The sequence below is a fragment of the Lepidochelys kempii genome, chromosome 8 (assembly GCF_965140265.1).
Source record: "Lepidochelys kempii isolate rLepKem1 chromosome 8, rLepKem1.hap2, whole genome shotgun sequence".
Taxonomy (NCBI): Eukaryota; Metazoa; Chordata; order Testudines; family Cheloniidae; genus Lepidochelys; species Lepidochelys kempii.
Window position 1 is genome coordinate 91753734 of NC_133263.1, and position 576716 is coordinate 92330449.

The 576716-nt window shown below is 41.0% G+C and overlaps 1 protein-coding gene and 1 long non-coding RNA gene across 10 annotated transcripts; one reads left to right on the forward strand and one right to left on the reverse strand.

Annotated features, from left to right (window-relative positions):
- Nucleotides 1-9373: 9373 nt before the first annotated feature.
- On the reverse strand, nt 9374-474079 carry NFIA (nuclear factor I A). 7 transcript variants are annotated; one of them, XM_073357513.1, is made up of 12 exons: nt 473945-474074; nt 320164-320695; nt 156006-156071; nt 121049-121123; nt 108087-108204; nt 105062-105189; nt 71634-71762; nt 56287-56465; nt 53615-53780; nt 44819-44910; nt 39101-39182; nt 16581-16668 (listed from the first exon to the last, which is right to left on the reverse strand). In XM_073357513.1, the coding sequence occupies exons 1-11, from the start codon at nt 474038-474040 to the stop codon at nt 39126-39128; spliced, it is 1638 nt and encodes a 545-aa protein (XP_073213614.1). In that variant the 5' UTR covers nt 474041-474074; the 3' UTR covers nt 16581-16668; nt 39101-39125. The 7 variants fall into 7 exon arrangements, with proteins under 7 accessions (XP_073213615.1, XP_073213614.1, XP_073213619.1 ...); XM_073357518.1 differs by having other exon boundaries at nt 320308-320695; nt 473945-474070; XM_073357516.1 differs by lacking the exon at nt 473945-474074 and adding an exon at nt 331927-332299.
- Nucleotides 196326-218541, forward strand: LOC140916221 (uncharacterized). 3 transcript variants are annotated; one of them, XR_012160466.1, is made up of 4 exons: nt 196326-196786; nt 199807-199900; nt 211946-212797; nt 216304-218541. It is a non-coding gene; the product is annotated as an uncharacterized lncRNA (long non-coding RNA). The 3 variants fall into 3 exon arrangements; XR_012160465.1 differs by having other exon boundaries at nt 211946-218541; XR_012160467.1 differs by having other exon boundaries at nt 212705-218541.
- Nucleotides 474080-576716: the final 102637 nt, after the last annotated feature.

Genomic DNA, 576716 nt, shown 5'->3' on the forward strand with positions numbered 1-576716 from the left:
ATTGTCTCTTATCTAATAATTAGATTGCAAGCTCCTTGGGGGCAGGGACCATCTTTTTGTTATGTGTTTGTACAGCGCCTAGCACAATGGGGTCCTGGTCCATGACTAGGGCTCCTAGATGTGACAGTAGTAATAATAATCATCTTAAAGCATGAGCCTTTCCTCCTTGAGCTCAATGACCAAGCTCTGATGCCATAAACTGTAGCAGGCTCATCAACCTGTATATGTGGCCCAGACTCCAGTAGAGGAGGACAGAGCACCATAACAAGTGTGTGTTGGTTACATAATGCCAGCATGCAGGGAGCATCCACAGATTAGGATGGTATATTGTACAAGAATGGCAGATTCCCTAGTCCAACCCCAGCCCCAGGGGGAAACACACAAGTTCTGGTACACCCAGCTGCCTCTGTTGGTGGTAGGATTTACTTCTATAGCAACTACCTATCTGCTACAGAGGATGATGACTGCAGGATGGGAATGATCACCTGGAGAGGATGGGCTCCTGAGAAGCAACAAGCCTGGGTGCATGCAAACATCTTAGTAATAAGGGGAAAGCAAACTTCAGAGAACTTATTTGGGAGAGGCTGTTACCAGAGATATTCTATCTAAATGCAACTTTTCTCCTCACATTTTCACCAGACCAGGTCCTCTTTAAGTAAGCCCCAGAGTGATGACAACTAGGGCCAACAGTTTCAGGCTTGAAGTTGGGCACCTAAAATCCATTTTAGACACCTCATTCTCAGCGAGCTGATTTTCAAAGGTGTTGAGTGCCTGCTGCTTCTTATTTCAGTGGAAGTGCTCGGTGCGCCTCTGAAAATCAGCCCTCTTCGTTGCCTGACTAGATTTAGCTGCCCACCCTGAAAATTCTGGCCAATGTTTAATATTAACAAACAGTGTCTAGTATCTTCTAACAACTCCCCTTCATCTGACACAGAATTGAGACGCCATGATCAAGATGGGCCTGATCTAAAGCCTACTGAAGTCAGTCAGGCCCATGTCATCAACGGTATTTAGGCATCTTGCACCCGTGGATTTCTCTGGGTGATAGGTGCCTGAATACCTTTCAAGATCAGAGCCTTCCCACTGGCTTTGGAATATGCCTGCTTTGAGAAGGAAGACACCTTTCTCTGTTGATGCATTGTTATCCCAGAGTCAGGGCTGCAACCGCCACTATAAAGACTGGCTGTCCTTGCAAAAAAACACTTAAAAATCAAATTTCCCAGCTAAATGGCAGCAATGTAAATTTCACACACACTGCACATCATGGGATGGCCAAAAGGGATGTCACCGTCTTCAGCCTTTTTAAAGTAAGCCTGTCTATGGTAACTACTGTGCCTGAATGGCTGCAACATATTAGGCTCTATAACGCAGTATGAAGAGCTGTGATCCATTCTGTGGCGTAAGGAAGGGGAGACATTGTAAAGCAGCCAGTGCAGGCCTAAAAGTATGGCCGCTTTGAGAACCGTAGTATAGTGTTCCTTCTGAGTTACTTCTCACATAGCCTCATCCGAATGTGCCCACAGGCCTGAATTTGAGTTACGATTACATAAATCTCCATCACAAATTTATTGCCATAATTTATCAGCTCGTGTTGCTGAATGGCCAAGTAGTTAATTTTAAAATGAAGTGGTGCTATTTTCATTAATACCCTTGTGCTAACTACCTATCAAAACACTCAGCGGCAATTAATACCATGTTGCTGAAGTATTGAACCAATAAATATTTCCAGTCATGGCTTGTCTTTGGCAGATAAAAGACATTAGACTAACCCACTGCCTTAATAATGCTTTCCCCTTCCTTTTCTTTCCATATCATCAGAAACATTTACATTTAAGGAAAAGATTAAATAGCTAGATCAGCCCATAACATGAATTTAAAAGGCTGTTGTTTCATGACATATAAGTAATCCCCTGAGGAGATCATTGTAATAACAATAAGCCTGAAAGAAGATTGAAAATTTCTGAAGATTATATATCATCAATACAAAAGCAATTTGGCATAGTCTGCATTAGAAAAGAGCCTAGATTGTCTAGAATATTGAAATTTGACATAAGTACACCGTAGACAACTTTCAGTTTGAAATTTCACTAGCCACTAACTCGCTAACAAATGCAACCTTATTGCAGGAGTGATATGTTTCAAGTTTGAATGTAACCTCCCATTCCTGTAGTTTTCAGAATATGCTTCTGTTATCGGTGAGAAACAGAAATGGTCTTAGAAAGTTCCTTTTGTTTACAGCAAATGCACATTAAACCCAATTTGCACATTGCAAAAACCTATGGCAATGAAAGAAGTTAAAATCTCTTCTTGTTTTTGTAAAGTTCAACCTGGATGAGGTCAATGGGGTTGAACTCCATGAAAAAATATGCTCGGTAAAAATATTCTTAGTGCCACTGCCGGTCTTAAATTCTTGGCTAAGTTTATTTTTTTACGACTTCCCAACAAACCTCTGTTTCAGCTACGATCTTTCAAACACTGTGCTGTAATATGCTGTGTGTGTTTGTGTGTGTGTAAAATCTATGCAGAGTAAAGTACATGTTTCGATGGGATACTGCTCATATAAATCTGCCTGTAAACAGGTTCTATTGTTTCTCTTAGTTTCAGCCAGATGTAGTAGCAGAATGTATTATGGAAATCTCTCCTCCGTGCATAGAAATACAAGAAAATTAGTTCTGGAGCCAAAGCCATGCTTGAATGTGCCGAGGACTGGCAGCTGCTTAAGAGTATTGGACTAGGACAACATTGGCTTAAACACAGCATGTCAGTATTTCAACTTACCATGTGAGCCTGTAATAGGGGCTGCACCACTAAATGGAACAGTAGAATGCTTAATTTTTACAGTCAATAGTATACACTATTACATATTGTCTTTACCTAAGGCCATTTGTGATTGTGGATAGTTTGCACTTGGCTAATATTTGCTGTTAATCAATGGGACGCCCCCCTCTACCCCCCCGCAGTGCTATGTGTATTCTGTATCCTTCTAGTGTACCTTTCAATCCGAGTGGAGCCATTTTAGTCAGAATAATAATGTGCACCTCCCATTCAACGATATTGATGCACTTTACAAGCATTAATTTATCCCTGAAAGTAGACAAATCTTATTGTCACCATTCTGAGTGATGAGGAAATTGAGAGTGCAGAGAGGTTAAATGACTTGATCAAGTTCATGTACAGTGGTAGATCTCTGACTCTCCATCCTGTGACTTGTCCAAAAGAAATATCTTTGTGCCAAGACTGTTTCTACATATGGGCTTCCCCCCCACTAAGTTTCCATAGATGTTAAGGCCCGAAGGGACCATTATGGTCACCTAAACTGACCTGAATATCAGAGGCCATAGAACCAAACTCTGTAATTCCTGCAGCAAGGCCATAACTTGGCTAAAATTTCCCACCAGTGCTTTCACCACTTCAGCTCTACCAGTGGAAGCATGAATGTAAACAGGGCTCCATGTGGCTGTCAGCATTTTAAACATCCTGTCTTCTAAGCCTGCTGAGAGTAGGTCCACCAGATATGATGCAGTACCACCATTCGAGATACATTTCTTAGTGTAGATAATGCCTACAGCAGAACTGAACTGTCAAGGGAGCTTTACTTCTTTACTTTAGGGATCCAGTCATGACCTTTGGCATATTTACTGCACATCTTCCACATAGCTTAATGAGAGTATATCAATTCCTCTCAGTGTGTAAGATCCACAGTGGAGGAATACCAAGAATGTTGCTGCATTTTAACACCATTTCTATGGGAGAGTCCTTTTCCTACTCTCTACACACAAGACGTCAAGAGAACACCTGAATACATCCCTCATGAGACTTTTAGGCCCAGAGCCGTCAGGGGGCATTTTAATGACCAGCCCTTATGTCTATAAAACACATAAATTATCTTGTGATTCTGCATTTGGCCATTGCATTGTACACCATGCCCACACAGTGACCGAACTGTAGTGTTCCATGAACATTTTTCAGTTGCATATAGTGCTTTGCAAGGTTTTTCTACTCAGACTTAGATACTGTTAGGGCTCGCACCTACAAGGTATTGAACATCCTGGCTCTGATCCTGTAAAGCATTTATGCACTTGCTTAAAATTAAGCAAGTGAGTAAGCCCATGGAGTAATTGAGGCTCATGGGAATAGACACCTGTAGTGTGGTCTGCTGTGAGATGAACAATTGCCCCAGTGGATAACAGATTGTGACCCGTATTCTATAGTGTTTGTCTCTTCCCTGGGTGCACTGGTGAGGTTGGAACTGTGTGATCGCATGTGGGTGGAGATGCAAATTCGGCAGTGGAGTCTGTTCTGATGAGCACCAAAGCCCACTGGTCACTGGTTGAACTGCTCTGCATAGTAATCACGTTCCTGGCCTCACTGCAGTTGGCAGCATTGTAAGTGGTAGATGGGGTGGGCTTGTGTCTGATCCTCCTCTGGCTGGAGGGTTTGCTGAATTAGTTTTTGCTCTGTACAAACAAAGGGGATAACTGTAAGCTCTGCCTGTGCTAGACCCAGAAGACCAAAACTTAAGAATACTGCCTTTTCCAAGGGAAATATAGCTTGTTCAGGTCAGTGGCCTTCTTAAGGGCAATATCCAATGCTTCAAAGTTTCTTAACACTGAAGAGCATTTTAATAAAATGAGATCTAGATATACAAGACACAGCTGACCATGCTGAGCTCACACAGAACTTGGGTGTAAGCCACCTTTATATCTTCCCTGATTCTGGGACCAACTACTGATCTCTTCTTGGCCCCTACTTCATCCTCCTCCTCCTCCTTGACCTTTCTGCTTTTGGCACTGCTGATCATCTTGTCCTCCCTGTGCTTTCTCAATACCTTCCTCCCTTGGCTTTCTTCCAGTGCCTTTGACGTGTCCTTCAGAATCTTTTGCCAGAACCTCCACCTCTATCCTGTTATCTCTGTTTGACCCTAAGGCGCTTTCCTTTGCCCTAGCCTCACACATTTGGTTTCAGTTATGAGCGCTAGCCTGGTGACTCTGAAACCTACCTGGCCACTCTTGACTTGGCTTTTTCCACCCAGCACTGTGTCTCAGACTGGCTGACATCTCTTCACATCTCACTATTGAATTATATTCAAAATGGTCCAAATGTAATGCCTTACATCTCCCCCGCCTCCCCCAGTTCTCTGCCATTGTCGCCAACACCATCTTCTTCCCTAGCACACGGGCCCATAACTAGAGCTGATTGAAAGTTTTTTTGTTTGATACTTTTTTCCAATGGAAAAATATGGCCTCTTTTTTGAAAACGTTTGTAAGTGTAGCTCGTCAGGTTGGTGACATCCTTGAAGACACTACCACTGAATTAAAGAATGAATGATGCACAGGACCCCCCCCACTTAATTGTCTCTTTTCTTTTGCCATTCTAGCTTTTCCAAAATGGCCTCAGCTTTGGCAAAGTTACAGAATTGCAAAGGGAAAAAAGTGAGAGCCCCCCCCCCCTCCCCAAAACCAAACCAAAACACCAAACAAAGCGACTCTGGACACCACTTACGTCATTGCTCTTAGTGGAGGAAAAGGGAACTAAAGTAGAGGCAGGGATAACATTACAAATTTTGACTTTCAGAAGTAAAATCATTCCAAGCTGACCAGTTTCAAAAGTTTTTGAAAAAATAGGTAGTAAAAATTTTCAACAACCCCTCCAAAAAACCCACAGAAAATATTTCCATTTTGAACACTGTGACATGGAAACAATTGCACATTTTTCTACCAGCGACATCCCAAAACCCAGGTTATCGTGTGCTCTCCCTTGTCTCACACATACCAGCCAGGTCCAAATTCTGCTTCTTTTTCCTCCCAAACATTCCTAAGATTGTCCCTTTTCTTTCTATCACAACACTCAGGACTCTCATTCAGGTCCTCCTTATCTTGCATACTGAATATCTCTCCCACTTCTCACTCCCCCTACTCTTTTCTTCTCACTACTTCAGTCAATACAAAATACCACCATTAAGAGCATCTTCCTTGTCTATTGGCTTGACCTTGTCACTGCCCTCTTTTAATCTCCCCTCTTCCATATCAGGTTCAACCATCTTGTCCTTGCCTCCAAGGTGCTTCAAAAATCTGAGCTTATTCAATCTCCCCTATTTTCACTCTCCATTCTACTCTGCCAAAAACACCAGCCTTTGCTTGTTGATTGTCTGCATCTCCAACAAACTTCTCAGCACTTGCCTCCATGACATGCTTACATATATGCTGGACTACAAGGTCACTTCCCTCTCCTCATCCCATTTATACCATGACCTAGATATACTATCCTTAAAACTTTGCATTAGCAGGAGATGGCCAATTTGGACCATCTGGACAGGACACCATACTTCCTGGATGGTCCTCTTTTCTCTACTGGCCATCTGTGTGTTCAATGTGGGTTTTTTTGGATGTAAGCCCATCAGGACAGGGATCATGTCTTTTTTTGTGTTTGTACAGTCTGAGCATTATCAGAATCAAGAATAAATAATAGTGATAACACATGAAGAATGAGGGGGGATTTGATAGCTGCTTTCAACTACCTGAAAGGGGGTTCCAAAGAGGATGGCTCTAGACTGTTCTCAGTGGTAGCAGATGACAGAACAAGGAGCAATGGTCTCAAATTGCAGTGGGGGAGATTTAGGTTGGATATTAGGAAAAACTTTTTCACTAGGAGGGTGGTGAAACACTGGAATGCATTACCTAGGGAGGTGGTGGAATCTCCTTCCTTAGAAGTTTTTAAGGTCAGGCTTGACAAAGCCCTGGCTGGGATGATTTAATTGGGGATCGGTCCTGCTTTGAGCAGGGGGTTGGACTAGATGACCTCCTGAGGTCCCTTCCAACCCTGATATTCTATGATTCTATGACTCTATAAGAGGTAGGACAGTCAAGAAAGTGCAGTCAGACGTGCAAGGCAGTGAGTGAGTAGAGGAGGGCATGACCAAAAAGGAAAAAAAGAGTTAATGAGTAACATTAGTGAGAGCAATTTCAGTTGACCAGAGATAGAAGAAACCAGATTTCAAAGGGGTCAGGGATGAATATGGGGTCAAGAGAAACTTTTGCCTTTTGACATTTAATAAACTTTTTAAAAAATTTTATGTTAATTTTTTATATCTATTCATATATGTGTGTAAAAAGCGTGCTGGCGAAAGTACCACACTCTCATCATATCCATAGAGCAAATTCTACAGGGCCCATGGCAACACACGGTTCCTTACACTGCCCTGCCAATGTGTCTCAATTCTGACCTGTAGCAAGGGACCACCTCCAGGGATCGCATAGTATGTCTGTCTCTGTGGCCCATCACTGGCCTCACTGCTGAAACTGCCAGCAAACACCCCTGTTGTGGCTGGAGCCTTTTTTGATGCGGTTACCCATGCACAGGGAAATTAACTGAGACAGTGAACTCATTTAACCAAACACTACATATCTCTATTTATAGAAACTGAGTGAAGCTGGTATAAAAATAACCAAACATTCTGGATACAAATTGTATTTAAAAAATCAGGGGCTTTTTTTTTTTTGCTGTCAAAATTGAATTTTCTACAAGAAATTTTGAATTTTCAACCATGCTTTGTGTGTGGAAAATTCAAGGTCTGATAGAAAACCACCCCATAGAAAATGTTGCCCAGCTCTAAAAACAAGTATGTTTGTGTAGTGATGGATTTATAGAAATACTGAAATGTGGTCATTTGATTAGACCTACTTAGTAAAAATGTTGAAATAGACAGAAGAGAACATCTACCTGTGTTCCAATTGCTGTAACTGGTCTAACATATTGTAGGGCAGATTTTCTTGACTACCAGCAAAACCTTCCTAGCTTTTCCTGGGCTGAATCGACTTTATGAAGTGAATATAATTATCTTTTTACCGTTGATGAACTGGATTATTCAATTGTAAATGGTTACCACAGAGATTTCATAGCTTCCAACAGAGAGAGTTGGAGAAGGTCCCAAGTTCACCTTTAATTTAGGTGACTTTTCTGGGATTAGTGGAAGAGGAGAGTTTGCCCAGTTTGGACCTTTTTGGTGTATTTGTCAAGTTCTCACTCTCCACCCATTTATTTGTTTTTTTAACTTGAAAGGTAATTCTGTGTGATGCATTTGTTTCTAATAAAAAAAAAAAGATCTCTTACATGGTCATTCAGGAGGAAAATGGGATGCAAGGAGTTAATTCTATGCAAGTATTACTCAGGTATGTGCAAAAATCAAACTTGGAGGTGGGTGTGAGCTGGAGACAAAAATGTGTTAAAGTATTTTGAACAATAGATAGTTTATATGTGAAATAACACATGGCCTTAACTAAAGGTGTAATTGGGTGGAATGGGCCTGATTCTCCTCTTGCACTTTGGTTTAATTCTTGTTGAATTTGAATGACTTCAGTGTAACTACTCTTGTCTAATACTGACGTGAGAGAAAAATCAAATCTAATGGGCACAAGTCCGCTTATAGGGTATGTCTACACAGCAAACAAAACCCCTCATCTGGCCTGTACCAACTTGGGCTCACAGGGCTTGCTGTGAGGGGCTGTATCATTGCTGTGTAGACTTTCCGGTTTGGGTTAGATCTCGGACTCTAGGACCCTATGGGATGGGAGGGTCCCACTGCTTGGGCTCCAGCCCAAGCCCAGAAGTATGGACAGCAGTGAAACAGCCCCCACAGCCTGAGCCCTGTGAGCTCAAGTCTGCTGGCATGGGCCAGCCATGAATTTGTAGTTACTGTGTAGACATACCCTCAATTACCATGGTGCAAACCTGGAATAAATCCACTGACTTCAGCTGAATCCTAGGTGAGCTGGTGGGTCTTTTCTTCTTGCAGTAAATCAGTGAAGCAGCTCCAATTTTGACTGGATGAAATCAAGAGCAGAATTTGGCCCAGTGTTGCTGCACATGAAATGGATACAAGATGAGGGTACTAGAGAATGGTTACATCAAACATACTCCAGCTACAAAAATAGCCAAAGACTTTCATGCTCCTGTATACATTAAAATATATATATTTAAGAAAAAAGTACAAGAGCTTTGTGTGTGTAGAAAAACATTTATTAAAAAAAAATATTTCCCTCAAAACCACATAGAAGAATTCACATTACACCTGTATGTCTGTGTTGCTTTAGAAAGGTGCAGTGTATTTCAGAGGTAGCATGTATCTTCTATTATTACGATGCCAAACATAAGAGATGTACAACACGTCTAATCTCGTGGGATACTCAGCACAAACTTTTACCTAGAAGTGTTTGAGAAAGTACCTGCTACTCAACTGCAAACAGTTCCTTTTGTCACTGGTAAATTAAAAAAATGGTTAAATTATTTTAAAAACTGTCCCCTCTTTTTTAGACTGACTATATAGTTATTTTGAATCCATAATGTTTGTAAACAGGACACTCACAGAACTGAAAAGTATAGTTTTTTTACATATTTATTTACGAGTCAATGCAACTGAAAGTCCACATGTCTGGGGACTAGCTAATGAAGTGGAACCAGATAAAAGGCATGAAGCTGGCCCGAAGAGCTCCGTTACATACCTCGATATTAAAGTCGTGTTTCAACAGGCAATAATTATGGTGGCCCCAGAAGCACACAAGGGCACAGCACAAAGTAAAGAACAACACCGTTTGTTAGCATTAGCAATTTTTTATTTTCCTTTTTTTGTTGCATAGGAAATGCAGTACTTGCTTCCAGTAATTGTATTGTAATGTGAGAAGGTGGTAGCACTAATGGTTGAATACAAGAGTTAAACTAATCCACACCAGCTCAAAAAACCTGCAGAGATTTAGTTGAATAAGAATGGATGCCCACAGTGATTCTCAACCAATTTCAATTCTTTTTCACAGAACACAGTAAAACTAAAATGGTAACTATGAGAGTCAATACAAGTATACGAGAGGTACAAGGGGCTCGACTCAAAACCATGAAGACAACATGGTATTAACACGGGTACTAAGTGATTTTCCAGCAGATCTTTCACACATCCATTAGAAGTGTTTTGTCCAGCAAACTGAAAATTAAAATGAGGAACTTGAGTGGACAAGGGTAAGAGGAGCTGGGCGAATGCTGAACTGTGGGAAGAAACCCAATACAGGTGCAGAATGGGGATTTCCCACTGATTGTATGTCCACAGCAAACAATTTTGTAAACCTCCATTGTATGGTATCGGTAACCATTATTTACCCTGCATTTCTACAGAAGTAACAAAACCAGTGGTAAAGGATGAGAGTTTACAGCTACCATACTCAACTCTAAAGCGAATCATTCACCTTATTTGCCTTTCTTCTTTCTAAAAAAATTATGAATTTGTAGAAAGGAGGAGGAGAGGGGAGATTTGGGTAAAGAATATTGTTTTATTCACTCATTGGCAAAGGTATAGACTAAGTGGAAAACAGTCTTCCTTAAAATCCACTGTAAAAAGTACCAAAGTTTACATTGTGAGTGTTTTCCTTTATGAATGGTCTCTGTAGAAATCAGAGGTAGCACACCTAGCATATTTTGCTATGGAACAGACTAATTCCTTTTGTAATCGAGGAACATCACACATAAATGCATAAAACCCATGTAATGGCCGGAGTGCAGTATAGGGCTGTCCTCTCCTCTACATTCCCCTTTCCTTTTAAAATTCTTGTGTATTTCAGGTATTGGACATGACATTCTGTCCCCTGCCATGGCCATCTTTTCTGATTGATTCTGCTCCTGTTATGGGGACATAAAAGGCAGGCGGGTGCTTGTGCACAGGGAAAAGGGTCTTGCTGAAGCATATACTTAGAAAGAAAGTGTTCTCAGATTTGGATGAGAAAAGTACACCAAAATCCCGTGTTAATAGCAAATGGTCTTTTATGAATCAGGCCCAAAGTTTGTACAGAGTTTTGTTTGAAGGAAAAATATTGAAACTAAACAGCCACATGAGATTTTTCTTTTTTTTTCTTTTCTTTCTCTCTCTCTCTCTTTTTTTTAAGGATTTTTTCTTTTATATGAGGAGGTCTGATGTGAAAAAGGGTCAAGCATGGGTACCTGGTTAAACGCTGCTCATTAAGAAAGCGCTTTCGACATCAGCTAAGTCTCAGTTATGGGTTTGAGAACTATCCCTTAAATTTAAACTTTATACATATGTTCTCTTGGAATTCTTATGGTAGCTTTTGAGACAAAAATCTTACCAGGCACGGATTTCTGGTCTCAATACCCATGCCTGCCCTCTAGGAAAAAGAAAAAAAAAACCAACACAAGTAATACTGAATTTAAGTAAATGTATACCTCCAAAATACTGAAAACACCCCAAATCAAGAAAAGACAGAATTTGCGTTCTCAGTGAAATATTTTTAAACCTATCTGACACGAACCAAGTCAGAAAAAAAGACTAACATAACTTTGAGTAATATTCATACAGCTCACTAAGCATTATGGAATAGCATGCATTAATATTGTACGGTTATTTTACATCACCTATATCAGAAGGTTCTGACAGACAGCGAAGGCTACCGGTGTAGAAAAAATCTTACTTCAGAAGAGCAATATAATACAGATTTCACAGGCACTACATTTTAATATATCAGGTATTATGCTGGTTTTCTTATAATTCTCTCTGTCCTAAAGCTGGCATTATAACAATGACCAAAAAGGCAAGGATTTAAGTAAACGGAAAGTAGATACCAAAGTTGATATATTCTTTTTTTTTCAGACAGATTAGTGCATAGTTCTCATGCAGATAAACACTGCTATGCATTTACATTGTTGGAAAGCAGAGTGAATTGAGCCCAAGTTGTCACATTTTTGTAAATCATTTTGCCAGCCTGTAATAGCACCATGTAATGGATTTGCATTAAACATTAAATTGATTTCAGAATTGGTGACACAGTATTCACTACAGTTAAGTGCTATGGAATAGCTTCAATGTTACCTGCTATATATCAAAGCAATTTTCATCCCACTGCTTTTTTATTGGAAAAAATAAAAGGAAAATGTCCTCAATACTAATTAGACTATTGCACAGCCTTGGACTTGATGATGGCATAGCCGGGTTTACTGTCAAACAGTAATACATGCATTGACTTCAAGACAAAATTGGCATTGCAAGACTGATTTGATGAAAATCCTGCCTAGCAGGCAGCGTTCACTTCATGAGACCTTCCTTCAACAGATCTCATGAGATTTGTTTGTTTAGTTTTTAGGTGCCATTGAAGCTCTCCTTACATTATCATGCCGGTTGTGTTTTTAATTTTGTTCGATGGAGGCCTTCTAAAAAAAAAGAAAAGAAGAAGAAGATATTTCCAGAGACAAATGCAAAGTACAATATTAACTGACATTCTTTAAAAAAAAAAATCACCACAAGGAAAAAAAAAACTGTTTTAGGCTATGTATCTGGGTTTTTTTGTATTTTTTTGTACAGTAAATATTTTATAACACTGTTACTACAAAGCTGCAAAATATATGGAACAAAAAGAAATAGTGAAAGAAAAACAAAGTTAGAGGGATTTTGCATATTCCTGTGGGCTGACTGAATACTGTGGAGTTGAGGAAAGTTTGTGTTTCCTTTACCCTTCAACCTCAAGAGAGGAGGGATGAGCGGGAATAAAGAGCGGAGACAAAGTATGCCATGGCTGCCTAACTTTAGCCCGTAAGTTTTATGATAAAGGACAAGGAATAAAGAACGGCATTGCTGGGGTGCGCAGCACAACAAAAGCAAGTGGCCTAGTTCAAAAAAAGGAAAAGTGAGGAATGAACTAGTGAAAGGAATTTGTGACAAGCAATTTTTAAATCTTTAAATTTGTGGGGTGGGGGGAGGAGGGAGTTGAGTATGAGTCAGTATTTATGTCTGACAAAATTTCCAGAGAGTGGGTGGAGAGGGAATAGAAGTTGTTTGCATTATTTTTTAGCAAACTAATAAAACAATTTAAAAGGGGAAGGAAATGTAATCGGATTCTGAATTAGGGACCAACACTGTCCGCCTGGCTCTTGCATGTTTTCTTTATTGTAGGCTGCACACCCCAAGCAGCTGACTTGCTCAGAACTCCAGTCTTTGCTTTACTTTGAGGAATAAAAAACTGTTTGTTCTCCATACCTGAACAGAACTGAACTGCTGTGTTTTCTGCATGGTAATAAGGCGAACAAAAATTTAATTTAGTGTGTTTAATACTTTACAACCACTGTTGATTAACACCCTTGACCGCCTACTTAATGTTTTAAAGCCTTTAAAACATTTTTTTCTGCAACTCTGATCAGAATTCCCTAACTTTAGCGTCATCAAACTTAATGCGACAAAATACCTTCAAAAATACAGCATACCTGTACTGTCCATTTACAATGGTTCTTCAGTAGCCTATACTTCTCAAGCATAGGAATATGCTATACCATTGAGAGAAGAAAAATAACTGTATTTAAATACATACAAAACGGAAACAGGAAAGTTTTTAACTTAAATCCAGTTCCCAAAGGGAAAAAAAAGCAATTCTATGAACGCTGCCTTTATAACGAACAATCAGAAATTCCACTAAGCTAATTTGACAGAAATTTGTCCTCATTTAAACAACATTACAAAAGTCCTGCATTATAAAATAGGGTAGAATAAATCAGTGTACTCAATAAAACTATACAACATACAAATTACATATCTTCTGAGTGGGCAGTTTAATTCTCTCTCTTTGCAGCCATGACTACAACATGCTCACTAAAAACAACTAACTGCCCAAACTATTGCTTAAGTTTGTTTTGTTTAAAAAAGGGTGCAATTTTATTGTATATACAACCAATTTACTGGTAATACCTTGGCTTATAGCAAGGTTCTGACAAAATGTTTGTCTAGGCTTTTTTCCCTTCACTGTGAAGCACTGAAAGCTGCTATTTTTTAATTTTATTATTATTTTTTTTAGTGCACATATGTCTTAATAAAGTAATGCCCAGCTAAGTGCTATAGGGAAGGCAAAGGATGCTGGCTAGAGGATGTGATACCATATACTAACAATCACACAATACAACAGAGCAAAATGACTACTCAACCACTTATCAGACACATATGAAAATCCAAAACATTTTATTTTTTTCCTTAAATAGAGAATAACCAGTAAACAATTTTCAGAACTTGGAAGTTTAAAAACGTGCATATAAAAATGGGCATTATATACTTTTGTTGAATGTGGCTTGATTGCAGTCTGCTAATAAAAATGGGTGTGGGATCTGAAGAAAAAGGAAGTTTTTTTTTGTTTTTTTTTTAAGGCTTGCTTGTGAAAGGAACAATTGTAAAACAAAAATTGCTTGAAGCAGGGTTCAGCTTAGTGCTTCACAGTTTGACTGCTTCTCTAAGAAGAGCCCTTCCTGCATGTGCATTCAAAATCACATAAGTACAAAGACAAACACCTAAAACACACTGCGTCAAGTGCAGCACCAACTTTGGTCAAATAAAAAAAAATAAAAGAAAAATTAATAATTGCTAAGCTTTTCTACATGATATAAGCAGGTATTGCATATTTTCATATATCTGGGAAAAACAAAACAAAAGGAAGACTCCAAATAAAATGTAAAATGCAGCAACATCCAAAAATACTGATAATCTAGCATCTACAGATCTCAGAATAGCACTGCCACTGACCATACAGGACAATAAACACTACTCCTATCTGCGGAACAACTAACATTCTATTTAATTCTAGATGTTGAAACTGACAATGGCTGACATAAAAGTCACATTTACAAAAAGTGTCTCCAAATGCTTGACTAGGGAAAAACCCCTTTCAATATAGGAACATGTGCAACAATTCCACAAATAATCGCTATCCAGGGCAAGGCACATTGATATGGAATTTTTTGTTTTTTTTTTTGTTTCGTGCAAATTAAGAAAAAAAAAAAACCATTGTTTCAGGGAAAAGATGAGGAGCAAAGTGTCTTCCCAAGAATTTCAGTTACTTGATTGTATAGGACAGTAGTAGAAACCCTTCTGAAGGGCCATACAAACATAGTTTAAAGGCAAGTGCCTGGAATAGGGATTACAATATTGTGTCTTAATGCACTCTACTTTACCCTACATTAACTATATAAAAATTAGTTACTAACACTAGAACATGCAGAGACTTTCTCTGATTAGCTGGACTTGCCAACCAGAACGTATATATATGTATAGTATAGGAAACCTTCTTAAAGTCACATGTGAAGCAAAGGGATGCTCCGCTGTCTGATAGGAAAAATCACTTGCACTCTTTTTTTTTATTTCTTCCTTTTTTTCCTTTTTTTTCTTTTTTTTTTTGTACATAAGATACAGGACGTTTGGGGTCCAAACTTTTTTTCTTTTTCAGCAAGTGCCCTTGCTTTGAACTGGCGTTAAGTTGTCACATCAGCATTCGTTTCTGTATTGTTTTCTTTGTAGTCCAGAAAAAGTACCAGTTCAGGGACACAAAGGTGTTTTAATTTCTGGACAGTTCTATGTGATTCCCAAGGTGTTTGAGAACTGATAAACCCTATATTGCCGGAAAGACGTAAAATTTGTCAGAATTGGCATAATCCATTATAGTGACTTTTAGCTTATAAAATTAACAGATATTATGATTTCATTTTAGTTATGTGCTTTGATAACAGAAAATGATTAATTAGCATTTAATGTAGTTAACATATTGTGGTAAAAGCACCATTAGTTTTTTTTTTTAATTTTCCTTCAGTTTTAAAGGGATACAAGTTTAACAATAAAAAACATAAAAAGCAAAAATAGCTCCCCTTTTTCTTGCAAGGCTGTTTTTTACCCCAATACTTTAGAGTCCTGGGGTGGAAGGACTTGGAAAACAAAAATAGAATTTTCAACAATCTCTATCTTACAAAGATATTTAGCTATCCAATGAAATTGCACTTTACTCAATTCAAAATTCGATTGTTTTGATTCCTGTCAGTTTCTGTCAAAACAGACCAACTTCCCCATTTCTGCATGAATTTTTGTGTAATTGTTGAAAATTGTTGAAAAAATGTTATGTAAGTGCAGCATTTCAAACTTTTTTCTTTTTTTTCCTTTTTTTCTTTTTTTAGTGAATAGTAGTAGTTTGATGTTTTAAATCACTCTGCAACTTGAGTGGAAAAAAACCTGTTGACAATGCTCATATTGTTCATGTTATGTATCTAACTGTAAAAAAAAAAAAAAAAAAAGACCAACAACAAAACAAAAAAACTGCATTTCCCCCCCGATCTGTTACAGAAAAACATGCCCCATGTCTGTCCTGTACGTTTATATATTGCAGAATTCACCTACTACAAAAGTTACAGTTTAAGTGTGTTTCATGATTTCTCAAGAAGTCTCACACCTGCATGGGAAAAAAAAAATCAATGAAAATGCTGTAAAACAGTTAGGCTCCATATGGAAAGTGTGTTACAACAGCGAGTCAGTAAGCAGCAGCAGAGGCTAGTTCTACCCAGTGTCACCTAATACTTACACTACCAATGAAACACTTCAAAAATTACAAAGCCCAACCATTTCCAGCACCATATGAGAAATCACAACAGTCCCGAAGGTGTCTAAAAAAATCTCAGAGAAGTTATGGCCTTTGCCATTGATCATAACATTTGCCATTTCCATGTACTACTTGTTTGCTGTCGGTAGCTGTTCATCTCTCCTTCCACTGACGTGAAGTAACTGCACGGTGTTGCTGCTGCTTCCATGTTACGGAGTTGGGAAGGAGTCAGGTGGTCTGTCCGGAGGGTGATGGGAAGCTGTGACTTTTATCCCAGGTACCAGGACTGCAAAACAGAGAGAAAACCTTTCAGTGGATTGCAATTCCAGATGTTTTGGAAGGAGCTGCAAATAGCACTGCGATCCTCATATTCGAAAGAGGGGGACAGAGTTTGAGGACTTGACAAACTGAGCTAATTGCACAGATTTGTTACCACTCACCCTTTCCTATGAACTTCAGTGTGGCTGATTTTAGCACTCCGAAGATGATATGGTCCTGACCCCAAGGAAAACCGAAGTGCCCCAGGCAGAGAAAGCAACTTTTTCCACAGGATCAGAATAAGCCCATTAGGGCCTGCATGGGCATCTCATTTACACTAGTGTAAGTCAAGAGTAGCTATACTAAAATCAATTTAGCTTTATTTTCACTGGGGTAAAATGGGTATAAGTGAGATTAGAACAGGCCTGGTGGAGTCACACCAGTGTAAAACAGATATGAGGAAGATCAGTATCAGATCCTGGGATTGTAAACTGAATGTGGATTTGCATGTGTACTGCTCTCTTGGGTATTAAAATAACAAGCAGTAACTATAGTTTAAGGTAAAAGAGCATAATGAGAAAGGCTCAGGTATGAGAGACTTGTTGCTGATAATCTACATTTTATATAAGCTCCTGTCATATCATATGAGATGCATAGTTGAACACATTCATACTGATGACAAATTTTACCACCTTCTTCCTCCAGCATTTCATGTGATTTATAGTACATCAGCCACAATATTATGTATTAATATTTATAGAGGCCCCTAAGGCAAGGACCAGGCTGGACTTCAAGATTATATGTTCTTGCCATGGTGGTAGGCTCTATAGAAACTGATAAACTAAATAATATGGTATGAGAAATGTTGTCAGTAATCACTTCATTAGCTAGCTCTTCCTTCATTCCCCTTTCTGAGCACAGACATACCATCCCCATATCTATTTCAACTATTGCATACGAATTTTGTATTCGTACTCAGACAGGCTGGGTAATTAAATGAAACAGTTTTCATACACACAGTTTATAAACAGAAAAAAAGTCTTCCAGGGTTCATGTAGCCACTGCTTATTATTTTATTTTAACAGCAGTGCCGAATCCTGCTCTCCTCATTGATTAAACAGTCCCATTGATTTTGATAGGGTTACGCACACAGATAAGGCAAGCAGGAATTGGCCCCCGGATGGTATCATAACGATCACAATTTTCAAGTTGTTCTGAACTTTACGTGTCTGTTTTACAATCATAATACAAATGTTATAGCTTTCAGAATGGTTTGAATGGACAAGGATGAGCTTTGTGAAAGTGCATAGCAGGGAGCAAAAGGGTTAAAATTCAGACTTGATCATTTCAATAGATAATAATCCTTTTATTGCAGAGGTCCAGTTGGCTACCATCAAGATTTGCCTGATTACACGGATAAACAGCAAAATGATAGTTATATACATTGGGGTAAGATTTACTGGCCTCGCAAGTAGACTTTTATTTCAAAAGCAGATTTTTAAAAAATACATGGCCTGTGTTTTCAGACGTGCGTTATTGTTAACCACTTGCTTTAAAGAACTCAGGAAGGCAAACTGCTCTGGCAAATACACATCAACACCTTCCACTCATTCAAAAAAGCAGTAATTGTGCAATATGTCCAGACCGCTGCTAAACTGGCATCATGATTAGGCCCCTCTCGTCTTTGGACATCTCATTTTTAATAGATCGGATTTTGATTATTGGGGTGCTAAAGTGGTCTGGAGTTTTAATTACTGAAGTGTAAGGAAACCAGTTTGAAACTCCTAATCTTCCTTCAGTGCAGTTAAATGCAGTATTTCTTTTAATGGTTCTTAGTGCACATTTTGGACAGCAGGGGGTGCACTTTTCTATACCACATTTCTCCCTGCTACTCACTGCATTACTAAAATATTCTGCAGTGCTTCTGCACTCCTCTTAAAAAGCAGAAAGTTTCTTCACACATCTTACTATTCAGTGTGTGCCTTGCAGACAAGGTTACCCCAGAGCAGCTCTGTAATCCTTCACTGAAATAGGCTTTATTGATTGCTCTGGTCTATTGTTCCCTTTTCAAGTCCCCCAAGTTCAAGTTCATCCTGGTGTTACATCATGTCTGGTTGCTCCTAGCAACCAGACAGACCCAGACGTGACTATCATTAGCAAGAAACACTCTGCTCTCCTCCCACCAACCTACCAGTGGCTCTGACGTAGCAGGCCCACTGCAAACACATTGAAGTATTTATTCTGCCTAATTTATGACCTACACAGCAAGAGAGACCCCCACTCCAAAAACTAACACTGTTGTATATTTAATTAATCTGTCTTTCTCTGGCACTTGGGAAAGTTAGACAAAGGTCTAATTATTGTGTTTCACTCCCCACACTTTTCTTTTGGGGCTGAATATTTGCATGGGAAAAGGAACTACAAGACTCAGTTCTGCTTCCCCCCCGCTCCCCCCCAAACCCCCTTTTTTTCCCTCCGCTGCCCTATTGACATTTCATGAAATACTTTAGCTGCTTAAGGGAATTAGAAAAAAAAATCTGATGTGAATGTAACTCCTTCTGAGTTGGTATTCTGTAACACAAATCAACTCATGACATGTTTAAATTTAAATGCTAACCACACACTCTGAGAGTTACTTTAAAGGTTAGTTTTTAATCAATAGAAGTTGCTGACTCTGAAGTTTTTAGCTGCGCAGTGCAGCTCTTGTGCCTTTGTCTGGCGTTAGGCTTTCAAACTTTTTTTTTCTTGAGATGATTTTACCAATGATTTGCAGACACAGAGTGCTATTGTGCTCTTGACTAGCAACATGTCAATAAAGGAGTAGAGTTACCATGCACTGGGGTGTCAATATGACTCCTGCAGACACAGTTCAATCTTAATAACAAGGAAAAACTTAATTAACTCTTTCAGTATTGAACTGAAACATATTTTTGTAAACTTGTGTCCAGTGACGTTGTAATCCAAATTACCTTCACATAAAAGCTCATTTTAAGAATAAGAAATTCAAATGACAAACACATCCACATGGCACTGGCTATTTTTGCAACTATTCTTTGATGAAATATTTTATATGCTGAGACAGCAGAATAGCAAGATTGAAACAATGCATTTTGTCATCAGATCCTGCACTGCTCTCAAGATACCATTTTAATTTATATTTTACAGCAGAAATACACATGCGTAATTATCCTGTTTTTCCTAGACAATTTTTTAATATTAAGAATCCACGTCCCCCAAACCTTACATATGAGCTTAAATCTTCTTGGATTATGTTTGAAGAGTTCAGTTATCCTTTTGACTCACCTAGGAAACTTCCACTGCAAAGGAGGAGCAGACCTCAACATATAAAATGAAAAATGCGTATGAAGCACATAACAGAATATGCAGCTCTGAGATCTGTGATTTGCAGAGTTCTCTGTATGATTAAAAGGCGCAGTGAAACAAGCAAACCCAAATCTATACGTATGGAATTTTTTGCTATTGCTCCCCAACATAATTTAAGCTTGACTATGCTTTCTGGCTACCGCCTACATTTCATCCTTCTTTCATGTCCTGCAAGCTAACCTACTGCATCCAGCTGGGGAACAAAAGTATTTCTTTTCTTAATTTTACATCTCCATTTAAATTGCATGCAATATCACAACCAGGATGAAGTTATCTTTGTGCATTTTACCAGAAAAGCAAACATTTAGCTTTGACCCATATTTATCTTTTTAAAAAAAACATACTGCAGTGGGGAGTTTAGAGTTAAATAAATCCACTGGCCCAAAAGGTCCTAGCTTAGTAAAATTACTGCTCTATAGTCAACAGTATTACTACAGTTCTGTATTGACCTACAGAGTATCTCACTGTCCTATTCTAGTGTTCAAGGTGAAACATCAAAAAGAATTCTGCAGTCCAGTACAAGATCTTAGCTTTCCTTTCTCCAGTCAAATGAAGAAGTAATCTCATCAGGTTGAAAAGTGCTGACTAAGGATTTAATAAAGTGCCTGCAGATGTGTGTCATCTCTAAGGTATTCAACTCATGTAATGCAAAACAGTTCCACACCGAATGTGCTTATAAAATTCCATTTAACCATTGCGGAGCTCTATTTTACTGTTCTCGGAGGAGTATTATCACACTTTTTTTTTCTAATTTACAGCACGATGAAAGTTGAAGCTTTACACTGCCAGTATCTTAGAATCCTCACACTAGTAAGGGGTTTTATGAACCATAAACAATATCTACTTGACTGAATCCTAAACAGGAAGACTGAAATGGCAATTACGTTTCTTTGATAGTGCCAGTCTATTTGTTTTTTATGCTATTCTGAAGATAGCACAGCCACAGACACAAAACCTTAAGCAACTTTTGGCACTTGTGTCCTTTGTACTGGAAAGAACAACTAGGAAACGCACTGGAAACTGGCATATTTACAAGAGAAAAGCAGACAGCACTTCACAGATTTCACTAACAGTTTTGCCTGGGTCAGAAATATAGAATCAGGCCCAAAGTTTATTAAAATCTTCTCAATACAGCCTTCCTATGTGATTTATTGAAATGTAACCATAAGCGTTTTCTGTGTGCTTTAAAACAAAACAAAACAAACAAAAACTTGTTAGGATTACTTCTACCTGAACATTTCCTGAAATAACAATGAGGCCTTTCACTTAAAGCAAAAAGTGGAGGTTGTAAAGCAGCAGTATCTGGTTTTCAAATTAAAAAGTTAAACAAAAGTCCTTGAGGGCAAAGTTTAACACTGCGGAAGGAGGTGGTTAATGTGGAATCCAGAACTGGGTGTGACAGTTGGCTTACTTCTCTAGGCTATGTAGGTTATTTGAGGACATTCACACATTTAAATCTCTGACTAACTCCACACACAGGAGATTTTTCTCCGCATAATCCATTTATGTCTAAGGCCTTGTCCACACTAGACCCATTTTTAAAAATTCCCACTGGTGGTAGGGACAGTTGAGTGTTGGTGTAAGCGAGCAACAATATTTTAACCAACGTGATGTCATTCCTCCTGTTGCTACCACTGGAAGAGCTGTGCTGGTGGGAATGTGTGAGGGAAAAAATGTCTAGCATCGATATAGCTTAAATGAAAATTATAGCCATATAAACTTGTCCCCCAAATGGGGAAGCTGTTTGGGTAGCAGTACTGAATCTTAGCTTCAAATGTCAAACAGTTGTGAAAATTCATCACAGTGCACTAGTTCTAGTGATTTTCTGGCACTGATTTAGAGCTCCCAGTAACACCCTCATTTAAAGTAGGGCATTTCAAACGAACAGGGCCAAAATCAGATGTTCTATGTGTAAGCAGTGTCAGGGTGAGCTCCACCCTGACATCTGGTGGTGAGGTGTGGCAAGTTGTGGAAAAGAACTTCAGGGGCCAATCTCATTTGCATAGGCACACCCACCCCGCCTAGAATGAGGCCATAGCTGCCCAAATGGTCACTTTGGCTGCTGTGGGATCCCCAGTGTCTCTGTTATTGGGGCAGGAAGAATAAATTGTTATTACCCTGATTATGGGAACTGTGCTTGGAACTGTACTTGGCCTTTTGTTATGATGGAGGGACTCACCATCAACTAAGTAGCACTCGCTAGGCAAGGGTCATGGGTTCCAAAACTCTCTGAATGGAGAGAGGTTGGGGACAAGTATTAATACTTGGTAGCATGGGCCCCTTGGTGAGGGCCTTACATGCTAATTGCACTTCCTCCTCTCTCCACTGTGGGATATCAGAGCTAATTTTGATTTCATTAGGAGTCTAGTTACAGGCTGCTGAGCTCACATTGGGCTAACAGTGCACCAGCACTGAGGCTCCTCTACTACAAGCTGAATTCAGCAAAGAGCTGAACTGGCTAAGAGCTGAAATCACTGAGCGTTCTGTTAAGTAGTGGGGGAGTCTGAAGATATAGTGTGGAGAAGTTTGCGGGACGGCTGGAGTGCCTTGTGGACAGGCTGGTAGAGCAGTTCATGGGACGGTGGGAGCTGTTTGTGGGCTGCGGAGCGGAGCTGAGCGAAGCAGTTCATGGGGCGGCTGGCGGAGCGGAGCGAAGGCCTATGGAGCTGTGGGGCAGTCAGCTTCAGATCATGTAAGGTGCCTTTTACCCCCACCCAGGTTGGGAGGTAAAGCTCTGCAGATAAACTTTTGAAATCTGGGGCTGCCCTGACCAGGGACAGAGACTTTTGGGTCATTGGACTTTTGGGACTTTGGGTGATTTGGGGTTGCTGGACTCAAGAACCAAAGGGAAAGGGCATGCCCCAATTTGCTTGGGGTGGGTTTTTTGCTCATGGGTTGTGTTATGAATCCTGTTGGTGGTGTTTCCCCAACATAATGCCACATTGTTTCTCTCTGTTATTAAAAGGCTTTTTGCTACACTCAGACTAGGTGCTTGCGAGAGGGGAAGTATTGCCTCTAGGAGGCGCCCAGCGGGGTTGGTATATATTTGTCCCAGGTCACTGGGTGGGGGCTCAAGCCGGTTTGCATTGTGTTATTGGAATGGATCCCCTAGATATTGAACCCGGCCCTTGTTGCTGCCAACTCTGACGGGCAGAAGGGTTACATATGAAACTTCAAAGGTGAACAACGTTCCTCGTAAGCAGCTGAAGCTTCACTGAAGTTAATGTGGATGCACCCGCTTTTTACCAGGCCTGGATTTGGCCCACTGGTTTCAACAGGGTTTCACCAGGCATGTGGAGACCCACTGTGTCTAAACTGACAGGTGAATAGTAAAGACATTCTGAGGTCATTTTTGTGCCCATGGCAGTTATTTTTCTTAGTGCTGGGATTAATTATTCAGTGATTAAATGTTCCAAAAGTAAATACCAAAAGGGACAGAAACAGCATGTTGGTCATCCCCAAAGGGAAGTAAACAGAGTGAATCTTCTGGTTGTCCAGAGTCTAAGTACAGTATAGGCCGCCCACCAGCACAATCGTGTTTGCACAGACTCAAAAAGATAAAAATCCTCCCTGGAGGGGCATAACTCTCAGGCGAGGTGTACGGTAGCTCTGTATCCAAAAACTTTTGTGAGAATGCCAGCTGTGGCAAACTGTATTGAATTATGTGCAATAATTTTGTAATATGGACTTCTGGCGGCTGACTACTAAAAATGCATAGGAGTCCAAACCACTACTATCTTGGGACTAACAAACTTACTTCAGTTAAGAGTTCTGCTTGGTTCAAACCTCAGGTTGGGAATAACTAGTGCTTTTACCCCCTAAAGTCACCCTAGCCCCTCCAAAATCTTTTACAAACATACTAATGCAGTAACTGTTGCTGTTGTGCTAGACATCTGAACATTTCAGCTAGTGTCCCAGCTGGCCCCAGATGTTTCTTAAGCATAAAGCAATGTTCTGAGCTGTAGACCCCCTGCCTTCAGAACCTGAAGAACAGAGGATTAAAGGTTGACTGAACTGTGACATTCACATTTAGTCTGAATATAATACAGTAAAGACTTATCAATGGCAAACGTTTGAAATATAATCCAGCCAGCAGACCAGGCACTCTGAATATGATGTATAAATTATGTATGGTAACTTAAGATCTAAATTAGATCTACGAGAAGAAAAGGTTCCCCATTCCTTGACTCTAACTAAAAGAAAGTGATTGCACAATAAATCCATTTGTATTTTATTTTAGTTTTATTTTTGCTTTTCAAGGCAAGGGTTCTGTTTTATTTTATTTTGGTAACATTTTGTGAAACAGAGAGGTTTGACTTTTTTACCTCGTTTCTAAAAAGTTAAGAGAATGAGCCCTTTTATTTATTACTAAGTTGACTTTGAAATAGGCAAAGTAGGTCTTCTAAACTTCATGGCAAACAGTGAAAGCTGACCACGGCAATGCTAAACCGCAAACCAGTTTATAGGGGGGGCTGTGGGGGAAAGGAAGAAGAAGAAGGAGAAGAAGAAAAAAGTAGTCAAGCAAATGAGAGAGAAAGAGAGAGAGAAAGAAACAATCCCATTTTGGTTTTTGTTAGCGGGCGGCTAACTACATAGATCAGAGGCTTTTCAAAAAATAAAAACCCCCACTGTACACAAAGCACAGGAAAATGTAAGGAAAAAAGGAAAAAACTAAAAGCAGCTTAGAATGTGTTAACTCTGCCATTCTGTCAGCTTAAAGAGTATTTTATGCTTGATCAACAGCTCTCTTTTATTATGCTTTTCTTTCATTCATTCAAGACATCAAAGAATTGAACCACCAGTGTACCTGATCTACTAGAAGAACTTGTAAGGGTGTTCTAAAGAAATGGGGGTAGTGGGAGCCAGACACCCCTGCGGACAAGGCAGTTCAAAGAGAATATTTCAACAATGATTACATTTTGTAAATCTTTTTACGAAAGACAGCTTACTTCCTGCTTTTTCATGAAAAATAGATTCTATCCATTAAAGTGAGCCCACAGTATGAAAGTTACTTGAGATCTGAGGTACAGCAAGGGGATTAAGGCGAGCTGAGATCTTTCAGAGACTTCCAATGGGTTCTCTAATATTTGTTGCTACCATAAAGTTTTCTGATTGGAATACAAACAGACTTGCTGGTGGCGGCAGTGCAGCTAAGACATTTGAACAAACTTTAAACACGTTTTAAAAAATGATTTTGTAGTATTCCAAACAGTCCAGGCTAAAGTCATCTCAAATCTGCCAGACATCCCTAATCTAAAATACAGCACACAAAGCCAAGCCAGCTGTTTACTTTTCAAAGCCCATGGTGGTTTCTGCATTGGTAAACTTCAGACGCATAGAAGGGGATTCGAGCCATGCCACACCGCAGTGCCCTGTCATCTTTACATACAGTCATAGAACAAAAAAGGATGTTAAAGCAAACACTGAAGTATCTTGCACCAAAAGACCCTCTATGTGGACATTTCCTGCATTATTGCCAAAAGAAGCATTTTTTTCATCCATCCAGTTCAAACTTTCATTAAAAACACTGATTTAATGACTAAAAATGGTTTGGTTGTACTCAGAGATTACCAAAGCATGACCTACCAGACAAATATAGCCTGCAAGGTTCTACAACGTGGCCTGCAGCTGCCCTCATCTTTAATATAATTTGGCCCATTAATAATAGTTCAAGTAAGCAACACTCCACTTGAACTGAACAGAAACACTGCATGCTGGGTCCTGCAGATGGTGTCAACTGCACCGTTGTGTTAAAGATGCCAGCAACCCTGGAGTCTATGAGTTACACTTCTATTTTACATATATCAATTGTTGCAAGGAAAACCAAGAATCCAAAACACTAATTTTAGCAAAGAAGTGAATACATAATTAAAAAAAACATTTTGGATTAAAATGTAAATGTTTTTTAAATGCTATCAGCTTTACCAGTCACCTATAAATTTCCACAAGGCTTATTCTACCACAGATACAGTTAAAATTTACCAAAGAAGAATAGTAGTTTAACATTTATTTAGTTAAATCCTACCTATTTCCTTCCCCTTTTGTTATAAAACATATATCTAGATTTACATCTACCCATATTGATATAGAACAAACTCACAAAGGAGCACTATATATATTGTGATCACAAAACACAATATGATGTGATTTTATAACATTTCAATAGGAACAATTCCTGGTTCTAAGACCATTATGAGCTTATTGGCTTTTTAATCAAAATATCTTTGATTTTGCCCCTTAAAATTACTAAACACCCTCTTACATATTATATGAGGGATGTTCTGTAATCTTCTTCCAGTTTGATGCAGCAGGAATATATTTCCCAGTCACTTTGCACTCTACCCAAAATTAAATATGCAGGGAAGTGTGGGATAGAAATCTATTTCTCACTGGCCCCTCTCTCCCCCTCCCCCCTGACCCCTTAGTGCTGGTACAGTACTAACAGCAACATGGTTTCCTGTTATACAGAGCAATGCTTTCTGTCCACTTCTACGGGAACACATTTGCAAGTTCAAGTTCAGGTTTAAACTAAATAAAACGCTTCTCAGGCGTCTATAGCCAGCCCTCATTTACATGTGATCTCTCTGAACCTCTTCTGCGTTAGCTCGCTCTGTTTCCAGGGCCCACCGAAGGAATGTTTTACAGTTAGAGCCTGCAGTGCTTTCTCAGGCATTTTAGACTCAGAGGCCCAAGTTTCAAGCTGCAGTATTAAAAGTTTCCACAGAACTGCTGCAGAGAGAGGGAAGGAGGGAGGGAAAGAAGGGGAACAATATCTTCTTAATTATCTCTATACAGATCTACAGTTAAAGTATTACTTTTTAAAGGGACATAATTTACCGTGTTATAACAGCCAGCATGTACTTTCACCACACTGTAACCCTCTCTGTTCTTCATTGTACTCCCTGTTCTTGTTATTTTTTGCAAAATTCTTTGTTACCAGGCCCCCTATACTGTACGCACAGTTTTATTCAATTTAAGCCAGCCCCTGCAGTCCTGAGAGATGCAAAGCTCCCACTGAAGTCTGGGGAGCTTTGCCTATATCAGGACTACAGGAACAAAGTCCTTAAAATTCATGATTTATCTAAACTTCTTTACTTTTATTGCTTTAGACAATTAGAGGAAAACACACACACAAACCAAGTCAGGGCCTCCCAAGTTATATTTGTGGCTTGGCAGCCTAGAAACACACACACACATACTACAGATTTGCCTCTGGGACTCACTCCTCTGCTCAGTGCCAACTGGGAGCAATGATGGAGAATGAGATTATATTACTGAGCCAAGGAGAACGTGCAGAGTCCAGAGGTGGGGTGTGGAGGGAGAGACAGAAGTGTTTGAGGGGGCTGGCTACCCTCTGTCTGCCTGCACGTTGCTACAAAGACTCCGGGCTAGTCTACACTGGCAACGCTGAAGTGCTTGTGTGGTAGAATCTCCTTCCTTAGAGGTTTTTAAGGTCAGGCTTGACAAAGCCCTGGCTGGGATGATTTAACTGGGAATTGGTCCTGCTTCGAGCATGGGGTTGGACTAGATGACCTTCTGGGGTCCCTTCCAACCCTGATATTCTATGATTCTATGATTCTATGGTTGCGGTGCACTAAAAAACCCGCCTCAACGAGGAGCGTAGCTGCCAGCGCTGGGGCACTGTTTACACTGGTGCTTTACAGCACTGAAACTTGCTGCACTCAGGGGAGTGTTTTTTCACACCCCTGAGAGAGAAAGTTGCAGCGCTTTTAATTGCCAGTGCAGGCAAGCCCTCAGCCTTTTGGCTTTGACAGTACTTAGGAGAAAGGCTAGTTATTGCCAATCTTCTGGAGAAAAGGGAGAGTGTCATGTGAGAGACAACCCAAGAGCTGTATCTGGGGGGGAAAAAAACTTGTAGTGTAAACTGGAAGGGAGGGTAAACCCCCTGCAACCCTATTAAAACTAGCACACAACGCAAATCCCTCTGAAAACCCTACAGTATCTCCTCTCTGGGACTGAATGTTCCAGTGGTGTGTGTGTGGTGTGCGTGTGATGAGAGGACAGGACGGGGGTGTTTATGTCTGATGACTGGACTCCATAATCTTAGAATATTTTTATATTGCAGTAGCATCCCAAGGCGCTGATCAGGATCAGGGCCTCGTTGTGCGAGGTGCTGTACAAACACATAGAAAGACATGGTATGTCTTAAAATCTTATGGTTATATCACCTAGCTGTGTGCACAACCAGAGCGTTAAAGAAGTATTGGGGTATTTTTTGCCCTGGATCTAGGCATTACTGATTTCTTGCAGGCATCACAGCAGATGTGGGTCATGAAGAGGGATTTGAATGAGCAGAGGGCTTGCAGACTACTTTAAAGAAGGAGTTCTGTGTGTAAGAGTAACATGGATGAGAGCACAAAGATGGTTGGAGGAAAAGCGAACAAATGAGCATAGTTGGCATCGCTGAGAGCTAAGGAGGCATGATCGTCGCAATAAGAGACAAAGCAGATAATCAGGGAAGAAGAGAGTTGTGAAGGATTTTGAAAATAAGGATACGAAGTTTGAACTTGATGCAGTAGGAAAAGGGAAAGCAGTGGATGGACTCAGGCAGGTCAGACGATCTTAGCCATTTCGTTTTATAAGGACTGGCAGAAGGACAATATGGGTGTCGGGGCATCCAGGGGAAGGAGGTTAAGTAATCAAGACATGAGATAACCTTGTACAAGTGTGGACAGAAAGAAAGGTTGGGTGTTAGAAATGTTAACGAGAGAAAAGCACAAGGATTTTGACATGATGTGGGTGCACTGGGCAAGGGAGAGGGAGGAGACAAAGATGACCATAAAGCCATAGGCCTGAGCAACAGAGAGGATGGTGACATTGTCAGTAGTGATAAAGAATGTTTAGTCTTCTCCAGACTAAACAAACCCAATTTTTTCAGTCTTTTCTCATAGGTCATGTTTTCTAGATCATTAATCATGTTTGTTGGTTTACTCTGGACTCTCTCCAATTTGTCCACATCTGTCCGAAATATGGTGCCCAGAACTGGACACAATACTTCAGCTGAAGCCTTATTACCACTAAGTAGAGTGGAAGAGTATCAGAGGGGTAGCCGTGTTAGTCTGGATCTGTAAAAGCGGCAAGGAGTCCTGTGGCACCTTATAGACTAACAAACATATTGGAGCATAAGCTTTCGTGGGTGAATACCCACTTCGTCAGATGCATGAGCAGAAGAATTACTTCTTGTGTCCTGAGGTCCCTTCCAACCCTAATATTCTATGATTATGATTCTATGAACACTCCTGCTAATACAGCCCAGAATGATGTTCGCTTTTTTTGTAACAGCGTTACACTGTTCACTCATATTTAGCTTGTTAGTCACTATAACCCCCAGGTCTCTTTCCACAGCACTCCTTCCTAGGCAGTCATTTCCCATTTTGTAAGTGTGCAACTGATTGTTCCTTCCTAAATGGAGTACTTTACATTTGTTCTTATTGAATTTCATCCTATTTACTTCAGAGCATTTCTCCAGTTTGTCCAGATCATTTTGAATTTTAACCCTAACCTCCAAAGCACTTGCAACCCCTCCCAGATTGGAATTGTCCGCAAACTTCGTAACTGTACTCTCTATGCCATTATCTAAATCATTGATGAAGATATTGAACAGAACCAGACCCAAGACCAATTCCTGCAGGACCCCACTTGATATGCTCTTCCAGATTGACTGTGAACCACTGGTAACTATTCTCAGGGAACAGTTTTCTAACTATTTATGCACCCACTTTACAGTAGCTCCATCAGAGCTATATTTACCTAGTTTTTTTAAGAGGTTATGCAAAATAGTATCAAAAGCTGTACTAAAGTCAAGATATACCACATCTACTGCTTCCCCTCGTCCACAAGGCTTGTTACCCTGTCAAAGAAAATTATTAGGCTGTTTTGACATGTTTTGTTCTTGACAAATCCATGTTGGCTATTATTTATCACCTTATCTTCTAGTTCAGGGGAGGGCAAACTAGCGGGATTGCCACCCCTATGGTGCCACGGGCCCCGCACCGCTCCAGGAAATGGCCGGCACCACGTCCCTCTGGCCCCGGTGCTGCCCTTGCCTGCAGGTACCTCCCCCCCGCCTCTCCCATTGGCGAGGGAATTGGGAACAGCGGCCAATGGGAGCTTCAGGGGAGGTACTCGCAGGGGAGGGTAGCGCACAGAGCCCTCTGCCCCAGGGGCCGCAGGGACTGGTGCTGGCTGCTTCTGGGAGCAGCGCGGGGCCAGGGCAGGCAGGCAGGGAGCCTGCCCTGGCTCTGGTGTGTGCCGCTGCCACTCCAGAGGCGCTCCAGGTAAGTGGCACTGGGCTGGAGCCCGCACCCCTTACCGCTCCTGCACCTCAACCCCCTGTCCTGAGCCCCATGCCACACCCCAAACCCTGCCCTGAGCCCCCCCCCACCCCACATCCTCCTGCACCCCAACCCCTTGCCCTGAGCCCCTTCCTGCACACTGCATCCCCTCCCACAGCGTGCACTCCCTCCCGCACCCCAAACCCCTGCCCCAGCCCTACATTCATGGCCTTGCATGAAATTTTCCCACCCAGATGTGGCCCTCGGGCCAAAAAGTTTGCCTGCCCCTGTTCTAGTTGTCTGCACATTGCTTGATTATTTGCTCCATTATCTTTCCAGGTATAGAAGTTAAGCTGAATGGTCTGTAATTCCTTGAGTTGTCCTTATTTCCCTTTTTATAGATTGGCACTATATTTGCCATCTTTCAGTCCTCTGGAATTTCTCCTGCCTTCCATGAGTTTTCGAAGATAATCGCTAAAGGCTCAAATATCTCCTCAGGAAGCTCCTTGAGTATTCTAGTATGCATTTCATCAGGCCCTCCCAACTTAAAGACATCTAACTTGTCTAAGTAATTTTTAACTGGTTCTTTCCCTATTTTAGCCTCAGATCCTACCTCATTTTCACTGGTGTTCACTATGTTAGATTCTGATCGCTACTAACCTTTTGGTGAAAATTGTAACAAAAAAGTCATTTAACACTTCTGACATGCTGTTACTGTCTTTCCCGCCTCATGGAGCAGTGAGCCTACCGTGTCCTTGGTCTTCCTTTTGCTTCTAATGTATTTGTAGAATGTTTTCTTGTTACCCTTTATGTCTCAAGTTAGTTTAATCTCATTTTGTGCCTTGGCCTTTCTAATGTTGTCCCTACATGCTTGTGGTATTTGTTTATATTCATCCTTCATAATTTGACCTAGTTTCCACTTTTTGTAGGACTGTTTTTTGAGTTTCAAATTTATAATGTTACTGTATTATAAAAGTGTATCAAATGAGGTTTTATGAAAGCCTAGGATACACTGGTGATTAATATCATTGTGAAAATATATGTATTGACACTATATAAGGAATTATGAATACTCATGGATACTGTGTTTTACAAACTGTGACCGAACAAAGGGAGAATTAGATTTTACTCATGCAGGAGGGAAGACAGTTTTCCACCTGTCGCCAATGAAATTACATAAGGTATGACCCAAAACAATAGAAGCCCCATTTACATGGAAATCAGGATGGGACTGGAAGAACAGCGTAAAGTCATCCTGCCTTTTGAAGCAAGGCCATTCTTTGGTGTTCATCACTAAACAGATGCAAGGCAACAGAGCTCTTGCAAGCTGAGAAAGATGGGTCCTTCAACTAAGGGAGGGACTGAAGTCTCTGGGGATTGAATATAGGTGAGAAATCTGCTTAGGCAAAGATCTTTCCCCTTAGGAAGACAAGGGAACCCAGCACCTTGTACTTCTGTGGAAGGTCCTGACTGAGGGAAGGTCATCCATGGCAGTAAGAAGGAAGACTGGCAAAAGAAACCATTTTGAACAAAGCCTGTTATCTTGCTAGATTAAGTTTCAGACGTTTAAGTGAATATTTTTACTTTTATTTGCTTGTAACCATCATGATATTTATTTCTTTTACTTGGCATTACTTAGCGTATTTCTTACTGTTAATAAATCTGTTTTATTTTTACTATAAACCAACTCAGTGCTGTGCTTGAAGGGAAGGGTATACCTATCACAAGTAAGTTAATAAGATGTAATGTGTGTGGGTCTCTTTAATGGCTCCAGCAAAGTTTATTATTTCTCTGCGTGGTCCAGAAGAGGCCTGGACACTTCAGGACTGACTTTTGGGGGAATTTCAGGACAGGGGTGTCTTGGAGTCACCCTGCAAGTCGTAACCAAGGATGAAGGAAACCAGAGGGCTGCCATTGTGCTTATAGGAAGGTTGCTGGAGTCAAAGCTGCTGATCCAGGAATGAAGGGCTCCCAGGCACTCAGGGTGTGACATTCATGCTTATCTGCAGGCAGTCGGTGTCCAGGCTGTGAGCCACAGCAGCAGAGCATTTAAGGCACCCAGGGTTTCAGGGCAGACAGTGACATAACCACTCACTGATCTGGATTCCATCCCGGAACTCGACAACTGTATCCTGCTAAACTGAACAAACTACTCTGAGAAAAGTTCAAGGTCATGCACAATACCTAGGTTTAATTCCTGGGATCAGTGTTTTGCTCCCTGGGTCTGCTGAAACAGCAGTGGCAACATGCTCAGCCTTCAGAGATGGATGAAGGAACATCTCCTATTACACTGCAGAGACCATCTGGCCCAGCTAGACATGGTCAAATAAAGTCCAATGCAGCTCTCATTGGCCAACAAAGGTCACAGTGATACAGAATCTTGGTGACTGAGATGAGGAAAAAAACTATATTGAGGACTAAGGAGTAGGGAGTCTTCTCTTAAAGAATATGAAAGATGTTCAGTACATCCCCAGTCTTTGAATGAAGAAATACTGTATTAGATATGGCTGACTAACTGGGTTGGAATTTTGGCCCATGATAAGTGATTTTCAAACATATTATGATGTGCCAGTAAAACTAGTGGTAGATTTCAAGTCATTAAAAGTCAAAATATGACAGTTTCCTGATTCATTATCACAGTTTCATAATATTTGCGTATATAGCAGGGGAAATGGATTAATACTAATTATCAAGTTCAGTAATAACTAACTAAGCTATTTCAATTTACTTAATACTGTCAGACAAAATAGACAAAATTCCCATGGTAAATGCTGAACTTTAAAGCAAAGGTTCCGCTTTGCTGGTTTTTGAATCACTGTATGTGCAGCTCCACAATGAAAAGACACTTTTTAACAGTAGCACCCTTGTACTCAATAAGCAGGCTCCTCACTTGTATTTGGAATCATAGCTCCTTATTTTAAATATTTCCTGCATTTACTCCTTACAGTAAAGAGCAAACAGTGCTGTGGGAGAATGAATTGGATCCTAATTTGGCTCATGCAATATCAACACAATCGTTAATATAGTTCCAACTGGAGACAATGGCATTACACAGGGGGCACAAAGTGCAGAACTTTAAGATAGTGGAGCTGCAGAGGTATAAGCGAGGAAAGAATTTAGCCTGCAGAATCTTTGTTTTTTTGGAGGAACCAGAAAGAACATAGCTTGATTTACAGACCCCAGGTTGAGCTTTCAAGTCTGGTAAGTTAGAATAAAACATCTCTGTACTTATAAATGGAATACATTTTCTCTGGGATCTCTCAGAGATAATAAATATGGAGCCACATGATGCAATTTTTACAGAGACACTTTTCACAGTAGAGCTGCACTCTCAGTCTTTTCCTGCAAAGAAAATGGGAATTTTAACCTTTGTCTTAAATTCACTGTGAAAGATGGAAGTTATCCAGTCTGTGTCACACAATTATTCATAAGCAGAATATAATCATAGATGTTTTTTTTAAAAAAATCAAGAAATATTGTATAGCAGTTACCTAAACTAACTCCTACAGATGCACCTATTCCAGCTCCCACTACCATTGACTTCAATGAAGGAAAGACGGACTGATATCTTAGATTTATATAGCAACCTTTAACCCAAAAGACCACAAAGTGCTTTATATAAATTTTAAAAAACCATAGGCCAAATTAGCATGCAGATAAAGACAGAAAAAATATTGTGTGTGCAAACTGGATATGTAAGCACCTAACTCTATGCACTGCCTCTTATGTATGACATTCCTCTCTTCTGTCTTATGCACAATGTTGTAGCTAAATCAAAGTAGAGAATAATATAAGTAAATTTGTATACAGGGGCTGCATTTCACTGACGGATGAAGTGATTTCCATTTATCATATGTAATGAACAAAAAAAAACATTCTATGGGCTTCTGAACATGTGCTTTTAAAACATTTGGTCACATCTATTAGCATGTGCAAACAGTGGTATTTGTACACAGTGTCAGAGCTTGTTCATGAAAATCAATATACCTGAAGATTTTGCATTTATAGTTTTACATGGATCTTGGAAGTTTGGATATTAATAATATTCATATTACATATTATAAAGTTAAGGTTACAAAATGTTTTCAGTTATAGCCCCTTTATTTCTTATGATCAGAATTTTCTCCCAAATTCACCTTTTTGGGGTAAATTTTTAAACTGTCCAAGAGTTGTCTCTGTACAATAGGGGAATTTTTTGGGAAAGTTTGAGGAAAATCCCTTCAGCTGATTCTGAGTTAGGTGAGAGTGAAATAATGGCATTTTTGCTATTTCAAAAACAAATTAAGCCAGCTAGAAACACTTTTTTTTCAACTGACCACTTCAAAAACAGCTGAAGTTTGAAACTTAGCAAGGTTTGAGCAGTCCACCCCAAACATCACCTAGTTATGACTTAACTAGTTGATTCAACCTAGTTGTGACTAGTTGAAAAATGCATGCTGAATATGTGCACTACAAAATGTCTTTAAGTTTGCAGGCATCACTTTCAGACACGAACACGGAACATGCATAAAACATGTTTAGTAGACCCAGATACTGCCCCCTCCTCCTGCACCCTCTTTACATTAACTTGGAATAATCTGGCTCTCTTGTCAGTGAAGTGCAGGGGTTTGGGAGTTGAGAAATTTACTGCCTTACCAAGGTGCCTCTTATCTGGCTTATGTTTATAAAATATATATTAAAGTATTGTTTTAGTCCATTCCTGTAGAATGCTATCCTGGTTGTTAAGGGCAGAGAATCTACCTGTAGAGGTGTCTCCCTCACTTCTTGGCCTCTCTGTTGAGACCACTAACAAAAGATGTCAGTTGAAGTAGTGATGGTTTTTGTGATGTTAACGTGTCCATTGAGAACTAGGCAGAGACCATGACCTTTAAATTTTGAACTTTACTGTATAGTATAGTGTGGTCCTAATCCTTGACTGTAGAATATTTAGTGAGGAATCGCTAAAATATTTATGCAGCAGATGGCAAAAATGTTAATGCTCCAGTAAAAGGAAAAGCCATGTAAGTGTTGACCTTTTCCATCCAGGTCATAAATGACACCTATTTGGTTTTGTCGGACCGTGTGGAATTTATAGAGCACATATAGGTATCAAATGTGAAAGCTGAACTACCATAAAATGTCCTTCAAAGGCAGTCATTTCCAAAACCCCTTGTAAAAAACCAGTATGTGTCTTTTTAATGACATTATATGCACACAGTCTGTATATAGATTTTAAAGGCCTCCATTAGCCCTCTTTGTAAATCCCAATCACTTATTAAACAGCAGAACTTAAACAACTACTCCTAGCAAAATATATTTTACAGAAATCAGGCTAGGCATATAATTGTTACCATTACAGAGTTACAGTGACTTCTTGCCAGGGCTTTAGAATATTCTGAAGAGCTCCTCGCTTCTTTTTTTTCGTGTGCTCCTCTCTGCTTGACTCCCAAATCAACAGTATTGACAGCATATTGTCAATCAGGGGAATGTGATTTAGTAGTACCCTAAAGCAGTCATGAAATAAGAGAAGGAATAGAAAACTTGCTCAAGTCCACACCACTGGAGTGAGATCAGTGTTTTCCATAATACTCTTGCTGTCACGTAGCACCCTAACTGTCACAATTAATAATGTAGAAGGAGCTGATTAACTTTAGTAAAGTGCTCTCTGCTAGGTAAACACATAAAGATCTATAGGGCAGAAAAAGGAAAGAAACAACAAAACATCATTTCTATTTTTTATGCGGACATGTTCTTGCTTTCTATTCTGCTCTTGTAACAATTACTATACTAGCCACTCTCACAAAGTCAATAAATCGATGTGGGACCTGATGCAGCAGTCAGGCAGACTAATTCAATGCACCATTAGCTGCAATGGAGGTTGGGGGTGGGTGGGCAGGAAATCAGCTAAGACAAATAAAAGCAGTAAGAGAGACATAACTGGAGTCTCACCTTATGATTTTGTGTGTGTGTGTGTGTGTGTGTGTGGTCTGTTTGACAAAATATGAAACTTTGCAAGTGGAAAGAGTTTGAGCAGCACACACTGTATTACCGAAGTCTCTGTAGTATTTCAGTCAGTCACAGGAATCTGCAATTCAATGAGGATCACCACCCCATTAAAGTTAACCCTGTCAGCTGTGTATCTGATGAAACAAACATTCACAAAGTGTGTTCTGAGGCATGGAACTTCTTTTGCACCAATTACTTTAAATCCTTTTGGATCATCTATCTGATTTGATGGCAACCCTCCCCACCCATCCTCCTCCCCAAAAAACAAACGAACAAAACACCACCCCTCTTCCTCCCCCCCTCAAACCTTTATTAGTTTTAAAAGTTGTTCTAGAAACCTGGGAGGCCTTTTCTATGCATTCTATGCCTAGTTCATATAGCACGCAACTATGAACACAGGAATTGTCATGCCTCATCAGACTAATGCTCTGTCTGATCCAGTATTATGTCTCTGACATTGGCTGGTATCTTATGCTTGTTCAGAGGAAGATGCAAGAATTCCTATAAAGGAGAATCATGTAATGACCCTTCCATATGGGGAAGTTTCTATCCAATTCCAGGCAATTTAAATCCATTTTAAATGGTTGGCTATTAAATCCGTTTTACAGAGAGAAATATGAGATATTTGTAAAGGACGCTTCCTGCTGCACATAAGACAGAAAACTGTGCTGGCTGTTTGCAGAGGTTCTTAGAAAGGAGAACGCAGGCCATTGTCACTGTGAAGGCTCTTCAATGAAAATGCACAAAACTGTTGCCTTTTAGAGTAATTGTTTAACTAAACAAAGTTTGCACAGCTTGTAGAGAATTATTCAGTAAGAAATTACAACTCCCGGTCTCATTCATCATATGTCTACATTTCCCAGCTCTTCCCCACCCACACACTTACTCCTCTTCCTTCTTCCCTGCTGTGGTGCATAAGTCACACCCATAAAAGCCAAAAGAAAGGGGTGCTTTCCAAACAAGCTTCCTGGTTGTTATAAATGGAGAGAAGGGGCAAGGCAGGGGAGGAGTATCGAGTTGAATGGCTTGGTTTGGGAAATCTGTCTACGTCTGTAGTAAATAATCATTTCATGGACACTGGAAGTGGATGCAGAGTACTGGACTCCGAAAGGGGCCAGCCTGGCATTCAAGGAGGAGGAAGAGGAGAAGGAAGAAAAGCACAGTAAAATATACTCCTGCTTGGGAGTTACCCAATCATTTCTGGACTGGTTTGGCTCATACCCATGCTGAGGATAGGGCCACATGATGGCACTGACAAGTCTTTCAGAAATCTCTATCCTTTTGGTGTAACAAGTGCTTCCGTCTCCGGAGGTATACCCTTCTGATCCTGCAGAGTGAAATGCCAATCCGTGCCTCTACGCAATTACATGGGTTCTGTGTGCTGAACTGACCAGGGAGGGTGCTGAAGGTGATGAAATTCACTCCCTATTCTGAGGCCCCTTTTGTATCCCCCACTCCACAAAGTGTTCTGGACTAGCACAGCTGCTGTGAAGGCCTGCACCACACTACACTGGGGGCTTGCAGCCACACAGCATTTGTGTAATCGCAGACAGCAGCCACACTGAGACCTCTACTGCAGCATGCATGCACACCACCCTTCTAGCCTTTGCCGGAGGAAGATCAGCTTGCCATGGAGGGATTTTTACTGGCCCCAATGAAAAGGACGCCTCCAGCCCAAGCAGTAATGGAGCACCTATAACGAAGGAGAACTCATGATTATGAAACTGCCTCTTCACATGATCAGCAGTTCCCTGTCATAGCTTGTTCTCTCTTTCCCTGGCTGGGCCTCATGGGAGCTCCAACAGAGCTACACCAGGAGTCCAGTGCTTGGGGCCCCATCAGGGCATTGGGGCCCAACTTGCTTAAAAGAGATCTATGGTGTATGTCTCTACACCCAGAGCTTCAGGAATGGTAGGTGAACCTCACTCCCTGTCGCTGGTGTGGGGGAAGCTCCCAGATCATTGGTTTGGAAGACGAATGGGCTCTGGAGAGGAGATTTCAAACAAGGGAATGTGCTTGCGAGACCTGGATGCTTTAAAATTCTATTGTGTAGCCAACCCTTTCACTCAAATTCTCACTCAGTGCAACTTCCGCGTTCCCCGCAATGGGCAGCATTTGGGAAATGGCACTGTGGGGCAGTGCAGCCCCTACTGAAAGGAGGTGTCCTCCCCCCACACCCCCCGTGGAATCAGGAGGCAGCCTCTATAATCAAGGAACTTCATAGCCAACACTTGTGGGCCAGCAGCTATAGAAGTTGCTTTGTGGCGTACACAGCTCTCAGCGGGCTGACTGGTGTAAAGACAGTTTCATACAATTAGGCTTCTCTCATCTCTCTCTGTGCGCCAACACAAGACCCACTTTCAGGCTGAAGGACAAGACTAACTTGGATATGAGTAGAGTCACCAGATATATATGAGCGATGGGCAAACAAATCTACGAATGCTACAATGCTGTACAAACAGGGTAGGCTTGAATTCGTGATGGTTCCGCTCAGGACCTAGGAAACTAAAAGAAGTGACATTTTTCCTAGTGCCTTTCATATCCTCTGAGTGCCTCTTGTTATGTAAAATTCACAAGCTGCTGCTACACTTTTTATGAACACAAACTGCTCTGTTCAGAAAAACCCGGTGCAGCTGGTAGCACTTTGCACTAATACGATGGAATCCTGAGCTCGGGAACCACCTTAAGCTCCCTGCTGGGAGGGCCAGCAGAAGCCACGCACATTACTGAGGTAATGCACAGCCTCAGGGAATAGGGGAGAGAAGAGGAAAAGGTGTGAGGAGGGAAAGCTTGTACCTCTCATTAGAGCCCAAGAGGGTTGCTAGTAAGCTTCATCAACATCAGCCATAGATAAGACTAGTCGTTGTACTCTCCCGTTCTGTAATGTCAAAAGAGTGAGACTGAAGTAGGAATCATGTAAGTAGCAAAATGGCTACTCCCCATAACATAAGTTACATGTTTTACTTGACAGAAACATTTTTGCAATGATTTCTTTTTCCATATCCTGCCAATGGAAATTGGATACAATACAGCCAGGTGGCATCAGCAGCAAGAATAACAGCTCTCTAGGAACTGCACTAGCTTTCTATACCTCCGGGTCCATTTCAAGGTGTTGACTTTGTTCTATAAAGTTCCATACAGTTAGGTCCTAGTTACCTGAAAGACTGCCTTTCTGCTCCCAATGAGCTGCCAGGCAGCTGAAGTCAGTTGGGTCACCTGTGCAACATTCCCTAGAAATAGATGACTGAATGTTATCACTGGAGAGCCATCTAGTCTACAATTTGCTTCTCTCGCTTGTCTGACAGAGCCCAACCTACAGGACACAGTGAAAGGCACATCTCTTTTCTCAGGCCTTTGCTTGAAGATGCTGCCAGTGAAAAATTACAGGGAAGTTTTTTCCTTTGGGGGGAGGAGGAGGAGGAGAGGGAAAAAGTCTTAGCTTTCTTCTTGTTAAGAGACAAAGGAATCATGCACTACGTTGTTAGAGCTGTATGTGCACTTGAGTTAGAAGACAGGCAATGTTTTATAAAGATAAAATAAAGTTTTCTTAAAACAAATAATACAAAGGTATTCACTAGCATAGAAGAAACGGAGGATAATAGAAGACCTAAAAAAGCTATTTGCCCTAGTAATATAGCACAATACATACAACCCCTTCCCTGGGGGAGACCCCACCCTTAATTATCTTTAGGGAAGTGTAGCCCTCTTATAGAATTTTCTTCCCAGCATGCCTTTATAGCCCTTTAAATCTGGCAAAACCAAGCACATCTAGCCCTAAAGTTACCATTTTGTAAGTGACTGTTTTCTCTCTCTTTTTAGTAAGTACTTTTGCTATGTTTTTTCTATCTTATTGCTGAGAAAAGGGTGCAACTTTCTTCTTTAGATAGATTTTATTTCCCTATGCTTTGGGTAAAAATGTGTGGTTTTTTGCTATCATGACTATTATGCATATTCAATAGGCCAGATTTTGCTCTCAGTTACCCCAGTTCAAATCCTGAGCAACTTCACCGTAGCTAATGGAGTTACTCTAGACTCATATCAGCAGAAGTGAGAGCAGAACCTTGGTTAATGTTTGTAGTCTGATTCTACTTTGGGAATTAGATTGTGCTCTCAGAGGAACAGATTTACCTTGATTCTATCCTCGAAGTGGTCTCCTCTTGAGTCAGTATCTGCTCCTATATTAACAAAGATCTGGAAGCTAACTTTAATCAAATGTAAAATGGAGTATGGAGATATCAGGCAGTAATTTTAAATTTAACTGGCGTCTTTCTTTGAAGTATTTTCTTAAGAGGAAATTTGGTGGCATTCTCTTCCCATAAACCAGCAAAGAAGCAGGGCATTTGAAATTCTGTCTTCTCAAAAGCTCCTTGACTAACTCCGGCCAGTTACCTGTTGTGTGAAGAACATTACTGTGTTTGCTGTACCAGGGCTTTTTACCAGTGTTCAACCGGCAAGGTTCATGCACTCCTACGCTCAGCTAGAGGTTAAATGGACTAGAAGTGGTGTGGATCAGGAAGTGATTCTGCCAGCTGAAATGCAACTTCTAATAAGCTGTCTGTTGTGGTGGCTGAAAAAACTTTGCATGGTAATCAAAGTTTAGCAGGCAAGGAGCTGCAGGAAACTGAATTTATATGGCTCCCAACCCATCAGAATGGAAAACAACATATATTTTTTTCAGCCAGCCTTACAGATTGACAAGCACTAGTTACAAAATAATGTGCCTGAGTCTACATATTGGTCCCAAAAAACAAGCTGCTCGATTGGGTTTGGTGTCACTAGATAGACTGATTATGCTGACCGCATGCTCTTTGCTTCATTATTTTCTGCAGCAAGAGAGAGAGACAGTATTTGTTTTATAGGAGTGTAGTAGCTTCCAGAAGGTTAGCCCCTGATTAATGTGATGGTATTTTCCATTTCCTCTGCCACTTTTCTTTTTACAAGACTATGCCAACACAAGAAATGTATCTGTTACTTAGTCATGCGGTAGCCGGACCAGCTTGCTTTTGAAATAGTAGACGATATATCCCAGGCATACTGTATTTCTGATTTGCATATGGCAAAGGCAGCGAGGCTGAAGATCTTGTATTGCTTACAAGTCAGGCAGCTAAAGTAAATGATTTATCAAGCGAAGGTTACAACACCTGTGCCTTTTTGTCATCAAATAAGGCCCAGGCCAATTAAAGTGATCCTTCTAATAGCCCAGATAGTAATTCAGTTTTAAATAGCCCTGCAAATGGGACCATACTGTGGTGAGCTGCTGGTGCAGAACAGGAATAGGTGGAGGGAGTGTATCAAGATTTGCAAAATTGTTTGAACTGCTATAAACACCTCTCTTTTTGAAACTTCTAGTCTTCTCTGGGCTTCCACAAGAACACTTACTAAACCAGTTATTTGTCTGGTTCTTCTTCCCCAGATCTGTCCTGGTGCAGTAGGTAATTCTACAACAACCTATGATGATGAAATATTCACTTTTCTATTTAAAATGTCTTCCTTAATGACTCACATTTAAGGACATTTGGAATTAGAACAGAGTGTTGACAGAAATGTCCGTTGCTGATTTTCGTAAAAAAGGCCTGTTCCTACTTTCTATTGTTTAAGAACAGGAAAAATAGTTCCCGTGCTAGGCCAACAACATTGTTGTTAGTTTGTCCACCATTTAATTTCCCTGCTGTATGAGCCCCTTGCACATCCAGGGATGTGAAATGTACGTTCTGCTAAACAGCACCTGCACATCTCTGTGGACATGTTCAATTCGTAGCAACTTTGAGATTGATGACTATGGGTATGTGGTCTATGACACAGTTAAACAGCTGCAACATGGAAAGAAAATATGGTGCTTTTGAAAAGTTGTCTCTAAAATTTGGTCATTTCTCAAAGTTTCTGTCTGGATCAGAACTTCCATGAAAGTTAGGAGTGTTCAAATCCAGGCTTTTGGTTTGGGCCTAGCTCTAGAATGGAGATGAACCATTAGAGTTAAATTAGGAGAAAATGGAGTTTCTAGAGTTATGCTGCAGCAAAAGTAACATTGAAGTTACTAGCTTGACACTCAGAAGTACTGAGTGTTTACCTCTCCCCCTGAACTCTCGCAGTTGTGAGTGTTGGCATCTCTCAACATCAGGCCATACAATTCTTAACCTGACTACTGAATGCACTGTAAAATTCCTGATGGGAAATAGCAACACCAACCACTTTCAATATATTAGTGTTTCATTTGTTTTTATTTTTATATTTTGAAAATATCCTAAGTGACGGATCTAATGTCCTGCAAAAATTTCATTATAACAGGGGATTTGTTTTGACAAGAAGAGCGTTAACTAAGTCCCTAACCATTAACTTCTCTGTATTTTCACCCCACTTCTCTGATTTAAAACATGGTTTACTTCAGAACTGCTATATTAATAATTTCAATTCACAGTGGGTTTTTATGGCAAATTATAAATCCAGTATCACAGTGGGTCATAATGGTTATGCTGATGTACCCTGAAGTACAGTAGCACAAAGGACGCAGCTGTAGTAAGAGAGACTGGCAGTCCCCTTATCTATAGCAGCATGTTTTGCCTTAATTTGGAGTTATGCTGGGGTATTGTCATTTGCTATCCAGTATTATACATAAGCACATACAATAGGGCCAGAACACTTTCCAATGGCTTCAATCATAACTTGCAGGGTTCAAAATTCACAGTCAACAAATGCAAAAAGCCTAGTTTTAAAATGCAAACAAGTTTGATATCTTACAGATTCAGATTTTGTTATATTCCACTATGTAACAATCTGCCAATCAGTCTTTTAGAAAAGCTATTGGAGCGTTCTCCAAAGAGTTTCAAGTTTCTTGGACCCTGAAGAAAAAAGCCAAATGCTTGAAAACTTTAACAGCTCACCTTAAAATTTTTCTATTTCCTTATTTCAATGTATTTCTGTTTGTTCTGATCCTTTCCAAAACCACAGGAGAAATGCTATGACTTAAATGGAGAGGCGTATGAAAACTTGCCTTCTATATCGATTAAACAGGAGGCACTAAAAGGGAGGCCCAACACTTGAAAACTGGGACACAGGCTTCCCTTTACTAATGAACTAAAGAAATCAGAACTTGAAGAGTTAACACATACACCCCCTCCTCCCTCAGCTGCTAGTGTACTTTCTGTGACCCTGTTTAATGCAGGAAAGGTTTAAGATTCAAAATGTAGTTGAACCTGTGCTGTCGACACAGCTATAAACTAAAGCCCCTAACAAACGATACAAAAGGAACAGATAGCAAGAAAACATATTGTGCTCACAGGCATCTGGTCACAGCCCTATAAATGGACAATTTTCAGTAATAAGTTACACAGTCATATAACGCTGATAGCGCAGGCTTTGATCTCATCACAATGTGGATTCTGTCTTCATGCATGTTCTGAAAATGTAGCATGTAACATCCATGCATCTATATCCTTATTGTTCACATCTAAGACCTGTTTCAAATTGTACAGAAGGGGATAAAAAGTAAAACTTCACCCTAGCTAAATTATTACTTTTTAAAATCATCACAGCCAGTTCAAAACATATTAAAAATACTTCTTGATGTTGACCTTTAAAAGCATTGTAATGTAATCAGGCAATCATTTCAAACTACAAGCTGTAGTTGTCCTAGAACTTTAGTTCCTCTCGTTTTTATATTGCTTCATGAGAATGTGATATTAAACATTGCTTTAATTTTTTTCAACATCTGGCTAAAATTAACCACTAAAAAAACGGCCAACAACTATTTTCTTAATCAATACTAAGGATTTGATACAGCTTGGAAAAAGCGCATTTAAACCCTATCCTTCTAAAGAAATATTTGCTTGAGCTTCTGACTCAACTATAGCAAATCTCTGAATAGTCACCCCAACAACACTGCAGTGAAATACGGTGTTGGCTGCAAACAAGATGCTAGAGCTTTAAACTGTTGGTTCTTTGGTTTAACTTGCATTTTGACATCTGAAGCCAAATTTTCAAAGGCCCTCCCTTAACTAGGTCTTCATAGTAGTTATGAGCACATCAGTTTCCACATCTCTTGGGCCCCCCACCAAAAAAAAATCACCTGCATGCCCAAAAACCTGCATGCAAATGGCAAATTAGGAATTGGATCCTGTTCCTATTGAAATGACTTCAGTGGTGCAGGATTGGGCTGAAGGCCATAATTACCTGATTGGCTCATCTGGGCTTTTGCATGTGCAAATAGATGCACTTGCAAATATGTCAGATGCAATGAAGAAATTTGAAAATTTGGTCCTAGAGGAAAAATTGCACACTAGAAGCCAATGCCTTGGAAAGCAAGAGAGTTTGGAGGAATTATGGAAGAATTATTACCATATAAGCCAATAAAACACAACAGACAAACACAAATTGTGAGTGACATTTCATCGTTGTTACTGAGACCATGTGGGTGAATTGACAGTGGTGCGGAAATGCGGCTCACTTTGTAAGGAGACATTAAAATACACAGAAGAATAACAAGGTGCACTGCATACAGAGAAGTTGAAAGCTGCCCACCTGTGTCTGTTGAGGGATATTTACAAAGCTTGGATCCCGAGGTCCAACACTGACGAATCGGTTTGCGGGGGAGGTGCTGGGTGTCGAGTAGGCTGTGAAGGGAAGGGACACGTGCGTTGAGGAAGCAGCACTAGATCACACACAAACAACACCAAAACACAGTATCTCAGAGCCACCTAAGCAGATGTTTAACACAGAAATGTGCAAACGTTTTAGAGCAAGAGTTTGATTTTAGACACTGAGAAGGTTTGCTTTAATGGTGAATATATAGGCATGTACATAACTGGACTAAAGGAAAGTCATTCCTTTCAACATACTTAAATAAAATGATGTAATGCATCCAGAAGAAGATGTGCTCAGTTCATCTGAACCACTTTTGTCTTTGAGAGGGGCAGGTCTCTCGGTATAAGGCTGTACAACATATATCATAGATCCTGATCCTGCAAATGTGTTCCCAGGTATCTTCAGTCATATGAGGAATTCACATTGATCTCAATAAAGCTATTAATTTAAGTGAAGTTACTCATGGGTATGTTACCAGGATCAGGCCCTTATTTCATACCAGTAGAGCACAGTATACAGTTAAAGCCCTGATTTTCCCATTGCTGGAGTCTACATGCTCTAAAGTACTCATGTGATCTGTCTGACAAACTAAGATTCCCTTGGTAAAAAAATTATGGGTTGCAGTTTGGTTGGGGTGGTAAGTGCAATCAGTCTCAAGGCTGAAGCTCTCTTTAAAAATTGGAATGGCTCCCGCAAAATGTAAAGCTATTAAGAGCAACACAAGCCAAGAACCCAGATTACTTCCAAACCTGAAGTACTTTAATGATTTTATTGCTGCTCTACATCTCTCCATTGCAACTGTCCAGAACTCAGGTCAATTCCAAAAACGTTCAGTTCTAAGTGTTCTGCTGCTTTGACAGCTGCACACACCATCTTCTTTTCTCAGTTTCCTGTGTATGCAGATCTAAATATGTACCTGAATAGTTATATATGTTTAAGGGCCAAGGCATGCACTGTGCTGAATAAAATCCATAACATGTGAAACAATCTAATTGGCAATCTAACTCCCCGATGAAGTGGTAAAAATGGCTGTAAATAGAAGGAAATACTGTGCCAAATTCCAGTGAAGCTAAGTATTGAAGTGACACCTCATATTGAGGAAAAATAAGGATAATTAAATATAAATAAAGATACTGAGTTATCAGTAAAGGTGAAACGCTACTGCCCTTTTTATAAAAGCAAAGTGTTTGGTGAAAGATAGACCTTTGGTTTGGAGACTACCATATACAGCATCCTACTTGTAAAGTCATGTCTTGCTACAAGGATCAGATGTCAATAGAATGATCTTTGAGGATATGTTATCAAAGTGATGCCATGACTAACGCATGCTTGAGGATGTCTTAAATATGGATTAGGTCCCAATCCTGTGAGAAATTGAACACTTTCAGTTCCCACTCCAACGGAATTTTAAAGTGCTAAGCACTTTTCAGAATGGTTGCTATGTTGAGTTTCTCCTCAGCCCAAAACTACTGTAAAAGCGTTGGTAATATTCACACAAAACATGGCTGCCTTTCCATAATTTGCAGCAAAGATCTAACAGGAACTTAGTGCACTGTAGTGAGTTTCCGTATTTTTAAGATTATTTTTACAAGGTACTCACTCCTGGCATGTTACCAAGTATTTCTGAGTAATTACAACTAAACTACAAATGCAGGAATAAATGAACAAAATAGAATTTGTGATGCATACGCCTTACTTTTTCATGTGTGTTCACTTGGTAATTCAAAAAAAGCCAGTAATTCACAACGTGTGCCTGTCAGTAGTGTCAGCTATTGAGGCTCTTCTGAATGAGGCAATTTCTTTAGAAATCTATAAATTATCTTTGCTTTAACTTGCACTGCCTCTCTCCTTGTGATTTAACTGCAAGGGGATCTAACCCAGTAGTTCTCAACCAGAGGTATGTGTACCCCTGGGGGTACACAGAGGTCTTCCACGGGGTACATCAACACATCTACTTCTTTGCCTAGTTTTACAACAGGCTACACAAAAAGTACTAGCAAAGTCAGTACAAACTAAAATTTCATACAGACAATGGCAAATTAAGTAACACTCTGAGCACATGTCCAGTACAGGTACCTGATATGGACAGGATATGGTTTTTGGATATAGTGGACTGGAAAAGGATTTGAGGGAAAGCATCCCTTAAGGGAGCTGAGTAAGCGGGTTTTGGGACTCCTACAACTTGTACAGCAGGGAGATGACCTCCCTCATTTTCGTAGCCCCCTTTAAGGGAGCTGAGGAAGCAGGGTTTAGGGCTCCTACATCTGGAACAGTGGAGAACTGACACGCCCTGCCCCCGCTTCCTGCACTGTACAATTTATTGCAAGGTGCTCCCAGACATTTTAAGTGAATAAAGTTGCAGCCTAATTAAACTACATCTATGGCCTCCTGTCTTTCTTCCAGCATGGATGGACAATGAGCAAATGGACCATTTAATTCTTTGGAGCAGGTGCCTCCAGGGAAACAAAGTTCATGAGTGAAGGGAAGAAACCCAGATTTACCTTCCATTTTTCAGCTATTGCATATCACTACATTGTTTTACTGTGGCAGAGCTCCACTGCAGAAAGACTTGTGTCTGCATTGTAATTCTCATGGTTTCAGGCATTGATGAACATAAGGTAAAGATTTAAGAGTGAGATGGGCATATGGCACAAGAAAAAACATTTCTTCGGCACTTCAGTAAACTACAGTGATGACTAGAGTGAACCCTGGCTTCAGGATTGCATGGCAGGCCATAGTACTATGTAGCATTATTTCCATTCCAAATAAGGCACAGGGATGCAATGACCATCACAAGATTTTGTGATAACTATAAAGTAAACTTCTGTAATGTTACAAATGCACTTGCTAAAAATTTAGATCAATGGGTAGCTATGAAGCTTTTGGAACTATTGTGCACTTTATATAAATGGCCAGTAAAGCTCCAAATTCTCACATTACTTGACTTACAAAAGTGTTCTAAAAGTTACTATATGTTGTTTAGGTACTGACAACCTCATATATATGTTTATTACATTTCAGAGTATAGTATGTATGCTAGCAGTGTTAGCCTTATCGTGCTTTCCATATAATTCCCTATTTTAATTATTTTTTGTCAGTTCAAACACCTTTCATGCCAAGGGATTCTAAGGCACTTCATAAACTATACGCTGTATGCAGGAGTCACTTCAGCTGACCACCTCTGGGGTGGAATGTTTCTTCCTTTGGTGTAGAACCTGCAACTGCTTTTAACTCACTTCCTGAAAATGCTTAGATTTCAAGTTGGTGTCTCCTTAAGAGCAAACAGCAACTGTAAAAAAGTTTACAGCCGAAGAATACTGAAACTACAGGGAGCATCTAGGCGGTGAGAAAGTAATTCCTTAAGACGGAATTTCACCAGCATGATCCACATCCATACTCTGGTGTGAAGCTAACATCCATACTCTGGTGTGAAGTGCCATAGGACTTTTGAGGACCACAAGTGGTCAAGCTCCATTTTGTGTCTCATATAAAAAGCTGAATATTCAACAGCAGCAATCCCTATTACCATGCTGGAACACTAGTTTGGTAAAGGGAAAGATATCGGGTACAAAAGTGCCAGCTTACTGCATCCCTGAACCACTTCCTGCAATATTCTGGCTTTTCCTTAGAAATTTCCCATCCAAGTACAGTGTAGAGTTCTTCCTGCTTGATACAGGAGGTTGGGTTGAGATATTCCTGGAGGTCCCATAATTTGGCACTTTTACTCTCCTCTTTTTAGGATAGGAACTAGGAAATCCCACTGGTTAGTTAAAGCTATATCAAATTATGTGTTTTAAATAGCTTCCTTTACAGTGGGATTTTCATACTTTATTTTACAGAAGGGGCAACCTGAGGCACAGAAAGGTAACAAGACTAGAATCTTTGTCTTCTGATGGTCAGTCCTGTGTTTTAACCATAAGATCATCCTTTCCTCCCTTCTCGGCAATTTGGGCCACATCCTGAGCTAATGTATATCTACAAACTTCCTCTGGAAGTTTACACCAGCTGAAACGCTGGCTCTTCGTGTTTGAACAAGAACATTTTCCTGCCTTGCCCGGCCTTGCTTCATCTGGAATCTGCTGTGGGGAATTTGTGACACCATAGTCTGTAGCCATGGAAATGAGCACGATACCAAAAATTTGCTATGATGCTTCACTTTAGGAACAAGCAAGAGCGAAAGCGCTGGCAGGGAAAGAACATTTGCTCACACAAGCCTCCAATATTTAGCCAAAATGGCAAGAAATAGCATGAAAGACAAGAGAAAACAACCAACAATGTTATGAGTGTGATGTATTATAAGGCAGCACTTCCCAACTTTGCAGAAACCTTTTACCTATACTTTGCTGAAAGAAGTGTTGTCACATGAAAGAGTGTGCAGTCTACCTTTTGGTTGTGAATTAACAAGGATGACTGCCTGCTGGCAAAGCAGAATTCCAGTCAGTGGTAGTCTGATACACGGTCAAGTGTCTCCTTGACAGACCAGGAAGAAAAATAGGCACATATGTCTGATCTGAATAGCTACACCATCTTATAAGCTATTTAGTGCTACATTGCACCCTTCTGGTGAGACAGATATGACGCCATATAGAAGAACATGCACACATACAATGCTTTGCATTGCAGGAGCGCCCTCCATCGGAGGATCTTAATGCACACTGCAACACCTACACATTCAGCAATGTTGGTCAGCGGTCACCACTGGGAGGGTACAGCACAGAGAGCTGAATAGGCTTGCTCAAGCGGCACACAGCAAATGTGTGGCAGAGTAAGAACTAGAACCCAAACCTCCTGATTGTCAGTCCCGTGCTTTAGCCACATAATTACTCTTCTCTTCCTGCTACCATTGCTGATTAATGTGAAAGCTTTTTTGTACAAAGGCACAAAAGCAATAAGTCTCTTGTGCTACAAATGGAACCGAAAAGGTTCTTCTCCCTGGGCACAGTTATGGCGCGTTAGGAAATAACTTTCATTTAAAAAGTCGTGTTTTTTAAAAATAATGGGGTAACAAGAGGGAAAAAATCTTAGACACTGCATGGGAATGAGGGTTTCTGCTGAGTCACCCTGGGCTCAGGTGCTAATCCCCTGGGGAATTATTGCTCAGTCAGTTGGTTCTACTAACCTAATAAACTCCAGTTCGTACCTAATGGAGGTGGTGTTTCTTTGGGCCACAGCAGGTCAATTCCAGGAACAGTAAGGCTTTGGAAAACAGCTTAGGGTGATGTTTGTGTTGTGTTGGTTTTGAGTTACCAATAAAACCAAATCCCCAGAAGGGGGAGAGATTGGATGCTAACTCAGGGTCTGTGTGTTATGTTAAGGATAAACTATTCTGCAGAAAAACCTGTGCTTGGAGGAAAAACTTACCTCCAGAAATCCTATGAGCGCCCATCTCCCTTGCATCTCCTCACCGATGGAGATACTACTCTTGCAAATGTGGTAAGACTTACAGTTGGAAATTCTGAGCCCGAGTCTGTGCATCCCATACCACAGCGCAGAGGTAAATACCCCAGTGTACCTCCATAGGGTTTTCCTTCCTTAAGCAGTGTGATATGGTCATGCTTTCCACAGAAAGTTAATCCCACTGTTGGAGAGTTTTACTGCTGCTCTGAGAATTGTTAACCACCATAATATTGTATTGTGGTCTTAAGTTCTACTTCCCAGGAGATCATGACATATTGAGCAGCTTCTTCTGGCCTCTTCACCCCCCTGGAGGGCTATATTCCAATGTCTATTAGAGCCTCAAAATGCACACTTCTGCAGAGGACTTTTTACCAGATCAAAGGAGGGAAACAGCATGAAACAAATTCCAATCCCCTTCACATATTTCCTTGGGGCCTTTATTCCTCTCCACACAGCAAAAGAGAGTCTGGCCAAATGCTAATATCACTCCTGTATAAGAACTTCCTCTTCCGTTCAGTAAATGACTTCCCTCATTATAATGCCATGGAGGGCAGACAGCCATATAAAAGGGATGCTTCCAGCACTGGTGCCTTGGAACTGTGTAACCATGGAAAACATCTTTTCATGTAGTTCTGGTTACTCTGTACTGGCTATTTGTACTCTAATAAACAACCCCTCCTCCACAATAGCAAAACACTTCTCAGCAAGGACTTCTTTCTATGGTATGTTACGTATTCTGAACTCAAGATACTGCCTAAGGATACAGATACCAGTGCATTTTGACAGTTTTTACACTTAGTTAAGGACCCCAATAAGCAACAAAGTCCACAGTATAATGGGAGCAAGGAACAGAGTAGGGTCCAGGAAATTACTGACTCTGAGTTGTAATGATGGACATTTTCGGATGTATGTCAGCAAAACTTTATAGCTATAATCTGGCTACCCGTCCTCCATTTTGAAGGACAGTTCTAAATTTGCAGAACATTATGTGACAAGATTGTCCAGCAAGACAAATATATGGAGAGTGGCCTATTCTGTGCTACTATGCTGTGGAAATCAATGACAATGGGAGGGTTCCTATGGATTAGAATAGTGCCATTTGAACTCTTCTGAGACTGTTAAAAATGGGTGTTCCCTAATGGAAAAGTCCTGGCACTTTATTTTGCTATACATGCTTCAACAGGCTCAGGTATGTATGTGATACATTTTTCTTTGGAAATCATTCCTGTAGTCCATATTTCCATAAAATGTGGACTTAAAATTGTATTACACACATCTTTAAAACTCAATTCACTCTTCTATTTAACATTCATGACTCTTATCAAACGGAAGGTGCATGCTTGAAAATGTACAGAAGTGGATGTTTAGATATCAGATTGACTAATTACCAACAGTAATTATTTTTCCTAATCTTTTGTTTAAATACCATTAACTAGCTGCTCTTGAGAAAACCTGGATTATATTGACAGCTCTTGGTTGAACATTCTTTGCCACAATGGGCCAGATCTCCTGGTAGTGTAAATCAGTGTAGCTCCACTGATTTCAGTGTAGGTAAGCCAATTTACATCAGCAGAGAATCTGGCCAAATACACATTTATTGTTTATAGACTCCAAAGATCACATAAAATAAACATTAAGGTAATTGTTAAAATGGTTTTAGATTTTTTTTTCTTTTAAATGGCACAAATTGCCCGTAACTTATGAGCTATAATTATAAATGATGGCATGTCTAGTATACTGACTTCATATTTTCCAACTCTAAAGACAGGGAAATACTGAGTTATTTCAAATACCACTCACCAGTGAGTAAATGTTAACCTTTTAGTGGCCCACTACTGAATCTTATTGAAGAGCAAGAAAGCATTAAGTTAACTGATACCTGACTTCAAAAGTGCTAAGACAAACAGGTTCATGATATAAAAAGTGTTGGTCAGAAATAGCTAGAAAACGGGCGGGAGGGGGGAATTTCATTCTGACAGAAATTTTCTGAGCAGTACTAGCAACCATGATCTCTTGACACTTCTAAGTTACGGGCCTGTCTTAGCTTAAATCCCGTGTCTTAAATCTCACCCTCCCAACCTTTCTGTCACAATTATAATTCCCAAGCAAGCCTGAAATGCAAACAATCCTGTCCAGTTAAAGGATGCCATGAAAACACAAGAAATGTCAGGACCGTGCAATGCCCCATGGAACCCACCATGTCACAGCCACAATACTGGCCTCTGGTCTCTGAGGTGTGAATCACCTGAGTTGTGCCTGAAGCTTTAAGAACTTGGGCTTTATATTTGTTAAATAATACATGCCTCCTTGGACATCAAGCAGTGGCCACATGCAGCATTTAAATAATTTGAAAGCATCCCAAGCATTTGCTGTTTAGAGTACATTGATTTTTGGGCACTCTCCATCTAATCTATCTAATGTGCTTCCTCAGTGGCCATCTCTGAAATTGTAAACTCTCAAGGAGGCATTTGAAATAAAAGTGTTTATCATTCCAATAATGGCTTATTCTTGGACTTCATTCTGGATTCATTTAATTGGGGAACAAGTCCCCCTGCCATTAAAGTGCTGAAAACTTCCGCTTTGTTTTTCAGTGACAATTTGAGCATCGTTTCATTAAACCATTTGCAATTAACTCCCTGTATGCCCAAAATGTTTAAAGCTTCAAACCCAGCTGATGCACATTTGCTTCCTAGCAGAGTGAATCCAAAATGGTGGCTCCAATGTGCATGCAGGAATTTGTATATTTTACTTGTGGCTACAAAAAATACATGAGGGCTGTGTGGGTGGTGAAGAGAAAATTAATGCTCTCCCCCTCAGTAGAAGAAATACCACAAGCTACCTGCTCCAAATGCAGGGCCTGCCAGAGAGCTGGTCATAAGGGCAATGAGTCTGGGTTCATCTAGAAAGACTTATTCCCAAAGAAACTATAAAAGGATTGAGCTCGAGTCTGGCCTGGTCTGTACAAGAAGCAAGACCCTCTGTGTGGGTTTGCCCCTGAGTTCAATGTAGTGCTGTCTAGCGTTGGTCACGGGACACAAGTGGAAGGCCAGCAGCATAGCTTCTTCATGAAACTACAGAGCATCTTGAATGTCCCAGCTCCACCCCCATACATTAGCTGCTGGCCATGAGTTTTCCAGTGTGTAACTATGTGCAGTGCCAGCAGTATTTAGTTAAAATAACAAGCTGTGATTTTTGTCTATCTTATGCAATTGACAACTGTGAAATTAACTTGGGAAGCACAGTCTGCTCCTCCTGGTTGGTGAACAGAAGACACATGGTAGATGAAACAGCGTGAACCTTACTGAACTCTCTCTCCCTTGTTGCAGCCGTACTTACTTGGTGAAGTAGGAGAGGCGGCACCTCCTTCTGTCGATGTGGTTGGAGGTTTTGTGTCTGGCACGGGCAGAGGCACAGGCCTAGCCATTGGTGGTGGCGGCGGCGGTGGCAACATTGGGGTAGGAAGGAATGGATTGTGCACCTTGCCTTGGCTGCTGCCATTGGGCTGCCAAAAACAGAAGACAAAATTAGCTATTAGCAGCCTCCAGCAACAGAAGAGGCCAGTTTGAAATTCGGTGTAATGAATGCTTAATTTCTCAATGGTAAGTAAAAACAGGTCGGAATGAAAAATTGCCATTATCTGTTCGCCATTTACTTCACTGGGCTTTGTACCGCAACCCATCTCAAAATCTTGCAATAACTGTGAAAGACCTTTAAACCCATCTTTCATTTTTAAGCAAGAAATTCACCCTATTTAGTGGGCCGAACTGTTTCTCCAAAGTTAGCAACTGGTCAGAATCACCCCGAACCAAATTATAATCTTGCACTGTGTAACCACTAAGTTACCTACAGTACAAGTTTAGGCAGAATTTTGTCTCCCATTGCACTTTCTATATTCATTCCTCTACTGTTCCCTTAGGATATCTGTGCCTGGGACGTTAAGTTTAAATTTCTTAAGAAACTGCTCATTAGTAGGAAAAGAGATAATTTTGGGGTGGTTTAAAAGTCAAGCAGATATCTTATTTCATGGGAAAAATAAGGTAATGTATTTTTAAGCAACCTGCACTCCTACATTCCCATAAAATTACCAATAGCACAGCTCCCATTTCAGCTGCCATTAGGTATCTGCTTAGAAACAATTGAGCTTATATCTGCTTTATTTTCAATATTAAAAAAGTACAGGTATTTTGTTCAGGATGTACATAATCAGAGGCAGGATGGTTCTGCATACTCAGCTATGCTATTTCAAGTGATTACTAGGAAAACTCCTGTCCATTAGTAAATAAGCTTTCAGCATCACAAAAACAAGGACTGGGTATGGAAAATCTCAATCTTAATGTAAAACTAGACTATTGAGAACCATACCAATTGATGGCAGTACCATTATAAAGAAAAAAGTAGGACAGTCTGTGAATCAGGTACTGTTTTAGTGACCGAAATGACAAGATCAGTTTTGACAGCACTCCACAAATTGATCCTAACTACAGTTCTTCTAGCACTGAATGGCCACGTTTCCATTGATAAAAGCTCAGTTTTAAACACAGATACATATTCTGAATACTGCTGAGGAAAAATTGTACTTAAATCTCTGCTTAGGTTTCCACTAACAGGAATTATTTAGGACTAAGGGCCCAATCCTACAACCATTTACAGGCCTGATTCTCATTTACTCTAAAGCCACTTTAACGGCCGTGGCAATGTACGTGGGTGCAACTCAAATTTCCACTGACAGTGATGTAAAATGGCTCTAGTGTAAACAGAATTAGGCTTGTATATATATGTAACCGCATTAGTAGTACTGTTGCCTTCAGGAGTACAGTTACTCGTGTTTGTGGGGTTGAGGCCTTACTCAAAAGTAACTTTTCAGAGATGTTTTTCAACATACAGCACCTTTAATAAACTAATATATTCAGTAACACTTCTCAAATACTTTCTTGTCTTACAAGTAGGCCAATTTTCTACCAAGAAGACCTTTGCTGTATGTTCATTGTGAATGTGCTAACAGTTCATAACGCAGATGGTTTGAGCTAAACTAAGCAAATGAATACTCAAGGAAAAAGAAAAGCACTCTATTGATTTGTTGTCTAGACATAAATGTAACTGCTAACATATTGCAGACATTATTCAAAGCCCGTATTGGCTGAGATATGCACGATCAGGTATTTTGGTAAGAAAAAAGTATTCAAGACAACATAGCTTAATAAATAAAATTAATGCTAAGAATTACATTAATTCTGCAGGTTCATTAACAATTTCAACATTATGTATGTAAGAAAAGTAATAACAATTTTGACAATCATTATTCTGCTGATTGGACACAATTACATGCATTTTATTTCATAAAAGGTTCACAGCATTATTGTAGACACGATGTAAATAAAGTTTCATTTCTGTATTTGACTGGAATGTTGTTTCAATAAAGTGAAGAGGATGATTCACTTTAGTTGATTAAAAAATGAAAATGCTTATTTGAAGCATTGGAACACTGCTTAATTCTTCATAGAGATAAGGGGGAAAGATAACCGCATACAGAAATAACAAACTATAATAAACTGTACTTTTAACATCTTGGGTTCAAGTACTGGTCAACTTGATCTAAAGTGCGGTATGACAGTATTTTTTTTTTAAATGAACTTAGCTGATCTAAAACAGCTGTTTCTCACCCTCCCTTTTCTTGCTCTTCCCCCCGCCAACGCCAAAGGAATAATTAATAAAAATTATTTGGCCTTTGTATTTTGTTAAACCCAGTGGAACTAGGGTTCATATGTCTGAAGCTGAAGTATCGGTACAGGGATCCCAGAAGGTCATTGAACCACCAGCCCTTTCTGACTATCAAAGTACATTAATTACACCACAGTGTACGTTTGTTTTCCTGTAGTTAGTGCTTTTTCCCCCCCTTGTAGCAGCTATTTAAGGTGCTACATTCACATGTGTGACACACTGTTAAGATAATTCCATAGTTAGGTGACATCGGACAAACACTTCTGAAGAAATAAAAATGGCTTCCTTACATTGAGGAACCCCACCTGTCCAGCCTGCTGACCAGCATCCGGGCAGACAAGTTGGACAAACTCTTTCAAAGTCTCCTGAGGATGATAGCGGATTGCTGGGTGTGAGAAGTATGGCCCAGGCTGCTGAATAATGGGTGATGTTGGAAAATGAAGAGTCGATGGTGTTGCATGCGGACTTGCTATAGGAAAGAAAACAAAGAAGTTATATGGAGCAGATTTTTGCATTAGATGACAGTTCAAATCTATGCAGTTGAATTATATTATAGCTCTACTTTGTCTTTTTTTTTTAACGTACACTATTATTTATATATTTGATGTTCACAATTGCTATATCAGACCGCACTGCGTCCTACAGTCGCTTCAGAGACAATGCTGAGGGCAAATGGAGCCAAATATTTTAAAACAACTTTCTGTGTTTTTAGTGCACATTTATAAAGGAACCAGCGGTCCTTGATAAAAGTGACAACTATTCATTACCTTAAGAGCCTTTCTAATGAATGGAGCAATAAAAACTGTATTTGGGAGATTAGAGTTGATTTAATTGACATTTCATATAACTGATTTGCACATATGGATCTATTTTTATTTTGTACTATAAATGGTCATTGTTTTAATGATGCTCTTGTACCTCATATATGTCATTTTTTCACACCAGTTTGGAAACATTTTTAAGTAACACATTTTCATATAATGCTCACATACGAAGGGGCAAGCTCATTTTGCAAATGACGTTCACAGCTCCCTTGTACAACTTTGAAATCAAATCCCAAACCAGCCCCTAAGCCACAATCAGGAATGATGTTTAAGGGAAGGTAAATTGGTGAATGTACACACCAAGGAGCCACACGAGAGAAGGGTAACAAGAAAAGCTACTAACAGGACAGTCAAGGTGTAAACTAAAAGAGCCCCTTTTGCAAATTTTGCTTTCAGTTTAATCCATGCAACACTACTGATCTCAACAGGATTGTAGAGGTGTAACTGAGGGCAGAAATATATCTCCTCTCCCCCATACTATAGAGCAGAGGTGGGCAAACTATGGCCCGCAGGACCGTCCTGCCCAGCCCTGGAGCTCCTGGCCCTGGAGGCTAGTCCCCGGCCCTTCCCCCACTGTTCCCTGTCCCACACAGTTATGCCGCCATGTGGGCCACGGGGCTGCGAGCTCCTGTCACTCTGAGCGGTATGGTAAGGGGGTGGTGGCGGTGCACATGTGCAGTGGTGCAGGAGTTGGGTAGGGGGTCCCAGGGGGCAGTCAAGGGACAGGAAGCAGGGGGAGGTTGGATGGGGCGGAGGTTCTGGGGCGGTCAGGGAACAGGGGGGGTTGGATAGGGTGTGGGAGTCCCGGGAGGCCTGTCAGGGGGCAGGGGTCTGGATAGATCGGGGCAGTCAGGGGACAGGGAGCAGGAGGGGTTGGATAGGGAGTGGGATCCCAGGGGGTGGTTTGGGAAGGGGAGTCCCAGAAGGGGGCAATCAGGGGACAAGAAGCAGGGGGAGTTGGATGGGTCAGGGGTTCTGAGAGGGGCAGTCAGGGGGCGGGGGTGTGATGTTATTGACTTGAACTGGGACCGTATAGAACATTGTTGCAACCAAGGTCCTGTAGTGGCACCAAAACTTGTATAAAGGGGGTCAAATAAGGTATCTAAGACAAGGTGATGGTTTGCTGGTTAGGATTATTCTATCTGTTTGCATGTATCATTGTTGTATTTAAAAATATAAGTATTGGCTCTATACTGTCTGTATTCCAAACTTATGCTATGCTTCTGGGTGACACCCCAGACAAGTTGGTGTCAGCTCTGCCTAGCCTGCTTGATGACCCATTGAGGACCATCAGCTATACAAGTGACCCATTGAGAGAAGGCAGACACACCTTGTGACTCAGTAAGGTGTGTAGGAACCTGCCTAGGGACAGAACTCTGAGGTTTCTCCAGGCTATGTGCTGGACTGCTTGTCTTTGGAACAAAGAAAGAAAGACCACATGGCGAGAGAATATAAAAAGCTGCAGCAGCTCCTCCATCTTGTCTTCAGTCCTGCTTCTTATCTCTGGAGGAACTTTGCTGAACTGAAGCTTTGAACAAACGACTGAATGACCCATCCCAGCTGTGGATGTACTCCAGAGACTTGATTTGAGCCTGCAGTTTATTCTATCATTGCTGCAAGCCTGAACCAAGAACTTTGCCATTACTGTATGTAATTGATTCCATTTAACCAATTCTAGCTCTCATCTATATCTTTTTCCTTTTATGAATAAACCTTTAGATTTTAGATTCTAAAGGATTGGCAACAGCATGATTTGTGGGTAAGATCTGATTTGTATATTGACCTGGGTCTGGGGCTTGGTCCTTTGGGATTGGGAGAACCTTTTTTCTTTTACTGGGGTATTGGTTTTCCTAACCATTTGTCCCCATAACGAGGGGCACTGGTGGTGATACTGGGAAACTGGAGTGTCTAAGGGAATTGCTTGTGTGACTTGTGGTTAGCCAGTGGGGTAAAACCAAAGTCTTCTCCGTTTGGCTGGTTTGGTTTGCCTTGGTGTGCACAGAAATCCCCGCCTTGGGCAGTAACTGCCCTGCTTTAAGCAATTTGTCCTGAATTGGCACTCTCAGTTGGGTCCCGCCAGAACCAGCCTTGTTACAGGAGGCCAGGCTGCTTGGGGGGCACAGCCTTCCCTACCCAGCCCTCCATACAGTTTCACAACCCGATGTGGCCCTCGGGCCAAAAAGTTTGCCCATCCCTGCTATAAAGAATACCTTTACCCAGCTCCTTGCCATGCAAGTTAGATGCTCCTAAGCTCATATCCATTTCCTCATTGTGTAACTAAAGCCACCATGTTACAGCACCTTGAATTTTGCTCCTTTTCTCATGAATAAGATTTTATCCTCTCTTCATAGAAATCTATCGGCTTCGTTGGGGTATTTTCTCTCATACTCAGGTTTACTTCTCACCCAAAACTAGTAATTATATCATTGTAGCTCCCTCACCCACCAGTTCTATTAAACTTCTATGGACTTCTGTGCCCATGTACCTCATTTGTAAACCACAAAGAATAGATTTGATAAAAGCCTTGGGAAGCATTCAGTATCTAGCTCAAATTCTTGCACTGGATTTGGAGTATGTTTAATACACGGGAAAAACCAAAGCACAGGCTCACTTAACAGTATATGGGAAAGGTTGAAGGGATGCAGAAGAATAAGCCAAAATCAAATAGGGCGGAAGTAAGCACTCGTTTCTCAATGATTGTTATAAAAGGACCTTAACTAAACAAAAGCTAATTTCTCTCCCTTCATGCATTGGCAGTTTGACTGCATGTTACTTTTCTTTATTATTAAATCTTTTCTGCTCATAAAAGTTCGTACAATCTTGGAGGCTTCAGCTGTTATCACTTACTGCTTGGGATTAGGAATAAAAGGTCCCCAACAGGTTTGTTTTTGCAGCATCCTACTGGACTATATTAGTGTTTCTCAAAGGGTGGAATGTGGGCCTCAGTGAAGTATTAGGAAGGGTTAGTTTATCAGCGCAAGGATCTAAACTAATTACAATGGTAATGTGCCAAGTACTTCTGTTTTAGATGTGTTAAAGTTTGAGAACTACTGGACCAGAAAGGACCCAGGAACTAGAGCCCAGGCCTGCAGAGCCTGAGGGGGCTGATATTCCCACTGTGCTACTAGGTGGTCATGCAGATGCATGGCCAGGGAGCATTGTGGAGAGTAGGTGCTGCAGGAAGTACTACTCACAAGACGCAGAATGACAGTACCCGCTCTCTAATTGGCCAAGTGCCCCTATTTAACCCCAGGAAGTTTTCTGGTCCACCACACAGACCTTGGTCTGCTGCTGATTTTGACCCTGCCTCCTGTCTCTTGATTCTAACCAGGTACTATCTCTGGTCTCCGACCCCAGCCTGACTCTGACCTGACTCTTGCTTGCGGAACCTGGCCTTGTGATGCCTCCTACTCCAGTCTGGCGACTCCTGTCCCTGGGGGCCAGACCTCAGCCCAGCTGGGACCTCTAGGCAAGACCGCCTAGGCCCCAATCCCTTACAGGGCCACTGCTCCGATCCTCTATGGTTGTTCCTATACTCAGGCCAATTCATGGGGGCAAAAAACAGGGTCTATAATGGATATGCCAAGAGACCTACCTCAGTAAGGAAGCCATTATTATGGAATTCTGTGTGCCTGAATGTGTAAATCCTCATGCACAGTTTTAATCAATCAGAGGACATGAAGTAAAACAGACATGGACTGTTCAAATTCAAGCTGATTTTTCCCCTCCTTTGCTCTCTTAAGGTATTTCAGAAAAGTCCATACTTTTCTGGTTTCTATTTATCCTCTCTATTCCAGCTGACTCTTCATAAGTTCATTTAACTCAAATTCTCCCTCCCTCCTTCCCTCCCCACCCCATTTTTCATTTAACAAAATTTTAGACAATGATATGTATTCAGCTCTGCAATCTTGATGTTAGTTAATTGCCTCTTCCCTTTTCATTGAGCCATTGCAGATTTACACAGGTTGGACAGACACTTAGATTCTTTTCATTTTACTTGTTACTTTTGGCATCGACTCTTTAGACTGATTCCCAGTTCTGTGGGAGGATCCCAAGAAAAGCTGTCAGGAGAGCTGTGCGAATAGTAAAAACTAATCTCCCCTCAGGTGTAGCATGCTCTTAGCCAGTATTATATCCACACTCCTTCCTCCAGACACATGAAACACCACAGCTTAGTCTAGATTTTGCAAAAATTTACCATCTCAGCTGTTAAGCGGTAATAACCCAGTTGCAAAAACTGAACGTCTTAACTAGTATGTCTATTATATGTATGTATATTACTAGTATGCACTATTAAAAGAAAATGACACTCATTAGTCCACACAGCAACAAGAAACCAGCTAATAAACTGTACATGAAGTGAGAGGCTGCATACAAAGTCTCAGGAATTTGTATTCCCAAGTAAGACTTTTAACAGGTCAAAGATCTATGAAAACTCTCCACCAAACTCAGTGTATTGTATCAGTTGACAGCTTCTACTAGATACACCCAGCATTATCTAATAGCTAGAGTACAGGACTGGGAATCGGGAGACCCGGTTTCCAGTCCCGCCTCTGAAAAACACTCACTGTGTGACCTTGGGCAAGCCATTTCAGCTAAGATTTTCAAAAGTGTCCATTAAGGTGGTAAAAAAACAGGCCTGAAGAGTCTGAAGTTAGTCACTTGTAAGTAATGGACACATCTGAAAATGGCCTTAAATTCTCTCTGCCGCAGTTTCCCCATCTGTAAAAGGGGCTACTACTACTTACGTACTTCACAGAGGGTACAGTGAAGTTTAATCAGTGGTTGTTTGTGATCCAAAATCCTTAAATGGAAGACAACACAGAAGTACTTTTATGTATTTATTATTCAGAAGTCCCAAACTGCTTATTCAGGACTCTCCTTTAAACCTGAGAAATTCATATTTTATTATGGACTTTACCTACTCAGTGATACAAAAAATAAAAAAGAATGCCGGTTTGAAAGTGGGGGCTTCATTTCTACCTGCAGTAGGAATGCAGAGGTAGGAATCTTCAGTGTTAATAAATCTTGTGCCTGTCTGTGAGGGGGAATAACCCTCTTATCGCAAGGCAAGCGTGAATATTTCAAAGCACACATGACTCTAATTCCATTGACGCTCACCTGAATCATCCCAGTCTTTTTACTGAAGAAAATGAGATGATAATGTACGGTGGCCTGCAACAGATACACCAGTATTTTAAAACTACTACGGCTGGGCCAAGTAATTATGTGCTACAGCTGTTGCACGCTGTGCTCGCTTTTTCAGTGGTTTATGGGTTTTTAGTGCTACGCAGCATAAAAGTTAGAGGATTTTTTTCAGAACGCTGAATTCCAGTGTCGGATTATGAAGGCCAGTCTTGTCTGACTATCTCCCTCCTTGATTTGTAGTAGCCAATAACAAACTAAATTACGAATAAAACAAGTCAGACTCATTGATTAGATTAGCATTTCACGTGTGTCAGGCAAATGAATAAAAGATTAAGTTGTAAATTGTATTCAGTTATATGATTAGATAATAAAGAATCAGTTAATTTGAAGCAGGATATAGTTTTATTTATATCACCCAACCCTTTCCTAGAACCCTGGGTGAAACTACAAACATACCAAAGCTGGACACTTCAATAGCTGATCTGTAAGACATTAAAGACAAGCCAAACAACTGTGCCGTAATGTGAAAAAATCATACACATTTTGCAGCGTCTGAACGCCCAGCACAGATTAGCTGTAGCCAGCTAAAGCCAAACTGGGGTCCTTTCTCACGCTGGTGGGCACTTACTGCAGTAGTCCTAATGCAGTCAATGGGACTCCTCTGGTAATTGCTTGCCAGAGTGCAAAAGGACTTCATAATCTGACCGTCAGCAATGACATCGAATCCTCCCACCTCTCCCATCAAGGAATGAATGGTTCCCAGCGTATGGGACACAGACATACTGATCCACTTATATTTTCCCCTCCCATTCACCCTGACTTCTCACCAAGCATCCTTCCAGCCAAGATGAATGGATGAAATTTCCTTCTTCATAATGCTGCTCCTTAAGTCTCCAACAGGGTCACTGTTTGACATGCAACATTCCTCACCTCCTACCCAGCAAATGATTTTTACCCCTCTCCCAAGCTCCCAGCCCAAGGAAGCAACAGACTGCGTACCCAAACCCAGTTCTTACAGATGGCAGTACAAAGCACACAGCCCTAGACCATCCAACTAGACAGATGGAATATTGGTTTCACTGGGGCACAACGCTGAAATAGCTATTGTATGAAGTGATAATTAAGTTTACTACTAGCTCATTAAACATTGATCATTCTTCCTAGCAACAGTAACACTATAATCACAACGAAACAAGCAGTATTGTGTATCAGCTTGTTTTTGACTTTACGACAATTAAGGAAGTATTTTAAAAAAGTCATTTATCTAGAAATGTTGTATTGCGGTTTGTTCCCGGAGACATTTCCTTTCAGGCTTTTAAGATGCCTTAACTCCCTGCATGATGTGAGCCTTCTCACGGCATTAAAGTGGTGCAAGTCCCAGTTCGAATTATGCAGGACGGATCCCACCCTTTGTACCCCTAAGGTCCTTATTCTCAAAACTGACCATATTAGAGTACTAACTGCCTAAGCCACCATGCCGGCTGACGTTGAAATGCTTTCAAACACCATGAAACAGCTGTGTTTATCGGAACGATGAAGAGTGACTTTTTAATAAGGAAAGCTGGCAATGATCCAGATTTGTTGAAGAGAACTTGCACTTCTGTGGAGAATACAATACAAGAGGTAAAGAAGAAGAGATTAAAACAATGACTTTAGAAAGCAGGGATTTTTGTGATGAAAGCACTTACCCAAAACAAGAAAATAAGTTGAGAAACTTGGGCTGGAGTTTTTAAAGGCACCTAAGGGAATTCATGAAGTCCCACTGAATTTCAATGGGAACTGCATGCCTAACATCCTTTGAAGATCTCAACTTTTCTTACTACCTTTTGGAAATGGTCTTGGGTGGCCAAACACAGGCTGCTGACTTTTTCAATGTGGCCTGGGGTTCCCCACACCTTTAATATAGAGATGCTGACCACAGAAACTACAGGTCTGTGTATACAGGCTATTCACTGAACCAGGTGGAAAGCCACTCAGATCATGATGGAAGATAGTACATTGCTGAGATCTGTCCTCATGGTGGAATTCATCCCTATGCAGGCCAGCACAAGACCAACACACTGCTGAAGTCCTGCATCATTCTGCAAAATAGAGGTTAAGTGGGCTGTCGATCTGGCTTGAGGATGAGTAAAATCAGGTAGCCCTTACAACAGACACTGGAAGCCCAATCTTGTTCTCGGTGAAACCATTGAGAGTTTTGCCTTCAGTCAGAACAGGAGCACATCCTTAGCTGATACTCATAAGAATGGCTGGGATTTGTGTGTCACTGATATTCTACCCTTGCATCAAGTAGGTAATTTTTAATTGTACCTTCAAAATACAACAAAATAGAGTTCACCCAACATACTTAGGCTGCAAGATCTTTGGAACAGGGACTGATGATAAATACAAATAATGATACAAATGATATACAAACACCCAAGCATGATGGATGGAGGGTCTGATCCTGCTCCCATGGACATCGATAAGAGCAAGACTGGACACATAACGGCTTATGTTCAGAGATGTTGAGTTCTTCCATTTCTATTACTGAAGTCACATGGAGCTTTGGGCATTTAGCACTTTTGAAAACCAGACTCATAATGTCCTCAGTTCTGGGTTGGGTCCTGGTCCCTTTATGCTGGTCCTGCATAATAAAGTGTTGGAAACCATGTGCAACTTCCACTGGGAAATATTCATGGTGTAATTAAGATTTCCCAGTGGCATAGTACAGGCAGAAGGGCCTTGTGCCAATGCCCCCTGAGGGCCACAGCATAGGGTGTGTGCCTGGGGATTGTCTATGGGTGGGGCTGAAATATCCTGGGCTCTGGCTATTCTGAGCTGCTATATTTAAAGTCCTTAGTGTCAAATTGACCCCTAGCAAAGCCAGAAAGTAGGTCTAGACTGAAGTCCAGAATTGGGGCCAAGAATTAAGCTCTTGAAAACATAGTGACATTCTTCTACATATGCATGATAAGAAATACTGAAGGAATAGTTAAAAAGGTATAAAAACTGAAGAATGCCTCTACCTCCTAAACAAAACAAACTGTAGGCTTAACCAAAGATCTTTTCAATGGCCAAAAACTACCATGTAGTCAACAAACATGGGGTTTCCTACTTCAAAATCAAGCACTGGCAACTTTTGCATTTTTTTTTTTTTTTTGGATAATCAAGATGTGTTTTCATATACAAAAGGAAAAACTACCACTGGGGAAAGGTGTAGTGGTTATTTCATAAAGAAATGCAGTTGCTAAGTTTACAAAAGAAATGTAAATTCTCTTTTCAGAAAAACCCTACAACCTTTATGTGTGTGATGATATAATTCTGCTTTGATACTAAAAAGGGCATGGTAATGTAATCTGTGACTTTGGAGTGATATATTGCTGTTAAGTTAATAGGACTCCACATTCCCATTTCTAATATCAGTGTTTCTCCCCCCTCTTTCATTCTGTAGATGGTAAGCTGATACTACATAAACATTGTTAAAGCTATAGTTCCACGCTACAGTAATTCACTTAACTTTAACATGATTTATGGTTCTGTCAATAGGGGAGGTTGAAAATCCTAAGCTCTGATGCTTAAACATGGGTTCCATACTTAAAGTAATAATGTGCTTTTTGTGTGTGTCTGAGGTTACAGAATTTAGCATAAAGCAGAGATAAAAATATTACAGTTCAATGCACTGTTAAAAGGAAAGTGTAACTTCATGGACACATCAAAGAAAGCTAAATATCAAATATTCAATCAGTGATAGAGCACGTAAAACGGTCCTTCAGCACCATATTTTTATCTTATTTTTTAGATTTGCATGACATCTTATAAGTATTTTTACACCCTCTCCCCTTTTTTAAATACTTTGGCTCAGTTAGATCAGCTCTCTTTGTCAGGATGAGTTTAAATCTAGGTCCACTTTGTTAATCACCCCCCATTATTCTCTCTGGCACTTCCCTCAAGGCATTTTGCTTCTTTAAGAGATTAAGCGACCAAGTCATCTTGTTGCTCTAACATGTCCTCACTGGAACAATGTATTAACACAATTCCTCTGCAAAAGAGCCCTCTTTAGAAGTTTGCTGCAGGGATGACAAATTAACCCAGCATGGTGTCCCACACATCTATCTCAGTACAAATTATTAGTGTAATAGAGCTTTTAGTTATGCATTTATCTGGTAATTATTGAACGGTTACACAAAACGAAGCTGAGCAATCATGGCCCTTTATGAGGCAATCTCAGTGGGTGGTCTTACAGTTAATTTAGGATAGTCGTCCTCTAAGCAGTTCACTCACACACAAATTAGCTAAACAGCCTGTTCCTTTAAATATTTCCTATGTCACAGGGTAACGCTTTACAATACAATAAAGGTAGAGTTTTAATTACACGGTTCCTGACTTTTGTTTAGTTGGAGTTTTAACCATTAGCAAGCCTCTCCCGTTTCAGCTGGGATGTTAGAGAAAGCAATATTTGGGTGGTGAATGCAATCATTACTAAACCCTGCCTTTGAAGTTCTCTGTTAGGAAACTGCTTTTCCTCTACCTTCCATATTATCTGAAGTAGGGCCAAACTCAAACACTTAACACATACGGTTGGCTACACACAGGAATAACCCCATTATTATTTTTAAATTGCCTCGGCAAGTTAGTATGTTGGTTACATGTCACTGTGTGAGCTAATCTGTGCTGGGCGTTCAGACTCCGCAAAATGTGTATGATTTTTTCACATTACGGCACAGTTGTTTGGCTTGTCTTTAATGTCTTACAGATCAGCTATTGAAGTGTCCAGCTTTGGTATGTTTGTAGTTTCACCCAGGGTTCTAGGAAAGGGTTGGGTGGTATATGAGTCATCAGTGTGCCCTTGTTGCCAAGAAGGCTAACGGCATATTAGGCTGCATTAGTAGGAGCATTGCCAGCAGATCGACAGAAGTGATTATTCCCCTCTATTAGGTGCTGGTGAGGCCACATCTGGAGTACTGCATCCAGTTTTGGGCCCTCCACTACAGAATGGATGTGGACAAATTGGAGAGAGTCCAGCAGAGGGCAACAAAAATGATCAGGGGGCTGGGGCACATGACTTATGAGGAGAGGCTGAGGGAACTTGACTTGTTTAGTCTGCACAAGAGAAGAATCAGGCGGGATTTGATAGCAGCCTTCAACTACCTGAAGGAGGGTTCCAAAGAGGACGGAGCTCGGCTGTTCTCAGTGGTGGCAGATGACAGAACAAGGAGCAATGGTCTCAAGTTGCAGTGGGGGAGGTCTAGGTTGGATATTAGGAAACACTATTTCACTAGGAGGATGGTGAAGCACTGGAATGGGTTACCTAGAGAGGTGGTGGTATCGCCATCCTTAGAGGTTTTTAAGGCCCAGCTTGACAAAGCCCTGGCTGGGATGATTTAGTTGGTGTTGGTCCTGCTTTGAGCAGGGGGGTTGGACTAGGTGACCTCTTCCAACCCTAATCTTCTATGATTCTATGATATAGCATACAATAACCAGCACTCTGAGGGAACATCTAGGAGCAACTGGAGATATTCCTTTCTGGAATATATTATTCCACAATGGTATACGTCACTGTATAGCCCACTCCATTAAAGTCAGTCAGTACAAATTCACTAAGTGATTTGCTGCATGTTAGTTTAACGGGCAACCCACAGGCACAGTTTTGAAGCACAATGCCACACTTTGGTGACCACCCAAGTCTCAGTGGAAATACTGTACTATGTGGGAAAACCACATTAAGACAACAGTAGGCACTCCCCTAGTGCCTTTTTTCCCTGCATTCCTCTCTTCTGCCCACGTATCCATTGCTTTGGGTTCCTCACTTTCTGTCACATCCCCTGTTCTTTGCGTTTATGTGCCTCCTTCATTTCTCTCCCTAATATACCATTCTTAGTACTCTTTCCTTCTTTTCTTTCTGCAGGATCTACACAGTCATAGTGTGAGAACTGATGTACATGTCAAGATGGGCTGTTGTATGAACCTCTCTAGGATTTCATGATCACGGTCAGTTTAACTTTGTAGCCAGCTCCAGGTGGTAAAGTCACTAAAGTGTAAGGAGCTTCTGGGGCATCAGTGCATTGCTACTATGTAATTATTGCCAATTATTTCAGTATTTTGCTGTCTGGTAAAGATTGCAAGCAGCCTGATGGCTAGGAAACAGGTTGGCTTTGCAATGCATAATAACTTTATTGGAACACACTGCCCATCGAAAATGTTACCCTCATGTAATGTGAGTATATTACTTCAGAAATAAAAATCTTGCTGCTTGAATTTTTAAGAATTTTCCATTTATTTGAAAGCTGATAGTCACGTCAAAACGTAAACCTAAGGCTATAGGCACTGCTGCCAACTGCCAGACATAATTCCTTAGTTTGAGACCTAAGTATCCTGCTTCAGAGAGGATCAAGGTTTGTGGAGTCAAGCCCAGAAAAACTGCCTTCACTAAGTGAGGATCCATGAATCAGTTTGGTAGCTTACCACTCAAGAAACCTGGAACTTTCTACCATCTGTTGGCTGTAGGGAACAGAAGGGACAGTCACTAAAGAACTAAAATCCTTGGGCCAGGACTCACTGCTCATCTGATTCTCTGGCCAGCACCGGATTCTGTCAGCTGGCCACTGCATAGGTGAGGTAAGAGCTGGCACCAGCATCAGCACAGAGGAGAAGCTGCCACACATGGCCCTCCATGGCGCAGCACAGCTGCTTGCTTCAGTCCATTCCAGGGGGGTTTCCAACTGTTTCATTCAGTGGAACACTTCATAACAGACACATCCACTTTTGGACCAGCTTCCTAACCCTGACCCCCACAACAGCTTTGTTCTCACAAGGTTTCATTCTGCAGACTGCTAGGAAAGGCTCAGTGCATCCTTAGTCATTTCCAAACTAGGTACACTAGAACAGGGTTCCAAGGAATGCTTGGAAGGCTGTGAAAGCTGCAAGTGTGTGATGGAGAACTTAAAAGTAATGGACTGCCAACGGCATATCCCTTAAACATTCTACATACATTTCTTTGCTCTCTATTTTGCACATTGTGTGCAAACAATTTGTATTAGTATTAATGTGAAATGTTTGCGGTGCACACACACTCCCCCCTCAAAAGGAAAATAGATCCTTTTGTAATTGTTTGGCTGACTCAGGGGTTTATTCTGATTGTGACCTACTTATATACAACTTCTTTCTCACTGATTTTTCTCAGCAGCATGGAGACTGTTTAGTACACTGTATTCACCTCAAAGAAGACCCAAAATATTGTGCATGTCTGACCGCTGGCCACCAATACATGATATAAGAGAACTCATGGAGATTTCTCACCATACGAGGTGAATAGACAGTGTACACTACATTTTACTTGGCATTTTGCCACTAAGTTGTGTAACCTCCAATAACTAGTAATATATAATAATTGTTTGGAAAATATATCAATTCATATAATGAGGTTATTGCTCCCTAAGTGTCATCTTCTCATGCTTGAAAAGCTTCTCTCCTTCCTCCTCTGCTGCTGATTCTAATGTACACTTTGCAGGATTGAACAAAGGTCACAGTCTGGATTTGCAGATGGTAATATAGTAATCCACCTCAGAACAGAATAATTGTTGGAGAAGAGGAATAAAGACAGCCAGTGATCAGTGGAAATAGAGTCCTGGAAAGGAGCCGTCTATCCAATAAAGATTCCAGTTTGGAACATGACCCTTCCAGGTGATATTCTTAAAAGGACCTCAGATATTAACAGAGAGTGGGATTTCCTTGAAAATCCACAAAAATATGTTAGTGAGTGAGCCTCAAGTGGAACAAGACCTCACTGATTTATGCTGAAAAAAGCAGATTTTTGTTTAATACACTAGGAACTATGATACTTTTCTACAGAGTTAGTGCACACATTTTCTTCCAGCATTTAAAAATAAAATTGTGAAAGAGAATCATTATAATTTTAACTTTCAAATTCTGTGTACCCTTGTGAACAGTCTCCTCACACACCTGGCAGATTTCCTCAACTGCACACCAAATTTCTCAATAGATACTGTAGATACATTTGAACAAGACTTGTGTAGTGACACATTTTTGCTTAAAGCACATAAAAATGCAAAATACACAGAGTCTAAGTAAGAGTACAAATGGGCGCATATTGGTCTGGTATATCTTAAATTAAATAAAATGGGTGTAAGGTAAAATATAACTAAATTCTGAATAGGATTTAGATTTCAGAGTAACAGCCGTGTTAGTCTGTATCCGCAAAAAGAAAAGGAGTACTTATGGCACCTTAGAGACTAACCAATTTATTAGAGCATAAGCTTTCGTGAGCTACAGCTCACTTCATCGGATGCATATCGTGGAAACTGCAGCAGGCTTTATATATACACAGAGAATATGAAACAATACCTCCTCCCACCCCACTGTCCTGCTGGATTTGTTAACCAACTAGCCAATAGTACAGAACTAAAGGGCAGAAAGTTTAAGAGTATTACAAGGTAGGAATTTAGAGTTAGCTGATGTGCAGCACACTGTTGTTAATGTAACTTTCATTTCATTCGTGCCTTTATTATCACCAATTATCAAGGTTTTTTAAAGATCTTACATGTTTGCCTGGTAGCTTAGTTCTCACAGGAAAAATAAATTCTTGTATGATTAACAGCCAACAGCTTGACTCCACTGATAGATCCAGTGTGTTTTAAATTTCTAAAACTACACAGAACCATTAAGCCTGATTCTAAACTCATACCAATTTTACACTGGTGAAATTCCATGGACTTATGCACCATCCCCTTACAGTATATAGGCAATAGAATTATTCCTGGTTACACCGATGTAAGTGATGACAATAAAGACACCTATAAAAAGGAAAATACAAAATGTGGACTTTTTTTTTCCAGGTATGAGTTGCTAGTAAGTCTTCCACACCTCACCAATTGAACAATAATTATTCTGAATAAAGCAAAACCCATGGCAGAAAGAACTGTTACAATTATTTCACTCACATTTTTATATTTTCACACAGAAAATTTGCTAAACGATTCATTCATTTGTGGACAGCACTGTGCACGAATGTGCTCTCTTTCTAACGTGAACTGTGTATCATATTTATTTTTTCTAGGTTTAATGTGGATATATCTTTCTAACAAATGTATAAGTACATGGAGACCCAGAGGACATATGTTTTATTTGAAAAGCCAGTCAGAAAATATTGTGAAGAAAACCAGCCAAAGTATTGTAGGAACCAATCTACAACTTCAAAGGAGTCCACTAATGAGGGCAGTTCTCCAGCACACTAATGCCAACAGCTTGAATACAAAATGACACGCAATGAAAACGGAGCATGTCGAAAGGAGATTAGCACAGTTTAGATGTTGAATGAGGAGTCCCCATCTTTAGCAGATAAATGAACTTATCGTATATATTGACATGGACAATACAAACACACAGCAAGTAACACGTTCTATAATTTTTCTGATGAAAAATAATGACTTCTCCCCACAAAAAACTTTGGAAAATGTTGAACAGTCACCAGAAACTTTAACAAATAGACCCCAGTAACCAAACACAGTTCTTAATAACTGAAACCTTCAGGCTACCGGCTTTGAAATAGCAAAACCTCTTATTGTGTGTGTCACAGGCTGATGGTAACTTTCAGTAGAAAATAATGCTGATTCAGGGTGTGGAGGCTAAAGTTTAAGCTGATTCAGGGCTCTTGGGTAAGGCCTCACCTCTGGGTCCTGTAATGACAGGTCGATGATGCTGTGTGAATGCCGTTCCAAGGGAGGAGGTCTGCGAAGGCGAGGGACTGCTGAAACCAGACTTCTCTGACTTCTTTAATGTGGTTGGCGATGGCATTCCTGGCAAGAATGATTGATAAGTGCAATTTAATAATGCTAGGTCATGGAACGACAGCCTATGCATTGTGAAAGTGAGTGCAGAAGCAGCTAAATAAACTTAAAGGACAAATAAAATTGAATACAACAAGCGGAAAGCTCACTTTTATTTATGATCTTTTTGGGGCAGGAGTGGCCATGGTTTGCTCTGAGTAATAAGTACTAAAATGCAGCCATATTTTTCTTTTAAATCTGAAGTACAGAGAAGATGCAGCTTTTTTGTTATTATTAATTATTATTTATTATTAAATCCTAACTATGCTTTATTTTTAGAAACCTGCAAGGGTTACAGCACTTGGATTTTAACCTGTTTTTAAATAGTTAACTCTGCTAGCTAACTCACACTATTTTATCAGATTATTGCACATGGATATTTTAAGTGTGCTGCAAGATCAATACACAAGGAGAGAAAGAGGGAATCTCACTCCAAACTCTGAATTTCCTTATCCCTCCACAGCTTAGTTCAGACTAGGTTATTTTAAAAGCATTTATTTGTGTGGTTATCTTTGCTTTATTTTTATTTTTTTTTAAAATGTGTGTGTGTATATATTAAAGTCACAATTATATAGTTTCAGAGCAGTTGCTATACCCATGAAATATAGCAGAGGCTTCCCATAGAAAACAGAACTGCCACTGGGGTGAAAACTATTTCTACTGACATTATGCTGACCTTCAGACTTGGTGCAGTGTTAATATGACCACTGGATTTATTCCTCCATGTGAGCTATTTTTGTTGATATCATATCAACTCTGTGGGTCATTCAGCTCTGATGCAATATCAAAAATGTTAGTAGAATGCACGTTTTGCAATGGATTCACTAAAATCTGGGATGGTTAGTATGCTGTCTAGGCTAGGCTAGGTGGATATGCAGTATGATATATGTGTGTGTATATATGTATATAGTATGTGTGTGTAGGGGTCAATATCTATATTACTATAGACATAGACACAGACGCATTCAGATTGTCAACACTGTATTTATAGTATGTTTTCTGTATATCTATCTATTGACAGATATGCAGAAAAATTAATGTCAAGTTCTTTGGGCTACAGTTGAAATAGCACAAAAGAAAAATGATTGTTCTTAATAATGGTAGCTGTATAGTCCCCAAGACATTAATTTACAACACAAGGCAGTGTGCTTGTGCATTGTACACTGAAGGACTAGAGTAGGTGAAGTCCCAGTTTGAAGCAACTAGCGTTTGTTCAGAGACTGTTTTCTATCAAGAGTTTCCCTGGTGGTGGCTGTTTCTTCACAACAGGGAAAAGTTAACTTAATTTTAAAATACAAGTTTAGAATAGATGTATTTTTAAATTACAAGTTTAGAATAGATGGACTGTGGCATATCTATGGGATCAACTATTTTCTCATGACTTTCTGTAATTATGATAAAGTCTTTTTGATGGGGGAGGGACATGTGAAGCTGGGTTGAATTGTGATGCATTTGAATGAAGTATTAACAATTTTTCAGATGCAAAATGTCCCAAAGTAGCCTGCTAATTCACTGATCAAATGGCAAGGAGAATGAATATACATTGTGATGTCACAAAAAGGATGGAGCTTAATTAGGATTGCTAAAAATTTTGGCAGGTGCCATCTGGGCATGTTCAGAAGTGATGTTTCAATCACTTATAACTTTATTTGTAAATGTTTCCCTCCACAGTAAGCAAAGACTATTCCTCAATAAAAGCAATGGCTATGTCATAGTCCAAATGACAATTTCAAGTATTTTTCTATATCTCTGTATGTGTCCATCCATGTGTATCACATGTACACACAGTATAAACATGTGTGCATACTCAGTATACTGTGGGCCAGACTATCCTTGAATTTGCACAGATGTGCAAGAGAGGAGGGGGCATGTAATGAGCCATTCTCTCCAAAGTGGCTAGGGACAATCACAGTACTTATCCTAACGGGAGCACAGGAACTGCTCCCTTTGGGAAACTATGAAATCCAATCTGGGATTCCCTAAAGGGGACAGGACTATGACATCTCCTCTGCACTTGTCCACGGAGCTGGCTGGGTGCACTGGGGGAGCAGGCTGCATCACCTCACTGGAGGATGCAGCTCATGTACTTCCCTTGTGTGCTGGAGAGCTGAAGGGAGGTACTGAATACAGAGAAAGGGCTGAAATTCATCCTTAATTCACAGTACAGTATTGCTGTTTAATTTAAAAACATAGGGGAAACAAGCCCTATTCATGCTCAGAAATGAAAATTTCAAGGTAAGATAAGTTTAATTATTAAATGTTTATGTCCACTTTAAGAGCGCATCCTGTGTCTGCCTGCATGAGTGTACAAGGCCCCAGATGCAGTGGAAATGCTAGGTTTCTTCCGTGTAGTGAGGGCCAGGAACTGCAGAGGGCCTCAGTGGCAGATCTCTGCACTGGAATTCAGAGGAGGGAATGAGTGTGTTAGGGTTGTGGCAAGAACATGATCAGTGGGACTGTACTCAGAGCAGTTCTACTGGACCATAAACCCACGTAAAGGTAGGAGCAGTGTTCCTCGTATCTTCCACTTTTCGCCATATCCTCTAGCAATGTGGTTATGAGGAAGACACTAAAACATTTTAGACAGCCCAAAAACTTTCTTCTGCTCTAGTGCTGTGAAACCGCTTAATTGATTTAAGCCAACTTTTGTTTAAAACAAAAATCTCTTCTGGGCTGAGAACATATGCACCAACCCAAAGCAAATTCATATGACTGAGTTAAAAACACCTAATGCTGAGGATTTAGAATGAAAAGGCCAAATGATCTTGAACTATGGCAGAGCTGAGTGGTGTCATTATCATATGGGAAAGGTTTTTATAAGACCAAAACAGCTGTAATGTACAAACAGAGCATCTACTATAAATTTAGTTATGAAATAACCAATGGATAGAAAAACAAATGTTGATGCTGGAATCATAATCATAATAATAATCATTTTAACCTATCATTGTTAAATGGTTTGGTTTTGAAACAACAGACACTATTGAATTTTTGATCTTGTTTTACTTTTGATGCTAAATTATTAGTTTATTATAAGGAATTGTATCCACCAGATCTCAAGGAAAAAACAGCTGCTTCACAGTTCATCGGAATATGTAAACAAGAATTTAATTATTTAACTTAAACTTGACTAAGAACAGAGCAGGGGATGAGCTGCCACCTCACTTCTGAGCATATTTTGTCCTTTAAGATGGAAGGGGTATGGCAGTAAGTTAGACAGTGCAAAGCAATTAGCATCATTCACATTTTATGGTGAGCTAGCATGGTGCTTTAGCAGCAAAATTCAAACATTCTATGAATGGGTTAATAAAAGAAGAAATACAGTCTGCATGCGAGAAAAAGGTTTCCAAGAACAAGCCAAAATATGTCCCATTCTTCTAAATTCATCACAGCCACGTGACATCATCCCTGAGACTGCCAGAAATGACTTTTTTTTTTTTTTTTTTTGCAATTTAAAAAAAACCCCTCTCACTTAGCACCATATGTTTGGTTGATGTGCCTGATATATCCTGCATATTCTTTAGTCCATCCATTTCATATATTCATATTTTATTCTTTCACTAAGATCATATTTTTCAGTCCTGGTCAATCCTACTTTAGCTTCTTTCAGGAAAGCAAAAGCACATGGGACAGAAGTTTAATCATCCAGAAAAAAATGGCCCAGGTTCTGCAACTCTTACTCAATCTCACTGACTTCAACTGGTGGTGTGGGTTCTCCACACCTCTAAAAATCAGGCCACTTATTTAATAGTACTTCCCTACCTCACAGGGATGCTGTGGAGATAATCAGATTAAAGACTGAAGTGTTCAGGTACTGTGGTAATAGATGCTATCGTTCAGCCTTAGATAGATGACTAAATATGGATTCAGATGCCCAACTTATGGCACTCATGTTTGAGAACCATGGTCTGCTTTAAATTTCTTCCACTATATTCCTGATAGCATGGTGGTTTCAGCACACTAAAGACTAGACTTCCACATCAGGCACAGCTCTGAATTAAAGGGTCATGCATAAGTCGTACTGGACCAGGCGGTATTGTGGAGTGCCAATGAGTTCCTCTTCCCTGTATGCTCGAGGGCAGCAGCAAATTACAATGTCCCCAAACCAGCTCATCTGTAAAGGCTGGCCAGTGAATAGGGAGGAGAGCCAAGTCTCCACCCATTCCTTGCCCCTTCCTACCCACATGCTGTGAGGAAGACGTAAACAAGCACTGCCTGAATGCAGGTCTGGGTGGCCCACGTGGGGTCTAAGGGTGGTTCTTACTCCCCCAGTAGCCATGCAGTCCAAATCACTGACGAGCCCTACATTTCTTGTTCAGAGTCACAGATTTCATAAAGACTGGGTCTGATTCTCCCTGACTGTTATGAGTGTAACTGAAAAGAGAAACAGGCCTACAGCACTTTCTTTCTCTTTCTTGGACAATTTTAACTGCAGAATAAATGGAAAAGCTAACTGATAAATAAAAAAGGAAAATTGAGGGATTTTGTACTATAAACCACAGGTGGAAATCTAAGTGGATACCTTAACTTATTGTACTGTTATTCTTGCGATTATATATACAAAAAGCCAAACATATGGGGCCTTAGCCTGCTCCCATTTATTAAAGGTTTTGTCACTCTCTTCAATGGGAGCAAGAGCAAGCCCATAATGGTGCTAAATAGAACAAGATGTGGTTTTTTGAAAGCAAATATTAATTTTTCACTGGTTTTTCAGTTAAAAAGAAGTTTAAGAACAGTACACATATAAACAGAAAATTCAGACAACAGAAATCTTGAAACTGTCCCCAGCAATATTTTCTCCAAAGAATTTGTTTTCGTTTTCAAAATTAAAGCGTTCTGAATTTTCATTGATTTGGCAATACCTAAACACAAAGCTATTTTGTTCATTCCAGATCATGCATCACATCCTTCTGCTCAATGCACAAACGCAAGCATAAATGGAATTCTGGTCCTTCAGTGCTTCTGGTTACTGGAGCCACTGAACTGATGATGAAGTCCCGCAGTAAGACCTTCGAAAACTCTGCACTTCGCAAACCTCCAACCCAAATTTAAACAATGAATGTACAGGAATATTTCACGTTCACCATCTTCTAAGGATCACTGGAGCATTGTGATATTTTTAATTCCTGTACCTCCTGATATTTGCCAGTACAAAAAGTGCACAAAAGGCTTCCCAAAGTACATCCAGAGAGTCTTAAAATGTCCATGTAAGAGACTGATGTTTATTAAATGAATTAGAGAAGGATATGTAAGAAATTCAGTTCACAAAAACCATTTACCATAGTAAATAGATACTTAGTAGCCTACTTTCCACACATTCTATGGGGTCATTCTCCTCTCACTTACATGGTATAAATTAGGAGTAACTACAGTGAAGAGTTACTTTAGTGCAAAAGGAGACTGATGCCCTCTCTCTTTCTAGATAGTTATATATCTAATGTGACATCCATCTAATTTCACTTTAGTATTGCCTTTAGGCCAGTACCTTCCTGATAATACACCACCACCATAACATATAATCTAAATCATAACACACAACTCAATAGCAAGTCAATCATATTTGTGTTAACTAATTTCCATCTGAAAATAAATATTAACCATGTAGATAGCTACCAAAACACTCCCAGTAGCTGTCTGACACGGGAATTTCATACGAAAAGATAAGTGTGCAATAGAGCCTTGAGCTTTAATAATACCTTGAGGTACTATAAAGAGGAATCTGGGAGGCTCAAATATTAATGGAGAGTGGACAAAAAAAAAGTTTGTTTCAAAATAAACGGTGATGCATGAAGGCAAGATGGCTGTTGAATGAAAGTTTATTAGTATCTGATATGTTGGAGGAATCATGTAAGGACTGTTCATTCTACTGAAAACGACCCCAGCAATGCCACTAAGATCAGTCAAAATTCTACAGAAGTGTTGGTCATGTAAATTGGTACGGGGAACCTTCAACTTGTCCTCCGGAGTTTCCTGTAATTTCCTCCTGAGTTTCCTGTATCAGTTTATTCTGGAGAGATCACTCAAATCTATCTATCTATCTATCTATCTATCTATCTGTGCACTCATTAGCATTATACCAGAATGGCTCCCAAATATTTAAAATAATGAAACAATAGAGACATATTAACTCTTCAAAGACATAACAACTTCACTATGCCAAATATAGCAGTAAAACCTTTGTGCCAGTATTTGTTCCAAATAATTGTTAAAAAGAGATTGATTGATTAAAAATAAGGACTAGGATTTTCAAAAGAGCCTAAGGGAGTTAGATGCCCAACTTACACTGAAATTCAATGGGATTCAGACACTAAAGTCCTTTAGGTCCCTTTGGAAATCTTTGGCTAAGTTTTTCAAAGACCAGAAAATGAAAATCAAGACCAGATTCTTGTCCCACTAAAGATAATGAGGATCAAAATTTTTGCTGGAGTGAAATGATGCCGTTCCATTTACAACAGAGCGGCATCAGGTCATACCAGCAGAAAAGTTGGTCCAGAGAATTATGCAATTTGCAGCAGGAGTCTTACCATCAGTTTTCAAGCAGACAAGTACCCACTTAAATCAGTGAGGGGCTTTGCCGAAAAATCTGTGGTACAACATGGCTTACAGAAAGAAGAACCTGTTTGTTTGTGTGGACACATATGTAACATCATCTGGACTGATTTACATCTGATATGCAAAGCTATCTTCCAGCTATGTTACTGAAGTGATCAGCGAGGTCACTAATAAGATATACGTCACATACTACAATTACTTTATAAAAGAATTTCATGAGAATTTTATATTTGAAAATTATGAGATGTTTCATGGATAGCATAAAAAATAAAAATTTCAACTAAATGTTAGCTTCGATGTTAGCTTCAAAGACCTTTACTATTGTACAGAAAAAAAATATAATAATCAAAAATGTCTTTTTAGACATCAAGCCGTTGAAATTCAAAATTAAGGTTGTTCTGCGGCAATGTTTTATGAGAGTTTTTCAGTATATTTTGTAGATTAGATATAGAAGTAGGCACAAACTGCAGCCATCCGTATGAGAATATACCTTTATGTGGGTGCTTTGGAGATGGAAAATCACTGGCTGTAAGGCAAAAAAATGCCATTGTAAATTCAAATGGCATTTACAAAGCCCTCTAAAAAATCTTTACATATGATCACAGATGAGATATGATATTTTTGCAAGTAAAAGACCAAGAATAGATTTATGTTTCAGCTATATCTTCCCAAAATGCATATGGATGCTAAATTCCAAGTGACACTAAAAGGAAGTTTTAGTAACCAAAAACAATATGGAACAGAAAATCTGAATCTATTTTCTCAAACACCATTTGCTCCATATTTGTTGACCCTAATAGATCAAAACCATCCGTGGTCATATATTACAATGATGTCTACTAACCTCACAAACTATGAGATGGATAAGGGTAAACTATGCAGATTATTTAGAACTATGACCTTACCTATTGCATGATAATGTTTTAAATTGACTTTTACGATGACAAGAATAAATTCAATGTTAACATTACTTCTGAAGACTCCAATTCTATATACAACCATTTAACATATTGTTCAATTAATAAATAGACTGTACTTAACCAGGATTAAACATAAATCATAGCTATTGAAAAAGTCTTATTAAAACAGAGATATACTCGCAGGTCACATGATTTCTGCACAGTGTGGGGGTGAAGAGTTTATTCACTATTCCAAAGAAAGAAGTTACAGCAATCTGAACATGTGCAGGATATCAAATTGTGAAAATGGATTTACAGTCATACAGATCAAGAGTGCACCCAGGAAACTGTTACGTATTGGTATTCAGTAGTACTTGCAAAGTATGATATAGATCACACCTTAATATTTTATCTTAAAAGTCACAGGATGGCAACAGCCATCTTCAGCTACATAATAAAGAAGGAATCTGTTGCTGACTGACAGCTGGTGAGTTCTTTTGTTTGAGAGACTAAGTTCCAAACTATACAGTGGTGCTCTTGTGATGGGAAGGACAATTTCATCATGATGCTGACATTGTAGGAGCCACAGGAAGATGTGGCAGTTTATAATGAGGAAAAAACAAGCACACTTCATTTTTAAAGTCCCCACTTCTCTGATAAAGAAGAGTCTGCTAGGTGAATTAAAAGAAATGTTTCTATGTTTGCAAATCCTCCAAAACTCTGGAGAGGGAGAGAGGAGCTCCCTGGAAGGATACGAAAGTTTCTATGTGGAGCATGTAGGAGTATGGAGGGTTTAATAAAAAAAGAAGCTGCACATTGTAAGGACCGGGGAGTGCAAGGGAACCCAAGGTTTATGGCAGTGGAATGGATCGTGAGAGAGAAGAGGCATTTTTGACAGTGAGTGCTTTTGAGTATCACTGAAGAGAACGATTTCTGTGAAAGAAATTCCCACAATAGCAGCATACACAGATCATAGCAAAGAGAATGCAGAACGTTTATCATGAATATTTTGAACTTAGTAGAAGACAGCAGCATACCCTGAGCATGATAGGAGTTTTCTCTTTCATCCTATGATGAAATCTGTGGGAGCCAGTTACTAGGAATAAAATCGTATACAATGGTTGTGTAAGCACGCCCACTGCATTTTTCTCTGAAGCCACTGTGATTCCTGAGAGATTCCAGTTTCAAAAAGGAAATTAAAAAGAGATGGGGTGGGGAAAATAGTTTTTAAATGTATTGCAGCCACAAAGATACCAGGTGAAGTCCTGGCCCTGATGAAGACAGTGGGAGTTTTGTCACTGACCAGGGTGGATAAAAATCAATGATTTTTTTTTTAAATAAAAAAAAAATTGGATTTTTTAATTTAAATCGGATTTTTTGATAAAGATAGTTTTAATTAAGATACATTATAGCTCAAAGATATCTCATCATGGAATAGGGATTATAAATTCTAATTCTATAGTATGAGACAATATATTCATGTAATGTTTAAGAAAAGTTTTGTAAATGAGTTCCAACAATTCATGGATTAGGGACCTAATCTTATGCAGTTCCAGGGGCTTCTGTATAGATTATTTAGGTTAATCTTTCTATCTACCCAATGGGACTCAGTGATCAGTCTAGAAGATAGCATCAGAGATGTTTAGTTTGCTGTTCTCAAACTATGGATTTGTGTCTTCAGAGATAACATGCTTGTTAATAGCAAAAATGTTTTTAAAGAAAATAAATATATAGAGGTGAGAAATAACAGGCCTTAACCCTATTGTCCCTCTGCAAACTTGTGTACACAGAGTCAATCCCTTACCTCTCTCTAAAAGTGCAAAGTTTCAAAAAGTTCAATGAATTGTTGTGGGCAGAATAGATCTGAACAAGGAGAAGAAGTCTGGAGATAAATGTGAGCAGGGAGGGACAGGCAGTAGAAACAAAAGTGAAACTGTTTGAGCAGCATATTCCAGAAGTCTTGAGGTCTTTCTGAGTGTAGCCTTCATTGATTTGAGATCGACCATACCCTTCCCTCACTAGAAGGGAAAACCTATAATAGCAGCAGGCCGTAAAAGAGACCCAGTTTGGGAATAAGAATTCAAGAAATATATGTTTGCTGATGATGATTTAAAGAAAGTCACACCACTGAACTGGTGGAAGTCACTTAAGCACTTGGATTCAGAGACTGTTGAAGTGATAATCTCACTTTTAACAGCAGTAGCTTCTTCTTCTTGTGTAGAAAGAATATTTTCTCCCTTTGGACTAATACATTCCAAATTGAGAAACTGTTTGGGACCTGAAAAAGCAGGAAAGCTTGTTTTTCTTTTCCGGATTATGAACAAACAGGAAAATGAAGGTGAAGACGACTGAGTTAGCTGCAGAAGTCAATGTTTTAAGTTTCTTATGTTGACCTGGCTGACATAGTCGATTTAATATTTTTTTTAATATTTCATTTAACTATTTTAAACAATTTTAACAAAAACAAACCTGATTTTAAAAAACGTGAATGTTTAACTAAATTCAAAAATTCATATTCTTGTTTTATTAAAATATTATGTTTTCTGTTGAAGAAAAAAATCCAGAATATATAATGTTGCTGTTTTAGTTAAATAAAACCATTTCAATGTCTGTCTGGTGATGTTCTCCTCCTAATACAGCATGGCAAGAAAATCCTCCAAATATTAATGATTAACCTGTTGAATTGGAGATAGTTCACCTCCCAATGACTTCATAAATATCTGCTTCAATTACCTTTGGTAAATGAAATAACGAAACAATCATTCATTTTCTGATATAGCTGTAAAACTAATCTGAAAAGTTTTCAAAATAAATCACTTTAAAAATGTATCGTGTGTACCTTCTAAAAATGAAACCTACATCTACCTTTAAGTTGTGAAGAATATGTATTAAGGTTATAACAACCAACAAGAATGCACTTTTATGTAGAAATCCATGATTAGATTGAGTCTTCCTGACTAGTGATTTAAATCATGATTTAAATTATGATTGAAATCAATTTGATTTAAATCAAATCCACCTTGTCAATAGGGACAGGACTTCATGAGCTCTGGTCTATGTAGTGAGACAATATAAGAAACACTTACTACAATATCTCAGCCTGGTCTCACATACCAAATGATAGCAGCAACAGCGGTTTCTCTGGAAAGCACTATAAGAGTATCATGAGGGCTGAATACATCCACAAAAGTGCACAGGATAACAGCTAAAATTCAAAGCAAACTGCCAGGTACTTGGGGATGTTCCCAATAGGCAAGATAAGCTAGGCAAAAGTCACTGGAATTTTGCTCCACTATGGATCACAGCATTTTGCCCTGAAGCTGTTACATTTTATTTGAGAATCGGTTTAAACTTCACATGTAATAAGAAATACCCTTTTTTCCCCCTGTCCAGGTATTGCCAATAACTTCCTTTCATCTATTCTCCTGATATGAATAAATCCCATTACCGTGGTAAGGACCTGAATTAACAGGGGTGGAGTGAGGGAAAGTTTCTGGGTTCCTTAACTTGTGTAAAGCTGTAGAACCACAAAATATTGGCTGCTGGTCACGCTTCCACATCAAAGAAGTTGGATGCATTTAGGCTCCATCAAACTATAGCAGGGATCGGCAACCTTTGGCATGCAGCCCGCCAGGATAAGCCCCCTGGCGGGCCGAGCTGGTTTGTTTTCTTGCCACGTCCGCAGGTTCGGTTGATCGTGGCTCCTGTGGCCGCGGTTTGCCGCTCCAGGCCAATGGGGGCTGTGGGAAGCAGCGGCCAGCACATCCCTTGGCCCACGCCACTTTCCGCAGCCCCCATTGGCCTGGAGCGGCGAACCGCGGCCAGTGGGAGCCGCGATGGGCCGAACCTGCGGATGTGGCAGATAAACAAACCAGCCCAGCCCGCCAGGGGGCTTACCCTGGTGGACCATGTGCCAAAGGTTGCCAATCCCTGCCTGCTATAGCATAGAAGGCCGCAAAACAGCCCCTATAAACACATGTGAGAGAAGGAGCTCTTTACAGTAACTTTTTAAAGTAGTTTATGTAGGACCATTAGGAGGATGTATCTTGCCATTTGACTAAGTTGTTGCCCGGGTTTGGCATGGGACAGATTTTTTATTGTTAGACACTATGGCAGATAGGAATATGAAGCCCCAGAAAATTGGTCCTGTGGAGCTACAAAATACGCCTACGCTGTTTTGGAGGGATTTTGTTTTATGGTCTTTATTTGAATATGCAGACCTGGGAATAGCCTTAGGTTGGTTGACTTTGCCACTTTTTGGAGTTATTCCCCAAGGTGTTTCCATTAACCACATCAGAAAGAAGGTTTGACATCTTGGTGCTGGCAGGTCTGATGCCCCTGCCACTAAATGCAAACGTATTTTACATTAGTGCTCAACACTGAAATATCCTGACTCTTGATGCCAGTGGGGTTAATAACTTTGAAACACAATGACTTTATGTGCAAAAGAGCATTCTGCACGTTTTCCTGCAGAAAGGAGGAGTCATCTGTGCTGAAGTGGTCTACATTTATACACGGGTTGGTTTTTTTTTTTTTTTTGTTTTTAACAGGAATCTGGCTTCAGATTTCACAACGTAGTACAAGGCAGACAAAACATTTGATAAGAATAAAAAAGATAAACTGACTCCAGAGGGCAGTGACAGTCAATGGGAGGCTTTAGAGCACTACATGGCTCTTTGGAGATCTGCATGCAACTATTACGACATCCAAAAGTTTGACCAGTGATTCCGCTTTTTCTGCCTAAAGTAAGCAGAGTTCAAACACAGAGGCATTCCCTGTGCTATGAGAGTAGGAGGGGAGAGTGCTGAGCCAACATATCAGAGCTACTCCCTCCCTGTCCATCCAAATAGCTAGGAAGGAATTGTGGGTAAAGGCAAGAGGGAAAGAAAGGAGAAACACCTATTTCCTCCGCTCAGCAGCTGGGATAGTGAAAGCAGGAAAACTAGACTAGCACGGAGACCCACAACAGTATCCCAGTTAGGCTTCCTGAAATTCTGTTGTGATGTTGCATCGATATGCCATGACAACAATAGGTCAGCACTACACAAACACGGTGACGCAGTGTCAGAATGTCACACACTGATTATTTTGTGCCTTGCTCTGATTCCCCTTCATGATTTGGCTCTTCAGATCTTTGTGATTCAATGCAAACACACAGGATGCTTCCTCATTAATGTTAGTGGAAGTTACACACAAATCCCATATGTACCGATGGTAGAAGATTCCTTAAACTTCATGCCTATATATTTTAATGTTCTTTTTAAGTTGGAATTTCCAATTTAAGTTGTTTTAAAATTTGTAATCAAGTTTGTGCTAGATGGTAAATTTTACTTCATGTAAAAAAAAAAAAATCAGAAGTATGTGCTTGTATCATCTTGTAATTTACTGATGGCACATTGTCTTTACAATTGTCAAAATGTACAACTCACATAATAAAGAGCCCCTGTTACTTTACTTAAAGCAAAAATTTAAAAAGCGATTGAAGAGTTTTACAGAGGACTGCAGAAATATAATTTTAAGCCTCTTAAAATGGTCTGGACTGTGAAATCAAGTAATGAACCCTAAAAAAGGTTCTGTCAGCTGGAATCAAAGCTGAGACTGTCAGCATTTTCTTTCCAAACCTTATTATGGCAAAGCATTTGATTTTTCATCTCTGTACTCTGTTCATCCCAACAAATAAACCGGCTTGACCTCCACCTGTTACGTAGTGAAGCCTTGCTGTCATCTTTGACTAAATCCTATTCTTTCCCTTCAAAGCCTTCTGAGTCACTGTGAAGGTGGGAAGATACAGCTGTGCACTGATCCAAGTTGATACCAGTTCATAACCAGACGGCATTTCACAGCAGAAATGACAAGCAATGGGGAGAGGTGGGGAATGTAGTGCCGATAAATTCTGGAAGGTGGCAACATTTTTCATCATTTTAATGTTGAGATATTTCATAGAAAGAGGCTCTCTTTTGTGTGATGTTATGAGCTACAATTCAAGGCAAGAAACTTTCTGTTTATTCCACAACAATGAAACTACTGTTGTGCCATATATGAAGAGTCAAAGATACATCAACCTGTCAGACAGAATATAGCAAAGGCTATTTATGCTTCTTTGATATTCCTTAGGCTGAATATCTTAAATAGTTCAATAGCTCAAATATGTGTAGCTTTTGAGGCCTAGAAACAAATGGTTATATAATGTAACATTTGCTAATAAGAATATACATGTCGGCTCATCAAACAGCAAGAGACCCGAACAGGGAAAACTATGCAGCTATAGTCATTTCTTCAAATATTATATCTTCACAAAATAGCGTTAGAAGCTATCTAACACAATGACATATCAGGAAAAGCCATCTTGGATAAAGTTGGACTTTTTGTGATGATTAATGCTACATTCAACAAAGGAGACAGTGGTGTTCTAATTACGTTAAATACTTATCTTTTAGGGATTAGCAGGGTGTTTCTGCTCAATGTCACTCTTCCTGACAATGTAATGATAGATTCGTTTACTTACGAGCGCAATTAGTAAAAATTGTACTGTTTTCTTAACTGCCCTCATATCATGAAAATGTTTGATTAACACACTGTAGCTTATCTAGTACTCTAAGCAACATATTCTGCATATTCTCTCTCTCTGTTAAAAGAGCTAGATTACAGCTTTTAAAATTTTCACTCCACTCACACACTTGGCACAAATAAATGAAAATAATGTCATCCTGTGGTACTTCTTTTTTACTTAAGCACAGCTTTTGGAACTTTTAATACCTAACAGAAGCATTCAGGTTTTTTACTGGAAACTATACACAGTCATCTCCCAAGTCTTTCAAATACAGAGAATCATGTTATCAACTCTTGATACCCATGCTACTATATCAACATACAAGGAACCACAAACTTCTAGAAGAATGTAAATAGCAAGAAAGGTTTATATAATGAACAATATAATCTTACAAACAAGAAAGAGCCATGATGTAACATTCTACCAATATATAATAGCTACCCGGTATTTACTAAACTACGGTCTCAGCATTCTTTGGAACACAGATTGAAATGAATGGACAAGAAAATTAAGTCAGCAACGTATGGTACAGATCATTTTAAAAACAGGACAATATAGCCTATAACTGTATATCTGTCAAAGCACCTCAAATCTTTAAATATGATCACATCAAAAGAATGGCTCCTGAGTTTAGTTCCCCTGAATATTCTTATGCTTATGTAGAAATGTGTACACTGGGGCAATAGTTCACCTAGAAATAAGGAGTTAAATGTAGATGCCATTTTCTTACAGCCCCTTCCTTCCTCACAAAATGGCAGCAAGCAGGTACTAAATACGACTCCTATCAGACAACCCACTATAGCATACCGTAGAAGTAAACAATACTTTTTTCTAATCAATTATAAGTGACTGTTGTCTGCTCTAGTGAGGGAACGACAGTGCAGCACACTGCCACATTTGGCACTCCAGATTAGTCATGGATTTAGGATTCCTATAGCTATGAGAGCATGTTATATGCCTGCAATTGTCTAGATACAAGTTTGACAAACACTATCCTTCTATCAATGTCGTTTTCCTCAGTAGCCAGCAGATTATCAACAGCTTTGTGATATTCCAGGTGTCAAAGAAGAATTAAAACTGGAACAATTGTACAAACAAAGGGACAAAAGATGGAATACATGTTTGTGAGCTCTGCATATCAATTTAATATGTGCAGCTGACAATGATGCAAATGTCCTCAAGAGAGGCAGTAAGATCTGTGCCCAAACATATACACCACAGTTAAAAAGATGGCAGAAAACAGAAGCAGTAGGATTCCCAGCCTAGGACACATGCCGTAGCAGACACAGCAGCCCAATGAAATGATCCACTAGTTGGAGAGAATTTTCGAAGCACCTGAGACAGAGTAGGGCCCCAAACAAGCCAGATGGTACTTTTAGCTGGCAGCAGAAAGTAGGACACAGCCAAAAACATTACAGCATTTCCCCAAGAGTCTGGCAAATCAATTCTTAACCATTTTTAAAGTGATGCAGTCAATCTAAAAATCACGTCTGTTTTCTTTTATCCTACTAGTTTTTACAAGTAATACACCTAAGATTACAGCAGCTGAAAGAGACGAGAGAAAAAATATTCTCTCAATCTTTTCAGTGTATTTACTTTGTGCATTAAAACAGCACTTTGTATACAGTCAATGTCACTGTTTAGCCTGTATAGTCAGTGCCACTTTTTGTTCATGTGCGCCTTTCCCATAGCAACACAGAGGAAAACACTTTAAACATAGGAAAGTGCTATTGTAAAATCACAACTGTTGGCAGAGGGACTCAGTGGCATGTGCAGTGCTTAAGACTACTTTAAACTCCTAACTCCTGCTCATTCCCCCCCAGTTATTAGATTTCAAGACAATGGGTTTCTTTTCACAGGCCAACCAATTTATTTAAAACTTTTGTGTGAAGTTCACTGCTCGGTTGAGAACTTCCACAAGAAGTTTCAGCTGGAATTTTTGAAAAATATTTTTTTTAAATTCTCAAAATACCATACAAGCAGGGTGGCAGAACCCAGGACTCTGCGCAAAGAAGCAGGATGCTTCCAATGAGTCATCTTGATGTCCGATGACTGAACTCTGTATTGAGATTCAGAAGTACTTTCACTAAGTCACAGGAAGTTTAGATCAGGTGTGCCCAACTAGTTCTCAGTCTAAACGGCTGTGGTGTGTCTCTGAAGAAGGGATAACTAAGGATAGAGACAGAGAAAGCATGGAGTGGCCAATTACCACCACAAACCTACCACATGCACATCTAGGAACCGCCATGTGCAGGTGAAGGCTTAGGATGATGTTTGCATTTTGTTTGTTGTTCTTTAAGTTAACAATTAAGGCAAGACCCAGGATAGGGTTAAATTTGGACTATATCTAAAATACTTCTCTTCTGTTCAGAGCAGGATAATGCATTAATGATACGACTACAATCTGCTACAGACAAATGTGCACTTAGAACAGGATGTTTTATATGGAGTATAAAGAAAAGGTAATCTATACATATATACTTTTTCAAAATGTCCATTGGTTGCAAGAGCTCCTTACTTTTAAAATAAATGTCAGATTGCTCTCCACCTGCAACCCTTACTCACATGAGTAGTCCCACTGACTTCAGTGGTGCTATTCTTGTGAGTAAGGATTTGAAAGTTCAGTCTGATTTGGGTGGGTTTCCAGTGTTCTGGTATGTGTGTGCGGTAACTGAACGCTGTGTGTATGTATCTGAAGGAAGAAAATGGGCTTTTAATTTGTTAAATAATTACAGCTTCTGAGCAACAGGCCCTCCAATGGCATGTTTTTTGGTGTGTCACACCAAAAATATGGCAAGTGGTTTGGTGTAACAGAATAAGAGAAGTACTATTTTCATTATATATATAAAAAAGACATGATTTCCAGAGCTGAGCACCTATAACTCCCTCTGAAGTCAACAGGAGCTCTGGGTGCACTGAATCTTCTCTGTATTGTACGACAGAGGTACCACTGTTATTGCAATAACATTCCATCAGCTATGTGCTGCAGATCAGTGTCTATCACACCCATGTTGTATTGTGAGTTTGCATGGTGCTATAGGACAAAAGACAATGAATAGAGTTTAAAGGCTAAATGCTGCCTCCCCTGCTCTTGTTACAGAAAGTCCTAAATACAGTGGAACGGCTGAAAAGGGAAACTTGGCATTCCGGGGCTTGCACGGGTGCCCAGGATTAAACCCCCAGGAAGGGGTGCAATTGTGCCTAGCTGCTACTACAGCCCATATACTATTAAAATGGCAGTAGGCAGCTATGCCTCTATTCCACACTAAGCTGCCAGGTTGATAGGGAGGATTCATTCCTTTCCTATTTCCCTTAGATCACCATGGCCAAAGCCCATCAACCGGGTGGGCTGGGCAGCATTTAGGGCTATGGGTAGACGTGTAATATGAAGATTTGAGCATATGTGGATGAAATGTATGGGTTGTAAAGTCAGTGAGAGCTGAAGAAAAGAAAAAGAGCAACAGGCACCTGGATTGATTAATTTAGAAGGTCAGGGTTCATTTAACATATAAACAACATACAAGGAACCAAGAGAGAGCTCAGAGAAGAAAAAAAGGGAGATGCTTCCTCTTCCCATTCCAGTATCCTTCCCTCTCCGTTTCCCCCTGCCCCCTTGCACATTTTTATTTTGAAACGTGTTTACTTTAAAATAAGGCTTGTTTTTCCCCTTTAAACAAAGATGAAAGTCTGTGTATGGGATACAGTAGCTGCACTGTGTGCCATGCAATATAGTGATGGTCGTACCGGTAATGGTAATAAACAGTGCACAGAGCAGAGCTTCTGCAAAAAAAGAAAGGGTGTGTGTTCCACCTCTCCAACTCTTCCCTGTCCCACACAATATTTACACAGCTGCGTTTTGTAAAATGTGTAGTTTTTCTCTCTCTTTTTTTTTTTTGGTAATCTATTTACCCAAGATAGCCCTACATCTGTTTTGTGGTGAGCTTCCTTCACAAAGTTTCACAGATGCTTTCACTGATGCAAAGGGAGGTCAAGAAACCTACTCAAGGATCCCACAGTCATTTGTTCTAACCACTAGACCACCCTGTGTTTCCCTTCCCCACCTCTGTAAATAAGAATATTCAGCTCATTTGAGCTCTGCTCTGTCTTTTTGGTAGCTTCTCTGTTTGGACGTGTAATGGGAACAAACTGTGAATATTTTCATTATCTATTTTATAAAATGCAGCTGCGCACAAAAAATGGAAACAGCATGCACTACGTGTTGGCAACTAAGCTAACTAAGATTTGCCACCTGCTCCAAAATACACCTAGTTCAGATCTCACAATCCTTCCATCCTAGTAACTGCCTGAGCAAGTGACTAAGACTTCCTCATGCCCTGATGGGCCAGTATACCTGAGCTCTTTTGGACCAGCATTCCATAGGACAATGCTCCTACCAAAAAACACCACCTCTGTCTCTTACCCATTCAGACCCAAAGACTGTTAGTAAAATGCAGCCCAGCTGTCAAGACAAACCACACTATGCAATCAGTCACATTCTGTACAAGCTGTACTTTTCAAATGGTCTTCAAGGGCAGATGCATTGCAGCAGTCCAATTTGGAGTTCGCAAAGCAGCAACATCAGTGACAAGTTCTGAATCAGCAAGAAATGGCCACAAATGTTCAGCTAAATTCAGAGGGAAGAGGGTGCTTTTGCCTAGTGGTGATGCCGTAAACCATCCACACAGTAATGGAATTGCAGTCCAAATCATCTCACTGTCTCCTCAACATGCATATCTGTTAAACGGAAGGGGGTGGCAGCATAAAACTCAGCCCTTAAAGAAATCTAAAGCCTAACTGGGTCCACAGACTGCTGCGGATGGATTTATGACACAGGTCCTGCACCAAGATGAGAGCAAAGGTGAGTCTTGTTTTCATCTTGGAGGAGGTAATGATTTAAACCTGATTAAAATATAATTTTCCACGCGCGCATCTGAAAACAAGACTCAGAATATTCCACTGGCGTGTAGAGCCAGAAGGCATCTCAGATGGTCCCATGGCTGTCATGATGCCGATGAGATCTATTGTCCACATGGATGTTGAAGTCATTCAGCATGATATGTCTTAGTGACCCAAGCACCAGGCCAGTCAGGAATTCAGTTTACATTGCAAATCTGAGGTGCAGCCCTCGTACCAGAATCATTCCCACTGTAATCTTATCCTGGGATTTATACACAGGTTGGCCACTCTCAAATGAACCCATGTTTGAAATGAAAAACCCCATACATTTTGGGGTGTAAAAAGCAGAGCTACAGCACTTCACTGATTGACCTTTCTTGGCTCATGCTGAACTGAGTACCTCTCTGAAGTGAATTAACAAAGGGCAGGTAAGCGCTACGAGATCTTTAGATGGACAATCCATATAAGAGTATTATTATTAAAACTGACCAGGCCATATTTAGACTGAATATCACCTGACATAGGTTGACAACACTCCTTGGAGAGATATGGAAACCCAATAATTTACGACTCTTTATATAAACGCAGGAATTCATTAAAAATATTACTGTACTGCAAAGAGATGGACTGGATGATCCAACAAGTTTTTCCATCTCTAACTGCTATGATTCTGGAGAGATAATTCCAACTGAATGGAATGTGGTCATAGGATAATGGTCTCTTGCTACACACATTGCATGAGAAAAGCTGAGCTGCTGATCCTGTGATAATTCACTGTCACAACTACTGTTCATAATAGCAAACAAGTTAAACATTTTACCTGATGAATGTTATTGAAAAATATTGATGCTCAAAGCATCAATATTTCCCTGCTGCATTTTTACTGGCTTACATTTAGTTCTGGATCTTTTGTTGGCCTCAGCCAATCAGACTCTAACTTATCCATAAAAGAGCAGGTATGGAAAGGTTTTTGTTTTTTTTTAAACTCGTGTCGGTTAGTAACTCACTAGCCAGGCAGAAATCTCATTCTGATTGCCTGGCACAGAAACACATACACTTATCTGATAAAAGATCTATAAAGTGCTAACACAATCCTGTATCATGTAGCACCTGTGAGTAATAGATAGTGATATAAAAGACTTGATGCTAAGTGCTCCTACAAACACATGAAACTTAAAGCAGCAGGAACTGTAAATTGCTGATATGATATTTCAGAAAAAAGTTGATAAGTAGTATTGCTCTTAGAATAAGTATTGCTTAAAGAAAAATCTTACAAAAATCTTGAAAGCCGTTGGGCAGCTTATATTGGGATACTGTTATTCAAACAGCAAGGATAAGGAGGCATTTGGATCCAAACGATATGAAAGCAAAAACCATTTAGGAAAGAAAAATTATTTATCTTACGGAAACTGGAGTTCTTCAAGATGTTCATATGTATTTCACTCTTGGTATGCACGTGTCCCATGCATTCAAGATTGGGATCTTTTGGCCAGTGGTGTGCATTGGGGCCATGCATGCACCCTGAATGTCATCAAAGTCTGTATCATGGACATCAAGGGCAGTGTGGGTCCAACAGCCATTCAGTTCCTTCGCCACTGCAGAATCCAGATGTTATAGGACTCCACAGTAGTGGGGAAGGAGGGCACAAGTGGTGACCTGATGTGGGTGGAGGCGGCCCAGAGGCAGACCCCCCTATTACATGGGTTTATCAAGTCTGTTCCGATGTTGGACTCTCAGGCCGTCAAGCTTTTGTGGTTGCGCAAGAACGGACCAAATGGTGAACGGTCGCTACGGCCAACTGGCTAAGCATTGAAGAAGAAGAAGACCTGATGTGAAAGTGTCTACTTCAACACAGACTGCAGCACAGCTCTGAAAAAAGAAACTTCATACTTCAATGCTTCCATGAGGGAATAATGCTTAGTAAAAAAAAAGAAAAAAGTCTGAGATGGAATCTGCAGAAGCTGCCTGAGCCCTAGTGGAATGAGCCCTAAACCGAGCTGGGGGATCTAAACTAGCTAAAACATCCCGATACTCACTTGGACAGTCTCTGTGCCGATATCGCTTGACCTTTCATTCTGTCAGCAAATGCTACAAATAGCCTTGAGAAAACTCTGGAGAGTTTGATTCTTTTAAAATGAAAGGATCAGGCTCTGAGAACATGTGAAGAGTGCTTAATGTGGCTTAAGGAAAAATACTGGTAAATGAATCATTTGGCTGAAGTGGAAATACATGAGGACCTTAGGCAAGAGCTTGGGATGGGTATGAGTAATACTTTATCCTTACAAAATACTATATAGGGAGGGTCTGCCATGAGAGTTTGCATTTCCCCAATTCTTCTGGCAGATGTGATTGCCATTAAAAGGCAACAGATAGGCGCATAGATAGCACAACACAAAACAGATTGCCAGGGGTTCCAATCGGGGGCCCATTAAACTTGGAGCACATTAAGAAGGAGCACATTGAGAAGGAGGAGTTTCCTTGACTGATGGAAAAATGTGCATAAGGCCCTTAAGAAATGTAACTACAGTCGGGGGAAATGTGTAGTTTTGAATGGGGTTGAAGTGGGAAGTGAGATATGCAGATATGTCTGCCAGGTGTACTTTACTAGGCATAATTAGAACTCTTTAGAGAGCACACATAATCCAAATTAGTTGTAATGGTGGTTGCTCACACCAAATCCCAAATGTCTTCCACTTAGCAGCCCAAGTTAGCCTGGTGGAATTCTTCTACTTTGAATGAAAATGATCTGGATATCTGAGGCACATGATCTTTCTAGGTCTCACATCTAACTAATAGTTCAAGCTGCCAGATAGAGGGAGACTGAATTCGGATGTAAAAATTCCTACTGTCCTGAGATATTAAGCCTGGTAGAAGAAGCAAGGGTCTTGGTGGAGAAACTGATAGGAGTATCTGATCTGGATACCAAAATTACCTTAGCCAGGCAGGTGCTATCACGATGACCGTGAATGTCCTGTCTGAACGTTCTGAGCACACTGGAAGTCAGAGAGATTGGAGGGTAAGCACATCTCATCCCTGGGGACCACTGAGTGAGGAATGCATCCAATAATGATCCCTGGGCTTACACCTCCTTTTTTAAAGCAGAATTTGAGAAATGTTTTGGGTTTGCAAATATTGATGGACGATCCTACTTGAGGAAGATGCATCTGACAACACAATACTTGATCATACTCATGGCATGACAAAAATTGTCTGGTCAGAGGGTCTGGTAGAATCATAGAAGATTAGGGTTGGAAGAGACCTCAGGAGGTCATCTAGTCCAATCCCCTGCTCAAAGCAGGACCAACACCAACTAAATCATCCCTGCCAAGGCTTTGTCAAGATAGGCCTTAAAAACCTCTAAGGATGGAGATTCCACCACCTTCCTAGGTAACCTATTCCAGTGCTTCACCACCCTCCTAGAGCCATCTGCAGATCTGGAAGATGTAGTTCTATGGGAAATATGTGATCCCGAACAAACCAGTTTCATCACTGAATTGCTTCCCAACATAAAGGAGACAATTGGGCTTCTCCCCTGCCTATTTGTAAAAAACATGATCATTTTCAGTCATAATTTGATTTGTCAGTCCCTGGATCATTGGTAGGAAAGCAACACAGGCTAGGCAAACTGCTCTGAATTCTAATACATTTACGTGTAGTTGAGTCTCCTCATGTGCCCATAGACTTTGTGCATGATGATGGTCCAGATGTGTTCCTTATCACAGAACAATCCATCCATAACTAAGGTCTTGGTTGGGAGTGATGGAGAGAAAGGTACTCCCTGCACACTTGCCATCAATTCAATGATGTGAGAAGGACTAGTAGAGGCATAGCCATCCCATGTCTGTACCGCAGGTACACCAATTTTAACTAACTCTGCTTTAAATGTAGATGTAGTCTGATACACTACACGATGAACGTGCAGGAGGCCACATGCCTGCAGAGACTTACACTAGTCCTCATGGTGGTATGCAGATCTTCTTTAAGTTGATTGATAAGGTTGGACATGGCCTCAAATCTGCCTTGGGGAAGGAAACCTCTGGCTGTTGTGGAGTCTAACATTATCCCTGTGAATTCTATCCTCTATGTAGGTGTTAACTGGGCCATCTCTGTGTTGATATTTAAGTTTAGGGTCATAAAGAGCTGGAGAATCCACCGAATGAAACTTTCCACCCACTGAGGCAATTTACTTTGGACTAGCCACTCATGTAGCTATGGGTAAACTATTATTTCCTGGTTTCTCAGACGGGTGGCAACAACTGCTAGGACCTTGGCGCTAGGTAGGTAGGTATTAATAATGGTAGGTAATATTAATAATGGTAATTAAAAAAGGGAGAGGAGTTATTTAAGTTAAGCACCAGTACGGACACAAGAACAAATGAATATAAACTAGCCATCAACAAGTTTAGGCATGAAATTAGATGAAGGTTTCTAACCACCAGAGGAGTGAAGTTCTGGAACAGCCTCCCAAAGGGAGCAGTGGGGGTAAAAAAACCTAACCGGCTTCAAGACTGAACTTGATAAGTTTATGGAGGAGACGGTATGATGAGACTGCCTACAATGGCATGTAGCCAATCTGTGACCACTAGCAGCAAATGTATCCAATGGGGAGGGCTCTGAGTTATTACAGATAATTCTTTCCCAGGTGACTGGCTGGAGGGTCTTGCCCACATGCTCAGGGTCTAACTGATCACCATATTTGGGGTCGGGAAGGAATTTGCCCTGGGTCAGACTGGCAGATACCTGGCTAGAGTTACCATTCTGAAGTGGAAGTAGAAGAAAGTATTGAGACCTTCTGTGATTTTAGGAAGTAATCAGAATAAAAACTCTTCCCCCTAAATTGCAGAGAAACTGCTTCTCTTGTGCTGAGAGACAGAAGTTACTCCACCGCCTGAGGAAACAGTCTCTCATCAGAGGGGTCCCTGAAAAGTGACGAGGAAAGGGGGTCAGAAGTAGGGATAGCACGGAACTGCAGAGAATATCTGACTGAGACTATCTCTGAAACCTAGGGGTTGGATGTTCTGAGGTTCCATGACTCCAGGAAAAAAGGAATTCCCAAACGGCAGGGAGAGCGCACTGTTTATGGAGCAACTCTTGACCATTTTGATGTAGCTGTAGTGTGGGAGTAGAATGTTGCAGAGGCTGAAGCACACAGCGTCCTTCTCGGAGGTACTGAGGCTCTCTGGTGTGAAAGGAACCTGATGACAGTCTGTCTGCTTGGTTCTTCCCTTTCCTTTTAGGAGCTGGTGCATAAACTCCAAGGGTTTCAACGGGGTCATGATGGACTATTATATGGAAAAGGGCCTGGGGGTGAGGGAGAAAGGTACCAGGACACATGCCTACTCTGATACCCACTAGGCAAGTATGAAGTCCTCGATTCATTTCTGACTAATAAGAGTGGAATATATGTGGATGAGCACTTGAAGAAGAACTAATGTGATCTAGCATGGGCTTTGTCATTTATTATGGTCTTAAGTAATAACTTAATTCCATGAGCTATTGTAACTGTACAATACGTATTTCACTCATGCAATAAAAACATTATGCTTTAATACTGTGTTGGTGCTGCTTTGCAGTGAATGAATTCCAGTGCAGTTTGGACTGCAATCCAGTCGCTTGCTTTTTCTCACATTTGAGGTCTTTGCACAGAGTCTCTGGTGGCAGAAAAACCACTGGGGGAGAGAAGGAGAATGGGCTACAGTGACACAAAACTACACAAACATCCTTTCAACAGGAGAGAAGTAGAACCCAGGGCCAACATGTGCTGTTTGAAGAGGGATTTGGTGTTGATTCAGTGCATCCCCTGTGGAACTTAAAACTGCATTCTCCCCATTAGACCCCCAAAGGAGTTCAGGCAGTGCAAACATCCTGACTCCCTCGGAGTCAATGCCCTTGTGGGGAACAGGGACCAGACTGACGCAGGTTGTTCTTCCCCATGCTGGCAAGGTTGATCATTAGAATACTGTGAGGATTACACTTTAATCAGCATTCCCACCCCCTAGTCTATAAATACAAGAAACTTGACTGAGAAATCTGAAATTGAAGTTGCTAATGTACAGTAAAGCACACCACAAAAATGCCTGATAAGGTACAATGGACGTCACATCTGTATTGCATTAGAGAACTCACTAGAAAAATGCACAAGTGGAATACAGTTGTATGTGTTTCAGCCTTACAGGGTGCATTTTGACCATGATGGAGCCAAAAACAGACGCTGCAAGCATTTTCTAGCAATTATGCCTTTAAACAAGTTTACAAAATATAGCTGAAACAGAACTGAACAAAAGCCAATGCCTGTATCCAAGTCCAAAGCCAGTTTGATATTCCCTGGGTTTCTTACCTAACATCATCTTTATCTTTTCTCTTGCCCTTCTTCTCAGTAACAAGAGTTATGTACTGAAAGTGCTAAGATAAAGTAATGGTAAGGAGAATACTGCAAAAGGTATTTGAAAAGCAGAAGAAATTTACAACATGTCTGCTTTGTTTTACTTCCCAAGCCTTCCTGTTGTGAAAGGAAATTCATCTTTTCTGGCAGACTCCAGTCTTCTTAGGCCTCAGAGCTCCACAGAAGCATTCAAGTGCAGGCAAATGGATATGGGACTCGACAAGTACACTACAAGGAACATGGAATTAATGTTGGTTTTTGCTTTGGCTGTCATGTCTGAAGCATAAATAAAGCACCACACACTTGCTTTTGAAAAGTACCCCAGATGTAATACACAGAGTGCTCTGTACCTTTCCTTGGGTGCACGCAGCCCAGAATGCAGTGGAAATGGCATGCTGACAATGGGTGGCGGGTGCAGACCCTGTGGTACGGCTCTGCACACAATTTGCTTGTCAAGGAGCTGAGAGCCAGTGCAGCCCTTTAAAGCAGAAGTGCAGGGGGGTGGGATTGTGGATGGTCAATACTGGTGGGCTGCGCAGAGCATAGATAAAGTCATCCAATGCCTTTGGAAAGCAGGGGGGTACTATCCCTCCCCATCGTCTGGAATAGCAGTCTCAGAGTAGCTTTGTGCTGCTTTCTGTAAGTTGGGAGCAAGGCTGTTCTGATCTCCAGTCATTTTGCAGGCATCCCCTGAGTCCACCCTCAAAGGACCCACTCACAGGTCCACCCACAGAAAAACAAGTCAGGAGGGACCACAAACAGCACCAATATAAAAAGAGCAAATGGGGAGAGAGGCAGGATAGCCAGCTGTGGCTAGCCCGAGGCAAACTTCTGTCCCCAGCACGCACCCCTTTCAGAAACGTTGTTAATTTAGTTATTTATTGCATCCTTTTGAATCTCCCCTTTCTACGTAAAAACTTTTAACCATTTACTTTCTCACTCTTGCATTTGTTCTTTTCTTTCTCTGGTCATTACACTATTTTTCCTTTTCTCTCATACGTATCTCATTATCTTAGCCTCTGTCTTTCTTCACTATCATGTTTTCTATATGATGTAATAATTGTTCTCTCCTTTCCCCCCCGCCATCTTTCTTTTTTCCACATTGTGTTCTCTTCCTCCTTCCAACTTTCAATCCTCTTGCTATCTTTTCTTCCCACTCTCTCATGACGCCCGTTCCAAATCTCTGTGACATCTCCCATTCTTAATCTTCTACCACACACACTCTGCTGCCTCTGCCGCCAAAAACTCTTTCTCTCCACACACAAGAACACATACACTCTCTCTTTCATTCTTTGCATCCCCAAACCTCTCTCATGCACATGCTGCTCCCTTCTCCTCAAAACTATTCAAATGCCCAAACACATGCAGATTCCCCCAGAAACTGCACACACATACAGGCTCCTTCTACTCCTAGATACAGGATAAGAAGCTGCGCCTAGGTGAGTCTCCTTGTTTAGTCTGGGGCTGTATTACCTTTTATGTGGATCTTCTGGGGAACTGGGTGTGGCCGCTGGTGGCTGCTGTCTTTAACACCTGTCTTTTCCCCAAAGGCACATTCAGGGAGATAGTCCCACACAGCTATCCAACCTTCCCCTTTCCTCAAGGGAAGTAATCAACCTGTTCCCATGTTGATCATGGACAGATCATCCAATAGAACAGGTTTTGATGGGATGTAAGAAAATCTTGCTGAACAAATCACTCTTATGCTACTGTCTGGCAACGCAGGCTAAACCCTCCACAGTGACCAGCCTCAGTTAATAGTATCAGAAATATTCACAGTAGCAACGGGCTCTGTTGTAAACATATTTTACCATTGTATACAGTATAATTGCTCTGGGCTTTGATGGGCTACATCAACTATTAAGATGGTTTCAGTGTTTAAGCTCCCTTTGCATATGTCAATCAGACGAATTAAACATTAAAACCCAAAGTGCTTATTATATATTAAAAACGTAGAATTTTTTTCACATCGTTTGTGGCATTAAATACAGTGGAGTCACATCATACACGCATTTAACTTACGCAAATTCAACTATACGCACTCGGCAGAAAAAAAGAAAAATAACAATTTAAATAGTGCGGGTGATTCCGCCCATCATTCCACTCAATGAGCGTATGCCCCGGAGTGAGCATGAGAAGGGAGACGTGAATCTGCTGTTCCCTCAGTCGGTCTCAGTTTCCGTGTGCCTCTCATAGTGTAAGCATCTCACCACGCTGAGTGTGATTCTAGTGTTTAAAGATACGTATTTTTCGTACAACATGGCCCCTAAACGCAAGCCAACTACTTCATCTGGTGCTCAACCAAAGAAACAGTGATCTCTTCCAACGCTGGAGGAAAAACTGGCTGTGTTGGACTTATTGAGAGACGCTATGTCGGTCTCCAACATGGCATGTAAATATGACCACATGAATCTAACATCCATGCCATCAAGATTCGAGAGAGAAATTTGTCAAGCCGTGGCATCAAGTGCTCCAATAACTGCTAAGGTGATGAGCCAGGTGTGTGATAAGACTTTAGTAAAGACTGAAAAGGCATTAAACTTACGGCTGGAAGACATGAACCGTAAACGTGTGCCTATCGATGGCAACATGTTGCAAGAAAAGGCTCTTAGCCTCTACGCACTCTTCAAACCTCCTGCCAAAGAGGGACAGCCTTCTGATGAGAAGGAATTCAAAGCCAGCCAAGGTTGGCTTAACAGTTTTAGGAACTGCTTCAACCTCAAAAACATGCAGACTACTGGTGAAGCTGCGTCTGCCAATGAAGAGGCAGCAAAAGCCTACCCCAAACAATTAAAGAAAATCATAGCAGAAAAGGGCTATGTTCCGGAACAAGTTTTTAATGCTGACGAGACTGGGCTCTTCTGGAAAAAAATGCCTAACCGCACTTGCATTTTGAAATAAGAAAGACAAGCCCCTGGCTTCAAAGCAGCTAGAGACCATGTGACTGTGTTTTTTTGTGGCAGTGAGGCTGGGCATATAATAAAGCCGGGCTTGCTAAACAGGGCTGCAAATCCCCGTACCCTAAAAGGCAAGAACAAAAATCTCCGGCCTGTGTTCTGGCAATCAAACAAAAAGGCTTGGGTGACAGCAGCATTATTTCTGGATTAGTTCCACAAGTGTTTCATTCCGGAGGTCAAGCGGTACCTCAAAGAGAAAGGACTTGACTTTAAAGTGTTGCTGATCGTAGACAATGCTCCTGGCCAACCTGAGGCACTCCAGTTTGCGCATAACGACGTTGAAGTTGTCTTTCTCCTCCCAATACCACCTCCATCCTCCAACCTCTCAACCAAGGCGTGATTTGCTGTTTCAAGGCCTCGTACACGAGGCTCACGTTCTCACGGATACGTAGCGCTATGGATGCTGAACCCAATCTTAATGTGATGGGGTGTTGGAAATCCTTCAACTTTGCCAATTGCATCACTTATATTAAACAGGCAATAGATGCAATCAAGCCTGAAACAGTCAATGCATGTTGGTGAAACCTATGGAAAGAATGTGTGAATGATTTTAAGGGTTTCCCGACCATTGACAAAGAAGTGAAATGGATTGTTCAGGTGGCCAGGCAAGTGGGTGGTGATGGCTTTGTCGATATCTTTGAGGAAGAAATTGAAGAATTAATTGTGGGCCACAGAGAAACAATGACTAATGAAGAGTTAGAGGAACTGATAAAATCGTCTACAGAAGATGAGATGATGACAACTAACAGGAAGAGCCAGCAAGTTGGAATTTTCATAAAATTGCTGAAGTGTTCCAAGCAGCGAAACACTTCAATGATTTAATTTCTGAATACGATCCCTCTATGGAATGAAGCCTCAAAATCACACATAGTATTATGGATGATTTGAGACCACATCAAGAAATGTTTGAGCAGCTCAAGAGTCAACAGCGACAGTTGCTGATCACCATGTTTTTCAAGAAAAAACAACCACCAGCAGATAAGCCTACGCAATCAACTTCTCAAGCTGAACCAGAGCCAACCACTTTGCCTACAACTCGCTCTCCATCACCCAAGCTCTCCGTCACCTCTGTCTCCTGGATCAACATCAAGCCCTGACAACCCCCCAGTAGTGTTGTCAGGGGAAGAGGAAGACTAATAATCGGAGAGTGTACAGCGCCCATCTTCATCATCTCATCGTTCATCATATGGGTGCTGTACTAATCATCATCGTCATCATTCATCATCGTCACACGACCATTGTCATAGTTGTCGTATCACCATTATCATCGTCATAGAGTAGCAAGAATATCCAGGATGAATGGTGAGTGTTTAGGTTTACTGTTTTTCTTTTTTATTCTTTCATTCTTCCGTCTCTCTTTCTCTCTCTATGTAATTAAAAATACTGTAAAATTATATTTTGCACATGTATTCTTTATTATATACTGTACATTACTGTATACATTATACATTTATACATATTACTGTTCAGAGTTGTACAGTATACGCAAAACCATGTACAGTATACTGTACTTATTCGCGATTTAAGGGATTTTCAAAGGTAATTTTGACTATACGTGATTTTCGCTTTATGCGCTGACTTCAGAACCTAACCCCTGGATAAGATGCGACTCCATTGTAGACAGTAAGGGTCTTATTTGGACAATATAGAGATCAGAAAGGATGTAACTGAAACAAGGCAAGGTTACTATTCTTTCAGGAGCAATATTCTGGCAATATACAAAGTAATAAGGGATGTTGATCCCATTTCTATATTTTTCAGTGGGCCAATACATTTTCTAGGCAGTTGCCCTGTTAAAGACTCATAAAGCATTCTGTAGTGGTTGAGATGAAAGCATTCATGTCAAACACGAAGGACCAAATGTTGATTTCAGAGCACGTGTGACTTACTATATATTATATATTAAAACAAAATATGATATAAGCTGTTGCTTTCTGATATACAGAGCTCTGATGGTGACTCTTGTTCTGCTGACAGACCACTCTTTTGATGGGTTTGTAGATGATTATAGTTTTTTGTCCTCCACTATTGAGGAGGTGGATCCTAAGTGCTCTCTTTGCTGGCTTCGTTTTCAGAGATGAGCCTGGTTTATGGATGGTCTGAAACAAATGAAGCGAGAGGGAGATGGCTAGAGAACCAGTGGTGGAAATCTTGCGCTGAGACTGACCAGCTGTAGCATAAATATTTCTTTTCAACTCCTATGCTATTGCTGTGCAGGAGGCAAAGAGACGATTATTTTTCTCCACCAGAGTATCCGCAACATCTAAGACAGCAGATTTGATCTGTGTGACAAAGAGTCTGGTACATCTGGATGGTTTCTGCTTGGTAGCTGGTCTGAGTCCCTCCTGTTGTGAGGAAATTGTTTGCTATTCTGCAGACAAGACTGATCAGATTAGGGATAGGCTGTTGCTTTTGTGGTGATTGAGCCTGGTCTTGAGGGAACAAAGGCCTTGTCTTCTCTGCTGGAGTTTCAGCCAGTAATACTCCCTGAGGTACTGGAAGTGTTGGGAGAACTTTGTCCTGCAACCTGTCATTTGGATTCACGTCCTTCCTTGCTGGGGAAGGCTAGTGAGGAAGCGCGGATCTCCTTATTTGTGGAGATTGTCAGCACCTTTTTTAGAGAGGGCAGGCTGCCTATTGTTTTGGAGGAAACAGGAGTGCAGCCTTTGCTCAAGAAGTCATCATGGTGTGCTGACAATCTTGCTAATTATCAACAAGTATCACATCTTTCCTTTCAAGGTAGGATTGTGGGAAGGTTGTGACAAGACAATTCTCACCATGTCTAGATGCCTGTGATCTCCTTGACCCTTGTCAATCTGGGTATTGACCTGGCTATGACACAAAGACTGCCCTGGTGCACTGGTCAGTGATCTCCTGGCGACGGATGAAAACCCGGATTCCATGCTGGTATCATTAGATCTATCAGCTGCCTTTAATATGGTTGATCATGAAGTGCTGCTGACTTGCCTGAGGACCTGTTGAGAATGCACCAGGCCACTTTTCAGTGTTTTGTTCTCTTCTCTCAGCAGACAGTTGTGGACAATAGCTTCTCTTCCTGAGGAGCTCGGTGGGGTGCTGCAGGGTGGCATTCTGTCACCTCTCTTGTTCAACATGCATAAAAGGCCACTAGGAACATTGTAAGGGGGCATGGGGCTCAGTGTTTTCAGTATGCCGATGACTCCCAACTGTATGTCTCTACCTTGTCTCATTTGGAACCATGCCATTCAGCACCTCAATCACTGTTTCAGAGCAAGCTGTCTGGAGCTCAACCCAGATCATACTGAGGTGATGAAGGTGGGTTGGGGGATGTCGCTGGAGAACTGGGAGGAGGTAATATCAACCCCTTCCACTGGAGCAGTATGTCTGCCATTAGTTGATAGTATTCACACCTTAGGAGTGATTCTATGGCCCATGCTGCTGTTTGACAATCATGTTACAGATATGACCCAGTTTGCGTCTAGCTAGGAGGTTGCAGCCTTTTCTTTCAGACAGAGACCTTGCCACTGTTATCTGTGCTTTCTGTCACCTCAAGATCAGACAACGACAATGCACTCTACATGGGGCTACACCTTAAAACTATTTGGAGACTGAAGCTGGTGTAGAATGCAGTGGCTTGCTTATTGAACAGGACATTTCACTGGGGGCTCATGGCCAGAGTGATCCAGGATCTGTGCTGGCTGCCCATGTGTCTCTGGGTGGAGTTTAAGGTGTTGGTTATGACCTATAAAACCCTACATGGCTTGGAGCTGGCCTACCTGAGGGACTGGACTCCATGCTATACTGCCACAGCTGTGGTTAACAGGAGCACTCAGACTGGATCCAGCTCATTATAAAAGAGAGGGGAGCTGTTGGCAGGATGTTCTGTCAGCTCTGAGACTCTGAAACTTGCTCCCTCCTGGTCTGAAATAGCAACATTTGGTGGCTTTCCAGGCATGCTGCAAAAGACATCTGTTTGATGTGCTTCTGGAGAAGGCTGTGGATATGCTTCAGAGATGATGAAGGTAGTAGGTGGCTGGCTGGCCAGCCAAATTCCTGCAGAACTGATTTTAATGGTGCTGAGGTATAATATAATTGTACGGCTGTATCATTAATTATGTTAGGGTGCCCAGACCTTTGGTTAGACATCTTTATTATTTTAAATCTAAGTAAAAAATATATTAAAATATACAAAACACAAAGGACCAATCCCTTAGGACCATATATTGATGACCTGGTAAAATGTTGGATAGTGAAAGACAAAAACATTTTGTTGGTACTCAATAAATTAGTATTAATAATAATTAGTAACAAAATCCCTATCTAGACCAGAGATCTGTGGCATTATTTTGCCTACTAAATGTCATCATACCAGGAAAATGTTTTTATTACTATTAAGTACCCAGATGATACCAAGCTAGGTGATCGAGAGACACTAAGTAAATAACACAAGCCAAGGAAAGTTCATCAGGAAAAGGCATGGCTTCTTCCTTAAAGTTCTTAACTCCCATGATATGTATTTCAGCATAGAGTCTCCAATCAAACTTCACACCACTATGGGTGAATACAACAGCAACTCATACCAAGTCTCTCAAAAACCCACTGCAGAGTAAACAAATGTTATATAATTCTTCAAAAGTCTTTCCATCTTATAGAGGTATGTGTTTTTTTTTAAAAAAAAACAAACAATATAAACAATGGCATTTTACAACAGAATGAAATGTGGTCCACAGCTGGGACAGGTGCTGTGTTTTGCCAAGCTGTTATCAGTGATATTCCACGATTGGATATGGACAATTTGACAGAGAAGGAGAGCATATCTTTTTCTGCATTATTCAAATACTTCAGATGCTTGGCCCAAATACAAAAGTGACACACTACAAAAACATTTGCAGCTGCAGGAGCAATCAAACTATTGCAATATTTTCATTAGACTGACCATTTCAGCACAAATCATAGGGGTTTTATTTATAGCCTTTCTATACAGTGTTCTCTTAGGATAACAAAACTGAAAAACTGGAGAAAATTTCCTATGACTCCTGAAAGCCGTGGCTTACCTGGCTCCACTTCATGCCATCCACTTGACTGACTGCCACTTCCTGGAGAGCGCCCTTGGCTTGTATAAAATGGCTCTTCACCAGGACTGTCCATTTCATCCTCCACAGATTTGAGGCGTTTTGTAGAGCTGAAACAGCAAAACATACAATACTGTATATGCTGAAAGGATACAAAGGTATTTCTCTATTGGTATATTTCTCGGTAGCATGAGAGGAGACCAACAGGGTTAAGTTTAGTGACATTGAAACTGACAGAGTTAAGGCATTGACTTGGGAGAGGTTCCTGTTCTATTCACTCTTCCCCACAAAGCTGAATCAATGTACCTCAGTCCTGATCTACTTTTTTCAGACTTGAGGCTGCCTTACACTAGAATTGTCAAACTTTCTGAACTGTGCCAAGCTCCATGCTGATTTTGTGACACACAACAACCTCCAATAAAGACTAAGCTGAGATCACCAAACTCATTCCAAACTGGAACCAAAGATATTTTAAAATTTAGATTTTCACAGGTGGAAGGCTAGGACCTTATGGAAAGCATGCTGAAGTCAACAGAACGACTCCCATTGACTTCAGTGGGTTTTGTACCATTAATTTACTGTGTCACCAGCTATCAAATAGTTAATATTAAACAGATATGGTACTGACAGGCAGACCCTCATTTAAACTACCTTGTTTTCTCCTTATCTTACTGTGAATTCCATATACTCCCTTCGTATGCATTTTTTATATTTTCAATGCTTTCTTTTCCTAAAGAAAAATCCAATGGCAGCAAACCCAGCTTCATGGTAACCCTACAATAATAAGCACATGAGTGATGGCAAAAGATGGAAAAGATATTTCAGTTTTACATTGTCACAGGTTATTTTAAACAAGAATAAAAATTTTACCCTGTATCTAATTTGTGCAATGCCTGATGTAGAACATAGTCTTTGGCTGCCGCCACACGTTTTTTAAAAAAAAGAACAAAAAGCTTGCTGACTAATGCCAACACTGAAAGGCTCCCACACAACACTTACCATATACAATACCTCCCCCACAATCCAACCCAGGCGAAAGGCTGAGAGATGGGAGAATCCTGACACTGTGCTCTGAAGGTCAACTGACACAAAGTGTGGCAGAATGGTAGGGAAATGAATTCCAGTTCCAAGGGCCCACAATCTTGGCTAAGTTTGGAATAATGAGATGTACAGAATGCTCTAGAATATTATTGTGAATTTGTCCTAACACATTTTTCTAGAACTTATGTCTATTGCCAGCTCTTTATTCTGTGGGGTCAATTCCACCAGCAGTGTGTAAGGGATTCAAGAAAAGGCCTACCTGCCTAAATGTCCCATAGGTAAACAAGAATAGACTCCTTTGTGTATCAGGGATGTACTTCAATGGATATAAAACATTCCATTGGCATAATTCCCATTGAGCTAAATCTTCCAGCCTTCACTCAGGCTAGACTCACTTTAACTTCACCCTTAGTTCTGCCTGAGTAAGAGCTGCAGGGTTTGGGAGTTCTGTATGCAAAGCTGAAGGGAGACAATGTTTTATGGTATGTATGGAATGCAGGTTGTACCATAACTTATTTAAAAGAATCGGTATATGTCGTTGGGGAAATTCTATGTGTACAATACAATTACTGCCTGATAGAGCCACTGAGTCTGTGTATTTAAGGAATACTTTTTTTCTAACTGGGAACAACCTAATGAGAGAAAAACAAACATATTACCGAGTTATTAACTACTGGTGATGTTTATAATTAGCTCCTTATCAGTGCTAGCTATTTGCAGAAGAATAGAAGAGTGACAACTGAGCTTTTAAGTAACACTAATAACCTGCCTTTTTCACTCCTGGAGTCACAACAAAACTCTTCCTGGGAGTGATTCTAATGATGAGCACTGCACATACAGTATGCCAAACACATGTGCAAAAACTAACAGCACAAACTTTTAAATTGATTACTGCCACATGTAATGAGAACCGTATTTGCTAAGCTTCAGAATGCTGACTGAGCTCATGTGTACAGAATGTTCTTTCAATCACTGCGAACTATAAGCTAAAAGAAAAGGAGTACTTGTGGCTTAGAGACTAACAAATAAGCTAAAAGTTATTGCTAGGAGACTCTACATACTTTTGTAGAAAAAAATCCAGCTACATTCAAAAGATATGTTTTTTTTTAACGGTGTGCTTGCTTTTTGCAAAGCTGGTGGCGCTGCAGACTGAGATCAGAACCTAAAAGAACTCCAGGCAGAAGTTAGAATTTCTTGTCATGTCTTCGAAATAACTGATCATTTTGGCTGGCGGACAAACAAAAATCAGTCTGGTTCCTTAACAGTGTTCAAGATGGCAATGGTGACTAGGCTTATTTATAAATTCAATCTCATGTATGGTTAAAGTAAAAAGAGTAAAAAATATCCTTGTCTGCTAGTTTGCACCTAAGATATGCAATTGGACTTGACAGTAGCCTGCATCAAAGATTCAGTTGCTTCATTAAAACACAAAATTCTTAAAGCCACACCAAAATGTGAATGAATTAAAGCCAGGTCTTCAACACTATGTTAGTTTCACAGCTAACACTTTTATGTATACACAATACATGTAAGTTTTATCTAAAGTCTGGTGTCCAGTCTCTTTTCCTTCTATGCAATGCCGACAAGAAATATCTCCATGAAAAATACTCAGTGACATTATCATAGGAGGACATTATGTTTCATTATGGTCCTGATTCTCCTCTCACTTATACCAATGCAACTCTACTGATTTCAATGGAATTACCTGTGATTCTAAACAAGGTAAGTGAGAAATGAATCAGGGCCTGTGTGTCTCTCTGCAGCTTTTTTCAAAGCTGGACTTTAAGTATAGAGCTTTAATATAGATTGAGATAAACACTCAGATTTGTGATTCTGAAAAGACTCACCATCCTGTCCCCACCAGAACACATCAAACAATGTAAGTACAAAACAATAATTTCCATATGAGCATTAATCGTAATCTGGGTTTCACAAGTAACCCAATAGCATACACATATCAAATTACCTGGTAGAGGATGTGCTAGGTAAAGACCTCCTCATTGCTCCTGGGCTCATGCTATAGTATGAAGAACTTTCCAAATCTGAGAGGGAGAAATTTGGGCCTGTTCCTGCAGCTATTGGTGCTAGGGAAACAAAAAAAATTAAAGTCAGTAAGTCATGTGAATAAGGACTCAATTATATATCAACACCCAAAGTGAACTGACACTGTAATCAGGAACATTTTACCACTATATGATGCCCTCGGGGGCAGGAAGTGTCTTTTTTGGTATGTTTGTACAACGCCTCGCACAATGCAGTCCTGGTCCCCACCTAGGACTCCTAAGTATTCCAGTAATAAAAATAAATAATAATAATCATATAATATAATAAAGACATTCCTATTTTCTTTTCAGGTCAGTCTTTTCTGTACTGGCAATTCTCATTGTTTGCAGCAAGAATCTTGGATTCCTTTAAGAAACTGCTGCCATATTGTAATCTTCTTAATAACATCTCTTGGAACTTACTTCCTTATTAGGCACAGTGCTGAGTAGTGGACGTGTTGCGCCATCCCTACAGTATGCCTGGCCCAGTCTACGAGCTTCTGTAGACGGGGAAGGGGCACTGGTGCCACCTCTTCCCAAGACCTTTGGGAATGCTGTGTGCACCCAGATGTACATAGAGGCTACAGTCTCTATACTCCTGGAGCATAGGAGCTATGACTGACCAAGACCCCTAAGGGAAGTATGCCAGGGGCTGATACCCCTTGTGTTCCTCTCTGGCTCTGTGCTGAGGCCAGAGACAATTTGCCTCATTATATTATTATCCAACAAACGTTTTCTATTGTTCTTTATTCCCACAAGCATGCATGGTTTTCTGTAAGGACCACCACTGCTATAACTCACCTGACTTTAATATGCTTGCCTAGAGTACTGTTTTTACACTAAGGTATTATGAGAGTTCCTTTTCCAAAAGTTTACAGGCATAGGGCTCTGAACTCCCATGTGTTGAGCAATATGGAACAAATGAGAATGTTTTAACTAATATAAAACTGATCCGGCAAGGTCTTCCTCAATGAAATCCACTGCATGTGATATGATACCATGCCCACTGTCACCATTCCAGTGCCCTGACCTTTACAGGACATTCTGTTTTATGGACCAAGATTGATTGTCTGTCCCATTCCACAATCTGATTAAAATTACCCTGTTGCCCAAGATAAATCTGTTTGGCACAGGATATATTATCTGAAAACTCTGATTCACAGGGATTTTCCTGGTGCCACACAATGATACTGAACCAGATTTACTCTTGTGTCAGTTGGAACAACTCTACTGAAATCAATAGACCTGTGCTTGCTCCTACCGGGGAGGAACTGAGCCCAATATTAAACACATGAAATATTTCACTCTTGTGGGCATCAGTGAGGAAATCAAGATTGGATGATTCAGGTACCTTGCACCAATAACCTGGCATACCAAGGGTGAAATACGGGACCAAATGAAGCCACTGGGAGTTCTGCCTTTGATTTCAATAGAGTCAGGATTTCACCCCAAGTTTTAGGGAAGAAGCACTGCTGGATTTGACAGATGAAGAATATAGCTTTGCAGCTGCCTCATTCTCCTCACAATTAAACTGGCAATCTAGGGCAAAGATCTTTTAAGAAAGTAGATCAACATTGAGACAGACTGGGAATGACATGGACAGCAAGTAACAGATTTTTAAAAGCGTAGGGTGGAAAGCACACAATGCTATTAAAACTTAAGAAAATCTGGAACGATCATTAAAAGGGATTAATTTGGGAAGTAATTTACGGCAAGAACACAAACTCCTTTGTTGTGTTCCTTTAACTAAAATATGTTTCCTGTGCACTGGCTGTATGAGAGGGCGGGCGTTTTTTTTAAAGAAAAATTAAATATAGTAAAACTCATTTTATTAAATTGTGCTTTCTGCTAGAGTTTCCTGACAGCAGCTAGAAGAGGCTGTAAAACCGACAAATTTGCATGGAAAAAAGAAACCAGTGTAAGTAATTTGTGTAAAAGGTAACATGGGCATGGACTGCTATAAGTCAGACACCCTGCAGATAGCAGACCGCTGCAGTATGAGCAGTTATGGGTTAGAAAAATGACCACACTGCAGTCAGTCTGACGTGAATGGAAATCAATCATACAGGTACTCTCTGCAGCATCTACTCCACAGTCTTCAGCAATTCCTTTGCCAAGCAGATTTGTGCTCTTTAAACCCCTTTGTTGATCAATTCCCCTGTACCCCAGACCTAACAAAGCCCAACTTAGTGGTTAATAATAATATTTTCCAAACAGGCACATAAAAAGGCAGGCACTAAATTAAAGCACCATTTCTTTTCAAGGGGCAATGAATTTCCCCGCTATTGTAAGTTTTACTGAGCAGTTTTATTTCAGATAGAGATGGAGGAAAATTTTGTGTTCAAAAACTGACTCTGCTCCCGTTCATCAGCCCCCAAAATCTAGCGCATTACTGGCCAAATTCTTGAATTTGCCTTACGTGAAACTAAAAAGTTCTTCCACTTCTCAACATGGTGCACGTAGCCTGAAAAGATGTGGAGTGGGATGGGGGTAAAGCTAGTAACATAAAAATTAGCCACAAGATAGAAAGGATTTAAATAGGTAACCTCTAGCTTCCTCCATATTTAACAGTAATAGGGTTTTCCTGCCAGGTCCTCGGACACCCTGCAGTACTGAGGGGAGCTGAGCTGAGAGGATTCAGGATGAAAGGTAAAAAGACAAGATCCATCCCTCTTAAACAATAAAATGGTCAAAGGACAGAACATTTATTAAAGCAGTTGAGTATTAAAAGCATTTAAAAGGTTCATGGCTGTGCCTTATTTAAAAGGCCTATGGCAGTTCTCACAATGACATTCATACTAGAGACAACCCAAGGTCACTAAACTTAGTAATGCTATAAGGGTAAACTTTCCATAAAGGGGAACTGTTCTGGAATCACACTCTGTGTAGTAGGAAGTTATCTTTCAATAAAGGGTATCTATGTTTTCTTTTCCCAGTTAGTTTGCTCTTCAAACAACATTTTACTGTAGACAAAGTGAGGAAAATTTCAGTGTACAGACCCCATCCAGAGGCTGGCGGAGAAGGGGTTAACTCTCTTTCTCTGGGTAGGGGGGATCCGTCTCTTCCTCTCTGGAATTTGGTTGAAGTGATTCATGCTTTATATCCCTGTTATAGACTTAGCTGAATCGAGTCACACCTCATAACACTTTACACTGGACTTTGGCAGAGGGAACTCTGTTGTGTTTTATTTGGACCTTCTATTTACTTTTCTGTTTTGCAACACAACATGTTGCAAAGGTGCATAAACTTAATCTAGCCTAGCCATGCAAACCCTTCCTTGCTCCAAATGGCCCCTCTCACTGCCTGAATACACCATCCCTCTTCTATTAGCCCTGAATACTGATGGAAAGACAGAATCCCACTTCTGTCTGTTTGTAGGATTCCCTATCAACACTCCAGCACCAGAGAGAAAACAGGATTAAAGAGCTCTAAATTGTGGCAAAACTCTGTCTAAATTGAGCTTCTTCATTTTAGCATATGATCATCCAACATGTGATCACTCTCCCCACCTGTACCTCAGCCCAACGTCCCAAAATAAGAACATGCTTTGGCACTGTCAGCATAAGTGTGGAGATCATTCTGTTCTATAATACAAAGCCAGCCCTTTATTACACCAAAGTATACATAAATTGAAAGTTAAGATTATACCAGCCACACTGAAAATATGCTGCTTTCCCCACCTAAGAGATGCTCCTCAGAAAAATGACACCAAAATAGCTCAAGAACACGTCCCAAGCAGGAGATATAGGTTGAAAATTTCAACTGAGCTTCCACACAATACACACCCCACCCACATGCCTGCATCAAGATGTCATTTGACACAGAGCTCTGACCCCAGTGAGGGAGGAGTAAAATGGTTTATTGGATAGAAATCTGGCCTTTCATTTAAAACTTCGTTTGATTGATGTGTGCGGAGCCTGTAAGTGAACTAACTGATGCAGCCTCAGCTGATTTCAGCTGACAGGGTGGTCTCCATCACAAAACTCCTACGCACACAGGATACATTTCAATCACTCTGAAGGATCAGAATGAGGGTTAGAATGAGTTTGCCTGAAAGACTGGAACAACCCTCACTGTAGGCCGATCATTCCATGTTAAACTGGGGAGGCAAGCGGGGAGCTGCTTCTCTTTGACCACTTGCATGGTAGCTCTGCTCTGGATAAAGCGCAGCTCTGAGGAAAACTCCCACTGCTGCCAATCTATTCCCTTTGCTGCCAGTTTATTAGTTCAAATAGTCACCCGAAATGTCAAGAAAAATAACAGAAAAATTAGCAAAAAACCCTCTGACTTAATTCAATTTGAATATTTATTTTGGAAATTTACTGAATTAAAGTACAGGAAACCCACTAAATAAAACCAGCCAAGCTGGAAGTCGTCTTCCTTTTAAAATGGCACTGTCTTTTAGTTGTTAAGATATATTTAATTTCTCTTTTTTCATTTTTTATTTATTTATTTTTACAAAGATATTTGGGTAAAACTAGGATCAAGACATGTCTAACACTGCAGCAAAGTGACAATGTACATAAGGCTAAACGTATTATACCCCAGGAAGAAACATGACGTTTAACTAATACACTTCTTCATATACTGTGGCTTAACAACCAGAGGAAAACACACTATCTTTCTGACTCAGCGAGGAAAGGGTAGCTCGAATTTGTTGCATGGCCTTTGTCTCCTATGTACTGTACTGTTAGGTTCAAAGAGGTTTGCCGAATACCACTGATATGAAATGTGTGATGTTCATTTTAAAATTACTAGTACAGCTTGCTATTGACCATCTAATTATGCTGAGTTCCATTTATAAACATAGCTAACCACTAAGTTTATGGAGACTTTTTGTGCTGCTTTAATAGGATATTGATCGAGAGCAAGGTTTGAGTGGACTGCCATTGAATTGTGTAATGGCATACAAAAAGCAAGGTCACGGCAACTGTTCATTCTATGCCTGCAGTCTATTTTTTATTATATTCTTTTTTTCTCTCCCTCTTATACCCAATCCCAAATGCTAGGTTTGGGATAGCAATGCTTGGCTAAGGAATACAGAGTTATATTTTAAATGCTGTTTTTCATGCTGCTGACTTCTAACTATCTCAGCTACAGTATTGCTTAGTATAGCAGAAAACATACAGGCTATATCAAAGCTTTTGTAAGTGTGCTCTGCACTAGGGAGTTCTGTGGATCCTTCCCACTCTCCTACAGACTGCAAAAAAGCAGTGGACCCACGCTGCAGTTTCCGAGCTGCAGCAGCACCAACCCTTGTTTCTGCAAGGCAGCTGAGTGTAGGGCAATCTCCAGCAGATCCTGATGGTTATGGATCTGAAGGCCTTGCCATTCACAAAGAAGCTCTGTGTCATACAGAGAAAGTAGACCCCTCTGGTGGGCTCTGGACTACAGCTATTGATACCCACTCTACCTTTGGGGGAATTACACTGCGGGATGGCCCTCTACCTCCAGAGGAATTGATGGGTGCAACAGGACTTTACCTATAATTTGTTTACATTATACCTCTTATTCTGAGTGGATAAGGACTGCTTGATAAAAGTACACTGGAAAGCTATATTCCTTGGGTTATACCCGTCTCTTCCCTGCCCCGCCCCCTGCCCGCTCAGAGTAGTGGCAACTAATTTAATTTCTCCTTCACATTCCTCCCACAGTAACTACAGTGTCAGTTTTGTACCTTTCAACCGAGATGATTCTGCTTCAGTACTTCTAATCATCTGAGCTGGAATGTTACAGTTTTATTCAGCCTCTTGGGTGAGCGTGAGGAGACACATACACAAACACTACACACAAGAGATTATTTTCCTTTTATTGCCTTAAACAGCAATGATTATTTCATATAGTTACAGAATTATTGCACATTTCAAACACTAGGGTGCCACTTCATGCCAATCTCTTACATTCTGAGACCTCTTACATTCTGTTCCAGTTTCCTATTGCTAGAGCCCCCGAAATTCTATGCCACGGCAGCACCCATCTACGCGGCAAGAGTAAGGAGAATTCTGCAGCTGGTTTCACTTTAGCACTGCTACAGCAACCCCAAATCACAAAGAATGACTGCTTGAAAGTCTCAAACCCTAAGTATCCACTTTTAAACTGCATTAGTCCAGGATCCCTGCCTTTTCAAATTCCATGACCATAAAATCATTCACAGCCTGTGGAATTTACTTAATCCTTTCATGGGATCTAAGTGTCTAACACAGAAATGTGTGTGTATATGTGTGTATGTGTGTGTGTGTGTGGTTTAACTGGCATATTAAAAGGGTTAAAAATCATCCCACTAACTCCATGAAAACCTGAACTAGCATTTTACAACTTTAAGTGTGGCATTCTCAATCCAGTGAGCAGGCAGGGTGCTTCGTACATCAGCACCAGGAATTATATAATTTCACCCAACAATGCAGTGCAAAACATGCGTAAATTTGATCTGCTTTTAGGGACTGCTCATTAAGCCCCAAATCCTTCCTTCACAGCCCAGCCTGTATATTTCAGCTGTCTGTGGGGGATATCAACACAGGAAGGAATCCAGATCAGGAGCATATGCAGGTTACTCAAATCTAATGGCTGCATTAGCCTCCTCTCCATGCCCTTTCCCTGGCCCCAAGCTCCCAGCCTGTCAATGTCTCCCATTCGCACTTCCAGGGTCCTGCTGAACAGGGAAATCCCATGGAGCAGGACTTTTGTGCCAAATGGGGTGAACAAATTCTGCACTGCCTCCCATATCTTGCCACCCTTTCACAGCAGGCACAGTCTACTGCCTTGGGGACCTCTGCACACATGAGGAAGGGGACAGAATTTAGGTCCAAATCCTCGAAGGTATTTAGGAGCCTAGCTCCTACTGATTTCAATGGAAGGTAGACACCTACACACCTCTGAGGACCTCCTCATAAAGGATGATTTGAGGTGAGGGGTTTGTTTCGCTTGTGCAACAGCTGGCTGTTCCATCAATAAATCCTGTGCATTGCCTGGGATCTACAGGAGCTTAGGGCCCCCTGTGTCTCTCACCATCAACACAGGAGTCAACAGAGGTGCACTGGAGCCACGCTTGCCTGGCTTCCCTTCATCATGTCCCTAGGGCATTCTTAAAGGGGAGTTTCCCCAGCGCTGACCAAGGGATGGTCAAAATGTAGCCTCAGGCTTGAGGAAGAATAACTTGTATCTGTTCTGACATTCCTGCGTTTAACCCTCAGCCCAATCCTTCCCAATCATGGATGAACTTCTCTATGGAGGAGTCCCAGCAGAGTCTGGGGTATGTGGGTCAATGCTGATTTTCCCCAACCACAATAAAGGAATAATGGGGATCTGATCTGGCCTACTCACATTGGATTATGAGTGGAGAAAGACCTCGCACCTAGTTTTAGCATACACAGAGTCACAGAAATGTAGGGCTGGAAGGGACCTCGAGAGGTCGTCTAGTCCAGCCCCCTGCACTGAGGCTAGATCATCCCTGACAGGTGTTTGTCTAACCTGTTCTGAAAAACCTCCAATGATGGGGGATTCCATGTTCAGTTTCTTAAAATTGGCAACACCTTTGTAGTAGCCTTTTTCATGCCTCTAAGCTCCCAGCCTGCCAGTCTCTCCCAATCTCACCTCCTATACCCAAGCACCCCCGCTTACTTTCTCCTGGTTTGTTTTTCCTATTTACCCAGCCTCTGGAAGACTGAGCAGCAGGCTAGTGATTCAGTGGTAAAGCCCATTGCCGTGGAACAGAAGAAAGCTACAGGTGTGCCTGCCACCAAGAGGGTCTATAATTCTTGTTCAGTGGCTCAGATAAACCTAAATAAATATTATCATGACTGAGACCTATAGAAATGAGAGATTAGATTAGATCAGTGGTGCTCAAACTTTGTACTGGTGACCACTTTCACACAGCAAACCTCTGAGTGTGACTCCCCTTATAAATGAAAAACCACGTTTTTATATTTAACACGATTATAAATGCTGGAGGCAACATGGAGTTTGGGGGTGGAGGCTGTCAGCTCGCGACCCCCATGTAATAACCTCGTGACTCCCTGAGGGATCATGACCCCCAGTTTGAGAACCCCCGGATTAGAAAAAGGTACAATGTTAATTCCAAACATTTGTTTCCAGGAAGCTGACTTTTTGCTTAGCTTTTTCACCTCCCCACTCAGACTTGTATGGCTGATATAACAGCACTTTATTTGAGCCTCTCTGTCACACTGACATCTGACAACCTTGTTTAATAAATATGGCACATTATTATTACCCAACAATACCTAATGAGGAAATGCTGGAAACACTATGTGCCTCATGTTAATTTTAGATGACAGAAGCTAACAACAGACAACTACTTAAAACTCAGGGAAAGCATGTGTTTCTATTATCAAATTGAAAAAAAAATCATGAAAACAATAATGTCAAAAGGTGTAAAAGAAACAAGGCCATTTAGAGCTACAGTTGACGCAGAAGCCAAAATCTGCTTCTTCTTACGTAGGTGTAAATCTAGAATAACCCCATTGACTTCAGTGCAATTATGCTGATGTAACAAAAAGCAAAATTTGGTCTTTCCGTCTCAGCATGAGCATTCCTGTAGCATACATACTGCACAGCAAGAGGGTCAGTGACAGAGTAGCAGTCGGCCCTTGAAAATTCACACACATTTAAACACATTTAGAAAATTAATATTATTGAAATGTTTTTAAAACAAGCATTGTTTCGATTTAGAGCTGTATACAAAATGTGAGCAGTACTGCTGCTCTGCATCATTCATCCCCAAAACAGCATTCGTCACAACAGGGATTCGGCTGAGAATCACGCAACTTTCTTCCAAGAACATGCTCCTGGATCTCTCTGCAGCCTCAAGATCATATATGGAATATGACCTTAAGTGAAGCTGTCATAGAGCATGCTCAGGAAATCAAAGAAGGGCCTCACCACAGCGGACGAGCTTCCTCAAGCAGGGTGGCTTTTAAAGTTGCAGTGGCTTTTTAGAGAAATAAATATATAGACTGGATTGAGTGTATCTTGATAATTCAAGCTGCCAAGTTCTAATAAAAAAATCCTGGTGAATCTGGATTAGTGCTCTGCAGGGGTTGAGCTCTCCAGTGCCAAAGCAATCTGTGGACTAGTCTGGAGTAAAGCCACAAGTATATTTAAATAGCCCAGCAAGGTTTATTCTGAATAGCGCAATCTATCAGGCAACCTTACATGTCAGTTTAGGCACAACTCATAGCAGTTAATCATGGATCCTTTATGCTAAATCATTCCCTGAATGTTGGCATGCAAATTCACACTGACATCAATGGGATTTTGTGGGTAGAATCCACACTAGACATATCCTACTCTGTGGGCTTGTCAGATCTCATAAATGAAACAGGGTCAGGCCCGGTCAGTATGTGTATGAGGCACCTCCATAGAAAATCCAAGGTGCCACCAGAAGTAGTGTTGCTAAGCCCGCAGTTAGTATTCTTTCTTCTCAGTCAGTACTGAAGGGATATCCTAGTAAGTGCTGGGGCACTGTGTTTTCGCGGAGGTGCTATTGTGAAGACAGGATATAAAACTGAGGTCCTGGCTGCATAGTGTAAGGGGACTGTTGCCCCCTTACTAACATTCAGTGGGGGTGTTTTAGTTGCTAGCTCCCAGTACTAAAAAGGGGGAAGGGTCGATGGGGAATCAGGACCCTGAGACTGACAGCCCCCAGGAACAATGGGGAGAGGCCAATGCTCCAGGTCAGCCTGAATGACAGGGCAGGCAGGCTAATCAGGGAGTCAGGAGGCCAGGGAGGTCCTGTCCTCCGTCCTCCATGTGGGCTGGACTTGCCTGGGTCAGACAGAATGGGGCTGAGCTAAGGAGAAACCAGGGGCCCGAGCTGGGGAGCAGAGCTGGGCCATATCCAGAGAGAGCAGACCCTGTCCTGGGAGCAGAGCTGCAGCCCCAAAGCCAGAGGCACAGCCCAGAGAGAGCAGACTTGCCCTGGGAAGAAAGCTGTAGCAACCAGAGCCAGCGAAGCAGCCCAGGGAGCTGGAGGCAGAGCAGCAGCAGGAGTAGCAGTGCTGAGACAGAGTGGTGGAGCTGGGGCTGGAGCAGTCCAGAGCTGGGTGCGGTGAGCAGCTGGGAAGAGCGAGGGGGACCCTGGGCAGTGGGCCCAGCACAGGGAGATGCCTCAGCCAAGAGGCTCTGCAAGCCAGGCTTGGATCGTAACCCCGACAGGGTGGGGGTGACACTGGGAAGAAGTGTCCATCCCTGCAGCACAGCCAGGGCCTGAGAAGGAGGCCTGGGACTTACAAGGAACAGACTGACCTGCCCTGACATTCCAGAGACACCGTTTGTGATGTTCCCTGCCACAGAGCGGGGTGATGTGTTTCCTTTAACCTTTCCCATTTTTCCTTATTCTTTTTAAAATTAATTGTTGATTAAATAACTTGCATTTGCTTTAAATTGTATGTAATGGTCAGTGGGTCAGAGAAGTACCCAGTGCAGAGAGAGTACCCCAGAGCGGGGACACCCTAGCCCCTGTCCTAGATGACCACAGCAAGGTTGGGGGTAGATCCCCTCAGGAATCCTGGGCCCAGCCTTGTTGGGATTACGAGGACGCTGCCAGACAGGAGAGTGGAAGGGGAGTCCTCAAGGGCAGGGAGACCACTGGGTAAAGGAAATGGGAGCGAGGACTCAGATCCTTTCGCTAGCCCACTTCACCAGGGTAGTGCAGAAGCCAGGAAAGTTCCCCACAATAGTGGGACTATTCCCCCGCTTACAATAGGGTCCTTAAAGAGACTATGTCACTTTTTGCATGAGCAAGGAGTGCAAGCCCTTGTGTCCTGGATACATAACAATTGGATAATTTTATTTTACCTCCCAAAATTTCCTTGGTAACTCCAATGGATGCAATGCTATATTTTCTACTCTACCTTCCTGTATGTTTCCAAGCAATTTTTAAAGGGTGCTGTGTACATTCCAGCGACAGGGAGGGTGAACCTCATAAATACAATTCATAATATGTTTGTAAAATTTGTTAGACACTGGGATCTTTGGTAAAAAGATTTATTGTTGTTATTGTTGTTATGATAAAATGTAATGGAAGATTAATAAGCATGAAATATGCTGGCTCCTAAACTCAGTCCCAAACTCTCTGCTATGGAGATCGGAAGTCAGGAGTGGTGAACTTAGTTACTTTCTAGCAACTGCATCTTGCAAACACATGAACTGGGGTTGACAGAAACCAGAGACAGCTATGATGACTAGTGCTCCTCCAGTGAAGATAAGATTATGTTAAATGTGGGATGTTTTAGAGGGAGAAAGGGTGGATTCCCTTAGGACTTCAAGAGCCTTTCCCCTTTACACCAAATTAAAACATCATAAAATGGAGCTATTCACATACAGGAGGAGATAACTTAGCTATTCCCAACACTGTTTATGTTAAACATCAATTTAGTGCACTATAATAAAATAATGAAGCCAGGATTTTCAAAAATTGGTGCCAAACATTAGGCTCCCAAGTCCATATTTGGGCACCTAAATACAGCGGCCTGGTTTTCAAACATACTGTGCACCTAGAACTCCCTCTGGCTTCATATGTCCTTGAAACAGCTTTTCCACAGGTTATCTGAGAAGGAGAGCGAGGAGAATTGCTTGGCTAAGGTCAGGGTACTCTTTTCTTTCTCAGTCTCCCATGCATACCTCTCTGATGCCTACACATCTCCTCCCCAACCCCCACTTCTAGTTTTTCAATAGGAAGCCAATTCAGTGCTCTGACTAGAGTGCTCTGATGTGTGTGTGTGTGTGCGGGGGGGAGATAAAGTAGAAAAACAGGGTGACCTTTCCTACAGAAACCCCATGGTTTTGACTCAAAAACGTGGGTTCTCTCCTAAGGCTGTCCCTGCCAGGCAGGGCCCCGGAAAGGCCAAAAGTTGGACTTGCAGGGCATATAAACAAGCTTTTAAACTTCCATGCTGAGAACCTGCATGCCGTGTTTTATCTCTGAGCATATTAAAGCAGATAAGCTGCAAGGTTTATATTGTAAACACAGTCCAATTGTTAACTACTGCAGTGCTAACTGGTGCTACTGTAATGCTGCAACATAGTTCGTCCTAGCTACAAAAATCCACAGCACCCTAGCACCGAGGGGCTGGTCTAGCTGTAATCGAAACAGAGGCACAGCTTCAAGAGAGGCTGTCCATGCTCTCTCCTTGGACTGTCTGGGTTATGTCATAGAAAAATACAATCAATGCACCTTTGATCAATGGAATGGGGTGGTGACAGGTACTCTTAATTCACTGTTGTTAGTGAGTATTGACAAGCTGGTAATGATCATGCTGCGGTGTGTCACTCATGCTGTGGGCATTAGCATTCTTTAAAGGTCAAAAAACAAATCCTTTAAAAAGGCAGAATTCCATACAATGAAGGTAGAATGCAGGCCTCACACAGTTAAAGCTGTATGCATTTGAGTAAGTGAGCCTCTTAGGGCTAACACCGGTATAGCTGTCCACATTATTAGCAAGTTCACCAACCTAAGGGTGTTAAAACAGCAGCCACTTCTGTACATACACATACATGTATATACGAAACTGGTGTATAGGTAATTCCTGGCTCTTGGGCAGAGACGATGTCATTTTAAAAGATTAAAATTCATCCCTTAAGCTTTGAACCTACAAACTGATCCACCTGGGCACCTACACAGAATCTTAATATCTTCAGTAGGGTGCCACACTGGTGTAAGGATCCATCGGTTTGCAGAATCAGGATCTTATCATTTATTTTTAAAATATTTCTATTATTTTAACTTTCCCACTTAATTTAAAATGTGGAACACAATTAGTCATGTGTGGAGTGGAGGTAGAAGAGGGGACAGTCAGTTTCTGGGGTGGGGGGAACAGGAGGAAATGATAGTTATAAGAAACACAGGAAACAACAACAAAAGGATACTTACTCTGTGAGACTCTGACCAGCTCAGTCACACTGAAAACACCTGATGTGACAAAACTGTCCTGGAAGCCCAAATGTCCTACAGAACAAATAGAATGAAAGAATTTTGATGAGCGTTAAGCATTTAATGACAGTATTCTCAAATACTTTAGTTTCATTTAGATTTAAACTGTGACACCTAATTTCCCACTTAGCACAAATTATTATTTATGGAGGTGGGTAACTAGTCATACAGCTATGTAGGCTATTTTATGGTTTGTATCTGGAGGTTAAGAAAGCTAACATGACACATCAGCAGGGAGTTTTCTAGATGTTAAAGCATCTCAACAGGAAATCTGAAACAAAAGATGGTTAATATATGGTTACCTTAAATGACCCCTAACGACTTAACAACTGAAATTAAAATACTGTACCTAGGAATCAGACAGGACAGCTAAATTCTATAATCGTTTTAAACATTATTCTCTAAAGAAACATCTGATCAGGATTATCTACCCATTCATTCAAACAAAACAAGATTTAAAGATGTACTCTTCATTTTCTGAGGTTACACTAGGGAAATCTTAAAATAGCAGCTTTTTTTTAAAAAAAAAACCAAACCTTTAAAATGAATGCCTTTCCCATAAAGAAGAAAAATTCTAGCATTTAAAACAAGCTTTGCAGAAGAAAAAATAAATCTCTGCATAAGAAAAGCATTAACTTTAAGCCTTGGAATTTCTTTGAGACAGGGTATATGTTTCCCTGCCTGTTTCATTTGTGTAAGGCATGACTCTACATTTTATATCAAAATGTTGTTACACTTCACATAATGGTATTTTCCTATTTCTCTGAAAACATGTCTATCACCAAATGTTAATTCAATTTCATGGGCATAATCAATTACAAAGCAAGCAGCTTTCAAACTCAAAACCAAGTGCAAGTAAGTGTACATAGCTGGATTTACAGTTCATACAGTACATATCAGGACTTCAATTAGAGGTCTGGTGCTAGCAGGCCAGGCTGACCTCTTGCTTTTGAAATCAGGGTCAAGGGAGAAATCTCCGGATAAAGGGATTATTAAAAGAACTGTAAAGTCGTATTTGTTCACAGGATAAGTGGCATACCTTTTAAGGTTGTCCTACTTAAAGTCACTGATTCCAATGCACGCACACACATATTATTGAATGTTTTATAGGGGCACCATCTGCCTTACATAGTTAACTGTCTCTCAGATACAGTATTATATAATTATATTTATACAGTACACTATACACAACTGGAATTATAATTTTGTGTCTATATGTCCCTCCAGGTGTGTGTTTGTATTACATATGTACACAAATATATTCACAAATCTGTCATGATCCAATAGTTTACAGCTAAATTACTCAAATGTACTTGATGTTAAAACGTAACCCAAATAAATCTCTCAATCTACGAGCATGAATTTTTTTGAATTTTTGAGGGAAAGAAACTTTGAATATTTTAAGGACAGGTTTCAGAGTAGCCGCTGTATTTGCAAAAAGAAAAGGAGTACTTGTGGCACCTTAGCTCAAATAAATTTGTTAGTCTCTAAGGTGCCACAAGTACTCCTTTTCTTTTTGAATATTTTAAGTGCATAAAATGCCAAAGTAGAAACTGAGTGGGGTTTTTTTTCATTTTCTCAACTAAAAAGTAGATTTCAGAAAATTTATGTGATTGTGCCTGGCTCAGTTTGCATTTTTCAATAATAAAGTTCATAATTGCATAATTTTTCTTTTTAAAAGTGGGTAATTAGTCTAATAGAATATGTTCATTGGCAATTTCCTGAGTATTTTTAATATGAGAGTCTACTTTTCATATACTGCAGCAGATTTGTTTACTGGATTAAAAGATCTATGAATTAAAAATAATTCTCTTAGGTCCTCACTTCAATGGGACCACTCAGACACCTAAAGTTAAGCACATGCTTAAGTGCTTTGCTGGATAAGGGCCAGAATGCTCAGTACATGGCACCATCAAGCCCTTGGTAGGTCTGATAACAATGGACTACACTGGTTCTGCCTGTTGTATCCACTGGCACCTTTGTTTGCCTGACAGGCTGTAACAAAGGAGATCCTATTGCAATAATGGTTAGGGTGTGATTTAAAAATACACAAAAGCAAGAACATTCACAATGAAGGTAAAACATTGGGCTCATTCTCAAAGTGTTAGTTCACTCGTGAGTGTGTGTGTGTGTGTGTTTAGAGGACTGTAGGTGCGATTGAACAATAGTGCAAAGCCTGACAAGATTTTCAGTCTTAATTGGTGAAAATAAATATTTATCGGTTGAGATTTTTTAATTGAATTATACATTCATACATGATTAGGAAATCGGGGCCCTTACTCACACCATTCAAATCCTGACTCATATGAGCTGTTCTCTTGCATAGGCCCTGATCCTGCAATCTGATCCATGCATGCATAGATACGTAGTGCCCCACTGAGTTTAGTGGACTCCGTGCAGGCCTAAAGTTCTGCCTACATGATTCCGATTGCAGAACTAGGGCTTAGATTTCTAAAATTGTGATGATAAGTGCAACAAAAAAGAGGAAAAAATGAAGGGAGCTCACCAAACAAATGACAAAGGAATGGCCAGGACATAGTATAATTAACAAGAAAAGCTGTAAAAATGTAATTTTTTTGTGCCTGCTAAAAAAGGGCAAAATGGAAAAATGTCTTTCAGAGACACTGTATCAATTTGGCTGTTCCACTTAATTGTGAATAAGAAAAAAAATTAGGTAAAGTTATTAAGTAATTCCAAAAGCAGATGTTAGCATTAAAAGATCCTTAATTGAAAAGAGGATTAAACATCCTAAAGTCTGCAAGATTTATTTCTAATGCAGCGCTTTTCTGAAATATATGCAAAATTATACTTTTGTTAAATACCCCTAAGATAGGAAGTTGAAATTGCTGTTCATGAACTGGTTATCTCTCCAGGTTTGTACCTCAATCATATTTGGGTAGTAAAGCTGGTGTTTAAAATGAGGAGTAGATAATCCTTATTCGATTTACCAAAAACTATTCATTCACTGAAGTTCTATGCATAAACTATGGCACTTGGACACCTAAGATAGGCCCTGATGCAGCAAAGCCCTAGAGCATACGCTTAACTGTAAGCATGTGCTTAAGAAAAGCACATGCTTAATTAAATGCTTCGCCAAATAGGGATGGGCTTACTCAAGTGCTTAAACTTAAACAGGTGCTTAAGTGCTTTCCTGAATCAAGGCTTTATGTCCAAAGCAACTCCCACTGAAATTAGTGGGAGTCTTTCCATTGATTTAAATCGGAGTTGGATCGGGGCACGAAAGAATAAACCCTAGGTTTCAGTACTTCACTGTAAGTCAGATTTATGGGGATGATAATTTTTTTCTGGAGGAAGTAAGAAAATAATAAAGTTAGCTGAATAAGGTATATAATAATACCAATCAGTAAATAGGTTTCAGAGTAGCAGCCGTGTTAGTCTGTATTCGCAAAAAGAAAAGGAGTACTTGTGGCACCTTAGAGACTAACAAATTTATTTGAGCGTAAGCTTTCGTGAGCTACAGCTCACTTCATCGGATGCACAAAAGCTTATGCTCAAATAAATTTGTTAGTCTCTAAGGTGTTAGTCCTTTTCTTTTTGCGAATCAGTAAATAGTATCTTAGTACCTAGTACACTCTTGGTATTATACAAATAATATGCATACATAACACCACCACCACAGTAAAAGCAATTCACTTTAGCTTGATGGTGACAGTGTAATTATGTAAAATGTAATCCTATAAATTACATTTTCTTCATTTTGGGTTCAAACATTACCCCAATAATGTAGGAGCGAAAACAAGTCTACGTTTAAGGAACCAAATTCTGATCTTCCATCATGTGATGGGGCGTCCACCCCACAGAGGGTTGAAAGGGATTAAGGTGCCCAGGCAGGCCAATTAACTCCACCAGGTGCACCTGGAGGAGGAGCCAGGGAGCACACCACTAATTAGAAGTAGGTTCAGCGGGGCTGGAACAGGCAGGGCCAGTATAAAGCCCTGGAGCTGTGAGCATCAAGGAGGCTGTATGAAGGCAGGGAAGCAGGCTGCAGTTACTCCCTGTGCGGAAGGAGTTGGGAGCCTGGCCAGCCCAGAGAGGGGAGAAGCCCAGGAAAACAGCAACAAGGGGTCAGACTGTGTAGAGACCATGGCTACTTGTTATAGGGTCCCTGGGCTAGAACCTGGTGTAGAGAGCGTGCTTGGGTTCCCCTACCAGCCAATGGGGAGTGGCAAGGGCATTGGAGATGCCAGCCATCCAGAGGGTCTGGAAGGACTTTGAATTCTCCAGAAGGGGAGGACCTTAGTGACCTGGCCAGAGGGCCAAGCCATGAAGAGGAAATGGCAGATCTGAGAGTGAGTGGGGCCACACGGCGAGACAGGATGAGGCAAGACATCACCAGAGGGCGAGCATAAGCCTGGCGGAGCTAATTCCCAGGACGGCCAGCAGGAGGTGCTGCTAGCGATGAGTGAACCCCCTGACATACCAGTTATGTGCAAGTCCATTTCCACTGACCTTAACATAGTTTTCCAGTTTTACACTGGTGAATGTGAGATCAGAATTAAGCCTCAAGGTCTCATTCCATTTGCTCTGTGTTATTAAGTGAATTCATATAAAGATTGAGTCAATGGAGGCTTTGTGTGTACAAAAGCCAACTACATTGCCTTCCAATATTTAGTGTACATGGAGAGTCACCTTTGTATTCCTAATTAATGCCCAGGAAGGGAGTCTCAGATGTAGGAAGATTACAGATCAAGCACTTGCATTGTAGTTTGAGAAAATCACAACTGAAGCATTTACTTTTATCTGGAAATATAGTAAGCTCATCAGGTCACTGTTCCTTAACCACATACCAAAAAATGTTTTCATTGTACTAATGTTCAAAGTGTTACTGCTGTTTAAAAAGTTTCCCTTATATTATTAATTATTATTCTTATTATTTATTAAATGATTATATAGTGCCATAAGTGTATGTGGTGCTTTGCAAACAAAGCATGTTCTCTGTAATTTGAACAATAATATACCGTGAAAGAGTTAATCCGCTGAAGATGAAAAAGTCCAAATTCAGTTCTTTCACTTGCACTGGACAGTTTGACGACGTATTATAGTATTAATTTGAAGAAACAGCTTTCTGGGAAACTTTGATTCACTATCAGTATTTTGAAATTACGAAACAAGTTCCTATACTAGGACTGAAACAATTTATAAAGCCCTATTCATGTCAAGCATCTTACTGTACATAACCATCTTAAAACCTTAAAATAGTAATAATCAATTAGGGCTTCAAGCCTATTATCTTAACCAAATGCCTGACTAAAAAGGAAATCCCTCTCCACTCAAAGTGCAATTTGATTCCTCTTGGTTCTATCCTCCACCTAGATAACCCTCTGTTTCACAAAGTGTTGAGTAACTAATTAATATTGCTTAGAATATACACATCTGTACACCAGTGCAAGGAGCCCCGGTTACAAAATGGAGGAACTGGAACTACGGGTGCAGGAAGTGAAACCAGGTATCAGAGGGACAACGGAAACAGGGTGGAACAGTCGTCATGCCTGGAGTACAGGCACTGAAGAGTTTGTGCTGTTCAGGAAAGACAGAAATAAAGGTAAAGGTGGTACAGGAGCATGTATATTAAGGATGAGGTAGGAGACTGTAAAGAAATTAGAAGTGATGGAATGGATAAAACAGAATCTGTATGGGTCAAAATCACTTTGGGGGAAGAAAGCTAGCACTGGTTCCACTGGGATTGTCCCTGGGTTATGCTACAGACCCCCCAGGATCTGATATGGATATGGATATATATCTCTTTAATATTCTAGTGAACTGAATACTACTGGGAATGTTGTGATTATGAGAGACTTTAATTTCCCATATACAGATTGGAGGACAAGTGCTATTTATAATAGTTGGGCCCAGATATTCCTGGATGTGATAGCTGACAGATTTCTTCACTAAATAATCACCGAACCAACATGAAATGACGCAATTTTAGATTTACTATTGGTGAGTAATGAGGACCTCATAGAAGAAGTAGTTGTAGAGGACAACCTTGATTCAAGTTTCAGAGTAACAGCCGTGTTAGTCTGTATTCGCAAAAAGAAAAGGAGTACTTGTGGCACCTTAGAGACTAACCAATTTATTTGAGCATGAGCTTTCATGAGCTACAGCTCACTGCAGAGACTAACCAATTTATTTGAGCATGAGCTTTCGTGAGCTACAGCTCACTTCATCGGATGCAGTGAGCTGTAGCTCATGAAAGCTCATGCTCAAATAAATTGGTTAGTCTCTAAGGTGCCACAAGTACTCCTTTTCTTCTTGATTCAAGTGATCATGAGCGAATTCAGTATAAACTAAATGGAAGGATAAACAAAAATAGATCTGCAACTAGGATCCTTGATTTAAAAAGGGCACATTTTAAAAAATTAAGGGAATTAGTTAGGGAAGTGGACTGGACTGAAGAACTCAAGGATCTGAATGTGGAGGAGGCTTGGAATTACTTTAAATCAAAGTTGCAGAAAGCATCTGAAGCCTGCATCCCAAGGAAGGGGAAAAATTCGCAGGGAAGGATTGCAGACCAAACTGGATGTCCAAGCATCTAGGTTATTAAGAGAAAGCAGAAAGCCTACAAGATATGGAAGTTGTGATGGATTGGCTATGCCTTGGAGGTCAGAAGGGTAGGGAAAAAATGAGAACTGACAAAAGCCAAGCAGAATTAAGCCTCACAAAGGAAATTAAAACCAGTAGCAAAAGATTCTATAGCCATATAATTAAAAAAAAAAAAAAAAGGAAAGAAAAAGTGGGACCACTAAGCACTGAATATGGGGTGGAGATTAAAAGTAATCGAGGCATGGCCCAACACCTACATGCATACTTTGCCTCCATTTTTAAAAAGGGTAATAAGGAGCTTAGGGGTAGTGTTAGGGTGGCTAATGGAAATGAGGATATGGAAGTAGAAATTACAGTATCTGAGGTGGAAGTCAAACTCAAAACAGTTTAACGGGACCAAGTCAGAGGGCCTAGATAATCTCCATCCAAGAATATTAAAGGAACTGGCACATGAAATTGCAAACCCAATAGCAAGGATTTTTAATGAATCTGTAAACTCGAGGGTTGTGCCCTATGGCTGGAGAATTGTTGATATAGCACTTATTTTTAAGAAAGGGAAAATAAGTGATCCAGGAAATTACAGGCCCATCAATTTGACCTCCATTGTATGCAAGGTCTTGGAACAAATTTTGAAAGCGAAAGTAGTTAAGGACATAGAGCAGGGATGTCCGAGCTGCATGCAGCTCTTTTACAGTTAAAGTGCAGCTCACGGAGTGCCTAGCCCCCCATTCTCTACCTACCAGACTGGGGAGCGGGGGAGCTCAGGGAATCTGCCCTGTAGCAGGGTGGTGGGGCTAGCGGCTTTGGCCCCGCAGGAGGCCCCTGCCAGGGCTCGGGGGTTTCATCAGGAGTGGGGCTGAAGCCACAAGCCCTGGCAGGCATACCCAGCTCTCCAACTTCTAAGAATTGTCGTATGCGCCTGTGGCTCAGAGGGTCAGTAAGTTTGGCCACCCCGACATAAAGGTAAACAGTAAACTGGGATAAAATACAACACAATACAAAAGGGAGATTGTGCCAGACTAACCCGATCTCTTTCTTTGAGCAGATAATTGATTTTTTTTTTATGCAATAGATCTAATCTACCTGGATAAGGCATTTGATACAGTTCCACATGGAAAATTATTAGTTAAATTGGAGAAGATGGGGATTAATGTGAGAACTGAAAGGTGGATAAAGAACTAATTAAAGAGGACACTACAACGGATCATACTGAAAGGTGAACAGTCAGGATGGAAGGAGTTTACTAGTGGAATTCCTCAGGGATCGGTCTTGGGACCAGTCTTGTTTAGCATTTTCTTTAATGACCTTGGCACAAAAGGTGGGAATATACTAATAAAATTTTGGAGTGACTCAAAGTTGGGAGTTATTGCCAACACTGAGGAGGACCCGAATATCATAAAAGATCTGGACAACTTGAAAACTGGACTAAAAGAAATGGGATGAAATTTAATAGTGCAAAGTGCAAGGTCATAAATTTAGGGACTAACAATGAATATTTTTCCTATATGCTGAGGATGTATCAGATGGAAGTGACAGGAGGAGAAAGACCTGGGTGTCTTGGTTGATCACAGGGTGATTATGAGCCATCAATGTGATGTGGCTGTGAAAAAAACTAATGCACTCCTAGGATTTATCAGGTGAGTTATTTCCAGTAGAGATAGGGAAGTGTTATTACCATTATAAAAGGCACTGGTGAGCCCTCATCTGGAATTCTGTGTATAATTCTGGTCTCTCATGTTTAAGAAAGATGACTTCAAACTGGAATAGGTGCAGAGAAAGGCTACTAAGATGATCAGAAGGCACTCAAGAAGCTTGGCTTCTTTAGCCTAACCAAACGAAGGCTGAAGGGAGATAAGATTGCTCTCTATAAATACATCCAAGGGATAATGACCAGGGAGGGAAAGTAGTTATTTAAGTGCCAATGTTGACACAAGAACAAACTACAAACTAGCCATCAGCAAGTTCAGGTTCAAAATTAGAGGAAGGTTTCTAACCATCAGAAGAGTGAAGTTTTGGAACAGGCCTTCCAAGGAGAGTAGTCAGGTGAAAAAACCTAACTGGTTTCAAGAGTGAGCTTGATAATTTTCTGGAGGGGACGGTTTGATGAGATTGCCTGCAATGGCATGTGGCCCATCTGGGACTGCTAGTAGTAAATATCCCCAACGGCCAGAGATGGGACTATAGACAGGGAGGTCTCTGAGTTACTACAGAGAATTCTTCCCTACATGTCAGGCTGGTGGGTTGAGATGCTCAGGGTCCAGCTGATCACCATACATGAGGTTGGGAAGGAATTTCCCCCCAAGTCAGATTGGCAGAGACTCGAGGTTTTTCACCTTCCTCTGCAGTGTGGGGCATAGGTCACTTGCAGGTTTAAACTTGAGTAAATGATGGATTCTCTGTTATTTGAAGTCTTTAAATCATGATTTGAGGACTTCAGTAACTCAGCCAGAGTTTAGAGGTCTATTAAAGGAGTGGGTGGGTAAGGTTCTGTGGCCTGCTATGTACAGACTAGATTATCACAATGGTGCCTTATGGCCTTAAAGTCTGTGAGTTTATGAGTCTGTATCACCAACCACTGACACCTTGAAAGACAAAATAATTGAGAACTCTCCTCACCAGACTGCTCAGTGGATTAACTTTTATCTAACTGTATTGTGGTGTCAGGATAGGTGTGGTAGAACTTCGGCTTGATCCTCAGTCATGTTCTTTCTCGCAGCAAAAGCAAACAAATAAAAGGAAGGATAGAACATATATGCATCAAGTGATATCTTCATATAAGGTGTTTATGCTCTGCAAGTCTTGTGGAGACTACACATCCCAGCATGCAATTCTCCACCTTCACCTGAATACCCTCTACAGTCAAGATGGACCACTGCATTCTGGGACCTGTAGTCTATATGGACCACAGTACTCTATGAAAAATAAAGGTGACTGTAATCCATTTTATTTTTTAACACTATAGTCTGCACTGGACCACTGCATGCAACTCTGGTTAATGCTAACCCGAGGGATCAATTTTATTTTTCCTCATACAAAATATGTTCTGTAAACCCATAAATTATAAACTTTAAAAGATGGCTCCATTAAATCTTTAAAATAAATGACTTTTTAAAAAAGAGTTCAAACTACAAATTAGCCATGATTTTAATTCTGATACAGAAATCTCATTTTTCCCCTTTTTCTACTTGCACCCTTCCAGCCCCAGCCTTGTTTTGGCTACAGTTACTTCTAAGTTTAATTTTATTGTCATAGCAATAATTAACCATGGTTATTTTATTACACAGTCAAATGACATATTTCCTTACAAAATAAATGCTAGGCCACAAGTCCCCTATGTCATTATTCTTTGAAGCTTGCCTACTCAGCTTTAGCACAGAGTTTTTAAGAAGCACCAGAAAATTCTTTGTGGAATGTAACAGAATGAATTAGACCGTCCAGGGCATGTCGTGTTAGTACAATAGAGGAACACTTTTAAGACTTTAAAGTCATGTAATACAATTCTAGGCTGGATCTTTCTTGTTGAAAAAAGTAGAATGGGAGTGACTGAAAGAGAAAAGGGCCAATATTTGACAACAGAAATCAGCATAACCTTTTAACAGCAGCAGTCATGGATGACTGCCCTTTGACCCTGAGAGATTATGTGGGATTTCAATGACAACAGCTGGAAGTGAGCATGTGTGAATAGAAAACACAGATCTGAGGCCTAATACAAAAGACTGCAGAATCCCTGCCCAGATCAGAGTGTTGATTAGAAATTGTTTCCTGGTCCTGGCTTAATAGAGTGTGATAATGAAAGTTTTGTTAACCCTTCACACGATGCAAAATCACTGATGAATTGTGGGGGATTTTCAACTCCAAAATTCCTGAATTGAACGGAAGAGAACAGTATGGTTCCATAAAACTTCTTGATATTGTGGGCCAAGCTGAAACACCCATACTCAAACTTGGTCTGTGCGGAGTCCCACTGGTTTAATGGGATTTGAGGGCTTGATCCAGCATCCACTGATGAGAGTGGAAGGATTCTCATGATGTTAATGGGCCCTACACTTGACAAAAGGTCCTATCCAATGTAGGGGTTTGCGAATTGAGTAATATTGGGGTTTCCTCACTGAGGCCTGTGAATTTGGCAACTCTGGTTGCAGCCAGTGTCATATTCCATAAGAGATGCAGGGGAGTTCATGGTGCTTGTAGTCTCTAGGAGCTCCAGTCATAGATCGAGACTTCTGGTGCTAAGCACTGTACAAATACAGAATGAAAAGACTGTCCCTGCCCCAAAGAGCTTACAGTCTGCCTGTAGAATGTGCTCAGTATTTCACAGGATCACTGCCCAATGAAAGACCTGCAAGTCCATGTTTAAGAACCTGTGAAGCCCTGCACCATGGAAACAAGACAGTTTGTCCTGGTGTTTTATTGCCTAAAATTATTACAGAGGTCATAGACACTTTTTCTCTAACTATTTAACAAATAGATACAATTTTTGTGATAATGAAAACTATTAAGAAAAATCACAATTTCAGTAAACAAATTCTCAACAGTTACTACTGTCTAGGGCCCTACATCTCGGAAAACAACAGATGTCTTAAATTAGCATATTTATCTGTTTCAGGTCTTCAATCCAAAAAGGAAATGTTAAAAAAAAAAGAGCAAATGTCATAAATGGTCATATTAATTTGGCAGCTGATGAGATAATATGCTCCTCAGACCCTTTCAAAGTAAATGAGATGAAATCTACATAAGGATAATCATTTTGGAATATTTATGGCATCTGACAATAAAGAGTAATAAAAAGAAAAGCCTCCCCCTTGCAAATAATAATATTAAGGAGTTATTTATCTTCATTTCTTATCTAGGTTGGTTACAACAACAACTGTGATCTCCTAGGTCTCTGCAGTGATATTACATATTCAGCTTTATTGTCCCAAGACTGGCTCAGTGACTGAGTGAACACAAAAAGGGACTATGAGGTAATCCTGGGCAGACTGATGAATAACTGCTTTTTTAAGTGGTTGGTGATGCCATGTGATGCCACAGAACACTCAGGATGCTTGGCACTGGTAAAATAGTACCTGTGTGCTGGTGGGCGAAATGGAAGAGAAGGGGTACTGTCACGTTCAGGCTGATGTCCCTGGTATGAAGAAATATGGCAAGGGTACTTTAACCCCATAGTCTCAAAAGAAGCTGCTGTTCCCTTTCAAGATGGGAAATGTCACTTAGTCTGTAACTCATGATATCATGTTTCATGTCAATTGATCATATTTTGGTTTTATGTTGATATTCCAGATACAGTTTGAAAACACTGGTTTCCACAAGTAACACCAGATCCTGCCAATTATTACTCATGTGAGTATTCCTCACTCACCATGGGCCCAATCTTGTTCTTACTAAAGTCAATGAGAATTTTGCCATTGACATCCACAGGTGCAGGGTTGGGCCCTCATGGCATCCTACTGACTTCAGTGTAACTATTCACATCCATGAATAAGAGTTTGCAGGATAAGCCATAAGAATAATATAAGGCCAAATTCTGGTTTAATTTAAACTGATGTTAATTCAGAGTAACTTCACTGATTTCACTACACCAACTCAGATCAGAACTGGACCTATATTATTGTTTGCATCAATATTACTGGGGGAATTACATTGGTAGGCACTGGGTGTACAAGACCAACATGAAAATAACCTGAAAGTTATTTAAAAATGGTTTGGAACATTTACATATTCAAAATAATCAAGAAGTGAAATAGGCACATTTGTTTCAACTCCTTGTTTATAGCACTGCAGCCCCTCCCTCCTTTAAATCTTCCTCTAACCATAGTGATGTTTATTGAATACCTGTCATTTCTCCAGCAGCATGTGCCAACAGCAGCTCACCAGTGCCAGGCTGCATGAAAACCCTTCTGTTTCCTATTCTCCAAGGGGCTCCATTAGATCAACTACTCACCATACCCAATACACTGAAACCCATAAATTTGCAAATACTGCAGTCAAAATTCTTAACAGAAAACTGCACCCATTTTGCCCAGCACAGCATACTGAAAAATCACACGGTGAGAAGCATTTCTCACCATGTGTAAACCGTCAATTTGATTTGAAATTAAAATTTTTGATTAACACGAGCATTTCTGAGCCTCTTGCTGGCAGCAGCCCTATTGCTGAAAAGTGACATGATTTGTGACACACATGCTGTACAGAAGTCCCATGCCAGTGATTGTTAAACCCATTTTCATTCTGCTTTAATACTGGTATGGCACTCAGGAAAAGAATATAAATATTCAGGGGGAAATGGAAGGGGGGGTGCTGTTAAATGCTAACGTTCTTTTTCTGGGTGGCAAAGCAGTATTAAAACAACATGGAAAATGGCATGGGGGTCCTATAAGCCACAAGTCCTGTCTCTTTTCAGCAATAGGGTCCATCAGCAGGAGGCTAAGAAAAGTCCATATTAAGTAGAAAACCTTATTTGAACTCTCCTTGACATTTCATTTCAGTGGGAGATGCTTTTTGCTAATAAATGCTGATGGGCTATACAGATGGGTGTAGCTTCATCCTAATTCCGCTGGCAACTCCAGCATCAAACCATGATCTCTCATGTGCCATAGGCATGATATTCTAGCTTCCATACTAGCCTATGCTATTTTCTCCTGTTTAGCTTGTTCTCCAATGATATAAATGCTGGATAGATGAATACTTAAAGCAGAAGAAACTTTTGTGATTATTAAGATTTTTGTGATTGTTAAGATTTTAAAACCCTGGAATCTGTTCTTGCAATCACTACAAATTAGTGAGGAAGATTTTCCTGAGTGTAACAATCTGTAAAGTGAGCATAAGAAAATTAGGACATTTGTGTTGACCTTTTTTTCAGGTCTTTGAAATTCTCATATAAAAGATAAAAGTACATTGGGGATTTTTGCAAACGTATGGCAGTGTTGCTACCGCTAGTGTCTGACTCATCTGTGACACCTGTATATTTTTCAGGGTAGAGGATTTTTTTCCAGTACTGTAGTGCTCTGAAGAAGTTTATCACTAAACAAGTGTCAATAAGATTCATTTTCGAGCAAAAAAGCAGCTTTGATTATTTCTACCCTCATTTCTCAACTCCAAACAGTGTCTCACATTGAACGCTCAGCTTTATTAGACTGTTTATTCCTGGTAAACATAGAGCAAATGCTACTTGGTAAAGTAATACAAACATTAGAAACATCTTGTAATTATTAAAAATAACAAACACTTTGACTGATGAATGAAATACTGGGATATTTCAGAAGTCCTGGGGAAAAGTTCCTGTGGCACTAGAAAACCACCGATGAAACCCTGACCCCATTTAAGACAACGGCCAAGCTCAGAATTTCACCCCATATGAAAAACCAGCACAGTAAAGATTTGATGAAACCATCACATATGGTCTCTATAGACATCTAGGTTCTTTTAAATAAAGCCTGTTTCTAAATATCTAGGTTACTGTGTTGCCTAAATATACAAATAAACCCAGGAATAGTGTAATTATTTTAGGACCTATAAAAAACCACCAAGTTTTATACTCCCTCATTTGGTGGTAGCTAACTATATTCCCATAGTTTATATCATCATAAACAACATGCTGCAGCGCTATATTGACACAATTGATAAGGTCTGGAGTTGGGTTACGGGAGTTCAGGACAGTGAGATCAGAAAAAATTAAGAGAAAATGAAAGCTGGTCCAAGGTTTTTTAAAATTAACAGTGAAGGAAACATACAGCTAACCCATTTGTTTACAATAGATGGCAGAATTTTTTCAGATAAATACAACGCGAGTGAGCAATCACCATACTTCAGGTGAAGCCAGGGCAGGAAACTCCTTCTGCTCCCAGTTAGTTTTATACTATTGGTACATACTCTTGGGTCTCATGAACTATTCCCGCTTCGCTTCTCTGCTTAAACCCATCTCCCTCAACACCAGTACTACAGTGAAATAAATGCTACTGTGACACCACAATGATAGACGTTTTAGAAATACCTGCAGTAGATTCAATAAAATTAAAAAGCACCTCTGGAAGATGGGCATTTGAAATGGAAACTAGGTCACATGGTCAGCCAACCCCACATCTCCCATTGCATTTCCACTTTATTCAACATGATTATTTATGTGTTATGTGCTGACATGGTGCACCACACTGTACAAAAGTGTCAAAACATTCACTGATAATAAAATCTATATGAAATATAGCGCTGGATTTATCTGCCGTTGTCACCAGTCCAGTCTTCAGAGTTGCCTTTCCAAAAGGCTAACATTACTGTCATACTCTTTACACTGATGATAATTATTCCTTATACTCTGAGAAGGGTGTCCCAAAGAACAATAGATTGCCTGTAGCAAACCACTTCCACCAGGCTTATATACCCATCTTCCTTGGAATACAACAAAAACCTTTCCCGTATAAGAATGACACACTCAACACTAAGGCTTAGTTCTACCCCATAATCCTTACCAACTACCTCAAAATATAGGAACGTAATAAAATAACAAACAAAAATCCTACCCCAAGCCGAGTTCTGACCCTGGAAAAGGAGACATGCTAGAGATTCCATGAATTTCACTATGGACTTTGCTATTTCTATTGATGGAAGGCTGATAGTATTGTGCTGGGTGGCAGTATAAAACTGCCAGACCTCTATAAGCAAACAAAAAGGGACTTCATTCACAAGGCTCTTTACATTTCCCCCAATGAGTGTAGTTTAAAACAGAATCTCTTCATTAAACTTTATAGCCCAAAAATATCAGAATTTTTCTGGTCTTTCTTTGCCTGCATTATTGGAACCGAGAAATAAACGGGAAAAATAATGACTGGTGAATTTTTGGAAGATTTGGAGTTCAATTCTGAATGGATGAGATCCCAGCATTGCAGATTCTTATCTCAACTGTAACTGGAAAAGCGGAACCTCTTAGGTTTGCAACATCGGACAAGATATCTCATGAGAATGGGCTCTCTCAAATTATTTTGGTCCCCAGACACAAAAAAAAGAATAAAAAAAAGGAACTGACTTTTTGTTAAATTTTCAATACTGGATTGGTTTGGGTACAGTTTTGAATTTTTGGCAAAGAGTAATTTGATGCATAAGGGAGAAAGCTCTTACTGTATCCAAGCCAGCTTGCCCATCCCTAGAAAAACATTTTTCCACAAAATATGAGGATATGAATGGTTCTTTTTCTTGGAAGCTAAATTATCTAAGATGAAGATTCTTCCTATATGAGAGAAGGGGAAAATGGAACAAGGCAGATGTGCTGCCCTCTTTCCCATCCCAAAACAATTCACTCATCCAAGTCACACCTCTCCTAGCAAGTAAATGCATAGCTTTTTCCTTTCAGGATAGGTCACTTAACTTTAAATCCTGTTTTAAGCACAAGAGAATGGATGGGAGAGAGCTTGCCCTGACTATAGGGATTTAGAAGCCAATGTCAGGGATTATAATTTAACATATACCCTTGGTTGGGAGAGAATTTGTCTTTCCTCCATGCATCTTGTCACTCACATCATTCCGAAAGAGCTGATAGGTATTCTTATATTAATACCTGGCTGGTTCTTTATTTGAAACTTTAAAGGTTGTAAAAGCCAAATACTGCCAGATTATCCTTGGGTTCCTGTTCATCTGGTTCAGTTATGGGGTGGGATAATGATCTGTCACCAAAGTAAAATCATTACCCAGAAAATAATGCCATAATGTTTCTGCTGCCCATTTCACAGGAAGACATTCTTTCTCAATGATGCTGTGTCTCTGTTCTTGTGGGAACGGTTTATGGATTGCATCATAATGGTAATAATAATAACTTACATTTATATCGTGTACGGGATATTCTATATTTTTGCCTCCTGTCAAAGGACTGGTCCCAGTCCCACTTCAAATGCATCAGTCAGCACCATGACAGGCAAAGAGAAGTCTGGACTCTAATATACAGCCTGGACAGAGGTATGTTATAATCCTTAATGACTCGTTCAGAAGCAGGTGACCAAGTGACCAAGTGACCTCATTCTTCCTAGTCTTTTCTTGAGATTAGTTAAGGGGACCTGCAAACTCAGAGAAATGGGGAATGAATCTCTGATGATAATCTGCCATCAATAAAGAGCACACCTCTTTCCTGGTCCCAGGGATGGAAGCTGCCTGACTTCTTATGCCTTGTTGATTTTCCGATGGATTAATCAGTTCCCCAGGTCTTGCTACTGGCTAGTGCACAGGTACCATGGTTAATTCTGCCTTGGCAATCTCAGAAGCCCCTCTGTGCAGATGTTCCCCCAACTGGCACTGTTCACACCATGCTGTTGTCTGAATAAACAGAACTGTAGGCTGTATACTTCTGAACCTTGTGGTGTTCCCCTATAACCCTAAAGCCTCACTACCTCACTCCCTTTCCATACATTCAAATTGCCACTGCAAAACCATGTTCTCCTGCAGCTCAGACGATATTCCTCCCCTGCTCAAACCCTTTCACTGGCTCACCTCCACATTTTTTACACCAGGGAAGAGTTTAGCCCCTTCTTGTGTTCTGTGCTCTCTTTATTGGTATAGGAATCATCATGAAAGCAAGTTCCTTGGTTTTCAAAGAGTTCAGGCTCAATTTACTCCAAGATTTCACGAGCAGAAACTTGAGTACAGGTGCTCAGCTAGAAAAAGCTAGCTTGCTCGGGGTCACCCTCTTGCTAACATGGTGAAAGATCAGAATTTCAGTCAGAAAAGCCGTGTCAATTTCTGATGAAGCAAGGATCCTTCTTTCATGCAATTATTTTTAAGAGTAAGGAACAAAAGAAGATAAATACCAAGAACCTGAGATTTTGGGCTAAATTCTCTGTGGGTGTAACTGTTATAAACAGGTTTCAGAGTAGCAGCCGTGTTAGTCTGTATCTGCAAAAAGAAAAGGAGGACTTGTGGCACCTCAGAGACTAACAAATTTATTTGAGCATAAGCTTCATCTGATGAAGTGAGCTGTAGCTCACAAACACTTATGCTCAAATAAATTTATTAGTCTCTAAGGTGCCACAAGTACTCCTTTTTTTTGTTGTTGTTATAAACTGTTCACAATAAAAATATCCCTCTCTTCTTGGCTTCAGCGGAGTAATGCAAGGAAAGAATTTGGCCCTTTGTTTCCAAATGGATGCTGTCAACACTCACCCAAGAAGCCTCTCTTTGCAGGAACAGGAAGCCCCTATGCAGGGAAAACTACATACACATGGGCACCAGCTGTAATTCTAAATGCCCACAGTAAAGTTTTTTAGAGGGTGGTGTGGTTTTCTCAGCCCCTACACCTCCTCTGCCTGACTGAAGGCTGGTTCTACAAGCACCTTGCTGATTATGCAGGGGCAGAGGGCTGACAGGCAAAGTCCTAGGTGATCTAATGAGACTCTGCACCATGAAAATGTTATTTCTCACTCTACTACCTCCTCCCAGAGAGAGGCAGAAGGGAGGCCTGGGGCTAGGGCTGACTGGGGGTGAGGTGGGCAACATGACTGCAGGGGTGTTGCAAAGTCAGAGTGCCAGTGAGCTCAGTGGGAGAGAATGGAGCAGCTGAAAGGTTGGGCTGCTGAGCATATGTTTGTAGAGAGACAGAAGAAAAAATCTTTTGATTCCACGCAGCAGTCCTCTTTCCTGTCACTGGTGACAGGAGCATGGGCCAGAATCCCCACACCGCAGCATGTCTCTAGCAGAACACCTCCGTTTCTGAGAGAGGTGTGCCAGTATGTGTGTATAAGTGGGAGTACACAATGACTGGAGAAAGAGCGAGAGTCTCACTCGAAAATTAAAATATTTATTGGATCCTATGAAAATGGAATACAGAGGTGCTGTATATGAAAAATTGTAATCACATAATCTCCTGTTTACCAACAAGCGCATCAGCGACTAAAGATTTACCCTAACAAGTCACAGTGGGAAACTTTTCTCCTTTTAAATTTAATCTCTCCTGGTTTTGTTCTTCCACAGAAATATACCAGTTATCCAATCTGTGTTTCCGATCCACTTCTGTGATTCCTTACTGCAGTGCCTGGAGGTGAACTCTCTCAAGAATGCTAAGGCATTTTATAAATCATTTGGCATCGGCAGGATGGGGAGGGGGAAGGGGAACGGGATAGCATAGTTTACAGCACATACTCAGCAGTAACTCCCAACTCTCAAACTTCCGCATTTTCTTCAGGTGCTACAGTGGTAAAAAAAATTTAAGACACAAGAAGTGAAACATACACAGTAAGTAGCACATTTAATCAACCTGCACCTGTCGACCACCACCGAGCAAAAATTTGTCAGGAGACTATCACAACGCACAAGATGTTATAGGACTGAAGACGCTGCATCGAAAAAAGAGAGCAAGTGAATAGCACTAACTGCTATAAACAACTTGTAGTGCCATTTTAAAGTTAGGTAACAATGGCATAATAAAGAAATTTTGTTTACAAATGTGGCTTGATCACCTAACCTAACCTCATTGCCCTCCACTGGCTGTTACCTTGTTCCTGGGGAAATATTTGTGAACCATTGCAAATAAAAGTCTCTCTTTTTCTAAGAAATGGATCTGGTATTTTTCCATTTCAGTTACATTACAGTCAGGCTTCAGAGAGGACTTTGCCTCCTGCAGATCTAGGAATAATCACCCTAAACTTTCTCCATGTTACTTGTCTAGCATCTTCCATGTTAAGATTTCATTTCCAATGGCTGGACTGGGGGTTAGGTTGTCTTCCTTGGAAAAGATCCAACAGTAACCGTCTGCCTTCAGTAAAAAGGAATAAGGTTTATGGTCCCATTTTCAAAAACATACTCTGAAGTTGCACTGAAGTAGTTGCATCCACAGTTTTTCACACTCAAGTTTTTGCTTGTGCAAAAGCTCAGACTTCCATGCTCAGACTCTGTTTGTGCTCTACCTGATTAATCCATGCTAATACAGTTTGTGCAATCAAATCCAATATTTTGAATGTGCAAAAATGTGTACACAAAATTTGGGTCTCCTTTGAAAAGTCATCTTTTCTTTCCTACTGGGCAATACAATACAATCACACAGTCATGGTGCATGAGCCAATCTTTACAATATGTTATCAAAATAACTGAATAAAAGCAGATTCCACTTATAAAAGCAGGTTTAATTCATTCTCTTACTTCACCACATACCCTAACCATCTGGATATGTGAGATAATGACTTACATTTATATAGTGAATACATTGATTTAGGGTCCAATAGAATAACTCCCATTTACATTACTGGAGTTGGATCAGACTCTTAGCATGTGAGTGATCATGTCTCTTTTCAGTGGCTGGCCCAGCAGCCATAACAGCTTGCTATTTACAGCTAATCAATTATCCTTTAGCTCAAGTGGTAGAAGTCTGCATTTTTGATGTTGAAGAACCCAGGTTTGATTCCCTAATAAGGATCATGGAGTATGTAGGGGGGAAAAGGTACAGTTCATTACGAAGTATCAGCCCTGGAGGGACTTGAATTTCTGAGGACAACAGATGGCAAGAACAAGCTTGTTTTAACAGGGGAATGCATTCCCTAGTGGCTGCCTGAGAGATTGACAGCCTCCTACTCTCAGCTAATGAATTCTCCTCTAGCCTGAATGTTATGGGCCTCTGTTCGTCAAGCTGAAGGCCCCATGTTCCATCTCCCCACTATCAACCCTGGCATCTGTATGTTTGAGGCCTTGGTCTGTTATGGACAGCTCCTCCCATCCAGAAGGATGCAGCACTTTGTTAAACGCTTTACAAACAGAGTCTCAGATATGCACTTTTTATATCCACTGACCACAGTGTATATATGAAGACATTATTTGTCCCATAATGTGTTTTGCAGGTGTATAATAGAGGCATTGGGAGTTATGTGCGCATATCTGGGAGCAGAATTCTAGTCTGACATCCACAGGGTGGATCTTGCTTCTAGTATTCTGACCTTTGAGTGTAGAACTCCCATTGACCTCAACAATAGATATGCATTGCTGTAAGGAGGGAATAGTATCAGTCAAGCTTTGCTGTATGTATCTAAAAGCAGGGTATAGCCATACACGGCAACCATTCAATAGTGCATGATAACATGATAGATCAGTTTAGGACAGGATGGAGATACCCAGAGTTCAGAGCCCCAGGAGGACAAAGGATGACTCACAGAAGATTGGAAGGGAGAACAAAAGACAGAAAGAACAGGAGGAAGGCTGGAAAATCACACGAACACCAGGAAGAGGCAGGTATATGTGATAGGTGACTCCCTACTAAGAAGAACAAACAGGCCTGCCACCTGAGTTGATCTGGAGAACAGAAGGGTGTCCTGTCTGCCAGGAACTAAGATACGGGATGTAGACTTTTAGCTGAAGAGGATCCTAATGGAAACACGAAAGAATCCATTGATTGTCTTTCCTGTGGGAACAAATGACACTGCTAGATTCTCTCTGGAACACATCAAGGGAGACTATGCCAGGCAGGAGAAGATGCTTAAAGAAATGGAGGCTCAGGTGATCTTCAGTGCGATTCCACCTGTCCCTGAGGAGAACGAAGATGAGACAAGATTATGATGATGAACAGATGGCTCAGGCAGTCATGCTATAAGGAAGGCTTTGGGATGTTCAACAACAGAGAGGCATTCTTGAACAGACGACTGTTCTCATGGAATGGACTCCACTTGAGTTGGGAAGAAAATAGACTTCTGGGATGGAGGTTGGCACAACTGATTAAAAGAGCTTTAAACTAGGAACCTGGGTGAGACGGTTGGGAGATGCTCATGTAATCTCCATGCTTAATTCTGATATTAACCAGGAAGAAAATGAGGAAAGAGAGAATACAACAATGGAGAAGGGCACAACAGTGGGTAGCAGAGTAAGAGGAAAGATAGTGCCAATACCAATGAAGCTAACAGTTAGCTAGGTAATACTGGAAGTAGAATGACCATACCTAATGGGGTGAGGAATCCGGGCAAAGCCAAGAAGAAACAACTAACATGTACAACAATGCAAGGAGCTTGATTAACAATGTGGAGGAACTAGAATTACTGGTGCAGGAAGTGAAACCAGATATTATAGGGATAACAGAAACATGGTGGAATAGTAGTCATGATTAGAGTACACGTATTGAAGGGTAGGTACTGTAAAGGAAAGACAGAAATAAAGGTAAAGGTGGTACAGTAGCATTGTACATTAAGATGAGGCAGACTGTAAAGAAATTAGAAGTGATGGAATGGATAAAACAGAATCTGTTTGGGTCAAACTCACTTTGGGAAAGTAAGTAACCAGAGGTTTCACTAGGATAGTCCCTGGGTTATGCTACAGACCCCCTGGATCCAATATGGACAGACATCACTTTAATGTTTTTAATGAAATAAATACTTCCAGGAATTGTGTGATTATGGGAGACTTTAATTTCCCAGATACAGATTGAAGGACAAATGCTACTAATAATGGTAGGGCCCAGATTTTCCTGGATGTGATGGCTGATGGATTTCTTCATGAAACAGTGGCCAAACCAACAAAAGGTGATGCCATTCTAGATTTGGTATTGGTGAGTAGTGAGAACCTCATTAAAGAACTGGATGTAGGCAACAACTCTGGTTTGAGTGATCATGAGCTAATTCAGTATAAACTAAACAGAAGGATAAACAAAAATAGATATACAACTATGGGCCTCGATTTCAAAACGGCAAACTTAAAAAATTTAAGGGAATTCGTTAGGACTGGACTGAAAAACTCAAGGATCTGAATATGGAGGAGGCTTGGAATTACTTTAAGTCAAAGTGGTAGAAAACATTTGACGCCTGCATCCCAAGCCAGGGGAAAAATCTGTAGGGAAGGGTTGCAGACCAAACTGGATGAGCAACCATCTGAAATAGGTTATTAAGAGAAAGCGGAAAGCCAACAAGGAATGGAAGATGGAAGAATCAGCAAGGAAAGCTACGTCTTGGAGATCAGAAAGTGTGGGGGAAAAGTGAGAACTGTCAAAAGACAAGCAGAGTTGGACCTAGCAAAGAAAATTAAAACCAACAGTAAATGGTTCTATAGCCATATAAACAAAAAGAAAACAAGAAAAGAAGAAGTGGTACTGTTAAACACTGAGTATGGAGTGGAAATTAAAGATAACCTTGGCATGGCCCAACACCTAAACAAGTATTTTGCATCAGTTTTTGATACGGGCAATGAGGAGCTTAGCGGTAGTGGTAGGGTGGCTAACAGAAATGAGGATATGGAAGTAGAAATCACTGTATGTGAGGTGGAAGTCAAACTCAAACAGCTTAATGGGACAAATCAGGGGGGCCGATAATCTCCATCCAAGAATATTAAAGGAACTAGCACATGAAATTGCAAACCCAATAGCAAGGATTTTTAATGAATCCATAAATTTGGGGGTCATACCCTATGACTGGAGAATTGCAATCATAGTACATATTTTTAAGAAAGGAAAAATAAGTGATCTGGGAAACTACAGGCCCATTAGTTTGACCTCAATTGTATGCCAAGCCTTGGAACAAATTTTGAAAGAAAAAGTAGTCAAGCACATAGAGGTAAACAGTAACTGGGATAAAATACAACATGGTATTTACAAAAGGTAGATCGTGACAGACCAACCTGATCTCTTTCATTGTGAAGATAACTGATTATTTAGACAACTGAAATGCAATAGATTTAATCTCCCTGGATATAAGTAAGGCATTTGGTACAGTTCCACATGGGATATTATTAGTTAAATTGGAGAAGATGGGGATTAATGTGAGAACTGAAAAGTGGATAAGGAACTGGTTAAAGGGGAGACTACAACAGGTCATACTGAAAGTTCAACTGTCAGGCTGGAGGAAGGTTACTAGTGAAGTTCCTCAGGGATCAGCCTTATTTATCATTTTCTTTAATGACCTGGGCACAAATAGTGGGAGTGTGCTAATAACATTTGCAGATGACACAAAGTTGGAAGGTATTGCCAATGAGGAAGAGGACCAGAATATCATACAAGGAGATCTGGATGACCTTGAAATGTAGAGTAATAAAAATGGGATGACATTTAATTGTGCAAAGTACAAGGTCATGCACTTAGGACTAACAACAACATTTTTTGGTATAAACTGTGGATTTATCAGTTGAAAGCGACAGAGGAGGAGAAAGACCTGGGTGTATTGGTTGATCACAGGATGACTATGAGCCACTAATGTGACGCAGCTATGAAAAAGGCTAATGCAATCCTAGGATGCACCAGGCAAGGTACTTCCAGCAGAAACAGAGAAGAATTAGTACCATCATACAAAGCACTGCTAAGACATCTGCAATACCGTGTGCAATTCTGGTCTTCCATTTTTAAGAAAGATGGCTTCAAACTTGAACAGGTGCAGAGAAGGACTACTAGGATGATCAGAGGAATGGAAAACCTACCTTATGGGAGGAGACTCAAAGAGCTTGACTTGTTTTGCCTAACCAAATGAAAGCTAAGGTTAGCTCTCTATAAATACATCAGAGGGATAAATACCAGGGAGGGAGAGGAGTTATTTAAGTTAAGTGCCAGTGTTGACCCAAGAACAAATGGATATAAAGTGGCCATCAACAAGTTTAGGCTTGAAATTAGATGAAGGTTTCTAACCATCAGAGGAGTGAAGTTCTGGAACAGTCTTCCAAAGGGAGCAGTGGGGGCAAAAAACCTAACTGGCTTCAAGACTGAGCTTGATAAGTTTATGGAAGGGATGGTATGATGAGACTGCCTACAATGGCATGTAGCTAATCTGCAACTTCTAGTACCAAATATCTTCAATGACCAGTGATGGGACTATAGAAGCGGAAGACTCTGAGTTACTACAGAGAATTCTTACTCACATGTCTGGCTGTTCGGTCTTACCCAAATACTCAGGGTCCAACTGATTGCAATATTTGGAGTCAGTGAAGAATTTTCCCCTGGGGCATATTGGCAGAGATCCTGGCGGGTTATCACTTTCTTCTGCACTTCCTCTGTCACTTGCAGGTATAAATCAGAGTAAATGGTGGATTCTCTGGAACCTAAAGTCTTTAAATCGTGAACTGAGGACTTCAGTAACTCAGCCAGACGTTATGAATCCATTACAGGAGTGGGTGGGTGAGGTTCTGTGGCTTGCATTGTTCAGGAGGTCAGATTAGATCAGGGATCGGCAATCTTTGGCACGCAGCGCACCAGGGTAAGCCCCCTGGCGGGCCGGGCCAGTTTGTTTACCTGCCACGTCCGCAGGTTTGGCCGATTGCAGCTCCGACTGGCTGCAGTTTACTGCTCAAGGCCAATGGGAGCTGCGGGAAGCAGCGAGGGTCTGGGCGCCACTTCCCGCAGCCCCCATTGGCCCGGAACAGCGAACCCCGGCCCGTGGGAGCTGCGATCGGCTGAACCTGTGGGCCACGTCCAAAGGTTGCCGATCTCTGGACTAGATGGTCACAATGGTCCCTTCTGGCCTTAAAGCCTATGGGAATGTGAGGAACACATTTTTCTATTCAAACTGTAATTAGCAAAACATCATATATTCTTATTTACATAAGAATTGGAGTCTACAAATGAACTAAACTGAGTGTGAAGAGATGAATCTAAAATAAGAGATTATATCCAAACCCCTCCAACTATAAGTGGATAACCTATACACTTTTTAAAGGTGGTTGTGACCCACTAAGCATTTCCAGTGGATGACCAGAAGCACAAGCATTAACAGTAATGTAGCTCCTTAATATAGGGTGTACTGCAAAGGATGAGTCAGATAATAGCAAGTTGCAATGTTTAAGTCAAAACTGTGGCTCTGATTTTTCATGGGAAACCATCCTGCACCTTCCCACTGCCTCAGGAACAGACTAAATGATTATCCATATGCCCACCTTAGAAAATAAAGAACATTTAGGAACCACTGTCTTAAGCACAGTAATGTAAGCCTTGGATCTGTGGCTTGCTTTATGACAAGGTTGCTCACACGACAATCACCCTCTTAGCACTTCTGAAGTCAATCGCAAGACTTTTTATAAGAGGAAGTGTAAAAAAGAATGCTAGGGAAGAAAGCAATATAAACATTTACACACACCTCTGTTAGTGGAATCCAGCTAAATGAATGTCAAGTAATGAATACTTCTGACAAATGACTGATTTCAGAGTCTGCTTTTATCTACAGATCCTGTATTTATAGTTCATGCCTTTTAAATTAATACATGAAAAAGGAATTAAACTGCTAATTATCATATTTCATTGCGGTTCATAACACTTTCATCAGACCTGTTAAATGATGGAGTCAGTTCAAGGGAGGAAGCTAAACCACACAAATTTATGTCAAGGGTATATCAGGCTGACAGGTTGGTAGCACAACTTGGGAGATTTGTGAGGAGTAAAAAGTTCACATTTTGGACCAAACCACGCTGGCTTGTGGGGTTTATTTATTTATTTTTATTATTGTATAAATATAAAGTAATTTTGCAGCAACCATAACTTACTCTCTGTCTTAAGTTACAGGCATATGGAAATTCTAACACCCAAAGACAAGATGGAGGGGTTTTACTTTTTGTGGGTTCCCCCCCACCTTGTTTTCAAACATTCTGGCCTTTTCCCTTAATAAGCCCTCCTCTCCACTTGGCAGAAAGTTTATATGAAAGCCAGAACCACAAGTAAACCCCCTTCCTAGTTGCCCGGTTTCTTGGTGAACTAGCGTGGTATCCTAGAGCATCACTCAGCTTGTGGTCTGCCCAGGTTGTGGCTGTTACGTTGATTAAATAAAACTCTCAGCTGTGAATTGAATAACAAGCGTTTCATGACAATTTTTGTGTTCAGCATACATGTTTTTTTGTGGTGAAAACTGGGAAATTTTCACAGCTCTAGCTCAGTTCTGAGGCCACTGAGTACTGGGAGCACTAAGGGGCGAGAATAGGCTGGTGTTAGAGTGGAAATACCTCTTACAGATGAATTACAACAAAGTGGAAGAGCTAAAGGTCCTGGTACTTCTCCCTGTATGCAAGTGCCTGGGGAGGAAGCAAAGAACGAGTGGAGACTTAGCTTTGCTCTGACTCTCTGGTGAGCAGAGTTGAGCTGGTGAGGGAGTGAGGGGCCTATGGTCCAGCAGCAGATCACACACACTCTGGGAACAAGGTGGGAAGCAAGGAAGGAATCCTGACTCTCTGAGGCAAGATTCCTTGTCAACAGGTGCTTCTGGGGTACCACACCTACAAGTTGCCCTCTACCCAGGGCAAGTGCTATCTGAATGCTATCTTGGGCTGTACAGATACATGCAGAACGGTATGGAAAATAGCAACTGAATATAAGTAAGTTTTTAAATGAGTTAGAGTAATTGCAACTTTATTTATACACCTTACCGACTGGAAAGATTCACCACCTTTTTGCTGTATGCACATATGCTGAAATAAAAACATGCACTCCTTTTCTTTGCAGAATTCAGACCAAGTGTAATGAACGTTTCATGTCTTTCAAGCACTGCTTTGTTATGCTATAAGCACTCATTTCATGCTTTGAATATTTCCTGTCAGACCTTCCTCGGATGATTTGGGGGGTGAGGGTGGGGGGGAGGGTTGGTCAGAATGCTTTGCTTGTGAAGGTTAATGGTTATAAGCAGTGAAAACTGAAGTCCTCCATCAATCCTCAAGTCTTAAATACTGCAGGTCACTGATGAGGCAAGATTCTCTACTTGGCCCTTGTAGTGGCTTCAGAACTGACCCTAATTAACTATCCCATATCATGTTAGCATTCTTCAAAGCTGCCAAAACAGGGTGTCCTCAACAGAGTGCCAGCTAATGATAAGTAGGCTAAATTGTGAGCAGAGATGTACCCATTAACACTGGAAATTAAAAAACCTGTGCAATAAAATCTGGACCACAAACTCATTTGACTTTGGACATGAATCTCTCTGAAAGTATGGCAATACAGGAGAAAGACAAGTGCTTTCTTTACTAGACTTTTTAGATACTTTTTGCATAAGGGCCAGGAAACTGGCTGGGAAATGGAGTTAAATACAGCAAGAGTTTAGGTTCTAGAGCATTACAATTAACATTCTATACATTTTGTTTTGTGTTAGAAATGAGAATCTGAGCTGCAATCTACTTGAAATGAAACAGCATGAAAAAATGCAGGACTCACAGCACACTTTTATAAATTTTGTGGCCAAGTATGGCAGCATATGTTTCTTTGGAACCATATGAAACATGGACTCTAAGGCTCACTACAGACAACTGATTCCATCTTTCCCATAAATAAATCATAGTGTAAACTGTAATGGGCATAAAATAGAATTTTCCCCAAATCAAATTTTCATTAGCTAATGTCTACGTCTAGACTGAAATGTCCTACTATAGTCACTCTGTAGAAAGGCACACTGAATGACTGCACCAAATCTCCACTTTACAGATCAAATTCTGCCATAAGTTTACAACCTGGCTTAAAGTCACCTGTGTAACCCCAGGGAAGCCAATGGGACTTAAAGGGGTGTGAGTCTGTGGACAATCTGGCCCAGAGTCTATACGCAGGTCTGTTCCAACAAGGTGAAATTATCATTGATCTTCTACTTTACCCGCAAGGTAGCAGATTCATTGTTGTGAGTCCTAAGCTTCTTTTGAAGTACTTACTGACGAGAAGTTAATTTCAGTTTGATCTCTGAGCTTGGGAAGATTTCTCAAATGCTACTTTATAGCAAGAGAAAAGCAGCTTTCCATATTCATACAAATCCAACCCAAATGAGTCTATAAACAACAAGAAGAACAACAACAAAGCTGCTTCTATTGTATCATGCCAAATGCAGCTATCATTGAAAGAAAAACTTCCTCTGCAGCCCCCAGGTATATCCTGGAAATGAGGTGCTTTACAAATGTTAGTAGGCTGACATGAAGCACTTTTTAACTGTATTAGTTTTCATTTCAACATGTGTTCAACTGAATTAGAGTAAAGTGGTATGAGACTGGGTTCAACATGTAAATGCCATAAGAGTGGCTTTTTGCTTTCATCAGTGTCTCTTTGGGATATTGATCTATGTTCTATGACACACAAAAAGGAAAAAAAGATGATAATCATGCACAGCAATGAAATTACTGCAGGTTTCATGAAAGGAGAAAAAAAGAGATGAAATACTGGAACAAGGACATCAAGAGGCAGAGCTTTTAAGAACACCCTTACCTCACTCAGTTAAAAAGAACAAAAAGCTTTTCTTCCATGTACTATACTGTAGCTAGAGTAAGGTCCTTCTAACAACATAACAGGTAAAAATGAAAGATGGTAACATTTTCAAGAGGGCCTAAGTGATGTAGGAGCCCAATAAGTGCCTCAGAACCTCAATGTCAATGACACTTAGGTTCCTAAGTGCTTATGTCACTTTTAACAATGGGACTTAGGCCAGGTCTACACTACAGACCTAAATCAGTATAACCACATTGCTCAGGGGTGTGAAAAATCCACACCCAGGAGTGACACAGTTATACTGACATAACTCCCCACACACATACACACACCAATGGAGACAGCGCTATGTTGTTGGGAGAGCTTCTCCTGCTGGCATAGCTACCGCCTTTCAGGGAGGTGGATTAACTACAGTGATGGGAGAAGCTCTCCCCCCATTGGTGTAGGAGTGACTTTACTAAAGCACTACAGCAGCTGTAGGGCTGTACATGAAGACAAGCCCTTTGGTTCCTAAGGCACTTTTGAAAATTGTACCCATCCAGATAAACTAGAGAGTAACAAACTCCTATTCTTCTTGTACTCCCTGAATTCAATACATTTTGGGCTCAGCTGTGTGCTTGCTGAGGCAAACTACTGATGCAGAGCCTTTGAAAGGTATAATGCCCCCAGGGCCATGCAAGAAGCAGTGTGAGGTGCTTCTTCCTATACCCGCTCTATGGATGCAACAAGCACCCCCTGCCAGTGAACCCTGGCTGCTGCATACAGAGACCCTTCCCTCACCCAGACATAGCCCTTCCACATAGCTCTGCACTCCCTTGCACCTACAGCCATATTATGTCTGTCTTGAGCAGCCTTCCTCAGGAAAGGGGGAAGGGAGTGCAGAGAGTTCCCTACATCCATCCCACCCCCACCTCAGCCACACACATTATGAGGGGCCACAATTTGTTCCATTGTGGTTTTAAGCACTGAAAAGTTGGTACATGGTATTTTTTTAAAAACGCGTTTCTTTCATGTTTAATACCCAAGACCAGCCCTACTTCAATGGCAATGTTTACAAGTTCAGTCTAATTACCTCAGGGTTGAAAAACGTGTTTGGTGAGTTGCTTCACATCATTGTTTGGTCTTTTTTAATGCTGTGAAGAACAAGATGCCTTTCATTACCTGCAGTGGTATGAAGATACTTGCAGCTCGAAGCAGGAAGAATGTGTTTGAATGAAAAAACATTTGATTTGGGCATTAAATATTTTATTTGTTAGATAAAAATCTCCCCTCTGTGGATTTTGTCTGAGCAATGTTTTATTCGGCACATGTTGGTAATCAGATGCCAGATTTTTTTTTCTTTTCTTCTTCTTTTTTTTTTTAAAAGGCACGGCCAACTAAAAGTTAGAAGAAAGCTAAAAGTTAACAAATGAAAAGGAGAGTTAATGATCTGCTAATGGACAGCTATAGGCTCCGTCTCTTGCTGGGGCGGTTGAGAAGGACCTGAGGATACTTAGCCCACATGTGCTGTTTAGCCTCATGGCCCAGCACAAGAAGAGTGACAGTACATGTTGTGGCCCCAACGGACACTGCTACCAAAGTTCTCCGACCAGCAGCGCAGGGACGCCCACACACCTACCGTGGAGCAACCACAGGGACACTACTAGAAGAATAAACTGGAGGACTTGTGGCACCTTAGAGACTAACCAATTTATCTGAGCATGAGCTTTCGTGAGCTACATCCGATGAAGTGAGCTGTAGCTCACGAAAGCTTATGCTCAAATAAATTGGTTAGTCTCTAAGGTGCCACAAGTCCTCCTTTTCTTTTTGCGAATACAGACTAACACGGCTGTTACTCTGAAACCTAGAAGAATAAACTGTTTTCCTCTTTAACAAGTCCAGTCTCTTCACGAGTACCTTGCTGCTGAGAGCTATTCCAACCTCCTTTTCCAAAGGCAGTGGAAGGACGTGGTCAGAAGAAGTCAATCCACTGTTTGAGTTTCCTACTGAACAGACTCTACACCCATCACTTTTTCTTATTGATGAGTGCAGAGCACGTTTAACACTGGAGAGATTTCTTTCTGCTCCAGCTAGTCAGGCTGCGATATGTGCCTTGGATGAAGAGATCAACCAGCTCTGGATACAAACAGGAGGGAGCCAAGGACTAAATTTGGTGTTGGGAGACTCTTGATGTTTTTTTCTGCTCTCCTTCATATGCTTTGCCTTTTACCCATCTGAAGATGAGTCACATGATTTTCCCTTCTCTCCATTTTAAGCCCTCAATTTTCCTCTTTATCTGGTTAGGATTTAATCTGGGGATTTCCAGTGAAGACCAGGAAGAGGGTCCTGTGATGGCTACAATACACTTATGCATCTGAGGAAGTGAGCTGTAGCTCACGAAAGCTTAAGCTCTAATAAATTGGTTAGTCTCTAAGGTGCCACAAGTACTCCTTTTCTTTTTGCGAATACAGACTAACACGGCTGTTACTCTGAAACCTAACAATACACTTGTTCACCTCTTTGCTGGATCTCTTGAAAAAAGTTTCTTTCTTTGTGATTCTGTTAGTTGTAGTAGGGCTAACTACTAACTAATTCTGACTCTGATGTTCTATTGTTATTATTTTGTGTCTGTTTGACATTCTTTTGCTAGTAGGGTAAGCAGCTGCCTGAAGCTGTGTCTTAGCAAAGGCTAAAGAAAAGAAATGAGTGGCAAGGGCCATGTTGGGAGCAGTTGGCACAAATTTTTTTTCTATCTGCTGGCTCTGTCTGAGTGATAGCAACCATGAAACCCACTGGAGAAAATGGATGGCTCTAAATACAAGAGTAATTATTTGCATTAGCTTTAGTTTAGTGAAACTTAAATGGATGATTCTTCCTAAAGTAACTTACAGAATTTTAAACAATGAATTTAAACTTACTGTAGAAGACCTTGTTTTTCAGGGCTATATAGCTGACCCTTGTGAACCTACATTATTCAAGCTATGCAATATATATATGTATAATAAATAACTTTAGAATTTATGGAGTAGAACAGAAAGGATATTAACAGGCAAGCAGAGGGACTGTGCAACCCTCAGAAGGCTTTTAAAGATTTATTTTTTTAAATGAAGGAATGTGTGCATGTGAGGGGTAGTACTCTTAATTGATATACTTGTAGACTCCTTACAGAAATGCATGCAATATGATCCAAAATCTGTCCTCAATCTGGTTGCTTGGCTGTTGACTTCAGTGGGAGCAGAATTATCCCACTGCTATTTTCTTTGATTTTTAAGAAATTTCCCTCTCTGTGGGCACAATGCAACTGCTACTAAAATCAGTGGTGAGACTCCCCTTGACTCCAGAGGTATTTGGATCAGGGTCCATGGTAATGGTCTATGGCAAGTGTAGAACAACACAGTGAATATGATTTCTGTATGCACTTTTGTGTGTGCAGTTTTTCATTTTCTAAAGCCTGCAGTTTGGCTTTCATCCTGGCATTCAGCAGATCAGAACTGCAGGGCTATGTTGATGTCCATGCTGGGTCTGATACACCGCAAGCTGTGGACCGTGTGTGCACTGAGAATGAGCTCAACATCAACTTGGAGGGATCAGGCCTTTTAGACCCAACAGCATGTGCTAGTCTAGGGACGCTCCCACACAGACACTGCAAACTGCAACTAATCAGATACAAGGATTCTGATATAGTGGGGGAAAATACCCATTACTAAAACTGAGTAAGAATAATTTTCCTGATTATTTATTAAGGAAAAAAGTACTATTGACAAGTCACCAGTGACATTCCAATAATTCATTAATGTTTGTTTTACAAGAAGCATTAAGATTCCAGAACTGACATTTCTAGTTTTATTGGGGTTTGACACATTTTATATTATTCACTGTCATTGCGGCTTTTTGGGGTGGCAGTTGTGAAATGTGCTTCCTTAAGACTGAGCACTGCATAGTAAGGAGAACAGTTGTTGAGAAGCTGCAAAAGAATGTCAAACAGACACAAAATAATAACAATAGAACATCAGAGTCAGAATGATTCGGGGTGCCTAGCAAAGCGTAATTTAAAATGTGACATAATAAACAGAGGCAACATATTAAAAAAAAAATTCAGAACTGGCAGAACAGATTTCACAGTTTTGCCAATTCATCTCCAAAACTGGCAATCCTTTTGCAATAAATTATAATTGTTCTAAAACAGCACTGATAAGAGAAGCTAGACACCGTCATTCAATAGTCAGAAAAATGTTTTCAGACATTGTGGCTAGAGATGAGCAGAATAAAGGCCCTCAAATCTGAAACATTTCAAATTTCAGAGAGAGAGAAATAGTGACCCAGAATGCCAGACATCTCACCAAAACACCTGACATGATGAGATTTCTAGAGTGTGATGCTGAAATTTCCTGAGAAAAGCTCTTAAGATTTTGATATTATTGAATATAAACACTAGCCCTGATTCTGCCTTGAACTTGAACACTCAGCTCTAACTTTAAACTTTAATCCAAATGGAATCCAGATCTAAGCACCACCATTTTTGACTCATCCCTGTTTGTGACTTGTTTATTTACTAGTCAAGTATTCAGTATAAACATTCAAAACATTAAAGGAAACAGTGTTGTACCATAAAGAAGAGAGGCAGCAATAAAAGCACACCAAATCAAAAATCAATTTGATGGATTTGTTAAAGGGATATGAGAATTCTATCTTGTATGTTTAAAAATCCTATATGAGATAGATTTTAATGCCCCCATAAGTGTGAAAGGGGCTTTAGATTGTAAGCCCTACAGGGCAGACATTACAAGCCTCTTTTCTGTGTTTAGATAGCGTCCAGCACAATGGGGCCCCACTCTCAACTGGGGCCTCTGGGTGCTACTACAATATAAACACTTACTACTAATAATTATAAGTTCAATTTTTAAAAACATCAGAAAAAAATTCAGAATAACCAGGGATTGTCTCAGTTTCAATTATCTCCAATGTTGGATGTCACCATTTCTTGATTCCAAGCACTAATGAAAATAATTATCTGTAGTAACAGAAGGTACAGAATTTCAATTGCCAAGGAGGCCATAAGAGATGCTGGGCTGTTGTTTTTTGGGGTTTTTGGGGGGTGGTGGGAAAAGAAGGGTATTGTTTTTACCTCAAGTTCCTCCCTTTGTAACTTCATCTATCTTTTCACATACAATCCCCTAGCTCAATTACTGACAGTAAATGCTTCTCTGGGCCCTTTTACAATGGAAGCCAGCCGTGATGTCCCTTCCATGGGTTCAATTTACTTCTACTTAGAAACTGTCCTACCTCAGAGAATACTAGTACCTGCTCACAGTGGTAACCTTTTGGTTTAGCCTTTCTCAATGGGACTTCTGTGCTTACGACTCCCTATTAAAACAATGCAGCAGTCTCGCTGCAGTATTCTTAAAATTCACGGCCATGTGGCTGCTTTCTAACAAGGTCAAATAGCTGTTTTCAGAAACAAGTTTTAGAAATAAAAGTAGAAAAAGAAGAAGCAAATTAAGATTTGAGTCTTACTGCATCTTTTCTCTCCATGTAATACTACCACCTTCACAGAATCACGCCAATGAAAATATAGACAGCTCTGAAAAAACTTTTATCACTCAAGAAGTGGTTAATAGTTTGAGTGGCTGCTGTGATCATAGATTTCCAGTCCTGCTTCGAGAGGGTCAATGCTTCAGCAGAGCGTCCTGTCAGTTTTATTGTGTGTACTTTTGGGTGAGGGGGGTATAGAGAAGTGGTTGCAGAAAAATTAGAGTATTTCAAAGTGACTGTTTTGTTTTGCAGGACAATTTGAAATCCTGCAATCTCAAATGATGAGCTGGACAGATACTGTGAGTCAGGCACTTCAGAGTGTTCCGTTATCATGAAAACATCAATAAACAAAACAACGTTAAAAGCACACAGATAAAAATGAAAGTAAGGCTGTAGGCACCCCCTAGGGGGTCATGACTCATGACCCATGGTTTGAAAGCCTCTGCTATAGTGAAATAAACCCCAGTGCTGCATGCAGCAGGCTCTATTACAGCATCCCCCTAATTAAAACAATTTTAATGGAATAAAGATCTCCCTCCTGGACTGTAGAGACGAATGCTACTCTAATTTTGTGAAACTGTGGCATTTAACTAGGAAGAAGATGCACCATTCATTTTCAGAGATCTCTAGTCAATTGTTCAAAGACTGAGTCTTTTTATACTACACATGTGCACTTACTGCTTGAAAATGAAAATCCTTGTAAACATGGTCTACTGTAATATTCCAAAGTAGCAGCAGGTAAGAACTTACCATTTTCTGGCTGGTCCTTAATATCAGCTTCACTTGGCTGGCTGGGACTTTCAGATTGACTTGAATCTGAAAAACATAAAATACAGCCAAAAATTACAGGGTCTGCTGTGGAAAGTAGATCACAGGCGCCAGACTTCCTTAAAAGGTTGAAAGTACAAGCTAAGGACAGGAATGTTGCACTAGGACATGACAATGCTAGGAGGCCAGTGCCCTGGTCGTATTTATGCTAGGAAGAAACTGTATCTTGTTTACAGCATTGTATGGGGTGTTCAGTCTGTGCATTAGCATAAATTAGACTTAGAGAAATCTTCTCTTTAGAGGAAGCCTGATTTAAACTGCTTTTCTACATTTTTTTATAATGCATTTTGCATGTTGCATGCAAACCTGAGACTTAATCCAGAGTCAAAACATATTTTTAAATTGGCATACAACAGTAACTAACTATAAAACTAATGTTAACTAACATGTTCTGATTACTGTCTATATGTTACAGCAACAAGAAATTCACAATACAGATAGAAGACCTGATTCTCATCATGCTTTCACTGTGGGTACGTGGTGTAGCACACTGAAATAAATGGCATGACTCCCCATTTACAGTGGTGTAAAGTGAGATCAGATGCTGAACCAACAGCTTCAGAACATGCACCAATAATGAGTTCTACAGGTTCCTAGTTAAAATTCTCCAACTAACCTACTAATACATTTGCCTGAAACAATAAAATGACCCATAAGATCATTTCTGTTGACGTAGGTTTGTTAATCTACATTCACTTTCTTTTGTACTAAAAAGCTGTTTTTAGTTTAAAAATAATGATTTTTAGCAGAAGCTTTGGGTAAACAAGATTTTTGTTTCATAATTATTTTTAACTGTCTGCTCTTCAAATTGGAAAAAAATGCTTTATATGTGTAAAAAAATATTTTCTAAAGAAAAACTCAACCTCTTAACTAGGTTTTCTTAAGACCAACAGAAACATTACAGAGTTAAAAGAAATCACACTTTATCAGTTTGGAGTAAAAGAACAATTTGGGATCAATTTAAAAGTTAAAAAAAAGTTTTAACTCAAAACACACTTAAGGAATGAAACCATTGTTACTGTACTAAAAAAAAAAATCTACATTTGTGATAAACCTATTTCCTCACTTCACCTTAACTGTGCAAGGTTTAGAAATAGCTGTCTGAAATTGGACTACATTTCAGTAAGAAGTCAATGCAAGATCAAAAGGTCATGACACTTAACTGTGATTAAATTGAAAATCTTACTTCTATTGCAATAGAGTGATAACACCACCCCTTCGTTTTCTTTGAGGTATTAATAGCACTGAAAGAAGCAGCACTACTAGAGACCTGGGATCAAGCAATGCTAATTTATTGCTTTAAAAAGGCCCCTTGCTTTTAAGCAAATGAAGATTTTAATTACTACTGAGTTCTATATAGAAAATGCCAATTTTAAATATTTTTTAAAAAATTACCTGCTGACTGTATCTGTTAACTATCATGAAAAAGCTTAAAGGACAATTCCGTGTAATTTAAACACTACATCTAATAAAAGGTGTGCGCAACATAATTTTCATAAAGTTTGTAATATAAACATTAAAAATGTTTAGTAAAGATAGCTCCAGGGTAGATATCTGTAGTTAAAATCAACGTGTAGTTCAGCTAAAAAAACCTGACAATGTGATATCCCACAACACTACTATCTACCTCTAAGAACTATCTTCTCCTCCAGCTTCTAAATGCATTACTTTAATCATTTCATAAAGGAAGTTTGGCAAAGATTTTAAATTTAAACTTTGCCGCTAACATTTTATTTTAAATATCAGCTTTGTGGGTTAGCATTACCTTATGCACCCTAAACGCAGATCCTGGATAGCAGATAGTCCATATAAGCCCATCCTCAACATTGCCATATTCTGGACACCATATTTTGACAGACGTTTAATGTTTTTGGTACCACAAAGGTCAAAAATTCAGTCAACATTCGAGGACTAACTCAACATATTTCATTTCATATGACATGCATTATGTTTCTTTTTTCCCCACCAAGCCATTGTTCAATCACTGTTTGACCTTTACAACTAAAATAATGTTAAAATGTAGTAGAAATATTTATTTTTAAAAAACAGACAGTGAAGAAATATGGAAATAAGATGAATAACTAAAAAAATATTTTAAAAGTCATTTAGACAGCAGCGGGAATGGCCGATCACTGGTACATGCAAGGATGCCAAGCTACGAGCTGGCACACTTCTGATACCCAGTGTGGTACCTTCGCTCTTCATCGATGCTCCATATCCTGTATTTGGCACAGAAACTCAGACTTTCTCTCTAGATTCTGAGACACAAAGAATGCATTTTTGTATATGTTTAGTGCCGCTCTCCAGATACTAGAATTAGTGGCAAGACAGACATTGAGCCCAGAACATTTGTTAGCATATTGAGTCTTGACTTTTTTTTTTCACATCTAGCTACAAATCCTATTTTTCTGCAACCCTCTCCTCATGTAAATAATACCCCAAAAAACTATAATTTTGCAAATGGGTGAAGGAAAATAAAATGCAGTAAAATGTGTTTTTAAAAATACGATGACACAGATCATCTAAGGCTCCCAAAAATACTAACTGGGCAAAAGTCTGCTCAGAATTGTCATGCAAGGTACCGTCTCATGGAAACCCCTGATAAGAACACTGAAGAAGGCACATAGCCAAAATGTTTCTATGCAGAATTTTGTTTCCCTGGTTTTATTCAGATGCTGCAGATGATCTGGCACATATAAATGTGCCACCACACAATTAAAGGATTGGCAAAATTCAGTGCCATTGTATTTTATAACCTTGTCGAGGACTACATAGTTTTTGTTCACAGCCCACCTCACTTTTTCCTGAGTTGGCAATAGCTCGCACTATTTTTCATTTTGATTTAGGAAACTTTAAACCCCCAGCTTTCTGAATGTTTCATGTTTTGTGGGTTCTGATATTGTGGGTGGGAAGTCAGTCCTGCTGAGTCAGTTAGCCAAACAGGTGACTAGAGAAATAAATTAATTTTTGTCCACACATATTAGATATAAATGAAAGATTGTTTTATAAGTATTTGCATGAAATCAATAAAATCACTGATTATAAAGCAGTTTAACAATGCATTTGACATTCTCTTCTCTGTGTATTTGATAGCTGCTTCACACAATACACTATATACACTTCATGCCTATTTTCTTTAGCAACGACATTGCCAGTTAAATTCTACCACCTGCAATAATTAGAGCCATTGAAAAACACACAAAACAAAATATACAGTAGATGGGAGGCCCTCTTGAATCCAGGGCCCCCTGCGGCAACGAGTTTCATTGGTGCCTGAAACTAGGGCTGGTAGGAAGCCAAAGAATCTGTATATTACAATAAAGTGCATGTTATTAAGAGGTGTATTTAAATGATTTCAGATGGAGTTGGAAACATCATAGTGAGGAAGCACTATTAAGATTCCTGATTTTTTCTAAATCCAGGAGTTTAGTTTTATGTTTAAGGAAGCTTAACCTTGAATAGCACAGCATTTTTTAGTTTAAAAAAAGCCCACCGGTAGAATTTTAACCCGTAAGCAGCTAGAGTTAGCATGCATGAGAGTGTACTCGGGTTACTGGACTATTGGGGCTCAAATGGGGCTGAAATCAATAACCATTGTAGGAAAACAGAATAAAAGGAATTTTGAAGCTATATTTATTCTGTATCTCCACGAGCCAACTATTAGTGGGGGTGAAAAAAGACAAAATGGGCCAGATTTTCTGAAGCAGCCTCTGATATTGTGCCTGTATTTTCTGTGCCTCTTAGGATCAGGCCCTTAAAAACATGCCACCCCAATGCAACAGTGGGTGTTATATGGAAGAGCTGAGTCTGATCTTGAACTTGACCTCACACTGTGGATAGGCATGGTCCTTTAGCTCAAGCAGGAAGGATTTGTGCTTTCTGACGCTGATGGTCCTGGGTTTCATTCCCACTGTCAATTGTGGTGCCTTGTATGCATGTGACCACAGATTCACTACAGAGTAGAAAAAGAGCTTGTGGTGCTGCGTGTCACTGAACAGAAGTGATCCATTTTTTGACAACGATAAAACAGAAATATGAAAGGTTCACTGAAAACTCTGGGTTCTGGGTGGTAGCAACATCAACAGACTAACACTGCAGTCCTTACTTGTAGACAAGGAAGAAACAGACCTGAAGCAGAGGCACAGAGGTATCCTACTTCCTCACAGAAAATGACCATAGTTTTACCAACTGCTTGTGCAGTTTGATCATCAAAAATACACTTATCCACTTACCACTACTACACTACTTATAATTATGCTACCTTGGAGAGGCAGGACATTTTCTTGGAGAGGTACTGTACGGTAAACAGAAAATCTCCTATAACATTTTCATTCAGGACATGCAATGTTCTTCCTCTCAACGTTTCCTGTTTGAATCTAGGCCAAAGTGGTAGTGACCTTAAGCAACCTATCTTGGCTATCTGGTGTTTTATGTTAAATGAATTAGTGGGTGTCAGATTAATTCCTACCAAACTAGTGTCCATATCACAACTGAACCCTTGTTAGCGGTTTCATCAGAGAAGCCAGTGTGTGAATGGGCATGGAAATGTATCTACCCACTAACTGGGAGAGGTGGTCCCTTCAAGATAGAGGAAAAGCACGTTGGTGGGGATCGATCAGGAAGACTGTATTAACACTGCCCACGCTGACCCTGTTCTGTGGATAAATAAATAGAGAGCTCCTTTCTTCAGTACTGCCAATCCACACCTTTCACAAGCACTAGAAAAGTGTAAAGTTAAATTTTCCATTCATGTAATGTTTTATGGGGAAAATATTGTATAATAAACTGACACTTTATTCACGTTTCAGAGTCTTATTTGTAATAAAATATTTATACGGCTGGGTTGTGTTTGTACAATACATTTTTCATCTATAATTTGGGGTACAGATTCCACCAAAGATTTATATATGTAAAAAAATCTAAATCATATCCCTTTATACACAAACATGTATGCTGAGTTTAAGGGATCAGTGATTTACAAGCAGAAACCAGAACAGGTATTGAGACTTTTTATACTTACTTTTACAAAATTTACTGTAATTGTTATATATAGATAGATTTGGAAGGATTAGATTTTTCAGCAAATGTTGGTAAATGTCAATTTCACCTAACACACACACAAACTGACGAAAAAATATTTCCACTACTAATAATTAAAATTTGCAGATCAGCAAAGTAAGAAAAATGCTGCTTGAAAATTCATTAGCGTTTCATTGCAGAATATTTATTTTGTATATTTTGACATGTGGTGTTAACAAGTTGTGTTTTAAGTTTATAAGGCTTTAGTTTTTTTAATCTAAATGTGTACCGTCATCAAATAATTATTTTCTGACCCTTCTAATGTTTCACAACCTCCCTCCACAGTGAAAATTTCGATAAATTAAAACGGAGGAAAAAAAGCTTATAACCCATCATCTTGTGCAACTGTGAAAATTTAAATTGATAAACGTTTAAAAAATGCTTAAAAGTAAACATTGTTCCACTGAAATTATAAAAAAATAAAAATCAAATTCTGCCATGCCTATTTATAATTATAGGGGTGTGTACTATTATTTATTTTAAATAAGACACTGATCTACATTTAAACTCTAGCCATCACCTTCAAGTCAACTATTTTATAAGGTGTTCCAAGTGCCCATGTGTCCTTATCATACACGTCTGCCTCACACATTTATATATCCATACCAGCCTTCTAGTTCTTATTTTATGCACCCCATATACAGTATGTTATGTCCTTTCAACTCATGCACAAGGGCTCTGCAGTGGTAAAATCACAGCAATGCCAGTCTGGTTTTTATAAGGAGAAGACTCTTAATTCCTATACACTGGGAAAGAGATTATCTTTGATAATGGAAATGTAAATCAAAGCTTGCTGCTGTTTATTCCAGACAGACATTTGTGTGTTAAGTCTGTTTATCAGGCAACACTTTGTCTAAGCCAGGAAGTAGTCAGCCTTTGTAACAAGATGTATGCAAATGATTTTCCCATGAGCCCTTGCCACAAAACTTTTGTGGCAAAAAACTCCTTATTACTTCACCAGTAAGACGTTACTAAGCTACCCTGTAAGTAGACTAGCGACAAAACAGCTAGCTAGACTATGCTGATGAGTTTGAATAAGACCAAAACATGTGCCCACAGTCTGTTGCTCTTTATTCTAAGCAGACTTTGTGTATTACATCTGTTTATCAAGCAACACTTTGTCTGAATAATCAGGCTTTGTAACAAGGTAGAAGGAAGCAGAGATCCCAGAAACTCCAGAGCTAACTCGTCTGAGGCAAAAACTCCTCATTACTATCTTAGTCATAAGAAATGGGAGCAATACGTATAATAACTTGACTATAATGATAATAACACTCCAAAGCTGTAACAAAATGGTTTTCATTTTAAATCAACTTTGTTTGTTTTCATGAGTCCATCCATGAATGATTTACTGGTATCATGCGATAGCCCTAGAATGTGGGAAAACTGTGTATTCCCGTATTTGTTGGTTGACATTACAAACAAGCATTTGATTCACTTCTGTTCGTTTTTAAAACAGTTTACAGCCTTTTTGATTCCTGCTTATTGATTTATTTCTGGAACATTTTCTATGTATTTCTCTGCAGCAGCAAACATTAATTTTGACTTAATTCAAATTGTCATCAAAGGGTTCCTTAGGGAATCCCATAGCACACATTTTACATGTTATAATAAAATATTCTTAAAGTAAATACCATGCAACTGTTTGTTTTTTTAATTCCAAGAGACACAAAAATCCGTTACCCTAACCCAAAGCCCTTTTTCCTAGACAAAATAAACACTTTAGGACTTTACTTGTTTGTATTCTCCTCAGTGGTGCTGTATGCATCAGCAGCTAAAAACAAAGAAACTTTTAGCTGCTCAGACAAAATGCAGAAGCTCCCCAAACAACGAAGCAGGGCTGGGGGTGGGGAAGCATTCAGAAAGTCTGACAGTCCATTCAATATAGGGATGATGGCCATAATGCACCCAGGGTCCCCTTGCTAATTAAATATGCATTGGCACAGTTTTGATCGATGCAAGCCATGGATCAGATGACACACCTGCAAAATCTTGAGCCCAGTGCTCCCAGGAAAGGGAAAATACAGCCTGTCTCCTTATCTTTGTTTTCAAAGGCTCTCAATTTCTGTGCTTAGATATCTAATTTAATTCTCTCACCCCTCAGCAAACTGGATTAGGAAAGTCAATACTGCCTTTGTGCATCGACAGGAACACACAGCTTTCCTTTTATTCAATTTAGCCATGACCTTTAGACAAAGATAATGACAACTGTCTAAAAGTAAGGTAAGGCCCTACAGAGGGGGCCCCTTTGCTTTTTGTCATTCCACAGCTCTGGAACTCCCTGTCAGCCATGGGGCAAGCTGGAAACAATTTTTTGCAAATGTCAGCTCCTAACCAGTCCTTAAAAACCAAGGGGAGCTCGTACTCCATCCAGGAAACCATTTGATTGGCGTCCCACATCAGTGTCAGGACTATTGTCAGACACTCACCAGTCATTTCCCAAGAGGCAGAAATTAATCCTGAAGTAAACAATCATCCCAATAATACATTGAGCTGCTGTATGGGGAAGGAAGCGATGGTACTATTTATTCAATAGACTTTAGAAAAAAAAGTGAAATGGAAGAGTCAAGTAAATTCCATGGTTAACAAATAAATTTCTGGCCATGATATTTGGAAGATAATTTGGAATTTTAGGCCTAACAGTATATTGTGGAGAGAGTTGTACATATCTCCCAAAAACGTGCATTGAAGTGCTAGAGATCTGAGAAGAACCTGTCCATATATCTTCATAAGCCTGATCCAAAGTCAGTAGATTGCCGTTGATTTCATTGGGTTTGGATCAGGCCCTCTATTACATGGACCCCTGTCTACAAGAACTGGACTGAGAGCACAAATTCATTTCATACAGTCTCCAAAAAGCCATCACCTTGTAATTAATTTTGGTAACTACTGACATGGGTCATATTTGAATTGATGATTTAGAGGTGAAAAAAATCCATATTCCCTAAGTAATCCAGCCCGACAAGAAAAGTGAGCTTTTATGATGTAAAATATTTAATTTTGCAGTATTTTTGGCTGCATTTAAAAATATACTTGGCATTTCCTAGATATGGACCATTATTTGTCTTATAAGCCTTTTTTACATAGGTTTGGAGAAAAATATTTGTAATGGGGAAAAAATCTGAGCAAAGTTGGATTTCTGAGTCTCTACAATCTTGGGAAATAAAAAAAATCAGAATAAATAAGAGCCAGGAGAAACTACTGCTGCCCTCATATCCCTGGGAAATACAAATTAACCAATATTTCAACATCATGAACCCCAAAATAAAAAAATTTTGAGCCTCAACCCTCGGATTCCTTTCTACAAAATTTGCCTAGATCCCTCACAAACTGATTTACACTATTCATTTCTATACTTTTAAAGTGATTTAAATTAATTAGATCATTTCAGTTTTTTAGAGCGCTTCCATTTGTATCTATATGGGTTTCTAGACAGATGCAGTGCTCACTTATTTAAAATTAACTGCAGTACAATAATTTTAAATTGCTTCACACTGTACTAATCTCAAGTGCTTTGAAATATTTGAACCACTCTATTTAGAAGCCATCAACGTTCTGAATATGCGCACCAATGATGAGTTTAAAACACTGAAGGGCTTCATTGATGATCCTAAAGTGTCGGTGAGCAGGGTTCTGGGCACGCTCAATATATAGGTATTTAAAACTATAGAGTAGTTCTACAACGTTTGTCTGAACCTCAATCCGTAATTAATTAAAGCTCATTTGAGCTATAACATTTCAAAATGTGTGAACTGATAAAAAATTTACAAAACTAGAAAAACACAATTATAAATAATGACACATTGAAACTATTATTAAAAATAAAATAATGTGCACTCATATAACATCTTCCATCCGAGGAACTCAAAAGCATTTTATTAGCATTAAGTTAAATTTCACAATACCTCTGTAAGGAAGGTGATTATTGTACCCATTTTATAGATGAATGACCTGAGGCATGGAGAGAGTAAGTGATTTATCTCCAGAGCTACAGTGTCTAAAAGATGGGAATAGAAGGCAAGAGGCCTGGCCCATAATATCTTACTCTAAACACCAGATATTGTTGCCTCTTATACATAGGCACCAAAACTATGGTATTGCCATGGTTAACCTAGAAAACTTCCAACTGTACTACATGGAAAAAGTGTGGTTTAAAAGCCTGCTACTAATGTCTGTCAGACTGAATCCTTTTAGTCTCCCTTAGGGCATGTCTACACTGCAATAAAACTCCCACAAGTCGCCCATGTCATCTGACTCAGGCTCATGGGATTCAGGCTGCAGGGCTAGAAAAATACAATGTAGACATTCAGGCTCGGGCCGGAAACCAGGTTCTGGGACCCTTCCCTCTCATGGGGTCCCAGAGTCTGGGCTCCACTGAGAGCCTGAATGTCAACAATGCAATTTTATAGCCCTGCAGCCTGAACCTGCTGACACTGGCCAGCCATGGGTGCAAACATACCCCTAGGAGCCCTGTCGTCTGCCATCTTTTCCTTCATTTTTTGGAGGCAACTTCAAATCACTTCCACAAGACTCTTTGAACTGAAGCACCTTCCATATCAATATCTAATTAAATTATTAATCATAATAGTACATTTCTTTGTACTGTATTATATTATAGTGAAGATGATGTTTTCCCATGATGGCTTGGAGCAGATCCTGTAGGTTTGGTACAACTCTCTGAGCCTGACTCTAAACTCACCTACACAGGTTTTACACTGGTATAAACCGCATTGATTTCAATGGAGTCTATACCAGTGTATCTGAGAGGAGAACAGTGTCCACCATTTTCAGTATATGCGGAGACTCCACTGGGCTGCAGCAGTCACACACATCAATCTCTCCCCACCGCTACCCCTCCTTTTGCTATATATTTATTGTGACAGACCCACCACCAAGGGATCCAAGTATGTTGTGTTTGCTAGGCTATTCATTCTGGTACCCGTTCTCATCTCTTATCCTCCCCGCCACCATGTAATAACTTGCAATGAGGCACATTTCCTCTGGCCAAGATGCACAGCATTACAAGGTCACCTCAAAGTTGCTCTCTGGATTGCACTAAAGGGGTGGCAGGAAGAGCAATGCAGTTCTGCCCTCTATCTATAAAACAAACAAAAGCATGTACTGACTCCGGAGTTAGAATCTTTAGGCTGCTTCCAAAAGTCGGTCTTTTTTCCATGCACAGCTGCTGCTGCTAGGCTTGCCAACCCTCCAGGATTGTCCTGGACTCTCCAGGAACTAAAGATTAATTTTTAATTAAAGATTCTGTCATGTGATGAAACTTCCAGGAATATGTCCAACCAAAATTGGCAACCCTAGCTGTGGCACCATACCAGTCCAGCTGTTTCCCGGCACTAGCAACATAATGTATTTTTCAATCTGTGCATTCTGCTAAACTCATTCGTTTCCTAGACTCCACCCAAGACTTGACTGCTCTACGCAAAAGCAAGCAAACGAACAAAAAAAAAAACCAACTACAGGAGAAAAGTTTTCAAAGACTATTCAAATGAGAACCTATATACCAAAGGGAATGAAAACATTTACAAACGGAGGAATCCGCTGAGGAATGGGCCCATTTGATATACTAAGGATTAGTATTTCAAATGAAGAAGAATAATGTCACAAATAAAAATAGGTGAGTTTAGTTAAGAATAAAAAGAAAGGTGAAATAAAATAATATTTCCAGAAGTTTTGGTCAATATAAGCTCAATACTGAGTTACAGTCAGCACCAATGTGAGCAAAGTTTAAGCCTAATTTTTTATTACGGATTCATAGTGGAAACTTAGTTTTCACAGCTCTCTTTCAATGGGATGTACCTGACACCTTGCCTCTTGGCTCTCATCTCAACTCCTTTTAAGTACATGTTTGGTTTTAGTGTCAATTTTTTCCCTCTGGTGGATGTCTTTTCCTTGTTCTTTGCACTTGAGGAGTTCAACGTGGCATCTGAAAAATTTCCATTTCAGATTTTCGTTAGCCTCATGTGAACTACGCCTCTCGAGCAAATATGGAAATATATGTAACTGAAAAACCTGCTTGCCACTTCTAAGCTCTCCTTCTTGCCAGACACCAGCTCTGCACCCCAAAGCCCATTTTCCTCTCTTCTAACATGCTTGCCTTTTGCAAATAATTTCAGAAATACTGCAGTCAGTCTGAAGCAATCTCCTAAAGTTAGGAGATTCTGTCTACCCAGAATACCCACCAGTTGCTGCTTTGCAGTTATGTTCCTGATCCCACAATATTGCAGATTGCAGCTTAAAAGAAACCTAAATTACCCTAAAAATCAGGGTGTGTTTTGCTGCATCAGTATCAAGTTGGCATCAACAAGACAGATTCAGTCAGTTAGGCACCCTAGCTGTACTGTGCTTCTGCAGAGTATATAAGCCAAACGGGCAGAAGACAAAGTTAAAACTAATAGAGAAGTGATATCCTGCAGAGTCTATACAGAACCATTGTGCCAAATTACACCAAAATCCAAGGTATGAGGGCTGTCAGCAAGGAAAGAATGGAGCAATATTTAAAGTGAACACCTCAGGGAACAACAGATCCTTGGAGATATGTGGAATAGTAGGGTGCGCTATGGGGGGAAAAATGAAGACAGGGAACTGAAAAAACACAGCATAGAAAAGAGTAAGCTTAAAGTGTTCACTCTGAAAATATTAATTACAATTCATTTTAACTTGCTTACATTGCTGAGTTTCAGAGTAACAGCTGTGTTAGTCTGTATTCGCAAAAAGAAAAGGAGTACTTGTGGCACCTTAGAGACTAACCAATTTATTTGAGCATAAGCTTTCGTGAGCTAGCTGTAGCTCACGAAAGCTTATGCTCAAATAAATTGGTTAGTCTCTAAGGTGCCACAAGTACTCCTTTTCTTTTTACATTGCTGAGAAACTAAAATTTGAGAAGGGAAAAACAGAAAAGCCAAGAACTCCTAAAATGGAGCACTGCACCGAGTAGACAAAATTTCAATCAAACTTTTAAAGATGTGCGTCTGATCTGTTGAACAGACAGCTTGACTTGATTACAATTTTAAGTTTCAGTTTCTATTTCTGTTTTTGGATTAAAAGAATCATAGTGTCAGAAATTTAAATATCGAATAGCAAAATCTTTTGTAGGTTTAGAAAGCATTCAGAAAAGCTGTCAAAAGAAAACGCTATTCTGTTGCCACCATCTGCTTTCTGGCACACTGAGGAAACTTTATTAACAGCAACATTTTCTTGCGTTAGACTATTCACTAATCAGTTTTGTTGTAAAATACGAAAAATAAAAAATTACCCTTTGCTTAGAAGGCAAATAGCCACTTTTCTGTGGGCTGGCTATACCTTATGCTGTGTCTGATAACATTTGCACATTAAGTTAAGGTTACCTTGCGGTTTTTCTCCCAAACTCATATTTTTAGTGTATTCAAAGCCGGCAAAAACTTTGCCTTGCTGAGACTAAAGAAAAAAACATCAAACATATGAAGTGTTAAAAATCGCTGAATAACTCAAAGGGAAAAAGATAATTTTGAAGGCGTTTTGGCTGAAATCTATTTGCCTTTGAATTGCATGAGTGTTTTAAAATGTTAAAAACACTGCAGAGTGACTAATGAATGTAAAAGAATGATAAAGAGTATGGCTCCAGTTATCAGTGGTATGCCTAAAACAAAATAATTTTGACCATTCTGTCATGCAAATATTGACTAAAATGTCATAAATAATGTCTGCGACAAAGATGATGGGAATCCTACAAGGGAGTATTTTGTGCAGCAGTACTTAATGTGCTATAGCATATGCCTCTTAGCATATATTACAGAGGTCGGGAACCTTCAGTTCGGGTAGTCGATAAATTAGCTAAGAGCAGCTAAAACTTCCCAGAGAAAATATCGTACAAATGCTTTTGGAAAATTAAATCCTTGCCAAATTTTAAATTGCAGTATTAGTTTGGAAATATCTTTGAAGTCATATTTGTAGGCTGGCTAGTCATGAAAAATCCAAAGCCTTCTCCAAAGAAACGAAGACAAACCATATTAAAGTGTAAATGACCCATTGGTCTATGATATTGGTAACAACATTTTCATATAGATTCACCTATTGCCAGGGCAAATGCCATCTCGGTGTCTTCACCACCGTGCGGTTAAAATAAACTAATCACAAACAGAACACTTCCATCATTACTCTTTGTAAGAACTAAAATATTAAAAGGACTTGGTCAAATATTTCTTAGTACCAATTTGGCCTCAGCTCCACATATGTAAAAGCCCAGTAAGTTCTGAAGGTAGAATTATAATTTAAGGCAGAATCATGTCAGAATGATCATAAGTGAATAATACACATCTTCATGGAAAGCAGGTGCAGCGCTGGGCTACTTTCAAAATCTTAATATTTTGGACATTTTAATATTTTTGTTTTCAATAACATAGAAATATCTGCAAAAAGAAAAGGAGTACTTGTGGCACCTTAGAGACTAACACAGTTACCTGAGCATAAGCTTTCGTGAGCTACAGCTCACTTCATCGGATGCATGCAGTGGAAAATACTGTGGGGAGATTTTATATACACAGAGAACATGAAACAATGGGTGTTACCATACACACTATAACGAGAGTGATCAGGTAAGGTGAGCTATTACCAGCAGGAGAGAAAAAAAACCTCTCTGGTCACTCGATTACAGACCTAAAAGTCGCAATTCTTCAACAAAAAAACTTCAAAAACAGACTCCAACGAGAGACTGCTGAATTGGAATTAATTTGAAAACTGGACACCATTATATTAGGTTTGAATAAAGACTGGGAGTGGATGTGTCATTACACAAAGTAAAACTATTTCCCAAAAATATGTTTATTTTTCCCCACTATTGTTCCTCACATGTTCTTGTCAACTGCTGGAAATGGCCCACCTTGATTATCACTACTAAAGGTTTTTTTTCTCTCCTGCTGGTAATAGCTCACCTTACCTGATCACTCTCGTTACAGTGTGTATGGTAACACCCATTGTTTCATGTTCTCTGTGTATATAAAATCTCCCCACTGTATTTTCCACAGTATGCATCCGATGAAGTGAGCTGTAGCTCACAAAAGCTTATGCTCAAATAAATTTGTTAGTCTCTAAGGTGCCACAAGTACTCCTTTTCTTTTTGCGGATACAGACTAACACCACTGCTACTCTGAAATCTTGCATAAAAATATCTGGTCCCTGTCATGGATTCAATGCTTGCAAAATGTTTGCAATACTAACTTTTTAAAAGTTACACGCCCATAAAAAAAGGTCTGAAACTGGTAAGCTATATTAGGTGCAATCCTGCTTATACAGCAATAAATCAATGTTTTTTTTGAAAATCTCTTTGAAATACCAAACTAAGACAAGTGGTTCAGACTACAGAGGTGTGAATAACATTGCGCATCAAAGTGCTGCACTGTAACTTCCCCATATGGGTCCCGTGGGAGCAAACTAAAAAGTTCCTTGTTCTCACTATAGTCCTGTTTGAAAAGGACTATGTTAACGCAAAGTAAGAACCTTTTAGTTCATGCCCACAGCGTCCACACAGGGGAGTTACAGATCAGCACTTTGGTGCACACCCCTGTTCACACCCTTGTAATCCCAATTGCAGGGCAGTGTAGACAAGCCCTAAGGCCCAGATGAAAACTTGTGCCCGAGGTTTCAAAAATTTAATTTCTGAGCAAATTTTCACAGAGATGACAAATAATGATATTTTAGATTTTTAATATGCCTTTCATGCAGCATCAAAGAACTTTACCAATACGAATTTGCAAAATATTTCAATGAGGTAGAAATACTCTGAAATCTATTTCATCTTTCTCTAATCTGATCTATTGCATCTGTAAAATATCTGTCACTATGCAATCTAATTATAGTGAAACTCGGTAGGTTATGTGACTTGACCAAGGCCACTCACTAGATTTGTGGCAGAACTGACAATTGTGCTTGGGAGTCAAGAAACCCAATCCCCTCTTCTCACCACTAGAAAGTTGCATTCTAGTAATAAATTTATAAACATAGGTTTATATACTACAAAGACCAGCAAACCCTTTACCATCATGAGATTTCTACAGTAAGGTAGTGCTAAGATGCTGTGGTACTCACAGAAATATCTGGGAACAGAGAGAAGATACAACAGCCGATCACTGTGATGGAAAGTACTCAGACACTATAGTGATTGTCACAGGATGGATCGATGGATAGATAGATCAATAAATAGATTGATAGATCAATCTGTGTGTGAGTGTGTGAAATAAAACATTTCTAAATAGTGAAATGAGCTGAGTACTCTTCATTTTTAAAATTTCTTGTGACCAGTTTTTAATAAAACTTCATTAACAAAGATTAAAAGGCTGAACACACATAGACACAGATACAAGTCAAAGAGGAAAGAGTTCTAATAGAGTTGCTGTGTCAACATTTTTTCCCGTAGAGGCAGAAATAGTGTGGAGGAGTGTCTTGCAGGAACTCAAAAAGTACAAGTTTCTACTGGTTATGGCTGTGGGTCAATCACAAAAGGACTGGAAGGATTGAGGATGAAGACTCTATTGGTTTTCAACATTAAGTTCTCAAAGCATGTTAATACATTACAGATGAGTATGCACCACAATTTACTCTTTAGGCCAAGTTTGGACTGATTTCAATGGAATAACACTAGGGATGAATTTAGCCCAGTATTTGCATAAAATTCCTTTTCTTATCATTCTTGCAATAAAGTCCTACATATATATTTTTTGGTGCTGTTCTGCTTTATCTACTAGAAGAAATGTCATCTTTATTTCTACATTCTGCTTTCTTTTTCATTTTAAAAAGGTGTATACTGTAGGAGTGTGCTCAGTACACATACTTTCGATAAAGCTAAACCCTGTTTTGAGATGTGCACTTTATAATCCTTTGTGCTTTTGCACCAGACAAACTATTGGACAGTGAAGAAAAACATTTTAGTTCCCCTGAAAATGTAACTGTTCCTTTTCAAACAATACAAAGCGCAAGATTTGGGACATATTGCTGACACAGCAACATCACTGACTCAAAGAAACTGTGGGAAATGTCAAATTTATGGTCCTATGGGTGACTGGTGGAAGGTCCCCCCTCCCACCTTCAGCAAGCCCCTGTCAAAAACAGAGCCTCTAGAAACTTTTTGGCTACATCCCAGGGAAGCAGAAGGAAGCTGTATCCCACACTTCCCTCGGGACCTAATGAAATATACAGCCTCTGGGCTTCTTTCAATTTGGTCTTTCAGATTGCTAAACCAGTGAAAGAAGGATCCTAGCTGTCACAAAGCTCACATGTTTGGGGTCACCTGCTGCTCAGGGGTTCTCATGCCAGTTGTTGACATAATAAGAACCCCTTATACTTTAATTACAATTCACAGTGTGCAAACTCTGCAATCTGCTTTAAGGCAGACTGTCTTTTAAATCAACACTAAATTATAGTACTGTTCGAGCAGAAATGGGATGGAAAATGTGTCCAGCTGACGGAATAATTGTATTCAAATATTTGTAATGCTGGGGGAAAGTAAGCAATATCTCCGGAAAAGCGCCACTGCATTGTCTATAATTCTTCAGAAACTAAAGCTAAATTAGATCTACTTATCCGGTATTCATACATTCATATAGACAATGCAAGCTAGACATTTTCATGTGATGGGATCCTACAATCGGTAATGCTCACAAGTAACAACTTTATGATCAGCTTGGGTTTCTCCCTCAGTCTGAAGTGAGATTAGACCTAGCAATGATGCTGGGATTTTCAAAGGAGCCTATGGGAGATAGGTGCCTAAGTCCAACTGAACTAACTCCCTTGGGCTGCGTCTAATTCCCTTGAGCTCTTTGAAAATCCTACCCCAAATAAACAACATGAACACAGGTTGGATTTAATCTAGAACTGGTAATTTATCCCAGTATAAAAATACATGGGATCTATTTTAAAATATCATTTTATTAGCTTGAGAAAGAGACCAGGGCCCTTCAGTTTCCCTGGCAGCTATCTCTATCCTAACAGTTATTTTTAATAAAGAGACAAGGTGGGTGAGGTAATATCTTTTATTGGACTGACTTCTGTTGGTGACAGACAAGCTTTCAAGCCAGACAGAGACAAGCTTTTGAGTTTGTCTCTTTCACCAACAGAAACTTGTCCAATAATAGATATCATCTCCCACACCTTGTCTCTCTAATATCCTGGGGCCTAAACAGCTACAACTACAATAAAGATGTGGTAAAACAACTGAACATAAATAAACTGTAATATCTAGGGGAGGAGTAAATGTTCTTCTTACATATGAGAAATTAGGATAATCCTAATTTCTCATATGTAAGAAGGGGGAAGGGATAGCTCAGTGGTTTGAGCATTGGCCTGCTAAACTCAGGGTTGTGAGTTCAATCCTTGAGGGGGCCATTTAGGGATCTGGGGCAAAAATTGGGGATTGGCCCTGCTTTGAGCAGGGGGTTGGACTAAATGACCTCCTAAGGTCCCTTCCAACCCTGATATTAAAAAAGAAAAAAAAAATTAACCTGTCTAAAAACGTTCCCAGCTCATTGCATTATTTAAACTTAACTGTTTTGGTCCATAAAAAATCTCACGGGAGGGGACAAAATCTGCTGGGAACTTGGCAAACAGAACTTCTGCATCTCTCTCCAAAAGGCATCTGATCTCAGGAAAGGGGCAGCAGGTGTGGGTTAGAAACCTCACTGACTTCAGATTCATGTGTGTGGATCCAAAAATACCCACGCAGGGAGCGAGACTCCTATGGTACCTCTCCACCTCTGACAGCATAGCTTCTAATGGCTGTGTCTCTACTCCTCTCTCAAAGGCACAATGAGAAGGTAATGTAGCAGCATTAAGAGCCTGACCCAACACCCACTTAAATCAATAAGGGCTCATCCACATGGTAAGCACTAGCTACTCTGCACTAACGCCTCGTGTGGACACTCCTACTGTACTGAGTGCCTTTGTTTGCATTTTTGAAAGTGTACAAAGCTAAACTGCCTCAGGATACTCTTAGTGTGCAGTAAGGGAGTTAGTGCAGAGTAACTAATGTGCTTTAAATTCACATCCTAGCCTACTGCACACAACTTTGCCATGCAGACAAGCCCAAAGAGTCTTTCCACTGACTTAAGAAGTGGATCAGGCCCCAAATGCTGAATTGACTTCCACTTGAAAACCTGCTGGGTCTCCAGCATGCTCCACTGGCTCCCCCCTGGCATGCCCCCTCCCAAGCAGCACAGCCATGACCTCCCCACTGTACCCACTGCACCCTCCTTCACTTCTCTTGGTTCCTGCTAGGTTTAACTCTCCATCACCCCAATCAAACTATTATTCAGTTATTCAGTGGCCTCAGATAAACTTGCAACATTTTACAATTAGCATTAGACTGTGCAGCAATTCAATGAAAATCTATAAAACAAACGTACAGTGTGCAGTCCTATGTATTATATATACACTTAGAACTGGATTTACAATTTAACCCACCTCTGTTGCACTGATATTTTTAGAATCCAAAAAATTTGAGTTGATTTATTTCAACCTAGTACCTCTACAATGTATTGTATCCTTGATATCTCACTGTAGGGAAAATAGTTGCCATTCATTTTTATATTCTAGCGCATGGAAAGACAGTATTAGACAGTGTGAGCACAAAGAAAACTTCAACGCATGAAACATAAGGATCTAAAAGTTATAGCTGTATCAAATGTTACAGATCAAACTATTTTAAGCCATCTATGGCCAAAGTCTGGTCCCACTGAAGATGATGGCAAGATTCCCATCAATTTCAGAAGGACTAGGATTGGCCTTTACTTAATGAATTATAGCCATAGATTGTAAAGTCCTTGGACAGGGACAATATTCATTGTATTATTATTTCCAGTAGTACCTAGAGGCCCCACTCGTGATCAGGACTCCACTGTGCTATGTGCTCTACAGACTCACAACAAAAAACAGTCCTGGCACCAAAGAGTTTATTATAACTTGAAGCCCCCGTCCTGCAAAGACTTACGCATGTTCCTAACTTTTCAAAGTGTGAGCAGAACCTCTGGCTGTAAACGGACTACTCACAGTATGGAAAGTTAATCACATGTTCTTCTTTAATGATGCTTCTCAAGTTTAATTCATGTGATGCTCTCAGACAACCACAGAGCTAGAGTACTAATACTGGTTGAGATCTCAGACAAATGTATGTGAAATTTTGGGGGGCGGGGGGGTGTTTTGTTTTGCAGTTGGTGTCTCTCACATTTATCTCATCATTTGTTTTTTGCCCCTCAGAATGCTGGTGCTTGGCTTGCCTGGTGACTCAGTGAGTATCTAATCATATTTGTATTTACATGTTATTTCTCTTTCTTCCTCCTCCAACTAGGTTGGCACCAATGGGAGCTTTTCCAATGGGAGAAATTAATGTGTTGTGATATTGCAGCACAATGTGATTACATTTTATGGGACCCACGAGTTGTTTATTTTGCTGCAAATTATTAAAGCCCCCTAATGACACCACAGATTTACAGGACACAGGACCCTCCCGTCAAATATGGGAAAATTATGTGGGGGAAAAATGGCACAGGTGGCAACATACTTACATACAGTGTATGAAGGCACAAACCTAAAAAAGCAGCTGAAGAGCAAGGAAATATATCTAAAAAGCTACACAAAGTGTGGCGTGATTGATTAACTATGCACTACAGACAACAGACACAACCACTGCCAGCTAAATGGCACAGGTGCAACCTCAGGAATAGAACCTACTGCCTCTGGTTCCAAACACCATCAGCCTAGACCACAGGAGTTAATAAAGAATGTCCTCATGAAAGTTGTCCCAGCAGCAGCCTAACTGTAGCAGCCACCTGATCTGGATAGGCAGTGAGAATGTATCTCAATGCTACAAAGGCAAAGAACTTGGCTAATATTAGCGTATATGCCCCCCCGAGCATGCCCAGAAATGATTCTTCAATCGTGGAATAATCTTATTTTCTATTTTTCTTCCCAAACTTATAAAGCCTCACTAAGAACTATTCTAATAAAAAGTTTTGAATTTCAGCTTCTTTTGCTGTAGCCCTTTACAAAAATGTGGTTAGAATTTTTTGACAAGAGAAAAGTGTATTTTTTCTGCTATAAAATTACTCAAAATATATGGTTAAAGGAATTTTGCTCAAACTTTTCACAGTGGTGTACTTTCCAGCAAAGGCCGGGCAGAGAAAATTGCATACTTGAAATATGATGATGGTAAAAGAAGGGGTTATAATGGTAACTATTTTGCAAACTTAACTATATCTGTCACTATAGTAAGCATAAAGAAACACACACGATTACATGTATATTAAATCAAACTCTCTCTCTCTCTGTGTGGGTGAGTGTGGTGCGCACAATGTTTGGTTAAACCCATTTCATGTTCAAAAGAAAATTAAACCAAAGAATAAGTTATTAAAAGGAGCCTTTGAAGCAAAAAGCAATGATGTGTGAAAGACAGAACCAGAAGAGTTTATTTAAACACAGAGCACAGAAAACAGGGAAAACAGAAATTAGGAAATCAGAAGTCATGAAGGCACCCAGCAGCCTTTTCCTGGTACTAGAAATTCTTATATCTATGAATATTTTATCCAGATTTGACTACCTTTTTTAAGTTCTTCCTATCAAAATCCCAGACTCCTTCTTCAATAAACTCAGAAAAGTCATTACAAAATTTATCGGTGCTGGTGGAAGATATAAAATTAGTTGCATGTGGCTATAACAAATGAAGAATCCGAAAACTGTGTACCCTTCCATTTTTATTTTATTTTATTTTATTTGTATCTGTTTAGCAGCACAATTTCAATCTGCACGTGCCCCACAGCAATATTCGAGGGAAATGGAACAATCTGATTTCTATCTGATGAATCGCAAGATTTTTTTATTTACCACTCAAAAATATACATCAGACTCTGCTCTTAAAATTCACATCTTTCCCTTAATGGATCAATCTAGAAAAACACAGCCAGAGTTTTAAAATATTTTGTATTTCTTTCTCCTCTGACACCTATTCATAGCACCTCATTTTTTGAACGTGCTAAGAAATCAGAAGTTTTTCAAACTGGTTCAAATGAGGATTTTCTCCATTTATCCAATATCTATTAAGTCAATCCTAATGCTGACAAATATTGTTTAAAAATATAAAACCAGATTCACCGTTTACATTCCAGCAAAACTGCTGTGAACTTTGCTTAATGTGGCAAAGCAGCCGTGTGCACCAGTGACTCTGGCCCATCATTTTAACCAATTTTCTCTGTTCCAACACATCCAGATAATAAAAATTCTCCCTATGATTAAATCTATTAATCAGTCCTCCATACAAACTCAGATTCTTATTCTAAAAATTTAAAGACACCAAAAACAACTACTAAACTTTATGAATAACTCATCTTTACAATTACTTCATCTAAACGCCTACCCACAGAATCTTGGTAGAGTATTATTCTTATTTATAAACCAGGTATCTTCTGGCCTAAAGTTAACAAACACATTTAAGATCTCTGTTTCACCCACCTGTCACATACTGAGGGTAAATAAAATGGGGAGAGTGATTAATCCTACATGCTGGAGAAATTGTAATCTTACAGGTTTACTTGATCATTTTTGATGCGTCTGTCCCAAAATGGAAACCTCATGGTGGGATATAATCACACACCGTGGAAATTATGTCAAATGTATTTACACCCAATTTTTGGGTATAGACTCCAAATCTACGGATGAAGTTTGAACTGGTGTGCAGGGCTCACAAAGGCCCTCTGGACAACTTATTGATCAGAGGGATACATTGAGGACAGGCCAGAGAAAGGACAATGGGTCCCCCATTACACAGATCCAGTGGCCCTCTCTCCTCATACAAGTGGCTTGGAGAGACAGCAGCCAGTGACAAAGACTAAGGTGGGCACACAGGTCTGGTCCTGGGTAGCACACAATGGATTTTGTCCCCATGACCCTCATTCATCTTACTCACAAAAACTTGTCCAATAAAAGAAGAATGTCTGTTATCTATATACATATATAACTGTATGTTGGCCGAGCTAGGAGACTGATGCTGAAGGATAATAGCAGATTGCAGTGGGACAACTCAGTTAGTAAGGGTTAAACCTATAACTCAAAACTGGCCAATCCACAATAAATTAAGAGAATCTTACTCTCTTCCAATGGGCCAAATCCTGAATTCCTCACTTGGGTTTTCCTCAACCCTTTCTCAGGCAAGACACCCATTTTATTCTATTACAACCCACTGTGTGCAGCAGAGGTCAGGGAATGAGGGCACGGGGTGGGTGGAAAGTAGTGGATGTATGATGATGCAGGTGCACTAGTTACACACCCTAACATAAGGTGGCATAATCCAAGCAGAAGCTATTCACACACCTGAGGCTGCAGGATTCCTAGCCAATGATTCCTTCTCCACCAAATCTTACATGACCAGCCCACTGACACATCCAATTATTATTCCAATGATTATTATAATTTACTATTTGCATTGTGGTAGCACTCAAGGGTCCCGGTCCTGGGCCAGGATGCAACTGTGCTGGAAAAACACAAAACCAAAAGACAATCCCTGCCCCAAAGATATTACAATTTAGTAGTCATCCCTGGACAGGAACAGAGTCTTATTCCCTGACCACATATAAATCTCCAGTGCTCAAGATTGAACTCATAAATGAAAATGGAAAAATATAAAATGGTTCCATTTATTTCCATTCAATGGCATGAAGGAAAGAATGAATATATATATATATATATATATATATATATATATATATATATATATATATATATATATATATATATATATATATATATATATATATATATATATATATATATATCAGCCCAAAACATAAATGTTAATGAATGTATAAACCACTGAAAAATAGGATTTAGAATGGAAATACCACCTCAGTGTCAATCCTGCAACACTTTGATAAGGCATGTAATTTATTAACCCCTTTTCAGACATGGACAATGGAGGAGTGACATTTCTGAAGAGTGCGCAGCACTAAAGCTGAAAATAAAGAGTTACAAGGGAGTTGTTTGTATATATACTCTGTACAGATGGGAATGAAATCTCCCAGTGAATTCAATGGTAGCAGGATTGAACCCTTATTGCTTTTTACAGGCAGACTCCAACTGATTCCAATGCACTTTGGAGCAAGTTTGCAGTACCGTTAGCATTCACTAAACAGCAGAAAATCTAACCATGACATCACAAACCATAATTCTGTTTCTTATGCTTCTGGGGCAAAATTCTCCTCTCAGACTTGAATGGTGGATTGTGATTTAGCTTCTTCTCCCCCTATATGCATGGGACTCCCAAAAGAGTTCCAGACATATAGGGACAGTACAGTTGAGTTGAGATCTGCCGTGAAGACTGGAGAGTAGAAATCTGCCCGGGGAGAATAACTTCTTTAAAGAGCACAGAAAACAATATATCCTGTGAACACTGGCATGCTTTAGCACACACACAGACTGGCAGACAAAGGATCAGCTTTTACAAATATTTTCTAATTAATCAGACCCGGGATCTTGAAGATGGAATTTTCTTTCCCCTCTTTTTACAGTTAATTTCTTTATCTATTATTCACTTGAGGAGACTCCATTGTACAATTATTTTATTATTTGTTATACAGAAAAATATATTTGTGAATGGCTCTATTATTTGGGGAATCGGCCTTCTGGTGCACAGAAAGTTTCTTTTCTAAACAGGAATTCATTCATTCTGCTACACCATTGTACATTTTATGACTTGGCATACAGAAAAAAATTCTTTTCTTTTTATTTCCTTCAGTGGTTCTATTATTTTAATAGTTTTAAAAGTAGCTTCCATTTTATTTATACTACATCAATTGCAATGGATCCACAATAAATCCAGACATTTTCCAAAATAGACCTTCATTAAATATTTTATATAAAAATCTTTTCAGATTTGGAACAATCCCCCAAAATATTTTCCACATCTCTTTCTACTTAAATAAATAATTGATTGAAATCATGAACATGAACTACATACTGTGCTTATAAGGTTGAATTAATAAAAAACTGAACTTTAAATAAGCCTCTGCTACAGTACCTGACTTCGGTGAAGAGTTTCAAGTGCAAATAATCAGATGTTACTGCATACTGGGGAATTCGCCATCAGTCATTAATACCTTCACTTTACTTCTATAAGGTAAGCAATATATTTTTCACAAGATGATACAGCTTCAGTACTATAATCATGCTTTAAAAGTTTTTACTCATCTGAAAGTTTGTTTCCTGTACTATTAGTACTGTTGAGTATAAATACAGAAATTCTCTCTCAACTAGTAAAAATTTTCAGACCATTAGAAATATTGTCAGTGTGACCATTGTGCATAACAGAGGATATCATGTTGTGTTAAAATTCTTTGTCTCTAACTTGAGAATTATTAGTACAATACCTAGTAGGTAGTTTAAATCAGTATAACAGTGCAAATATATAAATATATGGGACACTTTTAATTCTTCCATAGCTGAAATCCTTCTGGACATTGCTAACAAATCCAGATGCAAAAGCAGTAAAAGAAAGGGCCTAAATTTAACGTTATGGTAAATCCAGAGTGTACCATTTTGTTATATTGGTTTCTTTGTGTGATACCTTTGAACCGCATCCCAGGAGTGCTGACTTTAGGAACGAGAGTAGGTGGAAGCTTTTGTACAATGTAACTTAAATTCAAGGTGCAAGATTCTGTACTATGGGCCAGATCTTCAGCTAGTATAAACTGGTGTAACTCCATCAAAAGTCAATGGAGCTATGCTGATTATCACCGACAAAGAATCTGATTCTATATTGGTACAGGCGTCTTTTAACTACAGCAGGTTTTAATTCTACCAACAGTGATACAAGCAATGGCACAGAAGTATTCTAGGTACATTTATGGGTGAAGCTGTCCATGCTAGAAACAATACTGGTTATCCATTAATTTCTGAAATGAAACTGAATTCCGTCATAATGGCTTAGATTTTGAGTAAAGCTGAGCATTTACCACATTGGAGAACATAATTTCTTTTCTTAAGAAAAAAGCATGAAGCTCAATAAAAGAAAACTATACCTGCTGGAAATTCTCACAAAAAAGATGTTAAAAGCAAGAATTTGCTTAAACATACAGAAAGATAGCAAATCTATTCCAGATATGAAACAGAGAACTACGCATATAAGAGCTCTTCACATTCAAACTCTGACATAGGAATATGAAGTAGGCATTAGAACAGTATAACTACATTTAAATAATATGAAAGGAGTAATACTGAGGTTCTCAAACTTTTCACAGTGTAAAGCATATTTCAATACAGAGATTGTACTGTGGACCAATCTGCACGTATTCTAATTTTCACAGGCTGCTATTCTTCCCCTTTGCAATCCTCCAACATCTCTGTGGAAACTGCAAATTAACATGGGAAATTAATGTTTACAGTGTTGTGCTGTAGTTGTGTTGGCCCCAGGATATTAGAGAGACAAGGTGGGGGAGGTAATATTTTTTATTGGACCAACTTCTGTTGGTGAAAGAGACAAGCTTTTGAGTTTATACTGAACTCTTTTTCAGGTCTGGAAAAGGTACTCAAAGGTGTTACAAATAAATACAAGGTGGAACAGATTTTTTGCATAAGTAGTTAACGCATATTTTAATGCATATTTTAAGAGACCACTGAAGGTGAAGTGGCCGGAGCATATTTAATATCTTTTAATGCTACTACCATGTGACTAATCTGTCAGCTGCTAGTCTAATTTAAATGTATAAAAATAAGATAATTCTGTTTTTAAAATTAAAATTTCATTTTGAAACCTACAAAGCCAAATTAATTCCCCAGAAAACTCCAACAAAGTCACTGAAGTTACACCAGGGAGCCATTTAGCCCCTAGTCTCCAAATTATGGATGATTTTATCAGCTGTTCTCAGACTGTGGGCAGTAAGTACCCAGCTTGAATGTCCACAAGTAGCCGACAATGATAAAATGGTAGGACGAAGAATGTGCTCCTGAACAGAAACAGGTTACCTGCATGGGCTGCTGCAATGTGAAATTGACTAGGACTATATGATTTTTATCAGTTTCACTCCAACAAGACACTTCAGGTAAAGTGCTTCATTGCAGGAGCAACTCTGCTAAATTGTGCCTGGTAAAGGGAAAATCAGAAAGATGATAAGCAGGAAAGCTCAGCAAGAGAAGACAAAAATTATGGACAAACATAAAAAAGAGCAATATACAGGGGCAAAAGGACACACAAAGAAGAAACAAAAGGGTGCCAACTGGCAGAGAAAGATGGGGGAGGAAAGGCAAGACACTGGGTAAAAAGACAAGAGGGAGGAAAAAGAGGTAAGCATGAAGGGTTAAATTCATCCCTGTGCCAAGCTAACACAAACACAAGGCTTATGCACCACGGACATCCCAGTGAACCCCATAAGCCTGTGCTGTTTTATTCCTTCTGTATGAAACTCACCCCTGTGCAGAGCACAGGCTTCAATGAAACTTCACTGATACATAGGCCTTGTGCTGATCCTCTGCACAGGGAACAATTTCACATCAAAAGAGCAGAACAACATAACAAGTAGAGGCTGACACAGAAAGAAGAAATGAGGAAAGACAACTGATCTCCCAAAGTATTTACCCCTAATTCTAACATCCCCCCATATTATTCCAAAGTTTGTGTTGGCTCACAACATTTGTATTTTCTTAAATTTGTATTTTTAAATGTGTATTTAATTACTTATTTGGGGCAATTTTGTTTGATAGTGAGCCCTGAGAACTGGTTCTGGTTCTCAGATGGGTCCTAACCAGAAATGTCTTGAGAATCATAAAGCAACATGGGGGATATTAAGAGTCCTTCAGGAGCATGTGACATGTATGTGTTGCAATATGTATCAGAGTAGCAGCCGTGTTAGTCTGTATTCGCAAAAAGAAAAGGAGTACTTGTTAGCACCTTAGAGACTAACAAATTTATTTGAGCATAAGCTTTCGTGAGCTACAGCTCACTTCATCGGATGCAATATGTAGTATACTTTTAGGGTGGAGTTTTGGGGAGTTGGGTGCTAACTCCCTTTGAGTCCTTTAAAAATACCAGCATTAGTAAGTAGGTACTAAGCTGTCTAACTGCCTAGATCACACAGCATGAGTGTTTTGCTGATAAGGAAGGGAAAATCCATTTGAATAGTTAATGCTACAGTTATTTTTGAGGGTACCAACACTTTTTTTCACTCTAATTTTTCTTAACTGTTTACAGAAATTGCCTCATTACTTTCCTTATTGATACCAAAACACGGCAGTAATAAGAAAACCACAGATACTGTAATAAGTCATCTACCACATGTCTCATCTCATCCAACATCACCCGCTAGTAGTTACACACTTTACCTCTAGGATATCTGGGCCATCTCTACTTCTAGCATTTTATCTAGAATCAGGCAGAAACATCTCTCCTTCTATAGCCAGGAGGAGGAAGTTCTTGTGGTTAAAGCAAAGGCCAGTGAGTCAGATGAGTGGGTTCTGTTCCCAGCCCTGATGCATATTTACTACATGAACCTGGCCAAACCACTTCACCTCTCTGTGTCTCAGTTTTCACATTCGCAGAGGCAGTGTCAGGAGGCTTAACTAATTCTTGCTTGCAGAGCGCATTGAGGTATTTGGGTGCAAGGTACAAAGTGTTGTTATAACTCCTGTGCATTTGGGAACACAGAAAGCTTTGTCACTCCGTTGCAGAGAGCGTGATTCCCTGCTTCTGGGGGCAGGAGAAAGTCGTAAATAAGCCAAGCAACGGGCCAAAAAATGAGGGAAACTCAACAGGAGCAACTCATCCCTAATGCAACTAGTACAATGATTAAAAGAATGCACTATCACAGTGCCACTGAGAAGTGAACACTGGGAAACTTCTGAATTCCCTTGACCTTACTCCAACTTACTGAACTGCACTATATTAGCTAGAGCTGTCCTTTCATTTATAATTCATAGATGTATAATTAAATCTTGCACATTCACTTAAGAAAGCACAGTAGCTAAATCACTAACCCTTAAGCATGGTCTAACAGTGGCATTGGGGGAGTTAGCCACACTCTCTCACCTATGCTGGCAAACACATTACTCTGGCTGTGAAGAAAACCACATTGTGGGAAGGAAAGCCTACAAAAGAATGAAAACAGAAAGTGTCTAAGGCCTTGGCAGAAGGACACTAAATAAAATAGAGAGTGGTGACTCATTTTGGCAGTGAATCTACCTCAACCCCTTCAAAGGCTTTGGCAAGAGTCCTCGGAGGAGACCCCAGGCTTTTGCCAAGCCACAAAACACCACAATTATTATCGCAGCAGTCATCAACAAAACAGATTTTGTAAACTGACTTGTTGGCACATAGATTAAAGAAGCTATAAAAAGGAGGAACAGCTGTTTGGGTTGCCCTATGCAGAAAGTTACTATATAAAAAGTAATTTTATACATATCATATAGACGTACGCATGCGCACACACACATACAGAGTGTGTACGTGTAGAATATACAAACAAGTGTCACCAGTTCAAATTACAAAAAAGCAAACCAGACTCACTTTACAAAGCATAATATTAATTAGTGCCAAAAGTTTCTGAAGGATTTCATTCCATGAAAGATAAATTGACAGGTTTGTGACTAAGGGCCTGATTCTCCTCTCATTAATAACAGTTTTACAACACTGTAATTTTGTTAGCTACAATGAAGTTATTCCCCATGTACAACATAGTGAGATCAGAATCTACAACTAAGAATAGCTATTTTAAGCCATGCACAATGGACCGAATTCTTCCCTCATTTACATTTGTGTAAATCACTGGTGAAAAAATGATATTAAGTGAGAAGAGAATGAGGCCCAATGGTCATTTAGTGTAAATAATGACACATAGGAAGGAGTACCTGGAAAATCCTCGAATGGCCTGTACATTCATAATATTCAAATGTAATGGTTAACTTGTTAGGTATTTCCATAATATAGGTAGGCTTGAAAAGGTGGTATAAAAAACAAAAATTTAGCAACAGGAATTTAAAATCAAGCTCGTGGCCAATTATGTTTATCTAATATGTAAACACAAATTCAACAAACATACAGCAGAATAAACCCCAAAGTTGGTCAACAAAAAGATGATGTACAATTTTTACACTAGGGTGTACGTAGCTTTTAAATGTCTCATTACTTGTCTTCTAATTTAAAGCAGCTGAAGTACCGTTCTTTACATTTATACTTTTCTATTAGATTTCAGGGGGAATGGAAAGAGAAACAAGAGAGGGTGTTTTAATCTTGCTTTAAAAGATAGTGGTAAGTAAGGATTGTGGTATTCACTTATAGAATTCAATCGTGATTTGTTTTTTACGTTAGCAGGGAAGATATAAAATGTTGTTCCTGAATTTGTACCGCTCCACATTTTTGACAATGTATAACATTAGAACAGACTGAAAACATGTATTAAAGAATGTGTTATATCACTCAGAACATTCACCTCCGCAACTAACTTCTATGTGCTCTTATTGCTATCTATTGGTTTTTTACAGGCCAAATATCTTAACGTGCATTCATGTTTTACACTGAAGGATTCGGAGTTCAAATTCCATCATTGCCAATAACAATTGGTACCCAGATGTACCGTTTGGACTTTGGGTAGTGATCGCTTTCAGAAAGAGAGCATGAATTTGAACTGAGGGTGTTTACCAACCCCAGGAAAATATAGAAAAGTACAAGGCTTTGGGAAACATCCTGGGCTTAAACACCCCAGTACTACCAGTGATAGCTGAAGGAACATTTGCAGTTCTATCAGTTCCCTCACCTAACTGGATTAGGCGTAGAGCAAAATGCATTTCAGGTGTTTTACAGTTTCTGCAGGAGAAATGACATGGCCTGTTGACTTGTAGGTCAGTGCTGGGAAAGGATAGACGGTTACAGTGGTGAGGTATCTGAGCTGATCAAAAAGTGCTAATCATTTTACTAGTTTAATACCTTCTCACTAGCTGACGCAAGGACCTGTTGCATCACAAATGGAGGATGATACTTGCCTCTCAGGATTTTTTATTAACTTTGTTTTCTTAATAGATGAAAATGTGCTGAGATAACCATGGTTGTTGAGAAGGGGGAAGCTATTTAGGAGGGAAGGGTAACTAAGGGATATAGGATCAGCCGGAATCTGTAAACCGAGAGCTTACAAATACAGTCCTTCTGAATACAGGTATTTTAAAGAAGGAAACACTGCACTGGCAACCTATGATTTTAAGTTAAAACCACTGCAGCTGTATAAATAAATAATGATAATCTATGACTTTTCAAAATGACATGTCCTTCCATTTTTTTTTTCATATTTATATGTATAATTCAAACATTCCAAACTAGTGCTGTATTTACAGCTTGTATGCGCAGGCAGGCCCTTAGCCCAGAATGCCCGGGATTTAAATAAAATCCAGATTTTCAGTTTTTTTAGATCATAATATTTTGCCTTATTATCTTATTCTCTGCTTTTTCTTTTTCTTTTTACAGCTATTTTAGGACTATATAATGTTTAACACAGCCATAAAATTAACTAACATGCCAGCAGAAGTAGTAAGTTTTACCTATCCAAGTATTCAAAAAGCATCCAAGCACACACTGTCTCCTGTGTAGCCTGGAGATCCCTGTTGAGTCGATGCCAAGTCCCTGAAAAGTTGGACACTACATCCGGTATTTACACTAAGCTAAAATTCTAATCAGCACTAACAGCAGTGTGTTTTAATTCACCCTTATGATTTTATTTCAATCTGCTAAGAAGCACAACTGCCAGAAAGCAACTGCTATAAACTTAAGTAAACAAATGCAAAAATAAAATAAATCTTAAACCTGTTGTATAAAGTTTGTACCACTTTAGATACATTACAAAAGAACATAGTCTGAAGTGTCAGTTAAAGCTGCTCTCTTCAGAGTTCTTTTAAAGTACTGTGCCTTCCATTTCATATTTACAACATGTTTGGTGCATTTTAGCCAAGGAAGGAAAACTCTTATGTTATTTTACACTGGCTATTTCACCCACGTCCTCTCCTAAATAGCTTTCTGCCAAGTATTGTGAAACAAGAACACAGTGACTACTTGAATCTTTGGATGACACTATAAATCGTAGTGCCAAAGGGGCTGGAGCCAAGTCCTGCATCTTCCTCATTTTGGGGGGGGAAGAAATCGACAGGAAAATTCTAAGAAGTTGGTCACCATTTTGGACCTGTTCTGTGTGTTCAGACCTTGGCAGCCATCTTACAGCTTGGCAACCATTTTGAGAATTTGCCTGGCAAGCTCTCAGAACTCGCTGACACTGTATAAACAGAATGCTGGTTAAATATAGCCCAAATTAAACAATACAATGTGATACCAGGTAAAATCGCCCTTAATAAATCCATCCGACAAAACAGTTTACTAGTAGATCTTTAAATAGTGAGTGACATTCTGATTTCCTTAGCAGAGAACACATTCCACTAAGGAAGTTCGGACTGCATGCTCCTTAACCCTTTAACAGGCTTTTCACTCAAAAACAAAGGCTCCAAGAGCAATTAGGAAACTAAACCTACAGGACACAAAAAACAGAACCACACCGACTTTCCAGAAACTAATATACAGTACAGTAGGCAATGCTGTTATTGTGGCTGTACAGTAATATGGGACAGATCAAGAATTACAAAATACAGAATACATTCTCCCTTTTGTTAATGTTTGATGAGGCCATGGAAACTCTAGCTGGAATCAAAGTACAGTATCCTTCTTTTTTTGGTTTAAAAAAAATCCATCTACAGAAAAATAAAGATTTGCAACAAGACTATATAAAATACCTCCAAGTAAACAAATGGCTTTATATAAAAGAAGCTACTTTCAAGGAGCAACAGTTTCTGTTTTCTTGTGAACTTTTTCATGTGCTTCTCTCCTGGAAAAAAAATGTTTGAAGTGGAAATGTATATTCAAGCAGCTGGTTATTTTAAAATAGGCATACTTTATTAACAGATTCTAATTTTGGTGAGACAAGGTGGGTGAGGTAACCATGTTTCATTTTGGTGTCATGTGTAAACAAAGACCTTTCTTCTTCGCACACCCCACAATATCAGTTTGTTTTCAGACCAATTGCCTCTCTCTTCGGCAGTGCCAAAATCTGAACCCCTGCTCTGTGCCCATGTGAGGAAAGGCACAGTTGTCACCACACACTTTAGCCCAGAATTAGGAAAATAATTTAACAGATAGATGCTTAAATCAAGAGCAGGACAGATTACCCCGAAGGGAATCATGTTAGTATTACTATTGGGGAAGGGGGGGAATAGAGCAAGGCATTTTCACTGCAATTCTCTCGATGTTTTAAACAATCCTCTTATTGAACAAGTTCATTTTTCATATTTAATGTACTGTAAATATATTTAATAACTTTATGAGGAATTTGCAATGAGTGTTTTTACAGAACAAACAATACTAACTCCAGGACTGTTTTACACAAGTATAGTCTGCATGAGTTCTAACTCTGTAAGTCTATTTGAATAAAACTTAAAAGATAAGACACAGGTAAAATCCAACACTTGGAGTGCGTGAAAAGGCAAATATTTGAAGATACTAAACAGTATCCATGTATTAAAATAACATTTTGGGGAAGTATTCAATATTGAAAGACAAATGCCCATTGGAAATGCTTACCACACATATTACAGTCTGCTTCTTATCTTGAAATAATTTACAGTGGCATAGAAAAGATCAAGTTTATGCTCTATTAACATAAAGTATAAAGTTTAAGTTTTTTTTTTACCTTAAAGTCTGAATTAAATAATCACTGGAATTTTTATCCTCACTCTTTTCCCTTGCCCTTTTGAAATTTTAATTTAAGGGGGGGAAAGTTTAAAAAGCCAATTAATTAAATACAATTTTATAGCAAATGAAATAAATTAATTAAACCATAATTGAAATGACAACATTAAATATTAAAATATGCTGAAATGGATCAGAATAAAGTCTTGACACTGCTGGATATTTTTTATATTGAAGGACAGTATCTGCAGTTGCATGACGTCAGTTGTGCTAGAATAGTTCGGAATGCATTGATAAATTGCTCCATCGATTCTGTTCTGCTTCACTTACCATAATTATAGCACAGTAATGGATGACATGAGTGATATATTTTTTCTTTAAAGCAAAGCCAAGAGTTTGCCTGTTTCTTTATGAGATTAGACCAAATCCTTTCAATTAATATAGCATGATTGATATCTAAAAGTGTACTTGGGTAACATACTTGCTTCAAATGCATGTATTTAAAGATTATTGGCTAAATATTGAAATACAATTCAAACAGAATTTTCAATGCTTTAAATAAGAGTGTCATTTTGGTACTATGAAAGATGTTGTATTGTCACAATTTTCTAAGATCTTCCATTTTAAGTTTTCCATTCTCTCTTCCAACTAAAACCTAATTCTGCAATTATTATTCAAGCAAAAGTCCCACCAAAGTCAAGGGGACTATTCACTTGAATGAGGGTTTACAAGATCATGTACTCCCATGGAAGTCACTGGCAAAACTACTATTGACTTCAGTAGAAGATGGACTGGGAGGCCTAAATTATACTTTCCAAATATTTAAAGGCCATGTTATGCCCTTAGCTATTCAGGTGCAACTCCCATTGAAATCAATTCATGAGCTGTATGCATGGATCTGAGGAAAGAATTTGCTTCTTACAACGACTTTCGAGTCCAATCCTGCAAACCATTATTCATTGGATTACAGCAATGAGTAAACGGTTGGCAGGAATGTGTCCTTCATTTTGCACAGCATAAGAACATAGCAACTATCATGCTGGATCAGACTCATGGTCTATCTAGATCAGTATCCTGTCTCCAAAATTGGCTGGCACCAAAGGAAGCACCAGAGGAAGCCGCAAGAACCTGAACATGGCCAGATGAGTGGTTAGTTACATACCTCTCCCCCATGAAGGTCTCATCCTAATCAGTAATAGTTCAAGATTGGTTTAGCCCTGAAATATGAAGTTCTCTCTCCCTTCCAATACTTTTTTATTTGCATTAACAACTATAACGCAAGATATCCTTGTTATCCATATAAACATCCAACTTCTTTGAATCTTACAGATTATTTCATACAAACTGTATTTTAATATGCTTTAGGGAGATAACGAATGTGGTTACTTAGTTATGGTATAAAAACAGCAGAAGAAGAGAGAAATTAGTAGGTAAAAGCAAGGGAGAAAATACATGTTTGCAGATGAAATGAGATGAGAATAGAAGAGGCAGAAAGATACAGGACTACTATTCCAGAAGGCAAAGCCATATGAAGGAACTACAAAGGAGAAGACTCTTGCACTAATAATAGTCAGATTGTGTGAATGGACATAGAAAAGATTTGCATACTGTAGTACCTCTGTCAACTCAAACTGTCCTTAAGCTTGTTAGAGAGACAATGTGGGTTACATAATATCTTTTATTGGACCAGCGTGTGTCCAGAATTCTTCTTCAGGTCAGCCCAGATCTGAAGAAGAGTTCTGTGTAAGCTCAAAAGCTTGTCTCTCTCACCAACGGAAGTTGGTCCAATCAAAAGATATTACCTCACCTACGTTTTCTCTCTCTAATATCCTGGGACCAACATGGCTACACCAATTTTAAGCTTGTTAGACACATACCTCTTAATGAAAAAAGAAAATGTATGTTGTATGTATACACACAAGTAACAACAATTCTATTACATATTAGTTCAGCTACTCCTGACACACCTCTAGTGATGGAAAGAAACAATAATGTTTTCCTGAATGGATTATTTAATTAATAAGACTATTGTTCAACCTACATAATTATATTCTGAATATCTTTTTCAAGGAAATTAGGAAAATAAATGTTTCATGAAGTCTCACACTGGCTAGTTCACACAAAGTTTGGAATGTTTATTGAAAAACTGATTCTATTGACTTTAATACTGTCTCAAGTGAATTTTTTTCAATGTAAGTTTTAAAAAAGAGTATGATGCATTTCTGAACAACTTTTCACCCACAAAAAAACTGTAAATGGTGTAAAAATGATCTATACTTATAACTGCTGAACTCCTTTTCTTCTCGTATTACAAAGGCTGTCACTGGAAAGAAAATGTAACTTGGGACAATTGTGGCAGCTATCAAACCTCCTCTGACACCTTATAATGTCTGAAACCCAGACACCCAAGGTTTACATCAGAAAAAAACTCCATTATGTAGTGAACAACTCAAAACCTACTATCGACCACATTATTGATTTTTTGTGGGGAAACCAAGAAGGGAAAAGCACCAGAAAAGATAGGATTTCTTTTTTCCCCTCATCTCTAACTTAGTGGCTGCCAAACTCAGGTCTTCTCAGGCTTAAGCCATCAGACGTTTGTGTTGCAGCTAGCCAGGATGTCTGCCTAAGATAATTCAAGCTGAAGGCAGACAAATCTGCAGTGGGAGCTGATTAGCCACTGACTTCCAACGTGACCTGTCTCAGTCCCAAAAGAAGCTTCTTGACAGTAAGATATGGAGGCTACACAACAGCTGAAAAAAATATGGTTATCTTTTCAGATGGTATTTGAGGCCATCTGACTTTCATACTTCAGCAATTAAGACTGTCTTTTTCCAACTGGCAAGTTCTAACCCTGGCCTTCAGAAATATTTCAGCATGTATTGCAATAACATGTTTAAAATAGATTTAAAAAAAATTAATGTAGCTAATATGAAAGAGTTGAGAATTTAAACATACCAAATAACACACAGTATGCAAACAGACTCAATTATTTTAAAAGGCCAAACACTTTTTCATCCTCATTTCTTCATCAACAAAGTAAATGCACCCCATTGTCCATCCAAGCAACCCTTCTGGAGTTACTCCTGATTTACATCAGTGTAACCAATGGCAGCTTTGGCCAAATACTTTATGTGAAAATTGAAAAAGTAAAAGTTATCAGCTTGATTTTGTTCCTTCATAATTTAAGAACAAATATCCTAAGGTTTGTTGAGGCTTATTATACTCAGATCCTATGTAGCACGTTGGGTATTTAATTTGGAAATTGTATGGCCCTAGTTCAAAATCCAGGAAGGCTTCTGAGCCCCATGCATTTGCCTGCTGAATCTCAGCCACAGGGAAACATTATTTTTTCACTTACAAAGAGTATGGTCAGGGTGTAAGTCCTAATGCATATTTTACACTGGAAGTCACAATGTTAGCAAAGCCACTTTAAAAAACCTCAAAAGGTCTTGTGTAAAACTATGAGGAGTTTGTTGTCAAAAACCATAAGGGTCCTCTCCTGTTAAAAACGTGAATACACTGAACTACCAGTGCAGGGACCATAATTTGCTACATTTAATCCGCAATGTTAATGGATTTTGAGGTCAAATCTATTTTATGTATTTCATGACTTCCTGAGGTCCCTTCCAACTCTGATATTCTATGATTCTATGATTCTATGCCATGTATTCCAGTGTTCACCTTTGTGAAGCTCAGGCATTTTTACAGAGCTGTGTAGGAGCGAATAGGGCAGGGGGCCTTTGTGTCTTGAGTGGCTGGATCCAATCTTATGTGTGTTTTAACTTTCTTTTGTATGTATTACACTTTTTACAACTTTTCATTTTACATTCACTTTACAGCTGTATTTTCTTGTTAACACAGAGAGAGCTCTATTCACTCCCAGGTTCCTGATGATATGGTATGGCATGAGGGTATGTCTACACTGGCAAGTTTCTGCACCACAAGTTATACCACTTTTATTAAAAAGCTGGAATTAAACCGCTTTGCATGTGCAACGCTGGAGCGCATCCACACCAGCAGCTCTTGCAACGGCAAAGACAGCAGTGCATTGTGGTAGCTACCCTACTGTGCACCTGGCCACAGGGTGCTTTGGGAAGGGTTTGCAATGCCTTATGGGGCAGGCACAGAGTCACATGATGCAGGTTTCCCAATGCCACTGTTCTATGGGCATCCTACTACCTTGCCAGCTGCTTTTCAACTGCCGTGGGAGGAAGGGGGAAGAGTGTGTGACAGGGAGTGTGTGTGTGTATGGAGGCGGGGAGAGAGACAGTGTGTTTGGGGGGGACAGACAGTGTGTCAGAATGCTGTCTTGTAAGTGCAGACAGCGGCAGGAAGCAACCAGTCCTGAGGCAGGGGGAAACCCCAACATCAGCCCCCGCCTCCCTCCCTGGGCTCTCTGCACAGCAATCTCTTTCTCTCTCTCTCTCTCACACACACACGCACACCTGCCTCTGTGTTCAACAGCACAAGCATTCCACGTTAATAGTTTGCTTTGTATCCCAGCACAGCACGCAACAGCTGTCAGAAACAGTGCTTTGAAAGGGGAGGGGCGCATGTCTCCAGGGCAGCCGAGTTCAAAACAACGAGCGGAGCGGTCACTTGAGGCATGATGGACCAGCTCCGGAGGCCAATTACAGCGCAGAAAGCAATCAAGTGTCTACACTGGCAATAAAGCGCTGGAGCCTCTGCGCAAATAGCCTTACGACTCTCGTCAAGGTGGGTGTTTTGCAAGGCTGCAACTGAGGAGTTTCTGCGCTCAAAGTGGCCTGGCCGTGTGTGCACGGCTGCAGTTTGAGCGCAGAAAGCTGCTTCAGTGTAGACAAGCCCTGAGTTGCCAACCTCCAGCAGCAGAAAGTCTGTCCCAAAGGGGGGCTGCCATACTGCAAGACACCCACAATTCTCACTCTAATAGAGGATACCAAGTTGATGAGTGCACCTCAGCAAGTGGGTGGCAGGGACAGCATCCATGAGGTGAGCATCTTTCACTGGAACACTGGATATTCCCAAGAAGTGCAATAGGGAAAACAATGCTTGCTCTCCTCAGGGAATGAATCGACCCTGGGGAACAGCTGCCTCTGGTGATACAAGAGAGTCAGGTTGCACTCCACTTCACCAATGAATCAAGTCCTAGGTCTTTGCTGAGATTTTTAACAACAAATACAAAATACAACCATATATTTTTTTAAACGAGACGACATCATTACATAAACACTGCCCACTGGCGTGGGTATTTTAGTGTATGATGGGACAGCAGGAGCCAGCACATAAATCTGAGGGCCAGGGTCAGTGCTTAAGCAGAGATTACTTCTAAGCTTCACTTACATGTTCTATTTTGGCCCAGCAAATTACAGTGTACTTTTGGAAAAGCAAATGGACTCCATTCACTCTTGCTGGCACAGAAGGGGGAGCAACATGTGACTTCCTGAGCCAGCAGGGGCCACTGCACAAGGAGGGGAATTCAGTTCCAGATGCAGACAGGCACTCCACCCTCCCTTAGGGGTTCCACTACGGCAATTAAGTCGCAGTTGAAGCTTCATAGAAGCCCAGCTGATAGAGGACACATTGACTCACTCAGTCTCCTGGGTCCCTGGCCTGCCCCTGGCCCTCACTCAGTCTCAGACACTCACTGGGACCCTGGTCCTCACTCAGTCTCCTGACACCCTACCCACCCAATGCCGTACTATTCCATGGCCTTTCAGAGAAGGGGGAGGTCCAACCAACTTGTACCACAACAGCTTTGTCCTAACCCATGGTCTACGTGGGCTTCTGCTGGAATAACCAGGGCTAAATATCCTTTTAATACAGTAGATTGCATACAGTAGATTGCTGTAGCAAGATCCAACTCTCTTTACTTTCTCTCACCTCCCCCAGTGTGATGATTTGTTTACTGAAGAATCCTAACTGTGTGCAGTAAGAGAGAAATGACCAAATTATGTGAAAATCTACCCTCATGGTCTGAAATATCCCACTGCCAAACTACAGTCCAACAGCTTAGATTCAAGAGAAAAAAATATGTAGGGCTAAATTTTCATAGGGGCCTCAACCTAGCAAGTAAAACTGTACCTGTAAGTTTACATTCCCAGATCTTTTACATGGACAAAAGCTGCAGATGCAATTTTAGAAGACACTTTCTAATATCTGTCCCATAAATTACTAACAAAAACATAAAGCTAATATAGACTAATAGAAGGTCCCACTCTGATCATACACTATGAGCCTGACCTTCTGTATAACACAGGCCATAGGATTTCCCAAAATTAATTAACAAAGTCTTGTTTGTAAAATCAGAATAATGTTATTAACAAGTTATCATAATGTTGTTACTGTAGGAATGAGATTTTACCTTAATATACAGAACTGATTATGGTTAGGAGCATGAAAACACTGTGATATGGGTTTAATTGTATTCCTTTTAAGATGTTCATTAACTTGTAATTATTATATAGGCAACATACAGTATTTAAAATATTTCTGTTAAAGATCACAAAATCATTTTACTGACAGACAGCCACTCAGTAAAATTAGGAAGTTATATTTGTACTCAATAGACACTGACAATTCCATTAAATCTATCATCTAGGAAAACATAATGGTGTTAATATCCAATACATATGTATATTGTTATTATCTTTGTTTGCCATTGGCAAAAGAAGATAAAATAATTTGTTTATGCAGTGGAATCGTATTGTTGATAATTTAAAAAGACAATGGGATTATACCAGTTGGAAAGCATCACAGTTGACCATAATTCAGAGATGACTATTAACCAGGTTATCTGAAAATATCTGAAAAGGAGGTATTTAGGGCCTGATGCAAAGCCCACTGTGGTCATTGGAAAGATTCTCAAGTTCTTATCGAATAGAAAATGACTTAACATAGTCAAAATCACAAGCATATGTTAATATTTTCCTTTTGGGCAATGGACATGTAACACAAGAAGCATTCCTTCTATGCCAGTGGATTCCAGACTATTTTCCTCAAAGTGCAGAAGATAACGTTTGTCATGAAATCACCTATTAGACTATTCATCAAAGAAGGAGCATGAACATATTTACTTCCTTTTCTTCACCATGGGCTGATGGACACTTGGATGGAAAACTGGAGAGAACCAAGTCTAAAGAAGGGCCCCCTTTAAGACTATGCCATGTGGTAACACCAGCAAGACTTTCCTACGTGGGCAGACATTAATGATCTCTTTGTCACATAGAAGTCTGTGGTGTTAAAAATACCATTATAATACCACTTTAAACTGAAGCTTCTTATTTCTAGAAATGATATACTCCAATCATGAACCATAACCAGAGCTGGGGCTTGCATGTTTGAACAACATACTGGTGCCACTGATAACTAATCCAACAGACAGCTGTATGTTCTTATCTCAAAGACTGACCAATATTCCTCTGAAAGAACTAACCATTGCTTAGAAAGGGTGTCTCTTACTGTAAAAAAATTATAGTTTATGATTAGCACTTCCAGCATGTCAGTTATCAGGTTTTGTTAAGACTAATGAGAACTTGAAAACTCAGAATATTATCAAGAAATTCATTGTTTTCCCGAGTAACTTCACTAATCATTGTATAAAGACATAACTAAAAGCAGCCACGTGTGTAAAGTGACTTGAAGCTAGAAAATACTTAAATATCACATGAGATTGATATTGTCCTTCAACACTGTGGGCATAATTATTCTGTGGCTTGCGAAGGCAAAAGCAAAGTGCGCCACACATCACCTAAAGCCTGTACAGGAACTGTGCTTAAGGGTGACAGTCACCTAATGGCCACAGAGTGGGGGGCTGGATTTCTCCAATTGACTTCAATAGGCTTTGGATCAGGCACACAGAGCCTTGAAGATGGAGTATATTTTACCCAGAAAAAACACATTACTGAAGATAAGGGTGAGAGGTATTTTACGAAATACATCTATATGTATAGTTGGTTGTAAACTAAGGCTACTGAGCAAATACCTAATATGGAAAGATTAGAACAGTTTAAATAGTTCAAATCGTGAATACACTGAATGTGGGGGTTGAAATTTGGATATATATATATATTAAGAAATCTTTTATGTATAACAATGTCTATGTTAGTAATAACAGCTTGGAAAGATTAATTTCATACCAAACGGGGCTTTGATCCTGCAAACACATACAGACATAAGTACTTCTATGCACAGTAGTGGTCCCAGCTAACCATATGTAAGTGTTTGCAGGAGTGGGCACAGGCCCTGATTCAGCAAAGCACTTAAGCTCCAGTTTATGTGCTTTACTGAAACAAGGCCCTAATATTTAAAAGCCTGAGAGTGCATTCTGCTGAGCACCCTCCAGTCCCATCGTCACCAGAAGGTACTCAGCACTCTGTAGTACTGAAGCCTACTAGTACGAGTCAAATCATATTCGACTTAATGTTCTAATAATGTATTCAATATATTTTTCCATCAATTAATTAAGCAATTATTCACAAATACATTTTTAATTATTCAACTAGCTCTATGGAGTTCTTCAAATAATTTTATTCGTTTTTTCAATCATGAATCAATTATTTGTCAAATATTTTTAATTATTTGGGCAGCTCTAGAAATTATACAGTTTGTTAATTATACTTAGGTTGTTATATAGGTTAGAAATAACTTTGATTGGGTCGTTATACTGATGGTCATAGAATTTTAATTGGCACTGATATAGTCCTATGTGAAAGTGACTGAAAGCTAATACAGAAAATATTGCCTTCCTAAAAATACAATTTTTAGTTTTTGTTTTACATTAAACTATTTGATTAGCACTTTTGATACATTTTCACATTCTGCGTTAAATTAATATTAATTTCTGTTTGCACTAGCTGTCTTGCTTTATTTTTTCTTTTCCATAATTTTCATTTTTAATTCCTTCATTTATCTTGGAATATTATTTAAATTAACAGATTTATAAAAGTCAGAAAGAGCCATACCGAAGACCAAGTCTCAAGGCAACACATTCAAACTTGTAAAGGAGCTGTCATTAAATAATAATTGTATGAGACTAATCCTATATTAGTATTTTTAAAAACATCCCTGCTCTTATCTTAGGATGGCATCATAACGATTATAGTTATAACACTGACTCCTATTTTGGACATAAACACCACACACCCTCTTCTAGAGCCAGACTCTCAGCTGACATAAACCAGCCTAGCTCTACTCAGTGGAGCCACGCTAATTTACATCAGCTCGGAGCTGATCAGGGCCTCAATCCTGGATTGAGATCGACATGGGCATACCCCTAAGATCATATAGAGATCAGTTCTGGATCGGAGCCCAAGTAATGCATCGGAGCCCAAGTAATGCATAATCCAGGTGATTTGGGATTTTGTCATTTCTTAAACCTCAGCGCCCAATATATTCATAACCACAGCAGAGGTGCTGCAGTAATGTTCACTCATTCAAGCAGAGCACAAAACCTCCGGTTAAAAATATCATAGGAGCTACTCAGTCTATGCTCAGTGACATTGGTATCACACCAGCCAGTGGATCTACTCCTGAATTACTCCAGCATAAACAAAGTCAGAATCAGGTCCATTGTCTGCTTTATGCAAAGACAGATTGTATCATGTGTTTTGCGCTCAACTAACCAGCCTCCTTTCAGAGTTCCCCTGAAGTAACAATCTGAATTTCACACCTGCTTATCAAGACTACTCCCCTTAATCGACTCTTCTGTTATCTGTCCTGGCTAGTATATATGTTAGCATTTGGTAGAAGGGAAGGGAAACATAACCTCTTCCCATACACAAGGGAAGAGTTGAAGTTTTGAACCATTGTGATGTAGTGCATCAATCAGATATGATTAACTGTTCCACATCAGTTCATGTCACAATGCTCTAATGATGTGTGGTGGTGGGGTGAAATTCAACACAACAGGACACATCCTCAGTGCACAGTTGCCTGGATTGAAACAGTCATGTCTGAAGGCAGTTCACTTCCCACTGATCTACCATTGTATGCTGTAAAATACTGGAAAAATAACTGAAGGGAGGAATTTACCAATTTGACAAAAGAAACGTTACTAGATTTAGAATCAAAAAAAGAAAAGGGTAACACTATTCATGAGGGGAATTCCTATTGCGTTAATCTGAAGTGAGTCAGTTATTAAATGGGATGTCTAAAATCTAGTGTCAAAACTTCTGGGTTGAAATCCTGGCCCCCTTGAGTTCAATAGTGCAGAATTCATTCCTCTTTACTATGTGATTTTCACCTAGGATCAGAAATGTTTTCTGAAAAGGCCCATACATTTAGGTTCCTCCCTCTTTACAGCTTACAGTGTGTTCTTCACATGCTAGTACAAGCAGGCTCTGAGCACATCTTTGTCTGTTTTGCCTTTCAGAGGCAACTTTTGCTTTCTTCCCTGTATGGGCTAAATTTTCAGGGCTGCCTCAATTTGGCCTCTTAAAGTGACAATGTCAACTTGAGCTTTTTAATTGTTAATAACTGAATAGTTAAATCAATTTTTTCTGATCAGTAGTATGTTCTGACTTTTTTTTAAAACAAAATCAGAGTTTCTCTGCTCCCCAGTTTATATTAGTAAGGGTCTGAAGCACACCACCACCAAACCTGTTTGGTGGTCCCAACTCTACTCCCCAGTCCCTCTCTTTTTGTGCACACACCTATGAACTGTAGCTGTAACTGGTAAAAATCCTTGCCGAGCCTATGCCAGGGTGTACACCATCAACACCACCGTGAAACTCACTGATGCACAAGTACACAAAATAAACAATTTGCAAACCCAGGGAAAATGTTCTTCAGCCTTCTTCTGTTCTTGTCTTAGAGGTCACTTGTAGGTACAGAACTTTCAGGGCTGTTATTTCAATCTGACAGTGTCTCTTTAAAGTCTTTACAAAGTGGAGTGAAGGGGCACTGGATCCAGACTTACACCTATGCTCTCACCAGGAGACCCCATATGGGGAAGGCGGAGGAGCAAGAGCTACATAGATTGGAACAGAAATTGCTGAGGAGCTGCCCAGAACCTGCTGGATGTTGAGAGGTGAGTGGACCGGATTCCACCTGCAAGGTGGGAGGGTCCCAGAGTCTGGGCTCCACCCTGAGCCAAGAAGTTTACACAGCAATGAAACAGCCCCGGAGCCTGAGCCCTGTTTCTTTGCTTTGTATTCACACCCATAGTTCCCCTGACAAAGACTGGAAATAGGAATGCATATTATCCTTACAGGGGAGTCTGAGGTCACTTTGTGACTGTAACTGTCATTAGACAAAGGAAATCCGTTCCCTTTGTTTGTACTTGTGACCAGCATACTAGAACTTTGGGCGGGGGGAGGGGGGATGTAAGCAAATATATATTAGCACATTAGGCACAGAAGGGATCAATGAACATTTAAAGGCAAAACTTGTGAATTGTAAGTGTACCTTAAATACCTATATGATATCACCCCTTTTAAACCTTCGGTTTCACCACCTGTCTCCATTTCTGCACTTCTTCCTCCGTCCTAGCCACAGCTATCTACGCTGACAGCCACACCAGGCCAGGATAGCAAAGATGGGGTTGGCTTCAGCTGCATCTCACCTGACAGACAGTAAAACTCAATGGGACCCTTTCCCTATCACTGTATGTCTGTCTTTGTGCATTTGCAACCATGTCTTTCTCTACTAATAAACGACAAATCTGCAATATGTATCTTACAAGGAGAAGACAAATCAGAGTCCCAAAAATGTGTCAGCCGCCAAGGTTTTAGTATGAATTTTCACCAAAAATTACAATGCCACCCCCTCGCGCCAAAAGCAATGTGTCTCAACCCCTTTAGGGAGGAAGAGTGGGTCACTCAGCTCAACAGCAAGCCTTGGTGGATTACGCAGCAGAGCAGATGGGCTCCACATGTGATCTCAGCCAGTTTTCATCAGCTGGATGTTGGGAACAAAGCAAGGGTACAAGTGTTAGAGGGGACTAGAATAGCTTCTTGTCGCAATGACAGCAATGTGCAGTAGAACAGTGACAAACTTTCATCCTGAAACCCTTATACATGTACAGTTGCCTGGTTTGAGTTTAGCTACAGACTCAGTCCAGCTTCATTAAAGGCCTTATTTTTAAAAGGGCCTTAACTTTGGCTCCTTTTTGAACCTACAGTTTTATGCAAATAAACATCAGTTCTGTTTTTCCACTGGCAGATGATCTGTGGTGCAATCAGGTAGCTAGATGTCTACCCTGCTCTCATTTACTTCCACAAATAAAATATTTGCATGTATCTCTCTAAACTGAAACAGATATGTAACACATAGGCTTGATTGCACCCCCAACCCTCAAAATATAACAACAATTAGAAATGCATTAATTAAAAGCTATACAGAGAAGGAAAGTCTCCATGCTAAACTGCCAGAGCTGCTTTTTATTCAGGTAAAGGACAATTAATCTGTGGTGCATGACTATCACCTCAGATAGGCCATATTTAAAATTTTGCTGTTCCTTACACTAAAACTTCCCCTGCTGTGTTTACCGAGTTGAACATAATCTTTTTTCTCCATTAGTTTCAATATTTAGAATAACTTCACTGTATCTGAAATCACCTAGATGTTACAATGCTGCCACAAATACTGTACTAGTTTCAGGCTTTGTCCATGACACAGAATTTAACTAAAGGTTAATAGACTATTGAGGTACTTTTGGTTGCAAGTGAAATTTAATGAATAAACATTTCAATAAATTACCTCATATAATGCAACCACATGCTATTAATGCCCGAGTTACAATAAATGCTTCAGTTCTTTTAAATTTCGTGAAAATATTCAGTTAAGAAAGTTACCGTGGCAAACTATGTTAAACAAAATCTTGATAAACTATACTTATAAAACAGTGTTTCCCCAGACTTGGGAGTAAAACTGTGGCTTGTCAGTCTAAGTGTCTGTCTATGGCAGATGGGTAAAGGTTTCAGTCTGCTATCTCCAGACTCATCTTATGGCCCTGGTTCAACACTATTAAACTGCTCTCTAGACAAAAGAAGAGCTCGTTCAAAATGGGTGCTGTGAGCTGTCTGGTCAGTGTACCTGTACAGCCTGTCTGGATGCACATAAACTACTGGCATGGGAGAAACGGAATACACTTTGGAGATTTTTAGAGTTTCATAAGAGCTGAAAAAGCAGCAGTCTGAAGGTTAAAGCTGGCTAGTCAGAATGGCATAGTTGGCTGCATATATATCCAGGTGGCCTGGGCATATTGGCAAACAACTGGCAGTCTGCCCAATACATATGGCTTAGATTGCTTTGCTCTTCCCATGAAGCCTTCATAAACTCTTGAGCAAGCATTCATTTTAGAGCAAAGTGCATCCAAGTGTTAAATGCAATTTTTCCCCAAATTCAACCAACTTCACCTTTTTTTATTTTAAAGAAAGAAATGTTAAAATAAACCATTTCTCTTTTTTAAAATTTACTTTTAAATAAAGGTTTCCTCCCATGGCTTTTTCCTTCTTGAGTTGATCTGTCCTTACTTTTTAAACTCCTGAAAGTATCAAACATGCTAGCTTTTATTCACATACGAAACTAAAATCACTTCAAGGGAGAAACACACATCACAATATGCAAGAAGTTACCACAGCACAGTTCCTATTTACATAAAGGATCCAGGCATTTGAGGTGCACATTAACAAGTATCTTCTGCCACTACCATCACCTATGAGCTAAGGGCAGATGTCCAGCTTTCATTCCAGTTTTCCTAGTTAGTAAAAAGAAAAGGAGGACTTGTGGCACCTTAGAGACGAACAAATTTATTAGAGCATAAGCTTTCGTGAGCTATAGCTCACTTCATCGGATGCATACAGTGGAAAATATAGTGGGGAGATTTCCACTGTATGCATCCAATGAAGTGAGCTGTAGCTCACGAAAGCTTATGCTCTAATACATTTGTTAGTCTCTAAGGTGCCAAAAGTCCTCCTTTTCTTTTTACGGATACAGACTAACACGGCTGCTGCTCTGAAACCTGTTCCTAGTTAGTGTAGCTTTAAGCAGGCACTTGTCTTTATTGAATATAATTTTATTTTTGAATATTCCCTTCACTTACAATTTAAAAAAGAAGTTCTATTGAAAATGAGCGTTCAAAAACTTCACTTGAGTGATCCATTAACACAAAAGCACCTGGTATGCATTACAACACAAACATCTGTTTAATCATGGGTGTTGAAGCACAGGTGCCTATACAATTCGTGGTGTAAATACTCCATTAAACATTCACAACAGCTTTGGGAAAAGCACTAAAGTACATGCTTAATTCTAAGCATGTGCTTACATCTCACAGGTCCATGAGCAAAAGTCCATGGCAAAGGTAAATTCCAGGCAAACTGAAGTCAATGGGACATACACATATATTTAAAGTTAGGTATATGCTCAAGTACTTTGCTGAACTTGGGTCTCAAATAGTAAAAGCCAAGTTGGACATGAAGAAACACCCTCCTCAGTTACAAAAAAAACATGAATTCTGACTATAGCTTGCTTGCCCTTTTTCCATTAAAAATGCTTTTTGTGTCAAAAATAGGACACTGGAATATCTGAACAGTGATTTACGGTAATCTAAATCACAAAATTAATTTTACTTTGATGGACTTTAACCGCGGTTGCTCAGAATTAAAATATTGTTCAAAAAGGGAGCAAGCTTAACTCAGTTACATCTGGTTGATTGGATTTTTTTTTTTTTAAGGAGGTCCTTGCCATCTTGGAACATCTTACCCTAATCTAATCTCTCTGTGGTACATTTTTCTATAGCGTCCATCACTGTAGTATCTAAAATGATATTTTAATGTTTTCATTCAACAGGATGTCTTATTAAGAAGCCTTTGAAAGGCATATGTGTGGTCTAATAGTGTTAGCATGATCTAGTGATCTGAGCCTTATGCTATTAATCTGTGAGAGAATGGATGATTTTATAGCTAAAGCATTGGAATAGGACTCGGGAGATTTGGGTTTTAAATCCACAATTTGACACAGACTTTGTGTGTGCCCTTGGGTAAATCACTTAATCGCGGTGTGCCTTAGCTCTGTAAAATGGGGCTAATAATACTTCCTGTCTCCTATTCTTTGACTGCCTTGTCTATTTAGATTATAAAATCTTCAGGGCAGGAAATGTCTCTTACTGTGTATTTTTACAGTGCCAAGGCACAAAACAGCCCTCATCTCAGTCAGGGCCCTAGGAGCTACCATAATATCGATAATGTATATTGATATAACCTCTCTGCCTCAGTTTCCCTAATTGTGACATGGCAATATTTGCCTGTTACACATGTATGTTGTGAAGATTAATTCATTACTTAGTGTTTGTAAAAGAACCTGGAAGATGAAGAAAGTGCTATATAAATGCCAAGTATTATTATTATGATCATCAGCAGTCAAGAGTAAGAATTAGGGGGAGAAAAGTGACTTTCCCAAAAATTGCATGCTGCGGGACAGAATGAGATGACCTTGGTGCCATCCTTTCCTTCATCTTCCTCATCTCCTTCCTCATTGGTAAGGAGAATCACTTAGAGTTTTATTAGAACATACCCATGCCAAGTTGGATAAGCTCCAGACAACTCTGTCCTCTTGCAAGGGCAACATCTGAAGTATTCTCAGCAAACCAGGAGGGCCTAGATGGATCAAGGAAGGAGGTGGGACAAGCAGATCAGGGATTACTGTTTGTAAGATGCACTATTAGACAAGTCCTTTGACAGATGGAGAATTAAGAACTTTACCTTGGTAGAGTGGATTGCAGATTATGGAGAATCAAGCAAAGGCCAAACTTCTGTGTCTTGGATTTCTCTGCTGAGAAGCAAGGTGCATATACCACTGTATTTTGAAATAAAGCCTTGGCAAGAGTCCTCAATATTAATATGGAGGACAAATCCATTTCTCTTTATGTATCTTTATCATACAAGTAAAAAAGGAACAGTGGTGTGGATGAACCTGGCGGTATTCTGATGTGCTTTCAGCTAATAGAAAATAGATATGGGCCCAAACCAAACCCCAAATCAAATCACACCCAACCTTTGAGAATATTAAAAACCTGAATTCAGATCTGATTGGAATTTGCAAACAACCCCTGAACCAGATCCTCTCTGAAGTCAATGGAGCTATGCCAATGGAGCTACACCAATTTACATCAGCTAAGGATCCAGCTGTCTATCTTTAGAGTGGGTCAAATTAAACTCCTCCTAACAGCACTGAGTTTTGAGTTTTTTGAAATCTGGATCGACATCTGAATTTTGCACCTCGAACCCATGTGAGAGCGAGAGAGAGAGAGAGAGAGAGAGAGAGAGAGAGAGAAAGACTGCTGAGCTTCACAAGGAAAAAATCAAAATTTTCTCTTGATTCTCTAAGAAGGGAATAAAATTACCTGTCCCTAGATGTAAACACTAGTGGTCTGGTGAAACTCAGTGATTTAACCTGACTTCTGTTTTTGTTTGGGGATTTGTTTAAACTGAAAACTCAATGTGAAATTCAAGGTGTACAAGCCACATGAATCAAAATGAAAGAAAAAGTTTGCATGAGACAGAGCAAACCAAAACCATAGCACTGCACAGAGTTTAGGATTTTTTCTAAAGAAAATTGATATAGCCATGTTATACCCTACCAAACTGAGAGTCAGATAACTGACATCCAATATATTCTGAGACAATACAGGGAAAATTTCCTAGAAAAAAGACTGGCAGTCACTAAGAGGACCCAAGCAGTGAAGGTTCAAATGAGCCATTCTTGTTAGTAACTGTGCAAATGTCTTGAAAATAGTCTCTCAATTAATGTACTCCTTCTGTGGCTAAAAATATGGAGCCTGATCACCCCGAACTCCCAGTGAACTCAAAGGAAGCTGACGGCACCCAGCCCCTGGAAGAAGCCACTCAGCTTCTAACAGCAGCTCGATCTGTGTATATTTAATGTTGTTGGCAGATCAGTCATATAGTTGTATCAATGTTCATTTTTGAATTGTGTTAGAGTAGCTGTTTCCATTAGAATGTAGTGTGGATAACAAACTTCACAGTTCACTAGAGTTGCAAGTGTATGCCTTGGACTGTGGAACATTTTTGCTGCTAACCATCACCCTCTGTCTTCTTTTCCCTTTGGACTCTACAAGCTCCCGGCTTGGGTCCCAATGCTGCACACATGCTTAGCTTTACTACCATGACCAGCCCTACTCAAGGTAGTAAAGTTAAGCATGTCCATGTTTGCAGGATTGGGGCCTTGGAGACCATGGTGAATTGCACTTCATCCTTTTTTTACAACACTCCTAGTGTTCAGCTTCTCCATGTACTGTGAGCCAGAAGAGTTAAAACCAATTTATACCAGCTGAGGACGTAGCCCCGTGTTTTTAAAATCCTTTAATATATATAGAACTTCGTAAAAAAATTAATAATAAAAAATATATTTTTAAAATGTTCTAAAATAAACAAAATCTAGTTTAGTAAATACACAGATTTAAAACATATGGATCCAAATGATTCTTACTGTAAACACACAACATAATTTTTTATGGAATGCTCAGAACAAAAACTTTTTTAAAGATATATTTTTATTTAAATTTTGAAGTTATTTATTATAAATATTTTTCTCAAGGGAAAAAACACACATTTGTATAGCCATTAGAAGTATGTTTCATTTTATCCCTTGTGTAAAACGGCACATGAAAAGTGTATTTACAAAGGAAATACCAGTCCTGGAATTATTTACGTCATCACAGAGATGATAATAAATTAATGTATAGTTGTGTGTGTAAACACTTCATATGCACAAAATAAAGGGCCAGTTCCTCCATCTCTTACTCACACAAGCGGTAATATTGCATTCACTGGCATTATTCATGGGAGTAATTTGGAAAGTAGGATTTGGCCAAATGTTCTCACATTACAGCGTTGTTTGCTAAAATTGGACTTTTTCCTAAAGACCAAATGAAAAAAGCCTTTAAACACATTTATTTAAAACCATTACCTAAAGGCAGTGGAAGTTGCAAGTTCTCAATTCCTACCAGGGTTGGGCCTTAAATGTTTTAGGGGCTGCTCCAGCACGTACTGAAATCAATGGAAGTTTGACCATTGACTGTTAAAAGCAGGATCTGGCCCTCGGAGCTCATCTACCTTTTCCTCTGAAATGAAGCAGTGTTCAGGAGGCCAAGGCTCCAGGCTTTTGGTAACATTCCCAAACATATGGGAAAGCATGGCTTTATAAAGCTGCATTTAACAGATGTTTAAAGAAAGACAACTAACAGATCCAAAATGTACTAATGAAGAAAAAAGACAATGTACATAAATTCAACTGCATGACTCTTTATAGCACTATCGATGCCCTGGAGCCAAAATGCAAATTAGTCCACTTATTTGCAATATGACACTCTCAATTTTATATTTAATATTTTAGATCATTACTAAAACCGATTTTCTTTTGAGATGATTTCTTCTGGCACCTAAATGAAAGAAGATTTACGCAGTATGAAGCACATTATACTTTGTCAGCTCATAGAGTAATAAAAAAAAAATCATGACTATCAATTACAGCTGAAAAAAGGTAACTGGAACAAACAAAACGGAACTGATTTTTGATACAAGTGTCCCAGAAATATCTTTGTTTGTGAATTTTAAAACTTTTTAGTATAAAATGTTTAGTTTAGATGGGTTTTGGAGCCCAAAGACAAACTGTTCAGGTTAGCAAACCAACAATGTCTGCTCATTTTGTCCCAATCTTTTCAGCTTAAATATCCACAATGTGCCATTATTACTGAATCATTATCTGCCTTTAGCTCTGACAACAGCATCATACGGGCTATGAAAGGCTCCTTTCTTCTCATGATTAGTCTGTAAAACATTTCCTCATCTTACAGTGCTTTTCAGCTTCCCAGAATGCATTGCTCAATTACAGTGCTGAAATTAACTGTATGCCACTCTTATTTATTGATAAAAGAATAATCAAGTGCTCCAGCACATTGCTTACTTTGGCTACAATTTTTATATCAAGTTTCAAGTAATGCATTTTTTAACTCTTTCAAGTCTTTTATAAACTCGTAACATTTACTGGGGCCCCAGGTCAATATTTTGTTGCTGTCTGTGTCAATATACCATAAAATATCATCATTTTGCTCCATGTAACCTTCTTGTAAATCAGCTCTGTGATAGTTGACGCTTTTAAATGAGTCTCAGAAAGGAAGGATTTCATTTGCTTTATATATAATAAGGGCCGACAGGGATCTACAGAAATCAAGCGCCGATAACTGTTATTCACTGAAAAAAACACATGCCTAACTTTTTTTTCCACTTGTCTTTTGAATTCGTATAAATCCCATACACATTTTGACAAATATAAATGGTTATACTAAATAAAGGCATTTCAATCAATATTTTAATTAGATTATTTTAGCTTTGTAAGTATAATTAGAATTTTCTTTTTACACTTACAAATGAGACCTATACTTAGTGTCTGCAGCATTCAGTGCAAAACACCCAGTATGAGTTTATGGTATTTATATGGAGAATATTTTGAAATCAGGATATGAAATCATGTTTTAATAGGCAAAACAACTACAGAAAAAGTGTTTTAAAAACAATGGGCCTGCTTCTATGAAGTTGATGGTAAATTTCCCGTGGACTTCAATGAAAACAGAATCGGGCCCTGAGCTTATTTCTCAGTTTTACTGAAGAAAGAAGAAAAAAAAGAAGAAATTTCTACTTGAACATTTAATTGTTCCATATGCTTAGTCGAACAGAAGAATGAAAGTAAATACACTTTTTAAACCTCAAAGATACTTGCTAATCTATGCATACATTAATCATTTATACCATATGATTATTGTTCAGTATTTGCGTAATAACAAATGGAAGGGTGTGGGGGTTATTGTTGGTTTCAGCAAACCACATTCTATTCAGGCAAAGCCAACTATTAAAGAAAGGCCTAACTTGCCAAACCAAGATAAATACATGCCATTATTATGATTACATAAAAGCCACTGCTCTCAGCATTACAATTTCTCTTATAATTGGCACTATTATAATTAAATGAATGCATATGTTTACAGTTCTTCTTTGAATGGTAAAGTGATTTAGCAATGATGGTGTCTCTAATTTCTTTTAACTGTACTGGCAGACAATCCGTGGTCTAAATACCACATTGCCACAATAAATTAGTTAAGCATCTAGTAAAGTCTCCATTGCTATTGAGTTTAAATGTATTGTAATAAAATAGCTAGTAACCACTTAATATGTACAGGTAGGAAAATATACAGCTATTCATATTATATGAGCAAATCAACTGCAAAAGGCTTTGCTGTAAAATACACGTATTTAAAAATATTAAAAAGTAAGTAGTCAAAGGTACACAAGTCCTGATTAGTGTTGCAACTTTGGTCAAATGTATAAGAGCATTGCTCCCAGGGAGGATTGCATAATTTTGTATAACAGTCTAATTCAACGCAGTATATGTAAACTGTCAGTTAGTGTACACAAAAAGGTGTGACACACAATATGTATGTGTCCTAAGTATTCCAAGCATTCACCTGTACTGACTGATAGCCTATACATTATAGTAAACTTGGGCTAGAAAAGCTACCAATCAGCTTTTTTGAATAATGCTTTTTTATTTCTATCTGCTTTGGCTTCTGTATTCACCGGAATATTCAAGAATCTGGTTACAAAAGTGAGAGTGAACAAGGAGTCAAATTATTTTAAAGCTCCCTGCGTTAGCACACATATCATTCATGGCAAATGAGAGGACAAGTGCTTCTGAAACTCTGTTATTATGATTAGACTCTCACAGCTGGAAACTTGAAAGCAGTTCTGTCATTTTCCAACTCCTACAAAGTATTGTTGGGATTTCCTACCTTCATTGTGCTTTGTTAGGTAGACTACCTGGAGTGCTGTAAAGAAGTCCTGTAATTAAATGTCACTCAGTAGGTTGACCAAACAGACCATAAATACACTGGAAAATTTGAATTCAATCATGACTGTTTCCTGATAGTTCTCTAATTCTTGACACTCAAGCTGGCATTAGAACACCACATTTAAGAACCCACAGATGTGCTGCTTTTGGTTCAAGATTTTGATATTGACACAAAAGTTCAGTGAAAAATCTGAACATGCTGAACCAGGACAAGAGATGATTGAAGGAAAAGATTAATGTAATTACAGACTGGTTGAGATGTGTGTTGCAAGCAAGATGGAGGATTTTTCATGGTTGTATACCAGCATATGGACAAACAGATCAGGGGATCAAAAAAATGCTAATTTTCCTGCAAAATCAAAGGGACCATATCACTGTAGCCTTTGTAAAATGTACCGAGATTTCTGACCATTAAGTGTAGACCACCTCTCGGGGTTCTTCACGGAAGGTTAGTTTTTTTTTTTAATTCTCTCTACTAAGCTTAGTCAGGTGTCAGAGTAGCAGCCGTGTTAGTGTGTATCCGCAAAAAGAAAAGGAGGACTTGTGGCACCTTAGAGACTAACAAATTTATTGGAGCATCAGCTTTCGTGAGCTACAGCTCACTTCATCAGATACATGCATCCGATGAAGTGAGCTGTAGCTCACGAAAGCTTTTGCTCAAATAAATTTGTTAGTCTCTAAAGTGCCACAAGTCCTCCTTTTCTTTTTATGCTTAGTCAGTAATTCTATTAAGGAAAAAAATACAATTGATTTATAAGGTTTGGGTTGAATAAATAAAACTGAAAATATTTCGGTAGACCTTGACTCCGTATTTTTTTACCAGATGGTTTATAAGGTATATATGTTGCCTGTATTGTTATTCTGGCTGTTGCCATGTATGTGGCAACATTTTCAGGTCCAGATTTTTCCAGATGTAGTAGTGATACAGTGAGGGATACAAGTCTGGACCCTGTCGGCACTGTGCCCAAATTACTCTCTACCATGAAAAAACACCCTACCATAAAGCCAATGAGTAAGAAGGTGGAGCTAATCCTTCTGGCAAAGGAAGAATCTACAGGCTTTTAAAAGTAGATATGATCATTTCTCTATATTGTGTGTTGTGAATGCCATTTTAACCATGCTACCAATTAGTTCACCCTTAGAAATATCTAATTTGTACAGATCTCCTGTCTTTCCTACACTTGAACTAACCTTTTCATACTTTTTTTTGCCATACTGATAAACCACATCTATAAACTATGAAAGAGAGTAGCACTGAAAATCTATTCTAATGCTGTAAATTTAAAAAAAGACAAAAATCAAAAGTACCTGCTCAAGCACATTTAGAAAAATGGAGACAAAAAGCACAACCCACTGACTGGACACAGAGGACCAGAGCCCCAGCAGATGTAACCCTCCGCTTAGCTCCACTGATTTCAGTAGACTACATCATTTTACAGCAGCTGTGGATCCGGGTCAGACTATGTACACAGTATTAGCCCAGTGGAGGTCAGTGCTCCAGTTTATAGCTTGATCCTATAAGGTGCTGAGTGACTTCAGTTTCTATTGACTTCAGCACTTGGCAGGAGGCACTCAGCACCATGCAGGGTCAGGCTCTTTCTGAATTGCCCAATGAGGTATATAGGCTGATATTTCTACCCATTCCTAAAAGGTGTGAGTTTTCTTTCAGGTACGAAAATGGGAAAGTTAGTTCTAAGGAAAATAACAACCTATTTGGCCATAAGACCCCATGACTATGGTTGACAGGAATTCAAGATGTAGGCAGCTACAATAGCAGACTGGGCAGGCACAGAAGTAGAGCTCTTACAAAGCATATGGAGGTAGAATTACAGGGTCAGATTTACAAAAGCACCGTCCAAAGCAGATTCTACAATATTTTGGATTTAAAAATTGATGTATGCAAAAATTTGGCTGAAGACAAATCTACATGCAAAAGCTTAGATGCATGCAGTTTTAGAGGCTCGGTGGAGTTTACTTTGAAAATGTGTCCAGCAAAAGTTTAAGGTGTTTGATTATTAACATCTTCTCCTTTTATACCAGTCAGTTACAAAGTATGAGATCACCAGGTATTTTTGGTGGCCTCTCAATCATGTCAAAGATCATCAGACAAGCAGATGGTGTACATCTGGGCTTACCCAGCAGCAAGGAGAATATTCACTGGCACAGGTAGAATAATAAAGATTGAATTAAGTATACATCATTCATTTAGGACCTGTGGAACTGGATTATTCCTGTTGTTCTATTTACTTCTCTGAACCAGAATGATCTGGCCAGGAAAACAAAAGGAGGTATGTATCATCACAGGAAACTGGGCTAAGAAGCCTTGCAACATCTCGTGCACAAAGCTAACCTATTCCAATCCACTTTGCTGCCTAGGTTGATTCAGTGAGGAGTTGAGAACCAGGATGTTAATGAACCTGTTTTGCAGTGAGGCAATCACGAGGAACTTTTCTGGGATTTCAGTGGGAAACATGACAAGAGGCCAGGTTCTCAGAGGGCATAAATCAGTGTAACTCTATTCGCTTTCATGGAGCTGCATCAATTGACAACAGCTCAGCACCTGCCCCAACCTCTTTAACACCATTTAGATTTGTCTTGGCCACTAATTTATATAAACAACAAACTATGGGCCAAATTCTGCCTTCAAATACAGGCCTACAGCTCTCACTGGCTTCAAGAGCTGTTCTGCACACTTATGTAAGAGCAAAAGCTAGCCCTCAGTTTGGACTTTCATAAAACCACTGAAGTGTTTATTGGTTGGGTTGGTTTTTGTTTGCTTGTTTTTGTAGTAGTTTCAAAAAAAGTAGGAGGGGGAAATATCAATAGCAAGTACCTTCTGCTAGCTTGCTATGAAAATGAAAGGGGCTTGACTATATTGGATGAAATTCTGTTGATTTATTATTAACGCATATATTTAATTATGTTAAACAAGAAACGGATCTAACTTTAACCTTTCTTTTAATCGAAGGAGATCATCATGGGACAAAGCAAGGGTCAGCTCCTGCTCCCATGCAGTCTACAGGGATTGCGACATTGACTTCAACAGCAGGAGACCTGAGCTGTGAGCTAACATTGATAATATTGCACAAGTAGTGATTGCATGGAAACTTTCTCCCTTTAAATTTTCCATGGATGGTAGCTTGCTATGTATTCTTGTAAGTGCTATGTGCTATGAACATTTTCACATTTCCTTGTAAGATATTTAGGATCTGTCACAAAAAAATCAAAAAGACACAAATATTCTAACACTTTAAAAATATTGTTTGAAAAGGGTTTTCACAGAGTTAAGAAACTGAAGAATTCCTCGATTCACAAGTACAGGTACTTTAGTGAAAATGCCAGTTCCTGTGATCCTGCAATGCCAGACTTGTTGTAGTATTGCCTAGTGTTAACCAAAAATATTTGCTAGATTTTTTACAGGCATTGAAAAGCATTATCTTATTATTATTAATTATTATTGTTGTTGTTTATGGTTTATTATTAAAGTTGTTATTATAAGATCTAAGATTAAAGATTTTGCAGTTAGTAATATCTTTAGGTAATAAATCAAAGAGCCCTCACCACATTTACTACACAATATCAAATATCTAGGTGCCACATCGTGTAATCTATCTATCTTTCTTTCTTTCTTTCTTTCTGAAATGCTAAAATATCAGAGAGTTGATGACAGAGAAGAAATGTTAGTACTGTAATCATAAAAGTTTTAACCCTTATCTTTCATCATCTAACACTCATTTACTCTCAGGTGCCCCATTTTCCTTCTACAAAAATCTCCTGTACATACCAAGGTGATGAACACAGTATAAATTCCTGAATAGACTGATAAGATTTAATTAGATAGATACTTTTGTTCTACTATACTTCCAATGATAGATAGGATCATGCTACTTAAATAAACAGACCTATGAAAAGAACAGAAAACTCAAGACCTTTACATATGCTTTCCAAAACTGTGAATGTTTAACAAATTTCACTTTGCATGAAAAATAAAATAGCAAAAGGCTTGAATATACACATCTGCTTTATCAGTACATTAAAAAACATTCGCAGTATGTATGCTTTCATTTTTTTTACAATTATGGGTTACTTCCTCCCCAGTATTTTACTACTATACATTTATAGGCCACATTCAGCTACCCACTGAGTTAATACCTTACTCTGCAAACAGTTTTATTCATTTTAATGGGACTACTTGCAGCATAAGGTACTACTGAGTGGGCCAGATCCTGAGTTGTGTAAATTGGCATAGTTACTTTGCAGCTACACTGACTTACGCAGTTTGGGATCTGGCCTAATTAGGGTACGGGTGGTAGAACTGAAGTGTTTAGCAACAATCCTTTTCTGGGTATAAATAATAATAATGCTGCGAGTGACAGTAAATCTTTACACGTCCTGTCACCACTAGCCTCTAGATAAGACATTCATGAAGATTCTGGGGGTTTCAAAAAACATCACTGTACAACAGGAATGGCCAATATTTGTTCCCATTGATATCAAAAGGAGTTTTACTATTGACATCCTTTGGAGCCAGTGCAACCTCTACATGCAATTACTTAATTTAAGAAGGATAGGTGTACACTAGAAACAGTTTGCTAGTGTAACTATATCAGTACAGCTATACCTGCAAACCCTCTTTGCATAGATGAGGCTTATACCAGCAAACAAGTGCTTATACCAGTTCCCTGAGTAAAATAAACCATACGAGCAAAAGCTCTTTCAAGCTGGTATAACTGAGTCTGCACTAGGGCTTTCGCCAGTACAGAAATGTTGCAAAAAAAATCACACCCCTAATCAAAACTGCTTTACCTGCAAAGGTTTCTTGTGTAGATCTTGCCTCAGCTGATGTGCTCATCTACAAGATGCTGCTTGTTTTGCTTTTTCTTTGGAGTTATATTATTTTTTCTTCACTTGTTAATTATTTGCTCTACTTCAAAATGTTACACTTTCATAACTACAGTAAACTGAAGTCAATTAGAAAACCTTAGTTTTAATCTGCTCTTTAAAGTCCTGTGTGATATCACTTTTAAAAGATAACTCCACATAGTTATTATTATAATCTCAGAGATACCCAGAACTCAGCTCCCTATAATCAATAATTAGTGAAACTGTGGCTTAACACAATTTTCTATTTTCCCCAAAGCACATACAATCTTTTCAGATCAATTTGTAGATTACTACCCTAGAGCAAGATTACAATGTACACAAACATTTTTTCATATCACATTAACTCACTTAATTTGCACACAGATAAAAGGACTGATATTTTTATTTAATTTTATCAGTGTAGGGCCAGATCCTCAGCAGTTGTTAATTTACTCCAACTGAGGATCAGGCCTGAAATCTTTACAGTATTCTCATAAAAAAAGAATCCAAAAAAACTACAACAAAATAGCCCTACTGTCATCTGCTGGCAGTCCCATTACAGATATGATAGTGGCAGTTATTTATCCATCTAAGGCCCCAATTCTTAGCTGCACTGCAGCTGTTTTATGCCTCATCAGAGCTAAGCAGCCTTAACCTGGCAGATCCCAGGAAAGGGGAATCCCTGCTTGGCATAGAGCCATTACTTCTCCTCCTGGCTGCCAGACGGTGGGCATGGGCAAGGGAAAGGTCCCAGTGCCCTGGCAAATCTAGGCTGCCAGAACAGTCCTTTGGAAACATTGGCAGCCAAAGGAAATTAGAACAGTCTCTTACAAACTCATCCCTATTTTTGAGAAACCTCTTTAAGGTCTGGCCAATCCAGCGGGAACTCTTCTGGGCCCTGATCCATTTATATTCCCATACTCTGGTATTTCACTGGTCAGAGATTCCCCAGAATGGCAGCACTTGCCAGGCCACACGAGATTTGAAAGAACCTTCACAGGGGGCCCAGCAGAGTGGCTAACACAATTACTAGACCTTAAATCAAGATCTTCAATGTGAAACAGGGCTTGTAGAAGATGGGAGGCGGGGGGAGCAGGGTGAAACAAGAGTCTGAATGAGAAGGAAGGTATTGAAGATCCCTTGTGCAAGCCTTTAAAAAGGCTGGGGTTTGAGTCACAGAAGGGCAGTTTTACTATGAGTGAGAATGTGCTTATCCATTGCTAGGAACTACAGCAACACATATGAGGCCAGTCACTGCTTGCCTTACTCATGAGTGCTGCCCCATTTACGTCACTGGGCAACATTTAGACCAAGGCCCCTTTTCACCACTCTTAACAGTGTAAAGAGCCCTAAAAGCAGATATATAGTCCAGATGCACCTACTTTAAGGCCTCTTTACACATCAAGAGTTGTGTAAAAGGGCCTAAATGCAAATGAGAATCCAGGCCAACAGTGCCATTAGGAGCATGAATAAAGTGAGCTAATTTAATGATGCTCCCTATGATACAAAAAAATTCTAGCACCATGAATGAGATAGGAGAGTACTGTAATTTAAAAAAAAGTGTTGAATAAACAGATTTCCCAACCCCACTCCCTCCACTCTTTTAAATATATAATTCTTAGAATATTGCTACTTGGGGGGGGGGGGGGAGGGGAGACAACCTTTTTGTTATTCAGTGTTTATAACCGAACATTTTTGTGACAGAGGAGGAAGAAAGAATGGGACCTTTGAAAATACATGGGGACTATGAATCCAAAGGACACCAAGTCAGCGCCACAAAATTTTCATTTAACTGAAGAAGGATTCATATGAGTACCATCAGGGAAACACCTAAAGAGCCCTTCTGTGGACTGAATGGGGAGTTTATAAACATGTATTTCCTTAGACTCCTTGCATATGATAGTATTTTGAATTATGCTGTAGGTGTGAAATAGAAACATAAATTTGTTTATAACAAAATTATGGGATAGCCTGCACTGTATCCTGTTTTAAAAGTACACTTGGTATTCAAGGACCTTTCAGGAAGAAAATATTTATCGACCAACTGAAGCACATCATTTTAAATCATGAATATCTTAGTAATCAGCGAATAGCCCTCAAAGTGTTATGTGGCTACAAGTCACTGGCTATTAGATCAACAGTTAAATACAGTCAGCTGGGTAGTGACCATCTGATGACCAAAAGTGAAATGGCCAAAGTGAAATGAATTTGATGTTTGCAGTCTAGTGCCCAGTAGAGAGGTGTCTCAACAACAACAACAAAACCCCTTCCTCCATGAACAGCACTAACTTACACCCTTGATGGCAATTTCAGTAAAGACCAAGCAATGAATGAGCATGAAGACTCACATACACAATGGGCACGACATGAGGCCCCTCCAATGCAAGTTTGTGGCATGTCTGGAGGTCTCTATATGGATACTTTTAGGATACATCCATTTTTAATCTTAATAAATCATGTTGGTGTCCCTTCAAATACATATTAATATGCCTCAGTTTGTTATAAGAGTCTCTTTCACCGTTTGCTACCCTGGAGTGGACATCCAATAACACGAGGAGACAAATCTCTCCAAGTCAACACAATGAGATGAGCTGATGCTTGGAAATAAAAAGAAAATTGCTCGCTCATGTGATTGGCAGATTGTTTCATCAGCACAAATTTATGTGCTTCCAGGAAATCTTTATGTTGTTTCATCTCCATTTCACCCTTCACAAAATTTGTTAAAATTCAGATTAAGTGACATGCCATGATTGTATGGAAGATCAATTTTTGATGTTTACATAGTTTATACACAAATGTGTACTATTTGTGATTTGCAGAGCCATTTTTATAAATGTCTTGACAGCACTTAAACTGAACTTTGTTACGTAGCCAAAAATTAAACTATTTTTCTTATTTCCCCCCAGATTTTAGTATGTTCTCTGATGGGGGAAATTGATTTACCATGTTAATTTTACACCTATGCAAATACTGGATTTCCAGTTTTTGAATATTCATATGATAAAGTTATACAGCGGACATATTTGCTTAAATATTAACATTACCAAAGTCACCATTATTGCTAATTAATAAACTTCAAATGAATTATTGAATGAATATTTTTGTCTTAACCATTTTAAAAACCTAGGCACACGATAGATACTAAGGGCCTAATTCATCACTGAATTACTACAGTGTTATGCCACTTTAACTCCAGAGTTACACTGGTGTAAAACTGGAGTAGCACAAGTCGTGAATAAGGCCCTAACACAAAAAATACAGTGCACACATTTTATTGTATAATTTATTGTTTTTTCCACTGAGCTAGCTATATTGCTTTATCCATTTGCGTGACAGGATACCTAGGAAACAGCTGAAAGAATTATTTGCAATTAATCTAAAACACACTGGATTAGAAATATGTAGACACAAAAAATTTTGTTAAGCAAATAACAGAGTAGCTATCCCTTAGTCAGTGTTCAGAAATTTAACCCCTTCATGTTAATCTACTGTGCATCTAATAATTCACTGAGTCAAACATTATGTACTCTGACCAATTCTTAATTTGCAGCCTTTATCTTGTGTGACCTCACATCCACTTTGTCAGTGTTCTACCCCCCTCCCTCATTCTGTCTCTATTTAATTGCATTTGTTATTACTACAAAAAATCAAAAAAGAGAACGACAGCACAAACGTGCACTTTAAACCCCCCAAAAAACAGGAAATTCAGAGTTAAGGCAGAAGCTCTGTACAAACGGCAATCCTTGTGCTGATGCATCCAAGGGGTTTCAAAAGAGCGTGATCTCACTTACCTCACACTGTACATGCTGCAAATAGGCATTTCAGAGTGAGCTACAGGCTGAGTCTGAGCCTTCACTTTGAATTTGTAAGCATTCATGAGTTTAAATAAAACAATGGACATTATTTACATATGTTTTTGTGTCTTATTATTAACAAGTGAGGTACAAAACTGACGTCTTGGCTGTCTGATTAGTTACTCCTTTTCAGCTGAAATTGCCATTTGCAGCCACTCAACATTTACTGTTTCTGAGAAGCTTTTCTGTCCAACCAGCTACAATCTGCAATATGTGAGACACAGCCGATAAAAGTTCAATGTGCAAACAGAAAGGGCCCAATCCAGTAAGGTGGGAATTTCAAAATCACTATGGGAGTTTAGTGCCTAGCACAAAATGAAAATCAATGGGACCTGTATACCCTAAATGCTTTTAGGAAAGGCATACACAACATTCATTGTCTTTCTCCTTGTCTGCCATGACAATTGACCTCTCATAAATTCTTGCTGGCTGTTTCTAATCATGTTGTACTTCTCTACGTGCAATCCTGCATTATTATTATTAATTATCATTATTACTTTGTATTTGGTAATGCCACGAATGTGGTAGGCACTGTACAAATACAAAAGAAAGCACAGCTCCTGTTGTAGCTCTCTTACTACCTATGGCCTTCATCACTATAGCATATGAGCATCACACAATAATTCATTAATTTATCCTCACAACATTCCTCTGAGAAATGGTAGGGTTACTATTTCCATTTTGTAGATGGGTAATTAAGGGACTTTCCAGAAGTCACACTGGAACGCTATAGCAGAGCTGGAAAGTGAACCCAGCTCTCCCCAGTCCAATGCCTTAACAACAGTGAGATGGAGGGCAGAGGAAAAACAAGCAAGTGCGGTGATGAGGTGGTGACTGGCCTCACCCACTTAATAAGAGTAGGTGGGTGGAGGAGTGGGCAGATGTATACATAGATAAACGGACAGATGGATAATCCCAAATTCCCCTACAACCATGCTGCTGAAGTTACTTGTAGGCATCCAATAGAGGTTGGTCATTGTGAGGAATGTGAATAAGCAGAAGGTGAGGGGCCTTGCACACCAGCTCAAGAAGAATGATCCATACATGGGGTGGCGTGGGAGAAGGCACAGACATTTACTAGAAGTGTGGACAAACACAGAGCTGAGGCTGGCATCACATACTAGTTCCTAATAAAAATTTCCCCATGACTGATGTTTCGTTACCCTTTGCCATTTCCCTAATGACTCCGATTTCTCTTGTTTTCAATAATGATCCATATATCCAAGTACAGAATGTGACCTGTCATCAAAAGACATTTAAAAATATTTCTTAAGACTTTATTTACTCTGTGATGGGAAACAAAATGAAGTTGTGAGGGGCTTAATGCAGGTTGCCCCAGCTGAAGATAAGTTGAGGGAGGCTAGGCTACATTGGTATGGATGTGTCCAGCAGAGACCTGAGAGTTACATTGGTGGGGTGGCCCTTGCAATGATGGTGCACAGAAAACAACCAAGGGGTAGGACACAGACTCGGTACACGAAGCAGATAACAGAGGACCTTAGAGAGACCAACTTGCATGACAGCCAGTCATGAGTTTTGGGAGAAACTGCTGACCCCAAATAGGGAAGTGACAACAATGAAGAAGAAGAGGAGTTTACTCGTTTCTATGTATCATTATCTCCATTTTACAGATGAGAAAACTGAGACACAGGCAGGTCCCCTGGACCACACAGTAAGACAGAAGTAGAACTGGGATAAAGCTCCTTCCTCCAACAGATAGTGCTTCAACATCAGACACTGCAATAGGCATTTAAATGTTATATTTAATATATGTGCAAGACTGGAATAGACTTTAGAAGCATAAGAAAAGTCATACTTAGGACACTTAATTTCCCCTCATTGTTATTAATAGTTATACTACATGAAAGTCAGCAGTACATTAGACGACATCATTGGTCACCAATGACAAGGTTTTTAATATTGCAGGACACAGTCAGTACGCATTTAAAAAAACCCAATGGGCCAGACTGTCAAATGGTGTGTATTACTGAAGTCCGTGGAGCTATATCTATTTACACCTGCTGTGGATCTGACCCTTATACTATAATACATATATATTAAAACAAAGGATGGTTATAATCACTGCTAAATAAATAGCATCTCTCTACTGTACGTTGGCACAATATCCATAAGAAGTCAGTTACTGAATCAGAATTAAGAGCAGGTTTCAGAGTAGCAGCCATGTTAGTCCAATGAAGTGAGCTGTAGCTCACGAAAGCTTATGCTCAAATAAATTTGATAGTCTCTAAGGTGCCACAAGTACTCCTTTTCTTTTTGAGAATTAAGAGCATATCTTTTGGCACTGGCTTGAAAAACTGACTATCCATAAAAATTGATCTAAATTCTCTCCTTCCCTGTGCAGATGCTTGAACACGGTATATCAGAAAGGCTGTGATAGGTTTTTTTTTAAAATGCAAAGTTCAGATGGTGTTTTTCCTTTCACATTTCGAGGAACTTGATCAGCTCTACAGACTGACTTGAGCAGTGTGAAAGCTCAGGGGAAAGCCAGGGGAAAACCATAAGTTTTGTGTGCTGGTTGCTCTACAAATAATAAGAAGAAATACTTTTTGCATAATTTGCCTAGCTATATAAAGAAATTGGCTATTGCAACTAAAAGGCAAACTTAGTTTTTCTACTTATGCTGGTCTGAAGTCCTGCTTCCACTGGAAGTATCACCCTGCAGGCTTGCTGGCGTGCCACGTACACCAGTCCCTTCTACTTGTCCGGTTAACATACCCTGGGTAGCACGAGCTTGAAGGCAAGTGCTGCCGGAGCTCCAAACACTAGACCTAATAGGCTCAGCACTTGCTGAGTGCCAACAAGCACTCTATCAACTGTCTCCAAAGGCCACACTCCTCCAAGGGCCGCCAGACACTCTGCTCTACTCCATCCTCACCCACCACCCTCCCAATGGCACAGGACTCTTCCCTTCCTCCTGACCTATCTAGCCAAAGCAAGTTCACACCGAGCAGATTCATCACACTGCCCCCTGCTGACCTATGATGGCTCAGCAGATTCATCACACAAGCCAGACCCTCTGCTTTGCTGGTAAACAGTCTGGGTTCCCCTTGGGGTCAGCACCAGAACAGTTTCTGAAACAACCACAAAAGTGTATTCTAAACCATAAAGCAAGTTCAGGTGTCAAGGGAAACCCATTTTCCCTGTGCCTACAACCTCTGGGCCAGTTACTCTCGCACTCCATATGCTCTCCTTACTAGACTGAGAACACAAAAACGTAGTCCAAATGGCAGAGTGAAGGGATGGAATTTTCTGTCGCTCTCACAGTTCCTTCCAAAACCTGCAGGTCCATAGGCTCATATCAGCTTAAAAGAAGTCAGGGTTAACTAACAAACTAACCTGTCACTTCTATCATATTTATTTGCAACCTACCTTGCTTTTCTCAGAGAGGCAGGAATTTAGATGGTATGTAGGATCACACAGGTACTTCCTCAGGGGAAGGTGTTAGCATCAGCACCCCTTCCACCTAAGGAGACCTCCCCCCACATAAGAAGGAAAAATAAAAGGGGATAGGGAGAAGAAGCTGGAAAAATCTTTGTTCCCCAGCATCTCAGTCTCAAAATGATCATTTGGAGTGTCTAATAGTGTGTGATCTTAACAGCCTACTTGAAACCTTGAGTGTGACACATTCGTGTCTTGGAGGATTTAGACATCCTCCCTTGGGTGGAAATCTGCAGAAAACCTTCTCAATACAAAACCCCCAATGGGTATTCACTCCCTGTGTCAGATACCCAATGAAGTCTAGCTGGTTGGATGAGGAGCCTAGCATGGTAGCTTGCTTGAACTGGGGGAGAGGTGCACCATAAAAGCTGTTGAAAACATTGTAAATTGTGTTGCATCAGCTCATGTATGGAGAGCAACGACAGGTCTTCTGCAACTGATGGGGAACATGGAGAAGGAAGTGAAAAAACAAAAAAAGAGTAAGTCCCTGAGTGAGAGGCTGTCTAGGTTGTGTCCCATTAGAAGAACGCTCTCTCTCCTTCCAAGCCTTAGACAGGCTGGACAGGACACTTTCTATCAGACAAGTTAAGACAAAAAGCTCTCACAAGCAATTTTTAAAAGTGTTTTTATTTCCTGATCCAGAACATAGAACTACTACTCAGAGTCAACTAAAACAAGTAACTTCTTTCAGCAGTGTCATTAGGGACAGGAAGTCCCACTCAGGTTCAGCTTTGAGGTGATGAGCTTGGTAGAAAGAAAGAGTTATCCCTTCAGTTGTACTGAGCTACCAGTAGCATGTTTCCACAGTAGGACTAGGATCAGTACTGAAGAGGCCTCTGCTATGCAGTGGGCTGAGAACGGTTTATTATGTGGACAGCAGAATAGATGTGGTTAAAAATTTAATCAGGATGACATGTGTTGTTGACATATGGCAACGCACTGCCACCTGGATTCAGAAACAGACCTGGGTTCTCAAGCTGTTGCTGGACAAGGCCAAGAATGTTGCTGAGGTGCTAGGTCAGGTTGGCTGGGAAGGGTTCTGCCAAGAATCACCCTTGACGTAGTATTGCCTTCAGTAAAACAGCCTCCCTGCCTGCCCTTTCAGGTGAAGGAGTGCTAAGGTCTACAAAAGGTACAAGGAATAGTGATTAGGGAAGGTCAAAAAGGAGATAAGCTAAAAGCAACAACTATATGCCACGCTTCAGTCCTTACAATAATACACAATTGCTCACATTGTAACCACTCATTTTGTGGTCTTGTACAGCAAGAAATTACTTCGGCTCTTGGCGTGAGTGCTGCAGTTTTGTGAGAGTACTTTTGCCTGCCTCATAATCATCAGGCAAACACAACCTCTCCTGCCCCCAACCCCTCAACAAAATAAATAAATAAATAATGTCCCCACTAACCACCTGAGGCTCAATGTTAAGCATGTCACTGCCACTGCAAGTTAAACATGTATTTTACTCCACCCTTAGCGGAAATAAAAGAAAGACAAATAGAAAAAAAAAAAGGAAATGTAAACCACACTTCCGTAATTCAGATTAACAGATCAAGTTACCAATGCACCAAAAATGAATGAAAAAGAAAATTCCAAGACAATTCTGTAAGGCTTAAAAAGTCAAAGCAGGTAACATTTTTATACTACTAGAACTCCTCCAGGATTAAATGTTAGCTAGATTGGCCTTCCAGGAACAATAAGGTGTTTTATTCATTCAGTTTCTTTTTTCATTTTATCCATCCTTAATCTACCCATTTATCCTATTTGCATTATGCTCCCATCAATTGCTATGTGTCTGTTTGCTTTCAAACAAATCCACTGCCCATGGCTAAAACTATATCACTACTCAACAAACAACTCCACTATGAATTATTCCCTGGATTCTTGTTTGATATAGGGCCCAATCCTGAAAGATCTTAGTCCCTACAATTCCCATTGATCTGAATGCAAGTTGCAGGGTCTCGGTAATGCACGAGATTTGGTTCCAAATCAATATGTTGCTATGAAGTTTCATTACCCTAACTAAAGGCCAGATTCTGATACTCTCACTCACGTAGAGTAGCATTTTATTCCATAAGCAGTTGCAGTGTGTGAAATGCTGGCTCTCTTGAAGTCAGTAGCAAAACTCCCGTTGGTTTCAATGGGTCAGGATTTCACCCTGTGACTTCAATGGGGCTACTCATATAAGTCCTCACCTGCATGAGTAAAGCTTGCATAACCTAGCCCTAGATAAAGAATAATAATACGTCAAATTCTGCAATGCTTACTTGTCTTACTATGGGAGATACCGAGTATTCAAATGAGGGTTTTGTCTGAGTAAAGTGTAAATAAGGACTGGAAGATCTGACCCATTAGAAATAAAAATTATTTTGCAGCATTATAAACCCCAAAAGGAAGATGGATGGTCCCATTATCTCCATCTAATTTTTTTAATGTTTTAAATCTCTACATTCAGTTCAAGAAGATGAATTTAAGATACAGCCATCACGAAGGTGGAAACTCAAAGACCAGCAATGCAATTAAGAGCTGATATATTTCAATACTTTTTCTCTTTCATAATAGGAATGTCTCTACTTTTAAGTTATGTTAAATAACTTATTATATAGGATATACTTTGTGTATTGCTTTCTATTATTAATATAAATATGAATGGATTTACATCACATTTTATTCTACTTCAAGTTCATTTTTGGAAAGCCACAAAACAAGCTGGAGATTAACATCAGTCATCCCAGACTTCAGACAACACTACTGCAAGCTGGGAAGTATAGATATTACAATTTATGTTCACCATTTGCAGAACTATTAGCTAGTTTGGACTGCAAATACATATTTTGTGCACAGCCACCCTAAAACCCCATAGTATAAAGTATTGTGCGTTAATATTAAATTTGCAATGTCTCTCTTGTAGATATTAATTTAAATGAAATAGTTAGCCCCAGTGCCGGGAAAACTGGATATTAAAATAAGTATTTTATTCCTCACTCAACATAAAGAAGAGAATTATTTCCTTGAAAAATATCACCCTGTTATGTTTAGGAAATATGTTAATAGAATTTGAAATTAAACCATATTCTCTGGCATGATATTATAATTACTCCTGGTAGATTTCTGCGCCATTGCACGGGCGTAGAATTCATGTTGTCCGTAGATTTCTTTGCTTCCTCACAGAAAAATAATTTCTGAGGGGAAGCAAAGGAAAGCTGCAAAAGCGGTCACTCGCTCCTCCCCAGCAGCAGGGAGCAGACGGCATAGACATAAATCTGCGCAGGGGAAGAGAGGGTTGCGCATGCGTACATGGAGAGATGTCAGTTGCCACCAGGGGGCAGGGCTGGGCATGCAAGCAAGAGAACGAGAGAGACTGTGTCACTCTGCTCGCTATTGTGGCATGCCCAGAGTGGAGGGGCAGGGCCTTGGGGTACTTGGAGGTACACATGAGACAGGCTCTGTCCCCAAAGGAAGAGCATAATGTAGCAGCCTGCCTGCTTAGTTGTTCCCATTGTTAGTGAATTGTTCCCACTGTTACTGAATCCCCCAGCAGCATAAAACAGGTGTAAAAGTTTTAAGGTTCCTTTACACTGCCAGAGTGGATAGGAGCAATACTGTAAATGACAGTGTGGCCTTATAAATGCTTATGGTGGCTTTAATGAGTAGAACTGGCCTAAATTTTTTAACTGAAAAATGTTCCTATTAAAATGTGCTCCATGAACTGTTTACCACTGACCTTTCTGGACATGGTCAGTAGCCAAGATAAACTGTGAGTTTGATACCCCAGCCCTTACTTGCTCATCAGTTGCCTATGATGTAATACTGAGCATACAGCTGCATATATTTGTTGACTAATAACTAGAAATAAAGGATTAAACCTAGCTACATTACTATTAGACAAAGGTGATTTGAGGATTTCCTCCTGTGCTCCCCATTCCCATTCTCCACCCATTGTATTGTAGTTTCATTAAATTATCAAAATAATTTAAACTGACATGATTATACTGTGTTATTTTGACAAAGAAAATATGGTGTATTTTTAATTTTTGGCACAGAATTTTTAAATTTTTGGTGCAGATTATTTGGGGGGGGGGGACAGAATTCCCCCAGGGGTATATATTGTCATGAGTGCATTTCCAAAGAAAAGCCAGCATTAATCAGTGAGTCCAACATATAGTTGTTGTTATTAGTATTTATATTGCAGTAGTACCCATAGGGTAATACATGTACTTCACACAAACAGAAAGTTAGTCCCTATCCCAAAGAGTTAACAGTCTAAGGCTTCACTTCTGTAAAGATTTAAGCATACGCTTAACTTTATGCACTGTGAGTAGTCCTTTAGACTTCACTGAAATGGGACTCCTGACAATGTGTAAAGTTAAGCACATGCACAAGTCTTTGCAGGATCAGAGCCCGATAAGATTCACTAGTCCATCCCATTGACCCATGTACAGCCCTATTAACGCTGAGTGTAAAAACAAATGAAATTTTTGCAAATGATGAAAGAATTTTAGGTGAGTTGGAGTAGAGCTAATTTATAATAATTGTGTTTGGGTAAAGTGAGAATACACCTGCAATTCTGCTCAAAAGTGGGGGAGGTGGGAGTGGGTGATTTTTTAGAGATTCAGAAAAAAGCTTGATTTTCTTTTGTTTTTATTTTAAAGCTCACAAATTTATATTAACACATTTCTATTATACTGGGTTGTTGACAGAAATAAAAAAATTGTCTTAAGGCAACCACTTAGATGTATTATTTTTTCTCCGGGAAGCTTCAACCAAAGGTATCATATGGCCCATAAATATCACTTATCAAGGCATAACTACATCACCTTTCTCCCCAGATGTCCATACCTCTACTGATCCACTTTCCTCTTTCTTAACCTTCTATCCATCTTTCTATCGCCTCTTCTGGTTTTTCTCATCTCTCGCTGTTTCTCTCACTGTCCTACTACAGCTATTACTTAACCTTCAGGTACCCACTTAAGCAACCCTCCAAATAGCAATAATGATCACATAGAGTCAATAGCGTGGTATGTAATCACCTTGCCTACTGTGTTAATGTCAGTTATCTTTTGCTTATGTACATGACATTCTTCATCCTTCCACTACTTTAAGAGTGAATTACTGTTTGTTTGGCTTCGGCTATTGTTACTGCACCTGGGCTCATTTTCAATTCTTAAAATAAAGTAAAAATAAAAAGAGCCAGAACATGTTAAGAAATAAAAAACAGATGAGTAACGTAACACAACAGAGCTGACTCTCCTCTCACATCTGTGTGAACCAGAGGCAGTGCTACTGAAGTCAGCAGGGCTAGGCTGGTGTCAAACTTATGTAAATCAGGCCCAATGATCCATACACTACAGTAGAATGGCTTCAGTCTACTCCTTCTAATCGTCTTTACCCAGTTCATAGACTGTGAATATCACCCTTGTTGGAGTGGCTCAAGGTGGGCTCCCTTCCTATGATTTACTGATTTTTCTCATAGCTTAATTTTCTTTTAAAGTATGTTGAATGCTGTTGGCCAGATCCTTGGTTACATCTGAGGAGCACACAAAGCATGGCATGTGTTGCAAAAGGGATGTGTTGCAAAAGCTGACACAAGGCTTACCTTTGGCTCCCTGAACCTTAAGCTAGCTATGTGCCAAGCCAGTCACACAAGGTAAGTCAGGTTGCCTGGTGTAAGGCAGATCTAATTTACACCAGCTGCCAACGGCCTCACAGTCATGAAACAGCAGCCAGGGACAGTGTGGCTTAGGAAATTCCCTGCCACATCTTCAACACCGATAACAAGGAATACAGTGGCGTAGGACCCTCTGTGCCATTGGAGAATCCCCCTGAAGTGGAGTGATCCTCCCAGGGTCAGATACGCTGGATCTACAGCTAGATTCCACCACAAGTACAACACAAAGCAGCCACACCACACCACATAATTCAGCCCCATAATTCTGAACTGGTTTCATACTCAATTATTTAAATGTTAAAATTAGTTTCCTCCCCCATAACATTTTTAATTGTTTCTGTAATGAGTGGAGAACAGCTTGATGGAACTGTAAATATTATAACAATGAGCTGAAATACTAAGAGCACACCTTATTCTGAAACTCCCCTTACTCCTTCTGACACATATATAGACATATATATTTAACATTGTATCATACCCTTGTCTGGTCTTGAAAAGCTAGCAGAAGCCTTGACTTTTTTTATATAGTTTTAGACCGTTAAAACTATAAAACCTCAATTAAATAAACTGCCAGAAGATTTTTGTTGTTGGCCCCAGAAAGATATAAAACTTGTACTGGGAAAAAATCTGGTTTTCACATGGAAAGCCCAAGCTTTAATTACTATTGCGGTCAATGTTACTGCACACCTGGGTGGCTGTAATCCTCATATCATTATTTTTTTATTTACTATTTATTTTGAAATATTATATTCTGTATTTGATACGGCACAAATATTAAAAATTAAATACTATCACAGTTCTCAAATAAGGTTCATTTTCCCCCAAGCAATGGACACACTGACCAACTTGTTTGTTCTTGATTTATTTTAGTCTGTAAGCTCTTTGGAGCAGGGACAGTAGAAAGATATAGTAAGTAATATAACAGGGCTTTAACCCTGATTGTGGCCTGTGGGTGCTAAATGGATTGCTAATGTAAATAAACAAGCAGCAAAATTCCTTAACCAAATAATAATAAAAAATAATGTCTTTTTTATAAGGCAAAAAAGAACACACTTACATTTGTTTTCCTTGAAGACCACCACTGAGATGTAACCTCAACAGTATGTATGAATTTATACTATTTCTCCTCTTTAGAGAGATTACCTGATGCCACCCCAAAAATGTCTTTCTTTTAGATCTTGGTGCTTTGATACCTCAGCAATACCTGCCTTAGAAATACATGAAATCGAGAAAGAGATACATCTAGAGAGAGCAATTAGAAGATAAGAATCAGCCCATGCTACAAAGGACCCTGATCAGTTTGGATATAGTGGTGGAAATCAGGCTGCCTTCATGCTTGTATGAGTGAGTAGGGGAATCAGGATAGAAAAGGCTGCCATCCACAGGTCTATGGAGAAACATGTGGTGGGGAGAGGGGCGGTGAGGATGTTTTCCAACCAAGTACAAACCCTTCCACCCTCCGTTTTCCATTGCATCAGAGTTAACTGGTAGGCATTACCTCTTGTACAGCCCATTTTCCTATGTGCTTATGGTCACAATTTACTGTTCCTTCTGAGTCAATACTAGAAAAGGGCCCAGTGGGATAGCAGGTGCTGTGCTGCTGGAGGATCTGCAAAACCAGGAGAGTCCTGACCAATTGTTGGCATTAAAAATCCGAGGTAAGTTTTGGTAAGAGTAATGGTGCTAACAATAGTGGTCTGGCCAAATTCTGACTCATGCAATTACAATCTGCAGACCTACAGTCCCCTTGAAGTTTCCACTGGTTGTGTTAGTTTTCATTTCCTATTGTGTTGTTATGCGCTGTTAAAGGGCTGCCATGTTCAACCCCGGAGACATCTGCATTTCGCTGATGAACGCAGTGATTCCTTAAACATCACTTATATCCTCAAAGGAGTGTTTTGAAGCTTAATTAATTATTTATTGTAAAGTACTTTGAAATTTGATGATGAAAGTTGCTACTGAAGCGCAAAATTAATAACAATATAGTTAAAGCTACTTATTTTAAGAGGAAAACCTGATTATTGCGCATATTAAAGTATAATACTTCTAAACATACGGACACTTTACTTAACATCAAATTAAGTGACACAACATGATAGAAAAGATTCTCCAAAAAATACTTTCTGTGCTAAATGTATTCACTCTAATAACCCTCACTTAACAGAATACAAATCTGGGCATTGCACTTAACTTGGTCTGTTGGGTTTTTTTTTAAGTGCTCAGATGATGTAAATGAAAAAAACAGGTGAGATGTTTGATGCTTCGATACAGGTCAGAGCTCTGAAGCAGAGCACAGAGGGTTAAAACATCACTGAGCACTACGGAACATGTTTGAGGAAAGTCTCACAAAAATTATGTTAACTCTTTCTTTCTCACCCCCCCCATCCCCTTTATGTTCTTAATCGTGCGTTATCTTCAGTTTTTTACATCACTCTTATATTTAACTCCTTGTTCCACTGAAGCAGTATTTTAAATGTGCTAGTTCAGAGCTTCTGCTGTTGAAAAAAAAATTAAAAACTTTTGATGTTCAGTTCCTGTGAGCTCCTGCTCACTTTGAGCACTGTTCCTATTACACAATAATGTGTTATTTTGTTGAATTTTGGCATCAATCTAGCTTGTCTGGTCTGGAGCCAAAAAATTAGAGTGTGTCAGTCCACCAGTTCATCCGCAGAGAAGCTCTCTTCTCGCCCAGCGAGTGTTCTGTACTCTTGGATCAAGGCCAAGAAGGGAAATCCATTTTACATAAAGAATGCACACAGCTCAAGTGCTCAGAGACTTTTTACCTACTAAAATAACTTTATGGACAAATGCCAGTCTGCTAGACACATTCAGCAAAGAACATTTGGCATCAAAAACAAGGTAAAGTAATCTGTAGAGGTAACAAAGTTTTTAGGAACAAGGAAATGGCTGTAAGTGCATTCGTGGCATATCACATGATTTGGCACAGCCTGTACGATTGGCCGGAATTGCAGTAAATACAGCCGCCATGTAAGGAGCTGAAAGCTTCGCCCTTTGCTGAATTCTTAAAATGGCGGACTTGCAGCGCACCAAGAGAAGCAAGCCGAGACCCAGCCCCAGTTCTTCCCCCCCCTCTGCTGAAGTTTTTATAAACCTTACAGATTTGAGTAGAAACAGATTTCTCACAACTTGCTCTGCGTCTCAATTTCACAGTTCAGCATACACTCAGGCACTGTCAAAAGCTTGACAACGTTCCAGGGAAAATATTAACTGTAAACTTTCCAAGAGGAATTAAAGGAACAGAACTAACATCAGGCTGTCCCCTTTTAAAAATACATTTCAGCCAATGTTTTTAAATGTTTTAAAAGTTTATGCCACAGCATATACAGTTAAAGCTGAAAGACCCAAAATGTGGTCCCACTTCACCATGTCACAAATGTAATTAAAAAGGACACACATCCTCTTTGGCTAAAAAGCACACAGATCTGTCACTCGTTCTCCCAGGCCTGACCAGTTGAACACTGCATGCTCTGATGTATAAATATTTGCCTCTGGCTAAAGTTCAAGCAGCCCTGTGTGGCTGCCAGACACAACAGAAAACCAACATCCAAGTGAAAGTGTTTACTGCAGCGTTGGCCAAAGAAGCAACTGCCAGCAAACCATCAAGTCTGATTGGCCCAGTCCTGCAAGCGCTTATCATAAAGTACCTGGCCAGCTGCCATTGTGGTGCTCCCACCCTTTTCTTAATGGTTAATGTATTTAACACACCGTTTTGCCACAGTTTATACTTTTATAACCAATTCTGACCCATTTATCCTTGTCAGCCCTGGCAAGTTGAATGTGCCAAACTGAACATCCAGAGCCTTCCACACACCTTTGGAAATTAACCCTTTGTTAAATCAATAATGCCTACAACCACTGGCAATTTAACCACCCAGAAGTCTGTATTCTTTCTGCCAAACTCTGTTTCTGCAATTAAACTGTTAACTCGGATTTTAAAAGAAAGACCCCTGAAGCAGCTATTTACTGAGAGAACCAGTTGCCTCTAAGCACTGGTAAGACACAACAGAAAAGCAGGCATACATGGGTCTGTTTCTCAGAAACAAAATTTAATACATTTGAAAATATTCTCCCCTCACTGATGATGTAACACTGTAATACACAATTAAACATTTCTCCCCTATCCCCCCAAAAATAGAACATTATGGAAGTTTGTGCCATTCTAGGGCAACTAAAACCTCACAAGTGGTGGAAATAATGCAACCCAAGAATTAGCAGGTTGAGCTATTCAGATAACAACTAAGAGAAGGCAAGAAAAAAAAACAAAATAGAAAACAAATCTTGTAGAAACTCTGTATTGCTAAGCTGCTGGAGTCATGCTGTGGAACAAGTTAACACTGAATACATGACTATAGATAGGAGGAACAAAATCGACAGGAGCTTTCCAGTTAAAATCAGTGGAACCCTACAGGAGGCCTAACTGTGATTGAGATTGTTATCATCGTTGTCCTCCTCAGAAATAACTTCCCAAAACACCAGTAATCATAGTGTTAAAATGTACTAAATGAATATGCAGGGGCCGTGCATATCTGACTTTTTGTTCATATTGTAATTGAAACAAGTTCTACTGTCACTGAATAAAAAAATCTATACTTTAGAAAAATGTGTCTCATTTTGAAAAGAAAGAAAGAAAGAAAGAAAGAAAGAAAGAAAGAAAGAAAGAAAGAAAGAAAGAAAGAAAGACCTTCAGTATTATGACACAATAATTTAACTGAAGTTATTGTTTTACAGATAGTTACTTCCAGTGCTCTCAGTAAAATACATATTAAAGTAATTGAAATGTTTGCAATGTGTTTTACACTGTACACATCAAAGTAGATTTTATGTAGCAAGTTATGTAACTTGTTATAGCTCTGACCTTGAAAAATCTTTAATCTTCTATTTCTTTCTTAGTCTAGGTTTAACAGTTGCAAATTCAAATTCACTGTAAAACCACACAAATAATCTATCATCTAATCCCATTTTCTACCCTGTTTCCTTAATATGAGTCTTAACAACTCTGCTTGCCCAGTCCAATCTCACTCTAAACCACAAATGGTCTGTGATGTCACTAGTGTCTATCTACTTTAGCCCTAAGAAGCCCAGCACTAATAGTATCAAGACTGGCTTCCAGGAGGCCCAAGTGAATCATGTGAAAGAGGATCACAGAGGAATGTTCTGTTCCCACTGCCAACAAGACAGAATTAACTCTGAGATGCTTCCTTCTGTTGCCCTGTTTGTTAGAAAGGTCAAGATGATTAGCTCTTGTATACTCAGTACCAACCATCAAAACAAAATACCCTGATCTATTTTAAACTGACCAGAATATATACAGGAAGGATAATTTCAGGTGAAGTAAACTGTCACCTTTAATTTAATGTATTACGTCCACTGCATAAGAGCACATTAACTTTTATTTTTTCAAGAAATAATATTACACCTTTTTTTAGCAAAATTGTCTTCTACTAGCTGTTAAAAAAAAGCACATGTACAAAAGAAAGATATCCTGATTTTAAGTCATTGTGTATTACATTGGCCAACTTCATTCATTGTTTCTGAGAACTGCATTTTTATCTAGCAGATCTATGTGGCAATAAATACATTGTTTATCACGTTTAAAAAAAATGTATTGGTCAGTTTGAAGTCCTAAGATCAGATACTAGATACACTCACATAATTAAAACTGTCCAAGGTGGTTTGATATGGTAGTTGTCTGTATTAGCAAAAGAAAGGGTACTTCCCAGTTCTTTATTGAGTATACATTTAAGAATGATCATAACGTCCTATTCAGTATGTTATCAAGAGGTTACAAAATGTTATACCCAGTCATATGTATCTAAAGGGTACTTTAAGATGTTCAAACAGTAATAAAACAAAACTAACAACATAAACATTCCATCCAATTTGTATCTTTTTGATTGGGCATCACTGCAAATATAGACTGAAGTAATCAAAATGCTAGAAATATAAATATTCCATTTAAAGCCACTGAATCCATCACTTTACTAGGAAAGGCTCAGCTATGTTATTTGCAATTCCCTCATTGCACAACAATGTACATTACTGTCTGTAAGCTCTAATTTGGCATGGCGCATCATTAATGACCTGAATGGTGGCTGTTTCACACATACATATTTAATTACAACAGCTGAACAAATTACATATTTATGCTTTATAAAGGGGATTGCCAGTCTAATTCATTTGCTATGCATGCAGGTACAGGGCTCCATCTGCAACAGCATCTGCACAACAAGAGCTAACAATTATCCATTGTACAGTGAGTGAGTGTATCTGGTGAAACCTGTAAGAGATGCAATCATATTAACCACTTCACTGCCTACAAATCATTATTTTCTCAATGGACCACTGTATTTTAAATAATTTATTATTAACAATAATAATACTTTGAATTTCAACAGTATCCCTCATCCAAAGACCTCTAAGTACTTTACATACAATAATTAATTAAGCCTTCCTTATACATCCCTTTGAAATGTGTAGTTATTATCCCAACTTTATAGGTAGGGAAACTGAGGTACGCAGAACTAAGAGGCCAGACTGTCAGATGGTGTAATAAGTGTTCCTCCACTGACTTCAATGGCAGTACATTGATTTACACCAGCTTCTCATCTGTCTCTAGGTGACTTGCCAAAAATGAGACAAGTCAATGAAAAAAGGAAATACAGCCAGATCTCCATACTCCCAATCTTGTAAGTTAAACCTCAATAAAGCCCACTGAATTCAAAGGAAAGACTCCAAATCATTTCACTGGGCCTCAAGTTATGTGCCACAACCTCAAGTCCTTATTCAGGCAAAACTCTGAGTTATTTAACAAGCTTTCCAAAATACTAGCAATTACCTCTAAAAACTAATGGAGAATTGGAGAGGTATCAGAATTATGGAGATAAGTAAATGTGGAACCAGTATTCCAAAAAGGAAGGAACAATGATCCTAGCAAGTACAGTCCAAACAAATATTCATAGGTTAAAAATATTGACAGAGCAAAATCACAGACCATCTGGAAGATAACTGAACTATCAGGATGATCAGTAAGTAGCATGGTTTTAAGGAACAATTTTTGACACAGTAGTTAACTTTCGTTTTTTTGTAAGGTTGCAAAATTAATAGAATAACAAAGTGCAATTGAGGTTATATATCTGGATTTTGATAAAGCACTTAGTACAAGGTCTCATAAAATCTTATGCACACTTAGTACAAGGTCTCATAAAATCTTATGCACATTTTTTTTTCATATTAGTGTGGATATGAATATTGTGGTAGGGACAAAGCTCATTACAACATGTGAAAATGATACATAGCAATATTCTGAGTTGGGTGGACATGTGGAAAACCTCAGGGAGAAGAGGTAAGAGGTGGTGAGTCCCATCTTATTTATCATGTGCATTAATGATATAAAAGAAGAATAAACAGTACATGAATGAAACTCACATATGATGCGAAAAGGGAAATCTTGGATGGACTCCCAGGACACCAAGGAAACAAGAGAAAAAGGCAAGAAGGGTTAGAAATATGGGTGGGAAATAACATGGGCAGAAAATGATATTCATCTCAGAAAAATACTTATGGAGGAAAACAATGAGAAACACAAATATTCCGTGGGAAGGAGAACCTAGAAAGCAATAACCACAAAATAGACCTAGGGATGATTGAAGAAAGAATATTACACATGACTTTGTAATGCAGTATGGCAGCACCAGCAAAGGCCAATGCAATTTTAGGCTGCATATGCAAAGTCATCACAACATGGAACATAGAGGTAACAGTCCTATGACTCTAATCCACCTAGCAGGAATTCTAGAAAGAGCAAGAAAAACCATTAGTGGACTGGAGGGATTGGGATTGATTACATTATGAAAAATGCAAAGCATTAGAATGTATAACTTGATTTTACGATAGGTGAGAGAGGACATCAAAACACAGTACAAATAATTGAGAGTGTAAATGTCAGGGATGGTGATACAAGAGGATATAACTAGGAATAAAGGGATAAAATTAAGAATGGGGAAAAAATATGCTTGAAATTGGGAAAAACCTCCTGGCAGTGAGCTCTATTAGGTTATGGAACAGTCTCCCAAGGGATGTGGTAGAAGCCTCATTACTTGTGATATTTAGAAGTAGACTGGATCATCAATGTACTGTGGAGAACAATTGCCCACTAGCAGGACAACATGACCTAACAGGACTTTTCCATCTCTAAATTCTATAGCTTTGTGGGAATATTTAACACTGCCAGAACTTTCATATAGTCAATTTAATAAATGTAATGAGCAGCCTAAGATTAGTATTAGGGAATATCATTTCCACTTCAGTACCTGAAAAAGGAAGCAGTGGACGCAAACTAATCAATCGGGAAGTTTCCCATTATCATTTAAAGACTATATTTAGAAATAAATAGGTTTAAATAGGCTACTCGGCTAGAGGCAGCTGTAGGTCAACATGCTACATCAGGTACTGTAACTTGTCTTAAGTGCCTGCATACTCATTAAGTAAGAGGAAGTATGAAAGTATCCCTCAGGCCTCTGCTGTAGCTGCAAATCTGTTCAGTGAAGAGCAGGCACCCGCTTTGGAGCTCTGGTACTACTGTGGCTTTGAAGCCCTCACTGAGATGTACGTTATGCACTACAGGATAACAGATCAATGGTCCTCCTTGGCTCTCCTCAGGCAACAAAGCAAAATTATGGGGCAGAAGCACAATATAAAAAAAAGTCCTTCTCTAGTGCAGTGGTTCCCATACTTGTTTCACCGCTTGTGCAGGGAAAGCCCCTGGTGGGCTGGGCTGGTTTGTTTACGTGCTGCGTCCACCGGTTCGGCCGATCGCAGCTCCCAGTGGCCGCGGTTCGCTGCTCCAGGCCAATGGGAGCTGCTGGAAGCGGCGGCCAGTACAACCCTCGGCCCGTACCACTTCCAGCAGCTCCCATTGGCCCAGAGCAGCGACTGTGGCCACTGGGAGCCATAATCGGCCGAACCTGCAGACACGGCAGGTAAACAAACCAGCCCAGCCCGCCAGGGGCTTTCCCTGCACAAGCGGTGGAACAAGTTTGGGAACCACTGCTTTAGTGCAGTGAAATGGTAGGTTAGCCATTCCATATCTCTCCTTCCTGCAAAGGGAGAAATGGTGCCTCTGTAGCCCATAGGAAATGGCCCAGTATACCTGGAAACTCACGTCAGTAAATGATAGTGCGGAACTACACAGAATACTTTATGTAGTCCCCAGTCTCATATATGGGTAGACTCTTCACATGTCTTGCAGAAACGTGAACTCTCCCAGCAGAAGAAGTGTGAGGTTAGCCACAAATATGTTCAAGGATTTAAACTGCTCAATAAGAGTTTTTTTTAAAAGGAAATCTACCTTATGGAAATGGGCTTGACAATATTTATTTACATTAATTCTATTTTCTTATGCTCAGGCTGCAATGTACCTTTAATTAAACAAGAAAAATTAGGAGAGTGATCAAATCAATTTCTTCAAAATTATCCAGGTTAACATCCCACAAGATCAACTACTGAACCTACAAGTCCTGCCATAGTACCTCAAGTGACCTTGTCAACTTTGAAAGCTGGTCGACAATCCTCTTACTGCTCAGAAATGCTGTCCACAGTTTTAGAACAGTGCTAGATAAGGATGCCAGCAAGAATCTGCCTATCCTCATCTGCCTATATTCCCCTCTCACATTCTCTGTTATAAGAAGTCTAGAAAAACTCACAACAACTGACAGTGAACCCATGTATAAAGACAGAATGTCTTAAAAGAACGTTGGCCACTACTTGGATTAGGAAGGAAACCTTACAAAGCTGTCAAAGATGTTCTAGTAACAAGATAATGCTATTTCACTTCAATATGGAAAAAATCTGATACTGAAGTAGTCTTCAGTCCAACAAGACAGTTGTTCCTCAGGTTGGCCTTTAATACTACAGGCAAAAAAGTGTCAAGAACTAAGTGCACCTATATTTTTGTTCTCACAATTAACTAATTACCTAAATGCTTCTAAAAACAGAGGAGAAAAAACCTGCAGGCTCCATCAGAACTGTGCCATCAGAACCAGAAGCCCAGTTGATGAGGCTGTTTTTAAAAAGTAGACCTTTATGTATATACACAATATGTGATGGGAAGTGCTTAGGATTCTGCATTTACAGTTTCTAAAAGGCCCATCTGCTTGTCCTGGAGTCATGTGAAAAGGCATTCTATTCATAGACATAATTCAACCTTTCTAATATATTTTGTTTTTCACTTCTTACTGGTGGTTTTTGTTTTGCTTTAATTGGTAGAAATATTTGCATAAAAATAAGGCATCAGTTCCTCAGCTGGTGTAAATCAGAATAATTTTATTAGAATCAGTGGAGCTATGATGATTTTCAGCAACTCGGGGACTGGTCCATGGGGGTTTAACTTTAAGAGCTCATTCGCTCAGCCAGTTTTTTACCCACTTGAAGCCATAATCCCCTATATGCAACATCACAATTAGTTACTGTAGAGATAATTGTGATGTCAGAAACAGGATTATAACTTCAAGTGATTAAAAAAGCAGCAGGAGTAGATGGGCTCCCCGGGAACAAATATCTGAAGTTTTGGGCTCTTGTCCTTCATGGCAAAAAAGAGGTAAAAGCAAAAAGATATAAAATATTAAAGGAGAATATTTCCCAAATATATATTTTTTCAGCATTTTCCAGGAGGCATTTACAGTTCTTTAAATAGCCATTTTCAAAGTCCACTGTTTGACACCCCCTCCCCAACCTTTTGGAGTGGGAGAGTATATCATTAGGTAGTCACACTCCGGAATGAGGATCTACAATTGTATTTTTTACATCACAGATGACTATTATGCTTTACATTGCTACTGAAATGGTAATAAATTTCCCACATACAAAGGCTTGATTTAAAAGCCAACAATGTGTACTGTTTTTGATGAATCATCTAAACAAGCTCACCAGCAATTCTAGGGGTGTCTAGAAAGAAAGAAAGAAAGTCGAGAGAATTAAATACCCTTCCACTCCCACACCCTATAAGCAGGTCCATATTAATGGATGGACTATGATGAGTTTCCAACATTTGCCAAGCCAAATGAGTTGAAAAATGAACCAGTTCTCTTAGGACTTCAGGTTTCCCTTGCATTTTGAAAAATTATGGTGTACATTTGTGCATGCTACTCCAACCAAGTTTATGAAAGTGGAGATTCTAGATACACAGGGTCAAAACGAGTGCTGTCTTTTCTGTTTCAGAGTAACAGCTGTGTTAGTCTGTATTTGCAAAAAGGAGTACTTGTGGCACCTTAGAGACTAACCAATTTATTTGAGCATAAGCTTTCGTGAGCTACAGCTCACTTCATCCGATGGTATCTAAGGTGCCACAAGTACTCCTTTTCTTTTTGTCTTTTCTCTGGACAACTATATCACACAGTTCCCTAAATTCCTGAGTGGAACACAAATGAATCACAGCTATAGCCAGTTGCTGGTCTACTGCATGGAACCACTGCACCTGAAATCAAGTCTGCTCTAAAAAAGCTCGCCAGCAATTCCGGAGTTGAGTCTGAGAAAGAAAGGAAGTCAAGCTGATATAGAATGCAAAAAACATAACTCACATCCACGATGTTAACAGCAAAAAACATAAGGAATATAAAGAGAGAGCTATTAGGCTATACACATTGTGATTAGCAGCAATATTTTACCAATGTAATGGGAAATCTTAGACTGATTTAGAGGCACCCTACTTAACATGCCGGTCCTTGCTAAACATTTCAGGGAAGCTATCAGCAGCAAGAAAGCATCTTAGCAACTATTTTGCTTTGTTCTGAAACCAATATGGCTGAAGTTTTAAATATTGCATATTTAAATAATGGATTTTAAAAATATATTAGCCTTAAAGCAATCCACCACCAGCAGCATGTATCTGACCCATCTAAAACACACTTCTCTGTAGCAAGGATATATATGGGGCTTGGTTGTTTTTTGACTTGACAAACAAGTTGATGGCACAGCATTATTTCTAGTAACTTCTAACGGCTCCTTCCTTTTTAGAAAGCAGAAATTCATTGCCAACACATGGCTCCCATTCACAAGAATATTTATGGTGCTGATAATTGAATTCCAGTCATGTGACTCAACAAGGCTAACTTTTTTTTTTTTTTAAGATCAAATGTAATTTCTAGACATCTATAAATTTCTTCACTCTCTCCTTAGAGAGGAAGCTCCCTGGAGCTCTGCGGATTCCCTCACTTTTATTTATCACCTCTCTCTTCTAAGCTATGAATGTCATAATTCTTCCTCGTAAAGAGCTGGACGCAGTTTCAATCAAAAACACTCCTTGCATCAACCAGAAGTCACTAAAGCGCAGCTAGAGTAACACAAGACACTCCCCACCATGGCCTTCAGGTCTGAGCACACTTTCTCCATAGCACTTACAACCCACAAGTCTTGGGAGACAGGCCAGTCCTTGCCTACAGACAGCCCCGCAACCTGAAGCAAATACTCACCAACAACCACATACCACACAACAGAACCACTAACCCAGGAACTTATCCTTGCAACAAAGCCCGTTGCCAATTGTGCCCACATATCTATTCAGGGGACACCATCACAGGGCCTAATAACATCAGCCACACTATCAGAGGCTCGTTCACCTGCACATCCACCAATGTGATCTATGCCATCATGTGTCAGCAATGCCCCTCTGCCATGTACATTGGTCAAACTGGACAGTCTCTACGTAAAAGAATAAATGGACACAAATCAGATGTCAAGAATTATAACATTCATAAACCAGTCGGAGAACACTTCAATCTCTCTGGTCACGCAATCACAGACATGAAGGTCGCTATCTTAAAACAAAAAAACTTCAAATCCAGACTCCAGCGAGAAACTGCTGAATTGGAATTCATTTGCAAATTGGATACTATTAATTTAGGCTTAAATAGAGACTGGGAGTGGCTAAGTCATTATGCAAGGTAGCCTGTTTCCTCTTGCTTTTTCCTACCCCCCCCCCCAGATGTTCTGGTTTAACTTGGATTTAAACCTGGAGAATGGTCAGTTTAGATGAGCTATTACCAGCAGGAGAGTGAGTTTGTGTGTGTATGGGGGTGGGGGGGATGTGAGAAAACCTTGATCTATGCAGGAAATAGCCCGACTTGATTATGTAAAGAGTTGTCACTTTGGATGGGCTAGCACCAGCAGGAGAGTGAATTTGTGTGGGGGGGTGGAGGGTGAGAAAACCTGGATTTGTGCTGGAAATGGCCCACCTGTTGATCACTTTAGATAAGCTATTACCAGCAGGACAGTGGGGTGGGAGGAGGTATTGTTTCATGATTTCTGTGTGTATATAAAGTCTGCTGCAGTTTCCACGGTAAACATCTGATGAAGTGAGCTGTAGCTCACGAAAGCTCATGCTCAAATAAATTGGTTAGTCTCTAAGGTGCCACAAGTACTCCTTTTCTTTTTGCGAATACAGACTAACACGGCTGTTCCTCTGAAACCTGACTTAAGCTTGACACTGAAGTCAGGACTCTTTAACTTTTACCCTTCATCACAACTGTGTTGCAATCTGACTGTCAGCTGTAGCTGACTTTTGACCACTGTTGCCTCTCCACCTCTGTGATTCAGCAGGGAGACTTTCTTAGCCCTCTAAACCAGACAAAGAAACACTTTCCTAAATGATGTTCCTTTTAACAATCTCCATTCAGTGGAGGAACAAAGACTAAGGGCCTAAAACAGAGCACACATCGGTGTATAATCTGTAGCAGCTCCACAAACTTCAATGCAGTTACTCTAGTGTAAAATCAGTGAGTGTGATCAGAATCAGGCTCTCGGTATGTGAGACAATCACACTAGCATTAGCAATGCCATTTATTACTTGCTCCAGTTCACAAATAATGTAAAAGCAATACAACTGGTTCTATCTATTATTCAGTCAAAGTTTCCTTACATTTCTGATTCAACAGGTAAACAAAGCTACCATTAGCCCAAGGCCAGTACAGTAGTAGAACAATGTCTCTTAACAAGCACAAAAATGTCTATTTTCCTGGTTCTTTAATGGCTTTTTCAAATAAATGGGTTCTGACTGTAAAAAAGCTATAACCTTTTAAAACGGCTGTCAAATAATTTTTAAGTATATTTTATTCTTTTTGCTCTGCTTTGTTAATGATAATTTATTAAAAACTTAAAATATTTTTTCAAACCATTTTTATGCTTAGCAATTTGGCAAATGAACACTATTTTCTGTGCTTTGAACAGACCTTGAATTAATATGATTATTTTTGGTTCAACCAAATTGACTTTTATAGCGCTTTACTGCCTCTGAATATCTTTTTGTACTCCAGCACAGATTGTTGTTCTTTAATGTTTCTTCATTAAAAGAAATTCTACCATTTTGCTCAGCCTATCTGACTCCCAAAGCCAAAAAATATTTATGATCAGCATGAATAAACTGTGAAACATATATTCAGACACAGATAAAAAACTGGCACCTTTAAATGTAGTATCAGTGGCAGTCATCTTATTAAAAAGTCATAGTATATAGAAGTGTGAGAACCCCATACTAAATACCTGGGATGAAATACTGGTCCTATTGAATGGGAATACTTTAAAACTGAATTAACTGGGATTGTGGAGATGCAGGTTCTATTCTCCCTTATACCACTGCCTTGCTGTGAGATCCTCAGCAAGTCAATTTCACTGATCTGTGTCCCATATTTTCCATCTATAAAATAGGGACAATGTTACTTACCCACTTTTGCAAAACTTTTTGGCATCGCTAGGCAAAAAGTATTAAATATTGAGTGGCATTTTAAAAGTATAAAGTGTAATATAACTGATAAGTATCAATCATAAAAAAGACCTATAATATTTATACATTTAATATTTGCATAAATGTCATACAACTTCTTATTTAGGAGATTTTAGACTGCTGCTCTGAGCAAAATGACTGGCGTTTTAACTAGTTCTTCAGACCCAGACAAGCAGCACAAATTTGTGTGGTTTTTATAGATCCTACAAAAATAGTTGTTTAAAAAAAACATTTATTGGGAATAAAGTAGTAGATGGCCAAGTGCCCTCTTCTATCATTGCTGTCAGACCAGCTTTCCTCAGAGGAGCCCTGCATACCCCTTCCATGTAAATTGTGTCTCCCCGTTTGTCCATTTCATTGGAGCAATGACAATTTACACAGTTTGAGGAGCTGGCCCCAGAAGTTTGCTTTTACTACTTCTTCTTGGGTTTCTTTCTTCTTTGACTCAACTTTTCTTTCTTCCACCAAACAATGTGATACGTAAGGCCTTGTTTTCTAGATAAATAGAGAACTCCCCACAAGCAAATTAGCCAAGTCCTGCTGCAAAAGGAAAACATTGATAAGTGGGTACAAAAAAAGATTCTCGACTACCGGCCACAATTAAACTTCTTTTTAGATTAATTATTACAGCCGAGTGCCCACACAATGAAAATATTGTCATGGTAGATACCACCAGGCCTTTGATTTTTAGAGGCCTGAGGTAAGCCTGGTTATTCCCGACCCGTCAAATCTTTCTGAGAAATGTCTGCAGTGCCCAGGCTGCAGGCAACAGCTTCTATTTAAATGGCAGCCTCAAAGAAACATAGCGAGCTAGAGTTTTTCACAATATTGTGAGTGCCTTTCTAAGACCAGCCTGCAGGTTTTGCAGTTGCCTGTGGCCAGCTCTGACTGTATCTTTGCTGAAGCTTAGCTTCTACTGCCCAACAAAAAAGCTGGACAAGTTTTGCGTTTCATTCTATTAGCTGCTGCAATGCAGTTGGAATAATTTACTTTTGTGTACTTAAACTGGTGTGTATGTGCTCATAACACAAGAACTAGGGGCCACCAAATGAAATGAATAGGCAGCAGGTTTAAAACAAACAATAGGAAGTATTTTTTCACACAACACAGTCAACCCATGGAACTCCTTACCAGAGGATGTTATGAAGGCCCAGGCTATAAAAGGGTTAAAAAAAGAACTAGTTAAATTCATGGAGGATAGGTCCATCAATGGCTATTAGCCACGATGGGCAGGGATGGTGTCCCTAGCCTCTGTTTGCCAGAAGCTGGGAATGGGTGAGAGGGGATGGATCACTTGATGACTACATGTTCTGTTCATTCCCTCTGGGGCACCTGGCATTGGCCACTGTCGGAAGACAGGACCCTGGGTTAGAAGGACCTTTGGTCTGACCCAGTGTGGCCACTTGTATGTTCTTATGTGAATTCAGCGATAGCGAGAGGTGCCAGATTGATCTACGGAACAAATAAAGCCTGGGGCAGGTGCAGTACAATTTTCCCCACACTGCTCCATCAATGTGCCTTAACCCTGACCTGGAAGAGCAATCCGTAGGGGTGAGGAAGGAGTTCAAAGGCCATGTTCATTTAGGGTGCAATTCACCTGTGTGCAGGACGTCAGAACAAGGCCTGTGCACCACCTGAACCACACTTAGACCCAGTTTCTTCCTCAGTCCTTTGTATCTGCCGACACTGTCAACCAGGCTGCCAGTTACTGCCAGTTTTGGTAGTTTTTTTGTGATGTGTCCTCTACAACAAGATCATTTCACAAAGGCCATCACAGAGCCATCAGATGTCACAAGGCCAGGTCCTTAGCTTGTGTAAATCCGCATAACTCCATCGAAGCTGAGATTAGAAAGTGTGTGTTTTGTTCCAGAATTGGAACTTTGTACAAACAAAGAATAGTTTTAGCCTCATCCAAAAGAACTCCTATAACACACTAATAACCTGGACTAGATTTGAAACAGAGGTCTAGAGGTAAAAAGAATCTAGAGTTTATTACTAATCTCAAGATTCACTCCCTTAAATCAACCCTTTCTTTACTTTTCTTTTTATAAAAATCGCCTTGTAACAAGTTATGTTTCATAATAAAAATTAAACTTCACCATTAAAAAATACAATAGCACCCAGGAAACCTAAAATTAAAGTATCTTTCCTTACAAAGTTATTTTCTTAGAGGTGTGGAAAGTGATTTTATTGTGGATTTATTCAAGAGCTGAAGATATTCTTTATTTTTGTGCTCGTTTGTTATGGTGCATCAATCCACAGTACTACAGAGATATTCACACGCAAGCCACTGATATAATATATTGGGTCAATAACTAGTAACAATCCATAATAATAAGTAACAATGCACAATACAGATCCATGTAAAGGAAGTCATTTGCGCAATAAATTGTGCATTATAGAGATCAACCATTGTACAGATCAGTAGATCAAAGCATTGTACAAAACCGAGATATAGAAAAGAACATATCTGATCATCCAGTCCAGCTCTCTGCCAATGCAGAACATTTTCTAGTGCTTTTTCCGTTCTGTTTTTAAATGTCTCAGGCTAAGGGGCTTGCAACATTTATTTTGGGAGAATATTCCACTAATACATCTCACTGACAGTACATTTTTAGCCGTACCTCCACATACCATCCTATATAATTCTCTGCCCTTTCCTTGGTATTCACACCCTTCACATATCTGTAGACTACAGTCAGATCTTCTTTGGTCTTCTTTAGCTCACTTGAACTTATTTTGAATTTTTAGGGTCACACTGTGATATCCCTACAATAAATAGCACATTATTTCACAGCCCCATTGACTTCAAGGAGAGTACCTGTGGAGCAAGGAGATACTCAGTGTGAGTAAGGGGATCACAATCTGGCCCTTAATCTTCACTCATAAATCATATGACTAGCTCCCTGTTCCCCCAGTTTCTGCAGCTCTTTTCTGACTTTCCCAGAAGATGTCAATATATTTCTGAAGCACCCAGAACTGAATTCCTGGGGCAGTTAAAGCTGAGCCAAACAGAGGGAGTTTACAACTATCTTGACCCATGATGTGGTGCCTCAGAGTAAATGAACAGACTAAAATGACTTCATCACAACTTTTGGCAACATGACTCCTTTAAGATTCTGCTCCTCCCAAGGGTGTTCTCCATACCCCTTACTAGAACCCTGAGAAGGCAGTGTGACAAGCGATTTCAAGGAGGGGTAATGGTCAAGTCAGCTAATTATGGAGAAAGGATTTTCATAGTTTAACAAAAGTCAATCTTCGAGGAGATTAAAAACTGAGAGAAAACAAACATTCCTGACCCCTAAATATAGAGCAGTAGAACAGAACAGCATTTAATGGTTTGTAAATATAAACATAGAGCTACAGATCTGTTGCTTATTTCTACCATAATCCCTTTTCAAACTCAGTCTCCTAATGTATATGAGAAGTATTAATTTTTAAACCTATATAAGTTCTTGGAGACAATGCAGACTGACTTAATTATAATCAATAAAATTTACAGACAGTGATGCAACCCAGCAGAAATGCTCCTACCAAAAAGTACAGCACAAGATTACTCTACAGTTTCTCTGCTGCACTACAGTAATATGACCTTAATAAATATTTTATGATAGACAATGAATAACCAACTATCAAAATGGCAAGTTTTAATCACTAGGAAATAATAACTGAGCAAGTTTACTGAAGAAAACAGATGTATTCATAATAAGTAACTTAAAATGTACTGTTCTGGGTGCAGTCTAGTCACCTACGAAGACTGTTCTGTGAAGAAGACAAGGACTGCTCTAACTTCTGGCATGTCCAACCTATCACGTTGTAGATTGCACTGTGTGATATAATGGTTTTACTGGTGTACTCCAAAAGACAAATAATGGTCTTACTTTGGAAGCAATCTATCCAAATTCACCATTTCTCTTTTACGTCTCACAAAAATGTGCATAAAATGAAGAAGGTTATATTTCCCTACTGCATTCACCTATGAGGCAATAGCACTCCCGTGGCTGGCTATGCAAATCCTCTGCAAGTGTAAATCGATATACGGACTCCTTCGATGACCAGTGCATCTTTTTACCAATAAAACAGTAAGCTGGTAGAGACTTAGCAGAGATTGAAACTCTCAGTCTCCAATGTTCCAGAAGGTACACAGCATTTGCCAAAATTATAGAGCCAAATTCTTCTCTCATGTACACCAATGAAGCCTCGTTGCCTTTGATGCGGTCACACGGTATAACGGAGAACACAGTTTATAAGATGATCATTAGCATTTCTATGGTGCAGTCCAGCTTGGTGGTACAGTATAGTTAATTTTACTATTTCCATTTGGAGAATCTCCCCTTTGTCACTGGTAGATACAAAAATCAAAGGGATATGAACAGAACAACTTACTCTGTTTATCTTAGCTATTTATATGGCCCCTCTTACTATAACAATATATGAGCACGAAACAATCTTTTAAAGTATTTATCCTGAGAGGTAGTAAAGCACAATTATTTTCATTTTACAGATAGAGAACTAAGGCATGGAGAAACTAAGTGATTTGCCCATGGTTACATACGATATCAGTGGCAGAGGAATAATTAACATGGGACTCCTACAGCCCACAGTAGGGTCCTAAACACCAGACTGTCCTTCCCCTCTCTTAAGTCACACAGGAAGTCTGTGGCAGCACAGGGAACTGAATTCAGGAATTCCACACTAGCATCCTAACCATCCTTCCTCTCCTATTCAGTCTTGCTTCTCCATGCTAGTCCCATTTTCCCCTCTTAGGATAGGTCTACACTTCCGCTTAAGTCGATCTAACTTACGTTGCTCAAGGGTGTGAAAAAAACCCTCTCCTGCTGACATAGCTTCCGCCTCTCGCGGAGGTGGAGTAATCATGCTGAAGGGACAGCACTCTCCTGTCAGCACAGAGTGTCTTCGCCAGACGTGCTACAGTGGCGCAGCTGCATCCGTGCTGCTATGCTGATGTAGCGCTTCTAGTGAGACCTTCCCTTAGTGAGTGCACACTAATTTGCTCAGAAAAAGCATGATCTACAACCTGAGAGATGTGAGAAGGCTCACTTATTTTTGTGTGATAATATTTAGCACTCATAGAGCGGTCAGTATCTTCAGAGTCCTGTACAATGATTCCCTAATTAATCCTCACAGCACCTCTGTATGATGATTATTACAGACGGGGACACTGAGAGACAGAGGGTTAGCTGCCTTGCCCATTTTTGTGGCCCAAAGCCCAGGCTACTTCTTTATAACTGTGTTTTAAACTGTTCTGTATGAATGGATATTGCCTTCTGTCTGTGACTGATGATTTGCTGTTGACAGTATGAGTTTGATATCCATAAATATAAATGCTGAATAACTATTAAGTAAAGAAAAGAAGATATCTTCTTTTGTAAATATATTTCAGCTGGCATAGCAAATTACATGGATGCAAAAGTCACTCGTTTCCAAAGCTCCACACATTATCAGCCTGTATTATTCAATTTGAGGTTTTAATTTATAACATACTCCTGGTAATGTACTCCCAATACATTCCTCACTTCCCTTCTCTGTGAATGACAAAGGATGAAAGATCTTTACTGTATAAATATTTCATACTAAACCCTGGACTCTGTTTTATTTCTTCTATTGCCATTTTCCATATGCAAGCATTAGACACTGCCCTTCCCCCCCAAAAATTGCTGAGCTATGCATGAATGAGAGAGCATGTGTGTATGCAACCCCAGGGCATCAATAACCACCACTCAGCTGCCACAGCCAAGAGAGCTAGGGACCCTAACTTTAAAAATAAATTGAGGTCTTGACAGCAGAGACAAGGGTACTGGTGGGATTTTAGGCTGGGGACCTGTCATCTCCCCCCCACACCCAAGCACCCTGGTGGGATTCTTTGCCCCAATGCACCCCAAGTCCCCTCCCTGGTCATCTGGGAGGGCTAGATAACGAGCAGTCAGCCTGCAAGACCTGACCCTTGCCCTATATCTGGGGAGGACATGTGCATGATTAGTGCCTCTCTGATATGTTCCCTCCAGCACGGGTTAGGGGCAAGATTGAGGATTCCACCAAAACACAAGACAGATGTTAGCGGGGCTACCATGGCTGCTCCTCACATCTATTTAAGCTTATGAGCCTGCTGGGTTGGGTTCGTTTTGATACTCCATCCAGCTCACGTGTCAGATGCACAAGGACCTGGAATTTCGTCCTGGGTCTGAACTAGCTGGAGTGTGTATGTGTGAGTGTGTGTGGGCACAAGTACATTGGGGCAAAGAGAGTTAAAATATTCCTTTGCGTTTACTCCTCCATCCAATGATCTCAAAGGATTTTACTAATACTAAGGTAAGCCTCATACCACCCTGTGAGACTAGGAAGTTCCTTTTTACAGACAGGAAACCTGAGGCAGAAGGTGAGTTATTGCATAACTTGCCCTAGGTCCCATGGAAAGGCCCTGGCAGAGTTGGGAACAAACCGCACATCTCCTGACTTCTAATCCTGTGCAATAACCACAAGACCATCCTCCCTCCTAATCCAGAAAGAGAATCCTTTCCAAATGGTTAACTAATGAGGACCAAACTCCACCACCAGAACCTAACATTGGAAGTCATCTTGCCTAAGCTACTTTGTATCTTCCTCTGTTTATCAGTATTCTCCCTCATTACTAGTTACTAGTCGTCTCCCTTTCTATGGCCTAGGAACATAGTTATTTTATTACTGGATTTAAAACAGTTATATGTTACCTGACACATATACAGAGGAAATAATCTGGACTGAGTAAATTACCGTTATTATCAGTGTTGGTAATTCCACTGCAGCCATTTTCTTGACTGATGTATAGAACCCTATAAAATGAGTACACTGAGAAGAAGATGGAAAAAAACAAGATAGTGATCAAAGCATTCAATTAGTTACAGTATAATTCTACCAAGATGAAAAAGATCCAGATGCAATGCAACTTCTCTGGTGCAGCTAAAAGAGGTTAACAGAAAGTCTACCATTAGTTTTCCATTGTGCAACTACTAAACTAAGTGATGTACAAAAGGAATGAGTATCAGAGGTACTCAGGAAAATATCAACAGGAAGTGGAGACTGCTCTACAGGTGGAGGTATTTAAATAGTGTTTTAATAAACTAGAAATGCGTTACGGCTGTATTTCTTCACACGCAGAAAACATTGTAACAAAAGAGCAATTTTTCTAATGACAACAAAAGAAACCTTTCCTAACAGCACATCCAAGCCAGAATTAACAATGCTGTCTGGACCTACAGTTTCATTTTAAATAGCTTCTTAAACATTTTAACCTCCACTCTGTGTTTTCAGAGTCTTTGATGCAGAGCACCAAGAAAGCTGAATGCAGATGCATTTAATGAGCAGGTCATCTGAATTACGCTTTGACTCAGAGGAGCTCTAACTTCTCTTCCTCTGTGCAAGGTGACATCCTCCAGTCAGAGAGGGTCACAGAATAGACACGGGATGGCAGCTGATGGCATTTGTGGCAACCAAACTGGCCAGGAGGCCACGGCTGGGGGAGGCAGTGTCTCAGAGGAGCATGAAGACTGAGCTTACTTAATCACATTATTAAGATACTAATCAACAATAGCACTTAGCACATGGAAATAGCCGGTTTACAATATCTAAAGAGAGCAATCTGTATATTAAGCCCAGGACATTACACTACAAGGAAATATGTAAATGTCATCATCTTAAAAGATAAAGACATGCACAGAGTGGGGTTTTTTTTAGTTAAAGGAAATGAGATGAATGAATAAAGCTGATCAAATGATTAATAGAATCCATGATCTTAATCAAATTATTTCCAAAGAAGAAAAGGCTGCTCTGTTAAGAGCTAGTTGTCTCCATTTCATTAAGAACAATGATATTCTAACAGACCAAGATTTACCCAGTACATTATTCAGAGCAGACATATTTTTATGTTTCCTGTCCCTGCAGCAAGACGAACAAAGTTGTTGGCGGTCTGCAGCACTAAAACCTTAGAAGTAGATGAAAACAACTTATAAACAACAGATTCTATTGCGACAATGGAGAGAAACCCCAAAACACAATGAAATGCAAACGTATGCTTGTTTCAAGATGTCTAAACTCCAACCACACAGCCATTCCACAAGGGAAAAACAATCTTATAAAAAGTTTTCACACCCTGCTGGGTTAAGAGACAGTGGATATTAATCCGATGCCTGCCATGCCAAGCTTCCTTTTTGTGGTCAGTGGAGAAGCTGTGTGGTTGGTCTCAAGCAGTCCAAAGTCTTTTTTTTTTTCTCCTGTGTTAAAACAAGAGAAAGTGGGTCGGTAACACAGTTAAGGAGAAACCACAGCCAGCCCTCTCTGCTGTTGCTTTCCCCCTAAATGTGGCCTACAGCTATTCGGCTTTCCAAAAAAAGGTTTAATTTAAACCATACACGGTGCTGCAAGCTGCCACGTTTCCAAACTCCACATTCCTTTCTAATCTGTGCACTTCAGAACTGACATATTCTGTTTGCAATGGTACCCAGACTAAATGCAATGAATAAATTATTGCTAACCAACTATCACTTGATTTGATAATAACAGATCTTTTTTTTCCCCCTCTCATCCTGGGGCTAATGTAGTTTTCTGAAATTTTATATTGCTTTTAAGGAACCAGATTCATTTTTTTAGTATCACAATCTGTTTTGAGAGATTTTTCACAAAGCAAGTGGTGCTTTTCCAGGACCTCGGGACAAAACCTCAGCTAGTGTAAATCGACAAAGCTCCACTGACCGCAGTAGAATGATGCTGATTTACACCATCTGAGAATCTGGCCCATCAGCTCCATTTCCACAAGCCCAGATGCACAGCAGTCCTTGTTTTTCATTCATTATGCAGCCACAAAATGTGCAACGCAGAAGAGCACTTATTTATTTGAAGTTAAGCAAGATCCTTTGGGGCAGTTCCTGCTCCCTTCTCCATGAGTGTGGAGAGTTCCATGGCAGCAGAACCAGTGAGGTTATCCAGCGGTGGGCAACCTGCAGGCCGCAGGCCACATGCAGCCCATCAGGGTAATCTGATTGCGACATTTTGCTGACGTTGACCATCTGCAGGCACGGCCCCCCGCAGCTCCCAGTGGCTGCAGTTCGCCGTTCCCGGCCCATGGGAGCTGCGGGAAACGGCAGCCAGCAGGTCCCTTTGCGCAAGAGCCAAAGGATCCACAGCTATGCAGGTTCTCTAGCCTTCCCACAAAAAGAGGCTGCACACTAAGGAATATTAGGCTACAGTAGCCCTTCAAGAGTAACATCCAGACCTCTCATGCATTTCCACGGTGCCTGACTCAGAGACACGAGGCAAGCACTTGGGGCAGTTGCAGCCCACAGTGCATAAAATCTGCTGGTATATGTTGTCTGGGGGATGTGTTAATTTCTGCACCAACAATTTATTTGAATTTTATGCAGCTAGACTATATATAAACGTATGACCATCTTTTTGTTCTGTGTTTGTACAGCACCTAGTACAATGGAGTCTTGGTGCATGACTAGGGCTCCTATGCACTACAGTAATACAAATAATAAATAATAATAATTATGACATAACTAATTACTTACACTAATATAACCCGATCCTTCCAGGTGCCGAGCACCATCATCTCCCTCTGATGTCAAAATACTCTTATAGTATTATGACATATATATTAATATTACTATTTACTATATTCTCTAAAATCAAGCTGTCACCCTAGGATCTGTACGTAACTAAGTAACAATGGATTCTTTTTGTGTCACTGAAAAATTCCAAACTGGTACACTGCAGCCTATTTTGGCTATGTTTTCTGTCTAACCTAAAACCAACATACAATTACTGTTGTTACCTCGCAAAATTACAAAATCATGAGTCAGGCCTTCAAAATCACAATTTATTTTCTCCATAACCATGAGAGCTAAAATCTGTCTATTAAGAAAAAAGGAAGAGCTGAGATTCTCACATAATCACTCAATTCCTGGAGCTGGGACTTTAAGAGAAACACTAAATGTTGTGAGATTCACAATAAAATGGCAAGAGGTGACAACAGTGTGTGATGTCAGAAGTATGGCTGTATTTAAACACAGTGGGCCAGATCATTAGCTACTGTAAATTGGTACAGCTCCTCTGAAGTCATAGGCTCCTCTTCTGGCCGGAAGAGTTCAGTGTATGTTAATACAATGCACTAGCCAAGACACCAGATGAAGTTCTTTAGCATCAGCTCAGTGACTTGCGTGGAAATGGAAAGAACTTACAAATGAGGTCCAGTGCCATGATAAAGTAATATTTTTAGGGTTGGGATTTTCAAAAGAATGAAAGGGAGTTGGATGCCCAATGCCCACTGAATTTCAATGTGAGTGGGGTGCCTGACTTCCTTATACGCCTTTGAAAATCCCAGCCTACTTTAACAACCTTGATAGAGTCCTTTTAAAAAACTGGTATAGTATAAAAATTGGTACTGAATAAAATAACATATGGATGCAATACATGCCTTAGTAAGTCAGTGAAATATTCATATTTCATATGAGTCTGAGCCTGAGTTATTATTATTATTGTTCTTGTTGCTGCTGTTGCTGCCAGGAAGTCCAATAAGGCCTGAAGGATGAGCAAATGTCCATCATCTTCACTTGTCCAACTAGTAACCCCCTGTGATGGGGTATACGAGGCCCTCTGAGGCCCCCCATGCCCCTACTGTTGCCAACCCTCCAGAACTTCCCTAGAGTCTCTGGGAATTAAAGATTAATCTTTAATTAAAGATTATGTCATGTGATGAAACCTCCAGAAATAAGTCCAACCAAATTGGCAATGCTACACACCCCGCCCCAGGAAAAAGGGCAGTAGAGGTGAGTCCTCCAAGCTGCCTAGCGCAGCTGCAGGGAAGCAACCAATCATCGATGCTGCAGGGACCAGCCAATCAGAGTGTTTCAGGCCCATATAAAGGAGCTGCAGTACCAGAGCAGAGTCAGTTGCTGCCTGGAGCTAGAGATGTGAGAATGGTGCTCCTGACTGTCTGCTGGGAGTCAGACAGAGCAGTTACTAGTGTATGTATGTAGCTGTATGTAGTTACTGGTGGAGCGAGGAAGGTCCTAGCTGGCTGCTGTGACTCAGACAGAAGAGTTACTGGCAGGGGCTGTGGGAAAGTGGCCCAGGGAAACACTAGCAATCAGTTAGAGGGATGCGGAATATGACTGCTACTTATAGGGTCCCTGGGTTGGGACCTGGAGTAGTGGGCAGGCCCTGGTTCTCCCCAATGGCCACAGGCAGAATGGCCTAACCCCAGAGAGGGGAGTTTAATTAAACCCTGAAGAAAGGAGTTAAAACAGACCCAGACAATGGGCTGAATACTAAACTTTGATACGTCCCCAGAAGGGAACTGAACTGATAGTGACTCAGCTGGAGAGCTGGAATCCTCAAGGCCCAGACAGGGTGAAGAGTCTCCAGGGAGGAAACCCTGCGGGCACTGCTCCATTCCAGACAGGGAAAGATACACATAAAGCCATGACCAATTGAGAGCACTGTGATAAGCTTCATTGGTCAGATAGAGGACTGAGCCCAGGGAGAGCTACAGGAAGACGTTACCAGGACTGTATCCCCCAGAAAGAATTTGTTTGTTTCTCATATGGACTGTGTGTGACTCGGCTGGAGGGCTGAGTCGCTAAAGACCTACTGGAATCAGAGAGACAGTGCAGGTAAATGCACTCAGTCAGCAGGCACCATTCACCCCGTTACACCACCATAATAGGATAATGTAGCCAAAAAATGGAAAGATAGCACAGCACCTAGCCACGGTACGTTGAATTTATTTTTGCATTTTGGCGAGTTGTCCCAAGAGAATTAATGTTTTTAAATGGCTGCATCTTTTTAGGGCAACTGGCTGTCCTTTGCTACAATATCAAGGACATGTGCATGTGAATTTCTGGAGATGGACCAATTTGCCTTAGCAATCTGAGAGGTGTATGTATGGCAACTTTATATGTTTAGGACTTTAAACATATTTTTAGAGTGAAATTCCCTTGTTTCGCTCAAAGGAAACTCTACACTACACAACAATGATGAGGAAAAGGATTTCTCCCTTCATTGCAGCCATAATTGTCATTAACATGAATGGGAATTAATGCATATGGATCACTGAGAGAAGAATAAATCCCTAAGTATGTAACTTAACCCTGTAAAAAAGCAAGGCAATTCAGTGCAAAGGCTAAAACTAATCATACGGAGTTACTCTGGATTTAGACAGGGGTAACAGAACTGAATCAGACCATTGTGTTTAATTCCTCCTGCACAGATGGGGCAAAAGCCTGATGTTTGAACAGATGCACTGAGGGGCAAAAAGGGACAGGGGGCCATTTTCTCTGCTCCCCAGAAGAGGGGCAGAGCAGGCCAGAGGCCAAGTGCTCCCTGGAGCATTCAACAGAGGGATCCAGCTATTGCACCCAGTAATGAACCCGGTAGGAGCCCATTCTGCTCCTTTGTGGAGCAGCCGTAAGTAATGCAGCTGGAAAATACTTCACTCTGCTGTGTGCAGGCTGGATGGCCCAGGAACACTCCATTGGACTCTATGGAAGATCAGCCATTCCACTGTATGAAGATTCTTGTAATATAGCTCAGAGAATACAGTCTTTGCCACAATGATATGCAATTTGGTATTGAAAGTGTCTATGAAAAATAAATACTGCACAAAGTATAAAAACCCAACCATTTTAAAGCTGTGAATACTTGTGAATTTAAAATGCTACTTTCACTGTAATAATAAGCTGCTTGTTTGAGAGGTAAAAAAGCTTCAGAAACTCAAATGAGCACGTGTGTTGCCATAACTAAAAAGATGACCAATCAGTGTTTTTTTAAATACAATTTGGTAGCAGAAAAAATTGGTCCTATGCTGGGACTCTTTATGCCAAGTCTTAACCAGAGCAAAATTTCATGGCTGAGTTATAAACTCCTGAAAATAAGGGCTTATAATAGAAATGCTTACAGACCCTTAATTCTAGCAGCACTAGTGGGCACTGCTGTAATAAAGTCCACATATTTTCCCTTTGATCAGTATTTATAGAATGCATTGGAAATCATCTTATTTACAAGTGCATGCACACTCAACTAGGTGGAGATTTATACATCAAACAAAACAACAACAACAAAAAGGAAGTACAAAGTACACCGTTCAAAAACCAGGGGATTTACCTCCTGGTGTTCAAGCAGCATACCAACCAGAAGCTCCAGGCATTGACTAATGTTTTTACTCTTCCAGTTTGTATAAAAGGTTGAAGTTCAATCTGGTGCAGTGCAGCATTCCACAAGACCTGCTGCCTCTTTAGGCAGGCGATTAATCACATGATCGATAGACCATATGATTAGGCACTAATAGCTGATAGGAGGAGAGAATAAACAACCATAAATTCGCTTTGTACTGAGTAATCCAAGTGTAAGAGAGGTCAGATAATGGCCACATAAGGTCATGTTGCCTAAGGAGCCCATATGGGAAAGATGGAAGATACATACATTTTTAAATATGTTCAATTATTATTGTATTGCTGAGCAGGGCTATTCTGGCTAATGCACCTCTATTATTTTGGCATTATTAGGGGACATGGGCAGCTTCAATGCTCCAAATTAGTCATTATATTAAAAAATGAGAGCCCCTCCCACACACACAAAACTTTATTATGGCAATAATTTTGTACAAAACACTATCCTTGGTAGAATTTAGCAGTTCACAGGGTGATTCAGTTGATCAGCCTGTAAAAAGGTTCTTTAACAGAAATTAAATGAACATGGAAGCATTCAGAGTTTGGTTTGTTGTTGTTATTGTTGTGCTTTTTCTCTGTTGTCAAAGCACTAGGTGGACTGTTTAATTTCTCCTTTGCACATTACAGCTGGGAGTTCTGCTGCTCTTATGAACTCACACTATCAAGACTGGATGCTCAGCATAAAAGCTTGGTTTCAAAGGGTTATAAATCTCTGCCTCCTCCCCACCCCCGCCTTCTTCTTCCTTTTCTAAGGCTCTTCCCTTCCCCACACACAGCCTTCTCTGTCATAAAAAATGGTCTCTTCAGGACTCAGATTCAAGCCAGGCTTATGGCCTTTATTTTACAGTAAACATATCCTTTGTCTCTGTCAACAAGCTCCAGAAGAAACAAGAGTGGCTGGCTGGGAGGAAGAGGGGGGAGCTTCATCCATTCCATACAAAAGCAAGGAGTTTACAAATACTCCCTGTCAATTATTGGAATCAGGCACAATAAGTTATTTCCTATCATTTAAATAAAAACCTTACTGGTAAAAAAGTCACTGAATGCTGCCTTGGTAAGTGATGGCCAACAGTTGGACATCCTTTGTTGCCCACTGGCAGACTTTGCAAATCACTTTTATCTGCCAAATTATAAGTGCGACAACCACCATCCCTTATCTCTTTTGCTACTTCTGAAAAGCATTTGCCCCCCTTCTCAATGACATGACATTCTTGGGATGCAATCTTCTTTTGTTACTTCCTAGCGTTAATGATGGGTAAGACTGATCATGCCTAGTGAAGCTCTTCTGTCTGTTCTAATTTATCTGTATTCATATATAGAATGTTTAAATCAGGTCAGTGTGTCTTAAACTACTACATGAAGATGCTGTTCAACTCAGTCTGAAAATGAAGCTCTGCTTCCAATACCGTGTAAGCTCTTGACTTGCAAAGAGACTGTGGATTATGTGCTTGCACAATGTAGAGCAATTCAAAATCATTCAATTGCTGAAAGAACTGTACATGCCCTTGAGTTTGTGAGTGACCAGGAGTCTGACGATGTGTGGTGTAGTCCTATGTAAAATTACTGTCATTTTCCTAATTTATTTTTATTTTAAGAGACATTTCGAACACCTCACTGGGCCCCTTACCAGTCTTCAGCTGGAACCCACCTGATATGGAGTTCTGAACCATGCAGTCTTGAGGCTTGGTGAGGAAACAGTTCCTCCAGTTCTACCATGCACCATAGTTTAATGTCCTGCAACCTCTTCTCTTTTGGGGGAATCACTTCTACCTTTCCAAATAGGGATGCCAGCTTTTCATCTTGAAGGCCCCACATGCACAATAAATACAAAAAGGAAGGGCCCACAAATAATCTGGAGCCATCCAATTTTTGAATGGCTTAATACCAAACACAGACTAAACCTACATGAGTAGATCTTAAGCTTTTTGGCACAGGGATGATATCTTTATTTATTCTCTAGTGCACCAAACACACTTTTGGGAGCAGCATTGATAATAATAGCTAATGGTGATAATAATTAATATTTTGCTTTGAGCTAACAAGAACAATATGTTCTTTGTTTAAATTTTTTCATTATAAAACACTTTCTTTGTGAAACAATAATCTCTCTTCCTCCAGCCATGGGATACCAACACGTAAGTGCTCTATGCAGAAAACTCTCATTGACCAAGAACTACCTTGTTGAGCATAGCCTCAGGTTCTATGACTGAACAGAAGACTTCCTTCTAAGAAATAGCTAAAGGTTTGAAATAAACAATACATTTCCCTCATATACTTGTTCGTCTTAGCATTATTTGTGTAATCATCAGCTATTTTTGCTGTGAAGTCAAAGCCACATGAAATCTACATAGCCATTTCATTGAAAAAAACATTTTATAGCCAACACTTATACTTACAAAATACTATCAGATCTAATTACATTTCAGTCCACTACTGCAATAGCTAACTTACCCAGCGCTGCATCTCTTGCCCTTTACTCAAAAACAATTTAAGCATTAAAAGTTTCTGAACCACCCTGAACAATTTCATTTTCATCATAAAGAAAAGCAAAGAATTAACTATGGCTATTAACAAAGAATAGGTTAAAAAAAAAGGGAATCTATATGACTGGACTGAATTCTACCTCGCTACAACTAATTTATCCATTCAGTTGTTGTTAAAAACTCATTTTGAAGTAAGTGATGGAATTTACATATGTGTACATAGCCCCGCCCTGTTTACACACACACACCCATGTTTAAAAGGGAAGGGAGTAGTTATTCTGCCATGTGAAATCTCAGATGCTCTTCAAGGATGCTAACATTTATTTAATTAATTTCCCTCCCCAACTTACACAATGGCCCTGTATTCAAAACCATGCATGAATAATTCAGATTTGAAAACCACATTATTACAAAAGATGTCAAATTCACACACTGTCAGCACTAATAAACTCCACAACCTGCTAAACCTGAGACACTGTCCCCCTTCCTCATCCCTCAGTTCACGCCCCCCCAAAGAAAGCCTTGGGCAAAACCAGCTAGACGTGCTGTGTGCCCTGAGTGTCAGCAAACTCAGCCTCTTGGGGCCAACAAGGGAGTAGGTTCCAGAGTTAAGGACCATCCTCTGAGAATGCCGGCTCCTACTACAAAGGAGGTATGCAGGACCCCCATTTGGTTGGGCTTTATAGACCAAAACCAGCACTTTATTATTATTTATTGTTACTGGAAGAACACCACAGGACTGGGAAGCTCATTATGCTGGGTGCTGTACAAAGGAAGTCACGCCCCCTTCCCTGAGTAGTTTCCAATCTAATTTAAGACACAGTACAAGTGAATGAGAAAACCACTCAGAAAATGAGGGTAATGGCAATTAAATCATATTGTTACATAAATAGTTACCGTAAAACTTTCTCTCTCTCTCCCTCTTTGTATATAACCAAAATGAGCTGCCCCTCTTTGCCTTTTATGATGAGATTACTGGTTCTGTGGATGAAGGGAAAGCAGTGGATGTATTGTTTCTTGACTTTAGCAAAGCTTTTGACACGGTCTCCCACAGTATTCTTGTCAGCAAGTTAAGGAAGTATGGGCTGGATGAATGCACTATAAGGTGGATAGAAAGCTGGCTAGATTGTCGGGCTCAACGGCTAGTGATCAATGGCTCCATGTCTAGTTGGCAGCCGGTATCGAGTGGAGTGCCCCAAGGGTCGGTCCTGGGGCCGGTTTTGTTCAATATCTTCATAAATGATCTGGAGGATGGTGTGGATTGCACTCTCAGCAAATTTGCGGATGATACTAAACTGGGAGGAGTGGTAGATACGCTGGAGGGGAGGGATAGGATACAGAAGGACCTAGACAAATTGGAGGATTGGGCCAAAAGAAATCTGATGAGGTTCAATAAGGATAAGTGCAGGGTCCTGCACTTAGGACGGAAGAACCCAATGCACAGCTACAGACTAGGGACCGAATGGCTAGGCAGCAGTTCTGCGGAAAAGGACCTAGGGGTGACAGTGGACGAGAAGCTGGATATGAGTCAGCAGTGTGCCCTTGTTGCCAAGAAGGCCAATGGGATTTTGGGATGTATAAGTAGGGGCATAGCGAGCAGATCGAGGGACGTGATCGTTCCCCTCTATTCGACATTGGTGAGGCCTCATCTGGAGTACTGTGTCCAGTTTTGGGCCCCACACTTCAAGAAGGATGTGGATAAATTGGAGAGAGTCCAGCGAAGGGCAACAAAAATGATTAGGGGACTGGAACACATGAGTTATGAGGAGAGGCTGAGGGAGCTGGGATTGTTTAGCCTGCAGAAGAGAAGAATGAGGGGGAATTTGATAGCTGCTTTCAACTACCTGAAAGGGGGTTCCAAAGAGGATGGCTCTAGACTGTTCTCAATGGTAGCAGATAACAGAACGAGGAGTAATGGTCTCAAGTTGCAGTCGGGGAGGTTTAGATTGGATATTAGGAAAAACTTTTTCACTAAGAGGGTGGTGAAACACTGGAATGCGTTACCTAGGGAGGTGGTAGAATCTCCTTCCTTAGAGGTTTTTAAGGTCAGGCTTGACAAAGCCCTGGCTGGGATGATTTAACTGGGAATTGGTCCTGCTTTGAGCAGGGGGTTGGACTAGATGACCTTCTGGGGTCCCTTCCAACCCTGATATTCTATGATTCTATGATATAATCTAGCCATCACTGGTAGGCTAATTTCTTGCAGACTGTACAGCAGGTTTTGGGTAGACCTGCAGGAGGTGGGGAAAGTGACTTTAAGGACTGTACTAGAAATGAAGTGGAAGCCTGTGCACTTCGCAGCACACAGATGGAATATGCTCCATACAAGAAGTAGGTGGGCAACCACATCCCTCACTAGCTGAAGTTTCCAAGTGGTCTTCAGGCACATACCCAAATAGGGGCTTCACTGACATGCCAGCAAGGTTTTAATAAGAATGCAACAAGGCTAGTGATACTGGTATGGTGTCCTTTCATCTGATGATGCTCAAATGTATGATCAATGTTTCCTGCCGTGGAGGTGGAATTCATCAAAATAATCACATAGAAAACACTAGAAAACAAAATCTGTCCTGGCAAGGTGCTAAATGCTCCCTGCAAGGTTCTTACCATTCTTAGTTCACGCTGCAGCTAATGAGTAAAATGAGCGGAGCACCTTGCAGGATCAATCCCTATATACATATATTTGAGACAATGATTTTCCCGAACTGTTATCTGATGTCCTCTGCAGGACCCAGCACAAGATCATCCACCCTAGGTACCACTGTGAATGAAAGCAAACAGCAGAGGGAAATCATTACAGATGGTACAACTATTTATAAGGGGTGTGTGGAAAGCACCATTAATTCTCAGGTCCTTGTATTCCACTCGCATACCTGAGACATGCATTAATGGCCCAAAGCAGACTCTAACATGGTCTCCTCCTAAAGAATTACAACACCTGAAAGTATTTGGTTTGCTCACATTTAATATAAATTAAACAATTATTTCAAACAGAAGATAACACAATGCAGAATCCTTGGGCAAAATTCTCCCCAGAGATACTCATATGCAACTTCCACTGAAGTCAATGGGAATCACACCCACAAAAGGCTTTTGCACCAAGTCCCACCCAAAACAAGGCTTAAGTGAGACTGACATTCTGCAGGAGCTGAAGACAGATGAAGTATTTGGAGAGAGTATTGAGAACTGAGCTATTTGACAGAGGACAGGGCTTTTGTGCTGGCCTAATGTTGGACCTAATTAACATAGTTGTTGGACATAGTCAACCTTCCCGACACATTTAAGAGCATCGTGTAATCAAGTTCTGGGTTGTACTAGTTGGGTCCTTTAAGTCTTGGGAATAAGTGGAAGGTCTTGTGTTCTCAGTGTGGTGGTAGCATATAAACTAGTCACAGAGAGAGAGAGGAAGTCTTACCACAATGTGAACAAGTAAATGGTGTGCAATGTGAGAATTTCTATTATGATGCATCTGTGATCCTCAGAGGATCGATTCATGATTTCAGATTGTCAATACCCAGCTACGTTTAAGTTTTCACCACCCAATGCTCTCATTCTCCTCTACACACAGATGTTCTGGGGGAACCCTGCCAAAGGAAACGGGAGCGGAGGGAAGCCAGGCTGTTGTCAAGGATGAACCCCAGAGTTGGCATATGAGATCAGAGGCAGCTGCCCTCACAGATACATATGGTTAAATCACTTGTGCCTGAGGGCAGGCTGGATGGTAGGCAGCCAATCAGCTTAGAATGGGCAAAGATAATTAAATCATCTTATTGCTGGGCAGGCCACATTCAGAAGCTCCTTGGGCTGTATGTGACCCCTTGCTGTGGCCACGCATGAGCTAAGTCTTGCCTAGATGCTAGTACACAGTGAAGACAAATTCTACAGCTGAAGATCAGACATAGAGTATCTGGAAGCTCTGCTGAAGAATGAAGGGCACCTGTGGGAACTAAAGCGTGAAACGGTGCATTTAAGGTGCAGTGTGCCAGTATTCGTCACCAGAACATGCTCTTCCTTTCATTTCTTGAAGAAAACAACCCCCAAAAAACTATCGTTTACTACATTTCACCGACCTGCAATATGGCTAGAACTTCGGAACACTCCTCCTCAAGCTAAGTTTGTCTCACTGAAAATATGCTTCTTGTTAAAGAAACTACTTAAAATGTAGAAACTAAAATTAAGCAAAAATAGCAGACAGTATGTTCAGCTTCGAAATTTGCCTGTACTCAGCCAAGTATACCATAAACAGAAGGCAGAACTGAATATTTTTAACTTAGCAGCCCTTGGGTGATTAAAATTTGGGGCCAAAATAAACAATCTTTCTCTTCTCCCTGCAACAAAATATCTGACCAGGGTTTGGAGTCCCTTTTCATTTTTAAACTCGCATTTTAATTATTACTTGTTTGTTTTAGAATAGTGCCCAGAGGTCCCAAGCAGATCAGGACTCCATTGTGCTGAGCATTGTCTAAACACATAGGAAGACACAGCCCCTTGCCCTGAGTGGGTGTAAGAAACAAAAGGAGGGAGAGGGAGAAAAAGCACAAGGGTAACAATGAAAAGAGCATGTGGTTATACAGTAGTTATGTGAATAATCCGCAGGTTTAAAATCTTATTTTTTAAGTATAAGTATACAGTAGATATTAATGAGGTCAGTAAACCCTGCTCGCCACCTGCCTAGCCATTTATGGAGACAATTAACCATAGGCATTGCTGTAGAAATGGGAATTAGGTAGCATGAAGTATCTGAAAGCAGACAAGGTAGTGGCTTTATGGATTAGCTCAGGGAAGATGGTCCATGGAAGAAGGCAGTGAGATGCTTGCAGGAGAAGGGGACAAAGAGGCAATAAAGGCTGGAGGTGGAATCGTGGGGGAAGGAAAAGGGACACAATAGAATACAAATGCACATAAGTAGAGATGGGCTAAGTTGTGAATGGTTGTAAAAAGTTCAGACTAGAAGGCTGTATTGGATGCTGCGGAGAAGGGGGAGTCAGTGGACGCAGGGAAGGGATGATGCGGTCAGAACCTAGGCCAGGAAGACTATCTTAGTAGCAGTGTTTTGAGTCAACCTCAGAGGAAGGAGGGAGTCATCAGGAAGGTCAGAGGGGAGGAGGACGCAGACCGATGAGTTTACAGCATTTTAGCAGCAGGGACTAGAGAAAAATGTGGAATCCCAGAAAAGTTATAGAGAAAAAAGAGACAACATTTAGGAATAATTTGGATATGGAGGCTAGAGAGAGGCAGGAGTCAAAAATAACATCTGGTTATGGACGTGAGCAACTGAAAGAATAGTGGCATTATTAATGGTGACAGAGAAGAAGGTGGGGAGGAGACAACATGCTCCGTTTTGGCCATGTTAAACTTATGCTGATGGCATGACATCTAGGAGGAGATGTCATAGAGAGAGGCTGAGTTGCAGGACTGGATAGTGGGAGACAGGTCAGGAATGGAGAGGTAGATTTGTAAGTTAAGGCAGCTGAAGCCACGTGACAAGATATGATCACCTAGACAAAGGGTACAGAGAAAAAGGAGGAGAACACCTAGGACAGAGTCATTGTTAATTAAAATGTGATGCAAAAGGCATATATATATGATCCTCAGTAGCGAAACCTATAGCAAAGGCCACCTCCAACAGTGAATGACTTCTTTATTTATATAAGATCTGATCCAACTTCCAATGAAAAGACTCCAGCAGGAGCTGGCTCAGTGCCTAAAATGTACTTTACAGAGAATAAGGCAGTCTCCTGTCTCACGGAGCTTACATTCAAGGGGTCAATCCGGCAAGCATTTGCACATGTGAATAACTTTATTCCTGGGAGTTCAATGGACAACACATAGACGAAGGAGACAGGAAAGGAAACAAATGAGATTTGAAGGTGGGAAAGCAACCATTTAAAAGTATCTCCTATAAGATTTCCAGCACAGTTTCTTTGATCTTTCCTTAAAGTCCACTTATATGAGGAAACTGACTTTGTTGGTCACTTAAGATCAGTTTCACTGTATAAAGAATAACCATTCCTGCAAGCCCAATAAAGACTATTTATCCAACCCTCCCTCCCCCATTTCTGCCCTACCATGCTATTTAACTCTGATCACCTTTCATCAACTATGTTCAAGAGGACACAAGCCTATTCTCATTATTTTAGCATCAGCTGGGTGGAATCGTTCATAATTTGTGGGCACTGACCAGATTATCAGTTATATTACTTTAGTTTAGCATGTTTCCATGCACACTGTGTCAGCAGAAAGCATTTCTTATTATGGAAAGACAGTTGCATGTACAACAAACAAATAGCCTTTGACATGCCGGTTAATTACATCAGTTAGCTACTATCGCACATGCGTGAATGAAAAAACTTTGGCATACAAAATGGAATAGATCAAGAAGTCGAGATGCCTGATCCTGTAACTATTCCACTTACGCAGTCCCCATTAAATGCAGCGGCAGTCTGTAGTTATTCCCACATGGATTCCAACAGAATTAAATGGGATACCAGGCAGTAGGAATTGCACTTGCCGACATTATCATTTGTAGGATCAAGCCCTACATAATGTCAGCTATCAGTTTCAGTCTTGGGATAGTTTCATCTCAATGTAGAGGGGGGTAATACATTAGGAGCCTAATCCTATACCCTGAAGTCAATGTGAGCTTTGCTGTTAACTTCAGTGGGTAAAGGGATCAAGTCCTAGTGCCCCCTATTTAGCAAGGCACTTAAATACATGCTTAAATTTAAGCACTTGCTTAAAGCATGTGATTTAAGGTAAGTGTGTGCTTAGTATTCTGCTGAATCACTGCCCATTTTATCCATTTTTCAGCACTCCGCCCCAGTAGATGCAAGGAAGGCTATGCTTCATGGAGGTTACCTAGCCCTCTGGCCCTGTTCCGACCCCTCCTTCAGTCACCCCCACTGATTCCCCATGTGCTCCCTTTCAGGAGCCCCCAAAGTGCTGGGTTCCATCCCTGAGTGGGCCGACTGCAACAATTCCACTACCAGGGACTCCACCTGGGCAGCTGCAGATGTAGGAGCTCAACCTGCGCCATAATTAATACATGAAGCCCCTCATGCATCAAGAAGATATGACCAACCCACACCTCAACCCCTTGGCACTTACACAGGACAAGTCGCTAGGGAAGAGCCTTATACCATGCACTCTATGCCCTGATAGATCTTTTCCATCTCTAACTTTTATGATTCTATACCTCTTTAAAAGTGTTGATTCTCCTGTGCCCCATATGTAGCTACTTACACCTGCACAAAGTGTGTACAAAATGCCACCATTCTTTTCTGGTAGTGTTTGAAGCCCACTTTCCATGTCCTTTGCAGTGTAAATGGCTTCACACAAAGTGCAAGGGAATGATGACCTTTATTTTTTATCTCATAAACTTAAATTCTCTTCTTTCAGCTACCTGGCCTCATTATTTCCGCCAAGCTCTTAAAACACTCCATGACTATCCATAAAGAAAGAGGGGGAAAAATTATCTCCAAAGACCATTTTCATTGCCAGTCAATAGCAGCACACGGAGCTAACCTCAGCCTTACTGCACTGACAGTTAAACGGCTTTTATGCTTCTATTTTCCACAAAGCTCTCACATAGTAATCCATTTAGTCATATTTTGACCAATAAAATGTATGAATAGCTAATCTAGTGGGCTAACTTTAAAATGATATGAGATCTTGCCTTATAATTACTTCCTCGGCTAAACAGCAAATTCCTATCAAATTCTAATCTTTCTATGGGTGCTGGAAAAATTTGTCTCCAACCATATAATGATCACCAACTCACTTGTTCCTTTGCATGACTGAGAAGGTGCCTTAACCCTGGTTTAGCATAAGGACTAAAATAATGCCAGACATTTGCTTAAAGAAAAGCTCCACCTATTTTGTTCAGCCCAGAAACCTTGACATTCAAAAGGTAAGGAGCACTTTTCTTTTTTTAACATGAATAAAAACTGTGTTGGAAAATAAAAGTTTTTTAATTAAAATGGGCCTTTCTCAGCTTGAAGTGGGTGGAAGGCCTCTTGTTAAAACTATTACATCATCTTTTACCTTGGCAGCATGGAATCGTCATGAAAGACTGTGAGTAAGTGTGGTTTGGCTCTGGCACTGGTTTAGCAATCATAAAAAGAACTGTAATGTTTACAAATTAAGGGCACGATTGTACTTGAAGGCTCAGTTCTGCTTTGGGCGGGAAAGTGGAAACACCAAGACACATTCTCTCCAGGAGAGCACAATGCCAGACCTCCTACAAGGAGCAGCCCCTATCTCTGCTTCTACTATGTTCCTGCAGAAGACGCAGCATCCAGCAGATGGCAGAAACTCCACTCCTGCCCCTCCTTCATAGTACTATTACCCACCCACATCATCCCACAGGGGTTACCTTGGGGAGGTCTTAAACCATTTGCTCCTACAGTCGCTTCCTACCTCCTGAAGCCTGAGTAATAGTACACAATTTTGGGATGCAACCCTGGACTCTCCCCATTTCCCTTTACATGGCAGTGTAACAAAGGCATTCAGTTGCAAAAGGAGTTTCATCAGGGTCTATGGGACCCTGATTGATCTCATCAGACTGCTTTCTGCTGTTTTCACACAGGACATTCTCTCCCTTGTACTGATTGGTTGTTCTCTCCAAATCCCTCCCTTCTTTCATCATTCCGAATAGCTAATCTCCTCCTAACTAAACCTCAACCTCGGGATTTAAATAATCCCCTAACCACCACCGCCTCCAAAAAATCAGGGTACTCACACTGCTGTCTGCTCATTCTGCATGTGCGTTACACATCCTTCCCTTATCCTTTCTTGACTATTTATATTGTAAGATCTTTGGGGCGGGACTGTCTAGGTTTGCACTGCACCTACCACAATGGGGCCCCATTCTCAGTTATCCCCTAGGCACTACAACAATAAACACGATAAATGATAATAATAATGAACTACACATGGGGCAGTGGGACCTTAAATTGTAAATTTGTTGGGGCAGGGACAGTCTTCAATTCTGTATTCCTACAGTGCCCTGACTGAACCTAGGAAAGCAGATGTCTTCCTATCCACCAAGATCTTGACAATGCCCTCCTGCCCCTGCAACGTCTTCAGTCCCCCAGGCCTTTCTGGGAACATTTGTTTAGCCTCATGCAATCAGGCTACGATCAGAAGGAGGCTTGGAAAGCAGATTGTGCTAAACAAGACTTAAAAAGTAAGCATCTAGTGCCGGATCCCACACAGAAGGTTCCTGGGTTTGACCTTCCACAGTCATCTTGGTCAGCTCTGAACCAAATTCAAACCAAACCTGGTAGATGCAGATATCTAATGCACAAATGGAAAATCAAGGGCTCCCCGGTGTGCAAATGTGGTTCCCCACAACAGACCTTCGAACATATCACTACCCACTGCCCAATTTATAAATATGAAGACGGCATCACTGCAACACATTCTGCTACTCCCGATGGAGCCATTTGGCTCCACCAGTGTCAGGTGAAATTGTAGTTGCTGCTCTACACCAGCCGTACGCAAGGAGAAGGGGACTCTAGGCACTACTGTGATAAATACATAATCATCGTAACGAATAATCCCAGAGACAATTTTTAAGATCTCTTTCTTAGCAGAAAGATAAAGTGGTAGCTGCCTGCAACTTGGGGGGGGGGGGTATGGGAGAGGGGCTAGGCATAAGCGAAGACAAATTTCAACAACCAATAAAAAATGTAAAATTTTCCCTTAGTTCCATTTAAAATCCTCTTCACAGAATGAGACCCTAGACCAAACGCAACTCTGCAATGTCCTGTATTTAATTATAATTTACTGATTAACTGCTAGCCAGCAGCATCTATCACAACTGGGATCAAATTTCACTGTTTCCATTGTTTCTATCTCTGGATAAGCAATAAGACACTCCCAACACTAACAAATCATTTATTTACTTTAAACAGCCTTGGAGTTTACAATTTAGAGGCAGCCAAAATCCACCACATAGACCTACAGAGGGAAGCTGGAGTCCCTGAAAAATCTGTCAGGTTGAGCTAGAACACAGCCAGAAGCAAACACAATAAAAAAACAGTATAAAAAGCAGTGGATTATATCCCTTCAGCAATCCTAATAAAGAAAGAGAGAGACAGAAAAAGCATAAACCACAGATTATGTCTGTTGGCTGTTTCGTTGATAAGCTCTGTTACAAGCACAATGCTAATGAGTATAAGGGACATCCTCTGGGTTGGGTGGCTGCTTGACCAGATTTTGTCGGCATGTGGCTGATTTCCTAACAACACTGCCAAACCAGTGGCATCATTCACTGTTAGAGCTTTTCCCTTCATCTCTTCTCCTCTCCACCTGGCTGTCCAAGGCTGTCCAATATTTCACTGAACCTGCATGAGTCAGCATTAACTGAAGGAAAGTACTGAAGAGAGAAAAAAAATGCAGTCACTTAAACTTTCCCTCACAAGTATTTCAGGGTCATCTTATAATGTGTGTGTGCACGTCTCAGAGTGGGGGTGAGTTCCACAGTAACTCTTTTCTTATCTAGATCAACATCATATGATTATTTTTGTAATCGCTCCTGAAATCCATCGAGCTTCTGTGTTTGGCTCCTGGTGTTAATTTACTTCTCACTAAAAGTCTTACTGCCCCCCTTTATGCTCTCCAGACTCTTTATTAACCCTGCTATTGATTGCATTCCCAGGGCATCTACTGGGTTGCGTATAATTTGTCTAATTAAATGTAAAGAAGAGAGGTTTGGTGGAGCACCATTTCATCATTTCCCCTCTACTTCATGCTGTGGACTTTAATGAGGACCTAAAACACCATCTTAACTTGGCTTTAGTTTCAGCCCAGATGAGCTTTCCTTGTTAAGACAGTCTTCACTTGTCAGGAAAAATAGCTTTATTAAGGTCATGGAATGCAGAGAGTTTGATTAAAGCTAATCAAGAAAGAAAGCCAGATTGTGAATCAAGCTTTCATACAACATGTTTAACATAACTTAACCTAGCCTAGCCTATCTGCTAAACACAGATATAAATAAGATTAAGATACCAAAAAGAATGCATGGACAACACAGGCATATACAGTAACTTGTATACTGCAATGTATCCCTTTAATTCAACTGAAGCCACACTTTATATAAACAAGCAAACTTTTCAGTCCTTTTATGATTATTTCTTTTAACTAGCATTTTAAACTTTGGAAGATAAGATGTGCCTTGAGTTTGTTCAGACCAGCCTGTCTGTATGTCTGAAAATATGTAAGTGGTAATCACTGTTACAGAATGCACATATCATTGATTTGTTAATATGAAGGGTTTTTTAAATCTAAATAAAAATGGATTACTGTGTATAACATGTTTCTGACTGATTTAATATCAAGCGGGTGGTGTTCACACCACTTCACAATGCCCTTCTGACGTTTTTTAATACAGTTTTAGAAAGGTGGGGAAGATTTACAAAAAGCGTAGCGACATTTTTAAATCTGAAGACATTTCTCATCAAACAGGAGATAATCACTCTGTCTCCTTATCATTTTCATCTGTTGCATTTACTTTGGGTACAAGCACCACTGTAACTGAGGTTTCAGGGCCAATTTTTCCCTCAGACATCTCATATAAATGTAAAGTAATACAGTGTTTACTTCTTTCTTTCAGTTTCTATTCTGCCCACTATTTCCTACTTACGCACTGGTTTGTCCAAACACAAATACAGATTTCAGTGTATGCCGTTGCTAGAAATGAAAAGCTATTAAGTTAATATTATAATGGTAGAGTTATAATATATCTGTGCAGCACATGTAGTTTTATCGTTTTGTGATGTCAAGAAATATGAATAATGTTATTTGATTGGATCATTTGGAAAAGCTGGGAAAAGTATAAACAACAGCTGCATGCCGAGAAGGCTGCCCTGTCGGGCCCTGATTCAGCAGTCTACCGCTAGCCAGCAAAGCACTTCCGCATGTGCATAAATCCCAGTGACTTCAAAGCGTGCATGTGATTAAGTACTTTGAAAAACAGAGATGTATTTAAGCACATGCTTAGATGCTTAACTGAACCGGGACCTAAAGGCCTGTGACTGTGGGAGTTGGGGGCACTCCGCAACTTGCAAGATCGAACCCTTGAGCAGGGACGGGGAAGAGGAAGAGGCCACTGGAGCACTAAATCTGCACTGCTGTGCCGGTGCAATCCTCTAGAATAGATGAATGGAAGTTAGCAGTGGCTGACTCAGCTGGAGGTGGGTCTTCAGCAGCCGAAAGATGGCTTGCTACTTTTTACTAATTGAACTGGAGGTAATGGAACCCAAGAGCTATAGGGAAACAAGAGAGTTATACACACTGAGGTTTAAACAATCTGGTTTCAGCTGTGAGAACAGACCAGCTCTAACATAAAAAGCCAGGATCCTTTTCTTCACTATGACAGGTTTCAGAGTAACAGCCGTGTTAGTCTGTATTCGCAAAAAGAAAAGGAGTACTTGTGGCACCTTACAGACTAACCAATTTATTTGAGCATAAGCTTTCGTGAGCTACAGCTCACTTCATCGGATGCTGTAGCTCACGAAAGCTTATGCTCAAATAAATTGGTTAGTCTCTAAGGTGCCACAAGTACTCCTTTTCTTTCTTCACTATGGTTTCCTGTGTTAATTGTTTAATATAAAATTGTACAAATGAACTCTGCTAACTTTTTAATTACTACTTGTAAGTCACAGGGTCACTCTAACCGAAATGTCGGCAGCCTTTTTAAGGACTCAGGCAATAAACAGCAAGGTAACAGTTTTCAAAAGCACATGAGAATTTGAAAGGTTTTTGAGAGAGAAGAAACCCAGCATTATGGACAAGGCTTTTTAAGGATAATTTTCTGCAAAGAAGTTCAGGAACTCCAAACATATACAGGGGATATCCTGCTCAAGACAAGGCTTAAAAAAAAATCAAACACAGCCTAAACAAAAAAATTCAACTGCTCCCCAGCTCCAGCTCTGCTGCTCAGTGAAAGATAGACAGGAAATTAACAGCAGTGGCAAGGAGGTTCCTGCCAAGAGTGAATTCTGAAACAAAAGACCCTCTATTGTGTAAAAGAATCTGACATCTATACCCTTAGCTATATTCTAAACTCCTGGAGCCCTTTTATATGATCTATGAATTGTTAGATCTTTCCACATTTAAAATACCCTAGTTCCCACCCCCCGGGAAAAAAAAGAAACTGATCTGCAATTAGATCAGTTTTAACAACAGCAACATTATACTGTTAAATCTCTTACTCCCATTTTATCACACTATTGGCCTGTCTACACGGTGGGGTAATGTGCTCTACAAGAGTGTGATTTCTAAAGCTCACTAATGTGTTGCACATTAATTGGCCCATGTAGACCCCACTGTTGCACTTGAACATAGTGCTGTTTGAAACACTACTATGTTAAAGCGCACTAGGGAGCCTTTAGTGCACAACAGCAGGGGCTACCGTGGACCAATTAATGCACACACTTTCGTGTGCTTTAGAAAACATCCATCCTTGAAGAATGCACTACCCCGCTGTGTAGACAAGTCCTAAGTTACTAGCCCTGCCTGCCTTTAATGAAGTAAATGGGATTTTTGCCTTCATTCAGTGAATGCAGGAACAGGACCAGACCAAACAAATGGTTTAGGGTACCCAATCTTATTCATTACCAGCTTGGTTTTACCAAGAAACCATCCGTTAGAAAATGGATATTTGTGTATTTTTACATAATACATTGTAATTATCATGGTACTAAGACTACCCATCAGTGTCAATTAATTATATTTAACAAGGAAGGAATACAGAGTTACAGTCCCACACAAAATTATGTTCTTCAGCTATTTAAATAAGTGCAAGTAAAGAGAAGGAAAAGAACCAGTCGCTAAAGTATCAGCTGTGTAAGTTTTTTGGGAACATTCCAAAATCCTACATCTGCTTGGCAACAGCTCAGAAAGAGATATGGTTACTCTTTTAACAGTAACAGAGCTTTCCCAGGGTACAATATATGAAAAACAGCTTATTCTATAGCAGAGAAGGGCCAAGCAGATCTGCACAAATATATACTATTCCCTTGCTCTGCAATAAAAATCACTGTCACGTCACCGGACCCAGTTCGACAGCCATGCAGCAGTATCGCATCACGCGCTTAAACACACACGTGATCCACCTAAGGTTTTTTGCAACATAAACAACTTGAGGATTTGGAGATAAAATATTGAAGTTTGTGGTCCCAGAGTGGAAGGGGACATGAGGCTGATGTAACACTGTGTATTGAAGAAAGGCGTCAGCTATGTTTAAAATGGAGTTCTGCTATAAACATTAGGAGGCCTCTTCTCCCTTCTGCGCACATGCATGATTCCTATTTGCCATTGGCGGGAGATAAACGTTAAGTATCACCAGCAGAATAGAGCCCCTGGGCCTGATGCTAATCTACACTAAGGCCCCTCTACATTATTCTGTCAGTGTGAAAGTGACTTAAAGTGGGTATAATTATTTAAGGCATCTTTACACTTCCAGAGAGGCATAAAGGGTCATAGCGTAACTGAGAACTAGGCCCTCTCAATTCTGTCGGGGGAAATACAACATCTCTCCATCAATGAACAAAGTAATTACCACATTCGTTCACCACAAACAACAGATCTAAAGACACTGTTTTTAATTATACCATTAATTGATCTTTTTTTCGGCTGCTAATTAGAGAGATAACATCAGGGTTACTTTCCGAGCATTAGAAGACTTTTGCTTGCGTGGAGATACTTCTGCTATGGAAAACAGAGGGATTTAGCAGAGAAAGCAATCACTTTAGAAAAAGAAATGGTTTTACCACAGTTGGGTGCATTTTTATATTTTAATTAATCTTGTTTTAGTAAAAAAAAAAAAAACCTTCATGTGATCTATTTTGTGATTATAGTTTTGGGCTGGAGTTAGAAAAATTCAGTGCCACTGTCAGGGGTAAGGGAGCAAGCGAAAAAGAAATAAACACAACAACATGAAGCTTACAGAACTTTAAGAGAAACTGAATTCATGCCTGGCACTCTACTTAAAGCTTGTGATAAAGGGATCTGCAAGATGTCTTTCCGTCACAGGTAGGGCTGTGAAGCTAGTCCACATAAAAGGGTTTGCATTTTTTTAACATGGTGGTTTTCAACCTTTTTTCATTTGCAGACCCCTTACAATTTTCAAATGGAGGTACGGACCCCTTTGGAAATCTTAGACAGTGGTCTGCAGACCATAGGTTGATAACCACTGGCTTAGCAGAAACAAACCCTCCTAAAAGCCAATCCTACTGTCTTTACACAGGCAAAACTCCCACTGGCTTCAACTGGAGCTTTGTAACTCAAGGACTGTATGACTGGGCACTCAAATAATATACAAGGGACTAGGGGGCCAGTTCCCCAGGTGATGTAAATCAGCGCAGCTTCACTAAAGTCAAGGATCTTTACAGTAACATCAGATGAACACAAGCCTAGATGTCGTTTTACAACTAGGTAAAAGTTCTTGTAGCTGCAGGATACTCTGCTGGCATTGCCTAGTGTGACCCATTTCTCAAATGATTACAGCTTGAGTCAGAAACCTGTTAAGACCCAATTAACAAAAAGGTTATGCATCAGTGATGCATGTTTTGTCCGGAACTTTAATTCCACTGTTTCTCCAAGTAAATTCTCTCTCTTTATTTTCTAGTCATTAAGTCTCCTCCCTTGGGTGCCAATGGTAGCTTTTCTATTGTGTTTTGAAAGAGTCTGCAGGCCAAAAAGTCAAAAGTAAAAGGGTGTTGTTACTAGTTGCTACTTCATGATGGGGAGAAGAAGAAAAACTCCAAAAAACAAAAAACCTTGCTGCTTTTGAAATACAGAACAAGTATCAACTCGGGAAGCATTTGGGAACCCTGACTGAGGAGGGTGAGCTGGCTGGTTTCTGGGAGGCTGCTCTGCTGTAACAGCCATGTTCTCACCAGTGCAAGACATCCTTATTCAGCCAGGTCTCTGCTGACAATAGGAGGCAGTGAGGGTGATTGTATTTGGCAGATGGGTGCTGCTGTTGGAGCTTTTGCAGTAGTGGGCATTTGGCTGCCCAAGTGGGTAGCCTGTTGTTTACTGTTTATGGATTTGTCAGTTTTAATTCTTGTGACACGTCCAGATGCTCTAGTATCCAGAGTCCTAAGTGTTTAGGAGATAAATAAATAATAAAATCCATTTTTTTTTAAAGGTGCTGCCTTTCAAAAGATATCGAGAAAGACAGAGAGAGAGAAACCTCAATTGTGCAAAAATAAATTCAAACATTTGACAGTAAATCAGTACCTATCAATAGTTACAAGGAGCGCCCTCACTATTTCCTTCTGGTATTGTAGCTACTTACCTACTTCACAGAGGTACTTAAGTCTGTTACTGTATCCTGTGCTATGACTGGTCAGAAGTGTTTCACCATTCCATAACGATACTGGAGTGTCCTCTCCTTCCCTAAAGATAGGCTCAACAATGTCCTCTGTGAACTATGAAGATGTGGAAACGACACATTTAACTCCTGCACAAAGTCCAAGTAAACAGGCCTTTCACAGGGGAGCTACATGCGTTGGGGGAACTGAATGGGGCCACGGGGTGTAGCACATTTGTCCATCCAGGCCATGGCACCTATATGGGATTAGTGTTCAGTGGCGCTAACCAGTTTGTATATCATGGCCACACTGTAGCCATTCCCCAATATACCATCTCCAGGCATGCTCCTGAAAAGTGGACCCTGTTTTTCTGATTCGACTCTTTGCAGACTGCCCCACCTCCCAGCACTGTAGAACTAAACCAGTTCCACATCTGTGAAGGGTGGAAAAGAATTTCACCCCAATACGAATTAATTTATGATGTGGACATTTGGGGCCATATTATGCCCCAAAGACACATTTCACAGTTCCTGTTTACGTCCATGGGAATCAGGGGCATGCATATTTGGTGGCAGACTTTGGTTCCTTTCTTTCTCTTTTCACTCTGAGACTTTTAAGGTTATTGAATTCTGCTCTTTAACAAGGTTACATGTACATCAAAAACTGAAGATGTTCACCAGGCATAGACATTTAGCAATTCCTTTCACTTGGTTATGTACTTTTCATTTTCGTTGTACTGTTGCAACTGTATTCTTCTTTTCCTATCCACTGAATAGTTCACTTCTTACTGAATCCATTCCTTCTTATTATGTGTAATGCTTCCGTAGGTCATTCCACTGTGTTTCAGAAAGTTTTCCACAGCCCCCTAAGTGTTTCCACATGACACCATATTCTACAGGTAACTTGAGTTAATGCCATTCCTTAAGCAAAACTCCCTGTAAAATTTTCCACTATCTCAGCAGTACTCTATGTGCTGTCATTAAAGCAAAACCCATATATATCTGAGCAGGATTCATGAGGATGTCAGATTGTTTGGCAAGTCCCAATTATGTTTTATATTTTGTTAAACTTCTTCACACAGGTTTCTTGCCTGCCCATTTACCATAGTGTTTTTACAACCAGAAATATACTTTTATGAAAAATAAACAGTGACAGCTTACAGTACACCACAGGACAGGAGTAGTGTGTTTAACTCCATTCTTGTTCATGCTGTCTTCTTACTTTGTTTTGGAATGGTAGCTGTTGAGTTTTGCCATTGATTTCAATGAAAGCAGGAGTGAACCCTAAATTACAAACATCTGGTCAATGTACCAGCTATGAAAAAAATTTCAGTCCTGCTATCAGCAAAATGGTGGTGACGCTTCATGCTCCTATGAAAAACTGTTTCAGTGCCTCAGCCCTGCATATGTACTATTGCACAATTACACAGCGGGTCTTTCTCTCTTTATCAATTGAGTATTCAATCTACACCCCAAATTCCAGCAATAAAACTGCAGAACGCGCATGGAGGAATTTCTTCTAATCTCTAAATATGATTGTATCATTACAAGCTACATGAACGGCATGCAGATTTGTGCTCAAATAGTTGTGTAGGGCTGATGGAGAATATTTCAGGCAGAGCTAGAATGTGTATTTTTGAAGTGACAGAACATTTTTTGGGGGGGGAACTTGTATTTTGTAAAAAGAGGACTATTATTACAGTGAATATAAAACATCTGGCTGGATTCTTCCCTCTCAGATAGGGGATCAAAGATGGCACCACAGACAAATTATGTCACAACTCTTCTGGTTTCAAAGAAATTCCTTTAAAAAGACCGTATAGATTCAAATATGGCAACTGTATGTTGCTTGGTCCTCCTTGCTTTGGAACACTACAGGCAATCAGACAAAAGCCAAATGCTGAACTGTAGTATTTTGTCTAGCATGCCCAATTGGCTTAAAGGGCTGTTTTGCCACTGGTTTAATTAATAAGCGATTTTATGATTGGTTAACTTTTTACCTTTTGCACTTCTATCTAGGAATAATGGTCAATTTTACACTAAACTGACATTGTTAGCCATTCCATTAGCTAGAATAAATAGCAAACTTTTAAAATAAAGAAGCTCACATGCACATTTTTGTTTAACTAAAAGATTTTCAAAATCCACATATATTTTAGAACTACAGAATTTTAGAAGTATCTATTACTACCAGACTTATCTTTAGGATTCCCCTGTTCCATAAAAAAGCAAAACAGTTTCCCTGCCCATTATCAAATTGCTTTTTAAAAAGCTGCTAAATGCTCTGCTCTGATTCAAAGGTTTTACACATCCAAATGCACCCCTAAACAGTTTTAATTCTCTTATTTCCCTGATCTATATTCCTGCTTTCCAGATAGACCATCCGCTTTACACCAATGCCAGCAACAGCTTGTGTATTTTTGTTTAAAACAAAGATGATGGATTAAATAGCATATGCAACGTGAGCAAAGAGGTTAAGGATAATACTCTTCAACTGAAATGCACTGCTAAGCAAGTCTGAGACATGTCTGTAGTTTAAAAAGTTGAAAAAATACAAATAAAGATGGAATTCTAGAATTCGCAGTCATTAGGGAAAGCATTTATTTATCTGACATGAGAATCCTCTCCAGCTAGAAAGGGTTAAAATTGTGCAAAGATATGATCATTCTCCAAATTATACAGACTAACTAACAATTATGTCATTTCACTCAAACATTCATTCACCCATCATGTGCCCAGATTAAACAGTAACACTTTGTTTTAAACATTCTGCTGAAATTAGCAAACCAGCATTTCCTTCACCTATATTTAAGCATTCGGCGCTGCTGAATGTAGCCTCATTTGAACCCAAATGAGTTCAACCAAGAGTTTGCCACTTTTATATAAAACAGAATCAAATGAACAGATATCAGGAATTTCCTTTTTGTACAGTGCTTATTTTTGTATGGTTATTAGACTTTGGCTGACAGCATTGTCTATGTACAGAGATATTTACAGAGGTATTTAGATTCTGGGATTTAAAAGCAACGAATTATGAATTAGAGAGGGGGCAGAGAGAGATGGAATTTATTTTATATGCTTGCTTATTTATACTAGGAAAAAAATGACAAAAAGGCTATTTTGAAGACAACATATAAAAAGAATCATGTATAAAATAAAGCTGTAATGTGGTCACACTAATTTGGAACTATAATATAATCTAATGGGATCCTCATCATGAATAGCAGAATACAGATTTTGGGCTAGTAACCAGTTAGTGGTTGTCTTCTTTAAAAACAGGAACTAGCGACATAGGCTGTCTTCTTTCTTTTTTTAATACTACATGCCCCTTGGAAACAGAATATCAACCTATCAGAGAGACACAAATGAAACAAAAAATATAAGCTCAGACATGCAGTGTGCACTGGCATAAACAAATTCTGCTGTTACTGTGCAGATTTTCCAGCTCACACAGCAATGGGAACACGTAAGATTAGAATCTGGGCCACTGAGATGCATCACAACCAGATAAGGTGGAGAAGTTTCATGATACCCATGTCTGGCATCAATGTTAAAATCTGTAGTGCTAGCAACACTTCCAAGACGCCAGTTTGCTGCCATCCATTTCATATGACAGGATAGAATATAAGGCAGATTGTGTATCTAATGAGCTACACATACTGTAGATCCAAGGCAAACTCTGGAATACATGTGGAGTTGTCTAAAACTCTAAAATATGGCCCTTATGGTGTCTTGACTGCCAAAACCACAATTAATTCAATCTTACTGCCACTAATCTCCTTGTATATTACATATGGTTGACATTCTTCTTTAACTCTAGTACTTTTTGCATATGTGCATACAAAAGTGCAGTGAGAGAGTACATGAACAGGCAGACAAACAAATAATAAGTTTTAATACAAAATGTCCCCATTAGTCACTAGAAAACCTACAACATTTAACAGAAGCAAGTAGAGTGTAGATAAACATTAGGACCCATGAACAGACAATAGCAGAACCTGGTCTATTCTGCATGCAGCATATTACATGCACTGTTATGTAAGAATGAACCAGATGGGCCTTTCTAATGCTATTTTCATACATTAAACTTAAAATTTAAAAAGCAAGACTTAATTGTAATTGATTCCTTTGTTCATTTGGCAGAGAAGTTCCTTTGCCATACTTTAGAATTTCATTCTAGATACTTTAACTTCTGTTGTATTTTTAGTAATTTTCCATATATATAAGAACATAGGAACTAAAGAATGGCCATACTGGGTCAGACCAATGGTCCATCTAGCCCAGTATCTTGTATTCCGACAGTGCCAGATGCTTCAGAGGGGATGAACAAAACCAAGCAATTTATCGAGTAATCCACCACATCATCCAGTCCCTGCATCAGGCACTCAGACAGTTCACAATGCCCAGAGCAGGGGGTTGCATCCCATACCATCTTGGTTAATAGACACTGATGGACTCATCCTCCATGAACTTATCTAATTCTTTTTGAACCTAGTTATGCTTTTGGCCCTCACAACATCCTCTGGCAACAAGTTCCATAGGTTGACTGTGCACTGTCTGACAAAGCACTTCCTTATGTTTGTTTTAAATTTGCTGCCTATTAATTTCATCGGGTGACCCGGCTTCTTGCGTTATGCAAAGGGGTCAATAACTCTTCCTTATTCACTGTCTCCATATGTCATACATACAAAGGGAAGGGTAAACACCTTTAAAACCCTCCTGGCCAGAGGAAAAACCCTTTCACCTGTAAAGGATTAAGAAGCTAAGACAACCTCGCTGGCACCTGACCAAAATGACCAATGAGGAGACAAGATACTTTCAAAGCTGGAGGGGGGGAAACAAAGGGTTCTCTCTGTCTGTGTTGTCTTTTGCTGGGACCAGAGCACGAATGCAGGTCAGAACTCCTGTAAAGGGTTAATAAGCAATCTAGTTAGAGTCTGTTTTGTTTAAATGGCTGATAAAATAAGCTGTGCTGAAGGGAATGGATATTCCTGTTTTTGTTTCTTTTTGTAACTTAAGGTTTTGCTTGGAGGGATTCTCTATGTTTTGAATCTGATTACCCTGTAAAGTATTTACCATCCTGATTTTACAGAGGTGATTCTTTTACTTTTTCTTTCATTAAAATTCTTCTTTTAAGAACCTGATTGCTTTTTCATTGTTCAAGATCCAAGGGTTTGGTTCTGTGTTCACCTATGCAAACTGGTGAGGATTTTTATCAAGCCTTCCCCAGGAAAGGGGATGTAGGGCTTGGGGGGATTTTGTGGGGAAAGACGTTTCCAATTGGGCTCTTTCCCTGTTATTTTTGTTAGACGCTTGGTGGTGGTGGCAATAAGGTCCAGGGACAAAAAGTAAAATAGTTTGTACCTTGGGGAAGTTTTAATCTAAGCTGGTAAAAATAAGCTTAGGAGGGTTTTCCTGCAGGTCCCCACATCTGTACCCTAGAGTTCAGAGTGGGGAAGGAACCTTGACATGGTGGTAGAGGTGGGATTAACTTGAAATCATTTTGAGATCAATTTGAGATTTTTTGAACCAGAAGCACAGATTTTAAAAAAGGACATTTTTTTTCCTTTGGGCTACTGGAAAGCAGGCTATAAGCTGAAAGCAGTTAGACTTTTTTTTGTTTCTGCTTGGGGGCCAGAGCAGAGACAAAAGGGAATTGTCTTTTGTGAGCTGGATTTTTGTCTACCTAAAGGCAGGGTAATTAACCTCCTGCAGGGAAATTCACAAGTCTTCACAGACCTGAAGAAGTGGGTTGTTGTTTTTTTTTTTTAACCTAAGAGCAACTAGAGGGGTTTTTTGTCTATTTGCTTGGAGACAAAGGTATTAGTTTTTTGTTGTTGTTTTTAAGGATTTTTCTGTAGGCTGACAATCACTATCAGAGAATATCGGTATCCGGTTACAGCACAACTTATTTTTTTTTGACAAGCCAAGTTTTTTCTTTGTTTGTTTGTTTGTTTTATTTCTAACTCTCGGGTGTAAAGTTAGTTAAAAACACAGAGGCAAACATGACAGAGCCCAAGGCAGAAACAGCCAAAGAGGCTGCCCACAGGAGAGAACCGGAGGCAGCAAGAAAGGCAGAAAAAACCAAGAGGCTGCCCACAGGACAGCTATGGAGGCAGCGAAAGAGGCAGAAAAAACCAAGAGGCCGCCCACAAGAGAGCTATAGAGGCAGAAAAACACCAAGAGGCTGCTCACAGGAAAGCTACGGAGGCAGAGGAAAAAGAAATGGAGGAGAGGGAAAAAGAGAGGAAGCATGAACTGGAGTTGGAGAAGGTAAGGGCTCAGCGGAATCTACTGGATAACCCTAACCATCCTTCCCCAACAATCCACAAATGGGAGCGACTATGTCCACAGTATGATGAATCCAGTGATATTGCTGAATATTTTCTCACCTTTGAGAAACTGTGCACTCTCCATAAAATTCCTGAGGCTCACAAGATGACCACATTGGTTGCAAAATTGATTGGAAGAGCTCTGGACGTATTCAATAAGATGCCTATTGATGAGGCTTCTGACGATAATAAGTTCAAGGATTTGGTTTCAAAGCAATTTCAAATTACATCTGAAACATACAGAGTAAAATTTTGAACCCTTAAGAGAGGGCCTGGACTAAGTAATGTGGCTTATCTAAACCAGATGAAGAATCTGTTAAATAAATGGGTCCAAGGAAGGGGTGTCACTAGCTTTGACAGAATCTGTGATTTGATAGCTCAGGAGCAATTCCTGAATATGTCCAAGGAGGAAATAAAACAGTGTTTTTGGGATAAGGAAATGGACTCAGCAGAAAGTCTTGCTTCTTATGCTGATCGATACGAGCAGTCCCAGACCGCCAGAGAGGCGGGGCAAGCCGGAACAAAATGGGTGGAGGGAGGAGAGAGGAACAAGCCTGGTTGCAGTTGGAGCAGATACCAGAAGGGACACCCTCAGACCACACCCTACTACCGGGGGCAGCCCAAGGCCCCAACTACACACCAAGGAATACTCCAGACACCTTATCATCCTGACACACCGTTCTCCAGCAACCCACCTCGCCCCAGTGACCCATCAGTTGGACAATGTTTTAAACGTAACGAGCCGGGGCATGTGAAGGCCAACTGCCCCAAGAACCCCAACAGATTACAGTTCATTGCACCAGAATCACACCAGAGGTCCTCAGGCCCAGATACCTCCCAGATACCCTCAGAGCGGAGGGAAACTGTGAGTGTGGGCGGGAAGAACGTCACCGCCTGGAAGGACACCAGAGCACAAGTGTCGGCTATCCATGCTTCCTTAGTGGACCCCAATTTAATCGACCCAGAGATCCAAGTGACGATTCAACCCTTCAAGTCAAACTCTTTCAATTTGCCTACAGCCAAGTTGCCTGTCCAGTACAAGGGCTGGTCCGGAACGTGGACTTTTGCAGTCTATGATGATTATCCCATCCCCATGCTGTTGAGGGAAGACTTGGCCAATCATGTGAAGAAACCAAGAGGGTGGGAATGGTCACCCGCAGCCAGGCTAAGCAAGCCGTCACGCCTAGCTCTGTTCCGGAAACTTCTACCAGGACCCAGTCAGAGGTGATGGATCCGGACCCCATGCCAACGTCTGCAACAGCAGTACTGGATCCAGCCCCAGAGACCCAGACAGAGCCAGTCCCAGGACCGGAACCGGCAGAACAACCAACACCAGACCCATTGCCGGCACTGAATCCAGTACTTGCAACCCCAATACCAGAGGGCCCCACCAAACCTGAACCGGCAGCAGCCGATAACCCTACACAAGAGGCTCAGCCGGAGCCTGAAACACAACACAGTGCACCAGCGGAGAGTGGTTCACAGTCAATGGAAACAGCCCCATCCCCTACATCGTTTCCAGAGGGACCAAGCCTAGGTCCACAATCCAATGAGGAACTGATGTCTCCAGCATCAAAGGAACAGTTCCAGACTGAACAGGAAGCAGATGAAAGCCTCCAGAGAGTTTGGACAGCGGCATGGAGCAACCCACCGCCTCTCAGCTCTTCTAATCGATCCAAGTTTGTTGTAGAAAGAGGACTTTTATACAAGGAAACTCTTTCTGGTGGACACAAGGAAGACTGGCATCCTCAGAGACAGTTGGTAATTCCAACTAAGTACCCGGTCAAGCTCTTGAGCTTAGCCCACGATCATCCTAGTGGCCAGGCTGAGGTGAACACGACCAAAGACCATTTGGGGAGATCATTCCAATGGGAGGGAATGGGCAAGGATGTTTCTATCTATGTCCGGTCTTGTGAGGTATGCCAAAAAGAGTGGGAAAACCCAAGACCAGGTCAAAGCCCCTCTCCAGCCACTCCCCATCATTGAAGTTCCATTTCAGCGAGTTGCTGTGGATATTCTGGGTCCTTTTCGGAAAAAGACACGCAGAGGAAAGCAGTACATACTGACTTTCATGGATTTTGCCATCTGATGGCCGGAAGCAGTAGCTCTAAGCAACACCAGGGCTAAAAGTGTGTGTCAGGCACTAACAGACATTTTTGCCAGGGTAGGTTGGCCCTCCCACATCCTCACAGATGCAGGAACTAATTTCCTGGCAGGAACTATGGAAAGCCTTTGGGAAGCTCATGGGGGAATCACTTGGTTGCCACCCCTTACCATCATCAAACGAATAGCCTGGTGGAGAAATTTAATGGGACTTTGGGGGCCATGATACATAAATTCGTAAATGAGCACTCCAATGATTGGGACCTAGTGTTGCAGCAGTTGCTCTTTGCCTACAGAGCTGTACCACATCCCAGTTTAGGGTTTTCACCATTTGAACTTGTATATGACCGCGAGGTTAAGGGCCCATTACAGCTGGTGAAGCAGCAATGGGCGGGGTTTACACCTTCCCCAGGAACTAACATTCTGGACTTTGTAACCAACCTACAAAACACCCTGCGAACCTCTTTACTCCTTGCTAAAGAAAACCTAAAGGATGCTCAAAAAGAGCAAAATGCCTGGTATGATAAACATGCCAGAGAGCGTTCCTTCAAATAGGGGACCAGGTCATGGTCTTAAAGGCACTCCCAGGCCCATAAAATGGAAGCCTCGTGGGAAGGGCCATTCACGCTCCAGGAGTACCTGGGAGCTGTTAATTATCTCATAGCATTCCCCACCTCCAACCGAAAGCCTAAGGTGTACCATATTAATTCTCTAAAGCCCTTTTATTCCAGAGAATTAAAGGTTTGTCAGTTTACAGCCCATGGAGGAGATGACGATGAGTGGCCTGAAGGTGTCTACGACAAAGGGAAAAGTGCTGGTGGCATGGAAGAGGTGAACCTCTCTATGACCCTTGGGCGTATGCAGCGACAGCAGATCAAGGAGCTGTGCACTAGCTACGCGCCGACGTTCTCAGCCACCCCACCGACTGACTGAACGGGCATACCACTCCATTGACACAGGTAATACTCACCCAATTAAAGTCCAACCTTACCGGGTGTCTCCTCAAGCTAAAACTGCTATAGAACTGTAGATCCAGGATATGCTACAGATGGGTGTAATCCGCCCCTCTGGCAGTGCATGGGCATCTCCAGTGGTTCTAGTTCCCAAAACAGATGGGGAGATATATTTTTGTGTGGACTACCGCAAGCTAAATGCTGCAACTCGCCCAGACAACTATCCAATGCCACGCACAGATGAACTGTTAGAGAAACTGGGATGGGCCCAGTTCATCTCTACCTTGGACTTAACCAAGGGGTACTGGCAGGTACCGCTAGATGAATCTGCCAAGGAAAGGTCAGCCTTCACCACACGTCAGGCTGTATGAATTTAATGTACTCCCTTTCGGGCTGCGGAATGCACCCGCCACATTCCAAAGACTTGTAGATGGTCTCCTAGCGGGATTAGGAGAATATGCAGTAACCTACCTTGACAATGTGGCCATATTTTCGGATTCCTGGGCACAACACCTGGAACTTACAAGAAGTGGAATATTGGACAAATGACCAGGGAAGAGTATAAAAATATTGCTCGGGCATGCAGGAGTGAAATCAGGAAGGCCAAATCACACTTGGAGGTGCAGCTATCAAGAGATGTTAAGAATAACAAGAACGGTTTCTTCAGGTATGTTAGCAACAAGAAGAAAGTCAAGGAAAGTGTGGGCCCCTTACTGAATGAGGCAGGCAACCTAGTGACAGAGGATGTACTCAATGTACTAATGTACTCAATGCTTTTTTTGCCTCTGTCTTCACGAACAAGGTCAGCTCCCAAACTCCTGAACTGGGCAGCACAGCATGGGGAGGAGGTGACCAGCCCTCTGTGAAGAAAGAAGACGTTTGGGACTATTCAGAAAAGCTGGATGAGCACAAGTCCATGGGGGGACTATTCAGAAAAGCTGGACGAGCACAAGTCCATGGGGCCGGATGCGCTGCATCCGAGAGTGCTAAAGGAGTTGACGGATGTGATTGCAGAGCCATTGGCCATTATCTTTGAAAACTCATGGTGATCGGGGGAAGTCCCGGACGACTGGAAAAAGACTAATGGAGTGCCCATCTTTAAAAAAGGGAAGAAGGAGGATCCAGAGAACTACAGGCCAGTCAGCCTCACCTCAGTCCCTGGAAAAATCATGGAGCAGGTCCTCAAGGAATCAATTCTGAAGCACTTAGAGGAGAGGAAAGTGATCAGCAACAGTCAGCATGGATTCACCAAGGGCAAGTCATGCCTGACTAATCTAATTGCCTTCTATGACGAGATAACTGGCTCTGTGGATGAGGTGAAAGCAGTGGATGTGTTGTTCCTTGACTTTAGAAAAGCTTTTGACACGGTCTCCCACAGTATTCTTGCCAGTAAGTTAAAGAAGTATGGGCTGGATGAATGGACTACAAGGTGGACAGAAAGCTGGCTAGATTGTCAGGCTCAACGGGTAGTGATCAATGGCTCCATGTCTAGTTGTCAGCCAGTTTCAAGTGGAGTGCCCCAAGGGTTGGTCCTCAGGCCGGTTTTGTTCAATATCTTCAGTAATGATCTGGAGGATGGTGTAGATTGCACCCTCAGCAAGTTTGAAGATTACACTAAACTGGGAGAAGAGGTAGATTCACTGGAGGGTACGGATAGGATACAGAGGGACCTACACAAATTAGAGGATTGGGCCAAAAGAAATCTGATGAGGTTCAACAAGGACAAGTGCAGAGTCCTGCACTTAGGATGGAAGAATCCCATGCACCGCTACAGATTAGGGACCGAATGGCTCGGCAGCAGTCCTGCAGAAAAGGACCTAGGGGTTACAGTGGACGAGAAGCTGGATATGAGTCAACAGTGTGCCCTTGTTGCCAAGAAGGCCAATGGCATTTTGGGATGTATAAGTAGGGGCATTGCCAGCACATCGAGGGATGTGATCGTTCCCCTCTATTCAACATTGGTGAAGCCTCATCTGGAGTACTGTGTCCAGTTTTGGGCCCCACACTACAAGAAGGATGTGGAAAAATTGGAAAACATCCAGCGGAGGGCAACAAAAATGATTAGAGTACTGGAACACATGACTGATGAGGAGAGACGGAGGGAACTGGGATTGTTTCATCTGCGGAAAAGAAGAATGAGGGGGGATTTGATAGCTGCTTTCAACTACCTGAAATGGGGTTCCAAAGAGGATGGATCTAGACTGTTCTCAGTGGTAGCAGATGACAGAACAAGGAGTAATGGTCTCAAGTTGCAGTGGGGGAGGTTTAGGTTGGATATTAGGAAAAACTTTTTCACTAGGAGGGTAGTGAAACACTAGAATGCATTACCTAGGGAGGTTGTGGAATCTCCTTCCTTAGAAGTTTTTAAGGTCAGGCTTGACAAAACCCTGGCTGGGATGATTTAGTTGGGGATTGGTCCTGCTTTGAGCAGGGGGTTGGACTAGAAGACCTTCTGAGTTCCCTTCGAACCCTGATATTCTATGATTCTATGAACATTTACAAAAAGTCTTTGAGCGCATAAGGGAGGCAGGACTAACTGTTAAGGCTAAGAAGTGTCAAGCAGGTCTAAACAGAGTGACTTACCTTGGACACCAGGTGGGTCAAGGAACGATCAACCCCCTACAGGCCAAAGTGGATACTATCCAAAAGTGGCCTGTCCCAAAGTCAAAGAAACAGGTCCAATCCTTCTTAGGCTTGGCCAGATATTACAGGCGATTTGTACCGCAATACAGCCAAATCACCGCCCTACTGACAGACCTAACCAAAAACAAACAGCCAAATGCCGTTCAGTGGACCGAAGAGTGTCAGAAGGCCTTTAATCAACACTCATGTCTGACCCTGTGCTAAGGGCCCCAGACTTTGACAAACCGTTCCTAGTAACCCCAGATGCGACCGAGCATGGTGTGGGAGCAGTTTTAATGCAGGAAGGACCGGATCAAGAATTCCACCCTGTAGTGTTTCTCAGCAAGAAGCTGTCTGAGAGGGAAAGCAACTGGTCAGTTAGTGAAAAAGAATGTTACACCATTGTCAACGCTCTGGCAAAGCTACGCCCATATGTTTATGGACGGTGTTTCCACCTGCAAACTGACCATGCTGCGCTACAGTGGCTTCATACTGCCACGGGAAATAACAAAAAACTTATTCGGTGGGGTTTAGCTCTCCAAGATTTTGATTTTGACATACAACACATCTCAGGAGCTTCTAACGAAGGGGCTGATGCACTCTCCCATGAAAGTTTCCCAGAATCAACTGGTTAAAATTGTCCTAGAGATGTGAAAAATATTGTTAGTCTTTATATACTTGGTAGTATATTTAGAGGTGCATGTGTCTTATTAACTCTGTTTTTTCCTAGAGCTCCAGGAAGAAATCACAGCCAGCGTTTCACCCTATCTGTGATTTGGGTGGCGTGTTATAAATATAAAGGGAAGGGTAAACACCTTTAAAACCCTCCTGGCCAAAGGAAAAACCCTTTCACCTGTAAAGGATTAAGAAGCTAAGACAACCTCGCTGGCACCTGACCAAAATGACCAATGAGGAGACAAGATACTTTCAAAGCTGGAGGGGGGGAAACAAAGGGTTCTCTCTGTCTGTGTTGTCTTTTGCTGGGACCAGAGCACGAATGCAGGTCAGAACTCCTGTAAAGGGTTAATAAGCAATCTAGTTAGAGTCTGTTTTGTTTAAATGGCTGATAAAATAAGCTGTGCTGAAGGGAATGGATATTCCTGTTTTTGTTTCTTTTTGTAACTTAAGGTTTTGCTTGGAGGGATTCTCTATGTTTTGAATCTGATTACCCTGTAAGGTATTTACCATCTTGATTTTACAGAGGTGATTCTTTTACTTTTTCTTTCATTAAAATTCTTCTTTTAAGAACCTGATTGCATTTGCATTGTTCTTAAGATCCAAAGGTTTGGGTCTGTGTTCACCTACGCAAACTGGTGAGGATTTTTATCAAGCCTTCCCCAGGAAAGGGGGTGTTGGGCTTGGGGGGATTTGGGGGGGGAAAGACGTTTCCAAGTGGGCTCTTTCCCTGTTATTTTTGTTAGACGCATGGTGGTGGCAGCAAAAGGTAAAATAGTTTGTACCTTGGGGAAGTTTTAACCTAAGCTGGTAAAAATAAGCTTAGGGGGGTTTTCATGCAGGTCCCCACATCTGTACCCTAGAGTTCAGAGTGGGGAAGGAACCTTGACACCATACCATTCAGGATTTTACAGACATCTATCATATCCCCCACTTAGTTGTCTCTTTCCTAAGCTAAACAATCCCAGTCTTTTTACTCTCTCCTCATATAGAAGCTGTACCGTATTTCTAGTCTTTTTTCTTTCCCCTTCTCTGCACTTTTGCCAATTCTAATGTATCTTTTTTGAGTCAGGGCAACAGGAACTGCATGCACTATTCAAGGCATGGGTGTACTATAGATTTATATAGTGGCATTATGATTTTTTCTGTCTTGCTATCTATTCTTTTCCTAATGATTCCCCACGTTCTGTTTGCTTTTTTGACTGCCACTGCACACTAGGCAGATGTTTTCAGAGAACTCTCCACAATGACTCCAAAATCTCTTTCTTGAGTGGTAACAGCTAATTTAGACCCCATCATTTTGTATGTAGAGGTGGGATAATTTTTTCCATAATTTGCATTTATTAACACAGAAGTTCATCTGCCATTTTTTGCCCAGTGACCCACTTTTGTGAGATCCTGTCCACGCTTCTCCCCAGCTCCAAAGCATGTGCTGCCACGCCCAGTCTTTTGGAAGGAGTTTTATTTCCTTAACAGAGCTTAGCCAACAAATGGAACAACAGTCTTAACTCCTTCCTTGGCCTAGGCTTCAGGGCCACCCCTTCCACAGATCTCCGGCACTCCTGCTCCTGGCAGTTTCCAAATCTCAGTCAGCTCTGCTCCTTCCTTAAAGCAACAGCCCCAGGGTTGCTTCCCTGAGCCCCTGATCCCTTGCTCCACAGGCAGTAGCTCCACTCCTGTGTGGCTTTCCCTCCCCAGGGCACAGCCTGTCTCAGCCTATCCCCCAGCTGCCCTTTAGCAGCCCTTAATTGGCTCAGGTGCAGCCCAGCCCTCTTTAATTGGCTGGACTATGCTCAACTGGGCTTCGTCTTGTAGCATCTGCCAACTTTTCCATCTCACTGTTTACCCCTTTTTTCAGATCATTTATGAAGGTGTTGAACAGCACTAGTCCCAGTACAAAACCTTGCGGGACCCCCGCTATTTCCCTCTGTCCTCTGTGAAAACTGCAGTTCATTCATACCTTTTATTTCTTATCTTTTAACCCAGAGGTGGGCAAACTACGGCCCGCAGGCCACATCCGGCCCGCGGGACCATCCTGCCCGGCCCCTGAGCTCCCAGCCAGGGAGGCTCGCCCCCGGCCCCTCCCCCGCTGTTCCACCTCCCCCACAGCCTGAGCGCGCTGCTAGCGCTCTGACCCACCACTCTTGCTGGGTAGCGCAGCGGCATGGCTGGCTCCGGCATGGTAAGGGGGCGGGGAGTGGGAGGTCCCAGGGCAGCAGTCAGGGAAGGGGGAGCAGTTGGATGGGTCAGGGGTTCTGGGGGGGCAGTCAGGGGACAGGGAGCAGGGGGCGGCTGGATGGGGCAGAGGTTTGGGGGGGGCGGTCAGGGGACAGGGAACGGGGGGGGTTGGATAGGATGTGGGAGTCCCAGGGGGCCTGTCAGGGGTTGGGGGTGTGGATAGGGGTTGGGACACTCAGGGGACAGGGAAGGTTGGATAGGGGGTGGGGTTCCAGAGGGCAGTTAGGGGCGGGGGTCCGAGGAGGGGGCGATCATAGCTGTGATTAGCTATTACCTCCTTTCTGGGAACTGTCTCATCCCGTTCTCATTTCCTTCCAAATGCCTAAGCTTTAAGTAACAAAAATAAAAATCTCAAGAGGACTCCAACAGGCTAAAAATCATATTTTACAAAAGCACTATCCCCAATCTGTGTTATTCTTAATAGTGTATGGCCAGATAATACCCCCCCAGATTGGTGCTGCCCCCAAGGCAGGATAGAGCCCTTAGTTACTTTTAATTACTTCTTTTAAATCTGACATTGAGATTTTACACAGGGCACTATTAATGGTTATCTGCTACACACTGAAGATAGGATTTCCAAAATAATGCTGAGTAATGGCCCAACTCTTCTCCCACTGAAGTCACTGGGAGTTTTAACATTGACTTCAGTGCAATCAGAGTTAGGCTAATACTGAGCACTTTGGAAAACCCAACCATTAAAGACTAACATTTTTTTAATTGTATGTTAGGTTAGGTTTGGTTTGGAATTAGGAGATTGCAAACAGAAGTAGCCAAACCAAAGAACTTGGTCTTTATTACTACTTTTTAAACCTCTTATAGCTCAAAAACAGCCAGAGTTGTTGAAAACTAAAATTGCTAATAAAAAGTTGTTCTGTGGGGTGACTTTCTACGCGTGTTTCAGTATAAAGTAAAATCTTACAGCATTTCTGAAACCCCTATAAAGTGGGGGGTTAATAACAGTGGTGTGAGACCCTCTCCCCTAAAACCGTAGCACTACTATAACATTTAAAAGACTTCCTTCCTAAAAGGACAGGTCATCGGCAAATGGCACAAGAAATCTCTTATTTACTTGCAAGTCCATTCAGAAAGCTGTCGGTGCTAATACGTACAGGTCTGTTTATCACTGAAAACTGCCACCTTAATGGGAAAGCTTAATGAAGACCAAGGGTAGTGTTACTCCAAATGTGTGAAGCTCTTTCCGAATGGCTGGACTGCTGAGGACCGAATGTCAGATTATTTTCTTTCATTTTTGAAAATACTATGTAGTTTTATAGTTTCTTAAATGTGATAAATGCTTTGCGTCTCAAATGAGGAAGTTCACAGCATTCACATTGGTAAGTATATTCTTCTTCCACCTATGTTTAGAAGGCCTCCCTTGCCTCATTTTTATTATTATTATTATTATTATTAAACATATAAATTAATAATTTATATTATGGCAGTGCTCAGAGGCCCTGTTGCACCAGGCACTGTACAAATATAGTCTGTGTCCCAGACTACCTGCAGTCTAAGTAGACAAGACAGACAAAGGGTGGGAGAAATAAAATAACATTATCTCCATTTTACAGATGGAGAACTGCACCACAAAGTTAGTTATATGACTTGCCCAAGGTCACACGAGAAGTCTGTGGCAAACTGGGAACTGAATGCAGACCTCTTGAGTCCCAGTTCAGTGTTTTAACCACTAGACCACTTTCTCTATCGGATATCTCTTTCAATATTCTTTTAAGTTTTCTGGATAGTCATATCCATGCACTTATTTTCAACTAAACTCATTGCAGCAAACTTCAGCATCTGTTGGTTAGATTTTGGTTTGTTTTTTTCTCTTCAGAAATAAACGTATTTGGAAAGAGAAGGAACAAAGCGTGAAGCTGCTAAATGCGCTAAAAAGTTAAGTTTCAGAGTAACAGCCGTGTTAGTCTGTATTCGCAAAAAGAAAAGGAGTACTTGTGGCACCTTAGAGACTAACCAATTTATTTGAACATGAGCTTTCGTGAGCTACAGCTCACTTCATCAGATGCATGTAGCTCACGAAAGCTCATGCTCAAATAAATTGGTTAGTCTCGAAGGTGCCACAAGTACTCCTTTTCTTTTTTTAAAAAGTTAAAAACACTGTTTTACAAAGATAGTCATAAAGTTATATGTGGTCAAAGCCGTCTTGCATTGCTAAAAGGTAGGGAGGAAGAAAAATAACCACAGTTCTAAGGCATCACAACTTATCTGACAGAACTACAGTATATCTACTGTGGTTTTGTGGCCATCGTGAGTCCACTACTTTATAACGGAGGGTCAGAACCTACAGCTTATGTGGTTTCAATGAAAGCTGAGGGAGCTCAGCACTTCACAGGACGGGGCCCCATCTGCAAAGTTGTTAATTAAAGGGAAAATGTATTTTTTTAAAAAAAGATGACTGATGCAACTTCTTGGTGATTTTATCTTTACCGATCAATACCTAAAATGGATAAAAGAAACAGACATGCCATGAAAAGACAAAGTCAAAAAACCAAGAAATAACCCATGGTTTATTTTTACTTTTTAAAGACTACACTGTAATGTCTTTTCTCATATTTGGTTGCACCTTGCTCTGCAGACAGCCCCATGGATTCCAAAGGGACTTTATACGGGGTAACGGAATAACAATCTGTCCCTTAACTTTAATAAACTTAAACCATTGTTAAAAAAAAAAAAAAACTCAACCTTTAGAACTAATTAAATATCAGCAAGAGTTATTTCAGATATACTAATTATTTAAATTAATGAATGCCATCCAATCTACGCCAAATAAAAATGAGGAATGTAATGTAATGCCAATTCTTCTGATTAATGTGATCATAGCTTACATTTCTTTACAGTTTCCCTTAATGAAGGACAAACAGAAGTTTCTCCCCGCTAAACACTTTCCAGCTTCACTGTACTTTCTAGTGCTTTCCCTTGTAGTCTACATCTTTCATTCTGCTGAGCAACTATATTCACTTCTGTTACACAGCTATTAATTATCTAGCCTGGTGGCAAGGTGACTGTGCTTTGCCCTGCCAACCAGCGGAACAGATCTGAAAGTTTAGGAGTGTTAAAAGATTTAGGGCCCAGATAAGAGCTAGGTATACATGTGCAACGCCGACTAGCCTCAGCAGGAATGACTGTGGAATAAAACTATCACAAAATATCACATGCTCATGTTTCAGATGTCTGAATCCATTTATCTAAAGGAGTCAGCTGCCAAACTGTGTTTCCCAGTCTTATCCAGAGTGTCTATATGTGGTAAGGAGTCCGGTGGCACCTTAAAGACTAACAGATTTATTTGAGCATAAGCTTTTGTGGGTAACAACCTCACTTCTTCAGATCCAGACGAAGAAGTGAGGTTTTTACCCACGAAAGCTTATGCTCAAATAAATCTGTTAGTCTTTAAGGTGCCGCCGGACTCCTTGTCATTTTTGTGGATACAGACTAACACGGCTACCCCCTGATATATGTGGTAGTTACTTATGGAGTCCCACCTGTATCAATGGAGGATTATATACATCCTCACTCATTTCTGAATGAGAAGGGCACAGATAATTTAGCATATCTGATATCCCAAGCATAACTCAGCTATAGTGGCAAATAAGTGGGTAACAGATTGGAATAAAAGCTTAAACATTTCACTTAATCTGAGAGCAACGATGCCTGTATAAATACATTTTCTTGGGATGCCCAAGGAGTAGATTGTAAGCGCAGTGTCCTAGAATGAGAAAATCAGCACTCAAGACTCAAGCCTTGTCCTCCACTCAGGGGCTGAGAACACAGTAAAAGCAGACTGGGGTGGGCAAAGGAGTCCCTTACTTTGCTGTCTAACGCATACAACTGGATCAGAAGTAGTGTTGACAGGCTCTTGCCGAGCCAGGGGAGTACAAACAAAAGAAGGGGGCAAATTCAATGGGTCCAAAGGTCCTCTGAAAAGCAAAAAAAAAAAAAAAAAAAAAAGATGTGCTATCCTCTCCTTGTCACATTAGGAGATACTTATCCTCAATGTCACTGACCTGCACGCCTAGGGAGTGATGGTCAAAAATGTAGGAACTTGGGTACTTCCTGGCAAGCAGCATTTGAAATGTAATGGGACAGAAGTGAACAGTGACTTTTGTGGGAGATAAATCTGCCCACAGCATCCACCTGTGAATGCCCTTTCTATCTTATGCTTTATGCAGCTTCTTCTTTCAAGTGCCTTTAAGGAAGGCTCTAGATAAAGGAGCATAGTGCTCTGTCCTTAAAATGCTTTTCCACATTTTCCAGGAACTATGGAGAACTGGTTGAAAGCCCAATACCTAAAGTTAAATCTTCACATTTCTGGAACAGATGCCACAGTGACCAACTAACTCACACACTTCTATTCATTCCCTTTAAGCACTTTTCTCTTAAAGGCATGAAGGCATCTGGGGTCCATTCGGCCATCAACATGCAGGGATTTATGTACATTAGCTTTAATGGTAGTTAGGCACATACAGTAATTTTCCCTATGCTTCAAGAAGAAAAGAGACCCTTATGGATGAAAAGTTTGCTATTAAGAATTCCTAATTCAATGGAAACATTCTGTTTCTTTTCATTGCAATTTACTTCTAAGTGAAACTTCTTTGGGTGTGGGAAACCAGGATGCAGTCCAATTCAATTATGCAATCCTTGCCACCTGGTAAGCCTTATTTTGTAAAGAGTATCGTACTAGTACTGGCAGACTCATTCATGTTCAGAATGCAGGCTTTGTCAATTGTATAATTATTGTTTTATGAAAAAGAAGGTAGGGTATAAGTCAGCTACTCAATTATAATGCAATCTATGCAAGAGAATATGAAAATCTTATATATATAATGAACATATATACATATAAATAGCTGTACTAAATATTGGTCATATATTTAGTACCGCAATTTTATTATTATAAATTCATTATGGTCTCTAGCTTACAGAGCTTTCCAACAGAATTAAACGTAGAGTTTAAAACTAGTACAATATGTGATTTTATTCTGTCCTCCAGGCTGATGCAACTGATCAGCATCCTCATTCTCTTACAAACACAAGTAATAATTTACATCTGGGGTCGGTCCACTGATTGGATGGGATGTTAAATCACTTTGATGCATAAAGATTTTCATTGGGAGAAACGCACATTCACTTTGTCTTAACTAATGAAGCTCTAACAACATAATAGAGCATATGAAAATTTGTAGGTAGCACTGCTGATTGGTACCACTTTCATTAGTGACTGGAAACACCTACAGCTGACATCTTATCAAAACTGCATGCCATCACTAGTAAATAACATTCCAGAATAAGTTATCTGCTCCTGGAGGCTAATAAACTTTATCTGAGTCCAAAGACACCCAGACTTCACTTCTCTCTATTTCAATTTAAGAACAAACCACTTGAACATTTACTATAAATCTGAGGTTATTCAAATCAGTCTTTACATGTGTGCGGATGCTAACGAAAGGTGTAATATACAGGTTAATGATGGCATAGGTCACACAAATGCTACTTTCTGATGCAGAATAAACCGTTAATACTTTAGTTTCATAATATTCATAAAACTCTGTCACCACCTGATCTTTGTTTTGGTGAGTAAAACAGCAATAATCTCAAGCACCTTAATGCTGACATCTAGCCATTCTTTCCACAGTTACCCTACCTAGGCATACACCCAGGGTCTAAACACGAACAAAACCACCATAATATTTATACAAATTGCAATGATTATTTTTCATATAATCAGAGAAGATTAGGGTTGGAAGAGACCTCAGGAGGTCATCTAGTCCAACCCCCTGCTCAAAGCAGGACCAACCCCAACTAAATCATCCCAGCCAGGACTTTGTCATATATTAGCTACATAAAGATCTTGTAACTTGCCAGTGAACTTGCCTTAATGTAACCAAGGAAACAAGTACCTGAGGGAAAGACTCGCACTAAATCAGTCACTTTGGTTCAAGCCCTAACAATTCCCCTGCACTTTGCCAGGTAATAACCAAAAGTCATATGTGCAGCTGCAACGGTGCTAGTCAACTCCTTCCTGATCATGTCATTGGACAAGGTCTTTCTAACAGGCACCATCAAGATTTAGTTATAAGCCTAAAAGACCTTGAAGCCAAAGTACTGAAATGGGAAAGGTCAACTGTATTTCCACTGAATATAATGTTAAAACTTTATTTGCAGCAATTTTTGTTTGTACTTCTTCAGGTAACATATTTGGCACTATTAAACATAGTACAGCTAAATACACTGACATATTATTCCAAACCGGCACATGGTACAGAACTATTTAACTGCTGAAAGCCAGATGCATTCCTTAGTTTTCCCTGAGTTTATTAGGCTACAGCATCGGACCAAATGTTTACTGTGACCTTGGAAAGTCTGAAAACACTTGGAGTATCAAAAGAGGACCAGTCAACTCTGCTGTATGTGTACGACTTAAAGTGAGTGCTGAGAAAGGATAAAATGTCTCTCATCTGTGCAATTTTCAGTGCTATACTTTAGCCTCTTTACATTACTTTGCAAGCCCTCTTTCTGAGAAAACAGCTTTGAAACATATTAGATATGATCCTCCTCTTCCAACAATTTTATTCTAGTAGAGTGACTCTAGATGCGCACAAGTGTAAGTAAGAGAAGAATCAGCCCCACCAATCAGATAAGTTTTACTAACTGTGGAAAATGATGCTGAATCACTCTTTGACAGTTTTATGAACTGGATGTTTTGAAATGTTATATCCCATAAATAAAAGGGGCACATCCTATTACAAAAATATAAAGTATTAATTGATAGTATAACTTCAGTTTCTATTATAGCTGAGAGACATAATGAACCTGCCAATTTTTACTGCAAAGTGAAAACTCATTTCTCTATTTTGGACAAACAGGGTTAAGCTTCTTAAATAATTCTTTGTTGTTTTGACTTCAACAATTTATGCAAATGAGATGTTAATTAGGGTAATTGTAACTTAAATTATGCTTGTGTAAACCTCGCCATTGGTAGGAAAGTGTGGGAATCCAGACAACTGGTATTTAAAGCAGCTGTACTAACTCACTTCTGAAAGCAAAGCATACCAAGATCACTTTCATGTCTTTACAATTTGTTTTTATGAGGTGATAACATTTTTACAAATACCATCATTTTTGCTTTTTTATATTGTAAGTGACAGTCTGACATTTTACAACTGGCTTATTGAAAACAAGAATTGAACACTCTAGCTGTAACGGACATTAACTGCTGAATAGAGATTCACATGCTAATGAGGTGAGAGGGGCTCCAGAAAGTTTTGATAAATGCTACACACACTCTAACTAGCAGTGAATGTGGGTTGACAAAGAACATCTACACCAGGGTTCAATAAAATGTAACCCTTTAAATTAATCATACTGGCAGTATTTAATAGAATGCACAACAATCTCCTTTCTGAAGGCTATAAAGCTGAAGAAATGCAAAGTTTCAACAAATGAATGTTCCCACATTTCCCTCTTCACACTGCTACCTTAATTTGAACTTGCACCACTGTTAAAAAAGGGTAGTTACTGTAAATAACAAAGTAGGTTTAATTGTATCTTTGAAAGCACTTTTTTCACATTTATTTGTCTAGATGCTACTGAGCAAACACTCCTGAGCCCAAAACTTTATCATCAAAAAGCATAACCAATCATGCCAAAAGGAAAGTCTAAGAATACACAGTATGCAGCAAGAGGACCTTCAATCAACAATTTTCTGCTAGGCCTTTTTTCAGCCATACTTGGTTATTTTTTCCTCCCATAGGTTTTACTGAATTTTAAAAATAGCTGAAAGGAAAATACAACATGATTCTAAATCAAAATCCTACCCTGGACTAAAACCTGCACTCCTCACTCAGGCAAAAGCCCCGTCAACTTCACTGAAATGTTGTCAAGGTAAGGACTGCAGGTTTGGGCTTTACACACCCAGACTTCACAGTATAGTGATGTCAAAAGTTTCATGTAAGTTAACTTGTTGATTTATTTTTACTCTCCCAAGTCGTAAGTATCTAACATTCACAACTCAATCAGATTGATTACTGCGCATTAGCTTGTAGGATTCCAGGGGGTAAGATGGTTCAAAGGATCATCACATTTCTTAAACCAGTGCAATACACCAACATGTTATTTCTTCTTAAAGTGACAATCCCTAATATCCTTTTTGGTTTTAGCCAATTTTAATCTTGGCAGGAAGTGTAAATCTGTGTACTCAGCAGCATTACAGGCTTGCTGGCTGTCAAAATTTTGTCTCAGCCAATGCTTAAGCGGTATTCTTGTCATTTCACTGAGGTAAGATACTTCTCAGGCTGACATATAAAGTCTCCTAAAATAGTGAGTTATGCTGAAATGTAGACAAACTTACCCTACTAAGTGAATTTCAAATACTTTTTAAAACACATAACTATACAGTCTTATTCGATAATAATGACTGAGTTGTTAAATAAAACAGAACTAATTCAGCTCAAGCAATTTTATAGATCAATTTAGATATCAGAATAAATAAAACATGTATCTATGAATGAACACGGAAAAGAATTCCACGTACAGTATGTCTCTTACTGTTTCTATACCTTGTAAGCTTACTATAATAAGCACTTTCAAATTGAGTCACTCCTACCATTCACTCCTTTGAGACTGATTATTTAAACTGATATCTTTACCCTTCTGTAGGCATCAGTTATTATTCAACTTTTTGTGTGTTCAGAACTTCTACTTCTCAAAAAAGGAACAAGTCGAGAAATGTAGGCCGAGGTTTAAAAATGGCCATTTAGCCAAATTGCATACCTGTGCTGTGTCAGCTATATAGTAGATTCATCTCATTCCATTGGTCTAATGGATGGCAATTGAATTTAATTAGCAAAACTACTCTGACTTAGTCTCATACTGTGCTGAATGTAATGAAATCTTTCTCCTTTTTTTCCCCTTAAATAAAGAATGTCCTTAACTCCACTCTACTGTTAGAATATTAAAAGCTATATATGTTACACTTAAGGACAGAGTACTACCATTCCCTTTCACAAGACTTAAATTTAGTTATTGTATTACACCACATAAAATAATATAAAAGATACTTTGGTAGTTACACACAGTATAGATTCAATTACCACGATGGCACCATTAAAAGCACTTTTATAGTATGAATAAAATGCAAATCCTCTTTATGGATCAATACCAGAAGCATAATTCTAGACTTCATCCTGAGCAGGAAGTTAGCCTTAATAAATCATCTTTATATACTAAAAAAAGTACAAAAGATATTTCTTTGGAAGTATTTCTTTAAAACGTACATTACACTCAGACTGCCCTAGTTCTTTTTAACTATATAAGTACAGTCCTTCCAATGTTGCCTGGGCAAGGCTCCCTCTGAAATTGATGGGAGCCTAGCAAACGAAAAGACTGCAAGACTGGGGCCTATATATTTAAATACACCTTTAAGATGAGAACTAAGAACAAGAAAATGAACCAAGGCAATATTAAGCTGCACAATTCTGTGCATGCAACTCTGCCTTTATTTATCTAAATGTTGTGAATCTGACAAAAAGAAGTTTTCAGTAACTAAATAATCTCACCAAAATAACATGTAGAGAAAAAAAATTCTTCCAAATAGATTTTGAGAGACTATTACCACTAGGTCTAACTTTTGCCTGGCCAGGCACAGTGAGAGAAGTTCCTATGATTGATTATTGTGGTATCTCTGTATCTTTGACTTTGAACCATAACCTTTTTTAACGCACAATGACAGTTGGGACCTACCATTTGCCATCTGTAGAGATGGAGGGGGAGAAAAGGACTTAGCTTACATTAATCAACCAATTAAGAACAGACTTAAACAAAACACTAAAGCATAATAAAAACCTGACTGCTTAATAGCCTTGTACTTTTAATAGTTGCCTTCCTGCCCTCTGCTTCACAAGAGTAGCACTGTTCTATTTGAGCCTTAAAATACTTGTGGGGGGGTGGGGAATGGAACAGGGGACAGCAACTTGCAGGGGACAGCAACTGATTCTGCAAGCCATTTAGCAATCTGAAGTGAAGATGAGGGACCTCAGTATCTCGCAGGATCACACTCTCTGTGGAAAAAAGCTATGTTTGGAAACAGCAGCTGTAAATCATACTGATATAACAGGAGACCTGCCTCTCACCTTAATTACAATCATTACAGAATTTTGCTTATACATAAAATTAGTAACTAGTCAAAAGATACAAATCACTGCTTCAATAAGAATGTTTTCTTTCAAATCTCTCAGCACTGTCTAGGCATGTAATATATTTTGTCTCCACATTCTTCATCACACACAGTAGCACAACTGTACACACCGAACATGAGACTGGTCGCTGAGGGCCTAATTCTGCTCTCAGCTACACTGACATAGTTAGAGTAAATCAGTCAAGCCCAAGGTATTTGGAGCCAAATTCTGTTCTGAGTCACAATGATTTCAATCTGGGGTAAATCCAGACCTCCAGAATTTACATCAGTGTAACTGAGAGCAGAATTAGGCCTCAGATGCTCAGACGCAGGTAAGTGGAGAGTTGAGCACTGTGGAGATAGTACGCTCTGTGGTGAAGGTGGAGGGTGACCCAACCTTCTCAATAGCAAACTTAGGGCAGGTCTACACCTAAAATGCTGCAGCAGCACAGCTGTAGCATTTCAGTGAAGACACCACTATGCCAACAGGAGAGCTTCTCCCATCAGCATAGTTAACCCATCTCCATGAGAGGCAGTAGCTATGTCAGTGGCAGACGCCCTCCCGTCAACACAGCGTTGTCTACACCAGGGGTTAGGTCGGTAGAACTGCATCGCTCAAGGATGTGGATTTTTCACATCTCTGAATGACGTAGTTATAGCAGTGTAAGTTTATAGTGTAGAGCTGGCCTTAAACCAATGGGAGAGAGGAGAGAGAGGGAACATCAGAGTCAAAAATAATGCAGTGTAATCTAATCTGGACTTGCAAGGTGTTTTGCTTTGATTTATATTTGGAAACAAGGATCAGCTAACATGTGGAACTCTTCATATTCACAGGGAAACATTTCGTGATGGAGAGATTAGTGAAGTGTCCTTATCCAGATCTAACACTAGTTAAAAAAAAAAGAGAGAGAGAGAGACAATTCTTTTGTTCCCAGACATTTTCAAGGCCAGGCATAAAGCTGACTGCTACAACGAGAAATATCTATAATCAATGAAAACTAGTTCTCTCCACTGTCTCTCTAGTACCCATCAAAGCAACTTTTAGTCACTGGAGCTTTAGGACTTCTGTACTCAGTGGAATGATACTACAGGGAAGCTGATTAATAACAAATATTGATAAAAAATAAAACATTTATATAAGAATGAATCATCTTTGAACCAAACCATTTTATATGTACCCAAATAATCCCCTTTAGCACATAATAAATTGTAAATAAAACTGGCTATTTTCTTTGTGGGAGGTAAAATAAATGTGTGGGATATCTGTTAAAAAGATAAATTACTCAAATTCTGCTCATTACAAAAATATACCATGCTCCTAAAATAAGTGCTTTTTTGTAATTATAATAACTGAAATTTGGAACAAACTTGCATGACTTGGCCAACATGATCTCTCTCACACACACACACCATCTGTAGTTCTTTTTTTATTACTTTATGTCTTTTTTTTAAAAAATAACATCTTACTTTTGGGAAATTATTGCATGGAAATCCAGGGTAATTTATCAAGCTGTCACACATTTTCCCCTTATCAAACCTTTCCTCCCTTTTAACATTCCAAGAAAATGCAGAGGGAAATTTGCTTGGTCACAAGAAGGATCTTTATTTGAACTTGATAAAACTTTACCAATGTGATTTCACAATTTCTTTATGAAATCATGTGATCCCGTATCAGGATAGTTAAGAATTACAAAAATAACAATAAACTAAGAGTTTTAGAAGATTTATTAATCTTCATGGTTCAGGGCATGAGGCAACCTCTAACTAATGGAGTGGGGAAATTGTTTTCCTTTATATTCCTCTGAATTAAAACATTAAATTAATAAAAGGAAAATCAGTGGGGGTTTTGCCACTGTCTTCAATAAAGTCAGGATTTCACCCAAAGAGACTGAAATATGTTGTCTACAGGGGAGAAGGCCTTGAGTTCAGATGGTTTCTATCTCTTCTTGAAAGGCTCAGTTTCCCTACAATCAGAGGGCTCTGACTGAAACAAAATATTCACATGCAAAGGCCTAACAGAACTATCAGAACCAATATGGTACAGGCACGAACTGAGCTAAGTGTCACATCCAATTCTATCAATGCAGCCCAACTTTTTACGTCTTTTACTCCTCTTGAGCAGAAGCTGAATCAGTCATGCCAAATTACACCACTCTGTGCATGTGACAGTTTTGTGCTGTAGACCCCACTAGAGACAAGGATAACACTATGAGACTCAAGGAATGATTTAAACTGAGGTCCTCAGAGGGGAAAGCCTAGATTTTAAAAAAATATCTTATTCAATAAGGAGGGGCAGGGCTTTTTCGAGAGGCTACACAGTTACAAAGAAACCAGTCCTTCTCTCAATGAAGTTCTGCTGTTTACTTCAGTGGGAGCAGGTTGGGCACCAAATAAATAGACATAGCAAGTTAACAGCTGGTAAACCATGAAATAAATGAAAAATTCTTCACATAGTAAAATGTCGACTTATACAAGGGCTACATACCTTTTTTTATTATCATATAAATATTTAGGGCCCAATCTTGCATTCTTTCCACATGGAAAACTCCTCTCCTTGCATGGGCCCCTCCTAAATTCTTTATCGGGACATAGGAATTGCCAGACTGGATCAGACAAATGGTTCATCTAGTCTAGCATCCTGGCTCTGACTGTGGCCAGTATCAGATGCTTCAGAGGAAGCAGAGGACGGTCCAGTGGTTAAGGTACTAGCCCAGGACCATACAAGTACCTTAGATATATAACTGTCCCAGTTTTGTGTATAAGAACATAAAGAATGCCCATATTGGGTCAGACCAATGGTCCTTTTAAACCAGTATCCTGTCTTTCGACAGTGGCCAGTGACAGCTGCTTCAGAGGGAGTGAAACGGAACTGGACAATTTACTGAATGATCCATTCCCTTTCATCCAGTCCCAGCTTCTAGCACTATTTTGCATTTTTTCCTTGTTCCTTGTCCCATTGTCATGTGCAGCCTAAGGTGACTCTAAAACAATTCCTCTTTATCCCACCTGTCAAGTCCGCATTTTGAACATGGCTATAAGTGCTGCAGGATCATTTATACTTCATTTGTCCTACCTGCAGAGGTGCAATTAGGATCTATATCAATAATGAATTGGACACTTGAGCCAGCATAACTGAAATTCAGCATCTCACTCCAAACTCACATTTTTAATCCCTATCTGTGACTTGAACTCATAGTACCAGAGATCAGGAAGTCAAAGCACTAAAGCTGATGCATTAGTATATTGAACTGGCTTGCTGGCAAGCAGCACAATTTAGGATGGATTCCAATTTAAAACACAAGCAATCAATTCCCAGGTGCTAGGCAGTGAGTCAGAGATGAGGGTATTCTAAAGCAACTTACTCCCAAGCAAAGAGAGAGGAAACAGAAGAGGAACAGAATGACATCATTGAGGCTCACAGTGTGGCTGGACAGTAAGTTTGTTTGTGGAAAAGCACAGCATTACTGAAGCCTATTTATTATTAAGGCAAGTGCTTTCATCTACTGATGGTATCTAGAAACAGTGAGCAGAAACACCAAGTAATGGATGAACAGGGGGAACCGAATGAGGACAAAAGCTATAATGATGTCAGTTGGGAACTAGATGAGATGCTCAGGAAAACATCGTCCTGCCTAAGGTTAAAAATGTTAAGGGTTGTATTCAGCAGTACCCTTGAGTTGAGGCTTTCAGAACCTGGGTGGTTTTCTCTATTTTATGATACTGTGGCATATTCTGCCCTAAGCTCCACTGGCCATTGGTGGGGAAAGACCCTGATAACACACCTGGTTACATTTCGCTGAGCAAGGAAGGGCTGGATTTGGGGGAGCTGCACTTCCTGTATGGCAGAGGCCAGACCCACATACGCTTCCTGCGAAACTGCATATATGGATGTTTGCAGATGAGTCTAAAAGATCTGCCTCTGCGTGGCTTTTCCAGGCCTTCAATCCCCATCTGTAGAGGCATCTCTGTGGGATATCTGCCCTGTGGATCTCCCTAGATACTCAGGCTGGGTGCCAGGGACTGGATTTACCACAAGGTACAGAATCATTACGTGTTTTTAAATGAATGTAAAATGTCAAATGTTTTTCCCATCTCAGTGGAGTTTTTGAAATGATGACACCCCACAAGCTGAATCCAGTTTACTCTGTCATTCCCACTTCTTGAAAAACAAAGAAATCTGTTTTAGATTTCATGAAATTCGACGTGTTACTGTGACTAACTCGGACCCAATTTCATTTGGAGTACTGCAAAGTCTTTATGACAATCACATGCCACTGGAAATATAACAAAAATCATGTGCTTAATTATCTTCTTTAATAATTCCATGACATATAATTTATTAAGCAATGTCTTTAATTGTAATCAAAATCAGAACTACAAATATGCAAAGACAGTTGCACTTTCTGGCTAAATAGGAGGCAGAAAGTGAGCACTAATGATGCACCAACCAAAAATACACTACTTAGTAAGATCACCTCTACCCAAAAATACACTGCTTAGTAAGATCACCAATTTAATGATTTTTGTATTTCATTTACCAGCCATGTAGTCGTCATTCTCCTATCACCATCTGTACACACTTTCCCTATAGACCATCACAGCTGTCCTGTTTCTCACACACAGTACCTTTTATATTCTTCCCAACTGTTTTTAATAATTGTTCTGTGCATAGCACTGTACTTCCTTTGTTTTCTTTTTTTTTAATACAAAAAAGAGATATAATCCAAACAAACAGGTCATCACAGCAAACAGCATTTGGTAAAGGCAGACAATTAAAATATTAAATGACTCAATGTTCATTGATCTCCCTTCAAGTTGGACTGGCCCTAGAGTAGCCTAATGTAGGGCTAGAATTAAGAAAATAGTTCCTTAAAAAGCTGAAAAGTTAAAAGGTGAGTCACTAAAAATATATATTAGAATATGTAATGATGATGGATTTGTGAGAGAGCTCTGCCTCATCCCCCTTTAGGAAATTATTGTTACTAATAATAGATCTTGCTTTACACTTTTACAGTGCCATCTCAAAACACAATTACTGTGTCGGAAGGTATTACTGAAGCCATTTCACAGAGGTGCAAACAGAGACACAGAAAAATCTAGTGATCAGCCTCCCAGTGTGTCCTGACTTCCACTCCCTTGCTTTGACAGCTAAACTACCTTGACCGCTAATACTAACTACATCAAATGGATGTAGCTAGTATTAGCTAAACAACTGCTAAACAACCAGGGGCCACTAGATAATCGAGATGCTAAAGGAGCACTCAAGGACAATAAGGCCATTGCGGAGAAACTAAATGAATTCTTTGCATCAGTCTTCACTGATGAGGATGTAAGGGAAATTCCCAAACCTAAGCCACTCTTTTTAGGCGACAAATCTGAGAAACTGTCCCAGACTGAGGTGTCATTAGAGGAGGTTTTGGAACAAACTGATAAACTAACAATAAGTCACCAGGACCAGATGGTATTCACCCAAGAGTTCTGAAGGAAATCAAATATGAAATTGCAGAACTACTAACTGTAGTTTGTAACCTATCATTTTAAATCAGCTTCTATACCAAATGACTGGAGGATAGCTAATGTGATGCCAATTTTTTAAAAGGGCTCCAGAGGTGATCCCGGCAATTACAGGCCAGTAAACTTGACTTCAGTACCGGGCAAACTGATTGAAACTATAGTAAAGAACAAACTTGTCAGACACACAGATGAACATAATTTGTTGTGCAAGAGTCAACATGGTTTTTGTAGAGGGAAATCATGCCTCACTAATCTAGTAGAATTATTTGAGGGGGTCAACAACCATGTGGACAAGGGGGGATACGGTGGATATACTGTACTTAGATTTTCAGAAAGCCTTTGACAAAGTCCCTCACCAAATGCTCTTAAGCAAAGTAAGTTTTCCTGGGATAAGAGGGAAGGTCCTCTCATGGATTGGTAACTGGTTAAAAGACAGGAAACGAAGGGTAGGAATAAATGGTCAGTTTTCAGAATGGAGAGAGGTAAATAGTGGTGTCCCTCAGGGGTCTGTACTGGGACCAGTCCTATTCAACATATTCATAAACGAAAATAAATGGAAATACAGTGAGGTGGCAAAATTTGCAGATGATACAAAACTACTCAAGATAGTTAAGTCCCAAGCAGACTGCGAAGAGCTACAAAAGATTCTCACAAAACTTGGTGACTGGGCAACAAAATGGCAGATGAAATTCAATGTGGATAAATGCAAAGTAATGCACATTAGAAAACATCATCCCAACTATACATATAAAATTATGTGGTCTAAATTAGCTGTTACCACTCAAGAAAGAGATCTTGGAGTCACTGTGGATAGTTCTCTGAGAACATCCACTCAATGTGCAGCAACTGTCAAAAAAGCAAACAGAATGTTGGGAATCATTAAGAAAGGGATAGATAATAAAACAGAAAATATCACATTGCCTTTATATAAATCCATGGTATGCCCACATCTTGAATACTGCGTGCAGATGTGGTCGCCCCATCTCTAAAAGATATATTGGAACTGGAAAAGGTTCAGAAAAGGGCGACAGAAATTATTAGGGGTATGGAACCGGTTTCGTATGAGGAGAGACTAATAAAACTGGGAGTTTTGATCTTGGAAAAGAGATGACTAAGGAGGGACATGATAGAAGACTATAAAGTCATGACTGCTGTAGAAAAAGTAAATAAGTGTTATTTACTCCATCTTATAACACAAGAACTAGGAGTCACCAAATGAAATTAATAGGCAGCAGGTTTAAAACGAATAAGAGATAGTATTTTTTCACGCAACGCACAGTCAACCTGTAGAACTCCTTGCCAGAGGATGTTGTGAAGGCCAATATTATAACGAGGTTCAAAAAAGAACTAGATAAGTTCATGGAGGAAAGGTCCATCAATGGCTGTTAGCCAGAATGGGCAGGATTGGTGTCCCGTGCCTCTGTTTGCCAGAAGCTGGGAATGGGCGTCAGGGGATGGATCACTTGATGATTGCCTGTTCTGTTCATTCCCTTTGGGGCCCCTGGCATTGGCCACTGTCAGAAGACAGGATATTGGGCTAGACGGTCCTTTGGTCTGATCCAATATAGCCGTTCATCTCAAAGGATCCAAGAGCATTTCACAGACTCGACACATATGGCATCCCTGAAATGCAACCATAAAACAAACAGTCACAGCACCTGAATGATGGAGGAATTCGGGCCCAGGACCTTGGAACAAATGTTTACTCTTGCAAAAGGCGCTGTGGTATTTTTATGTCCATGTAGAGTCATTATAAAATCTCTCTTTTCTTATTTTTGTTATCATGAGAATCACTACAAAATAATAACCCAACTGAGTTGGGGAGGAGGTGTAAAAAGACCCACATGAAATAAAATTCATGGAACTCAATATAAGTAATTAAGGAGGAAGAAGGGCTGAGCTGGTTCTTCTGGGATTCGAACTAGTGATTCCATGGACTTTTAGGGTATGTCTATGCTGCAATTAGATACCTGCAGCTGGCCTGTGGCAGCTGACTCCAGCTTGGGCTAAGGGGCTGTTTAATTGCAGTGTAGACATTTGTGCTCGAGCTGCAGCCCAAGCTCTGGGACCCCTCCCACTTCGCAGGGTTCTAGACCCCAGGCTCCAGCCCAAGTGCCGATATCTCAATTAAACAGCTCCTTACCCTGAGCCCCACAAGCCCAAGTCAGCTGGCACAGGCCAGCCACAGGTGTCTAACTGCAGTGCAGACATACCCTGAGTGATTCAGACCTGAAGCCTGGCCCACTAAAATGGTCCTATTAGAAAAAGAAAGAACATTTACCTTTCAGTAGAAAAAAAATAAATAAACCTTCAGCAGTGCTTAAGCCAAGAAACAGCTACGATAGAAAACCTTCAGGAAAAAGAGGAAACAGAGACTCTTCTGAAGAGCCACAGGAATCCAGGTACTGCAACATCTATTCAGTGGAACAATCTATTATGAACCTGACATTGGAGATGATGCACAAGAATCAAACTTGCAACTTCTGGTAAGTGAGATGAAAGGGAATGTTCAGGTTATTAAAAAAAATAACAGAGGATGACTAAAAGTGGACATAAAAAATGTTCATGTTCCGACAGAGATTAGAGGGAGCTAAGCAATATGGACAATAAAGGAATAAGTATTACAGATGACAGATCTGCGATCAGACTCTGGCAAATAGCAGAACTAAATTTGAAAGTGGACTGTCTCACAGAAACTTAAGACGATGGTCCTGAGATTTACAGGGTTATTCAAAAAAAGATTACTCTGAATTTTACTTTGAACTGGGTACGTTTTTACATGTAGATACTGTCCAGAGCACACCCAAGCATATTGTGAAGGGGATGTGCATGTATCATCCAACGGCTTGCACACATGTGCCAGGCATCAGCAGTGAAGAGTCCTTATTCAGAGCCCAGTCTGCATACAGAGTAATCTCTGTGCCCCTGTAGAACCTCAATGACTGCAATGGGACAGCACGGACATTGATGTCGGCCCACATGTTCAGGGTTTGAACAGGTATAGGGACAAATGCCTCAGAGTCAGGATTTAAGCACGATTGTGGGGCAATGCAGGGGAGCTTGCACTGTTACTGCCCTTGCTGTTCCTATTCTATGGAAAGAGGGTTTCAATCTCCAGGGTTGTCCATTTCACAGCATAAAAATTCACTTTTTAAATAAGAGGATATAATTATATCATATATTTAAAATAATTATTCCACTCTGTAAATAAATATTGAGATTGTGATCTGTAACATTTGAGCAGAATAGCTTTAGAACTTAAAATGGGTTCTGAGCATGTTATTTTGTCCAGGTATCACACTTACATACCCTTTGCCATGTCGCAGAGAATGTGCATCCTGAGGACATTCTTCTCAGACTGGGGTGAAAATCCCTAGAACAGCATCTGTCTCTATAACATGCATATTAATAAATGAGCCAACCACCATAGAATCTAGGTACTAATAAGCACTGGAGTTAGCTAAAGTGTCAGTTGATATCAGTGATCCATCTCCAAAGAGCAGTGACATCCTGACCATGAAAATACCACCTCCTACCTAGCCAGCCCTGTGGTCTTTCCAACTTATCTTACTTTTCAAAGGACATTTTTATCTCCAAGTATAAATTACCACCAACTGAAAAAAATTCAAAAGACCTTTACATAAACACTATGGAGCAGATCCTCAGTTGGTGTAAATCAGCACAGCTTCATTGAGGTCAATAAGTCAACTCTAATGTACAACTGTTGAGGATCTGACCTTATAAATGGTCAGAAGAGATTAAAACTAAACCCTCTACATTTGTACCAGACACTCACAATGCCTTAAAGTAATGTAGGAACTGACTTTCCAGCAAAGCAATCAATGAAAACTGGTTTGCCAGATATTTTTAATGAAGTCATTGTAACATGAAGAGAAGTCCTCATCACAGCACAATCTTTCCCCAGCAGGGATTACAACAACAGCAATACTTTTGAACAGCATCCAGCTACAAAGAATTCATTCTTATAAGTTACTTGAAACTACTTTGCTTAAATAGTAAAATCTACCACTTAACAACAGCGATCCAACTGAATTAAATTGAAATTTCACCCTGTGTAATACCAGACAGAGATTTTGCTATAGCTCTTCCGTTCCAAACTAAAATTCTCTTGTCTACTGCTTTAGGCAAAAAGAGAACACCAAAATCCAGCAATCCTCTTTGGGATGAAATGTGACAGACATCATATTTCTGTCCTAAAACTTCTCTTAGATTTTTGCCTTCACAATAACATATCAAGATCAGACTTTCCTTTTGATGCCTCTGCAGAGGTTCATCAGGTTTCTTTCAATGGTATAGAGTATATTTTCTAATCTGTGTATTGGCCTTAAGCAGAAATATTCAAGTGGTAGCTTGACCAGTCGTAATTTCAGTTACAAAGCTTAGAGCTGTAGTTCATAGCAACTGTATTCAACTGAAAAAAAAAATAAGCAAGCTACATGCATAAAGCTATCTCAACATTTCATGCCGCACTTAGTTTTTCATCAGGATCATCCTGCATTTTCTCCTTGCAGGCCCCTAACACGCTGTTCACAGTGCCTGCACTTCACAAACCTGAGCATGTCAACCTTCCATTCACGGAACTCCTCACTATCGGGAGTATCTCTATTGACTTCACTGGCCTTTAGATCAGGCCCCAAAAGTTCCCTTTGGCAGTTCTGCGCTTGGAGGGCTTGCTACATGAGATGGCAAATTCCCAAATTTGCAGATGCACTCTGTCCCAAGGAGTAATCTGTGCCAGGGCACTTTTCCCAATGTGATCTTTATGCATCCACTGCTTGAGTTAAGGGATACAATAGGGGAGGTCAATGGTTCTGATTAGAGAAGACACATAGGGTTACAAAAAATGGGTGCATAGCAGACATATTTTCAAATAATAATCAGTCCTTGCTTAGATACCAGTGTGACAGGCACATTATAAATATGATCGATGGATAGATGGAACCAAAGAACAAGAGTAACAGTAGCTACAAAAGTTAGCAAGTAACAGGGATGGCAGAGTCAAGGGATCTTGCTAATATCACACATGATTACAAGGCATACAGTGTCAGTTTTATAGCTCATAGAATGGTGTATCACTGACCATATTCATTCTTTTGCCTGTCTTAAGTCTCAACATGCCCAACTAAAAGAATCATGAGTAATGAAATAATAATACCTATCTCTTATATAGCACTTTTCACAAATAGATCTCAAGTAGGTCCAATATATGCTTTCCACACATACCACTCAGGCTCTCATCCTTACATGCAACACAGGCCCCTCATCTTGCAACTATTTTAACGGTTTAGGAATAACTAAACACCATGGAATAGGTGCTACTGTCAATGCATGAAGCTCTCAATAGCTTCAATGAGAGTTTTGAGAAGTAATGAACTAAAGAACTGGTTCCAACATGTGTATTTATGTAATAGCCATTATAAATGGCATGGGATAAAACTGACCTAACTTTTGTTAGGTTATACTGGTATGTCTATTCCATTTTATTTTGCCTCTTCAGAGTTCAACTGGAGGATACTGTTGGGCTCTGTTTTCCTATATGTAAAAACATGCCTCTGTGGTATTTTTACAGAGCCATCCAAGTTATTATGTCATCAACCACCAAATAACCCTTCATCATAATCGACTCACCTGTTTGAATAATCCTACTTTTTAAATCCACCAATCAAATGACAATTTTGTGACTCACTATAGATACATCTCGCCCAATAACGGGATCATGCTGAACCATCCAGTGATGTTCTGGCACACATGCAATAAAAACCATGGCAACAAAGACGAGAGCTTGCCAATGGCAGCTGCTGCACGCACACACAAAATTAAACTATATTCTTCTGAAAAGGGATATTATTATGGCATTTGTTTCCCTCCTCCCACCTCCCCCAGATCACAAAATAAAGGAGAAAATATCCAATATATACCAAACGCTGAAAGAGAGAGAGAGAGAGAGATTTCAGTGGAATTGTGATGGGGTGCAAGGATTCATGACGGAAAATCCAACTGGAGGGGTGTGGTTGGCTGCAAACATCAGCCTTGAATATTTTGTTCGCCGTAAGCAAGTAATAGTTAATGTGTGAATAAAATTGGGGGTGGAATATCATCAATAGACAAACAAGCATATTTTGACAAACGCTGGTCAATTTTCACAACAGTTTTGCAAGACTGATTTTCAATCTAAAGTACAAACGCACATGCATGCATCTTGTCTTGTGTATTATTGGCTGACAATTATCTTCACTTTCCTTCTCTTGTGAAGCACTATCTGATCCCTTGCATGCAGTTATGTAACTTGCAAGTTATCAGTCTCCTCACTTGTGAAGATAAACGCTGTATCAAACCTCTGACATCATGTGTTCGCCAAGCAATTATTTTTGATATCGTAAGAGTTATACAGGGTGCACAATAAAATTTAAAAGTAGAAAGCAAGGTTAATAAGATTATCGTGTCGGTATAACAGATAATGAGTTTTGCAGTATATCTTCATATCTGCCCTCTGAAAACATAATTAAATGACTGAGATTTATATTTTAAAGGAATGCAGACATACTGTCTATATCATCCTGACCAAATATGCTAATTGCTTTCCACTCCAAAATCACACAGTTGTTTGGAGCTTTTCAGTCCCAGAGTGTGAAGAACTAAATTCAAATCTAGATTTTGAGTGACAGACATTTTTCAGTAAAGCCATGAAAACTTCAAAATAGCTCAGAATTAAATCTAACCTGATCTAAATTTTACTCAGCTCATATCACTACCATATAAAGGCTTTATGAAGAAAGAGCACTCTCCCTGAGCCCAAGGCAGTGCCCAATTGGCCATTTTAAACCCTGCCATGGCACCTGATTGGTCAACCAGAATGGGCTGGAGATAGGGATGAAGATTATTTAGAAACTGGAGAGCATACTTCAGTCTCTTCAGACGGGGAAATTTTTTCCTTCACCCTCCCAACACATGGATCAGTTACACCTTATTGCCATGGCTGGATGCAGATTTGCCTCTGTGTTTGCTTTAGGTCTCCTTAGAGTTGCACCAGATTTTACTGTCTACCACGTATGGGATTAGGAAGGCATTTTCCCTCTTTGGTAAACTGACCCAAATCAGGGTTACCTTTCCATGGGATTCTTCCCTTCCCTCTTTTCTGGTATATGATCAGAACTAAACTTCATCCCCAAGGTCTGGTTAGGCGGTGCCCTCAGCAGTCCACATCAGGAGAGCTTTTGCAACACTCAACACTAAAGGTTATAGGATAATGTGTGGCAATTACAAGATCCCTGGCGGTGTGTAACATGTTTCTTGGCCCCAAAGGTGCTCACAGACAACAGCAGCATGGGGACAAGCCTCACACTGAACACAAGTATGGTGTGGCTGGTTCCTTTCATGAGTCTAAAGCTATGAGTGGGGCCTGCTATAGTTCTGTACTGAGTCCCAATGGCTGGTTGTCACGATGGCCCAAATGAGTTTAGATATTTACCTGGCAGGTTTAATTAACATTTCATTGAAGTTGCAGCCACAAGCCTTCACAATGTAACAAGATTGTCTGTCTTTATTTAGGGCTTCGATTGGAGGCATATGATGGCACGGGGCGGCATCCATTCTTAGTAAAGGATCCCATGAATCGTTTTTTCCCCTCAAATTTTAAGGATTCAAAGAGGTTTCTAAATATAGGGCTCAAAGGGCCAAATCTTCGGCCAGCCTTCACCAATGCACATGGAGAATATGAAGGAGCAGCCCATTTGCACAGGCAAAACCCAAGTTTATACATACAAAACAAAGCTCAAAGCAGTTTATACTGCACCATTCTCCATTTTACACATGCACTTGTGGGTTAAGTAAACACAAAATGGATGCATGTATAGATTGTATGGAGGATAGCTATAAATTTGACCCAAATAAATGTAATTTGCTTTAAAATAGCTAAATCCTGCCATGAGATATATGCATTACTCTCAGTGAGTTACATGAATGTATCTACAGACAGAATTGAGCTCAAATAGCCAAATTCATTGACTTATGTCAACAGAGTTACACAGTTATTAAATACTGCCCAAAGCATATAAATACATTATTTTTCTCTACACCAGTGGAGATTCCATTGCACTCTTGCTAGTGATGGGAGAATATGATCCACTGAACAGAATAATATAGTAAACACTAGAGCTGGTCAGAAAACTCTCTGACTCCTGGCAGAACCAATCAGCATTAACTTACTTGGGCAAAACTCCCCTTGAAATCAATGGCAGCTGCAGGTGCTCAGTGCTTTTGAAAATCAAGTCATTTAATTAGGAGTCCAGAGTATGAATGTGTGTGCTTAATCTTCAGCACCTCAGGTTTGAACATTTGGAAAACGTGTCTGGAGAACCTGGATCAAGCCAGCCAAAGCTTCAGATTGTAAACTTTTGGGGGCAGGAACCTCATCTACCTCTATGTTCGCACAGTGCCTAATACAACAGTGCTCTGAAACTGATCATGGACTCAGGGTGCTACCATAATACAAATAATTAACGAATACTCAAACAAATTAAATGAATCAAAGGGTATCTTTGTATCTATCTGGGATTAAAACTATCCCATGTATTTCACAAAGAACTCCATCTGCTTCAAGCTCTCTCTGTGATAAGTCACAGAGTCAACCATAGTGACTGCTACGGCAATGATAAAACAAGTGGTCCTGAATTTTTAATTTGCATATTTAAACTGTAATTACAATCCTCCAATTCATTTGAAATAATCCAGAATGGGTGATATAGCCGCAGCTGTGGCTAGCGAGGCTACGTGAACTGGAACCCCCTTGATACAGAACCCAAGAGCAGGGAGTTCTCCAGGAAGGATACTTTGGTCTGGAATTTATTCCTACCTATCCAGCTCTAAACAGCCCCAAACTGTTGATGTTTAGGACGTGCTGCGAAGAACATCTCTTTGCTAGAGCTCTGGGGAGGGTTGAGGGTGAGGGAGTTGATGGAGTTGGGTTTATTTTGCTGCTTTGAATTACTGGCTGGTTATGTTAATTTAATTTGGTTGTGCGTGTGTGGTTTCAGTACACTGCTGGGTGGTTATTCTTGTAAGGAATGTTCTTTGCAATAACTGTTTGAACGCACAGAGCCATGGATAGGCATCCCCTCCGTTACACTGAAATAAAAAAAAAACAAATAGTCATAATAATAAATATCGCCATTTCTGACGAATCAGAGTTTCCACTGCTTCTCTGCAGGGCTTGAAAGGCTGACATGCTGTTTTGGGTCCTCTAGAATCTGCTCTGAGGCCTCAACCAAATGAAACATTCAGCCCTGCTGTGTACAGCAGGGACCACAACAAAGATTGTGGTTTCTCCCACACTCGCCTTAAATAGATTTAAATTAATGCTATTCATCATTGGGTGGAAAAGAGGGAAATATAAAAATGCAGTAACTGTAGACAAGTCAAAACCCAGCCAGCAGCATTGGGTGACTTTCTTACCAACACACAAACCTCACAACTATAAAGTCACTAACCTCCATTCAAAGACTTCTCCTAATTTTTTACCCAGACTATCTACTGTCTCACTCCAGATCACTTCTGCTTGTAGAATAACACATGTAAATAATATTATGTTACTTACTTCAAAAATCACCTGGCAAATATCCTAGCCACATTAAAAGCATATTTAGCCAGTGTTTGTTTGGTTGTTGGTGGGGAAAGGAGAAAGCTAAACCACATGAGTGAACTGCCAATGGTTCATGATATAGCAAACAGTCACAAGCTTCTCTATAGCTAGGGTCAGAATTAACACAGCCACTTACCATCTCAGTTACAACAGCAGGGTGAAAGCAGTTGTCCCAACCTAAATCCTGCTTCTGTCAACTACTGTTTGCTCCCGCAAGGAGCAGAGACTGACTATTCCACTTTCCAAAAGAGAATTTTTTGATGGGCAAAGATATCTTTCTACACCATAGACTGTGTGTGTGTGTGTGTGCGTGCGTACATGTGTGTTTGTGATATAAAACTATGGTCATCGAAGAGATTTTAGTCTTTGTATTCTAAATCCAGTTGTGAGTACTTATGTTTTCTGCAGGCTTCTTAATGGGAGCCTTTTATGGGCTTGAAATTATACAAGATCTGATCATCTTTGATGGTGGAAACAGGTTGAGAGCACTACATCTCATATTACTTTTAACCCATAGATGTTTCTCTATGGCAAGAAGACCCATGAAAAACAAACATATAAATACTGAGACATTAAGAGATTTTCTGAATATTGATGTAGCCAGGTTCCTTTGGATCTGCACACCCAGCCCTGTCTGTGTGTGTGTGTGTGTATACACACACACACACACATACATATATACACATTTTTTCTGCATATCTAAGTATCAATGTAACTGCATGTTCTGAAGTAATGCATGTGTGTCATTAACATCCAACCTCACGTGTGAAACATTTAAGATTGCTTTTGACATACGCTGGACTTCAACAGCCATGTATTAAAAGTCAATTTCCAACAGTCTTATAGTGAGGATATGCTTAAAATATCTCCAGATATACATATAAATTGTACAGAGCATCACACATTGACTTCATGACAGATATGATGGTATGTTGAAATGTGGCCTTTTTAAAAATCATTAAACACTATTCTAATGAGCATTTGGTATGAATCTTGGGAGGAAAAAAAAAACCCTACTGATCTTACACCTGCTCTTTAGCAGTGGGAAGTGGGTTCTCAATCTGTTAACATGACCATCTGGCCAATCTGCATATCGTGGCTATCTGTATGATGGAATGGCAATAATGTAGCCAAAATAAAAACAAAATGCATCAAAAACTAACAGTGGATTCTGTCTTTTGATTTAAATTAAATAATAAATGCGGTCTCAGAGAAAACCAAGAAAGTACCCTAAGTAATTAAAAATGAGCTTTCACTACAACATAATTAAGGTAACAATATGGTGTATGTAATGTGGTAATCGGTAACACTTTACACAGTAAAACACTAGACTTTTGCAGAGCAGATACCAGGGGTTCAGGATGCTGCGACAGCTCTTTTCACGATGTACAGTATTGTTAGAACACCTTTCACATTACAGATACATACTGAACAACTGAAGCTATTAACAGGATTAATGCAGTAACAATCAATAACAATTGTACTAAAAGATGATGGCGCAAAGTGTTATGTACCTTTCTGACTTGGAACTAAAAGATACTTACACCGATATTCTAAATATATGCAAGTATGTTTCCTGTATGTGCATTATTTCAATTGATACTCCTTTATTATAGTGTAAGTATAAATATTAAAATGCCACCAATCATAGCATAAAATGTGTCTATTTTAAGTTTAGTCATGTGTACATACTATTGCATAGTAAATTATTCACAGAAGGTATTTCAATGCTAAGTAAACTTTCAGTTACACAAATATGTTAGACTTATTTCCACTTTGACTTCATTTTTAATATTATTAAAATCAGTAAAATGGTTTTATTGACATTAAAAAATCCCAGATTTATTAAAATTTAGCATTTTTAAATGTCTATCTTAAAGATTAAAAGATTCTAAGTGGCAAATTTCTAGCTAGCTTTAATTCTTGCCTAGAGTGGATAATGTCTGTCAAAAAATCAAGTATTGTGTTGTTATCACTTTGTGGCCTATAGATTACAACCTAGCTTTGTCCATTCAAGAAGTTTGTAAAAAAACTGACCTCTCAGAAAATTTAACTACTTCAGCTGCGAATCTTTTCTACAATCTGATCACATTAGCAGAAGTAACTCTGAAGCAGTAAAAAACTCAAGAAAGTTCTTGGTTGAGTGCTTACTAATGAACAAAGGTTAACTTTATCTAAAAGGTCAAATGCCTGGTGGCTAAGGTTATGACCTTAACAACTTAAATTGTGACCTTGCCACGTGCCTGGTTTATTGTAGACTCTGATACAGATCATCTGGTAAAGGACTGGTCATAAATTAGCTTTACTGTTACACTCCCACAAAGAAAACGGTTTGCCACAGTGTTTTCCAAGTTGTCATTTGATATATGTGCAGAATAAATGAAAATTAAAAAGCCAACCCAAGTTAAGGGTATGAGAATACTTTTCTTAAACAGGTTAAAAACTGCAAATTGGAGCCGATGCTCTACAGTTCAATACATTTTTGGTCACCTTCTAATTCAGAAAACACTGATATTCCTTGTTTTCTTACAAAAATGGCATGCAGCTTGTGTATTCACATACTTGAGCTTTCTTGTTCTTTATTTAGTTGTTCTTAAAAGAGAATAATTCATTTCTGTCACTGAATCTGCTTTGTCAGAAGCATTATTTAAATTTGGGCACATGTATTCTCTTATAGATGACAGTGTCCAACTAAAGAGAAAGCCTGGACTCAAAGCAATAATTATTGTACACTTTTAGATGGAAAGGAACATCTCACTGTTGAAATCATCTAGAACAAGGCATAGTGGAACAGAATTAATTTATTAAATAAATAAACAAATAAATATTAAAAAGAAGCAAGCATTATGGGTGAAAAGGCCACAATGGTTTTGGCACGTATCTGAAAGCACGTTTCAAAGTCTGCGCCTCCTGCCAATACTGGCAACTTCTCAAAACTTTTAAGGAGGTAAAAACATTGTTTAGTGTTTACAAATCTTCTGCACTATAGCAGATGCCTGTCAAATCAGCTACATGTAAGTTGACCAACCTACCTAATAATTGTGTTGGCAACTTCTTTGGAATAAATAACAGGTCTGTAAATCTCTGAAATCAAATCTGAAATATTCTGAGACAAAGGAAGCTTACTATTTTCTTTTGTCATTTTCCTGTTGCGCACACAGCATTAGCTGCCATTACTGCGGTTCTGTGAGCACCAATCACCATTGACTTGGCCAGTGTTCAGGTTTAACAAAGAATTCTGGGATACATCAGAGGAAAACACAAAGACGCAAAAGGTAGCCTGATCCATGATGCTTTCATTACATCTTTTTTAGACAAATACTACACTGCATGCTTCCTAAATATCATTTTATAACCATTTTGTCCCACCTTATGATTAGATTTACTAACCTCCTAGCACAAACTAGTGCAATAACAGTGTAATGCAATATATATAATCAGTAAACAACAGGTAAAATATTAAATTGTATAGTTAGTGTGAGAGGTTTACAGTTTAAAAGAGGCTATAAATGTAAATAAAGATTAAGTCTAATGTTTAAGTTCCTGTGGCAAAAGTTTAGTCCAAAGAACAGTAAGTGCAACTGCGGTCTGTTTGTTACCACTGTCATAATGATAAGATGGTATAAGATGGTATGCCGCTAATCAAAATATTATTAGACTCTTTAAATATCTAATGTGTGACTGCCATAACAGAAAAAAAACTATCACTTTAGGCCTCCTTATATTACATATGTACTTAGTTTGGCTGCTTGTCTCTCTCTCTGTCTCTCAACCATATTCTATCTAGACATATACAGAATGACAGACAAAAACGATAATGTGTGTTCAAGTTTTTAAGGTAGGAGGACACTGGTTTCTGCTGACAATTTACAGTGCTTTTCCGAAGCCTGCATTTAATTCATGAAACATAACACTAACTAAACAACATGAGTGCTAAACGTAAGTCTACACAAATTGGTCATTCCCATTTCTCTATACCATGTAGTAAATAAATCACTCTTCCTGTAACAGTTGCCTACATTTTCTTCTCCAGAAATGTGAATTGATCAAATCACATCTAATTACAAAGTTTCACAGCTTAACTATGTAAAATACCACAATGTTAGCCAAAGGTGCCTTCTAACCATAGTGTATATCAATAAAGTTACTGAAGTGATACTATGTATCGCAACGAATACTGATTTATTGAAGACAACTTTCGGATAGTCAGCACTTTCTGTATCACCCAAAAAGAATGCTAGATAATAGATGTATTCTCTTCTTTTAGCAAGATTTATATTATTATTATTGTTATTATTATATATTTATTATGTTTCTATTTATAAGAGTCCACTGACTTCTCTTTGCCCCTCCCCCCCTCCGCCCCTCCCCGGTTTCAACTCCCTTCAACCCCCAGTCTTAAATTACTGCTGTGAATGAAATCCAGTGAAACTAGTACGTATATATTAAAAGTCAACAAGCTCCAAAAACTTGGGCCTAATGTTTCATACACAGCAACTCTGTCAGAAACAAAATGATTGAAAAGAAATGCTACAGCATGTTATTTTATCCAGTTGACCTATTAGGTAGCCTCTGAATATACTAATATTCACAGGCAGGGTGTGGTCTGCATTGGAGTCAGAGACAAGATTGCGAATTTCATGACGTGTAAAAGCGTTTTCGCTCTCCTGAATGCAATATTGTCAAACAAGCCATCAGTTCTTAGTATCAGTCAGATTCTAAGTGTATTCATTTATTGTATGCAACTTCCACTTTTAACACTAACCTTACTTTCCTCATTTGATACTATAGGCCTTTATTTTAGCCACAATCCACACTGCACTGTTACATTTACATATTTGTGTGATTTCTTTGCTTTTCTTTCTGGGACCAATCCTGCAAGATGCTGAGCACCTTCACATATCACCCACATCAATACAAGCTGAAGGCACTGACTGGGTCTTGCATTGATCCTTACCACCACTGGGCTTTTGACATGTCTATTTCCCTGAATTTATTCCTTACACGACACAACACACATACAAAGCTAGTTTAAAAAAAGGTTTAGCTACCTTCTTTCTCTTACCAACATTAAAATAAGGTCCATTTTAAACAGGCCTCTAGATAGTTCTAAAAGACAGCCTTTAACATTTCCTGTACTAATATTAATGTCGGCCACTTCTGAAAGCAGTTTAGATGTGCCAAACGTTTGACTGCTGTTAGTATTGGAAAACTAACATATCTTGACACTACTATTTCCTAAAGGCAACAAAAAACGTGAGAACACCTGTTGATTCACAACTAGAGTATATTGGTGTAGATTCTCTTAGTTGTCAGGCCTGGAACTGGCGATAAACCATGCTGCCAACCACATTTACATGGAACATATTCTCCCAAGTTCAAACACTGACTCATACAGTCTCTGACTGGTCATAACACTCAACTCAGATGGTACAGCAGAGGACTGTAGATATACAGAAAGTTGGACAACTTTGTATAAATGCACTTACCTGCTGCGTGCACAAAGTATGCCAAATATAAATCGAGTTCCTTAACAGAAACTCCTATATGATGTGGCTGTACGCACAGCCCTGGGTTAGAGCACTGTGGGGACTTTACAAGGCGTTCGCCATCAGTACTTTCGAGCGGAATACCTTTAAATAAAATCACCATTACAAGGTCCAACCTCCAGACCTTATCTGCCTGGCGTAGGCAGTCAATTCTTCTCATCTTGCCCTTCTGGTCTGGATTGGAAAGAACACAACATGGAGGCTTTTTTCCTGTGACTGTGAGAACAAAATCCTCTCGGTACTCAGGCCTGATATCTTTCCGTAGCTTTGCCAGAAGTCTGGATGCCCATTTTTGTTTGACCTCAGGTTTTTCGCTCAGCAATTCGTCCTTCACTGCTCTCTCTTCCTCTTTTGACATGCGTTTTTCATGTTTTTTGAAGTATTTTCGTTTTCGGGCTTGCAAGTTGAACCATGTGTATGCAAATGCTCGGACGTGAGGCAGAAGTGCTTCGATGAAGGGATGAAATTCATCCTGGAAAAATGATAAAGAATTATACTGATGTCATGAAAACACAAACAAATCAGTCACAGAGTTCAAAACAACTCCTTAAAATACTACTTTAACACACAAGAAATTAATATCCTCTAGAAGTGAGAATTAAGTAATGACAATGTGTATATACTACGCAGTGCAGAAAACACAAGCACCTTTGTAATCTCAGACACAAATACTGTACATATTGTATATACACAGTCACACACATACTATACATACAGCTATACCTATCTATATATAAACTCTTTCTCAATATTATATCAGCCTAAAGAATATGACACTGCTATCACAGAGGGTAGAGACCAACTAAAATACACATAAGTGTGAGGAAGATTCTGTAACTATTACACTCAGTCCTAAAACTTAAAATCATTAAAAAATAAAATAAAATAAAAGTTTAAAAATAAGTGAGTGTAGTGACCTTAATCCATTTTCAAAGAATGCATATCTTACTTTGCTCTCTCCCTGACCCCACTGCTTGTGGTGTGGCCAGCATATGCCCGCCAATTTGGCAAATTCTAAACATTTGGATGCCAATCAATGTTTGTATGGGGAAGTCTGAAATACAGCAAAATTTTCCCTAAGACGTATTTGGAAATGGCAATCTGCAGTGTAATAAAATTTCAGTATAAGTGATTTTATAATATAGTAGAAGGTGCCTCTAATCTCTGTCTATTGCACCTCTAGAAATAGTAAATAATTTAACCAGTTTGCAGATTTCTCCAGCATGCCTAACAGTAAACAGTATTAAAAACTTAAACTCTACCCTTATAATTAAAAAAAAACTGTTTGGTTTATATGTAGCCTACCAAAAATAATAAATCTGATATTGTGCCATGGATACAAGACAAGTTCTGACAGCCTTCTATTTAAAAAAAAAAAAAGAGAGAGAGAGATAGAGGGAAGCTTATACGTAAATATTAAGGCACAAAATCTTAGCATTTTGTTTTATTTTTGTTAATATATTTTAAAAGAATTTACCACATTTATAATACTTTTCTCCACCTGAAAACATTGCTTGCCTTCAGTAATAATATTTTAAGTTCACTCATCTTACTTGAGAGAGAAATATTCAGTATTGAAAAGTTTCTTGAACTTGAATAATATGTTGCAAGAAAGATCCATATATTCAACTTTTTAAATAAATAAATATACCTAAAAAGTACTACATAAATCAGACAGGGAGATCAAATTATGTTATAATTCATTATATTCTGCTTGTTATGTTTCTCTATGTAATACTGTTACAAGATGTTACACTATCTATAAAAAAGCATATACACTTTAAGGACCCAGTTCTGCAAACATGTATGCAAAGGACTAATTTCACTCATGAGGTCGATGGGACTGTTCCCATGAATGAAGTTACTCCCATTTGTGGGACTGGGCCCTGTGGGGCAAAAAAAAAAAAACAAAAAAAAACACCATGAAACTGCACAAAGCTTCCTACAGCATGTTAAACTCCAATTTATGTCCATTCTTGCAAGGTAAAAGGGTTGTTTTTTTTCAGTTTAACGGAATTTCTTCACTTACATTCACATGTAGAGTATGTCACGTATCAAAATAATTTCATAACCTTAAAATAATATTGTTAGAATATACTTATTCTACAGCTCCAATGGCTTTTTTTATTTTCTTTTTTTAAATAGGCTTTGCTGCTCAAACAAATATAGGCAAAACCAAGAAATCAGTGGTAGGAACATTCTATTATCAAATTCCTGTTACAATTCAAGACCTTGTATTAGCTTTCTAAATGGCTTAATTGCATGTATTCTCTGTGGTTCCTAAAATTTAAATATTAAAATCGGTAAACAGCATTAGATCATTTATATCAGAAAAAAATGGAGATTGTTAGAAACTACAGAAAATGAGAGACAGATATTTCAATGCAGCACGACAGTGCAGGCGTCATTACAAATATGACTGATAACTAAAATATAATATGTAAAAATACAATAAATTACTTTGGTGAGTGACACTTTTCCCCCCTCTGTTGGAGAAGATCCTGGTTTCAAATTTCAGTAAAGTAAAAAAAAATAAATATTGCTGCCAGGTTTCAGCCAGTAGACTGAAAAAGTAAGAAGAGAAGGCAGCAAACATAACACGTGCAGCTGCACTTTCACAAATCAAAATGGGTTTAGAAGAAAAAAAGGTAAAAGCTGCAAGGCACCAGAAGCTATTAAAAATAACAAAAACACACTTCTGATCCTTAATGTTCTCCCCCACCCACCATTTTAGAAGAGCCGATAGTGCGAAAAGCCCTTCTGCAAAGTCAACCTTTATCTGCTAAGGTATACCCACAATTCATTGAAAAGACCTACATTGATATGGAGGATTGTTTTAAGCATTAATAAATTCTAAATACATCTTGATTTATCCAGAAATATTTAACTTTCTGCTTTCAACTGTACTTCTTATTGACTGATTCCATATGCCCATAACTTTTTTGGACCTAGGCTGGATACTATCTAAAATACAGTTCCTTTAGTCTGTCTTAAAGATGAGCTACAGAGAACCTGAAAGGAGGGCGGGGGGAAAGGAACAGGACGGGGATGACTTTAAAAAAGCTCAGAACCATTATATGGCCAAAAGACCAGGATATAATTTTAAGCGGTTCTTTGTCTGTATTAAACTGCTACATGCTACACCACATATATATACACATAACATAATCATATAAATAGTCTAATGTGAGTTTTCAAAATGAGGTACTAAGCAAAAAGGTTAATTCAAGAACAGAAGACTGACAAACTAACTCATCCAGCATTTTGAAGTGTCTTCATAAACATATTCCCCTGTAAAATCAACCAACCTAAATCTCAGTGACAAGGTATTAGCAAAATATGAACAGGGATAAAGGAATCCACTATCAATCCAACCAAATTTGATGTTTTATTCTGCATAATAAAGTTATTTGTTTCAATGTTATAATGCTGAAAAACTTTCTGAAATGTAGCAATGCAAGAATGAGTATACATAAATGTGCAGGTCTGATCACATGATCACAGCAAACTATAAAAATTTAAAGAAAATAAGATTATTTTTGCCTTTTCTCAGTAAAAAAAATATTTCAAAAGTTTACTTTAAAGGCATAGTTATCTCCTTTAACAATTAAAGGTTACTCTAAAAAAAAAAAGGCACCACTAATGTGTTTAATACGTTTTTTTTAAAAGACAGTGATAAACAGTAAGCTTTACCATAAAACTTTCTCACAGTTTGTCGATATAGTGCTTCAAAGTGCATTCTGCATCTAAAAGCTGGGCCTTAGAACTATATGTATATAAAAATTCTCACAAACTCTTAAAAAAACCTGTAAAATCTACTGACAAAAAAAGCCTTAAAATCCAGATCAGAGTAAAAGAAATAATGTAATGCTTTACAGTAATTGTTTTACACAATATATTTACGTGGATGTGTTTGAAAATAAGTCAGATATAGCAAGGGTAATATTTCTAAAATCCATGTTCCTAGAAATGTTTGGCTATAAATCTATAAAGAGAGGTACATGTATGCCCAAAATATATTCTCGATATGCAGCAGGGAAGTGAAACAAATGCTGTGCATATTTTCCTTATAGATGATTCAAATCTCTATGTCAGGTACATAGTCATGCCATTTCAGTTGCGTTTCTTGGACTAATGTGCTTTATGACCATTTTTTAAAAATCCACTTTCTAATTTTTTGCCTCTAATACTGAGCCAACACTTTAAAAAGCATTTATTTCAAAACTTGTATAAATAAAAGGCTTATGTTAATTCTGACATGAAAAATATAAAACTACTTACGCCCTTATTAATGATTTTGCGTATGTTTTCTACATAAAATGACAAAACCACATAACTGTTCCGTTCTCAATGTCGAGTTTGTAAAGAGGGCTTTTGAATCCCTAAACTACTTTTCCAAATGTGCAACAAGAATGCAAGAATTCTGGAACAGAATGATACAATATTCAGCATTTTAAAATATCCCAAATTTGTCTTAAGTCTTCTTCTTAATGTCCCACTGGGCCTACTAAAACAGGATTACATGTGTGCCGTTTGAAAGGAGAATAGTATATGGCTGTTTCTATGAAAGTTATGTTATTACCAATCATCCAGGACAGGAAACAACAGACAATAGGTATTTCCAGTTCCATTAATAAACTGGCATAAATTTGACCAGAAAGGTACAGAGTTTGGAACGCCCCCCCCTTCACCCGATCCATTTCACTTCTGCTCACAAGCCCATTCCATTCACCATATCTACCTTCTGCCTATAATCAACTGTAAGATTATTACCATGGTAAAGTTCCAACCTATAGTCACTTTGGATACTATAACCACAAATTCATTGATTTATGGAAGGAAAAAATAAAACTTTTAAAGCTATTCAGGCTACTTCTAAGAGCTATCCATTCCCATGATCCAGAGTCATTCTCCAGCACATAGCTCTCTCTCTTTCTGTGTGTATATATATATATATATATATATATATATAAAAACATAAAATAATAGGAATAATGCTCTCAGAATCCAATATAGGAGGAAATAATCTCTGGTGTGAGTCCACCACAAAGTATTTCCTAGTTCAAACCATTATCTCCTGCTAATTGAAAGTGTACAATTTAATGTCTGCAACAACCTGGATTAAAAGGGAGGGAAGAAGGTACTTAATTGGCACTAAATAGAAACTATCATCCTTATGAATAACAGTCAGACTGGAAGGCATCTAAATCCCAGACAGGATTACAGAGCTATATGGAGGGGAGGGGACGCTTTGGAGAGAACAAAAATCACATCTCACTTCAGCTTTATGCCTTTTAATAGTGAAAAATAATATGAAAAATGCCAGCACGGGATCTGGAGCAGCAAAAGCGCAATCCATTGCCTCAGGAGGTATAGAGGGGGAGAGAGGGGCTGGGAAGAAAAGTTGCCCGAAGTCCTGAGCAGTTAAGTGTAGCTGGAGCACCAGGAGGTAGAGCAGCAGCTGTGAAAGGAAGAGACCGTCCGGAATGGAGGGCAAGTCTAGGGCTGGGCGTCAACACACAAGCTTAAACTCCAGAGATCCACGGAAATGCCGTGGGGAGGGAGACAGTATGTAGAGGGAAAAGGCATTTGAAATAATCATGTTAAAAAATAACACACAGGCAACTTTGCTGCCCTAAGGGCTCGAGCAACTTTGTAGAAAACACTGACGGAACTTGCAATCCAAACTTCCCCCACTTCCCAAACATCCAGGCAACTGTGACACCCGGGAAAGTGACAACGCGCGTCAAATTTCCAGGGAGGAGGACAGAGCTAGACTTTCTTGACCATCGGAGGCTGCATCTACAGATCTGTGCATGGGGTCCAACGTACAGAGCTGTGGATCTCTGCACGGCTGCAGTGTACTTCCAGGGATACAGATCTGTGCACGAGAGCACAATGTATGTACAGATGTAGATCTATGCAGGAGTGCAGCGCGTGCAGCTATACGTCTCTGCATGGGTACAAAGTGTATTTTATATATGATGGGCTATAGATCAAGGCAATGTATATAGCTGCAGTTCTATGCGTAGGTGCAATGTTTATAGCTATAGGTCCAGGCATGGGTAACGTACAGAGATACTCACAGGCAAACCTTAACTGCATCTACGAACCATACCCTTACAAACAAAAGTGTGGACTTTCGGGAGGGAAATCAATGCAGACTATGCAATACCTTACGTCTTAAAATAGAACATGCAGCAGCTCTTAATGCTGCACTTACAAAAAATGACCCTAAGCACATCTATGTTTTCATGCATTACTCGCATCGGAAGCACAAACGGTGAGTATTGATTGCAGATGACCAAGCATGTCCTGGGCTGCAACCCTGCTAAACACGTGCAGGTCGTCCCCCCAAAAATTGCATATGAGCAGAAAACCCCCACCACCAATATTAATTAAACCATTAATAAGTAGGCGCCATTAGCCATGTGCCTACACAAATGGCCGTGCAAGAAGAGGAATGCAACCTAATGGAAACAAAGTTACTTTCTTAAAGCTGTATTTCTCCCCCCCACCACCACCCACCATCCCCCCCAGCGCATACACACACACGCAAAACCAGCCCCAAATGCATCCAAACAGCTGCTTACCTGGGTGAGACAGAGAGGAGAATACATGACTGCTGTGGGGGTTTTTGTGGTTTGGAGGTGTGTGTGTGAGAGTGAGAGAGAGAGAGAGAGAGAGAGAGAGAAAGGGAGAGAGAGAGGAAAAGAGAGAGAGAGGGAGAGAGAAAGAGGGGGGAGAACCTAGCCTGCTTCTTGCTTTCACATTTCCAACTCTGCTAAACGGCAGCGAGCGCTGAGCAGCTCCATGAGCTGAACTTTAACCCCGCCTAGACTTTCCCTACACTACACACTATACATGTCTACTGTATCCAGGCGTTAAAGGCATAGCACACACTTCCCTCCCACCCCCAGCTTCCAGCAGCGCGCCCAGGCTCCAGGCTCCCCGGGAACCTGCCCGCGCGCCTCCTGCTCCGCTCTGCACCGCACCAAGAGCAGCAGCAGCTCGCTCGCTGCCTTGCCCGGGGGAGGGAGGGGAGGGGAGAGGGGCTGCAGTGCTGTGCTCGGCCAGCCCTCCCTATCCCCGATCCCCGCTCTCAGTGCATTACTGGGTAACGCAGTCAGGAGCAGTCACAGGCAGGACTCACGGGCGGCTATAGGCTACACAGGATGTGCTTCAGCAAACAAAACTACTTTTCCACAGTGCTATCCCCCCTCCCCTCCCCACCACCACCACCACCCCCTCCCTGACTCCGTGCATCGCCTAAAGGACTGGGGGAACTTCACCGACCTCGTCAAGAAAGAGCGTGTACAGGCTACCGATTATATAGCCCCTAGAGTGCGTCTGTAGCTCCACAGATGCAAAAGTCTGGGAACATTTGGGGGGCAGCTGCTCGCCTTGCAGACGCTCCTCTGAAGAGTGGGATATATTTAATTACGCATTGTAAACTCAAAACTTTTTTTTTCTTTTTGCAGGCATCGTGTTCATTAGCGGAGGTCTTGAAGTTTTGTTGGTTTTTTTTTACATGTGGAAGCTTCACAGATTTTTTTTCCTGGACTGTTGAGCCTAATGAATTATAACCCTGTAGTGGGTACAGTCCACTAGGGTTTTTGTTTTGTTTTTTAAGACCTACACACGTTAATACGGTTCAGGACCATAAATATTTTACCACCTGGAATGTCTTTTAAAGTTAAGTCCCTTGGGCGGGGGGGAGATAAATGTGTTCAAAACTTTCCAAATCTCTCTAATACTTGGCATGTGAATGTCATTTTAAATAAATCACTGTAAGGCAAGGGATGCTTATTTTACTAAAAATGCTCAACCTGTGCTCTGCATTTACCCTGCTGCCCCCTCCCCAAGTAAAAGTAAAGCACTTAAAATAGAACCGAGCCTCCAGCCACTCATTTAGGCTATAACGTACTGTTTTGGCACAAGGAAGGGTTTGGTTTTTTGGGTTTGGAAAGGTTCCAGTCAGCTAGCTTTTCTCGTTTATTGAGTCTTATATTTTCTCTCCGGTCTAACATCAGTATATCTCCTGGATGGAGTACTCCTCCTCTTCCTCTTCCCAATGAGCTGCATGCAGCCTGCAGACACTTACATATCCACAACCATTCATAACCTTCCGCCCCCCCCCCCCCCGCAAAAGGAAAGGAGACGCCACAAGACACACCGCATGCAGCGTGCAAAGCTTCTCATGTGGATAGGAGATGTAGGTACTGTATTTCAAACTGTAAACCCTTTTCACAACAAGTTCAGGGGTGTTAATCCCTGTGCCCATTGCTGTTAAAAGAAAAGGCTCTGTCAGAAAACCTGGTGTAAGAAAAGTAACAAAAATGCTCTTTCTCCAGCTGGAGACTTTTTCATGTCTGTTCCCTCGCTAGTACGTCACTACATTTGCTGACTGAAAAGAGGTGGTTGGTATTTAGCAGGGTGATATTTGATGGAAGTTCTCTACAAGCCTGTCTTTAACTGGAGATGTCCTGGACTAACTGAAAAATGAGCTGTTTTCACTCAGTGCTTTCCTTTGATAAAAGAAAAAGTGGCCTGGATCTGTTAGTCAAATAATGACAAGAAACACTTTCAGCTAAATATTTGCTGCTATATATCACTTCATTGCTCTGCAAGTTTCCTCGATAGAAGTTTCTGGCTGACAGCAAGACATGTGCCTGAGGCACAGAGAGCAGATATTGACCACAGCATGCCTTTTTAAAACAACAAAAACAACCCCCTCTTTTATTCCTTATTACAACTTTCTTTTGTTGCTATGTTTACATTGGCCTCTATTTAGAGCCCTGCGGCAAAAGCGAGGATACTTTTTCGTGATACACAGTAAGATCTATTTATAAAAACAGCTTTGAGAATAAAGTGAGCCACTGGGGGTTAGTTTCTATTCTGGGGCCCGATCCTGTATTCCCTGTCCGACCCAAATAGACGCGAGCGTGGAGTTCCATGAACTCCGGTTTAATGAACTCCACCGGCATCCTAGGTGCGCGAGGAATGCGGGATCGGGCCCCTAGCAGTCCTGTCGGTGCAGCAGGCAGCCTCGCTCCACGATTTCCAGCTTTTTGTGGTTAGCAATATTATCTTAAGTAACTTTTGGCGCCCTTCGTAAGACTTTTGGACGTGGGACGATTGTTTGCGCCCTCTAGGCAGAGGCTGCATCCAAGTTCAGCACCAAACCCCTTCACATCCGCGTTCTCCAATCCAGCACGCATTGTGCACGCTTAAACTCTAGGATCCTGAGCCTACAGAAAAGGTAGGAGAGGGGGGAGCTTTGCGCAGCACTGGTCCCAACTGGCTCAGAACCTCCTTTGGCCCAGTGAAAGTTCCAACGGGAACATTCAAACAAAGCAAGGGGAGGAGGTTTCCAAGAGAAATCACCGTCGGATGGTATATAAAGCTATTAAAAGACACGCAGGAGTTGGGGCGGGGAAGCATAATTAAAGCAAATGCCTTGATCATAACAAAATAAGCGAGGCACTAAAGCAAACCTGGAGATCGGCTGTTAGGAAGGAGGCATTGGAAATGGGGACTTCGATCATTTCTTTTGAAAGTGCTACAGGGTGCCTTGCGATGGGGCGTCTTTTAAAGAGAGAGAGAGAGAGAGACTTCTGCCATGATCCCTGCTATCCATATTCTTTCTGGCACTTTGCCCGGCATTGCATTTACAATGTTTTATTTGCAGAAACTTTACTTTGCCAGCGTTAGTGAAATCCTCTTAGATATATAAATTCCGTCAATAAGAGTTCACTTATACGTACATCTGAACTCTCTTTTATTTCGGAGGTACTTAATAGTGAGGCCGTATTACTATGATTTAGACTTGGGCGCCCAATGCGCACTGAAGTCAGAACTCGGCTAATACTGAGTCTCCCCACTCGCCCTCTTCCCCCTCCTTTATACACTTTCTTTACTTGTTAAAGCAACAATTTCTTTGCCAGTTCCCTTGAGGGGGAGGTTGGGTTTTGTCTTGTTTTTTCTTTCCAGCTTTGTTGCACTTTGGTTACTACAAGCCGCTTTCTGGGAATAAAACACTGGCTATTAAGGTCAAGATCACGGACCCTTGAAAGACAGTCCGCACACAACTAAGTGCAAGGTGTGAATTTTGTGACTCCAAAATCTGCCTTAAGTAGCACACGGGAAGACTTAGGGGTCAACTCCTAGGGAGCTATTTCCAAAGAGCTAAAAGAACGCATCCTATTTCTAGTTAAATTTCAAAGTACCTACACCGCTCAAGGGAAAGATGAGACGGATATTTTAAGTCAGTGCCTGCCAGCTACTGTCTCCAAGACGAGCTGTTGGAATAGGTTTCCACTGGACTTGTGTCAGGGACTTATATCCAGGGGACTACGGGCCCGACTCCAAGTTAGTGTGTTACTGATCTCCTCCTACATTAGCACCTTCCGCACAGGGAAGACTAGTAACAGGAAGAAACGTACAGATTCATCAGTCGCGGGTTACTTACATTCCTGATGGCAGCTTTAGCTCCGTCTCCCCCCACTCCACAGCCACCCACGCGCGCACCCCCCCCAACTTTATAAAACACCTGCCAGTCGCCTGTGAACAAATCCAAAACAGACCCCTTTCACCTCAATACACACTGCTCACCATTCAGTAACTAATGGGTTAAGAAAACCATAAACAACCATACAAAGGATTAACACGCGAGGGGAAGGCGCACGGCTTGTCTTCCAAAGCACTTTCTAAATCTTCTAAATTTTGGCCCCGTTTAACAGTTAATGCGCAAAGACATCTGCGGCCAGCGAAACAGTCTAGTGTAATCATCTAATATCCATTGTACACACATAGAGCGACAAAGTAACACACAACGCAGCGGAGGGGGGCCCTTCTCGACTTCCCATGAGAAATACGGACAGCTTTTTCTTTCACAAAAATGTCAACGGGAAGGGGGAGGGGTGGTCTAATCACCCTGGCATTCCTTTCATCTATTTGAACGTGCAAAAGGCAAAGCAAAGCACATGCAATTTGTTTTAAAACCACCCCTAACTCTGCATTTTGCTACACTAGCAGAAACACTTGTGTGTGTGTGTGTGTGTGTGTGTCTGTGCGCGCTTTGCTAAATCCGGAAGTTTGCAGCAGGTTTGACAGCTTGAAACTACACTGGCCCCTGCTGAGCTCCAAGAACTTTGAGGGGGGAGGAGGCCAACGCACTCTCAGCTTCCCGCCCGTTTGGGGTATTTCGAACGTTGCAACAGCCAAGCCGCTCTCTCATTGGACAGCGCTCTGGTCCATCATGGAGCTTTGCAACATTGATTAGAGAAGGCGTGTGTCAATTACACGCGAAGTCTAGACACTTCCTTTTGTGCTGGGTTGGCTGCCGATGCCAGACGTCTTTTTGCAGACCCGAGCACGTACATTTTTTTTTCTTTTTGGAACCGAGCAAGCGCTAGGAGGGGGAAAAAAATCTGTCAAGCTCAGCGGTTTTCTGAAATCCCTGGGAGAAAAAAAGAAGGAAACTCTAGTGCATATAGACACACACAAAACAAAACCCAACCACACACGGCTGCTATCTCCTGCACACAGAACACAGAAATACATTCAGCTACACATTATTTTTGGTAGCAAATCATTTACAATGAATGTATCGGCAACATCATAGCTATTAAGTATCGCGTTACGTACAGTATCTTTGTTTATAAAAATATGGAAATAGAAAGTTTAAGATGCACCACGTACCATTGCAATGTATAAAGAGTACGTGAGAAACTTTACAAGGCTGAGACGATTGGCTTCATTGGTTGACACTTTTTTCAATTTTTTTTTTAAATATCTAAAATAAACTTGGAACCGTTGAAAACCCGGAAGATAATAAAAAGCTGTAGCCAACTGCAGGCTGCTGGTTAGGTTTCGTTCTTTTTTAAAAAAAAAAAAACAACAACTTTACTCCCAAATCAGAAGGATTTGCAATGCAATCTCACTCTCTCTCCTCTTTTTTGAAAGCCATCCAAGCCGGGCTGGCTGGGTTCTCAGAGTCTGTCTCTCCCCCTGGCTTTGCCTTGTGGGCTTTGGATTGTGTTAGACTTTGCAGAAGTTGCGATCGATTCGGCAGTCTCTCTCTCTCCCCCCGCCCCTCCCCGTGTTTATTTCCGCATTCACTCCAATTTGCATAGGAACCACGGACGCACAAGGAGGAGGCTGATGCACGCACGGGGCCCACCCTTGGCCAATGGCAGCTCCTGGATTTCCCATCAACGCGAGCTCCAGGATCCAGCTCGAGCTGCAGCCGCGCCCGGGACGGAGGGTCCACGTACAGTAGGCCCCAGCCCAGCAGCAGCAGCGGCAGGCGGGAGGAAGAGGAGCGGGGTATATCCGTACGCAGTGCAAGTTCTTTCTGCAGGCGGACATTGGGATGGGGTCTAAGGAGATGGTTTGCTGCGTGCTGTAGTGCGGGTGTCCGCCTCGCAGCGGATCCTTTCCCTTTAAAAGCAAAACAAACCCTACCGCTCTTTGCAAGTTACTTTAGTTCAAGGAGACTGGCCGGGAGGTCGGCAAAGCCATTTGCACTGGGTGGGGTAAAGTTCCTCTTAAATGCATTAAAACTGCTGAGTTCAGAAATCAAATGCAACCAAACAAAAGGATTCTAATTCGAACTGTGCCTGTCCTCCGAACTGTTGGGAAATCTGAAGGTGGGGGTGGGTTATCATTACAGTCGTGGATAACGGTAATAGCAGCCATCGAATTCCTGGCTGCAAAGTATTCAACTTCTGCAGCACCCCAAAAATAGGCCTGGTGTCACCCTTGCAAGTCCTTGTTTCTGTTAACTAGCTTTGGACACGTTTGCAGGATAACCCTGATATCTACAAAAAGAAAAGGAGGACTTGTGGCACCTTAGAGACTAACCAATTTATTTGAGCATGAGCTTTCGTGAGCTACAGCTCAAGGAATATTTCCAAAATCTCCGTCTCAAGGAATATTTCCAAAATCTCCGTCTCAAGGAATATTTCCAAAATACCTCTGAAAACTCCGTCTCAAGGAATATTTCCAAAATACCTCTGAAACTCCGTCTCAAGGAATATTTCCAAAATACCTCTGAAACTCCGTCTCAAGGAATATTTCCAAAATACCTCTGAAAAAATAAATTGGTTAGTCTCTAAGGTGCCACAAGTCCTCCTTTTCTTTTTGCGAATACAGACTAACACGGCTGTTCCTCTGAAACCTGATATCTACAACTCCTAAAATACAATCTGCTAAACTTAATTTTAAACAAATCTCCAAAGAGGGCATGAGAAATAGAAAGCTACCAGTCAGTTGTGTGTAGCTTTGAATTACAGAACCACAAGGTTAGAAGGGATTGCAAAGGTCATCTAGCCTAACCCCCAAGGATCCTTGATGATGAAGAGGCTTGTGTAATTAACAGCAGACAGCAAAAGCATTGCATCATGTATTGGAAGCTTGAGATCTCTTGACGTTGCAACATCCACAAAAACCAAACAAGCAAACAGTTGATAATTTCTGGAATTTTATAATTATTTTAATAGTACAGTGTGGCCCTTTAGCTGAGTAAGGACTGCTGGGGTATCATGGTTACCCCCAAAATATTTAATACTATTAAGTGGATGAGATTAGAGCTTTAAAGATGGATGAAGTGAGCTGTAGCTCATGAAAGCGTATGCTCAAATAAATTGGTTAGTCTCTAAGGTGCCACTAGTACTCCTTTTCTTTTTGCGAATACAGACTATAGTGTTAACTAAAGTTGGTGAATAAAGATGGTAGCTATTGGTTAGCATAAACTTCTCTTATTTAGTGAGGGGCTTTTTTCAGATGGTTCCTATTAGCAGATCATCAAATGATGAAATATTGTCTGCAGATTAAATTAAACCATCTATGTTTTACCCGTGGCCGCTTGAGAGCTTTGTTAAAAGAAACATGACAAAGGATTGTCTGCTATGTTATCAAGAGTTATCAAAGAATACTCTCAATACATTTCAAGTGGCTAAAGAAGGATGCATTGCCACGCAGGTTTGGCCTGTCTGCCCTGAAGGAGATGAAGGGAGCATGGGCCAAGCCCTTGGTTTGACTCCATGCACCAGGCTGACCAGGCTGCAACTTGCTTTGTGGCTCTTTAAAACTGGGGGTGGGGGAGCGGGGGACTGTTCCCTCCCTGGTGGCCCTGAATGTTCTGCTTCAACTGGGATTGGGGCAAAGTGAGACTATCCCTCTCAAAACCGGGACTGTTGGAACGTCTGTAGATGGGCAGGTGTGTGATAATGACATTGGAGGTAGAACATGTTGAGTTTTTGGAAAGGAGGTGGGTCACATAAGGGGGAATTTAGACAGAAAACAATTAGGTTTTTATACAGCATGGCAATATTAACATAAAACTGTGATCATTAGAGGCCTGATCCTCCAATGTGCTGACTACCTTCTTCAAGGTTCTGAGCGTACTCAACTGCCATGGACACCCAACCTTCCTAGGTGCTGACCACCATCTGAGAAGCCCTGAACACTACTGACTCCCACTCACACCGAAGTCAATGGAAACTGAGGGCACTCAGCTCCTCTCAGAGTCAGGACTTTGGGGTCTGTTTGCAAGCCCACTGAAGTCAATAGAAAGCCTCCAATTGGGTTAAGATCAGTTCCTCAGAGACTTATATGCACTCTATAGAGCTAAATCCTCAGCACTTACTCTACAGCCCATAATTTGATGTGTACCATGAGGCATTTCTTATTCCAATAAAAATACTGTGTGTGGTGGAGGGAAGCTGTTAGATATTGACTGGGTTGGCATTACCCTTTCCCCCAGTTCTATCATTTGTTGCACAAAAGATACTTTAAAAAAGGCTGACAATACCCATCTACTATGATACTTTCTTGGTGTGTTCATTTCTATTCTTTTAGAAGAAGCTAAAAATAAGATCACAGTCTGTGAGCTCATTTGGGCACCATAGGCCCTGATCCCCAATCTGGGGATCTAGACACTGCTATAATATAAATTATAAAAATTTCTTATGAAAGTAGTATGTAACCCTTAAACAGCAGGAGAAGCCTGCAGAGACAGTAAACTGACAGGCTCAACTGTTTTTGATTAAATGAATGCACACATAGGTTTGATGGAAATCTGATGCCAAAATACTAATTTAAAATTACTTAATTCCTGTGAATAATAAATTTTCACATATGCAGCTTTCTAATTGCCTTGGATAAGTACATAGCGCCATCATCCTAGTACTGCATAATATTTAATGTATTCATCCTCACCACACCCCTGGAAGGTGGAGAAGTGCTATTATCTCCATTTTATAGATGGGGAACTAAAACTAAGATCCTCAAAGTTAGTTTAGGCTCCTACATCCCACTGAAGTGAAGTGACTTGTCCAAAGTCACACAAGAAGTCTGTGGTAGAGGAGGGAATTGAACATAGGTCTACTGAAGTCCTAGGCTAGTGTTCTAACCATTAGTCCCTCCTGCCATGATAAAGCTTTCCAGTTTACATTTTCACTAATCCAATCTTTGTTCTCCAGCATATTGGTGGGGAAAGTCCATTTTGCTCCTGGTTCTAGCTGATCACTGAAAAATTCTGCAGATTTTTCCAAATGAGTTTATACTTTTATGTATTGCAAGTTATACAGAAATAGCAATTTACAATCAGATGAGTTTAAACTAATGAAAGGAAGAAAACAGGAATCAGAGACAGAGATCCAGAATAATCATCATTTTCTTTCCTTATTTGATTGTAGTGTTTACAATTTAATAAATAGTGTTTCAGTTTAAATAGTACTTTGAAAACAGGATTTGTTGTGAAACCTACAACCTACAAAGTTCATAGTGAAAATGGTTTTGATTTAACAAGTTAAAGATGCATTACTGACAGACAATTATTATTATTACTTTTTTATTTGTATTACAGTAGCACCTAGTCAGAGATCAGAACCACGTGTTAGGCATTGTTCATATATGTACTAAAAACACAGTCCCTGCCCCGGTATGGTGCAAACCATCATCCTGCTTGTTAAACTACTAGGCCACAAACATTACGGGTAAAGTAACATACAGAAACTTTTTTTATTCAGACACACTGTATTATTCCATTTTCTCCTCTTTATCTAAGACCGACAGACATCTTTCTCAAGGGCAATAAATGACTCTGCAGTGGTACTGAGTGATTACAGTCTCTAGTTCTGATACAGCTTTCTTTCCAAATCAAGTTCAGCATAAATAATAGGTCTCATAATTTTGGACCTAATCCTGCACTCTTCAGTAGTCATTTTGCTCGAGTAAGGAGTGTAGGATCAGTCAAATTATGAAAATACAGTTATGAGATACCTACTATATATTTGTGTTCATGACAATATGCTTCCCAAACTTAATCAGTTTGTTTACTTTTGTTACTGTTTTGCTACCACATGACAACAAGCCCATTGAATAGTAGTATCTATCTATCAATCTATGAATACAGTGATTTGTCTTGTGTTCACTTACTACATACTGAATCTGACATTTAATAGCTGAGGTGAAAATATGGTTTAGAAGATGTTAATTGAATATAGTGGAATAAGATTAACACTCAGCAACTGCAGTATACTTTATAGAAAAGTTATGGAGTATAATGAAAGACTCCTCACAACTTATTTTGATACCACACGTAGAATGCTTTCCTCTATTGTCCAATGTTGAACTTTTTTTCTTTGTGAGCAACAAAGTTTAAAATTAAGACGAGTCAGATGATATTTCTCAAACTGCAATAATTAGTGATCTGTTTAAGTACTATGTTTGTTCCTTGTATTTTTCTTTATTACAAATAAGTCTGTAAAATACGAGCACTCTACTTTTCAGGCAAAATCTCTCCTAACTTTGTGCATGGGGGACGGTGATTGGGCATGAAGAATCTGGGCATGCTAACATCTGACCTTTCAGTATTATTGTTTCTGGTACTGTGTATGTTGAATGATGTCTGTCTGCAAATCACTCCAAGAACTAGAGAATGTATGAGGCCTTTATTTATCAAAATAGTGTAATCCATCATATGAGGTAAATGTCCAAATAAGGGGTAAGAATGTGTGTCAGTGGAAAGCTGATCACTTTCCTAAGATGTAAAGAGAACTTAAAAATCTAAGAGCACAAAAGTTTTGTCAATATCCTTCTGTATTTTTCTCTGTTATGTACTCCTTCAAGCCCAAATTAAATCTCCCCTAAATGTGAAAATATGCAAGTTGTAGAATTCACTCTAGGGAAGACAGAAACTTTTCTATGTCTCGAGTTTGACAAAATCCACTTTTTATTTTAAAACATTTTAACCAAGGAAGCGCTTGTGATTAAAATGTTAATACTGATCTTCAGCTTTGATTATTAAATTGAAATGTTTACTTGCTGCTTTTTGTGTGTATAGGGCTTCTGTCAGCATGTGCTCCAGCTGAAGCATTTTCTAGGTTTTCTAAACAAGTAAACTATATGATCAAGTTTAACTAGCAGGTTTTTTTGTTTGTTTGTTTGTTTTGCCTCCTGCTTCACTGTTCAGAAAGTCGAAAGGTTTTGTATAACAGCTAATAAATGCATTAGCTTCAGCATCAGGACATTTTTCAAGTCTTCATACTGTAATTCTGAGACCTGCTGCATTATGAGTATTGGCAATCTAGATCCCTAGTTATGGGCAACATGGGGTAAGGTAGGATCTTTCTGCACATGTTGTTTTATTTTGCTGAATATAAGATTTCTTCTGAAAAAAGTAAGTTTGTGGTTGTAGAGCTGTTGTAATCCATGATGTACTTACCTTCTGGAAACAGGCTGAAATAGCACTAGAAAAGGAGAGAATTTCTTCTATTCATCTTAAAGGGGTGTTAACTTCCATATCAAGTTGGGACAATTGCAGTGCTAACACTATTAGCAATGAGACACAATACAAACACACTGAAATGTGATTATAAAGGGACAAATGAATCCTGGTTTTGTTCATTTGTTTTTGGTTCTGTTTGTACTCCTGTATACAAACACACATCACAACAGGGGACCCAGTTATTCTGTGTAAATGCAGTGAACTTTTTTTTTTTTTGAAATGTAGCTTTTTCTAAAGCTCTGTTCACATCTTATGAAACAGGTGTATTGTTAGAATTTCAGTTTACCCAGTTTGCATAAATCAAATATAATTTTCCATTTAGAACATGGAAAAGCTCTGCCTGCAGATTCCCCACCCCCCTTGGCAGGAAATAAGCATTTCCCTACAGATGTATTTTTTTAATCCTCTTCAGATTTGGATTGTCCCTAACTGTAGAAACTCTAGTATCGAAACAGAGCTGCTCATTTGCAATTTGTTCTGCACTTAAACTCTCCTAATGCCACAAATAAACTTTGGGAAAGTTATATCACAGTAAACCGTGAGGTGTGGTTTAAAATTATATCTGCTACTGTATTATTAGGTCTCTGCCGACATTGCAATTATCATTTGAAGCTGGCAATACTATATTAGCTGTTTAGTCAGAGACAGAAATAGAGGCATGTATAAACACTCTGACACTTTTATGAATGGAAGGTATTTTTCGAGATTTTTTTTCCACTTTCTTGTTTGTCCCGTATACACCAGGACCTATATCTTCCAGAATCCTTGTATATGTCACTTTAATATTCAGACACAACCAATACAAAACGGAACATGAGTCATTGTTACCCCGTTCCACCGCCCCAGACAAATCGTATACTTCTTTTATTAGCTAGTCAATCCTCAATCTTAAGAAAAGTAAGTACCCAGAACCGTTGGCTTTTATTTGCACATACGGGAGGTAAACCCTCGGACTGCAGTAGCCGCCCTAGCATCTGCATCGCTGGAAATAACAGCAGCATACAACTGACATTGACCGTGGTGCTAGACACTAGACACATCACAATTTTTATTCGACAATTGATTTCGCGGCAGGGATGGTTTTAACTCCTCCGAGTAAAGGCACAAAGAGCCAGAATAAAAATGATCACTACGAAAAAAACAAGCGTTGTATATTTCACACACACACACACACACACACACGCCGCTTCCCCCTCTCTTGTACTCTCATTAATCGGTGGAGAAGGGGGGGGGGAATAAATGGTGTTTAAAAAAAATCATAGTCTCATAACCTGCCAAGTCTGCCTTCCCAATTATTCATGAAGTCAGTGGTAGCCATTTTCATTTAAGGTACAGAAAAAGGAAGGGGGGGGGCGAAAAAAAGGTCATGAGAAACCCCCCAAAACAAACAAAAGGAGCCGGAGGTAGAGCCGAATCCACATTCATCCAGTGATCGTTCTACAGTCAATTCATTTCGAATTGCTGCGCCGCACTGAGCTTGCGGGGGGGGGGGGGGAATAATCAATCCGTGCTGTGCCCCGTCCTCCACCAGCCGCTGCTGCTGTTGATGCAGAGGTTAGCAGCTGCATCGTGGTGGTGTTGTGATTTTTTTTTTTTTGCCGCAGTCTACGTCCATCGTATAAACCAACACGCATTGAGATGAATAATGGCAGTACAGTACTGAAGACAGCCAAGCTGATTTATCACAGCGAATCATTCACTGCTCCAGCCCCAGCTCTCAATTATGCCACTTTACATCACTCACTGACACACACACACACACAGAGAGAGAGAGATAAGATATTTGTGGCCAGATCTGAGCCAAACACAGCGAGAGAGAGAGAGAGAGAGAAAGAAAGAAAGAAAGAAAGAAAGAAAGAAAGAAAGAAAGAAAGAAAGAAAGAAAGAAAGAAAGAAAGAAAGAAATCCGGATTGTTGAATAGAGGGAAGTGGGAAATAAAAGACAAAAAAAGAGGCTCTTTCCCCCCTAGCGTGGACAAACGCTCTGTAATGCAGCGTGGAAGAAAATAAAGTCTGAACAAAACTAGACGGTGAGACAAGCACGTAGGAGAGGGTGAAACTGACGTTAACGCAGACTCCATGGGAATCTGGTCACTGGGAAGCAAAACACGCTCTCCTTTGCTCGCTCTCACACCGTTTCCAAAAGACACGCACTAGGACTGAGTTCCGACGAAACGTGGCTTTCAAAATATCCACACGCCGGACACGCTGCCGTTGAGGTTTCTTTGGAGAACGTCTGGTGGGGAAGAGAGACCAGGGAGGCATCTGCACGTAAGAGAGGCGAAAGGCAGCCTGCTTTATAATCTCGTATGCCAAGAATGAATTGCTAAACTTTCTTTAAAGGGTCTTGGGTTGTGATCAAAATGCGCTAGAGGGCTCCTGAAAGACGTATATGTATATAGCTATATCTATAGTGTCTTTCAGGACACACACACTAAATATATATATTATGGCTCCCAACCAATTCTACAATAGAGACGGATACTTGTCAAATTTATATATTTTTAGTCTGCCTTAATAGATGCATTAAAAAAATAACAACCAGAGCTAGCTGCCTCTAATAAGAGCTGTTGAGTCTTTCTGCAAAGCCTGCATCCGATGAAGTGGGCTGTAGCTCACGAAAGCTCATGCTCAAATAAATTGGTTAGTCTGTAAGGTGCCACAAGTCCTCCTTTTCTTTTTGCGAATACAGACTAACACGGCTGCTACTCTCAAACCTGCCAGTGTGGTTTTGCACAGCATTTATATTATGTATGTTACTATTCTTGGTTTATTAACTGGCTGTAAATCCCTGCAATTAACACAAAGCCCTTCAGGTAACGTCCAGACGGGGAGTTAGAATCGATAAAAGCAAGGACATTTGTAATCCGCGCTTCCGTCGTGTCACCCGCCCTCTGGTGACGAGGTATTACAATGATCTGAGGCCGTGTGAAACGGAACACGGCACAGGGGCTCCACTCCTACCGAGGTAGGGCTGGTGAGTTACCTCCGGACCGAGTGGAAGCCTGAACGCAGAATGTTTTCACATGTTCAAGTTAGGCATTTAGCCCAACTAATGCAGTTTGCATGTTAATTCTAGATGCATTTTAATGGTAGCGAAAGACATGCTGAAAAGTGTTTGTAGCATTGCTATAAGCCGTAGAGACCCAATAAATCGTAGTATTTCCTTCCAAGGTCTACTAGGTCCATTCTTACTATTGTGACCCATAGCGGTGGATTAGTGATGTGAACGGAGTGCCATTTTGTCCTCTTATGTCGATCGAAGTTAGAAATATACACACACATTATGGGTGGGAGTTTCAAAAGTGGCTTTAGAACCACAGGTTTAATTGAAAGTCAATGATACTTGTTTTCCTAAGTCACAAAGACACTTTTGAAACTCCCTGTATGATAAGATAACCACACACACACATTCTACTTTATAATGTTTACACACAAGTGATATAGGTATAACAAATACCCATGTTAAAATGGGGGTTTATATATAAACACCCAAAGGGACTAGCACACTGTATGGAGTAGTGGGATGCAAACATTTTCTCCTATTCAAAGCTTGTTAGTGAGAGACAAGAGAGAACAAGTGCCCCATCACAAAGCAAATCTTCAGATTTAGTTTCACTCCTTAAAAGTTAAAAAATGTGAACATAGCTTTAAACCTAATTTGTCATTTAAAAAACTTACTGGGCTCCAATCTTGGTACACTAAGCGAAAGTTGGCATTGTGTCCCATCACACCATGGCTCTAAAGACTACAGACATCTTGTCGCTGTAATATTAAACCTCTATGTAAGCTGTTACCTCTGGCCTTCAGCTGGGAAAATGGTACCACCTCACAGAGAAAATGTAGAGTTAAAAAAAAAAATGAAGAAGGTAAAAGAAAGCTACATTACTAGTCCAGTATTTACAACAGTGTATGCAATAAAGCTCTGGTTTTTTTTTTCTTTGTAGAAATACCTCTCTCTCCAGGATGTAGGTATTTCACACTACAGTTGGCAAGGCTGGTGCTGAAGTCCCTCAGGTTAGTGAGCCTCAGCTGGCAGGGTTAGTACCCTTCAGCCACTAGACCCTTTAGCAATATAAAACTGAAGGTGAAGATCAAGTTTCCAACCATGCCAAAAAAAAAAAAAAAAAAAAAAAACCAGTCCCACCAAGACTGCAGGAAATTTGCAACTGCTGCAAGCACTATTGAAATGAAACCACATCACAGCATCCCTGTCATTAGCACAAATCAAAGCCGGGGCTGTTTTGTAGAGGGTGTGAGGCTGCAAGTAATGTAAGTCAGTTAGAAAGGAGGTGAGCGACTATATATCAACACTACTGAGGGAAAAAATCATGTATTCTCTCCCCCCTTAAAGGAGTGGGGGGGGGGAGAAAGATTAACAGGAGTCGGAGTTGACTCCAAGTCAGCAGGCGACTCAGAGTGGGGGAAGCAGGGTCATAAAAGAAATCTCTGCCCCCCGCCCAACCCACCGAGAAGAGAGGGTTTCATCATTTGGCTTTTGATTTTGGTTGAAGGTGAGGGTGATGAGGCCTAGAGCTAGAACCTGTTCTCTCCACTGACTTACCTGGCTCACGACACAAGGCACCTCGGAGAACTTAAAATAATAAAACCAACACAGTAAGGCAAACTTGGCAGGCGGGCTTAGGCGAGCTTGTCCGCCCACAGGAGCGCTGAGGTGCCCAGGGTGGGTTTAAGAGGGATTTTGCTCTCCCCCAGGAGCGCAGACAAGCAAGAGTGAACACAGAGGAGGGCTGCCCATTGCCTGGCTCCTGCTCCTGGTGCTCTTGTGGGAGGCAAAGCTGACACTTCCCCTAAGAATAATCTCTCCTAGGACGTCCTATATCCAGACTAGCCTCCTACAAAAACCCAGGGACCATTTCCAATTCCCACTAGAAACCAGGCTCAGCTCCTGCTGCCCGGAAAAACCCAGGGTAGCTGAGCAGCCCGAGTTGGGGGGCAAAGCCCCTTGCCGCACACTCGTGGGTCATAACCAGCGTCCAGGGGGTTTCCAATGTATCCCGTAAAGCCTCTAGGAGCCAGACCCCCCGCACTGCGGCAAGGACTGCGGGGCCTTTTAAACAGCGCCCTCCAGCCCAGGGCGCTTCTCCCGCAGCCGGGAGGTGGCACTCCTGGCACGCCCTGGAGCGAGATCTACCCTGACTCCAACAGGCGTCTCTAGCCCCGCCAGGGCCCGATCCTGCTGCCATTAAAGCCTTCGGGGAGAGCAGGATGGGGCCCGGGAAGAGTCCGCCCTGAAAACGGGAGGGAGGGGGCAGGACTGAAGATCTGGACCTGTTATCACGTCCAGCAAAGCCGGCCAGTCACTGGCCCTCGCTGCAAGGAGCCAGCCGGCCACGCCGAGTAGCAAGGGACGGGTCAGGTTCCAGCTGTGCCAGACCAGAGCGCTGATGACAATGGCTGGGGGTTGGGGGCGCCTGATTCACCCAAGCGCAGGAGAATGAAACTTTCGGGAGTTTCGGTGTTGCAAGGCACACACGAGACACGGCCTGGATCCTGCAGGGCACTCCGCTCCCGAGCAAGGGCGGCAGAACCGGCCTCTGTCCCCCCCAGTCCTGGGGGGCGGGGCGGGGCGAGCCACCACAAGAGACTCCGGTTCACCCTGGCTTGAGGCTGGCCAGATCTGAATGGCTCTCCGTGTCGTCCCCCCCCCCCGGTCTGTTTCATGTCAATAATTTAAGCATAAAAAGCCCCAACCCGTTTAGTTGGAGTCGTACAGAGGCGCTGAAGTCACTTGTACCCTTGGGCCAAAGGAGGACTTTATGAGCAATTATCATTTCACTGCTCGGGGCTCCGATTAGTAACTTTATGGCGTCTGTTATCTTTACGGGCGGGTTGGAACTTCAGTCCATTAACAGCGCCGCGGCGACCATCACATCCAGGGGCTTCAGCCCCGTCCCTTCCGCACAGCCCCCTCTCCAGGACAGAGAAGCCGTGGGCAAGCCTGGCACGGGGCAGACGCACCTCCGGGGCGCCCAGCACTGACCCCCACCTACGCTGGCCATTGCTTTGCTTTACGGGTCAGGACAAAAAATGTCAAGCAGATTTAATCATAACAAGTTATTCAATCTACACAGCTCGGGGGCCAGCGCCTACAAGGCCCCCTGACCTCATTCAAGGCAGGATCAGGCCCCGCTGCCTTTGCAGAGATTAGAGACCTCCTCCATACACTTCCTTTGGCTGGCATTCGTGCAGGATTGGGCCTCTGCCCCTGTCGCTGGTGATATTGAATCAATCCTAGTTCATCCCTATCTGCAGTTTACCACATGTGACAAACTGTTCACTGAAAAGCCACAACCAATCATTTCAGTTTAGGTGATTTTATTCAAAGGTCCTTTTTGTTTTACAGTGGCCTGTTAGTTCTTGGTCACGAATCCTTTCTAGGAAATATTGAGACACACTTTGATTTCATTGCTAGGCCACAGAGTTACTAGCTGTTTTTACTTTCCCCTGTCATGAAATGTGTGTGTTTATGGATCATTAGTTCCAGGCCAGAGTGACTTGCAACTATACACACGGTTTGTGAATGTTAAAAGTTCACCTTCTATATTTTGGCACAAAATACTCACAATATCCGACAGCAGGTCTATTATGAGAGAGTCACTCCCTGTCTTTTGGCTGGTGAAATGAAACTAACCTAGGGTGCAATTTTTAAAGTGCAAACTATTACCCAGCACCACTCCTGAGGGACTGGGAAACTGCTGCATACTGACTGCTTATCACAGTGCACAGGGTCTGATCCTGAGGCCAAACTGCAGAGAAGTCAAAGGAAGTTTTACTGGAGTAGACAGCAACATGAGGTCTGTAATCTGCATGTAATGATTCAAATGATACAGGAGGACTTACCTCAAAGGACATACAAATGGGTTTCATACATTACTGTCTAATTCGATTTAAAAAGTGGGATCAGAGGAAAGAACTGAGGTTCAGCCTCTTAGCCCCCAGACTTCCATTAGGCCGCAGAACAAAGTTGAAGCGCCCTGCCACTGGCTTTCTTGAAAAAGTTAACAGTGAGTTAAAAGACAGCTGGTGTTCACTGTTCTAATATTTTAACGTGTCCTTACAAGGTTTGGCAGAGTTTAGCCCAGTACTTTTAATAACGCTGCCTTTAATGGTTTAAATACCACGTGCAAAATATATTCAACCTACATCATGTAATTAAACCCATAAAATAATGATACACATTGGGGAGGCTGGCAGATAACTAGCTTTAGATGACCAGGATATTTTGCTAATATAACGTAACAACGTGGTGGGGGTTAATTCTTTAAGCAGCGTAACTGAAAGGCCCGGTCGAGCTCCCATTTACGGTAATGGCCACAATCCCCGTTGCTTTCAAGCGACCGACATGCGGGAGGCCCGGCCCTGGCGCTCAGCGTGAACGGGGTTGCACCTTTGCTGGGCTCGTTCCCACACAAAGACAGTCGCGGGGCAGAGCCTTCAGCAGCGCGCCCCCGGCGCGGCAGGCGGCAAAGCCAGCGCTGCGGGTCCCGGGCGCTGGCGGCGAGCGGTCTGTGCGCCGAGCCTGGCAGGCCTGCAGAGGGGATCCCGGCCACCGGCTTGCCGCAGCAAGGGGCCCCGCGGCTCGCCAAGGGCCGTCCGACGCAGGGTGAGAACGGCTCCAGTCCGAGCGGGGAGGGGCGACCCGGCAAAACTCCCGCTGGCCGCAGGCTTTCAAAGGGCGTGAGCCCGCGGAGAAGAGTTCGGGGGCTCCAGATTTCTTTTCGGTCCTGGGGAGGTGCCTGGGGGCTGGAGCGGGCTCAGGCGGCCACAGGAGCCAGGGGAGACGCAGGCATCCCGCACTGTCCATTCATCGGCCGCCTCCCCCCTCCACGTGGAGCTGATCCCCTCTCTCCCTTTGCGTAGGTCTTGGTGCCCCCTCACCCTCATTCCGCAAAAGAAAAGTGGTAAAGGTTTTTGCCGGGCCCCATACGCTGTTTACTTCATCTGGGCAATACCCCAGGCCCCTCTCCCCAGCCCCCCCCCATCTGCCTGGGGGAGTCCCGTGGAAACTAGTTAGCTTGCCGGCTAATGTGTCTTCAGCAAGCGGGGGGTGACTTCAGTGAATATGGCTTGAAGTTAAAACTTTCCTCCTTTTTAAAAAAAACAAACACCCCCCCCCGACCAGCCGGAGACCCCAAAGGCTGGGATTTTTCTATCTATTTCCGAAAATCAAGAGTGGTAACTAAGGATTTCTGTATTATTCTGAGTAGCTGGCTTGTGTGCAAGGCATTTGACTGTGCTCCCCTGAGTCATCCCTTGACATGGAGTGAGACGGTCAGCGCGCCACCTAGAGGCAATCCCGGGGTATCACACAGTCTGCAAAGCTCCTGTCTTAAGGCCTAATGCTTCCACACATGGGACGTGCTGCAGCTATGGCTCTTCCTCACAACGTGTTTCCACGGAACACCTCCCTCCCCTTTCCCTCGCAACTCCACTGCAGCGTAATCTTAAAGATTTTCACCTGCATATACAAACGCCAAGTGGAAAAATATGTTTGATCCCAAGGAGCCAAGCCTATCAGGCTTCTGTTTCATTCAAATAAACATTGCATAGGGGAAAGGCCCAGGCCAAGAGGCAAAATGTCTATGTAACACTACCTGGTACTTTGCGGAATGATGAATGTATATTTTGGCTCCAGTATGTAAGCAAGTCCCTCTTTGCATGGTAACAAGGGAACGGCCCAACAGAATAAAGTGGTGGAAAGAGAGGATCCAGAAGAAAAATCACCACAAACTTGCAAGTAACCCAACCCCAGCGGCAGCTGAAACCAGCCAACATCCCTGTCCCCAAAGCCACTGTTCCTAAAGTCCCAGTTTCATCACCCCCTAGTGGTGAATTTAGAAACAGCAGCCTCAGGGGAGCTTGGGGTCTGAGCGTTGTGATTGCAGTTGCTATGCTCAACAATGAAGGGTTTGATCAAATTATAACCGAGGCACTGATTCTAGGTCAGGTATCTTTATTCACCTGATTCTTTATGATCTTCACATCCAGGTGGCAATAAAACACACCAGTTACATCTCCTCTGCTTTAAAGAAACCAAACTTTTATGTATGGCATATATATGGAATGAAAATATGATTATACAATGCTCCAGTCCTTCAGAGTATTACCATTTATTTCTTCAGCATTTGGACAACCACACAAATATGCATTATAATGTATTTGTACCTCCATATATTCCCTTGCATTGTTGTAATCTTACAGAAGTGCAATTTAATGAAATACTTCAGATTGTCTAAACAAAACCTCTTATTTTGTGTACAGTTCTGAGCTTAATTTGTGCGCATAGATCTGTGTGCGTTATCAGTGACCCATGCAAATGAGAAATTTACACATGCAACTACGGATACAGATAACAATGCCCATTTATCAATTAAGGATCTCATCATCATTATTTGTATTACTGTAGCATCTAGGCACCCTAATCATGGACCAAGACCCCATTGTGCTACACACTTTACAAACACAAAGAGATGGTTTCTGCCCCAAAGAACTTGCAACCTATGTATGCACCTAGAGGGACTGTCAGTCAAAATTAAAGACTGGCTTGAGACACTTTTGAAAATGTAGCCCTTACATTGGAGTAGATCTGCATAATCTGTACAGTGGTGGGCAGTATTTGGTGTACAAAACACTCCTTGGTGATTCCTAAAAATTGTAGTCCCCTGTACCAGTTTAGCAGACTAAGCCCTGGTCTACAGTGGGGGGGGGGGGGAAGAGGAGGGGGAATCGATCTCAGTTACGCAACTTCAGCTACGTGAATAACATAGCTGAAGTTGACGTACTTAGACCTACGCACAATGGTGTCTTCACTACAGTGAGTCGACTGCTGCTGCTCCCCTGTTGACTTCACCTGTGCCTCTTGCGGCGGTGGAGTGCAGGAGTCAACGGGAGAGTGCTCGATTTATCGCATCTAGACTAGATGCGATAAATTGTACCCTGTTGGATTGATCGCTCCTGCCGATCCAGGGGGTAGTGTAGACATCCTCATAGACTTCTGGCTGTTTCAGCAACTTTCTTGCCCTCCCTTTTGCTGCAGCAAGAAACCTCTTCCTATTCCCACCTCTATGACCCTCTAAAGGCCCAGTCCTGAAAAATTTACTCATATGAATCCACCCTCATACAAATAATCCCACTGCCTTCAATGGGATTATCTGAATCAGGCCCTTCAGTGGAGCTAATCTAACCCACCATGGAGCCTGGGTTGCTCCAAAAGGTATTCTGCTGCTCCGAACTGGCCCTAAACCAAATGGCAACGCAGGCGAGGAGCATCTTCAGTACCTGCTTCCATCTGTTAAACTTTTGTATACCTTACGGCACCCTGAGCCTGGTGCCCCCCCATTGCTGGCACCCCAGGTGGTCGGCCTGCTCCTAAATCACCCAGCCCTGCTGCTGCTCCAAATCCTTGAGTGCACCAGATCATCTGAGGCTGGGATTTAGAGTAGCCTAAGATCTGCTGTAGGTTTCAGCATGCAAAGGTAATTGAGAGGCAGGCAGCAGGGGAGCACAGGGGATCAGCCCAGAGTGTGGGCCCAGAATTTATCATTAAAGTAGGGAGGAGACTGTGGTGGGGAATGCTTAATCAGAATCAATGGGAAAAGCCCGAAGTAACTGTAGTGATACATGCACCAGTCCTTGAGAATAAGTGTTCTAGGATGTCTGGCAGGACACAGTCATTTTGCCCTGTAGTCATAGTTTTAGACATAGTTTAGTTTTAGCTAAATATAATATAAACCCTCATGAGAACACTGCAGTATTCTACATTAATGGCTTTAAACATTACAGTTCGCAATAGTGCTAAGGCAGTTTTTTTGACTATTGTCTTACAATCTTAGAGTACTGGGGTTTGTGAGTATGGATTTAGAATAAAATAAGGGAAGGTCATTGCATGGGTTTATGTAATGCATGTAAGGAAAGAAGACAACTCTCCACTCTCGAAAATAAAAGGACAACTATAAGCCAACAGAATATAACCAAGATGAAGTTCTCTAGTCCAATATGTAGATGCAGCATCTTTTCCACACATTTACCACTGCTTCCTTAAGCTTTGTTGTGTTGATAATATGTTGCTAGAGCCCAATTTTAATTATTCTAATTACTTGTCTGTTGGAAAGGGGAATGATCCTGTTGGAATTCATCTTAACTTTTGCAGACATGGATATTTACACGATTCAAAAGGATTTGGAGATGAGGGGGAGGGAGGGGAAAAAAGTAACATTCTCCTGAGAAAATGAATGACACATTTCTCACTACTAGCAACCCAACTTTTCCAAGGAAACCAGCAGCCCTCCTCATTCATCAGTGTCACTTTTCAATGGCTGCTCTGTTCGCAATGGATTTGTAATGACCAGAAAAATTCCAGTGACCTTCAATCAATGCTTCAGTCTTTCCCAAGACTGGTTTATGTTTATTTAAAGGAAGAGATGCTTTTTCTTGCAGAAAATAACAATATTTGTAAAGAAGAAATAAATTATTAATAAAATGAAGGGTAAGTGGGTGGTTTGGATGTTAGAGGACATACTGATCTAGGGAGATAGATCTTCAGATGGTATAAATTGGTGTAGCACCATTGACTTCACATGTCAGTTTAAATCAGGTGAGGATTTGGTCCAGCAAATCTTAACCTATGGGTCATATCTTGCTACACTTGCTCATCCTAACAGTCCTTAATTATCTGAGTAGCTCCATGGAAGTCAATGGGGCTACCTGTGTGAGAGTAAAAGTTGCAGGACCAAGCTCCCTGTCTGGATTTTCATTGTTAATCTGTTTTGTTCTGGGGATCAAACATATTGCACATTTCTGAATGTTAATTTTCCATTACTTTATATTTATCACCTGTTTCGTTTCATCAGTGGGCACTGTGGCTGAGTGAGTATTTGGCTCCACTTGGAAAAAACATTTCCAGTTATTTTCCAGATGGATATCATGGCACATGCATGAATGTGGGAAATATGCTTATATTTCTATAAACATTTTTATATTTCTCATATAACAGTATATACATTGTTATATATGAGAAAAGTGTTTATATATTATATAATAATCTCTGACTAACGGTAAAATGAACCACAGACCTGTCAACACTGATTTTCTAGAAGAGGCAAGTTCTGCACCTTTGTGTGTGTGCATAGATTTGTGTAATATTTTTGTTAGGTCTTCTGGGATCATTTCCCTCAGCCCCGTAGAAAAAATCTTTGAATGCAAAATCTCAGACATTCTGATCTGAAGTAACACTTTAAATCTATTCCGTACAAATATTTCATGTCAACTTCATTGCATGACTTATCTCTTAGGAGAAAAATTTTCCCACCCCAAACTATTATAATAATAAAATAATAATAATAAATAACCCTATCGACTCTGCAGTCCACTTTTCTTTTACCCATGTAATAAAATGGGACACTAGAGGGCGTCCTTTTAATGTAATTCAATAATTAAGTTCCGACTTGTGCAAACAGACACACAGAGCATAATTCTCATGCTGGGAATTTCAGGGGCTGTAATTGGAAGCATACCTTGCTGAGATGCTTTTTTCCCGCTCCTTGGATCTAAATTATTATTCATTGCACCAAGCAATTAAGAGTATCCAGAACATAAGATGAGAAGCAATACTAAAAAAAAATGCATGCGAGATTTGATTTGCTAGAAGATTGACCACATTTCACAGCATGTCTGTGAACTATACACATGTGTGATACTAAACACCTTTCACAAAAGGAGGACTTTCTGAAACTGGGGTAGCAGGAACTAAACAATGAGACTGTCTGAATTACACTTTAGAATATAAGATCTGCAAAAGTATAGTGGAGAGTTGGCAGTGATTTATTGGTAGTGGGAGAAGCCAGGGAAATTCCCTCCTCTGAAAATCCATTCCCTGCCTCTGAACAGTCAAACCATCCCATCCAATGTAATTTCCCCCTCCTCATCTATATAATTTTTTTGTGGCTGGTATTTACAGATAAATGATAGTATTGTAATACTATCAGCACAGGCCTAAGGATCAGTGCCCTGATTCAGAAAGGTACTTCTGCATATGAAGAGTCCCTTGTTTATGGGGTCCTTAGGGTTCTATTCTGGTCTTTGCTATAGATTTCTTCTGTACTCAAGAAAGTCATTTAATCTTTCAGTGCCTCAGTTTACCTCCCAGGAGTGATGGGGGGATTAATTTGTTAATGATTATGAAGTACTCTGAGCCCCATATATATAGAAATAGCATGTATTATCATAACTCAATATAATGGTCTCTTATTAATATTTATGATTTGTATTGTGGTCGTGCCAGGAGACCAGGACGCCATTGAGCTAGGCACTGTCCAGACATACAGAAAGAGACGGTGCCTTCCCCATAGCGCTTACAATCTAAGTTTAAGATGAGAGCCAACAGGTGGATACAACAAAGACAGATTAACAGGAGTGGAGAGAAACACAAGGTAACAACGAGGCAGTTTGCTACCTATTGCTGCGTACATGTCACTGCACACCAGCTGGCTAACCACTGTCAAGAGTTTTCACAGGTATCACAGCATAGGTGGGTTTCAAGACATCCTATCAGTTTGATCTCCATGTAAATTGTTCTGTTATTTCCCTTGATCCACAGCTTTGAGAGATTTGCCACTCTCTTAGGAGTTTCACAGATAAATCACAGAGGGTTAAATTCTGTTCACTAGCATGCGAGCAGGCATTTCCCACTGACTTCAATGAGACATTAGCATTGGTACTTGGAGGCGGAATTTGACCCTATGGTATAGAAGGAAAGAACATAAATTTAGTGGCCCCCTTTCTGAAAACTGATGTTCCTTAACATTTTGCAACAACATGTCTTTGGTCTTTGCTAAATTGAAAACGTGTAATTAATTTCCCAGCACTTGTGCAGAATACTTTAAAAGGGAAAAATGAAAGTCTTTTATTAAAATGAAGCTTGATAGTATGCACCTGCCACTAATGTACTGTACACTGTGTCTTCCACTCATTATAGTGATGATTTGGGTTGAAATCAAGAGTCATATAGTGAAAATCACTTCAATACATGCCTGCTTATATGCATAAACTCCTGTGTACCAGATGGCAAAATATAATGACATCTTAAACAGCTAATTGCATAAACCTTGTAATGCAGATAATTGCTGAACCAAAGTACAAGTTAATAATTTCCCACTGTATTGCCTGTCTTGAGATTAATCCTCAAGGAAAGTTGTAACAATTCTAACACACTAAAGTTCACCAAGCAGTAATTAAAACTAGCACTTAAATCATTTGACTTTCAAACCCTTAATTATGATGCAGTAGAATCACTTTGTAGAAATCCAACATTTATGGATAGTTACATGATAGCTGATATTTCATGTTCCCTTTCGTGATGCATCTTATGTGGCTAGGCACGTTATTCTCCAGAAGAATATAGTAGTAATAATTTTGGCATTAATGGTCATTTAGAAACTTTAGTTAAACCAATGGCCAACAACAGAGGATATCATATCTAATAATGTAATTACATTTTTTACAGTGTACATATGGTCAATTTGGCTAGTGGTCAATTAGTCACTTGATGATATCTAATTGTGATGGCTGCCATTGTGGCTGACCCCAGGAATTGAACTTAAAGCTTGACTTTCTATAGCTTGAGCTAAAGAGCCTTAAGGTAGAGCTATTAATGGACTTACAGCCCCTGTTGACCAGACACAGAGAAAAACCTCTAACATCAACCCCGGGCAAAATAATGAAAAAGCTGATATAGGATTCAATGGATAAAGAATTAAAATACTATATAAGAATATAATTAATGTCAGTCAACATGGTTTTATGGAAAATAGATCTTGTCAAACAAATTTGATTTCACTCTGATGTGATTACAGGCTTGGTTGATAAAGGTAGCTGATAGATGTATATACTTAGACTTTTGTACAGCTTTTCACTTAGTATCACATGACATTCTGATTTTAAAAAACGAGTGCTAGACAATACCAACAGCACACACGTTAAACGGATTCATAACTGGCTAACTGATAGATCTCAAAGAATAGTTGTCAATGGGAGCTTTTTTCAAAAGGGGGTGTTTTTAGTGAGGCTCTGCATGGATCTGTACTAGGATCAATGCTATTCCACATTTTTATCAATGATCTGGAGGTAAATATAAAATCACTGCTGACTAAATTTGTAGATGACACAAACATTGACGGAATGGTAAATGATACGATTGCCCTGGCCCCATCATTAAATGACCTGAATGTCTTGGTAAGCTGGGTCCATTCAAACAAAAGGCATCTTAATACTGCCAAATGCAAAGGTAACAAGCAATGCAGGCCAGACCTTCAGAATGGGGGACTGTATTCTGGAAAGCAGTGACGCTGAAAAATATTTAGGGGGTCACAGTGAACAAGCAACTGAACATGAGCCCCCAGCATGATGCTGGGCTAAAAGGACTAATGTGATTCTTGGCTGTACAAAGAGGGGAGTAGTGAACAGGAGTAGGGAGGCAAGTTTACCCCTGTACACAGTGTTGGTGAGACCGATACTGGAATATTGTGTCACATTCCACTATCTACATTTTAAAAAGGGATGTTGAAAAATTGGAGAAAAGAGCCATCAAGGTCATTTGAGGGATGGAGAAAATGCCTTACAGTGAGACGTTCAAGAGTTTGATCTGGTTAGCTTATAAAAAGAAGACTGAGAGGTGATTTGATTACAGTGTATAAGTAACTAGCGGGGGAGAAAGTACCAGATACCAAGGAGCTCTTTAGTCTAGCAGAGAAACAAAACACAACAAGAACCCAATGGCTGGAAGCTGAAGCTGGACAAATTAAAATAGAAATTAGGCACAATGTTTTCAAACATTGAAGGTGATTAACCACTGATTAAACTACCCAATGGCAGTGGTGGATTCTCCATGTCTTATGTCTGGATAACTTTCTGGAAGATACGTTTTAGCCAAACGCAAATTATACTGGGTGAAATGTAATGGCCTGTGATATGCAGGAGGCCAGACTAGATGATTGAATGGTCCCTTCTGGCACGAAACACACATTCACATGTGAGTCACATGAACATGTGGGATTAGATGGTGATTTGGAATCTACAGCCATGCAGAGGAATAAGAGGGAGTAAGCACCACTCTGGCAGCCCTACATGAGCTACCTGCATGGTGGCTCCAGGCACGCAGGAGGAAGCAGGTGTTGCTAGAAATGTACTTCTAAAAAGCCCGAAACCTGTCATTCTGCACAAAAAGGAAAGCTGAGAAACTTGTCATGGAGGCCACATAAAGCCATCCAATGGGCCAGACCCACCCCACAGACAGAGTATCTGCCACCTCCATATTGGGCATTAGTACTGTTGTTTCTCCGGCAAGCAGCTGTGGATGTCCTCAGCTTTGCACGCCTGCTTCCCAGTGGAGGAGAAATCAGTGTCACACAGTCTGGGTACATTCTCTGTGTCTCTTGTTTTATTTACACAGATTCACCAAGACTAGAACAGAAGGGGTCACAAACAGCATGCAGGGCAATCCCAGGCATTGGGAATCTCAGCCCAACACCAACGCCCAGTTCCCAGGGAGCACCTATGTCTCCAGAATTAACTCTAATCAGAGCTCAAAGTCGAGAGCAAACTTTCCTGCTGCTCACACAGCTCCCTCTAACCAGGACCGCGCATAAGCACAACAATACATAGATTGTCTTCCCAAGACTAAAAACTTGCTTACATGCTAAGAAAAAGAACTTGGCATGTGTAACACCACCACCTGATGATGTCTGCCATAAACATTCAATATAATCCCAGATGAAGAGTGTCATTTACTATATATCTAGCATCACTTCTTTAGAGGCCACAGTGTTCTTTGGGGATCTTCCACCCAAATTCTGACCAAGCATAACCCCGCTTATTAAATCTGATGAGCTTACAGCCTGAAGTGGGAGGGCTGAGGGCTAAACTCAAAATATCTGACAACAAGCACAGATGTGATTTTCAAGATTACTTATTTTATGGCCTGTGTTCTGCAGGAGGTTAGATTAGAAGTTCAGCATGGTCCCGTCTTGCCTTAAAATCTGTAAATGTATTAACTTATGACATTTATCTCCCAGCTACGTGGTTGTGTTGTTTTTTAAAGTTTACAAGTAGATACAACACTAACAGAGTTCTGTCTTTATTAAATAAGTGTTTGAGAACCACAGGTCAGAGAACGGACTCAAACTGTACAAATAACAAATATATCTAGCATTCTATCAGGGCTAATCAACATCAACAGTTGTGCATAGGTGAAAACTTGACATTTCCTTGTGAATCAGACTTCTGATTATTTTCTGAGACAGTATCTTATCCAGCAGCACCTGGAGTTTATGGCTCAGATTCTGGCCTCTGTCTGTACGGAGTTCAACACAGTCTGGGCAGGGGCAAAGTTGGGTTAGCCCCTCTCCTCAGATTGTGAGGCTAATAAACCACCAGGCTGGTTCTCGGTGACTGTGTGAGAGGACTGTTATTGAAGGTACATAATAGACTATATAAAGTATTTTGCGGTTGTCATGCAGGAGAATGGAGAGTTCTTGTAGAAGAAATTAGCAAGGGGAAGCAGTAAATGAAAAGCTTCCTTCCACAGCAACAAACATTTTGTTTAGATTTGTAATACAGATGCAAACACATATGAGATGCAGACATTTCGTTGATCTGATAGAAGTAAGCGCAGAGCATCTCTGGCAATATTATTCCATGCAGTTGCATTACACTAAATACGGGTTATGCATATTGGGAATTTATATTAAATAAAGATGGGCCAATCCAACAAGGACCTTGATGCAGCAAAGCAACTAAGTACTTGCTTAATGTTAAGGAGGTGAGTCGCCAGTCCCATTAAAGCCAATAGGACGACTCACCTGCTTCAAATTAAGCATGTGCTAGAGTGATTTGTTGGATCGCAGAATTTGTGAAAGTCCTTTTTGAATTTTTAAAAAATGATAACCCCAAGGTGAAGTGATATGACGAGTTATTTGAACTATAGGAGAGAATTACTTCTCCTTTTCTTTGAAAAGAAAGTGGACTGATGTAGGCAGGTGACTTTCCGGAAGTGGAAATCTAGAAGAGAAAACAAGAATATTCTATAAGACCTACCCTCTTCTGTTTGCAACATTCTCTTTTGCTTAAGAATTCTGGCTACTTACCATAATATCAGTGACACACTAAAGGTGTAGGACATCACTTTTTCACTGATAGGTTTTGACAAACTAGAATGAGGAAACATTACCCAAAGATCTATGCATTTTGTACTTTTATATGAATTTCCTTTTAAATCAGAAAAGGAGTACTTGTGGCACCTTAGAGACTAACCAATTTATTAGAGCATCTAAGGTGCCACAAGTACTCCTTTTCTTTTTGCGAATACAGACTAACACGGCTGTTACTCTGAAACCTTTTAAATCAGAAGACTGTGTCCCACTTCTGTTTTCCAAGAAGTGTTCAGTAACCATTGATTAATACTAATCCTTATAAATATCCATCAAATGAGAACATAGGTCTAAATTCTCCTACCTGGCTTCGGCTGAATGGACTTTCTCAATGGAGGAATCAAAGTTTTGTCGTCTTCTTCCCTCTTCTCCCTGGAGAGGTTTTCGGGTTGAAGAGTCAGACACGAGATTTTAGAGGTACAGAAATACTCTCCCCAAAGTAGCAGCGTACTGAAGTGTCCTTGCATCAGAGAACATCAGAAATAAATAGACAGATCAGACAGATTCTGGGAAGAGATTTGGCCTCCAAATTCTGTTGTCTATTGGGGGTGGGGCATTGTCCTGTAGTACTGTGTAACTTGGGCAACAGAAGTGACACCAAGGGCCAGATCATCAGCTGGTGTAAATCAGTGTAGCTCCATTGATTTATACCAGCTGAAGACCTGGCTTTTGGTGTTGCTTTCTTTGCACAAGTTACCTTTGTTCTCTGACATTCCAAGACACTTACACATCAAAGCAGCAGCTCTCAAACTGCTCTTCTCTATCTTCACACTTAATTATATGTAGGTGCTGGCTAGAACATTAGTGGCAACAATATATAATTGTTTATTTCTTCATACACACTTCTAGCCAAAAGGAACACAGCAGCTCCTAAAGACTTTGGTTTAGCCTATATGCCTATGCTGCAGAATAATTAAATCCTTGGTTACTAGTCTGAAATACCATACTGTACAAAGCACAACTCACAAAATAAGAATTCTCACTATTATTCACATGAACTCTTTTGCCTTGGGTTGTTCCAGAAGAAATTGGTGCTAAGGATCTAGAGAGGAGCAAGGGGAGCTAGAAGGCAATGTTGAGGCACAGGATATACACGAATCTCCAAGTTCTGCTGATTCAGGTGGCTGAATTCCAGGATGGGATGGTAGAACAAGGAATGGAAACCAGGAGTTCCTGGTTCCAAATAGGCCACCTGATCTAACCCCTGGTTACATGTAACAGATGTGAATGTACTATCCATTCACCCACCCACATTTTTAGTATTAGAATGTATCACCATACTAAATAATCTCCCAACAACAATTACATCTCTCTCTTCCTTCTTTGGCACTAGGAGGCTGGTTTAGGAGTTGGGGTCTTAACATAAATGAATACAAAAGTCTGAGAGTGAGGGTATTGCTCTGGGAAAGCTTGAGCAAGGGGGTGGGTTTGTCATTTAGATTTCAATGCGGTGAGGCTGGGGATTATTCTTATTCCATCTGACAGTGAGTTCCACAGTCTTGATGCGTCTCTTTCATGGTCATGAGCCTACCCCATTGGTTAACTGTTTCATTGCCGTGGAATGTAACTGGTGGAAGATCCTGGGTCACAGAGACAAAGTGTCTCTCTCAGGTAGCTAAGTCTAATTACATGTAGTGCTTTGATTACCAGACAGAGATGTTGAACTGGACCCTGTGTTCACTGGAGGCCACCATAAAGAGCAGCCTATCAGGATAACATGTTCCTAGAGATTTTTGTTGCTGAGCAGATGGGCCAAGTCGTGCTCCAAAGAAGCTGGAAGTTCCTCAGGTAATGGGAAAGCTTCCTGGTCTTTAGCAAGTTTGTGGAGATTATACAGCTGCTGCTGACAACTGGGTAACTTCAAGAGCATCACGACCATCTGACAGGCAGATGCACCTATTTCATGTATAGTTCAGCATCCCTGTACCTGTGGAGAAATACCTATCAAGGCCCATCTTCAGTCATGTCTGTGCCTGGGTCTGTCACATCACGTCATGTCTGGGTGGGTCACCAAGCTCTTTTTGCTGTGTCCCCTATATCTGTTTAAAATACAGAATAATTCTTCTCACCAACAAGAAGAAACTAAACACAATGATTACCTTGGATGCTTCCAGCTTCCATAATTTTTCCTCTCCTGTCCCAAGCAGGTCAAACAGGCTCCTAGAACATGGCTCCTTTTAGGTATTGACACTAGCTAAGATTTTCAGATGTGACTAGGGATGTGGGAGGTGTTCAGCATGAGAATGGCGCCTGAGTGCGGGGGGGGGGTACTGAGCCTTCTTTAAAGTGCTTCACGTTGGGCACCCAAAATGGTGAGTCGCTTCTCAAAACCTTAGCCACAATTAATATTTTAAATAATGTTATTTCCCCCGAATTGCTTATGGAAAGGGTAGAATTCTAACTGGGAGCGAGGAACCGATTCTGAAGTGTCATTTTCCCCTCACACTGGATTGTCCAAAGTGGTGTTCAAAGGCCAAGGTTTATCCACAACGTTCTTTAAGATTCCTTTCCCCACTGGATTATTTTGTCTTGACAGTTGAAGCAGCCTTTGTATGATCACACTCTATTTTACGTAATTCCCATAGGGACTATTCATGTCTCCTTGAGTGCAAGCAGCTCCCATTAATGTCAGTGGGAGTTAACACATGAGCACGGACATGAGAATAGACCCCTTGCTGTGCACTTGAGTGGATGTTTTTGATGTGGATCCAGATCATTTGCGGCAAACGTTGTTATTAGAAATCACTGAACTTAAAGTGGCCACCTAACAGTTTCCCTCATACCTTCCTTTTTATTCCTTCATGTTTGGGTTGCAAAGGATAGTTTTGAGTAGTGAGGTAAATGCAGCATAAACACAAGCCAATTCAGGAATCGTTTCTCAGTAAGGGGGTGGCTTAATTATATGTAGTCTCCTCTGTCTGCCATGCAACATTATGCACTTCAGCCTCTTCACAAGAGGAAGGATGGTCTTGTGGTTAAAGCATAGGACTGGGACTCAGGAGCCGTGGGGTCTGCTTCCAGCTCTGTGACAGACTTCCTGGGCTACTGCAGATAAGCCCTTTAAGTGGAGATTTCCAAAGGGATTTTGATGCCCAGTTCCTATGAAAGTAAATTTGAAGCCTAGATAACTTTGAAAATCTCAGTTTTAATTTCTCTACGCGTCAGCTCCCCATCTGTGAAACGGAGATCGTAATGCTTCCCTACCTCAGCAGAGTGTTGTATGGATAAATACTTGGGAAGTGCTATGAGCATATGGTCATATACATAGAAAGATCCGTAACATGAGTCTTTCTTTTCCACACATGCTTAATGTCTGTGGAGGGTTGTCTAAAAGATATTTGTGTGCATACAAGTCAATAATGTAGTGAAGAATAAACTTTGTTCACAAAGTTGAAATCCAGAATCTATTCAGTAAAATAACTTCCTAAATTATCTCATTTAATCTGTATTTCCATTCCATTGCAGCTGGGGGACAGAGAAACATTACACCACAAACTTGACTATCTGATAACCATGTACAATGAGTTCCTGATCTCAGTTCAGTTCTTAGTGAACAGGCATCCACATCTGAATGAACTTGCCAAACGAGGACCTAGGTCTCACATAATTTATTTTGTTTATGTCTTCAGCCAACACAGGGGTTCTGAAAATTCATTGCACCGGGACCCCCTTCTGATAACAAAAATTAGTACACGACCCCAGGAGTGGGGACTGAAGCCTGAGCCCACCCAAGCCCCGCCATTCCCAATGGGAGGGCCATAGCCTGAGCCCCACTGCCCTGGGCAGGCAGGCCAAAGCCGAAGCCCAAGGGCTTCAGCCCCAGGTAGGGGGCCTGTAACCTGACCCCCCATCCCCGGGGGCAGTGGGGCTCAGGCTTCAGCGTTGGCCCTGGGACCCTGCAAGTCTAAGCCAGTCTAAGCGACCCCATTAAAACAAAGTTGCGACCCACTTTGGGGTCCCCACCTAGAGTTTGAGAACTGGTGAATTTACAGATTTTGTACTCATTGAACAATTCTCAGAGTATTTTGTAATGTACCATCAGGGGAGAAATTCACTGATTCATAGTTTTTGGGTGTATTGGGGCTATATGCAAAAGTAAATCAAGAGATCAGGAGACAACACTCTATTTTGTAGTACCCATTCTTCCAGATTGTAATCTACTAAATTTAAATCTGCACTTTCCATCTAACTCCAAGATACCAAATCGGATGCTGATTACATCAGCAGGGTGAACACACTGGTTGGCTCATGGACTCTCAAGATAAAAGACCATGTCTTTTCATTTTTCAGTCACTTACGCTCTGATCCTGTAAGCTGCTTTGTGTTGGCAGAACCTTGTACCCAGGCAGAACCCTAATGAAGGCAAGGGAGCTTTCAATGGGGACACTGGTCTACATACGTGGAGGAGCTGGCAGGATCAGACAGCCTTACAGAAGCATCTATATATCTCTCTATATACATATGGATAGCATCATATGACACTATTCGGATTGTTTAACCTTAGAAAGCACTGGTAAAACAATTTCATTAATTAAAACATCAGTGCCCTGGGTGCTTGTATACACTGTGTTTTGATTTTAATTCACGGAGCCTCACAGTCAGTTACACTGGTGCCAAATAAAAATGCTTCAGTGGAACTTTCCACAGATTAAGCTGCGTTTATACAAAGTTTTATACTGACATTACAACACATTTGATTAAAATGCAGAACAATTTCAGGTTGGATGTCATGTGGCTGTATGCAAGCATAAATTTAGCTGAGTCTGCAGATGCAACCATGCAGGTGTTTCTGTAATTTTGATTCAGTTGGGAAAATTGTCAATGTTCAGTGGCCCTCAAAATCACACATCCATCTGTGGTTCAGTTCATTGCAATAGAAGTTTCATAGGCACTTCACTAGGGATGGGTACTGAATTCCCAAGTAAAACATTTGTGAATTGGGTCAGACACTAGAATCAGGTAAATTCTGGGAGTAATGCAAGCATCAAGTATTTCAACTCAAGTCTATATTTATTAACTCAGATCTAAAGCTAGAGATAGGGTAAAAGAGGAATCATTTATCTGAACATCCCTTCTCCACAAAAGTAAACACTGAGATTTCTTATAAAATGGGATGTCTACACCATTCCTGATTTGGAATTTCCAAATACTAAACTAATCTGAGTTTGCTCACCTCCCTCTGAAACAGAGATGGGCCCTAACACAAACCTGCATCTGAACACTTACAAATTCAGAACCAAATTTTGCAGCTTGAGCCCATTATTAATTAATAAAATATAACTATTATTTTCTTTCTTTCTTTCTTTCTTTCTTTCTTTCTTTCTTTCTTTCTTTTCACAGCCACCAAAAGTATGCTAGCTAGTGCACTGGACAAGTGGAAAGACAAGATATCTGCCCCAACGAGTTTACATCCTTCGATGGAAGTCCATAGGACCGCTCATATAACTAAAATTGTGCATGGACTTTAGTGCTTTGCTAGTCTGAAATATATTTTAAGGCAGGACAATACAAATGGGAGCAACAAACTGTAGATAGACAATAGGGAGGGCAAGGAAGTGGTTACAGCAGGTTCAGCAATGGTTACAGTGGTTTCACCTTCTAAAACTATATATTCAGTGCTCAGCTGCTTCAATGAGATATAACTACGCATGCAAATTGGAAAGTTCCACAAAAGTAGCTCAGTGCTAGGGATGCGTGAATTCAGGGACTGCTATGGTGCACTGCTGCTAACATTCTGAATATTACCTCACTGCACTGTTCTTTCCAGTTCATAGATCATTCTAATCTGAGAACATCTAGATCTTACCTACGATGTGAAGCAGGATGACATAACTTTTGGAAGAGCACAGACTTTACGTCATTGAAACTCAGGGAAGTAATCTAGCTAATGTTCAGGTTTTGTCTACAAAATTTCCACAGAGGTAACATGGTTTGGGAGAAAAAAAGAAAACAAAATCACAGACTTATTTCCTTTGTTACCTTGAGGATCATCATATTTACACATTTTGAAAGAATTAGCGAAGTAATTGGTGGAAAGTTTCTATGTTATGTTATTTTAGAAAATAAATGACCTAACTGGAATTTTATCCCTTAAAATATCATGTGGAAACAAGAAAAATCTGTCGTTCGTTGATTTCATAGAATATCAGGGTTGGAAGGGACCTCAAGAGATCATCTAGTCCAACCCCCTGCTCAAAGCAGGACCAATCCCCAATTTTTTGGTGCAGGTCCTTAAATGATGAAATAGTATAATTGAAATAAAAGACATTTGCATCAAATGTAAATGCAAGACAAATTTCCTAGTGAATTCACTTAAAAGGAGTTTTGGATACTTGTAAGTAATTACACTATTACATTCTCCAACTGATTTAATTCAGGCTAAGTAGCAACTACTGTATGTCCAAAAGATAATGAATTAAAGCAATGCTTTGGCATATCCCCTTTCTGCAATGTTAGCAGTCTCTCAAGTGGCTTAAAAATAGGCTTCAATAAAAGGACAGGAAAATATATGCAATTAAATTCAATCAATAAAGCTGTCCTGGACCAACATCCAAATTTTAAAAACAACTCCCACTGAATTATGAGAAACTCGTTTCTGATTGTAACTGGTGAGTTTCATTATGTATGCACCAAAATTGTGTGTCAATTTTAAAACGAGTTTGGAGAAACAAAAAGCAACTAACTTCTCCTTGTCCCCCACCACAACCCTCCCCCAGATCTAGATTTTTTTTTTCCACTTGCAAAAAATGTAGTGAGTGCTGGGGAACTGAAAAGACTGTTGCCCTGGTGTGGAGGCATCTCACTCTCTGACATTATATATATATATATATATATATATACTAAATGGAGGTAATTTACTGTCTGTGAAAGGTGTCACATAATGTAGAGGAAGGATGGTTCAATGGTTTGAGCACTACCCTAGGATTTGGGAGAAATGGGTTCAGGTTCTGCTCCACTACGGTCTTCCTGTGTGACCTTGGCTAAATCATTTAGCCTCTCTGTGCCTCAATTCCCTTCTGTAAAATGGGGATAATAGCACTTCCATACCTCACAAGGGTTTTGCGAGAATAAATACGTTACAAAGACTTTGAGGTCCTACAGTACATAGAAATGCTTTGGTAGACAGAAGTCCTCCAGAGAAAACATTTAACATTGCAGATTCTTCAAGCTTTGAGGGACTAATCTTAAAAATAATGGGGTAATCCTTGACTTGACTTGCAAATCCTTGACTTATTTGCTGTAAACACCAGGAAGGTGTCCCCAAATTTAGGGCTAGATTGTGGCGGCATTACCTGCCTTGAGGAGACCAGGAAGGGACTTATGACTCTAAGAGTCACAGTTTGTTCCTTGCTTTCATCTTACTTCAAGGGCCAGGGCACCAGTAGCAGAAAATGTCTCCCTCTTTTCTGGCTCATCTACATGGGCTAGTGAGCGGGAGGTGGACCAGGATTGCTCATTCCCACCCATGCCTGCCCACCTGTGCAGGAGGGAGAGTCTGTGTCCCTGGAAGTGACTCTCCTCACCCCTATGTTTTGACTTGCAGTCTGCCCATATGGGAGAATTCAGGGGGCACCTTATGCCCTCTTACCCCTCTACACAGCAGGAGAGGACAAGTGACAATCTTGTCCTGACTCCTTCTCCAAAATTATTCAACAACAAATTTCTGTGAACAGAGCTTGGTCTGTTTTGACTAGACACATAAGTCACATGTGGGGCCATGGGACCCTAGGTCATGTGCCCTAAGTCAGAGTGTTGGTGATGTAGAAGCTACTACCATGGACCTATACCACCAGAGGAGTCCACTACCCAGACAGCTCCCTCTAAGGCCAGATAAGATGACTTTAAAACTACTTTGTACTGCCAGAGTGGCACAAACCAGCCTTAATGAACTAGACTCAACTCTCTGTGTGGACCTGATTCATACTATTATTTGTCTTGCTGTAGTGCCTAGGAGCCCTAGTCATGGCCCAGGATCCCATTGTGTTATGCGCTGTACAAACACAGAACACGGTGACAGGCCCCTGCGCCAAAGAGCTTACAATCTAAAGTACCTCTCACATAGGGATTTTGTCCTCACAGATGCAGGTGCAGGATTGGGACCTTAAGTCTTTTAAATTTTGTAAGGTGCTCAGATCTGGAAATAGATTTTGCTGAAAGGCTGGCTTGAAACCAGCAAGGTTGGTCATTAGGGGCTTGTTACAAAAATGATTAAACTCTTCAATCTCACAGTAGAACATCAAAACTCACTGGTTTCATGACAGAACTCTGAGTTTTATCTGAAGTTTGAATTTTTGGGGTTAAATTGAACCTGAAACTCAAAGTGAAGCGAGACTGCTTGCAAAACTGTGTGATCTTGATACAGCTGTAGCAATTTCACTGAATTAGGCAAAGGCACTGAGTTAGTTACTTCCCATGCGTTGCAGGACAGTTCTGGGAACCACCATCACTAGCACAGCAGTGGGAGTTCTGGGGATGATCAGAGATCTTGGGATGTATATGGGCCCCCAATGTGAAAGAGAATCATTTTACAAAATTTAAGCACAGAGTAAGACAGATGCAAATAAAGAATTAGATGCAGAACCTACTGGAGCTAATGGGAAAACTTGCATTGACTTTGATGGGAGCACGATTGAATCCAAAATGTGAAGACTGAGTAACAGTATCTGAATCAGATTGGACGAAATTTCCTACGGGTCAGAAGGCTGACCTGCCTAGCAGGATTATTTCGCCCCCCCCTGCAAATTTCTGAAAACCCAAGTAACTGCTTAGTGACAACAGAACCACCAGCTTGTACAACCCCGAGCTCTACACATACAGAACACGACGCCCCAGCTTCTTTTATTCCCTTAGCAACAAAAGTTGGCACCTGTGATTGTTTGTTTTCAACAACTGACACCATGAGTTTGAACTTACATCTGTTTCGCTGAGTTATGGTAAAACAATCTTTGTAACTGCAAAAATGCTGGCCAGATCATTTCCAGCTTGCACGGCTTCTTATTTCATTTCACATTCCTCTCTGAAAATGAGAGAAACGGTGCACAAGAGGCACATGACAAGTCTGCTACGGGCTTGGGCTTGACAGCTTGACCTATTCCCCGCTATAAAACTTGCTTGTATAAAAGTTTTCCTAATGTCTTTTATAGTTCATCTGTGAAGGATTGTCCACCTGGTGCCTTATCACAGGCGCTGGAATGAGGCCAGGAGATGGCAACAATATGAACTGCTGCAGGGGATAACAAGGACTCTGTTATGACTGGGAACGTTTGCAGTACTATAAATAACTCTATCAATATTGTGATAATGGCACTTTAAAGAGGTCTATTTTACAAGTGTTGAATGTAAGAGAGACGGCAGCTGTGCTCATTAATTCTGAAGTATGCTCCTCTTCATGTACAATTTGCAGGTGTAACAATAGGAGCGTTGACTCAATGGAGGTCTAGATAATGTTTAGATTAAAAAAAAAAAGAAAAGGTCACAGTAGCATGATTACTTCCTAACAGGTCTTTATTATGTTTGGCAGAAGAAAAGCAAATGGTAGTTTAATTGAAAACAACATAAAGTAAAATAGAACTTTGTTACAGAATTTAGCTCTTCATAAATAGCTTCCCCTCCCCCAAAGGGCAAGTACCATAATTGACAGTGGTAGATCTTTTGATAATTAATTGCAGTAAATTATCACTTGGCACAAAAAAGGCATAATTCTAATCAATTTGCAACCTTTCCAGCATAACACTGAATTGAAAATGGCACTGCTGTAATTTTTTTTCAAGCTAATATGAACTGAAGTACAAACTACAATATGCTGCTTTCATATATTTTCGGTGTTCATAGTCAAATTCAGATCCTTGTGTTATTTCTGTGGGATCCCTGGGTCATATGGATGACCCGTTTGGACAAAAGATTCTGATTTAGCTTGAATTAATCTTCTGGAGAATGTGATAATATAAATAATTACAGAGATCCATGCAAAACAGCTTTCGTCGGAGCTGTTCTAGAATAGTAATGCCATGATTCAGAGATGTGATTAGAGAAGAGGAATGGGAATCTGGACTCCTGGATTCTAATTCCTGGTTTTTTCATTGACTAAACTTGAAGTGTAATCCAAAATCCCTTTTTATTCACTGTTTAATCCAGACCAGGATTTAGGGAGAGCCTATGTCAGGGGTGAGCAATAATTTTTGCGGTGGGGGGGGCACTCCACAAATTTTGGTAAGTCGTCACAGGCCGCACATTTTTACTATATTCATGGATGGGCTGCGGGGTCTGGGAGGGAGTTTGGGTGCAGGAGGGAGCTCTGGACTGGTGCAGAGTGTTGGGGTGCAGGAAAGGGGGAGGGGTGTGGGTTCTGGGAGGGAGTTTGGTGCAGGAGGGGGCTCTGGGCTGGGGCAGGGGATTGAGGTGCAGGAGGGGGTGCAGGGTCTGGGAGGGAGATTGGGTGCAGGAGGGGGTTCTGACATGGGGTAGGGGGTTGGGGTGCGGGAGGGGGTGTGAGGTGCAGGCTCTGGCCAGGAGGCGCTTACCACAGGGGTGCACAGAGATGTGCCAGCAGCAGATGGCTGCTTCTGGGAGTGGCGCGGGGCCACGGCAGGCAGGCAGCCTGCCTGAGTGTCCCACTGCACTGCGGCACTTTTAGCAGCCCAGATTCGGAGATCACGGACAGAAATGGGAAGAGGAGGCCGGACAGAAATGTTAGTCATGGTGGGCTGGAAATGCTGTATTTTGCCCACCCCTGGCCTATGTGGTGATGCTGGATAGGTCAGTATGTGCTTAATTAGAGCTAGGGAGATTTAGGTCCTTCAGGGTATGTCTACACTGCAATGTAAATCCAGGGTTTGAACTCAGTTTTAAAACCCCCTTCCTATTAACAAATAGTGTTAACCTGGGGATGGAGGGTCTGAACCTTAGTCTAGCCAGGACCCAGGGTTCAAACCCTATTGGTTTGTACTGTAGATGCAGCCCCACTGGACTCATGCTCTGGGAGACTGTCAAAAGTGCATCACAACACTATGGGCCAACTTTCTTTGTCCCCTGGACAGTCAAGTTTGGTGGATAATCAAGTTTTCCCACACTGCACCACAAATAGAGCTAGAGCGGCCACATTTCAAGAGGGCACTAGGAAGACTGGGATATGGTTGGTTGTACTCAGGTCTGCATACTGCAGTGTGGTTGCTGGAGACCCACGTTGAGGCCCTGGTTAGATAATTCTTTACTTAGAGTTGACAATCAGTGTAGACCCTCAAGTCTTAGGTTCTCAAACCCAGGGTCCACTGACTGGAGTTCCACTAAGTCTAGGCTTACATTGCACTGTAGACATACCCTCAGCCTCAGTAAAGCACCTTGTTAACTTATTACAAATGAGTCCTGTTCTTGCTCTACCACTGGGGATACTACAAAGCCCTCCCTCAACTCCCCCATAGCAATTGCAGATAAAAGCTACATGACAAGTTTCTAAGGCTCTTCATGGAGGCAGACCGTCTGAACTCCACAGCATAGCCAGCGAGTCTGAGAACAGCATAGACACGCTGAGCCACAACATCATTTGTTTCAGAGTAGCAGCCGTGTTAGTCTGTGTCCGCAAAAAGAAAAGGAGGACTTGTGGCACCTTAGAGACTAACAAATTTAACAATTTTAACAAATTTTAAATTTTAACAAATTTAACAAATTTATTTGAGCATAAGCTTTCGTGAGCTACAGCTCACTTCATCGGATGCATTCAGTGGAAAATACAGTGAGGAGATCTATATACACACAGAATATGAAACAATGGGTGTTAACGTACACACTGTAACGAGAGTGATCAGGCGGGGTGGCAGTGGGAGGGCACGGGGAAAACCTTTTGGAGTAATAATCAAGGTGGGCCATTTCCAGCAGTTGACAAGAGTCTGAGGAACAGCGGGGGAGGGGGGGAATAAACACAGGGAAATAGTTTTACTTTGTGTAATAACCCATCCACTCCCAGTCTTTATTCAAGCCTATCATTTGTGGGGCTGCAGCAGGCCACATAACCTATGCTGTCCAGCTGTATGAGTGCCTGTGGGTAAGGATGCCCTCCACCGCTATCAAACATCATACATAGATTCCATTGCAAAGCCCTCTTACCAGTGCTTTGTTCATGATATCAAGATTGAGGGCCTACTGTGTGACCTTGCAGAAGCTGCTTAAGCACACGGTGCCTTAGTTTTTCCTTGTGTTCACAGGAGATAATATTTACCTACTGTACATCTGCGCTGCAAGAATAAATTGACATTTGAAAAGTGCTTTGAGATCCTGGAATATGAGTTACTAAATAAGTGTTATTATGCATTACATCAGACCAGCTGTCAAAGATGAGGAGAAGTCTGTACTGAAATTGAGCTGAACAATTCTTCAGATCTGTGACCCCAGTTACATCCGTTTCTTCCTCCTTTGCTGATTACTGTTAGCCTTGATAATAATGATCTCAAAGACGATATTAGCAGCCTAACCTACACCATGATTTAATCCTGATTGCAACAGATCAAGGTTTGATTTAATTGCTCCACAATTAATTAGAAATAGAAACAAGGCATAAAAAAACCCGTTTCCGCTTTAAATCAAGTAACTGTTTACATTCAATTGGTGCTCATGTTAGAACAAATCATTAAGCTATAAAAGATTACATCTGGGCTAGAATTAAAGTCAAGCCGATTCATTAACCCAAATGGTGGCCCAGAGATTACTGACACGGTATTGCTGCTCTGGTGATCAAAGGATCAAGGGATACATGACGGATAGATGACCCTAATTGAAACAATCTCCACTGAATTTTGTAAATAGATGAACTTGAAAGGACTAAGAAGATATTCACTAACTTCTGTCAACACGGAAAATAAATTGGTTCGAGTAGCTTTGCTGTATAAATACCATAATGCAAAGTGAGGGGGGGAAGGATAATGGCTTTAAGCAGAACATAGAACAAGAATTTAATTTTTTTATTAAAATCGTGTAAGATCCTTATCCAAATTGCTGTCTGTTATAGTTGTTGAAAGGTGAAATTGAGAGCCGAAAACTTCATCATTACTGTCCCGCCAATGACCTCATCTCACCTGACCTATAGGGAGTATCTTCTCTTGAGGTTATCCAATAAATCTGTCCACATGCAAGGCCTGTCCCTAGAAAAACTTGTCAGTTGGGTTGAATTAGGTATGATAGTTTTATTATGTGAGCTACTGTTCACCAGGGATTGAGCAGAAATCACCAAACGTATTTCACTCAAGACTTCAAGATGAATTTGAACCTTGTTCCCAGCTGTGAAAGGCCAGATTTTTACCTCACTACACCTTCCAGGTTATTGGCCTTAAATGATGCATAAAGGAGAGATGCAGATGCCTAGTTCAGATACTATTAAGCTCAGTGAGTTTTGTTTGTGTTTCAAATTTTAATGAAGAGCAATAGGCTTAAGAATTAGAAGAGAACTGAGGCATGACTTCTTTTGAAAGGCTGGTATAGACATTAGTATAATTCTGGGTTTCAGAGTAACAACCGTGTTAGTCTGTATTCGCAAAAAGAAAGGGAGTACTCGTGGCACCTTAGAGACTAACCAATTTATTTGAGCATGAGCTTTCGTGAGCTACAGCTCACTTCATCGGATGCATACCGTAGAAACTGCAGCAGACTTTATATACACACAGAGAATATGAAACAATACCTCCTCCCACCCCACTGTCCTGCTGGTAATAGCTTATCTAAAGTGATCATCAAGTTGGGCCATTTCCAGCACAAATCCAGGTTTTCTCACCCTCCACCCCCCCCCACAAATTCACTCTCCTGCTGGTGATAGCCCATCCAAAGTGACAACTCTCTACACAATGTGCATGACAATCAAGTTGGGCCATTTCCTGCACAAATCCAGGTTCTCTCACCCCCTCACCCCCCTCCCACAAACCACACACACAAACTCACTATCCTGCTGGTAATAGCTCATCCAAAGTGACCACTCTCCCTACAATGTGCATGATAATCAAGGTGGGCCATTTCCAGCACAAATCCAGGTTTTCTCACCCCCCACCCCCATACACACACAAACTCACTCTCCTGCTGGTAATAGCTCATCCAAACTGACCACTCTCCAAGTTTAAATCCAAGTTAAACCAGAACATCTGGGGGGGGGTAGGAAAAAACAAGAGGAAATAGGCTACCTTGCATAATGACTTAGCCACTCCCAGTCTCTATTTATACCTAAATTAATAGTATCCAATTTGCAAATGAATTCCAATTCAGCAGTTTCTCGCTGGAGTCTGGATTTGAAGTTTTTTTGTTTCAAGATAGCGACCTTCATGTCTGTGATTGCGTGACCAGAGAGATTGAAGTGTTCTCCGACTGGTTTATGAATGTTATAATTCTTGACATCTGATTTGTGTCCATTTAATTCTTTTATGTAGAGACTGTCCAGTTTGACCAATGTAAATGGCAGAGGGGCATTGCTGGCACATGATGGCATATATCACATTGGTGGATGTGCAGGTGAACGAGCCTCTGATAGTGTGGCTGATGTTATTAGGCCCTGTGATGGTGTCCCCTGAATAGATATGTGGGCACAGTTGGCAACGGGCTTTGTTGCAAGGATTTAAACTTGGAGAGTGGTCAGTTTGGATGAGCTATTACCAGCAGGAGAGTGAGTTTGTGTGTGTATGGGGGTGGGGGGGTGAGAAAACCTGGATTTGTGCTGGAAATGGCCCACCTTGATTATCATGCACATTGTGTAGAGAGTTGTCACTTTGGATGGGCTATCACCAGCAGGAGAGTGAATTTGTGTGTGGGGGGGTGGAGGGTGAGAAAACCTGGATTTGTACTGGAAATGGCCCAACTTGATGATCACTTTAGATAAGCTATTACCAGCAGGACAGTGGGGTGGGAGGAGGTATTGTTTCATATTCTCTGTGTGTATATAAAGTCTGCTGCAGTTTCCACGGTATGCATCCGATGAAGTGAGCTGTAGCTCATGAAAGCTCATGCTCAAATAAATTGGTTAGTCTCTAAGGTGCCACAAGTACTCCTTTTCTTTTTAGTATAATTCTGTATATCCATTTGTGGAAAATTAGGAGTAACTGAACATAAGAACTTCCTGAAGACAGGGACTGTAATTCTGGTTATGAAAGGGGAGGAATTGGATACAGATAACTAGTGATGGACAAACTTCAAAAGGATCCAGGCTTGTGCTTGGTTCGGATAAGCATCCACAAGCTTTGATGCATATCCAAAGCTTATCTGGACCTCCTGGGTCTGTAAATATTGGGATGGAAATCTTGCAAGAACAGGCTGTCTCAAGAGATTTTTCCTTCTGGTATTTTGGGCAAGTGTTTTCCAGTCATGCTGTAAATACAACAAAAAATAATGATGATAAATAATAGCACTTAAATGGTTATTGTTTGTAGACATGAAACACTAGGAAATTGCCCCTCTTGGAATGTTTTGTGTTTGGATCTCCAGATCTAGCCAGAACCAAAAGAGCAAATGACAATAACTGTGGAGAAAAAGTAACCCCCACACTTCTTTGAACCTCTAATAGCGATGTGATCAGTTTGATTTGGGGCAGCTTGAATTTTATCAGAATTGGTACAATAATTTCTAAAAGTAATATACTGTTAAAAATACTGTACAGGTTTAAGGTAAACAAGAACCAGATCCACATAAGAATAATGTTTTCTTAACAGAATGTGTGTGTGTGGGGGGGGGGGGGGAGGTGAGCTTCACCTCTGTGCTAATAGCAATGGAATTATAGCAATACAAGACGTGAATCCGGCCTAGAATTTATATTGATTTAAATTTTTTTCCAAACCAAACACACGTTTGGGAAGATTAATTTTTATTTTGCAAAAGTAACTTGTAGTTCTTCAAAGATACCAAGTAGATAAGGGCAGTGCAGTAGATTGTATCTGCTAAAACCATTTGATACGGTTTTATAATGGAGATTGTTGGGTTATTATAAACTGTAGTGGTACACAGAAAAACAGCTTGAATGATAGCTATGTGGTTTGTGGGACTGGCAATGGGGTACAGAATCTCTCTTCTAGGACATAGTATGCTGTTCAGTGGCCTATGTGAGACGAACTAGTGGACTCAGTCCAGTTACTATTTGGAAATGTGACCCGGCCACAAAATTGAGATCCAAGTCCAGATATGATCTTCCTTAGAGTCCTCTCTATTTATCATATAAACAGCCACAACACACCCCACACCATATCCATTGGCCTCCTCAAATAGCAGAGAAACCAAGGATCAAATAAGTTTGAAGTCTATATGAACCTCTTGTCTCTCCACGTCAGTACTGGGGCACCTTGTCAGGTCAGCACTGCGTGCCTTGCATGGCTGTCACTTGCGCATGGGGCAAAAGAGCACAAGGAGCCTTTGCCAACTTTTGCACCTCTGAGGAAAAAGCAAGAGCAAGCACAGCGTGTGCACTCATAGGAGCAGAATTACTATATTGGGGTGGGGGAGGGGGCAGTGGAGAAAACAGGGCAATGGCCCTGCCCTCCTCTCACAGTGGCTGATGACCTGGTCCAGCTCTCAATGAAGTCAGTGGGAATGTTTCAATGGACTTCCCTGGGAGTTGGCTTGGACTCATGTGGAGCTGGCTAGGTGCAGAGATGGGAGCAGGCTGTGCTGTCCTAAGGAATGTTGCAAATTGCTTGCTCTCTGGACATCCCAGAAGGTGAGGAAGGGGCTCTGCCCGCATCATGCACAATCTTGACCCTTACTAGTAAGAAACACCTAGACTGACATACTAAGAAATGAAATCAACAATCTTGCTGTGCTCACATGGAATGTCAAGTATATGAACACATACAAATGCAGCCAACACATGAAACAAAAATCCCTACTCATATTCAGGAAGCAACAAATCAGGCCTGACTCCATGTAAATTATCATTGGCCATGTCCTCCTTTCTCTTTTCAGCTGCTCAGTAAGACACATTTTGGCATCTTTGTATTCAGAGAGGATATTAATTTTTTTAATCTTTGATAGTGCACATGAAAAAGAACTGACACATTAATATCCAGGGAAGTAAATTTGGATAAAAAAGACAACCAGTTTTTTTTTCCATCTTGCTTGTTCCTCCTTAGCCAGGTCACAAAAAGTACGTATTTTCATTTCCAGAGATGCAGAGCACTGTCCTTTTTCCAAACTGTCTGTGTAATTCGTTCCTTACCAATAACAGATGTAAAGATTGTGATTAAAATTCTATATATAGCAGCAGAATTAAGCAAAGACATTAACAACACTGTAAATACTTAGCATTTTATACATACTTTGCAGTTCTCCAAGCATTCTGACAGTATTCTACAGATTGACATGCTGAGACACAGACAGCTTCAAGCCAACTCTTTCAATAAACATTGACAGGAACAAACAGGCATTTGAGCATCCAGTCAGGGGCTCAGGTAAAGCTGGGTGTTCAGGGATTTTTCAGAGCTGGCACTTGGCTGAATCCAAGTTGTCAGAATGGCCAGCAGTGTTTGTACTTCAAGGGAGCATGTTGGGAGTGAGCTTAGGGGATCAAAACCCAAACTGCAATTTCAGAAGCACCTACAGGCACTCCAGGGCTGGTCCAGGCGCTCAAAAGTTAGCTGTATCAGAGGCCCTGCCAGGCCAGGAGGCACGAATTAAGATGCTCATAGTAGCAAACACTTGCTGGGTACTCTTCAGTTTTTGCATCATTAAAGTAGCCAGCACAAGAGGGAAGGCCCATCCCAATCCTCCTGCTCACATACATATGCACACAAGAGGCAAGAGTCAGGGAGAGAGAAAGGTACAAGGCAGATGCATGAGCAAAATATGCTGAGGGTTTGTATGGGGGAAAAAGAGTCTGAGTCAGAAATAGGGAGTGGATAGGAAAGGTGGGGAGGAGGCAGTAGAAAGGATTGGGGAGAGGCGATTGGGAAGGGCAGCAATGGAAAAAGGTTATAATATAACTCCTGGCCATATTAGGTCTGTTATCATGGGGAGAGAAGGTGCCAGCTAAGGGAGGCTGAGGTTTGTAAGAGGAGTAAGCTCTGCTGACCGTAGGTGGTGATGGGATTCCCAGCTGTGATGTGCACTCAGAGTGATTCCTACTAGAGTCTTCTCTGAGAGAGCGTGGATGCAAGTAGCAAGAAACTCAAGTTTTCATTCAGTCAATCATTGGTAACCATTTCTCTAACCTAACCAATGTAATCCATTTGTTATTTCAGAGTTAGGCTACTGCAATGTGCTGTACCTCGAGCGAAACTTTGAAAGCCACCTAGAAACTTCAGCCAGCATGCAATGCATCCAATCCACCCACTTTGTAAGGTGGGCAATCTATAGCACATTATACCTTTGTTCCATACTCTACTCCAATTTTGTGGGCATCAAGATTTCATAGCTGTTCATATGCTGCACCCCATGACCACTGAAAACCTCTTGCCTGCAACAGGAGGAAAACCCAGATCCTGCTGTGCCAAAAAGCAAAGCCCTCTGTCAGCTGAGATAAAGGAGGGTTTCCATTACCTTTTGGCCTATGTAGGGCCTATGACACAACTGAGGATGTTTGACTACATCCAGGAGAGAACAGTGGCATGCATATGAACTACCCAGTTCATTGAAATGCCTTTCCAGCAAAATGTGGTCCTCTATCTAAAAAGCAATTCATCTCAGGAACATTGAGAATCATTCCTAAAGAAAACGTTTGTTCGTACAAGTCAGTTGGTCACTATATGCCTTTTAGATTTATATGTAATACGCTACACACTTCATGGTGTCACGTGCATCTGAGAAATGAGGTGTTAGCTAAAAATGGAATTACTTCATGACCTTTCATTAGATTTAGAAGGAGCATGTTCTTGTGGCTAAAGAAGAAAAAATGAGAGTCACAATATCTGTAGTCTGTTCCTGCCTCAGTCACAGACTCACTATATGACCTTGGGCAAGTCATTTAGTCTCTCTGTATCTGTTTTCTTAACTGTAAAATGGGGATGATAATACTCACTTTACCTTACAGGATATTTAAAAGGTATTTTGAGGATTAACTGTTGTCTGTGAAATCCTTTGAGATCCTGGGATGGATGACGTTATGTCAGTGTAAAGTGAAATCTTAAAATGAATTTAAGATTTGCAGTTACATAGACTGTATACCAGACAGAGTTGGGTCTATTGCCCACAGTACTTTACAGTGCTGAATGGAAACAGGCAACTTTAAAGTTATTTGCAAAAATTAACAGCATAATCTTTGTCTCTGGAGTCAGCTGTTCCTACACTACTGACACTGTATGTCCTAGCGCAGCTATGATGCGGAGACCCTAATATGTATGCAATCCTGCTTAAGTCTAAACTGAGCTTCCACTATCTATTCCACTACCACTAGGAAAATTCTCTTTATTTCTGAATTTGCAGCTGTCCCAGCAGAGGAGAAAAATGGAGCCTGTTTTGCCTCCACAGCGTGAGCCAGACACACAAGGTTGCCGCAGGAACTGGCAGTCAACTCAGAAAAGGAGTCGGGTTTTTACACGGGTTGTGTTCAAGTACTCTGATCAATTGCCTGACTCTTCCAGCAGATGATGCTAAAGTGTGATTGTTTTGAGCAGCCTTAAGCAAAGAATGAGATATACGGGGAAATCTAATTAAATAATTCACTAGATAGTTTTCCTCCCAGTGCAGTAAGAGAGAGCTGTAATAAATACACTGAAAAAAATTGGGGCCCAGTCCTGCCTCTGTTGAAGTCAACAGCAGTTTTGGCACTGACTTTAAAACTAGCAGGGTCAGTCTCTTTGAATATTTCAAGAAACACACATTGTTTCAAACAAGCTGGCATGCTTACCTTAATATACTTGAGTGTTTTCACAACCGTTAGTTCAGAAATGCATCCTCAGCTTCGGAATATCTTGCCACGCTATTCTCCTGAATTTACTGTCGTCCGACAATCTCTGCCTAAATCAAAATGACTTGCTGACATTTTGTTAAGTTTGACCCTCAGTGCTACAACTCCATAGCTTTGCCTACATTTAATAACTGACAGGTTACTAGCACACTATTGGTGTGACTAGATCTCAGAGCACAAATCACTTAGAATGATATATTCCACACCAAGTGCATTTATTTTCTAGATACATTTTAAATGTACATGGCACCTAATAGTAGCAACAAAAGAAAGCATTTTGTTGAGCGATGTTCCCAGCATTTGGGGGAATATTCACATTTAGCTAAAGATTTGAGTCAATAACTGAAATGTGTTCTGAGCTGTGAAGTCTGCACCCCGAATTGGGTTGGGAGAGTGGGGTAGAGTTTGGAGTTTGTTTAATTGTATCAGTGTGCTTTTGTAGGCTTATAACACAGGCATTAAAAGATTCCCTCTGAAGTGAAGTTTTCAGTTCAAGGTCTCAGGCTGGGCAAACGTTTATTATCATTATAAATACTAAATAATCTCAGTATATTTTTAGTGAGAAAAATACACTAGTGTTCTTCAAGTTTTGATTTTTTTTATTTCTCTAGCAGAAAAAGGGTTTGGGATCTTTTAAAAACTAGTTAGTAGATTGTTTATCCACATTTACTAGGCTTTGGAGTCTATATTATATACACATACAAATGCACACTTTTTGATTTTTAAGATCTAAAGTCCTTAGTAATTGAAAATGGTTGCATATGTGGGTATATACACATCCTAGGGCTATGTCTACACTACAGGGGTACAGCTACAGTGCTGCAGCTGTGTCACTGTAGCACCATAGTGTAGACGTGCTACAGCAATGGAAGGGGTTTTTCCATCATGGTGGTTAATCCACCCCTCCCAGAGTTGATAGCTAGGTTGGCAGACGAATTCTACACCAGGCCTTAGGTCAGCTTAACTCAGGGGTGTGAATCATACCCCTGAGGCATGTAGCTAGGTCAACCTAAGTTTTAGGTGTGGACCAGGCCTAAGACACACTAAGAAAGGTCCCTGCCCCAAAGAGCAAGGCAAGACAAAAGGTGGAATGGGAAAAGAGGCACAGTGAAGTTAAGCAAGTTGCCCAAGATCACACAGCAGATCTGTGACAGAGCCAGAACTAGAAGCCAGATCTCCAAATTCCCAGTCCTGTGCCACCTCCACTGGACCACACTGCCTCTGTGTGAATACACAGGTCTGTTTTAACGTATACTGATGCTGTATGATACAGAAGTTCCATTTATAAGTGTCTCTACAGATACATTACACACCATGTAATCAATCCAACAATAAGGTTTCTATGCTCCTGGCTGACACTTTCCACTATGTCAGAGATATGTGTAGTCTGGGACACTTGGAGGACGCACTGAGGAGCACCACATCTCTTTGCTCTTCCAGGCACTTCAGAAACACTCTCAGCATGGTGCATTAAAACCAAATTGCCTGGAAGCAACTTTTAGAAGCCCTTTTACTCTTTCAAACTACAGAGCTTTATTTTTTTTTTAAAAGCGATACCACAAATGCCTCATTAAACCAACGCTGTTGTTCTTTTGACAACAACAAACAACGTCAAAAAAATTCAGAGTCAAGATGACCCACTGTCCTCTCAGCCTAAGCACTGCAAAGGTTGTCAAGTAAGTAGTCAATGTTTTGCACCACACGCTCCATAAGGGTACTGACATACTCAGTTAAGGGTGGAGTAACAGCCCAAACTCTGAACTTCACTCAATTTAAATCAGAAGCAGAACTTAATTGGAATGTTGTTTTTAGGAATTCATGTTCACGACGGTCCAAATTCTACTCTGACTTACACCATATGCAGCTCCTCTGAAGTCAAGGGATTTATACAGGCTGTAAGTCAGGATGGAATCTGATCTTCAAATACCATCCCCGCAGGCAGGGCTGTTCATTATTTTTTGAAGGGCATTCAAAAAAGGTGGGCCCCACTACACAACTTTGAAGGACATTCTTCCCGAACCTTGTCCACTTCTCTTTCACCCAGCTAAAATGAGGCCCATTAGAAGAGGAGCCAAGAATTACATACAGAACACATTTATTCCAATATATACGACCACTCATCCCTTTAAATCCATCCTCTTCCCTTTTCTTTCCCCCAAATCCATCCATTCTCTTCAATCTCCATTCCACTAAATCCTTCCAGCCAAACCCTTGGTGGCTCTTCCCAGCACAGACTGAGCAGCAGTTGCTCAGCTCCCTTGAAGTGGGCTCTTTTTCACAATTCAACTTGAAGAGCAGCTACGTCTTCCCTCTTGAACTTTGTCCTGGGGTGGCGAATGTTCTGATGCGGAATCCTCCCTACAGGTGGTGGCCTATGTGTCCCCTCTGTGCTGCCCGACTGCCAAGCAGAGGAGAAGTGGAATTTACACTCCGGCTGACAGGACTGATTTAGCAATTAGTTTTTGCTTCACTGGAAGCTAGAGGACTCAGAATGAACAAGACTCATGTATGTTGACCTGATATTCCATGGTGGCATGTCAGTCAATATTCTCTCCCTGAAGTACAAAAGAGACAGTTTTTTTCTATGGTGAAAGTTTCTTTTGGTCTGTTTATTTTCACATAGTTCATTTAGCATATCCCAGAAAATTAGATCAAATATCCCAGTCAGGTTGTGAACTACAGGGCTAGGGTCCATTTCTAAAAAAAAACATGAATGGCGAGAACTCCTTAAAAAGCCACAGAAAGATGAGAAAAGCCTGTTTCAAAGAGCTTTGCTCTGACAAAAACGCACATCAGATCTGAGTGAGGGAATCCTCCTACCCAACATGCACTTCTGGGCAAGCCTGTGACTCGTTATTACTGGGTACAGAGTGGAGCTGAGGAAATAACTGATTTTTTCAGTTCACTGGCAGTTCTGGGAGTGTGGGGGGGAGGGGGGGAGGGAGGGAGGGAGAATTTGGTTCAACATGAATGGAAAATGGCAAAACATTTCAGCAAATTGAAAAAAAAACCCACCAAATTTTGTTTTCAGGTCAAGCAAAACCAGGCAATAGGGTATTCTGGGGTGGGTCTCTCTCAATCTCACTGGAATAGTCAGTAGGCCAGCGAGTGAGTGAAAGTGACTCTACAGTCTAATGTCTAGGGCATGGAGATGAGAGACCCAAGTTCAAGTCCCTGCTCCAGTGACTATTTTTTTTATACACAGTGGAATAGCTTCAACAGGAGAGATTGAGAAAACCCACCCACAGATAGCCTATAGCTTACAGCAGAGGTGGGCAAACTACGGCCCGCGGGACCATCCTGCCCGGCCCCTGAGCTCCTGGCCTGGGAGGCTAGCCCCCGCCCCTCCCCTGCTGTGGCCCCTCCCCTGCAGCCATGCTGGGCAGTGGTTTGGGCAGCAGCGCTGCGTGTTCATGCAGGGCAGCGCAGCAGCGTGTCTGGCTCCGGTGCGGCTCCCAGACATGCTGCTCTGAGCGGCATGGTAAGGGGGCCGAGGCTGGGGGGTTGGATAAGGGGCAGGAGGTCCTGAGGGGCAGTCAGGGAGCAGGGAGCGGTTGGATAGGGGATGGGGTCCTGGGGGGGGTGGCGGTCAGGGGACGGGGAACAGGGGGTGGTTGGATAGGGCAGAGGTTCTGGGGGGACAGTTGGGGAACAGGGAGTGGTTAGATGGGGGTGGAGTCCCCGGGGGCGGTCAGGGGACAAGGAGCGGGGGGGGTGGGAGTTGGATGGGTGGGAGGGTTCTGAGGGGGGCAGGAAGTGGGAGGGGGCAGATAGGGGCCAGGCTGTTTGGGGAGGCACAGCCTTCCCTACCTGGCCCTCCATACAGTTTCACACCCCGATGTGGCCCTCGGGCCAAAAAGTTTGCCCACCCCGGCCTAGAGGTTCAGGCACTCTCCTGCAACATGGGAGGCCCAACTTCAAATCCCTGCTCCACATCAGGCAGAGGGCGAAATTGAACCGAGGTCCCCCACATTGCAGGTGACTGTCCTAACCACTGGGTTAAAGATTATAAAGGAGATGGCTCTTCCTCCAGTTTGTTTTGTGAATGGTGCTTAATTCCCCTTGCAAATCAAGCCTGAAAAATGTTTTTTGTTTGTTTTTTTTTTTTGCCAAAACTATCTGGTGAACGTGTGTCAAATTCCCTAGTAGTTTTGGGTTGACTGAAATTGCATTTTTTGACAAATAAACCATTCATCCAAAAAATTTTGCCCAGGTCTAGTACACAGTGGAAGAGTAAGTGTTGTTCACTGTTCACCTACCACCAGGGTTTGGGGCCTGTAGATCAGCACTGTGAGTGAAGCCACTGGACCACACTCATTTGTGGGTGATACCTCTTTCCTTCTGATCGCCCACTATAGATGGGAATGCCAGTGTGCAGGGGGATGCAGTTGTATTTTTTGCTTCCTGGGATATCTAAGTAGTGGAAATGGCATTTCCACTAACTATGGACCTTCCACACCCATATAAAGTACTGACAGATCTGCAATCAAATCCTGTTTGCCCCATTCATGTGAGTAGTCCCACAGAAGTCAAAGGAACTTCTCACATGAGTAAAATGAGTAGGATTTGGCTTTTGGCCCTGAGTTTGAAGGAGAGGGTTAGTAATAGCATTGTTGTACAGAACATGAAAACATAACGTGATCTTCAAAACTCACTGGATACATTTTACTTAAATAGTATTGAAAGGAAGTCAAACAAACAAACAAATACAGCACTTCAAACCAAGCAAACTGGGGAAGCCAAAGACAGGGGATAAGAGTTGGCACAAATGGCGATTCAGATTAACTGGGCACTGGGAGGAAAAAGAGAGAAGGAACCAGGAGATGAAGCAAAGGGACATTTGCCCCTGCTGGTCAGATACAGAAGACAGAGCTAGGTGAAAAATGGGAAATTATATGGTGAAAATTTGTTTTAAAAAAAAAGTCTTAATTTTTTTTTTCAACCAAATCATGTTTTTTGACCAGCTCTAACTGAAAAGACATTGAAGCAGCACACTTTCACAAGGCCCAAGACTTCATGAAGTGGAGTCTAAAACAGTGTTTAATCAGAAAACGTATTGGTTCTGCACATATGGACCTTCTCAGGTACCACCATATCCCAGATGTCTGTGACCATTACTATGGAAAGGACCACTTGTTTCCACTTAGGAAGTTGGGAGGCTCTCTGCAGCCAGTATCAAGCGAGATCTTGGTTCATTCTTATTAGATAACCACTTCATGCATCTCGTATCAGTGTCATTTCAATATTCAAGGAGTGTTCTTTTGTTATATTTGTACAGTGCCTACCACAATGAGACCCCGATCTCAGATTAGGCCCCTAGGTGCTACATCAATAATAAATAAAATAGTTCAAGACTCTTTGCCATTGAGAAGTTAAGAAAAGAATAAAATAAATTTAAAAAGACATAATACATAATAAGAAAAGGAGTACTTGTGGCACCTTAGAGACTAACCAATTTATTTGAGCATGAGCTTTCGTGAGCTCAAATAAATTGGTTAGTCTCTAAGGTGCCACAAGTACTCCTTTTCTTTTTGCGAATACAGACTAACATGGCTGTTACTCTGAAACCTGTCATAATACATAATGTTTTTCATCCATAAATCTCAAAGTGCATTTTAAAGGACATAAATCCCTGTGAATTAAATCTCTTTAAATTAACCCAGACTATTTGTGTGTTTGAAGGACTGCATTTACATTTGAAACAAGGGCACCATTTCACTTCTCATTGTGCTGGATTTACAGCTGAGTATTTCTGCAGCTAACTCTTATTTGTAGAAGGCGGCATTTGTTGTGTTTTGCAATGCAAAAATTCTTTTAATTCCCTAACACTAGAACAATATTCCATTGAATTGCTCTGGTTTATAGAACTAGTTGCACAGATGTCCTCCTTTCCCAAGCCAGATGTACAGAAGGCTGCTTCCAGCTTAGCCCAAACTGGAACATGTTGACAGAATAACATAACTGAGACCAGACATATTGCATTTTACATTAGAGGTCACACAAAAAGTGCAGGCTGCATATAGCATGAACTGTTTTACATAAACATACATTTGGTTTAGCTTTAGTACATGGATTACTAAAAGAATGTTTGGGGAGAACACCAGTTAGAAAGATAAAACAACCGTTCAACAAATTATTCCAGAGCTTGTATGCTCTCATTAGAATGAGTGTGAGCTGCCACACTTTAAAAGGTGGTAAAAAGAAAAGTCCCAGGGAACCATATTTGTGCACGATATTTCATAAAGGTGGGAATAATTTTGTAGCTGTAACTAAAGATTTTCTGACACCTTTCTTTCACAGCTCAATGATTTTAATACAGCAATATTCTTACCTAACCAACACCTTTCGCCAGCAACAAGCTGAGAGTAATAATAAGAAAAATAAGAAATCAGTTCCAGAATGGTGGAAACTTGGTCTGTAGGTACCAAATTGGTTTCCAAAGGGTCAAATTCTGCCGTCCGTTACATCTACACAATCCCATGACTTCCCTCAAGAGGCCTGGGTCAATGTAACTGGTGGCAGAATTTGGCTCTAATGTTTAGCTGAGGAAGAACATGAGAGAAGCTAGAGAAATCAGAGGTTAAATATTTTGAAGAGATTCCTCATGAAAACTGAACACTACTTTTAAAATAGGAACTGAAGATAGACCAAGGAAGTGGTGCTGGGATCTGGATCCAGATTAGGTTTAGGCTATGGGTGAGACATCAAGGTCAAATCAGGGCTAGGGTTCATGTTCAATTAAGCCAAAATCTCAAGAGCGTCTCTTTGAGAGACAGCTTTGCCTAAAGCAGCAGAAATTTTGCATGGTATCTACTATGTTGAGATTTCAGCTGCATCTGGAACAGGATTCGAAAATAAGTCCTTTCAATTTTGGATCTGATCTAGTTACTTACAGCAGGCTCTTCACACAAGTCATTTAACTTCTTTGTGTCTCTGTTTCCTGACCTATGGTACTTATAGAGACCTTATCTGAGCACCTCACAATCTAATGTGTTTATCCTTCCAGCACCCCTGTGAGGTAATGAAGTACTGATCCCAATTTTATAGATGGGGAACTGAGGCACAGATGAGCTCAGTGACTTGCCCAATGTCACACCAGAAGTCTGTGATGTAGTAGGAAAATGAACCCAGGTCTCTGAAGTCCTAGGTTAATTCCCTAACTTCCTCTCTAAAAAATTCAGCATTAACACTAACTTCACAGGGATGTTTTGAGGCTTAATCAATCAATGCTCTTTGACTGAAAGATAATTGTAAACTATTACTATGAACAATTATATAATAGCAAACTTAATATATACACACTGGAGAGAAAGAATGTAATTAAGGAACTAGATCCCTTTCAAGCTACCAAATACACAGCGTGAGAGTCATTTATATTCAGAACAAAAGTGTCTTTATGGTATCCTTTAAATGATTCAGCATATGATCATAACTACCTCACTATGTGCTACATATATTTCAAATGGCTCTTTTCTATTCATACACAAAAATGCAGTAAGTTGAGAGACTGGAAAAATAAAAATGCTTTCAAAAAAGGTCTGTTTTGCTAATGCACTAAATACAATCTTCTTTGGCTTTTGCATAACTTTGAAATTATTTTTTTTCATGGACACAATCAGTCTGTGTAGAATTCTCTTATCTCTTACACTCTAATTACAGTATGAGCGAGATTTATGACTTGATAATTGTGTGAATGTTAGACTACAAAGTATCATTTTTGTTCTCTCCCAACCTTGACTGTGACCTTTGGGATTACAGACGTAGTGAAATGTGTGAGTTTTGTACAGTCGAACAGAGTAATGCAATCCTACAGCACTGATAAAGCAAAGCCTCAAATTTCTGTGACAGAGAGTACATTAAAGTGGCACATAAAAGAGTTGCAAAGAGGGTGGGTGCAGCAGTATGGGTTCATTTTGCAAACTTTTAAAAATATGCCCCGGTTTCCGTTAGACAACTTTAATGTATCCAAAGCAAAGTATTGAGCCCAAAGCGATAACAAATGAACAGCATACTTTTGAGTTTTTATCAGATCAGTTAAACAGACCATTTTCTCACCATGTTTTCTGAGAAGTCATAATTCAAAACAGAACTGTAGAACTTTGCATTAGGAGTATTTTGAAACAAAATGTGTATCTACATATTTGCATGTGTGCATATTTTATTGTCTATCATGACTACAATATTATATAGAACAGACACAGAGAGCATGGTCCTTTCTGGATAGGGTGCTGGATGGGTTCTTTTCCTGACTTGCCGCTGACCTACTCTGACACTATGGGCAAGTCACTTCACCTCCCAGTGCCTCAGTTTCCCTCCCCACTTTTTCTCTGTCATGTCTATTTGATTGTAAACTCTTTGCAGCATGGAGTGTCTCTTAATATATATTTCTACAGTGATTACCCCCAATGGGCCCCTAATATCAGTCGGCGCATTTAGGTGTTACTATAATATATGTATATAATAACAAAAATAATGAAGATAAATAATAGGAATAGAGTTAGGACAATACTGACCATTTCCAAATGCCCCTCCCATAATTCACATTAGATAGTTAGGTGGGTGGGTGGATGATGTATATCAGAGGTGGGCAAACTACGGCCCGCAGGACCCTCCTACCCGGCCCCTGAGCTCCTTGTCCGGGAGGCTAGCCCCCAGCCACTCCCCTGCTGTTTCCCCTCCCCTGCAGCCTGAGCTCGCCATGCCACCGGAGCAACGCTCTGGGCAGTGGGGCTGCGAGCTCTTGCCGGACAGCACAGCTGCAGAGCCGCGGATTGACCCGGTGCTCTGTGCTGCGCGGTGGCGTGGCTGGCTCCAGCCAGGCGGCACGGCTGCCTGTCCTGGTGCTCTGGGAGACGTGGCTGTAGCTCTGCCAGCCACCGGTGCTCCAGGCAGCACGGTAATGGGGCAGGGAGAAGGGGGGGTTGGATAGAGGGCAGGGGAATTCCGGGTGGTGGTCAGGGTGTGGATAGGGGTCAGGGTGGTCAGAGGGCGGGGAACAGGGGGGTTGAATTGGGGCAGAGGTCCGGGGGGGCAGTCAGGAAGGAGTGGCGGGGTTGGATGGGGCGGGGGGGGCAGTCAGGGAGAAGGGGTGGTTGGATGGGGCAGGAGTCCCGGGGCGGGGGGGCCGTCAGAGGGTGAGAAGCAGGGGAGGGGGTCATATAGGGGGTGGGAGCTAGGCCACGCCTGGCTATTTGGGGAGGCACAGTCTCCCCTAACTGGCCCTCCATACAATTTCGGAAACCCAATGTGGCCCTCAGGCCAAAAAGTTTGCCCGCCCCTCATGTATATTATAGGTCAAGTTTTCAAAAGCACTTAAAACACTCAAATGCAGGTTCCTTTGCTGAGAAGTGTGCCAGCTGACAGGAAAATCAGCATGCCAGTGGAGCTCTGCATGATACCATGGGCACTTTTTGAAATAAAAGCAATAGCCCTGATTCACCATTGTGTTACTCCAGTTTTACACCAGTGCAGCCATTTTGACTTAACATGTACTCTCTTGGAAGGAGATGTTTGCATCCCCTTTTCTAAAGGTGGAAACTTTTCCGTTCAAATCAATGGAGTTACACCAGTAGCGATTTATGCTCAAAGCTCCTAAAGCAGTTGCCTGGATTTCCTCCTCTCATGCAGGCAATTAAAGATGGCAGCCAAATCCCCTATCCCAGGATCTTCCACACTTTTAAAGTGACAGCATGGTCTAACACATTCACATCAAGAGGATCATACTGCTGAGAGGGAAAAATCTTTTCTGCCCTCAAATTGACTGCAACTATGATTCCACCTTTGGAAAAAGGGAGGGAGCGTCTCTTTCAAAAAGCACATAGCAGGAAAGTGGAGGTTCACAGAAGGAGTGTGGTGCAGCGGTAGAACAAGAGATTGAAAATCAGAACTGTTGAGTTTTTTTCTGCTTCAGCCATTGACTGAGCTTGGGAAGTCAAGTAACTTTTCTGTGCCCGAGTTTATCCATCAGTAAAACAGATATAATACCCATTTAGTATATGTCATGAGAATGTCCGGAGGCTGGCTGACTGAATACTGCTGATGAAGAATATCGAGATGAAAGGTACAGTATATAAATGACATATTGAAATCTGAGGTTTTAATTCAGGCCTATTTCTAATACTATATTAGTATTTACCTACATATAGCTACTATATATCCGAAGTATTATTGTGAAGGGCTTAATAGCCCAGAAGACTGGTAATGGGATATAGGGTCTTTCACGACTAAGATGCCAGTTCAAATATGGCCAAGGTTGTTAGTAGCAAAGTTTTTCCAACCTGAGGGCTGCTCAGTGTCCTATGTGGAATGTGTTTGGTGGCTAACTGTACAGTGCTTACTGTCCACATCCCACAAAACACAACCATGAGGACCTGCAATTCTAATGGTTTTACAAGCAAGGTGGAGTTCCAGGGGAAGACCAGTGCCTAACTTACTGAACTAACCTTCCTGCATGCACAGTAATTCCTTTCAAAGGAATTCTTCTTTAGAATTAAGTGGGATCTGGTTTTGTTAAAGGTAGCAGCTGCTTAAAAAATTTAGTCCTCAAAGCTTCCTTTGTCCAGACAGTTATTAAAATGTGATTTTAAAAATGAGTGGGACCAAATTCTCCCAAAACAGCATATGAGTAATTCCTATTGAAATCAATCCTTGAAGGGGATAGAATAGAGCCCCATATGTATAATACTTGGCTCATGACAAAATCCAGATCCTAACCAGGACCTCTAGATACTACTTTGATATATACAACCATCACCAACATTTCCTTGATCAACAAGGGAGGGAATCAGCAAGGAAGAGGGAGAAGAAACAAATGAAAAGTTATTTTTCCTATTAAAGGACATTTTATTATTAGAGCTATTTTTGAAACTGCTTCAAGGGAATCAATGCATTAAGTAAACATAACATGAGAAGGAAATAGCAGTTGTTATATGCATGCATATACCTTGTACAACACTCACAGAATAATGGTTTAGGTTACATGCACCTTGTTGAGCTAATTAGAGTTTAGGAAGCTATTGAAAAGGGAAATTATCTTGACATTTGCAATTTATCTGTGAAGCAGAGCCAGAAACTGAAGTTTCTAAAAATGAGGTTTCTTTGCCCACATGATGGTATAAAACAGAATAAAATGCAAAACAGGAAATCAGAATACACATGGAAAATAACTAAAAATACCATATTTAAAAATTAATTTGTAAACCATTATTCAGAAGCAAGAGCACAATTGTACAGCACACTATATGTCATGCATCTGCATGTGTTTCAAACCACACTTAAAAAGGTCAAATGTCTCTATACTGAGTTCATTATTGCAGAACCCAACAGAAAACTAAGCCATATAGTATATATTTTTCATTGCATAGCTTTCAACTGGGTACACCGAAGACCACGCTCAATAAACCATGTTAGTTGTGTGGGTACATATGTAAGTTCTGGCCTAGGTTACGCTACATTGGCTCAAGGAAGCTAGGATTCTCTGAAAAATATCAATTTTGTTTCCCACAAAGTTCTAAAGTTCAAGTCCCTGTACTGTTACGCTTAATATATGTTTGACTGTAACCCTTTCAAGATGTTCTAAGGTCTCCCATGTCTGATCACCTTTTCAGTAATTTATTTTCCCCATGGCTGTTGCCTTGGATGCTATGTTGTCCTTGTCTTGAGTCCTGGCTTATTCCTCTGCTCTCAGTAACTCTGTTTCCACAGCATTAATTTTTGCATCTAGATTGGCTTTCACATTTAAGGATTTTATCTAATTTTCAAAGGCAGCCAGCACACCTTGCATCCCATCTGTACTACTGGTGAGTTTTTCCAAGGGGACCTGGAGATTATCATCATCAATTATTTATGCTGTGGAAGCATTTAGAAGCCCCAATCACAGACCAGATCCCACAGTGGTTGGTGCTGTACAGAAGACCTCTCAGTGATGAGTCAGGTTTCTATGAAGATAAAAACGAAGAAACTGTGTGTGGCCTCTGTGTCTAGGTTTGTGAGGCTGTTTTTCTTTATGAGTTCAGTGCTGGATTGACAGCCCTGGATAATGAAAACCTACATTTGTGTACTCTGGGCCAGATTCTGATACATTTACTCATACTGTGTAAGAAACACTCCTGAAGTAGTCCCAGTACAACCAATGGGACTACTCAAAGAGTAAGGTATTACTCAGCATGCTTAAGGGTAGCACAATCTGGCCTAGAAGTAGTATTTAATGAGGATTCCACAACCTCCCTTGGAAACCTATTCTTGAGCTGAACTACCCATATAGTTAAAAAGATTTTCCTAATACCTAACCTAGATCTCCCTTGCTGCAGATTAAGCCTATTACTTCTTGTCCTCCTTCAGTGGACATGGAGAACAACTTATCACTGTCCTCTTATTAACAGCCCTTAACATATTTGAAGACTGTTCTCAGGTCCCCTCCTCAGTCTTCTTTCCTCAAGACTAAACATGCCCAGTTTTTTAACCTTTTCTCATAGAGCCGGTTTTCTAAACCTTCTACCATTTTTGTTGCTCTCTTCAGGACTCTCTCCAGTTTGTCCACATCTTTCCTAACATGTGGCACCCAGAACTGGATACAGTACTCCAGCTGAGGCCTCATCAACGGCGAGTAGAGCGGGACAATTACCTCCCATGTCTTACACATGGCACCCCAGAATGATATTAGCCTTTTTCGCAACAGCATCACGTTGCTGACTCAGATTCAGTGTGTGAACCACTCTCTTGCTCTTGGGTATGGCTTCTGCAGAACAACATTCTATAGATGCAGTTGTAGGACCAAAAGCCATTTCAAGGCCTCTTCTATGATGCTGTGGGTATCATCTTGATTCACTATACCCCTCAGATCCTTGTCAGCAGTCTTACCACTTAGTCAATTATTCCCCATTTTGTAGCTGTGCATTTTATTTTTCCTTCCTAAGTGTAGTACTTTGCACTTATCTTTTTTTGAATTTCATCTTGTTGATTTCAGACCAATTCTCCAATTTGTCAAGGTCATTTTGAATTCTAATCCTGTCCTCCAAAGTGCTTGCAACTCTTCTAATCTTGGTGTCATCTGCAAGTTTTATAATCCTACTCTCCACTCCATTATCCAAGTCGTTAATGAAAATATTGACAAGTACTGGACCTGGGACTGACCCAGATACATCAGGCAAGAATTTTGTGGAAAGACTAATCTTTATTTTTAAAACTGCAAAAATCAATCACTTTGGGAGGAGGATTTAAAAAAAATTTTTTTTTTTTTTTACTAAATTTTGAATTAATTACAGAGGAATGGATGGCACTGGGCATGGAATGGCAGCTGAAACCTTTCAAACTTTTGGGATACTGGTTTGAATTTTGCCCAGGGGCCTGTTTCAATGCCCAAATAAGTCAATGAGAGTCTTTATTGATTTCAGTAACCACTGGATCAGGTACCAGCTCTCTTGTGACTGAAAGTTGTCACCATAAGACAGATTGCTCATTAGCTATGCAAAATGGATTAGTGGCCTCAACTAAACTGGATGGAGAATGAGCTACCTTTGCACCCCCCCAAAAAAAGTTGTTCCAAAAATGGAAAGGCAGTATTGAGGGAAGATTAATGTTGGTTTCTCTGTTATGCCTGTTGTGTAATTAAATGTTATGACTGGTTGAACAAAATAGTACAAAACAGAAAAAGACAAGAGTCCCTGAGCAAAAGATCCAATAATCTAAAGGGAGACCTTCAATCTCTTAGGGTTTTAACCAGTACTTAATTCTCTTAAAATACGTACATTTTAAAAAAATGTGAGCATAGGATTTCTGAGACATAAGAGGATAAGACTGAAACAGCATAATTATATAGCACTAAGATCAGATTAAGGGAAAACATGGAAAGTCCTGTACTGGAAAGAACATAAATACAGTATTTTGTTCTCTCACATTACAAGGAAAATGAGAGCTAGCCAAATTATGCAGATTTGTGCATTTGTTTGAAATCTGAGTGCCAGTAGAAAAATGGATACCATGGCTGAATTGAACAGCATTTTGCATTGTCACCTCAGACGACAGTTTAATTTTATGCCCACATGGCCATTACTGTCTATTACCATACTAATAAATGTTTATGAGATTATACTATATAAACTATAAAATTTTACATATTGTTAATTAACCTCAAGCACTGGAAAAAGAACTTCTGAAAACTTACTGCTTATATAACAAAGGAGAGTAATACACTGGGAACTGTCCCATAGACAATGGGTCTATCTATGTAATCCATTGAAACAGACATGTTTCCTGTTACATTTCTCTGTGTGGAGGATATTTCAGATGCTTTTTTTCTTGAAACTGCAAAGCGCAGGTGGCAGTCACTTTTACTCTAGAGTATTTCAATTATAGCCTGCTTGTATTGAGAACTTGTAATTCAGATTTTTGTGCCATCTGTTGAACTTTCCTGTTCAAGTTACACCAGCTATATTTGCATAGTGTCTTACATCCAACAGAATCATGAAACACTTTACACACACTACATAAAGAGAACACTTCACCCACCAATGAGAAGCATCTCTCTTTAAGATGAACATGACACCTACTTAACAGCACACAGCAACAGGAGGAAGGATAAAGCACTGGACTGTAACTTAGGAAATTTGATCTCTATTCCAGGCTGCTCCTTGGTAGGTCACGTAACTGATCTGTGCCTCACTTTAGCAATCTGTAAAGTGAGGATAAATGTAATGGTGTTTGTGAAGTGCTGCTCAGACCTCACATATGTCAATAAGGAACATCATAGAAAAGCAATAAATGCTACTGAAGAGAGTAAGACAGGCAGTGAAGAATACATTTGGGAACTGCAGCAGGCATGCAATTGCAAGTGAGAGAGGAATTTTGGTTTGCATAACAGAATTATTTACAGGAGATGAAACAGCAGTGGTTAACACTTCTACACCTCAATCCTCTTTTAAAATAAATAATACAGATGGGTCTGAACCTAAACTCCTGAGCTAGCCACCCCCAGACTTTAGGAATGTTTAAACTCTAATCTGGATCCAAGTTTTAAAAACAACAATATAATGAGGTTCAACCAAAACGATGGATCTGAATAATCTAAGTTTTACATAATCAATGTCTAGAACTAGGCCTGAGTTTTCTGGCTTGACCCGATGGTACTTTTTTTAAGAGGTTACTCTCAAATAATGTTCTTATGTATCAAGAATAATTTGATCCTCAAATCACAGGGGCACAAAAATCACCCTCCCTATTGATATTTCAGTTTCTTTTCACTCCTCTTAGATAATCTCAGGGTGAAGAAGACACTATTGTTTCAGGTTTGCCCCTTAAAGCTACATGAATAGTGACCTTCTCACATCTCTAACTATTCTTTTTCTATAACATGGAGTGTCTGCAACTTCAAGTAGCATTCTGCTTTCATTTGAGCTGTGCCTTGTCTGTGTCTTATTTACCACATGCCTTTTTGTAGAAGGTCTGATGTCTGTGTTGTGTTCTTATGTGCCTTAGTCTGTCAGATCATGACTACTCTCAGATATGTCAGTTTCAGTCACTGATGTACCAGACAGATGTTGTGTGGGAAATAACTTACACCTACACGGACAGGAGTGTTAGGACTGTACACGTGGCTGACATACCAACACCTCCCAGTTTGAGAGTGTATCTGGGCTTTTGACTCAGCCCTTTCTTTAATTCTGAGCTCTGCACTGAGTGTCTTCTGTAATATTTAAAATAAACATTTTTAAAATGATTTTTATATCTAGTTGGGGGGAAATGGATGTCAATATACCACAGGACTCCTGCTTCTTTTATCAACTAGTAATGTGGCTTTTTGCTTGGGGAGGGTGGAATTTGGCATGTCCTGTCTCTGAATACCATACAGGGGCAGGAACAGCAGAGGGTGTGCGGGCTGTAGCTTTTGGACACGTTCAGTGTCAGGACCATCAGTTTGGCAGTTTTACCTCTGATTTTCCATGGATCCAACAGGTTATGTACACTATATCCACAGGCGGAAGTTTCTCTTTTTGAAAGTAGCCTGTATGCTGTTCCCACGCAGGGCCAAAACCCAGGCCATTTCCATGTCTAGATCCACACTAAAGTATGCCCTTTGCAAGGAGTGAGGTAGCTTAGCTGTCCTTCAGGCAGAAATCTGTGCTACTATTACACTCCTTCTGCCCCAAAGATGATCCATTACTGGTGGATGGAAGTGATGCTTGTGTATACATCAGAAAAGCCAGAACACTGCCCTTTCTTGTTCAGTTGTATTAACTTGAGATATTTTGACTTGATGGGAAACAATGTACTTTCATGCATTTATTTTTCAAAAAGCAATCTCAGTGACTGTCCGCAATATACCTTCAGAAAACAAAGCCGAAGGTATTATAATTATTTAAAAATAAATTGGTGAGACTTCATTAAAGGGATTTCACGTTGGTTGGAAACAAACTATACAAAACAACAAAATGAAATATACTTTGAAGGATAGTCAGATGCAGGAGATAACTTTAACAAATAGTGTGGGGAAAAACAGGAAAAAAACCTTTTGAAGTCTTCAAATGAACCTTTTCAGAACAGTATGCAGGTAGAATCAATTGTCTAGATGATAACTAGCCCCATTTAGATGTTCTCTGAGAAGATTTTTGTTCAAATAGCTTTTCTGGACTGCAGATTCTATTTTCTGCTCACTATTTTACTTGCATCCATAGTAAAATATGAAATCTACCCTAAAAGTCACCACACAACAGTCGATGATTAGGATATTGTTTAAAACATGATTGAATTGCCAGGGTACATTAAGTATTGCAATGTTTTAAGCAGAGAAAATAATTTAATGATGTGGTCTTTAGGATAGTTAATTAGCCTGGCATGTATGAAAGTGTAATACCACCACCTACTGTAAAAGTGAATGTTCTACACTTCAGAAGACTAATTTCTTTATGGCTTCACACTGAGTGGAAATTGTTAACCCTTTTTATAACAATTGTTTTTAGATAATATTTGTTTTAGGCACAGGACATCACAGATCCTGCCAACACTATCCAGAGGGTAAATCCCTACGTGCTGAAAATAATCACAATCTGGTTTAACATCCATAATAGAAACATGGCATGAAAAGGTTGTTTCAAGAGCATAGTACAAGTTATTTTTATAGCTACTACAGATTTTCATTGCTGGTAACCATTTAAATGAAATCTGTGGTGATATAAACTTAGTTCTTCGGAAACAGATTATGATGCCAAAGCAATATAATTACATTATCAGCCTGATTTATCCATCAGAAGGCAGAATGTAAATAATAGCTAGTGAATTACTCTGTCATTTCAGCAGAGGGTGGTTTCTCCAGGTCAAGGCACAGGAATGATTAGGATGGTCCTTCCCCGACTCCATTTTTCTGATAATTGATAACAAGGCTGAGCCTGTGAAACGCTCGGTGCCCTCAACTCCCTTGGGATCTGACGGCATTCAGCACCTCCTGGGGAGTGCTCAGCATCCGGCAGGATTGGCCCTTTTAGCCAAGATTTTAAAAAGTGACTAGCGATCTGGTGTGCTTCTATTTTTGGCCTACATTCTTGAGTCACCTTAAAGGGGCTTGATTTTCAGTAAGCAATGAGCACCAAACCTCTATCAGGCTCCTCTAAAGGAGTCTCAGGTTGGGCACACAAAATCACTTGTCCTTTCTGAAAATCTTACTCTTTACCTGAAAGCTTTGAGGTCTGTCTTTCCCATTCTCTTTAAAATGGGGTCTCTATTTTTTTAAGTGACGAGGTCATTTTTTCCTTCCAAACTGAAACCAATAACATTCAGTAATTTCAGTTCTTTTGCCTACTTGTTTAACCCCAAGTCTTTGGGAGTCTCCTTTACCCTCACACCCCTTCCGATACTAGGGAACCAGTAGCACTCCCAGCTTTGCATATTGGTTTTGCAATTACCATGTGCTTCAACATTACAGTTCCCAATAAAATGAACTATGCCGGGGGTGGGTGGGGGGAGGGATGGGGAGCAGAGCGAAGAACAAGCAGTAACAATGTCAAATTTTCAGGGAACAAAGGGTGAAATCCTGGACCTACTGAAGTAACTGGGAGATTTGCCATCAACTTCAATGAGGGCCAGTATTTCACCCAGAGTATCTTTTTTCCTACGTCAGCTGTTAAAGGTGATTAGTGCAACAGAATTTTTTCCTTCCAGTCAAAGACTAGCTTTCTTGTTTTGCAAATGATGTGCAGTGCTGACAGCGACAGTTCCACTCCTGATTAAACAAATCCCTTAACAGACCAAGTCTAGTGCTGTTACACTCGCATGCATTATTGCACAGGAGGCCCACCGTATTTCAGCCACGATGATAGAGTGGGCAGCTCTCTGTCAGATCAATTATGTACAAGGCCCATCTTCTCTATGATTCCCTTGATTTTTCCTCCTGACAGTTCACCTTGTGCCCAACCTATTGTTCTCACTAATAAAAACCTGCAGACAAGAGCAAACCTAAGGCTGTTTTACCTCACCAGAACATGGCATAAAGTAACTCTTTCCTGTCAGATTCCTCTCTGCTTTTCAGACAAATTTATCTTCTTCAGTTCAGGGAATTTATTTATGTGGGCTGCAGGGTTGGTTAGTTTGTTTTCTCTATTAAGTAATGTCAGGAAAACAATGAACCTTCTCCAGTCCATTGGTTCACAACCACAGTACCTGTAGCAGTAACTGGTATGTCAGTTTGATGCTCTAGATTGCTCCCTACCCCCTTAATGCTGATCCTCTGTGCTGGGGTTCTGGAATTCTGCCACTGCCCACCTACAACTCAGCTGTATGCACTCTAAACTTCAGTGGAGACCGGCTTTCTCCAAATCTCAAGTTTTGCAAACAATCCTGAGATTGGTATTTAGCACAAGCTCTCTTGCAAGGTATAGCATACATTTGACTGGGAGGAAGCAGATGCTAATTAGGACATAAAGATTAGTCTGTTAAACTGGTGCAACTGGCCTGGAAGATTAAGGAACCATTTACAATCAATTCTGTTCCAATGTAGTTTTGGAAAAAAATGGGGAATTTAGCAAGCTAGGGTCAGCATTGGCCTGGACTGTCTGTGCCGTTGTTTCCTGGAATTATTCAAAACGGATTCCAGATGAGTGAAATGCTCAGTAAAATGTTAACTGAGCAACGTGGGTGAAAGAGTCTTCAGGGAAAGAGTGACTTAGAATCTTTTGGTTCAGCATTTCTCGTTCTGTGGGTCAAAGCCTTGACAGGGTCACCAAACTATAGACTTAGTGGTATAGAAGCTGGGGATAATGGGGAAAACTAGACAAGAGTTTATTTTAACTATTACTCTCTGGGGGTGGATGGCTCAGGGCACTGACTTTAGGTGAATGGACATCTCAGGCAATCTGCCATTAATAGAATTCCTGTGTGCTGAGGAAGCAACTACAAGAGTGCAAGTTTAATTCCTCTGAGCTCAGCTGTGTGCTAGAAAAATAACACAATGTCAAGCACATTCTTATTGGTAGAGAGAGAATCAAGGCCTGAGAGCATATATAATAAATAGAAGTAGTAACAAAGCCTACACATACATGGACAAATGTGAAACAAGCAGTGATTCACTAAGGGGAACTTCCTGGAGTCCCCTATTACAATTCTTCCCCGGAATGGAAGGGAAGGTTGAGGATGCTTTCTCTGTCCTTAATGGAATCACCCCCTCTCAGGATACTGATAAATCATCCATGCCAGACTTGAATAAAGACTGGGAGTTGATGGGTCATTACACAAAATAAAACTATTTCCCCATGTTTATCCCCCCCCCAACCTCCACTGTTCCTCAGACATTCTTGTCAACTGCTGGAAATGGCCCACCTTGATTATCACTACAAAAGGTCTCCCCCCCCCCCCCGGTTTCCTGCTGGTAATAGCTCACCTTAAGTGATCACTCTCATTACAGTGTGTATGGTAACACCCATTGTTTCATGTTCTCTATGTATATAAATCTCCCCACTGTATTTTCCACTGAATGCATCCGATGAAGTGAGCTGTAACTCACGAAAGCTTATGCTCAAATAAATTGGTTAGTCTCTAAGGTGCCATAAGTACTCCTCTTCTTTTTGCGAATACAGACTACCACGGCTGCTACTCTGAAACCAGACTTATCCTTGTGTCTCATTAAAATACTTTGAAGAGAAAATATTTTGCCTTTGGAATAGATAAAATTGTCCAAAACAGATAGCATCCTCCAAAAGTACATGAGGAAAGAGAGTCCTCAATTCCCCAAGAAGGTCTATATACTCTGAACCCCACCTATTTCAAGTTACAATATGCTATACTATCCGTGTAGTCAGCGCACACTTCAGGAACAAAATAAAAACACTTCCAGCTAAGGCACTTGGCATGTTTTACAACTGCTGTTGCCTCCCTTCCCCTAGCATTTTTGAGTCATTGGGAAGATATATGAACATAGATCCTGTAGGCTTACTTCTTACTTACACCTTTCTTCTTTGTGAACATAAACACTGAAAGTAAGTTATGCCAGTGTACTCTGCTCCCAATTTTCATTAATTCTTTGAAAATAGAAATAGTATCAGTATTACCCTAATGATGCTCACAAATATATAGGCACAATTTCAACTTACTGTATGATGAACAAAACAAGTCTACTTGTGCACTGTGAGAAATATCTGGAATTGATATCAAAGAGTCCTCTGAGTCTGAAACTCATGTGTTTGGTCTTTCATTGGCCCTGAAATTGATGCAACCTGCATTAAATATAGTCAGAACAATTTAAGACGATTGACCAGTCTGCATCCACTCAAGGAACTTAAATGACAGGAGTAGGTTGGACGTTCCCTAGGCTCATGATAAGCAAGGACAGAAATAACTAACAGATCACTTTTTTTTTTTGGTTTAAGTTGAACTTCTGTTTTAATGCCTTGTCTTCCAACAAACTAACTTTCCCCCCTCACTTCTGCGATTCTCTGACATAAGGAACCTTAGAGAGACAATGTGGGTGAAGTAATCTCTTTTATTGGACCAACTTCTGTGGGTGAGCGAGACAAGTTTTCAGTGCGTGACATAATACGTTTTACTAAACCAACTTCTGTTGGGGAGAGACACGAACTTTCAAAAAAAGAAAGCTCATCTCTCTCACCAACGGAAGTTGGTCCAATAAAAGAGATTACTTCACCCACCTTGTCTTGCTAATATCCTGGGATTGACGCAGCTACAACAACAGCACATATAACAAAGGAACCTTGTCGGAGATAGGGAAGAAATTAAAACATTTTTTGACTTGCAGCACTTCAAGCTATTCAGAAGTGAGGATCCTGATAATCTGGATTTTCCACATTGTCTTTGCTCACTTCTCTCTGTTTTCCCTTTCCCTCTTTTTCCTTTACTTCAGTCTCACCAATTTGTCCCATCCCTTTTTGTAATGAGAACATTGACAGCAAATATCTTATGCGAATATTAAAATTGGGAAAGGTAAAGAGAAGGGCAAGAAAAATGATTAAGCATATGGAAGACATTCCATATGAGGAGAGATTAAAAAGACTGGGACTTTTCAGCTTGGAAAAGAGATGACTAAGGGGGGATAGGATATAGGTCTATAAAATTATGAATGGTGTGGAGACAGTAAGTGTTATTTACCCCTCCACATAACTCAAGAACCAGGGGTCACCCAATGAAATTAATAGGCAGGAGGTTTAAAACAAACAAACGGAAGTACTTCTTCACATAAAGCACAGTCAACCCGTGGAATGCGCTGCCAAGGGATGTTGTGAAGGCCAAAACTACAATGGGATTCAAAAAAGGATTAGATAAGTTCATGGAGGATAGGTCCATCAATGGCTATTAACCAACAGGGTCAGGAATGCAACCCCATCCTCTGGGGTATACCTTGGCTCTGACTGCCAGAAGCTGGGATAAGAGGGGATAGATCACTCGATGATTGCCTGTTCTGTTCATTCCCTCTGAAGCATCTGGTATTGGCCACTGTCAGAAGATAGAATACTGGGCTAGATGGCCAGGATACTGGTCTGACGTAGTATGGCGATTCTTACGTTCTTATGATATAACACACACACCACCCCAACATTCTAGGATTCGCTGCATTCAATTCTGTGATACACAAGGACTACGTGGGAAAGTGACAGACTTCCTCCATGGAAATTCATTTTAAATCCCACTAATTACAGAACATTGTCCTTTAAGAAAATGTTAGCATTTTCTATTTCTGATACACAAATTGATTCAACAGATAGATTGACCAATATAAAAAATTACAGCTTCAACAGTAAAGAAACCACTGCAAAAATGATTCCTAGTGTACACAAGTGCAATTACACAGTATATGACTTTCACAGCTAAGTGCTTCTCCCATCAATGAATCTAGGGAAGAACCTTTAAAAAAAATGTCCTGGAATGGGCAAGATTACATCTTTAAAGACACACAAGGTATCGAACAACAAAAAATAATCAATCTTTCCTCAGAGGAAAAGTTCAGCATTTCATCTGGTCCCTGATATTTAGGATTTTAATTAGTGATCATCTCATAATGATGACCCTGATGGAATGGTGATCTAAGTGTTGCTCAAAATGACCACAGACAACGTCAATCTTTAAATCCCATTATTTTCTTCCTGGAGATCCTTTTCATAAACACAGTTGGGAATTTTTGCCCCACGTTATAAGTTATAACCCCTTAGTATATTCCAATCTAAGGAAGAGCGTTCTTTCTTAACCCCTCCTCCCCTCTCCGAACAAACAAGATCCTGGAAAAGAATATTGTCCCTTTACCAGTCAGTGATTCCAACTAACAATTGAACTTCCTCTCAGAATTGCCTAATTGTGCCAGATCCTCCTTAGTTCCCAATTCTAACATGCACTGTTCTTCTGGTCTCTCACATACGCCTGGATCTCTCCCATTCCGGCAGGCGCACTGTGGATAGCAGAGGCCTAGGAACCTAGATTACTGGCAAACCTTCAAATCTGACAGCCCACCATCATGAAAAGCTGTGGGACAGATTAAGCAGTATTATGTAACCCACCAACAAAATCTTTGTTTGACTACATTAAAGACTGTATAAATGCAAAACCCACCCATGCAATACCTAAAAAGCTTGGAAATATTCAGTTCAGGGGAGCTTTTTTGACCTCCCCCACCCACTTCACGCCCACACATTATGGTAAGCAATATCACACATTCCACATCTACACACAAAACTCCTTTGCACTTCCAACATATAAAGGAACCATCACACACCCACCAAATTCTTCTGACTCACACTACTGGAAAACCTTAACTCTGACTTCAGCCAGATGGCAGCAGCTCCAGCTGCAGTAGAGGGAGCCCCAGAGCCATTTGGGCCCTTCCCTGGAGTCAGGGAGAGGAGCAGTCGCCCTGAGAATAGCTCACCCAAGCACAACTAGTGGTTTGCAGTTCATGGTTGGTGACTGCCAGCAGAATGACAAGCATGTGTCTTCCACCTCTTAAGTCACCAGTTTGCATCCAGGACAGGGAACCAGTAAGAGTAAGCTTAACTGAAATAAGCCATTCAACCTGAAATAAGAGAGTGTCCCCGCAAGGGTTTGCACTGGTTTAACTGTTTAAATTCATATCCTAGGTCATACTGGTGCAGTTTCCTAAGAGACAAGGCCTGAGAGTTGTTATTCTCTGATGGCCAGTTGGAGATGATGTGAAAAGAGTCAGTGGTCACAGTTCAGGCCTCAGTGTTCAAAGCCACCACTACACTTGACTCTCACTGATACCCAGAGAGATGTTCTTTTTTATAGGATTGAGGTACCTTGAGAAAGAGTATGAGGGATATTTGCCTAGCCAAATTCACTGATGATTTTTAAAAACAAACAACCCACCACCTTGTTTTCAGTAATTTTTCAAGCCACAAGGCAATTAACAATCACATTAATCCTGCACTACCTTCACAGGGACCCACTTACCCAAAACAATCTCACAAACCAAATAACGCAGCAGAACCTGAAGTCAGAACAACTTCAGTACATCAATAACTACAGGTTATAAATTGCAAAGCCCAGTAACAGCTTGCGACTCTCAATGCACTTCATGGAGGGTCAAAATAGGGGAGTTCAGAATGGGCAAAAGTCACTCATTGGTGGAGGACTCAAACAAGGCCTGAGCTGCTGAAGCACCACGGTGCCACTGTGTTGGGTGTGTGGGGAGGATGGGAGGCAAGAGGTTCTGTGGCAAAGAAATGGCCTTGATGCCAACTCACAGTATACTGCCACAGAGGGGAACACTGGGTCAGGGCTGGGAAAAGAGTGACTGGATTCAGGCTTTATCATAGGGATCCAGAAACCAAAGAGCCCTGCACAGGACAAATGAGGAAGGGTTCATGTGTAGGATTCCAGTTCCTCAAGCCTTATGAAGGATTTAACCAATAAGTAGGTCTGACCATCCCTCCCATAAAATGAGGAAGTGCTGAAACCAAAAGCTTTATTTCTTAGTAAATGGTAGGTAGAATTCTACTCTCAGTGACATGCTGAGAGACTTGAGTTACTCCATCAAAATCAGTGAAGGTAACCTGAATTTATAGAATATAGCTGAAAGCAGAATTGGGTCCCTTTGTTTTTATAAGCTGCATAAAACCTGCGCTCCCTGCATGAAAGAGGAGCAATGATGATACCAGATTCCATCATTTCAGGCAGGGTTTCATTGTTCAGCATGTAAACATACACAGTGCTGATTTTGGAAGGAACAGTCTCTCTGGGGGTTAACACCCAAGAGCAATTTGTATATTTGCTAAATCAACTGCTACAACTGGTAGCTATAAAAATCCAACAGCTACACAATCTACCTCTCACATAACTGGGACATTTCAGTACCTATTCTATGCTTTCAGACATTTTTTATTCTCCCTGAAGGTGACACTTCCTAGATAATGCCTGTGGTCATCTTATCTGATCTCCCGTACAACTCAGGCCATAGGACTTCCCTGAACTAATTCCTGTTTGAACTACAGCACATCTTTTAGAAAAATATGTCTAATTTTGATTTAAAATTAAGTATGTATCTGAAGCACTTGCATGTATCTAAAGAGTCCATGAGAGGAAAGAGAGTCTTCACTCTAATTCTCAAATATTTCAGTATCTCTCTTTCTCATGGCCGTCCACATTTTGAAATCAAAGTGAGGAAAAAAAGAAAAAAAACAAAAGGGAAAACTTTGGAGAAAAAACAAACAAACAATCTTGTTTCTGATACTTTGGTTTCAATAATTTAACAGGTCACATACTACTTTCTATTACTCACTTTCCTGTGCTAGCTCCATTCATCAGAGTAAGACTGGTCCATGACTAGATAGGTCAGCATTTTTTATTTCTCTTCAGCTGTCTCTAATGAAAAGCACGTGTGTCCAATAAATCTTGCCTTTTCCCTTATTGAACCAGTTGATGTTCATTACGGTGGTCTGTGCCTAGCTGGGTGGGAATCAATAAGATGATCCTTTTAATTGCCTTAATAGTCAACAAGCTATTTTTTATTTCAATCTCAAACCAGCACTCACTGAAATCAAATGCTTTATTTGGAATTACACACACAGACACACACACACACACACTTGTCTAATAATGTGTGTATGTGGGCACATGTGATGCTTAATTAGCTAAATTCTGCAATATACTTTGAGATCCTCAGATTAATGTGCCATAGAGGTACCAGAGTTTATTATTTAGTGATTAGTAACCAATACACACATGGCTGGAGGGATTCTGAGTGGGAATTAGAAGATAGATCAGGGTCTGAAATACAATGGATGGAACTCCAGAACATTAGAGATTTTACCTTCAGGAAAAGGCTATGAGGCCCAATGTGCATGCCCTTAATCCTACTTTCCTCCCTTTTCCTCAAACCCAGTCCCATCTCTGCCCTCTTCAGAGATAAATCTTGGTATCTCCTGAATTTTATAGAGATTATGTTTTCTAAGCTGCACTTGCAAGATGTGTGTACTAGTAACTGCATATGGAAAACAGGTTCTGGCATGCACAGAGAGCAATTTAAATAGTTACCCATTTGTGACTCAATCCGGCATTCCATGCACAGTCAAAAATGTTAACCAATATCAAATGACATTTTGGATTCCCTAGGATTGTGGGATTGGGCTCTTTATATGCGGCAAATGCACATGCTGTATATGCAATTATTGGCGTATGCCTCTTTTTGGGGCACAGATTAAGCCTAAATATTAAAATATAATTATTTTCATCTTTTATTTGCTTTTTCTCTTTCCTTACTTGTGAGTGTGAGAGCAGGGGGGTAGGGGAAAAAATCAGAGGAAACAATGATAAGGACTATTATTTATGAACTGTCATCACAAATGAACTCTTCCCATTTTTACTCAGGTGAAGTTCTAGTGACTTCAATGGGACTACTCATGTGAGTAAGGATGCATGAGTGAGATTTGAAGGATGAGGCCTAGAAATTGCAGTCATGCATTACATTTCTGTATAGTATTTATTCTATCACTGATTCAGAGTAGTGAGATTGTAAGGATGAAATCCTGACCTTATTGCAGTAAATGGCAAAATTCCCACTTACTTTAATGGGGCGAGAATTTTGCCCTAAATATCAGTTAGAGCAGACTGATAATGAGACACACAGAACTTTTCTTGTTAAAATTATCAAACTTGGTTAGGGGCGGGGGGGGGTGGGGGTGGAGGGGAAGGGAATGAAAAAAAAAAGACTCAAACTCCAAGTGCATCACAGTGCAGCCGTTTGAACATCTTTCAACTGTGCCTCCTGTTACGTAACATTGAGATGTGTTTGGGCTGCAACTTGACACTACCCCTTTTCCCCCTCAAACAGAGCTTTTTCTCATAAAATTCACTCAAGCATTTCTTCTCAAGTTCTTCATACACATTTCACAAGAAAAAAGAAATCATTCATATCTAACAAAGAGAGTCTCGGATTCTTTAGATATTTTCCATTATAAGCTTTTGGCACCATTATTACCCATAGCTCAAGTTACTTTTCTGATCCCCCTTCTTTCATCTGGTAAAAAATGGATTATTTCATTATTAGCCTGGAACCATTTCTGTTCACAGAGATCAGGTCTGTATATGAACAATGCCTTCTCCGGTATAATACTGAAAATCCTGGGACTGTTATAGAATTTGCTCTGGACACAAACTCGTGTAGTGTGATCAGCATAGTGGCATACTTTCTGAAAAGGCATCTTGCATTTAAAAGATGCCCTGCTCTGAATTATATTGAAGTTAATGTTTTGTACACTGTTTGTGGAAGGTCTAAACAAACATTACTCCTATATATAAATATGTATGAAGGAAAATAGTTACAAGAAGTTGGCAATTTAAATCTTTACCAACTCACTTGACACATTTGGTGACAACAGTTGGATGGAATACCCACAGACGTGACTTTGTGACTGGATATTTCCTTGCCCCCCACCTACACATTTTACCATATACCATGCTGCACAGTTTGGTGCTGTTCTTATAAGAAATCTGCTAGTGCATCAGAAGAAGTACAGTGATTGGACCAAACCAAAATCCCAGATCCAAACAAACTCATACTATGGACCAGTGTGGATGAAGATGAAAATTTTGCTGCTTGCCCCCACCTCTATAATGAGCCCAGCCAAACAGCTCCTAACACTCCAAACATTGGGGACATTTGAATCCAGATATGCATCTAGATTTTGAAGCTCAGTGCAATCTCTAGAGAGATGATAGTAGATGAAAAGCAGGAGTTGAAAGGTCAGTGCTTTCGAACCAGTGGAATTAAATAAAATTTAATTTGATTCTTTTGAATTCCTTTGTTTTCTTCGCTGATTGTATTGCTGGCGAGAGAGATAGGATGTGTCCATCTAGATTTCTAGGTTGTAAAATGGCTCCCACCCAATGTAGTATCCAAGTATTTCACAATCACTAATGAATTCAATCTCAAAATACCATATCAAGTAGGGTAGTGTTATCCCTCATTTTACAGTTGAGGAATTGAAGCATGGAGAAATTGAGTGACTTGACCAAGGTCACTTAGAAAATCTGTGGCTGAGCCATGAATCTAGATCTCTCAAGTCCCAGCACAGTGCCTTAACCACAAGATCATCCTTTTGCCTCCCCATGAGTGATAACAATGGAGACAGAAATCCACTTTCTGCAGAATAGGCAGCACCAGTTTTAAACTTCCACCCAACTGCCTTGCAAATGTACCTATCTGCTCAAAATGAACTATCCTGTCATGCCTTAAAAGGTTTTGTTCTGTTTTGTTTTTTTGAGAAGGACACCTGTCCTCTGACTAAACCCACCAATTCATTTTGCAAAGGCCACCAAATAATCTTTAGCTGGTAACAATTCCCGGTAACTAGCAACATGGGCGGAAACAGAACAGATGATTTATGGAGATGAGAACTCTCTTTCCCCTTCCCAATACTCTGAAACAAAAACTTGAATTCTGTATGTCTTTCCTCCATTTGCTGGTTAATTGAAGTGTCTTTTCTAGTTAGACTACATCAGAATATTGTTTAATATTAAGCAGAAAACAGTCTAAATACATAGGACCCTGAGTTAATTGCTTGGCTTCATACAGGAGCTAGTAGAATTTCACAATTTTTTTTCTTTTTTAAAAATTTATTGTATAGTGACCTATTTGCCACTGTGGTCAATTTAATTAATTTCATCCCAGTATTTCTCACTACATCACCTCCTTAGTGAGCCCTTTCTGTGCATAGTGTTTCCACCCTCCTTCAAACAAGGTTGAGAAAATCCACAGCAACACAGAGAGAGAGAGAGAGAGAGCGCGCGCGAGCGAGCTTACAACTGTAAGGGACTTGGTTCTGATTCTAATCAAAATAGAATTTAGCAGGAATCCTCCATAACACTGAATTACGGTGAAGAGGAGAGAATACCAGCTTTGTGGGATATAGGCCCTCCCAGACTCTTTGTCCTCCATGGTAATGTCCCAATCATTGTGAAGTGCTCCCAAATGCGCAAGGACTATTTAAGCTTTGTCAATGCCATCCTCCAAAAATCACTCCTCATAAATGTTTCATATCTTTCCTCTGTGATGCACAGGCCCCAAACATTCAGCTGTGAGGGTGTTTATATTTGTGGAACTCTCTTGAACATTTGCTGTGGATTTCAAACAGCTGCTACACTGAAGCACTGGGAATAGTAAGATCATGAATATTCAGGTGAAGCCACTGGAATGAACAGCCGTTAATAGAATAAATGCCTAAACAGTTGTGTAAGGCTTATTAAGACCTATTGGGGCTGAGATAATAAATTCCCACTTTGACATGTTGCAACTACTGTAGTTTAAACATTTTGGACCACTTCTTCAGAACTGAAGGAAAAAATTATGTTAGTTCTATGTGATAACACAATGAAACACCTGGTAGGCTTGGCACTTGTATTAGATTTTGGCAGAGATGTTTTAACATGCTAGTTCATCGTCACTTAAAATTATGGCACTGTTTACTGTGTTAGTTGTCAAGGTTATCCAAATTACATACAAAGAGAGACTCAAAATGTCCCGAATGAGCACAGATATTTTGCTAGAGAACATTTTTTTCCTAGCTCCCCTTCAAGTTTACAAACTGTCAATCTACTCTGCATCAAAGCAGGAATGTGGATGAAACTCCACATGCAGAAAGAGAAACTAAATCTGAACCAGTTCAAAAAGTGATGTATGCAAAATTGTCTTATTCTGTTCTGCAAACCCAGCCAAGTCCTGGAAATCTATATCTAATAGACTAACTTCATATGCAAAGAGCTGGCAGATCAAAAGCTGACCTCCTCAGTACAGGGATGCCTGGAGGTTAAAAAATATCCACAAAAGTACTGGATTTGCTAAGCCATTCAATATGAAGAAAGAAAAGGAGGACTTGTGGCACCTTAAAGACTAACAAATTTATTTGAGCATAAGCTTTCGTGAGCTACAGCTCACCTCACGAAAGCTCATGCTCAAATAAATTGGTTAGTCTCTAAGGTGCCACAAGTCCTCCTTTTCTTTTTGCGGATACAGACTAACATGGCTGCTACTCTGAAACCTGTCAATATGAAGAGTGGTTAATCATTGTAGAACTGTCTTCAACTTCTGAATTTTAGCTGTCATGTTACATTATGGTGTGCCATATTGCTTAGTTCTGGCATACTATGCCACACAACATAAAAACAGGATGCAATGGAACTCTTGCAGGTTAAAATTTAAAGGCAAACTCAGTAATATTTGATCAGTTACCTGCTGTCAGTTCAGATAAAGGGAACTTGGTCTAAAATAAATGTAGTTCACTTTTTAGAGGCTAACTTGCATATGGAAGTACAGTGCAGTATTTGATCCTGCAGTGCTTGTGAAACGACGAGTGCTTTTACTTTTAAAAATTGATCTCTTTAGCTCCTTCTAAATGCTCCGAAGAAAAATGATCAAATTGGGTCCTTATTTGCTGATTATTTTTGGTTCCATGGGGATTCTAGCCAGGGATTTCAAGAGCAAACCACAGATTAGATTGCACAGAATCACAGAACTGGAAGGGACCTTGAGAGGTCATCTAGTCCAGTCCCCTGCACTTGTGGCAGGACTAAGTATTATCTAGACCATCCCTGACAGGTGTTTGTCTAACCTGCTCTTAAAAATCTCCAATGATGAAGACTCCACAACCTCCCTAGGCAATTTATTCCAGTGCTTAACCACCCTGACAGTTAGGAAGTTTTTCCTAATATCCAACCTAAACCTCCCTTGCTGCAATTTAAGCCCATTGCTTCTTGTCCTATCCTCAGAGGTTAAGAAAAACAATTTTTCTTCTTCCTCCTCCTTGCAACAACCTTTTACATACTTGAAAACTGTTGTCATGTCCCCTCTCAGTCTTCTCTTTTCCAGACTAAACAAACCCAATTTTTTCAATCTTTTCTCATAGGTCATGTTTTTTAGACCTTTAATAATTTTTGTTGCTCTTCGCTGGACTCTCTCGAATTTGCCCACATCCTTCCTGAAATATGGCGCCCAGAACTGGACACAATACTCCAGTTGAGGCCTAATCAGCGCGGAGTAGAGTGGAAGAATTACTTCTTGTGTCTTGCTTACAACACTTCTGCTAATACATCCCAGAATTATGTTCGCTTTTTTTGCAACAGCATTACACTGTTGACTCATATTTAGCTTGTGGTCCACTATGATTCCCAGATCCCTTTCCGCAGTACTCCTTCCTAGGCAGTCATTTCCCATTTTGTATGTGTGCAACTGATTGTTCCTTCCTAAGTGGAGTACTTTGCATTTGTCCTCATTGAATTTCATCCTATTTACTTCAGACCATTTCACCAGTTTGTCCAGATCATTTTGAATTTTAATCCTACCCTCCAAAGCACTTGCAACCCCTCCCAGCTTGGTATCATCCACAAATTTTATAAGTGTACTCTGTATGCCATTATCTAAATCACTGATATGCAAAAGAAATACTCAGTTCCACTGAATCTGAATAAAAATGATTTTAAGGACATTGTACTTTTTATGGCCCTTCCTTAGGCGGAGATCAGCTTTCCAATCTAGTTGCATGAATGATTTCAAATGTGTCGACTGCCCTAATGCATTCGGCATACAGTATAAATCAGCAAATCTGCTCCAAAGCCAGTGAGGATGAAATAAAAGAAAATAAAATCTCAATAGTTCCCTCCAACTCCTTTACATTTTTCTGTGACTGGTTATCAGTATAAGAACCAAATCTGTTTTGGAAACTTGTGTGTCACGATTGCACTTCTGGAGGAAAGAGCAGATGGAATAAATTAATTAGTCAAAGCACACTTAAATGGAAAGGCATTGCTTTGTGTGAGTGGCCAAAGGGTAGAAAGAATATAAAAGGGACAAGGTAACAGAAGTGCCTCAGGAGCTCTTGCTTACGAGAATTGCACCCTATTTAAGGTTTTAAACAGCATAAAGGGTTTCTGCTCCTATTAAAAAGTAGGTCAGAAGGTGTTTGATTGGCAGACGATTTTTTTCCCTAATGACTGATTAGCAACTGTTCTTTTCAACTTGTTAAAAGTGGAAGCTCAATTTAAAAAAACATTTTTTCTTTCCATGTGCTATTGATAGAGTTTATACAGACATTTATACTGACAGAACAAGGAGCAATGGTCTCAAGTTGCAGTGCGGGACTTCTAGGTTGGATATTAGGAAAAACTATTTCACTAGGAGGGTGGTGAAGCACTGGAATGGGTTACTTGGGGGGGGGTGTAGAATCTCCATCCTTAGAGGTTTTTAAGGCCCGGCTTGACAAAGCCCTGGTTGGGATGGTTTAGTTGGGACTGGTCCTGCTTTGAGCAGGGGGTTGGACTAGATGACCTTTTGAGGTCTCTTCGAACCCTAATCTTCAATGATTCTATGATTTGCCTATAATGATTTCAGCTGGCTGTTGCCTGGATGGGAAAGAAGACAAATTTTCCTGCTGCTAGTGCCTATTAGTGTGTGCTCCTGGCCATCAGCAAGTGCCTGGCTGATATGATGCAAGATCATCTGGCTCTAATTTTCCAAACCCATGGGCTGGTGTTCATTTCATCACCTCCCCATTTCTCCTTCTTGGCATTCTTAGGAGAAGAAATCTTGCAACTACATCTCTGATTCAAAATTTATGATCTGCATTGGGAGTCCAGGATACAGAGGTCACTGGTGAGACATTGAGCACCACTTTAACTTAACCGTTGTTTACTCTCATTAAACCACCCTACATGACAAAACCCAAAGTTGGTAACCAATGATTTACACAGCATCATGCCCAGGTTACAGTAACCGTAGTGCAGCTATTCTGATTTCAAGCATAGCACTTTGCATTGTGCATGGTCCGTTGGAATGTTTGCTCTCTCCAGCTTGATTTGGATTGTTCTCCAATAGAATTAAACTGTAGATTTTTTATTTTTAATTCCACAGCAAGCAACTTCTAGAGAACACCAGTTTTACTGGCGCATCCATTTTTTTAATGACGTACTTAAGCAAATGAGAGCAGGAGGCTGGGAGCCATGAGAGTTTTTCACATATCTGCAACCACCATTGACTCCGAAAAGATTTTCTAGCTGTGGCTAGGAGGAAGACTTAAATCTATCCCACATGCGTCTCATTGGTGATTTGGTGTCTGAAACAAGAGGGATGGTCCCATCCATGTACTGACACACAAGGATGTTTGCTGAGGCGAAAACTGCTTGCTTAGCCTCCAGTCAGAGGAAATTTGCTGGAAGTGAAGCAGGTCAGAGTGGGGTAAGGGAAGAAAATGGGGCTTAATAAAGGTAATTCCTTCTGGTTTTTCCTATTACTGGCAGAGAAGCAGGATTCCTACAAATAATCACTAAGGGCTAGATAGTCACTTGGACTACACAGAATCATAGATTCCAAGGCCAGAATCATCTGGTGTGATCATCTGGTCTGATGTCCTGCATATATCATAGAACCACCACAAAATAATTTCAAGAGCATCTCTTTTTGAAAAATATTGATTTTAAAATAGCCAATGATGGTGACTCCACTGTGACCCTTGGTAAATTGTTCCAATTGTTAATTAGTCTCACTGTCAAAAATTTATACCTTACTTCAGTTTGAATTTGTCTAACTGCAACTTCCAGCCATTGGTCTACCTTTCTCTGTTAGACTGAAGAACCCATTATTAAATATTTGCTCCCCATGTGGATACATATAGACTGGACCGAAGTCACCCATTAACCTTCTCATAAGCTCTTTGAGTCTATCACTAGAGGGCGTGTTTTCTAATCCTTTAATTATTCTCTTCTCTTCCTCTTCAATTTACCACCGTTCTTCTTGAATAATGGGTACCAGAACCGGACAAAGTATTCCAGCAGCACTCACACCGGTAAAATAACCTCTTTATTCCTGTGGGACCCCACTGGAAACAGACCCAGGCACGGGCAGGAGAGTGAGCACCCCTCTACACACAGCTGCCTGGGACACCTGAATCTTGCCTCTGTGCATCAAGGAGGAAGCCTGCACTACCACATATGCTTACTTCATACCTGGGGCAACTGGTTGACCATTCACCTCATCTCTCCAGAGCCCTGATGCTGTGCCCCTACTCTATAGCCAGCATATAAGGTAAGGTAGGGGAGTGTGCAGGGCTGTAATTTGCGGCTGGTATAGGCCAGCTGGAAGTTAATATCTAGAAGGAGGGAACTGTGTCCCAGAGAGGTATTGATGAGTCCCTTAGGCTACTCCTGGAGTGGAAGGTGTCACTTCCTCAGCACCCCTTGCTCAGGACGGTGCTCAACAGCGCGACCTAGTCTTAAGCAGGGCCAGAAAGATGCTGTTTGAATGTGCCACTGACAGAGCCGTTGGCAAACAACAGAGCAAACTAGCAGCTGAGGGAAAACAGAAGAGATTTTATGGATCAATTTCAGCAGGATTGTTTTGTTTTCAAATAGCTCAGCAAGGTTAGGTCAAGGTTGGTTTAAAAAAAAATCCACCTTAAGACTCAGTGTCCCTTTGTTATAGTTCAGAACAAAAGGAAAAGAATGGAAGTTAAAGATAAAGAAAAAAAAATGGCTTTCCTGGTTATCCCACAGCAATTGTGGGCACTAAAAAAATGGAACAAATCTCACAATGCAGAAAACAGTGGGCTTACAGGAAAGAAGTACAGTTTGTGGGCTATATTCTCAGCAAGACTGATGGGGAAAAATGAAAGAATAAATCATCAGAGATCTATTTAGAGGTGCAATATTCAAAAGATCATAGAAACAGCACTCAGATAGTAACGATCATTAATAGATAATAAACTCTGACTTTTTTGGGTGTGTACGTTTAAATAAAACATTAACAAACAGAGCAAAGCTCTCAGCTACATTAAACCCTAATCTAGTCACCCTCTTTATAACACTCCCGCCTTTTTTATAACACTCAAAACACTTGCACCAATAAAGGGCGTGTGATTTTGTATGATTGAATATGATCATTTATATCACTGCTATACTGCTAATACAATTGCAAAAAATCTTGTACAAAGTGTATCATGTAAGGCAGAGGTGGGCAAACTATGGCCCATGGGCCACATCCGGCCTGCGGGACCCTCCTACTTGGCCCCTGAGCTCCTGGCCCGGGAGGCTCACCCCTGATCCCTCCCCCGCTGTGCTCCCTCCCCCGCAGCCTTACTGTGCCATGCTGCCGGTGTAGTGTATTAAACTGCCCTGCATAGGAATGTGCTATTGGTAGCAGTGACAGAGAGCAATTTACTACACTACAGTGGCACAAAGCTCTGGGCGGCTGGGCAACACTCTGGGCGGGGCGGTTGCAGTGCTGCCAGCCACCAGTGCTCTGTGCTGCACGGTAAGGGGGCAGGGAGCGGGGGGGGGGGGATTGGGTTGGATAGAGGGCAGGGGAGTTCGGGGGGGTGGTCAGGGAGTGGCGGTGTGGATGGGGTCGGGGTGGTCAGAGGGTAGGAAATGGGGGGGGGGGGTTGAACGGGGGCAGGGGTCCCGGGGGGGGTGGGGGTTAGTCAGGAAGGAGGGGGGTTGGATGGGGCGGTGGGGGGCACTCAGAGGCAGGAGTTCCAGGGGCGGTCAGGGGACAGGGAGCAGTGTGTGTGTGTGTGTGTGTGTGTGTGTGGATGAGGCAGAGGTTCTGAGGGGCCCGTCAGGGAACAGGGAGGGGTTGGATGGGGCAGAAGTCCCAGGGAGGGGGGCTGTCAGGGGGCAAGAAGCAAGGGGGGCAGATGGGGGCCGAGGCACAGCCTGGCACAGCCTCCCCTAACCAGCCCTCCATACAATTTCCGAAACCGAGTGTGACACCGAGGCCAAAAAGTTTTCCCGCCCCCTATATAAGGTGTCAATAGTAAATTACAATCCATCAAGTATGATTATCCTGGTTAAATCCACATATCACGTTTGTATCTAAAGTTATGAACTGGTATCATAAACATGTGTTGTATTTCTGGGTGACACCCTCATAGATAGATTTACATCAGGGCTAGCCAGCTATGTGTTGGTGGCCTATTAAGGACACTCATCTCTCACAACTGGCCATTGAAGAATCTCAGCCTGTCCAAAAGGCCTTTCCTGTGGATGTCTCAGAGAGTGAGGAGCCAATGGCCACCCCCTGTGATTTAGCAAAACATGTAGGGGCATTTGATATGCTCACATGACCCTGGACTCCATCTTGGGCCAGTAACTTTCATACACAGGGACTGTGGGCTTTGTTTGGGGCAGTAAATTTCATGCACATGGCAGAGGATATACAAGATAGCTGAGATGTTTCCATTTTGCCTCTTTCCTGCTCTAATTCTCTGGACTGTGGATTTACAACTAAAAGGAGTATCTTGAACTATGGACTGAGGACCTGCCAATCTTTTGGAAGTTATCAGACAGACTTTTGCAACCCAGCACACTATTTCATCACTGCTACAAACCTGATATAAGGACTTCACAATCATTTGTACATATATGATCTATTAACCATTTTGACTCTCTTTGTTCTTTTATTAATAGATCTTTAGTTAGTTTACTAAGGATTGACTGACCGTGTGATATTTGGTAAGATCCGAGATATATATTGACCTGGAGGTAAGTGTCTGATCCTTTGGGATTAATACAAACCTCATATATGTGAACTGGGTTTTCAGTAACCTCTCACTATATTAGAACTCTTTGTCTGGAATGCCTAAGGGGGACTGTGTTTGGCTTCTGGTTAACCAGTGTGGTACTGTAGAAGCTCTTTTGTTACTGGCTTGGTGAATCTAATTATAGAATAAACCACCAGTCTGGGGGATTGTCTGCCCGGTTTCTTGCAGCCTGAGGGTGGCATTCTCAGTGTGGTTCCTCCCAGGCACCCGGTCACAGGTGTTATAAAAAGGGTGATGTACAGTTACCAGGACAGTATAAACTAGAGAAGCGCCTATGTTACAAAATCTAGATCCTTGACTGGGAACTTCCTAAAGCCTAATGGTTAGAATCTGGGGTTTTGATGTGGCCTCATTATAAATAAAGGTCACCATCAAAATGCAGATCTGTACGGGGTGTTAAGATGAAGGGTATGGGCCCATGTATAGAATTAATGAATCAGCTATGAAGCCCAGGCTTGAAATATTGTGGGACTTTTTTTTTTTTTTTTTGGGTAGTTTGGGGCAGTGGGATTAGAAGCAATGCTAAACCCTTCAGTCCTGATTTTTATGTTTTATATAATAGGGGAATTCATGGCAGCTGCAGGACTTTCTGAAGTGGGTTCCCTGGGCAGTACCTGGTTCACTGGAAGGTGATACCAGGAGTTCAGACAGGAAAATAACTGATTTTTCAGTTCACTGGCAGTTCTGAAATTTTTTAAAAATTTTCGTTTAGTTTGGGTTAAAAATAAAACCAAAAGTGTAGGGACTTTTCGGTGAATCAAAAAAGTCAACAAAAATTTCATTTTAGATCAACTGAAGCATTACATTTCCAGGCATTTTTTAAAAATAAAAGCAATGGAAATGAAGGGCTAGGTTCACAACACCGGAAAAGGAGAAGGAGCTGGTGGTGTCCCCCGTTACACCCAATATCCCATGGTTGGGGTGCTCTCAATCTCTCCTGTTAAAGCAGTTCCATTTTGTATGAAATACTTGAACAATCAGTGGGCCAGAGAGAGAGCAAGAGGACTCTACACAGGCTGATCATTAGGGTATTCAGCTGGGACAGGGAAGATCCAGTTTGTAGTCTCTGTTCCAATGATTAGCTTCACCAGGAGAGATTCAGAGAAACTTAATACCTAACAGCCTGGTGGTAAGGGGACTCACCTGGGTAAAAGGAGATCTGGGTTACACCCGCTCCAGAGCAGGGACTTGAACCCATGTCTTTCACATCCCAGATGAGTGCCCTAGCCATGGAACTCTCAAGAATAAGGGCAACAGCCCCATCACCTATTTTATGAATAGTGCCTAAGTTCCTTTGTGAGTCAAACCTGATTTTTAATTTCTCTCTCTTTTTTGGTCCTGAAACTATTTGGCAAATTTATTGCCATAGTTATAGTTGGCTCAAAATGGCATTTTTCAGCAAATAAACTATTCATCTGAAAATTTGCCCAGATCTAGTCAGGAGTGCGGAGAGAAAGTAAGAGCAGTATGGGCTGGAGTAGCAATAGTGGGCAGGGAATGAGGGGCAGTCAGCTACCCTTTGTGTAGAATCTGCTTGTTTAGGGTGGCCGGCCTGATGGTGGAGCCGCCTGAGATGGAGAAGAAAAGACAGTGCTATATAGCTCCTGACATAGGGGCTCCTTTCTGACACTCTTCACTCAGAGTCAGTAGTAAAGCTATATCTCAGCATGGCATGAAATACTGTTGGAGAGGTCTTCTTTGAGAAGCACACAGTGGTGAACAGCTGGCCATCATACCATGTTGTCCTCCGAGTCTGTCACCACTCACAAACTAAGTGGGGTTGGGCCAATACCTGAATGAGCACTCTCCCTGGGTCAACCAGATGTGGGAAATAATGGTGGTGATTCAACAGGTCATCCTCTTGCTTCAGAGTATATATTCAACACAAGCACCCTGGTGTCAAACAGCTACTGATGGAGGTGTCATCTTTTGAAAGATGGAACTTGACAGTTTCTAATCATTAAAGTTCCTATGGCACTTGTTGCAAGAGTAAGTAGTGCAGTGGCCAAAGACCGCAAATTCCAATTCACCAGCATCATCCACCAGCACGCGTGCATGTGCACTAAAGTCACTAGAGTTGCACTTGTTCATATCTCTGTATTTTGCCACTGGTCCTGGGAAGGAATTGTATTTGGAGCCCAGTCAGAAGTGTATCTGGAAACAGCTGATTTTGGACTAATTCTGCCATTTTAGGTCAACATCTCACAAGATTAGTTTGAGAGATTCTGACAGCACATCTGAACCCTACCTCTGATTTGGCCTCACATGAAACCTACTCTAAATATGAGTTAGCGAAGTCCAAGAAAATGAATGGGTTACACATTCCTGCTTATGACCCCAACTCCAATTACATGATGTTGCAACTTGCAATTTACATACAGCCTCAAAATCAAACAAGTGCAGAGCACGCACCAAACCTAGTCTTATAATTGAGTAAGAAAGACCCATTCAGGTGGGTGCTGTGCTGTAATTATACAGGGTGCCATGGCACACAGTGCCTTGGGCTGATAGAGAATGAATGGGGAGCAAAGGCACTAATTTAATTTAAAAATGGGAAGGAAAGTTTCTATGAAAGAAACTGCATCTAGTAAAGAAAAAGGGCAGTGAACCCCAGAGAGGAAAGCATGTTGTTTAAAGGGTAGCTTTGAAAGGTAAAAGCATCAGTATCTAACAATCTTTCTTGGAAATAATGGGCCAGAACTTTGCGAATGGCCAAGCTATGTTCACTGCAGGACCTGAGATAGAGGAATAGACTGGGGGCAGGGAGGTGGCCCTGTTTCTACTGCCCAAATCCTGGAGGTGGCTGAGGGCCATTTTGTCACTTACCATAACTTAGAGGAGTCCAAGGGCTGCTCTGTTACACTGGCAGTAATGGTCCTCTAGAAATAGTTCCACTGTCTGGGGTCTCCAGAGTTCAAGATGCTCTAGCCATGCATCCTCTTGTCCCTGATATGCCAGCAAACTCACACAGTATGATTAAGGTAAGGCTAGGCAATTTTTTTTATGATTAATGATGGTTTATTTCAGCCTTTGATTTCCAGTGTAGGTGTGGTGGGGTGGTTAGTGCTACTTGTTTGATTTATTTATATTAGGCAGGGGGTGGAGGAAGGGTTCATATATCCATGGTCACACGCACAGTCTGAGCTGCTTTGGTAAAAAAGCACATACTTCATTTGCATTCAAACTGCATCTCTGGTTCCTATCTCTCAGTAATGCTTGAATAGATTGTAGTGTATACAAACCTGGCAATCACTCCAGACTAAACTGACAATAGTAGGGAAAACACTGTTTAATTCTTCTATTTTATTTTTATTTTTGTCTTGGAAATAATAAAATTATTCCTTGCCATTCACGTTCTTTCAGGAAATTACAATTGACAAAAGTAAAGTAGTTTGGTTGTTATTTATTGATTCCCAGCTAAATTCACAGAGTCCTGCTTAGGAATCAATGCCCTCCAAACTGCATTTGTTTTAAGCTTCCAGCCTCCTCTAGACAAGAGTTTTTTGGGTTTTTTTGCAGGCACAAAAGCACTTTAGTCAGCACAAATTTGAAGGTAGAACAAGACCCAGTAACAGCATATCTCAAGCTGCTATCAATTTTCCACCAGTAAAACACTCCAGGACATGAAGTCCTTTGTCTATTTTCAGAAGCCAGTGACATTACATGAACAACTACAACATGAAGTGAGCTGTAGCTCACGAAAGCTCATGCTCAAATAAATTGGTTAGTCTCTAAGGTGCCACAAGTACTCCTTTTCTTTTTGCGAATACAGACTAACACGGCTGTTCCTCTGAAACCATACAACATTATAGTATGTTCCGCACTGTTTCTAACCATAACCTTAAAAAAAAAAGAAAAAAGAAAAAGATGGCTTGGAATATTGCCAGGGCATAAGGATTTCAATTCTGAAGAAATCCAGCAACCAATTACCCTAAATTCAACATTTTCTTGTACTATAAGTTTTAAATCTCTTCTAATCAAATAGGAGAACTCATTCTCCTCATTTTGCTATGCTGTTTGTTACTCATAGGCCTCCACAAGTCTGTTTGTTTTTTAAAAAATGAAAGATTGCATTTGCTGTATGTATGAAAAATGGTCGAATCATACATTTCAGAAAACTAGAACAATGTACAACAGGCTAATTGTGATCCAAAATTCAATTTTCAAACCTTTAATTGCTGCCATTTCAAAGGTAATATTCTATCTGAATTGCCATACCGAGATGGTTGCAATTATGTAAAACGAAACTAGGCTTGTTGGAAACTGGGAAAGTCATCTTGTTAAACAGATGATGGCCAGCCTTTATAACAGTTGATTGCAAAAGGATGCAACCACTTTGCTTATATTTCCTATTTTAATCAGTCCCCTCTGCCTGTGTACCCAATTTATACCACCACACATGGAAGTTTATACCATTCGGGTATTTGTTCCTTGAATCCCCTTTTAGGGCAAGACTGCCTAATATGCAATCTATCCTATAAGAGGCATGGTGGAAAAAAGGCATAGCACTGAAATGTGATGGTGCAGCATGTTCAGCTCCTTGCCATCTTAAAAAGGATGGCAAGATAGGTGCACACCCCCTGCTCATGAGGGAGCTGGGGGAGAAATTGTACTCCTAATGCACAAACCCCCCTAATGCTCCTCAGGATATGGTGCAGTTTTACACTGCCTTGAACCAAGGATCTAATGTTAGCATCCAGCCTCTAATGCCAATCTTGTCAGCAAGTTAAAAATACCCACGCCACCACCAAATGACAAGGATGAAATAACTTCCCATATTTGTTGGCAGCACAACTTTTAAAAATACGATTGTGGCCACGGGTAAGCACCTCATTCCCAACTAAAATAAGAAGGTGGGTTGTAGCATCTGGCTAGATCTTGCACGGACAGTTATCAGACAAAGTGGCAATGGGAAAGGTGCACAACCTTTCTGTTTGCTGAAGGCTGAAGCAAAAGCAAAAGAAAACTTACAGCCTTCTAAAGGTGACACTGGATGCTGATGAAACAAGAACACAGGCAGCTTTTCTATTGCAACCAAGAGATACAGGGGGCCTCTTTCAATATAATTGTAACACCTGCATTACTTGGCACATTGGATGCAAAAACACAGTCAATAACGACTAGGAGGTTATTACTAGTACTATTATTATTGGCCTTATGTAGAATACAGTAATCGGACAGAGAAAGGCATAACAAGAACCAATGGCTGAAAGTTAAAGCTGTACAAATTCAAATTAGAAATAAGGCAAATGTTTTTAACAGTGAGGGTGATTAACCATTGGAATAAGGGGGTGATTGATTCTTCATCTCTTGTAGTCTTCAAATCAAGACTGAGTGCCTTTGTGCAAGGTATGCTTTAGTCAAGCACAAGCTACTGGGCTCAATAGAGGAATAACTGGATGAAAGTCTATGGCCTGTGTTGTACAGGAAGTGGATCTAATGGTCTCTTCTGGCCTTAAAAAAAAACCCTGAACAAACAAAAAAAAAGTATGTGTTTGTCTTTCTTGGAAACCTCTCTTCAAAGTAACTCTATGCCCCATTACCTGGACCTATTCAAAATGTATAAAGAACACAAAAATGGTTTCCTCTAAAATTTGCCAAGGTTCCAGTACCAAATTTTCATCAACATTATTCTTCATGAATTGTATTAGGATCGGGGCCCCTTTATGTTAGGCACTGTATAAAGCCACTGAATAGACAGTTGCAAGCCCAAAGAGCTTACAGTCCAAGTATAAGATGAGATACAAGGCAACTGCCAAATGATCAGGACCAATTTAATAAGCAACACTCACAGCACACCAGCTGTAGCCTTCTTGCTTGTGCCTGTTGATTAAATGAGTGCACCAGTCCTGAAATCTGGAAGAGAAGGATGGGTAACTCATAGACTTTAAGGCCAAAAGGGCCCATCATGATCATTTAGTCTGACCTCCTGCACATAGCTGGCCAAAGAATCTCACCCACTCCTGTAATAGATCCCTAAGTCTACTGAAGTCCTCAAATCATGGTTTAAAGACTTTAAGTTACAAAGAATTCACCACTTACACTAATGTAAATCTGCAAGTGACTCATGACCCATGCTTCAGAGGAAAGCGAAACTCCCCCAGGGTGTCTGCCAATCTGACCTGGGGAAAAATTCCTTCCCAACCCCAAATGTGGCAATCAGTTAGACCGTGAGCAAGTGGGCAAGATCCCCCAGGCAGATACCTGGGAAAGAATTCTCTGTAGTAACTCAGAGCCCTCCCCATCTACTGGCCTGTCTCCAGCAGCTTGGGATTTTTGCTACTGGCGGTTGCTGATGGGACTGCCTACAATGGCATGTGGCCTATCATACCACCCCATCCATGAACTTATCAAGCTCAGTCTTGAGGCCAGTTGGGTTTTCCCCCACTGTTCCCCTTGGAAGGCTGTTCCAGAACTTCACTCTTCTCATGGTTAGAAACCTTTGTCGAATTTCAAGCCTAAACTTGTTGATGGTAACTGCACATGCAAATACCAGTTTCCATTCCCTAATTAACATGTGTACATACAATTATTGTTTGTTGTGGACACACAAAATGGATGCCCTCAGAAATTTTGGAGGCCTGCTAAAAGGTTGGCCCCATTTGATCAGGATATTCTGTGAGATATGTGAAATCTATATACTATACTGTAGTTTGGGGGTATTTGCTGAGAAGAATGAATAATTTAGAGGTAAATAGGGATCAGAACTGAAAAGGTTGTAACAAACGTAGTAGGAATCTTTTACACAGTGAATACTTTCTACACAATTAACTTTAAATAAGAGAATGAACCCACTTATTTGCTAGTATGTATAGCTTTATCACCCCTGTAATCTGCAGGCCTTATCCAAAGCCTACTGATATCATGGAAAGACTCCCTGGCCCAGATTTTTAAAGGGTTTTGAAGGTCAGTGGAACTTAGGCTCATAAGTGCTAAATCATTTTTGAAAATGAGACTTAGGTGTTACTAAGCGGAGCAATGCCTAAATACCTTTCAAAATCTGGGCCCATGTGACTATGGATTGGTATTTCAATACCATGAAGTGTCAGCTCAATGCCAGCTTTGGATTAGAATGAAAGGCTTTTGACTAGCTGAATCGGTACTGATTAGAGTTGTACAACAGCGACCAGTTTAACCTTCACAAATATTACACTGCATAAACGGATAGTCACTAATTTGATCAACAGTATAATTTTGCTGTTTGTCTGCGAACACAGCATTGCATAGAAAGAAGAGTTTTCCATATAAGAAAACAGAACAGCTATTTGACAAATATTCAAAGCAAACAATATAATTTAACTTTGTTGCAAACTTGTGAAAATGAGAGCAATTTATGGTTTTGTGGATAAATCAGGGAGGCACTCTAGCAATGATTCAGACTGAAATTAACACTGGTACAGAGAAAGCCTCAGAAACATTCAGGATCTGTTCTCTTTGACGTTTGTATTTTAACTAGGACTGTCAATTAATCGCATGCATTAACTGTGAGTGACGCAAAACAAATTAGCTAGATTTAAAAAAATAGTCACAATTAATTGCAGTTTTAATTGCACTGTTAAACAGAATGCCAATTTAAATTATAAATATTTTTGGATGTTCTTCTACATTTTTAAATATATTGATTTCAATTACAACACAATACAAAATATACAGTGTTCACTTTATATAATCAAAAATAGTAATAAATATTTTCAGTGTAAAAAAGTTAAACAAAATAGTATTTTTCAATTCACCTCATACAAGTCCACTCAGTCCTACTTCTTGTTCAGCCAATTGCTAGGACAAACAAGTTTGTTTTCATTTATAGGAGATAATTCTGCCTGCTTTTTATGTACAATGTCACCTGAAAGTGAGACCAGGCATTCGCATGGCACTCTTGTAGCCAGCGTTGCAAGGTATTTACGTGCCAGATGTGTTAAACATTCATATACCTCTTCATGCTTTGACTTGTAGGCTATAAAGTTTTACATAGTTTTGTTTTTAGTGGAGTTATGTAAAAAAATAATTTGTAAGTTGAAATTTCACGTTAAAGAGATTGCACTCGTTTAATTAATTGTGATTTTAACCATTTGACAGCCTACCAAAAATATATAATACATTTAAATTGGTATTCTATTATTGTTTAACAGTGATTAAAAATGAAATTAATCACAACTATTTTTTTAATCTCACGATTAATTGAGATTTATTTTTTTTAAACATTGAACAGTCCTAATTCTAACAGAAACATTTCCATGTCCTTTGCAGTCAATTACGTTACTACATCAGAGCCTGGGCCTGGTTCTGGAGAACTGGCATGAACCTGTATCAATACAAACCTTACTTATAAATTTACAGAGATTAAACCATGGGAAACCTATGTTTATTTGACCTATGTTTATTTATTACCTTGTAATAAGGTCACGATCTGTGGTTTTATGTGAAACTGTTCTCTCTGCAAAATTCATGCACCTCTTTATAAATCAGCCTTGGAATTGCTCCCAATTTGCTCTGGGGAGGAGTGTTCACCAGAAATGAAAACACATTGTGGAACCAACATTAATATCGGACTCTGTCCCAGACTTCTCTGAAATAGAAATTGAAGGCCAGGTAAACAGGTGTAGCTCAGCCCTCTATGACAAATTTCATCTAGATTAGCAAGGTTTGTGGTCATGTAACCAGTTGAAGCACTTAACTACAGAGTGATCAATAAGCAAAGATTATGATGATGCTGTTTATCTGGTATAAAAAGAAAATGAGCCAAAATTCAGCATCTTTAAATACAGTGAGAAAACAGAGCATTATTCAATTTGTTTTCAAAAGCATTAAGAAATCTTTGGGGTATGAATGTCATGGGATTTGAACGTTTTATCTTTGCTCTTTGTAAGCGGGGGAATAGTCCTGCTATTGTGGGGAACTTTCCTCGCTTCTGCACTACCCCGACGAAGTGGGCTAGTGAAAGGATCTGAGTCCTTGCTCCCACTTCCTTTACCCAGTGGTTCCCCTACCCTTGAGGGCTCCGCTTCCACTCTCCTGTCTAGCAGAGTCCTTGTAATCCCAACAAGGCTGGGTCCAGGATTCCTGGGGGGCTCGACCCCCAACCCTGCTGCAGTCACCTAGGACAGGGGCTAGGGTGTCCCCACTCTGGGGTACTCTCTCTGCACTGGGCACTTCTCTGACCCACTGACCATTACATACAATTTAAAGCAAATGCAAGTTATTTAATCAATTATTTTTAGAAAGAATAAGGAAAAATGGAAAAGGTTAAAGGAAATACATCACCCTGCTCTGTGGCAGGGAACATCACAAACTGTCTCTGGAATGTCAGGGCAGTTCAGTCTGTTCCTTGTAAGTCCCAGGCCTCCTTCTCAGGCCCTGGCTGTGCTGCAGGGATGCTGTGGGTTGGACGCTCGCTCTGGTGATGGCCACACGCTCTCAGGCTCTAAGTGGTAGGACCCTTTTCCCCAGTGTCATCCCCGCCCTTTCATGGTTACGATCCAAGCCTGGCTTGCAGAGCCTCTTGGCTGAGGAGTCTCCCTGTGCTGGGCCCGCTGCCCAGGGTCCCCCTCGCTCTCCCCAGCTCCTCACCGCACCCAGCTCCGGACTGCTCCAGCTCCACCAATCTGTCTCAGCACTGCTGCTGCTCTGCCTCCAGCTCCGTGGGCTGCTTCGCTGGCTCTGGTTGCTACAGCTCTGCTCCCAGGACAGGTCTGCTCTGCAGGCTGCTTCTGTGACTCTGCTCCCAGCACTGACCTGCTTCATGGGCTGCTTTGCTGGCCCCTCTGGCTCTGGTTGCTGCAGCTTTCTTCCCAGGGCAAGTCTGCTCTCTGGGCTGTGCCTCTGTCTTAGGGGCTGCAGCTCTGCTCCCAGGACAGCGTCTGCTCTCTCTGGGTGGCTTTTCTGGTCCTGGCACAGCTCTGCTCCCCAGCTTAGCTTGGGGCCCTGCTTTCTCCTTAGCCCCACTCTGTTTGACCCAGCCAATTCCAGCTCACAGGGAGGATGGGACCTCCCTGGCCTCCTAACTCCCTGATAAGCCTGCCCACCCTGTCATTCAGGCTGACCTGGAGAATTGGCCTCTCCCCATTGTTCCTGGGGGCTGTCAGTCTCAGGGTCCTGATTCCCCATCAACCCTTCCCCCTTTTTAGTATTGGGAGTTAGCAACTAAAACACCCCCACTGAATGTTAGTAAGGGGGCAACAGGCCCCTTACATCTTCTACTGCAGCAGAGTTCCTGATGGTGCTGGGGAGCCCTTTCTATTCTCAGTGCTTTTGGTCCTGATGTCACTTAAAGATGAGACAGCTCAGTCTATGCCAAGGCATTCCTGATTTAGACATATTCTTGTAAATGGACTGGGATTGCCTAAACTCATGGCACATGTCCACGTCTGACTTAGATTATTAGGTCTCTTGCTTTGTCCAGTCTAACTCAGTTTCACAAAGGGTAGTTTTCTTCACTGCGTGTAAGGTATTTTACTATACTGTTGCTCATTTTCTTCAGGCCCAGACTGCAAGTTTGTCACTCACTATAAATTGTAACAGAAATATACAAAGCTTATCCAGTGGCATGTTATGTGAGATATATTACTGTACTTGAACACTATGAAAGATTGTCATCACCTAATCATTTCTATGCAAGTGACCTCTCTGTATACAGTATCCATATAAAGATGCACGAGAGTGGGTGAATGGAGCTATCCTGGTTCATATCAGCTGATGGCCTGGCCTTTAATTTAAAAACATTAGTACAAATATCTAAGGCAGTGTCATCGCTAGTCTTTGAATTTGTCACCAGAATGAATTTTTTTTCAGGAAGTTTATTAACTTTACCACACGGTATTGTGTTTTACTATTTTGATCCATTAGCAATTCCACTCACCGTCCCCTATACAAAGAAAGATACAAAACATAAAAGAAAAATGAAAGGGCTACCAAAGATGCATGGAACAGTCTGACATTACCGTTCTCATGACAAATGCAGAGCTGAGAAGAGGAAATGACATGTAGTGAAGATGCCACTAATAAAAATTGCAAGAAGAATGAAAAATAATCCATTGCACTTATACAGTTGGAGGATCTCAAGGCATTATTATCCCATTTTATAGATGGGGAAAAGACACAGATCGGGCAAGTGAATTGCCCAAGATAACACAGCAAGTCAGTGTCTGAGTTGGGAGCAGCACTCAGGGTTAAATTACTTACCAGAGGACACTTATGAAGTCAGTAGCAGAGCTGGGGATAGAACCCAGCTGTCCTCACCATCAGTCCCCTGCTCTAACTACTGTATATTCTGCGGCACAATCCTAGACATCCATGTCAAGGTCTTGAAACTACATTCAAGCCTCATTGGTATAGTGCCTGTTGACCATTATATATGGTGTTGTCACTGCACAAAATCCACAGCAATGAGGAATTTCCTTCCTTTTAGGACAAAAAAGTTCAAAATCACCATTATAAACATAATTAAGGTACCTGAAACAGATATTTCTACTTGCAATGTAAATTGCATCATGGCTCTAAGATGAACATGTTGCATTCATTTAGTGGATATTTGTAATGCTATGTTATCTTTAGCACAAATCTGCTATACAACAGATCTCAGCAACTTGAAACAAAAGTATCCTTTAAAAAAAAATCACATGATAGCATCCTTCATGCCTGGCCCTGTTGTGATTTTACACTGAGGGTGCATTTTAATTGATGAAATGTGCTACACAGCACAATCTGAAAAAGTAACAACCTTTAGTTACCATTTGGAGATGTGATGGAAGTGCCAGAAGTTAAATTCTTACGACTAAATGAAATAACAGAAGCTCCCTATCCTTTCTTGAAGACGCTCATTAGTTTTAACTTTTATCACATTCTGTTTGCCATGGATTCCATCCAAGAATGACGGATGTAACTTATTAAGCAAGTGATAATTTCAAAACTCCAAGTGTCACTACTCTGTGTGGAAGCATAGTTACCTTGAGTAGGCTCAGAGGTTTCACTACCACTGCTTTAAAGCTAGCATTATCACAGAGGGAATGATTACAGGGGAAAGAATGTTCCAAACAGTGTGAAAGATGCAAGTCAGGCATCTGAATGGACATATAAATAAGTCATGAATGTTTGAGAAATAGTCTGGTAGTTGGATGCTTCAGCACACACAGGAAACCAAGTAAAACAGGGCATTGGTGTCTGGGAGGCAATGGAACAAGAGGCTTCTCTTAAATTCAGGCCCAACAATGACCTCTCAGACACCACAAAGCTTCTTCATGCCAAGGGACTGATCTACAACTTTTCTGATCATGTGCCCAAAACTGCAATCTTTACACATGCAAGTAGCCCCATTGACTGCACTAGGAGTACTCACATGAGTAAGGATTGCAGGAACGGACTCTTGTGCCTCACCATAAATGCACGCGACAACGAGGTGGGAATTATATAGTCCAATAAGATCTGAGCTTTTCAGATCAAGAAACAAACAAACCAGTCCACATGATCCCTCATCATCTTTACCTCAAAAACACCCTTAGTGTCTTAAGTGCCACACTCCCTACTTTTTCAAATATTTATCCATCTCCAGTGGACATTTCATCTAACCATATTCACTTGTACTTCCTGCCAGCTTCTGACATTGTAAATGGGGTCGTATAAAATAAGAACCAAGACAAAACCATATTTCAAATTGAACCTATCCCCTTCCCACCCACTCCCTTTCCTGTATGTGCACGCACATGCACCCAATTACTTTCCCTCATGCCTCAGCTTTGCTGGTTTTGCCCAGAAGCAGAAATACCATTAGAAAAAGCTACCTTTGTGCTCTGTCTAGCTTAGAGAAAACCAGATTTCTAAAACAGAGGGATCTAGATAAAATTACTAGTTGCTTATTGACTTGAACAGAAATTCTTTACCTTTTGAGGTTCCCTCACCACTAGTTGTGAACTTGTTTCATATTCCAATTGAAAAAAAAAGAGGGGGCACAGAAGAGGGGATCCAATCTAGAATATCAGTGCTAAACCTCATTAATTTGTGAAGAGGGTTTTTGGATTCAAATCCCAGTATCTGTTTGGATCTGGTTTTGAATCCAACTGAAAGGGACCCCATTTTTAAAATCTACTCTGGCTGCAGCTCAAAGTAGTGGAAACCTTTCAGTGGGTCTCACAAGACTATGATTGTCTGCTGATATTTCATAAGAACAGCTTGTAAGAGTTTGGCAGCACCAAATATGAGCCTGGGCTTATGTTTGATTCACACAAGAAACTGAACTCTGAATTCTAGACTAAACCACATCCAAATATCACCTCCTTGGCCCATCTTAATTCCATTTTGTGCACAGAAAATTCAGGCTGAATTGCTTCAACTTCAGTCCATGGCCTCTTCTCTTTCCCTTCTCTCTCCAATTTAGTTACTTTCAAACATCTAACAGGCAAATATTTTTTGCTAGATCTCCTTATGAGTAGTTCCTTCCACAGCCCTCTATGGTTAAGGGTCAGCCCATATTTCCTATGGTTGCACTTAGGTGGCTGTCACAGGTTTGGAGATCTTTATGCACTCATTTAAAACAAAGCAGAGACCCAGACTGAAGAAAGAAAACAATGTTTTCCAGGAGTCAGATATTCTGTGACTATAGCTACATGGCTGAGCTGGGGAGTTCTCTCAGGAACAGCTTAATGGTATTTCTTCAAAGATGACAAAAACTTATTTCAGCTTACATGTTTAACAGTATCCACCACAATGGCTAATAAACAGCCTCTATTCCCACTAGTATACCATAAAGGTGTTTAAAATTCCTACCATTCTTTAGAACGGTATGTGTGCAATCTTCAGACAATTCTCAGCCTTTGCTTTTGTTAGCACTTTGAGACTCGCTTTTCCCCCTATAATCTATCCAGTTCCCCATTTCTTTGTTTGACCTCTTAAGACACCCACCTTGAAGCCTTTTCCTTACCCTTGATGCACTTTTGCATCACCTTGTTTATCATTCTACTATGTGTATTTATTGCGAGAGCAGCGGGGCATGCCTATCCTTGGTGGATGCAGTCATTCTTCATTGAGCACTTTGTTGTCTCTATTTCTTCTGCCTTCTGTGCTGTATTTCACCCACCACTGCTGGCAGTCCTCGAATGTATGCTTTACCGGAAGTCTACATGTTCGTTCATCTCCCTTTTTGGTCTCACTTTCATCTTAAGTAGACATGTGATTAGATTATGATTATTCTTGTTTGTGAGCTTCCATGCACATTCATTCCACAGTCACTCCATTACTCAGTACTAAGTCAAGATTTGCTTTGTAGGGGGCAAACTTTGCCTTCCCTTACAGCCATCAGCACATGCGTGCAACTGAGGACTCTAGATTTCTTTTGTTGATTTAGGGGGCAAAAACTGGAGGTGCTTGACATGCCTACATAAAGGTCAAAAGAAGTTTAAAAGTATCATGTCTGCTGTATGGGGATCAAAAACTGGGCTGGAACCTCACAAAATCACGTCTTGCAAGATTTCGAGCACTTTCTGCTTCTGGTTGGGCAGGAAAAACTATCCTCAACGTCAGTCCACAGCATCTTCATTATATTTTCTTGGATTCATAGATTTTAAGTCCAGAAAAGACCCATTGGATCAGCTGGTCTAACATCCTGTACATAACACTGCCCTGAGAATTTTATTAGTCCTGTATTGAGCCTAATAACCTGTGCTTGACTAGAGTATATTCCATATTGCAGCATTTCTGCCTTTACGTCTAGCATAAACATAAAAATGCAAAGTTACAGGACACCAAAATCTAATGGTCTGGAAAAGGTAGTTAGTGTTATTTGCATTACTGTAGCTCTGCATGCTGTCCAAATGCATAGTGAGAACTTATCCCAAAAGAACTTACAATGTCAAAACTTTTTCAAATTTCAATTAGTTTCAGGCTAACTTTTTGGCTCTGCTGTAGGATCTTATTTAACCTGAATCAGTTTGCCCATCTCTAATGCTCCTGGGATGTTCTGGTCTATAGCACGGAAACCCTTCAATGTAGTGCATGTTGTTGAAATATTGCTAAATCCTGACTTGAAGGATAAAGCATTTATCTTTATAGCAGGGTATGAAAAGGTAATTACTATACATTTTGTAAGTTTCTGGGCCTAAACTTACAACACATTAAAGTAGACACTGGTGCTTATTAAGGCCATAATAAAAGAGGAAGCTAATAGTTTATACTTCAAAACATTTTATACACCTTGATTAATCTTCACAACATGTGAAAGTACTTAAGTATTATTCCCATTTCGCAGATGACACAATGGAGACAGAGGTTTAAGGGCCTGTTGCATCTCCCATTGAAGTTGTAAGCAGGGTCTGAATGAAGTTTCCTCTGATATCCGGTGACAAATTGGGGGAAGAGACTTCAGGAGCAGACCATATTTGCATAGTCTCAGCTACTCTGCCTAGGTGCTCAGCAGACAGAGCTGCTTTGCCAAAGTGATCAATTTTGGCTGGTTTTGGGTTACAATTCACTTGAGTAGGGACAATGTTCACTCTGATATATTTTGCTTTCTACAACCAACTCTCTGTACAACTTTTCTTGAGTGATGTACCCGAATACTTGGATGCAAATATCTAAACTGTATTGTTAAATTTATTCACCTAAATTTGGGTTATTGCTGATTATATACTATATGTATCTTATGACTTTTAAATCTAACTTTGTCTGTTGAACATCTGGGCATAGTGCTTAGATTATCCACAAATACACTCTTTTCTTAACCTGTGTATTATATAATTGTTTAACATTAGCTTTAATGAAAATTTTAAATTTGAATGCAGGGTAATGAAATGTTACCCTTATTGCATGAGTAAAGGGCAGCAGAACTGTACTTAGCATATCCTGATCAAGGGAGTCATCCTAAATTGAACCTCACTTGATAAAAAGGGGGAAGAGATGCCAAATCCCAGTGGAAGTCAGAGGGGGTGGGGACAGGTGTTCCTACCTGCTGGCATACCCTGCTTAAAAAAAGCCCTAGACACCACTTGACTCTCTCCTCTCTAGTGTTTAAAGGCAAGCTAATTGGACAGTGATTGCTGGAGCTGAAGTCACCAATGAGCCATCTCAAAGCTAAGCCTTAGAACTGATGTGGGGACAGTGTTGCAGGGAAAGACAACGCAGAAGCTACACTAGCAATAAGGTTCCCCGTGAATCACTAAGCACTAGAATCACCAAGACCTGGGTGAAGTGGTGGAACGTTGATAAATGCAAGGTAATGCACAATGGAAAACATAATCCCAATTATACATACAAAATGATGGGGTCTAAATTAGCTGTTACCACTCAAGAAAGAGATCTTGGAGTCATTGTGGATAGTTCTCTGAAACATCCACTCAGTGTGCAGCAGCAGTCAAAAAAAGCTTACAGAATGCCAAGAACCATTAGGAAAGGGATAGATAAGACAGAATATATCATAATGCTACTATATAAATCCATGGTATGCCTACACCTTGAATACTGTGTGCAGTTCTGGTTGCCCCATCTCAGAAAAGATGTTAGAATTGGAGAAGGTACAGAAAAGGGCAACAAAAGTTATTAGGGGCATGGAACAGCATCCATGTGAGGAGAGATTAAAGAGACTGGAACTTTTCAACTTGAAAACAGAGAGCTAGGGGGTGTAGCAAGGCAAGACTCACCAGTGCAGCGCCTCCTGTCAGTCATCCTGGGAATTAGCTCTCCAGCTCTGGAGCACCTTCTGCTGGGCAATGTCCCACTTGTCTCAGGCCCCTGTGTCCCTCCCAGACCCCAGTGCCCCTTACCTCAGGGTTCTGCCCTCTGCAGAACCCCCAGTCTCTGCGTCTCTCCTCCCCAGAGAACCCCCAATCCTTTATCCCCACCCTGCCTCAGTGGCAACTACCAGTCATCATCTAGCCCCCACGCACTGGGGCAGACTGCAGTCTGTAATCCACTCATCACTAGCAAGCGGGGTTTGGACCTGCTGCCTTTCCCTGCAGCCCAGTACCTGCTTTGGCCTTTCTATTAGGCCGCAGCTTGGGAGGTTGCCAGGCCTGAGCTCCCCAGCTCAGCTCAGCTCAGCTCAGCTCAGCTCAGCTCAGCTCAGCTCAGCTCAGCTCAGCTTGCCCCTTCCCCAGCACTGCTCCGTTCCCTGAGTCCCACACAGCCAAGTCAGTCTCCCTCCAAGGCTAGAGAGAGACTCACTTGACTCCTGTCCAGCAGCCCTTTTATAGGGCCAGCTGCAGCCTGACTGGGGTGTGGCCCCAACTGTGGCTGCTTCCCCAATCAGCCAAGCCTATTGGCTCCCCGGGGCAGCCCTTTCCCAGGGCTGTTTTAACCCCTTCCGGGCCGGAGCGGGTGACCACCCCGCTACAGGGGGATATACAAAAGTCTATAAAATCATGACCGGTGTGGAGAAAGTAATTGTTATTTACTCCTTCACATAACACATGAACCAAGGGTCACCCACTGAAATTAATAGGCAGAAAGTTTAAAACACACAAAAAGGAAGTACTACCTCACACAACGCAGTCAGCCTGTGGAACGTATTGCCAGGGGATGTTGTGAAGGCCAACACTATAATGGGGTTAAAAAAAAAACTAGATAAGTTCATGGAGGATAGGTCCATCAATGGCTATTTGCCAAGAGGGTCAGGAATGCCACCCCATGCTCTGGGTGTCCTAAGCCTCTGATTGCCAGAAGCTGGGAGTGGACAACAGGGGATGGATCACTTGCTAATTGCCATGTTCTGTTAATTCCCTCTGAAGCACCTGGCATTGGCCCCTGTTAGAAGACAGGACACTGGGTTAGTTGGACCATTAGTTTGACCCAGTGTGGCCATTCTTATGTTCTTAAGCAGCCAGCAACAGCAGAGAAAACAACAGTGGCAGCAAGGAGCAGCAGCAGCAGCCACAAGCCATTTACTGAAATGGCCGCAGCAGCAGAGGCCTGGCTCAGCGCTCCACCCCCTTTCAAGGAGCAGGAGGTGAACCCATGTGAACACACCTCTGAACTCTGGGTCCTCACTGACCGAGGACAACTAAATGTGAGTGGGGAGGAGTGGTGGGAAAGAGGAATGGCATGTTAAAGTGATATTCGTTCATTGGACTTTCACACCACAAGGTGGGAAATTGAGGCCAAGGACACTGTCTAACGTACCGTGGGGTGGGAGTTTGTTTACGGTTATATGGTTTCAAATCACAGTTGTGGTGTTTTCCCAAATTAATGCTGGGTGCCCTTTCCCTTTTAACAAAATTTTTCCTTTCGCTATACACAGAATCAGTGTATACACAGCTCGCGAGTGGGGAAGTATTGCCTCTTAGGGCTGGTCTACACTACCGCGGTAAGTCGACCTAAGCTATGCTACTTCAATTATTTGAATAACGTAACTGAAGCTGATGTAGCTTAGGTTGAGTTAATGCAGTGTCTACACAGCGCTGTGTCAACGGGAGACGCTCTCCCACCGACTTACCTTACACTTCTCAGGGAGCTAGAGTACCGAAGTCAATGGTAGAGTGCTCTGCGATTGATTTAGTGTGTCTTCACTAGACCCGCTAAATCGACACCACTGCATCAATCGCAGCAGTGCCAATCTACCAGTAAGTGTAGACATGGCCTCAGAGGCACCCAGGGTTGAGTTTGGTCTTCCCAAATTAGTGGGTGGGGGCTCAAGCTGGTTCTGTTTTGTCTCATTAAGAGAAACCCCTAGATATTGGACCCTGGCCCTTGTTGCCGACACCACCTGGCAGAAGGGTTACAAAGTCAATAGAAAAACTCACATTGACTTCCACAGGAGTTGGGCCAGAATCTGTGCCCAAGGTTGCACAAGAAGTCTTTTTCTGAGTTGGGATTTGATTTTAAGAGTTTCTGTCTCTCAGCCCACTAGAGCATTCTGCATTCCTTCCGCATTCCTTTACCTTGCCAGAGATCCTGTTCTCTTTGGAAATCACATTTGTTCTGGATCTGTAATTGGCTAAAAGAAATGGATGAAAAAGACTCGACAGAAGATGACTATGACTTGGACTCTGATGCTGACATTAGTCACAATGTTGTGTGTGTGTATTTAAGACTGACAGACCCTGGTTGTCGGTGGGTGGGATCGAACCTGGGACCTCTGGCAGCTAAATGCATGAGCCTCTACTGCATGAGCTAAAAGTCACATGGCCCTTAGCTAAGGCTGTAGCAGACTCATTAATCTCTAAGCGACCTCGGTGCCACGAGAAGGGGCAGAATACCACACCCCAGGAGGTGGGTGGGTTACATACTTCCCCTAGCTAAGAAAGCACGTCCTGAACTTCAGAGACTTCCCAGTTGACATCCCAGACGAGCCCTCACTTTTAACACCGACAGACTCCAGTTATTGGCAGGCAGGATCAAACCTGGGACCTTGGGAGCTAAATGTATGAGCCTCTACTGCATGAGCTAAAAGCCACATGGCCTTTAGTATCAGAGAGGTAGCTGTGTTAGTCTGTACCCACAAAAACAACAAGGAGTCCAGTGCCACATTAAACTAACAGATTTATTTGGGCATAAGCTTTTGTGGGTAAAAAACCAATTCTTTAGATGCATGGAGTGAAAATTACAGATACAGGTATATATATACTGGGACATGAAGAGAAGGGAGTTACCTTAGAAGTGGAGAACCAGTGATGACAAGGCCAATTCAGTCAGGGTGGATGTGGTCCACTCCCAATAATTGATGAAGAGGTGTCAATACCAAGAGAGGGAAAATTGTTTTTGTCGTGAGCCAGCCACTCCCAGTCCCTATTCAAGCCCAAATTAATGGTGTTAAGTTTGCAAATGAAGTGTAGCTCTGCAGTTTCTCTCTGAAGTCTGTTTTTGAAGTTTTTTTGTTGAAGGATGGCTACTTTTAAATCTGTTGTTGAATTTCCAGGGAGACTGAAGTGTTCTCCCACTGGCTTTTGTATGTTACCATTCCTGATGTCTGATTTGTGTCCATTTATTCTTTTACATAGAGACAGTCCGCTTTGGCCAATGTACATGGCAGAGGGGCATTGCTGGCACATGATGGCATATATCACATTAGTAGATGTGCAGGTGAACAAGCCCCTGATGGTGTGGCTGATGTGGTTGGGTCCTATGATGGTGTTGCTAAAGTAGATATGGGGACAGAGTAGGCAACAGGGTTTGTTACAGGGACTGGTTCCTGGATTAGTGTTGCTGTGCTGTGGTGTGTAGTCGCTGGTGAGTATTTGTTTCAGTTTGGGGGGCTGTCTGTAAGCGAGGACTGGCCTGCTTCCAAGGTCTTTGAGAGTGAGCTATCTTCGAGACACCACCAACTTCCTGAGGAAATTACAATGCATTGGTGATCTTCCTGAAAACACCATCCTGGCCACCATGGATGTAGAAGCTCTTTACACCAATATTCCACAGGAGGATGGACTACAAGCTGTCAGGAACAGTATCCCTGATGAGGCTACAGCACACCTGGTGGTTGAGCTTTGTAACCTTGTCCTCACCCACAACCATTTCAGATTTGGCGACAACTTATACGTTCAAGTCAGAGGCCCTGCTATGGGTACCTGCATGGCCCCACAGTATGCCAACATTTTTATGGCTGACTTAGAACAATGCTTCCTCAGCTCTTGTCCCCTAGCACCCCTCCTCTACTTGCGCTACATTGATGACATCTTCATCATATGGACCCATGAAAAAGAAGCCCTTGAAGAATTCCACCTGGATTTCAACAATTTCCACCCCAACAACAATCTCAGCCTGGACCAGTTCACACAAGAGATCCATTTCCTGGACACTATAGTGCAAATAAGTGATGGTCACATAAACATCACCCTATACCAGAAACCTACTGACCGCTACTCTTACCTACATGTCTCCAGCTTCCATCCAGGACACATCACACGATCCATTGTCTACAACCAAGCCCTAAGATACAACCACATTTGCTCCAATCTCTCAGACAGAGACAAACACCTACAAGTTCTTCATCAAGCATTCTTAAAACTAAAATACCTACCTCGAGAAGTGAGGAAACAGATTGACAGAGCGAGACGGGTACCCAGAAGTCACCTACTACAAGACAGGCCCAACAAGGAAAATAACAGAACACCACTGGCCATCACGTACAGCCCCCAGCTAAAACCTCTCCAGCACATCATCAACGATCTATAACCTCTCCTGGAAAATGATCCCTCACTCTCACAGACCTTGGGAAGCAGGCCATGTTATCACATAACCCACACAAGAAGATTGTGGATGTCTGTCTCCTCTAGTGGTGGGTGTACAGAAGTTGTTAATGAATATACGACTGTTGTGAGCTGTGGGAATTAGTTCTTAAACTCAAGCAGTAAGCCATGCTTTTAGTGTGAGAGCTGCTGGATTCAATTCCCACTCTTCCCAAACACCGTCACTTACATGAAAAAAATGTATATTTGCTAGGCAGATATCTATCCGATGACAAAATATCTATTTACTGGCAGACAAGAATGTTTGGCATTATTAAGCCTTATCCAGCCAAAACTTTCACTTTGTATGATAAATCTTATATATATATATATAATGACTCCTGTCATGTCAGGTCTCATACCCTTACATTGAAAGTTTATTTCCACTTTAACAGAAATAGACTTTGGAAAGTCTGGACCAGGAACCAACAAGAGAAAGGAAATTCTGTGTTAACACTAATGCTGTCTCTAAGATCACCTACTGTTCAGAGACCAGGGCATTAAAACCAAGCTTCCTGATTTTTGTTAGTTTTAAATCAGACCTATAGTGTTGTTTTAATGCTCTAGGGGTGTGAATTTAAAATGGCCTCTAAGTGTGGAAAGAGATTTTTTTTTTAAAAAAAAGAGCTCAAACAACATTTTAAAGAGTGAAAAACAAGGAATATGAGCAAATATTTGTGAACATTTTTTGATGGCTGCAAGCGGAACAAATCCTGGGATATTTTAGAATTGTCATGGGGCCAAATCCTGTTTCCTTTACTCATATGACAAAGTCTCATTCAAGTTAATTGCTTGATGCTACTTTTGTAAATAAAAGAGAGCAAAATTTAGGTCACGGTTTATGGAAAATAATATGAACAATTTTTTTTCAGCAGGAGAAGCCAAACATGTATTGATTTGACCTATCTATGAAATACCCTTAGGCACTAGGTACCCTTAGGCACTAGGTACCCTTAGGGCTAGGATTTAGACTGAGCTTAATGCCTTGAATATGGGGCAGAGGTAGCTCAGTGGGTTGAGCATTGGCCTGCTTAACCCAGGATTTTTGGGGAGAGGGATAGCTCAGTGGTTTGAGCATTGGCCTGCTAAACCCAGGGTTGTGAGTTCAATCCTTGAGGGGGCCATTTTGGGATCTGGGGCAAAAATTGGAGATTGGCCCTGCTTTGAACAGGGGGTTGGACTAGATGACCTCCTGAGGTCCCTTCCAACTCTGGATTCTATGATTCTATGAGGGAAGGGATGAGGCAGCAGGAAGATGAGGAGTGTGCTTACTCCTTCCTCTAAACTGCCAAGTAACGGCTAGGGACAATCTAGCTTCCATAGCATTTTCACAGATTTTAGGCCACAAGGGACCATCATAATCATCTAGTTCAGTGGTTCTCAAAGCTGGTCCGCTGCTTGTTCAGGGAAAGCCCCCTGGCGGGCCAGGCCAGTTTGTTTACCTGCCGTGTCCACAGGTTCAGCCGATTGCAGGTCCTACTGGCCGTGGTTCACTGCTCCAGGCCAATAGGGGCTGCAGAAAGTGGCACGGGCCGAGGGATGTGCTGGCTGCCCTTCCCGCAGCCCCCATTGGCCTAGAACGGTGAACTGCGGCCAGTGGGAGCCATGATCGGCTGAACCTGTGGACGTGGCAGGTAAACAAACTGGCCGGGCCCGCCAGGGGGCTTTCCCTGAACAAGCGGCGGATTGGCTTTGAGAACCACTGATCTAATTGACCTCACAGATTTTAAGGAGGGATTTGATAATGATGAAACCATGTGAAACCTACTGTTTCTACAGAATTTAAAAGCCATTCTAGAGAATTTAACAGAGAATTATATCCCTGCTAAAGAATTCTCTCTCCTGTAGAATTCAGTATTAAATTCCAGAGGCCTTCTGCACCAGGGCTGTATGCTAAATCCACTGTGCCTTTAGCTGTAGCAGGTCATTGTCTGATCCATTCTACTGTGTTAATAAGACATAATAAATCCAGCAACACTGAGGAAAATTAAAAAGCGTGAAGAACTTTATTACTGATTTTGTATGTGCAGCTACAAGCAAATTGTTTGTAGCTTTTATTGATCAGAGAAGGCTGAGTAAGAGGTATTGTAGGACACATAAGGGGGAAATAATCAAAGCATAAAATTAATATACCAGTCACAGTATCTGAAATCTAAGAGGAATGAAAGATGTGTAAATAAAGTACTCCAGAGAAATGAAACTCCATGGCAGTGACTATCAAATTATTTACAACATAGCACAAACATCAATGAAAGCATTTTCCCCATTCAGACATTTAATAAATCCAGTCTATAATCATTGCTTTAAAGAATTAATTATGGCAGCAAAAGCCACATTTCACCAACTGACTCTGAAATGAAAGGTCAGCAGGAGCTTAATCTCCTCTGTAGGGGGAGCGCTGCTTTTTGAAATTTTACTCTGGTACATGGTGTAAGAAATTTGAGAGACATTTGCTAAGAAGGAAAGAAAAGGCAGCACCAGTCTGTGCACAGAATGGCTAAAACTGGAGTGTTTAATATATAGCTGGGATCCAGACACGCAATGATACAAGATGTCCTATAATAAATTCTGCTCCCACATCAATTCTGCCTCTCCGATCCCCTCAGTTCTGCCCTTCCCCACCCCTGCCTCACCTCTGTTCCTCCTGTGTATCCCGAGGGTCCTCCTCTCCCATTCCCAAGCCTGAGGGAATGGCAGGGAGGCCCCTTCTTGCAGGAGGGGAGGTGAAAGGAGCAGAGTCTTTCATCCAACTGCTCACAGGAGGAGTAGGGAAAGAGGGAGTGGAGAAACCCTGAACTGTTGGGCTCTTTCTGCTTCCTCCCTCTCCCCTCATAGACTTTAAGGCCAGAAGGGACCATCATGATTAAGATTAAGATTTTGTCATGCGTATTTTTAGTAAAAGTCATGGACAGGTCACGGGCCATAAACAAAAATTCAAAGAAGCACACACCCCTGTCTGTGTTTACTATTAGCCATATTTACTAAAAAAACCCTGGGGGAAGGGGAGAACTAATGGTCTGAGCCCCACTGCTGGGGGCTGGCTGCCACTCCAGCTCTGCCACTGCAGTGGGTGCGGAAGTCATGGAGGTCAGAATCTGTGACCTCTGTGACAAAATTGTATCCTTAATCATGAACCGCCAGTCTGACCTCCTGCACATCGCAGGCCACAGAATCTCAACCACCCACTCCTGTAATAGGACTGTACCCTCTGGCTGAGTTACTGACATCCTCAAATCTTGATTTAAAGACTTAAAGTTACAGAGAATTCACATTTACTCTACTTGAAACCAGCAAGTGACCTATGCCCCACGCTGCAGAGAAAGGCAAAAAAGAAAAAACAAAACAACCCCCTCCCCAAAAAAACAACAACAAAAAAACCCACCCCAAGCTCCAGGGTCTCTGCCAATTTGACCTGGGGAAAAATTCCTTCTTCTCTCCCAAACATGGCAATCAGTTAGACCCTGAACATGTGGGTGAGACCCACAGGCCAGACAATGGGGAAAGAATTCTCTGTAGTAACTCAGTCTTCCCCATCTAGCATCCCATCGCTGGCTGTTGGAGAGATTTGCTAATAGCAGTCACAGTTGGGCCATATTGCATTGTAGGCAACCTCATCATAACATCCCCTCCATAAACTTATCAAGCTAAGTCTTGAAACAAGTTAAGTTTTTTGCCCCCACTGTTCCCCTTGGGAGGCTGTTCCAGAACTTCACTCCTCTGATGGTTAGAACCCTTCATCTAATTTCAAGCCTAAACTTCTTGATGGCCAGTTCATATCCATTTGTTCTTGTGCCAGCATTGGCACTTAACTTAAATAACTTCCCTCCCTCCCTGGTGTTTATCCCCCTGATGTATTTATAGAGAGTGATCATACCTCCCCTTAGCTTTTGTTTTGTTAGGCTAAACAAGACAAGCTCCTTAAGTCTCCTCTTGTAAGGTAGGTTCTCCATTCCTCTGATCATCCTAGCAGCCCTTTTCTGCAACTGTTCCAATTTGAATTCACCTTTCTTAAATATGGGAGACCAGAATTGCACACACTATTCCAGATGAGGTCTCACCAGTGCCTTGTACAATGGTGTAATGGGATGTCTGCCCCACACACAAGGCCGGAAGGGGTAAATTACGCCAATTAACCTATAGGCTGCACCTGAAGGAAAGCCAGGGAGTGCTAAGGCCTAACTTGCTGATGAAGCCCAGCTGGGGGAGAAGCTGAGCTGGAATTATAAAGCCAGGAATCTGGCAACAGAAGTGGGGTGCAGAGAAGTAGTCTGCAGTCACTCACCAGGAGAAGGCAGGTGTGATCAGGGCTACAGAGGCAGGTAGCCTATGATTACTTCCTGGAAGGAGGGAGTTTGGGTTGGCAAATCCAGAGGAGTGGGAGCCAGAAGGTATGGAAGAGGCTCAGAAAAAGGCAGCAAGGTCCAGGAAGGAACAGACCTTGGCTTCTGACTAGAGGGTCTCTGAGCTGGAACCCAGAGTAGAGAGCGAGCCTGGGTTTTCCTACAAGCCACTGAGGGAATGGCACCTGAGGCAGTGAATGGGAAGACTACCTGAGACTGCTGGCGAGAAGAGACTTTGACTCACCTCTAGAAAGGGGAAAAAATGGAGTGATTGGGCCGGAGGCCCAAGTCACAAAGAGGAGGCTACAGTTCCTGGAATGAGGCAGATTCTGCAGAAAGAGGAAGAGACAGAGTGCGACCGCCAGAAGGGGCGTCAGCCTGGTAGAGCTAATCCCAGAACGGTTAGGAAGCGGCGCCCTCCAGCCTTGAGTAGAGCGCCCTCGTCACAAATGGTAATAATGATTTCTTGGCTCTCCTGGAAATACCTCACCTCCTGTGATAATAGTGTCAGCTCCTGTGGGAAACAGGGAGAACTTTGCTTGTTTCCTGCAGCAGCCTTGATTGGCTGCTCTTCCCCCAGGAGGTGGGCAGGTACCTGCAGGGAACTTCAGGAGACAGAGTATTCCCCTGCTGCCAGCGATTGACTAGTCTGGTTCTGCCCCCAAGTTGCAAGCAGGCTGAAGTACCTGTTGCAAGGGATCTGGGGAATCTGAGCACAAAGAAGAATTTAATGTAATCGCAGGACTCTAGGAGCTGGAGCTTTAGGAGAAACACCAAATATTGGAAGAGTTGATGATACTGGACTATGACAAAAATAGATTACCTGTAAGAAGATAACATTGTGAGGACACTGAATATGGAAAGACAGCGGCATTAAGAAATGGATCAGATGAAGAATGGAGCTATGTGCTGAACCTAGTAGTCTGAAGACATCGGTATATATTTATTTACAGCAGTTAAGAAAGGAAAGGGCTATGTTTTTCATTATTTATATCACTGTAACACCTACAGTCTATTAGGTGCTGTCCAGATACATATAAAGACACCGCCTCTGTCCCAAAGGGCAATGCGTTCTGTGTAACCTTACACTCTGATATCAATATCTTGTGCAACGCAGTCTTGAAAATAGATGAAATCCCATTATTTGAGAGAGTCTGAATATACAAGGAGTACAGTTTCAAAGGGAAAAGTATTTACAAGATTAAACTTCAGATGGGTTTCTTATGTCCCATCTCAGAGTGTGAGAATCTTTTTGGTGTTTTCTACAGGGATGTCCATTGATAAACGGTAAGATCACAACCAATCTCAGTGAAACATCAATCACTGCAGCACTGACTGCAGACACTGTAGCTGAAACTATACAGCACAATACCACAGTGCAGTCTGTGCTGGACTGAAAGTGATTTCACCTCCCATGCCATATTAAATACAAGCAACCCATTACAAAAGAAGCCCTGAAATGTTCTGTCATTACACAGGGATTTTGAAAATTGATCCTGTCAGATCTGGTGAACACTTATCCACACAAACTCCAGCTTTCTCAAATTTGAAAAGCTGGTCTGCTAACTAGCTTGCTCTTCACGTTGCTACTGTAAAAAAACAGCAATGATTTAATGCAAGAAGTTATTTTAAGACCATCATATCATAGCATGAAGTCATCAGTGTCTATATCTTCTTGTGGGATAATCCTGTTACACACTGTTCTAAAATGAGATTATTCTGTATCAAAGGACAATCTTTTCAGCCTCTTTCTGCCTGAAACTGTAAACGGCTTCAAGCTAAGCATCAGAAAATCTTACAAGGTGTTGAGATCTGTATCCACAAGATTTCATTTGATATACACTATCTATATTATGTGTTCTATAAATATACAGGGAGACATAGTCCCTGCCCCAAGAAGCTCACAGTTTAATACTCAATATAGATATAACAAACATCAGATACACAGGCTGAAGGCCCTCCTTAGGCAGATTTGTATACATATTTATCAGGCCAGATCACTGTAACAGCTGTGCATTCATGGATTTACCTTCATAACATCCTATGCAGTATTATTATGGACACAGAAAATGAGGTACAGAGAGATTAAGGCACTTCCCCAAGGCCATACAAGAAGTTTCTGATAAAGTCAGGAACTGAATCCAGATTACCTGAGTCCCAAACTATTTCCTTAGCCAAGAGACAGTCCTTCCTAGCCCCCCCTTTCCCATCTTCAATTATCACTGAAAGAAGAAGTGCTTTACAGAGGGATTTGACTGTACCATTCTTTTTAGTTTAAATAGGATTACTAAAACATTTTAAAAAACAATTCTCAAATTAGAGAGGTCTTCCAGAAGGAATAAAGATGTCTTCACAGAATTTTTCTTTGGAAAGGCAATTAGCTCGAGTTCAGGAGAGAGACCTCATTACAGGCCTTGTCTAAATTTTCAAAATTAGGACCTCTATTCCCCAACAGGTAAAGCTTTACTGCTGGTGGCACTGGTAGGGGCTGCAGTGGAGACAGGACTATTTTTACCACCATGACATCAAACTAAACTGGTCTCTTCAAATCCATCCTGTAATTACAACCCTGACACACACATTTTCCATCTGTGCCTGTTCCTACTACAGTCTGTTTGGAGACCTTTCATGCAGCGTCTATATATATTTCCTCCAAAGCACTTATTTTAGCTGGCAGCATGCAAAACACTAGCATTCTAAGGGTTAATAGTGCTACTCATTTTTTCAGGTCAAAACATACCCACCACAAGAGCTCTCAAGTCAGAAGTTTTTTCCAGAAGTATATTGGATTGGTTTTCTTCTTTACAGACAAAAACCCTGCTTCTTTAAATGTGGACAATTCTAATTCTTTCATCAGAATACTTTAAACATGTATATTGTAGACTGAATTTTTATTAGGATTATTAATTGCATTGCAGTGGCTCCTAGGAGCCTCAGTCATGAACAGGATCCCAGCATGCTGTACAAACACAGAACAAAAAGATGATCCCTCTTCCAAAGAGATGCTCTAGAGGAGAAAATGGGAGAGAGCAGCAGTACTGAGGCATAGCAATATTCAAAGAAGCAATTTATTTTCACGGACATAAAAATCTAAGGTTTTTATATAGTGCCTCTCACTGTGATGGCAAAGTGCCGATAATTCCCACCTCATTCTCACCTTTGTCTTCAAAATTTGCTACCTGGTTACTTATTAAGCATTTCCCCCAATTGTGGGAGAACACCCATTTACCACAAATTGTTTTCTTTAATAACAGTGAGCAAATATTTCACTGCAGATTTTGCACCCTGATGTAAACAAAATCTTAGATTCAGTAATAGTTTAAAGTCAATAATACCATACTAATGACCAGATTTGAGACCCTCACTGATATTTGCAGAGACAAAAACAAAACAAAACAGTACACTACTGTGTTAAATGTAAACTACTAAAAAAATAAAGAGGAAGTTTAAAAAAAAGATTTGACATGGTAAGGAAACTGTTTCTGTGCTTGTCATTTAAATTAAGATGGTTAAAAGCAGCATTTTTCTTCTGCATAGAAAGTTTCAAAGCTGTATTAAGTAAATGTTCAGTTGTAAACTTGAACAACCTCCATTCCCGAGGTGTTTGTAACTCTGAGGTACTACTGTATTCCAATCAGGGCCAGCTCCAGGCACCAGCAAACCAAGCAGGTGCCCATGGCGGCAAATGTAAAGGGGCGGCAGGAGGTCAGGCTCTGGGGCGGCAATCCGCCCTCAGCGGCTGCGGGAATTCGGCAGCCGCTCTGTCACAGTGTGTTTCACACTCGGCGGCAATTCGGCAGAGGGGACATGACTCTTCTTCGGTTGCTGGTGGCAATTTGGCAGCCGCACCATCACTCCGCCTCTGTGTTCGGCGGCAAGGATTTTTGTTTTGTTTTTCTTGCCACTTGGGGCGGCAAAAACACTGGAGCTGGTCTTGATTCCAATGATCTCTTCCACTTTAAATGTTCCTTCAAAGGAGAGACAACTCATTTCCTTGGGAAACTACATACATCTACTGTAATGCTATTTTTCATTGCACGTAAGTAATCAGAGATTTCCTACTCCTGTATTGCAGGTTTAATATATAAACTGGGAAAGTACAGACTATATTGCTTGGCACAATCCAGCAGAGTCTCACCTGTGAGAACACAGTATGAATTCAACCTTTGGCTGCATATATTAAACCACAATCTGCACTGAAGTGATGTATAGATTAGATACAAACCCACAAAACCAAGCCCTTTAAGAGGAGTTTGGGCTAGTAAAAAGCTCTGGCTCTAGCTCACCCAATTCATTGTGTACAGGAAAAGCACATCACCACGAATGAATAGCCAAGGGTTTCGGGTGGCCACTATGCCAGGTAGGGAAAGTGTCTGACTGCTGGGGTGGAACACATGCCTGGCTTGAGCCCCCAATGAACCCTCCTGAAATAAATCCCCTGAGCCTGCTCTCCTGGCATCAGCTTCACACTGCTGCTGGTGCCTGACCCATTCTATCAGGCAATAAAAGAACAATTTTAAGCCAGCAGAGGGTGCCAAGGGAGGAGCCAGATGGAAAGCACAGAAGGCTGTGCCTAGTGGGGAAGAGAGAGAAGGGTTAAGGGCCTGAAAATGAGTGCAGAGCACAGATGACCAGTATATTCCTTCTCACATTTTTCTAAGATTAAACTTGCTTTTGCGTTTTAGAGTAATATTTAAATGTCACTGTCACTTTAGAATATCCTCCTCATACACAAAGCACCTTTGGAACAAATTGATAAACTAAACAGTAATAAGACTCTAGGATCTGATGGTGTTCACCCAAGAGTTCTGAAGGAACTCAAATGTGAAATTGCAGGACTATTAACTGTCATCTGTAACCGATCATTTAAATCAGCTTCTGTACCAAATGACTGGAGGACAGCTAATGTGATGACAATTTTTAAAAGGGCTCCAGAGGTGACTCTGGCAACTACAGGCCAGTAAGCCTCACTTCAGTACCGGGCAAACTGGTTGAAACTATCGTAAAGAACAAAATTGTCAGACACATAGATGAACAGAATTTGTTGGGAAATAGTCAACTTGGTTTTTGTAAAGGGAAATCATGCCTCACCAATCTACTAGAATTCTTTGAGGGGGGTCAACAAGCATGCGGACAAAGGAGATCCAGTGTATTTAGATTTTCAGAAAGCCTTTGACAAGGTCCCTCTCCAAAGGCTCTTAAGCAAAATAAGCAGTCATGGGATAAGAGGGAAGGTTCTCTCATGGATTGGTAACTGGTTAAAAGACAGGAAACAAAGGGTAGGAATAAATGGTCAGTTTTCAGAATGGAGAGAGGTAAATAGTGGTGTCCCCCAGGGATCTGTACTGGGCCCAGTCCTATTTGACATATTCATAAACAATCTGGAAAAAGGGGTAAACAGTGAGGTGGCAAAATTTGCTGATGATACAAAACTACTTAGGATAGTTAAGTCCCAGGCAGACTGCAAAGAGCTACAAAAGGATCTCACAAAACTGAGTGACTGGGCAACAAAATGGCAAATTAAATTTAATGTTGATAAATGCACGGTAATGCACATTGGAAAGCATAATCTTAACGATATATATACAATGATGGGGTCTAAATTAGCTGTTACCATTCAAGAAAGAGATCTTGGAGTCATTGTGGATAGTTCTCCGAAATCATCCACTCAATTTGCAGCAGCAGTCAAAAAAGCAAACAGAATGTTGGGAATCATCAAGAGGGATAGATAATAAGACAGAAAATATCATATTGCCTCTATATAAATCCATGGTATGCCCACAACTTGAATACTGCATGCAGATGTGGTCTCCCCATCTCAAAAAAGATATATTGGAGTTGGAAAAGGTTCAGAAAAGGGAAACAAAAATGATTAGGGGTATGGAACGGCTTCCGTATGAGGAGAGATTAATAAGACTGGGACTTTTCAGCTTGGAAAAGAGGCGACTAAGGGGGGATATAATAGAGGTCTATAAAATCATGAGTGGTATAGAGAAAGTAAATAAGGAAGTGTTATTTACTCCTTCTCATAATACAAGAACAAGGGGCCACCAAACGAAATTAATAGGTAGCAGGTTTAAAACAAACACAAGAAAGTATTTTTTCACGCAACGCACTGTCAACCTCTGGAACTCCTTGCTAGAGGGTTTTGTGAAGGCCAATATTATAACGGGGTTCAAAAGTGAGCTAGATAGATTTATGAAAGATAGGTCCATCAATGGCTATTAGCCAGGATGAGCAGGAATGTTTGCCAGAAACTGGGATTGGGTGACAAGGCATGGATCACTTGATGATAATCTGTCTGTTCATTCCCTTTGGGGCACCTGTCATTGGTCACGGTCAGAGAACAGGATACTGGGCTTGATGGACCTTTGGTCTGACCCAGTATGGCAGTTCTTATGTTCTGATATTCCTTAATATCATCCATGGTGAATGCCGAGGACTTCATTTCTATAACCTCAAAATATCAACAAGTCTCAGCACGTGAACAGAAGTGGAATTTACGCTAATTTGCCCTTTGATTTGCATTGTTGTATGCAGTGTTGTTGTAGCTGTGTTGGTCCCAGGATATTAAAGAGACAAGGTGGATGAGATATCTTTTACTGGACCAATTTCTGCTTGTGAGAGAGACAACCTAAAGAAGAGCTCTGTGTAAGCTCTAAAGTTTCTCTCTCTCACTAACAGAAGTTGGTCCAATAAAAGATATTAACTCACCCACTTTGTCTCTTTGATTTTTACACATTTCTGCAAGAGGCTTTACTGGTGGGAGAGGTTATCAGAGACATGCTTCTGGTCAATATTTAACCCAGATTTACTGTTGGTTCATATGTGGTCTCCACTTGTTCTGTTCCATGGAGTGTGCTTCAGTTTAGTTTCTAGATGTTAGCCAGGATCTCAAGCCACTTCTTTACTGGCTGTAGCACAAATCAACCACATACACTGGGGAGTACATTTTCTGAAATGCACTTGTTTTGGTTTTCCCAATGATGATTCAGTCAGAGGGTGTTCTCTTGTTCTGGACATTGAAATTAAACACTACAAAACATGTATTTGTATAGGAGAGATTGATGGCTAACAGGAAGTTCTGAACAACTATGAGTCTTTAGTATTCTGTAATGAACATGAACCTCTTTGATACCTTTTCCACCTGTGTAATAGTGAGAGGAAAGAAGCTGTCTGTAAGAATCATTACCTGTACAAACTCATTCATATATTTACCACTTGGGACAAACGAAGGGCCAAAATACATGCCCAGCAATTATACAGCTACATAGGCTCACGCACAGGTTAGTCCACATCAGGTTGGCTTCAACTGACTCTTGCTATATTGGCACCAGTTCCACCTGTGTCAGATGGCAACAAAGAAAGCAACTTATCCATGTGGCTAACTCCACCAAACAGTGGCCCAGCCACTCCCCATTTTGGAAAAAAAAATCTTATCACAAACAATAACCCCTTTCAATGTGGGATAGAAAAGTGCTTTACAAAAGTCAAACTCTGTGCCCTAATTTTTATACCAGGGGATACTTCCAACATCTCTATAAACAGCCTGCCACTGTGTACAGGTCATTGGTGACTACACAAGAATCAGCCATAGCTCCCAGGGGATTTGTGCAGACTAATACTGAATCCTATCCCTGATCTTTGCCAGCTCTACTGGGTCCCTGGAAGAGGAACATCTCAAGAATGGGCTAGGTATTCCTCCCTCCATAGCTTATCTCAATGGAGGGAAGCAGATGAACCTCCTTGCTAATTCAGCTAAAAAGGCAAAGAGGCCACCTGCTCTAAAAACAAACCAATTAAGGGTGAAGAAAGATCTTGGCAAAGTGCGCGAACAGAAGTCAGGTTATAAGGGGATTTCCATTGTTTTGCATTTGTGCTACATCTGTGCAAAATGGGTGTAAAAGCCCTCCCGTTCTGATGTGTAGCCAAGTGCGTATGAAATGCTACCACAGGATGCAAGGCGGTAGAGAATCATATTCCTGGTTTTGCCAGAAGCTACTGTATAAACTTGGTTTCAGAGTAACAGCCGTGTTAGTCTGTATTCGCAAAAAGAAAAGGAGTACTTGTGGCACCTTAGAGACTAACCAATTTATTTGAGCATAAGCTTTCGTGAGCTACAGCTCACTTCATCGGATGCATACTGTGGAAAGTGTAGAAGATCAATCAATTAACCTCATTTTTCCTATCTATAAAATAGAAATAGTGGTTCTCCCCTGTCAAATGGATGCAGGACTCTAATTCATTACTCTTTGCAAAATGCATTGAGAGCCTCAGATAAACAGTTTTGTAGAAATTAAAAGCATCATTATTGTAAAGTAAAAAATGGAAAGGCCTCTCACTGAAGGAAGACAGACAGCTAGACAGGACCACCAACTCTGAGAAGTTCCAAGTGCTTAGAAGAGATACTGAGGACTAGCTAAATAAGGCTTTACTGTAACTTTTTGATTTTGACTATGGCCTTTGTTAACACTAAGAAGGGAAAATACAGCTGGTTACTCTGGACTGAACTGCATTGTATTTTGAGTCACCAATAGATAAAGAAAAACCCTTTAGGGTTTCTGAGTTTATTTCCTTACAAAGTATGTCTGTCCAGCTGCAGTGACTCCGGGCCTTCCATAATATTAAGAGATTCAAGAGCATTTAGGAAGCATTCATACACTCCTGGAGATTTCTTTGTTGACTGATTGTTGGCCAAGCGAACAGTACAGACTCCTCACTCTAAACTGAAATACAGCTGCATGTGAAAAATCTTGTATGCAGACTTCCATCTGAGACTCTTAGGGCTGAAAGAGAAGTCCTGAAAACAAAGGTTCCTATTAGACATACCTGCAGAGACTTAGGCCTTGTCTACACTACAAAATTAGGTCAATTTTATAAAAGTCAATTTTTAGAAACCGATTTTATACAGTCGATTGCGTATGTCCACACTAAGAGCATTAAGTCATCGGAATGCGTCCTCACTACCATGGCTAGCATTGACTTACAGAGTGGTGCACTGTGGGTAGCTGTCCCACAGTTCCCGCAGTCTCCGCTGCACATTGGAATTCTGGGTTAAGCTCCCAATGTCTGACGGAGCAAAAACATTGTCGCAGGTGGTTTTGGGTACAAGTCCCCCTCCTTTCCTCCCTCCATGAAAGCAATGGCAGACAATCGTTTCGCGCCTTTTTTCCTGGGTTACCCATGCAGATGCCATACCACCATGGAGCCCGCTCAGCTCACCGTCACCATACGTCTCCTGGGTGCTGCTGGCAGATGCGGTTCTGCATTGCTACACAGCAGGAGCTCCTTGCCTTCGCGGCAGACGGTGCAGTAGGACTGATAGCCGTCGTATGTCTCCTGGGTGCTCCTGGCAGACCTCGGTGAGGTCGATCGGGGCGCCTGGACAGACATGGCTATCCTCCTCTTAGAGCACTGAATGGGAGCCAGAGACTCCAGGTCATTCTCGTCTTTAAGTTTCATCTCATGGAGTTTCAGTCCTGCCTGGAATATCATGTGAGCTGGAGGCTTCTGCCTCAGGCTGCTCTCCCAGCCGGCAGCACTGTGTGGTCGCACCTACCCCAGCCTACCCCTTGCTCCCATGGCTCCTGAAGCCTGGACAGTAGTAAGGAGCACTTCAACTATAGGCTGAGCAAGTGGCGAATGGTGGTAGAATGGGGTAGAACATTCCCATTGTTATTGCTGCTTGCTGTATGCTCCATAATATCTGTGAGAGTAAGGGGAAGACGTTTATGGCGGGGTGGGAGGTTGAGGCAAATCGCCTGGCGTCTGATTTTGAGCAGCCAGATACCAGGGCGATTAGAAGAGCACAGCAAGGCGCACTGTGCATCAGAGAGGCTTTGAAAACCAGTTTCATGACTGGCCAGGCTTCGGTGTGACCGTTGTGTGTGTTTCTCCTTGATGCAAACCCGCCCCCTTTGTTGATTTTAATTCCCTGTAAGCCAACCACCCTCCCCCCTTCAAAATAAAGTAACTATTGTTTTGAAACCATGCATTCTTTCTTCATTAATTTAAAAAAAAGAAGAGATAACAGACAAGGTAGTCCTGGTGGGTGGGTGGGGGGGGAGGAGGGAAGGACAAGCCCACATGGCTTATTGTAGCCATACTAAAAATCAAACTGTTTGAATGACAGCCTTCTGTTGCTTGGGCCATCCTCTGGATTGGAGTGGCTAGGTGCCCGGAGCTTCCCCTGCCACATTCTTGGGCGTCTGGGTGAGGAGGCTATGGAACATGGTGAGGAGGGTAGGTGGTTATAAAGTGGATGCAGCGGGGGTCTGTGCACTTGTTGGCTTTCCTGCAGCTCCAACAGATGCTTCATCATGTCCGTTTGCTCCCCCATTAGCCTCACCATTGCGTCCTACCTCTGCTCTTCGCGCTCGCTTAATTCTTTCCTGCCACTGAATGCCTCCATGCATTAAGCTGTGCCCTATCAGTGCGGGAGGACAAACATGTCATCGCGAGTGCGTTTTTTTTCGCCTTCTAATCTGCGATAACCTCAGGTACAGAGATGATAGGGGGAGCGTAGAAACATTCTACGCTCTACGATTCTGGGGGGACTGCATTGTCACCTGTGCTGCTGAGTTCGCCGCGCTGACCAAACAGCAAATGAAATTCAAAAGTTCCAGGGGCTTTTCCTGTGTACCTGGCTAGTGCATTGGAGTTCAAAGTGTTGTCCAGAGCGGTCACAATGGAGCGGTCACAATGGATAGCACAATGGAGGCCAATACCATCGATTTGCGTCCGCACTACCCCAAATTCAACCCAGCAAGGTTGATTTTAGCGCTACTCCCGTCATCAGGGAGGAGTACAGAAGTCGATTTTAAGAGCTCTTTAGGTCGACGGAACGGGGTTGGTTGTGTAGACGCCGTCCTTTTTAAATCGACCTAACGCGGCTAACCTCGACCTAACCCCGTAATGTAGACCAGGCCTTAGAGTAGTGTGAAGAAGATTGTACTAAAATTAGTTTAGTTACCGTAACCACATTGTCCCATACGGATAGTTTGGCAAAATGCTGTAAGCTGCTTTCTACTATTTGCTCATGCCCAGAGGGGACAGTATCACAGGAGGGAGCTACAATTTGGAACTATCTTGTTTTGTGCTGCTGCTTTGTAGTGTATCTGCCAAATGTTGCAGGTACAGAAAAACAATGGTAGGGTGACCAGATAGCAACCGTGAAAAAACGGAACAGGCGTGGGTGGTAATAGGAGCCTATATAAGAAAAAGTCCCAAAAAACGGGACTGTCCCTTTAAAAATGGGATATCTGGTTACTCTAAACAATAGTGAAAGCACCCTTACAATGTTTTCATATCACAAATCTGCCTCACAGAATCCAGCAAAGCTCACTCGGAACTGTGGTCTCTTCTCACTGAGAAATCTAACAGGGAAATGACTGAATTTCTCAGGAGCCGTAGCATTTTGGGGGCAGGCTTGTGAAGTGATTTTTTGCTACAACCCCACTCTATTTCAAACAGATCAGACTCCTGTTTGTGGAGGACGGGGAGAGATGAGCTAGATGATTCTTCAGTGTTGTCAACTCCACGTGTTCCAAAAAACGTGAGCCAGACCCCCTAAAAAACATGAGGCTGGCCTAATAATCATGAGTTTTTAAAAATAAAATTTGGATTCTCTTTCTCTGCCATCTGGTTTTTGAGCCCTTAGGGTACACTCAGGCCACATTTTTCAGGCTTTTCTCTGCAACCGTAAGGGTTATAAACTTACTTTAAAAACATAAAATCTGAAATTCTCACAGTCACGTCTCCAACATCAGGGGCTTTAAGTAAAACATCAAGTATCATGGGACTCACTATAAAATTGCGAGAGTTGGCAACACTGCCTTTCCAATCTGATTCATTTTATGTAAATAAAAGTGTGTGTGTGTCAGATGCTTGTTCCTTTCATCTTTAGTGATCAATTTACATTTTCAAGGATTTTTGCAAGATGTATGGCTAGAAATTTACCTTTAAAAACCCTGAAAATTGAGATTTCCCTTTCCATTTTTAATTTCCTACAATCAGACGTCGCAGTCGTGGCAGACTCCACCTGGCTCAGAAGCGGACTATGAAATTACCTCCCAGTGATGTTCCATGTCCAGATTGAGGGCACTGGAAGTCTGTAGGAACAAATGTGTATCCCAGCTGCTTTTATTACCCTGCCTTGTGGATACATAGAGAGCTTCATTCCATAGCACCACCACTTTGCTGGTCTCTGACATCCCAGATATTTACAGTGACATTATACATGGAGGTTCCTAAATATGTACTTCAACAATAAGTCAATGGACGTGTTTATTTTCATGGACATTTGGGAGCTATTTTAAAAAAGGCATACTATGAATTTTCTCCACTTTCTCCCTGATCTAAATAAGAGAAAGGAAAAAAAAACCCACCACAAAGGGATTTTTGTTACAACAGAGTGTTAAAATCTACGTTAAGCCAGGTTACATTCAAAGTAATAGCAATTTATTTCTTCACAGAGCATGGTTTCCTTTTAATTTGAGAGCACAGACTTATATCTCCATGATGCTGAGCACAGCAAGGGCTGGCTCACAGTACAGCTCCATAACAAGATTTTAGACACATAAATACCCCTGCCCCCCAAATCCCCCCAACAGATAATTCACTGAGCTCCCAGGAGTCAAAGAAATGACAGCACTAATAAAAAAGGAGCTATTAATAGGGAAGCTATATGAAGTGCACATTAAATGAAGCTTATTTAAACATGCTTTGGTTTAATTAGATTTAGTTTAGCCACCTAAAAAAAAAATCATAACTTGTGCTGGGCTTTTGCTTCTGTTCCCTGCTGTGAGCCCACCTGTTTCTGTCAGCCTCAGTGTCCTGACAGTCGTAAAAATTCTGGGTTAGCTTGGCTGGCTGCAGCAGGTCATGCTAAGAAAACCTCCTCAACGAATCATCTGGGGGCGGGGTGGGAAGGGAGGCAGGCAGTTTTGTTTGAAGGCATGACTGGCTTCCAAGTCCAAGATCCACCATGCTAAGAAATCAGACAGTGAAACAAACACCACAGATACGTAGCATTTCTGCCATTGCCAGTTATAGTTTTATGGTGCATGTGCTGTAGTAGGGCTAATAATTCAAGCCGCATTTTTTTCCAGACATTGCGGGAATTCCTCAACGTGAATCTTTGAAAGCAAAACACAAAAATAAAAATTAAAAAAAAGTAGCGCACGCACACACAGGATCTACCAGGAGAAATTGTCTTATTGGTTCTATTTGTTTTTGAGATGCCTCTCCTTGGAAATGTACAGGAAAGTTACCCCCCCCCCCTTGGAACAGTTTATGTCTCAGAAAAGTATCTGGGCAGGACAATGTTCATTATCAGACAAAGACCTGAATACCAAGTAAGCAGCATTCTCAGCGATCCAGTCTGCCTTTGGTGGTGAGATTTGGGCAGTTACGAGATTTCTGAGTCATACACTAGGAATGGAGTAAATAAGAATATTTTTATATAAACAAATCCAGGATCTGCTAAAGTTGTTGTTCACTGGCAAAGGAAAATAAAGACAATTCAGAATCAGAGGTGAGTCAAAGAAAAAATATGTCCAACAAGACAAGGCGGCCCAGACAATTAATCAGATGCCAAAACATGTGACAGACCCAGAGGCAACTCCAAAACAACCAACCCAACTGCCTGTGGAGTCTGCCAAGAAGCCAGATGCTACTGCTTAAAAATATCTTCTACTGCTTGGCATCTGCATTATCTGACTGCCATCAAAACAGGAGGAAAAAGGAAGAGAGGTATGGCATGGGGGTAGGGCAGGTAATAATGTTTTTAATATTTTTAATTCAAAACTACTTGTGACTGTACTTTTACAATCCCTCATTATATCACAGGAAAACCAAACCAAACGGTAGACATACACACCAGGAAGGGAAAGTATATGGCGTCTAAGACAAAGAAGACAGTTATTTAACAGGAAAATCTAACACTTCTAAGTTTCATTGTGTGGCAGGCTCTTTTTAGCATGAAAGAGGCCAGCTACTAGAACTAGCTGAGTATCACAACGAAAGCATTCGCTCAGATTTGAAAATGAATTCTCTCTTTTGATACGCCCCTGCTTCTTTTATGACAGCTTTCCACCACAACTCTAATTACCAAATTTGAGTTCCACGAATGCACAGCAAGGGGGGGTCGGGGAGGGGAAATGTTCCTTCCAAGCCCCTTGCCAGAGCCCTGGCACGCAGGCAATTACATGAGTCAAACAACGATCTGACCACAACCTTCAAGAACAGGGCCGTGCCGGGGAAAGATTTAAATTTAAAAGCATGCACCCAGCCAACTAATGTGACAGTAGCCTGTTGACTCCAGGAGTGATTCCTTGGGCAAGGGTTATATTTCCCAAAAAAGGTTAAAATTCCCTTAATACTCCTCTCACTACTTCTCCCTGAGACATTCAAAAGCCTAGAGGCTTCTTCAAGCTCTCCTCTCAGTTATGGCCCCAATCCTGCAAAATCTTAGGCACACATTTAGCCTTACGCAGTATCAGAAGCCCCATTGGCTTTAATGGGAGTACTCACCTGAGTACTTTAATGTTACCTACTGTAAGTTTTTGCTGGATCAGGACCTATATGAGGTATGTTCATTCAATGATGGAACAGAAAAAATTCCATGTGACATGACTATTCCCAACTAACCAGCACAGGTTTGGTTTTGACCACTTGTGTTTAAGTGTTCACGTTCAATTCACCGAGTAAAAAACGCCCCCAACTCCCAATCTACACACACACACAATTCCAGCAATTTCAAACAAACAAATTCAAGAAAATGCTCGGAGGCAGAAAAAGGGGCTAAATGCAAAGAGTAAATTAGCTTCTGCAAACTATTTTGACACCTCTAAACTACTGAATGTTTTACTACATTCCTCCCTGTGTATTGGGGAGGGAGGGATAATTGTGTTGTGTAGAAGTACTATTACTGTTATTCATACAGCATTTATTATTTCATGTACATTCTGGTTGCTCTGCAGTGACTCTAAACATCTCTAGTAATATTAATTTACTGATACACCTCTGGACAGTTTGTTGTTGATTTATTTATTTTTTAACATTGGAGACCTAAGTTTATTCCTTGATAAGAAGAAAAACAAAGAAACAGTTAGATACCCAGTGCTATTTCTGTTATAGGCAGGACTGTAATATAAGTATTGTATTTTATTATTATTAATATTCCCTAGCTCTTATATAGAGTTCTCCTGCTGGTAATAGCTCACCTTACCTGATCACTCTTGTTACAGTGTGTATGGTAACACCCATTGTTTCATGTACTCTGTGTATATAAAATCTCCCACTGTATTTTCCACTGAATGCATCCGATGAAGTGAGCTGTAGCTCACGAAAGCTTATGCTCAAATAAAATTGTTAGTCTCTAAGGTGCCACAAGTACTCCCTTTCTTTTTGCCATATAAGAATGTGTCTTTCTAAATATTGGATTTGGAAAAGATTTTTTTTCAGTGGGGTTTGATTAGAGCAGGGGACTGGGAGTCAGGTCTCTTGCATTCTGTTCATGGCTCTGCCACTAAATTGACTCTATGACCTTAAAAACAACGAGGAGTCCTTGTGGTACCTTAGAGACTAACACACTTATTTGTGCATAAGCTTTCCTGGGATATAACCCACTGATGAAGGTGCCACAAGGACTCCTCCTGGTTTTTACTGATATAGACTACCCCTCTGAAACCTGTATGACCTTGGTTTCTGCATCTGTAGAATCCATATAATACTTACCTCACAGCAATGCTGCAAGCAGAACTGGGTGTGGAAAGCAAAGCTTCTTTGAGTATCAGAAGCTGAACCAGATTCAGAGCAGCTCAGTATTTCTGTTTGGCTTATTATCAAGAAAAACCTAAGTGATAAAATTCAAACTCAGTTTCCTGGGGATTGGGCTCAGTAATCATGACCCAATTTACCCCCTGTCTAAACTTCATTAAATTTCTGTGTTGACAGACTTACTCTTATATGGTTTTAAAATTAACTATTACAGATAAGGAAAAATTATTATTATTAAACTAAAAGTGATTTCTGCTGAGAAAAGTAATGCCTTATTTTTAGCATGAGCCAGATACATATCCTCCTTCTTAGTTGCCAGGTCGTACAACGTTGGGTTATTAGTTAGTAGGGTTTTAAATGCCAAATACACCTGACTCTGACTCACTAGCTAAACAAACCCCATCACAAGAATCCTAGTCCTCATTGTGATAACTTCAGTGCATTCAAGAGAACATGGTATCAAAAGTGGAGTAGGGCTTGGGAAAATTAGGACCTGATTCAAAGCCCATTTAAGTCAAAAGGGACTCCCATTGACTTTGACAGGCTTTGGATCAGGCCCTACGTGAAAAGTCTGGCTTGTTTGCACACCTCTCAGCGTGTGGTGAGACCTAATTCAGTAATGTTTGTAAAGTGCACTGCAAAAGGGCAAAGTTTTATGAAGGCAGGTCAGTGGGAGGCATGGGAAGTCTGGGCTCACAGCCCCATGCTCCTTCCCCCCAAGCTATTTGGTGTATGCTGAACTGCCGCCACCTCCTTTACACTGAATTTTCACACTCCTCACTGAAAGTCTGCATTACATGCAGAAAGTTTTAGACCGGGAGGTGTATCATGTTTGCAGTATAATTTAATTAAAAAAAAAATCACAAGGACTGCCTGGCATTTTCTCAAACTAACGAACTTGTTTAAATGTAATTGAAAATAACTTACGGTGACTAACATTTTACCTGATTCTGGTACTGAGACTGTAAGAACTTTGCACGTGTATGTACATTGACAGATAGCAAAGGACTTTTCTGTGCCCCTTCACGGCACACACAAATGTCTGTTAAAGACAAATATTTAAAAACAAGAGCTGGACTAAGAGGGTTAACTTTCACTCCGTCTAATTTGGCAAACATTAGATACACCCACCAGAAATCATTTTATTTTGTGTAATTTAATAGCAGACTTATTGTAGCATCACAGTTTGTGACATACTGAAATAAATCAGTGTGGCTTTTTTTCTTTTTTTTTAAGTTCAGGACTGATATAAAGCAGTATTTCACAAGTTAAAGGGAACAAAGACAGAGAAAGATTCCTACATTCCTTTTGCTGTTCTCTTATTTTCATCCTCTGCTACAAAGTTTTGTTGCCTGCTTACAGATATGATACAGACTTCGATCCATATGCAAATATCACCTTTCCTTCCCTGTCCCCTACACCTGTTACGATTGATCTGGTCTCACACTGTCAGATCCTCAGTTGGGAAAAATCAGTCTAATTCGTTGGCTTTACACTTGCCAAGGATCTGTCCCAGGATATCAGTGAGAAATCATAAAAACTGGACTTTACACATCCCTTTGAGGGTTACATGCCAGAATATGGCCTCAGCAAGCAATCTGAGAATTTACAAAGGTTTATCAACTTTTTCCTTCCTGCCTCCTCCACTAAACAGGGTGGGGAACAAGAGGAAGAATGCAAGAGACAGAGGAAGACTAGATACTACATGAAATAAAACAGAATGGCCACAAATGACCTTCACAATACGGGTTTTGCAATTTTGGGTGGATTAGAAGAAAGTGATGATGGCTTTGAAATGAGCTTTTGGATAAAGAGTGGAAAACTCTAATCATTGCAAATCTACTTCTTATGAGAAAAATTCTTTACAGTGCGCCACAGCTTTGAAGCATAAATGTCTCGATTTCTTTCCTCCTCCTAAAAAGCTTATTTTGCTTTCACTAATTCTACTCTTCTTACAAAAACCCAATAGTTGTTTTCTTCCCCCCTCCGCCTTTTAATTTAAGGAAGCTTATTGTTTTTCAAAATTGTGACGCCGTTAGAGGGCCTTTTGCATCTACTTTAGGATTCATAGAGTTAATAGGAGGGAGAAGGGGAAAAAAAAAAACCCCTCACTTGCATTAAGCCTGAAGCCTGTCACCTTTTCTTGGCAATTACACTGCTAATGGCTGGGTCCCAAGCAAAGTGGCAAAGAATATCTCTTCTCACGTTCCCAACTCACAGTGCATTCCCAAATACCAGATGGTGTTTTTGGAATCCATTTCACTATGTTTGATATGACAATACTTTTGTATAATGTTAAATTATATATAACTATTTCAAATAACTGATATTGGAACAATGCAAGAAATGAAATATTAGACACAAGGAGGAACTGTAGAAACTGAAGACAAGCGGTTCTCCTCTCCTCCTATTGTATGCCACATCTCTCGGATTTTCGTGTAATTTGAACAAAAGAGGAAATAAGAGTGGTTCTACAGGCTGTAACTCTTGCAATGGTGTTATGTAAAGCTGGTGTTGTTTCCCATTCTAGAATCTGGTGCACAACTCAGGAAACTTGCCAGCTATACAGGAGGCTTGTGAAAGATCATAAATAGTGCAGAGAGAGAGCAGAAAAAAAAGTCGTAAACAAGCAAATTCCATGTATTTTCTTTTCCAGGATACTTTTTTTTTTAGACTTTGGAAAAAGCGGGGGCTAGAAATTCAGTTGGTGAACATCAGTGTGGCTCCAGGGACTTCAAAGGAGCTATGCCAGTTAACACCAACTGAGTTAAAATGACTAGGATCTATGTGCTAAATCATCTGTACATCTCATTATGACTGATTGTGATCTTTCTTGCACCAGTAAATATCTGGAATAACTCAGCTGTAGTCACTGGAATCACAATGGTTGGAAAATATCCATCAGAATCAGGCCTGTTGACTTGACCCCCGACACAGGAGTCATATTTTTTGTCCCACGGCTGAACTAGATAACACACTCCAGATATTTACAGGGAAAACAAACAGAAGTCAAACACTGAGGGAGACCAAGATTTTCCTTGCAACTGGTCACAATAAAGATGTTTGTTGAAGAAACGATACAGGGAAACAAAATGAACCATGAGAAAAAAGTATATAGAATTCCACGTGTAATGCTGCCATTTTCTTTTCAAAACCCCACAAGGGAACACTGGTTACACTCTAAATGGCTTCTAAACTTCATTTTTAAGTTTTTTATTTTTTGTTACGCGAAAGCAGAATGAAACCAAGTCCTAACTAGCAGCTTCATTTTGTTAAATCTCAGTTTCAGCTCACAGCACATTATGAAAATCAGTTTTACAAAGCTCTCAGGATAAACGGTTGACAACAAACACGCTTTCTCAACCCTAACTATAACATGAATTGTGAAGTTGTACGGATATGACTTCACCAGAGATCTGCTTGGTTCAGTTGATTTATTTGTTGCATATGCTACTAACCTATGAGGCAGATAATCAAAATGAGGGTTTCAGTTATATGGTTATGCCTGAGTGACTTACTACATTAGTACTTACATTACATTTTATCCCACAAATAAAGATCTTCCCCCCTTGAATACTTCTACTGATCGCATAGAGCAAAGATTATCATCCCCTAAAAGGATCATAGAGATCCAGAGACTACTACATAATTAACAATAACTTGTAGTAATGCAATTTAAGAGTCCCTTTAATGGGCAGAGATGGCAGAATGCATAGCCCATCTTTCTTTGTCATCCTAGAAAAGGGGCCCCATGCAGAGCTGCTGGTTGCTGAGTGATGCTTTGTAGGCTGTACCAGACAGTTGCACAGTACCAGCTGCATTGGCAGGTAGCCGAAGTGCAAAGAGATAGCTGCCAAACTATGCTATACAAAGGAAGCAGTGCCAGAGAGAAAGGGACCTTTGCATAAAATGACCTTTGACCTTTAAGCCAGCATGGATCCCATATTCATCACTTCCAGACAATTGCATCTTTCATTCCACCACAAACTATAATTAGAAAGGGCCTATTTGTGATCGCGATTGTTAGTTTATAGTTCCCAGAGACTGGATTATTTAATCTTTTGTTTCAATGGTGGCAATATTTTTCCTAACCCTTTATAGTGGGACCCAAGTGATTATCTAGCAAAAAATATTTGTTTCATTGTATACCTAGAGACTGATTACACAGATAAAATTTGGGGGGGGGAGAAGAAAAATCAGGGTCACATCAAAATGATTTAAGTAATGTCATTTTAATGTGAATTTCTCAATTTGCAGCAGGAAAGAGGCCAGTAAACAATGCATATGTATTAATGTATTAATGTACAATGATACAATGTATCAAATGTATTAATTTTAATCAAACTTTTATACCTTTTTCAATTTTAATAGCAAAGATTTTGTCTCAATAGCTGTGACTGAGAAACTAGGGGTGTCAGATGCATCATTTTCAGACAACTGCAGCTTTAACTACAGGTGTGTGGTTTTTGTTTTTTTTTTGAATGAATAACTTTTACTACATGTGCAAATAAGAGGGCCATTGTTCAAAAACAAACCAAGGTAACACGAAAATATAAACTGCTATTCAAGACAATATACTAATGAGAAACCAACTAATGGCAAAAAGAATAGGTGCTATTTAGACACTAAGAAAATAAAAGCAGCAGAAAGGTATTTAGGCCTGGATCCTGCAAGCACTTTTGTGCTTAACTTTGCATGTGTGGGCAGCCTCATTGAAGTCAGTGGAAGTACTCACTTGAGTAACAGTAAGCACTGTATGAGTGTTTGCAGGACTGGGGCCTGAATAAATAGGATTTCGGTCACAAAAGCTGCATTTCTTTACAGTACAGTACAGACAGCTGCACTTTGATATTTCTTTAAGCAATATTGAAAGTTACTGGAACAATCAAGTGGATGGAGGATGTCACATCTGTGAATAAAATCCTCAATAGCAGCTTTCCATAGTTTTCAGAACAGGGTCAGTGGGGCGGAGATAAAATGCTAGAAAGAACTCAGATTGGTCACTGGAAAAGGAAATATGTTTAAGAGATTTGGGCTTCTACAAAGCTTCCCTGAAAACCCTTTTTTCATTTGATCCTTATCCCCTTATCTTTTGGGAATGTTCCTGTTATAAACATACAGCTAAAGGTAGCATAAAATCCCTCCTTTAACTGTAAAGGGTTAAGATGCTCAGATAACCTGGTTGGCACCTGACCAAAAGGACCAATAAGGGGAGAAGATACTTCAAATCTGTGGGGGAAGGTTTTTGGTTTGGGTTTTGTGTGTTCTCTCCGGAGACAAAGAGAGAGACCAAGCAAGTAATCCAGCTCCTACTGAATGATACATCTAAACTTAAAAAATAGTAAGTAATAGCAAGGAAATGCATTAGAGTATCTTTTGTTTTAGCTTGTGAATTTTTTTTATGATAAGAGGGAGGTTTATTTATGTTTTTTGTAACTTTGAAGTTTTGCCTAGAGGGGAATCCTCTATGTTTTAAATCTTATTACCCTGTAAAATGACCTTCCATCCTGATTTTACACAGGTGTTTCTTTTACTTTTTTTTCTTTATAATAAAGTTTTGTTTTTTAAGACTCCGATTGGTTTTTAGTGTTCTAAAAACCCAAGGGTCTGGTCTGTACTCACCTTGTTTACCTATCTGGTTGGTAGATTATTCTCAAGCCTCCCCAGGAAAGGGGGTGATGAGGCTTGGGGGAATATTTTGGGGAAACAGGAACTCCAAGTGGTCCTTTTCCTGAATCTTTGTCTAACTCAGTACTCGTCCAAGGACAGGGAAGGATTTGTGCCTTGGGGAAGTTTTTAACCTATAGCTGGTAGAAATAAGCTTAGGGGGTCTTTCATGTAGGTCCCCACATCTGTACCCTAGAGTGTCGGAGTGGGGAGGGAACCCTAACAGTTCCTTTGAAAGGGGAAAAAAACAAACACCTATACCTGAAGGCTAGCTTTATTGTGCTGCACCTGACTTCTGGCTCACATGCAAGACAGTCTGTTCTTTATTTTCACTCTGTATGAAGCTAATAGAATTTGCAGTTGATTAACCTCAAATCTGGAGTAATGATCCAGTCTGGGACTGCAGCTACTTGTACTTCTTAACTGAGTAAGACAGCAACAAATATAATGGCACAAAGGTAAAGATACAGGCTAGATGAGTAAATGTCAGAGGTGCATATAGGGAGCTAACATAGCGAAAAGTGACTATAAAAAAAGACCCTTCCCAAACTCCAATACTGAGAAAAATCAGTCACAAAATAGTATTACAAAATGAGTGTATGGTTATACTCATTTTATTTTATTCTGCAAGAGACACTCAAACTACAGTATTTTCCATTTTACGTACACCTCATTCCATACTTTGGTAGGAAAAAGTGCTCAGTTATCATCTAAAAACAGCCACTGTAGATGCTATGGGGAGGTATAGTGCATCAAAACTCCTTTTCATAACTACATTTGTGCATAAAGGAGGAGGGGCCCTTATTAGATCAACCCCAAAAACCAAAAGTTCAAAGGTCACTTGTCACCAACTGGGGAAATGCATAGAATTATACTGTGAAAAAATGTTGTGCTCACTTCTTATCCCATGTCAGGCATGAAATATGGCAGCTGAATTGCAGCAGTTTTTAAAAATAAGAAATAAATAGTTCACACCATTTTTTTTAATGGGTTTGTTTCTATTTTTGTTTCCACAAATTGTTTGAAGCATCAATGAATGGGATTACATAAATGTGCACCAAACTGCAGAGCTCATTTAGTTTAGCAAGTGTTTCTCACGTCTTCATTGACTCAACAATGTTACTTTTGAATCATGTCAACATTCCTCCTCTTCTGCCTCATGACTAATACAGTGATACAAGCCATTTCACTTCAGACATTTTCAGATCTTTACAAATCTTTTCCCCTGGTTTTACCACCTGGTTTCTAATTAAAACCAAGCAGAGAAAGCACCTTGCACAGATGCAAATCCTGCATATGCAGGCCGACAGACTCTGATGCAAAAGGTAGAGTGCAACTTCCCTTCTAAAGTATCAACAGTAAGAGAGCCTTACGGAATAAAATAATAGTTGAGGAGAAAACAACTGGGACAAACTGAACTTGGTCAAGAATTCCAACATTGCTCATGGGATAAATAAACCTTCATTCAATGCAATGAAAATATAAAATTGCACAGTGACTGCCATGCAAAGCCATTCATTTCAGCCAATATATGAATAACTGAATTGATTAATAATTACAGACTTTGCTAATACTATTCTAATATCAATCTTATATAGAGACACACACAAGTAAATAGGTATAGTATATACTGAATATATTTGTTTCTTCATGAGCGTAAGTCAAAGATTAATCCAATAATTATTCTTTTTAAATGAAAGCCTAGCGATCCCATCAATTTACAAAACTGTCCTGTTTTATTTAGAATAGTGACACACACATTCTGAGCAGAAAGAAAAATGCACAAAGCATTTTTTGTCTGGAGGCATGTGGTAAGCATGCCTATCATTTTAGGCTTTTTAAATCAAGTTTTACTACAGTATCTTCATGTAACTTTTGAGAATGATAATTCAGTGAACAACTCATATTGTTTTAACTTGTGCTAAGAGTGAAAGAAGCATATGCTATATGAGTAACCTATAGCATTTGGCTTATAGGCCAAATAAAATAAAATCTGCAATAAATACACAGTAAAAACTGAGACAATCATGAGACAAACTGAGACTACATAACCATTTAGGTCTTTTCCATGTTTAACTTCTGTAATTGTATGAAAACATTAAGTATATTCTCTCTCATACACAAAATGTGTCATTTATAGCACCCTTCATCAGATGATCTAGAAGCCCTTCACAAACATTAATTAAGCCTTAAAACACCCCCCACGAAGATAAGTTTTATTATCCCTATTGTTCAGATGGGGAAGCTGAGGCATGGAGAGGTTAAAGTGGTAAATCTAGAGGAATTCCACTGAAGTCAATAGAATTACACTGTGTCGCCATTTGTGAGAACGCACACACATAATAAAACCTAACTCTTATATAGCACTTTTCATCGGTATATCTCAAAGCACTTCACAATCTAAAATTTTAATCCTCACACCATCCCTGTGAGGTAGGGAAGTGCTATTATCCCTATTTTACAAATGGAGAACTCAGGCATGGAACGGCTATGTGACTTGCCCACGGTCATACAGGAAATCTGTGGTGGAGCAGGGAATTGAACCCCCACGTCCTAGGCTAGTGTCCCAACCACCTACAACTTGCAGATGCAAACTTCATCTTTCTAAAATGTGCTCATGCTCATTAGACAGTCTTATACCTGCTCGTACACACACGTTAGAGTTTACATTCACAAAACTCACTGGGACTAAGGGGCTTTTCACGGGCAGGCCAACACACGCTTGGACAGGTGTTTCAATCCAAGGCACACGAGCAGATGTTTACCTCAAATTTAAGCTTCCTGTCACCATGCTCAAGACTCTATAGCTCTGCCCCTCCCCACTTACCCTTCCTGGTCAAACTTCATTGCCTCCACTCTGCCCATATTCTTACCTTCATCTACATGCTTACCACTGCCACCTCCATGCCTGCTTCCACACAGCCTGTTTTTGCACAATATGACCTCCCTGACCCTATCGCCAAATCCTTTATCCTGTCCACATTTAAGGTTCTCATACAGTCCCACTTCTGCTGTGCCACCTACAGTGAACTGAGCTGATTCTTGAATTTCTGGAAAATGGCTGGTAGACCACGGGGAATTCCATAAAACAAATAACTAGAAGATTGCACACTCTTTCTTATGTAGGCCAAACTGTATATCTAATGGGAGACATTTTCCTTTCACTTGCTCCAGCTGAAATCAGGCTTTTCCAGTTTTCTAATTTTCACCAAAAGCAATAGGGCTCTGCCCAGCAAAGCTTATATCACTCCCTGAAAATGCTGGAATGGATCAGATGTGGTGTTCAAAAATTCTCTCATTATGGACAGACTGACAAACAGAGAAAAGCCACAGAGTTATGTGAGTGGCCTCTCTTTTCTCAGTCAATAAAAGAGCTCCCTGGCTTCAATTTGTGGATTGGCCCCAGTATAGAGACTTCACACCAGTGAGCTCCTCATCTTCAATTTCAAGCCCTTTCAAACCCTCACGTGTGAGTGTGAAGCAAGAAGTTAACTCCTGCTGTAAACCAATGTCATTCAACTGTGTGGTGCTCCAGAGGGTGGAGGACCAAGGAGCTTGGCAGTCTGATTGTTAGAGGCCTGGATTTTTAGTAGAAAATAAGTTGACCTAGAAGTAATGTGGAGTAAGAGATGAAAGGTTGCCCTTATCCTCACCCCCTATCACCAAAGTGCAGCAAGTGTGATCTCCTGACCATCAGTCACCACAATGACAGAAAAGGGAGCCTCTAGCTCGAATCCTTTCTCTCTACCTGCCAGGGAAAGTCGTTGAATCACTGGGCTTTCATTGGCCATTTTCTTTGTCTTCTTCAGCTTTGTTCTTCTATAGCAGAAATCAATGGCAGGGATAAGCACCTCTCACTGGCAGACAGGTCTGAGGTTTTCACCATGGGGCAACCCCACTAATTTACGACTATACCGCTTTTGTTTCCTTGCTAGTCACCTGGAGAATGGACATCCCCGTATTTCCACATGGAATAGCACTATAGAATTGAATATGGATGAGAACAACAGGGATCTACAGAAATGTAGTAGGATTCTATAGCAATTACTATAAAATCCTACGGGATTTACTAAAGACTGAGGTCTTTTCTATAGGTTTTTAAAACCACCCTAGAGAATCCAAGAGCAGAAATAGAACTTTCTATTAAATTATATAAGATAGTCAAAAATACTCATAGAAAAGTTATTCTCTATTAAATTCTTTGGGAACTGTTCATACAGATTTGGACATAAGGGAATTTCTTGTGTGTGCTCGAAGTCTACAGCAATCATTGTCTTGATCACATATGGCAGAATGTGAGTAGTCATACTCTGCCTTTATAAATGATGAATTTACCTTACCATGGTTGCTGAAGGGATAGTTTCAAATCACAATAGGGAACGGCCTCCACAGTGCCACTGGGTGTGTGTAGTACATGTGAGCCAACAGCAGCAGAGGTGAATGTGGATTGTGTCAGAATCCCGCAGTAGGGACATGTAGGATAATCTGCCTTACATATACATCTCATCCGGTTCTCTACTCATTAGAGACTGGCATTGTGGAGATGGGAATTTTTTAAGAATATTGATAGGAAAAGAAGAGAGAGGAAGCAAAAAGTCCTCTTGTGATGCTCATGTGTACCTTGATTTATAAGAGCTGCAAACACCTATTAGCAACAGCAAAAGTTAAAAGTCATTTTTGATTTAGCTGTATCTGTATATTGCTTTTGAAAGCTTGCTGCTGTCAACTGCGGTAGCTCAGACACCTTGGTAATCCATCCATCTTTAAACCTCTGTCTTAAGTACCCCTTCCTTCATTTTTTCCCCTTTCAAACCTATGTTTTCAGACAGAAAGATAAAGGAAAACTTTTGGTAAAATTTACTATAGGCAAACTGTGTGTACATCACACATGCATGTGCTCTCTGTTCCTAAGAGTAAGCATGTAAACAAATGGTCAAAGCAAGGTTTCAGAAATCAGATAGCCCGGTTTCTCTTCTTACCTCTGCAATTGGTCTGTGTGTGACCCTGGCCGAGTCAGTTTAACTAACTCCCCTTCGGTAAAATAGGTACATTGCTGGTGATCTTCCTCACATGTGTGATGTGAGACTTAATGAATATTTGTAAATGCTCTGAGATCCTCAGAGTCTAAGCACTATGGAAGTGCATAAGGCCAGTTTCTACTCTCATTTAAACTAGTGTAACTCTGAAGTCAACGGAGTTGCTCCAGATGTGCATCAATGAAAATGACATCAGAATTTGGCCCCTTGCACTGTGATAGTGATTTCTCTCTATCATACTGGAATCTGAAATTCTGTAAGTCATGGCTATCAAAATGAGAGTGTGTGCACGTATGCACATGTAGAAATAATTTATTCAAAAAGCCCTTGGTGAAAGTGTCTGGAAGTAAACTACCTCAGACAAGGTTTAGGATTTGGGGTAATTAAAAGTGCTGAGTGATGCCAAGATGAACGAGCAAAGAGTTTTTCAGCTTTCTAGCCAGCAATGACGGGAAGACAATAAAAAAATCATTTTGTCTTCAATAGCAGCTTTCATTTGAGTATCTCAAAGTGCTTTACACATTTTAAATTAAGCTTTCACAGCATCCCTGGGAGGTAGTTGTTGGATGTAGCAGGATCACCACGGAAATGCAGCTACGTCAACGATGGAACACAGCAGTTGCTTAACACGGAACAGCAACTCTACACAATAGTTTGGGTCAGGAAGTGAAGAAGACTACTGTATTCAGTTGACAGTCCAGGTAGGCAGGATATAATTAACCCAGCTAGAACCTGGTTAGGACACCAGGATGCTGAGTGATGGCTCTTAAAATTCTTGACTGGCTGGCTTCCAGTCACCTGGGAAAGAGCCTGTTCTGAACAAGGACTTTTTAGTGGAGTTCACCCCTCCCCAACTTCATTTGTCAGATGGCGATCAATCTGGGCTCACTAAGAAGCTCCGCTTCTGGGAATAGAGCAGCACAGTATGCCTAATGAGGCATTCCATAGCGGTCAGAGAAGAACTGTTTCCTTCTCCAAATCTATGTTAACTTCCCTGCACCGTGGTATCAGACCCTCCGTGGCGCTGCAGCCTTGGAGTTCTTTATTTAAAGCAAATATTTCAAAAGTATATTTAAGCAAAATATTAACAGAAAAAACTTCTCTTTTAAACTCAGTGCTTTTTACTAATATGGAACCAATATTAGTATTTAAGAATGAGAAAATAATTGTGAAAATGCATTGATGTCCTCAATAACCAGTTGCATACTTGAACAAATCTGTATCTTACCAAAACATTTTCCTTGCTGCATATGCATGCAAACTTGTTATTGCAGGGTTGCCCCTGCAGGCTGGGCAATGCTCATTGTTGTAGGGGTTTGAGCATGAGTACTTAGCTCTAGGCACTGCACTTTTGTTTGAAGAGAATTCCTTGGAGAATTAGGGTGTGGTTTTTTGTTTTGTTTCGATTTTAAAGAAACATATAAGGTATGCTTGTTACAGAGTTATACAGGTAGTTTAGGCCAAATTTACGGTTATACTAACCTTGAAAATATAACACCTTTGCTTCACATTTGCTTTACACATACATTTTAGGCCACATACTGCATTTAGTTACAACTGTGTTAATAAGGCAGAATTCCTCTGAATTCAATTGGAAATGTACCTGAGTGCAAAATTTGGCTCATTTTCTCCATCTCTTTCTGGGCAAAATAATTTCTACTTTACATACCACAGATATAAATTGTGGAAGCACTTTGCTAGGGGCTGAATCTTACCATAAATCTTTTTGAACCAAACTCCCATTGATTTAAGTAAGAAGTGTGCTCTGATCAATGGCAAACTATGCCCTGATGTATTTTGAGTAGTCCTGTTTTAGCCATAGTCAATGAAGCTACATACAGCCTTCAATTTTTACCCAGCTCTGACTGACAGCCTTAATCCATGTGTGCAATTCTACTTGAGTTTTGAAATAAATATGGGCTGATTGTGTGGATCGAGGGCAGCATGTTTTCCTTTGAAAGCAAAGACTTTGTAATTATTGGTAGTAAAAGTCTGCAAAACATGTGGCATCTGTACTATACCACACTCTAACAAATCTCTAGCTGTACTGTTAAGTTTGTGTTTGGCAGCCCTCTGGAAAATATATGTTTATATGTTACAAATGGTTTGAATTCCACTCCATTAGCCAATATATCTGTTTTCTCTCTTCTATGAATTCGTATATCACTCAATTACTTTTCAGTAATCTAGTAAATGGAAATCAGATCTGTGACTTTTATTATGGTAAATTTTTGTTCACAGCTTTGGGGCATCTGTACAGTGCCTAGCACTGTGGGGTCCCAATCTGGTTGGCCTCATTTATTATGTAGGACTGATTCTTCACCAATGAGGTCAAGGGGAGTTTTGCCATTGATTTCAATGGAAGCAGGATCAGGGCCTCAGTGTTTGTGCATGCATTTGCCTATATGAAGAGCTTAAATTTTCAAATGAGCTTTGTAATTGCTAATAGATGCAAAGTCCACCAAGACTCCCAGTAAAGCTAAAGGGAGTTGTACCTTCGTAAAGATTTTGGCCAAAGATATTAGTGAACTAAATCATGTTTTCCCCAGTCTGAGGCACTGATTTACAGTTAGAATATTTTATCTGCTTTAAAGGACCTTGTGCAGTTATGAACATTTAGCACTATTCATCTTTAAAGTGAATTGCAAAACTTTTATCCTCACATCTTAAAAAATAAATAAGTGCCATTAGGAAAATAAATAAATACAGATCTGGACACTGACGGAGAGAGATGAGGTGAGTTGCTGACAGCCACAGTGGAAATCATTCAGTATTAGAGTTAAACCTCATAGATCCCTTACTCTCAGTTCTGTGCTTACACCAATAAACTTTCCATTCTCCTCTCTATGCAAATTAAATGATAGTTCATAGTATTTTCTGTTTCATTAGAGAGAGATTCAGAATCTTTCATATTCTTATTGAAACAGATCCATCTTTACCAACTAAGCCTTTTAAAAATATACTTTCCTTCCACTTCTGTTTTCACCTGTTCTCAGTATCAATCATGGTGTCCGGCTGGAGGACTCAACCCCACACGTCTCGGAAGCAGCCAAAAAGCACCATGTACATCGGCGGTTCCCAACCATTCCTGGCAACTCTTCTAGTTTCTCAGTCTAAAGTTCTAATCCTGCAGAGATTTATACACATGCTTAATTTTAAACATGAGTAGTCCCACTGCCTTTGTAAGTAAGCCCCTGCAGGATCACAGTCGCAGACCTACCGTTACCAGACAGTGCCCATTTCCTCCCACTCAGCTGCGTGCTCTAATCTTCACTGGCATTTGGGATCCCAGTTTAATATAGTATTTAGTGTACAAGGATGGTGGACAGTGGTAGCACAGAGAGGCGCAAGGTCCATCACAGATTAAGTTTAGAGCTACTATTAGATATCCTCCACAAGAGAGAGATCCTACCCCCTTTCCCCCCCGCTACATTATTATTTGCTATTTTCATGTATTACAGTAAACTTGGTAATAGAGGGCCATGATCATCTCTAGAGTAATTCTACTGAAGTCAATGGAGCAGATGGGTTTGCCTATAAAGTTAAGAAGAAATGCTTCCTTTCCATATCCCTGTCTGTTATCAATGGCTCTGTGAAGTGTTCTCACCTGGCAAGCTATGAACTAAACCATCACACTTGAGATTCCTGGCGCAGTTGGTAGTACTAGGAATCAGAGTTACGTCTTCCAGATAAATTGGCTTTTCTCACTATCCCTCCCTTAGGATGTTGCCTGGCTATACCATTATGTTACAGTGAACCTGAATGTTTCTGAGGGGGAAAGGGTTGAATAAGGGTTAATGTGATGCATTCTCCTCTTACCAAAATAACGTCATTCTTTCCTCCCGGAAAGTATTTCATTATCTGCTGCTTGGTTGTTTACATGCTAAAGTTCATTTAATACATCTATATTACATACATCAACATTATGAAATTGAATGAACTCTCAGATCTAAGGATGAAGATACTGATACAGACTTGATGATGTTTTAAGACTACTGGATGTCAATGTTGCACAGATCTATTGACTTAGTGTCACTAACAGCCTCTTTCCCCCATTTTGCTGCTTTTTAACAAAAAATAAAATTCAAACAAACAGAAGTAATGACACATTGTAGAAATTGTCCTGCTGAGTTTGTCATCCAGTGTAAGTTACTGAGTGCTGATAGTAAAGGAAGTTCAACCAGACAGTTTAATCCTCCAATTTCCTGTCTTCTAATCAGGCACTAACTCCTTTGGCTTTAAATTAGAAACATTCCTGACAATATTCAGGACAGGTGATGGAAAAAGAGAACAGAAAATAAAGGAGGACAAATTCATATACATTAAAGAAACAGCAGTTGAATAACAAAAAACCAAGAGACTTTCAAGTAGCTGAAGTATATCTAATGATGCATTGTATGCATGTAAGCAAATTATTATTGCATAAGTTACATGTTGGTAATCGTCTGAAAACACTAACGGGGCAGGCATTTTTAAAAAAATAGTATTTTAAATATATTTCTGCAGCTGCTGAAGAGTTTACAACTACATAGAAATTACTTTACAAAACTGTGTAAGGAAAATCTTTAATACAATATTATTTTGTTTCCATTTTGTTATTTTCATAATGGCATGCCAAGGATAAGTATTAATATATGTAAATCTTTTGCTATTTAGTAAACTCTCTGCAGGAGGCTAAAATTAGGAAAGCCAAGTACAGCTCAACAGCATGTTAGGGTAGTTAGAATCCATTTAACACATATAACAAGCAGTTATAGGCTTTTACGCGGACAGATATTTTTTCATCTTTAAAGAATGATTGGGTTTCCAGATAATAAATGTTTTATTTCATCTCATTAAATATGTTACTGTTTACATTCCCCACTGTGGTAATACTTTACATTGAGGATTTTACGCATTCTTAATTTACTAATTGCTACTAATTTTGACCATTTTTATGCTTTAGCTGCTGCAGAGATTACCTGAACAATTTTAGGTTTCAGAGGAACAGCCGTGTTAGTCTGTATTCGCAAAAAGAAAAGGAGTACTTGTGGCACCTTAGAGACTAACCAATTTATTTGAGCATGAGCTTTCGTGAGCTACAGTGAGCTGTAGCTCACGAAAGCTCATGCTCAAATAAATTGGTTAGTCTCTAAGGTGCCACAAGTACTCCTTTTCTTTTTGAACAATTTTAATCACTTGCACAGAAAATTGTGCGTAAAGGCATGAAAGAAAAATATTTTCAAGAGCTGCAGAGCAAAGAACTGATGTTTTAAAAACATTTAAGTTAGTAAAATGACCACTTTCAGATGATTCCAGCATGTTCATTACATGAATTGGGTTTTTTAAAATTGTATTTGTAATATGGTAGCACCTAAAGAAATAAAAGGAGATACTGAAATACGTTATTTTTAGTTGTACATAAAAAACCCTGTAATTAATTTTGGAATATTACTGGAGTTGAAGGATCCATTTTAACTGTCACAATGACAATAGTTTGCATGTTAAGTCTTACATGTGCTCCACTGAAATGGCTTTTTATTTATTAATAAGGCATCTTTCTAGAGAAGTTTGGAAGAGGACAATGGTTTGTGTTTTAATACAATTTTGACTATAAAATTATAGATAATGGGTCAAACTTTGCTCTCAGCCACACAGGTGACTAAATCTGGAGCCACTCCATTCATTTCAATGCAGTGACTATAGATTTACACGGATGTAAACCGAGAGTAAGTTTGGCTCAGTATCTTTACACAGTATAGTTACATATTGTAAATGAGAATTTTCCCCATATATAGAGTTAGGTATATGTTCATTTAAAAATCACAGACAAAGGAACTATACAGGTGGCTCCCTCATTAAATGCACCAACATCATACCATACCAACTTGCTAGGATATGCGAGTTTTTGAAAACAAAATGTTTATAAAACAAGTACAGCAATTTCTATTTGTTACAAACAAGACTGCAAAAACAGTGGAACTTTTGTCTGATTAATATTTTGTAGTGTCTTTCAGACAGCATCAAATTTAAATAAAAAGTTCCATTATCATTTTTCCAATATGTTCATTTACACAATTTTTTCCAACTTCTGATATATTGCATGTTGTTTAAGAGATTTGAAAAGGGGGGGGGAGGGGCGAAATCAAAAGAAATTCTGTAAACTTTTGTGAACGTTTTCAACCAGAGATGTCACAACACAGTAAAGCTAAACTAATATCTATTTCTGGATTTGCATGATTAAAGCATAAGAGAAGTGGATCGGATTTCAAAAGATTTGCTGTGACAAATGTAATTATTCTTAAAATATACCCATGCTATAAACCTTACTTAAATACTTTGAAGCATTTATAACTCAGGTTAAAACAAAAACTTTACATTTTTTGTTTTACTAGGACAAAAGATACATTTCATTAGCCAGTCCATGTGCTGGCTACAGAGAACATACTAGCCGCAGTATAGAAAAGTGCATTTATTAGAGATGCATTAATATAGCCTTATTTATGACAGAAGATAATGTCAGCATCAGAACTCCATATGATAAAGCCTCCATTTCTTTTTAAAAATGCAGGCTGCTTTACCCAAAGATAAAATCTATTCATTTTTACTAATCATCCCATCAACCAATCGCCATTATCTCCAGCTATCTAGCTATAAACATAATGTAGACTGGAGTGAAAGAGCGTGAGGTTGAGAGACAGATTACTACACGCAGCTTTTTATAAAGCATTTTCTTTCATTATAACAGGTCTTTTCATCATAAGGACACAGAACCTTTAAAGTTGGTCATAATACTTCAATACAGTAGATGACTGTGGCTTAAAATCTTGTTCAGAACCTGCTCCAGAAAGAAAACAAACTCACTCATTTGATACACAAATTGTTTTCAATTCATTAAAAAGCAAAATTGCATATCCCAGTGCTGGCAGCTGAGTCCGTATGGATGGAAGGGGTATTCACTCATCTCTTTGTATGCTGGCAGTACCCAAACTGAAGTTTAGCACTATGCAGCAGAGATTGTTGTGCAGCCAGAAGATGCATGAGGTAATTTTAAAAGCTTTATTTGCCTTTAGAACATTAAAATCTGCTTTGTAGCTTACTTTTGATTAAACAATTGTAGCAACTCTGAGGAGGTTTTGGAGTAAAAATAACTAATACATCTGTACTTTTGATTATACTAGACATTATAGACTCAGATGGTATACTAAAACTGTTATTCTCCCATCAATAATTGAAATCTCATCTTAAAATTATTTGTAACTAACATATCTATTGTACAAGTTCTTGAATTATTCATTTCAGTTAAAATAAAGTCTCTTTCATGTAGCCCAACTTCTTTTTAAACAGACTGTTTTATGGGGTTCTTTGGGTTTTTTTTCTTGTTTGTTCATTTAGAAAATAAATGGTGTGACCTGTTCACATTTAAGAAGAATTTTCTGCAATGTTTAATCTAAACAACAGCATGTGTGGTTGTAAAACTGTTTATTTTTAGTCAAGTGCATTACTAAATGTTTCGAGCATTTTTACATATTATATTCACAGCAGTAAAACATCTGTGAAATAATTGTGAATGAAAAGCAACTTTCCAGGAATACTTTCCAAAGGGAGATAATAGTTGTCTAACTGAATTTGAAGATACTTATGAAAAAATAAACACTGACACCCTGTCATAAAAGAAGGTGATAAACAATAAAACAGGAACACTAATAAAATAGACAAGTGAATTAGAATAAGCTTAAATTACAGTGTGACATCAAGTGCCTAGTTAAAATATGCCGTTTACAACTTTGCTTCGAAAATGATAGCTGAGAATCAATAGGGTTATTTACTGGAGTTTTACAAGCTTAAAAAAAAAAATCAAATGAATAGTCAACAGTTACTGAACATGCAAACATTCCATTTTTTCCTCCCCTTTCCCTCCCATTTTCTCTGGCAGAAAGTCTAATTGGAAAATCAGTAGTATAAGTAAAGTGGTTATTCTTCCACTATTATAATTAACCAAAAGCTTCATGTAATGTTTCACGGCAAGCACTGGTAAACCTCTAATGGATGGCTAAGAAATTAAACGTTAAAACAAAACACTAAAAACACAAAAACAAAACAACCCCCACAAAAGCCTGAACACCTTTAAACACAAGCCACATGATACACACAATGGCCACCACCAAGGAGCAGAATAAAAACCTTCCGTATCTCACTTTTAAAAGTCTTTCAAGTCCTCAGAGGTCTTAAACTTTCCAAATGATATCAAAAGTGGTACAGGGAGATGAGGGGGAGGGAAACCCCCCTACTTGTTTCAGCGTATCATACAATGAAACTGATCATGCCTTGTTTTGTAATTCCACTCGCCAGTCCTTTTTTAACTGATATCTATGTGAAATGAGCTGAGGTTCACGGTCCAGTTAGGAACGGATAATACATTCATTGTCCTGGCAGCGAACTTTTTCTCTCACTGGAAGAATTCACGCTTGCCTCAAGAATAATAATTACAGAAAACTAAAAATGCACTGCTAACGAATTAATCCCTAACGGACAACACGCTAACGAGGGCAGTAATGATTTGAGGACTCTCTTCATCACAACAGGACTTGCATCTTCTGCTACAATGGGCTATTGTGCATCCTCCTAACTCACTATACCTCTTATAGATTCAAGATGTCAAAGGTTGTCTGGCCCGACTGACCATGACATGCTAGTTAACTCGTTCTGCGGAGCTCACTGGAACTTTATTAAAACTTTAATTGTGCCCAAACGCAGCTCGAGCCAGATTATGTGGGATCTATAACACATAGCTCGGGATCATAACAGAATGGTAACCTGTTCTAACGTAAACAAATGGAGGGAAAAGTTAGATTGGGGTCTCAGATGAAAGTCAACGCTTTGCAAAACACACTTCTCTCACACGTGATGATTTTACACTGTGTCATAAATGTACCATCCCAGAGTTTTACTGTAATCAGGTTGTTCTGTAATGTATTGAACTTCCCCCCTCCCCTCTACAGAAAATATTGCATGGCAAAAATACACATACACATACATGCCATATTTGAAAAGCAGCAGATAAAAGTAAAACAAAGCTGAGAGCCTGAGGGAGCTGCCTGAGACAAGTTACTCTGCACCAGGCTTTTTCAAACTACTTCTCCGTGTACTTTTTAAAAGAGAATTGAATAAGCTTCCCTGTGGAAACTGTAGTTCACATTAACGGTCTCTTGTTACAGAGAGGAAAGCATACAAGTGGGACAAGAGTGAGGCTGCTCCATGGAAGAGTGTGAAAAAAATCAAATGTTAATTTGATAAATGTGAGGTCTGGGACATTTTGTCAAAGAGGGAGGGAAAGCAGAAAAGGGAGGAAAAAAAAAAAGCAGCCCTGCTGCCAACTCACCATCCACCAAGTTCTGGCCGAGATGTCGTAGCAGAGCTGCCATTTGATGGAGCCGTCGGAGGTTTTCCCTGCCATTATGCTGTCAGCAAGCTTCATCTGATGCTAACTCACGGGAGATAAGACACCTAATTGAGAAAACATTTGCACTGGCATGTTGGGCAACATGTAGCCCGGTCCATACCATATGGAATCATGGGTAAAAAAAAAAATCTCCTTGACAATGAACCAATCTCTCACAGACCCAGTGGCAAGGTGAAGTAGAGATGAAAAGTCATCTGCTCCTAGCACTGTCCTCTCCCTTCTCTCCCCCCCTCTTTTTTTTAAAAAATAAGAACCCACTGCTCAACATCAAAGAGAGGCGGTCAGAATTAGGGTTTCATCACTCATAATTTTGGTCTACAAGGTTTTTCCTCCCCCCCTCTTCTTTTTAAGAAGAATAAAGAGATTTAATAGGACAAAGGCAGGTAGTGGACTGCGGAGGGAGATCGCCACAGGCTATTAGCCTAAAATTTCTGCTTGACAGATGGAACTGCTTAGAGACTATCATGCAATGTTTGGGCTTTTTTTTTTTTTTTAAAGAGTTTCAGTCTCATTCAGTATCTGTTTATCGCAGCTACTTTTCCCATGAACATGACCGGGAGGGGTAAGTGAGGGAACAACCTACTGAATGTTTTCAATTTCTTTTTTCTTGCTGATTTTTTTAATAGTTATGGACATAATCATTTTAGTAACAAAAAGCAAAACAAATGTATAGACTGCCTAAGTGTATTCCCCGCCCCAGTGATTGATAGAGCTTTCCAAAGGAATCAAATACGCTCTTTCATTTTTTTTTAAAAAAGGGAAAGATTTGGCTCCATCCTTATTTTCAGATACTAGAGAATGTTGTTTAAATGAATGACTTTCCATATGTAGATCAGATGGCTAAAGGACTACCCAAGAGCTAATCAAACAATTCTTTTTTCAATACAGTTTTTCCACCTTTTCATTCTTTAAACTTGTTTTTCATGTAACATTTTATAATATCGTTTGGTAACAACCATAGCAGTCATGTATGTTTGTTTTTCTCCACTGCAAAACTTCTCTATGCATCAGTGTTCTCATTAACACACAACTTTTACTCGAGGAAACAATACCCTAACATGGAAAGAGGACATCACAAAAAAACAGTTTTGAAAAGTTATGAAATGCTGACATTAAACAATATCCTCCTTTCTTGGAAAATAAAATAAAAGATAATCATAGAATTGAAATATGGAGGAGGTAAATTATCTCAGTGCATTATGAAACCAGGAAGTAAATTTTCACTTTTATTACGATAGAATATTAAATAGGCACTGAATGGTTTACATTTAAATCAGACCATTTTATAATATCAGGAGACAGATGTACAATACATAACCACCATTATAAAATAATAGGGCACTGCAATCTATACAGTAGTTTTTTCCCTCATGTGCTCCAAGAGTGAATTTGTAAACTTGCAGCCGATTGCCAGTGCTATTTCGAACCTCTATTAAACTATGACTGATAAAGTCATTCAAAGATAGCTGTACAAGTCTTTTCACTATTTAGACACAAGGGGAAAATGTATTAAGAATCTCCACTCTAGATTAAACAATATCCATTTAGTTTAGATCAAAAGCAAAGAGTTTGCGGGCACATAATTTTTCAGATTGTTCTGCATGCTAATGATGGTTTAACTATTTGGCTACAGCAAAATACCCTTCCAGATTATATAGTTTACAAAATAGTTATTCACTATGGTATAGAATTTCTTTCATTCAGTTTGAACTATACCTTGAGATTTTTGTGATTTGAGAGATGACAAACGTTTAAGGTAACCCTGAACTGCTCTATTACAACAACAAGAACTGTTCTTTATTTTCCCTCTTCCTGATGCCAACCGTAACAATATGTTTGGACAGAATTAAAATATATATAAACATATTGTCTGTACAGCATCCCAATGTGCTTCACCAGTCCAGATTGCAGGTACAGTATCAACTTTATTTACAGGAAAAGGTCTGACTAGTATGGGAAGTGTTAAGTTGTAGTCAGAGTCCAGGAAGAAAATGGACACTCTGCCAGGAACTGTCCCTGCACTGGCCAGCCAAAACATTTACTGTGTTGTGTTACTTCAGCTTAGTTAATGCTACTCCTCATTGCTTAGTGGAAGCATTCTCTCAAAATAATCATGCAAAATATAAAATAAAATGATTAAGCAACTGTCAACCTTTGAACCAATGTCAGATTCAATTTCATTCTGCCTTCTCTTCTACATCTCTCAAATCAAACATCCTACTCACCCTTCTTATTATTAATTTATTATTACAAAGCCAGACTTGCTTTGTGTCTTTCCATTAAAAAATTCTGACAAAACTTATATTCCTGCCTATGTCATTTTACGTGTCCTGATGTGGTTATAGATCAGCTGACAATGTTTGCCTATATTCCTATAATAACCACTGCTTAGGTCTTCCTAAGCCTAAAAGAGACTTTTCTTTACAATATTAAATAGAAAGACATCAAATAAACAGTCATTTAAAAAAGATACAGATTTCAGTTTATGAATGACAGAAGCATGAAATCATTTTCTTCCAAACGGTACAGTAGTTTTGAAAGACATGATAATTGTTGTGGGATAGTAGTGTTTTAAATCCCAAACAATTAAGTGCAGTTAAGTTCACTTTTTTTTTTAATGAGGATGGCAGTGGTGGATCTATTAGCCTAGAGCAATTACTCCTATCGTAAGTGGGCTGTTAATATTAAAACAAGATTAAATACATGTTAAATATTGCAATTATTGTAGAAAATAAAATTATTTGGTGAGCATAATGGGGAGCAAATCAAGCATTTAACATGATCCAGGAAATGTTACTCCAAACAATTACATTTGTTTTATGCAATTTTTCCCTTTGATTGCTGGCAGATGCCGTTTTGGAAACCAACATCTAAATAGTTTTCCTTCAATCAGAAAAAAAGCCACACAGAAGAAAATGGCTACATGTTTTGAATTTAACTCTTGTCAATAGCATTCTGCACAACACTGCATGTGAATGGTATAAGGACAAAATGATGCCTTCAGAACAACAATAAACCACAAAGAGGTTTGCTACTAACCTAGACTTGTTCTGCAGGGAGAAAAACTAAGTGCTATACATACATTTGTAGGGACACAGTGGCAAAATAAAAGTACTGGTGATTCATGACTGATATTTCGTGTTGGAAATTGACTAGATGTTTGTATCTGTGGCTACAGAACTACTGTTTTGTTTTCTAACAGCTTTAGGCCTCAAGCAATGGATTGAGGTACTTGCCAACCACTTTCTGGCTTCCTACTGGAGATGTAGCCAACTATCCAAAGATAATTTGCTTAATTGTTGAGCAGAGGTACAGCAAAAACAGCATGAGTATTTCCTGTGTATCTACCCTCTCCAGTGCATTCTGATGAGGTCCTTGCTACTATCAAGAGCACAACACCAGGAAAGAATGCTAAAACAGGCTAACAAAGTACATTGATTCAGATGAATATCTCAAGCTGGTATATATCCTATTGGAAATTGACTGCATGAGAACATTATAAATTTTGCTTCATTGGGCAGTTTCTCTCAGCATTGGTTTCTAATATCCACACTGGTAAAAGCAGCTAGGTAGTATCATTCTAGATGCATGCAGCTCCCAGTAATAGATACTTACTTCAATGTATATACTAGATTATCTACTTATTTTATATGGTCTCTATTGCCCATTAACCCTTTATCTATTTTCTCATATCCCTTTAGCTGCAATTAGTTGGAAGCTTTAATTCTAAACAGAGTGCAACAGCATAATTTTACAATTAGTTGATTTTTGGACAAGCCCTGAACTCATGCAAAGTCGCTGACATCAAGTGTATGTTCTAGCTTTTGGAAATCCTACGATCCTGGCTTCAGTCAACAGGCTCTGCTGTAGCTAAAGGCATAAACATGGAGTGATGCAGCATGGGGCCAGTGTTTCTGCAACTAAATGGATCCACTGGCCAAAATGAGTGCAACAGTTGAAGATCTTCCCGGAGACTTCGGGATGCTGTAAAGCTGCCTAGGGGCAGCTCATTTGTACCCTCCCGCAGGGATGAGGGAGAGGATTCTTCCCCAGCTACTGACGGGTCTCTTTTTACTCTGTGTGTACAGTACTTGTAATTTTACTCAGTGCATACAACCCGTTAGCTGTAATTCTTCCTCTCCACCATCACTCATTTTCTTGTCACCCAGATTTTCCTCCTGCCAAATCCTCAAGTGGAGTCATAATCCTCTGTTTCTGACACAATCTGTTACTATGGAGACTAGATTGATGTCAGAGATGCAGCATTATGACTTATGACATCAGTATCAAGTTAGAGGAGAGAGAGAAGAGAGGGAAAATCTTGTTTCAACATTTTAAAACATTAAAAAAAAATATCCCCCCAATGCGTTAAGAAGTGTAAGCAGATTTATTGTTAACGCTGACATAACTGAACATCTTCTGTAATATACCAGGTCTCATTCTAAGGCCCCAATTCAGCAAAGCACTTAAGCACATACATGAAATTAAGAACATGTTATAGGTCCCATTGTAGCACTTGCTTAAGTGCTTTGCTGAATCAGGGCCCAAATCACAGCCAATTAAATTATTGGAAAAGTGCTAATTCCAATGCCTTAGGATCCAGTCCTGCAAACATGTATTATCAGGCATGATATTTTCTACTGTGAGTCGCCTCGCTAAGGTCAGTGGGACTACTTGATGCAGGAGGAAAGACAGAAAATATTAAAAAGTGTAAAAAATTAAGACATTTTCCCCAACATGCAAACAAGTTATATGAGGCTAAAAATACAGTATTTAGGTAATGAAAAGAGAGAATATTCCAAATACTCACACCAGTTTTACTCTCACCTTGCTATGGATTTTTTCCTCCTAACATGAAATACCATTAAAAAATCTAAAAACCTATATTTTTGTGTTGTAATCCTTTACATATAACTCTTTGGGGAGGAATTACAAGCCCAGTATTTCATTTATCTTGTGAAATATTTATTTTGCTTGTGATGTTAGAGGACATCCAAAAGACTTCTGCTTCTCTTCTGTAACCCTAGCAAAGGATTCAATCCACTGTATAACTCTCATAAGGAGATTCAGAACTTGTATGAAAGGAGCATAAGAAAACTAAAAGGTTAATATATTCTAACTAGATGTTGGGTATAGAATGTCAGATCTGTCAAATTTCATTACAGTTTGCTGCTCAATGAAAAAGATTTGATTTCTTTTGCCACTGTCCTACTATGTTCAAGTCACACAGTGCCAGCAGCAACCAGCCAACGACCACAGGCTGGCACTGAGCAGGCCTGAGTGGGAAGCCAGCCGCAAGGACCATCTGTTTCCGATTTCTAACTAAGCCAAGATGTGCAGTGAAGTGCATTCCATTCACTGAGCCAGCCTTCTCCCTGCTCAAGTTATTAGTGTTACAAGTGAAATTATCTTTTCTAAACAGCAGGGGAGCTATAATCCCTATGGAACAAAACTTTAAAAAAAAAAAAAAAGAAGGAAACGAAAGGAAAAAAATACAGTCAGAAATACTTCTTAAAGTTGTAGAAAAAGATTGCTTGTACATTTAATTACAATCTTCATGGAGTTTATTATTTTAAAGCATGTTTTGTTAAGCATGATAACCGCTAAGGCGAGAGTGTATATGTTGGTTCATCTGGTGTAATTGAATAAACTAATCAAATATCTTTAGAATGTTATTTGTGAATAAAGTTAAAAGTGACAAGATGAATGTAAAAGTAAACCTCTTTAAGGTTAAATGACTTGAAAAGCATCATAGATTTTAAAATATAATTTAAAGTGTGAGTGCCTAAACAAGGCTAATTACATCTAGTTACACTGTTTCAAGATGTAATTTATATTTAACCTCTAAGGAAAAGAAGTGGTCTTGGCATAGTAATTATGTAGATTTAAGAGTATGCTAAAGACATAGCTGTCTGTGGAATAAGCCCCTGTCATAGGATATTGGTCTCCTACTAGTACATAAATGCCAGGTGAAACCAAAAGATTTACTGGAATCAAAAAACATTGGAGGTGAAACTGAGAAGTTTATTTTCAAAGTGGGAAACATTTATCCTTTGACACCATTCCATTCCAGTGATTTTATTTCTAATATACCGTGTGATTAATGATGTGGCTACTGTCATTGTGTCTGATGAACATTGGCAGAGTTGTGGAACAGTTGGTCTCTTTACTATTATTGGACATCTCGGTAAATTGGCATATATAGGATGAACTTGTTTCATGCGTCAGCCAACTGGAAATCACCTCATTCATAAGAGCACAATTTTATTATTCTACTGCACAGTCCATACAATGCAAAGCTGGATTGTGAATGGCTTAAATATTGTCCTAACTTTGACAAGTTAGCAGTCTAACCATTTGAATGACTGGTGCTATTTTCATTAGGTAATAGGTGTATTATGAAAACCAAGTTGGAAGTAATTAAGGAAATAAATGATGGGCATTAATATGTGGATCATTAACATTCCCTTTGCACAGGCAAGTCACTGGCTAGGCCTTTGCTCAAGACACATTCTCTAACACAGTGTCCTTCCTCAATGTTTTAGTTGGTACAGTTGGGCAATTGCTTGTTGTCACTCTGGGGTGTCACTGGGTGGCTCCCACTGCTCAGCTTGTCACCTCTCCTTTTCAGTGTGTTGGAAAGGCCATTAGGGGGACGGAGAGATCGCTGTGACATCAGTAGGTAGGCCCATGGTACTCATCTCTGTCTCTCCACTGGCCTCATATTTTAGATGTTCACTATTATCTCAATTTCTGGCTGAGGTAAGAGTTGTTCACAAATGGCTGGGAAGGAAGACATAATGACTGTTAGCCAGGGGAAGCATTTGGAGGAGCAGCCCAATGCCTTTCGCCAAAAATAGCTCACAGTCTGTGTCTCCTACTGGACCCATCAATGCCCTTGGATTCTCAAGCAACAGTGCTAGCTCATGATGCCTTTTACCACCTACAGCTGAACAGAAGGCTGCAACTCCTCCTCCCTAATATGAGACTTCTGTAGTGCTCTCTGCTGAGGGCTATTCTTAAAGACCACTCAGTATTTAAGACCGATGTAACAACGAACATCAACTTATTTCAAAGAGCAATGCCCCAAGAGCAGATAAAATATAATCAAAACAACTAGTACAATGAATCATTATGGATTTACAGTGCCCACAGTGCCATGAGACAAATATGGATGCAGACTGACCAACTTAGTTGCCTACATTCACTTGCAATTCTTGAGCAGAGTAGAAGTAAATCCATTTTTGTTTTGATTTTAGAAACCAATTCTCTAATATTAGCTATTGCTCCTGTTTGCCAGCTCAGTTGTCTGTTAAATGCTTTTCTATTTCTTTTGCTGCATCTCCAAAGGGAATGTTGATCTCATCCTCTTGATGATACCACCTGAATGGCAGTCAATGTGCTGAGCAGCATAGGTATATACTTAGACAAGGATTCACATACCCAAGTGCTTTGAAAAGGATTGAGCTGCATGTAAACTTTGTAAGCAAGTCTGGGATAATCCATTTAAGTGGCTCTGGATTATTGAACATTATACAGCAAGATAATGCATGGCTAACCTCAGGATATATGAACAGAACATATAAACCTCTTGTTTAATCCACACCACTGGAATTAAAGGAAAAACACATCTTTGAAAGTCGGTCTCTGAGCACAGTGTATTCAAAGGGTCCTAGAAGATAGGGCCAAATTTTCTGCTGGCATGACTCCAATGGGGACTACGATGGTCTAAGCTATTTTCACTGCAGAGCACTCTCCCCCTTTTGAAGCCGGTTCACTGTAAATCTCTTTTCAGATTGTCAAAGTTATTAAGCAAAAAATTCCTCTGGAGCTGAAATTTTCCATGCTTAGTCCCAGCCTGGAAGTTATTTATATTTTTGGTGGAAAATATCTGCAAGTCTTCACAGGTTTGAGTTGATTTTAAAAAAAAAGTAAAGAAAAAGGAAAAAGTTTCAACTTGCCAAGTTTATAAATTATTTTATAACTTTAGAACTACTAAAATCAATTTTCTTCAAACTTGGCTGAAACTAAAAATCAAATCAAGATGTAAACTTGATGTACTATAACTTACTATACCGCATGGAAGGTTGTTCAAGATCTTCCAGTTTGCAGATATTAGATCTTGTATTAATTGATCATTTATAGTAATAACACAAGACACCATGCATTAGAACATAAGATCAAGGAGACAGAGTTACAGTTAGGCTTTCCACCACAAGTCTGTGTTTCCTGAATTGTGAGAACCCTCGCCTTTGCATGGAATAATGAACAGTGTTACAATTGGAACACAGAGATGTTTAAAAGCTTAGATCTTCTTTAGTCAAAAGACCATGAACAGATTCAGAAAAACGAGTGAAGGGAGATATACATTACATGTCCTGGTGCTAAGTAAGCCTCTTTCCAGTGGAGGAATCCACCATGAGAGAGGTTAGATGGTTTTTCCATCCCCATTCTCCCATGGGGTTTTTGCTGAGATGGGTTGTACCCATAACTCCAACTGGGACGTCTCTGGAGCTCTCCCAATGGGTGCTGCTGAAAGGAGGTGCTAAACCAGTGCAGTCTCCAGACACCTTGTTTAGAACCCCATCCTGGCCAGTGCTGCCCACTTTTTAAGCTGGCCTGACATCTAAGGCTATGACTACACAGCAAAGAAAAGCCCATGGCTGGCCCATGCCAGCCAACTTGAGCTTGTTGGGCTCAGATGGTGACTGTTGTACTGCTGGGTAGAATTCCATGCTTGGGCTAGAGCCCAGGCTCTGGAGGATCTGAAAGCTCGAGCTGCAGCCCGAGCCCAGAAGTCTGACCAGCAATGAAACAGCGCTGCAGCCCAAGCCCTGTGAGCCCAAGTTGGCTGGCACAGGCCAGCCATGGGTTTTAATTTGCTGTGTAGACATACTGTGACAGGCCCTTTGGTGCAAGGGTGGTTGTGGCCACTTTACCCCACTGAAATTTTGTCCCTCAATATATTTTCTCCAAGGCTCTGTGCCAGCAGAAGACAGGGTAAATCCTGGAGTGAATTTAGTCCTTTGTTTTATCTTTCTAGACACACAGTATGGAGTATCTGTAAAGTGAACTCGCTTCTGTGGCTGAAATTGGATGTCCTCTGCGCTGAACAGGTCCTGAAACCATTTCTGATTGGCTTTGAAGCCTGTGCTGTAGACATGGCTGGAATGTATATCTAGATTAACAGCGGCTGCTTTGACGCTTCAAGCAAAAACATAAGCAGAGTCATTGTAGTCAACAATGCTCCTGAGAAAGTGTTTTAAAGTACAAAGTAAAGTAGTACTGGATTTATGTGTTGACCATAACCCTTATTTAAATGTCAATACATGGATTGGGTAAATTTCTCTTGTTAGCTGGAAACCTCAGAATGAAACAGAAATATTCTGGTAAACCACAAGCTTGTTCTTAGACTATACAGGGTTACATTTCCACTCCTGTGGCATGTACAGACTATTTCCTCACTCGGTCTCTGAACAGTCTAAGCAAAGATGAATGCTATAAATAGGGGTTTGCGGTGTTGTAGTTGTGTTGGTCCTAGGATATTAGAGAGACAAGGTGAGCGAGGTAATATCTTTTATTAGTCTAACTTCTCTTGGTGACAGAGACACGCTTTCAAGTGGCACAGAGCTGCTAATGTGTGGCTCTCAAGGTTCTACGCTGTGGCCTTTGAAGGTGATTGTACTGAGAAGAGATGGGGCCTGGCATTATAAATTTAAAGTGTGGTCCCTGAGTTGCACCCAGCAACTTCTAAAACTGAAGTGTCTGAATTGGCTCCCTTCACTATAGGGAGCAGGCTGGGGGCTTGCCCACTGGGCTGCAGAAGCCCCAGGGGCAGCTGGACAGATGCTGGACTGGCTCTGACTGAGCCTGGGACAGTGCCTTGCAAAGGGTGGGTCCTCTCCTCCAGGCATCAAAAAAAGGAGGAAAAGCTCACAACCAACAACCAGTTTCATCTCCCTGAGTCTGAGCTGGAGAGGGCAGAGCTCCAGCTGGTGACAGCTGGCTATGGTGCCAAGGAACTATACACTATCTAGGGACAGTTTGAGCACCACTCCTCTCCCAACCACTGAAACACCCCCTGTGCCAAGGGCTTCATGGAGGGAGGTGTAAGAGCCAGCTTTGCTAGTTCCATGTCCACTTGGGTCTTCCCTGCACCAGGGGAATCCCCAGCAGGGGTTGTGTTTGATTTCTGCTCCCCTTGAGCAGTGCAAAGGAAGCAAATCAGGGCATAACATCTGCCCCCAAGAGCTGATTGCGATTCCTTGACATTTTAGAAATAATATGTTCATCTCTCAGGCTGAAAAGGCTGGACAGCACTGCTGAAGAGTTACAGATTGCTTTCTTCCTTCTGTTCCTCAGAAAGATTCTTTATTCTCTCCTACTAGAACTGTGGTCCTGTGTCTTGCCAAGCTATTCCAGGCAGGGAAAGTGCTGGTCTCTATACTTGTGTAGCATTTTGTTGATTTGTGACACAATAGGAGTGTTTTCTGCAAGACCATTCAAGCAATTGCTTTGTGTGGCTCAATTCTTCCTAAAGCCTGTGCTGTTAACTAACTCAATTCAGTTCCAATACCAGATTGCCTAGAGAGGCCACCGATGGCCTAATAAATCTGTTGCCTATTTCTTCAATGTAAGCCACTTACCAGTACCAACAATTAGCAGACAACGTAAAATAGCTTACCTTCAGGGCAATATGGTAGGACAATGGCTGGGTAATTAAACTGGGTGACATTTCAAACCTACACAAAATGGCTTGATTGAAGTCTTCCATTTCAATTTGCCAGATGGGCCTGCGCTGTGGGAACCCTATCCTTGAAGTACAGGTAAAAACGTATCAAGAATAGCTTGTGATACAAGCCCAAGAGCAAGGGGAAAGACCTTACCATATTGGGAAGGAGTCATCTAAGAAGATTACCCCATCCCAAGAAGGCAAACAGAGGAAGCTGAGTTTGGACTACATCACATATTATCAGATTTTTGCTGAACCTCATGGGCAACTGCACTCATGCATACACACAGAAAGCAATATCCATGGTTTACATACCCCTAGTTAAAAGTCAGCCCACAGAAATGATAGCAGAGCTATAAAGCACCTCCTAAATGCAAAACATATATTATGAAAAAACATACAGATGATGAAAAAATAAACCAATAGAAAAGGACCAAGAGCTAAAAGAGAATATCTCATTAAGCCATTGGGATGCTATTCAAGTTCAGCACTAAAATAAAGTAGCAGGGATGTGATAAGCCAGGAATAAGATACGCTGAGAGAACTATGCAGGAGAAGCTGCACAATATCTGTCTATTGTATGCATTAGTATCAGTAGTGCTAATAGGCCCTCATATTAATAAGCACTAATAACTGTCCCCTTATTCTTTCAAAACCCAAATAATTATTAAGCTGATGCTAAAATAGAGACAGTAGAGGAACTGGTACACCTTAAGCTTGTCAATGTTGGACAGAATTTTACACAGGATAAAATCATTTTACTTAGCTTGCATTGTAACAGATTCTGGGAAAGACCTATAGAGAACCCGAAGAGCTCTGAATTAAATTCTCACTTTAAAAAGTATGCAAAATGGTGTTAAAAATAATAATTTTAGAAAATAAGTCCAGGCAGCATAGTATAAATCAGGTGAGCCTGGCTGCAGGTCAGTTAAGGGATAGACAAGATAATGTGGCTAAAACAACAGCTGATTTAGTCCTGTAATCCAGTGGCTCTCAACCTTTCCAGGAGTACTCCTGTACCCCTTTCAGTAGTCTGATTTGTCTTGAGTACCCCCAAGTTTCACCTCACTTAAAAACTGGTTGCTTACAACATTGGACATAAAAATACAAGTGTCACAGCATGCTATTAATGAAAAATTGCTTATTTTCTCATTTTTACCATAGAATTATAAATCACGTGGAATATAAATATTGTACTTACATTAAGTGTATAGTATACAGAGCAGTATAAACAAATTGTCTGTATGAAATTTTAGTTTGTATTGACTTTGCTAGTGCTTTTTATGTAGTCTATCATAAAACTAGGCAAATATCTAGATGAGTTGATGTACTTCCTGAAAGACCTCTGTGTACCCCAAGGGATACACATATCTCTGGTTGAGAACCACTGCTCTAATCAACCCATGATCCAACCCCTTTTTGATGTCCAAAAAAGTCTAATTTTTAATTTTTTGCACTTGTGCACTGGTGCTTCCAATTTTATTCACAGACAGAACTAGACAGTGCTAAGACAGAAGACAGAGGCATCTATTCGGTTGCTCAGTTTTTCAAATAGTTAGCCTATAGTTCGATAAGCTGCCCAGCTTCTGGGTGCTTATCTGAACTTTGGGTTTCACCGATTTAATCTTCATGCAACTTTAGCCCCTGAAATAAGGCACTCATTTTATCACTACTGTAAACAGAGAATGCAATATGAATAACTGGTGCCATTTTATCTTGAGATGGGAAATAAAGCACTAGCATGCCTATACCCCACAAATAATTCACATATACAGGGCCAGATTCTCAGTCTTGGAAGGGGAAAAAAAAGTGTGTGAGCCAAAATATGGATGGTTAAACCTCACTGAGGCGTTGTGATCCTATGAATTAAATGTTAAGTTCACAAAATAAATTCAGCAAAAAGAACGAGTACTTGTGGCACCTTGGACACTAACAAATTCATTTGAGCATAAGCTTTCATGGGCTAAAACCCACTTCATCAGATGCATGCAATGGAAAATACAGTAGGAAGATATATATATATACACACACACAGAGAACATGAAAAAATGGGTGTTGCCATACACACTATAATGAGAGTGATCAATTAAGGTGGGCTATTATCAGCAGGAGAAAAAAACCTTTTGTAGTGATAATCAGGATGGCCCATTTCCAACAGTTGACTACTGTTACTCTCACCTTCTTGTTAACTGTTGGAAATGGGCCATCCTGATTATCACTACAAAAGGTTTTTTTTCTCCTGCTGATAATAGCTCACTTTAATTGATCACTCACTTTATAGTGTGTATGGCAACACCCATTTTTCATGTTCTCTGTGTATATCTAATCTATCTATCTTCCTACTGTATTTTCCACTGCATGCATCCGATGAAGTGGTTTTTAGCTCACGAAAGCTTATGCTCAAATAAATTGGTTAGTCTCTAAGGTGCCACAAGTACTCCTTTTCTTTTTGCGAATACAGACTAACACGGCTGTTACTCTGAAACTTGTTCTTTTTGCTGATTCAGACTAACACGGCTACCGCTCTGAAAATAAATTCAAGTTCATAAACTTCTCCCTGCTGTAATTTAATCCACTATTTCATAGAATCATAGACTATGAGGGTTGGAAAGGACCTCAGGGGGTCATCTAGTCCAACCCCCTGCTCAAAGCAGGGCCAATCCCCAATTTTTGCCCCAGATCACTCAATGGCCCCCTCAAGGATTGAACTCACAACCCTGGGTTTAGCAGGCCAATGGTCAAACCACTGAGCTATCCCTCCCCCCATCCATTTAAATGGATTTAATTTAATTAATTAATTTAATTAATTTAATTTAATCCACTATCCAAGGCAATGTATGTTGGTATAGCGACAGGGAAGCCTGGGCTGAAGTACTCGAAACAGAAGAACTGTTTTCAAAAGCTAGACTGGCAGAAATAGGTGCCCACTCTATGGCATACATATTATATATAGTTGTGTGCACACACAGAGACAGAATGCATTGTTTTATTAGAATTTTGCTCTCCTCTCTGATTCTCTCTCAGTGGTTGCACCTATGTAAAGCATAAGCCCTGTAACATTTGAGTTGAACTTTCAGACCCACAATATTTGAGAAGATTGCAAATTAGGCAAAACGAGTTCCCCTGTTCCTCATTTTATCCTTTCATAAATGTAGATGAGCACTTTTGAAGCACACAGGGTCAATCAATACTGAGTTTATTTTGATCAGTGTGACTCATTTTGGCTTAAAAAACATAGAATAGGTTCCTTCTTGTAATTGCTTTACCTGACTGTGTACTGATTGTCTTCCTAAACGGGAACAGCATTATTTGGAGCACATTTATGTTTGTTCTGGAAGACCAGGGCTCCAATGGATAATCCAAAAGATTATTCCACAGTGGATTATCCCAGACAATACTTATAAAAAATGTCACACAACACAAATATGTGCCAAGAGTCTGTTATTGGAAACGATGCCTAGGACCGTGTAATATTAAAGAACAGAGCAAAGAATTATGCACGAGGGAGCGTAAAAGGCTTGAATAGTCTTTGACCATACACTGGTGTGAAATTTCCAGCAAACCTAATTAAAAATTAAAGTGAAAAAGCAGGAATTCCATCATGTGGCATCATATTGATACCCACATGGGTCATGAGCAGGGTTGGAACTTTAGATTCTCCATACAGACCTCTGCCTCTTGAGCCAATCCTAACTGATAGCATAGTAGGTTGTCATCTTCTGTGTGGACCAGCACTAGGGGAGGATGGGACAATTTGCCAGTGGGTTTCAGATGTTTGCTGACAGCAGAGGAATGGGGTAACTCAGGAATCTTTGGTTCCGTTCCCTGCTCTGAAGAGGAATGTGCTTCCGTGGGCAGAAGATTCCCCACAAGCATGATCCCTTCTGCCCCATTCCCGTCAACCTGCCCCTGCCCCAGTCCTGTTTCTTTCCCACCCCTGACTCCTCATCCCAGTCCCATTCTCCTCAGCTAGACAGACATTCCTAATCACTGCTGTTCAGGTTTCTCATCCCAGATCCAATCTCCTTGCCCAGTTCCCTCAGCTTCTTATCCAAGCTCAGTCTCTCACCCCTAGCCCCCGGCTCCCGATCTTCTCCCACCTCTACTCATAGTATCCCTCTCCCCTGCCTCCAGGAGCCTTTTCCCAATGTAATCTGCTTGATTCCCCGCCCTCTGCCCAAGGTTCAGCTTTGGTCCCCTCTGCAGTCCCTCACTGCCTTCTCTGTGCTGCCTGGGCCCAGGAGGGAGGGCATCAAAGTGCCAGTGAGGCAGACTCCCTGCTTTCAGTTTCAGTGCCCGGACCTGTCCCATCCCACAGGAGCCCAGAGGTGCAGTTGCTGGGAAAGTCCTGCTCAGCCCCAGACTGGAGCATGCCCTGTGCAGATGGAATCTTCTGGGAATTTAGCTGTGAAACTCTAGAAAATCTCTACTGAAATCTACTGATTGTGCGCAAATGACCATTTTTCAAAGGCTTATCAGTTGGCCAAGTTTGATCAAATTTTCCTGGGGACAGCAAAAGGGCACATCGCTGAAACAAAGAACGCTCCGCTGCCAAATTTCCATGATGTGCCAGATCTTCCTTAAAAAAAAAAAAAAGGTTGCCAGAAGTACTGAACAATTTTCCCTGATGTTGTTCTCAGAAACAGCTGAATTTTTTGCTGTTTTGCTGAATTTTTTCAAGAAATTCAACCTGAGGCAGATACCCAGGATAGAAAATTTCAGCCCAAACACTTAAAGTTTAGCAAAGTTAAAAGCTCCAGAAAATAGGATCTTATAATGGGAAGTGCCAGGCAACCTTAATAATAGGCTACCAGTCCCACCAACAATAGTCCAATATTAACATTAAGGTTGTGCAATTCATCACACAAAAGTAAAAAGATACCTAAGTTAAAAAAGCACATCCTCAACTCCCCTATTCTGTGCGTTATATGATACAGTCTTTAATATATTATACAATTGTATGCTTGTGACATTATCTGATTAAACTGACCATATAGATCATTGTTGCAACCACTGTTTTATATTTGCAACAAGTCTTGTACAAAATGTGGCATGTAAGATGTCTATGAAAAGGTTATGATTTGCTGGTTATGATTATGCTATCTGTATGCATGTATCATTTTTGTATTTGAAGTTATGAATACTGGCTCTATACCTGGATTTCAAAATGTTTGCTCCTGGGTAATGCCCACCAGGTAGTCAGCCTGCACATCTTGGAGAGACTATTCAAATTAAGTGGCTCATCAAGAAACACTAAACTGACAATGGACCATTGGAGACGCCCATCTACACTGAATGGACTATCCTGCAAACCTACTCTCTGAGGTATAGATAATGATTTCCTGCTGTGACTAAGCAAAATTATGCATGGACTTGTGACATCATCTTGTTACAGTACTTTTCCACAGTACGACCAATGGGATCCCTCCACATGGCAGAAGATATAAAAGGCCCTGGAAATCCCTCCATTTTGCCTCTTTTCTGCTCCAGCATCTTTCCTGCCCAAACCTCTGGACTATGAATTTATACTAATGGGAGCATTCTAACCAATGGACTGAGGACCTACCAATGATTTGGAAGCAACCAAAGACTTATCAAGCCAGCAGTTTATTCTATCACTGCTACAAGCCTGAACTAAGAACTTTGTAATTATTGTATGGATTTGATTCCTTTAACCAATTTTAACTCTCATCTTTCTTTCTTTCTTGGAATAAACCTTTAGATTTTAGATACTAAAGTATGGCAACGGCATGATTTTTGGGTAAAATCTGAGTTATATATTGACCTGAGTATGTGGCTGGTCCTTTGGGATCAGAAGAAGCTTTTATTTGAAGAGATTGGTTTTAAAGAACCACTCATCTTTATAGCCAATGTTTTTGGTGGTGATACAAGGACTGGTATGTCTAAGGAAACTGCTGTTATGACTTCCTGTTAGCCAGTGTGGCGAGACAGAGGTTTATTTTTGTTGCTGGTCTGGTATATCCTATGGGGGATTAGCCACCAGTCTTGTGGTGTATCTGCCCTATTTCTTAGCAGTTTGTCCTGAATTTGGCATCCTCAGTTGTGACCCACCAAGGCACAGTTACAACCCTGTACCTGTACTTTTGCACTATTCTCGTTCATAATTCTTCACAAAGGTTGCAATCAGCTTCTATTACAAAGCTGTATTTTAGATCCCCTATAACTTTGGTTTGGGAAATTCATTTTGTCTGAAAATTGCCAGATTTCCTCTGAAGACCAAGGAAAATATTTCTGAAAGTTTGAGAACACTAACCACAGAAGTTAGCTCCAACTTGCCAGTGTGTACACAAAACTTTGTCCATAACTTTTTTACATGCAGCTTAACTATAGTCAATGCTGCAAGTATAATGCTTGGCTGGTACACACTGTAATATTATGTAGTAGAAAATGCAGAAATTTGTGGCATCTTAATCAGTGAAATACATATCTCACTTGATTTTTAGGAACAGCATGCCACTTAGACCAGTCTGAAATACTGCTTGTTTGTGGCCTTACACAGCAGGCCCAGATTAACCAATGTGCACTAGGAGCACTTCCACAGAGCTCCATTTCAGTGGGGGCCCCTGACTATTGTGGGGAGGAGAAACAAAGCCAAAAACATACAGGAGCAAAACAGACCAGGGCCAGGAAGGCAGCAGGGCAGAACAGTGGGAAGGCTCTGTCTGCATGCTGTGGCGAGAACTAATGGTCAGGAGCAGGAAGTCAGGCCAGCCCCATAGGACAGGCATTGCTTTGGGTTGAGTGAGAAACGGACTCACTCTCCAACCCCCTCCCCAGGGCCTCCCACCCTCCAGGGTCAGGACCTGACTCCTTTCTCCCTCAGGGTTAAGGAAGGTGTGGGGGGCACCTCAATTACTATAGCACACAGGGCCCAAAAATTATTTAATCCAGCACTAATGCTCAGCATAAAAAGCCATTACGTCACTCGCCACCATTGTTCATGAAGTTTTCATGATAGCTATGAACAGAAGGTATGAGGTTTGCTGTAACCCAGGCACAGAATAAGAGAACAGAAGCCTTCTCAACAAGCTGGACCACCACTCTGGAACCCACTCCCCAAGGAGCCCTACCTTTGTGTAAGGAACCAGAATGGAGGAAAATTAGATAGCACACTCCACAGTAGCAGCCCATGGTGAAACCACGGGCAGCATGCAGAACTGCAAGACGTCCTGAATACTTAGCAAGGAGAACAGAGAACTAATTACTGTTTGGATCATCTCATTTCTTTACCTCTCCCACTCCCATTCTACATTCACATACTGCCCTGAATTTATGATTAGAGTCTTTACCCTTTCGTCTCCTCCTCTAGATCCAGTTCTGCCATAACCTCTGGAAGAAATGAAACAATGCTTAATGGCAACTGGAGTAATTCAGTTTTTATTTAATTGAATTTTTTGTAATTACATAAAGTATAGGAACACGTGTATGCAGTTGACTGTCTCCTTCTCAGCCACCCTCTGTATGCTGCTTATTTTCTTAGACTGTTTATTCTTTGGAAGTGGAACTTTTTGTCTACTTCTGTTTGTACAGCACCTAGCACAACACGGCCATGACCTTAAAACCAGTGATGGTAAGGGAAACATCGATGCATGAAGGGCCAAATTTAGCCCAATCTGATCTCAAAGACCCGGTGAACTATTGTTCAGAGCATAACAGCTGATTCATTTAACCACACAAATACTGTACTACCAGTATTTAAACCGTAAAGCACTTAGTGATTCTTTGAGTATGCAAAGCACCATTATGAAATCAATTTCTATTCTGGTTTCTATAACCTAACCACTTAAAGCCTTAATTTTCTGCAATTAATTGTCATATTTTCTGACTTCTTAAAAATGGGACAAGCTTCCACCTCAACCCTAATCTCAGGCTTTTCTGAGCTAAACTATTTAATTATTGCAAAGCACATTCACAGTCCCAGCAGCCCTTGACAAGCTCCCTTACATATTTTCGAGTTTAATGTATTTATATTATTGGTTCAAATTGCACTTGCTTGAGAATCTGCTGCCTGTTGTTCCAAGATCTGAATGCGTGAGGCTTTTGGTTTGAGTGAGTGATATTCCATTTCACTGCAAATAAACAAACAACAGAATAACCAGCAGGAAGTCGTGCCTGTTTGGTGAGAAGGGCTCAATCTCAGCTGGGAACAGGCAACGCAGCATCATTTTCACTCCAGCACAAAGTGCCTATTCTTGACGGCTCGCCGAAAGGAAGCAGAAGCAGAGTGACTCCTAGCAAAGCACATCTGCAAGGCTGTATTTCACAGGAAGTAATGCAGCTCCTCTGCAGATAAGTTTCACTGAAGAACAAAGAATGATTTTGTTCAATGCTTCAAGAGTGAGGCATTGAAACCTGGACCTAGCTTTTCAGTTCCTGAAAACAAGACTCAGAGAACTAAAACTAACTCCCCACTTCCTCAAATTAAGCACTATGGCTTTCAAATCAGCCTCCACTTTCCATGTGAGGACAGCTTAAAAAATGCCCATTGATCTCCATCCCTGTTGATATGTTTTATTAGACTATTTTGCCAAATATGCATAAATTAGCACATTTGAGATATACAGCAGAGCAATAATAGCTAAACCAGTTGTGCAAAACTTAGCCCCCAATGCAGATCTGCCGAAAAGGTGAGGGGACAAAATATTTACAAGATCCCCCCGCCCCCCACCCCCCGACTTACGCAATCGTTCCGTTCCGGAAAGACTTGCGTAACTCGAATTTTGCGTAAGTCGGAAACATATACCCGTACGTTACACAAAAATTTCCACAACTTGAAAATCTTATTTCTGGCTTATGGAACTTTTCCCGTAAGTGCAAATTTACGTAAGTTGGGTCTTGTGTAACCCTGGGCGCGTCTGTATGACTAAGAACAAGATAAGAGGCATAATAATGGAATAGCAGACAGTATTGTCATTGATTGCAAAGATATTCTGATCTTAAATCTTTCCTGTATGCCATAAACTTCAGAGGCATACTATCCACCACAGTTGGTTTTCTAGCAGCTAAACATTTAACATGAGATAATGAGGTGTGTTTCTGAATGATACAAGCAGCATTTATTCAGGAGTTAGATGTACTTGGGAGCCAAAAACATGACCATATTAAAAACAAACAGCAGAGCAAAGATTACCCTCTTGCCCCATCTTTTAGCTTCTGCAGCACATTCTGATAAATGCAGAAGAAAGAGGCTGTCAAATACTCTGTTATAGTTTAATTTTCTATTTAATCTCAATTGTTTGCAATGCCCTTGCCCTCCTTTAAAGGCTGGAAAATATAATTCCTTTCTCTATCAATTTTGTACTTTCCCTCTCAGCAAAGAGTGACTGAATCACACCCCACAGCTTTTCTCCAAGTGCCTTCTATAACATTTTTAAGGAGATTGGGGTGGGGGGAGTTTTGGGGAAAATATTAAAATAAGAATCTTCACACAAAATTTGAATGGAACCTAAAAGGTTAAAAAAAAAAGTCAGCTGTCCCCTCCTCCAACCTCCAATTTCTGTAGTGCACCCTTTAATTAAACAATAGTACAATATTTTTACAGTGAAGTTCTCTGTCACTCAAACTATGGTCTTCTAGAGGAATACATTTTTCTTATAAGGATTTTGGCATTTCCTAGTTCCAGCTAGGAAAAGAATTTCTGAGATTTCATGAGAATGGTCTGCAGGGGGAGGTCACAGAATTTAAATCGTGTCTCTATGGCAACTTCATAATGAACCTTCTAACATATCTTTTTCCTTGATGTCCCCACCTCTGATCCAGAATCAGTTATGGATTGGAAGGCAAGCTGAAAGACAGTGTGTTTACACTGGCTCTGGTTTCAAGGGTTGGAAACCACACTGGATGGATGTGGTTGCCCCCTGACTTGGCAGTTGGAGGCCATACTGGAAGGTTGTGCATTTACTCTGGCTTGGGTGTCTAAAGACTGGAAGTTGTGTTGATGGTTGCTCAGATTCACTGGTGGGGGAGAAACAAAGAAAAGAAAATTCCAGACTGGGGATTGTAGTTTATTTCCTTTCTCTTGAGATCACTGGGGGAAATGAGCCTCTGAAGGGTGGCTTTTGGTAAGATCTTTCCTTAAATCTTAAGACTGATAAGGTTTTGTAACAGAAAATTACAAATTAAATTAACAATTGTAACAGAATTGTTCTTATAAACAAAGAAGACCCCCTTAACATCATTATATATATCATAATAACATTGTACTGTGTGTGTATTCTCTTATATTTTATTCCATACATTGTTTACACACTCTGTTAATAATCCTGTGTGTTACCTCTAATAGTTTGTGTTCAATGTATTAATAAAACTTGTTTTCATCAATTTCCCTCCTCACATTTTGTTGATAACCCGAATAACAGTAATTAAACAGGGAAGAAGTCTAAAGTTAGCACCCATGAAATATGCTCTTGTAATATCTTGTAACATCTTAGAGGGATCAGGGAAACAACTCTGAGTCCTGAGATCACACACAAGCGAAATAAGGGTTAATTTGATGGCATCGTATCTAATGATTACCCTCTAATAATCAATGGCTACAGTCTTTTGTTCCAGTAAGATTTGGGTCAACAGATGTCATTGCGACAGTGAGAAAGGCTGTCCATGTAGCTTTTCTAGCCTGGAAATAGGAAGTACAGGAAAATCTAAACAAAAAGTCCTTCCCCCCCCCCGCCCTCCCCCCAATTTCCAGCCTAGTTCTGAAAAAAAAAGAAATCAGCAACTTCTGATTGCACTGGCTGTGGTTACCCTTGCTCTGGGATTAGCCCTTCAGCATTAACATTTTGGGGTGATTTCTCCAGCCAAAGCTCTGAAACATTTGCGATTCTCTCATCACTAATTTTAAACCAATTCTCACACAGCATGAGCAGAGGAAAAATGAAAAGAACCTTATCAATCAGCTTTCTCCAAAATTAGGAATAAACTAGAAGCTACTGGACCTTAGGGAGACTTCCTTGAGCCACACTAACTGAAGTCAGCAACTGAAGTCCAGAAAATTGATCCCAACATGACCAACTTTTGCAACTTGAGTTCCAAAATTAGGCACCTAACTGGTCTGATTTCCAGAGGTGCCAGGCCTGTACATGGAGTTCTCAACTGCACTGTTGAATGTTCTTCGTTCTTGCCCACTGCATTGCACTTGCCCCACTGCTGGAGTTCAGGGTTCTTGCCCCACTGCACTGTGTCCCAAATAGGTGTGGCAGGGGTGGCATGCTCCTGCTGTTGCAGCACTTCCGGGCCCCTTACTTCTTTCCAGCAGCTCCCCATACTGTTATGGAACAGGAAGGGATGTGGGAAGGAAGGAAGGAGCTGCCAATAGATTTTGGTCTGAGGGGGGAACTGAGCTCATACATTATTTGGGAAGGGGAAGCCCGGGGAGAGGTGCGTAAGCCAACTCAGAGTTGCTGTGCTTTTTATGAGGTCACCTCCCCTGCCACGGATAAGATGTTGGTTCACCTGAGCAACTCCTTCCCTCTACTCCCTTCCCCCATCTGAAATCTGCTTCTCTGCTTGCCTGTCACGCTTCTCAGTGCTCCCTGAAGGTGAGAAACCAGAGGCCTGCAACTAAAATAGAACATGCTGTTAAGAATCCTTGAGCCCCAGCAGAGCAGGGGGCCAGCTGCAGCAGCCCTGAGGCAGGGGATGGAAGGAGCAGCCACTATTAATTGTCGGGGCTCATTAATTGCAGGGCTGGTGGCATTAATGGTGTGTGTGGTGGAGGAGAGAACTGGCATGAACTGTGTTTGTGGGAGGCATGAACTGTATTTGGGGCTGTCAAAACAGGGATCCTTCTCCCTTTGCCCCAAAGTGCCCCACAAGCTGACAGGGCAGGGGTCCTGTTCCTACCTCCATAATATCCTCAGCAGGGACCCATGCCAAGCCAGACTCCAAATGACCAAAACACAGAACACATGTTCCATTACATGTCAAGCTACAGGCAAAAGATTACTATGTTTTTCCAATGATAAAGCCTGTTTTTTAAGGATCGTCTCCCACCGTGGGATACAAATAAATCTGTTCTACAATCTGTAAGAGCTGCCCCACACCCCCAAATACACAGTTGAGCTGTCATAAATTGACAACAGGTTTATTTATTTCCCACAGTGAAAGAATATTCTTAAAAAGAGGTTCTACAATTAAAAGCTTTATAATCTGTCAATTATAAAGTGACACACAAAAAAATATGGATGCTCCACATTTTTATCACAAGTCACACATTTGCAAGTTTCAGTGCCAAGGGTCATGCCTGTGTCTCTCACTGACTTTCCAAGATTGAAAATGTTGGTCAACATGTACTCTTACTGCAGTCATTGCTTGACTTTGGGTAATACTAAGCTGTATCCAGACTTAGGCCTGTCAGAAACAAAGGTTCTCCCATTTCTTCCTCTACAAGCCAGTTTAATATTCTTTCCTGTAGCCAGGGATATGATCTCTAATCATTGGAAAGATTAATCAGCATTACCATATGCAGATTGACTTGCTACATTTTCTAGCACAATTCTTATGGACACAATTACATATGCCAAAGACCAGAAACACCATATGCTCTTTAGGAGACATGGTCTTGGGTCCTCTGCATTCTCTCAATTGTCTCTATTATTCTCTCAAACTACATAGTGCACAGAATAGAGTGCCCTAAAAAATTTACACATATGCAAAACGGACATGAATACATGAAAATGTTGTATATTGTTGACTTATTCAGAGCCCATGATGGGCTGTGTTTCTGTGATATTCTGAACTATAAATCAAATGCACAGACAGGATAGTGTTTGAATTAACCAAAATAACCTACTCAAATTTCCAGCAGTAGATATTTTTGATACCATAGGCTAGACACACAGAGAAGAAGAAGAAATATTTCCAGCACAAAAAGCATTCCTAAACTCACCACTGAAGTCCATGGAACCAAACATCTTCCCCAATCAATACTTCTTTATAGAAAAGTCCTGTACAATAAGGAAGAAAACAACAGGTTCTATAGAAATTATTCTGAAGAGACCAATAAATTGAACAGAGACTGATATTCTTAATATAGGGGATTTTAACCCACACTTAGAATTCTCTGGCAGGGATTTAATTCTGTGAAATCCCATTGGATAGTTCAAAACTACATAGAAATCTTATTATTTTCTATACAGGCTAGACTGAGGCTTAAAAGCCACAACCCTGAACCAGGGGCAACACAATTCTTCACTGCCTTAGGAGGACACGAGAGACAACCCCTCTAAGAAAAGCACAATTCAGTTGTTAGTCCCTACATAGGAGGGTTGTGGCAGAAGCACAAGCAGCTCCATATTTTAGAACAGAGGTGGGCAAACTACGGCCCGTGGGCCACATCTGGCCAGCAGGACTGTCCTGCCCAGCCCTTGAGCTCCTGGCCGGGGAGCCTAGCCCCCCCTGCAGCCTCAGCTCGCCACGCTGCCAGCACTCTGGATAGCGGGGCTGCGAGCTCCTGCCGGGCAGCGCGGCTGCGAGAGCTGCCGGCCTGCCCCGGTGTTCTAGACTGCGCGGCGGCATGTCTGGCTCTGGCCAGGCGGCGCAGCTGCCAGTCCTGGTGCTCTGAGCAGCATGGTAAGGGGATGGAGAGCGGGGGGGTTAGATAAGGGGCAGGGGTCACAGGGGACAGGGAGCGGTTGGATAGTCATGGGAGTCCCGGCGGGCCTGTCGGTGGGGTGTGTAGATAGGGGACTGGGCAGTCAGGGCACAGGAAGGGTTGGATAGGGGGTGGGGTCCCGGGGGGCGGCCTTAGGGGCAGGGGGTCCCAGGAGGGGGCAGTCAGGGGACAAGGAGCAGGGGTGTTGGATGGGTTGGGGATTCTGAGGGGGGCAGTCATGGGGTGGAAAGTGGGAGAGGAAAGATAAGGGGAGGGGGTCAGGCTGTTTGGGGAGGCACAGCCTTCTCTACCTGGCCCTCCATATAGTTTTGGAACCGCGATGTGGCTCTTAAGTTTTGGAACCCCAAAAAGTTTGCCCACCCCTGAATTAGAAGCCTCTTCCATATGGGCTTCAAAGTCCATCTCTCCCTCCCCCAGAGTCACTGCTCACAGTCTATAGAGGTTTCCCATCAGGGATTCAAATATGCTAATGACCAGAAGCCCAAAGGTCCAAACCACGCAAATCAGCCATGGACATTTATTTGAAGCATCACAGTATTCACCCTCATCTTTAAATTCGCAACTCTTTCTTTCATGTGCATTTTCAAAAAGAAAAAAATATATTTCACATCCCCAGTACTATTGACTATAACACAGATATTAGCAGCTAGTTTCACATCAGCATTGCACTCCCAACATCTGCCCTGGAAGCAACAGACATATTGCCTTCTCGACAAACTTCCACACCTCATGTGTCCTGAGGAAGGGGCAGCCTTTGCAGGCCTTGAACTCAATGAAGCTCAGAGACTGCTCTCTCCCTGCACTACAACAGTGTAATCCACCTCCAGAGAGGCCCCGCTCCCTGGTGCAGGAAGCAGGCCTGGCACAGCAGCAGACATATGCTGCAAGCCCTGAAGGCCAGTAGCTGTGGGCACACTCCCTTACTGTAGGCTGAATTGAATTAAGCATAATCTCGTCCTCAGTTATTACTACACAGTATTGAGTGTGCCAAAGCTGTCTGCCACTAAGAGAAGTGCTGGAGTGGGGGTATGCATCCGATGAAGTGAGCTGTAGCTCATGAAAGCTCATGCTCAAATAAATTGGTTAGTCTCTAAGGTGCCACAAGTCCTCCTTTTCTTTTTGCGAATACAGACTAACACGGCTGTTACTCTGAAAACTGCAAAGGTTAACTCAGGACTTGCAGTGCACTGTTTTACCTGGAGAAGTATTTCCCTAAAGAGGAAATCATCCCCCATAAGCTGGATCCTCTGGAGAGCCAGCAACAGAGGGTGCTTGCCCAAGGAAGCCTTCATTTTGAATCACCTGGGGCTCTGGGCCTGCTTGTGATTTAGAGGCGCACACAGTGCCAACTAGTGGCCAAAATGAAGTGTGGCCAAGTCTTGTGGACTCAGTTGGGAAACTTCACTAGCAGATACAGTTTCATGATCTTGTCTTGTTCATTTTTTCTGCTTTCTCTTCCCTTCATGATTAGACAGCATTGGCATCTCCTTATCCCCACAGCAGGCTAAGAGGGCCTGTTGTTTTTAATGGATTTTAAAGGGGAAAAAAAATAGAAAAATGTCAAGCTAGTGAGTGGGGTGGAGGAAAGGGAGTCAGGGATCTTTAAAATTGATTTCCACGTCAAGCAGTTCAGGACTCCTTAAATCCCAGAGCAAAACTGAGATTGAGTGCCCCTGCGATGTGTATTTCTGGTAGTAATACTTGAGCCTATGAATGATGTAGTAAAGTGATCACTATCCGCTTAATTGGGATTCCAGAACACAATACTAGGGGATGGAGCCATGCTCTGCCACTTTCTGTTTGTTAGTGTGCGTTCCCCCTGCATAGAGTTTGTTGTGCTGTACTTGAATCCAGCAGCAAGTTCTCAGCCTGCACTTGTGTGAGTAGAATGCTATTTATTGTTGCACTGGGCAGCACCTTTGAAAAAAAAAAAAGAAGGCACCTTTGAAAAGCACTATTTTGAAGGGGGACTTTCCACCCTGACTGGCCTTTGTTACATGCTACAGCCCTTTGAGGGTGAGGTTACAGAAAAAGTTATTCATCTGCGTTGTTAAGACTACCCTTTTCTAATCCTTCTGGGCACATTTTCCTCTTTGCATTTTGTATCTTTAGCCCATATTGTGGTTCATATTTGGGCTCTGATAATTAGTCAGGTATACCGTGGATATCTTAATAGCAATGCTATTTTTTACTTTTCAATCCCAATGCTGCCCAGGGAATCAGACTTGTGTTCCCAAGGGAGGACTTTAGCTATATATACAGAATTTGCTCTCATTTGCACCAGTATAAATACTTAACTTCAAAGCAGATCATCTGGATTTACAGTGGTATGACTGTGAGCAGAATTTGGCCCCTAACTTTTGTACTTCATGGAATTTTATTAATATTTTTCTGAGAAGTACTTTGTTAATTTTATATTGTTAGAAATAGAATTGTAAAACATTAACAGCCTTCCACCTGATTTTTCTCTTATGTGGGTTATTATGAGTTTATCTTCCGTTCAGCTATACTGAATTTTAAATTGTTGGCATTGGCTTCTGTAGCGTTGGCAACGATCATTGTTTTCCTCCAGTTATGTTAATAAAGAAGGAGGACGAAAGAAGGATTTCTGGGCTTTTAAATAAGAACATTCTGAGCAACAGTGTCCTGACTTTGCCCACTGAGATGCGTTGGCAATTCATTTGTTATTTGCACCCAAAGTGATTCTGCTTCAGAAGCATTACTTCATGCAGTGTAATCACAAAACCTCTGCTAAATCCACTGTCTTAGTTCTACTGAGCTATGGCATACAAGTGCTAAAAACTAATCACAAAGGCCAAACAGGATTGTCAAGGTGTTCTTGGCTGAAGTACAATCAAATCTTTATTGCAGCAGCACAAATAGTTCTGCTGCCATAACTAAAGCTGTGTCAGCACTTCTGTCATGAGCTCTTATTTTCAGGGGTTTATATTAACCTGGATACTGAATTTCACTCCGGACTGCAGAGCTTTGCTGAGGAACACATTTATTTAATTAGTCTGAATAAAAACAAAAAAAACCCTATTCATCCGAGTAGAGAATTATTACTCTATTACATTTAATTCTCGGAAGAAGCAAACTCCATGTCAGTTGTTAATCAAAAGCAGTATGTCACCATAGGATCTTATATTTTTACTCTACTAAATGAAGTGGTTTTGCAATACCCCAAATGAAATCAAGGAATGAGAAGGTTCTTAACAAAAGCCTGCAACCTTCTGTCCCAGCAAAGCAAACACTACCCATCTGAAAGTTTTAAGGGCCAAATTCTGCAATCTGCTGTGTGCTTTCAACTCCCATGGACGTCTATAGGAGCTTTGTTATTCATTTCAGTAGTACCAGGATATGGAAGCATTCAGCATCTCCTGCCTAAAATGGGTACCAGGGACATCACAGAACAAGAATTCCAAAGAGAACAAAAGCTCCTCTTTTAAACAGAGATGGGCGTGGGCCTAACTCCAGCTTTTTAGTTCAGGCTTATCTCCTCTCCCAACGAATATATACTGCACAGATGCAGAAAAATATGGCAGGGTTACTCAATCTTTTCCATCCATGACTACAGTAGTGTATAGGAATAGAGTAGAGGCAATCACTATCTATTGAAAGGGGTACCACCCTATTCCTATATACTTCAAGCCCCCCCACCCCCCCTCAGCCACTTAAAATCAATCTCTTCAGTTTCCTCTCAGAAAGCCTCTAAGTGAAACTTCAAAGGCAGTTCCAGGTCCTTCAGCTTATATAACATGAATAACAGTGAAATGGACCCTTAATGATTAATGGTTTATGGGGTATTTCTGGCATCTGAGATGGATCTGATCATTAAGTAACTGAGTGAATTTGTCTGAATGGATGCTCAGACACAGGCAATGAGGAGTATCATACCACCTCTCTCCCAGATGCCCATCCAGAGGATATGGCTGGGAAAAAGGGAATCCTGCTTTCCTCAGCTGCCAGAATATCCTATTGGTGCTCTTGACAGTGAACACAAAATTAAAATGGCCCCAGAATCAAGGGAGAGCAAATAGTAATTAAGGATGTGACTTAAATCCACATTCTTTGGATTTGCACGGATTCACAGAATTAGGTTCATATAGCCTACACAAAACAAAAAGACAATTGTATTATGAAAAGTTGCTTTCGTGATATGTGGGGCCTTTCTGAAATGGTATTTTTGACCTGTACCAAAAATCACTCAAGAAAGCCTGGTTCTGAGAGTTTTTCAGTCAATTTTTCCAGCTTTAATTGGATTGGATAACTTGGATAAGGAACTGTTATGAGTTAGGTTAAACCTTGTTATGGGTTGAGTTAAGATCTCATTGAAACTGATGAGCGTGAACGCAGTGTTCATTTAAGATAGCTGTAAGAGATAGTTAAGGAGCCACACCTAAAACAAGGCCTGATGTCCGAAAAGAAGCACCACGTGGGTTGAGGTTTCTACATATTGTTCTCACAAGGTGGAGGTATGTGTCTGTGGGCATGGGAAAGACTAGGTGCGGCATGGAGGGATAGGTGAGAAACTGAGAGGCAAAGGAGGAAAGCTAAGGTGCTGCCAATAAGAATGGTGTGGCCTTGGGAGAAGACTAGAGAGAGAGAGGTTAAGTTCTGGGTTGGGGTACTGGCTGAAAGAATGTGGGGCTGAAAGCTAAGAAACTATTCCTTTTGTTTTTGGTTTCTTCTGCCTTCAGAGAAACATGACTTTGTACATTCCTTGTAAATGAACAAGATTGCATCCAAGAAAATACCAGACTCTATCATCAATTTCTACTTCCAACTGGAACAACCTACAAGGTCCTGAACTTTCATTAGCCAGTTCAATTGAAAAGGGGTAACAATACAGGTAGGTATTCAAACTGATTTGAGTCTGTCTGAACCAACCAACTGAAGCTTTGTACATTTGAATCACTAGATAAAATTAAAACAGTGCTGGAGAGTATATTACTCTGAGTTGGAGATGGGCACACTATTACTTCTCTATTGAGTATCATAAAAAAACTTTAAGTTTCAGAAGAGAAATGGGAAAAGTTTGGGTTGGAACTTTTTTTTATTGAAAAGAAAATAGTGCAATTGGCATGAAAGACACCTAGGCAATTTATTCTTTAAAAATATTTCTCCTGACCCTTTGGAAATGCCTCCCTCTATTTTTAGTAAGGATTCTTTTCAGAAGAACTTTGATTTAAAAAAAAAAAGAGTAAAAATTGCTTGATAGCTAAATGCCCCTCTAATGACCAGAGCTAATAAGGAAAATGGTTCTAACATTTCTGTCTCTGATAATGGGTCCCTTGTTTTAATCTTAGAGGCATAAATGAAACATATATTCAATGATGCATTCCCCTGACTAAATCACCTGTAAGATTGCATTTTGTATTTGAGAACTATTTTGCAACATCTGTTCCCAGAATATGATGCCACTGCTGCTTTGATGTGGTTAAGTAATTTTTGCACAATCATGTAATAGATTAAATTATACTTAGTCTTCCTTGAAATGTTTTTGATGAAGGCTGAATGCTGGGGTTACTTAGAACCGTTCACTCCAACTGAAGCCAATGGAGTTGAAGGCACTCACCACCTTGTAAGAAATGCTCAGCTTGTTGCAGAATCAGGCCCCCTGTGTGCAGCCCCCTGTCTGCTCTGTACAATTTTAGCATTCGTACATCTTTGTTCCAAGAGCTATGAGCTGGAATATCAAACAATGAAGATTTCTTTTCCTTCCTTGGCTGCCTTTAGAACATGTAATAAAAGTGACTGCTCTGATTGCCCTAACGTAATATTCCAAGAAGTAGGTGCAGGCTTACAGGCAAAAAGGTTTACGAGCTCTAACCTGCTCTCGTTAAAATCAGCAGCAAACTTCCCCTTCTCTTTGGTGATGTGGGAAGGAGGCTTGAGTTGGAAAATGAGCCTGGAATGATTGCTTATCTCTTTACATTTAAATTAGTGTGTAACGATGGGATTAAACAATCAACAAAACACACATTAAGCAGATATTTGCATTAAAATGTCTTCATTAGCTGGTCCATTTTGGGGAAAAAGTATTGTCTGTCTGGTATCTCTCACTTTAAAATACAGCAGAACATGCATAGCCTGGTCACACAAAGCTTTTATCAAATTAACAATCTTTGCTGGAATTCCATATGGTCTCAGGATGGTTGGCATTGTTTTAGCTGATATGATTTCCACCATGATTTTGCCCCTAGTGTAGATTGAGGTGATCTCTGTTTAATACATATTAGCTGGTTGACATTAAGTCTAGCTGGGGGAGCCTAGGTTTAAGCACAATCAGCATGTGTTAACCTGTGTCTAGACTAGGGTCAAAATCATGGTATGTTAGCTAACAAGATGTCAACCACAACCTCTTTGCCCAATCTAGACAAGGCTAACACATAGGAGGAATCATGTTTTAGGTCTCCTGGGTTAGCATAGTCCTTTTTAATTTGCCCTGGTTTGTGTGAGTTCACCCCAGTTAAGTTTTTTCTTTAAGTTGTTTTGCTTTGAATTAAACTAAAACCTCAAAGCAAAACTTATTCCAGCTGAAACTGCAACCATATGAAACCCTGAGATGGCTGAGGTTTTTCTAAAATTTGGCCTAAGCTCAAATCATAACTCTTGCCCTGGTTGGCAAATATGCTCAGAGTTTCTGGTTTGTAACAAAATTAGAAGCTAAGTGAGTTCTGCCTGGTTTCAGACTTTGTTCTAGAAGCATTAAATACCCACAGTAGCAAATTCTTTTCCAGTAAGGGCATGAACTTCCTTCCATTGAAGTTAATAGTAGAGTTCCCACTGTCTTCAACCGACAAAAGATCAGACCCTAAATATTTAAATCCCAACACTTTCTAAAATGAATTCAGAAATCCTCTGTATAAGAGGAATCTTTTAGCCTGTCCCTTATATAAGATAACATATCCTATGTCAGAGTGTTCTATCTGTGGCCCACTGTTCTAATCTGATGTTTTGTTTGGAAAATTGGAAAATTTACTTTTAGCATAATTCACCCAGAAGACTTCCGAACAATTAGTACTCTGCTCTGAAGGACAAAATTACTTTGATAAAGTTATGCCCCTGGGCTACTCAATGATGTGTGCAGTGTTGGAGATTTTCAGTATATGCCTAGAATTGACAGAGATTCGATAAATAGGGATATCCCTTAGGATTCATTTATGTGATAACTTTACTTTTGTTGGCATGGTAATATGTTGTCTTTTAACCCAATTTAAGGAGGAGCTGGCTCCAGCTTTAGTCCTCATTGTTTTGGATATCAAGTTGGAATCAAGATTATTTTGACAAATAACAAGCCTAGTATGACTTCTACCTGCTCTATAAATATTGATGACTTTAATACATTTTTGTACATATGCTGCTTAAAGGTATACTTCCATATCTTGAACCAGGCTGCTTGACTTGAATGGACTTCATCTGGATTTTGCTCTGGTATAAGTGAGATCAGAATCAGGCCCAGTGCATCTGGAAGGTTAGGGATGTTGGGATGCCATTAGGAGTGTGTGTCAGGGCACTTGCCATTACCGATGGGTAGGAAGTCAGAAGGCTTTCATCAATAGAAAGAGAGGCAGGGATGTTTAGAGTCCCACAGTTAATCTTTCAGGGTGTAGGTGGTCAAATAGGACATTGGAGGAGGAGGCTGTGGGTTTGTGCTATGAAGGGCTCTGACAAAAGAGGGAACTGTGAGGCACAGGGCCTTGCCTGCCACATGGCAACTTGACCTAGGCTTAGGACTGTCCATCCAGCCACTATGATTCCTTTGGTGTTATCAGCTACTCTGACTGCCATAGCTAGTGGTCCCAAGAATAAAAGAGATTGCTTCTGGGTGCCTCTATGTGAGTAAAAATATTTTGATGGCTGTATTTATATATAAATTATATAGATATAACTTTGTACAGCCCCCTGCTCCTGAATTGCCACCCAGGATCTGGTCTATAATGTATTCTTTGAGAAGCAGAGAAAGGAACTTCAGCTGTGTAAATAAGTTGCTCCACTGAGCTCTGAATGCCAGCCCTGTCCTCACTATCAGTACAATAATCCCTTGCTAATGTCTGGGAGACCCACTGTAAATTAATGATTTTTTAAAATATGTATTTTAGAAAGTAGGTGAATGAACATGATTACAAAAAAATCAAGGACAGTTGATAGTAAAGGAAGAGTTGTAAAATTTGAAGAAAATAATATGATTCTTCACCAAAGAGCTGTGTTGAGAAGTAGGGTGGAGTTGCTGGGGTTTTGGGTAAAATATCAAGCTGGTTGGGAAGTCATGTTTTCAGTTTTCAAGTTTTTCAAGGGTTTCCCACCCCTACAACTGGAATGTTTTTGGCATATAGGGAATTTTTCTCAAATCTTCATTTTTGTTGCAAAAGTCATTTTCCATTGAAAAACTGTTGCAACTGAAAATTTTTGACCAGCTATAGTAAAAATAATTTGGTTTGTAGCTCAGTGAAGGGAGAATTAGAATAGCTACTAATATTTCATTTTTATTTTTCCTAGATTTGAAGTAGGGCCTTTTTGCTCTCTGTGACATATCTAGTATTAAGTATTATCAGTACCCATCCCTATTTATGCAGAAGAGTAAAGACATTACATTCAATATATTCAGCAAAAGAAGGAACATAGAGGTGATCAAATCTGCTCTGCTAAAGTTATTTGCACTGTGCATTGCCTGATAAATAATATCCACTTCAGAGCTGAGTGTGTGCTAGCAAAGGTTAATGGTCTTGCTGATGTATTGTTACTTTAGTAGTGGTGGAAACTCAGTTTGCTGGCATTGAAATCAGACAAGAGCCTGAATGCTGTTTGACCCTAGCAACAGAATATTGGCAGCAGAGAGCTTTAACTCTGCTGCCCAAAGTACATTGCAAAATTACTCTAAGAACAGACATGAATACTATTGTGCTACGCACTTGCCAGTTCTACAAGGAAGCATGGTTTATGTAACCACTGTCCAAATAAAACAATTTTATTTCCTACAGTTTCTTTTTCACTGTCAAGTTTTAAGAAGCGTGGTGCATGCATATTCTCACACAGCTAGTGGAGCTTTGAACTCTTTTGCAGAAGTATGAATAAAAATACGGAGAATTATTGGGATGCAATAGTGCACCAACAGAGTCAGAAGATATCAGCACACAATAAATTATATATAGTTAGCGACATTAGTGACACAAGTTGGTACTTATCAAAATGTAGGACTATGGGTGATGGTATTGACTCTTATTAGAAGTGAATACTTTGAATGTGCTCTAACACTTCTGCTTCTTTTTACAGGGGGTGGACAATAAATAGCCAATCTAAATCTTATGCAAAATAGCCTGAGTTGAAAAAAGAGCCATAAATTGAGCATGCAAGAGTGAACGTAATAAGAACCACTCCCACCCACATAAGTAAACAATGTGCTGCTTTGCATTGATGAAACTATACCAGGCCCCACATACGTGCAACACACATCCACTGTGGAAGTTGAGATTGGAAAAGGCTAATACAACTGCACAGCAAGGATGATCTAGTATATGGATTTGGATTAGGAGGCAAAACCATAGATCACTCAGGAGTCCAGGGATGGATCAAAATCTCAGCTGTTGTAAATCAGCACAGCTTCACTGGCTTCAAGGAGCCATGTGAATTTATACCAGCTAAGGATCTGACCCTTTAAGTTATTTTTTCTCTGCTTGGATGGGGGACTAAGGAAAACCCAGGCACTGCAGGAAGAGTTCAGTAGGTGGTGGCATTTTGCTTTTTAGTCAGTACAAAGGTGATAAGAGCTGTAGAAATACTTGGAAACGAATGCTGAACCAGTGCCCTAATATAATGACATATAATAGGGACCTATGCCCACTAGCTGGCAGGTGTCTATGCAAAAGACATCTTTCTCTTGCAATTTATTTTCTCCCCCAATCGTCAAGACTGAAGTGGCTCAGAGGTTTAGTTGGGCTAAATACCCAAAACCTGGAGGCTGGTCCAAACTTTACTCATATAAAACTGGGCTGGAAATATGATAACTGGCTTTCCTTGTGGGAACTCTGGGTGGACAGAAGCCCCTAAAAACAGCCTGTCTCATAGCTTCCCCCCTACCCCCTGCATCTAGTTCAGGCCTGGCTGAAACCTGGCAGTACAATGGCCATTAAAGCTAATGAGAAAATAAAGATTAACCAGACATTTGTGGTCCACAGAAGAGTTTGTCTGGTTCTGTTTCCCTGTTGGGTGAAGCTTCAGGTCAATTCTTATTCTAGCCAAACGGCTTTGTTCATCCTTCGCTCTCTTGTGCCTTACCTGGAATTCAGCTGTACCTGTAGCAGCAACTGAATAGCCATGTGAGTTGACACAAATCTAGCCCTGTGTTCTAAGTTCATCTTGCTAATGCACCCAGAGCCCTCTAAACCCCATGTCCCCAAAATGAAAGGTAATAAGCTTAATTAATTGACAGGCTTTAAGAAAACAAGTTCCTGGACAAGATGAACTATACATTCAGGCGGGGATTATAACCCTCTCAAGGCCATTGGAAAGGGCACAGGCCATGTGGGATAATGTCAGTCTCTTGGAGGTCCATGCTAATAGCAGTCCCATGGTTGGTAATGAACTCTGGAGTGAGAGGAAGGTAACATTTTTGGACATTGTCTGGGCAAAGAGCTGAACTCAAAAAGTGCTCGTGAACAGGGGTAAGGAGAGGATAAATTCAACTAAAAAAACTTGAGCAGTTTATTGATAGAGCTGTGCGAAAATTTAGAGCTTAGATGGAGAGTGAGAGTTAGGAGTCAAAGTTCCATACCGTTGTGTGGTGAAAACATACAATCTTCTGTGGCTTTTGCAGTCACAGTGACATGAGCCGAAGCACATATGGCTACAGTAAAAGCAGATGAGATGTTTGGACTAGTTAATAAGGCATTAAAATAGATAATATGGCAGGGACAAATCTTGTAAGAAGAGTGTAAGAGATTTATTTTCATGGTGGAGGAATTTGCAAATAACTGAAGAATCCAGCAGTGCTCTAGCTACCTTTTCTTCAAAGGTTTCAGAGGGGCAGCCATGTTAGTCTGTATCAGCAAAAACAACAAGGAGTCCTTGTGGCACCTTAGAGACTAACAAATTTATTTGGACATAAGCTTTCGTGGGCTAAAGCCCACTTCATCAGATGCATGGAGTGAAAAATACAGTAAGCAGTGTGTGTGTGTATGTATATGAAAAGCACATGAAAAGATGGGAGTTACTGTACCAAGTGGGGGGGCGTCAGTGCTAATGAGGCCAATTCAATTAAGGAGGACGTGGCCTATTCTCAACAGTTGACAAGAAGGGGTGAATATCAAGAGAGGGGAAAATTACTTTTTGTAGTGACCCATCCACTCCCAATCTTTATTCAGGGCAAATTTGATGGTGTCCAGTTTGAAAATTAATTCCAGTTCTGAAGTTTCTTGTTCAAGTCTGTTTTTGAAGTTTTTTTGTTGTTGCAGGATTGCCACTTTTAAGTCTGTTTTTGAGTGTCCAGGGAGATTGAAGTGCTCTCCTACTGGTTTTTGAATGTTACAATTCTTGATGTTTGATTTGTGTCCATTTATTCTTTTGCATAGAGACAGTCCGGTTTGGCCAATGTACATGGCATAAGGGCATTGCTGGCACATGATGGCATATATCACATTGGTAGATGTGCAGGTGAACAAGCCCCTTATGGTGTGGCTGATGTAGTTAGGTCCTATGATGGTGTCCCTTGAATAGATATGTGGACAGAGTTGGCAACGGGGTTTGTTGCAGGGATTGGTTCCTGGGTTAGTGTTTTTGTTGTGTGATGTGTAGTTGCTGGTAAGTATTTGCTTCAGGTTGGGGGGCTGTCTGTAAGCGAGGACTGGCCTGTCTCCCAAAGTCTGTGAGAGTGAGGGATCGTGCTTCAGGATAGGTTGTAGATCCTTGACAGATTGACAGAGCCAGAATGGTACTCAGAAGTCACCTACTACAGGACAGACCCAACAAAGAAGTAACAAAACGCCACTAGCCGCCACCTTCAGCCCCCAACTAAAACCTCTACAATGCATCATCAAGGATCTACAACCTATCCTGAAGGATGATCCCTTATTAGTGCTGTTACGAATTATGCTCAAGACCTCAAAGGGCTTTTTTCAGTTACAACCGTGCTGTTCTCCAGTTCATTGTTATAGTATATGAGAATTAATGCTCTATTTTTAATTGTTTAATTCCCCACCTCAGTCTTATTTGTTTACTCTTCTTTATATTGACTTGAATAAGTAACTCATGCTCTTAGGCTATTTCAAGACATTCGGAATTGCACTGACTTCTTCGTATCATAAGCAAATGTTATCACCTTTATATGAGAAGAATCTTATGGCAAAGGTCTGTCCTAATAATACTGAGGGACACAACACTCCTCCCTATCTGAAGCTGTTTTCTTTCATATGCATCCCCTGTTTTTCATATCTAGACCCCTTCTTTATCCATTCAGGCAGCTCACTGTGGAATATTTTAGTGTTTTGTGGATACATCTTTTGTGAGAATCTATACCAATTGTCCCCCAAAAGTTCCTGTAATCAGTAATTCTATTAGTCCTGTAGGCAAAGTAGCTCCATCACTTAAGCATTCCATCATTTCTCGAGAATAATGGTGCTAAGAACAGCTTTGTCCTACCTATATTAGCCGATAAACCATTCCAACACCATTTCAAGAGTTGCTCCGTGATCATCTTCAGCAAAGTGTCAATTCCCTTCTGTTGAAATAGCTTTTGGGGCTCTGTAACCTTTCACTTACCTTATTTACATAGTGTGCCAATTTTGTATAGTGGTTAAAGCACAGGCATCTCTTGGGAGGCAGGGGACCTGGATAATACTCGCTTTACAAAGGTCAATAATGTTGAGATTTTTGGATAAAAAGGTGCTTTATAAACCCTAGATGTTGTTCTGATCCCTCATTTGCTTGAAACATTTGTATGGCAAATTGATTTTAACCTCGTTCAATTCATTTCCCATGTTAAGTCTTTATGGGTTGAGCATGGACCAGTGATGTTCATGGTGGTATTGGAGGTACTGAGAATAAGTCATGCCACAGCCTGTACTTTTGACTCATGCATTCCTTGATTGATGAAAGCTGGTGGGAAAGAAGTTAGTCCATTGCCAGTGAAGATTGTCTACACATTCTATAGGAAGGGCAGAGGACTGGCTTCTGTGAAGGAATGGCATTACTGAACAATATAATTTAATGCTGGCAATCTGTTTATCTACCATACAGTGTCTCATCTACCATTTCTGGTTAAGATGACTTAAAAGGATGTGGCGAGACAGCTGTTGTAGCACCTGGATGCCTCAGATCTCCTGGAGCCTTATCAACCTTGGTACAAATCTGGGTACAGCCAAGAGATGATGTCTAGTGGCATATGATCTCCCTCTTGGTAATGGATGAAGTTCAGGGTAAAATTCGGGTCCCATTTAAGTCAATGAGAGGTTTGTCATTGACTTCAGTTGGGCCAGGATTTCATCCTGGGTGTCTATGCTGATATTGTTAGGATTATCAATGGCCTTTGGTAGTGTTGATCATGAGAGGTCATTCGTTTGCACACCAACCCTATCAGGAGTAGATGGGGCTGCTGTTTTAGTTTGTTTTTTAAAGAGTATTTTTGTGGTTTGCTTTGCTCTTGGAGGCTAATGTATTTAAAAAGAAATAATACCCAAACAATAAGACACGGTGGTTCAAATTCTTTGCTCAGTTATAATTGTTCAGCTGAGTAACTTCATTTGGGTTGCACAGGTGTAAATGATGTAGAATTTGTCCTGATGTGTGTGTCTATTGTATGCAGATCCAAGAACTCTCAGAATGAATTATCCTTGTATGAAAATCACATTATGTAAATGACATTACAAATGACATATAACTTGCTGAAAGTTCTTTAAAGAAAATTGTATCTCTAGCGATAGCAGCTCAGAACTTCAGAGCTTGCACCCTGCACTCCTGTATACTGCGATTCTGCTACAGAAATCCATAATGATAACTGAAACTGGTGTCAGTCAGAGCCAGAGGAAACGGCATGAGATTCTGATTTGTAAATATCACTGGACCACTCCAAAGTGGTCTCATTTCTGGCTCTGCCTCAAGCACCATTTGAAGGGCTAATTCTGTTTCATTTCTCTCTGTTTTCAGCTATTTAGCATAATTAATTTGATCAGCCCAGCGAAAGGAATGCTGCTTTCTTTCATGCCACAATGATGTAATTTCTTTGACCCTTATTTTTATCACACTGAGGTGGTGGGGGTGGGGGGGGCAGTTAGTGCTGCTAGTAGAATACTCACTCACTGTTTCTGTTAGCAGGTATGTGGGCTAAACACCTGCCATGCTAGGCTGATAACCCACTAGGACTAGTATTTACTTCTTAAACAAGAGAGAGATCAACATGCCTCGCAGTGTGACGTGTGTTAGATTATCTCACTGCAGCAGGTAACTAACACCATGTGATGTAATGGAAGCTGATATAAACTTGGAAAGCATAAGTGTTAAAAATTGAATGGCATCCATAATATGGAAATGTCACTTTTTCTCAGAACCTTGTGCATACTGATAGGTGGCATCTCCGTGGGTAACTATGGAACAGGGGCAAGTGTGGCTAGATACAATCCAAATCTTTGCTTAAACTTGAAACTAACTTAAACTCAAAATGTTAAGGTTCCAAGAAGTTCTGATCACTAGAGTGCTATAAGAAAAGGAGGACTTGTGGCACCTTAGAGACTAACCAATTTATTTGAGCATAAGCTTTCGTGAGCTACAGCTGCATCCAATGAAGTGAGCTGTAGCTCACGAAAGCTTATGCTCAAATAAATTTGTTAGTCTCTAAGGTGCCACAAGTCCTCCTTTTCTTTTTGCAGATACAGACTAACACGGCTGCTACTTAGCCCTGGTCTACACTAGGACTTTAGGTCGAATTTAGCAACGTTAAATCGATTTAAACCTGCACCCGTCCACACAGTGAAGCCCTTTATTTCGACTTAAAGGGCTCTTAAAATCGATTTCCTTACTCCACCCCTGACAAGTGGATTAGCGCTTAAATCGACGTTCCCAGCTCGAATTTGGGGTACTGTGGACACAATTCGATGGTATTGGCCTCCGGGAGCTATCCCAGAGTGCTCCATTCTGACCGCTCTGGACAGCACTCTCAACTCAGATGCACTGGCCAGGTAGACAGGAAAAGAACCGCGAACTTTTGAATCTCGTTTCCTGTTTGGCCAGCGTGGCAAGCTGCAGGTGACCATGCAGAGCTCATCAGCACAGGTGACCACGGTGGAGTCCCAGAATCGCAAAAGAGCTCCAGCATGGACCGAACGGGAGGTACGGGATCTGATCGCTGTTTGGGGAGAGGAATCCGTGCTATCAGAACTCCGTTCCAGTTTTCGAAATGCCAAAACCTTTGTCAAAATCTCCCAGGGCATGAAGGACAGAGGCCATAACAGGGACCCGAAGCAGTGCCGCGTGAAACTGAAGGAGCTGAGGCAAGCCTACCAGAAAACCAGAGAGGCGAACAGCCGCTCTGGGTCAGAGCCCCAAACATGCCGCTTCTATGATGAGCTGCATGCCATTTTAGGGGGTTCAGCCACCGCTACCCCAGCCGTGTTGTTTGACTCCTTCAATGGAGATGGAGGCAATACGGAAGCAGGTTTTGGGGACGAAGAAGATGATGATGAGGAGGAGGTTGTAGATAGCTCACAGCAAGCAAGCGGAGAAACCGGTTTTCCCGACAGCCAGGAACTGTTTCTCACCCTAGACCTGGAGCCAGTACCCCCCGAACCCACCCAAGGCTGCCTCCTGGACCCAGCAGGCGGAGAAGGGACCTCTGGTGAGTGTACCTTTTAAAATGCTATACATGGTTTAAAAGCAAGCATGTGAAAGGATTACTTTGCCCTGGCATTTGCGGTTCTCCTAGATGTAGTCCTAAAGCCTTTGCAAAAGGTTTCTGGGGAGGGCAGCCTTATTTCGTCCTTCATGGTAGGACACTTTATCACTCCAGGCCAGTAACACATACTCGGGAATCACTGTAGAACAAAGCATTGCAGTGTATGTTTGCTGGCATTCAACCAAAATCCGTTCTTTCTCTCTCTGTGTTATCCTCAGGAGAGTGAGATATAATTCATGGTCACCTGGTTGAAATAGGGTGCTTTTCTTCAGGGACACTCAGTATAGCCCATTCCTGCTGGGCTGTTTGCCTGTGGCTGAACAGAAATGTTCCCCGCTGTTAGCCACAGGGAGGGGGGAAGGTTGAGGGGGTAGTCACGCGGTGGGAGGAGGCAAAATGCGACCTTGTAACGAAAGCACATGTGCTATGTATGTAATGTTAACAGCAAGGTTTACCCTGAAAGAGTGTAGCGACTGTTTTATAAAATGTGTCTTTTTAAATACCGCTGTCCCTTTTTTTTTCTCCACCAGCTGGATGTGTTTCAATGATCACAGGATCTTCTCCTTCCCAGAGGCTAGTGAAGCTTAGAAAGAAAAAAAAACGCACTCGCGATGAAATGTTCTCCGAGCTAATGCTGTCCTCCCACACTGACAGAGCACAGACGAATGCGTGGAGGCAAATAATGTCAGAGTGCAGGAAAGCACAAAATGACCGGGAGGAGAGGTGGAGGGCTGAAGAGAGTAAGTGGCGGGCTGAAGAGAGTAAATGGCGGGCTGAAGACAGGGCTGAAGCTCAAATGTGGCGGCAGCGTGATGAGAGGAGGCAGGATTCAATGCTGAGGCTGCTGCAGGACCAAACAAGAATGCTCCAGTGTATGGTTGAGCTGCAGCAAAGGCAGCTGGAGCACAGACTGCCACTGCTGCCCCTCTGTAACCAACCGCCCTCCTCCCCAAGTTCCATAGCCTCCACACCCAGACGCCCAAGAACGCGGTGGGGGGGCCTCCGGCCAACCAGCCACTCCACAACAGAGGATTGCCCAAAAAAAAGAAGGCTGTCATTCAATAAATTTTAAAGTTGTAAACTTTTAAAGTGCTGTGCTTAAAGTGCTGTGTGGCATTTTCCTTCCCTCCTCCACCACCCCTCCTGGGATACCTTGGTAGTCATCTCCCTATTTGTGTGATGAATGAATAACGAATGCATGACTGTGAAGCAGCAATGACTTTATTGCCTCTGCAAGCGGTGATTAAAGGGAGGAGGGGAGGGTGGTTAGCTTACAGGGAAGTAGAGTGAACCAAGGGGCGGGGGGTTTCATCAAGGAGAAACAAACAGAACTTTCACACTGTAGCCTGGCCAGTCATGAAACTGGTTTTCAAAGCTTCTCTGATGCGTACCGCGCCCTCCTGAGCTCTTCTAACCGCCCTGGTGTCTGGCTGTGTGTAACCAGCAGCCAGGCGATTTGCCTCAATCTCCCACCCCGCCATAAACGTCTCCCCCTTACTCTCACAGATATTGTGGAGCACACAGCAAGCAGTAATAACAGTGGGAATATTGGTTTCGCTGAGGTCTAAGCGAGTCAATAAACTGCGCCAGCGCGCCTTTAAACGTCCAAATGCACATTCTACCACCATTCTGCACTTGCTCAGCCTGTAGTTGAACAGCTCCTGACCACTGTCCAGGCTGCCTGTGTACGGCTTCATGAGCCATGGCATTAAGGGGTAGGCTGGGTCCCCAAGGATACATATAGGCATTTCAACATCCCCAACAGTTATTTTCTGGTCTGGGAAGAAAGTCCCTTCCTGCAGCTTTTGAAACAGACCAGAGTTCCTGAAGATGCGAGCGTCATGCACCTTTCCCGGCCATCCCACGTTGATGTTGGTGAAACGTCCCTTGTGATCCACCAGAGCTTGCAGCACTATCGAAAAGTACCCCTTGCGGTTTATGTACTCGGCGGCTTGGTGCTCCGGTGCCAAGATAGGGATATGGGTTCCGTCTATAGCCCCACCACAGTTAGGGAATCCCATTGCAGCAAAGCCATCCACTATGACCTGCACATTTCCCAGGGTCACTACCCTTGATATCAGCAGATCTTTGATTGCGTGAGCTACTTGCATCACAGCAGCCCCCACAGTAGATTTGCCCACTCCAAATTGATTCCCAACTGACCGGTAGCTGTCTGGCGTTGCAAGCTTCCACAGGGCTATCGCCACTCGCTTCTCAACTGTGTGGGCTGCTCTCATCCTGGTATTCATGCGCTTCAGGGCAGGGGAAAGCAAGTCACAAAGTTCCATGAAAGTGCCCTTACGCATGCGAAAGTTTCGCAGCCACTGGGAATCGTCCCAGACCTGCAACACTATGCGGTCCCACCAGTCTGTGCTTGTTTCCCGAGCCCAGAATCGGCGTTCCACAGCATGAACCTGCCCCATTAGCACCATGATGCATGCATTGGCAGGGCCCATGCTTTCAGAGAAATCTGTGTCCATGTCCTGATCACTCACGGGACCGCGCTGACGTCGCCTCCTCGCCCGGTATCGCGTTGCCATGTTCTGGTGCTGCATATACTGCTGGATAATGCGTGTGGTGGTTGATGTGCTCCTAATTGCCAAAATGAGCTCAGCGGCCTCCATGCTTGCCTTGGTATGGCGTCCGCACAGAAAGAAGGCGCGGAACGATTGTCTGCCGTTGCTCTGACGGAGGGAGGGGCGATTGACGACACGGCTTACAGGGTTGGCTTCAGGGAGCTAAAATCAACAAAGGGTGTGCCTGTACATCAAGGAGTATTTCAGGCAGGACTGCACGGAGGGTTCCAATAAGAAATGGTGCACCAAAGTTATCGTTGTTATTGGAACAAGGAGGTTAGCCTGGCCTCTGATTGATACATGGCTAGATTAACCTCGCTGCGCCTTCTCTGTGACTGACTGCAGTGTGATCTAGACAGGGGAGGAGGAAAATGAGTACAAAACAAATCTGGTCTATTTCTTGTTCTGACCCACTCCATCTATCCTTTACATCTTTGGCTGGCAGCAGACAAAAAAGGCGCGAAATGATTGTCTGCCCTTGCTTTCACGGGGGGAGGGAGGGTGGGAACGGGGTCCTGACGATATGTACCCAGAACCACCCGCGACAATGTTTTAGCCCCATCAGGCATTGGGATATCAACCCAGAATTCCAATGGGCAGCGGAGACTGCGGGAACTGTGGGATAGCTACCCACAGTGCAACGCTCCAGAAGTCGACGCTTGCCTCGGTACTGTGGAAGCGCTCCGCCGAGTTAATGCACTTAATGCACTTAGAGCATTTTCTGTGGGGACACACACACTCGAATATATAAAACCGATTTCAAAAAAACCGACTTCTATAAATTCGACCTAATTTCATAGTGTAGACATACCCTTAGAGTACTATAGGTTCCTTTAGATAAGTCCCAGTTGTGTCCTGTGTGTGGTGTGGATTTTTTTGTTTTTAACACGGACAGTGATTAGCATTTTCCTCACCACGGCCCTAATTCAGCAAGACACTTAAGCATGTGCTTACCTCAAAGCATGCGAGAAGACAGTGGGGCTAACGTGCTTAAGCACCTTGATGATTCAGGGTCTGTGTGCCTGATTTTGTACTCTTGGCATCCGTGGTACAGGATTAGGCCCTCTATACCTTATCGTCTCTATTCTGAGAACTGCACTCACTTCCAGTAGGCATCTGCAGCCTAGGGAGACATTCCGAGGACAATGGGCAGGATTTTCAACAGTGCCTACGGGAGACAGGCATCCAGCTCCCCCTGTAAGTCAATGGGACGTAGTTGCCCAGGAGGTTTTTTTGGCATTTTTGAAAATCCCACCTGATATTGTTTCATTCTCCCACATTAGAATCCTAGCCCCAGCTGCTCTGAGGAGTGAGATGTCTAATTGCACGCTCGACCTGAGCCAAACTTTTTGACATTGCTGCACAGTGAGTCAGGATCAACCACTCCTGTGTCTTTATCTTCCATGTGACACGTAGGGCCGTATACCAAATTCAGCAGAACCACCAAGATGTGTAGGCACATCAACCCATAAGGCCACCTTGCTGTAACCCTTGTCCCCCTTACTCCATCCTCTCCCTCCTTTAAGTCACCCTCATTCTTTCTTTCAAATGTAACAATGAGGCTGTAAGCTCACTGGGGCAGAGACTGTGTTATTTCTTTCTCTGAAGCACCTTGTGCACTTTTGGGTGCTATACAATTATAATAGACTCGACAGACCCATGGTCCCCACAATAGGAGGCCTGGCATTGATTACACGAACACAAAGTTACAGATAAAGCCATTCAGGCTTGCAAATGTGTCCATCTTTCTCAGTTTGACTCATTCAATCTTCCCTCATTCTTTTTTTTTATAGCCATGTTATGATGATAATTGGGTTTATGTTCAAAGTGAAGTCATTTTGTAAGACATAGAGCTTAGGGTAATACTTTCATTTTTATTTTACGGGCTCTTATTTGTTTTGTTTACAATTATCAGCGCCTGCCGAGGCTTCTCTAGAGAGCCTTTTTTTAAGAAGCAGGTGCATATTCGGCTTATGTAATGGATTTGCAGATATTTGGCCATAAATAGATAGTGTTAAATGCTGCTGTAAAAATGAGATAAATGTTTATTACTCAAAAGGTTAATAAAGAATCCACCTGGGACCCTTTAGAAAAGAACTAATCCCTTTTAAGCCTGCATGAAACCAGTGACAGTTGTGCAAGATCCACAAGCAAATTGCTTGCCTAAAAGATCCTAAAAGCACAATAAAATAAATAAATAAAAATTCCCAGGCTGCATACAGAGTAAATGGTGTGCAAAGCATTCGGGAGATAGGTGCCATTTATTATCTAATGTAAGCACTTAGTACTGGCATCTGTTTACAAATTTCCACACTGAGCATTAGGCAAGCCCCATGTAGGGTTTTGCTTTCATTTCAAGCCCTGTTATGAAACAGTATGATTTTAACACTGTACACCTCCGGGGAAGAGCGGAGGGGGAAGACTTCTGAAACAATCAACAAATAATACAAAACGTCAGTCAGAAACGAAGGCAGCACATGCCAAGGCAGCAGGCGATTACTTTATATATTTTTACGGAACGTATGGGTTCTAACCTGTCACCGTGATGGCTTAAAAGGTTTGACATTTTGCTTCCTTTACCCTTTCTGTGGTGTATGGAAATAATGTATAATGGTCTGGATGGAAATATAGAATTTATTTTCATAAGTTCATGGATGATGTCATAGCTTTCAGATCTGACAATTTTCCACAAATAAGTGCAAATAACTTCCATATTTTTACCTAGTCCAATGTTTTTATATAACATAAACTCCTTTAAGTTTGTTACGTTTTACCATTTACTTGGCCTCTCACATCTGGCCACCTGTTTTAGTTTCCCTGAGGGAGGTGCAATTTTCAGACCCCCCCTCCCAAATGCTTCCCTTGTGTCCTCCCAACACTTTCCAACATCCACTCTCCTCTGCACACATCACTCAAGTCTGTTAGTTGTAACTCTCCTTTCCCCTAGCAGTTAATATATCTAGCAACAGCTTCTCTCAGACTGTGGCCAAATTTGTCCCTGGTGTTCAGTAGCCTCATGGTGTAAGAAATGAAGCCAAGTGTTCTGTTTCTACATATCAAGGCTGTTACATATCCTTTCTACACACTATCCATGGAATTACACCCAGGATTAAGTTGGCCCTCTGAGCTTTTACAACCTGGATGTCAGCGCCCCCTTCTGGCTGGTTGCTATAATGTTGTGATGAATCTTCTAAATACGTTACCCGAAAGGAGCTTAGATATGACAGGACAGGTGATATGGGAATCACCAAGAGAGATGGATTGGCTCTACTTCATGTGGCAGCCCATTTCCCCTATCCTCTACACAACTTGTGTTTTCTTCTGGGGGCAGTCTTCTTCTTTTCAATCAAGAAGCTTCTTCAGGAAGCACAGTCTACTCCTAGGTGAGATCAAGATGTACTAATACATCTAGTACAAAGGAAGCAATCCCCTCGCTGCTGAACCCACTGATCTGACTGCTTTAAAATTTAAAGGCATTCCAAGGGCTTTCTTGAAATTTGGACCCCCCGAGTAAAATGTGTTATGGGTTAGCAGAAGCCAATTTTGTATAGGAAATCAATGAGCTTGTCTACACTGGTATTTTACTGCTGTAGCAAAGACTACTGCTCGAGATTTGGACTTTTACTCATGATGCTGCAGCCTAATGCATAGTAACTGAGCTGCTTTAATGCTTACACCATCATCTTTTGAGATGGATGGTTGCCATCTAGGTGTTCAGTGATTAAAAGTTGAAAGTGAATAAGTATCTGTTTTTTTTAAAGATATGCAAAACTTCAATCAATAATTTTGATTTAAACTGTACTTTAGAGATGGGTTTGAGCTAAGAATTTCTGACCTCAATCTGAACTTTCCCTAAATTCAGGATTTTCAGATTTGGATTATTAATAATGGCCTGCTGTAGATGGAGACATATGAGCCACAGAGTTCAGCTCCCAACTTTTCCTATAATTCGGTGGAGGGTGGAGCTAGTCTCCATCTCTGATGTAACTTTTTCAGGAAAGTACTTAAAGTCTAGATATGGAAATCCATTTTCTGAGAGTAGAGTGGGCAATGCAATGTGGCCCCAAATAATTGGGAAGTCATTTTATCTCTATCATGCTGACACAAAACAGAGAGAGATGTTGGTTGGCTCACCGTTAAGCACAAAGCACTTCTTTCTTGATTACTGGGATGGACTCTTGTACTGGATCAAATTCTGCCCTTATGTAACCCTTCTGCCAGGCCAAGTTGATAGCAGCAAGGGCCGGGTTCAGTACACAGGGGTTCCCTCTCATCAAAGCAAATGCAAAACTGGCTCGAGCCCCCACCCAGTGACCTGGGAAAATCTTACACACCCCCGGGCGCCTCAAAGAGGCAATACTTCCCCTCTCGCAAGCACAGAGTCTCGGTGTAGTAGAGAATCTTTAATAACATGAGGTAAACGACATCAGCATTAAATTGGGGAAACACCACAACTAGTGTTCATTAACCAAACCATGAGCAAAGACCCACCCCAGCAAATTGGGCCACATCCTTTCCCTCGGGTTCTTGAGTCCCAGAACCCAAACGTCTCTTGAGTCCAGCAATCCACAGATCACCCAAAGTCCAAAAAATCCAGCCCCAGAGTTCAAAAGTTCATCTGCATAGTGTTACTCCCCAGTCTGGCTAAAATGTGCCTGTGTGTGGGGGAAAGAGGTAAGGGGCACCTTACGTGACCTGAAGCTGACTGCCCCACCGGGCTCTGCTCCGCTCCGCTGTCTCACGACCGGCTCCGCTCTGCACAGCTCGCCGTCTCACGAACGCTCCACTCCGCTGTCTCACGAACAGCTCCGCTCTGCACAGCTCGCTGTCTCACGAACAGCTCCGCTCTGCACAGCTCACCTCGCCATCTCACAAACACTCTGCCAGCCTATTCATGAACAGCACCACTGCACTCTAGATCTTCTGGCTCCCCACTACTTGACACAGTGCTCAGTGATTTCAGCTCATAGTAGTGGGAGCCTTAGTGCTGGTGCACCATAAGGCGAAAGTGAATCCAGCACAGTACCTGTAGCAAGACTCTTAATAGACCCAAAATTAGCTCTGACATTCCACAGTGGAGAGAGACAGAGGTGCAATTGGTGTTTCAGGCCCTCACAAAGGGGCCCACACCACCAGGTACTAATACATGTCTCAAACCTCTCTCAATTTACAGAGTTTTGGAACCCATGTCCCTTGCCTAACGAGTGCTACTTAGTTGATGGTGAGTCCCTCCATCATAACAAAAGGCCAAGTACAGTTCCAAGCACAGTTCCCATAATCAGGGTAATAACAATTTATTCTTCCCCCCCAATAACAGAGACAGTGGGGATCCCACAACAGCCAAAGTGACCATTTGGGCAGTTATGGCCTCATTCTAGGCGGGGTGGGTGTGCCTATGCAAATGAGATCAGCCCCTGAAGTTCTTTTCCACAACTTGCCACACCTCACCACCAGATATCAGAGTGGAGCTCATCCTGACTCTGCTTACACTTATATTCATGTGTCCAGGCACTGTTTTAGGATACAGGCAATCTGGCTTCAGTGTGACCTTGGTCAAGTCATTTAATCTCTTTGCCTCAGTTCCTCATCTGTAAAAAGGGAAAAATAATTTCCTACTGTACATGGATGTCATGAGGATAATTCTTTAATGTTTGTAAGACACTCAGATACTCTGGTGAAGGAAGTTCACAGAAGGATCTAACCAGATAGACAGCTGAGGGCAGAATTTGGCCTACTACTGTCTGTGACTTTACTCAACTCCTTGTGTCTGTGCATTCTTCCCTTTTCCTACAAATTCTTCCCAAGAATTATCTCCAATTCATTTACAGAGTGCACATGAAATGTATTTAATATTTTTCACCATTTTATATCTCACTTCTTTGTGATGTCCATCGTCTCCTATTTATTATAATTGAGATCTCCCAACAATTCCAGAGTTTGACCCCCTCCCAAAAAAAGGAGAGAGAGAGAATGAACCTTGAGTTGTTTGTTTTGCTAAATTCACAGAGCTTCAAGATATAATTGCTCCTTTAGGCACACATACTTCACCTTTTGTCCCCATGACAGGACTTCGGAATGTCTGGCTTATTCTACGTAGCAATGGCAGACCCTTTGCTAAAAGCATGTACTAAAGGTCCTGAGGTATCACAGCATATCAGAAGTTTATACCAAATGTTTCAATCCCCTCCCCCCAACTTCATGATATTTTAAATTAGTACACAACTTCAATTAACCCTGCCTTTGTGTGTACCCAGGCTTAGAGGCCTGCACTGATAGAATAGCCTGACTCCATGTGAAGATTGACAAGCTATTAATTAGGACAGCAAGCCTGTCACAACCTCTAAGTCTCACTGTCACTACCACTCATTCCTTGGTAAGACGTATTGTTGCCTAATGTGGGGATTAAGTCTCACTTCCAAAATAGAAGCTTCAGTTATGGCAGTAGATTGAAAATGACTCCATTTGTATTTTTGTAGCCTGTTGGCCTGCATTTCTAACTTTTAATTCTACGGGTGAAGTCCTGGCCCATCGAAGACAATGGGAGTTTTGCCATGGACTTCAGCGGGGCCAGAATTTCACTGTGCATGTTCTAATGGGAATCCTAAGAAAGCTGATTATCAAGTACAACAGAGCAGAAACATCTTAAAAAAATATGATCCTTGGTTGGCTCAAAAACACAGTGGAGAGGGCAGCAGTAGTAGACCGAAAGCCAAGCCTTATTCTAGATCTTGTTCTATAGGCATGTGGGCTAGGGTTATCACAGAGGGGACATTCACAGCATCCAAGGTGAGAGTAATCTTAACTTTACCTTCTCTAGTAGCTAATAGACCTGAAGGAGGCTGCCTCCAGTGCAGGATAAATGCAGCAATCAAGGATGCTGCTAAAAGAAAGGGGAGATAGGATGATAGAAGAAGGAAAAAGGTGGCCGAGACTGAAGAGTGGAATTGTGGGGATTCCCAGTCATACTGAATGTTAGTCTAAAACTATTGCCTTGCCACCAAGGTCTTTGTGAGTGCACAAGCACTGAATGTCATAATAGTGGATATGATGAAGTTGCATTTTCCCTTCTTGATCAGCACAACGAAGAAAACCAGTTCACTGATGGTAATGTTTATATCGTTCCCAGTATAATATTGATATTCACTTTTGACACCAGATTCTCATTTATGCTAAGGCCACTTTACACTACTGTAACATCCAGAGGAGGCATTGTTTAACCCGTGATGTCTCTCTGTGAGTGGAACAGAGATCCTATTGAGAAGGTGTTCCAGTAAAGCACCTGAATCACTTCTGTCCTCCATCTCAGTTCAGATATAGTGTTACTGTGTATTCTAACATTTTGCATTGTATCTGTGTGGAAGGAAGAGTGTGACAAGCAATTGTGCCTGCATGTGGGAATTTCAAACATTATACGCGAATATTGCGTTAAATTAAAAATGTGCACGTCAGGCTGTCTGGAGTGGCTCACGGCAGTGAGTGCCAACTTCAGGGCAGACTGTCAAGAAGCAGAGCACAACCCCCAAACTGATTGTGTGTACTATAAGTAGATTTCACCAACCAGTTATCAAGTGTGAACTCCTCAAGCACTATAACAGCCTTAACATGGAGTCCCCTGGTACTCCAGCCTATCTTGCCACCCAGGCAAGCCTGCCTTTGTGATAAATGGTCCCTTAGACCAAAAACCACAACACTATTCAGGTTACTCCCAGTCCCCAAAGGACCAGTCACTTGTCCCAGGTTAACTGTACCTTAGATCTCTTGCCAAAGACAAGGCTTGTAGCCAATCATGTAATGAACTAAAGATTTATTAACAAGGAAAAAGAAATGAGAGTTACTTACAAGGTTAAAGCAAGTAAAGACACTCACACAAATGAGTTACAGTGTTAGCTTTCAAAAAGGTAATAGATGCTGCTGTAATATGCAGGCTTTGTATGTCCTTTAGGGCTAAGTAGTTTGGAGATCCCTTGCTTATGCTTAGAAATATTGTCCTCTCCAAATTCCAAGCAGCACAATGACAATTTTTCTTGCCCGGGACTTTCATCCCCTTCCCCCACAGCTCAAACTGATGCGCATGTTTCCAGTTCATGGGTATGGGAGGGAGTAATCAACAAAGTATTTTGTCCACTGAGATTCCACAGTGATTTGCCTGATGTCTATAGGCCTTCTTTTGTTGGGCAGGAGATGACACCTCTTGTGGTAAACTAGTATTTCACACTTGGTAATGCTTCTCTCCTGACGAAGCAAACACCTTTATATTTACAAAGCAAACACTTAAATATTACCTTATAGCATTAGGGTACGGATATTATGAGATTAATGCATGCAGCAACTTAGAAGCATTTCATAAAGTCTAAACACATTCTTATAAATATAACATCTATTTTAACAATGCTGAGACAGAGGTGAGTCAGACTGGTTCCCAGCTATACATTAATCAGTGTTCAATGAGACCTAGGGGCCTTGGCATGAGCTGGCACCTGATCTGCCAGCATCACAGTGCACATGTAAGCTTCGTTGCCCTTGTTGGGCATCTCAGAGAGTAGCCATGCTTAAAAGCTGTATACCAGCATGGCCATATTGGAAAAGGGGGTGAGGAAGATGCGGCTGTTCTTGCAACTCTGGCAGTTCACAGAAAGTTGAATTAATTGGACTAGACTCTTTTCTGGATCACACAGACAGGCCTCACCCAATGTCATATGAGTCTCTGTGTGAGGTCCTAGCATTCTCTGTACTGTGAAAACAATACTCCATTTAAGACTCGTGCTTCAACAGAGGAGATAAGGCCCCCTCTGTGATGGCTAGTGGTGTTTACTCACAGAGGAATGTGTGTTTTCAAAAAACAGAAAGCAGAAATCAATTAATAGGGGGATTTTAGACAATACAGAGTAAACTGTTCTTGCACTGCCCAGTCTATCATTTCAGATCTCAGTGCATTTCTCAATAAAGCTATTGATATACAAATTGTTTTCTCACTAGAACCTCTGCTTCAACAGAAAGGATATCAGGATTTCCAAGGGTTCTGGTGCCCATAGATATAATACCGTTAGCATTGGTATTGTATGTGGAAAATCAGACAAGCAACACCAGGAATTGCCATTGAGAATGTGCATCTAATTGCACACCAGCCTGCTGTGAAAATGAATGTTATACAGTGGGCTCAAAGTGATAGCTTTGGTCCTAATTGTAACTTAGAAAAAAAAAAGATATTTCAAATTCTTTTTGAGTATACATTTCTTTGACACATCTAATCACTCTGGAATCAGGAGAGAGCCGCTTGGTCAGACAGGATGAATTGTTTAATGGTTAGGGCTCTCCCCTAGGACTTGGGAGCTGCAGGTTCAGTTCCCTGTGCCGTCACAGACTTTTTGTGTGACCTTGGGCAAGTCACTTAGCAGTTCCCTATCTGTAAAATGAGGCGAATGGTACTTCCCTACCTCACAAGGGCATGGGGAGGATAAATATATTGTGAGGCGCTCCAATACTACTGTGATGGGGGCCTAAGATAGGCTTTATAATGGGATACAGAGCCTTTTCTTCCTTTGAGTCACCCATTTGTTGGAAGAGCCTTGTTCCAAAATGATCTAAATATTTTACTACCTGACTGCTTTTTTTGTGGCTTTTGTGTAGGTTTACACTTATGGTGGTGTGTAAAGTACATTCCTTGTTGCATGCCCTGATAGCACAGATTTAAATAGAGGTGTAGGTGAGGAAGCATGGCTTAGGTGAGTAGAGTGGCCTACACACCTGAACCCGAGGATATGTACCCTGCATGGCTCTCTCCACGCCCAAGTCATGCTTCCCATGTCTACGCTGCTATTTTTAGCAGTGTCATGTCCTGCTGCTTCCCCATTGATAGAGCCTTTCCCTGATGCCTCCCTCCTGCCAAAGTCTTTCACTGCCACGTGTAAGTACACACTGTAATGTGTGGACACAGTACTGCCTTTCACTGTGGCATGTAGCTATATGTACCCTATATAACGCTGCAAGTGTAGATAACGTCTATGTGAAATGAGTTAGTGGTCTCAGATCAAATTCTTAGTGGACAGTAGTTTGCATCACAAATCCACCATTGTGCATAAGGGCCTCCAGCTAACGTGCCATTAGCAGCCTCTGCAGAGAGATCAAGGACGAGGGCTAGCCCTAGATCAAATGCACCTCAGGTGAGGAGAGTCTTCGGCGCCTCCCCCCATTTGTTAAACTTCTGAATACCTTATTTTTTATTGCATTTGTAGCCCAATTCATGACTTTGCATGATTTGCATGCATGATTCATCCCTGTTATATAAGATGATAAATTTACATGCTAGGATCTGTAAATCTATATTTATGCATGCCATATATAAGCGTATAGAAGTGTTTTAATTTTAAGAATATCTGAAATGTACTAACATCAAGAAATTGAATTGTGCATCAACACTGGGTGGACCACTATTAAATAGTGTTACAGTAAGTGACAACCTTAGAATGTTAACTTTAAGTCCTTTAGTTCAAATGGTCGCTTTTCTCGCCCTTGTGAACTGAAGCACCGCATCAGAGAGATCCAAAGACTGGCCAATGGCATTTTCAAGCAATAAAATAGCAAGCAATGTCAGTCTCTCATCGACCATGGTCGATCAAAGGTATGTTTTAATGAGTCTGAGCTTTGAAAAGCTGCGCTCACCACTCGTGACTGTGACCAGAGTGTGAGCAGAATCTTCAAAGCTATCCACACATTAGGAAAAGTGTCCTTTAGCTCTGCATCATGAATTAATTGGAGAACTTGGAGTGGAGAGTGCTTCCTGTGTTGCAAAATGTGACAGATATTGTTCAGTTCAACATTGGGTCTTTATCATTGACGTCTGAACATTTCCCCTGTGTCAGCCTCTGGTGAAGGTCTGTACAATTGTTCAAGAGAGTTTTCCTCTCCACTGGCATCTTATTAAGGTCATAAAACTCCCCATGTCTTTTCGTGTTGCTTCATTTGTCCATACCTTTCTTCGATTGACACTCGAGCAGTGTCAACGAGTGAGCAAAAAAAATTCCTCTTGAATCTTTCTTCCAAGCTTCCCATCACCTCATCTTTGCCCTTGTAACCAAACTGTTTCTTCTTCCGATGGATTCAAGTTTCCTTGAAGACAGGATCAACTCCTAAGTTTTCTGCCGTTTCTTCTGCAGCAGAGATGGCATCTTCAAATCCATTGTCTCTGTAGGACACAATGAAATCAAGGCAGCTTCTCATCAAAGTAGTGGTTGTGACTGAGTTTGTAATGCTATTCTCACAAAGTTTACTCGGAACAGGATATCATGCCAAACCACAACTGAGACTAGAAATTTTCTTTTGCATAGATGGGGTTGCGTAGATAGGGGTTTGAGAGATATTTCTGGTGTCTCATTAAATATGCCTTTTATTAGTCACTACTTACACTCTTCAAGTCTTTAAAACACAAGTATACTTTCACAATTACACTAAATCAAGGTTCGCAGTATCACAGCTGGGCTCTCACTTCGTTCAAATATCTCACTGACTGGCGACGCCCTGCCCCTTTCCCCCCCCCCCTGCGAGGGCATTGCTGATAACACTTTAGGAGGTTGAAGGAAAATGTAGTTCTCAGAAAGCCTGAAAGGTTTCCATGAGATTCTACAGAGGTCCAGAACATTCTAGGAGGTTAGTGAAAAATGAATCCACATACAGAATACCTGAAACATTTTACTTCAAACATTCAATTTTCCCTTTTGTCACTAACAACAAAAACAGTCCACGAGCCCGGTACCCCCAGCAGTCGCCTGGGTTGGCCGCTCCTAAATCCAGCCCTGTCAAAGACTGCATGGATATGGAGACTGTACAACTGTATATTCTACCCTTAGAAGCATTCTAGGTTGAAACACTTTTGCAAGGCAGTGTAGGGAGACTACTGCTCATGGCCAGGCTGTTCCATTGTTAAATATGGGGCTTCGTTCTTCGGTCATTCCAGATCTTTCAGAAACATGAGATTTTTTTTGCCTGATACTTTAGTCATTGTTTTATCACTCTTCATCCTCTTTGAGCAGTAATACTTACTGGAAATCCTATTAAATGTTAGCCAAAACCATTACAATTTGATATAATAGGAAATAATTAGGACTTGATTGATAGAGAAGTAAACAAACCTTGACGGATTCAGACATAAGCAGTTATGTCACAGCTAGAGCTGTGCCATATCCTCACTCAATCTAGTAAAGCAATTGACTGACAATTAATGCAGAACAACTTTATTACATACACAGTAAATTCTGTAGATATTCAAAGTGAGGCTGTTCACTGACGAGTAATTCTGTAAGGGGTTTCAATCATATACTTTGGCTGATCAGATCTCACTTTAAAAGTACAAAGGTGTTTTTTCCTCCCCTAACTGCCAGCCCTGCAATCTCAGTCTGGGGTCTGAAAGTCAAGCTGGGTTCTTTCCTTCTCATGCATCATCCCAAATAATAGAGATTCTGCAGGTCATATTAGGCCCTCAGTTACACCTGTGCAGCGCCATTATTCATCAAGAGGACAGCACAGGCAGGAGTGTGGGCATAATTTAAGGTCAGTGGAACTGCAAAGCTGTACCAAAGGCCTAATTTGGCGAGTGGATCTTTGTTAGCAGTGATGATATGTGTGAATGAATTAACTCAGTTTGGCTTTTAGATTGCAAGCTGAGTTTGCAGGACTAAGCAAATTTCTTACGGAATCAGTGTAACACAATACACATGGAACTTCAGAATGCCTTCTTTTTTTAAACAGATTTACTTTTCAGAGTAAATCTGCACCTTAAAGTGTTCCCAAGTTCTAAGTTTTCACAGCGAATTGAAATAAATGAAGTGTTCCTGATGAAATATCAGCGATTTCTGGATGGAGAATATGGCATTAAATATATAGAGTGAAGGAAGAAGTGGTTTTCTTGCCTGGAATGGAATGCAGGACTGACAGTAGCCACTTAACAGCATGTTCCAATTACAGCATTTAAATATAATTGCATATTCTGTTAATCTGGGTCAGGATGGAATCATTTAATATGATTATGGAGCTTCTTTTTAATTTTACGAGTAATGTGAGTATAGCTGAGCATATTGGAAAAAGTTCAGTTCCAGGTCTTAATATCCACTCTAATTCTATCCATCAATTATGCTACAGCAAAGAGTTCAAATAAAGGTCTGGGGATCTAGAGGATGTAGCTACCTTTATTGAAGTACTTTTACTGTAAATACGTATATGGGTCAGGAGACAGCTGATCATTTGGTCCTGTTTTTTATGAGTCTGCTGCTATTAGAATAGACCTTTGTGTATAAAGATTTAGACATGCCATGGAATCTTATTAGAAACACAAACTGTAAAAAGTGAAAAAATTTTTAATTATGTTTTGACCTCTGCAAAAATGGTCATCTGTTCTTGCTGTAATAGTTGAGTGCATTTTTGTGTTACGCATAGCAGTTATAGAAGACGACTACTCAAAGGATCTCAAAGTTCTTAATATACACGGGGGATGATCTTGCTTTCCTTGTGTACCCAAAGCTCCCACAGCCATCAGTGGAGTTTAGGTGCTCATGGAATGCAGCCTTATGTCCATTAATTAAATCTCACAATGCAGTGTAGGTGAGGATTATCCTCATTCTAAAAATGGGTCAACTGAGGCACTAAGAGCTAATTGGTTCTATCAAGATCATGCAGTGAGTCAGTGGCAGAACCAGGAATAGGATTCCTAGAGTCTAACCTCTAGCCCCTTGTTATACTGATGCTAGTGAATGAAGATTTAAAATTCCAAGCAACCTATAAACCATTTGTGACAAAGTTCCTGCTCTACCTTGGTGGGTCTTGTGCTTATTGGCGGATTTGCTCTCCTTGGAGCTTCACGGCAGCCCTCAGCTTGGCCGTTTTTCTGAACCCACAGTCCAGGTTGACTCCTGTGTCTGACCAGGAGTTGGGAGGATTTGGGGGGAACCCGGGTCTGCCCTCTACTCTGGGTTCCAGCCCAGGGCCCTGTGGAATGCAGCTGTCTAGAGTGCCTCCTGGAACAGCTGTGTGACAGCTACAACTCCCTGGGCTACTTCCCCATGGCCTCCTCCCAACACCTTCTTTATCCTCACCATAGGACCTTCCTCCTGGTGTCTGATGATGCTTGTACACCTCAGTCCTCCAACAGTCCGTGTTCTCACTCTCAGCGCCTAGTGCCTCTTGCTCCCAGCTCCTCACATGCACACCACAAACTGAAGTGAGCTCCTTTTTAAAACCCAGGTGTCCTGATTAGCCTGCCTTACTTGATTCTAGCACCTTCTTGATTGGCTGCAGGTGTTCTAATCAGCCTGTCTTAATTGTCTCTAGAAGGTTCCTGATTGTTCTCGAACCTTCCCTGTTGGGAAACGAAACGTCCTTTGCTTGCTCCTCAGCTATCTGCTTTCTATTCTTTCCTAAAGCCCCCTGGCCTGGATTTTTCTTACTTTTTGAACCTGCCTTAGTCCTCCCCCAACCGGGCCAGACGCTTTTTTTGTTTTGTTTTGATTTTTTGTTTTTTTTTCCGTCTACGTGCTGGTCGGCCCTCAGCTTGCCGCCAGCACCCGCCCCCCCACGCCTGCTTTTGGGTGCAGCTATTTGCCTCAGCTGAGCCCCCCAGAGGAGGGGGGGGGAAGATTGCCGATTTTGCTGTCCGGAGGGGGGAGTGGAAACCCCCAGACCCAGCTGTTTTGCTGGCAGCTCGGACTTTACAACATTCTCAGCATGCCGGAAGCCTTGGAACACAGCCAACACAGCTGGAGAAGAAGATTTCAGAAGACAGGAGAAATAATCCAGGGAAGCTATAAATCATCGTGAAGGGGGCCGTAAAACTGAGTAATTTTTTGAATTATACTCTCATGGGGGGGAGTTTGACTGTGGTTTATTTGCGTTTGTGGCGGCACAGGGGGTGTGGCACGGAGCCCGCCCTGATCCATCGGTGCCCCTAACCCCCCCCACCATTACTACAACTGTCACGGCCCCCCCGCCGTTCGTCCCTGCTGGCAACCTGCCATCTCCCTTCGGATCCAGCTGCCCGCTTTGCCTTTCAGACCGGACATAACAGCCGACCAACCGAGACTCTTTCGACAAACGTGTGTGGGTCTGCACCCCCCCACCCCCCGGATTGCTTATCCCACAGCTTGCCCCTATTACTGGACCCCGATTTTGTTCCCCCCCCAGTCCAACTCCCTTGGCATTCCACCCCCCCGCCTGCAGCCCAGCGGGGAGGAGCGGTTACTTTGCTTTCCCCCTCCCTCCTCCTCCTTCCGGTGTCTCTCTGTCTCTCCCAATGGCGGGGACTGAGAGGGGCGAGGCCCCTCCAACAAAATCAGTTGTCCCTCCCCCACCTCCCCCCCTGCCCGACCCCCAAGGTCCTCCCCCACCACTATTGTTAAGATACTTGCTACCCCCCCCCGCTGGGGCACCGGCAGCAGGAGGCACCGGGGTGATCACTGCTGCTGCTGCGCCCACCGCCCCCCAGATTCTAGGAAACCCCCCCTAGCTGGCCGGAAGGGCCAGGGCGGGATGAAAGGAAAGGGCCCCGCTAAAACCACTATGCCCTCCATGGCAGGGGCTGCCCCCACCGCTGTGGCCTCGTCATCAACCGTGGCGCCCCTCCCTGCGTTTCCCTCCACCAGCTCTGTGATTGTCCCTCCCCCGGCCCCCAGGACGTATGCCCGGGCGGCAGCGAGCTCCCCCCTGCCTGCCGCCTCGTCATCTCGCCCCCCCCGCCTCCGCCACCATCACCAGCGGCCGGGGCCCTTTCCCCACCTTGACCAGAAAGCACGGCGTCCGTTGCCTCCTGGTGCCCGCCTCGCCCCACGTGGAGACATACGTGCAGGCGTTGGCGAAGGTGGTAGGACCCACGGCTATTGTGGCGGCCTCCAAGATGTATGGGAAGGTCATTTTTTTCTTAGCTTCGGAGGCTGCCGCCCAGGAGGCAGTGGAGAGGGGCCTGGCGGTAGGGGGGGTGTTTGTCCCCCTAGAGCCGCTAGAAGACCTGGGCGTTTGCCTAGTCCTCACCTCCATCCCTCCCTTTCTACCCAATGTTGCCCTGTTACCTGCTCTCTCCACTCTGGGGAAACTTGTCTCTGTCATCAGCCCTCTCCCGTTGGGCTGCAAGGACCCCACCCTCCGTCACGTCCTTTCGTTCCGCCGGCAAGTGCAGCTTCTACCACCGGCAGGGGCGCGTGACGAAGAGGCGCTCGAGGGGTCTTTTCTAGTCCCCTACCAGGGAGCCCGCTATCGGGTCTTTTATTCTACCGGAGAGGCCCGGTGCTACCTCTGCCGCTCAGCGGGGCATGTCCGCAGAGACTGCCCTTTGGCCCGAGGGGGAGGGGCACCCGAAACCCCCGAGACGCAGCAGGACATTGGCCCCGTCGCTGCCGACGCCCCTGGCTGCCCGGCACCTGAAACCAACCCTCCTCCTACTCGACCCATCGCTGCTCCCATCCGGGCCCAAGAGATACCTTCCCTACAACGCCCGGGCGAGCAAGGGAGTTCCACCCTTGCTATTACCAATCCAGCAGAGCCTATGGAGGAGGGTGTGGCAAGGATATTACCGGGTATAGGAGAGGGCTCGCCCCAAGGAGGACCCCCCGCCCACCATGCTGCCTCACCGTTACCCCCCCAAACCCCTGAACCATCGCCTCCGCCCCCCGACACGACCCCTGCTAACCAACCCCCAGATGACGCTATGGAGGGCTGGACCCTAGTCCAGGGGAAGTGAGGCAAGCGGAAGGCTCGAGCTCCGCTGCATCCATCCGACGCGGAAGCCCCCCGGAAGACCAGGAAAGGAGGCACTGATATCGAGCCTCCTGCCATGGCCACGAGTGAGATCCATCCGCTGGTGTCGGGAGGGGAAGACGGACTGGCATTGGAGGGCAGAATCCCCCCTCCATGGGAGACCCTCCCCTCCGAGACTCCTGAGGACGCCCCTTCTGCCTGGATGGCACCCGAACCCCCCGCGGACCCCGAGGCGACCATTGAGGCGGGCCCTAGAGGAGAGGCCCCCGGGGTAGCAGGAGCTGGCCTCTCCCCCGTGTATGCGGAGATTGAGGCCCTAGATTTGACCCTGGTCACCCAGGGAGAGGATGATCTACTGCCGGCTGCCCTCGAGCTGGGCAACCTTACCCCAGCCCCCCTTTCCCCATGCTCCCTCCCCCTAATTGCCTTCCCAGGCGAGCACCCTGCAGAAGGTGGTCCACCACCTGATGCCATGGCCGCTAAGACCACCATGGAACCAGTGCCTAGCATTATTGGGAGCCCCCTCCCTTACCCCTTATCACTTGACTCTGCTCAGGAGGCACTTTCCTTTAGCTGCTTGCCTCCTGAACCCCAGAGCCTTACCCCTGCCCCTGCACCCACCCCTGTCCCTGCCCAAGTCCCCTCCTCCTGCAATGCTAATGCCGCCCCTGGGGTTATTTCCTTCCCGCCTTTCGCAGATTCCCCCCAGGGAGCAGTCTTTGCACTTTCTAGTCGCGACCCATTAGGAGTTGCAATTTTTTCCCTGCCATCCCCCTCCACCCCAAGGCGTGAAATGAATTTAATAACCCCAGCCTGTCAGATGCCCCGTCGGTGGTCCGCACCCTGTCTACCTGCCTTAGCAGACCACGAGGCTGCATTAAGAGCCCCACCAGGGAATACCCTGGAAATTGTAACCCCACCCCCCCATGAGCTGCGGCATGCACTACGGAAGTTCCTAGAACACACCAGTGGCGCCCGCAATAGGGCACAGCTGGCTCTTCAGCTATGGGGGGACTTTGACCAAATCCTCCAGGCCACAAGGGCCCTTATAAAGGAGGGCAGGGGGCAAGGAAGGTGCGGTGCTGCGGCCTACGAGCGAGCCCGCGGCTTCCGACACGATCTACTCATCCACGGGATGGGTCACGGGTTGCTGTGCAACCCGCCGGGGGCCCTGAACAGCCCCGCCAACAAGAAACCCCCACCTCCCCAGCCCTCCGCATGACGCCTCTTATTATTGCGACCCTGAATACCAGGGGCTGTAGTATGGCTCTCCGCAGGTCCCAGATGCTCTCTTACCTTCAGGAAGGGGGGTACTCTGTAGTTTTCCTGCAGGAGACCCATACGGACCCCGCCGCTGAGGACAGGTGGCGGCTGGAGTGGGGGGACGGGGTATACTTTAGCCACTTCGCGACTTGGCAAGCTGGAGTGGTGACCCTGTTCTCCCCCAACCTACGGCCCGAGGTGCTAAGGGGTCACTGAGGCCGTGCCGGGCCACCTGCTGCACCTTCGAGTCCATATGGAGGGGCTCGTGGTCAATCTTGTTAACATCTATGCCCCGCAAATGAGCTCCAGGCGGCCACAATTCTATCAGCGGGTGTCCGACTTTCTCGGCTCCCTGGATTCGCACGAGTGCCTGGTCCTGGGAGGGGACTTTAACACCACCCTCAAGGAACGGGACCACTCAGGGGCCGAGCTGAGCCCGGCCGCCGCGAATATTCTCTGAGGGATAGTTGAACATCACTCCCTAGTGGACGTCTGGCGTGACCATCACCCAGATGACACTCCCACGTTCACCTTTGTCCGGGTGGAGGCCCATCGGTCACACCACTCTCGGTTGGACCGTATTTACTTATCCCGTTTCCATCTTTCACAGGCCCACTCCTCCGCCATTCGGCCGGCCCCATTCTCCGATCATCATTTAGTCACCGTAATGGTCTCCCTCCGTGCAGAGAGACCGGGGCCGGCCTATTGGCATTTTAATAACAGCCTGTTGGAGGACGAGAGCTTCGTGATGTCCTTCCGGGAGTTTTGGCTGGCCTGGCGAGAGCCGTGGCGTGCCTTTCCCTCGGTGCGGCGATGGTGGGATCTCGGGAAGGTGCGCGCCAAGCTCTTCTGCCGTGACTACACTCGGGGCACCAGCCAACGGCGAAATGCGGCAATAGAGCAGTTGGAATGGGAGGTCTTAGAGATGGAGAGGCGCCTGGCCGCCAGTCCCGAGGACCCGTCCCTCTGCGGAGCGTGCTGGGAGAAGCGGGAGGAGCTCCGGGCCCTCGAGGACCACTGGGCCCGAGGTGCCTTCATTCGGTCCCGCATCCGCCTCCTTCGGGAGATGGACCGCGGCTCCCGCTTCTTCTATGCCCTGGAGAAAACGAGGGGGGCCAAGAAACACGTCACCTGCCTTCTTGCGGAAGACGGCACCCCCCTCACGGATCCGGGGGAGATGTGTGGGAGGGCCCGTGACTTCTATACAAGCCTTTTCTCCCCGGATCTGACCGATCCTGGCACTTGCGGGGTGCTCTGGGAGGAACTCCCCACGGTCAGCGTGGGCAACCGAGACCGACTAGAGCTGCCTCTCACCCTGGCCGAGTTCTCGGAAGCCCTCCATCGCATGCCCACCAATAAATCTCCGGGCATGGACGGGCTGACCGTGGAGTTTTACCGCACGTTCTGGGACATCCTCGGCCCAGACCTAGTCACCGTCTGGGCTGAGTCCTTGCAGAGCGGGGTCCTCCCTCTGTCGTGCAGACGAGCGGTGCTCGCCTTGCTGCCGAAGAAGGGGGACCTCCGCGATTTACGAAACTGGCGTCCCGTCTCACTCCTTAGCACGGATTACAAAATCGTAGCAAAAGCAATCTCGCTGCGGCTAGGGTCCGTGATGGCGGACGTGATCCACCCAGCCGGTATCAAGTGGAGTACCCCAAGGGTCGGTCCTGGGGCCGTTTTTGTTCAATATCTTCATAAATGATCTGGAGGATGGTGTGGATTGCACTCTCAGCAAATTTGCGGATGATACTAAACTGGGAGGAGTGGTAGATACGCTGGAGGGGAGGGATAGGATACAGAAAGACCTAGACAAATTGGAGGATTGGGCCAAAAGAAATCTGATGAGGTTCAATAAGGATAAGTGCAGGGTCCTGCACTTAGGACGGAAGAACCCAATGCACAGCTACAGACTAGGGACCGAATGGCTAGGCAGCAGTTCTGCGGAAAAGGACCTAGGGGTGACAGTGGACGAGAAGCTGGATATGAGTCAGCAGTGTGCCCTTGTTGCCAAGAAGGCCAATGGCATTTTGGGATGTATAAGTAGGGGCATAGCGAGCAGATCGAGGGACGTTATCGTTCCCCTCTATTCGACATTGGTGAGGCCTCATCTGGAGTACTGTGTCCAGTTTTGGGCCCCACACTTCAAGAAGGATGTGGATAAATTGGAGAGAGTCCAGCGAAGGGCAACAAAAATGATTAGGGGACTGGAACACATGAGTTATGAGGAGAGGCTGAGGGAGCTGGGATTGTTTAGCCTGCAGAAGAGAAGAATGAGGGGGGATTTGATAGCTGCTTTCAACTACCTGAAAGGGGGTTCCAAAGAGGATGGCTCTAGACTGTTCTCAATGGTAGCAGATGACAGAACGAGGAGTAATGGTCTCAAGTTGCAGTGTGGGAGGTTTAGATTGGATATTAGGAAAAACTTTTTCACTAAGAGGGTGGTGAAACACTGGAATGTGTTACCTAGGGAGGTGGTAGAATCTCCTTCCTTAGAGGTTTTTAAGGTCAGGCTTGACAAAGCCCTGGCTGGGATGATTTAACTGGGAATTGGTCCTGCTTTGAGCCGGGGGTTGGACTAGATGACCTTCTGGGGTCCCTTCCAACCCTGATATTCTATGATTCTATGATTCTATGACCAGCCCTATACTGTCCTGGGACGCAGCATTTTTGACAACCTCTTTCTAGTCCGAGACCTTTTGGAACTCGGGCGGAGAGATGGTCTGTCGTTCTCCCTCCTGTCTCCTGATCAGGAGAAGGCGTTCGATAGAGTAGACCATGGGTACCTCCTGAGCACTCTGCAGGTGTTTCGATTCGGACCTCAGTTTGTGAGTTTTCTCTGGGTGCTGTATGCCTCCGCGGAGTGTTTGGTTAGGCTCAACTGGACCCTGACTGAACCGGTCAGCTTCGGGCGAGGAGTGCGGCAGGGGTGCCCACTCTCGGGCCAGTTGTACGCTCTGGAGATCGAGCCCTTCCTCTGTCTCCTCCGCAGGAGGATGACAGGGTTGGTGCTGCGGGAGCCGGAGCTGCGACTGGTCCTGTCGGCGTACGCCGATGACGTACTCCTCGTGGTCCAGAACCCGGGCGACTTGGCGCGAGTGGAGGCATGCCAGGCCATCTATTCAGCAGCCTCCTCCGCCCGAGTCAACTGGGTCAAGAGCTCTGGCTTGGCGGTGGGGGACTGGTGGCAGGTGAGCTCCCTCCCACCCACGCTTCAGACCATCCGGTGGAGTGCAGGTCCACTGCTCTATCTCGGCGTTTACCTTTCCGCCACGCACCCTTCCCCACCGGAGAACTGGCAAAATTTAGAGGGCGGGGTGATAGAGCGGATCCGGAGATGGACGAGGCTACTCCGATGTCTCTCCCTCCGAGGGAGAGCACTGGTGCTTAACCAACTAGTTCTGTCCACGCTCTGGTACCAGCTCAACACCCTGGCCCCGGTCCCGGCCCCGGGTTTCCTGACCCACCTCCGGAGATTGATTCTAGAGTTCTTCTGGTCAGGAATGCACTGGGCCCCTGTTGGAGTTCTTCATCTACCCCTGAAGGAAGGAGGGCAGGGCCTGAAGTGTCTGTACACTCAGGTCCGCGTTTTCCGCCTCCAGGCCCTGCAGAGGCTCTTTTATAGTGCACGTAGTTCGGCGTGGAGCATACTGGCGCACGCCTTCCTGCGCCGCCTCCAAGGGCTCCGATACGACCGACAGCTCTTTTATCTTTCTCCGAGGGGTTTTCCGCGAGACCTCTCCGGGCTGCCGGTCTTCTACCAGGACCTCCTCCGGTCCTGGAAACTGTGTCTAACGACCAGGTCCGTGGCGGCCACCGTGGGAGCAGATCTCCTCACGGAGCCCCTACTACACAACCCCCAGCTCCGTGTGCAGGTGGCGGAGTCCCGCTCGGTGCGCCAGAGGTTGGTCCTGGTGGAAGTCACGAGGGTCGGAGACCTCCTGGACTACGACCAGAGAGACTGGCTGGATCCCCTGATGCTCGCTCGGCGCATGGGGCTCTCCAGCCCCCGTACCCCCCGGCGCGTACTTCAGGAGGCGAAGGCCGCCTTGACCCCCGCTGCTCGGGCTTATGTCAACCGAGCCTTGCGTGAGGGCGCACCCCGCCATCCTCCACCCCAGGCCTGCCGGACCTTTCCATTGGGCCCCTACCCCGTAGATCCCAACGAACCCCTCACCCTTTCACTGCAAGCCGGCTGCATGAACTGCAGCCGGTCAGTTTTCAAATTGCACCACGGAAATATTTATACACACTCACGCTTCATACCCTTCACGCCCACACCCTGGTGTCCTGCCCCGATACAAAGTGGCGGGACCTCCTGCCACCTTTGGAGGGTGAGCAACCTCGATGGGCCAGCCTGTATTCCACCTTGGTCCTGAGGCCCGTCGGGGACATCAGTTGGCGGCTCCTTCACGGAGCTGTGAGCATGGGCGTGTTTCTGACACGGTTTACCCCCATCCCGGATACTTGCCCTTTTTGTAATGTGAGGGAAACCCTGGCGCACGTATATTTAGAGTGTGCTAGATTGCAGCCCCTTTTCCGGCTCCTCACAAATATTTTATTGCGCTTCTGGCTTCATTTCTCCCCTCAACTTTTTATCTATACACTTCCCATCCGTGGCCCCACAAAGTCGCGGGATCTCCTGGTCAACCTCCTCCTAGCCTTGGCTAAAACAGCCATTTATAAAACCAGAGAGAGGAAGTTGGCCCATGAAACGTCCTGCGATTGTGGGGCCTTTTTCCGATCCTCAGTACATTCACGTATCCGGGCGGAGTTCCTCTGGGCGGCGTCCACCGACTCCCTTGATGCTTTCGAGGAGCGGTGGGCGCTGTCCGGGGTTCTCTGCTCGGTGACCCCGTCTGGTTCCCTCCGTCTGACCCTTTGACTGAGGGGAAGAGCGAGAGACGCCAGCCCCAGCCATTGCCGCTGTGGATACCATTATTACCGTCATCTAGGAGGGGTCCTATAATACATGGGTGTCTGCCCCCCCACCCCTAAACCGCCCACCCCGCAGCCGTGCCCATCTTGCCGGGCACTCTCAGGAGAGGGAGGATCGGTGACACTGAGCACGGCACTAGGTAACTCGAGGGGGTGGAAGACCACGAGTGTCGAGGAAGCCCCCCCGCTCTAGGCCACCAGGTAACTCAGGAGGGTGGAAGACCACGAGTGTCAAGGAAGCCCCCCCGCTCTGGGCCCAGGCTAGCCTGAACACTTCTCCCTCCTGAAAGCTGCTGTGTTATACCTTCTGTTTGCGTTGTTTTGTTGCATAGTTGTTTTGTTTCCTTTGGTAATTTTGTAAGTGTTACCAATAAACTTCTTTTCTGTTTCAAAAAAAAAAACCAAAAAAAAAAACCCAAAAACCTTTCCTGTTACCTTACCCAGGGAAAAGGGACCTACTTAGCCTGGGGCTAATAGAAGGCAGATATATTACTCTCTTCTAGCCATTTGGCCCAACCCTGTCACACATTATACATTTTGTTTGTTGCCTTTCATCGTGAAGATCCTACAGATGCTTTCCAAACTTTATATATAAACAGGAATTACTTCTCCCACTGCAGAAATGCAGCCACCTCTACTGTGGAATACATTAGTGTTTTTTTTAATTGGTGATCAAAAATCATTATCCAACACTTTAAATCATGAAGTAAAGAAAGCCACATCCAATTCAAAATACAGAGTAGAATTACAGATAGACTGTAATTACCAAAACAATGAGCTGAACATTTCAACTCTTGTGAAAAGTGCCACGAGATGTTTTACATGTCATATTAAAAACAGCACCACCGCCGCTCCTAGTACCAGGCTGGGTCTTGGGTTGATTTAACTCTACAGCAACAGTGTCACTTACTGAATCACCAGATATTCCTTGGAGGTTTTCTGTCCAAACATTGACATGGTCTGGCTCTATTTAACTTGCAAGATCAGACAGGATTGCAGCCAAACTTATATGGTTGCATATTTTCTTAGCCCTGTGATTAGCTATCATGAGAAACAAACGGGTTTCAGATAGCCAACAATATGCCTTTTAAAATAAAAATTCTCTCTTTTATGGCATTTTATTTATGGCATTTTATTTCATTTAGTCAGTGACATTCTGTTTCTGGTCAGTAATCGGTAATTTTCAATATGTGAAGTTTCCTGTAAATTCACTCCTGGGAAGGAGGCATTTGTTTTGGGGGCTCCACCCCAAATGTCAGTTTTGAGAGGGGTCTTCTCAAGCAAGAGAACTGCCATGCCTACTAGCCATAGACAACATTCCAAACAGCACCCACATGCTTCTAGCTGCTCCCCCAACTGCCCCTCAAGCATCCCTTCCAAACTGCAGAGGGGGTAGCAAAACTCCAGCACTGTATCTGTACTTGTTATGCTTTGTGGTGTGGGTATGGGCAGATGCAAAGTTGACCAGCTCCTTCCCAGTCAGCCAGTCACCCGTGGTCAGGCCAGCAGTGTTTATGTTTTGAGTAAGAAATTGGGGCAAGGCCAGTGGCATGTCATTCCCCCCACTGCCATACAAATGTAAACCAAGAATAACTACATTCGTGTCCATATAGGGACAGGCATGTGAAACTGTTGGCAGATCACAATCGGGCCCAGATTACAATGGTGGTGCTTTACACTCACTTTGCATCTCCTTTGCTAAATGCTACACAAGGTGCAAGGCAGAAGAGATTGGACCTATTGCCTTTGGAAGTCATGCATCCAAATGCAGATGAAAACCTAAGAGCCACCACTGGCAAATATGTAGCCAGGGATTCTCAAACCTTTCCATTTCATTATCCTTTTTTTCTCATAGAGGACACTTCAGGCTCTACCTCCTGCCTAACTGGGATTTGGCTGGAATCCCACTCCTATTCAGCAAGGACAAGGTATTTGAGACCTCAAACTGAGAACTGCTGCAGGCAATCTTTTTGATGGAAATTAGAAATATCAGGCTCAGCAAATGGGGAAGAACATTAGAGGAATCCCCGCTGGAATTAGGTGTTAAGGAGTTTGTCTTGGGCGGTGGGTGTCTGGAATACTGCCACTCCTTAGATTCTCTTGAAATGATTATTTTAAAAAGATGATGACCATGCATGGGTTTAGGTAGAAGGTATCTCTTCCTGGGAATATAAAGTACTGCTTAGAAGACAGTGAAATCCTCTGCCTTGCCACGCAGTCAAGGAGGTGTACGATAGTTCTAAAGGAGCTGTGTAAAGTTATTTTATGTCATGACCCTATGTTACTGCAGGCACCTATGCTAATGCAGATGTACAGACACCCTGAGGATAGGCGAGACTGTATGGTGTTCAAGCCTGCCAAGAAAGTCAGCTGACAGCCCTTTCTCACAATAAAGGAGGAATGTACCCATTCTACTACATTCCAATTATTATTCCCTGATTCTGTCACATTGCCATGGAGATTTGACAATACAGAACTTCATGAGCTCTTCAGGTCAGCTATTGTTAGATTTCAACCACAATCTGAAACACAGTTGCAAAATTGGGCCCATTTCTGATTTTGAAGGTGACTAAAATTATATGGGAAGATTCACATCCATCCTCTGGAAACATGAGGTTGTTAGGCCTAGATTCTGTGATCTAGTCATTTTACACTTGGAGCAGGGAAGCGTAAAGGTGGTGTTATGTTGTTTTTTCCTGACGCTGGGCTGGCCTCCCACATAAGCCTTAGGACTATTCTAATTTATGTCTGTTTGTCCACAAGTGGCTATTCTGCAGCTGGGGATCACCAGGGCATAAGGGCACCTTGAGCAAAATCCTTTCCCCTAAGAATATCCCCAACATTGGAAGCCAAGAGGGAGTGTAATGTAAGGTAGACAGGTTACATTGGCTCGACTCACTAACTGGGAACTTCCCCTCCAGGGGAATTGATGGGTTTCCAGCTGTTTTGTATTGCCAAGTTTGGGATCTGTGTGTTTGCTTTTGTATACCCCAGAGTGCCTCCTGACTTCTAAGATCAATTTGATGCACAAAGGGCCAACCATCAGACAAAAAACAGAATAACTAAATACGTTTTTTAGTGTACACACATACTTTTTACCATTCCTCCGGCCTTCTCATGTTGATTTTTTAATGATGACTCTGCTTTGCCAGTGTTCTCTTCTGAACAGGAGCCACAGAACAGCTGGGATAACCATAGAAATCAGGGTAGAGCAGCTATCAGAGGAGTTAACTAGTGAATTCTGGACTTTGCTAGGAGACATTTTCCATGTCACTGTGCATTTGTCATGGAATCTGTCTCATCACATGCTGAAGCTGAGTCTTGGCCATTCTGCTCCCGAGCTGGGTCTGTTGGCACTTTGCAGCTGCCATAATCTCTGCAGCTACTGCACTTTGGCTGCCTTTCCTCAAATGACATTCTTTTGATGTCATGTATGCTGTGGCACCAGCATGCAGGGCTAATTTCAGTTTTGGGGTAAGTGGGTAGAATGCGGGTTGAATGGCATTGTACCTGCTTACAATAGGGATGGATTTTGCCCGTGTCTTAACAGGCATCTATGAAAAACAGGTACAATCATCTGCTTTCATCCAGGAACTGTGGAAATGAGAAAGAGGGCCTGGCTGTGCTCAGGAGTAATGGCACGGGAGTAAGTACAGTGCAGTGATTAGTGATTTATTCAGTGCAGTTCATTATCCAAGTAATGAATCCAGTCCTTTGTCTAATGTAGAAATTTTGCCTGAACTCTTTAAGGATTTGACTTTCCCCACTGAGAGCCTTTACATTTTCTTATTATTGTTTCAAGTTCCTTAATCTCAGTTTGCAAACTTCCTCCCCTCCATTTCTCTCTACAACTGATATTTTCTAACTAACTTCCATATTCCTTTTCCTTATAATTGATTATTTCTTGCACTTCCTGCCTGATCCCCTACTGTTTTAGCTTCCTTCAGCTCCTGGTGTATCATCCATGCTAGGTGGTACCCACCACTCTTGGCCATCCCATAATTTCTATGGCTATTTGAATGAGTATACAATTCCTACTAGAACTGGATGGGGGCTGAAGTGAAAAAGTCATTTTGTTCAGCTTGTTTCAAACCTGTCACCACTAGACACAAGAAAACACACCGAAGATGGAGATGTTTGGTTTTAACCAATCCCCTCAAGCATTGTCTTCCTGTATAAGCAGAAATCTTTTTCAGTACTATTAGTAATTTTCATCTAGCATGTTTGAACTAACCTCATCAGCTTGATATAACTATATCTCTTTCCACAGTACAGTAGGGACAACTACAAAAACGCAATACATCTTAAAGCAATTTTTTCTCTAAACTTTACCAGACATTGTCTGGTTTAATTTATTTTTATGGCCGGTTCCTTAGCTTCTGGCAAGGCAAGTATTTAAAAAATGAACATATGTTGCATAAAATGACAATGCATTTAAATTAGGCGCAAATTACTTTATTTTGACATACATTCCCAGCATAACCCTCTTTCTGTAGAACAAAACCATTGTTAACAATTTCTTATTTCACTGTTAACTCTGAGTGTCCGTGTCTGTTAAAATGCAATTATATTTTATAAGTCATTCATTGCCTGAAAATTGGAGTAGCAGCTATTAACCGCTTACCCACATGGAGCTCTTTCTTCTAACTGAATGGAGTTATCAGATTAGTGCTCAGCGTATCGATATTTCAGTTCCTTGACTTAAGGAGCAACTTGAAATAGCTCCAGAATCAGACTGACATGATGATGAGGAGTGCTGTCTGATGGGTAGAGCAGGTAACAGGGAGTCGGGACTCCCAAATTCTAATCTTGTGGCTGATGCTGGTTTACTGCATGTCCTTGTAGTTTACCCATGTGTAAAATAGGTACTAATTACTTGCCTCGTGGAAGGGTTATATGAAGATTCATTTGTTGAAGACGTAAAGCCCCATGCAAGGGGGGTATGTTATTGGGGGTATGTTATTGTTGGTATGGAGCAGTGCAAAAAAAGTACTTTTGGGACAGTGCTTCCCAATAGCCTTTCTTAGTATGTTTTTGTTCTTAAAAACTGAAAGTGAAGGCGAGGAGACAGAATCAGAACTGCCTAAAATGTCAAATCTTGGGAGTGCAGCTTGGAGCTTCCTATGAAAGGGCTGAAATCCGTTGGAGCAGCATGTTAGTTAACAACAATCAGATTCAGGATTGTTCTGCTGAAATGTTCTTGCTGGCAACCAAACATTGTAACTTTTGTCAATGTACCATGAAGCTGGATTGGAGGGTGACAAGAGCAGAAGATTGGAGAGCAAGCAGCAGATGTGAATGCAGAAACATGAAGCCAACACAAAATGCTGCTTCTGTTTATGGAGGGGAGGTGGTGATTATGACATTAATAAACATTCCCTCATGAATGGCAGAAGCTATGAAGAGCCTCAATATCTATTTGCCCGTAGTTATGCATACACCACATCTTCTGTATAACACTATCATTGTTACAACTAATAAAAAGAGTTTATAATTGTGGTCCATGACCCGAAAGCCAAGATAATGAATAGTAGCATGCCATAGAGAGACCTTATAACAAAGGTGGAATGTACCCAAATACAATATTCCAGTCCAAAGTTAATGCATTTTAAATATAGAATAGAATATTTTAGCCCTGCTATTAGAAATATGTTTTTGCCAGAGTGTAATTAAGCACACACCCAATCCAATTAGATAAACAGGGTAAAAGCATTCCTGACAGCAATGGCCAGAGAAGCACTTTACCCCAGAATCATGCCAGCCTTGTATATATTGGACAATTATCTGTTAGACTGGGTAAGACAGTCACCTTTGGGCATGTCAGGGTTAACTCTTTATTCCTTTTTTGGGGTCTTCCTTTCTTCTCTCATGCTCCCAGTCTTTGTCATTTCCAAGAGTGAAGGGCTTAGCCTCAATGTGGTTCTAAGATACCATAGTGATTTAGTTGGGGATTGGTCCTGCTTTGAGCAGGGGGTTGGACTAGATGACCTCCTGCGGTCCCTTCCAACCCTGATATTCTATGATTAGAGTTCGGAAATACCTAACAGTGGCCCTGATCCAAAGCTCAATGAAATTAATGGGAGTCTTTGCAGTGACTTCTGTAGGTTGGGTTAGGGATGCAGGTAGTTTCACATCAGGGATGATTTGTCAATTTAACAAAGGATGTATGAAACCCTAAAGTGTTCCCTTTAACTAGTCATAACTTAATTTTCTATTTTCAGAATGAATTGAGAAGAACACTTTGGTTCCCTTGTGCTGAATGGTTACAAACTAGTTTGAGTAGCTGGAGTGTTAAAGGCTTATGGGAAACATGGCTAACAACTATATTCAACACTGTATACCCATGCGGGAAAAGAGGAGGCTCCTTTAAAGCTCTGCTGTACTGCTCCACTTGCATTGCTTAGTGTCTGGATACACTAGACTAAGTTGCTTAATGTAATGTGATGTTATGTCATTGAATGTAACCAATCATAACCATATGGTCCATAAAGTAACTTGTGAAACAGTCTTACTTTACCCTGGGAATAGAGCCTGCTCACTTTGTATCCCTAAAAATCTTATTTCAGAACTGCTCACAAATAGTACAAGAGAGCAGTACTGAAACTGGGTGCCTGTCTAACAGTCTGATGGAAACCTCACTTTATAGCAGTTCAGCTATAAAATGAACTCATAAGGGCAGAGATACAGAACTTCTGTATTATGCTGATTGCTATCTTCAAAAGTTTCCCAGTGCAGATTTCTTATTTGAAAGAACCATAAAATACCATAACTTGTTATATTAAACTGGACACCATAAAAACAATTAAATTATTCTGGTTATTCCTCCGGGGGAAAAATACTAGTCCAGGAAGGCAATTTATCCCACCCATCTATCCTAAGGATAAAATCATCTGCTTGGAGTGTTCCTAATTTATTTCTCTTTAGCGGCAGTTCCTGCCTTTGACGGCAAGCTTGCTTGCATTCCTGTGGAATTTAGTTTAATCAGATTACAAGTACAAAAAGACTTCCAAAATATTTTAAATATTCACAATCATAGAATCCCTGTATGTCCTACAATGGCGATTTGTAGGCCATTGGCACCTTTCATTATGTACACAAAAAGCCCACAGATGTTTCTGTATTTGTAACTTTTGCTAGCAGTTGTATGTTACACAGCAGCTAACAGAGATGGGTCTTAACTGCAACAGCTACTTCAATATCTTGGGTTGATTTAGATCCAGGAGTTTGGTTTAGCAGATGACAGAGAGCGAGGGGCAAGTTGCTGAAGTTTGGATGTGGATCAGAACTTCCCCAAGGCTAAAGTATGCTCCGATCCATGGTTTTCATTTGAACCTGTCTCTAATATCTAACCTGTCTTTAGTTTGGAATATGAATTGGCATGGTAGGATGTTAAGAACGAATTTCTATGGAAGCAGCATCAGGCCATGGTGTACAATAGATTAGCTCTTTTTCCTAGGTCTGTAAGTATGACAAGAATTCACAACATTTAATTGATATAAGCAGATATGAGAATACAATACAATACAAAAATTTTGTTCGACATTGTGAATTATACCTATTCAATTAATATTTAAAAAGAAATAGAATAGAATGATAAACAAGAAATGACTAGCTTAATCAGCTGATTAATTAGGTAAAATTATGGTATTCGGCCATCAGCATTGCTATTTAAAAATAACTTAACTGTGTTGTTTTGATTAAAGTTGCATGAAAAAATGCAAACTCTGGTGCTTAAATCTCTTAATAAAAATCAAGTTTACTATCAGATACACCCTTTCCCACTTGCCTTTGAACTAAATTGTGTGGGTCAGGAACCACTGGCTGGGTAAATAAATCAAAGGGAGATATTCCTGACAAATGTACAGAAGCTATACTATATATTCCATCTCAGAATCCTATAATTAAAAAGAGTAGTCTAAATACAACTGTTATATCAACTATAAGATGACTTTATTAGATGTATAGTTTTTTATGATCTATTAGGTTAAAAGGAGGCATCCATAAAGACCTATACCTCTGCTAAGGGTATATATTTAGAGAGATAGAACTCTATTTTGTCACTAAGATTTATGCCTTTAACAAAAGAATATTTGACATCAATAATAAATATCTATATAACCTTCCTTCAGGGGGGTTGCTAGTCTATACCTTCTTGTGCAAGTTTTCTGTTCTTAGTCCGTTTCAGGTGTTTTCCCCGAGACTGAACATCCATCTTTTCATTGATGTTATGCTTCTCACACTGTATTTCAGCTAGTAGAGCCTTATGTAACTCTATATACTGCTTTCTTGTAAGTTTATTCATTTAGGGCCTACTCCCAATAACATCAATCCGAATTTTGCTATTGACTTCTGTGGCATGTTTCATGAAAGGAGGAGGTGACTAATCAGGTTATTTACAGCCCAATGTGCTCACTCCTGCCAGGTGCTGAGCATCTTCAGAAAGTGCTGAGTGCCCTCAAGACTTAATTTATTACAGTAGAGGGGACCAATAAAATTTTCACAGCAGGCTTTGGATTCTTACTCAGACCTGATACTACAAGGTGATATTGGGGAAGGTGGGAAGGAAAAGAAGATGGGAGGGACTATTTACTGTAAGAAGTGTTGCTGGGTCCTCAGGATGGCATGTTTTATTACCACTCAATTTCTTTATGAACAGAACCTTGGCTTGGGCACCTGAAAAGTGAGCCATCAAAAATTACCAGTCAGTTTTGAAAATCGTGACCTTGATATTTTAAATCTGAAAATTCAATCAGTGACCCAAAACAATACACCAAACTGGCAATACATGGTTTGTTGTTTCCTGGATATCTATTGTGTATATACATGATTCCTATTGAGGCTAGTAGGCTTCATCAAGGAATGAATAGATCCCCTCAGCACTGACTGAAGACAGAGGTGACACAAGTCCTAAAAATATAGATTGCTTTCTAATTTTGTGAGACCTGCACCTTTTAGGATGTCTGGCACAATGAAGATTATTCCCATAAACATCTTCATGAATTGCATATGTTCTTAACATACGTTTAGGCACAGACTAAACATTCATCAACCCGTCCTTATATTTTTTCCTGAGAACTCCCCCTCCCCCAGCTTGTGAAAAACAAAGTCATTTCCCAAATGAAATAATCTATCTTCTTAAACTAAGAAAATAGAAGCTTCTGACAACTGTACATCATTATGGTATTTATACTACATATAATAATCCCAACATCTGTTTCTCTGTCAGTTTTCCAAACCCTAACCTACTAATAACATGATGGGCTGATGGTAAAATCAACTGTTTTGCTAGATGAATCTTGCTGATTGATTAGAAGGCAATGTGGGTTGTGCTGTAGCCTTTGTGACAATGTGAAACGAAGGTAGAAAAATTAGAGAAGCCCCCTTCTCTCATCCAAAAACCCCAACCAAAACAGTGTCATATATCCTCAGTAAGAAGAAACTAAAAGTAAACTCTATAACATGATTGCAGTATGGTAATTTATTAGAATAGACTTGAGGAGTTACACTGTTTTTGACCATTACACCATTTACAAGGTGATCCCTTGCTGATTTTGAAGGCATGGCTGGTCCAACATGGTGCTGTTTTCTTTCTCTGAGTGAATCTAATGCTCTGAAAGATGAAGGCTTGACGTTTTTAGGACTTGCGTCACATCTGCCTTCAGTCAGTAGAACAAAGCCCTCTATTTACCCACAAAAGAGAAGGGTCTGATCCAAAGTCCACAGAAGTCAATGTGAATCTTTCCATTGCCTTCACTGAATATTGGCTCAGGCCCTTATAGCAGAGACTGAGTGCAAATTACCCCTATGCTGTCCAGGAGGTGAGTTTTGAACTGGCTTGCTGCTTCATTTGTGAAAGAGGAACTTCACCTGTGTCTCCCGCTTTCCACTGAAATGAGGAATGCTGGTTTGAGGTCACCATTTTATTTTATTTACTGTTGCCAAGAGACAGAGGACATTGATCAAACCCTTTTATGTGTTGCCTGTTGGGATGCAATCCAGACCACTGGGTGCCTCACAATTGCTGTAGCCCCCAACCTGGGCTACCACCAAACAGCATGCAGGTCACACCCTGAGTGTCTGTCGGTGTATCACTGCAGCTCTGGTTCAGCCACTCTGACCCCAGCAGCCTGTCAGGAACTCACCAGCTACACTGTAACAGCAGCCTGGGTTACTACCTGCAGGATGACCCCCACCTGCTCCCAGTCCCAAATTTCCCCCCAAAACAGGTGTTCTGCTCCGTCCATCCCTCTCCTAGACAGTTTAGATATTAGAGGTCCGTTGCTGATGTAATGGGTCAATAGACAACAATCTGCTACTTTAATTGAAGTTAGCAAACAATTCAGTTTAAACACAACAGTGGATTAATTTAGATTACAAATTAAAACTAGTTTATTTAACTATGGAAAGAGAGATTTTAAGTGAGTTCAAGTATAAGGTGTTAAAAGGATCCCTCCCTTTGTCAATCCAAGTGTGTCATAAGAATTAATACCCCTAAGACTTGTTAATTCTGTGATTAGAATTACATCACTGAGTAATACACAGATGGAATGATCCAACCTAACAATTAAAGGGAATAAGCAGATTCTGATACAGAAGCTAAACATATACAGCTCCATCCTGCTGGAGCTGAATGAATCTAATGCTGTTCTCAAATGGATGGTTTGAATGACTTATACAGATGTGTAACTGACAGATTAAATGCATTGAATAATGTGGAGGGGGGGGATAGGGGGGATTTACACAAGTACCAGAACCTCAAAATGGACATCTCTGCAAAGAAATACTGTTACTGAACATGAAAAATTCAGACATATCTATGGCCTTTTCAACACTTAAATGGGTTTCCCAGTATAGATATACCCATAGAGGGATACCAGCAAACTCCTCTTGGGAGGTGCAGTTTATACTAGCGGAAGAGTTCTTTTGCTGTCATAACTGTGTGTATACTAGGGCTTTTGCTGATATAGTTATAGTGGCTAAGGGAATGGGGTTTTTTTTGTTTGTTTCACCTTCATAACAGGCATAGATACACTGGTAAAACTTCCTAGTGTAGACCATGCCTACATCTTCCCTGTACTCCGCGTGCTTTCCCTTCATTTCAGGACCCAGTCAACTTCCTTGTTTTTAGTAAATGCCATAGAGCTGCTCCCCACAGATCTTAGGCTGACATATGGCTTCAGATACAACCCTGTTGCTCTAGTGATGGGAGTAGTGGTGGCTCAGCTCCAGCTCAGTGGAGTTTGGCCCAGTATGTCATCTTCCCTGTCATCTCTGCTCACCTAGTGTCTGCCTCCTTCTACCCAGTCCTCCACTATTGGTACAAAAGCCATCTGGAGCAGTCTGACTCCTCCTCACTGACTTGCCATCTCTCTTCAAACCTCATTTTAAATTGTACCTTTCCCCCAGCTGCTAATGTTTCCTAAGTGTCTGTAACTGGCCTTATGAATGCATGCTGTAATTGAGTCACTGCACAGTGTCATTTTGCCACTGGTTTCTGTGCCATGCACTGTTTTGTACTATAGCATATAATCCTGAAAAGCATTTTAGGATACAGGTTGTATGAAACATCATACAAAAAATAAGGTTGTTTTTTTTAATGATAGGATTACAAATGTCAAAACATGCCTTTGAATTGGCTAAACATAGAATTATTTAACAAAATTTTACTATAAAACCCTTCTTAGTTACAATAAGGCATGCCAAGGCTCAAATTATCAAATGATAATTTACACCTAGGTGCTTTGACAGCACATGGCCTTTGGCCTTCTGCCTAACAACACAATAGGCATAAATTATTACCAAGTGATTCTCACCCTGTCATATCTTATTGCTTAATTAATTTGTCTAAAATAGCTTTCCATAGGAACTTATGGCAAATGGATTTCATTTCATGTACTTAACACGAGGGTCAGCACCTACCTTTCACTGTCAGGGAAAATGAAACACATTCAGCTCTCTGTTTACTTTTTACAGAACCCCATAAACATTCTCTCCCTCTACAATGGTATTTCAATGGAGGTTCACATTTTATAATGCCTTCTCTTAGCTGAGTTCTTCGACTGCTTATGCTGTGGCTGCATGAAAAAATGTGATGTAATGTAACTATTTATGCAGAGAAAGGGAGATCTCTCAAGGATATTGAAGGTAAATGCAAACTACAGTACATGTGGATGCTGTATAAGACACCTGGAAGACCAAACATCTCTCTGTTTTATTAATTTGGTCAGCAGAGTGGAAACATCTTACCAACCTAACAGTTAATTGACTCGTTTGTTTTGATTTAATCGCCCTGTTCAAAGCAACCAGGTCATGTTCCAAAGCCCAATGAGAGCAATGAGGACTGCCATTGACTTCACTGAGCTTTGAATTGTAGCAATTCTAAGACACCTGCTACTTTAAATGTAATGTGTTAACATTTGATTTATAATTGTAAGTCATAAATGTTACTCTCTGTCTTGATGATTGTCAATGTGTTCACTAATGCATGTTATAAAAAAAAATCTAAAATCTAAACTTTCACTTTTAAAGAAAAAATTTGCACTGTGGGGAGAGGGGAAACCTCGAACACATGAACTGAGAGAAAACTGATGCAATGTGCCTTCCTGAGTGTGTAGGTTGCCTGAAACAATAGGTCTCAGAGGTGAAAACAGTCCCATTCATCTCAATGAATAACTCTAAAACCTGAAGATGAAAATATGTCAACATTGTTTAACTATTCCACTGTTGGTTATTTAAGCAGAAATATCCACCTGATATATAACAACTGGATCTGAGGACAAAGCTGCATTGACATTGCAAGGATTAAATCTCTTGTGTAGGAATGATATAGTGTGTATCTTTCATAACTATCAAGCCCCAAATCTCTTTAACTTTCCAATTTATTTTAAGGCTAGAGACAGCCCCTAGAATAGTAAAGCATTCTGCCAAGAGAAGAACTCACCAGTCTTATTGTGTTGACAGTCAATATTTTCCAAGGACTCAAGTGTTGTGTGAAGAGACATAAGGGAACTATAAGAACCATTCAACTATTCAGTTTAATAACTACCCCTCATCATTTCCCTGCAGCTCTTTACTCAGGGTTAACCTCTATTGTAGTGATGGCAACAGAGCTGAGAAGCAAGTAGGTTACGTCTGTACAGTGCAGGGCAATTGAAAAGCTGGAGGGAGAGGTGCAAGCAGTGCTATTTTTCTGTTAATAAATAATCCATGATGAGATCATGACTTTCCTCAAACTTTGTCAGATGTCTGAATAATTCTTGTTCATGAACCATTGCAAATAGTGGAACCATTTTGCTTCGGCACATAGATCATGTTTCTGTTCCTTGAGTAGCAGACCATAACTCAGGTTTCTGGTGAAAGTAAGTAGGTAGCCAAATAAAATGTGCTTTCCAGAAATCTTCTGGAAAGTTCACTTAAAATTCTGTTTTGGCAAACATTCCAGCTAATAAACTCATCTGCAGGAATAGTGTGGACAAAAAAAGGGGTGCATCTAAGAGAAAAGTGAAATAGCCTAAATAGCTAAAAAGTCACCGAAATGCTTGAAGCTTTCACTCACCTTTGCTGTACAAAGGGTACCACCTTATGCCTGGCGCGGTGATGATGATATGCGTACACCCTAGGAACTAGATGGATACCACCCTCTCTCTCGCTCCATATATATATAATATATATATTAGGGCTGTTGATTAATTGCAGTTAACTCACGTGATTAACTAAAAAGAATGAATCGCAATTACAAAAATTCATTGTGATTAATCACAGTTTTAATCACACTGTTAAACAATAGAATACCAATTGAAATTTATTAAATATATTTGGATGCTTTTCTACATTTTCAGATATATTGATTTCAGTTACAACACAGAATACAAAGTGCACAGTGCTCACTTTCTGTTTTTATTTTTGATTATCATTTTTAGAGTGCTAATATTTGTAATCAAAACAAATAGTATTTTTCAATTTGCCTCATACAAGTACTGTCGTGCCACCTCTTTATTGTGAAAGTGCAATTTACAAATGCAGATATTTTTGTTACATAACTGCACTCAAAAACAAAACAATGTATAACTTTAGAGCCTACAATCCTCTCAGTCTTACTTCTTGTTCAGCCAGTTGCTCAGACAAAGAAGTTTGTTTACATTTACTGGAGATAATGCTGGCTGCTTCAAATTTACAATGTCACCTGAAAGGCGTTCACATGGCACTTTTGTAGCCAGCATTGGAAGGTATTTATGTGCCAGATATGCTAAACATTCATATGCCCCTTCATGCTTCAGCCACTATTGGAGAGGACATGCTTCCACGCTGATGCTGCTCATTAAAAAAAATAATGCATTAATTAAATTTGTGACTGGACTCCTTGGTGTGTGTGTGTGTGTGTGTGTGTGTGTGGGGGGGGGAATTGTATGTGTCCTGCTCTGTTTTACCTGCATTCTGCCATATATTTCATGTTATAGCAGTCTTGGATGATGACCCCGCACATACTGTTCATTTTAAGAACATTTTCACTGTAGATTTCACAAAATGCAAAGAAAGTACCAATGTGAGATTTTTAAAGATAGCTAGAGCATTCGACCCATGGTTTAAGAATCTGAAGTGCCTTCCAAAATCTGAGAGGGACGAGGTGTGAAGAATGCTTTTGGAAGTCTTAAAAGAGCTACACTCCAATGTGGAAACTACAGAACCCGAACCACCAAAAATAAAACCAACCTTCTGCTTGTGGCATCTGACTCAGATGATGAAAATGAACATGCGTCGGAACGCACTGCTTTGGATTGTTATGAAGCAGAACCCATCATCAGCATGGATGCATGTTCTCTGGAATGGTGGTTGAAGCATGAAGGGACATATGAATATTTAGCGCATCTGGCACGTAAATATCTTGCAATGCCAGCTACAACAGTGCCATGCAAATGCCTGTTCTCACTTTCAAGTAACATTGTAAATAAGAAGTGGCCAGCATTATCTCCCATAAATGTAAACAAACTTGATTGTCTGAGCAATTGGCTGGACAAGAAGTAGGACTGAGTGGACTTATAGGTTCTAAAGTTTTACATTGTTTTATTTTTGCCTGGAGATATTTTTGTATATAATTCTACATTTGTAAGTTCAATTTTTGTGATAAAGAGATTGCACTACAGTCCTTGTATGAGGTGAATTGAAAAATACCATTTATTTTGCTTTCTACAGTGCAAATATTTGTAATAACAAATAAATATAAAGTGATCACTGCACACTTTGTATTTAAATCAATCTATTTGAAAATGTAGAAAACATCCAAATATATGTAAATAAATGGTATTCTATTATGTTTAACAGCATGATTACTTTTTTTAATCACTTGACAGCCCCAGTTAATAATTTGTAATTCAAGAAAATATAGTGGTGTTAGGAATACAAAAATCAGAAAAGGCTGCATTCCACTGCCAACAGTCTCCGTTTATTAAATTCTTTTTTTTTGTTTTGAAATAATATTCGTCAGAGGTATTGAACTTTAATTTTAAAATAAACTTCTGGAAACTGTAGAAGTCTACATAATTTAGTTGACAGCTAGAAATGGCACCTCTGATAATGGTAACCCAGAAAATGTCAGTGGAGAGCTTGAGTATTTTTGCAAGAAAATATAATTTGTTTCCTTTAATACAGTTTCCATGGTGAGAACATTTTATAAGAGAAGCCAATTCATTAGCAGGAATATATAAAATTGTGACTCCTTTACAGTAACATTTGTCAGTCAAAACCCATTTTAATTAACATTTTAGAATATTTTCTTCTTGTATCTGGTCATGTATCTGGTCAATAATATATGGGGTTAACCTCTTTCTGCCACTCTGGGACCAAGAGACTGAAGGTCGCACTATGATTTCATATATCCCATTGTAACTCTGGAGTAATTCCACTGATGACCTTCCCTCTTTCTAAGTAAGTTGATAGCATAACTATTAAAGAGTTACTGGACGTGATTTTTTATTACCTTGTACCTTGTGTAGTCATTTGCACCTGTGCAAAATGAGGGTGAAGTACTACCAGATCAGGATAGTAGTGTTTTTCTCTTACTTTGCGCAAGGGTAAAAGGGTACATACGGTGCAAAGCAGTGGAGAATCAGGCCTACTATGTGGTAAAGTGGTTTGAAGGTACAGGTGCTGTACTAGTACGAAGTGTTATCACTCCTGATTTCACTCAACACCAATATGAGGGTTTATAAAACCCATTTATAATTTTTCTAACAGTAAAGGGGCACATACTGTTTAGGAAGGGTATGACACACAGGAATGCTAGAGGATGACCTTTATTGCCTGGCCCTAGTTGCATCACATGGATCAAAAACATTAAGTGACCCCAGGATTTGCAGTATAAGATCCTGACTTTCAGTGGACTTTTTCAGTGAAAAATGTGACCATTTCTGCAGCAAGATGCTGATCTTTCCTCCACCACAGTGGCTCCACGTGCTGAAAGATGCGACCGTGACTCACCATGTAGCTACAGAGTCTGGAAGCATTTTGAGCAGTAGTTGGCAGTTAGGGGTCATGCATGATTCCCTTGAGCCTTGCACTGCACAGGCTGAGGGAGTAAACACACTATCCTGTAATACTTCTTACAGCTGCCTCCCGGAGTATTCGCTGGACCAACGTCGCCATCTCTCCCATGTGTGACTAGTATAGACAAAGTTCTAAAGAGTTCATAGGTAGTTTTACCAGCTAGATAGAGAATAGACTCTAAAGTCTGAGTTTCAGATTTGTTGTTTACTGTTTTGTCAAAGGTTTTGCTGGGGTTGGATTACTTCATGCCTCGCCAAGCTAGTGGGTTCATCTACAAAAACTGGGTGTGGGGGTGCCACCTACTGCTCATAATGATTCCCTGGCTGCGTGGCTAAGTACACAACTCCTTCAGTGTGGCTCTGTAGAGCTAATACAGGAGGATAACAAGATTTACTATTGCCAGATGGTCCCATTTTATAACAATCCAAGCTAACATTTCAAATCTTTTACCAGTGGTAAATGCCTTTGCATTTATCACTATCTTCCGAACCCGGTCCACAGTGCTCAAGCAGGGGAATCCCATCTATGCATCTCAACTATTCACCATCATGGATAATTTTTTTTCTTGCAACATGCAGGCAATTCCTATAGTGACCAGTTCTGCTGAACTTCAGAGGTGATTTGAGAGGGGCACAACAGATCCTTGTTTGCTGCTGTAGACTTTTTTAAAAATACGTAGCTAATCTACCCTTGTATTTTGCATCCGGGATGGCCAGAGAATTGCCTGGCTAGCCAATTAAGAGACACTCCTCATGGACCATCCCGAATCTGTCCTCTGTGATCACGGGCAATAAAGTCTTGATGAAAGATTGTCTCTTTTCCTCATGTTTGTTTTAAACTTTAAAAAAGCAGAGAGTCATCTAAGCCCCTATGCAGCTTCCTGGAAACTGGCTTGCTATGTCAATCCACTGAACACGGGCTGGCTTGCTCCTCCCATCCTCAAGGTAGTAATGTGAATGATCTCTCTCTACAGGCAAGTTCTGCTACAAGAAAAAGCTCTTGATTGTTGGCTTTATTTATTCTTGGCTTCCAATAAATGCATTGAATCTACATCATTAATGTAAGGTACTTAATGCATTTCTTTGAACTATGTGGTTTTGGCTCTTGCAAGAATATGCCTCACTTCTGCCTACTTTACAGAGTTTACTTAACATGAAGTATAATATGCTTAATTTCTCAGTAAAATAAGTGATTTTGCTATTCACCAATACTGGTCTTGGGTTTTCTTTAACGATGCCCAAGTGGCAGTTAATTATTTTTCTTTCCAAAGACACATGGGCCCAGATCCTCAAAGATATTTAGTCACCTAACTCCTACTGATTTCAGGGAAAGTAAGCACCTAATATCTTGGAGGATCTGGGCCATGGTACTTGCTTTTCATGAGGATAAAGTCAACCAAAGAAAGGAAGGAAAAAGGAAAGAATCCATCAAAGATGACAGGTTTCAGAGTAACAGCCGTGTTAGTCTGTATTCGCAAAAAGAAAAGGAGGACTTCTCTAAGGTGCCACAAGTCCTCCTTTTCTTTTTATCAAAGATGACGTGGCTACACAAATACTACTGAGGGCAAAATCTTTCACCGTGGAAATATGGCACAGCCAGAATGAGCACAATTTGCCTTCAGATTTCAGGACGAGTTTACAGGCCGGGAGTAAGAAAAAAATGTCATTTAACTTGTGCAAAGTAGAATTGGAATATTTGAGAGAGAATAATAGGGAGCCCCACCATGCTATGTTTACAGTCAGAGTAGCATCACCCTTTAAGATGAATGGAATGTAGGTGGTTTATTTCCTAGATCATAGCCAGGACTATTTCACAACTCAGGGGGAAGGCTTGCAAAAGAAATTACTCAAGAAGCATGTCCTAAGTGTGACAAGATTGGCTCAGCCTGACCTCTGTTATGCACCAAGAATGGCCTGACCTTGTCACTGCAACTTTGAACTAGGAGATTTGTTAAGTGTCCATGGTAGGCATTTCCCCTGCTCTTTGATGTTTTTTCTCATCAGAGTTAAGAAACTGTTCAGATAACAGAAGATGAAGAGAGACCTTTTGGTCCAAGTTTTCAAAGGGCTCTGTGTTGTGACTGCACAATTTGCATGTCAGCTGTCCGCATGTGAAAAACCCATCTGTGCTCTCGCAAAGCTGGAGTTTTGAACCTATGCTCATTGTCTGAAAGCACATAAACAAATACTTATTTGCTAGTGCAAATATGGTCAATGAAGTCAAAACAGCAGTTGAATGTGTCCCTCTGAGGGCAGAATTTAGCCTTTAATCTTTAACAATAATGTCTAACATTTATATAAAAGCTTTCCATTTTCCAAGTACTGTGCAAACGAACCAATAGACTCTCTCACCATCTCCTTTTGGTGGATATTATCATCACTATTTTACAAGAGGGACTACTGAGACATGGAAAAATTAGAAGACTTCCCCAGGATCAAAGAGGAGGAGTTGGTAGAGCCAGGATTAGAATTTGGGAGTTCCTGGATTCATAATCTAGACTGTCAGAAAAAATGACAAAGAAATATGTGTGGAGAGGCAAACAGAGGAATAGTGGATGATAATTCTGTCATGGCTCTACGTGAGGTGGCTCAGCAGTTAACAGCCTTGACATGAGCAAAAGAGGATTTTTGTATTCCTGTTGAAGACCATCCCACAATCTCCTGTTGCTAGTCTGTGAAGTCAATCAATGTATTGTGATGCAGACTATATTGACTTGTTGCAGAAGAGTACAGTACATTGCAGTGAGAGTGAAATGTTCCCTGAGCTTCATTCTAATGCACACTTAGACTTTATCTACACTACCAATTTATGTCAGTATAACTATGTTGTTCAGGGGTGTGAAGAATCCACACCCTTGAGCGATTGTTGTTTACACTGACCTAACCCCAAGTGTAGACAGTGCAGTGTCAACAACAGGTCTTCCCTGTTGACATAGCTACCTCCTCTTGGCGAGGTGGAGTATCGACACTGACAGGAGAAGCTCTCCCGTTGGTGTACGTCACATCTTCACAAAGGCCTTGTCTACACTACGGGGGGAAATTGATCTAAGTTAAGCAACTTCAGCTACGTGTATAACATAGCTGAAGTTGACGTACTTAGATCTACTTACCACGGGGTCCACACTACGCGATGTCGACTGGAGACACTCTCCCGTCGGCTCCCCTTGCGCTTCTTGTTCAGGTGGAGTACAGGAGTTGATGGGAGAGTGATCTGCCATCGATTTAGTGGATCTTCACTAGTCCGTCTAAATCGACCACCGATGCATCGATTGCCGCACGTCGAACCGCCGGTAAGTGTAGACAAGGCCTAAGTGCTAGATGGATGCAGCTGCGCCACTGCAGTGCTGTAAGCATAGACAAGCCCTCAGTTAGGGCCTAACCTAAGCCTCCCTGAAGACAGTGGGAGGATTCAAGGGGCTGCGAAGCTACAGTCTAGCTCCATGCAAGCATATAAATATACAAATAATCTGTGGGGTTTTTAGCACGCACGAGAGAGAGAGAGAGAGAGAAAGAACTCACTTTCACAGGTATCTAATTCCTGTGCAAAGCCTGTGATGGAAAAGTGCTCCATCGCTTTATTTTATTATTCAAATTCTTAACATGCTGGCTATTATACTGTACCTTTCTCAGTACCTGCCATTATATTTGAAGTAAAATCCGGGAACACTTTTTACACAAAGCCTTCTCAAAAGTTCAGAATAAAACATTCTCATTTGAAATGCGAGTGTAACCCTTGAAAAGAAAAAGCACCCGTATCCCTTCAGTTTGCTGTTCATCCACTTGAAGTGATAATACTGCTATTATCATCACAGTAGACACGAACTTAGTATAATTAACTGAAAAAGGGCGCCCCTTAGGATCCTAGGCATTTGATCCTGCAACATACTCAGCTGCTTATCCACGCTGCTGAGTCCCTTCAACTTGCATTGACTTCAGTGGCAGATGTGGGCTCTCAGCACTTAGCAGGCGGTGCTTAGCATTTCCAGGATCGGGCCCTTAAATGGTGACAGCAGGGTTATCATTGCCTTCTGTTTCAGGGAGCTGCTGTTTCATAAATTGTAATGTTCTTAAAAAAATAAAGTAGCAGTAGGGCAGTAATGTTAGACAAAAACATTTCCTTTAAAATAAACCACTGCAAAAGATGTTTACCCACCTTCTTTTTGTCCTTATTTGTCATCTTAAAACAGTACATCTGGCAACACAAGGCTACAGCAGCTAAAAGCTTGGTAGGCATTTAGGAAATAAAAATTCTGTTTATTTTCTCCAGTGCTGTAAAGGGTGTAAAGTATATTCTCCAGCAGAACTATGCACATTATCCTTCAGTAAGTGTCACTGTACTTATGTTTTGCTGACAGATTCTATAATGCACTTCCCTAGGTTTATAATGTCATAAGCACAGAGGAGGAGCATATTACTTCAACAATATGTTCACTCAGAAACGTTTTTTTTCTAAAGAATTACAACTAATGCTAAGAATCTTACCAGGAAGGGTACTTTTACTTATTTTATCCTGTATTTACAGAATGTAGCTACCCCCCCTCCCCCATCACTCACTATGTGTGTCATCTTCCGATAGAAATAGGAACCATATGGGTACAGAAGTGGGTTCCCTGAGCCCTAGGGTGCCTTTAGCCAGTTCACTTGAAATCTAGAGTCTGTCCTGTCCTATCACCCAGGAGCAATAGAACATTTGTTCCCTGAAGGCCCGGCGCGCTGCCAGCAGCAGGTGGTAGGCTGTCCTCCGGGATGAAGGCAGCAGGCATGGGCATTGATGTGTGCCTATGACAAGATGTTGCAAATCTGCTCTCATAGCGACAGTGACAGCATCTGGGACCGTGTTGTGAGTCACCATTCTGCAACCATTAAAAACCAGTTGCCATCCCTTTCATAATAATAAATTAAAATATCACTCTAAATTGTGTTGGTTTCATGAAAGAAAAAACCCCACCCCAAATGTGCACACTCACAAACAGTGCCAGCCCATATGTTATCAGATAGATTGTCTATAAAATGAATAGTGTTGTTGGTAGTTACACAGAAGATTTATGGCTATTTTTCAAAATGCACTTTGAAAGTTTCTTATGGAAAAACACAATCGAGACAGAAGTATTTAAGAAAAAATAAAAATGATAGTGTCTAGGAACACACCTCTCTTTACATTAGTCCATTCTTTGTTCGTAGAAAATTGAAACACTGACCCAATCAAGGCACTGTTCCTGCGAACACTTGTTCTCATGCTTAATTTTACTCCCATGAGCCAATGGGACGACTCAGATGTTTGGAGCTAAGCATTTTGCAAGCATCAGATACTACATTAGTATCTGCTTCTCTTTGATTTGTGTATTGGGAAACAATAAAAGATTGGTGGTAGCTGTCTGATTTCAAAGTGTCTGGCTTTGAAAATATTTGTAGGCAGTTGCATGGATATTGTTTCCACAGAGATCATGTTTTTCCAGACAGTTTGCATTGGATTTGAGTATGGCTAAAAGACAACCCCCCTTCCACCCCACCCCCAAAACACCAAACCATACAACAAAAAAATAGAAGAATGTTGTCTCTTGATTTCATTGGTACACCGCTACCCCGATATAATGCGACCTGATATAACACAAACTCGGATCTAACACGGTAAAGCAGCGCTCTCTTGGGGACGGGGCTGCATGCTCCGGCGGATCAGCAGGTCAGCATGTCTGGCTCCAGCACACTGCTCTGAGTAGTATGTTAAGGGTGCTGGGCTGGGCTCGAGGGGTTGGATAAGGGGCAGAGGGTCTTGGGGGGGGCGGTCAGAGGACAGGGAGCAGGGGGGGTTGGATGGTTCGGAGGTTCTGGGGGCGGGGCGGTCAGGGGATGGGGAACGGGGGCGTTGGATAGGGCGTGGGAGTCCTGGGGGGCCTGTCAGGGGGCAGGGGTGTGGAAAGGGGTCAGGGCAGTCAGGGGACTGGGAGCGGGCGGGGATTGGATGGGTCGGGAGTTCTGAGGGGTCAGTCAGGGGGCGGGAAGTGACTATTAATAACGGAAATGCTCGAGGCCAAAGCAAGTTTGATATAACATGGTTTCACCTATAATGCGGGAAGACTTTTTGGTTCCCGAGGACCGCGTTAAATCGGGGTAGAGGTGTATCTGTTTTCAGCTTTGTAGCCATACAAATCCCAGACCTTTCTTATTGACTTTTGTTAAATGATTGGGACTTCCCTTGACTAGTAATTCTTTGTTAGCAGAGCTGTTGCGCTGATATTTTGGGTGAAATCCTGAGCCTACTGAAGTCCGTAGCCAAACTCCTATTGACTTTAGCAGCACCTGGATCTCCTCCGTAGATCCTTGCCCCAGGGTCCCCAGCCTGAGCACTTATGGGTAGGCTACAATGCAATATAAGGATCAAATTGAGAATACTGAAGGTAGACTCGATCTGTGGAGGTTGGAGAAAGAGGTGCATTGTGCCTACAGACAGGATATCCCTCCACCCCAATGATGGGGTGAACATATTTACCAGTGGACCCTTGCTGCACTTTGTGAAGAGGCGAAGTACAGATAGGATTAGATGTTTGTCAGTAAAGTGTAGATTTCACAGTACACACATAGACGGACAAAAAGATATAACAATAATAACAAATTTACAGATAGGGAAAGTGAGAAAAATGTTGCTTGAGAACATGAGCATGTATTAGAGTAAAAATCCAGTTATTTAGACATTTGAATTAGGCTTGTTACAAACAGACTGGCAAACTAATAGTAAAAACAGGTATGATTTCTTGATTTAAGGATATTTACTGTTATGGACCAGGATGTAAGCAGCCTGGCCTAGTGGTCAGAGTCATATAGTGGGCGGAGCAGGTGATGGGAATGGAGGCCAGGGTCAGCACCAGAGTCGATTTCTGATTACCAGAGTCGGGGGTCAAGCCAGAGTCAGAGCCAGAAATCAAAGCTGGATGTCAGAGCTGGACTCAGATGCCAAATACCAGAGGCCTGGGTCAGAAGTCGGAGCCAGGAGTCAGAACCAGGACTGGTAACCACTGGTCAGAAGCAAGGCATAAGGGCAAGAATCAGAGGCGAGGCAAGGATCAGGCACAGAGCAGGAGCACAGCGGGAACTAGGAATGAAGGCAGAGGCAAGGCAGGAGCCATGAGCAGGTCAGGTGCACAGCAGATATCAGGAACAGGGTTGGGTGCAGAATGCGGTCACAGGTTGGGTCCAATGCAGCAGCAATAGAGAACCATCTAGTTACTCAGACGACTTCCTGTGCTTCCTGCTGGCTTAAATAGCATCCAATTGGTGGAGCCGGGCAACTGTCCAATCAGGGCTCCTGTGGTTGAGGCTGTAGTCCTGTTAGCTCCTCAGCCTGCCATGTTTCAGCAGGCGTCAGGTGGTGGCAGGATGCGATGGCTGTCTAGGAACTCACAAGCCTGGATTCCAGACCTGTGACATCACATTTACTTTGTATATTTTGAGATGTGATGTTGACTATTTTTTTAACCATTATAAAGCTTTAAATTTTGAATCGCAGCATCTACTGACATTAAATAATTGTCTGAATCCCTCAGAGTTTCCTGCAATTGTGAGAATTTAAATGGATAAAAATAATGGCGGCGGGGGGGGGGAAGCCACTAAAACCCATAATTTGGGGCAACTGTGAAAATGTAAATAAATAAAAATCTAAACAAATTAGCCTTCTTGGCAACAAAGGCACACTGTTGACTCATTTTCAGCTTCTCGTCCTCTGTAATCCCCAGGTCCTTTTCTGCAGAATTGCCGCTTAGCCAGACAATCCCCAGCCTGGAGTGGTGCATGGGATTCTTCCGTCCTAAGTGAAGGACTCTGCACTTGTCTTTGTTGAACCTCATCAGCTTTCTTTTGGCCAAATCCTCCAGTTTTTCTTGGTCACTCTGGAGCCTATCCCTACCCTCCAGCATATCTACTTCTCCTACCAGCTTAGTGTCATTTGCTAACTTACTGAGGGTGCAATCCAACTCATCATCCAGATCATTAATGAAGATGTTGAACAAAACCGGCCCCAGGACTGACCCCTGGGGCACTCCACCTGATACCAGCTGCCAACTAGACATTGAGCGGTTGATCACTACCCTTTGAGCCTGATGATCTAGCCAGCTTTCTATCCAACTTACAGTCCATTCATCCAATCCATACTTCTTTAACTTGCTGGCAAAAATACTGTGGGAGACCGTATCAAAAGCTTTGCTAAAGTCAAGGTATATCACGTCCACTGCTTTCCCCATATTCACAGAGCCAGTTATCTCATCATAGAAGGCAATCAGGTTAGTCAGGCATGACTTGCCCTGGGTGAATCCACGCTGACTGTTCCTGATCGCCTTCCTTTCCTCCATGTGCTTCAAAATGGACTCCTCAAGGACCTGCTCCATGATTTTTCCAGGGACTGAGACGAGACTAACTGGTCCGTAGTTCTCCAGATTCTCCTTCTTCACTTTTTTAAAGATGGGCACTATATTTGACTTTTTCCAATTGTTTGAGACCTCCCCCGATCACCTTGAGTTTTCAGAGATAATGGCCAATGGCTCTGCAATCACATCAGCCAACTCCCTCAGCACCCTTAGATGCATTGCATTCGGACCCATGGATTTGTGCATATTCAGCTTTTCTAAATAGTTCTTAACCTGTTTCACCACTGAGGGCTGCTCACCTCCTCCCCATACTGTGCTGCCCAGTGCAGCAGTCTGGGAGCTGACCTTGTCTGTGAAGACTGAGGCAAAAAAAGCATTGAGTACTTCAGCTTTTTCCACATCTTGTGTCACTAGGTTGCCTCCCCCATTCAGTAAGGGTCCCACACTTTCCCTGACCTTTCTTTGTTTCCTATAGAAACATACCCATAGAAATGCTTCTTGTTACCCTTCACATCCCTTGCTAGCTGCAACTCCAGCTTCCTGATTACACCCCTGCATGCTTGAGCAATATCTTTATACTCTTCCCTAGTCATTTGTCCAAGTTGTCACTTCTTGTAAGCTTCCTTTTTGTATTTAAGCTCACCGAAGATTTCTCTGTTAAGCCAAACTAGTCGCCTTCCATATTTGCTATTCTTTTTGCACATCTGCCTAATTCTGCTCCCTTTGAAGTCAGCAGTAAAACTTCCACAGACCTCAATGGGAGCTGAGATAGGCTAAGATCTGAGTGCTTTTGAAAATCTCACCCTATGTCATTTTACTTTCTGTGTATGGGGAACATAGCACCACCAATACACCTGCAATGAGCCATTTATAATTTGCCATCTAACTCCAAGGAAGAGTAAATAACTAGAAAAATAATTAATGTCTTACATATAACAATTAATTAACAACCACATAGAAAGCAGCCATTTAATGTGTGATGCAAAATAGGAATGGAAGAACCTGCTTCCCCAGGGAGCAATAGGAATCAGAGTTTCAAAGTTGCTGGAAGGTAAATTCTATAATTATATATATCATCTATATCTATATCTATATATCTGGGGCTGTCTGCCAAAGTTGGGAGGTTTGTTAATGTTTTGTATCTCGCCTATTCCATCCAATCGTATAACTTACACCTTTGAAACTTGATTTGCAGTTCTTTCTACACTGCATCATAAAAAGGCCTTTGGGGTGAGAAGCATCATTAATGATTTGTTTTACTTTAGTGCCTAGACTGGAACCGCCCTGTGCAATTTTTTTAATAAGAGATGGTTTCTGGCCTAAATGGACAAGGCAGACAAAAGGTGGGAGGAGGAACAGAGGCACAAAGAAATGAAGTGACTTCCCCAAGTACACACAGTGGGTCAGTGCCAGAGCTAGAAACAAAACCCATCCTGAGAGGTGCAGCGTACCAGCCACACCCATTGAGCTCGGCTGGAGCTGCTGGGGATCAGCATCTCTCAGATCCAGGCCCTTGCAAATATCATTACAGTTTCCCTTTAATCTCATGCATCATTTGCACACACCATGCCTTTGTTAGACCAGATTTTCAAAGCTAGATATGTGCAATGGTATCTGAAGGCAACTCAATTTTAAACCCTAGCCTGTTCTGTTCAGCTTAGAAAATAAATGCTCCCTCCCATCCCAAAGTGAAAAATACAAACACTCAGAGTAAATTGACAAGGAAAAAGATGAATGGTTTATTGAGAATTTTAATAAACAAACCCCATACTATGCCTGTTTGATGGATCAGCTGTGGGTCTGCTGTTTTTTAAAATGTCTCGACTGTAAATCAGCAGCATGCGGAATTAAAATGGAAAACAAAAACATGTCATTGAAAGAACAATCTGTGCTAGTGTAAATGGTCACGGTGGCCACCACCATACCACACTTTAAAATGTACCAGGTGCAAGCTTTACTGGTCTGTTACAGAGTGATGCTTTGCTAGAGTTGCCAATTTTGGTTGGATATATTCCTGGAGGCTTCATCACAGGACATAATCTTTAATTAAAGATTAATCTTTAATTTCTGGAGACTCCAGGACAATCCTATGCTTTTCATGAACTGGAGTGAGACACACTCGGAGGGTTTTTGCTTAGTTTTGGGTCCTGCCATTGATATCAAAGTAAGGTGAACTTGTAGATCTAAAGCCCAGTGTTTTCCTCTCCCAGTGGATGCTATTTCTTGCACAGCATGATACAATCTCACAATATCACCATGTCCTTGAAAGACAATAGCCCCAAATTAATGGACCTTAATCTCTCAGCCCCCTTGGACCTTAATCTCTCGGCTCCCTCAGTTCCCTATCTGTAAAATGGGAATAATAGCACCTCAACTCCCCATAGTGTTGTGAAAATAAATTAATTAATGTTTGTGATGCACTCAGACACAATTGTGATGAGAACCACAGAAAAGTCCATGAAGAAATTAATAATTCTGTCTTCAGAGCAGTTTTAATAGTGTACAGTATGTAAGGTCTAGGACCACACACTGAACGAAGAGCATAAATAGCTGTTCATTAAGTGACCACCATCAATCTTGAGTACTGAATGAGACTGGTCCTGTGGAAAAAAATAGCATGTGACCATGGTGCGTATGCATGAGAGGGCTGAATTAAGGTCGCACAGGCAACCTTAAATTGGTCATTTCCTAGTTTTTGAATGTGAGACTTTGAAATATCGATAATATTCTTTTAATACAGTTTTTGTGCATGTGATAGCTATATAGGACGTATTTTTCCCAACTGGCTCTGACGTTACACCCTGTCACACTGGCATTTTCACTATCAGTTCAAAATAGGAAGAGGGAGGACTTGGGGAAAGGGTCTGCAAATTCAGAAGAGTGGCTCTATGAGGGAGCCATGCTCACTCACTTACAGTTGAAAGTTAATTTGGATTTAAGGTAGGGTGTGAATGTAAAGTGCAATAGCTATTCCTGAATAGCTCCAGGGGTAGACAACTTATTCAGAAGCAGAGAGCAGTGAGTGGCATGATGACGCAGCACACTCAACTCCAAAGGGAGGGCACAAACGAGATCCCCTGCAGAATGAGGGGAAGGAGCATGGGTTATAAGCCAGCATTAATACAGCAGGTTTATACTGTAGTTGTGTGCAATTGCAGGGATTGGGTCTTGCCAGCAAAAAAAATGGAAACCACAAAAAGAAATGGAGATTAAAAGGAGAAGGGATGAAAATGGTAAACAAACGGCAGAAACAAATGGACAGTTTATACTCCATGCTAAAAGCAAAACTTGAAGAAAGTTTGAAAAAGTCAGCAAACAAGTTAAAGTTGCTTGGCAGGCATCCACAGACCTGACAAGATAAAACGGCCCCTGGCTAGTTGACAACATTGTGACAACAATCTTTGTGTAAGAACCTGCACGTGAAAAACTTTGTCTGTGTTTTAAGCCAGTGGTTTTAATCTTTTCCCTACCTGTCTCATGCACCCGTGTTACAATAGAAAAATATTTCAGGACCCCGTCTCATGCAGCTCTAAAGAATGGGAGTGTGGCTGTGAGACCCTATGTATTTAAGCAAAGCCACATCCCTCAGCAGCAGCAATGCAGTCTTAGTTCAGTTCAGATTTGTGTCTTTTTGGTCTGCAAGGTTCCAGTACCACAGAACAATTGAAACTGTGGCTGTCAGGATACCTACGCTGTTTTATTTAAAACTGTCAGAGGAAGCTTTGCAGAACATGGGCTAGGGAAGATTCTAGGCATAAGGTCTATACTGAAGCAAAGAGAGAGAAAGTAGCTTTATGAATAATACAATTTCCTTTCTTGCAATGAAGTTCTTTTTTTTGGTGTTATTAGATAGTGATACTTTCTATGGTTCTTTGCCACTGTCAAATGAAAGTAGCTTATGCATAGGTAGTTTCGCCTTTAGGATAGATTTTATTTTCCCTGATCTCCTCGGGATTCTAGAAAACTAGAATTATAAGCAATTCAGGCAGAAGTTATTGTATATACTCCTACAAGCTGACTTCAACGAGAGTTTTGCCTGAATTAATGTTTACTGAGTAAGGACACAATGATTGGGCCCATAAATCATTCTTTTTCTAAAAGGACAAATTTAAGTAAAACAACAGTAGAATTGTATAATTTTGCTAAAAAGGAAACACTTGATACTATAATTCTTTTATGTATCCTTCCACTTGCTTTTTAAAAGGGCTGGATCTGGTCCCCATCCAGCAAAACAGTTAAGCATGTGCTTAACTTTAAAGATGTGAGTAATCCCATGGACTGAACTTGAAAAAATTGACTTCAGTGGGACAATTATTATTCTTAAAGTTAAGCACATGCTTAATAATACCTAACTCTTATGTAGCACTTTCCAGGCATAGATTTCAAAGTGTTTAACAAGTAAGTGTCAGTATCCTCAGAGTGCTTAAGTGACTTGGCCAAAGTCACTGTTTGCTGAAGAGGTCAGAGCACTCCTCGCTTGGCAGAATGAAGCCCAGAAAGCTGTGGACAGTACACACAGTAAAATCAGTGTGCCTCATTAAGAAGAAAACACACAGTGGCCCAATTGCCTTCAGTAGCTAATGATGTGACTGTCACAGTTCAGGGTAATTGCACCTATATTCCCCCTCCATGATCCCTTGAGGGCACCCATTCTTAGTTCCTGGCTCCTGAGCCATCACCTCTCTTGCGGGGGACACTTAGTTCCTACTGAACCTGCTATGGCTTGGAGGTGCTGCAAGGAAGATGAAAATCTCTTTGGGTCTTAGCCAATTGGCCTTCTGGCAGAAAAAAATCCTTCCTTACCCTCAAAGGGGTAATCAGTTAGACACACAGCATTTACCAGATCAGACTCCCATTACTCGTACAGGGTGAGGCTGCTGGAATGGAGCCAGAAGAGGCTCCACATGTCCCGAGCTCCCAGTTAAATCCCTGGAGCTGGGGGATGCAGGCCAATCAACACTCTTCCCCGTAACTAGCCAATGTGTACTGGAGATTCCGGGGACGGGGGGAGGTACCTGGTGTTCCTCCTCCATTGTCTCCCTCCCTCACTGGTGATGGCCGAGGAACCAGGAACCAAGAGTGGGTGCTGTCAAGGAACTATGGAGGGGTAATATAGATGTGATTGCCCTGAATTGTGACAGCCACATCATGAGTTACTCTAAGGCAATTGTGCCATTGTGTGTTCTCTTCTTAATGAGGACACAGATTTCACCGAACGTATTGTCCATAGCTTTCTGGGCTTCATCCTAGAAGGTGTAGAGCGCTCTGGCCTCTTCAGCAAATGTACCTAGCTGAGGTACTCAGCTCAGATGTTTGTTCATCATAATTTGCAGCCAGTTTCCAGTGTGGTTAAAAGGATAAAATGAACAGTTGCCAGAGGTAAAAGACCCGGGATTTTTGCTGGTGGACCTTGCGCTCATGGGATAGGGTGAGACCTTGGTTTCTCAAGGATATTGAAGGAAATTGCTATGTGTATCCCAGGGGCCATGCGGGAAATCAAAATCTGCCTCCTGGCCATATTTCTTTGACTGGCAGGAGGGGAAGAATGCCACAGAAGTGATGCTCTCAGCTCCTGTGGGACACACAACTTTGTGATGCTAGATGATTCTAATGGTCCCTTCTGGTCTAAAACTTACAGACCTGATTCTTATTTACATTAAGGGCCCTTTATACTGTTCTGACAATGTAAAGGGGCAGTAAGTGGGTATAAGTTACACAGTGGAAATAGGTCTTAGTGTAAATTAGAATCAGGGCCTACTAATACCACCATACCATTATAGCCCTTACTGAATTATTCGGTGGCTGAGATAGATACTGCCCAGCCTGTCTTAAATGGTACAATATGTTTTTAATGGGGAAACAAACCTATATACAAATTTCTATGAAATGCCGATCTACATCAATTGTTTGCTGTTATCGTAATGGGAATTCTTGCTTCTGTGTAAACTCAGGTGTCTTATTTATGCTAGCAAATTGCTAGGATTGTTAAGGGTTGTAAGCTTAGGACAAGATGTCAGCTGGTGTAAATCAGTCCCACTCTGCTGATGTCAATGGGCTAGGCTGATTTACACCATCTGAGGATCTGACCCTGCAATCTGTAGTGCGTTGGGTAAGTACGGCTTACTGTGTTCTTTTCATATACCTGCCTCATAGACTCTGGCCCAGAGCACTACAAGATGCTGTAGAAAAATATATCTTGAATATATATGCTGCTGTATGACGGAGGGCCCTGGTAAAGTTGGATTATCTGTCCAATCTTCTGTGGGTTCCTTTGTCTACCAGCCTGGGGTTTCTCTAGGTTGCCTACCTGTTATGAGTGCTCTGTTCCGTGTCTTTAGGCAACTGGTCTGTGCCCTGTTAGTCACAATCCTCCACCCCAACCAACCACTGTGTTTTGGACTCAGGTCTGTGTTATCTTTCACTTCTTCCATTTCAGAATCCTATCTCTTTGTACAACATCCCAGAATGACTAAGATTTAAGATATACTTCTTGGCACATCTGAGACACTTTCTATGACCCTCTAATCCTAGCCCCACAGGATGTGATTGTAGTTAGGGGACCTTTCATTAAAGAATTATTCATGTAAAATCCCATAGTTGTGAGAGTCCAGAACATGAGTCAGACCTGCCACTGCATGGCCATTCTGAAACTCCCCACCCCCTTTCATGTTGTAATTACCATATTATTTAGACTACAAAACAGCTCTCTCCTTTCTTCACTGTGGTATGCTTGTCATTTTCTGGTGATTTCACCCCCTACTTTATAGTGCATGCCACATAGGGGTTGAAATTTAGCAATTGAGGGGGAAAAGGTGAATTGCTAATATCTGTCTTTCCACTCTCTGCTGAATGAAAAGCCAAGCAGAAACGCTACTTGTGTCTGGTGCATTCTAAGCAGTGAAATCTGCACACAACCCATGTAATCATGAATAGCTTTTTAACAGAGCCCTCCATCCTTACCAGAGATTTTAGAGGTGTTATTAAAAATAAATCTCACATGTCCCTGCTGTGCAATCAGCCCGATGCTCCAGCCCAACAGAGCACAGCCTTTTGGTCACACTTGTATTCTATCAGTGGACATTGTATTATATGTACTGGAAGCATCTATTAGAAAATCAAGATTACTTTTCTTTCTAATCTCTCATATACTAGTGACAAGAGCTATATGAATAGTGGGTCTGCTTGGTTCACAGTGGCCACAGCAAACAAAAATTACAACTTTATCACTTAGGAAACTGACTATTTTTAAGGGTTTGAAGGAATCGTGAAGATGGCACTAGTCCAGAGGTGGGCAAATTTTTTGGCCTGAGGGCCACCTGTAGGTATGGAAATTGTATGGCGGGCCATGAATGCTCACAAAATTGGGGGTTGGTGTGCAGGAGGGTGTGAGGGCTCCAGCGGGGGGTGTGGTCTCTGGGGTGGCAGAAATGAGGAGTTCAGAGTGCAGGAGGGGGCTCCAGGCTGGGGTAGGGGGTTGGGGTGCGGGGGTGAGGGGGAGTGCAGGCTTCAGCTGGGGGTGCAGGCTCTGGGGTGGGGCTGGGGATGAGGGGTTTGGGGTGCCAGAGGGTGCTCCAGGCTGGGACTGAGGGGTTCGGAGGATAGGAGGGGGATCAGGGAGGGGCAGCGGGTTGGGGCTCAGGGCATCAGTGGTGCAGGCACTGGGCGGCGCTTACCTCAAGCAGCTCCCAGAAGCAGCAGCATGTCCCCACTCTGGCTCCTATGCATAGGTGCGGCCAGGCAGCTCTGCATGCTGCCCCCTCCGCACCTGCCATCTCTGCAGCTCCCGTTGGCTGCAGCGCTTGGGGAGGGGGGCAGCGTGTGGAGTCTCCAGCTACCCCTATGCGTAGGAACCAGAGGAGGGACATGCCACTGCTTCTGGGAGCCGCATGGAGCGGGGCAAGCTTCCTATCCCGCTCCCCAGCTGGAGTGCCAGAGTGGGGCAAACCCCAGACCCTGCTTGCCGGCGGGAGCTTGAGGGCCAGATTAAAATGTCTGGAGGGCCAGACGCAGCCCCTGGGCTGTAGTTTGTCCATCCCTGCACTAGTCCATGTGTTGGGAAGATGTCACAGGCTGAGCTGCCCCTTTAAGGGCATTGGGTTTAGCCCCATCTCTGCCTAGTTACCTGGAGTCAGTGATGGATGTGGATTTGGGCCAGCAATTGGTTCAGGGATCAGGAACATGTGATAGCCCCGAGCAGGACTTACGATAAGAGGGAGATCTGCAGGAAGCAGGAAGACTCCTGCAGGGGTTCCATGGTCATGGAGGACTGGGGCAGAAGCTTTCAGAAGATGATGTTTGAGGAAATGCCAGGCAGCAGGACCTACATTTTGGGAAGACCCCTCTGAACCCATCCAGGGGCTGAAGAAACTATGGCATTGGGGAAAGGCTTGTTTTGATTTAACAGTAGAACTGTGACGTTGCTTCTATAAATCACACTCCAAGATGGGGTGCCATGTGGCTTATATGAGAGCCTGGATGAAGTTAGTGGGAAGTCCAGGAAGGAAAAACTGAGATAGTGGCACAGTCTGATGCAGAATCAGGTAAGACTGGAATACAGAAGAGTTTCTGGGAATGGATCAAGGCTCTTGTCAACAATAAGACTCTATTTCCTTTCTTTTCGACCCTACCTCACCCCCTCCTGAAGGCTTCTCAGAACCATGCAGTACAGCCAGTTGGAAACCCAGTAGTTGAGAGATGGGTCTACTGGGCGGATTCTGAACAGGAGAGAGGAGCAGATGACATGGCAGAGTGTAGTGTAGTTAGTAGTCCCTTCCCAGACTGCTCAGGCCAGGCCAGGCCACAGGGACACAGTGTTTGGCAATCGGAGGCAGCACAGGCTGCATCAGTCTGGGAGCTGGTGAGCTAGAGAGAACTACAATGAACCTACCAACTCTAGCATTTTTCCTGTGGTATATGGGATTTTAGACTCTAAGGAGACAAGGGTCTGTGGGGAAAATCCCATTTGATTGACTGTTCTTCCACCACTCCCCCACCTTCTGGGGAAGAACAGCCAATGAGAGCTGCTCAACATACTGAGTGACAGTGGCCCATGTGATGTGGAAACCCTCCTTGTCAAAGGGAAGCATAGTCCACAGTAGGGGTGATGCTTCCCTAGGGCCGCCACCAGCACAGCTCAGTCTGCAGGCATAGCCGTGGCCTGACTGGTGGATGATGAGATACCGCTCTTCTCCTCAAGGCCCATCGCCTTTGTTGACTGGAGGAACTGTGGCCCCTTTAAGATATAGCAGCCCATTAAGGCCCCCACTTCACAGACTCCTAAGGTAAAGGGGAGCTCAGCTGGGATGGGAGAAAGGGAGCATGGGGGGCAATAGCACATCAGTTTGAGGGGTTTATGGGGATAGCACCATGGGAGCACTGGCGATTTTGAAGGGGGATCCACAGAGAGCCAACTGCAGGGGTTTCTTGCCCAGGTTAAAGGGACACAAGAATAAAATCGGGGAGGCAGGGGTCTGAGGTGTTGACTTGCAGGAGTAGGACTTCTAAGCATCAGAAGCTCTACCCTTCTCCTTGGCTCTGCTTATGTCTGTACTTTCCCCATCTCTCTTTTTGCCTGGGGGTTGGCTCGGTGGAGTCAACTGTTGAACTGCTCCTAGGGTTGATGAGATTGTGCAGAGAGTGGATGTGAGTGTTTGTATGAGGGCTGGGTGGAGAACAGTGGGATGGGAGGGTGTGGGTAGAGGAGGACTCAGAGTGGGTCCTGGCTAGGAATGAATGTGAGAAGCAGGGAGCAGTCTCGATGCACGTTGATGAAGATTGATGCAAACTAGAATCTAGCTTTGTGGGGTTTCATGGTGGCAGGTATGCTCTAGGGTCTGTGTTCAGCAGATTCTATAACTAATACCTATATATTCATTACAACTGCACTTGATCTCTGCTTCAAGAGTTGCTGTGAGAAGGAACAGGCAATGGACAGGGGAAGAGTCAGGCTGGGGTCGTTTAGAAGGGTATGAAGTAGTAATGGGGAGCTGAAAGGAGTGCATACTTCTTACGGTATGTCTACACTGGAAAAATAGCGTGTACTTAACTTGGGCCAGGATAACAGTGAATACAGGGCACCATGGCTTTTAACTTTGGTTAGCAGCTCAAGTACAACCCCAATCTTTCCTAGCATATGCCTACACTGCAGCGGAGAGTGAGCCTGGCAGCTCAGAATGTCAGATGCGTGTTAGTGGGGCTCAAGCTACTGTGGATAAAAATAGCAGTATGGCTATTGCAGCTTAGTAGACATGCTCCTATAGGCCTTAACTCAAGCTGCTAACTGGAGTTAAAAGCGGAATGGCCATGTCTTCACTGCTATTTTAACCCAAGCTAGCTAATGCAGTTTAGCTAACCCAAGGTAAGAACACCCTCTTTTTTAATGTAGACCCACTGCCTAAGGCTAACAGGGACTGACCAGAGCTGGAGGATATAAGGGAGAGCTGAGGACGCTCATCCTCATTGCCATCTGCAGAGGAGGAATTCTAAGCCATCCAAGAGTTAAAATACTACATTTGGATTTGCCCAAAATGGATATTATGTTTGCCATTTCTCTATTTCTGTCATGTAACAATCTGTCGTTTCTTCACCCTATTCTGGATAATGGGCTAGTAAAATCAATTATGCTGCTTATTTGTTTCCTCTATGGACATTATGTTTAGCTAAAGAATAAGAGTGAGGAGTTTAATAAGCCATAAAAATGAAAGTCTTTGCTGAAATAAAAACAGGCTGACATATTTTGCATTCATGTGCCTGACACTGAAGGGTAAGATCATTCAACTGTGGGGTTTTCTTTTCTCAATTTCCACAACACTTATCATAATTCATTCAGAAAAGTGTTTAGAAAATAGGGATATAATGAATCTATTGATCTAGTTTTCCATTATGTTTTCACAGGTGAAAAATGCCCTTTTGATGCAATTGTTTAAAGCTACAAAAAAAATCCAACTTACTTTTAATTATACATAAGTAGGCAGGGATAAAAAAAAATGAAGCGATGATCTATTGACTTGTAGCGTAAATGTCACATCACTCTTAATATCTAAAGGGTAATTAATTGCAATTGATTCTTTTTGTTAGCTGGACAAGAGTTCTTTCTGGAAGTAATAGCAACTGTATATAATTACTGTCTTTCCAAATCTTATCAATAAAATCAATGGGAGTTAGGTGTCTAGGTGCTCTTGAAAATCCAACTAGGCAGCAATGTTCCTCATTTAGGCACTTAAATACTTCTAAAAGTCTGGCCCTTCACCCTTCTATGACTTCATTGCCCATCTGTAAAATGGGGCATCACAACACTGTCTTACCTTACAGGGATGTGGGGAGAAAAGTCTACTCAAGATTACCATTGTATCTGAATACTTCACAATTGGGCCCATATATGTATCTACAATAGATGCAAGAAAGTCTACATTAGGCAGTTATGGAATAACCTAATCTCAAGGAAGTTTCTTCCTAATTTTCCTTAAACAAAGCTGGCTTTTGTCCTAAAACATAAGGGATTATATCCCTTCCATGTAACATTATATCCCTTACAAAAAAAGTGGGGTGTTCTCTGTATGTGACAGCTGCCTTACATTTCCTTGAACTAGGAACACTCTTGCTGCTTCTGTTTTCCCTTGCTCTCCTGGTGACTGGACAGTTTTTCTGCTTTGGCCTCCTGCCCCAAGCAAAAAAGTCTTCCCCGTCTAGGATAAACAAAAGAATAAAACAAAAAACACACCTATCCCCATGCGCTTCCCCTTGTATCAGGGTGACCAATCCTTACTGTAAGGCTAAGTGTAGTTCTTCACATGGTTCCTAAACAGCATGGTTCCTTCAGCCCTCCACAGTAAAATCTTGGCCCCTCAATTACAGGGATTTTTCAGCACCACCGTTAGGTGACAGTTAGGCTGGCCAATCACCCATGCCCAGAATACTGGACATTCTGGTACACACACAATGCCGATGAGGTAATTCCACACAGCAGATGCCATTTTGAAGGGTGTGCTGCTCCATCCCTGCCAGCATGTGAGGTCATGCCGGCAGGGGCGGAGGGGCAAGTTCTTCAAAA

Coding starts and splice junctions, on each gene's coding strand:
- NFIA (XM_073357513.1), bottom strand. CDS start 474,040: ATGAAGCTTGCTGACAGCATAATGGCAGGGAAAACCTCCGACGGCTCC. Junction 121,124..156,005: donor TAAGGACCAGCCAGAAAATG/GTAAGTTCTTAC, acceptor TTTGTTCTGTAG/GACATTTGGGCTTCCAGGAC. Junction 53,781..56,286: donor GACAGGTGGGGTTCCTCAAT/GTAAGGAAGCCA, acceptor TGTTTTTGGCAG/CCCAATGGCAGCAGCCAAGG.